This window comes from Mirounga angustirostris, unplaced genomic scaffold, assembly GCF_029215605.1.
Source record: "Mirounga angustirostris isolate CCGP_5_RB_7025 unplaced genomic scaffold, mMirAng1.0.hap1 SCAF_13, whole genome shotgun sequence".
NCBI lineage: Eukaryota > Metazoa > Chordata > Mammalia > Carnivora > Phocidae > Mirounga > Mirounga angustirostris.
The window spans coordinates 106,050,049-106,626,764 of record NW_026991721.1 but is presented as its reverse complement, the minus strand read 5'-3'; the positions used below and the strand labels follow the sequence as shown (position 1 = coordinate 106,626,764).

The window sequence follows — 576,716 nt, the reverse complement described above, 5'->3', positions numbered from 1 at the left end:
CATTCTAGGAGGTAAGAGGAATGAACAGTCTTGGTAGTCGTGTGTGAGGAGCTGTCTTGTCCCTAACATTTGCAGGACGCAGTACAGAAGGACAAATGAGTTCTCCTTACCTGTGCCTGAATAGATACATGGAAGTTACCAAGCAAGCAACAAATGGTTAAATAAAAGGTGTTCTACCTCCTCACCTTCCTGACAACTGGAAGGCCCGTTTCGGCTTTAGGATTCTTGGGCGCCCTGTGGTCTTGCCCTGGGAGACTGTGACTGAGGGACAGCTTGTCCCCACCTCCTTTCCCTTCTCACCCCCGACCTGTGTCATTTAGGTGAAGCCCACAGCCTGCATGTCCAAACCCACTGGAAACAGATACCCCTTGCACACCCACCACTCAGGTGCAGGGCTCAGCATCCCTGTAGGTCAGACCTGCAGTCAGGAGAGCCCTGGGAAGAAATCCATGCAGGCCCAGAGGGAATTGTGAGTTTCTGGGATGGGAAGTGTGGTCCAGAAGTGGGGACCAAGCCCCTAGTCCTGCCGGTTCCTCCCCCGATGAAGAGGGGGCCAGCTAGAGGGTAGCCGGGAAGGTGTCCTGCAAAGTACAGGGCCCCACGCTTTCTTTCCTCTGGCCTGGGTCTTGAGGAGGTGAGATGAAAGCCGGATGCAGAAAGGAAGTAGTGAGTTCCCTTCGGAACAGATCCACTTAAAAGTGCTGGTGGGAGATGTCAGTAATGGCGTTCAGCAGCCTGTTGAAAACCAGGTACGGGGTTTCAGAAAACCAGTGATTCGTCTGCTGGGGCTGCCGTAACAGAACAGAACAGAACACTCGTAAGCAGCAGAGAGTTATCTTATCACGGTTCTGGAGGCTGGACATGCAGACTCAAGATGCTTGCGGGTTTTGTTCTTCTGAGGCCTCTCTGTCTTGCAGTTGGCTGCCTTCTAGCCGAGTCTTCACGCAATCGCCCCTGTGGGCACAGGAGCCCCTGATGTAGCTGTGTGTGTCCAAATTTCCTTTTATAAGGACTTCAGTAAGATTAGACTAGGGCCCACCCTAACAGCTTCATTTTAAATTTAACTTAATTACCTCTTTAAAGGCCCTATCTTCAAATACAAATTAGTGGTTCAACATAAGAATTTGAAGAGGGATGCAATTCAGATCATAAGAGCCATTCTGGCCAAAACATAGACTTCAGTGGTATCAATTGCTATGGGCAGAATTGTGCTGCAGTCCTTACCCCTAAGGTGATGGTATTTGGAGTGGAGCTTTTTAGGGAGGTAATTAGGGAGGTAATTAGGCTTCAATGAGATCATCACGATGGATCCCTCAAAATGGGACTAGTGCCCTTATAAGAAGACATGGCAGAGACCTTGCTCCCTTGCTCTCTCTGCCAGAAGACAGCCATCTGCAAGCCATGGGGGTGTCTCACCACACACGGACCGTGCTGGCCCATTGACCTCGACTTCCAGCCCCCAGAGCTGTAAGAAAACAAACTGCCGTTGTGAAAGCCACCCAGTCTTTTGCATTTTGTTACGGCAGCCTGAGAAAAACAAAAACATCTGTAGACAGATGGTAGTTGATACCATGTGAACAATGTCACCTCGTTGGAAAGATTGTCCAGGGAAAGACCCTGAGGACGGTCTCCCCTTTAAGCACAGGCAGAGGAACCTGTAAAGGAAACTAGAAAATAAAATAAAGTTGAAGAGGGAGAAATCACTTTGGTCTAGGAGGGTGGTTTACATAATTATGAATTCAAAGGCATAAATCTAGATAAATGAAAAAAGGAACCTGTGATGGTTAATTTTATGTGCCAAGTGGCCTTGGCCATGAGGTGCTCAGACATTTGGTCAGACACTTCTCTGGGTTTGTCTGTGTGGATGTTTGTGGATGAGAGTAACATTTGAAGTGAATAAAGCAGATTGCTCTCCCCAGCGTGGGGGAGCTTTTCCCAGTCAGTGGAGGGACTGAGTGGGGTACAAAGGGCTGAGCCTCCTGTGATGAGGGGAGAATTCCTTCTCGCCTGACTATTTTGAGTTGGGACATAGGATTTTGGGTTTTGTTGTTTTGGTTTTGGACTTCAGTTGAAACATCAGCATTTCCTGGGTCTTGAGCTTGCCAACTTTTGGACTGGAACAGCATTGTCGGCTCTCCCCGGTCTCTAGTCCTCTGCCTGCAGATCCTGGGGCTTGTCACCTACCACAATTATGTAATTTCTTATAACGCTCTACAGTAATAAATCCTTCTTTCTCTCTGTCTGTTTCTCTGGAGAACAGTGACTGACGAAGACGTAGGTTAATGTTACCCAGACATTCCTAAACAGCAGGCAATTTCAGTAGCAGTTTTCCAAATGGATCCATTTTGTAGAAATCAGAAAGATCATCCTAAATCTGAAGACATTTTATTATCAGAAGATCAAAGAAAGAAAAAAATATCCAGGGAAAAATACAAAATAAATATGCAAATAGATGCCATGTTTTAGAAGATACATTATCAGTGAGGAGACCACACTTGTGTTAAAAAAAAAAACAAACTGTAAATTGAACTTTCCAATAAAGAATAGTTCTGACACAATGAGTTTACTGTAAGATATGAAAAAAATGAGAAAAAGAGAATTCTTAAAATTTGTCTTTAAACAAATAGAATGGAAGTGACAGAATATGCATCATTCCATATATTAATTATTGAGCCAGGCATTGTGCTGTTTGGTGTGGCTACAAAGATGCATCAGTAGCAAAGGGAGAAGAAACATACACGTACGTATTAGAGTCACACATATTACTATTTTAAACAATCCTCAAGCCCATATTTTTTCACTCCCATTGTATCTCTCTACCAATACCTATAACCTTATACATATACTTTTAGTAATTAATGGGCTTGCAGAAAGAGTAAAATGTCAATCAGTACTTAGTATTTGCAAACCTTTAACAACAAATTACATTTAATGAAAAGAAAAATGTTAGCTTTTTTTATTATTGTGACTAGTTTTCCTATTCCATTTTTATATGGTCACCTTAAAAAATATACTTCAGTTTCCCCATAGAGATACATACCACAGTGATGATTGGCAATTATCTTCCTAATCATTATATTGAGGGTTGCAGTTTTTATATCTCAGCCTGTTCTATGTGTTAATAATTGTACCGTTAATGTAGGGGGGAAAGAGCTATAAGAAGTGACAACTTAAGAATCTTGTGGTCTCATCAAAAGACAATTATATTCAGTTTTATTTATTTCACACAAAATTTTTGTCATAGTGTTTGCTATTAAAACTATATAAATCCCTCTATTCTTTTCACATTGAAATTGCATACAACTAAGAAACTGCTTTTTCTCTTGATCACTAGACTATCACTTCAGCCCTTTAGTTGGACAGCTTGGAGAACTTGACTGATACACATTAGCTCTCAGTATTGATTAATCCTTTCTACCTCCCCCTGTCTTCAGAGCCAGAAATAATAATCTGCCCAAATTCTAAGTCCCAGAACAGAATACGTGATTGGCCCAGCTTGGGCAAACTATACCATCCTGATTAAATCAATTGGAGCTAAGGATATGGGTTTACATAGTAATATAAATAAATGGTGTGGGGGGAGGGGTTGGGGGAGGGACAGACCTAGAGAGACAGAGAGACTTCCCTGTTGAGGCAGTACTTTTAGGAAAAGAAGTAATTATGACAGGGGAGTATATAATCCATGAGACCGGAACAATTAAACACCTGGAATCCTATTCTCTAATACCCTGTCCTTAAGAACTGGGGTTCTTTTCCTTTGTAGTCACATGGGACCAGTGTACAATAAATTTTGACACTTCTGCATTTTAAGTTAATGAATATTTAATTGGTGTTTACTGAGCATCTATTTTGTACCTAGTACTGTGGAATCAAAATATTTAGTGGGAAGGGTTGACATTTTGCAAATACTTTAAATTTTATTTTAACCAAATTTAATGTCTCATAAAAAGACATAAAACTACAAAAAGTCCTTATAATTTTATTGACCCCTCTCCCCAAAAAACTAGTAAAATGTTTCAACAAAGCATTATAAGTAATAAGAACAGCTTAATCATAGTTAATTGTTAAACATGTTAAACCTCTTCCTTCAGAAAACACTTTTGTCATCCTCCCCTTTTAGAGGAGGAGGAACTAGGCACAGAGTTTATACAAAACAACTCCAACTAGAGAATAATGAAGAAGACATTGAACTCAGTCAAGTTTTCCTCGGAGCTTGCTCTGTAAAATGCACTTCATAAAACTATTAAATTTAAAATGAATCACCATATTGTTGAGGCAATTAGTCAAACTTAAAATGAAAACGATTCAAAATATTTCTCACTATAAAGGTAAAGTAAATCTCAATTAGATTGGAAAGTTAACTTTTAAGAAAATATATAGGCAAATCAAGCCCTAAATATATATATTATGGAGTTATATAAATATGTAGGAATAATGACCAAACTTGTGAAAAAGGGGAAGGTTTCTACATTTAGAAGCAAAGGAAACTAGAAAGAATGAGAGGAACATATCTCACCATCATAAACAACAAAAATCTTCTACAGTAGATGATAAAAATGTTTAAATGAACAAAAACAAATTAGGAATATTTTTTCAATACATGCAAAAATCAAAAGTTATCATTAACACATAAAGAATTTTCATAGGTTCAATCCATTGGTCCAAATGATTAGTACTTTCATCTATTGCAGAGAGAACAAAGAGAGCACCCAAGTTTTAAGAGAAATGTTCAAACTCCAGTGTATAGGTGGACAACAGGAATAAATTCAGATTTTATGAAAGGATAAATACAACAGATTGAAAACTGTAGAAAAGTATGCATTCCCTTTGGTAATACCAGCATTATAAAATTTAAATGTTAATGCATTGTTTTCATCATTTATATTAGGAAATATTTTTAAGACACCCAGTACTGCTAAAAGGGTAATTAAGAAGATACTCTCATGTATTGCTTATAGAAATATAAATCTAATATCAGATATTATCAGTAGCCATATATAATATTATGTCACAAACTATCATATAGAAATTTCCATTTGTGGGAACAGCCCCTAAGAAGGCATTAGGAATAGAAACAGTACATACATCATGAAAAGCTGAAAATAATGTAGATATCCAATCTGGATGTATGCAATTAGAATGTTAAGAAATCTAGAGTGTACTAATTCAGAGGAATATTAGATATTTAATTTTTTATATATAATAATATAGATGATATACTGATATAATACTAAATTCAGAGTGTAGGACATAGTATTGTACATTAAGTATAAAAATACTTATGTTCTTATTTATGTCAATAATTATAATCAAGATATAGATGTAAATGTGGGTGTAGTGTGTGTGCATGTGTGTGTACAGGGAGAGAGAGAACCTAAAATGAACTTGACCAAAAGACCAACTAATTTGTGTGAGTGACTGTTTTTGAGTTTCCAGGCCACCTTTATTAATTATGGATTACTTTTAGGGTGAGAGAAAAAAAATTAATAGAACAACAGAAATAACATATGAATAAGGTAATATAATGAATTATGAAAAATCTTTTTTTTTTTAAAGATTTTATTTATTTATTTGACAGAGAGAGACATAGCAAGAGAAGGAACACAAGCAGGGGGAGAAGGAGGGGAGATGCAGGCTTCCCTGTGGAGCAGGGAGCCCGATGTGGGGCTCGATCCCAGGACCCTGGGATCACGACCTGAGCCGAAGGCAGATATCAAAAATCTTTCTAATGAAAAAAATAATATGCTGCTATTTTCTCTACTACTTTGTTACTTGTTTGTGAAATACTTCCTGCAGACCACGGGTTTTGGGAAAGCACCTGCATACAGCTACAACTCTTTTTCATCATTTAGAAATGTGCTTGTCAGACGATTCAGAGAGAGACCCAATTTTTAGTTTGCTTTTGTGAACTGCTGCCTTAAACTGAGACACACTCTTCCGGTTACAATTCAGAGATAAAAAACCTGAGGATACTCTCCTGAGCTGAAAATTAAGTCCTGGGAGACTCTTAGGAAATAAAGTCGTCCAACTGCTCATGGAATGCCACTCTCGCCTTGCATTCTTGGCCCCCCTGGCCATTTCAGAGTTATCCTCATGGGGAGAGAAATGACCATCAGAATGGCCCCATTACAGGACAGCCTGTCTCCTGGAGATCAGGAGCAACATAACAGGCTGTTGAAAACAGTTACCTTCTCTAGAGTCAAGTGGGTAGCCAGTGAATTCCAGGGGACCCACAAGATAATGGAATTTTTTCTCATATACTTTTCAAGTGGACTATATTCTAATACATTATACTTCTATACTGTGCTATACCAGAGGAATAATTCTGATAATAAGGTCTACATGGTTTTTTCCCCCTCCTGCCTTAGAATTTATAAAGTCAAAATGCTGCTCTACCAGAAGCTTCACAGTCTGTGTATTTTCTACTTTTAAGTGATTTTACTAATTCATTTTTGCCCAAGAAGCTAAGGTACATTTATTTTACAAGGCACAATTTAGTAGACTATTAGTATGTATTCTGTATTCTAAGGGTAAGTAGAATTAAATTTAAACTAGAAGGTTTCTAGGAACAGGAACAAGTTAAATAAAATTTTAGCATGAAAGGTGAAGCAAAGGTCATTCTTTCCTTTTTAGGGTATTTTAGAAAATTCTTATTTCATAAAGTCTTAAAATATTTTCTTCTTTTAAAAACTTCAGTGAACCTTTTCTTTTCTCCTGCCCATTTCTAATTGATCATATCTCCTCATTCCCATTAATTGTATTAAATTTTTTACTGATCAGTAGTCTCATCCATTACCCCCATAACCCATTAATTTCAGAGTCTGAGGCCACAGCCAGGAACAACTTACCCTATTCTGATCCAACTCCTGAAAGTCTGTTCTGCCACACAAATTCTCTGAAAGCTAAAAGAATATTTAATGGTTTTTTTCCTCATTTTTATGTGTTCTTTTGTATTTTTAGGTATAATTCTATTTAATAGTTTAAGGTTCAAAAAAACATGTATCACCAAAGTTGTTTTGTACCATATATATTTTAGTGATGCTAAAATTTACTGTATCTGCTTAATTCCATTTGCAGCCATTGTAAATGGCAGTGCATCAAGTGCTAAAATATATATTCAGTATATATTCAAAAATACATAAACAGGGGCGCCCAGGTTGGTTTAGCGTCTGACTCTTGGTTTTGGCTCAGGTGGTGATCTTGGGGTCGTGAGATGGAGCCTCGCATGGCTCCACACTCAGTGCAGAGTCTGCTTGAGATTCTCTCTGTCTACCCCTCCCACTCATTCTCTCTCTCTCTCTCTCTCTCAAAAAAATAAATAAATCTTTAAAAAAAATATATAAACAAGGTTTCTGTTGTCATGTTGATATAAAGTCATGTCAAAAAAGGCACATAATCATTTTCACAAGTTTTAAGCATTTCATTCAAAGGGAAATTAATATTTGTTTAGCAAAAATTATGCCAATTTAACTCTACTTCCTTGGCTTTAAAATATAATGAAAAACAGTCTTTGCCATTACTGTATGTTAAGGCCAAAATTATACACTGCTTCTGTTTAATGTACAGGACTGAGCTTCTTTTAAACATCATCATTGACTGAGCTATAAAATGGAGGGGGAGGAAAGAAGAGCGAGATTGAGAATATTGATTTCATTTTGGATTTATCACATTTGAGGTTCTTCTCAGCTACGTGAAGATGACAGATCAATAAAGGGATGGATCTAGAGCTCAGGAGAAGGCTCAGATGAGATAGCTAGCTAGCTAGCTAGCTAGCTAGCTAGGTGATAGATCAGCTACACCAGATATGTCAGCTGGAAGATGGTGGTCAGATCTGGGATATGGATGAGGGTACACAAAATTTACACAGATCTGAGAACGAGTCTTTGTAAATGAGCACATCATAAAAGGACGACAGAGAACAGTCAGTAAAGAAGAAGACAGAGTGGTTTTTGAGGGGGAAGCACATCAAGGTTAGATGTTACTATAGTCAAAGGAGGGAAACTTTGGAGGAGGGTGTCTCAAAATATGGAATATCAGAGAGGTTAAAATAAGAACTGAAAATTTTCCACTGCATTTGGTATTTGGATGTCATTAGCAGCATTGTCCTAATAATTGAAGTGGATTGGCAGAGGCAGAAAATAGACTGCAGTGGATTGAGAAAGGGATGGAAGATAAAAAATTTAAAAATTTTTTAAAAAGTAGAGCTGACGAAGTTCCACACTGGTCAATCAAGAATCATACAGTGTTAGGTAGAAAGAACAGAGTTGAGAGAGGGTTTTTCCTTTCCCCTTTATTAGTAGTGAAGTCCTGATCCTTTCTACGTTCTCAGATAGAGAAGCCACCAGAAAATAGGTGGAGTGATAAAGGATAGTACAAGGATTCAGAGCATCCTGGCACTAGAACATGAATATGTCATGAGCGTCACTATTTGCCTTAAGGCAGGGGTCAGAGAAGCCTCAGGTTTAAATTGCAGTGTTGAATAGGCACAAAATCACACCAGGTGTGCTCTCCGCTAATTCAAAAAGAAACATATTAAACCTAACAATGCATCTAAAGTTTGACCAAAAATTCTTCAAAAGGCTGACTATTGGAATATATTGCATAATATTTCCTGGGCAGAGATTGTTTACAAGGAAGCATTACTTTAATAAAACTCTGTGCCAACCTAGATCATACCAGATAATGATCATGAAAATGCCTCTCCCTCTTATTTAAAATTTTGCACCAAGCTTCTGCAAACTCTGCTGTTTCTTCCATCTTTTATTCTTCTCAGTCTGTAAGTTTAATTACATTGTTTGGTATTCTTTTCCTGCCTCTTAGATTTCTACTCATTATCAAAGTGTACAATAATGTCATATTGGCTTAAGTTCCTTCCTTATTTTTAAATTTTTTTAACTTAAATTCAAGTTAGTTAACACATAGTGTAGTATTGGTTTCAGGAATAGTATTTAGTGCTTCATCAGTTGCATATAACACCCAGTGCCCATCACCCTTTTAGCCCGTCCTCCACCCACCTCCCCTCCAGCAAATCTGTTTGTTCCATATAGTTAAGAGTCTCTTATGGTTTGCATCTGTCTCTGTTTTTATCTTATTTTATTTTTCCTTCCCTTCCCCTATGCTCATCTGTTTTGTTTCTTAAATTCCACATATGAGTGAGACCATCTGATATTTGTCTTTCTCTGACTGGCTTATTTTGCTTAGCATAAATACCTTCTAGTTTCATCCATGTTGTTGCAAATAGCAAGATTTCATTCTTTCTGATGGCTGAGTAATACTACATTGTGTATGTGTGTGCATCAGCACACACACAATACCACCTCTTTACCCATTCATCAGTCAGTGGACATTTGGGCTCTGTCTATAATTTGTCTATGGTTGATAATGCTGCTGTAAACATTGGGGTGAATGTGCCCTTTCAATCTGCATTTTTTGGGTAAATTATTTGGGTAAATACCTAGTAGTGCAATTGCTAGGTGGTAGGGTAGTTGTATTTTTAACTTTTTGAGGAACCTCCATACTGTTTTCCAGAGTGGCTGCACCAGTTTGCATTCCCACCAACAGTGTAAGAGGGTTCCCCTTTCTCCATACCCTCACCAACATCTGTTGTTTCCTGAGTTGTTAATTTTAGCCATTCTGACAGGTGTAAGTGTATCTCTTTATGGTTTTGATTTGTATTTCCCTGATGCTGAGTGATGTTGAGCATCTTTCATGTGTCTGGTAGCCATTTGTATGTCTTCTTTGGAGAAATGTCTATTTATGTCTTCTGCCCATTTCTTAACTGGATTATTTATTTTTGGCTTGTTGAGTTTGATGAGTTCTTTATAGATTTTGGATACTAACCCTTTATCAGGTACGTCATTTGCCAATATCTTCTCCTATTCAGTAGGTTGTGTTTTAGTTTTGTTGATTGTTTCCTTTGCTGTGCAGCTTTTTATCTTGATGAAATTGCAATAGTTCATTTTTGCTTTTGTTTCCCTTGCCTCTAGAGACATATCTAACAAGAAGTTGCTGCGGCCGAGGTCAAAGAGGTTACTGCCTGTTTCTCCTCTAGGATTTTGATAATTTCCTGTCTCACATTTAGGTCTTTCATCCATTATGAATTTATTTTTGTGTATGGTATAAGAAAGTGGTCCAGTTTCATTCTTATGCATGTTGCTGTCCAGTTTTCCCAACACCATTTGTTCAAGAGACTCTTTTTTCCATTGGATATTCTTTCCTGCTTTGTCAAAGATTAGTTGACCATAGAGTTGAGGCTCCATTTCTGGGTTCTCTGTTCTTTTCCATTGATCTGTGTGTCTGTTTTTGTGCCAGAACCATACTGTCTTGATGATTACTGCTTTGTAACATAGCTTGAAGTCTGGGATTGTGATGCCTCCTGCTTTGCTTTTTCAATATTACTTTGGCTATATAGGGTCTTTTCTGGTTCTATACAAATTATAAGATTGTTTGTTCTAGCTCTGTGAAAGATGTTGGTGTTACTTTGATAGGGATTGCATTGAATGTGTAGATTGCTTTGGGTAGCATAGACATTTTAACAATATTTGTTCTTGCAGTCCATGAGCATGCAATATCTTTCCATTTCCTTTTGTCTTCTTTAATTACTTTGATAAGTGTCCTACCCTTTTCAGAGTACAGATCTTTTACCTCTTTTCTTAGATTTATTCCTAGGTATCTTATGGTTTTTGGTGCAGTTGTAAATGGGATCGATTCTTTGATTTCTCTTTCTGCTGCTTCATTATTGATTTATAGAAATGCAAAAGATTTCTGTGCATTGATTTTATATCCTGTGACTTTGCTGAATTCATGTTATCAGTTCTAGTAATTTTTTGGTGGAGTCTTTCAGGTTTCCTGCATAGAGTATCATGTCTTTTTCAAAGAGTGAAAGTTTGAATTCTTCCTTGCCAATTTGGATGTCTTTTATATCTTTTTGTTGTCTGATTGCTGAGGCTAGGACTTCTAGCACTAAGTTGAACAACAGTGGCGAGAGTAGACATCTCTGTTGTGTTCCTGACCTTAGGGAACTCTTGGTTTTTCTCCACTGAAGATGATTATTAGCTGTGAGTCTTTCATGTATGGCCATTATAATGTTGAGGTATGTTCCTCTATCCCTACTTTCATGAGGGTTTTTATTCAGAAAAGATGCTGTATTTTGTCAGATGCTTTTTCTGCATCTATTGAATGATGATATGGTTCTTACCGTTACTTTTATTAATGTGGTGTATCACATTGATTGATTTGTGGATACTGAACCACCTTTGCAGCCCAGGAATAAATCCCACTTGATTATGGTGAATAATCCTTTTAATGTACTGTTGGTTTCCATTAGCTAATATCTTGTTGGGAATTTTTACATCCACATTCATCAGGGATATTTGTCTGTAATTCTTTTTAGTGGAGTCTTTGTCTGGTTTTGGAGTCAAGGTAATGCTGGCCTCAGAGAATGAATTTGGAAGTTTTCATTCTATGTCTATTTTTAGGAACAGCTTCGGAAGAATAGGTATTAATTCTTTAAATGTTTGGTAGAATTCCCCTGGGAAGCCAGCTGGACTCTTGTTTATTGGGAAATTTTTGATTGATTCAATTTCTTTGCTGGTTATGGATCTGTTCACATTTTCTATTTCTTCCTGTTTCAGTTTTGGTAGTTTATGTTTCTAGGTATTTATCCATTTCTTCCAGATTGCCTAATTTGTTAGCAAATAATTGCTCCTAATATTCTCTTATAATTATTTGTATTTCTGTGGTATTGGTTGTGATCTCTCCTCTTTCATTTGTGATTTTATTTATTTGGGTCCCTTCTTTCTTTTTGAAAAGGCTGGCTGTGGGTTTATCAATTTTGTTAATTCTTTCAAAGAACCAGTTCCTAGTTTCATTCATATACCATCTTGCAAATGTACTCCAGGAAGGTGAGTGTTCTCTGCCAGTGTGACCCAGGGTATCCCCACACCATGGCATCTTGTGCATACCCTACTCACTACTCTTTCCATCTCTCCCTGACTATGCTCCAAGAAAAGGGCTCCCTCCCCTCCGTGGCACCATGGCTTTTCTCTCCCCCAGTTCACGTCTCCAAACCTCACATCTGCCACATTCTCTCCCTCCAGTTGTGCCAATTGTTTTCTTAATACTCAGATTGATTTCCTACTTGTTCCAAATGATTTGATGTTGATCTGTGTTCAAGTGACAAAGTTAAGTCCATCCTAACTCCTCCCCTAAAGTTCCTTCCTTTTATTTCTCATGCTAATAATTGTACTTAATTAAGTCATTATTGTCTACAAAAAATATATATATAATATACACATTTAATTCTCTCCCAAACTCGATGAGGTAGTGTGGTATGTTGAATTATTGTTCCTGTCACTTTCCTTCCTTCCAGCAGCCAAAATAGAAGTCTATAACCAATCTCAGACTTTTAGTTGGACCATGTAACTTATCTTGATGAATGGAAAGTATATACAAGTGTCAGTGTGTCAACTGTGAACAGAGGCTTTCAGAGCATTTCATGTTTGAACTTTCCCCTGGAGCTTCTCTCACCCAAATGAGAACAGTATACTCCAGATGCCTCTTTGTGCCTGCCTTCCAGGAAGAGATGGCATGTGTCATAGAGCAAATCTCCTCCAATCTCAGATTAAGCCCAGAAAAGTCTAGATTACTTGCTTGAGCTGAGAGAGCAGGGTTGTTTGTTGCTAGAGCAAAATCTGTCTTATGCAAATATGTATTTGAATAGGAAAAAAGAAAAGCTCAGAGTCGAAATGAATTAGTAAGTCACCTGTGTGACCAAACCTTAGGTCTTAGAAAGAGTAAATATATCAACTACAGAACTATAATTCCTGGAAGAAGTCATTCCTAAATATAAAGAAAAAAAAGATGGATTTTCCTTCAAGAGGCTTCTGCTTTCTCAAAACCCAACAAGAACAAAAAAACTCTCTCCATTTATTTCCCCATAAATATATTGACCTCATAGACGTATCCAGTGTAAATGCTCTGCTTCTTCCATGACTTTATTTTATGTATGTAAACTACTTATCCCTTTGTATCAGTTTCTTTCCTGGCTAGAGATTAATTTTAGTATAACTGGTATGATTATAGCAGTGGTTTACAAATAGTCAAGAGTAGGAATATACTAAGTTTGGTACTACCACTGTTTTTACAGCCAGACACATAGTCCTTTCTAAATCAAGCTTAGAAGTGCCTTCCTAACAACAATAGCCTTGTTATGAAATAGGAGCAGAGCATCATTATATCATATTGTTTACAAAAAGATTCATGCAAAAACATCTTAAAATTTGAGAAAATATAGGGGTGCCTGGGGTGGCTCAGTCGGTTGAGCATCTTACTCTTGGTTTCAGCTCAGGTTGTGATCTCAGTGTCCTGGGATCAAGGTCTGTGTCAGGCTCTGTTCTCAGCATGGTTTCTGCTTGGGATTCTCTCTCCCTCTCCCTTTGCCCCTCCCACTCATGCTCTCTATCTCTCTTTAAAACAAATAAATACTTTTTAAAAATTTTTGAGAAAATATAATATCAATAAGCTCAAAGGTACCAGGCCAACTAAGACACTAAAGTATCCTAGGATCCTGAGATAAATATTATCAAACAGTCTCTCAGTCATTCATTTATTTGTTTAGTAATTTTGTCAGTCAGCTGAGACTGCCATAATAAAACACCATTGGCTGGGTAGCTTAAATAGCAGAAATTTATTTTCTCACAATTCTGGAGGCTAGAAATCTAAAATCAGGTGACAGTATGGTCCTGTTCTGGTGAGAGCCCTTTTCTGGGTTGTAGAATGAAGATGTCTCCCTTTGTCCTCACATGGCAGAGAGAGAGAGAGAGAAAGAGAGCGACAGAAAGAGTGAAAGAGAGAGCAAGATCTCTGGCATCTCTTTCCATGGAGGCATTAATCCCATCATGAAGGCCTCACCCTCATGACTTCATCTACACCTGACTATCTCCCTAAGGTCCTGTCTCCAAGTACTATCACACTGAGGGTTAGGGAGAAACAATTCAGCACTATCAGTGAATTGCTGTCAATATGTATTGATCAGAATGGTCTGTATTGCTATTAACACCTAGCAAACGTGAATGATCATCTATGCACCAGATACTCTGCTCACACTGGGTGTAGATTGAAGAACAAAAGAGAAAAGAGGTAAAACTATTGATCATATGAAAGGAAGGTTATGAAACTTTGAAGACAGAGAAGCTCCAGCCTGTGTCTAATAGGAGTTTCCAAGAGATAAAAATAGAGATAATGAAGGAAAAAATAATTCTTGAAAAGAGGGTGCTGTGGGACTTATGCTTCCAGCAATAATAGATGAAGGACATTCGACTAGTGAATCTCATTGAGGAAAACTAACATAGCAAGAGAAAATACTTCTAAAAGTCATCTTGAAGGCAGAGTACTAATACAATAATAAATAATGAGGTCAAGGGAGAAGTTCTGAACTTCTCAGAATGAAGTCTGCATTTTGAAATGCTTTTCTCTGCGGATGTTTGACACAGACTGAGCAGACTTTTGACAGGCTCTCAGGTCTTGGAAACAACACTTGGACTCTAGAAACTGGCAAGGGCAGGAGCGTGACCCTCTTACCATATGAAAGATTGCCTGCTGGGGAAGTAGAGATATATCAGATGTAAATCAGCACTTGCCCACCTTTAGGCAAATAAATACATTTTTGACTGTCCCAGAAATTCACACTAATTTAGGTTGAAAAGCGTTGGTCTGTATGAAAAAAGAGAGAGAAAGAAAGAAAACAAGTATATGCAAATATGAATGCATGTAAAAGAAATTTGCTGTATGCCACACCATGAATAAATGTATGGTTACTGACTGAAAGACAGTGTGAGGGAGCTCTGGGTAATTTTCTATTTGGATACTGGTTACAAGGTATTTACTTTGACAGAATTCATAAATCTGTGTATTTATAATTTGTCCATTTTTATACCTATGTATATTATAATAAAATAGTTTAAAAATCTAGTGCTCCCATCCCGGCTCGGTTCTTTTTATATTGCATACCCAGTAATGTGTGGTTTTCTTCCTTAAATTGAACATCATCCTTCTTCGTGCTTGATAAAATTTATTTGTTAAAAACAAACAAACAGACAAAAAAACAATTTAAGAAAATTTACCCAGCAAACCCAGTTATACTTTGAGCACTTCTGTGTATATTCAACTTTAACAGAAAACTTTCCTGGAAAATCAATTAAATATTTCCTTTTGTAGTCATTCATGTCACAGTTCTTCATCAGATGGTGCTGATGGCTTTATTTGTTGACCACCGCCGTGTGGTAGGGACTTCCTGTATGTTGTTTTATTAAATCTTGCTATGAAATGAATAGCATTCCCATCTTGGATATAAAAGTACCAAGGTCAAAAAACTGCATAATGCCCTCAAAACAGTAAGTGACAAGTATGACTGGAAATCAAGTCTAATTTCAAGTTCACCATCTCTTGTAGTCCTATCGTAACAGAGGCAGAGACTAGTACTTCTCCCGGTCGATGTGCAAAATGATGAAATCTACTGAATAAGATGGTAGGTGAAACACACGAGATTGAGCGTGCCAGAAATATCGCACATTCTCCACGAAATGACCGAGATTATAGATTATCAGGTTTGGTAGGCATCTTAAATGTCAGCTAATTAGACCACTTTGAATTCCCTTTGAAATCACCTTCAGAGTCTGGGAATTCAGCTTCTCGTGAGCTAGCCCTTCTTTTTACAACTCTCTTTATTAGAAAAACTTCTCTTATATCAAAGCCAAATACATTTTTCTTTCTTGTGCCTTATGCCCAGTGGTTCCAACTCTTCCTGTTTATGGGCATAGGAAAAAAAAGTTGAGAGAACATCAGATATTCAGAAAAACCCACTTTAAAAAAAAAAAAATCTCTTGAGTTTGCCCTCTTCTGGTTTCCTCTAACTGCTTTTAATACTACCTGATTTTTGAGTCACTTTGTCATCCTGGTGTTTGCCCCTGACTGCTTCAATTTGTTTAGATCTCCTTTTTAAAGAATGGTAGTACTTAGATGTTGCCTAAAAAGCAAAGTAGATCAGGAACGCTTCATTTATCTTTTTGCAAACCTCGAGTTCCTTTCATTCCATCAGAGATTTACAAGAACTAGAAGGAAAGAAATTACCTTTTTTGTTTCTTAAGATAGACTTTAAGATCAAGTTCTTATAAGAGCTTAGGCAGAGGTGGTGTTTCAGCGTTTATGACGGAGCATGGAAATAATGAATCCTCAGTTGTGCAAAGGAGTTGTGATCGGAATTAAGAGAGATGATCCAAGATAGCCCATGATAGAGTCCCAGACAGAATTCCCGACCGCTAGTGCGTGCGTACATACCAATGGTGTGAACTAGAGAAATGTGTTCCGTCTTCAAGCCTCAGCTTCCTTTCTGATAAAAGTAGGAGAGTGGATTCGGTGAAATAATATTATGAAGGTAACAGGGGCGGGGCGCCTGGGTGGCTCAGTCGGTTAAGTGGCTGCCTTCGGCTCAGGTCATGATCCTGGAGTCCCGGGATCGAGCCCCACATCGGGCTCCCTGCTCGGCGGGGAGTCTGCTTCTCCCTCTCCCTCTGCCTGCCTCTCTGCCTACTTGTGCTATCTGTCAAATAAATAAATAAAATCTTTAAAAAAAAAAAAAAGGTAACAGGGGCACACATTTCATCTTCATGCTCTTACGCAGGTAATGGGGCTCCTGTGCCTAAGATCCGGAGCTGACGTCCATGGCTTTGGTTTTGGCTTCTTTCTCTGCATGCTTGTTTTTGTGACCTGCTGAGTATTTCAGGGCTCTCCTAAGATGACCACATTTCTGTCAGCTCCATTGCCTTGGAACTAAAACACTTGACAGCCATTCTCATCCCAGGGCAGGGAACTAGTTACCTATTTTTCGTGTGTCCCCAAAACTATCTGAGTTCTGAATATCTTCAGATTGCCATTTTCATGCATCATTTACTCCTGTGGGAACATCTTGATCTGTTTTCACTGACTTATGCTGATCATATACCTGAGAAATAATTTGGGGTTAGAATACTCTAGTGACAGTCCATCTGCAGCCAAGCCTAATCTACGTTCTCAGTCCTTCCCTAAGAGCTGAGCACTTGGTCCCTATCTTGTTCTGTTTCATCTTATTGTGACCACACAGTCAAGCCCTGTCAGTTTCACTCTGCAATGTGATGCCTGTCGTCTGTAAACTCTCCTTTTCCTGGGATAGGATATCAGATGCATAAACTAGCTCTCAATGATTTTTGAAAGTATGAAGTGCTATTCTGAATATATTACAGATAAAAAATTACTATGATAAGAATCAATAACAGCATGCTTTGCTTCTCAGCACTTATCTTAAAGGAGACTAACTTTATAAACAGCTACAATAAACAATGAATGTTTGCAAAATAGTTCATTTTAAATTTCTTTAAATTTGAATCCCACTATCATATACATCCTGAAAACAAAACAAAACAAAACAAAAAACATTCTATCTGCCATCCCTTCCAAAAGGCATCTATTGATTAGTCCAAAAAATTCACTAGTGTTGGCAAGGATGTGGAGACATTGGAGCGCTCAGACATTGCTGGTGGGGATTAAAATGGTGCAGCTGTGTGGAAAACAATTTGGCAGTTTCTCCAAAAGTTAAACATAGAATTACCATATGATCCAGCAATTCTACTTCTACAAAACACATGTTTACACAAAAACTTGTATATAAGTGTTCATAGCAGCGTTATTTATAATAGCCAAAGAGTAGAAACAATGCAAACATCCATCAACTGGTGAATGAATGGATAAAGTATGCCATATCCATGGAATGGAATATTATTCAGCTAAGAAGGACTGGAATATTGATTCATGCTACAACATGGATAAACCTTGGAAACATCATGCTAAGTGAAGAGAAGCCAAACTAAAAAAAAAAAAAAGTCATATATTGTATGATTCCATTTATATGAAATGTGCAAAATAGGCAAATCCACAGAAACAGAAAGCAGATTATTTTTTATCTGGGGGGGAAGAAGGAGGGATGGGAGTGAAGGCTAATGGGCATGAAGTACCATTTTGGGTCTATGAAAGTATTCGGGAATTAGTGGTGATGATTGCAAAACCTTGTAAATGTACTGAATTTTACACTTCAAAGAGGTGAATTATATTTCAAAAAAATAATAATAAACCAGACTAGGGGGCAGGGTGCAATGAGATAAATGAAATATTTGGAAATACCATAAAAAAATTCACTAGATTAGAGAGTCTGAAAGATTAGCTACACATTGAACCCTAAAGCCTTAAATCACAATGTGCTACACTTGTATGATATCCTTTCTTCTTTATGATCATATTATTTCCTGAAACCTACAAGTAGTTGTGGCTTCCTAGGGAGGTCCGGAGTATTTCAGGACTCCCTCATCTGGTATATAATTTAAAAATGTCAAGACCACGGTGGTTCCATTTATTCCTGCTGTATTTTTTCTTGCTGGATTTGAATTACTCTTTCAACCTATAGAAGGAAAATGATCTATTCATCAGTTTTCAGAGTGAAAAAAAGAAGTACAAAATGTGATCTAATCCCCTTGTTCAAAAGGTACAGAACCTGAGGTCTGCATATGTGTCGTGGGCTTCGGTCCACCAGTATGAGGTTTGTTAATGACACAACTGGGAGAATGTTGTAAGAAGTTTCTCGTTCAATCATAATGAATTATTGTTTGATCCATTAGAGTAGAGGGAATCTGTCCTATCTTCTGGAATGTTAGCATTTCCTAATCATATTATAAAGTGCCCTTATCCTAGCTGTTAATGAAAGATAACATTTAGGCCAAATACACCAGGTTATGAATGGGGGGCACAGTTTAACTCATAACAACTACTAACAATTACCTCATATGTTTCATATTATATTTAATATTTTATGAGATAGCTAATATTATTCCCATTCTGCAGATGAGACTAAAAGAGTAATTTGCCAGAGTTTGTTACCTGGTGAGGTTAGAGTTACTTCTGACTCCAAACTCATTGCTGGCTTTCCTTTATACCACTAGATGCTTTGACTAAACTTCCAACTGGATCACCATTGTGACCAAGGCCCATTCTTGAACAGCTAAAATACAATCTAAAAACAAAGCGATGACTCTATGATGTACTGAATTATTGACTTTTAGGATTGTCAGTTACCTATTCCTGTGTAGTCACTACTACAAAATCTAGAGGCTTAAAACCACAACCATCTTATTATATCTGGTGACATGGGAGGCTCTCAGATGGCTGGTTAGTCTGTTGCACGTGACACCCACTGGGTTCACTGACTAGTATTTAGCTGACAGTTGGTCTGGGCTGGAAGGTCCATGAAGCCCTCCTTTGCATGTCTAGGATCTGAATGGTGACAGCTGGAAGGATGAGCTCAAGCCTTTGCCTTCCGGTCTCTACAGTTCTGTTTAGTTTAGCAGGGTGGTTGGACTTCTTCCAAAGATGGCTCAGGCTTCCAGAGCGAGTCTTCCAAGAGACTGAGGCCAAAGCTGCAGGACTTCTGCCCCAGTCTTGAAAGTCATACAACCTGGCTTGGGCCACATTTAATTTGTCAAAAGTGACCATCTTGGAATTAAGGGGGAGAGGTCTATATAGTTTACTGGGGAGCCATGTTTAAAGCCCCACTATTAAAAAGCTAGAAGCATCTTAAAAACCACCTAGTTCTGTGTTCAGTCTTGTTATATACCAGTAAATGAAAGTTTTGAACGTCTTGTATAATATCACAAATACCACTACATTACATTAAAATAATTGTCTTAATTAATTCAGTGATATTTCACTTGATCTTAGATTTAGTGTGTATAGTGACAGAAATAAGAAATAAGGCTGTTTCATACATTCATTTCCTTTTATTTTAATAAATTAAAACAGATCTTAACTACTTAATTGAGCCTTAAGGAACCCAAATGTTAGAATGGCAGCCATCTTCTGAAAGCATAGAAGGAAAAAAGATAAATTATTTTAATTCTTAAATATTGGTTTTGAGATATATGAGGCCCTGACAGATGATGTGACTTATCCAAGATCATCTCTGGTCTAGAGAATAGACCTCCTAATGCCTAGATTGATTCCTAATCAAACCATGCTCCTCTCTCTGCTACCCTACTAGTAAATTTTGCAGTGACACAACACAATATAGCGGTTAAGTATAGACTCAGGAGCTCAAGTATTTAGGTTCATAATTCTGGTTGTGATTATGGAAGGCTACCTTGTCTCTCTGTGCCTCAGTTTCTTCATTATTATATAGGTTAATATTAGTAACTTTTTAATGAGGATTTAAAGTATATGGAAAGAACTTAAAAATGCCTAGGACATATTAAGTGCTATATAAATGTTTACTCTCATTATTACACTCACAAAAATATATAAATAATCATTGAGATACTTTAATAGAAAGCATCTATCTTTGGGGCGCCTGGGTGGCTCAGTCGTTAAGCGTCTGCCTTCGGCTCAGGTCATGATCCCAGGGTCCTGGGATTGAGCCCCTCATCGGGCTCCCTGCTCCACGGGAAGCCTGCTTCTCCCTCTCCCACTCCCCCTGCTTGTGTTCCCTCTCTCGCTGTGTCTCTCTGTCATATAAATAAATAAATAAATCTTAAAAAAAAAAAAATCTGGGCGCCTGGGTGGCTCAGTTGGTTGAGCGACTGCCTTCGACTCAGGTCATGATCCTGGAGTCCCTGGATCGAGTCCCGCATCGGGCTCCCTGCTCGGTGAGGAGCCTGCTTCTCCCTCTGGCCCTCCCCACTTTCATGTACTCTCTCTCTCTCTCATTCTCGCTCTCTCAAATAAATAAATAAATCTTTAAAAAATAAAAAAATAAATCTTTTTCCTTTATTTGATCTTAGAAAAATCTCACCATTTGAAATTACTTAATAATATTAATTATACAACTTCAGTGTGAAATGTAATACATATATATGTATATATATACACATCATTCATTTGGAATATCTTAGATGAGAACTGTAACCTATACATGGACGTTTTTTAAGATTTATTTATGTGAGAAAGAGAGAGACAGGAAACACAAGTTGGGGGAGGGGCAGAGGGAGAGAATCTTCAAGCAGACTCTCTGCTGAGCATGGAGCCTGATGCAGGGCTTGATCCTGGACCCTGAGATCATGACCTGAGCCAAAATGAAGAGTTGGACGCTCAACCAACTGAGCCACCTAGGCGCCCCATACATGGACTTTAATTCTAAAACAACTTTTTTTTTTAATTCTATGCAAACTTTTCCTGAATTCTTATTTTATAGATAAGGAAAGTGATGCCCAAAAAGGGCAAGTAATTTATCCAAGCCTACACTGTGTACAAGTGAGAAATAGTATCAATTTCTCTTAACAAATCAGTGACATTTTATCCCTAAATATATTTCAAATTCAAAATAAAGCTGTAACTTCCTCAATTTGCATTTGAGTGGAAACTTCCATATCAAAATCTATTCCTTGATTTTCATAGTTATACTGAAATGCATAATATCTTGAGTAATTGGATAAACTTGTATTTCAGTAGGACCATCAGCGAGTGAAAAGGCATTGGAAGTGTGGAATATATTGAGAAATGCCTGCCAAGGCAAGTGATAGTGTAGTATATGATGATGCTGTGTGGGTGCCCTCTGCCAAACTAGCATCTAACATATGTGCTGACTGAGATTGCTGACTGGTACGGTGTTGCTAGAAATATGTCGTATGAGAGTGTTTTGTCTTTCTCAAACTCATGCTGTGGAAACGAGAATTATTGAACTTTAAAAGCCAATTGTTGAGTGAAATGATTGCTGAGAAACCAGAGCTGTTGGAAGAGCAGCAGTTCGTTAAGACAAACATCTTGCAGACTGAGAAAGCATGTATGCAGTGGGGGAGGATTTATGCAACCAGAAAGTGAAATCTGTGTGCTAGAACCACTTTATGCCTCTCAACGAAATGGGAATCCCAGTGTTCAGTGAGGAGACATAACCCTTAGCCATCTCCCACTGTGGGTCAGCTCCTTCCCTAAGCTGTTTGTAGAAAGCCTCCATCTGCACTGCAAGGATTCTACAGCTTTACATCCACACTGGCTCTAAAAAATAAGCAGGCCTATAAATGAAGAAATAATTTGTGTTTAACACCTTTCACGGTCTTCCCATTGGCCCTGCTTGATTTCCATCAGCCTCTCCAATGTTACCTTGACCCCATCTCTTTCTCTTCACCTGCATCTGCTTCAGCCACACTGGACTCTTATTTCTTCAAGTATCCTATGCTCTTCTCATTCTCCAGTCTTCACACATCCTAGGCTTTTTGCCTGGAATGCTCTTTCCATCCAGTGTTCATTAAATTAATTCTCATGCATTCTTCAGGGCTAAGCCTGCTTCTTTAGGAGGCTTTCCCTATGTTCCAAAATTAGGTAAATCCCCATGTTCTTATATTCCACTGTACTCCTACAATGACTTGTTGAGCTTGTATCTTCTACCCAACTCTCTTAGCTACATGAGAGGATGAACTATACCTCTTATGTTCAGTGCTACAAGCCAAGCACCCAGCCCACTGTATGCAGACATTATAGCCATTAGGCTGCCAAAAAAAATTTTTTTGTAGTAAAAAAATTCTACTAAAATCTATCGTAATTTATGTAAAAATGAATGAAATCAAATAGTGGCCTTAAAAATGACTTAATTTTTTTTGAGATCAGAAACCATGTGATTTGTTCAGTGCTCATTCATTCACTTATCCAGTACATATGCTGAATGACAAAACACTTCAGAAATCTTACAGTGTTAAGTAAGGATGAATTATTATCTAACACAGTAGATTCCTGTTAGTAAAAATGCACACACAAATACAAAAGTAAATACAAAAGTCTTCTCTAATCCCATGACACAGGGTTAACTACAGACTACTGAGAATATTTGGATGTATTTCCTTCAAGTCATTTTTCTCTGTGAATAAGCATTTCTTTTTTCTTCCCTCCCTCCCTTCCTCCCTCCTTTCTCTCTTTCTTTCTTTCTTCAACTAAGATTATAGCATATATAGTTTTACAGTATTCTTTATCAGTTCACATTATATTATGAACACTCCTATTTTGTTAAGAAGACTTATTGAAAAAATGTTTAGGTTGGATTATGGCATTTTGTTTATATTTCTTAAAAGAGTACCTTTTAGAGATACATACTGCCATAATTATGGATGTGATGATATGACATCTGGGATTTGCTTAAAATACCCAAGGTAGAGGACTGGGTGGATATCAATGAGGCAAGATTGGCCATAAATAGATCATTTTTGATGCTGGGTAATGGGTTCATTATACTGATAGTATAATGATGGTATAATGATGGTTCATTATACTACTTTCTGTAGTTTTCTGTAGGTATGCAATTTTTCATTAAACAACTTTAAGAAATCTTCAATTAAAAAAACAATGAACTGGGTAGAAGGTCCAGGTTCCAGTCTGACTCCCGTCCCTATAAACTGTGTCCAGAGATAAGCTGCTCACCCTCTCCCTGTGTCAGTCTCTGTATCTATAACATGAGAGAGGAGGAGAATAACACCTTCCTCAGGGGGATTGAATGATGAGCAAAATTGCTAACACATTTCAAACATCTAGCAAGGAAGACAGTAGCTCAACCCACCCTGCGAAACCCTACTTCTTCCCCTGATGTCATATGAAATAGGAAGCAAAATTATTCCATGGTAAACTCAAGCTAGGAAGTTATTAAAATGTTGATTTTGGTTAAATATTAGGAGGATAGTTCTAATAATTATTTCTGTCTCCTGGGGGATGAAACCACCTCTAAAAAAAGTCAATTCCTTCCTACCTGGCCAGTGAGAGAATGGGTAATTTAAAAAAGAAAATTCTTACCTTGAGAAGCAGATGAGACTGGTTATTTCTACTCTGAGGATTATATTACTCTAATGTTTCCTGATGGGAGGTATTTTTTTTATCCCCTTTTCTCTGGATTTTGATCATTTGATGTATTGAGCTATTTGAACTAAATGCATTAAAGTGAACCAGAAACATGCTGTAATATGATTTTCTGTGAGCCACAGTTTGCAGTAAGGCAGGACTCAGTCACCAGCATTCATATCCTGAATTACCACAAGGACCTCGTTCAGAGCCACTTTATCTTGTAAGGTGATATTCCAGAATGTGTTTTCTTGTCTGTTGACATCAGGATCCCAAAGAGGTCTATTGTTAACAGGCATATTAATTCGTAGTTATGCAATACAATGATTATAGCTAGCTTATCAATTAAGTCCTTAACATTGAAAACTATGCTATAGAAGATTGTGAACAATTTTATCAGTATGTCAGTATTATTTCTCAGTGTGACGCTCAACATATAATTTGGGTTTGAAATGAAAAATCTTTATCCTCATAAGAATATCAAGTTCCCACACATAAAACACTTGCTATACAGTGGTAATTTTTACTGTGATATTTGATATTTTGTGGTATTTAAAGTTAAATTCTTCACTATTCAGCATGAAAAGAGTCAAGAGTAAACAGTAAGGGACAGAGTTTCTCGATGTTTGATCCAGAGAAAATGATACCATCAAGATCAGAATTACAGAGTGCTTAATAAAATTTCAAACATCGCGGTTTCCCCCAAAAACTATTAGACAAGAATGTCTTGGTAGAGACTAGGGACCTATATTTCTGCAAACACCCCTCACAAATCTTACAAAAACCAAAGTTTTGAAATTCAGTGTAACAAAATTTAGCTGTGGACAACATATAAGAACATAAGCAAACAGACCACGATTCATAGGGCCATGTTTCTAAGGCAATGTAAGTAACTAAAATAGTTGTATTCAGGATTCTGAACTGAAAATATCATTTTGAAGGAATGTACTCCTGTGGCAGAAGCAAAGTAGACATTTGTCTGGGCAAGGGACAGTGCACAGGGAGAGGGGCTTCCACCTGAGGACTGAGTCAACGTTAATTTAAGCATGAGAATCATGAAGAGGCAGGCAAGGTGCACAGCAGAGCTCAGGGCTTCTGGGAGCCACCAGGCTTAAACTGGAATTTCAGGGTTGTTGAATATTTAGCATAAAGTTATTAAAAATGCTGCATTAACACAATTACAGAATCCTAGAACTGAGAGACTGCAAAAGTCACCAAATTCAACCCTTTCTTGTTTTTTGAATCAGCATCATATCCTCGTTATAGTAAAGTGTATCTGCTCAGAAGTTGAAGATTTGCACAACTCCGTTCAATATCCATACTTAAGTGTGTTTTATACAAGTAAAAATAGAGAGAGGAGTGGGGAGGGAAAGGGAGGGAGGGAGGGAAAGAGGGAGAGAGGGAGGGAGATGGGAAGAAGGGAGGGAAGGGAGCAAGGCAGGCCTAATTTTCTTTGGGTGTTGCTATCTATAAAATCCTTTCTTTGCTTTGTAAATGCATATAGAAAATGATGAATTTTATAGAAAACTGGGAGTCACATCTGGCAAGCTATTTTTGATTTACTGAGCTAGGAATAGCTGCACATACACTTCCTCTTACAGACTTGTATAATCAATCATTTGTTGCTTTCCCTTGCACATCAGCATTAGTTTTACATTACTAAGCTTTTTTTCCCCCATTTTCCAGCATTAAAGGAGGTCACAAAGAAATTCAGTTCAGTTTTCAATTCAATAAAATTAAGAATATATTTATTGAGCAATACTTCTCTGCTCACCCTCTTCTAGATACTGCCACAAAGCCACAGGCCTTAGCCACCACAAGCTTCTAGTTTTCCCTGGAGTCTTCCCCCAGCAAAATAAGAAATGATAGGATAACAGAAGAGACTGCTATAGAATTTGGGCTGAAAGAAAATTGTTTAAGAACTCAGAGTTGGGAGGGACCACTCAGTATTCATAGGAAGATCCAGAGGAGGATTCATGACAGAGACGGACACATGAGCTGACTGAAGAATTGATAGATGCTGAATAATTTTTCACCATTTCCATTGTAAAAAAAAGAAAAAGAGTTTGAAAGTTGGAATGAACATAACTGTGCTGGAAACATTGAAGGGGTCATTTGTCATTTGGAGAAGCCTTTGAACAGCAGGTTTTCATGTGTCCCAGCTACCCAGCAAGAATGTAAGCCCTTTGAGCAGAAGGACTAGGAAGGCAAATTTGATAGTGGAAAGATTACAGCATGTGGAGTCAGCAAACCTTCATTCTCAGTCCTGCATTTGCAGTAGCCAACAATATTATGTGAAAATTTTACTTGCATTCTTTGAGATTTGGTTTTTTATAATGTTGGGAATAAGGGACCCGTTCTGGGAAAGCAGTTGTAAAGACTTGAAGAGATTAATACAGTTTGCAAAAAATAATAAGCATTAAAAAATATGAACTTTCTTAGAGCCAAGTATATACTCTGCACATAACAAGAGCTGAATGTGTGACGTGGTTGATGGAAGGATGATACTATGGATAATGGGACATCATTATATATTTTTTCAAACATATTTGTACTTGAAAATCATGAAATGGATAACATTATGCAAAGGGAATATGTAGAGAGAAAATTAGATGAGGGATAGATGGTATCTTCACATTTATAAAGTGGGAGGGGAAGAGAATCTCACCAAGAAAACATAGTAAGTGGTTGAAAGTATAGAGCCATATGCCCAAAAGGGCACAGGAATATTGAAAGCAAGTAAATACAAAATACCTGAGAATGTAGAGTCATCCACAGAGTCTAATTTTAGAAAAACCTGAAATTATAAATAATGAAAAATTTCCATTGGCTGAGGGCCATCATCAAGCTTTGTAAGGGCACTTAATGGGCCTGGCTCGGGGGAGCCATCAAACCAAGGAGGCTGAGCAAGTGGAGACAGTGAGTTTGAGCTGCCCTTTAACACTCTGGCCAACAGTAGAGGAGAGAGAAGGTGATTAAGGACAGCTGTGTGAAAGGTGGAAGGAGAGGAAGGAGGTTGACACAGATCCTCATGGATGGAGCTGAGAATGTTTAGAGGGAATGATGTGAAGAGTGAATGGGGATCTTTACAATCTGCATTAAGTTCCATGGTAGGAAGTGCGTACGATTTTCACCACCAATCCCAGGAAACAGCAGAATTTTTTTGGGTGAATCACAGTAGGGGGAGGGTATAGGAAGAAGAAGAGGGAGGAAGAGAGGGACAGGGACGTAGCATGTTTTCTTTGCTGGAATTAGTATCAGCAAAAACAATGTGATATGCACAGAGATTATGTGTAAATATAAACCCTATTAAAATCATTTAGTGCCTACATAGTATCCACAGCAAAAATCAAGAAACAGAAACGGAGGTATTTACGTTTAAATGAACACTACTTTTTTTAAGTGTTCCAATATATTTCTTTCTTTTTTACTCAAGTCAGGTACTAAAACAAACAACACTGTCATCCAGGGAAGGACTATTATAGCATTGCTTTGGGAAAAATAAAAGTTTGGGCCCAGTGCCCATCAAGTGATATATTATCTAAGAGAAATTAGAAAGGGTATGAAATATAAGAGAGAATTTTATTGTCTTGAATTCTGAAACACACACACACACCTAAAATGAAACAAGAAAGAGACCAGAGTAAAATGGACATCACATTTGTAACATCCGTCATACAAATTGCAGAATGAAACTTCTGACCCTTCATTTCATTAAAGGCCCGACTTCTTTTTTAGAAGCAGCTTTGACTCAGGACCTCAGGCAGGATTCCACCTGACTTATTACAGCTGGCTTCCCCATTCACTAGCTTTTATTCAGATTTCTTCACTTCCTGACGTACCATGTTTTGCATTATGTTGATGTTCACTTGGAAATAGCTGTTTTCCTAGATTCTAGCGATGTCTGTGCTGGCAGCTGTAAGCTTACTGAGAACACAGCTAATGTGTGTGCACAGTACAGAATCCTTCCAGTTAGGATTGCTGCTTAATTGGCAAGATTGCTGTCAAGTAGCATGACCACTGCATTACACTGGAATCTGAATTCCATGTAAACAGAGATATTTAGGAGCTTATTAGAGAATTTGTATGGCAGCTGAAAGAGAAAATAGTTTATGTGTTGGAGGGAAGCAAACACGACTGGATTTTCACATTATTTCCTTCAATGAACTTGAGCAGTGTTGCAAACTAGTTAAATGTGTCAGATAAGAATTCTAACTATGCATCTTGGCAAGCTGTGTGATCTTAGACAAGGTTCTTCAGCCATCTGAGCCTCGGTTTTTCTATATGTAAAATGGGGATAAAGTACCTCCTAGGGTTGTGTAAAGCTTAAGTGAAATGGCAGATGTCCATCACTCAGCCTCGTGACTGTGAGATAGTAATTTCTCAGTGAATTATAGCTACTATTATTATCCAGTCAAGGATAAGTAGGATGTTCCAGATTTCCTAGTTCAATGCTATACATTATAGATTCAATAAATGCTATTAAATTTTAGATTCTTCTCTGTTAAAATTTATTTCAGTGGATTTGAATACTGGCTTGTAATAAAATACATGTTTGTGAACTTATGTGCACATATTTTGTGCCTGGCTTCAGAAACCCCCTATTCCATCAGCAGATATAACTTGTGGTCCTCTCTCTTCTTCCTTCCATATTGACTCCTCTGTTGGGACTTTGTAGATGTTATGGAGGTCAGGTTTTGAAGCAGGAGTATCCACAGCATTTCCTCATACAATGGAATAATAAACATTTTTTTCTCATTAATTATGATGAAAGACCATCTGTTGCAAAGCAGTCGTGGTCTGATTTTACTTAAGTAGTCTAATCAAGCTCTCAGTACCTGCATTGGAGCTCCTTCCCTCACCAGGAGTTTAGACATTAAGATGACTTGCTAATCCTCATACAGATAATACTCAAACATGATGGCAATTCCAGTCATCCTCTGATAGGACATTATGTATGTTTAATCCAACTATCCAGACGTGGGAACCATGTTACCCCTAGGAATTTCTAGTGAGCACTCTCCCAATGCTTGGACATTTACCATCTTGGTTAGCCTCAATGGTTGTATCCAAAATCTACAAGTGCAGATTCTCAATAGCCCCCACCACCACACATACACCACCACCACTAACACAAACTGCTACCACTCCCACTGTGGCAAGAGAAGAAATACAGAAATTGAAGCAGCTTAAAATGAAGGTTCTCATTTGCCTATGCGGATAGTGGGACACCATCATTATTATTATCATTATCGTTTGCTGATACAGATCTGATCCATGCCATTCAGAAAGACCAAACCCCACAAGTGAATGCAAAACTTGGCAGGAAACCTGTCATGTCTCATGAACCTAGGGCCATTCCCATCATCAAAATTGGTGCTGACTTCCAAATAAATCAGTAAGGCTAAGAAGCCACTTTCTATGTGCACCCACTTGGTGCCTCATTCTAATCTAAAGAAGAATAGTTGTTTATCACATGACTTAGGTCCAAGATTTCCTTCTTCCACAACTTTTCTTCTTTTGGTCCTATCTTACCTAAAACTGTGAAGACATCTAAATGAGGATTTAAAAACTTTATATTAATTAAGGTAAAAGAGCTACTAAGTGGATCTCAAGTCAGAGGGTGGGTGTTGCTGAATGGAAGGATTATATGAGTGATTACTGTGCTCCTTTTCTCTGTCAACCAGAGTATTTCGCAAGACTCTGCTGAGCTTCAAGAATTCAAAAATGTTTATCCTCTCTATGAAACTCAATGTTAAAGAAGACTAGAAGAAAAAAGATTGAGTGGAAGACATGTATTGGGTTTAGAACCTAAAATTACTGCATGCGTTGGTTAAAGTTACAGGATTGATATATAGATACAATGATAGATCCATCATATGAGATATCATCTTATACCTGTTGGAATGACTAGAATAAAAAAGACAAGAAATAATTCCTGTTGGGCTGGATGTGAAAAAAAAGGAATTTTCATGTACTGTTGGTGGGAATGTCAATTGGTGTAGCCACTGTGGAAAACCATCCTCAAAAAGTTAAAAATAAACTACCCTAGGATCCAATAATCCCACTACTGGGTATTTGCCCAAAGAAAATGAAAACACTAATTTGAAAATATAAATGAACCTCTATGTTTATTTACAATAGTCAAGATATGGAAGCAGCCCACATGTCCATTGATTGATGAATGGATAAAGATGTGGTATATTTATACAACAGAATATTACTCAGCCATAAAAAAGGATGAGATCTTGGCATTTGCAACAATATGGATGGACCTAAAGAGTGTTATGCTGAAAGAAAGAATTCAGACAAAGAAGAAAGACACCATATGATTTCACTTATATGTGGAATCTAAACAACAAAACAAATAAACAAAAAGCAAAAAAAAATTTTTTTTCAAAATATAAATTTGCATGTTGGTTGTAATTACTATTATTTTTTCAAGTGCCAAATGACACTCTTCAAGAACAAGCTTGAAAACCATTGTGTAAGTTAGTCAGTACTAACCTGGAATCTCTCAGGTCTTCCCACAACATTCCCACAACTTTCAGTAGAGAACATTGTGAACAATGTGTGCAAAATTCAATCCTTCAGAGAATACTCTGGAATACTATGGATACTCTAAAATGGCTTTATGTTGTTTATTATATGTGATAATTGGCCTTTTGGGAACTATTATCCTAAAGGGAGTTTTAATGATTTATATTGTTTCTTTAATTTCTTTTCTAATTTTTTTTAACATATAAGCTATTCTTTGTTTCAGGGGGTACAGGTCTGTGATTCATCAGTCTTACACAATTCACAGTGCTCACCATAGTACATACCTTCCCCAATGTCCATCACCCAGCCACCTGATCTCTCCCACCCTCCTCCATTCCAGCAAACCTCAGTTTGTTTCCTGAGGTTAAGAGTCTCTTATTGTTTGTCTCCCTCTCTGGTTTTGTCCTGTTTCATTTTTCCCTCCCTTCCACTATGATCCTCTGCCTTGTATCTCCAATTCCTCATATCAGTGAGATCATATGATAATTGTCTTTCTCTGATTGACTTATTTCACTTAGCTAATACCCTCTAGTTTTATCCACGTCATTGCAAATGGCAAGATTTCATTTTTTTGATGGCTGCATAATATTCCATTGTATATACATATCACATCTTCTTTTCCATTCATCTGTTGATGGATATCTCAGCTTTTTCCATAGTTTGGCTATTGTAGACATTGCTGCTGTAAAGTTTATTGGGGTGCATGTGCCCCTTCGGGTCCCTACATTTGTATCTTTGGGGTAAATACCCAGTAGTGCAATTGCTGGGTCATAGGGTAGCTCTATTTTCAACTTTTTGAGGTACCTCCATACTGTTTTCCAGAGTGGCTGCACCAACTTGCATTCCCACCAACAGTGTAGGAGGGTTCCCCTTTCTCCGCATCCCCGCCAACATCTGTCGTTTCCTGACTTGTTAATTTTAGCCATTCTGACGGGTGTGTGGTGGTATCTCATCAAGGTTTTGATTTGTATTTCCCTGATGCTGAGTGATGTTGAGCACTTTTTCAATGATGTGTCTGTTGGCCATTTGGATGTCTTCTTTGGAAAAATGTCTGTTCATGTCTTCTGCCCATTTCTTGATTGGATCATTTGTTCTTTGGATGTTGAGTTTGATAAGTTCTTTATAGATTTTGGATATTAGCCCTTTATCTGATATGTCATTTGCAAATATCTTCTCCCATTCTGTCAGTTGTCTTTTGGTTTTGTTGACTGTTTCCTTTGCTGTAGAAAAGCTTTTTATCTTGATGAAGTCCCAATAGTTCATTTTTGCCCTTGCTTCCCTTGCCTTTGGCAATGTGTCTAGGAAGAAGTTGCTGTGGCTGAGGTTGAAGAGGTTGCTGCCTGTGTTCTCCTCAAGGATTCCTGTCTCACACTTGGGTCTTTCATCCATTTTGAGTCTATTTTTGTGTGTGGTGTAAGGAAATGGTTCAGTTTCATTCTTCTGCATGTGGCTGTCCAATTATCCCAACACCATTTGTTGAAGAGACTGTCTTTTTTTACATTGGATATTCTTTCCTGCTTTGTCGAAGATTAGTTGACCATAGAACTGAGGGTCTATCTGTGGGCTCTCTATTCTGTTCCACTGATCTATGTGTCTGTTTTTGTGCCATACTGTCTTGATGATGACAACTTTGTAATAGAGCTTGAAGTCCGGAATTGTGATGCCACCAGCTTTGCTTTTCTTTTTCAACATTCCTCTGGCTATTCAGGGTCTTTTCTGGTTCCATACAAATTTTGGGATTATTTGTTCCATTTCTTTGAAAAAAGTGGATGGTATTTTGATAGGGATTGCATTAAATGTGTAGATTGCTGTAGGTAGCGTAGACATCTTCACAATATTTGTTTTTCCAATCTATGAGCATGGGATGTTTTTCCATTTCTTTGTGTCTTCCTCAATTGATTTATATTGTTTCTTAATGTTGTAATATAAAATCTTACTACACATGATATCATAGAAGCAATAAACCCATTTTTTTTAACAAAGTTAGTTAAGACTTTTTCCCAAAGAAATTTCTTCCTTTTGAGCAATCAACATTATAGATCTTCTAGAGTTCACCCTCTTGGTTACCTATTACAAATCCATGTTTTCCTTCAGCTTGCTAAAATCACCCAGGTTTTTTCAGTGATCCACCCTATCATCCACATGAGTAAGGATTCCATTTAAAACAATAGACAGTGAGTGGATCATCAACCTAAAACAATCATGGTGACCCCACTGCACTTTGCAATAAATGATGTAGGGTTGGATATGTGATTCTAACCAATGAGAAAGTCAAAGCTGATATATTACTAAAAGGAGACCCTCACTCTCTTTTTCTTTTTAAATATTTATTTATTTATTTATTTATTTATTTGAGAGAGAGCAAGCACACAGCAGTGGGGGGGGGGCAGAGGGAGAGAGAGAGAGAGAGAGAATCTTAAGCAGACTCCGTGCTCAGCATGGAGCCCAACAAAGGACTCAATCTCATGACCCTGAGATCACTACCCTGAGATCATGACCTGAGCCAAAACTAAAAGTCAGACCCTTAACCGACTGCACCACCCAGGCGCTCCATCCCTCACTCTTTTTTTTTTTAAAGATTTTATTTATTTATTTGAGAGAGAGAATGAGATAGAGAGAGCATGAGAGGGGGGAGGGTCTGAGGGAGAAGCAGGCTCCCTGCTGAGCAGGGAGCCCGATGCGGGACTCGATCCCGGGACTCCAGGATCATGACCTGAGCCGAAGTCAGTTGCTCAACCACCTGAGCCACCCAGGCGCCCTCCATCCCTCACTCTTAAAGAGATAGAATAAGAGACAACCCTTCTTTTTACTTTGGCTATTATCTTGTTTAGATGTGAGGCCTGAAAGTGCAGAAATCAGTTAAGGGTAAAACCATCTCCTAGAGATGCAGGACCTGGGTCCTGATCAACCTTCACATATTTTCTCATATGAGGTAAAAAATTCCTACATTATTTAAACCGATTCCAGATGGGCCTTTATTATACCTTAAAAATCTAATTCTTTGGCCTTTATAATTCAGTGGAAAGGCTACCCAAGTTGCAAACACTCAAGAGATTACATTTGGGTTAGCTGCAGCAGAAAACAAATTGGGTGATGGAAACGAACATTTGCTATAATTAGGAACTCAGAGCACACTTTGCAAATTCAGAAAAGCTGACACTTCTAAGTGTTTTATGATGCTTTGGTTTCAAGTTAAAAGTTAAGAATCTCCAGGGCTACCTATATTGTTGCATGGTGATGGTAATAAATACTTCATTTCTTTTTTTCCCCAAGATATTTATTTATTTATTTATTTGAGAGAGAGCTTGATGGGTGGGGGAGGCGCTAAGGGACAGGGAGAAGCAGAGTCCCCGTTGACCAGGGACCCCAACACGGGGCTCGATTCCAGGACCCAGAGATCATGACCTGAGCCGAAGGCAGGCACTTAACAGACTGAGTCACCTAAGAGCCCCGAAATTCTTTATTCATTAAGAATTCTTTATTCATTAACCACCTCTAGTTCAGTGATGTGTCTGAGATTAAATAAGAAAGGATTTAGCACTGAGAATTTGGACAATATGTTTCAAGTATTCAGGAACTAATAGTCTAGCTGGAAAGCATATGAGCCATTCATTTAACATGGTAACAGACTCAGTGCCACCAGACAGTAATCACTCAGGTGTGTCGATGACCATAAGCACTTTGGGAGAGAGGGATCTCGATGAGAAATGCAGAAATTTGTGAAGGTGCCAGGGCGCAGCTGGGCACAAGACAGTGATGAGATGATGGGTCGTGGAGAACTGACTAGTATTTGTACTATGTGATATGGAGGTGGAAACATCAGAATGCTGTGACAGAAAGTATGTCATGGTGTGGGAGTGCTTCTTATCAGTCTCTACAAATTACACAGACAGGAGTCCTTTCTCTCCCTCTGTGGTCTCCCACAGTCAGGTTAGCGGGTTTTGCTGCTTCTTCCCCCATGCTATGTTTCATCCTCCCTCTTTGTTTCACTTGCAGAAAATGTTTCCATGGCACAAAGCTTTCTAACTAGACTTGCTGTCTCCAGTCTGTGTGGCTTCTCTGTGCTTCTGGTAATCCTCAGAATAATGTTTTTTTAAGATTTTATTTATTTATTTATTTATTTATTTATTTATTTATTTATTTATTATTTATTTATTTATTTATTTATTTATTTATTTGAGAGAGAGTGTGGGTGAGTGGGTGGGGTAGGGGTAGAAGAAGAGGGGGAGATGGAGGGAGGGGGAAAAGAGTCTCATGCAGACTCGACACTGAGCATGGAGCCCTATGTGGGGCTTGATCTCATGACTCTGAGATCATGACCTGAGCCAAAAGTAAGAGTCTCACACTTAACCAGCTGAGCCATCCTGGTGCCCCATGCTATAATGGTTTTTATTTTTTATTTTTTTATTTTTTAAAATATTGTATTTATTTATTTGACAGAGAGGGACACAGCAAGAGAGGGAACACAGGCAGGGGGAATGGGAGACAGAGAAGCAGGCTTCCCGTGGAGCAGATAGCCCGAGGTGAGGCTTGATCCCAGGACCCTGGGACCATGACCTGAGCTGAAGGCAGATGCTCAACAACTGAGCCCCCCAGGCGCAATAATGTTTTTTGTTTTTGTTTTTTTTACTTTACCAAACAACTTTTTATTTTATTTTATTATGTTAATCACCATACATTACATCATTAGTTTTTGATGTAGTGTTCCATGATTCATTGTTTGCGTATAACACCCAGTGCTCCATTCAATATGTGCTCTCTTTAATAACCATCACCAGGCTAACCCATCCCCCACCCCCTTCCCCTCTAGAACCCTCAGTTTCTTTCTCAGAGTCCATAGTTTCTCATGGTTCGTCTCCCCCCACCGATTCCCCCCCTTCATTTATCCCTTCCTACTACATTCTTCCTTTTTTTAACATGTATTATTTGTTTCAGAGGTACAGGTCTGTGATTCAACAGTCCTACACAATTCACAGAGCTCACCATAGCACATACCCTCCCCAGTGTCTATCACCCAGCCACCCCATCCCTCCCACCCCCCACCACTCCAGAAACCCTCAGTTTGTTTCCTGAGATTAAGAATTCCTCCTATCAGTGAGATCATATGATACATGTCTTTCTCTGATTGACTTATTTCACTCAGCATAATAACCTCCAGTTCCATCCAGGTCATTGCAGATGGCAAGATTTCATTCCTTTTGATGGCTGCATAATATTCCATTGTATATATGTAACACATCTTCTTTATCAATTCATCTGTCGATGGACATCTTGGCTCTTTCCATAGTTTGCTATTGTGGACATTGCTGCTATAAACATCAGGGTGCACGTACCCCTTCGGATCCCTACTTTTGTATCTTTGGGGTAAATACCCAGTAGTGCAATTGCTGGGTCATAGGGTAGCTCTATTTTCAACTTTTTGAGGCACCTCCATACTGTTTTCCAGAGTGGCTGCACCAACTTGCATTCCCACCAACAGTGTAGGAGGGTTCCCCTTTCTCCGCATCCCCGCCAACATCTGTCATTTCCTGACTTGTTAATTTTAGCCATTCTGACGGGTGTGTGGTGGTATCTCATCAAGGTTTTGATTTGTATTTCCCTGATGCTGAGCGATGTTGAGCACTTTTTCATGTGTCTGTTGGCCATTTGGATGTCTTCTTTGCAGAAATGTCTGTTCGTGTCTTCTGCCCATTTCTTGATTGGATTATTTGTTCTCTGGGTGTTGAGTTTGATAAGTTCTTTATAGATTTTGGATATTAGCCCTTTATCTGATATGTCATTTGAAAATATTTCCTCCCATTCTGTCGCTTGTCTTTTGGTTTTGTTGACTGTTTCCTTTGTTGTGCAAAAACTTTTTATCCTGATGAAGTTCCACTAGTTTACTTTTGCCCTTGCTTCCCTTGCCTTTGGCAATGTGTCTAGGAAGAAATTGCTGCAGCTGAGGTTGAAGAAGTTGCTGCCTGTGTTCTCCTCAAGGATTTTGATGGATTCCTGTCTCACACTTGGGTCTTTCATCCATTTTGAGTCTATTTTTGTGTGTGGTATAAGGAAATGGTCCAGTTTCATTCTTCTGCATGTGGCGGTCCAATTTTCCCAATACCATTTGTTGAAGAGATTGTCTTTTTTACATTGGATATTCTTTCCTGTTTTGTTGATGATTAGTTGACCATAGAGGTGAGGGTCCATTTGTGGGCTCTCTATTCTGTTCCATTGATCTGTGTGTCTGTTTTTGTGCCAGTACCATACTGTCTTGATGATTACAGCTTTGTAGTAGAGCTAGAAGTCCGGAATTGTGATGCCACCAGCTTTGCTTTTTCAGCATTCCTCCGGCTATTCGTGGTCTTTTCTGGTTCCAAAGAAATTTTAAGATTATTTGTTCCATTTCTTTGAAAAAAGTGGATGGTATTTTGATAGGGATTGCATTAAATGTGTAGATTGCTCTAGGCAGCATAGACATCTTCACAATATTTGTTCTTCTAATCCATGAGCATGGAACGTCTTTCCATTTCTTTGTGTCTTCCTCAATTTCTTTCATGAGTATTTTATAGTTTTCTGAGTACAGATCCTTTGCCTCTTTGGTTAGATTTATTCCTACGTATCTTATGGTTTTGGGTGCAATTGTAAATGGGATCCACTCCTTAATTTCTCTTTCTTCTGTATTGTTGTTGGTGTATAGAAATGCAACTGATTTCTGTACATTGATTTTATATCCTGCCACATTACTGAATTCCTGTATGAGTTCTAGCAGTTTTGGGGTGGAGTCTTTTGGGGTTTCCACATAAAGTATCATATCATCTGCAAAGCGTGAGAGTTTGACTTCTTTGCCAATTCAGATGCCTTTTTTTTTTCTTTTTGTTGTCTGATTGCTAAGGCTAGGATTTCTAGTACTATGTTGAATACAGTGGTGATAGTGGACATCCCTGCCGTGTTCCTGACCTTAGGGGGAAAGCTCTCAGTTTTTCCCCATTGAAAATGATACTCACTGTGGGTTTTTCATAGATGGGTTTTATGATATTGAGGTTTGTACCCTCTTTCCCTACACTGTGAAGAGTTTTAATCAAGGAAGGATGCTGTACTTTGTCAAATGCTTTTTCTGCATCTATTGAGAGGATCATATGGTTCTTGTTCTTTCTTTTATTAATGTATTGTATCACATTGATTGATCTGTGGATGTTGAACCAACCTTGCAGCCCAAGAATAAATCCTACTTGGTCATGGTGAATAATCCTTTTAATGTACTGTTGGATCCTATTGGCTAGTATTTTGGTGAGAATTTTTGCATCCATGTTCATCAGGGATATTCGTCTGTAAGTCTCCTTTTTGATGGGGTCTTTGGGATCAAGGTAGTGCTGGCCTCATAAAATGAGGTTGAAAGTTTTCCTTCCTTTTGTATTTTTTTGGAACAGTATCAGAAGAATAGGTGTATAGAAATGCAACTGATGTTTGGTAGATGGTCTTCTTTAAATGTTTGGTAGAATTCCCCTGGGAAGCCATATAGGCCTGGACTCTTGTTTGTTGGGAGATTTTTGGTTACTCCTTCAATTTCCTTACTGGTTATGGGTCTGTTCAGGTTTTCTATTTTTTCCTTGTTCAGTTTTGGTAGTTTATACTTCTCTAGGAATGCATCCATTTCTTCCAGATTGTCTAATTTGCTGGCATATAGTTGCTCTTAATATGTTCTTATAATTGTTTGTATTTCTTTGGTGTTGGTTGTGATCTCTCCTCTTTCATTCATGATTTTATTTATTTGGGTCATTGCTCTTTTCTTTTTGATAAGTCTGGCCAGGGCTTTATCCATCTTATTAATTCATTTAAGGAACCAGCTCCTAGTTTCATTGATCTGTTCTACTGTTCTTTTGGTTTCTATTTCATTGATTTCTGCTCTGATCTTTATTATTTCTCTTCTCCTGCTGGGTTTAGGCTTTATTTGCTGTTCTTTCTCCAGCTCCTTTAGGTGTAGGATTAGGTTGTAGTATTTGAGACCCTTCTTGTTTCTTGAGAAAGGCTTGTGTTGCTATATACTTTCATCTTAGGACTGCCTTTGCTGCATCCCAAAGATTTTGAACAGTTGTGTTTTCATTTTCATTTGTTTCCATGAATTTTTTTAATTCTTTAATTTCCTGGTTGACCCATTCATTCTTCAGTAGGATGCTCTTTAGCCTCCATGTATTTGAATTCTTTCCAACTTTCTTCTTGTGATTTAGTTCTAGTTTCAAAGCATTGTGGTCTGAAAATATGTAGGGAATGATCCCAATCTTTTAGTACTAGTTGAGACCTGAGTTGTGACCTAGGATGTGATCTATTCTGGAGAATGTTCCATGGGCACTAGAGAAGAATGTGTATTCTGTTGCTTTGGGATGGAATGTTCTGAATATATCTGTGAAGTCTATCTGGTCCAGTGTGTCATTTAAAGTCTTTATTTCCTTGTTGATCTTTTGCTTAGATGATCTGTCCATTTCAGTGAGGGGGCTGTTAAAGTCCCCTACTATTATTGTTTTATTGTCAAAGTGTTTCTTTGCTTTTGTTTTTAATTGGCTTATATAATTGGCTGCTCCCATGTTAGGGGCATAGATATTTACAATTGTTAAATCTTCTTGTTGGATAGACCCTTTAAGTAGGATATAGTGTCCTTCCTCATCTGTTATTATAGTCTTTGGTTAAAAATCGTATTTGTCTGATATAAGGATTGCCATCCCAGCATTCTTTTGATGTCCATTAGTATGGTAAATGGTTTTCCACCCCCTCACTTTCAATCTGGGGTTGTCTTTGGGTCTAAAATGAGTCTTTGTGAGACAGCATATCGATGGGTCTTGTTTTTTAATCCAGTCTGATACCCTGTGTCTTTTGATTGGGGCATTTAGCCCATATACATTCAGGGTAACTATTGAAAGATATGAATTTAGTGCCATTGTATTGACTGTAAGGTGACTGTTACTGTATATTGTCTGTGTTCCTTTCTGGTCTATGTTACTTTTAGGCTCTCTCTTTGCTTAGAGGACCCCTTTCAATATTTCTCTTAGGACTGGTTTGGTATTCACAAGTTCTTTTAGGTTTTGTTTGTCCTGGAAGCTTTTTATCTCTCCTTCTATTTTCAATGACAGCCTAGCTGGGTAAAGTATTCTTGGCTGCATATTTTTCTCGTTCAGTGCCCTGAATATATCATGCCAGTCCTTTCTGGCCTGCCAGGTCTCTGTGGATAGGTCTGTTGCCTATCTAATATTTCTACCATTCTAGGTTACAGACCTCTTGTCCCGAGCTGCTTTCAGGATTTTCTCTTTGTCACTGAGACTTGTAAGTTTTACTATTAGATGTCGGGGTTTTGACCTATTTTTATTGATTTTGAGGGGGTTCTCTGTGCCTCCTGGATTTTGAGGCCTGTTTCCTTCCCCAAATTAGGGAATTTCTCTGTTATAATTTGCTCCAGTATACTTTCTGCCCCTCCCTTTCTATCTTCTTCTCTGGGATCCCAATTATTCTAATATTGTTTCGTCTTATGGTAACACTTATCTCTCGAATTCTCCCCTCGTGATCCAGTAGTTGTTTATCTTTTTCTCAGCTTCTTTATTTTCCATCATTTGGTCTTCTGTTTCACTAATTCTCTCTTCTTCCTCATTTACCCTAGCAGTTAGAGCCTGCATCTTTGATTGCACCTCATTAATAGCCTTTTTGATTTCAACTTGGTTAGATTTTAGTTCTTTTATTTCTCCAGCAAGGGATTCTCTAGTATCTTCTATGCTCTTTTCAAGCCCAGCTAGTATCTTTATAATCGTCATTCTGAACTCTAGCACCGACATCTTACTAATGTCTGTATTGATTGGGTCCCTGGCATTCAGTGCTGCCTCTTTTTCTTTTTTTTTTTTTTTGAGATTTTCCATCTTGTTGTTTTGTCCAGAGAAGAATAGACGAATGAGAGAACAAAATGCTAAAAAAGTAACAATGACCCCAGAAAAATATACACTAAAGAAATCAGAAGAGACCCGAAACTGGGAAAAAAGAAAGAAAAAAAAAAAAGAAAAAGAAAAGAACATGATCAGACTGGTGAATAGAATAGAGCCACACACTAGATTTTGGGTGTATTTTGGTCTGTTAGAAGAAACTGCCTCCCAAAATTTTAAAGAAAAACTTATATATGTATATATACAAAAATAAGGGTAAATATGATGAAGGGATGGAATATGACTGCATAGTTGAAAATTAAAGATTTTAAAAAAGGAATTGGTAAGATAAGTTGGTTGAAAAAAGAAAGAAGAAAAATTTTAAAAAAGAAAAAAAAAAGGAGAGAATGTGATCAGGTGTGAGACTAGAACAAAGCCATACACTAGATTTAGGGTATATTTTGGTCTGTTAGAAGAAACTGTATCCCACAATTTTAAAGAAATGCAAACATATATATATAAAAATAAGTTTATATACAATGAAGGGATAGAATATGAGTGTAAAAATGAAAATTATGGATTTTCAAAAAGGAATTGGTAAGATGTTGGTTGAAAAAGGAAAGAAGAAAAATTTAAAAAAATAGAAAAAGTAAAAATAAAATTAAAATAATTAACTTTGAAAGACTAATGCATCATGGTTGAAAAAGCCATGGATTCTATGTGCAGTATCCCCCTAGCATTGGAGTTCTGCCGTTCTCATTGATCGGTAAACTTGGTTTTGGCTGGCTGTTCTTGCTGATCTTCTGGGGAAGGGCTTGTTGCCGTGGTTCCCAAATGTCTTTGCTGGAGGCGGAATTGCCCCGCCCTTGCCGGGTCTGGACTAAGTCATCTGCTCGGGTTTGCTCTTGGGAGCTTTTGTTCCCTGCAAGCTTTCCGTATAGCTTTGGAGGATGAGAGTGAAAATGGCGGCCTCCCAATCTCTGCCCTGGAGGAGCCGAGAACCCGGGACCCCACTCCTCAGTGAGCTCCCAGAGAAAAGCAGTTGAACACTCCCCTCTCCCTGGTCTCCGGCCGCACTCCGTGCTCACCCAGCCTGTGACCGAGCATTTCTATCTCTGGCACCCGACCCCATGTGGTGTCTCCAAACCCAGTAGATCCCTGTGGTGCACTCCCGCGCTGCTCCTCCCCGGGGAGGAAGGGGAGTCACCCCGGATCTGCCACTTGTTAGGTCCCTGCTGGAAGAGCAATGGCCTGACTGTGCTGTGGATCCTGGTTTATGGCAACCCCGAGCTGAGAGCCCGCGCCTAGGCTCCGTCTCTTTAGCTGGCTTCCCCGCTCCAATACCTGGGAGCTCTGCCGCACTCAGGCACCCCCGGTCTTCCTGTGACCCCAAGGAAGTCCTGTGCATGAACGACTTCTGTGCCTCGGTTTAGGTAATAACTAGACGCCAGCAAATGTCCATCGTAAGTTGATAGCTTTCCTTTTTCCCATCCAAGAGAATTCAGATTGCTAAAGCTCTAACACTGGAGGAGGAGGACAGGGAAAAAAGGAGCACTATGCATTTAGAGATTACTTGCATAGACTTTAGAGATTAATACTTGAAAAAGAGAATGAAAAGCTGAAATGAATTGAAAGAGGCCACTGCTCTTCTTGTAACTCTAATTATCATGTGTCATTTTAAAACACTCCAAGTCTTATAAAGTCGCCATTGTGTATTTAATTGTTAAAAAAAGTGTTTTCGCAACAAAATCTGGCAGATGACTTTTAGATAGATATGTTAAGCAAGGTAAATAAATGGATAATCTATAGCTGAGCATTGAGGCTGGGGGCAGAGAAAATAGGCAAAGTGGAACTTGATTACTAAATATGTGCCGATTGTTTTTGAAGTCATTTAAAAATGTTTGGGTATTCCGTGTAGTTTTTGTGACTCAATAAAGCTTTTCCTGCATGAAAAAAAAAAGGGGGGGTGGTCCTGAGACCACACTGTCCCAGCGAGGGTTCCATCCCCCGCTTAGCCACTGGAACGACGTCCCTCCATGGAGCAGAGTTCTAAAAGTTCTGATTTTATGCTCAGCGGCTCTATCACTTGCCAGAAGCGGCTGAAGCCACTCCCGACCGCCTATCTTCCTGAATATCGCCTCGGATTCACTTCTCTGCTTGTCTTACCTTCCAGAAACAGTTGCTTTTCTGTTCATAGAATTGCTGTTATTCTTTTCTTTGATCTGTTGAGTTTGTATGTGTTCAGAATGGTTTGATAACTATCTAGCCGAATTCCTGGGACCAGATGAAATTTAGGTCTCCTACTCCTCCACCATCTTGCCCGCCCCCCTTTTTAATAGCTTCGGGGTTTCTAAAACTTGAGGAATAACTTGGGTGATCAGCACAAATTTTTCACAAAACTTTAACCTTCTGTTATGGTTTGGAGACTTGAGGATATATACCACTTTGGGATAGGAACTCTTCAAAGAGAAAATATGTCAGAGTTCACTTCTAACTACTTTTTTTTACCTCACTGCTCTTCAGTGTGTGACATCCGTTTCCTGGAAACTTAGGGAAAATTTATGAGGTAGAATGCATACAAAAAGGGAAAATAATTACTGTAACAACCTAGTTCTACTAGGACATAAGTACCCTAAAATTAGATTTCAGATATATCTCTGTTTTTGAAATTATGTATTAATCAGTCTTTTTTTTTCAATCTTTTTAAGTGTTACTTACTTTTTAAGTGATGTTTACAAAACTACTAGCCAAATAAATGATTTCCTAAGAGGCAAGTGTGCCAACAAATTAGGTAAACTAATTATCATACTTAAATATAATGACAAATACTGCACCAAAAGGCTTTCTCTGAATCTAAAAAGATTGTAGGAACGTTTGGGTAACAAAAGGTAAAAAACCAGATGTTAATGCTTTTCTTAACTGATAAAAATCCAAATACATTAAAATGACAGATTTCTTGTTTATATTGTTTTTAACAAAAGAAGCTATAACTCATTCATTTAAACAATCTCTAAAATCGTATAGTGATTATTTCACACTCCTGTGGCACATCAGCTCTGGAAGTCTCAGGTCACAAAATGGAATGCTCTTTAAGACACAAAAATCACAGATATGTAAAATATAATAGTGCATATGCATCTATTAAAAGTGCTTGACCTACAAAAAAGTATATAAGTCAGGAGAAAGCTGAGTCATTGATGCCTTGCATAATCTATTTTGGGACACGACACTGCACATTATGCTGCAGCAACAAAATGCATAATTTCTATATCAATCACTTCCATATTCAAAAGGATATACATTTACCTTCTCTGCAGCTGTTTATTTCAAATAATCACTGTGGGCGTTGAAGCAGCACTCCCAGGGACACACATGAATGTATTTCCCACAAAATGGAAACATCATTTGATCCTTATTTAAAAACAATTAAGTGACTATGAGACAGTGTAAGAAAGCAAACAATCTAGGGGCCTGTTTTTGAGCTATGGGATCTTGGGCAAGAATATAACCTTCTTGAGCCAAAATTCCCTTATCTATAAAAATAGAATAACAAGATCTATCTCACTGAACACTGAACATTTATGAGGATTAGGTAAGATGATGTGAACCTATCTTTTAATTTTAAAAATATTACATAAGGTAATATCAATAATTGTTACAGTTATATGTAAAATAACACCCATCTCCCTTCAAACCCCGGAGTTCTACCTGTGTCACGAATTACAAAATATAGTATTCTTTGATGATGAGAACAATGGCACTGAGCCAATTGTGTCAAATATTACTCATATTTAGGATGGGAATTATCCTGGCCATTCATACTGATTCTTGAGACTTCTATGGCCACCACCTGTTTAGGGAGACACTGCTGAAGATGAGATCAAAATCTTATTTTATTTATTTATTTATTTTTAAAGATTTTATTTATTTATTTGACAGAGATAGAGAACACAAGTAGGCAGAAGGAGAGGGAGAAGCAGGCTCCGTGCAGAGCAGGGAGCCCGATGCGGGACTTGATCCCAGGACCCTGGGATCATGACCTGAGCCGAAGGCAGCCGCTTAACCGACTGAGCCACCCAGGTGCCCAAAATCTTATTTTAAAACGTGAAGGTTACAACACTAGTACAGTGCACCTTCATGCCAAATGTCTTATGTCACAAGCACTCACTAGGAAGGAGGGAGGCCTTGAGGCTTCAGACAGAGATATTTGTGCAGATGTAGATGATCCTAAAATCTTTGAATTCCACAAGTCTCCTAGAGCCCACTTTCCCAGCAGAAGCAACCCCTCCCTACCCTGAAGTAATTAATCTTTGTTATAAAACTTGGTGGTGAATTCACCCGGGGCATTTTTCTCATACGACGTATCGAGTCTCTTCAGGATTACCTTCAGTGAGAGTAGGATCCAGTGCGGCCAGGACAGGAAGGTATGAACTGTGTGTGGGAAGGAATGGTAGATCCATACAGGCATTTCAAGACCTTACCGTATTTGTGTGAAAGAAGGATCCAGTACTCTTATCATTAACAATGGGCACTGTGTATGTTGTGTCCCAAATTATAAGTTACTCATAATATTATCAGTAAGTAAAATAATTCAGGATGATACAAATGTCATCATTTTCTTCCATGCTTAAGGTCATGTACCACTCACTCCAGTGTTTTATAAAGTTTCAAAACACTTAATGAGAAGTGTTTAGAAACCTAGTTTGAGGTTTATTACTAGTAGTGAAAGGCAAAAAACCATATACCATTAGAGAAACATTTTTTTTTTCCTGCTGGAGTAAAAATGACTGAAAGAATAGATTGAAACCATAATGCCTTCTTCCCTCAGCCAAGAATGGCAGAAATCGCATAGAAAATATTACTAAAAGTGTGAAAAACAAGTATTGGAAAAAACATGCAATGTGAAATTTTGATACAGAATTGGATGAACATAGAGGAATTTGTAACACCTCTTTGCTTGTTGTATTTACCAGACTTTGATTCAGCAATGAGAGGAGGGACAAATTCCGTGTGCTTGTGCACCTGCCGAGTGCAGCAGGTCGAATGACACAGTGTGCAGAGCGCACACCGTGGTTTCCGAGCGGCTCTTGCTGAGAGCGACGTGCAGAGGCAGGGCAGGAGCAAGTGCACGGCTCCCGCGTTGCCCGCTTCAGCCTGTGCTGATGAAAGGAGGCCTGGCCAAGCTGGTGTCAGATCGTGTTTGGACTGTGGAGCTCCTACACCCATGGTGACGGGCTCCCGGCCCTCCTCTGGCAGTGCCCAGTGGCGGGTAGCCAGCACCGATGTGTTGCTGTAGAACGAAGCAGACCAGCGAGGTCACGGGCTGTTTGCGGGGTCGTTGTTCTCAGGGATGCCTCTGTCCCCTCTGGTAGGTATGATTAGAGGCTATGCTCCAAGCCCCCTGGATGAATCTGTATAATATAGTGAGCCCGTGTTTTCAGGCCCCAATTCCCCACTTCATCATTCTGTTAGGACTGGGTATCTCAGGCATTGGTTGTGACCAGTTTTAATGAAGATAGTTTTAGTTTATAAAGGGTCCTACTAAAGAAGAGGCTGACTCCTTCGATGGGAGGGCGTCAATCTTAGACAAGTTAACCTCTCAGAGAAACAAAGTTTTATGGGGAAAGTATTTACTCAACAGTAAATTACCACCTTAGTTTAAGGAAATATGTTTTATGATGAAATTTTTATTTTCTTCGTTGGTGGCTTAGCTCCTTTTAACTGAATTAAAATGGTCAGGGGCACCTGGATGGCTCAGTCTGTTGAGTATTGAGCTCTTGATTGCGGCTCAGGTCAGGATCTCAGGGTCCTGGGATGGAGCCCCTGGTTGTTAGCTCTCTGCTCAGCGGGGAGTCTGCTTCTCCCTCTCCCTCTGCCCCCCTCACTTGTGCTCCCTCTCAAATAAATAAAAGCTTTCCAAAAAAGTGTCCAAAGTGAGAAACTTTGCACCTATAGACATTTTTCATTTCAATCTCTGCAGCAATCCCTTGAAAATGAATGATTTAGTTACTGTGTTGTCTATAAAGACGTTCTGACTTTAAAAAAAAAATAGTTTAACACACAGGAGAATTACAACAAATATTTGTGATGACATAAATACTGATGATAAGATTTGCTGGTTATCCGTGGTAAATAGTTACAGGTGGTGGTTAAATATTTGCCCTCTTCAAAAAGTATTCAAGATATTCTAGTTTTTTTCATGATAATCAGAGATTGCAAATAGTTTGGTACTTGGTTGTTTCAGAAAATTGAACAAACAATTACATAAATATTTATTTAAATAAATATTGCTTTTAAAATATATTTGAGCACATAGCTACTTTTTTAAAGGAATTTTAGAAAAAAATCTTAAAACATTTCTATTTACACAATTTTTTGCTGAAAAAATGTCAACCTATAAAAAATCCTCAAGTGTGCATTTCAAACTTTTAAAAAATTATGTCATACACAGAAATTAACTTAAAATGGAGCAGAGACCTCATTATAGGGGATAAAATTATAAAATTTTCAGAAAAAATACAGGAGAGGGGCGCCTGGGTGGCTCAGTCGTTAAGCGTCTGCCTTCGGCTCAGGTCATGATCCCAGGGTCTTGGGATCGAGCCCCGCATCGGGCTCCTTGCTCAGCGGGAAGCCTGCTTCTCCCTCTCCCACTCCCCCTGCTTGTGTTCCCTCTCTCGCTGTGTCTCTCTCTGTCAAATAAATAAATAAAATCTTAAAAAAAAAAAAAAGAAAAAATACAGGAGAAAATCATGACGACGTTAGGTTCAGCAATGATTTATTAGCGATAACTTCAAAAGCACAGTTTATCAAAGAATATGATTAATTGTACTTCTTTCAGATTAAAAGTTTTTATTCTCAAAAGACACCATTAAAAACATGAAAGCATAAATTATGGACTAGAAGAAAATATTTGTAAATTATATATCTTTTAAAATACTTGTATTTAGAATACATCTCACTAAGAAGACAACAATGCAATTTTTTAAAAATTTTTGTTCTCTTTGGGGTTTTTTGTTTGTACTTTTTTAATTGGCAACAGTTTTGAATAGTTTACAAAAAAAAAGGTGTATACAAATAGTTTATCAGCACATGAGAAGATACTAACCATCATAGTCATAAGATAAATACAAATTGAAACTATAATGCCTTAATCACTAACTGGGTACAATCAAAAGTCTAATAATATCAAACGTTATCCAGAATATAGAGAAACATTCTTCCCCTGCTGGTGGGAATGGGAAAAGGTACAGCTACTTTTGAAAACAGTTTGGTGACTTCTTAAAAATTAATCTTAGTATGATCCAGCAACTTCCACGTTAGCTATCTATTCAGTAAAAATGAAAATATATGTCTACTTGAAGACTGGTATGAAAATATTCATAGCAGAATTACTCAAAATAGGCAGAACTTGGGACCAGTCCTTTTTTTTTTTTTTTTTTTAAGATTGTATGTGTTTATTTGAGAGCGAGAGAAAGAACATGAGCAGGGTGAGGGGCAAAGGAAGGAGGAGAAGCAGACTCCCCACTTAGCAGGGAGCCCAGCAGGATCCAGGGATCAGGACTTCAGTCCAAGGCAGATGCTTAACCAACTGAGCCACCCAGGTACCTGGAACCAGTCTTAATTTTAACTAGTTTTAGAAGCTGTTAGGAATGTATAGTGACAAGAATTTTCAGTTTAGATTATTACTTGTGATCACTTTAACTGTTGTCTTTTACAGATTGCCTGAACAACTAGATGAGATGCTTCCCCAAGGAAAATACAGTCAGGGTTCAGCTACATAGGGAAATGTTTTAATTTATGGATCCCTAAATAAAGATTAGGAAAGTTTTATGCCTTCTGCCCTTTGGATACTTGAAGTACTCTCTTTTTAAAATTGGGGGAATTATTTCCTTTTATCAGCCCATCTAGTTTTTTAACCTAACTTTTTAGACCTTCTTATAGAATTATGTGATCTCTTACTATTGTATTTTACATATGTATTTAGTATTTGCTGCATGTTAGCCATACAGCAATATTTTTGATTATTGTATTTTTAACTAGACTTTAAGAAACTTGTAGGCAGGGATGTTGTCTGTACTATTCACCTTGTACACCTATCATATAGCTGGAACAAAATAAATGTTCAAAGATACTGGTTTAGGAGTGTATGAATGAAGGTAGACACCGACATCAAATTTGGAAAGAGTAGTTTAAGCAAAGGATACTGCATTAAAATAGCATTCTCACATCAATCTGTTGTTGTTTTTTTGTACTCGTCTTTCCCTGAAATAATACAGTAGGAAAATACAGATCTATTTACATCATTGATAGATGATTATAGATGGTGGTGATGATGATGATGGATAGATAGATACGCAAATAGGTAGATAATACAGATACAGATAGTAGTTTCTCATTATCTCTTTTTCCTACTAGAATGTTTTATCTTCTGAATGAACTGTAAATGAAGAGAAGCCCATGGGATTTCAGTGATTTGAAAATGACTCATGAATAACAACCAGTCTTCTTTTTCCATTTAATCAAAGGAAATGTGAGGAGGTAAAATCTCTATAAGAATAAAAGAAAGATTGCCAGTGAGTAAAATATGACAGAAGTTACTTCAGAAAATATAATATTCTTAAACATTGATAAAAATAGCTCTTTGATTAAGTCTGGATTATTAAAAAATAAGTACCTTGAATCAGTTTCATAGTTACTATTTAATTTCCTGAATACTGCTGGTAAGAATAAATGTCTAGATGAGTGTATTAAATATATATGGATGTGAAATACTTTAGGAATCAAAATTTATACTGTCTTTAAAATACATCATATTTATGACAGAATGTCATTCAAAGTATGCTATTTCCAGTGAGATCTCTGGAATTCTTGATACAAATATTCAGGGTTTGATCCCAATGAATTCTTTTTATAACATTAGAATACTACATTACAGAAACTCTGTATATGAATATATACTATATACGTGTGTGTATATTTATAAAACTAGGCACAATTATAATAAAATACATACATATAACTGCAGTATTTTTCTTAAGAAATTTTTCTTCATTCTTCTCTCTCTTACCTTTGGACTATAGGTTATTACATAATAATAGGAACAATCAGAATTATAATTAATTACTTAACATTTATTGATTGATTGCTTTATGCCAGAAACTGTTTTTATTCCCTTTAAATAAGTTCCAACTATAAGTCTTTGACAGCTACTGTTATTCGTGTTATAAATGAGAAAGAAGCCAGAGTTGGTTAAGTAATCCCACCCATGAGTACACAGTAAGAAGGGAAGCTGAGATTTTAACTCGCATAGTCTGCTGTCCAGGTTTTGTGCTCCAGCAAATAAGCTATCAAAGGAGAGAGAATTTAATAAAGAGGAAAATATTTAAAGAAAGATAATGATAATAATGTGACCTCCAACATCCAGACTACCACTTTTTTTTTATTGATAGTATAAAAACAAAATCCTTATTACCTGGGCATGGGGTTAGTAAGATGAGAGATATGTGTGTATCTAAGGCAATCTTTTTTTCTCTAATTTTTGAATGCATCTTCTTACAAATAGTAAGATAATAAAGTTTTTATTTCATTATGTGTAATCTTAATACAGTCTTTAATAGCATATTTTCATTGCTGCTTAGACACATCATGAGTTACCAAAATTTTGTTTTGAAAAATATAAGACAAAATGTCAATTTCTGTTAAGTCTAATATAGAATCATCAAAATTAGCTCCTAAATATCCAGTTTGTTATAGATACAAGTCCTTTTTGAAATCCATGATTTATTTTGAGTATGAGACTTTGATACCATCCTTCTAAGGGAAATTCTAAGAAGATAAATAAAAATGGGAAAATAACTTTCTTTCCTAATTATGTTTTATTTGGTACTTATTTTTTAATATTACATATTTTTCTTTTTTGCTTTCCTCAAGACAGAAAAAGAAATTCTAACAAATACGTGTTTGTACCTGAAATTGTACTTTACAAAACCAATTAGAAGATCTTGACAAAATTATAAGAAAATTTTATAGCAAATTCTTGGATGTTAGAGTATTTCAATATTAAATTAACAAATTTCATTTTGTGTTTAAAAAGTAACACACAAAGAGACAGATTTCTATGCAGAAAAGTTCTAAATACTTTATGTAGACACTCTGCCCTCAAAAAGGTGGAACATTGTAAGTCCCCTCTTCTTTAGAGTGGGCCATGCATAGAGAATTCCTTCCAAAGAATATAAGTATGGAAAGGTGGGATGAGGGGAAGTAACATTGCAGGAGAAACCTGGCAAACGCTAACTCACCCAGGTGATCAAGGTTAACATCAAAAGATGGAAATTATGTTGATAGTATATATCTCCCTTGGTAATATATATATTACCTTTGATAGTGTATGTGATAGTATATACCCTAATAAAAAAAAAATCAGACAAATCTCAGTTGAGAGCATGCTACAAAAAACTTGACCAGTACTTCTGAAAATTAAAGTCTGAAATCTGTCACAGCTAAGAGGAGCTTTAAGAGAAATGGATGCTGTAGCATCCTGGAACAGGAGAGGTTAGGGGGGAAAAAAACCTAATGATATCTGAATGAGTTATAGACCTAAATGAATAATAAAGAATCAATATTGGTTCATTAATTGTAACAAATTTAACCTACTACTGTAAGCCACTAATAATAGGACAAATTGCATGTAGGACATAGGGAAACATTCTGTCCAGTCTTGGCAATTTTTCTGTAAATTTAAACTGCTCTAAAAAATAAAAGTTATGTGTTTCTTTTACATTCTTTTATTTGTAAATCTGGATCTCCAAACAATACTTAATGCTGTTTGGACATCTTACTTTTGCACTTAATAGACTCCTAATTAATATTTTGTTTGACTTACTGAAACATCAAAATGATTCTCTTTGCAATTTAATGAAATCATATGCCTTCATTACAACCAGACTAACACTGTCTTACATATATGTCATAACAAAGGGGTCACAATCACTACAGTGTATCTTCTTACTAACAACATAAGATAAATTTATTAATTACATTTTCTGATAAATTGAATTAGGCTTATATCTATAAAGTAAGATACAAATAATAGGAGCAAATTTTTAGAATGATGAAATATATTTCAATTTACTATCTGTGGGTGACAATTTTTGCACATAGCCTATGCACATAAGGATTATAGATTATGCTTCTTCTAATCCTATATGTAAATATAGTAGGTCACATATGCAAATATATGTAAATATAATGTGCCACATATGTAAATATAGTATACCACATAAATGAGTTTGTGTGTATTTCACCTCTTCAGTTTTTTGGAAGAGTCTGAAAAGAATTGATCAGTTCTTCTTTAAGTGTTTGGTAGAATTTGGGGCACCTGGGTGGCTCAGTCAGTTGAGTGGCTGACTCTTGATTTCAACTTAGGTCATGATCTCAGGGTTGTAGAGCCCCACATTGGGCTCAATGGTGAGCATGAAGCCTGTTTGAGATTCTCTCTCTCCCTCTCCCTCTGCCACTCCTCCCTTGCTTGTGCTCTCTCTCTAAAAAACAAAATTAAAAATAAAATTAAAAATAAAAATAAATGTTTGGTGGAATTCACATGTGAAGCCATCTGGTCCTGGATTTTTTTGTTGTTATTTTGGGGAATTTTTTGATTACTGATTCAGTCTCCTTGTTCATTATTGTTATGTTTAGATTTTCTATTACTTCACGATTCAGTCTTGGTAAGTTGTATGTGTTTAGGATTTTATCACTTTCTAAGAAAAGTCATCTAATTTGTAGGATATAATTGTTTATAATAGTCTCTTATGATCCTTTAGATTTCTGCTATCAGTTGTAATGTCTCTTCATTTCTTTACAATTTTATTAATTTGAGTCCTCTCTCCTTTTTTAAATTTTTATTTTGTCTAGCTAAAGCTTTGTCAATTTTGTTTCTTTTCAAAAAAACAGCTCTCACTTTTGTTGATTTTTTTTCTATTGTCTTTCTGGTATCCCTTTATTTCTGTGCTAATCTTTATTATTTCCTTGCTTTCTGCAAACCTTTGGCTTAATTTGTTCTCATTTATACCTTCTTTGAGGTATAAAGGCATGTTGTTTATTTGATACGTTTACTTTTTCTAAATGAAGGTATTTGTTGTTATAAACTCCCTTCTTAGAACTGTTTTTGCTGCATCCTGTAAGTTTTGGTATATTGTGTTTTAATTTTGTTTGTCCAAGATTTTTTAAATTTCCTTTTTGTTTTCTTCTGTGATCTATTGGTTGTTCAGAAGTGTGTTGTTTAATTTCCCTATATTTGTGAATTTTTCAGCTTTCTTCCTGTTATTGATTTCAGACAATTGTGGTTAGAAAAGATACTTGATATTTCGGTCTCCTTAAATTTGTTGAAAGACTTATTTTGTGATCTAAATATATTCTGGAGAATATTCCATGTGCACTTGAGAAGAATGTATATTCTGCTGCTGTTGGATGGAATTTTCTGTATAACTGGCACAGTTAGGTCCATTTGGTCTAAAGTGTAGTTCAAGTCCATTATTTCCTTATTGATTTTCTGTCTGAATAATCCATCCATTGTTGACAGTGGGGTATCGATGTCCCCTAATATTATTGCATTACTGTCTATTTTTGACTTGAGATCTACTCATTTTTTGAGGCCAGCAGTACCCTGATAGTGAAACCAGATAAGGGCTATACAAGAAAAAAAAATTATAGGCCAATATCTCTGATGAACATAGATGTAAAAATCCTTAAGAAAATACTAGCAAATTGGATTCAAGAGCACATTAAAAGGATAATATGCAATGATCATGTGGGATTCATGCCAAAATGCAGGGATTAGTCATGCAAATCAATCAGTGTGATACATCACATTAACAAAATGGAGGATAACAATCATTACCTTGATAGGTATATAAAAAACATTTGACAAAATACAGCATCCTTTCCTGATAAAACAAACAACAAAAACAAAAACGAATTGGGTATAGAAGGAATGTACCTCAACAAAGTAAATTAGGCCATATACGGCCAGCCCATAGCTAACATCATACTCAACATTGAAAAGTTAAAAGCTTTTTCCCTGAGATAGGAACAAGACAAGGATTCTCATTCTCACCATTTCTATTGAACATAGTACTGGAAGTTGTATCCTCAGCAAATAGGAAAGAAAAATAAACAAATAAATAAAATGTATCCAAATTGGAAAGGAAGACGTAAAGTGATCTCTGTTTGCAGATGGCATTGTCTTCTATATAGAAAACTCTAAAGATTCCAACAAAAGTCTGTTAAAACTAATGAATGAGTTCAATAAAGTTTCAAGATACAAAATCAACATACAAAAATCATTTTTGTTCCTTTACACTCACAAAGAACTATCTGAAAGAGAAATTAAGAAAGCAGTCCCATTTATAGTTGTTTCAAAAACAAAATATTTAGGAATATTTTTAACCAAAGCAAAAGGCCAATTCACTAAAAACTATAAGACATCGATTCAAGAAATTATAGGAGACTCAAATAAATAAAAACATATCCCATGTGCTTGGATTGAAAGAACTAATACTGTGAAAATTTCATACTACCCAAAGCAATTTACAGATTCAGAGCAATCCCTATGAAAATTTCAATAGCATTTTTCAGAGAAATAGAAAAAAAAAACTATTCTAAAATTTGTATGGAACCACAAAAGACCCTGAATAGCCAAAGCAATCATGAGAAAGAAGAACAAAGCTCAAGACATCACACCTTCTGATTTTAAGCTCCATTACAAAGTTACAGCAATTAAAATAGAATGTTATTATTAAAAATGGACATAGATCAGTAGCACAGAATAGAGAGACCAGATAGAATTCCAAGCATTATAGTCACCCTATTTTTAACAAGGATGCCAAGAACACAAAATGGGGAAAGGGTATAGTCTCTTCAATAGGTGGTACTGGGAAAACTGGAGATCCACACAGAAAAGAATGAAATTGGACCTCTACCTTATACCACTTACAAAAATGAATTTGAAATGGATAAAAGACTTAAATGTAAGACCTGACACTGTAAAATCCTGGAAGAGAACCTGGGGATATAGCTCCTGACATTGGTCTTGGCAATGATTTCTCAGATAAGACATAAAAGTACAGGCAATAAAAGCTAAAATAAAAAATGGGTCTATGTCAAACTAAAAACTTCTGTACTGCAAAGGAAACAATAAATTGAAAAGACAGCCTACAGAATGGGAGAAAATATTTGTGAACCATATATATCTTAGAAGGGGTTAATATATATATATGATATTATATATCATATATACACACATACACACACACACATATATATACCATATAAGTCAATAGCCAAAAAAAAAAGCAAATAATGCAATTAAAAATGGGCAAAGGATAGACATTTTTTCTTGAGAAGGCATACAAATAAGCAATAGATATATGAAAAGTTGCTCAGTATCAATAATCACTAGGGAAATGCAAATCAAAATCACGATAAGAGATCTCCTCTCACCTGTTAAGATGGCTATTATCAAAAAGACAAGAGAGATGGGGCACCTGGGTGGCTCAGTCGGTGAAGCGTCTGCCTTCAGCTCAGGTCATGATCTCAGGGTCCTGGGATTGAACCTTGTGTCAGGCTCTCTGCTCAGCGGGGAGTCTGCTTCTCTCTCTCTCTCCCTCTGTGCTATCTCTCTCTCTCTCAAATAAATAAAATCTTAAAAAAAAAGAAAAGACAAGAGAGAGAACCCTTATAAATGTTGGTATGAATATAAATTGGTACAGACATTATGAAAAACAGTATGGCATGTCCTCAAAAAATTAAAAATAGAAATACCATGTGACCCAGCAATCCCACTTCTGGGTATATATACACAAAGGAAATGAAATCACTGTTTTGAGATATCTGCACACCCATGTTCAGTGCAACATTAGTCACCATAACCAAGGTATGGACTTAATTGTCCTTCAATGTATGAATGGATAAAGACAATGTGGTATGTTATTTGTTCATTAAAAAAAAGGAAATTCAGCCATTTGTGACAACATGAATGAACTTGGGAGGTGTTATGCTAAGTGAAATAAACCAGATGGAGGAAGACAAATGCTGTATGGTATCACTTATATGTGGAATGTTAAAAAACCCAAAAAACAAAAAACACGTTTTGTAGAAACCAAATAGTGTGTTGGTTTCCAAGGGCAGGGGAAGGGGAAAAACAGGAAGATATAGGTCAGATGGTATACATTTTCAATGATAAGGAGAATGAATACAGGTGATCTGAGATACAGCATGGAGAATACAGTTAGTAATACAGTACTATGTATTTGACATTTGCTTAGAGGAGATCTTAAGCATTCTGACAAAAAAAGTTAACTATGTGAGGTGATAGATGCATTAATTATTTTGATCTTAATCATTCTATTTTATACATAAAATTATATTAGTCAATTATTCCTCAAATAATAATAAAGTATAGCACATATAATAAAAGCTTTTATATAGGAACATTTAAATTAATTGTCTTAGGACTGGTTAAGTCTTATGACAACTTGTGAGATAATCTCTCATGCTCATTCAGTGCATCTCAAGTCTTAGACCCTTAAATATCTAACTCTTTATCATCAGCAGCCTCATTTCAGATACCTTATTAAGCAGAGAAACTTAAATTACAGAAAATAGGCATCTTAGACATTAATCTATTTCTACATCAAATTTATAAAAATGTTTAATTTATTGAATTGCTTTGTTGCAAAATGTCTGAAAATGAGATACCAGTCAAAACTGCAATCAAGGTGCCTGGGTGGCTCAGTTGGTTAGGCATCTGACTCTTGATTTCTGCTCAGGTCAGGATCTCAGGGTTGTGAGATTGAGCCCCAAGTTGGGCTGTGCGCTGGGCATGGAGCCTGCTTAAGAGTCTCTCTTTCTCTCTCTCTCCCTATGCTCCTCCCCCTCCCAGCTCCTGCTCTCTCTCTCTCAAAAAAAAAAAAGAAGGTTGCAACTCTCAACTCTGTGAGTAGCTAGATTGGAAGAAAGGACTTCAAATTTCATGAGGAATCTGATCCTATTCATCCTTTAAAGAATTTTGAAAGAAATTTTTTGAAATAGTTTAATAATCTTAAGTGGTCATAACATAAGTGGAACTTTTCAAATTGGATCAATTCTCAGTATTTTTTTATTTAATTCATCAATTAAACATTCAACTCAGTTTATTTGCAAATGAGTTTTTCAGTGGAATATGCATATAGATATACTTAGCATTATAATGCATCCTAGATAGGTGTAAAATTTTAATTATAAATATCATTATTGACCTCTAAAAATTTAAAATTTTAAGGAGAGTAAATAACTCAGGGAAAAGTTTAAAAATATTGATAAAGCCAGCATCAAAAAATAAACCTCAAAAGATGGGAACCTTCTTTGAATATGTGAATCTACTAAATCATCTTTTCTTAAATTCCAGTATAATTAACATACACTATTATATTAGTTTTAGGTGTACAATATAGTAATTCAACAATTTTACCCATTACTCTGAGTTCTTCACAATAAGTATACTCTTAATCCCCTTCACCTAGTTCACCCATTCCCCACCCACCTCCCTCTGGTTAACTATCAGTGTGTTCTCTATAGTGAAGAGTCTGGGGTTTTTTGTTTCATCTCTGTTTTCCTTGTTCTTTTGTTTTATTTCTTAAATTCCACATATGAGTGAAATCATGGTATTTGTCATTCTCTGACTGACTTACTTCACTTAGCATATATTCTCTAGATCGAATGGCAAGATTTCATTCTTTTTTATGACTGAATAATATATATTATACATATATATACATGTATATATACATATAACATCTTCTTTATCCATTCACCTATCAATGGACACTTGGATTGCTTCCATAATTTGGCTATTGTAAATAATTGTGTAATAAACATAGGGGTGTGTATATTTCTTTAAATTAGTCTTTTTGTATTCTTTGGGTAAATACCCAGTAGTGAAATTACTGGATCATAGGGTAGTTCGCTTTTTAACTTTGAGGGAACTCCATACTGTTTTCCAAAGTGGCTACAGCTTTTGGATTCTCACCAACAGTGCACCAGGGTTCATCCTTGCCAATACTTGTTTGTTATGTTATTTTATTTTAGCCATTCTGACAGGTGCTAGGTAATATCTCATCGTGGTTTTGATTTGCCTTTCCCTGATGATCAGTAATGTTGAGCATCTTTTCATGTGTCTCTTGGCCATCTGGTTGTCTTCGGAGAAATGTCTGTTCATGTCTTCTGCCCATTTTTAATTGGATTATTTAGGTTGAATTGTATAAGTTCTTTATATATTTTAGATACTAACCCCTTATCATATAAGTCATTTGAAAATATCTTCTCCCATTCAGTAGATTGTCTTTTAGTTTTGTTAATCATTTCCTTGACTGGGGAGAAGGTTTTTATTTTGATGTACTCCCAATAGTTTATTTTTGCTTTTATTTCCCCTGCCTCAGGACACATATCTAGAAAAAGCGTTGCTACGGTCAATGTCAAGAGAAGTTGCTGCCTGTGCTCTCTTTGAGGATTTTCATTGTTTCAGGTCTCACATTTAGGTCCTTAAACCATTTTTAGTTTATTTTTGTGTATGGTGTAAGGAAGTGGTCCATTTTCATTTTTTTTCATGTAGCTGTCCAGTTTCCCCAACACAGTTTGTTGAAGAGACTTTTTGCCACTGCATATTCTTGCCTCTTTTGTTGAAGATTGACTACATACATACATACATACATACGTACATAGTTACATACATACATAATTGTGGGATTGTTTCTGGGATTTCTATTCAGTACCATGGATCTATGTGTATATTTTTGTACCAATAGCAGATTGTTTTGATTACTATAGCTTTGTAATATAACTTGAAGTCTGGAATTATGATACCTTCAGTTTTATTCTTCTTTTTCAAGATTGCTTTGGCTATTCAGAGTCTTTTGAGGTTCCATACAGATTTTAGGATTGTTTGTTCTAGTTCTGTGAAAAATTCTGTTGATATTTTGATAGGGATTGCATTAAATCTGTAGATTGCTTCGGGTAGCATAGACATTTTAACAATATTTGTTCTTCCAGTCCCTGAGCATGGAATATCTTTCCAATTTTTTTGTGGTTTCAATTTCTTTCATCAGTATTTTATAGTTTTTACAGTTTAAGATTTCACCACCTTGGTGTTTATTACTAGGTATTTTATTATTTTTGGTGCAGTTGTAGAAGGGATTGTTTTCTTAATTTTATTTCTTCTACTTCATTATTAGTGTATAGAAATGCAATGGATTTCTGTATATTGATTTTATATCCTCTGACTTGACTGAATTCACTTATCAGTTATAGTAGTTTTTTTGGTGGCATCTTTAGGGTTTTCTATGTATACTATCATGTCATCTGCAAATAGTGAAAGTTTTACTTCTTCCTTACCAATTTGGATGCCTTTAATTTCTTTCTCTTGTCTGATCACTGTGACTAGAACTTCCAGTTCTATATTGAATAAAAGTAATGAGAGTGAACATCCTTGTCTTTTTTCTGATTTTAGGGGTAAAGCTCTCAGTTTTTCACCATTGAGTATGATATTATCAGTGGGTATTTCATGTATGGTCTTTATTATGCTGAGATATTTCTCTTCTAACCACCTTTGTTGAGGGTTTTTATCATGAATGGATGTTGTACTTTGTCAAATGCTTTTTATGTATCTATTGAGATGATCATATGGTTCTTATAATTTCTCTTGTTGCAAATCACGTTGACTGATTTGCAAATATTGAACCACCCTTGCATTAGAGGAATAAATCCCACTTGATTATAGTAACTGTTATTTGTTTGTTTTTAATGTATTGTTGGATTTGGTCTGCTAATAATTTGTCAAGGATTTTTCCATCTATGTTCATTGGAGATACTGGCCTGCAGGTCTCTTTTTTTGTGGTGTCTTTGGTTTTGATATCAGGGTAGCTCTGGCCTCATAAAATGATGGAAGTTTTCCTTTCTCTTTTGGTTTTTTTTTTTTTGGAATAGTTTGAGAATAGGTATGAACTCTTTCTTTTTTTTTTTCTTTTATTATGTTATGTTAATCACCACACATTATATCATTAGTTTTTGATGAACTCTTTCTTAAGGATTTGGTAGAATTCCTGTGTGAAGCCATCTGATCCTGGACTTTTGTTTGTTGAGATTTTTTTTTTTTTAAAGATTTTATTTATTTGACAGAGAGAGACACAGCAAGAGAGGGAACACAAGCAGGAGGAGTGGGAGAGGGAGAAGCAGGCTCCCCGCCGAGCAGGGAGCCGGATGTGGGGCTCGATCCCGGGACTCCAGGATCATGACCTGAGCCGAAGGCAGACGCTTAACGACTGAGCCACCCAGGCGCCCTGTTGAGATTTTTTTGATGACTGATTCAATTTCATTGTTGGTAATTTGTCTGTTCAAATTTTCTATTTCTTCCCGATTCAGCTTTGGAAAGCTAAATGGTTCTAGGAATTTACCTATTTCTTTTAAGTTGCCCAATTGGTTAGCATATAGTTTTACATAATATTCTCTTATAATCCATTGTATTCTGTTCTGTAAATTGTTATTTCTTCTCTTTTTATTTCTGATTTTGTTTGAGCCCTCTCTGTGTCTTGTTTTGTTTTGTTTTGTTTTGTTTGTTTTGTTTTTTGCTTTCTTTTTTGGATGAATCTGGCTAAAGGTTTATCACTTTTGTTGATCTTTTCGAAGAACAAAGCTCCTGGTTTCATTGATCTATTCAAGATTTTGTTCGTTCTCCTTTTTCTAGACTCCTAGGTATGAGGTTAGGTTGTTTGAGATTTTCCTTGCTTCTTGAGGTAGGCCTGTATTGCTATAAACTTCACTCTTACAACTGCTTTTGCTATATCCCAAACATTTTGGACCATTGTGGTTTCATTCTCATTTGTCTCCATTTTTTTAATTTCCTCTTTGATTAAATCATTAAATCTACTAAATCATCTTGGCAAAATAATTATCCAGCTTATTTTCAAATACCTCAAATTCCCAAAAGGCAATACTTCTCAAGGTAGCAAACTTTGTCTTGGATGGCTCTACGTGTAGAAATGAATTTCTATACATAGTGATAACTGTCCTCCTGACACATTTGGCACACTGATTTTTTTCCTAGAATTTGTTGGGGACATTCAGTAAAATTTTCTTCCTCATGACAGCCCATCCAGACCATGTGCTTCTCCTCTTTAACAGTCATCATTTTTCTGGACTAAACATCACTTAGTCTGCATCTGTTCCACGTTTGCTCCTATATATAGACAAATTGCCATCTCAGTTGCTCTCTTCTTAACACAGGTAGCTTATCTACATACTTCATAAAATGGGAGATCCAAAACTAGAAACAATTATCTCCTGTAATGCAATTGCATACACTGTTACATCCCTCAGGCAAGATACTTGGTATGGACTGAATGTTTATATCCCCCCAAAATACATATGTTGAAGCCCAGCCCCCAATGTGGCTATATTTGAGGTAATTAAGGTTAAATGAGGTCATAAGGGGACTCTCTCCCACGTGTGAGTAAATAGCAAAAAGACAGTATCTGCCAGCCAGGAAGAGCCTACACCAGGAACCAAACTGACCAACACCTTGATACTTGAACTTCCCAGTCTCCAGAACTGTGAAAAAAATAAATTTCTGTTGTTTAAGTCACACAGTCTATTATATTTTGTTATGGCAACCTACACAGACTAAGACAATACTCTGTTTTTTATTTCACCTAAGGTAGCCAAAGAATACACTCAATTTTCAGTAATCATATTATATAGTAATTTTATCAAATTAGCTATCACATAAAACCTTCAAGCCTTTTGCACACATGTTACTACTAAGCTGTGTCTGCTCTGTATTAGATTGATATTTGTTTATTTTTTGTGAAAAGCTTTGTGAGTACCAACCTATCACCCTGCATGTTGGTATTTCCTGTAGCTTTATGTTATCCACAGCTAATGAGCATCTTTTTGCTTTTCGTCCAAGTCATTGGTAAACATGTTCAATAAACTTGAGAACAGAGCTTTCTGGAATACTAGTAAAAAGTTCCCATCCGATAGGCACCAATTAATTAACCAATTTCTTAATTATAAGTATCAAGAAGATTTTTGTGATTGGTAGGCTTTCAAAATTTTGTTTATTTTTAGCCGATTTTAGAGTGTTTTATCAGTGCATGTCCTGTAGAGAGATGCTGCTGCTATGGTGATTACTATCACTCACTGTAGAATGCCCTTCCAACATTTCCCTGCTGGTGTTAAAACATCTAAAAAATAAAACCATAATTTGTTCACTCTTAATAAATTTCCAGTGTTCAGAAAGTCCATGGCATATAATAGGAGCTCATTAACTGCTTTTAAACTAAAATACATGTTGGACCTCTCTAGTGATATTGCAGTAGTAAGCCAATTGGAAGAGTCACTATTTAATGATGAAAGATAGTCATTAATAATAATAATAACAACAACTGGGATGGTGGTAGAAGTGCCGAATCTAAGTATTTTGAGTTAGCACTTTTATTTCCCAGTCTAGCTAATATTCCAGTAAGTATTCTATTTTACATGCTACCATATTATTTAAAATTCAGTGAATTCATTAAAAGTTTTAAATATAATTTCTATCTATTGTTTGTTTTATGTCACATATTATTTGAAAAATAGTTAAGATAGCTTATAAGAATGCAAACAACTCAGAAGGATGTAATGTACATTTAAATTAAGAAAAATGAGGCACAGTAAAAACAAAATTTGCAAAAGCAGATGGAACCAGGAATCAGGTCACACAATATGCATACGTTCAAGTCTTGTATACTTCTGGCCACAATTTGCCTTCAGTTTTGGAGCAATCAACACAAACAGGAAAAACATGATTCACAATGCAGTTCCTAACACCAGCACTCAAATGTTTCCTATCTCAGGGTTTGGCACCGAACACCCATCCAGGTTGACAAAGTGGCGCAGGAGGTTCTTATAATACCTCTGTTGCAGTTGCCGTATCTAATCCTTCACCCTGCCCATTGACTTTGTCCTCTGAATATGAACTGGAGTAGTACCCACTCTGAAAACATTCCTTTCTCACTTGGACAAATGCAATAGCCTTGTAACCGGTCTCCCCCCACACCCATGCTTACCCCCCCCACCTCTAATATATTTTTCACCTTGCAGCCACAGTGATTTTTTTTTTAATGCAAATTGGATTCTGCTAGGTCCTTGCATAATGCCTTTTAGAAGTTCTTTATGGGTCTCAGGATAAAGCTTCAATGTGGCATACCATGTCTTACATGCTGTTTCTCCCCAATACGCAAACCTAAATCATTTCACTATTTTTGTGTGTAGGGGTTTAACTAAAATGGCCTTAGCTTAGCTCCACAGTTAACCCGTTCCTCCCAACTCAGGCCCTTTGCACTTGATGTTCCCTCTGATTGGCTCTTCGTTTGTTTGTTTTTTCATTTTGCAAACATACATTTAGTGGTGTCCAGAATATTTTCGGTAAGCAGATATCAGAATGTTTACATATCATAAATAAAAAAACTTTTTAAATATATAACTTTTTAATAAATCTGGAAATGAATTATTTTGACTAGATTATCCAAGTAATGATTACTTCTCAGAGCTATTAGTTTAACTGTTACACACCATAACCTCAAAAAGTTTTTCTTTTTCTGTAAACAAAATCAGTATTCTGCATTTATTGTTTTATACATAACATAATAAAAATGTCATGGTTATGTTTCATAAATATAAAATATTGAACATTTAAAATAATAGTGTAAACTTTAAAAATACTAAGGATCCAAAAGCTGATTTGGGAGATGGAGCAAATAAATCTGACATTCTATAAAAGTGAAATTTATTTAACAATCACTTTTTCTATTGCTTATTCTATAGAGCTATAATTTAAAGTTCCTATTTCACCTCTTCTTTTCACCTTTATGAAGTAATCATCTAAAGATGCTTTGGGGAGACAGACTATAAAGTCTTTCAGCTTCCTCTCAAATGACTGTATAAGGTCCAGAATAAATCTAGTCACCATGTTGGAAGGACATATAGGGTACAAGAGTGCAGACAACACATTGTATCTTGTAGGGAATATTGTAGGTTAATAATAGTTGCCCTTCTAAAATTATATTTCTTAAATTACTTTATAAAAATGAGAATAAACTACTTACAATACTTATGACTCTTTTGGCAGTTAAAGAAATGGCACTATATCATGACAATATGGTGTTTTAAAAGCACACTAGAAGTTAAGATAGAAATGCCAACTTTGGGAACATTTGTTGTTTTAAGAATGGAAAGGAAATGGGGTGCCTAGGTGATGCAGTTGGTTGAGAGGCTGACTCTTGGTTGTTGGCTCCAGTGGTGATCTTGGGATCGTGAGATTGAGCCACCCCCATAGGGTTCCCTGCTCATCTAGGAGTCTGCTGGAGGCTCTGTCTCCCCCTCTGCCCTACCCCCTGTATTTTTGTGCTCTCTTGCTCTCGCTCTTCATAAAATAAATAAATAAATCTTAAAAAGAAAAAGGATGGGAAGGAAATGATATTTCTTAAATCAAGATCAATTGTTAAGACAGCGCTTTTCTCTGGATTTTAGAATTTTATTATGATATTTTATTCAATAAGAGAGTTTTCTTGAAAACTGGTTCCCCGGTGAACTTATGCAATCTAAGTAAGTGTTATATCAAGCGATGTTAAAAAAGACCAATTAAATTTATTCCAGAAAATAATGAAAAGCATAAATAAGAGTTGGAATTTGAAAGTTGTGCTTGTTGTCTAAAAGGAATTGAGGAAAGGAAAGGGACTTGAGTAATCAGTACTCCTAGAGAAAGCATTTGCGTACAATATGAAGACCACATCATAGGCAAGATGTGGATTTTTGTGTTTTTTTTATTTTATTATGTTAATCAGCATACATTACATCATTAGTTTTTGATGTAGTGTTCCATGATTAATTGTTTGCAGATAACACCCAGTGCTCCGTTCAGTACATGCCCTCTTTAATACCCATCACCAGGCTAACCCATCCCCCCACCCTCCCCTCTAGAACCCTCAGTTTGTTTCTCAGAGTCCATAGTCTCTCATGGTTCATCTCTTCTGCCAATTTATGCCCCTTCATTGCTCCCATCCTGCTATCTTCTTCTTTTTCTTTTTTTAACATATAATGTATTATTTGTTTCAGAGGTACAGGTCTGTAATTCATCAGTCTTACACAATTCACAGCATTCACCATAGCACATGCCCTCCACAATGTCTATCATTCAGCCACCCCATCCTTCCCACCCCCCACCACTCCAGAAACGCTCAGTTTGTTTCCTGAGATTAAGAATTCCCCCTATCAGTGAGATCATATGATACATGTCTTTCTCTGATTGACTTATTTCACTCAGCATAATACCCTCCAGTTCCATCCAGGTCGTTGTAGCTGGCATGATTTCATTCCTTTTGATGGCTGCATAATATTCCATTGTATATATATAACACATCTTCTTTATCCATTCATCTGTCAATGGACATCTTGGCTCTTTCCATAGTTTGGCTATTGTAGACATTGCTGCTATAAACATCGGGGTGCACGCACCCCTTCAGATCCCTACTTTTGTATCTTTGGGGTAAATACCCAGTAGTGCAATTGCTGGGTCATAGGCTAGCTCTATTTTCAACTTTTTGAGGCAACTCCATACTGTTTTCTAGAGTGGCTGTACCAGCTTGCTTCCTGCCAACAGTGTAGGAGGGTTCCCCTTTCTCTGCATCCCCGCCAACATCTGTCGTTTCCTGACTTGTTAATTTTAGCCATTCTGATGGGTGTGAGTTGGTATCTCATCGAGGTTTTGATTTGGATTTCCCTGATGCCGAGCCCTGTTGAGCACTTTTTCATGTGTCTGTTGGCCATTTGGATGTCTTCTTTGGAAAAATGTCTGTTCGTGTCTTCTGCCCATTTCTTGATTGGATCATTTGTTCTTTGGGTGTTGAGATTGATACGGTCTTTATAGATTTTGGATACTAGCCCTTTATCTGATACGTCATTTGCAAATATCCTCTCCCATTCTGTCGGTTGTCTTTTGGTTTTGTTGACTGGTTTTTTTGCTGTGCAAAAGCTTTTTATCTTGATGAAGTCCCACTTGTTCATTTCTGCCCTTGCTTCCCTTGCCTTTGCAGATGTTTCTAGGAAGAAGTTGCTGCAGCTGAGGTCGAAGAGGTTGCTGCGTGTGTTCTCCTTTAAGATTTTGATGGACGCCTGTCTCACATTGAGGTCTTTCATCCATTTGGAGTCTATTTTTGTGTGTGGTGTAAGGAAATGGTCCAGTTTCATTCTTCTGCATGTGGCTGCCCAGTTTTCCCAACACCGTTTGTTGAAGAGACTGTCTTTTTTCCATTGGACATTCTTTCCTGCTTTGTTGATGATTAGTTGACCATAGAGTTGAGGGTCCATTTTTGGGCTCTTTTCTGTTCCATTGATCTATGTGTCTGTTTTTGTGCCATACTGTCTTGGTGGTGACAGCTTTGTAATAGAGCTTGAAGTCCGGAATTGTGATGCCACCAGCTTTGCTTTTCTTTTTCAACAGTTCTCTGGCTATTCAGGGTCTTTTCTGGTTCCATACAAATTTTGGGATTATTTGTTCCATTTCTTTGAAAAAAGTGGATGGTATTTTGATAGGGATTGTATTAAATGTGTAGATTGCCCTAGGCAGCATTGATATCTTCACAATGTTTGTTCTTCTAATCCATGAGCATGGAACGTTTTTCCATTTCTTTGTGTCTTCCTCAATTTCTTTCATGAGTATTTTATAGTTTTCTGAGTACAGATCCTTTGCCTCTTTGGTTAGATTTATGCCTAGGTATCTTATGGTTTTGCATGCAATTGTAAATGGGATCGACTCCTTAATTTCTCTTTCTTCTGTCTTGTTGGTGTATAGGAATGCCACTGATTTCTGTGTATTGATTTTATATGCTGCCACTTGACTGAATTCCTGTATGAGTTCTAGCAGTTTTGGGGTGGAGTCTTTTGGGTTTTTCACATAAAGTATCATATCATCTGCAAAGAGTGAAAGTTTGACTACTTGTTTGCTGATTCAGATGCTTTTATTTCTTTTTGTTGTCTGATTGCTGTGGCTAGGACTTCTAATACTATGTTGAGTAGCATTGGGGATAGTGGACATCCATACTGTGTTCCTGACCTTTGGGGGAAAGCTCTCAGTTTTTCCCCATTGAGAATGATACCCACTGTGGGTTTTTCCTAGATGGCTTTTATGAAATTGAGTTATGTACCCTCTATCCCTATACTCTGAAGAGTTTTGATCAAAAAAGGATGTTGTACTTTGTCAAATGCTCTTTCTGCATCTATTGAGAAGATCATATGGTTCTTGTTCTTTCTTTTATTTTTTTATTTTTTATTTTTTTTTAAAGATTTTATTTATTTATTTGAGACAGAGAGAATGAGAGAGAGAGAGAGAGCACATGAGAGGGGGGAGGGTCAGAGGGAGAAGCAGGCTCCCTGCCGTGCAGGGAGCCGGATGCGGGACTCGATCCCGGGACTCCAGGATCATGACCTGAGCCGAAGGCAGTCGCTTAACCAACTGAGCCACCCAGGTGCCCCTGTTCTTTCTTTTATTAATGTGTTGTATCACATTGATTGATTTGCGGATGTTGAATCAACCTTGCAGCCCAGGGATAAATCCCACTTGGTCATGGTGAATAATCCTTTTACTGTACTGTTGGATCCTTTTGGCTAGTATTTTGGTGAGAATTTTTGCATCCATGTTCATCAAGGATATTGGTCTGTAATTCTCCTTCTGATGGGGTCTTTGTCTGGTTTGTGGATCAAGGTAATGCTGGCCTCATAAAATGAGTTTGAAAGTTTTCCTTCCATTTCTGTTTTTTGGAACAGTTTCAGAAGAATAGGTATTAATTCTTCTTGAAATGTTTGGTAGAATTCCCCTGGGAAGCCATCTGGCCCTGGGCTTTTGTTTTTTGGGAGTTTTTTGATGACTGCTTCAATTTCCTTAGTGGTTATAGGTCTGTTCAGGTTTTCTATTTCTTCCTGGTTCAGTTTTGGTAGTTGATACATCTCTAGGAAAGCATCCATTTCTTCCAGATTATCTAATTTGCTGGCATATATTTGTTCATAATATATTCTTATAATTGTTTGTATTTCTTTGGTGTTGGTTGTGATCTCTCCTCTTTCATTCATGATTTTATTTATTTGGGTCATTGCTCTTTTCTTTTTCATAAGTCTGGCCAGGACTTTGTCAATCTTATTAATTCATTCAAAGAACCAGCTCCCAGTTCCGTTGATCTGTTCTGTTGTTCTTTTGGTTTCTATTTCATTGATTTCTGCTCTGATCTTTATTTGTCTTCTCCTGCTGGGTTTAGGCTTTATTTGCTGTTCTTTCTCCAGCTCCTTTAGGTGTAGGTTTAGGTTGTGTATTTGAGACCTTTCTTATTTCTTGAGACAGCCTTGCATTGCTATATACTTTCCTCTTAGGACTGCCTTTGCTGCATCCCAAAGATTTTGAACAGTTTTGTTTTCATTTTCATTTGTTTTCCATGAATTTTTTTAAATTCTTCTTTAATTTCCTGGTTGACCCATTCATTCTTTAGTAGGATGCTCTTTAGCCTCCATGTATTTGAGTTCTTTCCGACTTTCCTCTTGTGATTGAGTTCTAATTTCAGAGCTTTGTGGTCTGAAAATAGGCAGGGAATGATCCCAATCTTTTGGTACCGGTTGAGACCTGATTTGTGACCTAGGATGTGATCTATTCTGGAGAATGTTCCATGGGCACTAGAGAAGAATGTGTATTCTGTTGCTTTGGGATGGAATGTTCTGAATATATCTGTGAAGTCCCATTTGGTCCAGTGTGTCATTTAAAGTCTTTATTTCCTTGTTGATCTTTTGCTTAGATGATCTGTCCATTTCAGTGAGGAGGCAGTTAAAGTCTCCCACTATTATTGTATTGTTGTCGATGTGTTTCTTTGCTTTTGTTATTAATTGCCTTATGTAATTGGCTGCTTCCATGTTAGGGGCATAGATATTTACAATTGTTAAATCTTCTTGTTGGATAGACCCTTTAAGTAGGATATAATGTCCTTCCTCATCTCTTATTATAATCTTTGGTTTAAAATCTAATTTGATATAAGGATTGCCACCTCAGCTTTCTTTTGGTGTCCATTAGCATGGTAAATGGTTTTCCACCCCCTCACTTTCAATCTGGGGGTGTCTTTGGGTCTAAAATGAGTCTTTGTGAGACAGCATATCAGTGGGTCTTGTTTTTTAATCCAGTCTGATACCCTGGGTCTTTTGATTGGGGCATTTAGCCCATATACATTCAGGGTAACTATTGAAAGATAGGAATTTAGTACCATTGTATTGCCTGTAAGGTGACTGTTACTGTATATTGTCTGTGTTCCTTTCTGGTCTATGTTACTTTTAGGCTCTCTCTTTGCTTAGAGGACCCCTTTCAATATTTCTTGTAGGGCTGGTTTCGTGTTTGCAAATTCCTTTAGTTTTTGTTTGTTCTGGAAGCTTTTTATCCCTCCTTCTATTTTTAATGACAGCCTAGCTGGATATAGTATTCTTGGCTGCATATTTTTCTCGTTCAGTGCCCTGAATATATCATGCCAGTCCTTTCTGGCCTGCCAGGTCTCTGTGGATAGGTCTGTTGCCAATCTAATATTTCTGCCATTGCACAGTGGTTACAGATCTCTTATCCCGAACTGTTTTCAGGATTTTCTCTTTGTCTCTGAGACTCGTAAGTTTTACCATTAGATGTTGGGGTGTTGACCTATTTTTGTTGATTTTGAGGGAGGTTCTCTGTGCCTCCTGGATTTTGATGCCTGTTTCGTTCCCCAAATTAGGGAAGTTCTCTGCTATAATTTGCTCCAATATACCTTCTGCCCCTCTCTCTCTTTCTTCTTCTTCTGGGATCCCAATTATTCTAATACTTTTTTGTCTTATGTTATCACTTATCTCTCTAATTCTGCCCTTGTGATCCAGTAATTGTTTATCTCTCTTTTTCTCAGCCTCTTTATTTTCCATCATTTAGTCCTCTATAGCACTAATTCTCTTTTCTGCCTCATTTATCCTAGCAGTTAGAGCCTCCATTTTTTATTGCACCTCATTAATAGCCTTTTTGATTTCAACTTGGTTAGATTTTAGTTCTTTTATTTCTCCAAAAAGGGTTGCTCTAATATCTTCCATGCTTTTTTCAAGCCCAGCTAGTATCTTTAAAATTGTTATTGTGAACTCTAGTTCCAATATCTTACTAATGTCCATATTGATTAGGTCCCTGGCAGTCGGTAATGCCTCTAGTTCTTTTTTTTGAGGTGATTTTTTTCTATCTTGTCATTTTGTCTAGAGGTGAATAGATGAATGAGAAAACAAAATGCTAACAGGGCAACAACGACCCCAGAAAAATATACACTAAACAAATCAGAAGAGACCTGAAACTGGGGGGAAAAAAGGGAAAGAAACAAAAAAGAAAAAAAAGAAAAAGATTAAAAAAAAACCAAAACAACCAGAATATGATCAGGCTGGTGCATAGATCAGTGCCACACACTAGATTTTGGGCGTATTTTGGTGTGTTAGAAGAAAGTGCCTCCCAAAATTTTAAAGAAAGAAAAACTTATATATGTACAAAAATAAGGGTAAATATGATGAAGGGATGGACTATGACTGTAAAGATGAAAATTAGAAAAGATTTTATAAAAGGAATTGATAAGACAAGAAGTTGGTTGAAAAAAGAAAGAAGAGGATTAAAAAAAAAGGGAGAGAATGTGATCAGGCAGGAGACTAGAACAAAGCCATATGCTAGAGATTTAGGGTATATTTTGGTCTGTTTAAAGAAACTGTATCCCAAAATTTTAAAGAGAGAACAGCTTATATGTATATATATATATATATATATATATATATATATATATATATATATATACACCAAAAATAAGGTTAACTACTATGAAGGGATAGAATATGACTCTAAAAATGAAAAATAAAAAAAAATTTTTAAAAAGGGATTGAGAAGATGTTGGTTGAAAAAGGGAAAGAAATAAATTCAAAAAAAGAAAAAAAGTAAAAAAATTAACTTTGAAAGACTGAAGAATCATGGCAATAAAGCTATGAATTCTATGTGCTGTATTCCCCTAGCACTGGAGTTCTGCCGTTCTCATTGATCGGTAAACTTGGTTTTGGCTGGCTGTTCTTGCTGATCTTCTGGGGGAGGGGCCTGTTGCCATGGTTCCCAAATGTCTTTGCCAGAGGCGGAACTGCCCCACCCTTGCTGGTGCGGGCTAAGTAGTCTGCTTGGGTTTGCTCTCGGGAGCTTTTGTTCCCTGCAAGCTTTCTGTACAGCTTTGGAGGATGAGAGTGAAAATGTGTATTAAGGAGGGCACATTCTGCATGGAGCACTGGGTGTTATATGCAAACAATGAATCATGGAACACTACATCAAAAACTAATGATATAATGTATGGTGATTAATACAACATAATAAAAAAAAAGAAAATGGAACATATTTTGTTCACTCCATTTACCATTTCACAGTACAGGCTAACCCATTTGTTTGTATGTGCTGTTAATATTTTAAATTTCTGTGGTTACTTTTTATGCTTTTTATGTGTTTGTTTTTCCCATAACTCATAAATATTTCTCCAAGAATAAAACTTTTTATGTTTAAAAAAAAAAAAAAGAAAATGGCGGCCTCCCAATCTCCACCCTGGAGGAGCAGAGAACTTGGGGCCCCACCCCTCAGTGAGCAACCAGAGAAAAGCAGTGAATCACTTCTGTCTCCCCAGTCTCCGGCTGTACTCTGGTCACCCGGCCTGTAACGAAGCGTTTCTATCTCTGGCACATGTGTCCGTGTGGAGTTTCCAAACCCAGCAGATCCCTGCAGTGTGCTCCCGCACCGCTCCTTCCGGGGGAGGAAGGAGTCTCCCCGGATCTGCCCCTTATTGGGTTCCTGCTGGAAGAACAGTGGCCCGACTGTGCCGTGGATCCTGGTTTATGGCAACCCCGAACTGAGAACCCACTCCTCAGCTCTGTCTCTATGGCGGGCTTCCCCACTCTGATACCTGGGAGCCCTGCCACACTCAGGCACCCTCGGTCTTTCTGTGACCCCAAGGGTCCTGAGACCACACTGTCCCAGCGAGGGTTCCACCCCCTACTTAGCCACTGGAGCGACGTCCCTCAGCAGAGCCGACTTCTAAAATTTCCTATTTTGGTCTCTGCTGCTCTATCACTTGCCATTAGCGGCTGACGGAGGCCCCTCCCCCATCGTCTATCCTCCCGAATATTGCCTCGGATTCACTTCTCCGCACGTCCTACCTTCCAGAAAGTGGTCGCTTTTCTGATGAGAGAGTTGTTGCTCTTCTTTTCTTCGATCTCCTGTTGAGTTCGTAGGTGTTCAGAATGGTTTGATCCCTAACTATCTACCCTAGATTTCCTGGGACCAGAGGAAATTTAGGTCTCCTACTCCTCTGCCATCTTGCTCCTCCCCCCCACAAGATGTGGATTTTGACAATTGTGGTTATTGATAATGACATGTGGTCAATTTTCTACCTGTGATCAGAAGTTACTCTTCATCAAAATAAGAACCCACAGCATCATCTAGTAGTAGACCCTGGGTTTGCATTTGGAAGTAATGGGTAGACATGGTAAGAACTATAGTTATAAACTATACAAATATGCAAACAAACAGTCCTGTGCTCTTCCACTATCCCTACAAGCACCTCCAAAATTACATATCTCTAAAGTTATCACTTAAAAATTATATTTGTATGTTTTCATGAATTTTTTTTTTAAGATTTTATTTATTTATTTGAGAGAGAGAGAGAATGAGAGAGAGCGAGTACATGAGAGGGGGGAGGATCAGAGGGAGAAGCAGACTCCCCACCGAGCAGGGAGCCCGATGCGGGACTCGATCCAGGGACTCCAGGATCATGACCTGAGCCGAAGGCAGTCGCCCAACCAACTGAGCCACCCAGGCGCCCTGTTTTCTTGAATTTTTATAGTATTATTTCTATTTAATTTCACTTAATCATCTCACTGATGATATATATATGTATATTTTTAACATTCGTTGGAGAAAAGCAATGCAAAAATGAACGGAGAAGGTGCTTGGGATGAATATGTGAATATTGATCACATATTTTGCTGCTTCACTGGAAGAGAAGAGCTTCCTAAGCCATTTCATTGGCCAGAAAATGGTCTTCATGTAAATCAAATATTGTGAGAAGAGAATTGAATAAGGAGCTTGGTCAGATGTGCAGTAGTTGCTGTCTGTCCTATTGTTTCTTGTTGCTATTCTACCCCCTTAAGTTCCTCCTCTCTGTAGGATTTCCTTATTTTGACCAAGTTCAGTATGTGTGACCAATACCAACCCAAACAGAACTCCACAGAAATTCAGAATAATGACAGCAGAATGTTTTAAATGAAGTTGGTTACAATGATTGTGGTTACACAAAATTATAGAAAGATTGAAGAAATAATATATAAGAGTGAGAAGTAATTCTCTTTCAAGATGGTAATATATGGGTGGCTCTTTTCCATTTCCAGAGTAAAATATTGTAAGATTATAGTTTCAGCATACATAAGCAAAATAACTGTGATAATCCACAATTGTTTGGGTATTCACAGGGTTTCACTGGTTTGGAGAATTTCGGGTAGACATCTCTAGCATCCAGGAATCAATAAAAGTAGTGAACACTTAGCAGCAGTATTTGTTGACTTCAAAGTCCATAAACAGAAATTTGTAGATCACATTTTAAGGAAGACAGATAACCAGGCTGAGATAAAATGGCGAGGTTTTCAGTGCTTGACATTTATAATGCTTTGTCATCTTTATCCTGAAGGACTAGTGTTCTTTATTTTATGCCTTCAGTTTATCTGTTTCTTAATTGTTCTCTGCTCCACAGGGTCTCCAGCAAATGCTTGAATAATTGAAAACATTTCGCTCCCCAGTGGTTGAGCTTTGGTCACTGTGGGACTGAAACAGCTCAGTAAACTGAACTGATCATCACAGTCATGTAAAGGTGTCACATTTTAAGATGGAATGGCATGGCATCGACACCGTAGCCTCCTCTCACTTAATTACTTTAAATCATTTTTATACTGCAGTGTTTTATACTCTGGTGCCAGTTACGGTAGCACAGGGATTAAAACCTAACCTGGATCTGATCTGTTGTTGTAATGATAATTCTTTCTACCTCCCCAAATATGGAAATGAACACTTTAACCCTTTAAATAACATTATGCAACTAAAATAGATGGAGTTTTTTTTTTTTTAAGATTTATTTATTTATTTATTTGAGAGAGAGGATGCAGGGAGGGGAGGGGCAGAGAGAGAGAGAGAAAGAGAGAAGCCCAAGCAGACTCCCCGCTGAGTGCAGAGCCTGATGCAGGGCTCGATCCCACCACCCTGAGGTCATGACCTGAGTCAAAACCAAGAGTCAGATGCTTAACCGACTGAGTCACCCAGGCACCCCTAGATGGAGTATTTTTAAATGTATTATTGCCAATGGGATGATCAGGGAGTGAAATTTTAAAGGTAACAGATAAATGTTAGTAATCAGAATCAAGAGTTTGGTGATGGCATTTGTGTGTTAGGATTAAACACAACATCATGCAAAAGTAGAGAACTAGAACAAGAGCAGAACAAGAGAAAGACCCAGTCGTATTTTACATGCACTTCTATGCTCAGAGATAGTGTCTTTGAGACAGAGTACAGCCTGGGACCCTGGTTAGAGATAACAAAGCTTTAAAATGTTTGTTTACCTATTTTCTCCTATGGATCAAAAAGTTATAAAGTTGAAGTATACTGTGGAGTATGGAGTTGACTTGCTAATGGTAATGAACTTAAGCCAGGTAGAATCATTTCACCCGTTTGAAGCTTTGGGGAAAAATAATTAATTTGGCTGATTTTTTTTCTTGATTCTTTAACATATACAGTTATTAAGGCAAAGCTTAGTAAGAAGTCTATATTATGGAAATATCTACTACATTATAAGAATTAGAAACTAACTCTTTAAATCCAGAAAATCTATATCAGAATGCTTCAATGTCACTGAATTGTGGATAGTGGAATCCAAAGAGAAAGTAAACAAAGATTTAGTTAAAAATTTTTTGTGGGTGGCTTGGTGGCTCAGTGGGTTAAGCGTCTGTCTTCAGCTCAGGTCATGATCTCAGGGTCCTGGGATCGATGGACTCCCTGCTCAGCAGGGAGCCTGCTTTTCCCTCTCCCTCTGCTTGCCACTCCCTTTGCTTGTACTCTCTTTCTCTGTCAAACAAATAAAATCTTTAAAAATATTTTTAATCATAAAACATCTATTACTAATGAATAAAGAATAATAATGAAAAATTGGCCATATAACCTAAAAGTTAAAAATATTGTCTAATAATCAGAGAAATCAAGGTACAATCCAGAATGAATGGTATTGAATTAATTACAAATTGATTAAATAATAATTCTTATAATTCTTTGTTACTTTATAATTAAAATTAAATTTTAAAGATTACAAAGTAAATTTTGTGAAGAATTTAAACAATATATAAAAGCATGAGAAGAATATTTTTAAAAATCACCTAAAATTAGACTGTTTCTGAGATAAAAATCAACACCTTGCTGAACATCCTTTCATAAATCTCTTTGTGAATTATATATAAATGCATAATTTAAAGTAAGGATATGGGGTGCCTGGGTGGCTCAGTCCATTAAGTGTCTGCCTTCAGCTCAGGTCCTGATCCCAGCGTCATGGGATCGAGCCCTATGTTGGGCTCAACGGGGAACTTGCTTCTCCCTCTGCCTCTACTCCCCCATCCCGCTTGTGCTCTGTCTTTATCTCTCTCTCCCTCAAATAAGTAAATAAAATCTTTAAAGTAAGGATATATCATATGTGCTGTATTTATCATAGACAATTATTTTGGGTTTTTTTGCTTTCTTCCTCCCTCTTCCCCACCTCTCCTGCCAGCTACTTCCAGCTTTCTACCCCCAGGGTAACAAGGTTGGTAACCTGGTTGTATACATATATATCACTTACATATATATAACACTCACGGATATACACACAGTGTGTGTGTGTGTGTACATGCAGAGTATATAATGTATATACACATATGCATATAAACGCACAGTCTTAATATACCTGTTTACACATAGACACACGGGCCTTTTTCAGAGTGTTTTCAGAATTTGTATCCCATTTACCAAAATGGAATAATATATATAAACATCTCTGAATCTTGCTTTTCTCACTTTACAAAACAGAGTAGAAACCCCTCCACACCTTTCTGTTGACTGTATGTTATTCCATGTATGGATGTACCACAATTTACACAAACATCATCTTCCTTCCTTTCTTCTTCCTTTTTGTTTATACTAAAAACGCTGTAATTGATATCTTTCTGTGTACAGTCTGACATATTGATGCACTTTTTCCAATGGGGCTCCTCCATGGGTTTTGGATTGCTTCATTGAATTAACTGTTAGCCTCGAACAGCCGTGGCCAGCATGCTGTTGAAGATGGTGGCAGCAATACCTCATAAGAGCCCTGTATCGTTGTCAGCACAGAGTGTTAGTACTCCCTAATTTTTGTAGTACGAAGTGTTAGTATCCTTTAATTTTTGTGTTGGTTCACAAACTTGGGAGCTTCTTGGGTGAAATGTGAAAGTGCGCCCATATGTGGAGGAGAAGGAGAAACAGGAGACAGGGAAGGGGGCACTCCAGATTGTAGGTGGCAGGTTTAATAAGCAAGGACACTTACGTAAGAGGCTTGTTTTAGGTGAACACTAGAGGAGTAGAGCTCCGCACCTGCCTGCCAGAATCTTAAAATTTTATAGAATAGCCATAACTGGGTTCCATCCAGATGGTCTCAGCAACACCTTACTCTCTCAAGACTGTGTCCCTGAAAACAGCTCTGACTGTGGGGATGATGGGCTAAAGGGACTCTCCAAGAACAGAGGGGGTGAGAAGCTTCCCGTTGCCCCGGGCCAGCTCGAAGGTCAATCAGCAGTAATGTCTACTCCATGAGCTCATCTAAAATCCTGTCAAATTACTAAGTGTAAATATTATTCTTTAAGGTCATATCTATTACTTTTTTTATTGAAGCATGATTAACATGCAGTGTTAGGTTAGCTTCAGACGTACAATATGATTCAACAATTCTGTACATTACTCAATGCTCATCATAAGTGAAGTCAATCTTCTTCACCTGTTTCATCCATATCCCCAACCACCTCCCATTTGGCAACCACCAGTTTATTCTCCATATTTAAGAGTCTGGGTTTTTTTTTTTTAATTTGTTTGTTTTTTCTGTTCATTTGTTTTCTTTCTTAAATTCCATATATGAGTGAAATCATATAGTATTGGCCTTTCTCTGTCTGACTTATTTCACTTAGCATTATATCCTCTAGGTCCATCTGTGTTGTAGCAAATGATAAAACCTCACTTGTTGTTATTGCCGAGTAGTATATTGTATATATGTATACCACACCTTCTTTCTCTAATATCTATTGATGGGTAATTGGGTTGCTTCCATATCTTGGCTATTGTACATAATGCTGCAAGAAACAAAGGATTGTGTATATGTTTTTGAATTAGTGTTTTCATTTTCTTTGGGTAAATACCAAGTTAGTGAAATTACTGGATCATATGGTATTTCTGTTTTTAATATTTTGTGGAACCTCCATACTGTTTTCCACAGTGGCTGCACCTATTTACATTCTCACCAAAAGTGTACAAGTGTTCCTTCTTCTCCACATCTTCTCCCACCCTTGCTTGTCTTCCCTTTTTGACTCTAGCAATTAGGACAGGTGTCAGGTGCTTCCTCATTGGGATCTTGAGTAGCATTTCCTTGATGATGAGTGATGATGAGCATCTTTTCATGTGTATGTCGGCCATTTTTAGGTCTTCTTTGGAGAAATGTCTATTCACGTCCTCTGCCCATTTTTTAATTGGATTATTTGTGGGATTTGGGTGTTGAGTTGTATAAGTCCTTTATATATTTTGGATTTTAACCTCTTACTGGATATATCATTTGTAAATATCTTCTCCCATTTAGCAGGTTGCCTTGTTGTTTCATTGGTTTCTTTCCCTGTGCAGAAGCTTTAAATTTTGGTGTAGTCCCAATAGTTCATCTTTGTTGTTTCCATTGCCTTAGAAGGCATGTCTAGAAAAATGTTTATATGGCTGATATCAAAGGAATTATTGCCTATGGTTCTTCTAGGAGTTTTATAGTTTCAGGTCTCACATTTAGATCTTCAGTCCATTTTAAGTTTATTTTGTGTATGGTGTATGAAAGTGGCCATTTCATTCTTTTGCATGAGCTGTCCAGTTTTCCCAGCACCATTCATTGAAGGAACTATCTTGTCCTCCTTGTATTTTCTTGCCTCATTTATCATACACTAATTGATCATGTAAGCATGGGTTTATTTCTGGGCTCTCCATTCTCTTTTTTTTTTTTTTTTTAAGATTTTATTTATTTATTCATGAGAGACAGAGAGAGAGAGAAGCAGAGGGAGAAGCAGGCTCCCAAGGAGCAGGGAGCCCGATGCGGGACTTGATCCCAAGACCCTGGGATCATGACCAGAGCCGAAGGCAGACGCTTAACCATCTGAGCCACCCAGGCACCCTCTGGGCTCTCCATTCTATTCTCTTGATCTTTGTGTCTGTTTTTGTGCCACTACAATAATGTTCTGATTACTTCATCTTTGTAGTATATCTTGGAATCTGGGATGTGGTATCTCCAGCTTTGTTCTTTCTCAAAATTGTTCTGGGTATTTGGGGTCTTTTGTGGTTCCATACAAATTTTAGTATTAACTGTTCTACTTCTGTGAAAAATGCTGCTGCTTTTTTGATAAGGATTGTGTTAAATCTGTAGGTTGCTTTGGGTAGCACATACATTTTAACAATATTTGTTCTTATAATCTATAAGCATAGAATGTCTTTCCATTTGTTTGTGTGATCTTCAGTTTCTTTTATCGGTGTTTTGTAGTTTTCAGAGTACAGGTCTTTCACCTCCTTGGCTAAGTTTATTCCTTAGGTTTTTTGTTTTGTTTTGTTTTGTTTTGGTGCACTTGTAAGTGAAATTGATTTCTTAATTTCTCCCTCTGCTGCTTCATTATTTGTATATAGGAATGCAGCAGATTTCTGTATATTAATTTTGTATCCTGTGATTTTACTGAATTCATTTATCAGTTTTAGTAGTTTTCTGGTGTCGTCTTTAGAGTTTTCTATATATAGTATCATGTCATCTGCGAATAGGGAAAGTTTTACTTCTTCCTTACCAATTTGGATACCTTTTATTTCTTTTTCTTGTCTGATCGCTGTGGCTAGAACTTCCAGAGATATTTGAATAAAAGTGGTAAGATTGGACATCTTTGTCTTTTTCCTGACCTTAGAGGGAAAATTCTCAGTATCACATCATTGAGTATTATGTTAGCTGTGGCTTTTCCATATGTGGTCTTTATTATGTTGAAGTATGTTCCCTCTAAACCTACTTTGTTGAGAGTTTTTATCACGAATGGGATGTTACACATTGTCAGACGTTTTTCTTGCATTGATCGAGATGATATGGTTTTTATCCTTTCATTAATGTATTGTGTTGATTGATTTGCAAATATTGAACCACTTTGCATCCCCGGAATACTCCCACTTGATTGTGATGAAAGATTTTTTTAATGTATTGTTGAATTCTGTTTGCTAATATTCCAAATCTTTTCATCAATATTCTTCAGAGATATTGGCCTATAGTTTTCTTTTTTTGTAGTGTCTTTGGTTTGGGTAGCAGGATAATGCTGGCCTTGAAGAATGAATTTGGAAGTGTTCTTCCTCTTCTATTTTTTGGAATTATTGGTACTAACTCTTTTTATTTTTTAATTGTTTTTTTTTTTTATTTTTTCACTATTAACTTATTTTGTCTTTATTTTTTAATTTAATTTAATTTTATTATATTATGTTAGTCACCTACAATACATCATTCGTTTTTGATGTAGAGATCCACGATTCATTGTTTTCATATAACACCCAGTGCTCCATGCAGTACATGCCCTCCTTTCACTATTAACTCTTTTTAAATGTTTGGTAGAATTCACCTGTGAAACCATCTGGTCCTGAACTTTTGTTTGTTGGAAGTTTTTTTATTGCTGATTCAATTTCATTGTTGGTAAGTGATCTGTTTGATTTTTCTATTTCTTTTTTGTTCAGTTTTGGAAGGCTGTATGTTTCTAGTAACTTACCAATTTCTTTTAAGTTGTCCAGTTTGTCAGCATACAATTTTTTCATTCTATTCTCTTATAATCCTTTCTATTTCTGTAGTGTTGGTTGTTATTTCTCCTCACTCATTTCTGATTGTATTTATTTGAGTTCTCTCTTATTTTCTTGATGAGTCTGGGTGAAGGTTTATCAATTCTGTTGATCTTTTCAAAGAACCAGCTTCATTGATCTTGGTTTCATTGATCTGTTCTATGTTTTTTTAAATTTCTGCTTCGTTTATTTCTGCTCTAATCTTTATTATTCCCTTCCTTCTACTGGTGTGGGTTTTTGTCTGTTCTTCTTTTTCTAGCTCCTTTAGATGTAAGGTTAGACTGTTTATTTGAGGTTTTTACAGTTTCTTGAGTTAGGCCTATATTACTATAACCTTTTCTCTTGGAATAGCTTTTACTGCATCCCAAACAGTTTGAATCATTGTGTTTTCATTTTCATTTGTCTTCATGTATTTTTAATTTCCTCTTTCATTTATTAGTTGATGCATTTAATGTTTCATAGCATGTTATTTAGCCTCCATATATTTGTATTCTTTCTAGATTTTTTCCTTGTGATTAACTCTAGTTTCATATCGTTGTTGTTAGAAAAGATGCGTGATATGATTCCAGTCTTTTTGAATCTACTGAGACTTGTTTTGTGGACTAACATCTGATCTATCCTGGAGAATGTTCCATGTGCACTTGAAAATAATATGTATTGTCCTTTTTTTGGATGCAGTGTTCTGGATATATCTGCTGCGTCCATCTGGTCTAGTGTGTCATTCAAAGCCACTGTTTTCTCATTGATTTTCTGCCTGGATGATTTATCCATTGATGTAAGTGGGGTGTTAAAATGCCCTACTATTATTGTATTACTGTCTATTTCTCCCTTTATGTCTGTCAATAATTGCTTTATGTATTTGGATCCTCCCATGTTGGATGCATAGATACTTAAAATTGTTATATCCTCTTGTTGGATTGTTCCCTTTATCATTATGTAGTGTCTTTCTTTGTCTCTTGCTACAGTCTTGGTTTTAAAGCCATTTTTTCAAATGGAAGTATTACTACCCCAGCTTTCTTTTCACTTCCATTTGCATGGTAAATGTTTTTTGATCCCTTCACTTTCAATCTGGAAGTGTTTTTAGGTATAAAGTGACTCTCTTCTAGGCAACATATAGACCCATCTATGTCTTTTGATTGGAGCAATTAGTCCATTTACATTCAAAGTAATTATTGATAGGTATGTACTTTTTGCCATTTTGTTACTTTTTATGGTTTTTATAGCTCTTCTCTATTTCTTTCTTCTTCTCTTGCTCTCTTCCTTGTACTTTGATGGTTTTCTTTAGTGTTATGCTTAGGTTCCTTTCTCTTTATTTTTTGCAGATCTATTATAGGTTTTTGACTTGTGGTTATCATTAAGTTCATATATAACATCTTATGCGTATAGCTGTCTATATTGATGGTCACTTCAGTTTGAACTGATTCTAAAAGTACTAAATTTTTACTATGCCCCATGTTTTATGTATATGATGTCATACTTTATATCTTTTATTTTGTGAATCCTTGACTGATATTTATAGATGCAATTAATAAGGCTGGCTTAGTGGTTATGAATTCCATTAACTTTTGTTTTTCTGGGAAACTCTGTCTCTCCTTCTATTCTGAATGATAACCTTGCCATTAAAGTATTCTTTGTTGTAGGGCTTTTTTGTTTGTTTGTTTGTTTTCAGGACTTTCCATTTCACTTGGGTTCTTTTACTGTGACTTTGTCCTGTCCTTTCATTTGGGACACATGTTTCTGTCTCCTCATTTTATCTAACTCTCTGTGTTTGTTTCTATGCATGAGAAAGGTCAGCTATGTCTCCTGATCTTGGCCTTATGAAGAAGAGGTCCTGTGGTGTCCTATAACACAATATCCCCTGTTCAACAAAACCAGGCACTTCAGGGTATCTCCTATGTGGGCTGTGTGCATCCTGCTATTGTGGCTGAGCCTCGTTTGCCTTCAGTCCAGTCAGTGTAATGACCCACTTTGCCTTTTGTGGGGGTACCAGGCAGGGTTTGGCCCTTGCCATGTTAAGGGGCTTTTCTGGGGCTGCAGGGGGCTTGTAGTTGGGCACTGTCAGCAGTCAGACCAGATGCCTGACCTCAGTCCACCTGCCAGGGCTGCAGTCACACTGATTGGGAGGGTGATCACGCCACCTTGATATTTTTTTTTCTTTTAAAGATTTAACTTATTTATTGGAGAGAGAGAGAGAGTGGGCACGAGGGCACAGAGGGAGAGGGAGAAGCAGACTCCCAGCTGAGCAGAGAGCCTGATGCGGAGCTGGATCCTAGGACCCTGAGATCATGGCCCGAGCCAAAGGCAGACACCTAACTGATTGAGCCACCCAGGTGCCCCTCGCTGCATTGCCATTTATAAGATTTGGCTGCAGGTGCACTGGTGTGTGTGGTTATCCTCCCCTCTTCCCAGTACAGGAGTCCTACTGGAGTGGCATCAGTTCCTGCTGGGGTTGCTTGCAGGGTATGTTGGGGCAGGAGCTACTTTGGAGAAATGCCTGCTCTGTGGGGTGGGTTGGACAAAGCAGATCCAGCAGGGAATATAGGGGTGGGGCATGCAGTGTTAGCAAGATAGGTGGAGAGTGTTCACACTAGTTCCCCCAAGTGTTTGACTATCTACAGTGTGAGAGAGGAAGAGAAATGGTGCCTGTCAGCTCTTTTGTTCTTGGAGAAGTCCCCTAAAGATCCCTGCCCTTCTAGTGAATGTTCTGAGATTACTAAATAAATCTCCACATATACCCCAGGAGCTTTTCAAAATGCTGCTTCTCTGCTGTGTCTCAGTAGGGTTGTTTATTATGCTGTCTCTTTAAGGGCAGAGACTCAGTTTTCTTTCGCCCTCAGGCTCACCCAGAGCTAAGCACACTAATGATTAAAGTACCTGAAGTTAAGGGGCACCTGGGTGGCTCAGTTGGTTATGTGTCTGACTCTTGGTTTCAGCTCTGGTCATAATCTCAGGGTCATGAGATCCAGCCCTGCATAGGGTTCTGTCCTCAGTAGAGTCTGCTTGTCCCTCTCCCTCCCCTCTCCCCCTCCCCCTGTGCTTTCTCTCTCTCAAATAAATAAATAAAATCTTTAAAAAAAAAAGTACCTAGAGTTAAGCCCCACTGATTATACAAACTTCAAGACCCACTGGTTTTCAAAGCCAAATGTTAAGAGGACTCCTCTTGCCGGTGTGGGACCCCCTTGTCTGGGGTTCCTGTTATGGGATCTGCTTCTGTCCCTTCTCTATGCTTGTGGTGTCCTTCCCATTTGTAGTTAGTCTCACCGGGATATTTGGTTCCCAGGGTGTGTCTGCCCCTCCTGCCCTTCCCATGTGGCTTCCTGTCTGTGATCAGCTGTGGAAAGGCTATTCTGCTAGTCTTTGCGTTGTTTCCAGAGCTGGCTGCACACATGCAGCAGTTATGTCAGTGTGTCCACGGGGCAAAGTGAGCTCCAGAGCCTTCTCTGCCATCTTCCTAGAAGTCCATTTGTTACTTTAATTTGTATTTCCTCCGGAAGAAGAACACCTCACTCTATGTAATGGGCCATGTTGCTTACTCTTCTGAATTGTCAATTCTTATCATTTTCTTATTGCTCTATTAGAATTATCGATTGCAAGAAGTCTTTAAATGTTATAGAAACTAATCCTTTAAATGGCACAAATAATCCGTTTTCTCAAACTTACATAGTTTCACGTTGTTTATAGTGTTTTTGCTATCATAAACATCTGATATTTGAATAAACATATCTATCTTCTTAATATCAGTTTTAGCGCAGTTGGAAATTCTTTCTCAACCATAGGTGGTGTTTTATTTTAAGTGATCTAAATGCACCAATTATAGATGCACTTTGTCAGAATGCATTTGAAAAAAGAAGAAAAGAAGACCCAACTACATACTATACTGTCCTCAAGAACCCAGTTTAAATATAAAGACCCTGATAGGTTATAAGTAAAGAAATGCAGAAATATACCATGCTAACATTAATCTAAAGAAAGCAGGGGTTGATGTGCTGATATCAAACAAAACTGAATTCAGAACATAGACAGTTATCAGGGATAATGGGGGGAATTACATAATGAAGAAGGGACCAATTCTGTAAAAAGACATAAAAATGCTATATGTTGTGTGCTTAAAAACAAGTCATAAAAATACATGAGGCAAAAATTTATGGAACTGGAAGGAGAAATAGACAAATCCACTATTACAGTTGGAGACATCAGCATCTCTCTATTGGCAACTAAAGATCCAGCAGGAATAAAATTAGTAACGATAAAGATGACCTGATCAGCACTCTCAATCAACTTGATTTAATTGATATTCACAAAATACTCTATTCAATAGTAGCAGAATACACATTCTTCCTAGGGTTACATGGAACATAAACCAAGATAAACCCCAAATGATCATACTAGTATGCAATATTAACATAGGGAACTGGGTGTGCGGGGTTTATGGGAATTGTCTATTGTTTGCAATTTTTCACTAATCTAAAGCTAATCTAAAATAAAAAATTATGTTAAAATTATATATGAGAATTTAAAAGTATATTTAGGATTTTTGATATTCATATTTCGATACATTCACATAGAAAAATCATAACACTGGATTTAAAATTTTTTTAAATGTAAAAACATTAAGCTAAAATTTAAATTTGTTATATATTTAGGAAGAAATGTAATTAAGTTACAAGATATAAAAAGTTATTTTTTTACATTAGCAAATAAATATCCTTTAACTGACAAAGCAGGTAGATTTGCCTGCATCAAGGGTTGTTAATTATTATGAAGTATATTTCAATACTTTATTATTTTAACTACAAATGAAATGAATAATCTGAGAAAATATTTTTGATACCTCTACTATGTTTCTTAATTTTCTTTTAATGCGTTCCTTAACACAAGAATTTAAAGATTAATATCGATATTCATTAATAGTAACAGGCAGTTTCATGAATGTCAAATGGAACTATGAAGGATTATGAAGGATTACATGTGAACTGTTAAATGCATTCAACAACAAGAAAAAAATTATTGCATGAAATGTCACCTAACATTTCAAATTATTATTTGTTGCAAGCCATTAAGAAACCAGTCAATAAACTGTTTTATATAATGGGAATATAAATATTTCATGACAAAAGTCAGTGGTCTCCTGCTGATGAATGATGATGTCAGGGCAGCACATCCTCAGAGCCAGGTTCAAGGGGCTCTGTGGCTTAACATTTACCTGACTGGAATCTGAAGAGCTTTAATAAAGTTCACAGTCCTTCATGCAGAGAACACAAATTAGTGTCACCCTTCCACAAAAATAATTCAACATTTAGTACTCTGGGACAATATTTTATCTTCGAATACAATGTAAGTCTACTTAGAATACTTGGAGTATGTGACTTGTTGAAAAATCTCAATCTTTGCATGTTTTTACAATCTAGTACAAGAATTAAGAATTGTTTCATAGATCAGATACATACTCTCGTTATTCCCAGAGGGTAACCAAATTAGTGAATATTATCAAAACACTTTTTTTCTGAGTCAGAAAGAAAAACACATTTTACTTTTATTTTGGGGCATTGCTTTGCTGTCATTTATCTCTCATAAACAAAATTGTTGGCTCTTTGCAAATTGCTTTGTTACTGCTGTGTAATATATGATCAAGTTTGAAACCCTTATTTCATTCTTTGTGTTTGTTACATATTTAATATAACTTAATTCCTGTGTCTATAGACTAATCAATTTTAACTGCATTGAGTTTTGACCCTCATTGTGTTTACTGCATTCCATCCTGTACTACAGTTGCTTGAGACATGTAGGTCTCCAGGCAGGGCGTTTTTATACATTTTGGAATCTTCCCCTCAAACACAGCATCCTGACATTGCAGATATTTAATCATGATAAAAACTTTTGTACTTCTCAACTATGTTTAACGGTGGCTCTCACTCTTTCTTCTTTAGGTCTTTCTATATAGCCTTTATAGAGAGGCTTCTGAATTCTCCTTTCCCTCCACCTACCTCCTGTCCTCTCTCCTCCCCTTCCCTTTCTTTTTATCTTCTATGAATAAGACATTTTGCTATGTGCTGTGGAGCAGAGCTTCCCAGTGGCTTGATGGTACATTGTGCTAGGCTTATAGATAAGTCAGAAAATACTGACCTCAGTCCTTGGGATGGACAGGTGGGGCTTACAGCTTCCAGAGACTCTTTGGCCAATCACTTCCAGATTAAAGTAGGCTTGTCGCTGGCTTCTCTGAGGAAGATGGGGTTGAGATGGAGTTAAATTCTACCGTCATGTAGGCTGTGAGCACATTAATGACAGTGAGCATTCACTGCTCATCTACAAGGTGCTGAGGATGACCACAAAGGTGTTCTACCACGTGGCTGTCTACCTCTACAGCCAGCCACAGAGTGCACACTGTCCATTACAGAAGGGGCCTGGGGGATTTCTGAAGGAATTCCTCTTCCCAGGGCCCATGGAGCTTGCCACTCAGGCCAGGGTGCTGCTACGTGGGGGCCAGGAAACAGGGAATTTGAGTGGGGCTCCTGACAGGTAGCCCTTGAGGTGGCCATTGCTGGGTTCTGTCTTCACATACCCCAGTGTGCTGTCCCTCGGCAGTTGCCATGGCTCACAGTGGCCTCACACGGGCTGTGGAGCAGCTGCTCCTACAATGCATGTGTGTCCTGTAGATCAAGGGCCACTGTTTTGAAATACTTAACGTGGAAAACTTTGGTGATATCCAAATCCATGCCCGTTGTTATGAGGAAGTTCCACACAAAGTCATTAGTTAAAGAAGACTTACATTTTTAGGTAATTTCAACCTGGGAAATATATTAAATGATTATTAAATAAATAGCTCATATTTTTATCACTAGCCTCTGAAAAAAGTTTACAATGGATGAGAACCAACAAAAATGTGAAGAGATCACAACTAAGAAGTTGTGAAAAATTAATTTAGCCAATCAAAGCATAAACCCTAATTTAAAAAAAATGTTTACAAGTCTGCTCAAGTTTCTCCTTTAAAACTTGGAAAAATTATTTTGTAGTTTGATACTAATTCATCATTTACCATTTTCCTTATGACCGTATAGCTAATTATTCTTATCATAATTATTTAATTATGTACGGTTGGTCTTTTCTCTAAAGCCAGTATGGAGGGTGGCCTTGTTTCAGTGACTCTGGGTCGGTCACAGATGCACCACTAGGTTTGAGAGAACTTCACTTCCCCTAAGTTGGGTGAACTTAAACTGAAATGTCTGCAGGAGAGTATGATGCTAGAAGCTTCTACATGCTTGAGAGATGAAGACAGTCGAACAACTGCATTTAGCTGGGGAATCAGGAAGAGTATGAGGATGAGGGGAAAGAAATTAAGGGAAAAGACAAATAGAGAAGAGGGAAAAAAGCGTGCTTTAAATAGAAAGAATGGTATACTCAAAAACATAAGAGCAGATATTAAATTTGTCCATTTTGATTGATTTTTGTGCCCTCATCTTCCATTTCCCCTCACCCCCCAAATCTGATTTCTGTCCCTCATTGATATACTGAAAGTGGTTTGGAAATTTTTCAGTAGCTTTTCATTTCTAATGAGCAATCTTCAGACTACATTCTGTTTGATCTCTGGGGCAGGTGACACAGTGACTATTCTGTCTTTTCACTTGAAATCCATGACAGCGTTTTCTCCTGGCCGTCCTCCTAGTCTGACCTGTCTTCATCCTTCATGGGCTTATTTTCACTGCCTGCTCTGTTTCTCCAGACTGAGTTCAAGGAGGTCCTCCTCTCTTCCCTCCGTACATCTTTTCCTTGAGCTTCCTTGTCCCTTCCATGGTGTGAAAGATGACAGGCTGCCTTTTACTGAGTCACATGTCTGATCCAGATCTCTCAGCTGAACCTCGGATTCCTATATTCTGTCGCTGAGTGGACATCTCCATTATGTACACTCAAGGCAATCAAGTCACAAATTCATAATTCCTATATTGCAGCATGTAATCATCAACCCAAGCCAGAAATCCTGAAGAGATCTTTCCTTCTCTTGATCTCTAAATACTATTCCTTCAGTTCAGCTGGTCATGCATTCTTATCACTGTGATCTCTGAGTTCTGTCTGCTTTCCTGTGCCAATTTTTTTATCTAAAAATGAGAAAAATACAGTTTATGAAAATTTAATATATGGACTTACATTAGAGGGGGAGAACCCAGACCATATGTTAGCTGGCTATATGTCTATCTATAGTACCTGAGTTTTTCTTAGAAAATAGTGGGATTTACATAATCTCAGAGCGTTAATAGTGAGGCCTTAAATCATTGCTTTGCTCTCAGTATGTCTGAGCAGCTTACATGCTCCAAGAGGCCTTCAGTGTGGTCAATTTTATAAAAATAAGTTCTTTAAATCCAAAAATATTTGCAATTTTTGTAATGGAAAGGGGGCAGCCTATTAAAATCTTTTGTATGACACAGAGGTTTGCTGTTTAGGGCAAATTACTTGAAAGAGTTGGAAAACTTTTTTTTTTTTTTTTAATGTAGTGTTCCTGGGGCATCTGGGTAGCTCAGTTGGTTAAGTGTCTGACTCTTGGTTTTGGCTCAGGTCATGATTTCAGGGTCATGAGATTGAGCCTCACAATAGGCTCTGCACTGGGCATGGAGCCTGCTTAAGATTCTCTCTCTCCTTATGCCCCTCCCCCTGCTCGTGCATATTCTCTCTCTTTCTCTCTCTCTCTAAAATAAATAAATGAATCTTAAAAAAAAATACAGTCTTCCAAATTGCTGACCTGTTAGGTAAATTATTGTCAGAGGTATATGTTAGGTAAATTATGCAGCAGATTTTTAAAATATATTTTTATAGCAGGTGTTTCGACACAACTAATTTGCCCCATTAAAGTATAGATGACATTTTAGCACTTGAAAAGTAACTTATTTTAAACAGTTGAACCACTCATGTTATAGAAATACTGTTTTTTTGAAAATGTATGCTTGAGAGTGTTTTCCTCATCATGTGGGAATTTGGCTGATAAAAAGTGTGGATGGGTCTCCTATGTACCAAGTCCACAGGCTTGAAAAACTCAGGAATATCATAGTCAAATAAACAGTCCCCATATATTTTAAAGCTATTACAAAAGTAAGACTTTTTGATCAGGGTATAATTAAATAAAAAGTTTCAACACATAAACGTTGAATAATTAGTGGATTGGACTGAAACATAAATGTGGTGACTGGGTGAAAACACCCGGTGAGTCTCTTTCATTGGATCTGTGTCTATTTTTGGTATGTTTTCAACCTTGATAGGCACTAAAAGCAGTACCAAAACAAACCAATATGATAACTACATCTTCAAACATCTTTCTTATAAAGTATTAAGGTAAAATTTCAAAGCTAATAAAGCACATTTGATTACTTTGCCCTCCCAAGAATATCAATAAATAAAAATATACAGCAATATAAAGCACATAATGTTATTAGATTTTATTAACAGATTATAAAAATAATATTTTAGGAAAATCAAAATATTTTATCAAAATAAAATATAGTTGAGATAGTATTTTCTACTTTTTAAATTTCCATATTCATAAGTGTCTTATCAAAATCAAATATAGTTGAAATATTCCTTATTTCCTACTTTTTAATTTCTATATTTATATGGTGCAGTGTACAAATATATTAATATGTTGGGATTATAATAAATACAAATAATCTCTGAATTACACTAAATATAGTGTATTTAGTGTAATTGGAGTATTGGAGTATATTGGAGACTATATTCATTTTTATTGTACTAATAGAAGGGTGCAGAAAAATTTGGATGTCACTATCATCTCTGTGAAATGTTAAAAGTCCTTCATAAGATCGGATACCTTGTGGCTTCTTTCCCTATAATCTAGCTCACCAAGTCCTAGCTTGCTCTGTATATATAGAATAAACCACCTAAGAATAGACATCAAGTCTACCATTAGGACATACAACCACTCCTCACCACATTCTTATAACCTGTCTGATCCTCAGATTTCTCTATCCATTTGATTTGTTCTTCCTCTGTCTTACCAGCGATATCACTTATTTGATATGGATTCTACTCCAGCCAAAATATTCTGCATGCATTTATGCTTGTTCTAGAAGTGTTTGGCTTGGTTTGGTTTTGTGCATTTTATTTCCTCCAATTACAAAGCAGCCTTCACTCTTCTCCACCAATCCACAAACCTTCACATTGGGTGTGAAAGTAATCTCCTGTACTACACACATCGTTTTTATTTTCTTAGGGTGTATTTTATCCTGACTTACTTGTGGCTTTCCAAAAAGATCTCTCAAGAAGAGTTTTACGTTTATATAGAAAAACCAAATATTTTACTTTTTGTGCAGTACATATCCCGCATTAAATCCCTAGGAGGAACCTAGTGATCAGTTTATTTTGTGGCTGTGTCCCACTATTTCCAGACAGTAGGGGCTGTAGATGTTATCAATCTAGAATAACATTACATAGAAGTGTAACATATCCGATGTGGTATTAATGTGCAACAGATTAAAAGGTACTCGTCTTTTAAAAATCATAAAGATTTTAAAGGCCACATAAACTAGCATCACCGCCACCATAACAACAAACTTTACTTTGAATGTCCTTCTTTAGGAAACATTCAGCTAAAGCAAAGTTTTTCCCCCCTATAATTTGAAAATGGCATTTTGTGTTTATAAAAGCAACACAGATGAATTTTAGAAAAGTTTGAAAGTACATAAAAATGTGCAAAAGAGGGTACAAATTACCCATGATCCCACATTTCCCAAATAACCATTAATAACATCTTATTTAATATACATCTGATTTTACATGCAAAATTTTATCACATGATATAACTATATATACTTTCTTACTTTCAACACCATATTTTTTGTATTCTTCTAGAATAAAATAAAGGTACAGAAATAATCAGGTTTCAACAGTATATCTGGAAATTATAGTAACTGAACACTTTCATAAATAATTTATCTATAATGCCCTCATTGGACTAAAGAGTGTGCTTGGCAAACACACATTGTATAAGAACAGTCAGAAAACCAGGCAGGTTTGTGAACAGGATCATCTTGAAAGTGAAGTCATGATGCTCCATGTTATTTTTGTTAAAAATGCTATGCAAAATATATTCAGTTACAGCCAAGGATATTTTCAAGGGAAGGCAGTTGGATGGGGTGTGACTAAGTACACACAACTCAATCTTCTTAGGTGCTAAAAAAAGGAAAAAAAAAAGAAAAGAAAAGAAAACAGGAGAGAGAATGTTCAGTTTATGACTTTAACTCAACAAACTGGGATACGTATGATTAATAATGAGGAAGAGGGTAACTCTCGTATAAACCACATGAATTACTTGAAGTACCAGATGGCTATATAACTAGAGTGTTTACCTTTATTTCTCCTTCTTTAGACTTTCTCTCTCCTAACCAAGAAAGTATTTCTATTTTTTTTAAATGAAAGTAATAAATGTGACTGATCTGACTTTGCTACTACGGCATTTGTGTTAAATGACTCAGTCAGTACTAATATTTCTACAAAAATGCAAATGTACATGCTTTTTCTTTCATTAATTTTTCTTTCATTATGCTTCAGCCTAAGTCAGAACCAAGGGAAAGATAATTGGTACAAACCAAACACTTGACTTTTCGCTTAAATATAGGTGAGAAATGGAAGAGTCAAGTGAGCACAACCTTTAGGCCAGAAGGATGTTGCTTGGAATCCTGCCAAGGCTATGTGATGACTAGCTGTGCGAGATTGGGCTGGTTACCTAACTCCTCGAAGTGTTAATTTTCTCATTTCCAGAATAAAGCTGGGACTACCTAAACTGAAAGATTGTTTTAAGACCTAAAAATTACACTTCTATCAGTAGTTGCTTAGTAAAGGACAGTTACAGCCATCATTATTACATTGTCCAAAGTAAAATTAAATTTAAAAATACTGAATGTGTATTTTATAATTGTGTCCAATGTAGATGTTTACATTGGAAAACTTAATCTAACGTTCACTTTAAAAATGTGAATCATTGGGCACGTAGGTGGCTCAGTCAGTTAAGTGTCTGACTCTTGATTTCAGCTCAGGTCATGATCTCAGAGTCGTGAGATGGAGCCCTGCGTTGGGCTCCCTGCTCAGCATGGAGTCAGCTTGAGATTTTCTTGCTCCTTCTCCCTCTGCCCCTCCCCTTGTTCACGCATGCTCTCTCTAAATAAATAAACAAACAAATCTTTAAAAAAAAAAATAAAAATCTGAATCATTCTGGAAAAGTTTGGTTATCCTAGTAATTTCTATCAATTCTCCACAAACTCTTTGTAGATGAATCAAGCCAAGCAAAATGGCCTGTGGCTTCATCATTAGAAGAAATACTGTAGTATCACAAGGTAGGGGAGAAATGTGTAGCTCAGAGCCCCATTTTGAGTCACTTGCCAATTTATTTTCCAAATATTTACTTAATATTTACATATGCCAGGCTCTTAGAGTCTGACTTTATTCAAACTTCTCAGCCTCCCTGGCTACTAATCCCTTTCATGAGTCCTACGTCTGGGCTACTCATTGCTCCTGAGGCTCACCTCTTCCCTCTGTCTGGAATGCTTCTCCATTTTTTAGCTAATGAAAGCTTGTCAGTGTTTTATAGTCCAGCTCAAATCCTTACTTTCTCATGATGCTTTACTTGGTCATTCCTATCCTGGGATGGGTAGTAAAATGAAGGGATAGCACTAGGGTTGATAGAGGTAGATTGATGTTTAATATAACAGTATTCCTACCTTAAAGGAGATCACATGAAGTTTCTACCACTAATGTAGGGTTTACAACATATTTCTTTGCACTCATTTGTTTGTGTCTGTTTTGGGGATCCTTTCATTGTGAGGAACGAATGCCATAATGGATAAAACACTCTTCCGTTCCATCCTGATGCCATGATTCGTAGTAAGTGTTCTAGAAATACATGATGAATGAATGAGTGAATGAGGAAAAGACTGCCAGGTGCTGCTTGGTGACCTCTTCCAATTACAGTGACTCCAGAGAGGAATGAGGAACATAAAACAAGGAAAGTAATCTTTTTGGTGTAATGAGGATTCTGTGGTTCTGGAAGAGAGATAATTTATCAGCATTAAAGTCACGCACAATGTCAATCCGTTTCATGGAGAGACCATGTGAGATAAATAGATGACAAAAGATTAATCAAGCAACTGCTATAGGGCAAGATTAGTGTGCTGATTTCAAGCCAGGTTGACAGATAGATTAAAAGGTAAAGCAATGCACTCCATGAGGCACTAGGGTATTATTCCTGTTGCTGGAAAGTGACTGTAGCAAAATACGTGAAAATAAAAAACTATCTGTTAGTTGGGGAAAAATATATACACCCTCAAAAAAACAAACAAACAAACAAAACTAGGCCCTGCTAAGAAATGATTTAGCTAATAAATACATAAATAAATTTATTAAGTTGTTGGCATTATTCTGGATAATGCAATAGCTTCCTGTAAGACAGAATGCCATATATGTGTTTGTGGTGGAAGGATGACATTTTTCACAATATATTTTGCTGGAAGGTCTACACTTCAGCAGGACCAGCTTTAGGAAATGCTGGTAAGTCATAGACAGTGTCATCTATTTATAGTAATGTTTATGGAATTTAGTGTTTTCCAGGCATGCAGATAACTAGCAATAATAGGCATGGGTTTATAGTAATCACCAGTATAAAAAAATCAATTGTGTCTGGAAAACTTAAGTTCAGGTTGATATCGTAAGTAAAGTTTTCTTGATCCTGGAAGCCAGGTTCCTCATGATTGGAGAGAAATTATGAGCTGGTTCCATATAATATAAAACAAACCAGTAAGGCTTCTACCTATATTTTTAAAATCATCGTCATGATGTCACGGATTCAACAATGATGTGTTGCAGTATATTGCAGGTATTGTTCCTTTTGATATCTATGCAAGATATGATAGGAAGTAGATTAGAATGAACTCTGGAGTGCTGGATTTGAGTTGGGAGTGATCAGTGTGAACTCATGATTCGCTTAATACATGTATGGATGGATAGAAAAGAAGCAATGACAGAAATGTATTGATACACGGGTTAGTATATTGGCTGTGTCCTATGTGAAAACTTGTGAGCAGTGACATCCCAGTAACAGTGAGCAAACCCATCGTCAAGATTTTGATTTTTAAAGATTTTATTTTATTTATTTGAGAAAGAGAGAGTGAAAGCGCACAAGCAGGGCCCTGGAGGGGTAGAGGGAGAAGGAAAAGCAGGCTCCCCACTGATTGTGGAGCCTGACACAGGCTCGATCCTAGAGCCCTGGGATCATGACCTGAGCCGAAGGCAGATGCTTCACTGACTGAGCCACCCAGGTGCCCCAAGATTTTGATTTTTAAACATCATTCTCCAATTAAAGGAAACAGGACTTCTTGAAGAAATGTATCATGCTATGGCTGAGACAGGAAATACACAAGATGATCCTGGGCCACACTACATGACTCACTTCCAAGGAATAGAACATGGAATGGAAAAATAGTAACCTCACAGTGGAGAAACCTTGCAAACACACTTTAACCAACTGATGAGAGTTACACAAGCAGTATCAATGGGAATAGCATGGATCCCTTGAATATGAGGTGATAAGGACACTTAACCTTTATGGTATTCTTACCAATAATCCATAACCCCAATCTAATCACATGAAAAGCATCAGACAAATCCAAATTGAGGGAATTTCTACCAAAGACCTGGAAGTACTCATCAAACTCTCAAGGTCATGAAAAACAAAGAAGATGAAACTCATACAAGAGACAAAGGAGATATGACAACTAAATGCAATAAAATATCCAGAATTAGAGCCTAAAATAGGAAAATACATTAATGGAAAAACTGGTAAAATCCAAATGAAGTCTGGGCTTTAGTTAATAGTAACATGCTAGTGCCCGTTTCTTAGTTTTGATGAATGGACCAGAGTGACGCAGGATGGTAACATTAAGGGGAACTAAGGTGAGGGATATAGGGAAACTGTAGTATCTTGGAGACTCTTAGGCAGATCACAAACTACTTAGAATTTACTTGGAAAAAAACCTGAGTTGATTTCCTAATATATAAAGAGACCAATGAAGCTTCTATCTGTAGTTTTTAAATTATGATGTCATGGATTTAATAGTGATGTGTTATATTTCAGTCATTATTCTTTTTAATACCTAAGTTTTCCCATTTTCAGCCAATGTGAATATCCTCCACTTGGTTCCTGAAAACTTTTGACTTGATCTCAGTAATTTTAATAGCTTCCTTGCTTTCTGTTATGACACTGTGTTCCAGGGGCATCTTATATAATTCCTTCCCTGGGCTTGGAATAAGTCATTTTTTCAAGGAGCATGGATGTATTTTAGTAGAAAACGGTATTAGGTACTACAAATGGTATACATGGAGGGTGCTGACTTTTAACAGATTAGTCATTATGTCTAAGACAGTGTATAGAACTGAAAAAAATACATATTTTATGGGAAATGTAAAATAAAATAAATCACAGTGCAACTTCCAATTCAGATTGAGAACCCCAGGTTTTTTACTTATCCTCTGATTTTAAACATGTATCACATTTCTTCAGTGCTTTCCCAACACCACCAGCATAATCATTCATCTGCTTCATGCAACAGTATATATACAACATTCTCAGAATAGCAACATCAATACTAGCATCAACAATGTGATTAGTGAAAGCAGTGCAGGCTGTTCTTTGCAATTATTTTTGCCTTTAGGAGATATCCCACTGGAGAGGATAAGACAGAATTATCTGTTTTAAAATAAATTGAAATAATGCAACTCTGAGTAGATTTATTTGCTTCTTTCTCTCCATCCTGATTTTCTGTCCCTAGAGGAAATATTCCTCCTTCTAGATAAATGCTATTGTGCTGCACACTTGTCTCTACTTGGCTTTTTCTCATATAGTATATCCATGGTGATCACTCCACACGGGTACATAAAGGTACTCCTCTTTACTTGAATAACTGTACAGCACCCCATTGTATAGATACACCGTAGCTTAGTAAGATAGCCTCCCCTCGATGGACATTTGGGCTGTTTTGTGACTTGTGGTGATAAATAGTACTGTAATAAAAAAACTTTGTGCACGCACTTTTGGTAGTTCTTGTCCAGGACATTTTTAGGTTAGGAAACTAAAAGTACGACTTCAGGGTCAAATGGTAAATTTCCCTGTTGCTACTTTGTTCACATGGTCATTTTTCACCAAACTGTTTCTCCAGGTCCCAGAGTTCTCTCCCTGACTCTGGCCTCCACACTCATGCTAGGATTTTCAATCTAAAATGCAAATCAGGTCATTTCACCCCTTTGCTTATGGACTTTCGTGATTTCTGCAACTCGCAGACATGGAGATGAAACTGTTGAGTGAGTAAATTTACAACCATCCCTTCCTTGCTTTGCTTTCTGGCCTCACTTCCAGCACATCCTCCAATGCAACCCATCCAGTCATAGCTTTTAGAAGTTGCCAGAAAAACATACGTCCTCTCATGTGTTACACATAATTTTTTCTCCACCTGATAATCTCTCCACATTCATAAACATTCAGTTCAACTTTTCTGTCTCTCTAAGTTCTTCCTACATTTCCCTCAAATCAGAATTAGACTTCCCATTTTCCCCCCATGGCATTTAGTGCCTCCCTCTATTGGAAACTTGATCACATTTTTGGGCAACTCTTTATTAATTAGAATTTCCTAGGATGTGCCAAAACTGTGCTGAAAGTTTACATAGACTCTATCAGAACAGAAAGGTTAAGTACATGTCCAGGGTAATGCAGCCAGGAAACGAAGGGCCTGTCATCTAAAAGTCTAAGGTCTTTTAAAAGTACACTGTACTACTTTTCTAAATATTGTGGATTCTTCCAGTTTACTTTTCTGCTTCCAGAACTCTCATTGCATCTTAAGCTCATTGACTCAGATTTAATGAAGACAGCATAGTCTCTGAAATCAGGCAGACCTGAGTTTTAGCCCTAGCTCTTGGCTTTAACATTTGCTAAGAATATAACCTTGAGTAAGAATTTAACCTTTAGATGAGTTTCTTAGTATAGCTCAGATTTTCTGTAGATCAACTGATGTCTACATAGGGCTTTTGCACTATTTCTGGCACCTTAGTGAGGGTTCATAAACATGAGGAATCTTCCAGTGCGAGCAGGGATTTTGCTTTGCTCACTTTTATTTCTCCAGCACCCAGACAGTACATGGTAGGTGCTCATTATATAACTACTTGAGTGTGAATAATCTATTGAAAAGCCCATGCCTGAGCAAACTTGCTCTTTCCAAGTTCCTTTTCCCAACTGAAGGCATTACCAACCTTCTGAAGACTGCAGCTTCTTTTTAGAGCATTCAGGTGTCGAACTTGGGGACAGCCTTGACCTGAAATACGTGCCACCCTCCCACTCCCCCCACCCCAGGCAGCCGGGGAGTGTGTCCATGTCCACTTTGCTCTCTCTCTTGCTCCTCTGCTCTCTTTTTTATGGTTGCACTGCAGTCCAGCCCCATCTCACCTGGCTTTCTGAAAGGCCAGTCTTTAAACTAGCCTCAGCTCCTGCCTTTCCTGGTCCAGAGCAACAAATCACCCCCTGACTCTCACTCCCAAAAATGTGCCTTTTCTAAAAGTGTCATACCGGATGATACTATTACTTATTATACATTGGTGATGAGTTAAAAAAAAAAAAAGTCACTGTAATTGTAAATATATATATATATTCGATATCTCAAGCACTTTATTTGATATGCCCCAACCTGACTTCTGTTCTTATCCACCTCTCCACTCCCAAGTTTGTACCCCCAAACAGCTCAGCAATGTGTGCTTTATACCCACAGACTCTTGGACACCATTTTTCTACCTACTAATCTATATCTACCTATATTTATCTCTTCTCATTGAAAAACCTCCACAAAGCCCCCTTTATTCCTTGATTCATTGACTCTCTGGGGCCATATTCTAACACCCTGTGTGAATGTTTTGAGTACAAGGTTGTATGGCTCTTCATCTGGGGATTCCCCACAGCACCAGGGCCTTTCCCATAGCAGAACTGAGCTGACTTCACAGGGTTAGAGATTTGGGAAGTTGTGAGGAATCTTAGAAATCTTCTGGTATGATACCTTCATTTAATGTATTAGTAAATTGCAGTTCAGAAAACTGAAAATATTTACTTAAATAGCACAAAAGCAATAAAATCAAGCGTGTGTGTGTGTGTGTGTGTGTGTATCTTTGGTTTTCTCAGCTAGTAATAACCTTTTGAATTTTTCATTCTGATGTAGCAGGATCTTTTACCTCTGCCTTTACAAATGCTCCAAAGAGAAGCTCCAGTAATTGTTTCCTATAATAGGAGGTATATCACAAGTCATAATTATAAAATGGTTCAGAGGACCAGACACTCAGGATTAAAAGTGAAAGTGCCAGTCCTACCATTATTAGACACATTTTTATTTTTATTTAAAAAAAATTTTTTTTAGAGAGAGAGGGAGAAAGAGTGGGGGGGTGGGCAGGAGAGGGAGAGCGAGAATCTCAAGCAGGCTCCATGCTAAGGACCTGAGATCATGACCTGAGCTGAAATCAAGTTGGATGCTCAACTGACTGAGCCACCCAGGCGCCCCAGCCACACTTTTATTCTTGACTGTTTTGTCTTCAGCATTGTCGATTATCATTTCTATTATTTATGAATACACAAAATCTGCTGCAGCCCCCACTTGCCTTCCTTGCTAACCAACTCCAAAACACTTTCCCTTTTGGTACATCTTAAAGAGAGGTATGACAGGAGGAGATATCTATAGATCTATATCTACATAGAGGGATAGAGATATACAGAGAAAGATCATTTAGATTTGTAAAAAAATGGGGGTTTTTATTAACTGGAAAAATAGAAATTAAAAAAAAATACCCGGATTCCTATCTTGGAAAAATATAATTATGTTATCTGTCGTCCTATTAGCCAAGGTGTCATCATGGTGGTGAGATGAACCAGAAAACTTTTCCTACATCTAAACCGAGGGTGGCATTACATCACGTGAGAGCTCAAATCTTTCAGTTTTGAGAAGAATAAAAGTTGCTATTCTCTCTGTACATCAAGCAGAGCTTCACTCGTTGCCCAACTAGGTGATGACTTCCATGATTTGGTGGGTTTTGAAATCTTAATTTAACTTAAATTCAGCTTGAATTTTATGTGGCCCCTTTTATTATCTAATAAGAGAAATGGAATGATACTATTTACAGCCTTGGTTTTTACACTGACAGAAAAGACGAAAAGAAAAACATTTCAAATCCCACTTGACTCGCAAGACCGAAGTCTTTGACACCAAAATGACAAATGTATGATTTGTGTAATCCAATTACTCATGATTAGGTTGTTTTCTGTCATAACACTGTGGTGCAATGTAACGGAAAAGTGGGTAAATACCAACAACCACAGAAAGATGCGACATTAAAAGCAAACCTCAGAACTTAAAAAGAAAACACTCTGAAGTTTTAGCAGGGATGATGAAATGTCCTTTACAAATTACAAATTCAGGTAATTGGTGATATGTTGTATAAGGAGGCTTGAAGGGGTAAAGATAGTGCATATTTAAAAAAAAAAAAAAGTCTAACCAGGTGGGGCCCTTGCAAGAATTCCACTTAATCTATGCCATTCTTCTCTTTTCCCAAATGTTACACTGGGTAAACATAGGCACTTGTTGTATTTTTTTGTAAAATGTAATGGGAAACACTGCTTCAGTTCCCTTAATCTTTAAGGAGAATCTTTCCCTGTAATGATTGCTGAGAAGCTTAGTATGAACTCATCTGACCCTATTTTCCAGGCTTTAAAATGGTAGGATCCAACCAATAGCACCCAAAGAACTGTAAAGATTTAAAACGGTTCCTCTCACTGTTTAATGAATTCGTGGATTGAGGCTGCTGTGTAGATCAGTAGACCTCAAGCCATGCGGAGGAATCCGAAACCTGTCCTTCGTGGCTACCACAGTCGCACTCTGGGGGTGCGGTACAGACTCCATCCAACGCCGCCTGGTGAAATGAATTCACGGTGCCCCTGGGGAGGAAGGGACACCAGAGCCCCGAAACTTTCTAGGATAATCGGTCAACACAACCCTTGACCACACCAGCGCAGCGCTTAAGTCTTCTGGGGGTGACCTGGAGCCGGTGAATATTCCAGAGCCCCAGCCAAGAAAAGGTGCGCCTGAAAAATACCCCAGGTTCCTCTCAGACCCTGTGCCCCTGCCCCAAGCGCTGTCCTTGCCATCCTCCTCCGTCAGCCCCTGAACTGTGTCGGTCATCCTCCGGAAGTGGGCCACAGCACAGAGGCAAAGTGTCTTCCAGACGGGCTGCTGGAAAGAAAGGGGCCTTCAGTCACTCTTCCTGCTCTGCACTCCCCGCAGTTCTTACTCCCTAGTCCTGCCTCGAGCCTTTCAAACAACGGACGGGAGCCTCCCCTGAGTTCCCATTTCTCAAGCTCTTCTCCATCCCGCTCATTACCCTAAACTTTGCATTTAAATGAACTTTTCGGTCCTCCCTCTCTTTCCTGGGACGTTACCTCTGCCCGGGGTTTCTTCCCAAGCCTTTCCTCCTGCAATTCTTTCCTCCTCGATCCCAGTCTCTTAGACCTGCTCGAGCTGCCCTTTGCCTCCTTGTCTCCTCCTCTCCCCCCCTGGGCCCCTTCACCTCATCCATTCCTGGCTCAGGCTCTCCAGATTCCCGGGCTGTTCGCTGGTGAGAAATCTTTGCTGCAGCGAGGACCGGAGTCCCCCGCGCGCAGCCCGGCGGCAGAAGAGGGCGAGGCTGGGAGAAGGGCGCGGGCTGCCGGGGAGGGAGGCAGCCGGTCCTCCCCGCGAGCCTGCGAGAATGCGGCAGGGGCCCGGGGCCGGGGGAGCCGCTGACTCCCCGAGCCCCTGATCCGGGCTTGCACACCCCGCTCGCGGGGCCAATTTCCTGCCGAGTGCGGCGGAGAGGGGGGCGCAGGGGGTGCCCGTCCCCGGAGTAGGGCCCTCGGCGAGCCGGGGGACAGGAGAGGAGGGAGTGGGCGAGCGGTGAGCAGGGAAAGCCCGGCTCCAGCCTGGCGGCGAGCGTGCGGAGAGCGGGGCGCGCGGGGGCGAGGGGCGCGCGGGGGCAGCGCTGCGCTCGGGGAGGGGCGCGCGGGTGCGGGCGTGCGGCGGCCGCGGCGCCGTGTCGGGGTGTGCGCGAGGGCGAGCGGCGGGCCGGGCGCACGTCTCGTCCCCGCGAGCAGCCGCTAGACGCGCCGCCACCATCTTCTGCATGTGCAGCCTTTGCAGCCGGACGGGAAACCGCTCCCGGGGCGATGGAGACTGCGGGGAAAATCCGGCAGCCCGCGATGGATTGCTGAAGGGGGGCGGTCGTGACCCCCAGCGTCCTCACCTCTCTCCTTCCCTTTTTTCTTTCTTTCTTCTTTCTTCTTCTTCTTCTTCTTCTTTTTTTTTTTTTTTTTGTTGTTGCTTTTAATTTTAGCGCCATCGTCGTCAATGCCTCTCTGAACAGCCTTTAGGAAGAGAGAGAGAGAGAGCGCGCGCCAGGGAGAGGAGACAAGAAGATGAGGATTATTTGCAGACAGATTGTCTTGTTGTTTTCTGGGTTCTGGGGACTCGCCATGGGAGCCTTTCCGAGCAGCGTGCAGATAGGTAAGCTCTGCCCGCTGGGGTGTGCATGTGGGTGCTGTCAGGGCAGGTACCCGAAAGTGAGTTAAATGAGTTGCGGGTGAGCAAATCGGGGAGACCTTCGGCGGCTCCCTGCCCTCGCCCCTGTGCAGAAGACTGCCTCTCCGGGGCTGGTTCAGTTGCACTGTGCACACCCTGCCCGCCCGTCCCCCCTCGTCCGTGCTCCCACTGCTACCTTTGGTTCAAGTCGCTTAAGTGGGGTTGGAATAAGTTGGGGAAAAAAAAAAAAACCTCCGTGGGGTCTGATTACATTGAATGTGCTATTTCTTCTCATTCCTCTCTCCAGAGCGTGAAGGGCTGTCGAGTTTGTTGGGGTTTTTAAAAATCATTGTCCTGTATTTTAAACACATTTCTTCCCATGCTGGACCTCTCAGCTTTCTGGCCATTCCAGAAAGACACTGGGCAAAAAGCGTTTCCACCCGCACCCCCTTGTCTTTCCCGCTGCCCGTTAACCGATTCCAAAGTTAGATCGCTTTCCCGGAAACCTTCTCTCCTTTTATTTTGTTTTCCTCTTGAGTCTTTTGCCCACATTCCTCCCGCTGGACTCCACTGCCAGCGACCCTACCCATCCGTGGCTTTCCTTGCTGTTCTCTCCTGTCTTTTTATGGGACGCAGCTATTGAATTTCTTCCAGCTAAGCCCAGCCTCAACACTGCATCATTTCTCGTGGACTGTGCACAAAACGGGGCTAATTAGGCTGAGTCCACAAGCTGCAGGAAAACAAAGTTCAAGTCTCCTTTCCCATTCCCCTCGGCCCTTAGTGTCACCACGTCCCTTTATTTCTGCATTTTAATGCAGACCCTCTCTTCTGTTCATCTGCATGCCTCTTAGAAATGCCCCGAGCTTGGCTGATGTAGCAGTGTGCTGGGAATCATGGGGAGGGCAAGAGAGAGGAAGGAAAACGCGCTCAATGGTCTCAGAGGTCATTGTGATCATGACAAATTGGGACAGGAAAGCACTGAGCTGTCCTAAAGACTGAAATACTAAGCATGCACCTTAGGGACAAAGGGCAGTCTCAAGCTGTGGCAGGGAGGGCTTCTTAATTGTGTGTGTTGCTGAATGGCAGTGGATTTGACAGTGCTTGAGGGTGGGTATTGCATTTCCAAGAGGAAACACCGAATGTGCTTTTCCTGCTGTTTTTAATAGGTGGTCTCTTCATCCGAAACACAGATCAGGAGTACACGGCTTTTCGATTAGCAATTTTTCTTCATAACACCAGCCCCAATGCGTCGGAAGCTCCTTTTAATTTGGTACCTCATGTGGACAACATTGAGACAGCCAACAGTTTTGCTGTGACAAATGCTTGTAAGTAAAACCTAAGTTGTGGATAAATTAGAAGAGAATTAAATTGAAGCAATAGAGTCCCCTTCCTCTCCTTTATTATATTAAGAGTGGTTTTTGAAAGAAATACAAGATTCCCACAGTTGACTGGTTCCAGAGCAAGTCAGAGTTAAAAAAAAATAATAAAATAAGGGAATATTCAGCTGGTCTTTGTTTCTCCCTTCCTTCCTTCCTTCCTTCCTTCCTTCCTTTCTTTCTTTCTCTTTCTTTCTTCTTTTCTTTCCTTCCTTCCTTCCTTCCTTCCTTCCTTCCTTCCTTCTTTCCTTCCTTCCTTCCTTTTCTTTCTTTCTTTCTTTCTTTCTTATTTATTTATTTATTTTCATTTCTTGTCCGGATAATTCAAGTTGATTTCTCCTGCAACATTTCGGTGGTATTCCTGTTACCTGAATGTCAAGTTAGTGGAAATTTTACTCCATCTAGTTTTTTATTCTGTTCCTTTGTGTCTTCATATTTGCTTTTCACTTGAGGAAGGCTATGCCTTGCTTTTAAGGAAGAGACATGCTCTCCTGCACTGGGGAAGGTGAAGGAAGCCTTGCTGAGAGTGAGGCAGAGGGGAGCGCTGGTGTGGAGGATGTGTGTTCTAGTCGGTTGGTTGGTGCTGCAGATGATCTGGTGATGCCACTTGGGGCTGCCCTGCTCTTGTATTCTGGGTTGTAAGTGTCTCTTACTGTCACGTAATGCATGTATCCTGTGGGTGGAACTCCATGAATCCTTACCTTGGTGCCGAACCATGTTAGTCCTCAATCCGCCTGAATTCACAAACCAACCTGGCTTGCTCTGTCATCCCGCACACTGACACTAAACAGGTGACCTCCCCTAATGCTGTAATGGGATGGTTGCACCGTACTCCCTCACCGAAATACCATATAACTTAATGTAAAAATATCATCAATGACAGATTAATCTGAAACTCTCTAAAATGTAACTAATCAGTAGAGTGTTCACATAGCACTTTCACTCTTGAAACACGTGTTTCAAGTATCCCCTCAGCTTTACGTGCTCATTTACTACTATTCAAAATCTTTGTGAAGATAATGGCCCTAGATTATGTAAGAGACATAGGAACAGTTTCTATATACAATTTTGCATAACAGTAGTAACATGTTTAATTTGAATTGTATTTTTAAAGTCCTGTCAGTACAAGAAAGTACACTGAACAAGTAAGTGATATTGAAAACAAAGAGTTTTTAAATATTTGGAGGATATCTGCATCATTGATTTAATTATTTTAATTCATATTTATTTGCCATTAACTCATCTAACAGATACCATGATCGCTTTTCCTAAATTGTTGGCATCCAAGTACTACTTTGTTTGAGATCTTGGTTTCCTGAGGAGGTCCAAGCATTTGACATTTTGTAAACTGCCACAGTTGTATTACTTTGCAAGAATTCTGTAGTTGCTATGAGTACTATTTAATTAGGAAAAATCATGTGTTGTATTTAGTGATAAAATCTACATTATAGCAGAAGGGAGTGACTTTTAAGCAGAAACATACATGAATTAGAGCTATCTTTGTGGATAGTTATTTTTGCAGATTTTATCAACTGTTAGTTTTGTGTTTAAAGTTTTGAAAGGGATGTCAACATTGCAAGTAGTTCTAGATATAAAGTATTCTGCTTAGTACCTGAATATGTTTATTTTTTAAATAGTGTTTTCATGTCTCTCCTGAGATTCTATCAGCAAAACATTACTAAGTTTAAAAATAACTCATGATCCAAATATATGTGATTGTACTTTGTCAACAGTAAACTATTTAAATATTAATCTTTATTACTAAATTTTGACTTTCTTAAAAGTGGAAGATATATTAGTTTTATGTTGTCTTACTTTTACAAATTAAGTTCTTAAGTATTCTAAAGTTTATATTGTGACTTCCAGCTACAGAAACTATAAAGCGCTGATCTTTTCTTCCTCCATATCATTTGTTAATCTCCTTCAGGATAATGTTAATGAGCATTATTTTATTTATGTGATGAAAATATTATATGAAGTGTTAGTGGTAAAGTACCTGTACACATGAGAAATTGACAAGAAGCTGCACACAGAATGAAAAAGTAGAAGGTATAAAATATAGGTATGTTATTAACATGTTAGGATTGAGAAAGTTGAAACTAGGTAAACTTTGAGACTACTGATTTTGAACCCAAGTGTAATACAGTGTTCACAATATCATATTTTTCCATAACCACAAGTAATTGATTTTGTGTATATTTATAAAATATTTTTTATAAAGACATAAATTGTAAATGAGGAAGAAACATTTTCTTCACTTGAAGAAAAGGCCTTTTTTTTTTTTTTTTTTTTTTTTTGACAAATGAGTGTGCCAAAATGTCCTCAAGGCAAATCTAAACAGAATTTGGGGAAAAAATCAATTGGGTCAGGGGATTGGTTTTGTTGGGTCAGGGGATTGGTGTTTGTTGAGTAGACTGACTGGGAGTGTATACATGTGTGATTTTCCAGTACAATTAAAGGTGAAATGTAAGTACTAAGTATGAGGCAAACTCATCTATCAAGCTCTCTGCCTTTGGGTACAAAAGGATAAAAATAGTATTCTGGAAAATTAACATGGAACTTATTCCTCAGAGTGATACAGACTGGATTTTTAAATTTTTCATATTAGATTAAATATAAAGATATAATCTATGACTGGCTAGGTTTATTTTAATTGTGATTTACCTGCAGTGCGTCCTTGTCAAACTGCAGGATCCAGTCTGTCTGTGAGTACGGGCCATTAAACAGACCATGTACATTCACAAGACAGAAAAGCAGATTAAAGAATGAGGAGTATTGGTCATCTGTTGGACAGATATAACTTCCTGCTGCTTATTCTGCCTCAGAATTAATTTAGCACTCTAAGAATACTTTGGACAATCTAAACATTCTGTGTATACAGTTTGCAGACTATGTAAGTCTAGACCTGATTAACTCGAATTTACCACTTTGGGTATAAATCCCAACTTCCTAAGGGAGGAAAAATAATTTTGGCTTACGTTTTTTTTATCTTTAATAATACTCATGTAATATTAATACTGCTTTCCTTTTAAACTGTTCACATTATTGGAAAGTCACACTTGGCTCAATATAAAACTGAAATTATAAGAAATACAGATAATATAAAATTATGGTCTATTTCAATAAAAAATAGGTGTAATAAATAGCCCAAGTATTCAAATTTCAACATGTAATTAAAAGTATACCTTCCTTTGTTGTGGTTCATCCAAAGTATGGGGTATAGCAAAATGGATATTTTATAAATAAATGCAGTATAGCAGTGCTCGTTAAAAAAATGCCATACAATTGACCCAAATTAGCTATCCTTACAAACACACATGCTATAAATTGTATTTGTCCTTTGCAAAACATTTGAGACAATCTGAAATCATGCTATTTTCTTATTTTCAGTAGTTAATGAATGGAGATATTTTGTTTTGGAGATGCTGTATGTTAAATTTGACCATGAGTAATAACCAAAATACTAAAGTAGTCTATCACCAAATATTTTCAAAGATAAAAATATTTGTGCCATTACAATCATTAGTTTAGTCCATTTGCATTAGAAATCCTTCCTTCGGTAAGACCATACCTTTGCAATGTAATCCACAAGTATTCAGTTTCTGAGATGACTCTTGAATTTCAGATGGGCAATAGGAAATGCATAACAAAACAGACCAAGTACTGAATTATAACTTTGATGAAGTAATAAAAGAGTCTTATGACATATTTTCAACTTTTTTAACTTGGATCGGAAGGACCATTTGGTTAATACTTCTTTTTTTTTAATGATATGTTAATTTAACTCTTTTTTCTGTCTAAAGTCTATCCATTTAGTGGTTTAAAAAATGGTGGATTGGAAAGTTGTAATAATCCCAAGTAGAACAGGTATTATGCCCTCATCATGGTGAAAAAGTTGTTCTTTTTAGAGTTAAATAATAGTTCTGTTTGTGGCCAGTTTCTTTGACAACTCTAAATATCCAGGATGAGTGCTACTTGTAAAAGTAGGTTGATCTATAAAATATACATGTTTAGTTAATCTAAATATATTGAAAATGGGACACTATATCCTGTAAGCTCTTATAAGCATTTCCACTTATACAGTAGGTACTTAATAAAAATTCATTGAATTTAAGGGTGTTAAGTGATACTCTCTCTTCACTCTAATTCAACAGTGTTTAAATAATTGTACAATCTTCCATTTTGGGGGCATGAAGCCCTGAAAAGACATTCTAAGAGTTTGCATTGGGCTGATACAATAATCTTAAACATGTTAAAAATAAATTTCTGATAGTTTGACCTGCAGAGTTGTTAGTAGAAGAATGTAAGAATTAAATACTCTTTGACTTTGGATTATTTTTTATGGAAATGAATGATGTAACCCTACGTGACTGTCATTAGGTTTCTTTATTTTGAATTGATAGCAAAATTCTGTGTTGATTTGAAATAATTCTTTAATGATCTTTCTCTTTTCCCCTTAATTTTCTATCATGAGATTATTGACAAAGATGATTCATATTCCTATAGTTTGCCCCTTTCTTAAGGGATAGGATGGTCCATAATTTGCATTGCTGTATTTTAAAATTTTCACAGGATTAAGCTTTCATAAAACTATTAGAAGAATTCCTTAAACTTTTTTTTTTTCAACCAGATTATGCCAAGTGTTGTTTATTTCCCAAAGAGGAAAAGTTTTACTTTGTGGCATTAGGAAATACTTAGAGATCTTATTTACAGAATTTTATTATTGTTCAGGAATTTAAAATGAAGACTAAATATAACACACCTTACGTTTTATGATGACACATACTTTTTAAACTGCTTTCATATACATGATTTTATTTGACCTCAAACTAGTCTGAGAAGGAGACACTCTGAGAAGACCATCATTATTTTGGTAGTTAAGCCAGCTTTAGCTCAAAGGAGTCACTTGACTTGCCAGAGACCAGGTAGCTAATAAGCTGCAAGCCAGGGTTTGAACTCTGGTCTTCTAACTACTATTCTGAGTTCTTTTATGAGGAGTCCATTGGGTGCGAAAAATACATCTATATTGAGATTACTTAAGAAGGAAAAAAAGAATTGCCATTTATCTTTTTTTCTAATTTACTTGCAGTGTTTTGAAGAAAATAGGGCAAGACATTTCTGGGCAACTTATTCATTAATCATATGACAGTGAGTGATATAGCAAAGTCTGAAGTCATATTATGTAATGAATTTTTCCATCCATTCACTAGATTAGGTAATGAGAGTAACCATTTATTCCTTAAACCTGTTTATCAAGGGCAACTGCATTTAAGACCCTGTGCTAGAGACAAGGGTATGAGAACCTGTAGGGATGGTTGCTGCCCTCAAGGAGCTGATAGCCCAGTGGGGAAGACAGATGAGCTGGTCAGAACAGTGGCAGCGAGGCGAAGCACCCAGCCAGAGAAACAGTGTGGGACAGAGATGAACGCAGGAATAGCACCAGGCACGGCCTGGCATCCCAGGTGGGTGTTAGCAGATGTGGGTGTTAAGGCTCTAGATGAGTCATTTGAAAAAGAGGAAGGACGGGAGCATGCCTGGCCTGGGGAGCCGCACATGACGTGCCCTAAGCTGTGGGGGAGCCAGGTGTATTTGAGCCCTTGAAGAGAGTTTGGTCGGGCTATAGTACTGGGTGCAAGGGGAGGGAGAGGTGTGCCAGGAGGGAAGGTCTGCGGATCCACAGAAGATCTGTTGCTGCTGGAAGGAGACTCTGCTGAATAAAAAGGGGGCCCATCAGTGACTTAAAACACAAGAGTGACATAATCAGATTTATATTTTACGAAGAATAGGCTGGTTGCAGAAAGGAGAATGAATTGGAAGGGGACAACATGGAAGAAAAAGGCAAGTCAGTGGAGTCTTGAAGTCATACAGTGTAGGATGATACATGCTTGAAGAAAAGTAGACACCCTGGGGAGAGAGAAATGCACGTGGATCCAAGAATACAGAACAGTTGACAGAACTCAGTGATGGGTTGGGAATGCCTGGGTGGCTCAGTGGGTTAAGCGTCTGCCTTCGGCTCAGGTCATGATCCCAGGGTTCTGGGATCGAGTCCCATATCGGGCTCCCTGCTCAGTGGGGAGTCTGCTTCTCCCTCTCCCTCTGCTGCTCCCCCTGCTTGTTCATTCTCTTTCTCTCTCTCTCTCTGACAAATAAATGAAATCTTAAAAAAAAAAAAAAAAAGAACTTAGTGACGGGTTGGATGTCTTTGTGGGTGAGGAGAAAGGAAGTGTGGTAAGAATTCAAGATGAGTTCTCTGATTTCTGGCCTGGGCAAATGACTTGGTACTGTTTCCATTGACTGGACAGGAACCCCAGGAGGGGAAGCAGCTCTGAATGCGGGAGGTGAGGTTATTGGAAGTACAGATTTTGAGGGTTGAAGAGACGCCCAAGTGGAGCTCTGCTGTACACAGTGGGGCAGGTGTATTTGTAGGCATTTTGTGGTGCCTGAAGCCATGGAGTTGGTGAGACCACCCAAGAGAGCAAAAACAGTGAGGAAATGCTGAGGACAAAATCCTATGAAATACCTTTACTTGGAGGGGCAGGCAGAGATAGGAGACTGAAGGACAAGGGGTCAGGAAGTTCAGAGGAAAATTGAGACAAGAGAATTTCACAGGAGTCAAGAGGTGAGGAGCATTTCAAGTAAATAGTGAAAAACCTTGTCAAAGCCTGCAGAATTTAAATAATTGAATTGCAAGGATAATTGATCTTTAACATCAGGCTTTTCTTCTCTTCAGTGTGTTCTTTTGCATTTTGACCAGATTTTTAAAAAAGCAGCCTTTATTAACCTCATGTAGATTCTATTAATAATACTCTTTTGTATATAGTGGCCTAGAATATTCTTATGCTTTACTTAGAGGTGGGGAGAGAGTCTTCTCTGGACTTTTGAACCAGATGTGCTTGAATTTGCAATCTGATAGTGGGTAAGTTACTTACTTCTGAGCCTCAGTTTCCAAATCCGATAATGTAGGGAAATAACATGTGCCGCACGTGAATTTTATGAATATTAGAAAAGTGTTTGGGAAATATACAGAATGCAATTAGAACGCAATTAAATTTAGTTGTGTTAACATTTTCTGTGTCATATGGAACGTTTATTTCTGAGCTGATCTTAACTTTGGAAGAGATATATTTTCTGTTTATATTTTGAGAAAGCAATTTATGTGTCGAACACCTATATTTTGTAGATACTTCATAGGAATATTTTTGACCTCTCATTGAATTGCCAGCTTTAATTTATATACACAAATCTAAATTCCTATTTTTCAAAAGTATTTCCAAGTCCTAAGAGAGGATAACTTTATCTGGGATCTGTGGATGATTCAGAGAGAGGATTCATTCATGGATGGATTAAAGAGGTTGATAAATTCTCTTAATTAAATGCAAAATTGTCTGTTCTTAAACTGTGTGTGTGCATGTGTGGTGTGTGTGTGTGTGTGTGTGTGTTTACAAAGAGACCGTCTAAACTTTTGGACAACTTCACAGTGAATCCCAGTCACAAAAAAGGCCCAGGACCACAGCCTTCAAAGAGCCATACATAAATTCAAAATAAGCAAACAGTACTTCCTTCCTTACTTTCATCATTTTAGAAGCCAGTTGGATTTTATCCTTGAAACTAACCAGAAATCTTTCCATAAAATCCATCTCCATTAGCTTCTCTCTTGACATAGAAAATAATCAGTGTGTCCTGGCTGGAAAAATGCTTGGCTTTGTCCTCTGCCTCTCAAACTGCCCTCCTATTATTTTTATTCCTTCTCTTACTATCCGAGGTTCCATTCGGCATTCCACATCAGCTCCTTCTATTTTTATCATGATTTATCTTTTCCCTCACTCTCCCCACTCCTGGAACACTGTGTTCTTGAAGGTTATCAGTGACTTACAAATTTGCAAGTGCAATTGTTTTTCCTCCGTCTTCATTGTCTCTTAATAGTTGGCTTTGCTGACGACTCCTGGTCCTTGATGCTCATTCCTCCTCTGGCGACGCTATTGACTCGAGGAGGGGGCTCAGTGTGTGCCAGGGGTCTCCTAGGAGTTACCGCAAGTCTCACGCAACTCTAAGCAGCAGGTGCTGTTGTGATTGTTATCCTCACTGTGAATGTGGAGAGACCGAAGATTTGTCATTATGAAGATTTGCCTAACGGCGCCGTACCCGGGCCATCAGGCATTAAAGCCCGTTTTACCGACCACCCACACTGTGGCAGCTCGCATGCACCGCGTCCGCGGAGTCCCTCGCTCAGTGTGAGAGCAGTTGGGCAGCTCTTCATTCAAACAGAGATGTTTTTCTCAAAGCTGCCTCTTTACCGTGACAACTGTGATTCACCCCTGCGGATACGTATCGCGGTTCCCACTGGACGTCCTGGATTCCTCTGTGCACTTTGCAGGCAGCACAAAGCGAGAGTTCTCATTCTAATTGATGATACCCCGTTACTTTCTACTGCCGAGGCCGCCTCGTGAGTACCACCGGGTGTAGAAGTGACTAAATGACTCTTTTAAGTGTTAGGCAGACACTGTCGTTGACTTCATCAGTTGGCCAACCAACGTATTTTATTTCTTTTTATAGGAGTAGTATTTGATTTCAGAATAACCTGTTCAAAACACATTTTCCCAAGTGCTTCACTATAAGATAGGCGTAGCTCTGAGGCCTTTTCTTTCAGGTTTCCTCTGACATGAGTTTGGGTTCCAAAGAAGCACGGTGTTGACTGTATTCTTAAAGAACATCACCCGAGTCAAAATTGCTCCGTCTTCATAGCGCCATCCCTTGTCCCTGACTTAATAAAAGTATTTGTATCACAAATAAAAGGTTATCTTAGAAATAAATGGTAAAAAAGAAAATGTGAGATTTAGCACTTTCCTTGAACAAACAACTGTATTTCTCTAGGTACAGGAGAAAGTACACAATCAGCTTTATGTAGTGTTGGCTTACTTTTGTTGCTTATATGCTTCTTTTAAAATAAGCAGGTTTTCATCAATAACTTCAAATATATTGTGCCCTTGTGTTCTTCCCATTTTTCCTATTTTTCTCTTTTTTGAACAAACATGTACTTGAAAAATTTCAAATCAGAAATCTTAAAAAGCCTAAGTATTTTATAATCCTACCCCTTAAGAGATAATCACAGTGCAGACCCAGGTAGGGAGACCAAAGAGTACTGAAAACATACAATGCTAATATATATCTAAAAATAAAAGCATTTAATAAAAATGGTAACACTTTATGCTTATATTTTATTAATGGTTTATCTGACATACCACAACAAATCAGTATATAAGAGCTGCCTCATTTTCTTTTACTGCTACATAATATGTCATCATGCAGTTACTATGATAAACGTACTCAGTACCCTTTTGTTATGCACAAACAATGAATCATGGAACACTACATCTAAAACTAATGATGTAATGTATGGGGATTAACATAACAATAAAAAAAATTTAAAAAAAAAACAAAATGTACTCAGTACCCTCTAGATCAACATTTATGTTGTTTCCACATTTTTGATATGACAAACCAAATAGCAGAACTATTTATGTACCTGTGTGAACATTCCTGTGGGACTAATTCCTGGTAATGAAATTTACTCTATCAAATAATGTGGGTTTTTGCTTTTAATAGATATTGTCAAATTCTTCTCCTCAAAAACAAAATGTTACTTAAATTTACAACCACCAAAATGTGAGAATAACTGTTTCTCTAGGACCTGCCAACACTAAGCCATTATGTCTCTTAAATCTTCACTTGTCCTGATGAGTGGAAATGACACCTAATTGCTCCTTTAATTTGCATATTTCTTATTAATAGTGAGGCTGAGAATATTTTCTTATATTTATAAGATCTGTGTCCGCCTTTTCTGTTCTCCTCCTTTGCCAACATTTTCTTCTTCATTTGTGGGAGTGCTTTATGTACTATAAAAGTTAACCCTTTGTTGTCCGCATTATAGATTCTTTTTCTACTGTGCCTTTGGGTTCCAGCTCCATGTACGATGTGTTTTTATCATACAGATATTTTAAATTTTTATGTAGTCAGATCTGTGAGTTATTTTCTTTCTGGCTTCTGGGGTTTTGGTTACACTTATAAAGGTATTCCTAGCCTTAAAAGGATACATATATTATCCCACATTTTTTCTAGTACCTTTATGATTTTAGACATTATATTCATAACACTAACTCTTTGGGGATTTATTTTCTTATGTCTATTAGGAACTTCTATTTATTTATTTTCAGTACTATTTATTTGAGTGAGTCATTCTTTGACAGCTGCTTTGTGTGGATACATTTGTGCAAATCCCCTGCTCTTCCCGGACTGAATTTGAGCTTCGACGGGAGGTCTGCATTTTCTCTCTTCCCAAGTTCTCCGGCTTGTTGTTCCTCACCTACCTTTCCTGTCAGTCCGTCGTGATCACAACACTAGTTTTGATATTTTTATCATCCTGCTTTCTTGCTCCTCTTACTTCCTACCTTTTTGTTTTCCTGTTTGTCACTCACCATCCGACTGAAGGACACCAACATACATTACAAATATTTTCACCCTTCTCTGTTTCTGTCCCAGCATTTTACTCTAGTCAGTGGTCCTTCTCTCGTGATTTCAGAATTATCCTCCCACTTCGACTCTACTTCTCTCCATCCACTTGACATACTGGTGCCCATGCAGCTCCTCTGAACTTAAAATCAGAGACCATCTCTTCCTTACCTGAAGCCTCCCAAAGGTTTTTGTTCTCGTAGAATAAAATTCTGAGTCTAGCATGCTCCTGCATGATCTACCTCTTGCCCACCTCTTTGCCTTGTCCACTCTGCTGAAGTCCCCTTGGTCTTCTTTTTGGTTCTCTAACATGCTTTAACCCTTTCTTTTCTCTATGTCATGTACTTCTGTTCCCCCCCCCCCTTTTTTGGGGAATCTTCCAATCCAGTTATTTGCTTCACTGGCTTTTTCTGAACCTTCAGGACTCAAGTCAAAATCACATCAGAGAAGCCTTCCGGACCAACCTCTCTGGCGTAAACCCTTTCCCTCCCAAATTCTAGCTACTCTGTGTTGCATTACCAACCCCTATGATCATCTTTGCTTTTATCACAATGTATAATTATTATTTCCACTTGTTTACTTATTCATCATCTATATTCTCTGCTTGAAGATCAGCTCTCAAAACAAGGGCTTCATCTGCCTTAAATGATACATCTTCATAACCTTGCCCAATGCCTGGCACAAAGTAAGTCGATAAATGTCTTTGAATAAATGAATGAGCAGTATGTGATGAATTTTCCCATTGCTCATCTTTGGGGCATCCTTAGGATAGCTAAGACTATTTTATATGTTATTTTAGAGAAAATCAAGGAGAGGATTTGAAGACAATGAGGTAGTAGGTCCAAAATAATTGTTATATATTTTCCTTATCATAAGCATGTTTTTTTTTTTTTCTATTTGTTTCCATTAGATTGAAGTATGGGATGGGCTAAGTAAGGGAGAAAATAAGTCCTATAAGGAGGAAAGTGGGACTGTTAATGCAAATTAACATACATTGTGCTGTCCAGATGGCACCTTGTTAAATGCATATCTGGTAGAAGGGAGCTTCTAGGTCCTTATACCATGTGGTGTCTGCTGACAAAATATAGAAAACGCTGATACAGTCCACTTTCAAAGTAGAAGAAAGCCCGTTCGGGAAGCCAGGTGAACTAGTAAGCACACTCAGGAGAATGCCATCTGTTCAGACACTGACTGCTTGTTTGCACTTCTTCACGTTCACGAAACCAGAACACAGGAGGCGGGAGTCAAGTGTGTAATGTTGGTCCTGCCAGTCCTTGATGATCTCCGTTGTACCTTCAGTAGTGAATTTCACAGTTTGCTGCTTGCTCCAACCCTGCATTTCCTCCCTCTTGGAAATTAGTCTACCCTTGGTTAAATTACCTAATTTTCAACAATGTACATAGTCTTTCCCAGGCAAGACTGAAAGGCATTTCACCACTTCTCTGCTCCAAAGCTTTAAATTAAGAGATTCTTTTTCTTCTGAGAAACATTCATGCTTCTTCCTTTCTTACTGGAAAACTTGTAAGTCAAAATGTTTGTCTTTTTCCTCTGATAACCAGGGAGCTCAATTCCATTTTTACTGTTCAGTTACATTACTCCCCAATTTAAACATTTTGCTTTGTTTTTATATCCTTGATTTTCCTATGATATAAATAATATATGATAGGCATATATTAAATATGGTATAAACATGTTTTAGGTAAATATACCTTGTAAGACTATGCACATCATTTTAGGAGAGGAGCATAAGGACACAGGGGCTATAAATTTAAAAATCTAGTTGATGTCCCATTCAATACAGAAGTTGGTCAGCTTTTGCTTGAATATTCACATTTCCTGTTTCATACTTTCTGTATTTTGTGTATGCTTTGGAAAATGATTTATACCAGGTGGGTAGAGAGCTAGGTGGGTGGGTAGGTGGGTAGATGATCTGTCGGTCCAGTAGACTGCAGGTTCCTTGAGAACAAGGATGATAGCTTATTATACCTCTGCTCCTGAGGGCCTGTCACAGTGCCTGGGACATTTCTGTTCCCTACTCAATAATTGTTTGCTGATGGGTTGTGGGAGGAAGGAGAGGAGAGAAGGAGGAGCTTCTTTCTTTTTTTTTTTTAATTTCTTTATTTATTCATTTGAGAGAGACAGAGTGAGTGAGAGCATGAGAAGGGGGAGCGGCAGAGGGAGAGGGAGAAGCAGACTCCCCACTGAGCAGGGAGCCCAATGCGGGGCTCTATCCCAGGACCCTGAGATCATGACCTGAGCCGAGGGTAGACACTTAACCAACTGAGCCACCCAGGCATCTCAGGAGTTTATTTCTTGTTTGAATATTTATAACAACTAATTCTTAGCCAGAACTGAATAACACAACACAAGTCTAGCTTTTCTGTGTGACTCAAACCCTTCACATTTTTAAAAAGCTTATCACATGTCCCCTTCACATTTTCCCAAGCTAAATATCATTTCCTATTTCTTAGACCTTTAACATCTAAAGTTCTAGCATTCTGAATAGCCTCTGGATTTATCATAATTTCATTAAAATATATTGGCCTGAATTAACTCCATACTCCTATTATGATCTGTCCAGAACTAAACTCTACATTTTTGGCATTCATGGTCATGATCTGACATGAGCTAAGAGAGAATATTAATTCCAGTTATTTAGACATTCTACATATAAAGTATAGCCCCAAATTCTTTGGGTTTTAGTTAGTCAGTTACAACATGTTCGTGTTAAGTTCATGGTCAATTAAGACTTAACACTCTGCTTTTTTTCCTTTTTTTCATAGGAATTGCTATAAATTAGCCTCTCCATAATGCATTTTTAAAAATTCTAAGTAAGGGGCACCTTGATGGTTCAGTTGGTTAAGCGTCTGGTTCTTGGTTTTGGCTCAGATCATGATCTCAGTGTCCTAAGATAGAGCTCCGAGTTGGGCTCCATGCACAGAGGGGAGTCTACTTGAGTTTCTCTCCCTCTGCCTCTCCCCACTCATGCTCTCTCTCTTTCTCTCAAATAAATAAATAAATCTTTTAAAAAAATAAAAATTCTAAATGAAAGATTTTACAGATACACTCTTAAATTTTAACTTGTTTGAAAACATCAAGACCATCTTGAATCTTAATTCAGTTTGCTATAAACTTTTAAATTCTCTGTGACTCTTTACTTTATGATTATCTTTATTAATGATTAAAATTAAGAGCAGGCTGTGATACAAGATAGATATAAGATGGTGCTAGGTCATGAACTAGTACCTTCTGGTGTATGTAGTCATTGGAATGTAAATTCTCTTAAAATAATTTATTTGATCAAATTTATCCACATTGTCCATGAAGATTGTCATTTCAGTTCATTTGCACTTTTTTAAGTATTAAAACAAGCACACATTAAAACAAAAACAAACATACACAAATATTATGAAAATACCTCGTACGGTCATGTTGGGTAAGGGATGATACATGCATGTACACACAAAGACAAACATGTCTTTCATTCAGATTGAAAAGAATTGATGAAAGATACATAAGATAATTCACATTGGAATAAATAAATATAGTAAACAAAATATAAAATATATTTAATCAAAGAAAGTCAAATTAAAGTGAGCTGTAGTTTTGCATAATAAATTAGCTAATTTTGGTGGTAAAGATGAAGAGAGTTTTACATCATTCAAGGTGTCTGGGGTCTTTTAAATTGGTATAATTTGAAAATCAATTTGTCATAATTTATCAAAAAAAAAAACTTCAAAAATTGTGAATCAGGGCACGTGGGTGGCCTAGTTGGTTAAGCCTCTGACTCTTGATTTTGGCTCAGGTCATGATCTCAGGGTCGTGAGATTGAGCCCCACGTTGGGCTCTGTACTGAGCTGGAGCCTACTTAAGATTTTCTCTCTCCTTTTCCCTCTGCCCCTCCCCACTTGTGTTTTCTCTCTCTCTCTCTCTCTGTCAAATAAATAATAAGTAAATAAGTAAATAAAAATAAAAGTTGTGACTATTTTGAATTCACGAATATAGGAAAATCTCTAGTCATGAAAATGCTCATTAAAGCATTACTTAGTAATATTTAGTTGAGAAATGGTTGAATTACTTGAAGTCCAGGCAGACAGTTTAAGGCAGAATGTCAGTTATGAGAGTCCTCTGTCTGACTTGATCCAACAGTTCTGAGTTCAAGAATTCTTCTCTTTGTATGTAGATACTTTCTCTGCTTTTTCTTTCTTTCTTTCTTTATGTTATTTTTTCTTACACAAGAGCTAGGGTCATAGTAAGAAAAAAAAAAGTATTGTAGTCAGATGTAAAAAAAGATGTCCTCTACCTATAATAATGACTTATTATATTCCATAATGATGGAACTAGCTGAAGGATTTTTAAAACTCATTAGTTGTTTAGAGGATCACAGATCTACCAGTCCTGGCTGATAGCTGTGGTAAGGTAGGTTCCATGTTTGTCCTGGAGGAGTGTACCTCCAGACTCTGTGCAGGTATTTGGAAGTTCTAGTCAAGGAATGATGTGGGAAATCACTGTTTTTGCCCTAGCCCTTTCCCTATCCTCTTCCTCTTTCCTTTCATCCTCCCAAGCACAGAAGGTGTTGCGGGAAGATTAGGAAATTATGTGAAATCCACTTGAGATTCTGCCATGCTGTAAAGAAAGACCAAAATATTCCAGGCGGACAAAAGAGCATCATAGGAAAAAGTGTAAAGGTGTATGGACATCTCTGGGGAGTAGTAATGAGGTGGGAAAGTGGAGGCAAAGATGGGGGTGAGGGGGTCTGTAGAGTGGGAGATTGAGGGGAGGGTTCAGATAGCTCTGTAGCATAGAAGCAGGGAGGAGCCTTGCAGACTGCCTGGTGAACTAGGATGAGGACTGTGGTTTTTATTCTGGGCCAGAAGACAGCAAGAACCATTTTAAGCAGTTTATGACATCATTGTATTTATGTTTTAGGAAGAATTCTAGCTGCACTGTTAATCATTCATGTATATAGCAAAACGCAGTTCCTTTCCCACACCCAACACACTAAGAAACCATTTCCTAGACAGGAAATACTGTATTGCTACTTGAGTTGCTGTTCATAGAACCCATTATTGTATGTAATTCTGCTCACTATTTTCCATCGAGAACTGTTACTTCCAGCAAAAAATACTCAGCTTATCATCTCAACCATGTATATTCAGACTGCAAACCAAGTCTTTTATGATAATAGGCAGTTGGAAAAGAGCTGGTGTTTCTGGGAAGAAAAAATGAACAAATAAACATCATTTATGATATGTATAAAGGCAATTAAATCTTCTTAAAGATCAGTATAGTTGCTGATGGAACAATGCATATCCCATTCCGGATTAAATTTCAGACTATCCCCCCTTGTTATTGCTCTTTGTTACTGCTCTTGGTAGAGGTTTATTTAATTTAGTTGGCTCAAATAACCATCTCTACTAAAACTGAGACTTGCCACTCAGTCACATAATGCAGAGTAGTAAGAACTGGTTTTTAAAAAGTGAGTTGAGAGGTGCCTGGGTGGCTCAGTTGGTTAAGCATCCAACTCTTGGTTTCGACTCAGGTCATGATCTTGGGGGTGTGGGATCGAGTCCTGAGTCAGGCTCTGCGCTCAGCATGGAATCTGATTGAGATTCTCCCACTCCCTCTCTCTCTGCCCCTTCCCCTACTCCCCCCCACCAAAATAAATAAACCTAAAAATTTAAAAATAAAAATTAAAAAATTAAAAAGTGAGTTGAACAATTTTAAGACAAGAATAATAATTAGTGCAAGTGCGACTACATACATATATATGGACAACATATATGCATACAGATATACACACAGAGCTTAACAAAGGAAAAAAGATAGTGAGACAGTCGCATGTGTACTTTGTCAGGTAATGATTTTTTTCATTGCCTTCAAAGTAATGAATAATAAACTTTCAGGTACATATTTTTGCCCAATACTACTTACGAATTTATTTCTTTTTTGAAAATCAAATACTGTAAAAATAAGAATACAATGTGTGTGTGTGTGTATATACATGTTTCAGAATAGTGTGTATGTGTGTGTATATATATATATACATACATATATATATATATCTCCTGTATTTCAGAACAGCTTTGTAAATGACTTTCTGTCTTGTTATATATACATACAGCATATACATTAGAATCTGCTGTATGCATATATAATAAACACATGCCCTTAGCATCTGATGCTTGTTGTTTTCACAAAATCTGATAATGATTATATGTCATGAAAATACAAGTGACTGTGGAAATAAGCCTCATTTTACAGAAGTGATAAAATCACAGATTAGAAACCCGTATGGATATTTTATTCAGAGGCAACTGTTGCTAATTTTTTTTTTTTAATTTTCAAAACAGCAATGTCTTCACCTCCCTTACACTTTATGTTTTGTTTTATTTCAAAGGGAAATTTTTCACTTAGTGTTAGTAAGAGTCTGGTGCTGTTAAGTCATTGGACTGAAACCAGTGTGCTGTCTATGAGGCAGAAGAGGGTATAACTACTGAACAACATGATTTAGAGACTTTCAGTATGTGGCCATATGTACGATAGAATGGTGACTGGGAAAAACATACGCTGTCTGTGATTACAATTTCATGAGAACCACACATATAGAAGACATTGAAGGAGACAATGCTGAAATGTAGTTAGTGATTATTTTTCTTTGGTGTTAGTGTACAGAATTATTTTTAATTTATTTTCCTGAGTTTTCTACATGTTTACAAAAAGTATACGTTTATGCTTCTTTGGTTAATATCTAAATAGAAGATAATATAGTGGTCTTTCACTAAGTATTGAGTTTGCCTTGCTCTGTCCAATTGGGCAGACAATCCAGGGAAATTGGTAGACATTTTAGCCAATACAGGCCTGGTTGTCAGAATATCATGTCCACTTAGCAGTTGCTGTGTTTGATCTGTTTGCTTATACCCTTTGATTATTTTTAAATGAAAATGTCAGCTTCAATTAATTAATTAAAAGTATTAAATTAAGTCATTATATTTACCTACCATAGCACATTTGAAAGAGTCAGGGGAACAGTTGGTCACTATGAGCATGTTTCATTACCAATTGAAATATGAAACTTACCAAGTCTGATTGCATATATTAAGCTCAATTCCACAGAAAGGACCGTAGCTACATGTGTGAGCCGATGGCTGTCAGATATTGGTCAGTCCTTTCCGACTACCTTAGGCTGGTTTAGGCTCCACTTTGCTGTGATCCCATGGCATCCTGAGCTTACCTTGCTTGCTCTGTTATATAATCATTCTCCCTCTGGAATGTGACGTCCTGATTCCTGAGATGCCATTTTATCTGGGAACAAATCCATAGTGCTTGGCTTATGGCACAATGCTGGCACATAAAAGCACTCTACTGATACCCATGGAATGTATGGATATGAGAATGGAGGGATTTTTTTTTTGAGATTTTATTTGTTTATTAGAGAGAGCAAGAGAGAGAGAACATGAGCAGGGGGAGGGGCAGAGGGAGAAGGAGAAGCAGACTCCCTGCTAAGGAGGGAGCCTGACCCCAGGGTCCTGGGATCATGACCTGAGCAGATGCTTAACCAACTGAGCCACCCAGGCACCCCCCAAAATAAGTCTTTTTAAACATTTTTATGTGCTTCTTTTAATTTCTTTTTATGAATTTGTGTATGGTTAATTCAATAAATACTTGATTAGCCATTTAATAGGCCTGAACCATTAACCTAGGAACAATGATTCATTCTTTACCCAGATTTTCTTTTTTTTTTTAATTTTATTTATTTATTTGAGAGAGAGAGACACACACACAGAGAGCATGAGTGGGGCGGGGGGAAGAGCAGAAAGGAGAGGGAGAAGCAGACTCCCTGCTGAGCGGGGAGCCCAACGCTAGGCTCGATCCCAGGACCCCAGGATCACGAGCTGAGCTGAAGGCAGACACCTAATCAGCTGAGCCACCTAGGCACCCCTGGAGTGATTTTCTTTATTTTAATTTTTTTTTAATTTTAATTTCAGTGTAATTCACAATGTTATCTTAGTTTCAGGTGTGCAATATAGTGAGTCACTAATCCTATGTATTACTCACAGCTCATCAAGATAAGTGTACTCTTCTTTTTTTTTAATTTTAATTCCAGTATAGTTAGCATACAGTGTTATATTAGGAGAATGGAGGGATTTTTAATTGATGGTTAGATATTAGCATTTTAATTCAATATTTTGAGCATCCATTTAAGGAATTATGGCAGACTCTGTTTTAGTAACTGTGGGAACTATAAAAAATTGAAAAACTGTTCTTTATGGACTTTTCCACAAAAGTAGGTGACTGGTCAAGGACTGTAAGGATTATCACTCGTTAAAACACATTGCGTTCAGGAGGTGGAGGCTAAGAGTCCTGGACTGAGAGTGTCCAAGTGAGAGTGGACAGCTTTACAAGCTGCTCTGCGTTCTCCTTCCAAGTTCACGGGTCTCCTGAGCACTGCTTCACTGGACCACCGACAGAGCCAGGATGCTGCCCCCAGACAGGGTTATCCCAGCTCTCCACTGAAAATTCTGATCCAGGCAGCAACAGTGCATTCTCATGTCTACCCCTCACCTCCTGCTTTGCACAGCACTAGACCCACTGAAGTCTTCTCACTTCTACTCTGTTTCAAAAGCAATTTTTGTGTGTCTAGTATGCCAAGCAGTTTTCCACTCCAAGGACATAGGCCTCTTTGCTTCCAAGTAGCATGTAGTCCAGTGATGACCACTGAAAATCTCAACGCAGTGTGACAAATGCTATGATTACACTGGAACCCTGCCTTCATTAGTGTATGTATAATGTACCTCAAAAGGCATTTCCTCTTTTCTCTCCTCATGGGTCAGAGGGATAGTTTGAACAACTCTTACAGGGCCAAGATAATGGACTAAAGAAAAGGGCTCTTTTACCCAGCCTCATTTCATTAATGAAGTAAGATTGGATTGATTTACTTAGATGCTGGAATTTATATGGAAAGAGTAAAACCAAATCTTTGTCTACCCCAGGTATACTCAAAACCCATGAATCTGTTGGGGCGTCTGGGTGGCTCAGTCAGTTAAGCATCTGACTCTTGATTTCAGCTCAGGTCATGATCTCAGGGTCGTGGGATCGAGCCTGGCATTGGGATCGACGCTCAGGGGAGTCCGCTTGGGATTCTCTGTCCCTCTGCCTCCACCCCTCCCCCCACGCATGCTCTCTCTGTCTCTCAAATAGCAATAATCGCGCCTTGGATAAACCTCATTGGCTACGATACTGCCCCTGTGCAAAGCTCTCTGTCTCTCAAATAAATAAATAAAATCTTTTAAAACAAGCAAGCCTATGAGCCTGCACCACCCATATTGTCTCAGCTACTCATCACTGCCATATTGTATATTCCTTTAGTATCTGTACATGTTTGCTACCAAGTCGTTCTGCCCTTGTTAATATGCAGCTTTGTAAGTGTCCACTTGTCACCTTAATTGAATGTTTTTTGACACCTGTCTTGCCTCCTGCTTTGTGCTGCACATATTATTGGAAAGAAATATTAGATGTGATATTGGACCGTAAAAAGCTGATAATCTGCTGGAAAAGCAGAAGTAACTTAATATGAAACAAGGGAATAAGTAGGCATTACATTAGAAGGGACTGTGTATCGCATAATTGCCAAGGAAGGAATATCGGGAGAGACCAGACTTTATAAACAGTAATCTTAGTAAGGTGGAATTTAATCTTGTCATAAAAGGAATGAGGAAGAACAGGAAAGGCATACAAGAGGGTTGAAGGGAGCGAGCACAGGCTAAGCTGCAGGAGGGCGGGATGGCACAGGACAGTCTCTCGCTGGATCCGAGTGGAGACGGGGCGGGAGGGCGGGCAGGGAAGGGGTGGCTTATAAATCAGGATTTTAGGAGCTGAGACAGAATCTGACAACAGGGAAGGTTTGGGCAGGGGACTGGTGTTATGAAAAGGGGGATGCCAGGACTAGCCCTCGGGCATGGGCACGCAGCATCAACTGAGAAGATAAAGAAGGTAGACACAAGAATGTAAAATGAACCAAACTAAAGGCTCACTCATCAGTCATCAGCCCTCCCTGTTCTGGATTCTCTCTTGAGTCTATAGTTTTAGCTGATGTCCCATCTTCTCTTCTCAGAAGGTCTCCAGGCCTGTCTCTCTCTTTCTGTGTCTCACTCTCCAATCCATGCTCTTTCACTTAAACTCAGAGGCCACAGCACTGCTCTTTCCATCTGGAGAAACACTTGCATCCTTTCCTTCCATCAGTGTAAGGAGAGCTTCCAGAGGCTCTGGAGCTAAGCCTGGATCTGATGCCCACTGTGTTGCTCAAAGACTATGTGAATTTTTTAAAGGTTTATCAACTTCATTGTGTTTCAGGAGTCTAAATTATAAATGGGTGGGGGAACCCTTACCCTGTTTTTAATTAGAAACAGATAAAAAGTGCATTAAAATACATTGTATGAAGTGTTTAAGTCCTCTTAGGGTTAGTGTAACCAGTCATCCCTGAAATAATACCATGTATCATTCACTCAGCCTCCTGTGCACAAGATGAGCAGACCCGTGGTTAAAGGTGGTGAAGGAGAAGGGTCTCCAGGATCATGACTAAGAGGATAGAAACTGTGCTAATAAGTAGCATATGAAATGCAGGTGGAATAAAAGGCCCAGAGCGATTTTATGCATTTTGGTGCTAATTGAGTTAGAAATTCTTGTCTGATGGAGGAGTTCTGTATGCAGTTGAATATTCAAGTAGCTGTAGAAAGATCTGGGATAATTATATGGGTTTTGGAATTACCTGCATGTAGGTGAGAGTTAAAACCGTAAACAAGGAGATTCCTGAAACGTATCCAGTTAGCATTAAACAAAATCAGGATTTCTGAGGAAGGTCAGCAACATAAGAAGAAAGATACAAACTGTGTCTGTTTGGTCCATAAAACTTTAACAAATTAATTTGTTTCCAACTGAAAAGTCAGTAGATTGTACATAAAATTTTGGATTTCTGACCTCTCTGGAAAATTACAAAACCCTTATTACAATGAATCAGAATTTCCTCATGGCAACAGTTGACTGGAGCTTAGGAAGTGGCCCCCAGTTAAAGAAGTTCTGTTCTCTCTAGTTGGGTCTCAGAAACCCTGAGACCTACTGCCCGTGTATTTATATCCCATCTAGGCCTTGCAGACATTTGACTTTGTGGCCCCTGAGAAGAACAAGCGAAGAGCAGTTTCTCAGTTGCCATGAAAGGATACACATCCATGGCCTATGCTTCAGATTGGCATGGGCAGTAGGAACTGAAGTGTCATTGATTAGGGCGGAGACTTCGGCTCAAAGATCATGTGATCAGGCAATCTCTCCAGCACCTCAGCTCCTTGAGGGTGGTTCTCCTGTGGGGTGCTATGTTGTATTTTCTATATCACGGGAAATATTGGTTGCATCTGTGCCCAATAATGACTAAATGACCTTAGTTTTGATGTGTGCAATTTAAATAGAGGAACTTTACTATTCCATTATATGGATTTCTGTTTGAAATGACCTTTAAACTCAAAATTCCTTTTCTTAAAAATGTACCTGCTTTTTTTTTTTTTTTTTTTTACTGACAATATTGCCATTTCTTAGATGTTTTATAGCTTGGTGTTTAGTGCTTTTGAAAATGGTTTCTGCCACTTCCTAGACATTATGGCCTGAGGCAGGTTTCTGAACTCCTCTGAGCCTCCGTGTCCCTGATTTGCAACACAGGGACTGTAGTAGGAACCTGAAGGGCACGCCGTGAGTCTTGAGGGAGATCTTCTTACCTGCAAGGTGCCTGGCGTAAAGCCTGCACATGCGTTAACCCAACCATGGCTGTGACAACTTTGCCCCTTGCCCAGGGCCCCTGAGCCGGAAAGTGGGCTCATACCCACACCTTCCGAGTCCAGACTCCATATGCTGTTGTCCCTATTTCACCAAAGATTACTTATACATGCTTAAGAGTTGCTGCTATTTAGTATCTCTGATTCTGACAGCCCCCAAATGTCCCTGGTTTCCCCTGTGGGCTTATTATGTAATGTATGGGAAATTCTCTTTTGGACTGGCTGCATGATTCTGAAAATAAAACATTGTCAGTTATATTCTAGGCATGGAGGAATGTCAGAAAATTTTTTGAAAGTTCATTAGAAGGTAAAATCTGTAGAGCTTGCCCTGATATTTTATTAAATGATTTTTGGGTGTGTACTTTTGGCGTGGACCTTGACAAATACAGAAAACTTTGTCTACATACCTATGATAATAAGACCTCATATATGTGTAGTACTTCACAGTGTTTCAGAAATGAGGCATTGGGGCACCTGGGTGGCTCAGTTGGTTAAGTGTTCAACTCTTGATTTCAGCTCAGGTCATGATCTCAGGGTCATGAGATCAAACCCCATGTGGGGCTCTGCGCTGCTGGGCATGGGGCCTGCTTGAGATTCTCTCTCTCCCTCTTCCTCTCCCCCTTCCCCCATTCACGCTCACTCTGTCTCTCAAAAAAATATATATATGTGTGTGTATGATATGTATATGTATATATGATATATATGTTATATATATTATATATATCATTGATATATGTTGATATATATTGATAATTGATGTATATTGATAAATGATATATATCATATATGTATATGATGTATATGATGAGGCATTGAGAAATTAGTTGATATATAGGGCTTCTGACAAGTATATTGACAGTTAAAACTGCAACTTGCATCTTTTTCTTAAATATTCACAGTCAAATATAGGAGTCTTATATTTAAATACTCTCTAAAATAATGATATCAGAGACTTAGAAAATAAATTATCTTTAATTTTCTTTAGAACCCAAAATAGAACTGGGGGAATTAACCTCTCCCTAGGAAATTAACTGCTTAAAAGTAAACTAAAATGTCAGTATTTGAATTAAACCATGCAAAGAACGTTTAGTGTACATGTACAATTTGTGACTTGGAAGCAAAAGCCAGTATTTGAAGGGGAAAGGCAGTGTAAAGACCTGTCATAGGGCTGATAAATGACGGCCCCGCAGTAAGTGTCAAGTGCAGGAACGTACATTAAAAATTTCATTGCTTTTACTTTAGGAGGAAAAGCTAGGTAAAATTGAACTAGGAATTGTGGAAATTACATTTTTTGACAAAGGAAAATACTGTGAAGGACATTGTAAAATTTCCGTGGGAATCGCAGGGGTGAGTCTCGTCCTGGCTTTGTGCCCTTTCACAGATCATTGGCGGCTCGAGCGGAGGCTGTGCTGTGTCGCCTGGCCGGGCCACGCGCCACTGCCGTCAGAGCTTGCCGGCCACGTCGTCCCCTGCAGTGACCCTCACCGTCACGCACAGGAAACCGTGCCAGTGGCCATGGGGAGACGTTGGCCTTGCCTTACTTACGATCTAATTCTCACACTTACTTACAGCTTAGCTATCGCAGTAAACTAACCCTATTTACATAAACTGTTCTCCATAAACTCAAATCTTGAGGGGAAAAAAACTAGCATGTACTCGGGGTGGGTTAGAGCAGCAGGGGTCTGTGGTGCTGACTTGGAGCATCTGCAGACCTCAGAGCTGAGTGTCCTCGTCCACCCCTGGGCAGCTCTGCCTCACGCGTGTGCAGGAAAGCTCCAAACACTGGCTTTTAACTACCAAGTGTATTTGTAACCTATTAAAAGCAAAGCAGACGATTTAAGAATACAAACAGAGCAGCTTCCCAATGGAGAGGATAAAACACAAATACCTTCTTCTTGCTCTTCATCAGTTCGGTTGTTATTAGGTGATCCCCCTCATGGAATGTCTCATAGTATAAAACGTTCATGTTTATTAAAGACGGATAATGTTCATGAAATGGACATTTTAAGGCAACAAGGAACACCATTTGTGAACATGTGGATAGTATAATGTCCTGTTTCCCAAATAATTTCTTGCTCTTTTCATTTTCTCTCTCAAGAATGCTTTGCCTTGGGCGCCTGGGTGGCTCAGTCGGTTGGGCGACTGCCTTCGGCTCAGGTCATGATCCTGGAGTCCCGGGATCGAGTCCCGCATCGGGCTCCCCGCTCTGCGGGGAGTCTGCTTCTCCCTCCGACCCTCCCCCCTCTCATGTGCTCTCTCTCATTCTCTCTCTCTCAAATAAATAAATAAAATCTTAAAAAAAAAGGGGCGCCTGGGTGGTTCAGTCAGTTAGGCGACTGCCTTCGGCTCAGGTCATGATCCTGGAGTCCCGGGATCGAGTCCCGCATCGGGCTCCCTGCTCGGCAGGGGGTCTGCTTCTCCCTCTGCCCTCTTCCCTCTCGTGCTCTCTGTCTCTCATTCTCTCTCTCTCAAATAAATAAATAAAAAATCTTTAAAAAAAAAAAAGAATGCTTTGCCATTTTTTTTTAAAAGATTTTATTTATTTATTTGAGAGAGAGAATGAGATAGAGAGAGAGAGCATGAGACAGGGGAGGATCAGAGAGAGAAGCAGACTCCCTGCCGAGCAGGGAGCCCGATGCGGGACTCGATCCTGGGACTCCAGGATCATGACCTGAACCGAAGGCAGTCGCTTAACCAACTGAGCCACCCAGGCGCCCTGCTTTGCCATTTTACATTTTGTTCAAGATCAGCCTCTTTTCAACTTCAGGTGACTTTTTATTCAGAGTCTCATTTACTTTCCTTACCCCACCTGATACCCATACCAAATCAAAACCTCCTCTATGTTCATCCTTTCTCTTAGATACAATGCACAGGGACCTGCACACTGTCAGGGCTGACATGGTAAAGCCTGTCCCCTCCACTTTCCCTAGCAGCCCCCGGCTTCCCAAACCCATAGTCTATAAAGTCTAGCCTCATTTAGTGTGTGCCATATGGTGATGCTTCCCCACGGTTGTGACAATGTCATTCTAAACATATGCCTTGGAAAAGGATGCTTATTTAATCCATGAGCTCTTTGCAAAGAGAAATCTTAAAACAATGACACGGGATGACAGTATCTCTCAACGGTGATTCGTTTCAAGTAAACCGCCGAGATGCTCAGGTCTAAGTGCACTTGTCTAGAATTGAATCGGTGCCCTATCTGTCATGACTGTCAAGCCACGCGGTTCCCCTCAGTGTGATGTGTTTGGATTTGACCACACAGCCGTTTGGTTTCTTGACTTTTCAGTTGGTTATCATAGGACAGAGGCCTCAGCATGTATTTACTATAAAATGGTGGTGTGATTTTTTTTTTTTAATCTAAAATCTTAAGTATAGAGATAGAGAAGAATTTAGAATATTTTTAAGATTAAAACTCTACAAAATGCTGTTTAATTTTGGTATTTGTACTCCACATTATTGTTGAGAATATCATCAACCATTTGAAAATATTTCCCACTAAACTAGATCATCTTAATGGTACGAGGTATGAATAGAAGCTTTGTGGCCCTTAACACTAGAAATGGAAATACATAATTAATTTTAGTGCATTTCATGATATTAACAATAGAATGCAATGCCTCTCACATTTAAACAATCCTTTTGCTTACAACAGTATTATATAAAATTTTATTGAAATTTCTATTTTAAAAGTAATGCTTTTAAATTGGATTGAATTTCTCTGGGGACTAGGAATCCCTGGATTTTGTGTATATTATGTAATATGAATCATGTCAAAAAACATTTGCATTTGTTAACACAATTACTTATAAATATTTACTGAATATCTATCTAATGCATCATACTGTCCTAGGCACTATCAAGGATTTAAAGAAAAGCCAGATAAATGCTCTGCCCTCATCAAGTTTTAAGTCTACAAGGAGGGATACATGTACATAGATGGCCATTCTACTAGATGCTGGTGGATGCCACAATGTGCCTTGAAGCTCCTAAGGATGGAAAAGTTCCTAGCCAGGAACATATGGCATTGGATCTTAAACCTAGGCAGATATTTTAATAACTTGTGTTTGACAGTCATTATAGCATATTGTTATTCTACAAGGTAGGCTAAAAAAAATGCAATTTGATATGATGATTCTTAAAACCTAACCCATATGATGGGCACCGACCTGGGTGGCTCAGTTGGTTAAGTGTCTGCCTTCTGCTCAGGTCATATCTTGGGATCCTGGGATGATAGAGCCCCACGTCAGGCTCCCTGCTCAGTGGGGAGTCTGCTTCTGCCTCTGCCTGTGAGCCTCCCCCAGCTCTTACTCTCTCAAATAAATAAATAATATCTTAAAAAAAAAAAAAAACTAACTCCTATGAGAATGATCATGAAGGAAGATGGTTCATCACCAGTGAAGTACTGGTTGCAATTCACATGGACATCTGAGATTCTGAATGCTTACAATGGTGTATTTTTGCTACCCAGATGTCACATAAGTTTGAACTCATTTCACTGAGCACCTGATAGATGATATAGGTTGCTTGTTTCTGAGAGAACTAGAGTGGTCTTATGCAGGAGTGAAAATGTGAAGTTCTTCCCCCAAAGCAATGCTGAGGCTTGCTTCGGAGCAGGAACGGAAGCCTTGCGATATTGGGGATGATTAATATGCCACCAAAGGCCGCAGGGTGGTCATGCTGACAGGGACAGCAGGAGCCGTGGAGGAAGAGCCAGGTCAGGAACTTTGTGATCCCTGTGGGCTCAGGGCCAGGGCTGTCCACACACACGCCCGAGCAGCAAGCTGTATCTGCAGCTACCCTGAATCGGCCAAACACCTGTTGCTCTAAATCATCCTATTTAATTCCATAAATAACACACAGTCATTTTTAAACATATAAGTTCAGAGTAACAATATTATCAAATAGTTTTTCAGGAATCTGCACCTTAGAGGATGGGTTTTTTTCTCCATATTTTCTTGGTGCATATCGTCTGTTCCCCTTTTTAAATAGTATCTGGATTATTTAGCCTGTCTTTTTATTAAACATCACTCATTCGTCATTTACCCGATTACTTCGAAGTCTCTTTGTTAATCTCTGACTTTCACACTGTCACCTCCGTGGCTCTCTTAAGTTCATGTTCTTCTTTCGCCGTACCTCTGCCCTGTGAGGGGATTGCTTTCTCTCTTTACCCGTCTTTCTGTAGGTTATTAAAACTCACTCTCTTCTTTTTCTTTCTCTGACGTTCCCAGAATAACATTCATCATTCCTTTCCCTTCTTGATCACCTTTTACCTTGTTTGTCAGTGAAGTGGCCCACTTATCCTTTCTGTTCCCTGTTCTCAGTTTGCAAATCAGCATAGTGCACATAGTAGTTAATTAGCAAGTATTTACACAAATACTCAATATTCCACGAACGTGTCTGCATTTTCTCTGAAAACAATAAACCAGCGAGAAATCAAACAGATCACCATAAATAAAGCAGGAAGTGCATCTTGGCTCCCTCTTACTTGGAAAGGGAGTACTTACTGAATCACACTAACTCCCTGGGGAGAAGGGAATATTTATGCTATGCCAACCCTAATTCAGTGTTCATTCTCTTCTCACTCCCAAATCCAAAACTTGTGCATTCATTAAGTCCACTGATTCCACTTTTGAAGAAAAGTTAAAAAAAAAAAGTTTACTAAGGGGATGAGTACCTGAACAAGTACAGAATATGTTTTCAATATTTGATTTAAGCAGACATTATTAGTTTCATGGATGAAGTATACTTATGGCAATGTTTGAACAGTTGTTGTGGAAGGGACTCCAGGCCTCTGGCCCCATGAGGATTTCAGCACCACAGTCCTGCACCTCCCATGGGGCCAGCCTCAGTCTTTTCTGGGCTTTATAGTATTTATGATAGTAAGTTCAAAGAGTCTTAATCTTAGAAAAGTTGAGGACATCTTAAACATTCAATATATTTTACTTCAAAATCATAGTGTATGTTTTTAATTTACAATGGTAATGCCATCGTATTATTATTCACATTTAAACTATAACCATGATCATCATAGGCTGTTAAACTGAAAGGTACCTATAAATCAGGTAGTTCCTGTCACCGAAAAAGGTAAAGGGCTCTCCTAAATTCACACCGTGCCCTTCTGATACAGCTGGGGCTATGAATCCACATCTCCTTAATCTGAAGCCAAACTTCTACTGTTCCATAGTAACCTTGCTAATACAAAGAGAGCAAAGGATCATAGAGTTTGAAGAAAGCAATCAAGATGATGTTTTCCACATAATCTTCAATTTACAGACTGCATCTTAATTTTCACTTAAATACGAAAAAGAAAACGAGTACACGTTTCCTATATCCTCATACTACTTACATCTCACGCGGGAGGTGCCATCACTTGCTAAATTCCATTACCAGGTACTACGGGTATTAAAAATGTTTAGCATTTCATAGAGATTTAAAAAAAAAATCAGGGGCACCTGGGGGGCTCAGTCGGTTAAGTGTCTGCCTTGGGCTCAGGTCATGATCTCGGGGTCCTGGGATCGAGCCCCGTGTCTAGCTCCCTGCTCAGCGGGGAGCCTGCTTCTCCTCCTCCCTGCTTGTGCTGTCACTCTTTCTGTCTCTCTCTCAAATAAATTCTTTAAAAAGATCATTAGAATTATTGCAATAAATGATTAATGAAGAATATAGGTAGATAATTTTTTATTATTTTGAGAGCATCAACATTTATATTAATCAAATAACTACATTTTAGCTTTTCAGAAATAATTTGGGGTTTATATCTGACCAAGAGTTTGATGGAGATGTTTCCCTAACATTCAGAAAAAGAAAGTAAAGAGACGACATTTTCTGAGTTAAGAAGTTGGGTGTTTCGGGCGCCTGGGTGGCTCAGGTGGTTAAGCAACTGCCTTCGGCTCAGGTCATGATCCTGGAGTCCCAGGATCGAGTCCCGCATCGGGCTCCCTGCTCAGCAGGGAGTCTGCTTCTCCCTCTGATCCTCCCCCATCTCATGCTCTCTCTCTCTCTGTCTCATTCTCTCTCTCAAATAAATAAATAAAATCTTTAAAAAAAAAAAAAAGAAGTTGGGTGTTTCATAATAATTTCAAACCCACAAAAATGAAAAAAAATTTTTTTTCCTTGTATTCTGTGAATTCCTTACCAACACGTTCACACTTGTTGCTTTATTTTGACAAATCTTTCTAATTACCACGGTAATGTGCCTGTAACAGGCAATTTGAAAACTACAGTTATAACAAACAAAACAATTAAAATCACAGTAATCTTACTACCAAATAATAAAAATGTACATACTGGTTTTACTTATTTTAAAAATATTCATAATATTTATTGTGTTATTTAGGATTAACATTTTATTTTAGGCATTATCCCAATAAATATTATTTAGAAATACTATTTTAATGACCACATAATAATTTAGTTTATGGACGATCATTTATTTAGTGATTTTGTTTTTAAATGTTTAATTTTTTTCTAGTATTTAATAATTATAAGTAACACTTTGACCATATTTCTACTTATTTCCTTTGGATGTTTCCATCCATAACTGAAAGCCTGTACCTCCCACTCCCCTTCATCCACTTTGCTCATCCTCTAACCTCTCTTCCCTCTGGCAACCATCAGTTTGTTCTCTGTATTTATGGGTCTATTTCTGCTTTTTGTTTTTTCATTTATTTTGCATTTTTAGATTCCATATATAAGTGAAACCATATGGCATTTGTTTTTCTCTATCTGACTTATTTTACTTAGCATAATACCTTCTAGGCCCATCCATGTTGTTGCAAATGACAAGATCTCATTCTTTTTATGACTGAGTAATAATCCATTGTGTGTGTGCGTATATATATATACGCACACACACCACATCTTCTTTATCCATTCATCGGTTGATGGACTCTTGGGCTGCTAAAACATCCTAGCTGTTATAAGTAATGCTGCAATAAACATAAGAGTGCATGTATCTTTTCAGATTAGTGTTTTCGTTTCCTTTGGGTAAGTACCTGGTAGAATTACTAGATTGTATGGTCTTTCTATTTTTAATTTTTTGAGAAGCCTCCATACTGTCGGAGCATGCAATTGAGAATTGTAAAAGTTCTCAATATATACTGTGAAATTGCTTTCTGCATAAACATACATGGCTCTCAGTGTATACTGATGCTCTTTTCATCACAGTGTATATTAATTTCTTCTCAATTAGGTAGATGACTAGTGATAGCTAATTATTTTCATTTTGTTTTGCTTTCTCTATTTCTTAAAATTACATTTCTTTTGCTTAATTTTTACTTTTCTCTTCATTTAACATGTAAAAATAAATTAGATTAAATTGATGTTTTGAAGCTTCAAACAGAGCATGTTTTATAACATTATTCTTATCCTAATTATTATTTTTATGTCAGATCACTATGTTTAGAATCATGGAGCATTGCCTTATAAGTTTTTAATAAGCCCTTCCGAAAGTTTACGAGAGTATTTCCCTGATATCTGTCATGATAACATTGACGACAGTAAAAGTAGAATAAAACAGAACTTTGATTTATCATTTAAGTCTAGAGCTTTATTAACATTTAATGAGTAAGTGATATAGAATAATTATTCCCTATGTTTAATACAATTCTGAAATTAGTAACTATATTAACTTTCTATCTGAGAGTTAGAGAATTTAGATCTCGCAGTTTAACCTAAATTGTTCTATAATATTAGCCTTTTTCTCTCAACTCACCTTAGCCATTATTCTCCCTTCTGATGTTACTTTCCAGCTCAGTCTGGTCACTGATGTTCGTTATAGCAGTTACTTGAGCAGAAAATTGAGAAGAATTTTTCCGCTTAATGACTCAGCTAAGACTAGTATAGAGAGCGTTTAAATGGCAACAGACTTGGCAGGAAATACATCTCTGATTTGGGGTTTTGTTTTTCTTTTTTAATTTCCAAAGAATCCTTGAGTATAACAAGATCGATCATATCTCACAAGCGTAGGTGCTACCGTGTAATATCACTTTGTGTCACTCGCACTTTGGTCACGTGATTCCCGAGGGTCCCATGCTGATGTCACTCACCAGTTTTAATTCAGCCCAAGTCAGGTTCGTCTCCTATCCGTCCATGCTTCAGTGCCTCCAGTCCATGTGTGTTACTAGGCCACCAAGCAGTGTTGCCTGTAGTCTCTCTATTTCAAGACAGAAAACTGCTCTCTACAACCTTCTGTGCTCTCACAGGAGCTCACATTGAGCAAGGAGGAGTAGCGGCCGGCAAGCTGAGAACACAGTGGCGTTAAACTAAGTCACCCGTCTCTCTTGATGGAAACCCGTTATTCATGAAACTACCCTGTGCACTCCAGCTCTGTTAAACATTAGAGTGACTTGGATCCATGTAGTTGGGTCACATCTAACACTCCTTGGAACGTTCAAGGGTGACCTTGGTTCCTGATTGGGAGCCTCAAAGGTACTTAACTAGTATATACTATCAACTTCTTAATTTTTATGCAAAATTTCCAAAATTGTATGGCCCTGGAAGCCCTTTGTACCTGTTTACCCCTTCCTCCAAAGTTGCAGAAAAAAAGAAAAAAACCCAAAAACCCCAGATGTGTCTAAATCGATCAAGACTGTATGTCCTAGGTGTTGAGGTTGGGCTTTCTGTTGGACATACTAAGTTTGTATAATATCATTGAAAAAGATGCATCTAGCTTACTATCTTGTAATCCTGATGCAAAGCCACACATTTTATAACTATTCAGGTAATTTGCTTGAATTAAATACAACATCGTATATTTCTTCCTCTGATTTTTGTTTTGGATATATGTCACATTTCAATGCAATATGTTTGCCATATTTATCGTGTTACCTGCTTCTTGCTTTCTGAAAATATGGTGGTCAGCATTCAGGGTGGTTCAACATTCATCCATCTTGAATAGGAACATGAACAAAGCTAAGATCCTATAGGATTCTTGACAAACTCTTCCCTCTAGGAAAGTTGACCTCTTTCAACTGCCAGCACATCTAGGCCCAGTTATTTCACCAGTTAGAAAGCTCTTGTCTCTTCTGTTTTGATTCCATGTTCCCTTATGGTTTATTCAGGGACTTCCAAGATGTGCTACCATATGCTTTACTGAGGTACTGATGTCCTAGGTGCTCCTCATTTACCTGGTTTCCTTCAGTGGTAGTGGCGGGAGTCATCCTCAGCCTAGTATCATCGTCGTCATAGTGCTCATACTAATGGCAGCCATAGGAGTGGAAACCACAGTATGTTAGATGCAACTATTTCAGCCACCGTTTAACTGAGTCACCGATATGGTTGTATCAGATACAGAAATAAGTATGTGAAGAGCTCCACACGTAAAGATTTTCAAAGGAAATTACTGAGAAGCTGGTTTTAAAACTACTCACCTACTTCAAGGAGAGGAAAAGAGACTATGATGAGAAGAGATGCCCAAGATTTGTTTTGGAGGAAATGACTGCCATGCTGCGAGATCCCATGTCCCCCACTTCTCCCTCAGAGCTCCATCAGGCTTGCTGGTCTCTAATGGTTGAGTCTAACTTTTTATCCTTTTAGAACATCAAAATCTTATTCGCATCATTGAGAAGGCTATTTCCAGGAAATATGTTAAGAGCACATTGGGATAAGAGAAATTTAAGATAAGACATTTTATTTATGCTGACTGTTGGAAACTGGCAGCCCCTAAGCCCTGAATCATATGTTACGGGCAGTAATTTTCCTAGGTGAAGAGAGTGAACGCTGGCCTCGGTCTCTGTCCTAGTGGATCAATAGCAAGGTGTGGTGAGTGAGAAGCGGGTCATTGTTCCTAGAGACCCTCTTAACAAGCCCTAAGTAGATGTGGGGCGTGAGGCTTAAGCCGTGGTGGCCCCCAGGGGAAACGAACTCCCAGCTGAAGACCGACCCCCCACCACCAGCCCAAGAGTTTCTGCTGCTGCAGGGCCGAGGGAAGGAGGGTGGCCAATTGGAAGAACTGGACTGCAGCAAGCCCACCTCACACACTCTTTTCAGCACCCGAGTAACTCACGGAAGCTCCCCGTTCAAAGAATAAGAAGATGGCAACAGCATCCATTTAAACAGGATAGGAAAACAAAAGACAACATTATTTCAGGACAAATGACAGGAATGGATGGAACTGCCTAGATTCAGAGGTGAAAAGCATAAAAAAAAAAAGCAGTGAAGAGTATCATGGTGATGCTGTGGAATTTCTCTTAAAAATGATGAAAAGGAATATAGCATGAAAAATACTAGTAAGGAGTATGCATTTAAATGTATATCCTAAGAAATTGAGGGGAGGGGGGAGCAGGTTTTTGAACTTGTAAGAAAATTAAAGAGACCATGAGTTCTATGAAATGAATCAAAGGAATAAAGAAAGAAGAAACCTCGAAAGATTACAAGGAGCTGGCAAAATCGAGGCAAGCATTTGATGAGAAAAGTGAAATTATTTCAAAATCCAAACCTGCATTAGCAATATCAATGAATAGAATTAGCATTTTTTAAAAAGCCAAGTAAAATATCAGGAGGATAGAATTGAGAAAATAGCACCCAGTGTAGAGTTACAGAATCAGAACCCAGGTAAGGAGAGAGTAGATGTTCTAGCTATTGAACATAATGTTGGTCAAATATATAAATAATTACCACTTCTGAAGAAAGGAAAACTGGAGCAGAAGAAAATGCAAAAATGAATACAAGAAGGCTTATCTGGAATAACATTCACTTGAAGCTCTGTACAGAAAGAGCTTTTTATATTCTAAGAAAATGCATTTCAATAAACAGTTTTATCAAATCCTTAAACTTGGTAGGAAACATGTTATTGAAAAGTCTGGAGGTAGATATAATTATTTAAATAACAATTAGTCATGAAGCTCTAATTATTGTTGAGAAATGGAAGCAGGTGTAATTCTTGAAAGAAAGTAGAAAAATAATGTTACATTGAATGTAATTCACTGTTACAAAAAAACAAAACAAAACAAAACAAAAAACCCAATACATCACCAAAAAAGGACACTAGCGAGTAAGTAGACAGACACTGTAGATTGCTGAAATCCACGCATTGAGAAACAGCCATGTGGTTTAGGGGCAGAAAGATGACCCCTACTTCCTTTCCCCTCCACATTACCAGTGGGGAAAAGGCTAAAGCATACATAAGCCATGTCACAAGTGATAGAACATAGAGACATATTAAGGAAATTGGAGAAATAAAAAAATATAAAATAAGATGAAAAATTGGACGTTTCTGTTCTAATAATAAAATTTGTTATTCCTCGATTATTAAAAATGTTTCTTATATTGCATAAAAACAATATTTTGTGCCCCAAAGAGGACAAACCGTCTTCTTAAAGAGAGTTTAAAATGAAATATTTGCAAAGATATCAGGGAATGCAGAAACTAGCCAGGAAAGGAGGGAGGAAGAGGAAGACAGACTGGAGAGAGAAGGAGGGAGGGTAGAAAGGAGAAAAGGAGAAAATTGCAATAAGAAAAGCTAAGATGCACTACTTTTCGAAGTTTGCGGCCCTTGCCTGATAGCTCGTCTCATCTTTTCAACACCCCTGCAAGTAGGTACTATTGTTCTTGCTGTGGGCACAGCCAGCCAGTGGCGTAGAGAGCTAAGGGCTTTGCCTGGGCTGTCAGAGCTGGCGCTGGGGGGCTGAGCCTGCGGGGTTGGGGGAACCCTACAGTCAGTGCCCTGATCACGCTGTAGTGCTGTAGAAATTACAAGTCACAGAGAAGTTCTATAAATCCTCAGACATCACACATATTATTGACATGTAGAAAGCAAAAACTATAAGATAGTTGAGGAAGAAATCAATATAAATGCATCAGTAGTAACAGACTGTACTAGATCAGACAGATAAGAAATAAAACTACAATGTATTTAAAAATGTAATTAATTTTTCAGTTTATCTCAGCTAAACATCCATGAGAATGTTTCCGCATTTTCATTTATAAAGTCTTTGAGTCTTTCAGTGCAGAACTTAAAATCTTTTAGGAAATAATGTATTTTATTAAAATTATTTCATCCAGTTCTTGGCCTTAGATTATATCTTAATAATGTTTATTATCATTCCATTGGTCTGATAGTTCTATTTGACAGACAAGGTTAAAGATAGAAATCAAGCACTTTGGCTTTCTTTTTGTTATGCATTAGCATTGGCCCATGAATGTGACCTTTTTTCCTTGTCTAATAACTAAAAATAGCTTATGCAAAGGCAACATGCCTATTCATAACAAATTAGCCAAATTCAAAAAAGGATAAAATTTTCGCCTCGTGAGATTTCATACATAGGTTTTATCAGACCCTGGCAGTGGAAATTTAAATTGGTTTAATCTTTCTGAAAGCAATCTTGTTATATTCATCAATAACTTTTAATTTTCATAACCTTTGACCTGTAAGTTAATAAATTATTTCAGCAACACAGAAGTAGATTTCAGCATTATTTATAATATTGAAAATTTGAATACATCCTAAATGTAGCAATATAGCAAAGTGATTACTGAAATAATAAGTCCCTCATACACTTGACTTAAATGAAAACATTAAAAGGATGATGCTAATAGTTTTGAATTATCTAAGGAAATAGCTGTGAGAGAAGATATTAAGATAAAAGATTAGAATCTCAAAAACATGTATATAAAATGATCTCAACCATATAAATAATTATATGAAGAGAAAACATTTAGGAAAAAAATGCCAAAATTTTGTATTCCCTGAGTCTTTCTGAGTTTTGGGAGAATAAATGAATGATGTTTCACTCAACTGTTCTGCATTTATAAGTGTTCCAAAATTATAATTTGAAAATAGTGGAAATACTTCCTTTTACTTATTTTTGTAAGTCTCTTCGGGGGATTACCCGTTCTTCCTTTTCATGATGGAGGCCTTGGAAAGTACAGATCTCAAAAAGAGGATATTTTCAGAAGAGAGGGACTCTCAGATGAAATAAAACAGCTTCCCCTGTTTTCATGTCATGGGAATTCCTAGAGTCTACACTCAGAGCAAAATCCTGAGTATGGAAAATAGGCCACTAGTTACGACACTGTCCAAGATTTAAACATTTTATTATGGAACAACCAAAGAATATGAAAAACATGTTTCCATTATTCAAAACGTCTTGACCACAAAATAAATCTCTTAAACACCAAGACAAAGAAAAACTTTAGAATTTGATCATGAATTTCAACATTTAGTACATAAGAATCTCTGGATGGAGTGGAGAGGCACTTAAAAAAATTATGAATTCAAGGACTTAGCCTCTGAAATTTTGATCCAGTTGGTCTGGGGTAAGGCACAGGAGCTAGAATTTTTGTGAGTATTCTCAGGCAGTTTATTCAGATGGGCTGTGAAGCACAGTCACATTAAACTAACTTTCTTTCTCTCTCTCTTTCTTTCTTTCTTTCTTTCTTTCTTTCTTTCTTTCTTTCTTTCTTTCTTCTTTCTTTCGTGTTTGTATGATTGTAAATTTTTTGCAGTTTTATTGAGGTATGATTGACACACAATGAATCACACATTCAAGTATGCACATATGTAAACACCCATGAAACAATCTCTATCTTAAAGACAAACAACATATCACCAGCAAAAATTTTCTCATGACCCTTGTTTTTAAAGAATTTCATAGTCTCTTGATTACTATAGACTTGTAATAACCTTAAAACGAACATCTTTGTTCTTCTTTCAAAGTTGGTTTAACTATTCTACCAATTTAATTATTAATCTCATCCCAAAATGTCCTTACAGAAACATCCAGAAATGTTTGATCAGATATCTGGGCATCCTGTGGTCTAGTCAAGTTCACACATAAACTTAGCCATCATACTCACTCAGGAAAAAAGAAAACCTGAATAACTCCATATCTGCTAACAAAATTGAATTTTAGTTACAAATCTTCCTACCAGGAATCCTCCATTCCTCTGTTTTCCTGGTAAATTCAACTAAACACATAGGAAGAAATAGTACCAATTTTATACAAATTCTTCTAGACAATTAAAGAGGCAGAAGTATTTACAAACCCATTCTAAAATGGCAAAGATGAGTAAAGATATTATAGTAAATTAAAATTGCAGACCAATACCAAATACCGATGCAAAGTTTACCACACTTACAGAAAATCATATATAACAATACATGAAATGGATATTCCATCAATACCAAGTAGATTTTATCCCAGGAATGCAAGTTTGGCTTGACATTTGAAAATTAATCAATGTAATTTGTCACATTAGGAGGCGAAAAAGAAAAATCATATGATCATCTCAACATATGCAGAAAAATCATTTGACCTGGGCCAACATTTCCTGATCAAAATATGTAAGCTAAACTTTCATATTACAAGCTGGCTTTCTCTGTAGTAATCTCAGAGAAAAGATCATTTGTGAATATTCTCACCAAAATTAGACAATATGTGAATAATATACAATCTTCAGCAGGCTTCTCTTACCACAAAATCCTATCAGGCAGATTTGGGTAGATCTAGTCTATTAACATAGATGGGCATTTGAGTGAACATTTTGCAGTTTAATCAATTAAAGTCAGAAATGTGTAAAAAATCCAGATCTTAAAACTTTTATATTTAAAAATGAAATGAAACTTTTATATTTAAAAATGAAATATATTTGAAAATGAAAACAGCATTTCATGATGAATTTTTCTTATGAATTTTCAAGCAACTGATTAAATATAGGAAGAAAAAAGTAATTCCAGTTAACTTTGGTAAACATAGAAATTTGAAAAAGATGAATGTTCATGCCTAATTAATAGTCAATGAAAATACTATTCTAAAATGACCATTAATACTATTTCCTTCAGATAATGTCACACCTTGACTTGGAACCAACATTTTTGCAACACACAGCTACACTGAGTGAACTGAAGCCTGTGTGCACTTATACTCTAAATCTGTGATTCCCTAGTCTGCATCACAATCATCTGAGATACGTATGGAAAAAGATATGTAGAACTCAGAAACTTGGGTGAGGACTTGGAAAGCTGAAGAGAGAAACACACAAGAATCTCTTTTTTTGGAAAAATATCCACATAATTCTGATGACCAGTCATGTTTGAGGACGACTATTCAAAATAACTGCCTGGGATGTTCTTCCCTAAGAAAGACCTATATTTTGGCTTCATTAGATACTGAAGAGAGTTTCTCAAATCCACCCAAATGGCTTATGACACTTTGAGAACACTCCACATTGTCTCCATGTCATTGCAGTGTTTTCTTCTGCACACTTCTGTTTGGGGTTGCATTAGTTGTACTCAGTAGATAGTAACAATTTTAGTAGCCTGTTGTCATTTATCATTCCCCTATCAGCTTCACTGTAATGAGAATTGCTTCAATGCCAAAAGAATGAATAATGCTAGTCCCTGGGCTAATTAATGGGACTCTTGTCACTTTATGTCCAATATAGTAATTAAATATTGCTGATGAAACAGGTCCAAATTTCACATGCAGTGTGAGCCATTTTACAGACCTTTAACTTAATTTGGAGCTTTCTAGAACATTGATGCCAGACTTGTGTGTTCCACAAAGGGGTGCAGGGATAACTTTCTTGTGCTAATTTTCTTGATATTTTAAAATTATTATCCAGATATAAGGACCTCTCTTCCGTAAGGGCTACTAAGGTAGTTACTGAAAAGCCCTGTGCCCATAAAAAGGATCAAGTTGAATGGTATCTCAACAGAAATATTCACATTTTCACTGCATTGAGAAGAGGACTCAGTGATTTTTTTAAATCAATAAATAATGAGCGTATAAACCATAATCAGGTTCTAAATCATTCTAAGTTGAAATACAGGAGGATAAAGGGTAGACAAACCATGAGAGACGATGGACTCTGAAAAACAAACTGAGGGTTCTAGAGGGGAGGGGGGTGGGAGGATGGGTTAGCCTGGTGGTGGGTATTGAGGAGGGCACATTCTGCATGGAGCACTGGGTGTTGTGCACAAACAATGAATCATGGAACACTTCATCTAAAACTAATGATGTAATGTATGGGGATTAACATAAGAACAAAAAAAATAAATATAACCCCCCCCCCAAAAAAAAAGAAATACAGGAGGATAGCAGAAGGAAGGAAAATAGATTGAGAGCATACTGGGGAAGAAGGACACCTGGGAGAATTTCACCAGACCCTCGTAAGGTTGTCTATCTAAGCTGACCAAGGACTTAACATATGTCTAGAAGTTTCTATATAATATAGGCTTCCAGTGTAACTAGTACTATAACACCCACTCCTAACTGATTTTTTTTTTTAAATAGATGTTCCTTTATTTGTGTTTAATCTGAATGAGAAGAGGAATAGACTTGGTTTTCCAGATGATGTGAAGCTAACAACTCATTTCTGCCTCTTCATTTTAGAGAAGTCTGGCCTTTCTTCCTCTAGGGAAGTCAAATTTTTTTTTTTTTTAACTACAGCATGGGGTCATGCTCATTCACACATGTCTCCATGTTGCCAGTCAGTCTGGTATTGTGCTATGTTGACTGACCAATGAGGTCACAGTCAATGGAATGTTTGTGAGTGTTTTCCAAAAAAATCCTTTTCCTGGGTGAACCTGGTAGGGTCAGTGCTAGGATAGAAATGCACCCAGAAAGTGAGAATACGTGGGTAGAGGAAGAAAAGTCAGGAAGCAGGGAATCAAGAAAAGCATCATAGAAGTAATGCATATGGAAGTCTTTAAAAAATGAGCAAAACCAGGTGGGCTGGAAAGGTGGTGTGGGCTCTGTTTTTGTTCTGGTTTCACTTACTCATTTCTACTTTGTGGAACAAATGAGGGACTGAAAGCAGTAAGAACAGTAAGAACAATAATGTTCTAGGTATAATATAAGGTGTGTTAACATTCTGTTAACATGAACTACCTAGTTCATAGTGTTACCTCCCTGTCTACTGATCCTGGCTTCTGAGTAAAGGGGAAGACCAACAATCCCAGTGTCAGTCTGGTAAAATCGCTAGTCACCCGACTCGCACACAGCTCCAACAGCAGGAGAATGTCCCGTCCAGGCTTTCTTCCATGCACGGGTGATACAGCAGCTGAAGTAACACTCGCACCTTTCTTACAATGGGACTTTCTCCCTAGGTAGTCCTAGGTAGTCCCCAAACCACAGGGCTCCATACACAGACCCCTAAATATAAGCTCACGACCACAGCTCCTCATCCTGGTCCTTTGTCCCACTCTCACAAAGCCCTCTTAAAGTCCTCCTTTGGGAGTTCTCCAAGGGAGGACTACCTGGATGATTTATATTTCTACCTCTAACTTCTATTTACTTAATTTGCATCTGGCTTTTCTCTTTCTAATGTCACTAATAAAAGTGTGGGTGCTTGAGCGTGGCAACCAGCAGGGGACTTGGGCAACTAAAACTTCTTTGTAGAGACCCTTTTTTTTTTCAGTTGGCAAGCAGGGCAATAGCCACATCACATCATTGTCCAAGTATTCTATCCAGAACATTATTACCAACACTCTCTTTTCCCTTTCTACATAGTTTTTTTTAATAATAGAATTATAATTTACAAGATACTTCTCCTTTATACACATGACTATTATTGTTACCTTAAGACAATAGGTTTCTTCTCTTGATTCTTTGGATAATACCACTTAATGGACATAACTGTATAAATAACATTGTGACAAAGGAATGATTTCTGTATCGCTAAGACTTTTCAGAGTTACATCTATTCTTTTTGTACAGTAAGAGATATTTTCTCTGATACTTTCAGATTTTTAAAGTTCTTTCTGCCAAAGTCATAGCATTTCTAATTAATGTAAGTATTGAGATCTCTCATTGCAATTAGTTTATCAGAAATAGGTGAGTGTTTACTGTTTTACGGTGATGTTTTCTTTAAAAAAAAAAAGTATCAGTGTGTGTTTTTTATGCATAATCATCCTAAGATGAAGCAACTTTGATTTACAAAGGAAAAAACGATATGCTGGACTCAGTTGGCAAATGGAAGAGGCTCCCTCAGAAGATACGTACTTACTAATTCAGTGGTGAACCAGACAGATGAACGTAGACCGAGAATACATGATAATTGAATGAAATGGTTTAGAGTCCTGAGTTCAAACTGCCACTTGACTCGTACATTTAAGAAGATGGGCTTATCTCTCCAGGAAGCAAACACAGTATATGTTAATGACGTGCAGGCTTTGCACCCGGAAAGCTCATAGAGGCCACAGAAAATATGTAGAGAGCCCAGGAGACAACATTGGCAGCTCAGTAGGTAACTCCAGAATAAACAAGTCTACCTTGAAGAAATAGTTATTGTTAACCGATACAAGCTTAAGCTTTACCTACCCCATTTATCTGTAATAGTCAAGCTTTGTAAAAGGTACTCACACGCTTCAAAAACATTTTTACAGATATTGGGGCAATTTTTTTTCTTTTTCTTAGTTAACCAAAGAAATGACATGATTCTTAGATGTATTATCGGTCTTCCATTAATTTGTCCTTAGTATTATTGGCGGAGAACTACTAGCCTTACTGTTAGAAATGATTACAAAACCTGGAGGGTGGGTACACGGTGACAATGAAGGCCATTGCTGAGGCCTCTTTCATTTGTTACTACTAAACCAGCTTTCTAAATCCCTTGGAAAATCAGCTCAAGTGTGCCCCAGAGGATCCTGATTGCTGTAACACCTTTCAGGTTCAGAGTCAGCCGCCCACTTATGGTATCTAGTAATATTTCTCATTGACGCAAACTCTGGGACCACATATTGCTCAGAAATTTGTGGAGCAGACACCGCAATCTGAAATCAAGTCAAAGGAATAGCACAGGACTTCTTTTTTTATGTAGAACTTTGAAGCTCAAGGGCCACTACAGGTCCTGAAAAACAAAAAACAAAAAAACTAGAAAAGCATTGTAAAAATAAATACCGAGTGAATAAATAGCAATAAATAGGTCCCAGTATTTTAAGGATGAAATTTTCAAAATTGATTTTATTTACCTAGGACATATCTAGTGCATTTTCATTGCAGCTTTATTGATATTGTCAATCAATTTGACATGACATCTTTCTTGTGAACTTGTAAGAGTCTGGAGTCTTCACATCTTAATCTTGACAATTTATATGACTAAGGTGATCCTTCAGAGTAAGTAGAACTGCATCCCATTGTTCCTTTCCACTTTTCAAGTATTGTTCATCTTCGTAAGTATCTATTTGTTACAACTTTGACATATTCTTGAGACATTCCAGTAAATAGTAATTCTGATTTCCAGAAAATAAGCATCTGGATGTCAGTCAATAACCATTTTATTTTTCCTTGGAACCAATGGAGTGTCATCATCCAAGTAACTGAATGGCTACGTGAATTGAGAGAGAGAATTAGGGAATAGGCATCTCATGTTGAGTACCAAAAAGAAGGCTCTCTTCTTCAGGAAAGAGAAAATTTTTCTTTGGATATTTATGTCCTTCTCAACATAGCAAGTTTCTCCTGAATTTATTTCTATATTTGGAGAGCAAAATAATTCCTTTATCTGTATACAGTTTGTAAATACTGGCATTTTATCACATAGAGTTACTTCATAGTCATTCTGTTTTATAAAATCTATGTTTGGAAGGTGTGCTGAATTTCAAAAGAGTATATATATCACATCATAATCATAACACTTCAGTGTGTTTTGGATAGCCATGAAGTAGAGGCCAGGGACAAGGAAGAAACAGTGGATCACAAGACATAGAGGAAATGTGGATTTTATTCTTAGGAAATAATCTGCTTATTGTAGAATCTATTTATCGTTTGCAGTTCTAAAACTCTTCCTCTGTAGGGAACTTTTACCTTCAAAGGTTATAACTTAAAGCAACAGTTACAGAATCAGTGAGTAAATCCCGGCATTTACACTGTGGGATGGGGGACCAACATGTAAAAATGCACAACCGCATATTAGACTTTCTGACTGAGATTTGGCATAAATTTTGCATTCTATTTCATAAGTGCACAAGCAGCAATTTACTTAAGAGTCTAAATCAAAGTAGTCTATCTGCAAGGAATTTCAGTTGTATATGCAAAATTAGAGGAAGTTAAACATGAAAAGGAAAAGTAAGATTCAGGTATTTAAAGAAAATACAGATGGAAGCATTTTTTGCCATCAAAAATAATTTTAGAGTTTATCTTTTAAGTTAATTAATTTTGTCATTGAATATATTTCTCAGTTTTAAATATTTTTAGAGAAAATGCTAACTTAGCATATTTCATAAGTAGAATAAAAAAGGAATATTGATATGAATGTCACGTAGTCTCAACTTATAAAATGTTTGAGTATCTGGTCCTTCCTAGTTTCCAAGTCATTGGTAGTATTACTGGATTATGTATAGAAATTGATAGGATATATATATTTCAATGTTCAAACTATGTGGCAGACATTATCATCACATCCCAGAAAGATTAAATGTGTTACACAATTTATATACATACTGATATAAACTGTCAACTTATCATTAACAGAGAAATATTTCCAGTGATAAAAACATTTTTTAACCTTTAGAAGGAAATCAGCAAATCTAGTGTTATAGAGACTGCATTTTCTAATCTTTTAAAAAATATGTTGAATTTATTATTTTTGGTGTTGACTTTTGGGAACAGAAATGTTTTGAAAATTATACTTTGTGCTGTGCGTGTACCTAGAAACCGGAAGCATTTGTGTAGAGGGAGGATGCTGGGTTTGGACTAAGTTGTAAAAAAACATCATGATTTTTCACAGAGGGGTACCATTAATGCAATGAGATATTTTATTTTATTTTATTTTATTTTTAAAGATTTTATTTATTTGACAGAGACATAGCGAGAGAGGGAACACAAGCAGGGGGAGTGGGAGAGGGAGAAGCAGGCTCTCCGTCGAGCAGGGAGCCCGATGCGGGGCTCGATCCCAGGACCTTGGGATCATGACCTGAGCCGAAGGCAGACGCTTAATGACTGAGCTACCCAGGCACCCCTGCAATGAGATATTTTAATAAATTACAAATATTTGAGCTGAATAAATATATAAGTACTTTTTTTTTAGGTTTAAGTCCCACTCAGAGGGATGAAATATGTCTTTAGATGAGTTTGCTACTTGCCATGAGTTTATAGGCTAAAAAAGATGAAAGAACTGGATTTTTATTTTTCATCCTGAATAGATTTTTTTTTCTTTTAAAACTCATGTACAATGCAAAAATGAGGTTCAGAATAACAAGCAAGTGATCTTTAGACAGAGTATTTTAAATGATCTGGAATTTATAAAATGATCCATTGTGTTAGAAAGGAAAATCTGGAGCTTGTCTAGAAAAAGAAAAGAGAAGTTCACTATTCTAGATAAAGAGAAATAGACACAAGATTAAGGGTAGACTCCCATGGGACCAACTGGTGGAGGTCTGTGAATCCACTATGAGTAATTTCATGCAGAAAGAAATGAGGGTTTTATTCATAAATAAAACAATAGGTGAAAAATTATTTTGGCAGCGACATTTGACATTGTCTGTACAAGAAGAAATTTATAGGGATATAGGATTCCAGTCTGAAGTGAAAAAAGACATCCTTAGAAGTTTCTAAGAGAGGTTTTTCTATGGAAACATAGCACAATGTGATGAACTCATCATTTTCTCCCTAAATATGCATTGAAAAGATCGTAGGTCATCACAACTGCTGTTGAAATGGAATTCTTCCATGCCAAGATGATAGACTGAATTCATATGTTAATTTCTCCACCCAAAAGCCTTACAAAATGATACTCAAATAATAAAAAGACATAAGTGCACACTGATGAAGAGAGTGGGAAAGGCCATCAGTGGATGCGAGAATGTTCACAGACAGGAAGCCAAGAGGGAGCCAGTGAACTTGGCTGAATTCCAAGGAGCTCCCTGAAGCAGAACTACCTGGGGTTCCAGAGCAGTCATTGGCTCCGCCCTGAACCCCGGTGGCTGCTGCAGTGGGCTGTTTACCCAAGTGGTATCTGTGTCACCCTCCCAGCATCTCCTTGTTGGCAGATCCTAGCTGTCACCACTGAGGCTGAAAGTGTCCAATTCTTACTTCTGAAGACTCCTTCACTTCTCAGGAGTGAGCATTTGACCCAAACCTGAACAGTCAGATATGGTGATGTCTTGAGAGACCTCTGGGGAAGGTTATCTCACTGAAGGTAAAGAGAGTACTAGAAGTCACCCTTCTTCTGCACCATATTCATTGCTTCTACTTAGGATGGAACGTGGAATTGTACAGCCATTGTGACTAAGGGACAAGTCTGTGAGCCTCTGTCCTAAATGGCATCATCTTAGCTGTTGAATTAACCCAGGAATAACATGTCCATATCTATAGATGTTCCACACTGTTAAAGCCACTTTATTTAAATATTCTGTTACTTGAGGCCCAAAGTCTCCTGACAGACAGCCAAAGAAAGCCTGTCAGCTGACAAGCTCCTACCCTGTCCACCGAGGCCCAGGCATATTTGTATTGCCCAATTCTAAAATATGAATACATAGGGCAGGGGTTACCAGGCTTTTGAGGAAAGCCTGTAACAGGATTGTAAGAATATCAGAAAAAATACCACAGAAGAAAAAGATACAATTCAGTGGACAGAACATAAATTTAAAACTAAAATCTCTAATTAGTATCCTCAGAAAATTCATTGCCCCTCAGAACTCATCTAAGTTAAGAGACTAAAAACACAAACAACTAAATACAGTATGTGATACGTGCATCTTGCTTGGATTCTGATCCAACTAGTCTTTTGAGGGAAAAAATCTTGTTGAGATAAACAGGAAAACATGAATATATGCTAGATATTAGATGAAATCAGGGAATTAATTGTGTTAGGCAAGATAAGGGCATCATATTACATGCTGAAAATACCCATATTTTAAGGAAATTAATGCTTAATTCCTTGCACAGACTGATGTATAAATTGATAAAAGAACATTATGTCTGGACTTTGCTTTTCAATATAATCCAGCTGAGACAGGATGAAAAAAAGAAGGGGAGTAGATAAGTAATATAGTAAATACTTGATTACTGTTAAATTTAGGTGATGGGCTATGGGAGTTACAATAATATTTTTTTAAACATAGTTGCTCCTAAGGAAAAGGACTGAGAAGGTTAAGAAAAGAGGGAAGAGATTTTCTTGTTATTTTAGGGCTTTCTATACTATTTGATTTTTTTAAATTCTATATTCCTTTGAAAAACAAATCTTAATGAATTCATTGTCCCAGCACAACCATTAAGGAACTGTGAGGTTGAGGTGATGAGATTGCCAGCCATGCAAAGTGTGTGTGTGTCTGTCTGTCTGTCTGTGTGTCTGTGCGGACGTGTGCCAAATGAATATTAAAAATATGAACTCATTCTAGTTGACAAGGATAGAAGAATGTGATGCGGTAAATCAGGCAAGATGTACCCAAGCAGATGAGATTTTATTCGAGTCCCAAAGAAATAATGGGTCGTGTCCATATTGGCTAGAAATTGATTAGAAGTTTGGCAGTCAAATATATTATCTTCTCTGTTATAAAATATCAGTTTTATGGATGAAGACTGAGTCGGGTTAAGTTGAGTAACTTGCCCAAGTTCACAGATCTCTAAATGTCAAAACTAGAAGTCAGACCCAGACCTGCCTATCTCTAACCCCATGCTTTTCCCACTCCTGGAACAATTCAGGTGAGAAATAAAGGCATGAGTGGCGTTGTGTGGGGACAAAAGGTATGGACACAGGTGCAGTGATGGAAGTGCAGCTGTCAGGGGGGGGGAGGCTGGAAGGGAGACCACCAGCAGACCACAGGGGAGAGTTCAAGTTTGGGAGGGAAGAAGAGGATGAAGCCATAGTGCACCAGGCCACAGTCATGAGGAAATAGTGAATTTTTAGGGAGGAAAAAAGTTTTACTCTTTACCTATTTTGAAGTAGATTTTTTTAAAAAATGGAAAATATTACATAACAAAGCAAATGCTACATAACAAAGGGATCCATTGCGGAAAGATATATTGATAAAAGCAAGTGAGGTGGGAGAAAGCTAAATGTTTCAGAGAAGACAGTGGTTAAGAAGCAGATAAAAGGAGTTCCGGGCTGAGACTCAGGTTCTCCCGGAGTCGGTGGGAGAAATGATGGGAGAGCCTCTCGAGTTCCTCAGCTCCAGCTGAGGGGACCTCTGCATAGCTGCACTCATGGTGTCCTTCCCACCCCACTGGCTTGCTTGACCACTGTGACACAGACAGCAAAATATGTAATAAAACAGTATCAAAAAATTAGTGAGGGGCGCCTGGGTGGCTCAGTCGTTAAGCATCTGCCTTCGGCTCAGGTCATGATCCCGGGGTCCTGGGATCGAGCCCCGCATCGGGCTCCCTGCTCCGCGGGAAGCCTGCTTCTCCCTCTCCCCACTCCCCCTGCCTGTGTTCCCGCTCTCGCTCTGTCAAATAAATAAAATCTTTAAAAAATAAATAAATAAAAATTTTCTCAAAGTATTATTTTGATTTAAAATAAATTTTTAAGAAAGTTGCGAATTACATCTTTTTGTAAAAAGCCCCATTTTCCTATGGCCTTCAACAACAGGTAAATCATCAGCTTAAAATACAAAAGTGAAAATGAAGTTGCTGGGCGCCTGGGTGGCTCAGTCGTTAGGCGTCTGCCTTCGGCTCAGGTCATGATCCCAGGGTCCTGGGATCGAGTCCCACATCGGGCTCCTGCTTGGCGGGAAGCCTGCTTCTCCCTCTCCCACTCCCCCTGCTTGTGTTCCCTCTCTTGCTGTCTCTCTGTCAAATAAATAGATAAAATCTTTAAAAAAAAAAATTAGTGAGCAAAAGCAGTTTTGCCAAAAATATTTACATAGCAGATAATTTAAAATTCCCTTATACCTTGATAAAGAAACACTGAGTATCAGTAATTATTATAAGCTCATGCGTTTGAGAATGAAAAATTTTAAAATGAATTAACTGTCTAAAAAAACCCCATAAACTCTTCATATCAAATTCATCAACTGACTCAACCCATTTTTAATATAGAGAAATTATATAGTCCCAGCACAGAGTTTTTCCATTTCAAAAGTTAACTTGGGTAAGAACATGCATTGTGAAGCTCTCTACATCCATTCAACATTGAGCTCTCATTTTAGTGACTCATAATTGGGATTCTTCATTGATTTCTTCAACAAATACTTGTAGCAAATCTACGTTCCAGGCACTGGGGCTCTATAGATAAATAAGACACAGTTGTTACTCTCAAGGATCTCATGGTTTCTTGTGGAAAATGAACAACTAAACATGTTTTAAAGTGATGTGTCCTGCAGCAGACATCTTTGTAACATGACATTCAAGCAGACAGGGCGACAGGACTCGCAGAGCTCAAGTGTTCCTTTGTCTCTGCTGGTAGGTTCGTGGGGAAATGACAGTTTCAGAGCCAGACACACCAGCTGGTGAATTTGGTGGTTACTTACTATAACACGTGATACTATGCACCTTGCAGTGTTAGGAAGACTGAGGACGTGCGGTGTGGATCACTAGCAGCACAGAGCCTGTCGGGGAGTCCTTGCTTATTCCGTGCTGAACAGATAATGTAGTGAGTGCCTAGCATGTGTGATGAACTCCTCAAGGTGTTGGGGAAACCAGACAGAACAAGGCAACCGAGGGTTCTTGGAGCTGAGATTCTGCTAACATGGGTGGTTACGGGAGGTCTCTAGTTTAAGACCATTTTCAGCTGAGATGTGAATGCCTAGGAGTCAGTGAAGAATAGGAAAGAGAATGTCTACACCAAAGACCCTGGGATCCAAATGAGCCTGTTGATTTCGAAACTGGGCGGAAACCAGCGTTTCCAGCCAGAGAACAGGGTGGCGAGCAGAGAAAGTGGCACAAGATGAGAGATCCAGGAGTTGGGAGCATGCTGGAACTCTCAAAACCAGACTGAGGAGTTTTGATTTGTATACCAAGTTGGGATATGAGCAGGAAAGCAACAAAATTTGATGTATGCATTAAAATGAATACTTCAGCTATGGTATATACATCTTGTAGCTTTGGTACACATCTCCACAAATACTGTCTGGCACTTTCTTCTGTGGCGAACCAGTCATCTCTTCTGTTTGTAAAATAACCTGCTAAAACAAGCAATTAACAATCTTATTTTGTGAAACTGGTGTGATTCAGTTAGCCCTCTGTACAAGACAGCAGTATTCTGGCCAGTCTTCAGAAAAGAAATCATTGCAGAACCAAGTGGTTAAATCAGATAAGGTGTCAACGGATCTCAAATACAATTATTTTGTGAGTTGAGAAATCAGCTTAATTTTAATCTTTCTTTTAATATACACCCCACAACAGAATCAATTGGGTGGTTCTCATTTTGTTTAATGATGCCCCAAGGATCCAAATGTTTGATTCCTTTTCAAAAAGGATAAGCAATTATAAGACGCGCTTTCAATTAATTTATTCAAATTTAAACTGGCAGTATTTGAGAGATAATTTGGAAATATTTGGGAGATAATTCAAAAGGAATTAATTTGAGGTAATGACAAAGGGTACCTGCTCATAATTTAATTTATCAAATATTTTAAACTTTATCTAGCAACTTCTTTTTTTTTTTTTAAGATTTTATTTATTTATTCATGAGAGACAGAGAGAGAGAGAGGCAGAGGAAGAAGCAGGCTTCCCGCTGAGCAGGGAGCCCAATGCGGGACTCGATCCCAGGACCCTGAGATCATGACCTGAGCCGAAGGCAGACGCTTAACCATCTGAGCCACCCAGGTGCCCTATCTAGCAACTTCTAAAAAGAAAAATATGGTCTGACTTTTATGAAGAGAGAGTTTTAAAATTGGCTTGTCCTCTTTTTCATTAGTTAGAATTAAGGTAAAAAATTGATCTTAAGAGAGGCAGATTATAATATAACCAATTTATTCACTTCTCAGTCCTTTGCTCAAGATCAGAAAGTACTACCTTGGTGTGAATACAGAATGATGACCTCTTTTGGTACTTCAGTATATATCTGTTCCTTTCTAATGCATCAGTATTACAAATGGATGCATTGTTGTAGTAATCTTTGGTTTTAGCATTAAATAAAAGATCAAATGTTAGTAGCATGGGCCCCCCAGGAGGGGAAGTAGGTGCTAACCTTTGCAGAGTACTGATTTGTCAGTACTTAGAAAGAAGGCCTCTTGGCCTCCTGTGAGTCATGAACTTTTCTAGAAATGTCTTCCTTTAGCTTAAGGAATGAATCATTGAAAATTCTTTTATATGTTTGAATTAGTAAAATATTTTAGTTTGAATTATTTATCTGAATACTTTGGAAGTTCTTCAGTGGCACAAAAAGAATAAAAAATTTGATTGTGGGATAATAATCACAGACTAACCATTATATGGTCCTTACTGTATTCCAAGCACCATTTTAAGTACTTTGCACAGATAAACTTAAGACTCACTACCTTCTAAGATCCTTTTTGTTCCCATTTGACATACACTGAGTCCCTGAGAGTTTCAGTTACCTGTCTTAATTGTACTCGTATTAAATGGCAGAGCCATGATTTGGACCTATCTGGGCGGCTCTGATTCCAGGGTTTTAACCATCACTCCATACTGGAGGTGGCTTGGCTGTGGAGAATGGCCAGTGGTGAAGAGCAGGTGGGACACTGCAAGGAGCCTACATGTAGTACAAGGCCCTGGGAGCTGGAAATGGAAGGAGCCCAGGAAGGAGAAAGCACAGCGTGAAGTGAGAGCATTTGGCTGAGTGTAATATCTCAGCAAATCATTCATTAACTCCTGTTTTTAATAGAGCCAAATAAAATATATAAAGTCCTGCTAATTTCTCGATTTCTCACTTGGATTTTAAAAATCCTCTCTGGGAAACAGTTTATGTCAAAATGACTCCATGAGCATTCAGACAAAATTAGGAATATGTTACTACATCGCATCTGTTTGTGAAATGCTTCTCCTACAATGGATTTAATGCTCATAAAACATTTTCACAGAAAGAAAGTACGCCAGGCTTGTTCTATGTGCCATTTATTGAAGAACACTTATGCTTGCTTGCACGCAGATATGTGATGGATGGATGGATGCTGGTGGCCAGGAAGGATCTTAGTCATAGCTTTCACTTGGACAAGAAATAACAACTCGTGATCAGTCAAGTGAAATTCAGTTATTCATCAAAACCTAGTGCCTTTCAATCTTATTTTTGAATCTGTACTATTTCAATGCAATGCACAATTTTAATGAGGCAAAATGGTATCTATGAATAGGTGAGGCTGTGAACCTAACTAAGTAACTTTGGACCATGACTTGAGAGTTTTTAAAATCTAGGCAGTAATGACAATGTATTAATAACCATTGTTCCTGTCTTTCAAGGGACAAAAAGGGAAAGAAACATTTTAGTTGAATATAACTCTCAGGGAACAATTTCCATCAATTATACCTTGTTTTTCACTAATCCATTCAAGCAATATTTATTGAATATTTTTATGTGCCAGCTACTATGTTAGTGCTAAAATATATTTCCATGAAGTTTGATGATGTCCTTTCCCAACCGTCTATGGGAGACTGTGGGGACAGGTGGCCAGAAGTGAACTATCCTTTATCAGTGACTGCATGATGCGGATACTAACCTGAGTGTACTCCTTGCGACTCCATGATGCGGATACTAACCTGAGTGTACTCCTTCATGATTTCTGAGTTAGCTGGTTGTGAGCTGATATACTACAACACCTCGTCTTAAAAAATGAGACATGCATATATCTAACTGAAGCAGTGCTTGGCAGAGAGTAAGCTCTCAGTAAATGTTTGCTGCTATTTTTTGTTGGTATTTTTCCAGTTGTACAATTAAATTACTGAAGAGAATTCCTTAATACCTGATATGTGTTGTTTTGATCATTTTTTAATTAGTTATTCATGAAGAATAACTACATTGTGTATAGTAAATGTTGTGGTTACCTTACCTAATTATCTAAAATTAAATCAATTTTTTTTAACCTCTTAACCTGATCATCTTTCTGCCTTATGTAAAACATTGTTCAGTTTCCTCTTTTGTTTAATTTTGCTTCTGAACATTTCTTTGGACTTTTAAAAGAAATCATACTTTTTTCGGTCATGCTTAAACTGTCAAGTTCCTAAGCATCTTCCTGAATTAATTACCTGCTGCCTACACTGAGTATCGAAACACATGGTCTCAAGATCATTCAGCCTCTTCATTTGTTCATGTGAGAGCATGAAGCACAAGGCCTGAGGAGTTTCCTACCATGGGCTTCTGTAGCTATAGCGCAAATCCTTTCAAAGCCACATGACATAACCACATGTCTTCACAGCCACTTTGAATACACATACTGCAGACAAGGTAATTCAAATTCGTATATTTTCTATTAAGCAAAGCCCAAAAACCTATGTACCTTGTGCTGGATTTTATTTCCTCCCAAAAGAGAAACAAATTTGATGGCAAAGTACCACTTATGAAAACATCCTGTACTTACCTTCTCTGGATTTAATGTTTCGTGGAGGGTATGATATAAACTACTGTGGTGAGAAACACAGTTGATAACTGAAAAGGACAGTGGTATAGGATGGAGATGAAGGTGTAAGGACTGGCCGAAATCCATATCATTTGGGGAAGAAATGGCCTCCTGTGTTTTTTTTACTATTTTAATTACACAAATAATCCTGTTAAGATCTGAAAATATTAGGGCGCCTGGGTGGCTCAGTTGGTTAAGCGACTGCCTTCGGCTCAGGTCATGATCCTGGAGTCCCGGGATAGAGTCCCACATCAGGCTCCCTGCTCAGCGGGGGGTCTGCTTCCCTTTCTGCCCTCTTCCCTCTCGTGCTCTCTGTCTCTCATTCTCTCTCTCTCTCAAATAAATAAATAAAATCTTATTTAAAAAAATCTGAAAATATTAAAGGAGAATTAAAAGTCTCAAAATTAGAGCTTTTGAGCTCTACCTTATTCTAGTTTTCTCTAGGCCACCCACAATTTGTTTTAATTTTCAAGTAAAAAAAAGGGTTTATAAACAACCCCAGTAAAACTATAGTTCTCATAAAAATGAATATTAATCAACAATTTATGTGTATTTCATTGATCAGTTCTTCACCATTTTTTTTTTTTTTTTGCTAGCCAGTGTGGTTAAAAAGGTGAATAAGACATGAATTCTTAATCCCATCATCTTTCCTGAGCTTCATTCATCTGTTTCTAACCTTCCACTGGAAATTGCTAACTAGGTGTCCCAGGAACCACAGTACCCAAAAAAATTTTAGCCCACCTTCATTTGCTGTCTTTCTTGGAGTGTGTACTTTTCAGTCCTGTATGCCAGAAAACTTGGGAGTCATTTTTATGTTTCTCACCCTTGCTACATTTAACCAGTCACCAAATTCTGATTATTCCTGCTATGATATCCCACAGTTTCTCTCTTGTTCTCTCTCTTCTCTTCCACTCTTACAGATTCTGTCCTAATTTAGACCATTATCTACACCCTGGACTATTACAGTGACCTTTTTATGTGTACCAGCTTTACATTAATTTCTCTGGACTTTAGTCTATACTCCACACCAGAGTTAAAATATCTAATTACATATACCATTATATATGTATATGTAATCATATAATAATAACACATATATAATCATTAGACAGTAGAACAGGTCAATGAAATTAGGAGCTGGCTCTTTGAAAAGAGCAACAAAATTGATAAACCTCTAACCAGACTCATCAAAAAAAAAAAAAAGAGAGAGAGAGAAAAGAGAAAGGACTCAAACAAAATCACAAATGAAAGAAGAGAAATAACAACCAACACCACAAAATTCAATTATAAGAGATTATAAAAAACTATATGCCAACAAATTGGATAACCTAGAAGAAATGGATAAATTCTTAGAAATATATAACCTACCAAAACTGAAGAAGGAAGAAATAGAAAATTGAACAGAGCAATTACCAGCAAAGAGACTGAATCAGTAACCAGAAGACTCCCAACAAACAGACCAGACAGCTTCATAGGTGAATTCTACCAAACATTAGAAGAAGAGTTAATAGCTATTCTTCTCAACGTATTCCAAAAACTAGAAGAGGAAGGAAAACTTCCAAATTCATTCTGTGAGGACAGGATTACCTTGAGACCAAATCCTGATAAAGACTCCACTAAAAAAGAACTACAGGCCAATATCCCTGATAGACATGGATGCAAAAATCCACAACAAAATACTAGCAAACAGAAACCAATAGTACATTAAAAAAAGCATTCACTCAGATCAAGTGGGATTTATTTCCAGGATACAAGAGTGGTTCAATATTCACAAGTCAATCAACGTGATACATCACATCAATAAGAAAAATGATAAAAACCATATAATCATTTCAATAGATGCAGAAAAAGCATTTGACAAAGTGCAACATCCATTCATGATAAAAGCCCTCATCAATGTAGGCTTAGAGGGAACAAACTCAAGATAATAAAGGCCTTATATGAAAAACCCACAGCGAACATCATACCAATGGTGAAAAACTGAGAGCTTTCCCTAAGGTCAAGAATAAGACAAGGATGTCCATTCTCACTACTTTATCCAACATAGTGCTAGAAATCCTAGCCACAGAAATTAGACAAGAAAAAGAAATAAAAGGCATCCATATTGGTAAGGAAGAAGTAAAACTTTCACTATTTGCCGATGACGTGATATATAGAAAACCCTAAAGACTCCACAAAAGCTACTAGAACTGACAAATGAATTCAGTAAAGTCACAGGATGAAAATGTGCAGAAATCTATAGCATTTCTAAACAGTAATAATGAAGCTGCAGAAAAAGAAATTAAGAAATTAAGAAAACAATCCCATTTGCAATCGCATGGAAAATAATAAAATACATAGGAATAAACCTATGGAGATGGAAGACCTATACCCTGAAAACAGTAAAACATTGATGAAAGAAATTGAAGACCATACAAAGAAATGGAAAGACATTCTATGCTCGTACATTGGAATAACAAATATTGTTAAAATTTCTATACTACCCAAAGCAATCTACACATTTAATACAGTCTATATCAAAATACCAACAGCATTTTTCATAGAACTAGAAGAAGTAATTCTAAAATTGTATGGAACCACAAAAGACCCCAAATAGTCAAAGCAATCTTGAAAAAGAAAAAGCTGGAGGCATCACAATTCCAGACTTTACATTATATGACAAAGCTGTAGTAATCAAAACAGTATGGTACTGGCAAAATAAAAAGCTTCTGCACAGCAAAGGAAACCATCAACAAAATTAAAAGGTAACCTATCATCATCATCATCACTCATCAGGGAAATGCAAATCAAAACCACAATGAGATATTACCTCACACCTGTCAGAATAGCTAAAATAAAAAACACAAGAGACAGGTATTAGGATGTGGAGAAAAAGAAACACTCTTGCACTGTTGGTGGGAATGCAAACTCATGCAGCCACTCTGGAAAACAGTATGGAGGTTCCTTAAAAGCTAAAAATAGAACTACCCTATGATCCAGTATTTGCACTACTAGGTATTTACCCCCCAAATACAAAAAGACTAATTCAAAGAGATACATGCATACCTATGTTTATTGCAGCATTTTTTACAATAGCCAAGATATGGAAGCAGCCCAAGTGTCCATCGATAGATGAACAGATAAAGATGTGGCATATATATGTGTGTGTGTATCTATATATAGATATATACACATATCTATTTACACATATCTATACACACACATACACACACAAGGGAATATTACTCAGCCATAAAAAAGAATGAAATCTTGCCATTTGCAATGACGTGGATGGATCTAGAGAGTATAATGCTAAGTGAGGTAAGTCAGTCAGAGGAAAACAAATATATATAATTTTACTCATATGTGGAATTTAAGAACAAAACAAATGAACAAAGGAAAAATTTTAAAAAGTGAGAGAAAGACAAACCAAGAAACAGACTCTGAACTACAGAGAACACACTAATGGTTACCAGAGGGGAGGGGGGTGGGGGTATGGGTAAAATAGGTGATGAGGATGAAGGAGGGCACTTATTGTGATGAGCACTGGGTGTTGTATGAAAGTGTTGAATCTAATACCTGAAACTAGTATCACACTGTATGTATGTTAACCATATTGGAATTAAAATAAAAATAAAATAATTACATATGTATTATATATTCTTATATGTATAAAGTGGCTTTTATATACACCAGAACTAACCACAATGCATTCATGGTTAACTTTGTTGGTCTCCCCAACTATATTCTTTTATCAAACTTGGAGATCAGAGACTTTGTGTATGTGTACATTCTTCTCTGTATCAGGTACCCAGCTGGCTGCCTGCTCAAATTAGGTAGATACTATTTGTGAGTGAGTAAACATTATGTGTTAAAATGTTTCATATGCTACATGATTCTGTATTGTCAGTCTTCACTCCTTAAAGAACTCTCTCTTGTGAGACCAAAGATGCACATTTTGTAGAGCTGTTTCTACAGGCTGCTGATCCTGGATGAGTGTATCTGTTTTATGGATTCTAAATAGATGTCTGTGTTTCTATACCCAATGGGAGAATTGTTCAAAAAACACCCTGTGGACTCCCAAGCCATCTTTATATTAGATGGGTATAGTAAATATAAAGCATAATAAAAATTTAAGATAACCTTCAGAAAAAAAATGAGTAATTAGAATGTACCATTTATTGAGTAAATTTGCTTCTAGATTCTGGGAAAGTGACCAAGAACCTTAAGATATATTGTGCCTCTGTATTCAATTAGACATGCACATAAAATCCTTCTGTTGTTTCCTTTTATGTTGATTTATTTTAAGGTAATTTAATTCCCATGGATACTTTACTGTAATCTTTTTAAATATTCTACATTTTCAGAATATTGTAAAGTTCATCCATTCCATGTGCATATATTGCCTCATTTTAAGCAAACTGAGACTGTATGCATTATCAGACTGACTTTCCAGATGAGGAATGGTGTACACAGAAAGGAGAGGGTTTGTCTAAGACCACCAGAGCTAAGAGATGTTAAGATGATCTAGATTGACTTTAAGATTAGTTGTACTTCTATTAAACAATTTCAGCTTCTGAGAGGTTAAAAGTATATACAACAAACATAATTTTGGTGATAAAAACTTCAGTTCTAAATACCTTTGTGTGTTACATGCATTAGTGTTATATATTATAAATCTCTAACAACCTTAGCTAAAACTCAGAAAGCTGAATTTGTAATAACCAGAATGTCTTTTTCTTATGGCAGCTACTAGTCACATCAGTACTTCTGTTCTAAATAGACAAACATAGCTGGGATCAAAGCCAATGCCTTCTGTATTTGTTTTCTATTTCTGCCATAACAGATTACCACAAATTTAGTGGCTTAAAAAGCAAAAACTCATTCTATTACAATTCTGGAGATCAGAAGTCTGGCAGGCATCTCACTGGGCTAACGATGAACTGTCAGTAGGGCTTCATCCCTTTCTGGAAGCTGTAGGGGAGGTCCTTTCCCTGCCTTGTCTAGCTTTTAGAGGCCACCTGCATTCCTTGGCTTGTGGTCCTGTTCTTCCAGCTTCAAAGATACCAACAGGGCATCTCCTGTGCCTTTCATTCATAGTCCCATATCCCTCCCTGACCACAGCTGGTAAAGGTTCCTTGTATTTATGCATCTGTGTGATTAGATTAGGCCCACCTGGATAATGCAAGGTAGTCTCCCGCCCCAAAGTCTTCAACATTTGTCATTTGTGCAAGGCCATTTTTGTGCTATAAGATAACATCATCACAGTTTCCAGGGATCAAAATATAAATATCTTTGTGAAACTGTTTTTCTGCCTACCATGATGCCTCTTACCAAAACAGAGAGCTGGCCTGGGGAAGGATAAGAAGTCGTTAAAAAACAACATATAAAGGAGACAGTGAACAGAGTTTTCTTTTCTTTTTTTTTTTTACTTTGATAATAGACCAAATGAGCTTCAAAAAAGGATTTTAATAATTTTGGACTTAATTGTATGGTCACTGTCATTTTAGGGGAAGAAAAGGTGGACAAGATAATCATTGTAATATCACCTACTTTTAAGGAAATGTCTATTAATGTTAGTAAAGTTCTATTCCATTATTACAGTTGATATTTAGGGGCTCAGTTAAAACTGTTCATCCCCAGACTCCACCCACTACGGATGCTGACTCAAGAGGCTTTTGTTGGGACTTAGATTTCTGCTTTTTAACAAACACATCAGGTGATTTTGATGACTGTCCATTTACTGCCACCCTCCGAGAAATGCTGCTGGAGTGTTTATTTCTTTACCACTAGAGCTAAAACAGCTGAATCACTCTAACTGGAATATGAAGCTCTTCCTCTGGAGAACATATATTATTCAAAAGTGACATTTAGTAAGAGATAGCACAAAATAGAATTTTAAGCTAATGTAAATAGAATGATTGAGCTTATGAAAAATACAATTTTTTAAATCTTTACTACAGTTTTTTTGTCATTTAAGGATTGTACACAATTAAAATGAGTCATATAGTCATAAATTTTGCCCTTTATTCAAAATACAGTCATCGATTGTCCAGTCTACACATAAAATGGGGCCAAGTGCTATGGGAAAATCACACGAGTATTCTCAGTAGCCACACGTTTAGAAAGCCTATTTGATCTCACCCATTCTGCTTCAAAGCTAAGCAGGAAGGCAGTTCTCTATGTTAGTACAAAAATGAGGTTAATATTGCTCATAAGTTACAAAATAAAATATGTTTTAATATTACTATATTCAGTTTACTATAAATACAATATAAATTGAAGGACACTTTTTTTAAAAGATTTTATTTATTTGACAGAAAGAGCACAAGTAGGGGAAGTGGGAGAGGGAAAAGAAGGCTCCCTGCTGAGCAGGGAGGACCCTGCTCAGGACCCTGAGATCATGACCTGAGCCGAAGGCAGACGCCTAACCCACTGAACCCCCCCAGGGGTCCCTGAAGGACACTTTCTAATGCTAAAACCCAACTATGAAACTCTTCCAGGTAGACAAGTCCAGCGGTTCCAGCAGAAAGTTTGACTTCTTAACATAGAATTCAGAACAACTTCCCAATACAGAGCTCAATATTGATCTGTAGTGACAATGATCATGGTATCCTCAAAGTCAAACAGTTGGTTATAGTTTTATTTTATTGTATTATCACCTGTTATTTTAACTCAAAGCTGCAACATCCCCATGAGTTAGTTCACCTACCAGTACTGTAAAAAGCAGTATGTAAATTAAAGGATTAATTAGTAGGACAATGAGATTACTTTTTCTAATTTTTGATTACTTTCATTGCTGTAAACTTGTGTTTTCTACTCCTATATTTTACTTACCAATCATAACACACACATAGTACAGATATGTCATTTATTAAACACCAGGATTTATTCAACAATTTATTTCTAGAATAGGTCACATCATTTCCTTATAGCTAAACTGAACTTCCCTAATCATAAATGAATTGGATAGTTCACTTAAGTTCCCTGTATTCTAATATACCCCTTGACTCTCAGCTTGAATGGGGCTGAGATCTGCCTCCTGCTCACCTCTCCAGCCATGCTGCATACCACTTCTCTGCACCCACCTAAGTTTTAGCTGATAAGATTCAGTGGGTGAAACCACATTCTCCGTACCTCCTCTGGACCTGTGTGCATGCTTTCTATGCCAAGAACGCTCCACTCTTTCTCCACGTCTTGCCTGGACACCTACCACGTATCTTCAGCTCTCACTGTTTCCTGAAGGAAGCCCTCCGTGACACACCACACCTAGGTTAGGGCCTCGCCTACATTTTCCCGCAGCCTCAATGTCCCTTATCCTCGTACCCATCTCACTCTACTGTATTTGCCTACTTTGTCCCTCCACCAGAAGCTTGTGGAAATAGCACCCAAGAATAACTGAAAGAAGCTCTGTCCTACAGAGCTGAAACCATACAGGTGACTAAAGATGGGAGACCTGACTCCAAGTAGCTCACAAAATCATGTACAAAAATACCGTGTAAACACAGATTGAAGGTCATAAAGTCAGTGACATTAGTAGAGAACTATACATATGTAAATCAGTGTTATGTAAATTGGCGTGCACAGAGACACGTGCCCTGTCCCTCACACTGAAGTTGGAAAACGTAAAACCAGAAGGAACCCCTTTTTAAAATGATTTGAAAAAGAGGAATATCTTCTATATGAAAAATAGCAGGTTTAGTCTTCACTCATCCTTTCTAGGAGTTTTATGAATCATAACAAGTAGCTCCTAATTTACCTCTCTTATTTTTTTCCCACATTCATCTCACATGAAATGAGTCTGTTTACTTTGAAGTTCCCCCATTTTTTTTAAAGATTTTATTTATTTATTTGACAGAGACAGAGATAGCAAGAGCAGGAACACAAACAGTGGGAGTGGGAGAGGGAGAAGCAGGCTTCCCCCTGAGGAGGGAGCCCGATGTGGGACTCGATCCCAGGACACTGGGATCATGACCTGAGCCGAAGGCAGACACTTAACGACTGAGCCACCCACGCGCCCATTTTACTTAAAAATAAATTTGGAGACATTTGTTTAATTAATTAAAGATAAAAAGATATTTAAAACACATAAGTGAGGTATTATTATATTGAGAATTTTTGTCACTGATGAGACTATTCCTTAAAGTTATCCTTATAAAATTACCATGTTAAGTAAATATAGTTTTAAAGGCTTGACCTTTATTTATTTTTTTGAAAGATTTTTTTATTTATTTGTCACAGAGAGAGAGCACAAGCAGGAGGGGGGAACAGAGGGAAAGGGAGAAGCAGACTCCCCGCTGAGCAGGGAGTCCAATGGGGACTCGATCCCAGGACCCCGAGATCATGACCCGAGCTGAAGGCAGACGCCTAACCAACTGAGCCACCCAGGTGCCCCCTGAACATTTTAAATAGGAGATTTATATCTAATATTTTAAAATTTAAGTGGATTTTTATGTGTTTCTGGATTCTTTTGATGTACTGAGATTGAAAGTGAGAAACTTTTAACAGTCATCTGCATATGCAACCAATTACATGTTACATTTTATATTTGAAGTATAATGTGTGAATTATATGTGTAATTTGTGTAAAGCATGGAGAAAGTGAAAATATATGTAGAAATGGAGAATTAGCACTTTAAATGTTTATTTCCTCTATTTAATAGTGAAATATTCTACCAATGTATTGCAGTCATGTTTATGGAATGTGGATGGATGGATGGATGGATAGATAGATAACCTATATATTCTAGGGTGTATTAATGTTTTACCATGAAGTAAATCAAATTTACAATTAATTTTAGCAATGTACGATTAGGATAAACTTAGCAAAATAGAGGGTATGTGTGTATGAGTGTGTTGAGGGGGAGGGGATGGCTGCCAAATGTTTTTAAAGTAGTCACGGCCACAGCTCTGTAGCTTTATGGTTACTAGATGATTTAGAAACCCATCTGCCCAGGATGATTTCTGTATTGGCTTAGTTGAAAGAAAGAGAATAGAACAGATAACCTCTGAAGATAGTAGTAACCCCATGGCCAAATACAAGCTATAATTCAGTCACAGACAGAAATTACGAACTTCTATGCAGTTGGACCACATGGCGTCAATATGCCAGCAAATTTGAAATTCTCTGCATAAGCAGTGAATCCAGTTATTCTAGCATTTCCATTAAGTTACACGTTACACCTGAGATGCCTACGTACATTGTTTCTACGGTTGTGGATTAAAAATGTTCAACAGAAGGAAAAGCTCCTTTCCAAGCTTACAAAAGGGGCATTGGGAGAAGAAAAGGAAAGTTTAGTATCACTACCTGGCAATATAAAACAAATCTTTTACTCCATGAAAAATAAAACCAACACTGATTCAGGCAAGAAGCGCAGTTGTAAAATCAAAATCTCAGTAGCACTAGGCCGTCACTTACAGATGAAAGTATTAGCCTCTCTTCTTCATCCACAGAGACTTGTAAAGAATTGAAGATATAAGAGCCTATGTAAAAAAGGAAATCTCTGTATGGAGACCATTTTTAAAGGACGAAAAGAGCTCCTTGGGGGATATGTCCTCACAGAGGCTGACAGGCAGAGGGTTCATGTTCTTTCCAAGATTTTCATTATAGCTGAAACTCGGGAAATCGAGTCAATTAATGACACAGGCATTGGGTTCGTTTCTACTTTCCAGTAATTAGGAGTAATTAGGTATGAATTGATGGCAACATAGGGCAAATTCCCATGAATAATTGTTTCCCCCTTGTGCTGTTGCTGTCTTTGTAAAAAGCTACCTGCCATTTATTTATATGAAAAAAAAAAAACAGAAAATATGCAATTTTTGTGACCCATTCTCAGTAGAAATCTGCACACTTTGAATTCCACAAAAATATAATTACTGGAGTCATCTGCTTATTGACATGGTCAAAGAATAGTGGTTCTAATATTTAGGATTCAAAGCACAATCTCTGGACCAGCAAGTAGATTTAACTAATCTCTACAGTTTCTCTGTTGCTTAATTTTTAATAGAAGACTTTGAGGTAACATAACTTGACACTTAAAAATTCTATCTTAAGGGTCATACTCTTCCCCAGTTGGAATTCGATTTCTATCTTTGAACCATTTTCTTCAGGACAAGGATCATCAAACAGTAGATTCCATACCCAATTAGTTTCAGTGTTTCCTAGAATCTTGAACTCAGAAAACCTGTCTCTGTAATGTTTGATTGCCTATAGTAGTTGGTAGGAATGGCTTACCATGTACTGTCTTTTATTCTTTCTGAATCTAAAAACCTTTTTTTTAAAATCTGGGAAATCACAGTTTGGGGAAATATGAGCATTTACATATCCTGATATTAATAGCACTTTAATTATCCAAAACATAAATATATTCCATTTATTTGAAAGATGTAGATATATTCCAGATACTCCACATATTTCATGTGTTCCTAGGCTGATGTAGTGATTCTAAGGATAGAATTACAGCATATATGCAAAACCCTATCAGTGTACTCCGATCGTCTCACATCAGTCTTCTCACATATATAAATTTATTAATTTATGCAACAAGTATTGAACAAACACCAATGAACCAAGTAAATATGTCAGGCATAATGGATGTATTCATAAATAAAATAGAGAATATCCTTTTAAAATCTTTAAAATTCTTTTTAAATTATTATGAAGTACATAATAAAAATACTAAATATTGGGAAGAATAAAAGGAAGTAGGTGAGTTCTTACACCACTGATGGATATAAAAATCGTTATAGCCAGTGTATAAGGACATTCTGTAGTGAATGATATAATTAAAAATCTATGCACTATTCCCTAGGAACCAGCTCTTGGGGTCTACTCCAGAAAAATAACTGTGCAAGTACATGGAAGGCACTTTCAGTATTTTACTGCAGACTTAGTTGTAACAAAAACAGAGGAGCAAACCAAATGTCCTTCCATCAAAAATGGCTGAATAAACCATTTCATACTCACACATTGTAATACTTTGCAACAATATGAGAGTAGAATAAAAGTTTCTATTGGTTTATAGAATATGTTCATTAGATAGCTTATATGTTAAAAATATCTATAAAAGACAAATCAAGGTACCTACAGGATGTATGGATACATACATGCACAGGAAGAAGTCAGATAATGTATCTGTGAACTGATAATCATGGTTACTTATGAAGAAAGAATGGGTTGTGTGGGTAATGGTAAAAGTGGACCTTAGCACTCTCTCTCATATGATAATATAGTATTTGTGAAATTAAAAACAGAGTAAAAGTAAAGTTTAGTGTGATGAATGTAATTATGGGATCATGCATGTTTAATGTCAGTGAAAAATAGGAAGTGAATAATTTGGGATAGCTTTAGAGCAAAGAAATAGTTCACATTACCAAGGTCAACAGATATTCCTCAGGTTCATATACATCCTTGTATGTGTTACCTTCCAAAATATGTTACCAGTTTATATCTTAAAGTTTTCATGGAGATATGATAGAGGGTTTGTGAAATCTTTCCCACAGCAGAATTTCTGACATTGCCTTTTACATACTGTTTCCCCCAAAGTCTCCCAGTGAGCAGCTGCTGGAAATCTCTTCTCTCCCTCTCCACAGACCCCTCACAACCCATGCTGCTTCCTCTTTGGCGTCTTCCTTTCTGGTCCTATGAACCTCATGCAGCCCTCTCTAGTCAAAAGCTTCTAGATGTCACACATGATCTTTCTACCACAGTGTCATTTGGGAGTTCGAGTAACCTATCCCCTAGTCTGCTTTTCTAATAAGGAAAAGCTCTCCCTGGAATTCTGGCCACTGAAACTCTCGACCTCGTTATGCATTGTATCTGCAAAACATTGTATTAGGTGCTGTGGGTACTGAATGAGTCAGATACAATCCCACCTTCAGAGGCTTCATTTCTAGGAGAGGGGAAGAGACAGACCAAAAGTGTGCTAACATTACGTAAATGTAGAGATAGAAGTATGTAAAGAAGACACTGACCACACGGGGATATGGTGAAATTTAAGTGGCAAGGATGGAAAAAGATTCATAGAGAAGGCAACATTAATTTTTTTTTGAGTATAGTTGACACACGTTACATTAATTTCAGGTATACAACATAGTGGTTCAGCTTCTCTATACATTATCCTTTACTCACTCTTAAGTGTATCTACAATGTCATCATACAATGCTATTAAGATATCATTGACTATATTTCTTATGTTAGGCCTTTTATTCCTGTGACTTATTCATTGCATAACAGAAAGCCTGTGTCCCCCACTACCCTTCAACCTTTCTGTCCACCCTCCACCCCTCTTCCATCTGGCAACCATCAGTCTTTTCTCTGTATTTATAGGTCTGATTCTGCTTGTTTGTTTGTTTATTCAGTTGCCTTTTTTAGACTTCACATGAGTAAAATCATATGGTGTTTGTCTTTCTCAGTCTGACTTACTTCACTTAGCATAATGCCCTCTAGGTCCATCCACGTTATCACAAAGCACAATCTCATTCTTTTTTAAGGCTGCTCATATTCTGTTATATATATAACACATCTTCCTTATCCAGTTGTCTATTGGTGGATCCTTGGGTTGCCTAATCTTGGCTACTGCTGCAGTAAACATAGGGATGCATATATCTTTTTGAATTAATGTTTTCATTTTCTTTGGATTAATACCCAGTAGTAAAATTACTGGATCATATGGTGTTTCTATTTTTAACTTTTTGAGGAACCTCAATAGTGTTCTCCACAGTGGCTGCACCAGTTTGCATTCCCACCAACAGTGGGAATGAGGAGGTTTTGAGGAAACTCCATACTGTCTTCCATGGTGGCTGCATGAATTTGCATATCCACCAATGGTGTATTTCTCCGCATCCTCACCAACACTTGCTATTTCTTCTCTTTTTTATTTTAGTCATTCTGACAGATGTAAGGTAATATCTCATTGTGGTTTTGATTTGCATTTCCCTGATGATGAGTGATATTGAGCATCTTTTTATGTGTCTGTTGGCCATCTGTAGGTCTTTTTTGGAAAAATGTCTCTTCAGGTCCTCTGCTCATTTTTTAATCTGTTTTTTGTTGTTGTTGTTGTTGAGTTTATAAGTTCTTTATATATTTTGGATATTAACTCTTTATCAGATAAATCATTTGCAAGTATCTTCTCCCATTCAGTAGGTTGCCCTTTTGTTTTGTTGATGGTTTCCTTCATTGTGCAAAAGCTTTTTATTTTGACATAGTCCCAATAGTTTATTTTTGCTTTTGTTTCCCTTGCCTCAGGAGACAGATCTAGAAAAATATTGCTACACCTGATGTCAGAGAAATTAACTGCCTGTACTCTCTTCTAGGATTTTTATGGTTTCAGGTTTCACATTTATGTCTTTAATCCATTTTGAGCTTATTTTTATGTATGTTAGAAAATGGTCCAGTTCCATTCTTTTGCATGTAGCTGTCCAGTTTTCCCAACACCGTTTATTGAAGAGACTATCTTTTCCCCCATTGTATTTTCTTGCCTCATTTGTCATACAGTAATTGACCATATAAGCATGGGATTATCTCTGGGCTGTCTGTACTGTTCCATTGGCCTGTGTGTCTGTTTTTGTGCCAGCACCACACTGGTTTTTTTGTTTGTTTGTTTTTAGTACCATACAGTATAGATTACTGTGGCTTTGTAATGTATCTTGAAATCCAGAACTATGATACCAAAGGAAAGCTTTGCTTTCCTTTCTCAAGATTGCTTTGGGTATTTGGGGTCTTTTTTGGTACTATACAAATTTTAGGATTATTTGTTCTAGTTCTGTGAGAAGTAGTATTGGTATTTTGGTAGGGATTACATTAAATCTTGCTCTGGGTAGACATTTTAATAATAGACTAATAATATTTGTTCTTCCAATCCATGAGCATGGAATATCTTTCCATTTGTTTGTGTCATCTGCAATTTCTTTCATCAGTGTTTCATAGTTTTCAGAGTACAGGTCTTTTACCTCCTTGGTTAAGTTTATTTTTAAGTATTTTTATTCTTTGGTGCAATTGTAAATGGAATCCTTTTCTTAATTTCTCTCTCTGCTTTTTCATTATTGGTTATAGAAACACTACTAATTTCTGGGTATTCATTTTGTATTCTGTGGCTTTACTGAGTTCATTTATCCGTTCTAGTAGTTTTTTGGTGGAATATTTAGGATTTTTTAAATATAGTATCATATAATCTGCAAATAGTGACAGTTTAACTTCTATATGGATGCCTTTTAATTCTTTTTGCTGTCTGATTGCTCTGGCTAGGACTTCCAGTACTATGTTGGATAAAAGTGGTGAGAGTGGACATCCTTGTCTTGTTCCTGACCTTAGAGGAAAAGCTCTCAGTTTTTCACCATTGAATATGATGTTAGCGGGGGTTTGATATATGCCCTTATGTTGAGATATGTTCCCTCTAAGTCCCCTTTGTTGAGAGTTTTTATCATGAACAGATGTTGAATTTGTTGGATGCTTTTTCTACATCTATTGAGATGATGATATGATTTTTTTATCCAAGAAGATGACATTTTACGTACTCATTTTAAAAGAGCAAGTAATGCTTTTTCTAGGCCCTGAAGGAGGAGTTAAGTGACTTAGCTCAAGAGAATGTATTTTAAAAACCAGAGAAATATTGAATACTTCAGTATTGCTAGAGAAAAGAAGTCTTGGGGAGAAGTAGAGGGAAGTGAACTTTTCCCTTTGCATATCTGTTGTTGAGTATTTGGTTATTACATATGAATATAAATAAATTACATAAGTCACATCTTTTTAAGAAGAAAAACATGCATTCAGTTTTTAAATTCAGTTATTCTAACCACAGAATTTATAAAGCACAAAAGTAGCTCTATAGGGGTGCCTGGATGGCTCAGACATTAAGCGTCTGCCTTCGGCTCAGGTCGTGATCCCAGGGTCCTGGGATCAAGTCCCGCATCAGGCTCCCTGCTCAGCGGGGAGCCTGCTTCTCCCTCTCCCTCTGCCTTTCCCCCTGCTCATGCTCCCTCTCTCTCTATCTCTGTGTCTCAAATGAATAAATAAAATCTTTAAGAAAAAAATAAAAAAGTAGCTCTATATAATGTTACTGGAAAATAAATACATGTGAAAAATCATTGGGTTAAGATAAAATTATTGCTTTCACTATTTGCAGATGAGTGGCAACTGAGTGATCCAATCTTTCTAATTTTTATTTATCTTTAGAATAGTTGCTAAGTTAATAATCAAGCTATAAAAACTTAAAGACAAAGTACTTTTCAGCAATCGGTTTAACTCTGGTTGCCCTCTGGTGAATGACGGAGAAGGGCAAAGTGATAACCACAGTCAAGCTATGCACTCTTGATACTTCTCTTATTAACTGAGCAAGTGGTTAACTGGGCAAAAGTAGGTTGAGGTAGCATTCTCCTAATTTTCCTGTAGCAGGAAACATTCTTAATGAACTTCATGAGGAGTTCATAAAATACCATCAAATTGAGAAGATGCTGAAAACAGTAGTAATTAACCCAATAGAACTAGCAATTTTTTTCAAAAGGAATTTGCACATTCAAACAAAGAAGCAGTTTATCCAAGTATTCCATCTCTAAACGAAAACGAAGCAAAACTTCAATTTAGAAACTGGAGAATGTGCTGGATATTATAGCTGTCTTTTTAAATGTAATCTAGTTCACCACGCATCAGAGTCCTTATCTTTCATACCTAGTTTTCCCTTTCAACTTAAAAAAATAGCACAGCCATGTGGGGATTTCAGTGTGAAAAGAAGATGACATTTGAGCTGAGACCTGAATGAGAGGAAGGAACTCGCATGCGAGATGTTCAGCAGGAGTTCCAGGCTCAGGAATCGGCTGTTGCAAAGGCCCCTGTGGCCAGGGTGCATGAACACCGGGGATAGTTCCGAACAGTCAGGTCACAGGGGCAAGTAGACGGTGAGAGTAATTGCGCGTCGCGGGGAGAAATCTGGATTTGTGACACTGCCCGTCCCCTGTTTGCGCCTCCCGCCAGCCTGTCTTCATGTTCGGTGAGTGCAGAGACCTCTCGTCAGTCTATCAGCGACGCTCCACACTGTGCCTGGCACAGAGTAGACACTAAGTCAAGGTTTGTTGGATCAAATGATAGAGGAGCAACCTGTTTTATTTAATTTGGTACTTCCATATGTAATTCATAGTCAGGCATGGGCTTTGAAAACGACAGTAGCATGTGTCTTTCAGACCCTGGGAGCAAGCTCACGTTAAACCAGGATTTGGGTCACTAACACTAATAAGAAAGTCCTCTATGAGTAAATGTAAAATTCAGGTGGGGGCCCACTTATGTCCACGCTTTTAGATAAATCTAAAAGCATGATAGATAAATCTATCTCAGCATTGATTATGATGTTTCTCTTCTCACTTAGAACTGTAATGGGCTTTGCCCATTATCTTGATCATTAGTGAGCAAGGATGTCATAAGATTAAAGAGAGTGGTAATAGTTGAAAATTGTTCTTGCTTATTTTATTCACTCTAATTCTATACTTAATTGGGGAAGCTAATGCTTTCTTTCAGTTTTCTATTCATAATTGTTGCCTCGTGAAGGCATGTGGTTTTTGACAGTTCACGTAAGCAACACTGACTTTGTATTCTGCGTTTACTTAAGCAACACTCACAACCTGTCGCTGCATCAATAGGTTCTATATGTCGTCTCCAAAATTCATCTCTGAATTCCCCCTTTTGAAATTAATTTCTGAGTGTGTTTTCACAGAAGCTTCTCATTGAAATTGCCATTCAGACTGATGTCAGGGAAACACATCAAGAGATTATGGCTGGATGAGACTCTGAATAAGCCATTCCAGGATAATTTTCTCAAATATCTTCAGGCTAAACACATTTTATTTGCAGAAATAAATAAAAGGGAGCTAATATTTAATCATGAAGGGTAAGATGGAAGGTTTTGGGGGAATGAAGGGGTCATAAGTGAGCGGAAAATTGTAGTTAATTTTCCCACTTGAAGAGATTCCAACCCTGAATCATCAGAATGCCTTGGAGAGTATTTTAGAGAGTGAGGGAGATTTGGAGACTCCACTAAGGAAATTCTGATTTAGCTGATGTATTAGTCACAGCTCTCCAAAGAAACAGAACCAAGTGAATGTGTGTTATATATAGAGAAAGAGATTTATTTTAAGGAGTTGGCTCACATGATTATGGAGCCCAGCAAAGCCAAAATCTGCAGGCTGGAGACCCAGGGGAGAGCCATGTTGCAGTTCATTTTCAGAGGGTGTCTGCTCAAAAAGTCCCTCTTCACTGAGCGGGGTTCAGTCTTTGTTCTATTAAGGCCTTCAACTGATTGGACAAGGCCCACTCACATACAGCAGAAGTAATCTGCTTTATTCAAAGTCCATTGATTTAAATGTTAATCTTATTCAAAAAATACCCTCACAGAAACATCCAGAATAATTTTTGATGAAATATCTGGCAGCCATGGCCCAGCCAAGCTGACACATAAAATGAACCTTCATGAATCCACCCCATGTCCACTTGGCATCTATGTGCATCCCTAAATCATACTTAATCTTTGACTAAAGGTAAAAACAAGTTCATACTTCTGCCTAACACAGTACAGCTATCCTGCATACAACTGCAACGATGAACACTTTCCCAAGAAATAATGCAAAATCCTTGAGTGATGTCTACTCTTCTCCTTGACATCCTGTAATTGAGATACTGTGGTGTAAAGTAAATAATACTGAAATGCTATGATAAAAAGTCTGTATATCTTATGTGACATAATAGGATAGGAGAGGAAGAAAACAAAGATATTATATATAAATATAAACACAGACACAAATATAAGAAAGTGCTCATGACAACTCCTTGTTTCTCTAACTAACTGGTCATGTGGTCATAGCTGGTATCTTACCTCAACCCACACCTCAGCTGGTTGTGGTTCCTTACCCGGGGTGGTGACCCAGACCTTCATTCCTGAGACACAGATATTTGGGTATTGTGTGATATACCCATTCAAGTTTTATAAGAGCTTCTAACTGAAGCCAGATTTCTTCTTGACTTAAATATATTAAAAAGGAAGTACCATTAAAGGCTGAAAACAGTAAACAGATTGGATTATTCCATTCTTCATCTCTTTCCAGTTTGGAATCCCTCAGTGGCCAGACAGAACATTTCTTTGAAATCTCTAATTTTAGCAACAAGTGCATGCAAAACCTCCATAAAATTTTATTTGTTTTAAATAATAGTGCTTTTTACTTACTTTCTATTGAGTAAAATGAACACTTCAAGGATCGTACGCCTCTTTTCATCTCATGATCTAAGTCTGGTTTCGCTGGAAACTGCAGTATAAGCAATGTGCTCAGAAGGCCGTAGTTAAGATCTAACTACTTAGCAGTGGGATTTAAGCAGATAGCAACGAACTCACTTCTTGGATAGAGTTGTGGTCAGTTGTGGTCAATTATGAAATTCCAGCTTTGAATGTGTGCTCAAAAAGCAGTTGTGCTCACATTATTTTCTGTCTCACACTTTTATTTTAACTCAGTGCTGTTGTTAGCTCAGATGATTAATTAACCAACACTACAACTTAGAGAAGAACAGAGCTTGGTACCCTAACGCTAATCTCTAGGAAATGAATGTCATCTTCTCAGTAATGAATGATTTGGACCAGCAATGTAGTTGTCTTTGGCAAAAATTGTATGCTTCAGCTGATGATGCATGCGCCTGGTGTGAGGAATGACAAAACCCTCACCCCTCATATGAAAATATCCCAGAAGCCATCCATTATTTTTGATAGGTCAAATACATCCTATTCAGAAGCGAAAAAAATCTATCATCTAATATTAATTGTACCCCTGAAATCCATGAGCCATTTATAATGTAGGTCTTAGATTTTTCTGGTCTTAGAATTCTAAGAAAGTAAATTAACAAGCTAAAATTAAAACATTTAAGATGGAGTGTAAGTATAAGAAATAAGAAAAGCCCTATTTTTCTGTGTCCATTAAAATGTGTATTAATTTTTTAGGCCTTTTATTCAATGATACTTAATACGAATTTAATACATAAATGTTATTAATTTTGCAAATGAATCACATGGCTCCTAAAATAATAAGAAATTAGTTAATATTTATTAATTATTTGTTTCCCCTACTCCTATTCATAATTAATGTGAAACAGCAAATAACTAGCTTGGCACTTTAAAAATGTGTATTTTGAATGGAAAATGTGTGATAACAGAGATAACAGAGAAAATGTACTCAAACTTGGAATTGAGCTTAAAGCCAAGGTTTCTGAAAGCCAAATGAATGTTCTTTATAAAATAATATATAACCCACTTTCTAGAAACTTCTTGTTTAATTTGTGAATCAATTATGAAATATTTTTCATCAGTTTGTATATATAAAATATGTTATTCATTGGAATATTTGTAACTCATTTCTACTATTTCTGTGGCATGAAAAGTTAAATATAAAAGGAAAACCCTTGCTTGATTATCACCATCTTTATCACATAATATACAACACAGTGATTTGACGATTTGAGCATAATTTTGGATGTTGCAAGGTTGTTCAGTACAACATTCTTTGAAAACATGGAGGAGAAAAATTAGAGCCTTCAGGACCAAAAGGAAAGAGTGAGAAAGGAGAAAGCAGAAGATATTGAAAAAAATGGGAATAAATACATATTCTTAGAATGGGGTTTGCCACACAGAATGTTTCAAGGGAAGCCTAGTGTCAGAAGTATGCTTTCGTGTCTTCACAATATTCTTAGCTGAAGAATTGTATTGATGATATTTTACAGATAGGAAGCATAGTTGCATAATTTGTCCACCATGGATCAGTTACAACTGTACACAATCCTGGTGTTCTATGTTTCAGTCATTTATTTGGATGAAGGAGTTTGCTTTCAATTCAATTGCTAAGACAAAATTATATGAAGATTATGTTGGCTTAGAGTGACCACACAGATAGAGAAAACAAAACAAAAGCAAAAAACCCTTAGGTGATTCCTTTCCTGAGTAAAAAAAAAAAAAATCTAAATAACGTAACGTAGAAACAGAAGTCTCTATTCCTCAATCTGATTTCAGGGACCAAGGGAAAAAGTGTAGCTCACTAAGCCCTATCTATTCTGAAGGTGGGCACTTTGGAAATAGCATGAACATGTTTTAGAGTTGTTACTATTGTTTAAATTGATGTATCACTATTTTTTTAAAGGTTTTATTTATTTGTCAGAGAGAGAGAGGGCACAAACGGGGAGCGGCAGGCAGAGGGAGAAGCAGACTCCCTGCTGTGCAGGGAGACCACGGAGGGACTCAATCCCAAGACCCTAGGATCATGACCTGAGCCGAAGGCAGACACTTAACCAACTGAGCCACCTGGCATCCTGATGTATCACTAGTTTTAATGCACCAGAAAACAACGCATTCACAGGTGTTCTCATAAGGAAATTTTTTTTTAATTATCTATCTTATAACTTTCATTATAAGGATTGTTTGATATTTGGTGTGTGCTTTTTTTCCCATTAGTCATTTAAAGATTTGGAATTTTGAAAAACTATTTGCATTGGTTCTTCTTGTGACTAAAATAAATAATATGAATGATCTCCGGGCTTAAAAAAGGACAATATTCTGGTATGTCTTTGTGGCAGCATTTATGATCTCTGTGTTGACTACTTGCCACTCAGATTTTTTGAGTCTGTGGTTTTGTCACCAAAATCCTGGCTCCAAAAAAAGAAAGGAAAGAAGGAAGGAAGGGAGCAAGGGAGGGAGCAAGGGGAAAAACGAAAAGAAAAAATTAAAGAGGGTTCCTCTTCTTTACTCAGCCAGAATGTTAAAATATGCTACAGTCTGTCTATCCTCAGAAATGTGACGACATTTCATTAAAGTGAGGTTTGCAGCCAAAGCTCTGATTTTCAAAATAAAATATAAACTTGAAATGAATTTGTGATCAAACTTACCAGACTTAGCCCCTGGCTTGAGTCACTGCCAAATCGGCTCTCTCCCAGCACCACAATATGATGGTGAACCATATGGACTTGCCATTTTAAGGGTCAACACTGTCAAATATCAGCATCCAACCTATCTACCTGTATCACCTGTAATCCAACCCAACAGAAGAATCTAGTAACTATGGAGTATACAAAGACAAGTTATAAGTTTGTCTGCTAATAATTCTTATTTACATAAGAGAGAGAAGTGACGTACAGAAAATTATGACTTACATGTGATCAGAAAAGTGTCAAAGTGGATTAGATTGGATTGAGAGTGGGAGTAGGCTGGCAGAGAAGTACTAACAACTGTGGGATGGCGGGAAGGCACCGTGTGCATCCAGAGAGCCGGGAAAGAAGACGTAGCCTGCTGCAGGTTACAGGTGAAAAAGCAGGAAGGCCTGGGTTCTGGGTCAATGGTGGCCAGACTGTGAAGATTCTTGAGAGTTAAATGAACGCAAATCTAGCACAATAGGAAATAAAGGGCTTTCATTCAGAAAAGTCACATAAGCTGAACTTTTTGAAAAAAATGAACATGCAGTGGTAGGAATCTTAGGCAGAAAGCAGTAAGAAAAGGCACGCAAATCTGAGAAATAAAATTGAAGCTGTAGGAGAGACATGCAGGAAAGCCGGAGCAAACTGGTAGCAGAAGAAATGGGGAGGGAAAAAAAAGAGGAAAGAGAGATTTGAGAAGCCCTGTGAGGGGTCCGTGTACAAGAATCAGCATAGTTGTTGCTGTCCTCTAGGGACAAGGCACTGCTAAGTGCTGGGAAATAAATATTCAAATAAGATCTAGATGGGAGCCCTGTGGAGCATAGTGGAGAAGGCAACACGTGTCTGTTACCAATGGTGCTAATGTGCTCGGTCCTTCCCTGTGCCCACGACTCCAGGTGCGCAGCAGTGGGAGGCAGAGAGCAATGCACAGACGCGCCTTGTTCCATTGTGCTTTGCTTGATTGCACTTCATCCATCGTGAGTTTTTTTACAAATTAAAGGTTGGTGGCAACTCTACAATCAGCAAGTCTATTAGCTCCATTTTTTCCAACAGCATTTACTCACTTTGTATCTATTCATTATATTTTGGTAATTCTTGCAATACTTCAAACTTTTTTTGTTTTACTGTATTTGTTATGGATCTGTGATCAATGATTTTTGGTGTTGCTATAGTGGTTATTTTGGGGTGCCACAAACCACACCCATATAAGACATCAGACTAATCTGTAAACGCTGTGTGTGTTCTGACTTCTCCACCAACTCACCATTAGCCCATCTCTCTCCCTTTCATTGGGCCTCCTTACTCCCTGAGACACAACAGTATTGAAATTGGACCAGTTAAAAACCCTACAATGGCCTCTAAGTGAAAGGAAGAATGGCACATCTCTCACTTTCAACAAAAGCTAGAAATGATTAAGCTCAGTGAGGAAGGCATGCTGATAGTGGAGATAGTCTGAAGGTGAGGCTTCTTGTGCCAATAATTGGCCAAGTTGTGAAAGCAAAGAGAACATTCTTGAAGGAAATTAAAGGAGCTACTCCAGTGAATGCATGAATGAGAAGAAAGTGAAACAACAGCCTTAGGGTGCCTGGGTGTCTCAGTCAGTTAAGCATCCAACTCTTGATTTCGACTCAGGTCATGATGTCAGGGTTGTGAGATCAAGCCTTGTGTCGGGCTCTGTGGTCAGCATGGAGTCTGCTTCAGATTCTCTTTCTCCCTCTGCCCCTCCCCGCTCCCACCCCCACTCACACACTCTCTCTCTTAAAGGAAAAAAGGAAGAAAGGAAGGAAGGAAGCCAGCCAAACAGTCTTATTACTGATAGGGAGAAAGTTCCAGTGATAAAAGTTCCAGTGGTCTGGATAGAAGATCAAAGAAGATCAAAGCAACCACAACGTTCCCTTAAGCCAAAGCCAAATCCAGAGCAAGGCTCTAACTCTTGAATTTTGCAAAGGCTGAGGAAGAAAAAGAAGCTGCAGAAGAAAAGTGTGAAGCGAGCAGAGGTTGGTTCATGAGGTTTAAGGAAAGAGCCCGTCTTTATAACATAAAAATGCAAGGTGAAGCAGTAAGTGCTGATGTAGAAGCTACAGCGAGTTCTCCAGAGGGTCTAGCTAAGATCATTAATGAAGGCAGTTACACTAGACAAAAGATTTTTGATGTAGATGGAGCAGCCTTCTATAGGGAGAAGGTGCCATCTAGAACTCTCCTAGCTAGAAAGGAGAAGTTTATGCCTGACTTCAACAGACAGGATGACCCTCTTGTTAGGGACTCATGTAGCTGGTGACCTTAAGTTGAGCCAGTGCTCACGTATCATTCTGAAAATCCTAGAGCCATTAACAATTATGCTAAATCTCTGCCTGTATTCTATAAATGCAGCAACAAAGTTTGGATGACAGCACATCTGTTTACGACATGAGTATTACTGAATATTTTAAGTCCGTTGTTTAGACCTACTACTCAAATAAAAAGATACCTTTCAAAACATTATTGCTCATTGACAATACACCTGGTCACCCAAGAGCTCCGATGGAGATGGACAATGAGAATAATGTTGTTCTCATGCCCACTAATACATTTGTTCTGCAGTCCATGGATCAAGGAGTCATTTCAATTTTCAAGTCTTATTGTTTAACAGTTACATTTTATAAGGCTGTAGCTCCTATAGACTGTGATTCCTCTGACGTGTCTGGGCAAAGTAAATAGAAAACCTTCTAGAAAGGAGTCACCTGTCCAGATGCAGTAAAAACATTCATGACTCATGGGAGGAGGTCAAAATATCAACATTAGAAAGGCTTTCACAGTAGTGGATTCCCACCCTCAGGGATGACTCTGAGGGGGCTCAGGACCTCAGGGGAGGAAGTCGCTGCCAACGGGGTGGAAACAGCAAGAGAACCTGGATCAGAAGTGGAGCCTGAAGATGGGGCTGATCTGCTGCAATCTCGTAATTAAACTTGAACAGATGAGGAGTTGCTTTTTGTGGATGAGCAAAGACAGTGGTTTCTTGGGGTGGAATCTACTGGCGAAGGGCTGTGAAGATTGTTGAAGTGACAGCAAAGGACTCAGAATGTTACGTCAACTTTGGTGATAAAGCAGCAGAGGGTTTGAGAGGATGGACTCCAGTTTGGAAAGAAGTTCTGCTCTGGGTAAAATGCTAGCAAACAGCCTCCTGTGCTGCAGAGAACTCGTCCCTGACAGGAAGAGTGGATCCGCGCAGCAAACTGCATTGTTGTCTTGTCTTGAGAACTTGCCGCGGCCGCCCCAGCCTTCGGCTGCCACCACCCCAATCAGTCAGCATCCCTCAGCACTGAGGCAAGACCCTCCACCAGCAGAGAGGTGATGACTCACTGCAAGCTCAGATGATGGTTAGTATTCATTAGCAACGAATGTACATTGTGGGGTTTTTTTTGAGATAATACTGTTGCACACTTATTAGGCTACAATATCGTGTAGACATAACATACAGCTCCGGGAAACCAAAACGTTCATTTGACTTTCTCTATTGCAGTATTGGCTTCGTTGTGGTGGCCTGGAGCCAAGCCTGCAACGTCTCCGAGGTGTGCCTGAGGGACTGGAGGGACAGTGCTAGGGGAGCTGCTCCTGGGGAAGAGACAGAAAGGCAGTGTGAAGAAGGGGAAATAGTACCCACATCTTCAAGTATTTTTAGCTCTTGATGCATCAGGATGACTTGTGATTAATTCATTATGGGAGACTTAGCGATTGAAGAAGAATCAATGATCACTAAGTTTCCAAACCTGGAGAATGACCATGATCTCGGGAAATCAAGACCTCTTGGAGGGTGCCGTAGTTCTCAGGGATGATGGTGACTTCTCGAACAGCCCTGTGGCAGGTGAGAGATGCCAACACAAAAGCAGGGTTGTGGGTATTGAGAGGCTCAGAGTCAGGCAGAGACACACTAAGACATTCCCAAGCTCCAGATACTCACTATCACTGTCTTACCTGCTTTTCCCCTTAAAACTGAGTTCAGTACAGCTGATCCTTACTGTTTCTACCTGTGTTTATAAAGTCATCTTCATCAGTTTTGTAGTTCTCTTTGCATTCTTTTCATTTTCGTCAGCAGTGCCAATGGAAGCATTTGTTTTTAAAGAAGCAAAGTTTTTAATCACCATTCAAGAATGATTTCATATGCAGCACTAAGTAGAGAACAAGCCTTATGAAGAAACTAGGTAGTTCCCTTAGTTTATTTCTATCTCAAATCTCTTTCTCTCTCTCTCTCTCTCGTAAATATATAAAATATATATATGGTGTGTGTGTATATATATAAATATATATGTGTGTGTGTGTACATATATATATATATATATATATATATATATATATATCATGGTGACTGGCACATTTCACAAATCTTCTGGGTCCAGAGGAATGAGAAAAATATGATGAAAATAAAGTGGAATAGGAAATCCATACATTCAACAATATGCATCAATCCATGAATATGCAACAGAATTATGCCAAGTGCTGGGGACACAGTGGTTTATGGAATAGAGAGTTGTGTTCTCATGGTGCTTATATTTCATTCACTATCCCTTCAACAAAGTTGCGTTCTACATATCTGCTATGAGAAGGCATTCTGTTTGCAGGGGTAGATAGTAAACACATAACACGCAGATAATATATCGTTAGCGAAGATGGTGGTGCTAAGAAGGCTCAGATGCTGTTTCTGCCGGGGGATCTGACCTAGTCTAGGTGATCGTGAAAGGTGTTTCCAATGAGGGGACATGCAAACTGATACCCAAAGAATGGCTTATCCAGTAGATTAATTGTGGCAAGAATATTTGAGGCAGGGCGCCTGGGTGGTTCAGTTGGTTAAGCAACTGCCTTCGGCTCAGGTCATGATCCTGGAGTCCCGGGATCGAGTCCCGCATCGGGCTCCCTGCTCAGCAGGGAGTCTGCTTCTCCCTCTGACCCTCCCCCCTCTCATGCTCTCTCTATCTCATTCTCTCTCTCAAATAAATAAATAAAAATCTTTAAAAAAAAAAAATATTTGAGGCAGATGAACAGCAAATGCCAGAGAGAGTGCGTTAGGTAAGGAGTTAGAGAACAGATGTTTGATTCTCCCTTATAAGTTACATTCAACAAAATACAAGATTATTTGCTATTTTAAGTTGATAAATGTATTTTATGGTGAGGATGTTAAGTGTTTCAGCCATTACTCAAGACCCTGGTTATTTGGGGCGCCTGGGTGGCTCAGTTGGTTAAGTGACTGCCTTCGGCTCAGGTCATGATCCTGGAGCCCCTGGATCGAGTCCCGCATCGGGCTCCCTGCTCGGCAGGGAGTCTGCTTTGTCCTCTGACCCTATCCCCTCTCATGTGTTCTCTCTCTCTCATTCTCTCTCTCTCTCAAATAAATAAATAAAATCTTTAAAAAAAAAAAAAAAAGACCCTGGTTATTTGGGCGAGGGCACAAAGGGGGCTGGGATTTGGTTAAATTGGAGACATCTTCATTGAGCAAAAGGGGGAATCTATGAAACACACTTCTACTGCATTTAAGAGACAACAAAGATGCTTCAGTGGCTTTCTCTAAGTCCCCACAGCCCTCTGTTTTCTGATGCAAAAAAATCAAGGCTCTGCCCCCTACCAAAAAGCAAATGCCCAGGACAGTGCTTGAGTTACATCCTTCCTTCCTGACCTAACTTATGACATAGTTCTCCTGTAAAACCACACGATTGTGAATTAAACTGAATTTTGTTCTCTAAATAAGCCTCTAAAATTCTGTATCATAATTCTTTTCTTAAGCATGTTTTAAGTTTTATTGCCAAGGTATCACCCTGTAATTTATAAAAGTAAATCATAATAGATACCAAAAGAATATCACTTTCAAGAGCGAGTTTTTTTTTTTTTTCAAACACATTGAACCAGAACACTTCATTTTCTAATTAAAAGTACTGGTCTAGTCTCACCTTTATTATGATTTTATTGTCTCTCCTTCTCCTAAGCGTCAGCCAGTCCTATGATAAAACCCCTCCTTGCAGTCAGCCCAGAACTCTGTGCCTCCAGTGCAGCCTCTTCAGCAGCCACCTTTTGCAGAGTCGGACCTCACCCGGTTGTGACCCCAGTAGCCTCTCCAGGAAGCAAGATTATTTCTTAACTTTGAAGCTCAGTCGGTCCTCACTGAAGAGCCATTGCATTTCTGTGGGAGCAGTTCCTGGGCTACAAGTTTGTAATTAGTGCTTATCCTTACACCTTGGCTAACCCCCTTATCTAGAGCAGCCTTCTGCTAGCCCTGGCAGAGGAATCGTTTTACTGGCGTTTTCCCCTTGTGCTTGTCCTTACATCTTTTTTTCCCTTCAAAGTCAGAGAGAGGGAGTGGAAGATTGAGAGAGAGGGAAGAAATACAGTGTCTCCATGCCCCTGGATCCCATGATTTTCTGCCCTATGAGCAGGAGAGTATACCCTGATTTCCATGGCAACCCCATTGCTCCTGCCCTTAGCAAGTTTACACTTAGCTTTCTCTTATATTTAATAGTGTTGACATTATTTTTCTTAACCCGGCTCACGTTCACTTGCTGAGAACTCTTCCCTCTTCACTCTTCCCTCCCCCCCCTTTTAAGGGTCTAACAATTTTTGGAAAGCTTTAACATTTGACTGGTCTGCAATGCTTATGTGGTAAAATTTGCTGTGTGTGGGTAAATATATTAAGTAGCAATCTGTCACTTACATCATCTTGGAAATTAACAATGACGGGGCTACTCTTTAAAAAGAGTTGGGGAGGAGGTTCTGAATAGGGCTGCCGGCATAGAAAGAGTATTCCTGAAACAAGGGTTCGAAGTGAAGGGACTGGAGGTGAGCAGAAAACTTACTCCACAATATTCTCAGAGTTTCTGCGATCAAGATGCTTAAAATAACAGAAGTATGTAAGTATCTCAAAGAAAAAGATATGTGAATGCTCTCTCCTAGAAGTTTGAGAATATCCGCCCGCCCACCATGGGTACCACTTTCCTACCAACGCCAGAGATTGATCCAGGTGACCTTTTCCGGAGATATAAAAAAAACTCATATCCCAGATACCAGTCATTTTTAATAAAGGCAAAGTTATTAAAGAATCATAATCAACTTCAAGATTAAATATTTAAACCATGTGGGTTAATTAATTTTCCCATCAGTCTTCCTCTTTCTCTCTGTGAACGTGTGTTTTATTTTCATGACTGAGTTTGGAGTACAACCTTAAAGTCCTCCCTTCTTTATAGTTACATTTGTTTGTTTTTATTTCCTGACAAAGAATGGCCATTTCTTTGACAGGAGATGAGAATTTAGTTTAGACTTTTTTAAATTATTTTTTGGCTAAGAGCCGTTCCTTAAACTTGAAGATTTTGGAAACCAAATTCTAGAGACCTGAAGTACCCAAACTAATTTCGCTCAGTCGTTAACTTGTGAACATTTTGAACGTCAGGTAGCATTGGTTTCTTGTCTCCAATTTTGCATCTTCTGGTCTGAAGTCTTTGGTAGATGCCGCTGCCCTCTGAACGAGCGGCAAGCAAACTCTTAAAAATGACCTGATAGACCGAGCCGTTTGGCATTTCAGTTCTCCTGATGAAATCGCCCTCATGTGTCCGGATGTTTCTATTGGCTGCCCCTGCCTCCTGGTGCGCTGACTTTTCACTCTCTCTCCTTCCCCCCGTGACTCTTTTGGTTTACTCACAGCAGCTGCTCAGGAGTTACTTCATCTGTGACACTACCTTCAAGCCCCAAAGACTTGTTAGGCATTTGACCTTGGTTCATCCAGGGCTCCCAGTGCCTCTCCTACTAATACTTTTCACTTCCCATTATCAGTGCCTTTCTCCACCTGCTAGACTACAACCCTAAGGGCATGGGGTGTCTAATTCTCACTGTGCCTCCAGTTTAATGTAGACCACCAAGCCTAACAGCAAGGCAGGACCGCAGTAAATATGTGTTGAGTCAGTTAAACTGTTTGTCTTTAATGTGCAGATAGTTCTGTTGTATATGGTCATTATACCATACTTGCGGGCTTCCTAGATGCACTCAGAATGTGTATTAAAGGTGTTTAAAACTTGATAATGTAAGCACTCTATAGTTTGCAAGATACTACTTCTTACTAAAATTTAATTTATTGGAGCGCCTGGGTGGCTCAGTCGTTAAGCGTCTGCCTTCGGCTCAGGGCTCAGGTCGTGACCCCAAGGTCCTGGGATGGAGCCCCGCATCTCGAGCCCCGCCTCGGGCTCCCTGCTCCGCGGGAAGCCTGCTTCTCCCTCTCCCACTCCCCCTGCTTGTGTTCCCTCTCCCGCTGTGTCTCTCTGTGTCAAATAAATAAAATCTTAAAAAATAAAATAAAATTTAATTTATAGACATGCTCAGATCTGATAAGGACTTTTGAAGTTTAGTTTATTCTGCATAAAATGTAGTATCTGAGAGATAAAAGAATAGCATTTTCCTGCTAACATAGTTCATATTCTAAAATAACTATAACAATAGTTTCTAGCGTACTTATTACTTTATTATTTTCTGGAAAAAATAATAAAAACAAGCCCTTAGAACACAGTGAGGGACTTTTTGATGATGTGTGAAAAGGCACCTAAAGGTAGTTATTAACCTGCGTTGGAAGACAGCATCCCTTTGAAAAGCTGATAAAAGGCTCTCTTTGCTCCAGAAAAATGCCCAAATGCACATAGGCCCACCAATTTTCCCTACCATTTTAGGACTCTTGTGTTTCACTCAAGAAAAGTAGGCTAAGAAACCCTAAGCTAAGATCAGCCTGACAAGAGTGTGGACTCAGCCAGCCGAGAGGTAGGACTAGGGTGGAGGGACTGTATTCAAGATGGTCAGGGAGCATTGCTTCGGGAAAGCAGAGTGCACCCCTGTGAAACACTCTGGACCTTGAATGCTCCCTGACACGCTGACTTGAAGTGTTTGGAACCCAAACACTTCCGCTCATTCGTTCATGCACACTTTGAGCTGCTGTTCTGCTAAAGGGCTGACGGCTGGGGGGAGGGACGGCTGTGGCAGCGTTATTATTTTTGTAGACGAGGCAGTGCCTTGCGTTTCTCAGATTCCACAAATAAGGAAATATCAGTCTAGAAATCACATAGCATTCTAGAAATAAGGAAAATGAATCCATCTGTGTAGAAGTTTCTGCTAACGTGGCACCGATTTTATATCCAGGAGCCATTTTTCATTGATCATTCCTATTGATATTATGTGCAAATAAATGAAGTTTTTAATGAACTTTAGAACCATAAAATATAATTATATGAATGTTAGGTGACGATAATGAAAATTATTAATGTGACATATAATCAGTGCAATAATAGTGTAAGGTTATGGTTTAAAGCATCATAACAGTGCCCCAAGTAGGATGAATATTTTTATGGAAACTTAATGAAAATGGTGGCATCTCTTCTTTTACCTGAAATTATATTTATGTGCATAGGAAAGCCTCAAATTAAGGTTAACAGTCTTGGGTGAGCTCCAGCCGAGCTCAGGTAGGGTTAGAGGTAATTTGCACCCTCTATGCCCTTCACTGACTTGAGTGACTTGAGTCTGTTTCCCTAGTAACGTGGAACTGCTTCACAATGAGACACCAAGGTGAGACTTTGATCAAACCACTGTGGACGTAACCGCGGCCTCGAGTGAACTGCAGCGACACCCAGGGAAACTTTCTGTGTATCATCTGTCAGAAAACCAGAGCGATTGTACATAAACAGCCACTCGGAAAGGAGGGTACAGCACGGAGTGCATATAATGTACTTAGCCCCCATACCCGGCGACGTCACTGGGTGCTAATTCTGGTCCACGTGCAAGTGTGGCTGAAAGTCTGATTTGTGGACACGGGCCCTTGCGCTCTGCTCATACAGATTCTCTGGTTTTGCAGCTGCAACTGCTACTTGCAGAACATGCTGCTGATCAAAGGGCGTCCGTTTCGATGTGAAGTCAGCCCCAAATATTTGCTCAGAAGAGCACCCGGTTCCTGCATTTGCTGCGTCAGCTGGGTCTGTCTGTGTCGGGTCCTCCTAACTTCCTCACCGCGGCGTCGTAATGTTTGCCAGTGTACGCAAAGCTCCCCCCGAGTCCACCTGTCTTCCTCTCTACCTTTTTTTAATGCTGAAGCGGTCAAGACTTGTGTTTTCAGGAATATCATTTAAACTCTGGGCGTTTATTGTCTCTTCAGCGATCCATTCATTCAGAAAATCTTTACTGAAGACCCTCTCTCTTTCCATGTGCTATGTGTGAAGGATGGAGCAGGAAGAAGGCGAACAGCTTCCCTGCACCCTGTTTTTGGGAGCTCCAAACTTGCTATTTGATTTTATTATTTTTTAAAGGTTTTTTTATTTATTCACTCGAGAGAGACGAGAGAGAGTGGGGGGAGGAACAGAGGGAGAGGGACAAGCAGACTCCGTGCTGAGCATGGGGCTCGATGCAGGGCTCCATCCCACAACCCTGGGATCATGACCTGAGCCGAAACCAGCACTCAACTGACTTTGCCATCCAGGCGCCCCCTGCTATTTGATTTTAAAGATAACCTACAAGGCCAGCGGATAGAGTCACTCAGAAAACAAGCGGTGCTCTCTGGGACAAGATCATATCACATGATGAGAACACCATTTGCATGACCCTAACTTCAGGTATCAAACAACCCACCTTTTGGGTATGGATACAACATTGATGTCTTTTGCTACTCCAGTTTTTAAGTAGGGATTTGTTTCCCAATCCATTCTGCCCGAAGTGATACCATAACTTTTTCTCTTTATATTGACACCCTCTACTTTCTACCTCGTTCATCTCCTGTACTAAAATATACGTTTCTTGAGGGCAAGGGCTATGTCTGTGTATCTCTGTTTTCCTTGCTAAACCTTGCACAGACCCCAGCATGTATGTATTAGGTGCACAGTAGAATTTCTTGCTGTTGCATGAGTCTAGGAGTCTGTTCCTGCGCTGATCCTGCACTTGCAACTCGTTCAGCCTGAGACACCTGTCCTGTAGCTGTCCACGTGGCTCACTCCCTCGCCCTTCCCTCGGTTGGAAGATCATCTCATCAGAGAGGCTTATCATAACCACCCTACTTATATTAGAAGTTTCACAGCTGTCCACCACTGCCCACACTTCCCGTTCTTCTTACCCTGATTTATCATTCTTCATAACATTTTTCACCATCTGGCATATTTGTTTATCATTGGTCTTCAACCGCCAAAAGCTCTGTGAAGGTGGAAACTTTGTTTTAATCACTGTTTTATTCCCGATGCCTGGAACAGTTCCTAGGACCTAGCGGGACACTCAGTAAATGTTTGCTGAGTGAACGGATGGATAAATGTTATAAATCCATGCATATCATGTGCTGCCTAACAAAGCACAGATGTGAGCATCTGTTATAGGACGCTGGCAAATGGGAGGAGGGCGGGTAGGCCGCTCCTGGAAGTGTCCCTCAGAGAGGGTGACACAGCTCACGGCGGCAGAAACGTTTTTGACAACATTAATTATATGACTGCAGACAGAGAGAGGAATGAATCAGCTCATTTCTGATAGAACACTTGAACCTTTGGTAGCTTCCAGAATTTTACCATATTGTCTTCCTCTTCTTTACTTAGTGAGACAGTTGCTTTGGCAGTTGCAGGCTGATGCCAGACTAAATCATTCCTATTACTAGTTTCACTCCCAGGTGGCCCAGTTACTTCCCGCCGTATTTAAGCCTCGCTGCCAACAAAGGTGAGCAAATCCCATGTGACAATTAGCTAGATGCTGGCAGATTTTCAATGAATACATTTACCCACAGGTCAGAGCTAGGGGACCATCCTCAACTCCTCCCCCCTCCTCACCGCCAAAATCCAAACATTCAAAATGATAAGTCAGCTCTGTCCTGAAACTGTCCTCTTCTTTCAATTCCCACTGACATTAAATGAGTTTAGGCCACCATCACCTCTTGTAGGGACCAATGCATTACCTCCTCTCTGGTTTTCCTGCCTCTGGTCTGGCTCCTCTCCAGTGCATTCTCCTAACAACACAAAAATAAATGCAAATCTGTATTAGCTTCTCTTTATCTTCAGAGGAAAGTCAAATTCTTCAGCATTGAATGAGGCAACATTCATGAATAGACACCTGCTCATTTTCCAGCTTCCCAACTACTCCCAATCCCTTTGAATTCTAGTCATTTTGAGTTACCTAGAAAATCCCTGAAGAAGTTACACTCTTTCTTGACTCTGAACTTTGCACACGTTATTCCTTATACTTTGTAAAACTTCTCTCCCGCTTCTAGTGGGGTTTAGTTCCATTTCTGGTTCCATTTTGAAGACTGTCATAGCCATAATTTTCCTGATCCCCTGAGACTGAATTGGCATCTTTTATCTGTGCATATTTGTCCTACTGTGGTCATCCCTATCTTAGGGTTTCAAACACACAGTGCTGAAATGCTTTTCTTCCTTTCCTCTTTCCCCTCTGGCCTACAAATATGCCTTCTGTGCTCAACACGGTGCTTGGTACGCAGTCTATGTTCAGCATTATTTGTTGAATGAGTTCATTCTTTTTTTTTTTTTAAAGATTCTATTTATTTGAGAGAGAGAGTGAGAGAGAGAAAGAGCACAAGAGGGGGGAGCAGGAGAGGGAGAAGCAGACTCCCTGCTGAGCAGGGAGCCCGATGCGGGACTTGATCCCAGGACTCCAGGATCATGACCTGAGCCGAAGGCAGTCGCTTAACCAACTGAGCCACCCAGGCGCCCGAATGAGTTCATTCTTAACTGCAATGCAAGTGTGTTTATATTCATGGAAATGGTACAGGGTAAATATCCATATTATATCTGCTTAGAAGTCCCTTTTGGAAGTTCACAGATCCTTCAGGACACTTAGAGGCTTTAGAGTATGTACCTGTGTGATTTTAAAATAAAGCATTTCTTTATTTCAAAGCAGAGTGTATCCATTACATGTTGATCAAGAATCCCATTCCATTATAAAAAAGAGAGTGTGTTCCCATGAATATGAAATGAGGTTTATTTAAGGTAGTGGCTGGTACTTTCAGCAGGTGTGAAGCAAACATAATTTTTAACCTCCTTGAATGCAATTAAATAGTGTGGGGGAAATCATTGATTAAGATTGCATCTTCACTTAGCCTCTTCCACCTGAAAAGTGTTAATTGTTAGATGTGTGACAGCACCTAAAAATGAAGAAATTAAATAAGTATAATACACATTCAGACCTGACACTATGGAATTTTAAGATGACTTCCCCTGAAGTTAAGGTGTGACTTAAAACTGTAAATTCTTTTGTTTATATTTTTGCTGAAAATTAAACATTTGATCACAGAAATATATTAATTTTTAACTAACCACTTACATTCTTATATGAATACTTTTTCTAGTCATTGAAGACAAGTTAACTTATCACTGTCTAAACCTTGAAGATAAACCACAAGTTCCAATTCACTGTATATAAAATAAGACAATTGAAAATAGAATTGAATAGCCAAGTATTGAGATGATTCTAGAGCAAAACAAGAAAATACAAAGATAAATGGATAAATATAATTATTAGATATTTTAAATGCACATGTGTATATAATCAGAAAACAAAACAAATAATAATAATAAAGATAATAGGAAAACCAAAGAATGAGAAACATGTACAACTAATGACTGATGGAAAAGGGAACTAAAATAAACTCACATGATAAAATATTTTTATGTATTAACAAATCACAGTAATAACAAATAACATACATAGTAGTTTTTAAAATGTTGAGATATAATTGACATAATCACATTTTGTAAGATGTTCCGCCTGCTGGTTTGAGACACTTGAATATTGCAATATGATTACCGCCGTAGCATTCACTAACACCTCTATCATGTCCCATCATCACCATTTCTTCTTTATGATGGGAACAACTAAGAAAAGTCCCTTAGCAGCTTTGAAATGTACAATACTGAACTGTTGTCTATCATCTCTATCCTGTGTGTCATATCTCTAGGAATTATGTATCTGCTGGTTACAAGTTTGTATCCTTAAATAGCATTTCCCCAATTTTTCCATCCTCCACCCCTGGTAACCACCATTTTATTCTCTCTTTTTATAAGTTTGGGATTTTTTTTAGATTGCACGAATATGTAATATCATACAGCATTTGTCTTTCTCTGACTACTCTTCATTTAGCATAATGCTTTCAAAGTCCATCCATGTTGTTCAATGATAGGCTTTCTTTTTTCATGGCTGAGTATTATTCCACTGTGTGTGTGTGATATATAGAGATAGATAGATAGATAGATAGATAGATAGATAGATAGATAGATAGATATAGAGATATATATCTATATATCACCTCTCCTTTATCCATTTATCTGCTGATGGATACTTAGGTTGTTTCCATATCTTAGGTATTATGAATAATGCTGCAAAAACGTGGGAGTGCAGATATCTCTTCTCTGTCCTATTTTCATTTCCTTTCCATATACAGGCATAACTCAGGTATTGAGGGTTAATTTCCAGACCACTGCTATAAAGCAAGTCAAATTACTGTTTTGGTTTCCCAATGCATATAAAAGTTATGTTTCTGTTATACCGTAGTCTATTAAATGTGCAATAGCATTGTGTCTGAAAAACACAACAACTTACATATCTTAATTTTAAAAGACTTTTATTCCTAAAAAATGCTAACCATCATCTGAGCTTTCAGCAAGTTGGGATCTTTTTGCTGGTGGAGGATCTTACCTGAAGTTGATGGCTGCTGACTGATCAGGGCGGTGGCTGCTGAAGGCTGGGGTGGCTGTGGCAATTTCTTTAAATAAGACAGCAATGAAGCTTGCCCCATTGATTGACTATTCCTTTTATGAACATTTCTCTGTAGAATGCAAGTCTGATTGATATCACTTTACCCACAACAGAACTTCTTTCAAGAATTAGAGTCTTCTCAAACTCTGCCTCTGCTTTATCAACTTAGTTTATGTCGTATTCTAAATCCTTTGTTGTATTTCAACAAATCTCATAGTATTTTTACAAAGAGTAGATTCCATCTCAAGAAACCACATTATTTGCTCATCCCTAAGATGTAATTCCTCATCTGTTTAAGTTTGATCATGAGATTGCAGCAATTCACTCACATCTTCAGGCTCCCTTTCTGATTCTAGTTCTCTTGCTATTTCCACCACATCTGTAGCTACTTCACTGAAGTCTTGAACCCCTTAAAGTCATCACTGAGGGTTGGAATCAGCTTCTTCCAAATGCATGTTAATATTGATATGTTGACCATGAATCGTGAATGTTTTTACTGACATCTAGACAGGTGAATTCGTTCCAGAAGGTTTTCATTTTACTTTGCTCAGACACATCAGAGGACTCATGGTCTATGGCAGCGATAGCCTTATGAAATGTATTTCTTAAACAGTAAGACTTGGAAGTTGAAATTACTTCTCCATCCATGAACTACAGAATGGATGTTGTATTAGCAGGCATGAGAACAGCCCTAATCTCATTAGGCATCTCCATCAGAGCTCTTGGGTGGTCGGTGCATTGTCAATGAGCAATAATGTTTTGAAAGGTATCTTTTTTCTGAGCAATAGGTCTCAGTAATGGGCTTAAAATATTCAGTAAATGATGTTGTAAGCAAATGTGCTGTCATCATGCTCTGTAGCTCTATTTATGGAATAGAGGCAGAGTAGACTGAGCATAATTCTTAAGGACCCTAGGATTTTCAGAGTGGTACATAAACATTGGCTTCAGCACAGAGTTACCAGCTGCATGAGCCCCTAACAAGAGAGTCAGCCTGTCCTGTGAATCCCTGAAGCCAGGCATTGACTTCTCTCTAGCTAGGAAAGTGCTAGATGGCACCTTCTCCCTTTAGAAGGCTGCTCCCTCTACATCAAAAATCTTTTGTCTAGGGGCGCCTGGGTGGCTCAGTCGTTAAGCATCTGCCTTCAGCTCAGGTCATGATCCCAGGGTCCTGGGATCAAGCTCCGCATCTTGAGCCCCGCCTCGGGCTCCCTGCTCCGCGGGGAGTCTGCTTCTCCCTCTCCCACTCCCCCTGCTGTGTTCCCTCTCTCGCTGTGTCTCTCTCTGTCAAATAAATAAAATCTTTAAGAAAAAAAAAATCTTTTGTGTAGTGTAGCCACTTTCGTTAATTCTCATAGCTAGACCTTCTGGGTAAGTCACTGTAGCTTCTACATCAGCACTTACTGCTTCAGCTTGCATTTTCATGTTCTAAAGACGGGCTCTTTCCTTAAACCTCATGAGCCGACCTCTGCGCGCTTCACGCTTTTCTTCTGCAGCTTCTTCTCTCTCAGCCTCCACAAAACTGAATAGAGTTAAGAGTCTTGGTGCTTTGGATTAGGGTTTGGTTTAAGGGAATGTTGTGGCTTGTTGTTCTCCTATCCAGACCATAGAACTTCCTCCATATCAGCAATAAGGCTAATATGGTTTTTGCTTATTTGTTTGATCATTTATGTGTTCATTGGAGTAGCCAGCACTTCAGATTTCCTTCGAGAACCTTCCCTTGGCATTCACGGCTTAGCTGCTTGGTGCACACCTAGCTTTTGGCTTCTCTCAGCTTTCAAAATGCCCTCATCATTGAACTGAATCATTGCTAGCTTCTGATGGAAAGTGAGAGACGTGTGACTCTTCCTTTCACTTGAACACGTAGGGGCCACTGTAGGGTTATTAATTGGCCCAATTTCAATAGTGTTGTGTCTCAGATAACAGGGAGGCCTGAGGACTGAAGGAGAGAAATGGGGGAAGGGCCAGTGGGCAGAGCCATCAACACTAATGTCAAGGAACCAAGACTAATGTCAGAGATCTTTTTTCCTGTGTTCTCTTCTAGGAGTTTTACAGTATCAGATCCTATCTTTACATCTTCAAAAATCCATTTTGAGTAAGTGTTTCAATGTGATGTGACATCAGGGTTCAGTTTCACAGTTTTACATGTGGTTATGAGTTTTCCCAACATTGTGTTAAAGAGATTATCTTTTCCCCATTGAGTTTTCCTGCCTCCCTTGTCAAATATTCACTGACCATGAATGTTCAAGTTTGTTTCTGGGCTCTCGATTCTGTCCCATTGGTCTTTGTGTCTAATACCTGGCAGCAACATACTCCTGAAATTACTTCAGGTCTGTCGAAGTATAGTATGAAATCAGGAGATGTGATGCTGCCAGCTTTGTTCTTTCTCATGATTGTCTTGGCGATTTGGGGTCTTTTCTGGATTCATACAAATTTTAGGATAGTTTTATTTCCATATCTATGGCAAGTGCCATTGGAATTTTGATAGGAATTGCATGGAATCTATAGATGCCTTTGAGTAGTATGTGCCTTTTAACAATATTATTTTTTTTCTGATCCATAAACACAGGATCTCCTTTCATTTATTAGTGACTTTTTCAACTTCTTTCTTCCAAGTCTTGTCATCTTCATTGTATAGCTCTTTCCCTTCCTTGGTTGAATTCCTAAATATTTTATTGTTTTTGATGCTATTATGAATGTCCTATTTTTTTTTAGAGAAAGCAGGGAGGGTGGTAAGTTGGGGGGGGGGGCAAAGGAGAGAGTGAATCTTAAGCAGACTCCATGCCCAGCACAGAGGCTGACGTGGAGCTCGATCTCATGACCCTGAGATCATGACCTGAGCCAAAATCAAGAGTTGGACGCTTAACTGACTGAGCCACCCAGGCCCTCCATGAATGTTGCAGTTTTTAAATTTCTTTTGCAGATGTTTTGTTGTTAGTATGTAATTGTTAGTGCTACTGATTTCTCTATGTTTATTTTATATATGATGCTGATACCTTTATATTGATAGTTTAATGGGAGTTCTTTTGTAGGTTATAATCTTTTAATCTCTGGCTGCTTTTGGAATTCTCTATCTTTGATTTTTGGCAGTTTTGTTATCGTGTGCCTTAGAGAAGGTTTTTTTGCATTGAGATAATAATCTATTAGCTTCCTGAAGTTGGATGTCCAGTTCTGTCCCCAGGTTTGGGAAGTTGTCAGCTATTATTTCTTTAAATAAACATTCTACCCCCTTTACCATCTTTTGTTCTGGATCCCTATATTTGTTCTTTTCATGGAATCCCATAGATCACTTAGATGTTCTCTTTTCTGTACTTTTATCCTTTGTTCTCCTCTAAGTGGGTTATTTCAAAATTCCTATCCTCTAAATCACCTATTCTGTCTTCCATTTGCTCTACTCACTGCAGATGCACTCTGTCGCATTTTTCATTTCATTCACTGAATTCTTCAGCTCCAGAATTTCTGTGGTTTTTTTTTTTTCATGATTTTGTTCAATTGTCTTTCTGAGTTTTCTTGTAGCTCATGGAGTTTTTCGAAGACAGCTATTCTGAATTCTTCATCAGCTAGCTCATAAAATTTCACTCCTTTGAGCTTGGTTATTGGAGAATTATTATCATTAGTGATAATATGCTTCCTTGATTTTTCATGTTCCTTGTATTTTTAACACTGCTGCCTTGCATTTGAAATAGCAAAAGTCTCTACTAGTTACCTTAAGGTAGGGGTATTCTGTTCATTGGTGCTGTTATTATCTGGGGTTTTCTCTGTCTTTGTATGGGTACATGCCACTCTCCTTGCTCCCTCTTGTGGCAGAATTCCTAAGTTTTTATGTCTTCTCAGGTCCTTACAACTTACCAGTCAGGCCACTAGAAACCTCTCTTTTATTTTCCAGAAGGTGGCACTATGGCTCAAATTTACGGTTTCTCCCCTGCCCACAGACCCTGGCCTGCTTCTGAGTGCTCTCCCTGCCTCTCAGCTGCCGCACTCAGGAGCGCACCCAAGGGGCCCACTCAGTGTGTGTTTAGCATTTGGGGCATTGAGGGTGCCTGCAGACCAGGTAGGAAGATCCTCAGGTGAGGGACTTCCAGGGGCTCATGGGAGGACTTCCTGTAGAAGTCCTGAGCGCAAACAGCAGGAACTGCATCCTTGTAATGCTCTTTGATATTCTTATCTGCCTCTTGGCAGATCTCCTCCCTGCTCCCAGTCATGGAGGTCCTGCCCCAGTACTCTGGGTGCTGCTGGAGAGAATGGGCATTCACTCACCGCCGTCCTATCCTTGATGGAACTGATCACCATCACCTGATAGTTCAGCTCCCTGCGTTGTTGCGGCGGCAGGGGCCAACACTGGGAAGGTTATTGTTACCATCTCCACTGCACCCACACTCATATGTACGTGGTTTTTTCCAGTGGCATGCGAGGACCTCCCCTTGAGAGGCTAGACTTCTGAGATGTCTCTCTCACCCATGGCTGCCCAGTCAGCCCTCCCCAGGTCTTTTCATGACATTGGCTAGAAGGGTTGGGGCAGCATGCTGTTCCGCCTGCTCTAGGGCCTGAGCGGGGAGAGGACAAAGGCCCCATAGACAGAAAAGTGGCCAGTGTGCTTAAAGCCCACAAAGTGGCCAGAAGAGGGGGGCACTTGTGAAGCCCAGTTAGGAACATGGTCTTCATCTTAATAAATGTAGAAGCTTTTCAAACACTTTGAAAGAAAATAAGCAGATTTACATTTTTAAAAGATCACTCTGGATCAAATGTAGAGAAAGGACTGGAGGAGGACATGGATGTTTGCTGCAAGTTTCTCAAGTACCCTAAGAAAGAAAGATGTGGATGAGTGGGGCAAAACCCCTTTAGCAACTACAACAAACAAGATGAAGGATTTAAAAAGAAATGTGTGATAAGGAACTTTATAAAAAACTTTAAAACATAGAAAGACACAGAAGGGGACCTGAACAAGTGGAAAGACATCCCTTTCTCTTGTAATAGATTATACGATATTATAAAAATGTCAGTTCTCCCTAAATTAATTTATAAACTTAATGCAATCTTTATCAAAATAACAGCAGTTTTTTGGGGTTTTTTGATGGAAGATAAACTGATAATCAAATTCATATGGAAAAACAAACATCCAAGAAGAAGCAGGAAAACACTGAAAAAGAAAATCTGTAAAGGGGATATTAGCCTCCCCCGCTGCCAAGATATAAAGGTATAAAGATGTACTTCAAAGTATCCATAATGAGTGTGGCGCTGGCTTGTGAGTACACAATGAGACCAGGGAACAGAATGGAAAACCCAGAAGTATATCTAAGTACGTAAGGAAGTATACTCTGTGATATAGGTAATATCTTTGGGGTATTACTGGGGCAAAGCTGGACTTTTAAAGTAATGGTTGTAGAGCATCTGGGTAACCATTTGGAAAAAAATAAAATTTGGTACGTTTCTCATACCTTATACCAGAGTAAACTCCAAATAGATCAGGAATTTAAACAGAAAAAAATGAAAACATGTAAGAACTAGAAGAATAAAGAGATCAACTACTCTTTATTCTCAGTTTGGGAAAATAATTTCTATTTCTCAAACTCCAGAGGAAATAAAAGAAGACATTGATAAATTGGACTACATGAAAATCAAAAAAAAAATACACCATATCAGACAATTGACAAACTGGAAGAAAATATTTGCAACATGTGATGCAAAGGGCTAATATTCTTAATGTAAAGAACTCTTAAAACCAAAGAAAAAGAAATTGAAAACCCAATGGTAAAATATGAAATAGACATGAGGGGAAGCTCACATATATTTTTTTAAAAAGATAAAAGGAGCTCTTTATATTTTTCTTTAAAGTTCAAACATAATTATAGAAATACAAATTAAAATAATGTCATTTCTCAGCTATCAGATGGGGAAAAAATTAGAAAGTATGACAACATATCTTCTTGGTAAGGCTGTGGGTAAACAGGGACTCTCCTGGATTGTTAGTGAGAATGCAAACCGGCACAGTCCTTCTGGTGGGAAATTTAACAATACATAACAAGACCGTACATGTGCTTATCATTTGATCCAGCAATCCCACTTCTGGGAATCTATTCCAAAAGATACACGTCCAACAGTAGATTTGCACAAGGTTCTTCCCTACAGCATTATTTGATTTGTAAAATATTGGAAACAACTTACATGCTTGTACACAGGAGAGTGTTTGATTAAAGTATGGTGCATCCACCCAGTGGAGTACTAAGAAACTGTGGGAAAGAATGAGGAAGACCTCAATGAAATAATATGGGGTAATTTCCAAGATAACGTTAAAAAGTAAGTGTGGTGCATGCGGACTGCCAGTCCTGGGCCACCGGGAGGGCATGGAAGTTGCTAAGCCACACAGAGAGTGGCCCACGCAGAGGGAGTGGTGCAGAGAGGGGACATGGGTTGATTGCTGTGTGGGCCCTGACTTTCTCCCTTGCCTGTCCGGGTTCACGCCCACAGCCTCCTTGCCGAAATGCTCTGATGACCTACTGTCTTTCACCAGATGAGGCCACTATCCAGGGCACTTGTTCCTCATCTCACTCAGGCTTATGCCAATGTTGTAAAATTTGGTGCAGATGTCTGAGCCTTAATGCTTCCAAGTGTAGTAGACCTTTGAGCAGGTCCTGGACCGATTACTAGTGATTATTAGTGGATGAAAAGTCCCAGAGTATGGTGTGACCATTGCAAATTCAGTTGACTTAAAGGGTAAATGTAACAATATGTGGACTATGCTTGCTCAAGACATTGCCAGAAACATAAATGAAAAGGCCAAAGACCCACCACCACTGCTACCATATCTTGTACTATCTTGCCAAGGAAGGCTTGGAGAAGGTTAGCAAAGGTGCTAGTCCAGTGGAAACTGGAGAAGCTGTGACGTTAGCTCTAGACGCTGTAGTTGCTGAATCTAAGAAGCGGTCCAAAACTTTTGAGCCCCAAAGAAATTGCTTAGGTTGCTGTGATTTCTGCAAACAAAGAAATTGGCAATATCATTTCTGATACGGTGGAAAAGATTGAAAGGAAGGATGTAATCCCATCAAAAGATGGGAAACACTGAATGATGAATTATAAATTATTAAATTGAAGTTTGATTGTTTCTCCATACTTTGTGTACATCAAAAGCTCAGAAATGTGAATGCCTATGTTATATTGAGTGAAAAGAAGATGTCTAGTGTCTGGTCCATTATACCTGCCCTTGAAATTGCCAGTGCTCCTTGTAAGCCCTTGGTCATAATTGCTAAAGATGTTAATGAACAAGCTCTAAATACACTCATTTTGAATAGGTTAAAAGCTGGTCTTCAGATTAGAGCAGTCAGATTTCCAGGTTTTGGTGACAATAGAAAAACCTACTTAAACACAAGGCTATTGATGCTGGTGGTTCAATGTTCAGAGAAGAGAGGTTGACCCCACATCTTGATGATGCTCAGCTTTATGACTTAGGAAAAGTTGGAGATGTCACTGACCAAAGATGAAGCTTTGTTACTAGAAAGGAAAAGATAATAGGCTCAAATTGAAAAACCTATGCAGGAAATCACTGAGCAATGGCATATCATAACCAGCAATTATGAAAAGGAAACACTAATGAATATCTTGAAAAACTTGCAGATGGAGTAGCTCTGCTGAAGGTTGGTGGGAAAAGCGATGTGGAAGTGAATGGGAAGAAAGACCTGCAGGTGCACTCAACCCTACATGGGATGCTGTGGAGGAAGGCGTTGTTCTGGGAGGGGGTCGTGTTCTGCTTCAGTGCATTCTAGTCTGAGACTCGCTAATTCCAGCAATGAAGATATTTTTTAATGATACAGAAATTATTAAAAGAACACTTAAAATTCTTGCAAAGATCATTGCTAAGAATATAGATATGGAAGGGATCATCGATACTTGAGCTAATTATGCTAAGTTCCTCCAAAGCTGGTTGTGATGCTCTGCTTGGAGATTCTGTGAATGTGATGGAGAAAGGAATCATCGATCCAACTAAGGTTATAAGAACTGTTTTATTGGTAAGTGGAGTGGTCAGGGAGGAATATGTTCTGCTTTCTAGAATAGTGCTTCACCATTACTAATAAACTCTGACAGGATGCTCAGGGCAATGTTCCACACCAGTAATTTCAGAGAAGTCAGTTAAAGAAAATGAAAAGGTTGGCTGATGTTAAGAAATTTGCTATAATCATCAGCTTCTAGTTTCAGTTGCCAACATATCATGATTTACCACTGTCATTGTCCATGCCTACAGATAATTTATTTTGTATTTTCAAATACAAGGTTATTTATACATTCACCAAAAAACAAACAAACAAAAAACATGCTGTAGAAGTGTCTCCAGTCTGCTATTGTTTAGGTACTAAGGAAGGGGGAATGTGAAAATACATGTTTATCCACTAACTTCTGCAAAAGAAATGAATATATATATTATATATATTATATATGTTATAAATGAATGACACAACCTTATGGAAGGAGATAGAGAAGAAAAGAATTAACTTGAGTAATACAGGAAAACAATATTTTGATTGCATACCATACGCAAATATATACCCCACACCAGCCCTGTACTGTATTTTGTAAATTTGTTTTTAACAAATGTATTAACTGGAGATTCTGAAGTACCTTCTGTGCAGACTAAGATTTAGCAGATAGGTAAATATATCGTAAGCAATAAGAGCCAAGTTACAAATAGGAAAAGGGGAAAAGCTGGAAGGAGCCCTCTGGTGCTGGACTGAAATCAGAGGAATAAGTATGGGCCCATGGCTTTAATGTACAGACAGAGTCTTAGTTGTAGAAAGAAATACAAATGTGTATGTGTGCATGTGCGTGTCCATGCGTGTGTTTCCTGACAGCACCTAGAGGCAAGAACATTGGAGTAGCAGTGAACGCTCCTGGCGTCCACACCTTAATTTCTGGATATCATTCTACAATTAAAGGAAAATGACTTTTAGAAAAAGGGCGGATTACAGGGATAATACAGAAAAAATACAGGATGAGACAACATCATCTTGTGGTGTCAGAAGCAAGGGAGTGCTTATAGGATGACTGGTGAGGCATGCGAGAAGGATTCAGGAGCCAACTTGAAGAAGCTACCGATGGCCAAATCGGGGACGATGTGAGCAAAACAACAAATAATGGTTATAATGTAAGACAACCATCAAATACAATAAATATCCATCAGTCCCAACTGGTATCAGTAAATAATTGAGTAAATAAATAAATGGGGAGGAGAGATAGCTCTTCTTTCCAGTACAGTCGCAATGAATAATGAAGGAAGGATGCAAACAGAAAATCACCGTTAGGCAAATGACACAGTAATAATTGTTGCAGGAAAGAATGATTGATGATGCTAAAATTAATAGGTGAAATTATGATGAGAAACAGGCTTTTTCCATCATCTCTGGGTATTTCTCCACAAAATACTTCTTAATTATTAAGGGAAAAATGATAACTTACTTGCCAGTAGAGAAACCTGGCAGACATCATCCTGACCAGTGAATGAAGTTGACACCCCCAGTTCATACGACCTGCCAGCATCGCACACCTCCACACACAGAAGTGTCGGTGGTATTTCTGCCACGTGTGAAGGTGTCAGACCCCCACATTAGGAAACACTGCAAAAGAGAGAAGGAGGGAGGGAAAGGATAGCTTTGGAGGCTGGTTTGGGCGAAGAGGTCAACATTGTAGACAGAGGTGGAAGAAGTGAACAGTAAGAAAAATAGTAAAACAAAACCTGATAATGTGGGATGTAAGGGGGTGTATTCTGGAGAGAGCAGAAGGAGGTTTAAAGAAAGACACCCATTGTAATGTTCTGTAATCCTATTTAGGCATGTGCTTTATAACTTTCTGAGGGTTTTGACAAACTTCCCGAGATCTGAATTGTAAATGAAGTCTTTTTGACTCATTAGGCCTTTTTATTTGGTATGTTAAGTTACTTGGGGGCACTGTCAAACAAATAGTGATAAGCCTTAGGTTATGTTGCTTGGGTGAATGCTCTGTTCTAGAAATCATGTGAAATTCCTAAAGTTTTAATATGTTCTGGTATAAGGTCATCACTTGACGTTCTAATTATTAAAGTATTATGTGTTGCAGGGAAAAAAAAAAAAGAAAGAAAGACACCCAGATCTGTGGGCTGCACAACAGGTGGATATTCTTGCCATTTATTAACCAGAGCAGACCAAGTTTTAGTGAGAATTATCCTCTAACTTGGAAAGACTGTCGATTAATACTGTCATCCCAAACAGGGGGCGTATCTTTACTGATGTTGTCTTATTTTGTTTTGTTTTATTTTATTTTATTTTATTTTATTTTATTTTATTTTATTTTATTTTATTTTATTTTATTTTATTTTATTTTATTTTATATTTATCAAATGCATCCGTGGGGAAGCTAGTTTTTGACTGACAAAATTTCACAGTTGGCAGGCCAGCTCACCGTGGAATACTTTGCCTTCATGAGACCTGGGGCCAATGGGTGAGGAGTCCTGTTCTCCCTGATTTATTCTTTATAGTAAGAAGAAGCATTTCTTCTACTTCACTGGCTTGCTCTTTATATCTTGCGTTATCTGTAGGAAGCAGTGCTAGCTAGCCTCATGGACTAGGCCTCTAAAATGAGTTGTGGTCTTCACAGTATTATATCAGAAAAATCTCTGACCCCTGAGTCCACTACCTCAGGAGATTTTCTATTTGAAACACGTGAAAGGAAAGTGGTACAAGATAAAAAATACTCCAGAGTCCATAGTCTTTCATGGTTCATCTCCCTCTCTGATTTCTTCCCATTCGGTTTTCCCTCCCTTCCCCGTGGTCCTCCGCACTATTCCTTATGTTCCACTTATGAGTGAAACCATATGATAATTGTCTTTCTCTGCCTGACTGTTTCACTTAGCATAATCCCCTCTAGTTCCATCCATGTCCATACAAATGGTAGGTTACAGAAGGGGGGGGAGTGGATGGGGTAACCAGGTGATGGGTATTAAGGAGGGCACATGTGGGGATGAACACTGGGTGTTATACGCAACTAATGAATCATTGAACACTACATCAAAAACTGATGATGTACTGTATGTTGGCTAACTGAACATAATAAAAAATAAATAAATAATCTAAAAAAAACCCACCACCACCACCAACAAAAAAACCCAGCACAGAATAAAAAAAGAAATAAATAAAAAAGAATACTGTCAACAAAAAAATTAAGGTCAACTTTCAAACTTTCGGTAGCTTCTAATTGCTCCTGGGATAAAGACCAAAATTCTAACCAAAACAAACAAACAAACAAACAAAAAACTCCAAGAGCAAAATTTTGAAATTCTGAAAAAAGTAAGGAATAATTCAGCTGTTTAAATCAGAAAATGCCTTATGGGTTTAAAAAAAAAGAAAAGAAATCTTTTCTAATCACAGTTTTTACTGCTTTTATTTTCTATAATAAAAAAAGGCATAATAATGGCAAAGATACACCATTGTAGAAGATAAAACAAATAGAGTTTTATTCCAGTTAGAATGCTTTTGCTAAAGTCTGATTCTTTAATAATGGGCTAAATTATGAAGAGGTCCATCTACAGCTTATTTAGCAAAGTTTACATTTAATTATAACGTCATTGTGCGACATAATGAAAACTAAACTCATGATGTCAACAAATCAAAAGTTAGATTACTATTTCTTTTATGCACACAGGAAATATTTACAGGTACCTCTCATGCGACACCAGACTGAAGTGTCTGGAGGGAGAAAATAGGACTTGGACCCTTTAGACGTGGGTTCGAATTCCAGGGTGACCAGTTAGCAGTAACAGGTCTATGAGCCTTGAACATGGGCACAAATATAAGCCTCATTTTCCTAGAAAAAAATGGAGTGAAGGACTCACCTCACAGGATTCCTGGATAATTATTTGAAAGAGTTTCAATGCTGAGTACTGAATACAGTGTATGTGGATTTTTTTTTTTTAATGAATCAAATTTAGCTGATAGTAACACATAAGTGGGCTATATTTTCTTTTTCTTTACTATTATTTTTAAGGAAGCAAAACTAAGTCAAGTCATCAGTACTGAGATCTCAGAATTATTTATAATAAAATGTCTTTTTCTTGGCCACATTATTAAACAAACACCCATTAATCTATCTATTTGAAGATCATAGATCCCAATATAGGGAATCATTGCTGAAGCAGACGGAATCATCCTGAAAGTATATACAATATATCTCATTTATGTGCCTCAAAGGTATTCACCTCATTTGGTTCAAAGCTGTGTTCCAGAGATAAAATTATGAAGAGAAGAAATGGTTCCTTTGTGTGATGTAGTATACACGTTTTAGTTCGCCCAGACTTTTGCTCATGTTATAGAACTTAATTTATATGGAGTTTATCTATATATTCCTGTTGGGAAATAATATGAAAATGAACAAAATAACAGCCACTCTTGGAAAATAAAATACTCTTCTTTCACTCTGAGTACTGTTACATGGATAGTGATACAGGGACGTAAAGAGAGGTTATTTCAGAGAAATTGGTTAAGCATGTTCCGTGATTTAGATGTTATAGGCGATCTTATTGCTACATTTTTTTTGTTTGTTTTGTTTTTGTTTTTGTTTTTTACTATTGATTTATTTTTATTTTTATTCTTATGTTAATCCCCATACATTACATCATTAGTTTTAGATGAAGTGTTCCACGATTCATTGTTTGTTGGTTGCTACATTTTTAAGATGTGACGCCTTTCCTTAGGACTTGGAACCAGGAAGGTCTGGCAAGGCAATTTACCAAAACCTGGGATATTGGGCAAGTTATGAAGACCTCTGTAAATGGCTGTCTCGCCATCTGAAAATGGAGATATCACGATACTTACTTTGCAAAGTTGTGAAAATTAAATGTAAAATATTGTGAAGATAATTGGCAGGAGATAAATATTGGTGCTTCTTTCGTTCTATCACAGCATTTTTATTATCTTTGTTTTATTACTTTTTAGTTATTTATTTGTGTTAGTAGAGCCACGGTGTCACATTAGTTCTGGGGGTACAACAGAGTGATTCTGCGTCTGTGTCCATTATGCTGTGCTCACAAGTGTAACTACTGCCTGTCCCAACAGTGTTTGAGAAGATGCAATTTTAAAATACGTCAATGTTAGGGGTTAGATATCATTACATAGACATAAATAATTGTTATGAATAATTAGAAAAATGGGTTCAATTTACTCTCATTTATCAAGAAAGCCAACCTTACTAAATAAATACATATTTTGGTCTTTGTGCTCCATGGCCAACATCCTGTAAGACACTGGAAAGCAGAAATGGATTTTTCCTGCCATGATAAAGAGCTGGCATATCTAGTTCATGTAAATTGTCCAAAGTAGATTCTCTAGATATTTGAAGAAAAACCTTCAGTTACTGAAGACAAACTCAAGGGAAGTGAAAAGATCTATAGCTATATTCTTATTCACGCATTGTCAGCTCTTAAATTTACTGATGTTTTAATCTTATTTGGAATGAGAAAGTATCATAGAAATGGAAAAAGGATAAATAATGCAGAAGTTCCACCTACATGCATGAAAATTACAAAGTCAATTCGTGTTTACTTCCCAGTGAAAAGATTATCCCAACACTTTAGCTGAGCTTAATTTAAGCTATTTGCTGAGCTTAATTTAAAAAAATCACATTACTTGTACCCTTTACCATACATAATGAATCTTTTTAATATAGACTTCTTTTTTCCTTTTTCTTTCAAGGGGTTATGATTTTCTCTTTTTTTTTTTTTGAAGTATAGCTGACATACATGTTACGTTAGTTAGTCTCAGATGTATAACATAGTGATTCAGCATTTTATACATTACAAAATACTCACCACAATCATCCATCTGCCACCGTACAAAGTTATTACGGTCTTACTGAACTGTGTTCCCTATGCAGTACTTTACTTCTCTGTGTCTTATTTATTTTGTAACTGGAAGTTTGTACCTTTTAATCCCCTTCACCACTTTCCCCCACCCTCCCACCCTTCTCTCTAGCAACCACGAGTTTGTCCTCTGTATTTATGAGTCTGTTTCATTTGTTTGTTGTGTTTTTTAGATTCCACATGTAAGTGAAATCATATGGTATTTATCTTTCTTTGTCTGACTTATTTCACTTAGCATAATACCCTCTAACTCCATCCACAAATGACAAGATCTCATTTCTTTTTTATAATTGAGTAACATTCCATTGTTTATGTACACCACATCTTTTTTATTCATTTATCTATCGATGGATGCAGGTTGCTTCCGTATCTTGGCTATTGTGAATAATAACTGCAGTGAACATAGGGTGCATGTGTCTTCAAGAATTAGCATTTTGTAGGTTTTTTTGGATAAATACCCAGAAGTGGAATTGCTAGATTGGAAGCTATTTCTTTTTCTTTTTTTTTTAATAAAGATTTATTTATTTATTTATTTATTTGAGACAGAGAGAACGAGAGAGAGAGAGCACATGAGAGGGGGGAGGGTCAGAGGAGAAGCAGGTTCCTTGCTCAGGGAGCCCGATGCAGGACTCGATCCAGGGACTCCAGGATCATGACCTGAGCCGAAGGCAGTCGCTTAACCAACTGAGCCACCCAGGCGCCCGGAAGCTATTTCTATTTTTACGTTTTGAGGAACCTCCCTACTGTTTTGCACAGTGTCTGCCTCAACTGACATTCCCACCAGCAGTGCACAAGGGCTCCCTTTCCCCCCATCCTTGCTGACACTTGTTGTTTCTTGTCTTTTTGATACCAGCCATCCTGACACGTGTGAGGTGGTAGCTCATTGTGGTTTCGGTTTGCGTTTCCTTCAAGATTAGTGATGTCGAGCATCTTCTCATGTCTCTGTGGCCGGCTGTAGGTCTTTGGAAAAATCTCTATTCAGATCCTCTGCCCATTTTTTAATCTGATTATTTTTATCGTGTTGAGTTGCATGAGTTTTTAATATATTTTGGATATTAACCCCTTACCAGATATATCATTTGCAAATATCTTTTCTCATTCAGTAGGTTCCTTTTCATTTTGTTGATGGCTTCCTTCACTGTGCAAAAAAGCTTTTTAGTTTGATGTGGTCGCAATTGTTTATGTTTATTTTTATTGCCCTTGCCTGAAGAGACAGATCTAAGAAAATATTGCAAAGACCAATGTCCAAGAGTTTATTGCCTATATTTTCTTTTTAGGTGAGTTTTTTTTTTTTCTTTTCTTTTTTAACATAGAGAAAGCTTTGAGTGAGTTATCTATAAATAAATCATCGTAGTCCAGATTTCAAAGTATGTTTGGCCTCAGACCACTCCTTATAACTAGCGAGTGCTCATAAAGTGTGAGCATAGTATAAAAAAAAGAAATAATAATATTTTTTTAAGAAAAGAGCACTGGAAAATGACTTCATAAAGAGAAACCATACATTAAATTTAAAAATATTTTAGAAAGGTAAATATTACTGTCTTTTCAATATATGATGAGCTGTTGAGTTTCATGATGGAGATGTAAAAATAAGTATTTACCTTTAGAAATCTAAGTAAAGCTCTTCTAAGTAACAGGTTGCTATTGCAATATAACATAGAAAAAATATTCTGAACACATTTAATCGTGTGCATATGGACACACACAAAGGAAATTTACAAAATGAAATCATTTGTTAAAATGATAGGATTATGGGATCTTCTTCAAATTTTTCTCTAATGCTTTCATAAATAGAAGTCATGCTTAGTTTACAAAAACACCATCACCTATTATACATTCCAATTTTACCTGCCTGTGTTTGTTCTTTCCTGCATGATCTGCGGGGGATAGAATCTTTCAATAAATTTTCAACGACCTGCTTCTCTGCCTCATACAAATTTTTAATTTAGGGTTGTTGTTAAATTACTCAGGGAAAATCCTTCAGGAATTATTAATTAATTTATGCTAATTAAGATCATAAACTATTTTAAAGATGCACAAACAGAACCAGAATGAAATTAAAAGTAGCTTGAGGCCATTGAAGGACAACTTAAAAATTATTAGCCACTGACCCAGAGGACGGGTAGAAGTAAGCGGAGGGGAAGAATTACATGGGCACTGACAGGCTTTGTGCCCAGCATAGTACTTCCTGCACAGAGCCGAGCTAAGCTCATTTTGTTTGTTACCATCACAATATAGAAACCGCTAACCTCAGAAAGGCCTGGAGACAAAGACTACAGATTTAGGATTTACAAAATATTATTTGAACTTCTTGAATGTGAGAATTGTAGAAAGTATGTCTCAACTTCCAAAGTAAATTTACAGAAACATTCTTATTTAGAGGTGACATTTGATAAAAACTAAAATCAATTTTTATTGTAATTTTGGGGGTGAATAAGTCTCTTAGGTGTTTCTATTTTACTTTCTTTTATTTTTTATCTGAGTACAGTTGACACAAATGTTACTTTAGTTTCAGGAGCACAACATAATGTTTCAGCATCTCCCTGCCTTAGGCTGTGCTCACCACAGGTGTGGCTACCATCCGTCACCACGCAATGCTGTTACAGTATCCTTGCCTATAATCCCTCTGCTGTGCCTTTTACTCCTGTGACTCACTCCTTCCATAACCCGGAGCCTGTACCTGCCACAACCCTTCACCTGTTTTGCCCTCCCCCCCCGCCCACCCTCTGGCAACCATCAGTTTGTTCTGGGTATTTATAGGTCTGATTCTGCTTTTTGTATTTTTGCTTTTTCGTAATTGACTATCTCAAGCTTATTTTAGTAATTTTTAAACTAAGAATCACCAAAATTAATCAGCAAGTGCTTTAAACTTTGAAGAGCAAATAGAAACAAAATTAACATATAATTGAGACTCGAAGTTATTGGTGCAATTTTTATATAAAAGAAATTGTCCTAGGGGCACCTGGCTGGCTCAGTTGGTGGAGCATGTGACTCTTGATCTCAGGGTTGTGAGTTCGAGCCCCATGTTGGGTGTAGAGATTACTTAAAAATAAAATCTTTAAAAATAATCGTACTAGAGAATGTGTCATAAAATTAGACTGAATTCAATTTCTTAGTATCTTATCTGATACCGCTTTTTTTTTTTTTTTTTTTTTTTGAGATAGAGGGGGAGAGAGAGAGAAACAAAGGGGAGGGGCAGAGGGAGAGTGAGAATCTTAAGCAGACTCCACGCTTAATGCAGAGCCTGAAGGGTGGCTTGATCTCAAGACCCTGAGATCAAGACCTGAGCAAAAATCAAGAATCAGTCGCCCAGCCAACTGAGCCACCCAGGTGCCCCTGATACCACTTTTGTATGACCTAGTTGACTGCTTTTACAATCAATAGGTGGACAGGTCCCCATAGAAAAATAACGATACAATCTTCTGATGCAAATTAGCAGTAATCACCTCAGCAGTTGATCCTCGTATCTGAATATTATCAGACATAAGATTGGTATAATTATAAAAAATTAATTATCATACAAAATGTAGTTGGTTCATATACAATAAACCGATCCTAAGAGCTGTATGTCCAAGTAAGTATTTTATTTAAATTCATCAGGAATCTATTTTGTTCAAACCAGACATACCAATGCAGATATTTATTGAAATGCATTATCATCTGCCTTAGAAATGTAATACGATTACATGGTACAGAAGAACTCTGTGGTCCTAAGCAAGTTTTAGGCTTTAAGTTGGAACAAACCCAGATCTGTGTGTGTGGGTGGGTGGGGGGAGGATTGTATTCTGACACCTCCAAAGGTGTCTTTGAGACCCTTCTATTAGTAAAGAGTCCAGATTAGGTTCCCTACTGGACACTGAAGGTTAACAGTTAAACCATCTGCTTTTTTGCTTTCTCATGTAATGGATTTACAACAACAACTCAGAACTTGCTGCAATCAAGGGCAGACTTGATGACAATCACAATCACAATCGATTGCTGTATAATTCTTATTTTTAAAAAATCTGATACACAGGGGCTCTTGGGTGGCTCAGTTGGTTAAGTGACTGCCTTCAGCTCGGGTCATGATCCCAGGGTTCTGGGATCGAGCCCCGCATCAGGCTCCCTGCTCGGCGGAGAGCCTGCTTCTCCCTCTCCCTCTGTCTGCCACTCTGCCTACTTATGTTCTCTCTCTATCTCTGTTAAATAAATAAATAAATAATCTTTAAAACAAAATCTGATACACAGATACTATATTTCACAGAGAATTTCTAAAGAGTGCTCTGTCAAACAAGTCTGATTTTTGGATTGAGGCCAAACAAAATATGGCAGTTATGTATTAACTAAGTCTTACTTTGGCACCCTGCAAAGCTGCCAGACATGGCAGTGGTTATAATTAAACGGTGCTATAACTTACCATACCATCAGATCTGTTAATTACACTCACTTTAGGCATGTTGTTGAGGATATTTCTTTTATTTATTTATTCAATTTAAAGATTTTATTTATTTGTCAGAAATAGAGAGCACAAGCAGGGGGAGCAGCAGAGAGAGAGAGGGAGAAGCAGGCTTCCCACGGAGCAGGGAGCCCGATGCGGGGCTCGATCCCAGGACCCTGGGATCATGACCTGAGCCTAATGCAGATGCTTAATTGACTGAGACCCCAGGCACCCCGAGTATATTTCTTTTATATCACTGCCTTCCCTACTTGACGTCTCATGTTTGCAACATCTTTTTTAAGGACTTAACATTAGGGAAAGCTTTCCTTCCATCCACGAAATGGTACGTTTTATCCCCACTGGAAGTAAGAATTTGTAACTGTTCATGTTCCCCTTTTTGTTTTGATCGCCAACAAGCTTACAGGTAGATGTTTTCCTTCCATTAATAGTCAACGGATTAGTATGAGAAATCCAATCAGGAAGAGATCATTCACATCAAGATGAAAGCATCGAGGAAAGCTGCACAGAAGATACTGGATTTGAGCCAGGCCTTAGAATATGGAACATATTTGGACATTTGACAGGCATAAAGGATTCAGTATAATCCTATTCTAGTTAGAAGAGGCTAAGCTACAGTAACAAAAACACTCAAACATTTAAGGATCGATAAAAGAGGTCATAACTCCACAGTGGGGGACGGGCTTTCCTCAGCTTGGTCTTTGGGGACCCAGGGTCCTTTCATCTTGTGGTAGCATCTTGTAAAAGCATCCTGGTCATCTGCCATTAGCTGCCAGCAAAAAAGTGCACTCTGCACTTTGAGAGGTGCAGCTGGTCACGCCTGCAAGGGACTCACATCATTTCAAGGACTTGCTCGCTCAGTCACTAGTAACCAAATGAGGCCCAGAAGCGTAGCGCACCTCGGTTCCAGGAGGACGAGGAGGATAGATGTTAGTGGACTGCGCCACAGATATAAAAATAATGAATTAAACTTAAAACACAAGTAGTCTTGCACATAGTAAAAAGCATTATTTTTCTATTAGACGGTGATTGAAATTTCTTGTAAATTTCTTGCCCATTACAACGATCTCTTTTTCCATTTATGCAAGAACCTCAGCTGTATTCACAAGGGTTTCAGAATCCATTGAATGATATATCGGTGGGGCACCATTCTATACTGTGGGACATATTTTAGCTATGAGTAAATGTAAATTTCAGGGGCGCCTAGGTGGCTCAGTTGGTTGAGCATCTGACTCTTGGTTTAGGCTCCGGTCATGATCTCAGGGTGATGAGATTGAGCCCCACATCGGGCTCCACACTCCACAGGGAGTCTGCTGGAGATTCTTTCTCCCTCTGCCCCTCCCCCCACTTATGAGCAGTCTCTCCCTCTCTCTCCTTCTCTCTCTCTCAAAATAAATAAATGTATATTTCAGTGAGGGCATAGAAGAAAGACAATGAAAATACTCCTATTTATGTAATAGAGCAAAATAATTCACTTATTTCTACAGTGCCTTGGGTAAGGTGTACCCTTCAAGTGACTTTCAGAGGTTGTAGTTATAGCTGGATTCTCATCTTCCCTAATCGTAATAATTTTAAATGATCATACAGTGGTTAAAACAGGATGGAAAATTTAGGGGCGCCTGGGTGGCTCAGTCCGTTAAGTGTCTGACTCATGATTTCAGCTCAGGTCATGATCTCAGGGTCGTGGGATGGAGCCCTGTGTCGGGCTTGCCACTAGGCAGGGCATCTACCTAACAGTCTCTCTGCCCCTCCCCCGCTGCCACTCTCACCACCATCACTGGCGCTCTGTCTCTCTCTCAAAAACAAAACAAAACACCCAGAATGGAAAATTTAGTTTCCTAAATTAAAGTTTATTACAGTCACTGAAAACCTAAAACATCTATACTGTACTAGAATGTGGGGTACAGGGACTGGTTAGGGTGAAGCTGGTGGGCGGCTTCCCAGAGACCTCGGTAACGTGTAGGTGTGTTGGTATTTGACTGTACGGTGTTTACCAGCATGCCGGTGCACCCCAGTGCGGTCCCTAGAGACGATCCTCGTATTTAACATCAATACCACTTTCCCCATACAAGTCATGTTATGAGGTTTCATAACTCAGTGGAAATATCTGTATGAAGCAGAGAGTAAAAATTACGTAAAAATGGGGAGTGATTGAAAAATTCACACTCAGATGGACTGTAATTCAGTACTGAACTAGAGAAGATACTGCATTATAATGTAAATTACCTTGATGCATTACTTTCCAAAAAAGCAAATTGTTCTCACTTTGTACCACTTGATAGGCAGTTGCTCTAATCCAGAAAATAAGAAACTGAATCTTTTCCTTTCCCTGCTCTCTGCAATCCTTATTATTCAGTTTTATATAGATATTTATTTTAGCAAAATTCTCCATGATAATTTATTCACTAATCTGTGGAATATCCACGACAAGTGAATATTTTCCCCCGTATTTTGAAAATGAGGTTGGCATTCTCTTTAACCCTATAGAATGAGGCTGTGCAGTCCCCTGAGCCACCTTTCTAAAATTAATTTTTCCATGCCAGATCATGGCAAGCTTCATGACAGGTAACGTTTCTGTGTGACCATAAATACAGCCTATTTACTTAACAAAAGGTAAAAAGAAAAAAAAAAATGAAAGTGGGACTCTTGCTTTTACCTGAGATACTTTAGTAGTTAACTCTCTTAAAGAATTCTTCATTACAAATTCTTAAAGAACATGAAATAAAACTAACCTTCACTCTCTTCTAAAGTAAGATTCTACCCAAACGACTCTTTAATTAATCCAATAACAACAACAAAAAAAAAAATCCAGTAACATATGTTCCTGAATTCCTAAAAAGACATCATCATGAATTAGTTTCTTTTCTTGGAAAGGAAGAATAGTCATCCTGGGGGAAAGAAATACAAATGCCATGATAGTGTATTTTCCCCACTTTGCAGGTCATCTCGGTAAGACCAACAATAAAGAGTGGATATAAAATTGAGTCAGAGCAACTAAAATATTCAAATGCAGGCATTGTTCTCCTGAAAAAAAGAGATGGATTATTGCTTAAGTGTGTACTAAAGTGAAAACCGAAGTTATGTACCATGGTTCACCTCAGATATATACCCCATATGTGAACAAAGTAAATGTAGCCTTACAATATTTTGAATATTGAAACCAATGTACATAATTCACTGTCATCAAACAAGTATGTAGAATACATGTGTGGCATTGACGGAGGGAGAAATCACTTGAGCTTTGCCAAGATTTCAAGAGTGTAATTATTTAAGTGGGCATGATTAAATCAATGGTATAATTCACCAATGACCAATGCCAGTATGAGACTCCATGCAGAAGTACCAACCCAATGGTACCATAAGTATAGTTTCTCTCCCACCTCAGTTATGATGCTTTGCGTAAAGCCCGTGTCAACAGATTTGGTTGGATGGGTGGATGGATGGGTGGGCAAATGGATATTTGTGGCAGGTTAAGATTTCAAAGATTTTTAAGCCAGTGTAAACAGCAAGAAAAAAACTATCACTGAACCATGATAACACATGTAGAAAAAAATGAGGAAACTGTATTCAGCCCACTGCAGATGGAGCAATCACCTAACACATGTCAACATGCCCTTAAGGCACATGATGCAATGCAGATATTAACGATCAGTATCATTCTTTTAAAAAGCATGGAAGATGTCACAGGTTGTGATATGACAATGTCATCATTCATAAAGAATTATAGATCTTCAGAGATAACATATTTATCTCTTTGAGGGATTATTGATATTAAAATGTGCAGGCAAGGGCGCCTGGGTGGCTCAGTTGGTTAAGCGACTGCCTTCGGCTCAGGTCATGATCCTGGAGTCCCGGGATCGAGTCCCGCGTTGGGCTCCCTGCCCAGCAGGGGGTCTGCTTCTCCCTCTGCCCTCTTCCCTCTCGTGCTCTCTGTCTCTCATTCTCTCTCTCTCAAATAAATAAATAAAATCTTTAAAAAAAAATTGTGCAGGCAAGTCTCTGCCTCTGTCTCTCTCTCTCTCTCTCTCTCTAGATATATAAGTATATATTTTTGCATACTCTTCACTGCAGTGAGAAAGCAATTCATTGAAAGAAACTTGAAAAGCAGAGAGCTAAAAAGACCACACGCCTAAAATAGAGTTGATTATTTTCGTGCCAAATCATATGCATATCCAGGGTCCGGGTGAGGTCTTCTGTAGTTTTGGAAGTAGTGGCTGTACTTTGAACTCACACCTCTTGAAAGGAGCTAATACGAAGGGCTGAGTTTACTGTTCGCATGGGCTCGGTGGAAGGACAGGGAATGCTTATGTGCCTTTCTGTTCCATTGCTCTGTTGGCAGCTCATTCCTTTGAGCTACTAGGGTATTGAAATGGAAAAGATTTGTTTGCTGAAGCTCCTAGAGCAGAATTCTTGTCAATTTCAATCAGCTGCCTACTTAGGAGTTTGGAAGGAGCAAGGGGACACAAGGTGAGGAGTTACACTTGAATGAGCTTACATCACAGGCATGTCATTGAGCTCCGTATCTGAGGCATTAACAGTGTTGCAGCCCTGATTCTTAAACAGCTAATCTCTCTTCTCTCTCTTTCCTCCCTCCCTCTCCGTCTCTTTCTGTCTGTCTTTTTATTTTCAAGTTTTTATTTAAATTCCAGTTAGTTAACATACAGTGTAATACTAGTTTCAGGTGTAGGATTTAGTGATTCATCACTTATATACAACACCCAGTGCTCATCACAAGATCTGAGGAATTCTTTTTGAGTCATTTTTAGGAAGTAGGCTAATGACAATTCAATGGTGTTGATTTCTAGAACAGGCAAGCTGAACCTCTTCAGACATTGGTACCTGGTCTAGGTGCTCACTTATTAAACCGTAAGTTTAGAAAGTGCTGCAAAGAGTTCAGTTTTAACCGAAAGGGTAGCAATGACTATATATAATTCTCCACCTTCCCTGCCATTTCATCACGTCCGCTGGAGAGAATTGTGATTGGCATTAGGAATTATCAGAACGATCAGGTAACTAGAAAGCTTTCCCATGAGCCACAATGTTTTGGAAGTTTAGGATTCCTGATCTGTGGTGCACATACCCCTCAGCAAACCAGCAACTCTCTTTTGTGCATATGTATGCTCCAAAGTGTTGTAAATATTAGCAGCAGTTCATTGGAGAATTCTGAGCAGGCAGAAATGCATGCATAGTTGTGAACTGTTTAGAGCAATAACTGAGCTTATATAGTTCTCAGGACGTGGCAGAGTGGGCAGCATGCACATAACCAGCACTCAAGACGGACTTTCTTTTAAAAATAAGCATGCAGGGGCGCCTGGGTGGCTCAGATGGTTAAGCGTCTGCCTTCGGCTCAGGTCATGATCCCGGGGTCCTGGGATCGAGTCCCGCATTGGGCTCCCTGCTCGGCAGGGAGTCTGCTTCTCCCTCTGCTTCTCTCTCTCTCTCTGTCTCTGTCTCTCATGGATAAATAAATAAAATCTTAAAAATAAATAAATAAATAAATAGATAGATAAATAAATAAATAAAAAATAAAAATAAGCATGCATGATAAGTGTATTCTGAAAACTAATGAGGAAACCCTCATCACTCATGGCAGTTTTTGCCTTGAGGGACTTGAGTAAAGGGAGTAAATGCATACCATAAAGTTGTTTCTTTTTCTTCACCAGCAACTCAGATGAGCTTTGGCTAAGGGCGGGAGAAAATTATTGATGGACAGAAAGAGCCTGACTTGGCCTGGTTAATGTTCCTGACAATGACTATTGAAACTACAAATGTGGAGGGTTTCTTGTTCTATACTGTATTGTTCACGGCAACTAGCATCCTTTAAAACCGCATTTGCTCACATCACTATAAAAATCTGCCAATCAGTCTTTCGCTCAGCTTCTTTCATTTTAAGATTGCTCATAAGCAGAACTAACGATTATACGTTAGTCTTTAATGTGTTGCAAAATATATTCACTCGCCATCTGTGAAAAGAGCCTCTTCTGATTTTCTACACCAATGGTGCAAAATTGTGTCACTGGGCCACATCATGCCTCCAGACGAGCTTCGAGCTTTTTCTTCTGCCAACAGTCATTATTTCATTTTAATTACGGGCTAATATTTTTAAGTTGTGAGCTTGCTCATAAAATGCCAAGCTTCTGGCTTTTCCAGGAGCTCTCTGAGATGCCGCATTGCTGGGCCAACATCTCTGCACAGAGGTCCTTGGTGAGAGCAGAGTCGCACGCAGCAAGCTACTGACCTCCCGCAGCCAGGAACTTGCAGCTTGCCCAGAGCCTCATGCACCCTGCACCGTCCTTGTGCTGTGTTTTCATAAAGTCAGCCTAAAAGGAAAGTGAAATGTTGCTTGTGTCCATGATTACATCCACATGAAAAAAAAGAAAATACTAGGCCTAGCAAATTTGGGGTTTTTCAAAAAACATAAAAAGGTGTGTGTCTTGGTAAAAATGAGGGAGGTGTAAACAATATATGCCTGTGTCTTGAGATCACACTGAATGCTATGTTTAAGGACCATGCAGAATAAGAAGTGGCTAGTCTTGACTTAAAACCAAGTTGCTTGACTCACTTTACCTGCTTGGTCCTTAAGGCCTCTATGTTTTGAACCAACGTTAGGGCTGGTTCCTGTACTGTCATGTGACTGTTCACATCTCTGAGAAGCATGCAGGCAGGTTAGGTAGATAAATCTCCAACCTGTGTACTGTAGGATTCAGGCTGCTCCTCTGGAATATTGTCCTAATCCCTCCAGGGATATCAGGAACGAAGTATATTTGGCGATTGCCTGGATAGGAGCTCTCCACTGGCTCACTGGCCTCTGGGCTTTATCCATAGCTTCAAACAGAAGGAGATGCTGGTTTCCGGAAGTCAAGTGGGAATGGGGCAGTCTGACTTGAAGAACACATTTCCACAGGTGGTACTGCCTGGTCTGGGTCCTTCTTGACATTGGATCCTTGGTCCTGGATTTGGGACCCACTCCTGGCTTTTCCTCTAACTGATTACACTGTGATTTGGGCCCTATGTTTAGGGGCTTTTTATATCTAGGTAATGCCTTTGCTAATTAAGGGACCCCTTGAGGTTCAGTGCAAAAATAACCTTTGTTAGGGACAGATTACTACAGAAGGTAGAATGATTTAAAGAGGGAGAAAATTCTGTTTCTTCTGTTAGTGGATTGGACTTATTTCTGAGCCCCACTAACAAGCAGGAACGCCCCTGTCCCCTCCTCTTCCCCTCTGCCTGAATTTTCATTTCTCTCTTCCGTGCTCACAAACGGGTGGAGGAAATCAACAGATTCAAGGACTCTCATAGTTTAATTTCTATTCTCACATAACATCCGGGAACATGTGTTTTGTTGTTTACAAAAATAATCTATGAACCTTGACTCAAACGGGCACATTAAGGAATATTCTATAATTGGATTTCTTTCATTGATTCTACAAATATTTATTAAGGGTGAAAAGCACTGTGCAAAGTGCTGCAGACAGATCCCTGCAGAAAGCCCCACCCTAGTGGGGTTTACAACCAAACAGAAAATAAAAACTTAAACAAGTAATTGCACAAACTACTTGTGCAATTATCGATCCTGACCTTTATATTTTTCTCTCTTCTGCCTGGAACATTCTGCCTCAGCTGTTAACACAGTGAGCTAAATCTCAGCCTCCCCACCATCAGTATTGGACAAGAAGAGCTTACATGGCTCAGGATATGCTGCAGCTGAGATGTTGGGGAGCATTGATCTTGAGCTCAAAGACCGCTTCCGGTCTGTGCAAGAACCAGCTGTTACCTTCCTGCATTCAAAATAAAGCTTACTTTTTCCTAATTTTTAGGGTAATGAATGTCTATTCTAATAAAGTTGTTATAAGCTTGAAATTACAAAAGAATACATAAAAATTTCCTCTACTTACTGCTCAAAGACAACTTGTCTTGATTTCTTGGCACATGTTCTTCAACTGTCTTTCCTAATTTGAAATAATACTGTGAAATCTTTCAATATTGTGACATTAGGAAGTTCCAATTTCCTTCTATTGCTGTATTATTGAGATGAGACACCTCTCTGTACTAGTCTTTGCAGATCACTTCCTAGAAACTACCTGGTATAAAAGATTTTAAGATTGTTCATAGGTATTTATATCCTGTGTTCCTTTTTTTTTAAGATTTATTTATTTAAGTGAGAGAGAGACAGAGAGCACAAGCCAGGGTTAGGGGCAGAGGGAGAGGGACAAGCAGACTCCCCACTGAGCGTGGAGCTCGATCCCAGGACCCTGGGATCATGACCTGAGCAAAGATCAGACACTTAACTGAGCCACCCAGGCACCCCAAAATATCTTGTGTTCCTTAGAGGTTATACAAATTTGTGTTTCCATCAGCAATAAACACAAGTTTCTGTCTCTTCATGCCTTGACCAGTATTCACTATTAGTTCTTTAAAATCATCTCTAAATTCAGAAGTTATAATAGTATCATTTAATTTGTATTTCCTTGCAGTTGTATGTCAATTTAGCTATAGCTGTGAACAGTCTGTGCATTTTATGAAGATATCCTAAGTATACTACATGCCCATTAAATGATACACATGGAAAAGTAAAAATTTAAGTAAATATTTAAAAATATAAACTTTTCAACCAAATTTGCATGCTTTTCTAAACCTGTTTTTATAATGACATCATATCACCACCAAACATAGTCACACAGTTAAATTTGTCGCTTCTATAAATCAACTTATTTAAATGAATATTTTAAATGATTTTTCACTTAAACATTAAGACTTTTAGAGCTATAACAGGTCAGTTATAGTGACTCCACAATTCAATTCCAGGAAAAAACCAACTGGACACTGGAATCTGTCAATGAATAAGGCTGAACAGATAGAAGGATGAAAAAAGAAAGAGGGGGAGAAAATCCTCCTAATTACCCACAAACGTCTCAGCAATGAGCAATCATGAGAAAGGAAATGCTGGAAAAGTACTTGACATTTAAATGTCAATTTAATCAAATTATGCAATTTTTAAAATGTGGCTGAGTATAATGGGCTCTTTAAATTGTTTAAACCATGCCTTTTTCTAAAATGGTCCAGAGACTGAGGATTTAGCTCCCTTAAGCTGCCTTTTGAACTAATATCCTTAAAGAATGACGTACTGAATTACATCATTACCGTTTTAAAATGAAAACATAAATTTTGCTATTTTTCAAGAATAAAAGATATCAACATATCTAATGAAAACTAATTATTGGTCAGCATTTGTACTAAGTTAATAACATGATGTTCCAAAGGACAAATGAGAAAGTCAGGATGTGTAAATTCTAAGAAGGGAAATTATCCACACCATGAGAAAAGCAGGTTATAGGATTCTTACTCTCTACTAACTTTATTTCCCTTAATTTTAGTAAAGATTAACCTCAACCCCAACTCCTTCCTCCTCCCTAATCTAGACCATTCACTGGACAGAAAACTAATAATTATCTCACTCAGACTTCCCAATAATATCAGCTTTTTTTATAGAACTATGAGAAATGGGTAAGAATTGATCAGAAAAAGATACTTAGGAAAACAGTTGACCCAGCTTAGCCCCAAAGCTCAATAAAATTTGACCTCTGGGTCTGAACACTAATGATACAGAAGTAGATTTTTCTGCCTAGCTTGACAGTCAAATATAATCACAGTGTCATTGGAGAAAAATAAAACTCCATATTTGATCACACTGTTGTTACAAAAATAATAAAGAGGATGTCTGCAGGTGCAATTAAGAGCACCAGATTTGGAAATCAGTGTCTCGATTTGACTGTCATCTCTCCTACTCATTTCTGCCAACTTGGACAGATCTTCTCTTTCCAAGCTATAGTTTCCTCATTTATAAAATGTGAATAATCAATACTTTGTGGGATATGTATGAGGATTAAATGTGAAAATATATAGAGAGTGATTAAAACAGTGCTTGAACAATTTAAGCACTCAAATATTAGCTATTTTTAACAGTCTTCTTAGTAGCAAGCAACAGAAACAGAAATTATAGCTCATTTAAGTCAAAGAAGAATTCCTTAAAAAGTTACTAAGTACTTTCCAGAAATGCCAGGAGGCCTGATTAACTAGATCTAGGAGAACAAGACATGAACATCGCCAACATGGACCACAAAATGGCCCAGTGAGGACAGATGCCCCATTACACGGCATACAGCCTCTTGCAATAGAAACTTGCTGGGGCTAAAACCTGACTGTCACCATGGACAACATCCTATGGTTGGGCTTCTACGCATCTTTAATGCCTACTTGGACTGGCAGAATCCAGATCCTGACCTATATTAGTTAATCATGAGTCAAAAACCACACAGTTTATTTGCAGGGGGGAATTAATATAACGAATTCTTAGTAGAAGGAAGTTAAGTCGTAAAAGGTATGCAAGAGGACTCTAAGGTGTCCAGAATCATCAAGTGCAAAATAGCTACAATCCCAAGGCTGAGGAAGAGTAAACGATAACAATTAAAGAATATAAGGTGCCCTGCCACGGCTGAAATTGACATCTTCGAAGGGAGTGTAGCTGCCATAGGAAATTGCAGCCTGCAGGTGGCAAAGAAACTTGCCAGAGGTCTCAGGCCAGTGCTGGTTTCCATAAGTGGCCAGAACGCATCTGTGGAGTGGAGGGTGTGAAGCAGCAGAATTGGATCTCTGGAAGCCTTCCAAGCTGCTGTTGTGTGGAGGGGGTGCAGGTCTATAGAAGTAGCCATGTGTTGCTGGAGGATTCTGGTGGTCTGGAGATGCTTGGAAGCCTCCGGTGGGGAGAGTGTGGCCAGGGGTGCTGATGGAGCTTCTCAGGACCCTTGCGTAGAAAAATAACAAAGGAGGACCACAGGCCAAAGGAATGTCTGCTCATCACTTGGTATCCTCTGTTGACGAAGGCTTGCATCCCACCATCCGGCAAAGGAGAATGTTAACAGGATCCAGCATCACAAAGCAGGATGCAGAGCCAATAGTACACAAAAAGAAAAGTAGGTTTGGAGCTGAGGGAAATAAGTTGATCACTGGCACATGAGTCCACAGCTTAGTTGCCAGGGATGCTGGGAAAACAATATGTGGCATTTTCAGGCTCCAAGACTCATGAGGTGGTGAATTCCCCAAACACAGGCAAGCATTTCAGAGATCAGGCAGCTGAAAAGAATGACTAACATCTGCCTCATTCTCACTATTAATCACATAGTACTTTATAGTTTATGCATTGTGTTCACATTTGTTATCTCAGCTGATGTGTCTAAATGTCCAAATTGTGTATTCCACACTTAAACATCTTCTTTAGATCCTATGTCTCATATCATCTTCTTTCTTATGCCTAAATCAATGTCTTAGAGTAAATTCAGAACACAGGAAAACTACCCTGAAGGGTAACATCATTGTATGTTTGAAAGAGTTCATACAGCTTCATATATTTGCACCTCATTGTTAGAGTTGTCAGAGTCTCAGAAAATAATCATAACCAATGGTATCTTCAGCATCATGCTATTGGATGGGACACTGCTTTAGGTAAGATACTGTATTAGCGTATGGTACACAGGTAGATGGAAGTGACAAGACCACTCATGAATGTGATGCATGTATGAAACTGCAGCTTATTTACAAATGGATGTTAATAGACTCCGAGGTAATATGGAGTAGATCTATTCTTTGTGCTTTCAAGAATTTTTTCTTCCATTACTTGGTTTTTCTTTGGTTTCCGATGACTTGTGTCTTTCTCCTGCGTGATGCTCCCAGCAGCATTTGTACAAACGACGCCCGCTCTGTTTTTGAAGTGCCTTTTTTTCTTGTTGGATCCCATGATATGACATTATACTGGTTTTGTCCTTATTCTCATGCCTTTTTTGCTAAGGTGACTTTGCTAGCCACCCTCTATATGTTTCTCCTAAATGTTTGTGTCTGTTCCTCTGAATTCAGAGACCATTTGTTTTTTGTAAATTGAAAATTTCTATCTCCAACTTTGAATGTACAAACCCAACTGCCTAATTGGGTATGTACGTCCGAAGTTGGAGATAGAAATTTCTGCAAGCATCTCAAACTCAGTTATGTCCACAGCTAGACTCACTAATCCTTCCGTAGCTTTACTCCACCTCAGTGAATGGTGAACACACCAGCCGGCATTCAGCTAGTTGCTTTAGTGAGAGACTGAGACATGAATTTTGCCTCATATTAGGGTGTAATTAACCACCAAAGCCTATCACTTCTACTTGCTACATATGTCTTGAGTCCATGTATTTCTCTCCATCTTCACGAACCCAGAATTCTAACCTAGCAACAGTTTCTGCCTGCCTTACTATAATACTGACTCTCAAGTTCACCAGGATCTATTACTAGCCCACACAGCGGCTAGCCTTCTAAAATCACAAATCAGATTATTCTCCTTGTATGCTTCAGAACAGGAAGGTGGCTTCCTGTCAGCCTTAGAATGAGGCACCAAATCCACACTTTTCTTTCCCTAGGACCTGGTTCTGTACTTCCTCTTCAGCCTCGTCACTCACTCACCATATCCCCGCCCTCTCTGGGCACCAAACAAAATCGTCTTCAGTTTCTTTATAGCTCTTTGCAGTTTCCAACTGTTGTATCTGAAAACGTGTTTCCACACTTGTGAGTGCTGTACTCCTAGTTAACACTCAGATTAAACACATATCTTCATAGCATCCTTACTCCTCCATCCCTTTTAAAAGCACTTCTTCCACTTGTCATTTGTTCAATGTAAGAGTAGAGATCACATGTGAATTCTTTACTAGGGTGCCCCCACCACTTAGCACTTTGCCCAACTCAGAGTCGATGCTCAATATTGTTGAAATAAATATTGTAGCCTTGATGGGATTAAATACTATCACATAAAGTTCTAATTTGCATTTTCCCTAAATTACGGAATATATTTTACTTAGTTTTATTGTCTCAGCTTTTAACACAAGACCTGAAACACACTATACAAATCAGTAATTATATGCTGACTTGATATATATACAAAATAGTATTCAACAACTAGCTTTTAGATTAAATCCTTAGAAACTTTATACCATAATGTTTGTGAGTATTACATAAAAAAAGAAAGAAAAAAGAAAAAGAAAAACCAAGTTGCAAAACTAAAATCTGCCTAAAGATGCAACATATAGTGGACCTTGGCTTATAGATTTATCTGCCTCTAAGTGAGTAGATGAATAAACAACCTATTTGTCTTAATTGGTAGAGGAAAAAGGAGAACAGTTTATATAGCAAGAAAGCACTACTGATTAAATATTTGAGTAATTAAAATGTGCTCAAACCGATAATGAAAATCTGCAGATGTATTTGTCATACTCACTGAGCACCACAATTTCATGAAATATGGTTTAAATGCTACCAGGACACAGGGTAGCATATATTTTCCTTGCTCACAGATCTCATCCATGGTCTATAAATTTTAAATATCTATTAATTTATAGGTAGGATCTTGCTATTGGCCTATTTGAATGGGCTTTTTATCTTTACTTTCTGTCAAAGCCAAGGAGGTCTGCTTTACTTAGTGCCTCAAGGCCTTGGTCAATGACCATCTACCTTGAGGATTCACTTTCCTTCTCTGTAAAATGAGATAGTCTACCCAGATAGACAGCTGTGAAATTCCGTAATCCAGGAAATCCATAGTATCTATGTCTGTTGATCTCTGTTGGTTTGCAGACCCCTTGGGAGCATCTTAGGTGTCATCTGCAGCCAGTCCTTGGATGTGGAGGGCAGGGAGGGACAGAAGAAAGAGGCAGACTTCAATAATAATTTTTTTAAAAAGAAACAGAAGAAATAATACAAGGAAAAAAGAAGAAAGAAAGAAAAGAAAGGGGCAGACCATTCCAGATTGGGGGGTGGCAGGTTAATGAGCAAGGGCACGTACCTATGAAGCTTGTCTTGGGTGGCTACAAGATGAGTAAATAGTCCCACTTGCCCACCAGAATCTTAAAAGTTTATATAGAGCGTTCAGTCATGTATACTTTTCAGATGCTCTCGACACCACATCACTGTCTCAAGGTCATGTCCTTGGGGCAGCTTCAGGGAGCAGGGAAGGACACATATTCCAAGGACAAGGAGGGGGTGAGGAATCTCTGATTCCCCCCCAGGACCAGCTCACAGGTCAACCATTGGTTACATCCTCTTGATGACTTCCTCCAACAGTCTCTTCAACACTTGGCATTAATTACTTTATATACATAATGAAATTTTATATTGCATAATTGCTTTTCCCTTGGATAGAGTGAATAAACTCTTCATTTTATTTGCTAAGAAACAGATGTACATAAATTTCATTTTTTTTTCAAAAGTCTGTGTTCTAATATAAAATTTGTTTTTTTTTGGTCATAAGGGATTTTAATTATTCTAAGAAAAGTTAGTAGGAAAAAAATGCTATTTTAGTATAAAAGCAAGGAAATATATACTTCAAGTTTTAATGCTTTTAAAAGGATTGTGATTATAGTGATTATTGCACCAAGTCATATTCTATTATTTCTCAAAACCCAAAAGCATTTTCTGTTTTCATCACACACACACACACACACACACACACACATACGTAGTCAGAACAAACGTGTTCTTTGAATAGTGAATCATGGTTTAATATAGCATAGGGAATGAAATAGTATTTTTATTTTATTAGACATCATTCTGTTCTATAATGTCCTAATAATTTAGAAGGAAGAAGTAAAGGGCTTTATAAACCAGGGTTTATTTAACTAGAAATATCTGGAAAAGGTTCTGAGTGTTCAAAAAGCTTAAAAATGTAACTTTGACAAAGTAAGCCGCAGTGGCTCATTGTTTCTATTTTGTGTTTTCCTTCTTCATGTACAGCTCTGAGGTTTGACAATTGCTTTTTTGAAATTTGAATATAGGCAAAATAATGTATTACGACATACAATTGAACCAGCCATTTTATGATTTTTACTAACATCCGACTTCTGGTTCTTATATTATATTCTAGAAGGGAAGACCTTTTAGTATCTATTTTATATATGCAGAAACTACACCGTGCAAGTGTTCAGTATTTCCATCCAGTCATGGTTTACCTGTAAATTCTCTTCCAAGATTTTGTGCAGTGCATTTTAGAAAGGCACAATTACAAACAAACAAACAAAAAAAAGAGGAAGCATTGGATATTGTAATCTTATTTGTCTGAGTTATATATGTGTTTGTCCTTTTTAAATTGACAGCTAAAATTTGGTTTGCTTTAAGAGGTGGCTTTTTAAGAGAAACCAATTTTCCATAATCCTTTAAGACCTCCTATTTCCATGAAGTGGACAATATTCTTATATTGCCTCTTCCAGTAGCAATCGAGGTGTAATGGCCCAAATGCCCTTGCTCTGAGGACAGCAGAGCAAGATGGAAGAAATGTTTAACCAATCATTTTCTTTTCAAGGGGTAGAGTAGAATGAGTATTAACTTTGGAATCAGACTTGTGTTAAAAATTGCCCTTTCCCCACTTAGATGTATAAACTTATACAAGTTGCATAACTTCACCAAATTTCATCTTTAATAATGAAAAAGAAAAATGAGGAGAATAATACCTACCTTATAGGACTATCATGAAGTTTGAGTGAGATAATGCATACAAAATGACTATTGCAGAACCAGACACACAGTAGGTACTTAATAGTTGCTGGTTTTCTTCCCATCCCCGTCCCCAGCTAGCTGCCTGGATGACTCCTTCATGCTCTGGATGTGACACTGGAGCATTTGGGTACGGAGCTTTAGCCTAAAGCACAGAGCACGTAGTCCCATTAAAAGCATGTAAGCTGTGAATTCCAAATATGTAAATTCACTATGCTAAATCGTGCCATTTAAATACAATGAAGCATTGTTATCTTTTATCAAAACACAATTTTACATGTTAGATTTGCTTTCCATCACTGTTCCACTTAAAAGATTAGGCCAAATATCTTCACAGATCTCAAATACCTTTCACACACGACTCCTCTTTGCCTCTATTCATTTGGCTATTCATTCAGCAAATATTTGTTGACCACCAACTATGTGCCAAGTGTTACGCTGAATGCTGGAGAGGGAACAACAGATGACAGAAGCACTCAGTCCTTGCCATTATGTCCTGGTAGAACAGACAGATGTTAAATACACGTCACAAATTCTGCACCCAGAACAAGGAATGACACTTCAGTTATTCTATTTGGGGAGCACCATATTCATGAGAACAGTTGTTTCTGAACCCCACTTCAATATCTCAAATATTATTCCATTCCATTTTTAATTGAGATTATCCACTTCCATGATGTATTTAAATGATTTTCAAGAAGACAGCTGTGTCTCTTCTGATGAAGAAAAGTTTCAACATATTATTTAGACCCTTGAAGAAGTTTCTCAAGCATGCAAAGAACTCTGCTGCAATTATGCCTCTCAGTTACATAGTACAAAATATAGATGATGAATCGAATGTTTCCATTAAGGAGCCACTTAAAGGTGAAACCATGTTCCAAATCCTTGAATGCGGAACAGTACATCACTGGGTGCCTTGGTCCCCGTAGTCTTCTTCATGGCTGGAAGATGACAAGTGAAGAACCAAACACACCTGTTATGGTTTACATGCTCTTTAGAATTTTGTTTTTTCCTCTCCTCTCAACTTCTTTCCTTCTAAAGACTTACTTGTTGGAGTCCTTATGGTTATATATTAGGAGTATAAAAGAATCATATGCTCTTCGCAGCACCCGGATAACGGCTTGGGCAGCCATTGTTACAGAATGGAGTCTTGCTTCTTGTGCTGAGTGTTGCAAATAGCCCTCTGCTTATTCCTTTATAGGCCTTGGAAGCAAAATGAGCCATGTGTTTCCATTATGATGGCCTGACTCTGGAAAGAAATGTGCAAACAAGCCTGTATATTTTTACTGAGCTCTCAATTAGTTTAATTTAGAATTGAAATATGCTTTCTAGCTGAGATGTCATAAAGCTGAAGGGGAGCATGTGAAGGCTGTGCAAGTGATTATATCTCATTGTGGTCTTCTGACAGCATTGTCCAGAAGCATCTTCAGAGAAGACATCTGAGAAAGTGGAAGTACTTAATGTGATAGAATTAAAGTGAAATATCTTTGTGTTATTTGCATTTCAACTTGTCATTTATAGTGATTAGCTTCAGTAACTTTATGTACTCTAGCTAACCACTGCTTACAAGTCTAAGAAAATTAGCTTTTTCATATTAATAATCTATGATAATGCTTTAAGGGCATAAATTAATGAATTCTGGGCCCAGCATGCTCTATCCACCATCTGATTGAGCCTTTTCAAATCCTTATATGAGGAGCTCGTCATTTTCACATCAAATAACCAGAGAAAGAGGGAAGATGCTTAACTAGTATGTCCTGACTTTGTAAAGTTTTCCAATAGACTGTTGGCATTTTAAGAGACATTATTTTAAAAATCCAGACACATGACAAGATTTCTTTTCGAATAAAGATAAATGGCAGGATTCTAAAAAATAATAGGTAGAAATTAGGTAAATACAGGGTGACAACAATACCAGGACAGTCGAGGACCAGACTGCTGTGTGGTGGGAGGTGGGGGAGCATTTCACACACAGCTTGGGTTCCGCTGTGCTGGAGGGACCCCTCGCCTCACCATATTCCAGCTAAGTCAGAATTAAGTGTGTAGAAATGATCATAGAACATCACCCTGATAAAAGCATAAAATATAGATGTTTTTGTCAATGGTGAGAGAATGGTCTCATTACCCAAATGTTAAATTGTTAAAAAAAATTAATACATAGTTAAGATTATAATTGTTTTCCTTATAATGAATCATGAAATGTCTATGTCATAATAGCTGGCAGTTTTCAGAACTAAGCTTTAGTTAAAAACAAATGGTGAGTGGATGCACAGTCAAAAAGGGAGATAGGATGCACCTGGAGACTGCGGGGGGGGGGGGGGCAAGGAACACTTAACTTCCAGAGTCAACTCAGCAATAGGAAAGCAGATTTTTGTGGCTTTCGGCCAGTTATTCCACACTCTCCTGGTCTCTCCTCTTTCCTTATTGCCTTTACCAGAAACCATGATTTCGTTCATTCAACAAACATTCACGGAGCACTTTCCATATGCCTGTTCCAGAGCCTGAGGTTGCATCATTGTAAAGGCAATCAGATTCCCTCTTCTTTCAGAACTCATGTCGTCCTGGAGAAAAGATAAATAAGTCATCAAATAAGTAAGGTAATTTCAAATAGTGGTAAGGACTAAGCACAAAATAAAACAAGGTCACGTGGAAGAGAGTGACTGGAGATGTGGGAACCTCATTTGCTAGAGGAGTCAGGGAGGGGCTCTTGGAGGAGTTGACATTTTCACTGAGACAGGAACCCTGAGAGGTGCAGCCAAGGGACAGTCAGGCCAGAGGGGGCCATTAGCGCCAAGGCCGTAAAGTGGATGAGAAGGTGTATTTAAGTAACACAAAAAGGGAGAGTCTGGCTTAGTCTACTGGGCGAGCGGGAGATGGTCGATGAGTTTAGTGAAGGCAAAATCATTAGAGCAATTGGGCCATGTGGATATTAGTTAAACCAGATGAAAAGCCACTGGGACTTTAAGTAGGGATGAGGTGCCATCTTACCACACTCTCTGCTGAGTGGGGAATGATTAGAAAGGAAGAAAACTGGGAACAGGAAGTATAGTTTGGAGACTTTACCAGTAGACTGGGCAGGACAATGACAGCATAATGGGAACACAGAGGAGTGAGTAGATTTTGATATATTTTACATATTTTGGAGGTAAAACCATTGAGATTTGCTCATGATTTCAATGTGGGAATAGAAGGAAGGTAAGAATCAAGAATATTTTCATAGATGGTCATGCTTTTTATTGGGATGGGGGAAAACAGAGACAAGATTCTGGTAGAAAAATGAAGGGTCCTGTTTTGGCCCAGCTGGGTCTCAGGTGCCAAAAAGACAACAAAAGGGAGCTGTCATGTATTGATGTTTGAGTCTGAACTCATAGTAAAGAAAAAAACTGAAGATATTAATCAGGGAATTATTGGCACATGAATGATATTTGAAGTCCTAGAAATAGATGACATTATCTAAAGAAAGAGTGTAGAAAAAAGTGCTTTCATTATTTAAAGACTGGTCATATATGGAGATGCAAGCCAGGAAACTGAGAACAAGCGTTTAGATTAGAGGAAATACAGGAAAGTGTGCTGTTGGGTAAGCCAAGAGAAGATTTGGTTTCAAGGAGGAAAGTTGTGAACTCCTCATTATTATTCCCTTTGGCTACTCTCCTCATGCTATGCCTGAAGGAAATCATGGATTTCTAAATGGTTGCCACCTCTAATTCATATTTTCATACCCTGTCTTCTGTCAGTATTCGTTTAATCTTTCATTTTGTCTTGTCATCACTCAGTAAGGTTTTACAGGGCACTTATCATGGACCGGGTGCTGTGTTGCATGTGTAACACTAGATGTAGTTGTGGCTAAAGTAGGAAGGTTCACTATCATCGTGCAGTTTATAAGACATTTTGTGTGCTCTTAGCTTCCTCTCCTCCCCCTGCAATGATTTATCACTTGTGCCACTTTTAGACAGCTTTATCAAATCTCACTCTTGCGACCTTGCCTCTCCTATCAGTGCAAGTAGGAAACTACCAGCCTACACACATCTTAGCTTATCTCTTAATCTGTGAACTCAGTGGAATGAAGTACCCTCCACACACCTGCCCATCTCATTCAAGGCCAACTTTGTATGTGCCCTCGGCCCTATACATTCTTTCTGGGGCCTTCCTTAATTAGTACCCCTTTCTCTTCTGTATCCTATCTCTCTCTCTGATGGGTCCATTCCCTCAACCAGTAAACATGCTCAAATTTCTCCTATCCTCTCTCTGTCTCTCACTCAGATAGATAGATGATAGATGGATAGATAGATGATAGATAGATGGATAGATAGATAGATGATAGATGGATGATAGAGATTTCTCACTTGAAACTCTGTAGTCACATTTCCTTGAAGACAAATTTAGCATTACATCATTAATGAAGACCACATCTTATTGGTATCTAATCCATTGTTGCTGGAATCATGAACGTAAAAATGTATTATTGGGAATTTAATATTACTTATATTCTAGGATTATCTCTTAGAAGTTGGCATGTCCAGGGGCATTTGGGTGGCTCAGTCAGTTAAGCATCTGCTTTCGGTTCAGGTTATGATCCTGGGGTCCTAGGATGGAGCCCAAGTTGGGCTCCCTGCTCGGCGTGGAGTCTGTTTCTCCCTCTCCCTCTGCCCTCCGCCCAGCTCACAAGCTCTCTTTCTTTCTCTCTTTCAAATAAATCAATAAAATCTAAAAAAAATTTTTAAAAAGAAGTTGGTGTGTCCAATGACAGGATCTCTGTAGTACATGTTTGCACAGAGCATAGAGTTTTGATGTTTTAGTGAGTTTCTTTTTTAAGTACCTAATAACCAAATGCCATATGGTGACTCTGTCCCCCCACCACATTAATATTCAAGCAACTGGCATATATTTGTTTCCCTAACATTTCTAGATATTGTTTGTCTCTGACGTAGTTTAAATATGAACTTTAATCAGAAATAGAAATATTGGCAACCTACTTGTTGGTTTCTACATTTTTACTCACTATTCAAACCGAACCTCCATAGGCAAGGAGGGCTACCTCCAGTCCACCTGCCCTGTGGCCTGTGGGCCGAGCTAGGGGCTCTTTCGTGTTTCCTCGTAACCTCCCCCTGTCACTCCATTCACCATCTTGAAGTATCAGTTTGTGTCTGGCCACTTACAGTGCGCACCTCTTCTCAGTGGAAAACACTATATTAACTGTATTTTGTTAGAAATGCCTAACACAATGACTGAAAAAATCAGGCAGTATGTAAGCATTTGTTGAATGAAACAATGAGTAGTAATGTCAAATCTGTTTTTTTGTTTTGTTTTGTTTTTTGCAATACATTCTTTCTACTAAACACCGACACTTTCTACACTGCTTTATACAGTTTACCCAAACCAGGAAGCAGTTCTATTGATGTTGAAAAGTGGATAGCTTAATCATGCAAAATCAAATTTCTACAAAGCTGGATTTTTTTTTTTTTTTTTTTTTGTGAGCTCCACGCCCAACATGGGGCTTGGATTCATGACCCTGAGGTTTAGAGCCCCATGCTCCATGACTGACCTAGCCAGGTGTCCCCATAAGGCTTGATTGTTAACAGAAGTACCTGGAGTGGCATAGTGGTAATAGGGAGTGGGTGGGTTTGCAGCCCAGCAGATGTCTAAAGTTCCAAACCCAGCAGAGAACTCCAGTAAGATGGGGGATTAAGGATGTTGGATTTGGGATGTAGTTGGTCATCAGCACACTTGATGAAAGTGGTTCTGGTGGCTGGGAAGTAGATGAGGCTAATGAAATGAGTTGGAAAACAGTGGAAGTAGAAAACCCCATCAACCGAAGTGCCTGGGAAAGTGTAGGAGGGTAAGAAGCGGTAGGTGTAGAAGGTTCTGTGTTTTATAAAATGAAGGACAGCTGGGCTTGTTTACAGACGTCCTGTGGAGCAGAGGAAGATTACAGAGGCACGAGAAAGGGAAGGGCAGCAGATGAAGCACTGGCCTGTGCTCTTCCTACCCACGCAGCGGTGGTCAGGCAAAATTCAGCATATCACTTGGATTTATGTCCCACAACTTGAGAAGCACTGAGCTAAGACCACGTCATTTGATTTACATGCGATAGAGGGCTATAAATCATCAAAAATTATATGACAAATTGACTTGGCTTGGCATCTGGAATGGAACGGGGTGACTACCTGATGAAAAGACAGATCTAATTAATTGACACCATGAGGTAAAAGATGAATGGATTATTACGATGTGTTTATATTATGTGTTTATTTACATAACATGATCTAAGTGATCTCATTAGTGAAGCAGAATATAGAACATGTGCCTAAAATTATGATTGGATTATTTCATTGGAAGTCTTATCCTGATTAGTGTTTGTATCCCAAAATATGTACTCATTTAATATCATCACATCTATTTAGTGACTAAGCATTACATTAAAATTCAGCTTGCTCCCCTCTTATGTATGCATTTATGAACACATTGAAACTCAGCTTATTTTACTTTCCTTATTTGTCATTTTCTTTTCTTTTTTAAAGATTTATTTATTTTAAAGAGAGAGAGTGTGCATGCTCACACTGGGGGGAAGGGGTAAAGGGAGAGGGAGAGAAAAATCCTGGCAGACTCCCTGCTGAGCCCGGAGCCCAATGAGGGGCTCCATCCCACAACCTGAGCTTAAGCCAGAGTCGGACACCCAACCGACTGTGCCCACCCAGGTGCCCGCTGTTTGCTTAACGGTTTCTTGAACAACCACTAAAATCTGTGTGTACTTTGAGCACCAAACTGAAAGCCAGTATCTTAGATTTGAGTTCTGAAGTTCTTCAACTTCTTTTTTCAATGAAGTAAAATAAAAATTATTTGAACCAGATTATTTACTGAATAAAGATTGAGAGTGGGCCCTCAATTTGCATGAAAATCGAGAGAACAGGAAAATGTGAAAACTTTACAAAGGAGCCAAGGGACTCCTGGTTATACGCTAAATGTACAGCACTTATATAAATACATCCAAGTCTTAGTGGAACATTCACAAGGTTAACAGCTGATCCAGCAACTTGATGTATCAGAAAAGGTCTCTTAAGTTATAGAAATGAATTGAATTGAAACCCCAGATACCCAAATGTTACATCATGGTGTTTCTTTTTTTTTTTTAAGATTTTATTTATTTATTTATTTGTCAGAGAGAGAGAAAGAGAGAGCACAAGCAGGGGAGCAGCAGAGGCAGAGGGAGAAGCAGGCTCCCCACTGAGCAAGGAGCCCGATATGGGACTTAATCCTAGGACCCTGGGATCATGACCTGAGCCGAAGGTTAACTGAACCCAGGCATACTTATCATGGTGTTTCTTATACCTGCAAGAAGATTTCAGCCAGTCACACCGTCAGAACAAGCCTTCCAGGTTGGTCAGTTTACTCAGGTGATCAAATTATAGTTCCTGGGCGAGCGTAGAATTAGAATTGGATGTTCTTCCTTCATGGAACTTTTTTTTTTTTTTTAAGATTTTATTTATTTGAGAGAGAGAGAATGAGAGAGCACATGAGAGGGGGGAGGGTCAGAGGGCAAAGCAGACCCCCCGCTGAGCAGGGAGCCCGATGCGGGACTCGATCCTGGGACTCCAGGATCATGACCTGAGCCGAAGGCAGTCGCTTAACCAACTGAGCCACCCAGGCGCCCCCCTCATGGAACTTTTTAATAAAATCTACTACTTACGGGGCGTCTGGGTGGCTCAGTCGCTAAGCGTCTGCCTTCGGCTCAGGTCATGATCTCAGGGTCCTGGGATCAAGCCCCGCATCAAGCTCCCTGCTGGGGGGCGGGGGGTGGGGAGTCTGCTTCTCCCTCTGCTCCCTGTTCATGCTCTCCCTTGCTATCTCTCACTCTCAAATGAATAAAATCTTTAAAAAAAATCTACCACTTACTAATTATCTCCTGTATAGGATCGTAGTTTTATATACGTATCTTATTTTATCCAGTATTTACAGTTGAGACAATTAAGATTAACTTAGCCAAGGTTACCTGGCTAACAAGTAAAAGCACTAGGATTTGAACTGGTTTGCGAAGTTGGAAATCTTTCCCCTATATTTTAAAGTCTACTCTATCCTAGTCTTGTCCATTTGAATATAGATGCTGGTCCCTTAGTTGTTACTTTTTCCAGAACTTATATCTCTTAGAGCATATTGTCTACAAAAGATCAATAACATCCATTTTCTGTTAATTGGTACCTTCTGCTATAATTACGTTGCTCAGACTCTATCCCCAATTTCAGAGGCATAATAAGAACAGAAGAAACACTGCCAGGTTTTATTATTTAATTATGCCTCATAATTTCCTAAAACCCAGATATTGTAGAATATGGGTATAAATGTTATTAGGATAATTAATTTTTTTCCAAGAGCCTATTACTGCTTCAACAAAGCAAAATCTAATTTCTTTGTATCACAATGAACTCCTCCTAAGATAGATACTTCTAGATTATCCAATATTCTAGGCTTCTTAATAAATCAGCAATTAAAAGTAGTAACCAAAATCAGAAAACATCAACATTTTAGAGAACTAAAGATTTCTTAAACTAGCTGTATCAGCCAAGGAGAAATGGGACCTTTCACCATATGTGGTAACTGTAAGAATACGGAATTCAAACAGTCATGCTTTCCTTCATAAACAGAAAAAGTATTTTTTTAATGCAAGTTTGTATCCTTTAAAAAGGTAAATTAGAGGGGCGCCTGGGTGGCTCAGTTGGTTGGGCGACTGCCTTCGGCTCAGGTCATGATCCTGGAGTCCCGGGATCGAGCCCCGCGTCGGGCTCCCTGCTCGGCGGGGAGTCTGCTTCTCCCTCTGACCCTCCCCCCCTCATGTGCTCTCTCTCATTCTCTCTCTCTCTCAAATAAATCAATAAAATCTTTAAAAAATAAAATAAAATAAATAAAAAGGTGGATTAGAAAAAGTCACCGGAGTTTGGAGTAGGATTCAGTCATGCCAGAGGAGGGATCAAAATGAAGCTAGGCAAGAGTCTCGAGAAGCGTTTTTTTCCTCTTTATGTATTTGCCTCGTTGTCCCTGCAGCAACTAGGAGCAGACAAGAAGGACGGGGGCTGTGCACGTGTTCACTGCAAGGGGACCTGGTGCCCCTGGGTTTTGAAGTTGCTTCGTCTGCACTTCGTAGCCCACGTGGAAGCTGCAAGCTCGTCACAGCTCCACTAGGCGCCGAGGGCCAGTGGTGATTTTCCAGACCCTTAACTTGTTTCCACACATGGGTCGAGAGGACTCTCCGGTTGTGAGGGAAAACAGGAAAGAAATTAAACTGCCACCGCAAAGAACAAAAAAGCCAGAGTAACAAATTCAGGTAGCCTGTTGTGTCCGTTTCATTTTAGTTCTTTTTATGGGATCATGGTCCCCCGTCTTCTCACTTGGCTCGACTTTGTTTGCTTCAGCGGGCTGGGCGAACAGCTTCCTGAAGCTGAAGGAGTGACCGCCTGGGTGGTCATCCCTGCTGCAGACTCCGCGCTGGGGGTCCCCGGTGGGGTGGGCCCGGGCTCGCCGCACCGACGCCCCCGGGAGGACAGCAGACGCCCCAGCGGGCGAAGCGGGGCGTCCCCCGCCAGGAGCTCGGGGCCGGGCGGGCCCTGGTGGGGCGGCAGGCCGGCCGTGTGGAGCCCAAGCGCCCTCCGGCTGGGGCCGCGCCGGGGCCACCCTGCTGGGCCGGGGCCGGGCTGCCCGACCGCGCTCCGCCGGCCCGAGGGGCAGGGGGCCGCCCTGGCTCGGAGCTGCCCCGGCAGCCTGCCGCTGGCACGGGGCTCTGGGGCTGGGTCGTTGGTATTCCAGCTGCGCTTCTGAACTGCGCGTTTTTTCCCTGTGCCCGAGGGCATCTGGGGCCAGAGCCAGGGCTGGGCGAGGCGGCCGGCCGGCCGAGGCGCGCGGGCCCGCTCCCGTCCGCACCATGCGCTCGCCAGGCGGAGGCCAGTGTCAACAGTGGCGCTCGCCAGCCCCGGCGCTGGCCCGGCTCCAGCAGCTGCCCCGCCGCTTGGCAGGGCTCCGGGGCTGAGGCCTCTGCGGGCCGGCGGCTCCTTCGCACCGGCTTCCTCCGGCGCCCCCCGCGCGGACGCCGGGCCTGCGGCGGGGGCTGCCCGGGGCCAGCGCCCCCTCCGTCGCCGCTCTGCCTGCGGCCCCCCGGGCCTCGGCCCCCCTTGGGGAGCGGCGGCTCCCCGGCGCGAGAGGCGGGAGCGGGCGCTTCCGGCGGCGCCATCTTGCCCCGGAAGCCCGCGCGGGCGCCTCGAGGAAGGGCGCGTGCGGCGCCGCCGTCCGGGCCGGGCTGTGGGAGTGGATGCCGGGCGTCCTCACGCGCCTCACTGCTCCCCCTACGTTCCGCTCCTGAGGGGCCGTGAGGGGCCGACGAGGCAGACTTCGCTTGGCCGCAGACGGCGGGTGCGGACGTGGGCGGTCAGAGCGCGCTAAGACGCGGTTTCTCTCTCTCTCCCGCAGTCTGTTCGCAGTACTCCCGAGGAGTGTTTGCCATCTTCGGGCTCTACGACAAGCGGTCCGTGCACACCCTGACCTCGTTCTGCAGCGCCCTGCACATCTCCCTCGTCACGCCCAGCTTCCCCACCGAGGGGGAGAGCCAGTTCGTGCTGCAGCTGCGGCCGTCCCTGCGCGGAGCGCTGCTGAGCCTGCTGGACCACTACGAGTGGAGCGGCTTCGTCTTCCTGTACGACACGGACCGCGGTAGGTGGCGCGCGCGCAGCGCGAGGGCGGCCCGTGGGGGGGCCCGCGGCCCGTGGGGGGGCCCGCGGCCCGTGGGGGGGCCCGCGGCCCGTGGGGGGGGCGGCCGCCGCGGGCCCTGCTGTGCCTGGAGTCGAGGGCCGTGCGCGTTGCTCGTAGCTTTATGTCGACCCTGGGCGGAACTTTGTGATTAAACAAGCGTCAGCCGCGCGGGGTTGTTCACGGACAAGCCGTGCTCCGTTCGTAGCCGGGAGCAAATAGTCCTGTGAAGGTGACGTGTGACGTCTCAGGCACAACCGGGAAGTAAGTCTTTCACCCCAAGTGCGGATGACTTAATGTCGTGGGAGGTCTGCACAAGGTAGAGGTTGATTTTTTTTTTTAAAGATTTTTTTTATTTGACAGAGAGAGAGAGAGCACAAGTAGGCAGAGCGGCAGGCACAGGGAGAGGGAGAAGCAGGCTCCCCGCCGAGCAGGGAGCCCGACGCGGGGTTCGGTCCCAGGACCCCGGGATCGTGACCTGAGCCGAAGGCAGCCGCCCAACGACTGAGCCACCCAGGCGCCCCAGTAGAGGTTGATTTTTATGTCTGCATCTGTGTATCTCTGATTTAGAAAAAGAAAGAAAAAGTCACAGGTTGAACCATAGCACCGCGTTTGAAATGTGGAAGTTTTTTTCCTTAACTCAGTGAGCCGACACACAGGGCATCGTTAGTTTCAGATGTCGTGTTTGAAAGGTAAACGCCGAGTGCTTGAAACATCCCGTCAGTGCAGAACGGATCTGGTGCGAAGGCTTTTGCCTCCGGCTGCCTTTCCCTTGGTCTGTAAGGCGGTGAAGAGTAACGAGCGATACTGTACAACTCATGCTTTGGGAAGACAAGGTGAAGAATGCTAGATTATTAACAGTCCCTTTGTTTGTGTGCGTGTTTGAGATACTTCTCAGTGTGAGACATAATTAAGAAGTTCCCGTAATCTTTCTTTAGTTCTTTCTTTAAAATTTAGTGACTAGAATCGCAGCAACATGCAATAGTCCAAAATAAACAGCAAGAAACTCCCTGACCAGAAGTTGGGATAGAAGTTGAAACTGGCAACATTTTAAGAATATCCTTGAATACAATTCTGTCTGTAGAATGGGTAAGATAATAAACATAAGACAGTAAACAAGCAAGATAAATCTTTTGAAGACATGATTACCTTCCAAAGTCCAAAGCATAATTTCCTATACTCACAGACGGTATAGGTCACATAAGATGTCACACCAGTGGTGGTCGTAGTCCATTGCTTACGTTAGCATTCTTGGCAAATGTCCCTTTCTGTAACACGTTCAGAAAATTTAACATCATCAGTGTATTTTTTGCATGGTTGCAGCATGCAGTAATTCTCATTTGGAAATATGGGAACCTACCCATATCTCATGGTAACATTCTCCAGTAGCTAATAATCCAAAGCATTCTGTGCATTTCTAACTTTTGGAAAAATCCTTAAGCAAGAGGACACTGAAAATTAAATCATAATACAACTGAAAACAACAATGAGATAGCACTACATATCCATTAGAATGGCCAAAATCCAGATGACTGACGGCACCAAATGCTGATGAGAATGTGGGGAACAGGAACTCTCGTTCACTGTTGGCAGGAATGCAAAATGGTGCAGCCGCTCTGGAAGACAATTCGGCAGTTTCTTACAAAACTACACTCTCACCATGTGATCCAGCAATCACACTCCTTGGTATTTTACTCATGGGAGTTGAAAACTTATGTCCACACAAAAAACCTGCACACAGATGTTTAGAGCAGCTTTATTCATAATTGCCTAAACTGGAAAGCAACCAAAATGCCTTTCAGTAGGTGAATGGATAAACTGTGGTTCATCCAAACAGTGGAATATTGTTCAGAGCTAAAAGGAAATGAGCTATCAGGGCATAAAAAAACATGGAGGGACCTTAAATAACATCTTCCTATTGACTGAAAGAAGCCGATCTGAAAAGGCTACATGCTGTATGATTCCAACTGTATGATACTCTGGGAAAGGCAAAACTATGGAGACAGTGAAAAGATTAGTTTTTGCCAGAGGCTAAGGGGAAGGAGGGATGAATAGATGAAGCACAGAGGATTTTCAGGCAGTCAAACTATTCACTATGATACTATAATGGTAGACACATCATTATACATTTGTTCAAATACATGGAATGTCCAAAACCAAGGGTGAAGCCTAGTGTAAACCATGGACTATAGGTGATAATAATGTGCCAATGTAGGTTTATCAGTTGTAAAATATGAATGTCAAATGCAAAAAAAAATTACACTTCAATAAAGTTAATGTGTTAAAAAATTGAATCATAATGTCAAGAAATATATACTGGGATCTGGATGATATGGTTCTTAATGACACAGCCCAGTTCACCACTTTGGGCAGAAGATGCTTATTTTATGACATCTTGATCTCACAGAAATATGGGTGGGTTGACTCTGTGCCTGAGTAAATAAGTCTCTGGCAAGGAGAAGGTTTTTAGGCATTCATGCCTTAGCCTCCCCACCAAACAGGGATTAAAAGTGGTGCTTTGCTTTGGTACTAGTTGGTACTTTCCAGGATCCTCACTCTTGCATAGCACATCAGATGCTCCAACCCTGAGCTACCTCCCATCACCTCTTTCCAGGGATCTCTCTAGTAGAGACATACATATTTCATCATTTAAAGTATCTTTTTCCTGGCTAAATTTCTGCCTCCAAAGGCTTAAACCCTTCATGGTACAAGCACTGTTTCTTCTAAAATGGCATCTTGTCATCTTTTTTTTTTTTTTTTTTTAAGATTTTTTATTTATTTATTTGAGAGAGAGAATGAGATAGAGAGCATGAGAGGGGGGAGGGTCAGAAGGAGAAGCAGACTCCCTGCCGAGCAGGGAGCCTGATGCGGGACTCGATCCAGGGACTCCAGGATCATGACCTGAGCCGAAGGCAGTCGCTTAACCAACTGAGCCACCCAGGCGCCCGCATCTTGTCATCTTTAACTTACTCATTGGCTTGCTGCACAAAGCCTGCTTTTTCCATATTGTTTCCCTGGAATGTAACTGTCCTGTTTTGTTGTGTTGTGTTTAAAAGATTTTTTAAGATTTTATTCATTGGGGAGGGGCAGAGGGAGAAGGAGAGCGAAAATCTCAAGCAGACTCCCTGCTGAGCTCAGACCCTGCTGCGGGCCTCGGTCTCATGACCCTGAGATCATGACCTGAGCCAAAATGAAGAGTCAGACATTTAACCAGCTGAGTCAGCCAAGTGCCTCATAACTGTCCAGTTTTTAACCAGTTAATGCAAGTCACTCTCTCGGATTTCCTAGTTCTCTTCAGTAGCTGCTGCAGGATGAACAGCTAGTCCTTTGTATGGCCTTCTATTATAGTAACCCAAGCCATCTTCAAAAGAGACAACTTTATACTAAGTGGTAATTGCATGAATGAAAAAAATAACATATCAGGAAGATGGCTATTTATTTTTTTTTTACCGAAGTGTATTTGATGTACAATGTTATATTAGTTTCAAGTGTACAGCGTAGTGATTCAACAGTTCTGTGCATTACTCAGTACTCACCACGATAAGCGTAGTCACCATCTGTCACTATATAGTGTTATTATAATGTTGACTCTGTTCCCTATGCTATACTTTTCATCACTGTGACTGACTTATTTTAGATATGGACGTGTGTGGCCTTTCCTGAATGTTGAGATGGTTTACCCTACCATGGCATGACAATGCTTCCCAATATTCTTGGTCTTAATTAAATACTCAAAAAAGACAGTAATAATTTTTTCTCCCTTTGAAACTGTTGTGCTTATTTGATAAGTTTAGGATCTCAAGACGAATTTATTTCCTCTTAGATACTGGGCTTAAGATTATGTATCACTGTCACCAACCGAGACATGAACCTCAGTTGTGAACATGTTTACTTTCTGTCATAAATACAGTTGGCTAAGAGTCATCCGTATTTTCACATCATGCAGACAAAAAGAGCACGTTTCAGCATTAAAGATAAGAATTTTTTTAATGTACAAAACCAACTGTAAAGAAATAAGACAATTTAGTACATTTTCGTACTTTTCTCTGAACTTCTGCTATCATAAACTGTTTATTTAAACATTTTTCATGTTATAAGTAACTACCTTAATATGACCCTGAATTTCTCCACAAACCTGAGTGGAACATGGCTTTCTGATGCATCAGAAATCCTTACTTTGGAATATGTTCTTTCACTGATCCACTCAGTTACTTCTGAAATTTTAATCCCTGTAGTGATATAATGATCTCATAAAATGCAAGAACTTCACTCTGTCATGAATTAAAGTAGTGTTTTCATGTTGAATCACGGTCAGTAAAAGGAATGATGCTTTCTTTCCTCTGTAAGACCTGTATTCAAGTTCTGTTCTGCTATTGAGTTGCTGCATAAACCTACCCATATTTTTGTCCACATCTGTTAGGGAGACAGAAATACAGACAGAGAAGGAGGAAAGTTAAACTGCATAGTCCTTAAGGCCCATTAATCCTTCTATAAGGTTTCTTTATATTTTATATTCTCAGTAGTCTATTCCTAACCTGGAAACAGTGGGCAGAAAGAGAAAGATAATAGGCGGCATCGGCGATTTCTTTACGAGGTGACTCCCTACTTCTTTTCGTTTGACTGCCTCTCAAAGAAGAAAACAGAAGTGTTCATTCATTTATTCATTTAATTTATCCATTTGTCATTCAATAAAAGTTTATTGTTCAATTTGTCTGTATTGGGCACTTGATAGGTATTAAGAATGCAGTGATGAGCAGGACAGTACTAAAAGTAAGTTAACTCCCTTGCTATGGCTTCATTCAGAAACAGTACACAAGATTCCACCTGACAGCCAGGAGCTTGCCTTTGATACATAGCTTGTTGTTTTTACAATTTTAATTTGGAAGAAAATTTCAGTAAGATTTTTGGGCTGATAAATTTAAGGCTATTGAGTACTTGAAATGTGACTTACGAACCTGAGGATCTGAATTTTAAATTTAAATTTTAATTGGTTAATTTAAGTAGCCGCATTTGCCTAATGGCTACCGTATGGGACAACACAGTGTATCTAAACAACAAGCTCATTTGGAATAACAGATTGCACTTTGAGTGAAACGTCTAAATCTTTTCTCAGCTCATGTAGGAAAGGAGCTTAGAAAACACCAGGTACAGATCCTTTTCACATTGCATTGTGTGTACATTTACATATCTTTTCTTCCCCCAGAAATAGGTCTTTCGCCAGTAATTATTATATCTTACTACATTTATGCCTTTTGTATGTAGCATGGTAACCCCTGATAAGCATACTATAAACATGAAATGGACTAATGAATTAATCAAGTGAAGTCCTTGACAATTGGTATCAAATAATTTTAGTGCTCTAATAACTAATCATGTAATTCATATTTTATTAATAATAACATGTTTTGTTTTGTTTTCGATGATACCATATTTTAGTGTCTCAGAGAATTCATAGACTCTGAGTCAAAATGCAAAATTCTCCTAAAGGGATGGTCCTTGAATTAAATGCAGTTTTCTTACCATGAAAAAATGTGGAGAAGCCTGAAAAATAGCGTTCTTAATTTAGGTATAATTAAGCTAAATATTTATAGCATTTTAAAATAATCTATTTTTTTGGTAATATAAAACCTTGAAAATCTTTTCAAATCTACTTAAAGGGAAGTCATTTTCCTTGAGTGAAAAAGACGTTAAGTAATATAAGCAGTGGTTATTTTCCCATTTGAAATAGATCTTTTCAAAGGAAAACATTTTTTACTTGTGTCTATTGCCCAGGATTGTACATATTTATGATGCATTTTTGGCCATTCCCAACACCACTGGTCACAAGGTGAATTTATGATCAAGGGAGAGTTGAGGAGACATAAACCTAACATTTCTACAAATGAAATGGTCACTGTCGGTGTTTCCGAAGAGCTGGTGTGAAGGCCAGCAGTTCGGTCTCACAGCCAGAGTAAGCAGCGACTGGCGCTGACTGTGTTTTACTTCCTCCCACTTCTCTTCAATGCTTAATGGTCAGTGTTTTATCACATCAGTGCTTTCCAGCCTAGCAGTGTCATTTCACAGGTTGCTGAATATCTTGTATTCAATATCCAAATTAATATTATAACACTGTGTAAATTGTCCCTAGGAGAGATACATTTGGCAAGGCGTAGAGTAGAAAACTTAACTTTGGTTTGTTTTGGCTTATTTCCTTTGGCCTGTTTTTTTTTTTAGCTTGTTTTTTTCTTCTTACAAAAATATATTCTACACATAGCATGACATGTTTTGAAAAACCTAGGCAACAGCACCGTGGGCTGGCATAATGTTCGTGTGGTGCTCCCTGTGCTGAAGCCGGAGCAGAGGGGGAAGGCGGATGGAAAGACAGCTTTTTGTGGGGAGGGCAGGGATCTTGCTGTTTCATTTCTACTTTTTCAGTTTTGCTACATACATGACTTTTCTTTATAAATGGCCTTAAATCCTTTTGCAAAAAGTCAAGATCTAAGTAACAGAGATAGGAACAAATGAAGAGGCAGTGATACCTCTCTTACTTCCCAGTAAATAAGCCTGTATGAAATGCTCCAGAGAACTCTCTTGTCTTCCCATTGGGTTCTCAACTCCACTTCTGTATTTCTTCTCATATTGTTGTTCTTTTTCTCTTTGCCTCCTTCTCTTCCTGCCCTCGGAACCTACTGGATAGGCAGCACGATTCCAGGGAACTGGGAGCCTCAGCCCTCTGTCAGTCATTACCAGTGATGGACTTCTGGTAAACTCACGGCCAGAAATAACGGTAGGGAGATGACAGAGCAGATACCTCCAAGGAATATGGCATAATGACTTCAGTTCACACCAAAATAACATCACTGGTTCTGCTCCCTCTTTGAAATTCCTTCCAGAGAGGTGTGAGTTGGGGAAGATTTTCAGGGGTGACTGGACACCTGTCAGCCGGGCTCGGCGCCACTCAGAAGAATGATCGTGTGAAGTGGTGCTTACAAGCACCCATGTCCAGTCTCCAGCTCCCATACGTGCTAATGTTACAGCCGCACAGTCTGCCATTAATTGTGCCACTTAAAATGCTTATGGTCCATTTTTCTTATTAAAAACAAAATTAGAAACACAATAGCAAAACAGAGATAATTGATGTATGAATTCAGGAGAAGTAAGAATCTTTCAGATTCTAACCTGGTATTATCCAAGAAGGGATAAAAAAAATTATGTCTTTAATTCTTGGTAAATTAAGCCCCATATTCCATTTATTTCCTAACCCTGGGGGGGGGGGGGGGGGGAAGGGGGGAACCTTTAAGTCTAAAACCCACACGAGGATGAAGAGGAATGCCCTTTCTTATAAACATCCCGTGACAAACCTCAGGCAATTATCTGTGTTTATAGTGAATTCATTAGGATTTAGAGTATTTTTATAGCTCATCCCAGTACTTTTGGTTACTGATTTTCATTACATTTATAGTCAGGCTGACAATGCCAAATATTTACTTGTTGCCAGTTGCCAAGTGTGAGGATAACCCTTTTACCCAGGAGGAGAACAACACTTAATTGTATCTTTCAAGCATGTATCACTGCTTTCCTGCTGGAACTGGGCCAGTGGGAGAGGAAAGAAAAAAAACCTGTGTAAAAATAACAATGGAGCTTCCTGTGGAGATTCTGACTTGTAATTGAGGGAGAAAAAGTAATCAGAAGCAGGCAAAGCAGCCCCTGTTCCCTTCACAGCATCTTTTAGTATCAACCTCAATGTTTATTTTCTGCCCTCATTAACCCAGATTCCACAGGCTGTTTCCACCCTGGGTTGGGAAGGGGAGCAGTGGACTAAGGGGCAAGTGGATGGGAGGAAGGAGCACTAGTGGGTGTTCTCATAAAGAGGGTTCTGTGTCCAATCCCTTTTCCCTGGTGAGAGGAGACAGAGGGAGGCCCATGTCTGTTACCTCCCACTTTCCCTGGTTACAGAATGGAGGGGTTGAGGGCAAATGTTAGAAGTCCTATCCCAAAGGTATGCTAAAATCCAGCAAGGAGAATGAATCAGAACCACACGGCCAGACGAGGGGATTATCAAAGAACAATAAAGTAAAGCTACAAGTTGGGTATTCAGAGAAGGGGTCAGAGCAAGGAACAGGAAAGTAAGCAGTGTGTGAACAGGTTGGAGAAAGTCTGGAGATGAAGGACAGGAGCCTACAGCTGCTTTTGTGGGGCCAGCAGCCTTCCAAGCATTCATTTGAAAGGTTAAAGAGGCCTGAGCAGAAGGCAGGGAAAATAGACGTGCAGCCTTCCATGAATATTTGTGTCGGGTGGGTTCAGTTGTCAGCTGGGGGGCACTAGACAAATTGTTGACTGTCTGGATGTTCTTCCTTTCCCATTTGCTTCCCGTTGTTGGGGTTCCATCTGAACAGAAGAGCAGAGCAGATCTGGGTAAGACCTTTGGAGGCCCTAGTCACTGGAAAGGTGATTGTGCCCTCCCCCCCGCCATTGAAATTCAAAATTCAAACAAATTACAAACAATTATATGGGAGTCCATCACAGTTCTGTTTTTCCCCCCATGGTGACCATATTAAAGCTTTTATTGAAATATTAAATTTGTTTAGAAAATTTTGTCATGATAGAGGCCTGAGTGTAGACCCAACCTGTCAGTTGAGTTATTGAGTCATGCCTGAGGACTGTGGGGAAAGGACATGTTCCTTGAGGATCCTTAGATTGATGAAATGTGGATATAATATTTGAGCAATTTTCTTACCCCCCAAAAAAACAAATGGCAAGGATTTCTCACTGGCTCCATCTTTTCAGTGACCCACACCCTTTCTAAAGCAGTAAGCACATGACTTGTAATTTTCTGACAACTTCTTTATTTAAAAAGTTGCTTATCTGAAGATCTGGGGGAAGATCTTTCTTCTTGAGCTCTGACTGAACACACTGCCTCAAGATAACATATATCGTCCCTACAGACTGTTCCTTCTCTTAGGAAAATGGAACACACGTGTATATAGAGACAGTGCACAATCACGGTTGAATCCTTGTCGGGCACAACTTCTGCCAGAGGTCGGGTTCGCTCAGGTGGCACATTTTGTAGTTTATCACCACATCATAGCACGTGGTCATCAGGGCTACGGAAAGCAGAGTTACCGTTCGCTGCTATGGAAGACGGTCCTTGGCAAGAGCTGTGGCGGCTCGGCCAGTGCTCTGCCCGTCCAGGCAGGAGCAGTTCGGCATGATTTCGGTCCTGTAACGCAGATGCTGTCCCCAGAGCACAGTGCAGCACGGTGTGCAGTGACCTGGATGCAGAGCCCAGCTGTACCGCTGACCACACATTTGACCTTGCAGAGGTTTCCTAAAATCGTTGGACGTCTGCCCTCTAGCAGGTCACTGTGCGTTGTATGTAAAGTGCACACACAGCTCCTGGCACGTGACAAACTGTATGTCACAGCTGCTGTGTTACCCGTTATTACTCCTGCCGGCAGCATTGTTGGTGTCCTGACACCATACCAATTTATGCTTAAACTCCCACTTACATTGCAATATTATGAGTCACGAATCAAAGACAGTTGGTTAATATTTTATATTATGAGACATACACCTTTTTAACACAGGAACATGTCTGTGTATAAATGCTAAATTGGGGCACCTGGGTGGCTCAGATGGTTAAGCATCTGCCTTGGCAGGTCATGATCCCAGGGTCCTGGGATCGAGCCCCACATCGGGCTCCCTGCACCGTGGGAAGCCTGCTTCTCCCTCTCCCACTCCCCTTGCTTGTGTTCCCTCTCTCGCTGTGTCTCTCTCTGTCAAATAAATAAATAAAATCTTTAAAAAAAGAAAAAAATAATAATAAATGCTAAATTGATGGAGACACAAACAAGCATAAATTTGTGGTTTCTTGTTCATTTCTTTCATAGACTTCCCTTACTCTAACTTCTCTTTTTTTTTTTTTTTTTTTTTTTTAAGATTTTATTTATTTATTTGACAGAGACAGAGACAGCGAAAGCAGGAACACAAGCAGGGGGAATGGGAGAGGGAGAAGCAGGCTTCCCGCTGAGCCGGGAGCCCTATGTGGGACTCAATCCCAGGACCCTGGGATCATGACCTGAGCCGAAGGCAGTCGCTTAACCAACTGAGCCACCCAGGCGCCCTACTCTAACTTCTCTTAAAATGCCGGTGTTACCCCTAAGTTCTGTCCTCAGCCATGTTGCCTCTGCAGACTTGAATCCAAAGCTGCCTGTGGCTCATTCCTGATTAGAATGATCTCACATCTTGCATTACCCTTCATCTAATGTCCAGATTCCTTAAACGATCCTCCCCAACCCAGCTCTTGATTACTTCTCCCCTCTCGTTAGGTAGTCCACTTCTACTGAAACACCCAGCCCCGGTGGGAATGGCCTTTTCAAGATTCCGAGTGCCCTGGGTGCTTTCGGCTTGCTTGACACTCTGCACACGCCATTCCTCAGCCTCAAGCATTTAGTGCACACCTCTGTTTCCTCGTGTGACATCTGCCCTCGAGTGACAAACCCCCTTCCATGTGCTCCCACTGCATTTTGTGTTACTTATATCAAACACAGGATTCTGCTTTTTTAATTCTGTGCCTTTGTCCCCAGACTCTTTAAGGTCTGAAATAGCAGGGACTTGTCTTGCTTATTGGGATTCCCTGACCAGGAACTGGCCCTGCCATTTAGTCACACTCCGTAAAAATGAATGAATCTTAGGGCCTCATCTTCACTCTATTTAGATAGAGCTCAGTCCTCACCCTTGAATCAGACTCATTTTCATAGTAACCACTGGAAGTCCCACTGTATCTAAAATCTCAACATTCCAAGAGTCAGTCTATCACCTGCCCCCTGAAACTTGCTCCTTTTCATACATTTCTGTCTTAGAAGGTTTACTCTGCCTTGCCTGCTAGAAAAGGAAGAACCTTCCTTACTCCTTTTTCTCCCCTTGCAGTCCTAGCCAACCACTCATCAACTTTGCCAAATGTGTGCCTCAGAGAAATATGCCAAAAACATCCCCTTCTCCATGAAAGTGTGTGCAAGCCAGATTTGAGGAGGATAGCATGGGAGCCTCTGCTCAGACCTTCTTCATTCTCCTGCCTCAACCAGCTTTCTTCCTTGACTCCACTGGAAGCCTTTTGAATCCGTCTTCCATGTACTTGCCAGGGTGAATGATATGCAACGTAGACCTCACATATGTTACTTCCGTGCCTTAGAATCTTCAAAAGGATCCAGAAGTTGTACATTTTACTTACCAAATACTTATCAGGAAGACTTCTCTATGTATTTGGAAAGAGTAACGTCAGAAGGTACTTAAGTGATGTCATATTTCGAAGGAAAATGCCATGGAAACTGATTTCCATCTTGGATTGTGTATCAATAAGAAGAGTTTAGGCTTCAAATAATAACAAAAACAAAATAACAGTAATATACGTACATATGTATCAGATGAATGTATGTGTGTATATCAAGTACACATAATATGGAACTGTTATTATAACTGCTTTGGAAACTTCATTATCTTCCTGCAGTCAGACTTCTATGATTGTTGCTGCATCAGCCTTAACATCTGGCTTCACTTGAAGGTCCATGGTGGCTCCTGAAGCTCCAGTCATATCCACATTCCAGTCAACCGGAAGGGAAATAAAGGGGAAATAAAACCACACCACCTCCCTTTAACATACATGTTATTTTACACATGTAATTACGTGTGATCAGACATGTATTTTGTGACGAGGTTATATGGGCTTTCTGGAATATGCTGCAGAATATTACTTTTTTTTTTTCTGTTTTCTGGTTGAATCTATAGAATGGTAAAATTAGCTCTTCCTCAAAAGTTTGATAGAACATTCCTTAAAATATTTGGGCATGAAGTCTGGAGAACTTTTTTAAACTATGCTTCAATTTCTTTCCTGATTCAGGTTATTGAGATTTTTCATGTATCCTTGCGTTTCATTTGTTCAGATATATAACACGCATTGGTACAAGGAACTTAATGGGTTCTGGCAGGAAAAGTATTCTCTGTGATACCAGCCCTTTGGAACCTCTTAGAACTTTTTTCATGTTCCAGTACATGTTCAATTTTAATATTTCATGTAGTCTTTGCAAAAGTATTTACTTTTTCTTTTCTGGGGGGTGGGGGCACTGCAGCATTCTAAATAATCATTATATGTTGTCGTTTGAATCTTCTATGTCTTCACTGAATTTCTGATTGCTTGACCTAATTGAGAGATGTACATGGAAATCTCCCACTTTGGTCATAGATTTATCAATTTCTTATTGTATTTCTATAGATTTGTGCTTTATATGTGATACATTTTCATATACAATTCTTTAGACTTTTTAGTGTTTTTCTCATAAACTGAAACTTTTTATACTATATAATGAACCTCGCTCTCCTTAATGATGCTTTTTGTCTTGAGGTCTAGTTTTTCAACATTAATAGAGCTTCCCAAGCTTTCTCTTGGCTCATATTTGTCAGGTGTATCTTTTGCCATCTTTTTATTTTCAACTTTCCTGCATCCTTGCATTTTAGGCATATATTTTTGGCAGCATACCTGTCATTATGCATGGGGTAATTTTCTTGTGTGCTGCATATTTAATTCTCCCCAAACCCAAAACGTAAGTAGAATTATTATCTTATTTTATTCCCGAGACAGCTAAGACTTAGAGAATTGAATTAATTTACCCAAAGTCACCTAACAGCCAGTAACAGAGCTAGGACTCAGCTACTTCTGTTAGTGAACAAAGTCTTGCCTTTAGCCGCAGGGTTAGAGTGCACACCAGGAAAAGCTTACATTACATTCGTTATGAGGGAGGATGATCTCTACTAAGGGTCAGCGGACTTTTTGTAAAGAGCCAGAGAGAAGACATTTTAGGCTTTGCAGACCATATGGTTTCTGTCTCAACGCCTCAACTCTGATGTGGTAGTGAAAATAGCCATCGATAATACAGAAGTGAAGGAGCCTGCCTGTGTCCTAATGAAACTTTATTTATAGACACTGAAATTTGAATTTCACATCATTTTCATGTGTCACAAAATCCTATTTTTATTTCCTTTTCTCCTTCCAAACATTTAAAAATGTAAAAACCATTCATACCTTACAAGCTATACAAAGGCAGATGGTAGGCCAGATTTGGCCTGTGGGCTGTAGTTTGCAATATGTACACAGATTTTTTTTTTTTAAAAGATTTTTATTTATTTATTCATGAGAGACAGAGAGAGAGAGGCAGAGGGAGAAGCAGGCTCCCAAGGAGCAGGGAGCCCGATGTGGGACTCGATCCCAGGACCCTGGGATCATGACCTGAGCCGAAGGCAGACGCTAACCATCTGAGCCACCCAGGCATCCTATGTACACAGATTTATACATTTTTTTAAAAAGTGCAATTTTTAACATTGTATTGTTGTTTAATAGGGTTAACCTGGGTTAAGTTAAAAATGCATTAATGTATTAGAAGCAGTTCTCCATTTATGTGGGTAAGTGGAGTGTTACTGCACGTGTGGGAGCCTGCACGGCTTCCCAAGGTGGCCCTTACTCATGTTCCCTTGGGAAATATTATAATTTAAAGTCTGTAGGACACAAAGCAGACCTGCTTTGATAAATTTTTGTTTAAAATCAAAGTAATAATTTTTCTGACAATTATTTTCTACCTGATTTTGTCTCTAATTGGTTAATGGCTAGAATAACCTTCTCATCTATCACAACATTGGCCACATCCCCATCCCGTACTGCACTAGTTTGTTTTGGAAATATGTGTGCGCCCCAGGTATTTTTGTTTGCTTTGAGCACTTTTTACATCCTAGCTCTACCTGTATGCTATCTGCTAACAGACTGTAGAATAGCAAACAAAATGGCATAAAGAGAAGTATTTGGGATCACAGTGACTGGACCACTTGTTAAAACACATTTAGGGATCACGTTCCATCATGTGGTACAGAGGCATGGTACCATGCTATGTGGAGCCGGGGTAGAAATACAGATTAAAAGGAGGGCATGGGTAATGAAAGTAATAGGAGATTCTAATACTCTTTGGGGGAGAACAAAAAGAGTGTGAAGAAATAGGATTTTTTAGAGGAAATGAGTGAGAGAAGAGAGCACTCCAAGTACCGCTGGCAGCACAATCCAAGGATTGGAGGTGAAGAGTGCATGCAGTTTTTTGTTTTTTTTTTTTTAAAGATTTTATTTTTTTGACAGAGAGAGACACAGCGAGAGAGGGAACACAAGCAGGGGGAGTGGGAGAGGGAGAAGCAGGCTTCCCGCGGAGCAGGGAGCCCAATGCGGGGCTGGATCCCAGGACCCTGGGATCATGACCTGAGCCGAAGGCAGATGCTTAACGACTGAGCCACCCAGGTGCCCCAAGAGTGCATGCAGTTTTGCAGATGCTGTGAGGTCTGTTTGGACCCAAACCTTTGGCACAAGGGGAGGTGGAAATAGAGACTGGCAGTGTGGTTGTGATGACCACGTGTCAGTGAGTTCACTAGGGTTACGCATTGGCCTCGTACCACTGTGTATTTACTTAAACTACCTTCCAAAACTCCCAAGACAGTTTGGAACATAACTAGAATGATCAATCCATGGCAGACCGGATAAGATCTACTGAATAAATGGAATAACACCAGAAGATGTTAGTATCTAAACACAGTAGTTATCATCCTGTAAGAGATTACACTCTTACTGTTTTCCAGAGTTTAAGGGTTTTATTCTGTTTTGATAGATGCCTGGTTAAGATCGTAACAAACAAGGGTTCTTCCTGTGTTTACAGGAAAACAGCATAAACACCCATCTTTATCACAGCCTGTAGCTTTAATTTGGAAAGTGGAGAAAATAATTTTGTGAGGGATGCTGCTCTGTGGGCCTTTTACATTTTTGCTTGCCTCTTCTCTGCCCTGAAGGATTCCATGTCATAAGTATTTTAGGTGAGTGCACACTACTCTCTCTTTCTCACTTCACTGGGTATCTATTAGCTCTTTTCTTGTGAATTTTAGAAAAAGATATTTAAGAGATACATTTATATCAATTCTAACTTAGGGAAGATTTGAACTATAACTCATTTAAAAATTTTGTCTACTTGTAAATTTTTTTTTTTTACGTAGGCTCCACGCCCTGAGTGGAGCCCAACACAGGGCTTGAACTCATGACCCTGAGATCAAGACCTGAGCTGAGATCAAGGGTCAGACACTTAACCGATTGAACCACCCAGGTGCCCTCACTTGTAACATATCTTAAAATGCCCCCAAACAAAACCTTACGAGGCCAGTTCAGAAATAGATGATCAGAGTATGAAATTAAAACTAACATTTTATCCCTGATATATTCTAAAGAGATTATTTTTCTGTAGCCTCATATTAAACTTGATGATTTATGTTAATTGCTGTGTACACTTTTTACCTGAAACATGTTAGTTGAAGCATTTCAAATACTTCATTTTGTGAATATTATATTACCTATATTATATCTGTTTTCACTCAATTATTTAGGAAATAAATGGTATATAGAATCAGTGTCCGCATGCCCATTAGGTCTAAAAAAAATTGGTTCAGATAGGAACTATAGATTGTATATTATACATAATATAATGTATATTATAGGAGTTAGCATATTTTAAACAGTCAAAATGGCTGTTCAGCTACAATGGTAAGTTTGAGAGTGAGTTGTGTTCTTCCGTATTAAGCATATGTTGCCTGCATGTTACTATAATTGGGGAAAGGCAGGTTGTTTTTAAAAGAACAGGGGAAAAAAGATTTAAAGGGAATTCTTAGTTTCTTAAGAAGCAGTCTTCTTTGTAGCACCTGGACTGCAAATTATTGTTTCTTGTGTAAAAAACATGAGAACAAGGTAGATTTATTCTTATTAGATCCAAGAGACTATTTTTTAAAAGATTTATTTATTTATATTTAGAGACAGAGCTTGAATGGGAGGGGCAGTGGGAGAGAGAGAATCCCAAGCAGACTCCCTGCTGAGCACAGAGCCTGATGCGGGGCTCAGTCTCACAACCCTGAGATCATGACCTGAGCCAGAACCAAAAACCAGATGTTCAACTGACTTTGCCACCCAGGCACCTCTAGATCCAAGAGACTGTTAAAGACACGCAGTTGTCAGAATGAGGCTAATACTACCTATTGGGCCAGATGTTACTATAGCCAGAGTTCAGCCCCAAGAAGTGTGTGACCAGTAGTGTCTTTAGCCCTGTCGCTATACAGAGTCTAAGATATGCCCTTAGAGGGAGAAGAGCATTAGAGCAGTACAACCCTCAAAAGTGGATTCAGAGAGCATCCCACGTTGGAAAAGGCCATGATGCAGCTGAATTCAGTACAGATGAACATTAACATGGGGTGCAAAGTAGAACACATCATGGAAGAGTCAAAACTCTTTTTTTTTTTTTTAAAGATTTTATTTATTTATTTGAGAGAGAGAGAATGAGAGAGCACATGAGAGGGGGGAGGGTCAGAGGGAGAAGCAGACCCCCCACCGAGCAGGGAGCCCAATGCAGGACTCGATCCCGGGACTCCAGGATCATGACCTGAGCAGATGGCAGTCGCTCAACCAACTGAGCCACCCAGGCGCCCGAGTCAAAACTCTTCTGATCCAACATCAAACAGTACTCCTATTCAGCACTGTGATTTTGTTCACAGATGTTTAAATTTAGAAGCATAATTTAAAAAAAAAAAAATAGCAATAGTAGAATTGTATCAACAACAACAGCAAGAGTTAAGGTGCTGATAATTAATGTACAGGAGACAAATCAGAATTCGTTTAAAGAAGTGCTGGGACCAGCATATTACTAAAGAAATTACTGATGAGAACATGAGCTGCTTAGTGGAAATCAGTGTGGAATGAATGGAGCTGAGGAGCATAGTCAGGACCCAGTCTGAAGTTATTGCCCTTGGGCACGCATGATCCCTAGAATTTACCAGTTATCACAGATCATCAGAGGTCCTAACCTGTAGTCAGTGAACTACAGCTGGTGGACCAAACTTGGCAGACAGCCTTTTACTGCAAGTACGCACAGCCACACTCCCTCATTATGCGTCCTCTGTGGCTGCTTTCAGCCTGTCATGGCAGAGCTGGATAGTTGCCACAGAGACTGGATGGCCTGCAAAGTCTAAAATATTTACCACCTGACCCTTTGCAGATGCTTGCCAACCCCTGACTTAGAACCTTCGTTGAAAATTGATTACTTCGATAGAAAAATCTTACATAAACTAGATATTTAAATTTGTTCTGTGTATGCTTTTATTGCTAAGTAAACCAAATTTGCAGAATACAAAAATATCTCTGAAAAATTATTCAGAAAAGTAACTCAGTAAATATTCGTCAAGTTGATTTCAGGATCTATGCAAGAATGTGAATATGAGTACCATGGAAATAGTATTATAAATTCATAATATCATGGACATAGATGCTTTCTCCTGGTATATTACATTCCTGAACTAACAAAGTCTTAGTTTTCATATATTTCACAATAATGATGAAATATTACTTTCAGTTACTGGATAAATAGAACCGAAGCCTTTGTTTTTAAAGAATGATATTTCTCTCTCTTGAGGATACCCTAGAATCATAGGCCTGATCAAAGCCTCTGACCAAAGTATCAAACGAGGGGCACCTGGGTGGCTCAGTCGCTGGGCATCTGCCTTTGGCTCAGGTCATGATCCCGGGGTCCTGGGATCGAGCCCCGCATTGGGCTCCCCGCTTGGCGGGGGGACTGCTTCTCCCTCTCCCACTCCCCCTGCTTGTGTTCCCTCTCTTGCTGCGTCTCTCTCTCTCTGTCAAATAAATAAATAAAAATCTTAAAAAAAAAAAAAGTATCAAACAAGGGATTTTGCTAAATGCCAATTGTTCATTTGCCTTTATGTATAAGATGTATCTATGGAGGGGCGCCTGGGTGGCTCAGTTGGTTAAGCGACTGCCTTCGGCTGAGGTCATGATCCTGGAGTCCCTGGATCGAGTCCCGCATCGGGCTCCCTGCTCAGCAGGGAGTCTGCTTCTCCCTCTGACCCTCCTCCCTCTCATACTCTCTGTCTCTCATTCTCTCTCTCTCAAATAAATAAATAAAATCTTAAAAAAAAAAAAAAAGATGTATCTATGGAAAAACAAAACAATTTCCCAAGCATTTAGAAGTTTTAACTATTTATATATATGCATATATTAACATTAACACAGGGTCTACTGCTTATATATATGTATATATATGCATGTATATATAAACACTAAAATATATATATATGTAGTAATTGAAGTAAAACTACAGAAAATGAATTTTCATTTACCTCACATCATAGTTTTTTGTTTTAATGCCACCTTATAATTTATGTTAACTAGGTAATAGATAAGGACTTTGGAAATTAATCTTGGAACCATTGCAATGTAGTAACAGCACTTTTAACTTGAATTTAGACTTATTTCCAAAATCCTAATTAGGTCTGTGTATATGGCTTAATTTTGTTTGATAACTTGCATACTTACTCAAATAAAAAGTACATCAAAGACAGAGTCACTGTCATCTCTAAGCTGGATTATCATAGCCTCTTTAATATTAAATGTATAATATGTAAATATTAAACAACACACTACTGCACAAGCAATGGACCAAATAAAAAATAAAATGGCAAATCAAGTATGTCACAAAGTAAAAGAAAACAATATTCCACAGCCTATGGGATGCAGCAAAAGCAGATGTTAGAGTGAAATTTATGCTTTGAAGCTCATGTTAAGAAAAAAAGTGCAAATGAACAACTTAACATTACACCACAAGGAGCTAGAAAAAGAAGAAACTTAGCTGAAATTTAGTGAAGGAAAAAAATAATAAATAAAAGTCAGATAAATAAAGTAGAGACCAAAATAAACAATAACATAACATTGAAAGTAATGACCAGTTTTTCTAAAAAAACAAACAAAATTGGCAGTGCTCTAACTACATTAACTAAGAATAAACAGAGAGAAGCCAAAAAAGCAAAATGAGAAATGGAAAACAGTGCAACAGACAACCACAGAAATACAGAGTGTGATAATAGATTACTATAAACAGTTATATACTAACAAATCAGATAACTTAGAAAAAGAAAAGATAGTTCCTAAAACTGCACAAGTTACCATGCTTGAATTGTGAATCCAAGAAATAGGAAATCTTAGACCAATAAGAAGAATGAAAGGTGAATTAGGAATTGGAAATCTCCTAGCACAGAAAATCCCAAGACCACATGGTTTCATTGGTGAATTCTACCAAACATAAAAAAATAATGACAATCTTTATCAAAATCTTACAAATAATGGAATAGAGGGAACACATTCAAAATCATTCCATGAGGCCAGTGTTACCCTGATACCAAAGGAGGACAAAAACAATACAAGAACAAAAAAGTCTAGTTTGTCTGTTTCCTTCCCCAGATTAGGGAAGTTTTCTGCTATTATTTCCTCACATAAACCTTCTGCCCCCTTTTCTCTCTCTTCTTCTTAACACCAACTCTTCATAACACCAACGTTATGATGTTTGATGGAGTCATTGAGTCCTCCAAGTGTATTCTCATGTTCCATAATTCTTTTTTTTTTTTAATATTTTATTTATTAGAGAAAGCACGATCCAGGGAAGGGGATGGGCAGGGGCAGAGGAAGAGGGAGAAGCAGACCCCTCACTGAGCAGGGAGCCCACTGCGGGACTCAATCCCAGGACCCTGAGATCATGACCCGAGCTGAAGGCAGACGCTTGATCGACTGAGCCACCCAGGCTCCCCACCATAATTCTTCTTTCTCTTTTGTTCATTGTCATTATGTTCCATTACTTTGTCTTCTGGATCACTAATTCGTTCCTCTGCTGCTTCTAGCCTGCCGTTCTTTGCATCAAGCCTGTTTCCATGATCAGTTAGTGCATTCTTCATCTCTGACTGATTCTTTTTATTCTCTTATCTCTGCGGTAAGGGCCTCCCTGAAGTCTTCCATTCATTTCTCAAGCCCAGCGAGTATCCTCACAATTGTTGCTTTAAATTCTCCATCAGGCATGTTACTTATATCAGTTTGGCTTAGATCTTTGCCTGTGGCTTTGTCCTTTTCTTTGATTTGGGAGAAATTCCTCTGTCTTGGCATCTTGCCTGTGTCTCTTCCTTCTCTCTGTGTTAGAAAAGCTTGTTATATGACCTATCCTGAGAGTATGAAGAAGAGGTCTGCAGTGCCCAGGGCCTGGTGCTTCAGGGAGTGTCTCAGATGTGTGCTGTATGCACTCTGCTGCTGTGGTTTGGCTGCTCTGTCCTTTGGGCCAGTGGTCTGCAGGGGCTCTCCTTGCCCTCTGTGGACAGTGTTTGGTCCCTGGCCTGAATGTGGCAAGTTTTAATGAGGTGTGCGCTGGTCTGCTTGTGAAATGAGACCTGACACCAACTCCACCAGAACTGAGGCCTTGCAGAACTCCCTGGTTGGGAGACGTGGTGTGGGCAGGGGTTTCCATTTGTCTTCTGGGGAGGGACCTGCTGCTCTGGGCCTGAGCAAGCCTGACAGAGGAGGGCCTTCCCGGCAGAGCGCAGGGGTGTGGGACCTGGTATAAGCAGGTTAGGCGGCCAGTGTGGGCGCTGTGCTGTTTACTGCAGGTGTCTAGTGTCCCAAACATTTCTCAGATTGCTGTTTCTACACTGTCTGCCCTTGGGTTGTTTGCCTGCTTCCTCTCCGGCAATAGGGCAGTGCCCTCCATGTTCTATCCCAGCCAAACCCAGACCTTTAAAACTCCAGGCTTTGAGCCCCACTGGTTGCAAGAACTCACGAAATTCAGCCCCTCTCATTTTCCAAGCCAATGGCTTGGGGGAAACATTCTCCTTGTGCATTCCTCTGTGTGCTCCTCTCTCTCCCCCTTCTTGGCAACCAGGGCTCCCTCCCCTCCACAGCACCCACAGTCCCATTCTGCCCTTAGCCAGGTCTCCTCACTTCCTACCTTCTTTGATGTGGCCTCTTCTCTCCATTTAGTTGTGGAGTTTATTCTGTCAGTCTTCAAGCCGATTTCTGGGGTATTTAGGTTGATTTGATAGTTATCTCGTTGTGTTCATCGGACAAGAGGAGCCTACTCTGCCACCATCTTTTATATTGTCTACCATAGCCTCTTAACTGATTTCTGTGCTCCCATCCTTTCCCTAGTCTGTGTTTTTCAAATGCAATAACCAGAGTGAACCTTTTAAAACCAGCAGATCACATCCCTCTGCCCACAGCTATCTAATGTCTTCCAAATCACAGAGTTTCACATCAAAGTTCTCATGATGTCATGCCAGGCACATCCCTCAGGGCCTTTATACATGCCCTTTTTTCTACGAGGAATACTCTTTTTGCAGATGTAAGAAGACCTCACCCCTCTTATCCTTTAAGTCTTCACTGAATGTCACCTTCTCAGTGAGACCCTCTCTGACCACTTCCATCCTCCATGCTAATATCCCCATTCTCCTTTTCTGCTTTAATTTTCCCTACAGCAAATACCACCGCCCTACATTCTATACATTTTACTTAACATAGGCTCCATTACAACAGGGCATTTTGTTTATTTATTCACTGCTGTACTGCCAGGGTCTTCACATAGATGTACCGCACATATGCATCAAATTAAATTTGATAAATGAATTTAAAAATTGGCAAGAATAATAATGAAAACAATAAAGGACTGGAGCTTACATAATAATCTAATAGCTATCATGGGAGAGGGTAGTCTGGAGTTCCTTAGGCCCAGGAATGAATGACCAGGAATACCTGGCACCTCGGATATGTATGGGATTCATGGAGTAGCTGACATTCCCGTCACTCACTAAGTTGTTTATACTTGAACTAGTGCTTTTTAAAAATAATTTTACCACTTAACAAGTGTTGACTGTATATGTAAGAAGTGTTGTGGTAGGCTCTTAAAATTCTAGAAGAAGGGGGAAAAACACTAACATATTTTGTTCTAATTTTACCAGGGTTAAGCGTAAGTCCAAGGTGTTTTTAATGACCTTTGTGCATTTCTTCAGATAAGAAGCATATGCCACAAAAAATGCAAATGGAAAAAGAAAACTATGAACAAGGAGAAAAGCTCATAGATTGTAGATAATATGAAAAAGTTGTTTTCAAGTTGTACCTGAGGTTCTTCAAGAATTTATAATCTAATAATAATAGCAAGGATTTCTATAGTGCTTACCATGGACAGGCATGGTTCTAAAAGCTTTATATATATAAACTCACTTCATCTTCACAGCGTTTCTGAGGTATGTGATATTATTTCCATTTTATAGATGAGAAAATTGAGGTCTTACAGAGGTTTACTAACTTGTCCAAGATTATACAGCAAGTGATAGATCCAAGCTTCAAGCCCAGGCAGTTTAATTTCAAAATCTGTGCTTGTCACTACTATATGACGCTGCCAGTGAGGACCTCCACCTTTAATTTGAATCAGAGGTAGCCAAAGTACCTTGAGTACACAAGTGCTGGACACTTGGCATATATCACTCTGAGGTACTGGGCAATCCCAGCAGTTCCTGAAAGGCTCAAAAAAAGAACCAGTCCCAGATCCAAATATCTCCGCTTTAGAAATTTATTTCAGCATGGACATCTGAGTCCTGCAGCTGCTGTGTTTGGTCTTTTGTGCGATCACAGGTGTTGGCTGTCCTGCTAGAGCACATAATGGAGGATGACAAGGCAAGCACAGTGGGCACTGCCAGCCCCAGGAGGTGATGCCAAGTTTAATACTGAAAGTCAAACATATGCACGTGCCAACTTCCTTATAAATGCATTTTTATTGGAGAAAAACAAAGTTGTCTTCTAAAAACCATCATCTGTGGATGGATAAAGGATATGTTGGCATAACAAACAGTAGCATTAGGAGGCTTAAAAAATAAAATTTGACTTAAAAACTGGAGTTAAGAGTGATGAAATCAGACAGTTATGTCAAGGAATGACCACTTGAATACCAAGTAAACAATAATCAAAATCCACCTAGTTCAGTTATAGGGTCTCAGAGTGCTTAGGTTTTCATGTAAAAATTTTTTCATAAAAAAGAAAAGCAAAGAAAGAAACTACACCCAGAACCTTAAAAAAAAAATAAGAATACACCTGGCACTTTCTGTGAATAGATGCTTCGGTGACCATAATATGTGATATTTTGGTGAAAGGGGCCTAGAGCCTTCCTTATGTGAGTTGAGTCATTCAAGTGAATTAAACAAATGCTGTGGATGATCAGCTACATGCACCATGCAAGATGAATATGTGCACAAACTATAGATTTTGATAGCAAAGAGAAAACAGAACACAGATCACTGTAATGGAAAGTGCACTCGGTAAGTAACATAAGAGAATCACCAAGACAATGTTGGCATTCAAGGGAAGAAGACCCTGTATTAGATTTGGGACCAAGGTGGGCCCTAAGTAGAAGGTAGGATTTGAACTGGTGTCTAAGAAGTTAATATAGGCTTTCAACCAGAAGAGAAGGAAGGCATTCCAGGGAGAGGAAATTGAGTGATAAAGGGGAAGACATGGATAGCTAAGTTTCAACATGATTAGCGAGTATAATTTTTCTGGAGTATAAGCTCAGTAACCTGAGAAGCTTAGAGTCTAGTAAGGGAGCTATGAGCCCAGGGACAAGAACTAGCTCTTGTTCTGACTCATGTAGCAGGTGTTTGGTTAATGTTAGGTGAAAGGGTATGACAGGTAGGTGAATTGTTAGGTGGAACAAAATGTATAATGGTATGTGTGCAGACAGCCCTTACATAGTGTGGACCATGCTCTGAGGGAGGCGCACCAAAGACGGCAGAGGCAGGTCATTTTGTCTAAATAGAGTCCAGAGAGGTTTCAGGGTGGTTGACACTGGAGCTGAGTAGATCTTAAAGACAAGGAGGTTTCCAGATGAAGTGGGGAAGAAGCATGTTTCTTTTAAGGAACAGTGTGTACAAGAGTATGATCTGTCATGCAAATGGTAAGTAACTCGGTGTGGCTCCAGAAGAGGGTCAGCGGGAGACGACTGGCAGAGAGAAGCGTGCTTGGGATGTATGAGAACAGATAGTGCCCCCTGCAGACACCCTACCAGAGGTCCTGAATCCTGTGTCCTCGGTAGAGGGGAGCCAGCACTTACTGTAAAGGAGAGTAGTAGCATGTGAAAAGTCTGTGCTTCAGAAATGTAACACTGAGGCAAAGTGGAGAATGACCTGGGGGTGGTGAGAAGCTGCAGGCAAGAAAAACCAACCAGGAAAATTACAGTGTGACACGAAAACAAGTGAAGATACTAAAACATATATCCATAAATGCTAAAAAGATGTCAAGTACATGAATCACCAGAGTAGGCTGACTTTAGTCGAAGTTTATTCTGTGAGATTTGGAGCCAGATTTTATTTTAAAAGATTTTCACCCCGTTTTAACTTAAAAGTAACAAAAACAAGATATAGATTACTACTTTATCTCATGGATTCCTACTATGTATTAGAATATGTAAAAAAGATTCTGGTGATAATATCAATATATACATTTTCTTTATGTCATAATACATCATTTATGTTACTAATGTGGTGTATCTACATGATACATATTTATTGCATGGTTGATAAAGTGCTCTAGTTTGCTCTAGCCTTGTAATGCGTCTAGTATCTCAATGCAGGGAGAGTCTAATCTGTGATGACACCATGCTTACATCCTAATGTCCCCTCTTTAAAGGTACTTGATCAAATTTTCTCAGCTCCTTCCCCCATCTGCCCAAAATTCATCTTAAATATTTTAGTACATGGCTTAAAAATATTCTCCATTTTAGGGCGCCTGGGTGGCTCAGTTGGTTAAGCGACTGCCTTCGGCTCAGGTCATGATCCTGGAGTCCCGGGATCGAGTCCCGCATCGGGCTCCCTGCTCGGCGGGGAGTCTCCTTCTCCCTCTGACCCTTCTCTCTCTCATGTGTTCTCTCTCATTCTCTCTGTCTCAAATAAATAAATAAAATCTTTAAAAAAAAAAAATATTCTCCATTTTAAAATTAGTTTTTAAATAAATCCAGTTATCCCATTTTTTCCTATTTCCAGGATTCCAACTAGTCCTGGAGAAAGACATAAAATGGGGTTACTTCATTCCATTGCAAACTGACCTAGGCCCTCCCTGTGCTGAGCAGTTCTTCTCCTTATCCCTATTAAATCCCTATTACTTTCCCTAAAACTCTTATTCCAAATGTTTTTCCAATTTTCAGAAATATCAAGATGGACTTTTCTTCTCCCTGATTCTCTGGAGATCAAGATGCTTTTATTGAGGCCAGTTAACATGAGCTCTCTCAATTTTCTATCAACATTGAAATGATCTGGATACTCGTTAATTTCCTCTGTGTTCTCTCTACCTTCAAGAAATCATCCTTGCCTTTATTCAGGGCTAAGCCTGTACATGAGCCCATGTTTTCCCTCATACTTGAAGATGTTTCTCTTCCATTATCTACACTCCTTCTTTGACCATTAATTCTCTCTCTCTCTGTCTATACACATGACCATAGTTTCCCCAAACTATAAACAAACACTCACTACCCTTTATAATCTGAACTGTCCTGAGCCCCTGTGCAAAGTGTCTCTTCATCACGTTCTTTGGAACATAGTCCACAAAGTTCTCCCTACGTCTTCATTCCTCAACTGTTTGCGGTTTGGGATCTGCCTACCCCTACCCTACGCTACAGAATTTAACCTTTGCAGAAGTTAAACTTAAGCTCTCCAAACCCAAAGATGTTCCTGATAGTTCTTACTCTTAAATGCTTCCTTTTGTTTATCCTCTTAAATCTGGTACCTGACACTATTTTGCACTATTTTTTGAAACACTGTTCTCATCATCATCTTCAATACTGTGTATTGTCTGCCTTACGTTCCTCCTCCACCTGCAGTCCTTGCTACTCAGCTCTGCTCTCCCAGCGTTCTCTCTGGAGCCCATGCTGATTCTGCCTGTGGCTCTATCGTCTTGATCCGAATGATTCCCAGGTCCCTGTCTCAGTATGAGCTCATGCTAAAGCTTCCGTCCCTGCTGTCCAACAAGTTCCTCTAAGAAGGTATAATTAACGTTTTTAAATAAAGCCGATACTGATTTAAATAGCGTGTATATGTTAGCTAATTCTTAGGACCGGGGCACTGATATATTTAGAGTAGAAGTTCATGACGAATGCACTTGTTTCAGAAAAAAAGTGGGTATGACACATGGAATAACAAACACACGTAAATTTGTGTAAAATATATATGGGTCTTGTATTATTTTTATTCTTAAACTTTCTTACAAGTTAAAATTATTTCCAAAAAATATTGTAAAAAATATGTGGGATGTAACTAAAGTTGTACTGAGAGGAAATTTCATAGCTATGAAGACATTTATCATAAAATAAAAGAAGTAAATACAAATAATCTTTCAACTTGAGAGAGAGAGAGAGGAAGACACATTCATTATAGGGCTAAATTAAACATTCAGGAAAAATTAAATAATGCAGGCAAGGTTAAAAGTGGATATACATGACTAACAAAGCTGCAAGGACTTCTCACTTAGCTGTTCATTACTAAATAGGTCCCCCTTATCTCCTCCACCTCCCCTACTCTTCCTTCTTCTCATCCTTTTTTTTCTTCTCTGGTTAACTTTCTGCTTTAAACGTGTTCTTCTCCAAGTTTGCTATTGAAATTGCACCTTCTTTGGAGTGCAAGGTATTAAAAGATACCTAATGGAGAGACATGACCTAGTTTGGAAATTGAGAAAGTCTCTTCTGAGGCAGTGCCATGGGAACCACCATTTAAAGGATAAGTAAAGATTCTCAAGGCAAAAGTGCAGGAAAGGTAGAGGAGACGCAGGGATAAAGGTTTAACAAGAAAAAAGAAAAATGCACATTCTTAAGAAAGTAAATTAAGTCCAAAGTAGGTGGAACAGAGGGAGAAAGAAGAGATAAATCTAAAAGAAAAATAGCAGTGGTCCAAAAAAAAGTAAGCTGTGTAACCATTTAGGAAAGCAACAAAGAAATAACAGGTATATATTGATTTCATATAAAGCAAGTAATTATACTAAAAAAATTAACCAATATTATAATAATTGAATTCATAATTAAATTCAAACCACGATGTTTAAACCATAAAATAGTACATTAAATGAATATATAATAAAAAAGCTATCAAAATAAAGAAAAAATTTTAAATATTACTCTTGGTTTTTACAGACAGTAAAAAAATATAGGGAGGATTTGAATAATATATTTAATGTGTTTAAGAAACAAAATTAATTACAAGAGAAAATAGATATTCTTTTATTTTCTTTTATGAATTTTTTGTGGAACATTTATGAAAATAGGCTCTAAAGTCCATATATGCAATGAAAACTAGTAGATTCAAAAAAATTAAAATTAAGGAAAGCCATATTTGCTATTATAGAGGATAAATAAATATATAGAAGAAGTAAAAACTTAATACAAATCAAAATTTATATAAATTTATAAAATAAAAATATGGAAAAAGAACTTGTGGCAAAGAGGAAATAAAACAATGTCAGGCTATTAAAAATAATGAAGAGAGGGGCACCTGGGTGGCTCAGTTGGTTAAGCATCTGACTTTGGCTCCGGTTATGATCTCAGGGTCCTGGGAAGGAGCCCAGCATCTGCATCAGGCTCCGTGCTCAGCAGGGAGTCTGCTGCTGCTTCTCCCTTTGCTCCTCCCCCTGCTGTGTGCTCGCTCGCTCTCTCTCTCAAATAAATAAAATAAAATCTCTTTAAAAAAAATAAAAATAATGAAAAGAAAACAAACAATAAAACCTCAAAGATGAACCAGAGCTATACTGAGATGTAAATTAATAGCCTTTAATACTTTATTAAATAGTAAAAGATTAAAATAATGTGACCACATACACAACCTATTACATATACAATAAAAATGGTACTGAAGAGAAACTGGAAACATAACATACCAAAGATAAAAGCAGAAACTGAAGAAATAGAAAAGCATAAAACTGTTAATTTCAAGAACTGGTTTCTTCAAAAAGACAAATATGTTTTAACTCTTATCTGGAGATAGTATTAATGTTCGAGGTTAATGAAAAAATTTAATATGCGTTGGATGATAGAAGAGAAGTTGGCAGAGTGGAACCACACTGCTTGAAGCTCTGGATTGCATTCTGCCACCAACTCGTCCAATTGACAAGCCCTTGCGTCTGCGTCTCCAGGACGTCTACAAAATTGGTGGTATTGGTACTGTCCCTGTGGGCCGAGTCGAGACTGGTGTTCTTAAACCTGGCATGGTGGTCACCTTTGCTCCAGTCAATGTTACAACTGAAGTAAAGTCCGTTGAAATGCACCATGAAGCTTTGAGTGAGGCTCTTCCTGGGGACAATGTGGGCTTCAATGTGAAGAACGTATCTGTCAAAGATGTTCGTCGTGGCAATGTGGCTGGTGACAGCAAAAATGACCCACCAATGGAAGCAGCTGGCTTCACAGCTCAGGTGATTATCCTGAACCATCCAGGCCAAATCAGTGCTGGATATGCCCCTGTGCTGGATTGTCACACAGCTCACATTGCTTGCAAGTTTGCTGAGCTGAAGGAGAAGATAGATCGTCGTTCTGGAAAAAAGCTGGAAGATGGTCCCAAGTTCTTGAAATCTGGTGATGCTGCCATTGTTGATATGGTTCCTGGCAAGCCTATGTGTGTTGAGAGCTTCTCTGACTATCCTCCTCTGGGCCGTTTTGCTGTTCGTGACATGAGACAGACGGTTGCTGTGGGTGTCATCAAAGCAGTGGACAAGAAAGCAGCTGGAGCTGGCAAGGTCACCAAGTCTGCCCAGAAAGCTCAGAAGGCTAAATGAATATTATCCCCAATACCTGCCAGCCCAGTCTTAATCAGTGGTGGAAGAACGGTCTCAGAACTGTTTGTGTCAATTGGCCATTTAAGTTTAATAGTAAAAGGCTGGTTAATGATAACAATGCATCGTAAAACCTTCAGAAGGAAAGGAGAATGTTTTGTGGACCATTTGTTTTTTTGTGTGTGTGTGGCTGTTTTAAGTTATTAGTTTTTAAAATCAGTACTTTTTAATGGAAACAACTTGACCAAAAATCTGTCATAGAATTTTGAGACCCATTAAAACAAAAGTTTAATGAGAAAAAAAAAAGAGAAGTTGGCAGAAAGCAGATGCCTCCTTACCAGATCTGAAAATTTGTAAGACTCAGATATTCAGAATACACACATCCTGAGCCAAAATACATAGACATAGAAATAAGTGAGAATATTTGTCTGGTCAACAAATATATGGATAATTTTCAACTTCACATTAAATTAAATTGAGATACCACACACATCAAATTGGAAAAGATCTTCTGCTGATAAATATATCTAGCTTTAACGAGTGTTTAGGAAATAAGCTCTCCTAACTACTGTCCCTGGTAGTAATATCCATGCCAATTTTCTTGAGAAAATTTGGCAGTAGAGATCAAAACCTATACTCAGAACTTCACTTGTCGGAATTTTCCTAAGGAAATAATCCGAAATTTGTATGAAGACTAATACCAATACTAAAAATGGAATAGAAATAAGGTAAATGTTTATAATTATTTAATAAGAAAATTGGGTATTCTTTATTGAATCTTAGAGTGCATGCCGAGTGAGCATTTTATGAATAGTATTTCACAGTTCTTTCATAAAATTATTATTTTTCCCATTTAAGGATGAAGAAACAGATTTAGAGAGGCCAAGAATGAATCAGTGATCCAAAAATTGTTTAATCTGACAATGAAATCTCAATCACAATGTTAAGATATTCATCATTGCTTATAACAGCAAGAGAAATATAAATATACATCACCAGGATTTCAAAAGTCCTATCGAATCCATATACTATGTAGAAATGAATAACCATATTTTAGGAATATATCAAACTTGTCTCAACATTAACAAGAAGAAAAATTAGTGGGAAAACCAGTATATTCTTTGTGAGATAGATGATAGATAGATGATAGATAGATAGATAGATATAGATGAATGATAGATAGATAGATATAGATGAATGATAGATAGATAATAGGTTGATCTATACACCAGATAGCCTACAACTGAATTCTAGGTCTACCACTAACCTCATAGGGTTGTGGAAATTCAGTGAGATAATTTATGTAAACTGCTTAACAGAATGCCAGACACATAGTAAAGTTCAAAAAACATACACATCTCAGATGTCAGCTATGCTGTCCCTGGTCTCTGAAGACTAGGTCAGGCTGCTTGTTTTGGAAAGTCTCAATGATTTTCAAACAGATCCCAGGACCTTAAGAATTTCCTGACTCCTGCATCCAACATGCTATCCTTTCCCAAGTGGCAGAGGGCCAGATGGGAAACTTCTCTCACAAAACATTTGTGAGTGGACTTGAACGAAATACTTGGGGTTGTGGGAGAGGTAACACCAAGTACCACCACTTTAAAATAAAAATTATCACTAATCTCAAGTCATATTTTAGACATACCTATAGCACGATTTCCTACTACCACCACACTAGCAGGAGGTGGTCCTGGCCCTGCATCCACATGGTACCTGTCCCATCCAAGGAGAACAGTGGGACCCCTCTTGGCGGCTTTAGTGCCAGCCAGCAGCTAGCGTGTAAGCACACACCCACCACACACGATGTGAGATATGGAAATCAGGTACCAAGCATCGTTAGTGGTACTTGTTTTTGGAATTGAGGTTATAGATGATTTTAATTTTTTCTTTATACTTTATTTTGTAATTGTTCTTCAATGAACAGACAGTGCTTATAGAATTTGAAAAATAATGTTCTTTTTAAAGATTTTATTTATTTGAGAGAGAGAGAGCGTGCACAAGCAGGGAGAGTGGCAGGCAGAGAGAGAAGCAGACTCCCCACTGAGCAGGGAGCCCGATGCGGAACTCGATCCCAGGACCCTGAGATCATGACCTGAGCCGAAGGCAGACGCTTAACCAACTGAGCCACTCAGGCGCCCAGCAATGTTTTAAAATAAAGAGAGATGGTACATGATAAATTTAAGGAAATATTTTTTCGGAGTACATGTTTTGTTTTTAATTGCCACTTTGTTATATGCTACAGTTAGCTAGAACTTCTTATTTACATGGAGTAATTTATGAAGTAATCCGATACTGGCAGGCAAATGACAATATAAAAGTGTTTCGCTCCCCATGGAGATGAAACATTCTATTAAATTCATATGTCTTGCCTTTCATTCTCTTATTTAAATAAAAGCTATATTCATCTGATTAAAATAAGTCCCCATTCATTTTAATACATAACCATTCAGGAATATCTTTAAAGTTATTTCAACGGTGCCCAAAATAACACATTATTCAAATAATATCTTTTAGATTTTTTTAAGATCCCAGATATCATCAGGATGAAGTCTGCATTCACGGGAGTATGAGAGCAGAGCTGGGAAAGCTCACTTTCTAGAACGTGTTCCCCAAAGTCCAGTAACAGCCACTTACAGCCTCGGTTCAGTCACAGGAATAACGGACTGTACAGCAACAGTCCCAAAAGCATGACTTGTTCTCACTGTTCACGTGAAAGTAATAGAAAGTGATAACAGCTGGTAGACAGGTGTTCCGTAGGTCCGAGGTCAGGAATGCCAAAGGCCTCAGGAAGGGACGGGAACCCAGAACTGAAAACCCACCAGGCTAGGCAGCATGACCCACTTGTGCTTCGTTCATATTTTCAGTCGAAGGTAGGTCAAAGACCGTCACGCCACAGATACCAATTCACGAGACTAAGCCAGACTGAACTAGGTTAGATCCTCTTAGTCTTTATTCCAAATTTATAGGAAAGAGAATTCATTTGGCCCAGATTTGGGAAGGAATTCCCTTTGTCCAAATAGCTAAATTCAGTAGTATCCTCATGTGTAATTTCCACTCATGCTTTTAATAGCCTTCTAGTTTTGGGTACCTGGCATCATTTCATTATAAATTCAGGGATTCTGTCTTATAGGTTTGATGTTCGGAAAATGGGATCATTGTGTGCAATGTGCAGATCCCTAAAAATACTTTTTTTTTTTTTTTTAAGATTTTATTTATTTATTTGAAGAGAGAGACACAGCGAGAGAGGGAACACAAGCAGGGGGAGTGGGAGAGGGAGAAGCAGGCTTCCCGCCGAGCAGGGAGCCCGATGCGGGGCTCGATCCCAGGACCCCGGGATCATGACCTGAGCCGAAGGCAGACGCTTAACGGCTGAGCCACCCATCTTTTGCAAAGATGCGTGCACATCTTTGACAAATGCCTTTCTGGTTTTATTAAGCAAATGCAAATAAAATCTTTAAAACACTAAGCAAAAGGGGAGATATTTAAGATACCAATCAAGCATAGGAAAACATTATTAAAAATCCCATCAATGTTACTGAATGTAGAGCTCAGCTCATGCTCTATTTATAAGATCATGGTAAGCCATCTATTTTTAAAAGAATAATATTCACATTTACATGCAGTAGCTCACATTTACAGATTTTGCATTTAAATCCGGTCATAATTTGAAAGCTATAGAATGTCTCCTTTCAGTGTGGCTTCAGCCAACTCAAGTGGTTTCTCAAAGCCACGTGAGCACTAGGAGAATGGCGCTGCCCAGCTGTGTCTGGTTCCTGGGTCTGCCCTCGCTGCATGCTACAGTGGCCTCCTCCATGTGGCATTCCCCCTTGCTGTGAAAGCCTTCTAGGTTTCGATACTTAAAATTTCATTATTGGGAATATACACTTTACCACCTACCAAGAACAGAGGGGGGAAGAAGCCACGTTTGTAGAATACCTTTAGGATTGAGCTGAGACAGAGGCTTTATTGTTTGAAGAAGGGAAAACAACAGACTGGAGTAACAAACATGAAATATTCCGGGATCCATTAATAGGTATCCAACTAATAGGTATCCAACTCCGGGATCCAACTAATAGGGTATCCATTAATCTGAGAGATTATTAGACCGAAGTAATGATCTGATTTCTAGGTCAGTTTCAAATTTGATCCTATATTCAAGTAGCTGGTACCTACTTGAATCTTTATTTGTACTGATTTCATTCTAGGAATTTTAAAGTTGGCCTTTGGCTCTCCTGAGCGTAGGATCGCAAGGACCCTGGCAGGGAGCTCTCCCCTGTGGGTCCCTGGTTCTGCCGATGCCTTTACTCTTCTCTCCTGAGCTTTTTTCTTCCACAGTTGGAGTCTGAATTTTGTTTTTATAAGAGATGAAGTTTCTGGATAAACAAATTGCATACCTAATTTTATTTTGTTTTATAATTTTTGGGGTACCTCTCATTTTATATTGGTGATTATTTTGTTGCTCATGGAAAGTAAAAGTCGGTAACTCTATATAGAATTAGTGTTAGTTCCTAGAGGAAAAAAACCAACTGTTTTCTTATTGGTATTCTTTTCATTTACAGCTGTGTTTAATTCAACTCTCAGTTCTTTTAAAAATCACTTATAATCCCCACAGGAATCCGATAGGCAATAACACACAGAGGAATTTCTTACCTTTGAAGTTCTAGTGAACTCAAGGATAAATTTTACCCAGATGGCCTAGAAAAAAAGGCTAGAAAAAGAATCCACCCCCCCCCAAAAAAGAAAGGCATTTATTTATTATTGCAGATTTATTTAACAACTAACAAAAGGATATTAGGCTCTTCAAGAAATTTTTGCTTAAAGATTCAGAGGAGACAGGTACCCTTTTGTTAGTTGGAAAATAAACAAATCTGAAGCAAAAGATGATGCCCAGGAAAACTCAGTGTGTTTTCAAAGCATAGATGAAAGCTTGTAAACTCTTCCCCTTGCTGAATTTAAGACCTGTTATGATCAGATCACACATGGTGCATTTGGCCTGGGTCTGACTTCTCTTACCAGTTCCCATATCAATTACCTTCAACCTACAAAGTTCAGACTTCTTTCCCACAGAGAAATTTATCTGTCATATGCCTGGTTCCCTCTGGGAAATTGTAGATATTTACTTAATAATCTCATAAATGTATCAGTGCTGACTTTTTAATGAATAATGCAGAGTAAATATACAACCTGCCAAGATATGTATTTTGATGTTAACAGTATCTTAGAAACATAATCCATATCCCAAAGAAATTATTAAGTTTATGAGACTTTTTAAAATGTGTGCTTTCATTTCAATAATAATAACAGAAAATTAGTAAAGGCTTATTGAATATCCCCTTATAACCAAGTGGTACGTGACTTCAGTGTTTCTCTCAACATGTCGATTCTCCATTACACAACCATAAATCAAAGTTAGAGGGTTCAATGTTTAAGGTGGCATTTCCCACATCAAGATTCATAGGTTCCTGGAGATCTGAAGGTACTCTTTCAGGTCTGTGGTTTCTCAAGTTTGAGAAAGAATTGCGACCTTAACTTGAGGACTGAATTGACTGGAGAGGGGCAGGGTGTGGGTTAGGCATGCTTGTGGGTAGATCTTATGTCCTCAGATCATACCAAGGAACGCCCCACTCCTCTACACAAGACCAGCCTAACTGCACAGACGGCCAGGGCAGTGCTGCTTGCTATGGAAAGGTTAAGGACTTTGGCTTCAAAAAGCCCTGACTCAGGTTCGGGTTCCGGATTCAGCACTTCCTGGCTGCTTAAACCTCATGTAGGGCTGAGGGTTGAATGGAATAATAAACACAAAGTTATATCAGTACTCAATACCCGGCCCATAGTAGCTGCTTAATAAAGGTTGTGCACACTTCACTCATAAATTAGCTTAAAAGTAGGAGCTTCTGATACTAAATTCTATGCTTTTACCTTTATAATGCTGCCCTGGAAAAAAAGTCAAGAGTAACATAATTCAAGGATTGCCTTTTACAATGTCTCTCTCTTTTTTTCCCAAATATTTAACTCTCAATGAAGAAAAGACAACATATGACTAATACTGACTTCACCATTGCAGTGGGCTAAAACGCATTTTGATTTCATCCAACATGAACAATTTAATATAAGCAGTTCCCAAACTCTTGGGAAGGTTTAAATCCAAAATGAAGAGAACACAAAGTCACACAATCTTTTCGTTTTCCAGTCTTTTCGTTTCAGTCTTAGCTCCACACAGCTGTTACACTGGGAATTGTCCAATTGCACACAGATAGATCTCTTTCCATTCATTCGGATAATTCTGAATTCCTTTCAGAGGAAGCATAATACCAGAACAGAAGGATAAAGACTCAATAACGGTCATCCTAAGGAAGGATTCAACCAACTCCAACAGCTGCTCCTCAGAAACGCTGCAAAGCTTCCTTTATCATCCATATGTTTCTTGCTCACAGTTCAAATTTCAAGTTATATTGGATACCTTTTGTTCGGCCATAGTATTAAAAATATTTTCTCAGTTGTGCTATCCAAAATATTACAGGCCTTGAAAGAAGAGAGAAAACCACTTCTAGTTGTGTGTGTGTGTACGTGTGTGTGTGTGTACAAAAGAGTAAAAATCGTACCAGTCTATATGTAATTGAAACAATAAGGTACAAGGTCAAGAGACAAAATTAATTTGAGAAAATGCACCAGCAGCTAGCTTCACATTACTGAACTATGTGAAACTGTGTTGAAACGGATTATTTATTTAAATGATTTAGATGTAGCAACATCACGAGAGCATAGTTGCCTTGAGTGCAGGTCTGCGTGGGTCTGCGTGCCGACTGAACCTCCAGTGTGTCTGTGTAACCGCCCCGCGCCTCAGCCTCATGTGTCACATGGAGACGGCCCACCACCGCCTTCCCTGCGGGGGTGTTTAGGAAGATCGAGTCCAGCTATGGCAGGTGCTTAGAACAAGTGCCTAAGTCATCATAAACACTACGTTACAGTTATTAGTATTAGTAATGTTATCACAGAAATTTATCTCTATATTGGTTTAGCAAATTAATTGCAGTACAGTTTGGTGACCTTGTAATCAGGATTAATTTCGAAGACTGTCCTGTACACATCACAACATTTCTGTAATTTACGTAACAGCCTAGATAGCTATTAAAAATTCACTTTTGTTAATAAAATACTTAATTCAACATTCATTAATTCTTGAATATGAGCATTTCACTCTTTAAATGGCATGAGAGCAGGAGGCTGGCCCATTTTACTCATCTCTGTGATCCTGGTAATTAGCACAGTGCTAGGTATGTGTGGGCACTCAGTATGTGTTGAGTGAATGAGCCATTTAGTAAATAGTGGGGATTGGCTTAGATTTCTTGAAGTTTCTTATGCTTTTTTGTATAAATCATCTTTTCCATTATACCACAATAAAGTACCAATTTTCCATTAGTAAGTTAGGAAAGTTTAAATCTTAAAAGTATTTCTTGCACTTAAAGGTCTAACCATGGTCATTTTGCTGGCATAAAAAAAAGACCTATAAAAACAAAATATAACCTCTTTTGCAAGGAAAAAATAATTTTTAAAAAAGTCATATCGCTTACTGGAAGGACTATAGCTGTGATTCTCAAATAGAGATTCTGATTCAGTGGATATGGGGTGGGCCCCAGAAATCTGCAATCTCAGGCATCCTAGATGATCCTGGATACCATGCTTTGGGAGACTCTGAAGAATAATAATAAAACCTCTTACGTATGGAGCTCATGCTTAATGTGCTAGTTACTGTTTCAGTGCTTTATATCGTTAACTAATTGAATGCCTCTGTATACCCATGCGCCAGAATTCAGACCAGGCCGTCTGCTTCAGAAGCCTGTGTTCTTGTTGTTGCATACTTACTATAAGGTATTGAGGCTCAGATAATCAACTACTCTCTCTGAACTTCAAGTTCTTCCTTTGAAAATTCAAAATTTGGGGCACTTGGGTGGCTCAGGGTCCTGGGATCAAGTTCCGCCTCAGGCTCTGCATCTCCCTCTCCCTCTCCTCCTCCCCCTGCTCATGCTCTCGCTCATTCTCTCTCTCTCTCAAATAAATAAATAAAATCTTTATTAAAAAAAAGGAAATTCAAAATTTATTCATTTGGGGTAAGGAATAAATAAAGTGAGGTTTACCAGTACATATTGAAAGTGTTTTGCATACATGTATAAAGTATGCATTTATTAATTATTGCAATTAGCTGGGTCAATGATATCAGTTTGAAAGGCAATACATTTTGTTTTCAATATAAAATGGAGAATGAGAAAGACATTACGAAAAGGATGGAATGAAAAAAATGATAAACAGAACGTTGATTAAGATTTATTTAACTTATTGCTATGAAGTACCAAAAGTAGTAAATTGTTTCTGGGGAAGTTGTGACTAATGATCACCACTGGACATTTCTGAAGCATGACCTCATCATGTGTGGATGTATCTTGCACTTACCCAGTATTTTTTTCTAATTATAGTCCTTCCCATAGGAAACTTGCAATATAAATTGAGTCATGCTCCTATCTTTAAGGTTAAACGGCAACAAAAAATTACTTCTTTCACATTTAACATCTGATAGCTAACTTCTCTTGCCTGCTTTTTAATCCAATACTAAAATCAAGTAGCTGAAGCAGAAGGAAATAGTGTAGAACTCTTGTCAGTGGTTTCAGTTGCCTGGGATACAAGCATCCATGCCTAGAATGAAGTATTTGCTACTGACCAGCAACTAATGACAATATTTTATAAAATAACACTGCCCTGGTTATGACATTATTGAATTGAATCTTTTATTACAGTAGATTATCTCAAGTTCTGATGGAAGTGAGGCAGGAAATTGTTTCTTTTTTCGTTCATTCATTATAACAAATTTCAGAATCTAACCATTTGAGCATAGTAGATTTTACTTCTCAATATATTACTGATTTGTGAAATATTTATCTTTATAATGCTTTAACTTCTTCCTCTGTGATTTTTTTAAGTGAAGGATAGTATACTAAACAGAATGTTAGTTGGAGTATAATAATTCATTAATTCATTCCTTTAAACAAAAACTATCATGTGCTGAGGCTGTATTATGTAGTGTGCTAGATTCTGGGGATTAAACAATAAATAAGATATAGTACCTACTCTAGTCTTTCTCTTCTAATTCAGACGGGGGAAAAAGTCTTGCCCAAGGGCAAGATCTTTTATTAAATGAGGTTCTTTTGCTTTTTTGTAAGGTAAGCGTAAAAGTAATGTTGCTATTACTCTGCAAGAGAAACTCTGTTAGAATCTTCAATCTACAAAACAGTGGTTTTAATTGAACCACTAGCAATTCCACTGTGAATAAGCCTGTAAACATGCTGTTACGGCGCATCTTGGACTTTGGGAAAAGAGAAATGGACTCTTTCACACACAGTGAGAAGTCTTCAGTGAGGAGGTAAGCAGAAGGCTGTCAGAGTCAACGCTCACCCCCTTGCAGATAGACACATTGTACTCTGACTCTCCCAGCTTCTCAGAAAATCCAGGGAGAAGCATTCTTTTTCTCAGTGCACACTGTTAACATTCCAGTGTTTTCCATTTCTGCCATTCTGGTGAAAAGCACAGACAGACTCTAACCTGGTAGGTAGTTCAAGCCAAAGACAACTAATTGAATACTGACCTCAGTTTAATTCCAGAACTGTTAAATCTATTTTTCTGTGTATTAAGGAGTATAAAGGCATTTGACTCTGTAAGCTCATACTCAAGATCATTAGCAGATGATTATATAAAGCTTTGTAATGTAAATTTGAGCAGACATGGTAAGTGAGCAATGGTGATTATTTTTCCCCAATCAACTAAAAGTACATAAAGCCTTGTTTGTGTAGGCTGTGTTAGACCCTCTGAAAGGTTGCAGAAAATACGAAACATTGTTCCTGCAGTCAGAGAGTTCAGAGAAATTTAAACAAGGAAAACATTCTGTAAACAACATAAGCCAGTCCGTAAGAGGTGAAGAATTCTGTATATCAAGCTGTTGTACAAGTTCGGGAACAGGAAAGCTGGTAAAGACTAGGACAATCATGCAAGCATCACTGATAGTTTAATATTTTCAAATGTTCTTAGGTACTGTTGGAGAATAAAAAGATGATTGTAACAGTGTCCCTAGTTTTGGGAGTTTTGTTTGTTTCATTATCTGTTTTACTAGCATTAGCACTGAAAATATAATGTCTTTACCATAATCTGCTTCTATTTAATGAATAGGAATAGATTTACTATTCATTTCAAAGAAGAGATTCTCCCCCCACCCTGCATCATAGAAAGAGAGGCACATGGAATTAGTCCATATTTGATCAGTAACACTAATACTAAATACTGTTATTCACAGTAAAATAACATTCAGTAAAAAATGGACTGACTACATCCCCAAAATATTATTTTAGAAATTGCAATGTGCTATATTAAAATGTCATTAAAATCTTCTAAACCAGCTCGTAAAACTCTTTTGATGGCTCTAAAATTAATGGAATTAAGGTGGTCTACATCACTGTTACCTTCAGTGAGGGGCTGCAAATATCCATACAATAAATGGTAGGAAAAGAAAGGCTTTCCAGCATTAGTCAATATTTGTCCGACTGGTTGGATTAAAAACTAGGAATCAGCTACCGGCATAAGGACCCTCTGTTGAAGCCCTAGAAAATTTTTATAGTTCTGATAAAATATGTTCATATAAAGGCTAGACAGTGACATGAAGATTATGCTAAGAAAATTGAATGTTGAATGCTGGAATTCTCAAGCCAAAGGGAATTAAGCTTTAGGACTAAAATGTCTACAATCAAATGTGGGAGTTAGAAATTTCTAGCCACACAGAAGTAGATGAAAGCATTTAATGGGTTCTACCCTGATTCTGAGGGCAAAGTCTAACCCAAAGGTAAATAAGCTTTTTTTTTTTTTTTGAGCAAAGAACATAAACTTTGTAGCTTACATAAAAGTTATGCAGGACAAATTAAGATGTTCATTCCTTGATGTGATGAAGTACAGATCTACAGAAACAGTAACAGGCTTCTAGTCTGGTGAACTGAACCTATAAAAGGCCACTGAGGGTAGAATCTTCCCAATGGTGCGAGGTTTATGCGAGATCTCAGACTGCGGAGGAAAGCTTTCCAACTACTCAAGCCCTCGGTGACTTGTCTATTTTCTCTAAACTCACCTAGAACATGAAGGAATACAGCACCAGGTATAGCACATCTGGATGCCAAGTAAAAGGCATATGGAAGCAAATGATCAGAGGATTCGGAGACGCAGGGTATGTGTGTCCTGCTGCTTGGCTTTCTCCTGGCCACATCATCCGCCTCAGAGCCAGACCTGGAGGGCCCTTCCCCGATGTGCCCTGTGACCCGAAGCAGTTCGACCTCTTTGGAGCTTGGTGTCTAGGCTGGAAAATTACTAGTGCCAATCTTACCCTGGACTCATTACAGTCCCAACAGTTCAGATGCTGTTACTGTATTTCTGTTGACATTACTTAAAAGGAAAATACAAAAGATAATATTCTGACCTGTTGAAGTGAAATGTAGGCTTACATATGCAGATTCTCTGAATGAATGCCTTTAATTCCATTGATGTTCAGGGTGACTTTCCTGACCAAAAGAAGCAGCACAAAAAAATTTGCTAAGTGAACTCATTGTGGCATTCTTAACGGTCCTAAATGTCAATTTGAAGAATAGGCCGCTTCTTCTGAAGCACTCCTATTTAAAACAGAGTGGACAGCAACATTGATGGATGATCGGGGCAGTCTGAATCACACAAGGGGACTTTATGCTTCTGCAAGTGAGGAGGAAAATGCAGAATCCTTTTTCTCTCACCCTCACACAGCTATGAAATGCTGTTAGCTATTCAAAATGCAAAACTGTCTACCAGAATCGGAGAGAAGATCATCCATTCTTTCCTTCCACCTGCATGGGTAAGAACCACAGGCTGGCTGGGAACTTCTCCAGATTTCTTCGTTCTCTCTCCGCCTTTACATCCTTTTGCTATACAAACCGTTTTCTCTAGCTAACCTGTCAGAGCGACATCTGTTACCTTGATAGAAGCCAGTGCGCGTTGGTGTGTCGCACTTTGGGTTTTCAGTGCCAACATTCGGAGACAAATCTTTTTACTGAGCTTTGTCTGGAAACTCTCTTTAGCTCCGTCAGTCACTAGGGCCACGTGTGTTACCTACCCTCACCTGCAGACACGGGTAGCAGGTGATCTGTGAGCCTAGTGATCTTCTCCCATGCTGCAAAAAAATGACGTGCTGCCTCCACGGCTCCCTTGCCAGCTTTAAACTACCCTGTCAGGCACAGAGAATCAAGGAAAAAGTATGAAGCCTCCAGAGTATAACCTCAAGGCTCCTGTGCACCATTCTTCCATTACTTTTCACCTTTCTGCCTCAAGCCGGGGAACTGAAAGGATTAGATGTAATGCTATAAATTGAAAAATGTGACAGTTCATGGAGGCCTTAGTCCAGGTTTGCAAGATACCAGAGAATTACCATGTTACTACTGATACCTTAAATTTAAGGCTTTGATGTGTCAAAAAAGTTTTGTGAGATTTAAAAAGAAAAAAAAAATGGTGACAAGAGCTAAGGTCTGAAAAGGCAAGTTAAAATTACGGTCATTGCATGTGGAATCGTGTACTTCCATTTACTTCTTACGTGGCTGGATCCGTTGCCTGCTTCTCTGCCCCCAAAGAACCTTGGCTGTTCATTGCAGAACCCTTTTCATATTGACAGCATTCTGTCCTCCTTATCATCCCCTGGAGTCTGTGTCAGCAGATCCAATGGCCTCTGTGAGTGTTGTCCTCCAACCGGGTGGATGATGAGCTCCACTGTTCCAACCCTGAAAATGCTGAGGGAGCTTCCAGCCCAGATGGCCTTCTTGCTGATTTTGCCTGAGGATTGTTTTGTTTGTTTTGTTCTTCCATTACGTTGACTCATTTAATATAGGATATATCTGGGGCAGTTTGGTGTGAGCCAACAAAAAAAATAATAAAGTTGAATTATTAATTGTTAATTAAACCAAAGACGGTTACTGAAGTAAAGGTATTTTCCTCAGCATTAAAGAGAAAAGATTGTGGTAAGTGTTTATATATATCAATACTAACAGGTCCAAGCATACTGTTTTTTTTGCTTGGTCTCAAAAAAGCAGTGATTGTGCATTTGACACACAGTGCCTTTTTATAGAAGACATTGGAATTGTTTTCCTAATACACTTTTTAAAGGTTAAAAATATGATAGACTCAGTATACACAGTTGTTAAGGGCGGATGCCCTCACTTCGCTTCTGAATTCTTCGTGGTAGTTTTTCTTCACCAGTCTCCGAATGTACCAGGGAGTGCCAAGCCCTAAGCCTGTCCAGTCTTCTCACCTACCCAGAACATGTGTCTGCACAAAAACTTGTTCCTAGTAATATAAGCCTCTCAAGGAACTTTTCAGGTGTTCAAAAGGAATGACCTGGCTCCATTTATAGAGAGTCTGTCATCATACAATGATACATCCAATGTCTAAAGATGCTGTAGCAATATGAACTTTGCTATCAGTTGACTATCCATTTGGAATTAGTATTTATAGAGATTTAATTCCAGGATGAATTACACTTGGGCAATGTCATCAATGTTCTAAAACATTAAAGCTTAGTAAAAGGATTTATCCCCATGTGATCAATAAGAGATGTAGAGAATGTAGAGAGAAGGCTGAAGAGATTCTTAGGGAATATATCAAGTAGGAAAGTTGGTTCACATGGTACCAACCTAGTGTTGCCTGAAATAGAAATAGAAGCAGCACCGTCACATTCCCTTAGGTAGCTGAATGCTTGTAAAATAGGATTTGTAAATGCCATATGTTAAAGACATTAGAAAAAATTTTAGGGATGCCAAAGAGTAAAACTATCCTTGCTTCTTCTCATCTGACGAACTTCTTAGAACTATTTTGTCTGTAGGAGGAAAGTGAACAGCAGGCTGTGGAATATGAATAAGTAGACATAATGCACATCAAGAAATGAACTGGCATCAAAATCTAGAACCTAAATTATTTTTAAAATATTTTAAATACATTCAGCTATAAAAAGTAATTTGCAAGGGGAATGGCCATCGTCAAATATGCAATTTATTTTGCCCAAGTTTGTTCAGAAGAGTTCCTATGAGAAGAAAAAATTTTGAGATTAACAGTGAAAACAAAATCCTCACACTTGTAAGTAAAATTTTTGGACATTTATGTCATTACGCTTTTAGAGATTTCTTGTCAAGAATAAATTAGGTCCTTTTCAATATGGAAAACTAACACAGCTCTTAAACTTAACTTTAATACATATTCCATCACCCCACTATAATTTTACATTCATCACCTGTATTTTGACGATGTAAGTATTTAAAGTTAGGAAGGCATACCTTTAGCATGCCTGAAGGCATTTTCTTGGTTTTTCCAATAATTATCAGTACGAGGGAAGACACTTAATGGCTATACAGACTATTTTTCTGGGACCTGTAAGTTTAATTTTAATTTTTAGTTGAAATCCTAATCTAAACTATTCAGTTCAGCAAGTATGATTTAATGGGTTAAGACACTGCCTTCAAGTGATTCATATCCTGGAGCAGGAGACAGACATGAAACTGATAATTAACGTCGTACGCAGGCATGTCGTTTGGTCTATGCCAGTTTGTCCAACATACAAAGTAGGCTGTGTATCGTCCCTGTTGTTCACACAGGAATTAAATTATTGAGACTTTAAACAATAGAGCCAAAGTTGTATCAGATTGTCAAAGATTCCCTTTATTCCCTTATTTAAGGAAAAGCATACATTATCCATGGAAAACCACGTTCTTGTGCCAGCAGGCTAATAAATCTCATAATCTCATTAAAGTCACTTCAGTTCAGAAAATATTGATAGAGAACTACCATATGCTGGGCAGTGTGCTCACTCCTGGAGATGTAAATAAAAATGAGAGTGGGCTACTCCCCCTGGGGCACTGAGGTTAGACGTCGCTCCTCAGTGAGGAGCTCGGAAAGCGCATGCAACGTGCCTTCTGAAAGGGTTTTGAGAACTTGAAAATGCAGACAGACACTCTGCTACCTCTCTTGAAATTGACCTTTACACATTCTTAATAAAGCCAGAATGGATGCTCCCAGATTTGAAAGCCTCCTGTAAGGCTTCCCTTCCCATTGGGAATCTGGAAGCTGTGTTTCAGTGAGGAGAGCAGTGTGTCTGCTTTGCCGAAGGCTTTGTAGCTCCAGCAGAGACAGAAGGCCACACAGTTTAGGGGAAGGAAAATGAGGATCTGAATACACAGGCAGATAATGTCTCTCCTGTCTGTCAGCTGTCCAAAAATAGATCCCCAAAGTGCTATTTGAACACAAAAGGATTCCTACCCAGGGCGGTGAAGCTGCGTGGGGAGAAGTGGAGAGAAATCTTCCCAGAACAAGTGATGTCGCAGTCTCGAAGTGTTTGTAGTTAACTCAGGGCAGCAGGAACACGAGGATCAAGGAGGGGAGAAGTTCATGAGCGAGGATACAGAGATATAGGAATGATAATTGTGCAAATCAGGGAGCCCTAAATGTAGCAGGCAGGTATGAAAATGTGTATTTTAAAGGGTAATGGCAATCTCTCTCAATTTTTTAAATGATCTCTTTATTGTCAGCCAGTTAATTCAGAACTTCAGTACCTGCTTACAAACTGTTAAAGCAGACATTTGTAGGCACTTAATTGATCTTAGGAGAGGTCCCATCAAAAGAGGAACATTTAGTTTCACAAATTGTACAGGTGTTTATGATGTGCTGGGTAGTGCTTTCCTCTCCCATCAGAATGAAAGCTCTGTGACACAGGGCTTTTGTCTTGTAATAGCTCTGTCTTCACCAGCTAGAACAGAAAGTCTTCCATATGCAGTCATGGTTCTAGTTACCGTTATATGATGATATAGTAAGAAACAGGGATTCAGTGATCCACAGAGCAGATCTGGTGCCTGTCCTTATGGACTTGGCACACACTAGCGCAGGGGTTTCAACCTAGGACGGTGGAGACGTATTATAAACTTGAATGGAGAAAAAAATGGCATATTTATTTTCCCTAACCTGTAACTGAAATTTGGCATTAAGTTTAATTATAAATATAGGCTACAAACCATATCGGTATTCACAGTCACCATTAAAAATCACAGATAACTTTCATATCCCATTTCAGTGTTTTAAATATCTGAGAATGTAGTGTTTGCTTGTCATGATTTTTTTAAAAAGATTTTACTTAATTTGTGCTGAGTGGGGAGCCCAGCGTGGGGCTCAGTCGCAGGACCCTGAAATCATGATCTGAGCCAAAGACCGATGCTTAACCGATGGAGCCACCCAGGCGCCCCTAGCTTGTCGTGATTTTTAAGTTGTTTGCTATTGACATACCACTAGGTTTTATTACTTACTGTATTAATAAAGAAGCAGTTATATTATGGTATCAATTTAGTTTTTAATACTTTGACGTTGTATTTCAATATAATTAACTTTTATTTTGTTATCCTAAGTAATTTATGCATTTAAAAACAGTGTTTTAAGAACAGGGCTACAGACCTCACCAGAATGCTGCATACATTCATGACGCCAAAATTGTTAAGAACTCCAGGTCTGGGGAAGCCATGATTATTCAGCGACATGGCCCATGCCCTGATGGGGAAGCATAAGCTGCTATCACTGCCCCCACGGAGAGTAGATGGAGCAGTCTTGCATGGGTGGCCAGAGAAGCCATGCGTCTGCTCCCCCTGGAAAGGAAGCAGGAGTGTCTGACGTGTTTAGGGCACTGGAGGAACTTCGTCAAGAAGTGGACGGAGTGTGTGAGGAAGTGGGTGTTCGGGGGTGTTTGAAGAGTGTACTTAACGGGGGCCAAGTCAAATAAGACTCCAGAGAGTTTGTATTCTAAGGATGAGGGGAAGCTACTTGTGAGTTTAAAAACTGAGCGTAGGAAGATCACTCCGGAGACCGTTGATTCCAGGGGGGCACACGTTCATCAGGGAGAGCAATCAGTGTAGTCACCGTCATTCAGGAAGATTGTGGGAGACCTGCATTGTCATCAGAAGAGTACGGAAATAAAGAAAACCAGCATGTACTAGACGCCAGTGCTTACTCTGTTTCCATACTCAGCTTGCCTACCATCATTATTAGTAGAAGCACAGGCTTTACTGCTGTTGCCTAATGCAAACCATTTGCGTATCTTTTAGTGACTTAAATAATTCCAAGTAAGTTGGAGGAACTTCGGTAGGAGCTTCAGCAAACAACAGATAGCATTATAGCTGAGAGTCCATGCAGGAAAGATGGTCAGCCAACTGCCTGCTGTGGGACCCTTTTCTGATCATTATTCTAAGCTTCCAATTTGAACATAGTGATTTCTTGATAAGCTGTATCGTTTTAAAGGACGTTTATATCAGCTGCTTCTATTTTAATTTTATCTTTAGCCAAATCCTCTCTTTTCTGTACTGTTTGTTCCTCAGGATGCAATTCAGTGTTTTCATTGGTTCCATCCAACTTATCCATTATCCTAAAATCAAATGGAGTACACTGTTTGGCAAGAATGTCCAAAATTTTGCTCTTTATAGCATGTGTTCACTTATTTGGGTACTTTCTGTTGATTAAATGTTAAATTGTTGTGTTCTTTCCAAACCCTTCAAAGCACGATGCAACTTTGATTTTTTTATATAGAATCACTTTATATATGATTTTTATACATCATCTATAATGTTTTTTTATTATATATGTTGGAGACAGTGAGTGAGCTCTGGAAACTGTGAGCTGGCCTCTTAAAAGCATCTAGATGCCATAGTAACACACTTGACAAATATCAGTCCTAACTGTAGTCCTACATTTCCAAAACTTGGTAAACGTTGTAATTACTCCCATTTCCCTGCAACCATTCTCTATTTGTGTGAAGCAGTTTCCATCAGGGTTCTGATTCCTCCGTCGTCCTGTGAGGTACAAGAGAAGACAAGTAAGTGGTAGGTAGTTATTTATAGAGTATCAACACATGGGAACCAAAGAAAACGACAAGAAAAAAAATTATCTTTCTTACAAAATAAAGTGACTTTAAGTAAATCAACTAAAATCTATTTTCCTCTGAACATTTTTAAAAGATATTTATTTATTTAGAGAGCATGAGCAGGGGAAAGGGCAGAGAGAGAAGGAGAGAGACGATCTCAAGCAGACTCTGCACCAAGCCCAGAGCCTGATGCTGGGCTCGATCCCACGACCCTGAGATCATGACCTGAGCCAAAATCAAGCATTGGACCCTCAACCGACTAAGCCACCCAGGTGCCCCTGAACATTTTTAAAGCTGTTGTACCAAACTTACACTGAGCAATAGATTAATACTTTCATAGATAATGTTGCTTTCGTCTTATAAAGAGCTGATAGAAGTTTTGTTTTGTTTTTTGAGTACAGTTGACACAAATGTTACTTTAGTTTCAGGAGCACAACATAATGTTTCAGCATCTCCCTGCCTTAGGCTGTGCTCACCACAGGTGTGGCTACCATCCGTCACCACGCAATGCTGTTACAGTATCCTTGACTATAATCCCTCTGCTGTGCCTTTTACTCCTGTGACTTGCTCCTTCCAAAACTGGAAGCATGTATCTCCCACTTCTCTTCACTCATTTTGCCCATCCTCCCACTGCCCTCCCTTCTGGTAACCATCAGTTTATTCTCTGTATTTATGGGTCTGATTCTGCTTTCCATTTGTTTATTCATTTGTTTTTTAGATTCCACATATAATTGAAACCATATGGTATCTGTCTTTCTCTGACTTATTCCACTTAGCATAATACCCTCTTGGTCCATCCTTGTTGTCGCAAATTGCTTCCATATCTTGGCTTTTGTAAATAATGCTGCTGTACACATAGGGGTGCATGTATCTTTTTGAATCAGTGGTTTTGTTTCCTTTGGGTAAACACCTAGTAGTGGAATTGTTGGATCATATGGTATTTCCACTTTTAATTTTTTAAGGAACCTTCATACTGCTTTCCACAGTAGCTATAATGATTGATATTCCCGCCAACAGTTCACGGGGCTTCCTTTTTCTCCACATCCTTTTCAACACTTGATATTTCATGTCTTTTTGATTTTAGCCATTCTGACAGGTGTGAGGTGATATCTCATTGTAGTTTTGATTTGCATTTCCCTGATGGTGATAATGAACATCTTTTCATGTGACTGTTGGCTGTCTGTGAGGTCTTCTTTAGAAAAATGTCTGTTTGGGTCCTCTGCCCACTTTTTAATCAGATTATTTGTTTTCCTGGTGTTGACTTGTAGAAATTCTTTATATATTTTGGATATTATCCCCTTATTGGATATACCGTTTGGGCATATCTTCTCCCACTCAGGTTGCCTTCTGTTTTGTTGATGGTTTCCAGTTTTTATAATTTGCCTTTCTTTTCCATACAGTGTAAACTTTGATATCTTATTTTGATAATGGGAAGAAAGAATCCTAAAGTAAATCAGAAACCATGCAGAAGGCATTGCATTGGAAGCATTGACGTATAAGAAATACTAAAGAATGTGTGTTTAGGTGAGAAATAGGACACAAACAAAGCTCACTATCAATGCAAGGTTACAGAATAAAGGCTTAATGAGTGGTGTGCACCTTTTGGAAGATAATTATGGTATATGTGTACCTAAAAAAAATCAAAGTGTTTGTTTTCCTACAAGTATGAATAATCACAAAACTTGATTATATAGTGAGCTTTTGGGTCTGTGATCACACTCTCTCAATTTACCTCTGCATAGAGTCTCAGTTCTTCTGTTTTTTTCTTAGAATACCACCACCATATTAAAATTTATTCCCCAATTTCACTCCTAATCCATTCTAATTAGTCAGGTTTCCAGCATCCTTCCAACTTAACTCATGCTTTGTTCCCATAATCTGGCTACATATCACCCATCCCTTAAATCGGCTTAATTATACCATGTTTTTTAAACTGTAATGGATTCCTTTATACCTTGCTCATTTCCCCATCTTAGGACTAATACTCAGCACCACACCACTGACAATTAATTATTGACCAAGTTCTGCTCTTTACTGCTGGATTCATCTGCTCTCCAGAAAGAATGTAAATTTCCATGTCACCATGCCTTCTAGTGTACAACATAGAGCTCAATGCATTTATTTCAGTGATTGCTGACTAAAATTTAAGCAACAGAAATTACCTGAATTCTTGGAACAGGGTAATGCTAAGTTTGAATTCTTTCTCCTCTATTGATTTATTTAACCAGTATTTATAGAGAACCTGCTGTGTCCCAGGAACTATTCTAGATTTAGCAACAAAAGCAAAATAAATGCAACCACATACACACAAAACCACACACACAACATCACATTCTATACTAATGGAACTTGCATTCATGTAAAAGAGGCAGATGATAAAAAAGATAGGCCAGTGTTCAACGATTCATTAGTTGCATGTAACACCCATTGCTCATCACATCACGTGCTCTCCTTAATGCCCGTCACCCGATTACCCCATGCCCCCCACCCCCCTCCCCTCTGTGACCCTCAGTTTGTTTCCTGGAGTCCAGAGTCTTTCATTGTGTGTCTCCCTCTCTGATTTCTTTCCATTCTGTTTTCCCTCCCTTCCCCTGTGGTCCTCCATGCTATTCTTAAAGTTCCACATATGAGTGAAACCATATGATAATTGTCTTTCTCTGCTTGACTTATTTCACTTAGCATAATCCCCTCCAGTTCCATCCATGTCAGTACAACTAACTGCAAATAATAAAAAAATTAAAGAATAGAAATAGAAAATGCATCCATGTCAACATGTGCAACTAACTGAAAATAATAAAAAAAATTTTTTAAATAAAAAATAAAAAAAATTTAAAAATTACCAGTAGAAAATTACAGAGTACTCTTACCTGAAAATAAAAAAAATGTTCCATAAAAGTCTTTAAATTTTTTTATTTTTCTCTCATTCAGTATATTTAGTGATGATAAAAAAATAATAGCCAGATAATAGCTTGGCAAAGAAAAAAATAATAGTAAATCAGGGAACAGGTGTATGAAGGAGGGTGGAGTCACCTGTGGAGGTTAACTTTGAGGAAGACTTGAAGGAAGTGAGGGAGTTTATCCTGTGAACATCTGTGGGGAAATTTTCAGGTGGGAGAAACATCAGTTGCAAATACCTGACTGAGAAAGCACCTTCCTTTGAGTTCTTAAGCAATTGTGACAAATCAAAGTGGCTGGAAAGCAAGAACAAGGAGAAGAATAGGAAGTCAGCTCAAAGAGATAATGAATACTTTATTACATGGGACTTTGCATGGATTTCATTTTGAATGAAAATAGAAATGACATAATCTGACTTATATTTTAACAGGATATCTCTCATTACTGAAAATGGGACTGGGCAGAAACATGAGGACATTTAGGAGACTATATCAATAATCCAGGCAAGAAATTCACAGACTGGCAATGGGGGTGGTCAGAAGTGGTCAAATTCAGACTATATTTTGAAGGTAGAGCCAACAAGACTTGCTATTACGGGGTGTGAGGGGAAGGGCAGAGTCACCAGTGATATCAAGCTTCTAGGCTCTAGCAACCAGAAGATGGTATTGTCATTACTGAGATGAAGACAGACAGAAGAACAATTGTGGGGAGTGAAGGAATGCTCACATTCTGACATGTTAATTTTGAGGTACTTATTATTAAATCACCAAGTGGAGATGATAAGTAGATAAAAGCAGACAGGTCTAGAATTCAGAGGAGAGGACCAGGACGAAGCTATAAATTTGGGAGTTAGTAGTATTAAAATAGTATTTAAATAATGTATGGTGATTAATATAACATAATAAAATTTTTTTTAAAAAGATGGTATTTAGGGGCGCCTGGGTGGCTCAGTTGGTTAAGCAACTGCCTTCGGCTCAGGTCATGATCCTGGAGTCCCTGGATCGAGTCCCGCATCGGGCTCCCTGCTCGGCAGGGAGTCTGCTTCTCCCTCTGACCCTCCTCCCTCTCATGCTGTCTCTCATTCTCTCTCAAATAAATAAATAAAATCTTTAAAAAAAAAAAAGATGGTATTTAAAGACATCTCTAGAGAATATCAGTGCCTAGACAATGAAGACAGAAATAAAAGAGAACCTAAAGTCATGAACTCTGCTCTGAGGCACTGTGATCTATAGAGATAGATGAGATGAAAAGAAACCAGCAAAGAGACTGAGAAATGAGTGGCTAGAAAGACAGAAAGAAAACTAGGTGAGTGTGGTAGTTCTAGATTCCAAGCATCAAATGGTTGTAAAGAAGAGTGATCAATTGGGTAAAATTAGGTCTGAGAAATTCCCATTGGATTTAACAACATGGTGGTCATTGGTGACCTTCACAACAGCAGTTTCACTGGAAGGAGTGAAAACCTAATTTGAGTGTGATCAAGAAAGAGAGAAATTGAAAACAGCAAAAATAAAGGACTCCCTCAAGGAGTTTTGCTATAAAGGGAAGAATAGAAATGAGACAGTAGCTGGAGGGAAAGTGGGATTAAGATATGGGAGAAATATCAGCATATCTGTTAGCTGATAAATGATCAGTAAAGAGGGGAAAAATGGTGATGCTGGAGACAAAGGAAAACGTTTCTGTAAATGTCCTTGAATAGGCAAGGTCAGAAGGGATCTAAGGTATGCACAGAGGACTGGGTCTTACCTAGGAGCACAGATCATTCACCCATAGTAATAGAAAAGAAAGTAGAATATTTGCACACAGAGTCAGATGCATGGGTAGTATAATGGTACGTATATGGCTTGTGAAAGTTCTTTTCTAAAAGATTCAATTTTAGATAAAACTGAAGTTATGGTCATCTGCTGAAATTGAGAATATGGAAAAGTGGTGGTATATTTGAGGAAAGAAGAAAAGATTTAAAAATCATCTAAGTATGAAAGAGAATGGATTAAGGAGATAGAGTATGATTCTCAGACACTGTTAAAGGGAGATGAGATGGTATGGCTGTGAGTTTTTATCTCGCCACATTCTGCTGTGTAGATGTAGGCTCAGAGTGATGAAGAATTAGATTTCATCTGGGCTGGAATTTTGTTACATGAATGTGATAAACTAGAGAGAGGTAAAGGAGTTGAGGGTGTATACAAGTGTGATAAAAAATGAAATCTTGGGCGCCTGGGTGGCTCAGTTGGTTAAGCGACTGCCTTCGGCTCAGGTCATGATCCTGGAGTCCCGGGATCGAGTCCCACGTTGGGCTCCCTGCTCAGCAGGGAGTCTGCCTCTCTCTCTGACCCTCCCCCCTCTCATGCTCTCTATCTCATTCTCTCTCAAATAAATAAATAAAATCTTTAAAAAAAAAAAAATGAAATCTTGCCATTTGCAATGACATGGCTGGAGCTAGAGAGTATTACGCTAAGTGAAATAAGTCAGAGAAAGACAAATGCCATATGATTTCACTTACGTGTGGAATTTAAGAAACAAAACAATGAGCAAAGGAAAAAGACAAACCAAGAAACAGACTCTGAACTCCAGAGAACACACTGATGGTGACCAGAGGGGAGATGGGCTGGGGGTGGGGTGGGGAGAGACAGGTGATGGGGATGAAGGAGGGCGCTTGTCCTGACGAGCACCAGGGTGATATATGGAAGTGTTGAATCACTATATTGTACACCTGAAACTAATATCACACTGTGTGTTAACTAACTGGAATTAAAATTAAAAACTTAATTAAAAAAAAAAAAAGAACTGTAGCTCGAAAAATTTGTTGAACTGGCCAAGGTCATCCAGCAAGTAAAAGGCAGAACTCAATTTAAACCCAGGTCTGACTGAACCCCCTGTGCTCAGATGTGTTATGACATCTGAATTTCTGGAATCTTTTTTTTTTTTTTTTTAAGATTTATGTATTTATTTGAGAGAGCGAGAATGAGAGAGAGTACATGAGAGGGGGGAGGGTCAAAGGGAGAAGCAGGCTCCCCGCCGAGCAGGGAGCCCGACGCGGGACTCGATCCCGGGACTCCAGGATCATGACCTGAGCCGAAGGCAGTCGCTTAACCAACTGAGCCACCCAGGCGCCCTGAATTTCTGGAATCTAAACTCTAGCTAGATATGATCTTTCCTAGCTCAGATCTCAGTTCCTCCTCTCTCCCCTTTCACTGGAACCAACCCTACACAGCTCTGCTACGTCTTTTTCTCCCACCTCCTGTAGTCCTGCCCTCATCTCCTCCAGATAAGGCAAGAAAACACATAAGAACAGTAAGGCATAGAGCAAAACAGTAGGAACAATGGACTGATGGCTCTGTTGGGGTCAAAGGATTGTTGGAGTATGGCTCTAGAGGGAATTGGTTAGAGGGACAGGAGGTAAGTTTAGAGAGTGACTGATTGAAGTTGACATGATATAGGGGTTGCAGTTTTTAATCAATGTCAAGACTATAACCATTGGAGTGAATGGCTACAGTGTGATTGGGTAAAGTCAAGATCACTGGGAAAAAAGCCTATGTTAATTTGGGGATCACAGTTTACTAATTATAACTTTTAGCAAGTAACTTACTGAGCCTTGATTTTTTTATTTTCACTGTGTTATTCTCCAGGGAGAGAAAAGCCTTTCGGTTGAAAACTTTTGAGTTCTAAATCCTATTTGCTACTACTATTTATTGTCTACAATGCACAAGCACGATGCTCATTATTAGCATGGTCAACCAGGGAATAAACTATTGGGAGGGTGATTTTGATTCAGAATAAGAAAGAACTTTCTAACAATAAGTGTAATGAAAGTGGAATTGAGTTTGTTGGTGCTTCTGATCACTGGAGTTGTTCAAGGAAAGGTTTCATGATATCTAACTAAAGTAGTCTGTAATACTAAATGTGTGATACCAAGGCATGAGTCAGGGGGGAGAAGACATGCTGAATAGCAGTCTCGTGAGGCAAGGTTGAAGAGAAGGCCAGCATCTGGGATGCCACTTCGAGCAGAACAAGGCAGGCAATTAGTGGAGATCCAAGAGAGGGAATGACTTAGCAAAGGCCCAGATGGGCAGACGGCCTGCCTGGGTCCAGATGGGCAGATGCTTCTCAATCAAGGAGATTCATCAGTCTGATCAATGACCCAAAACAGACTCACAGGGCACCTGAGTTCCAGAGACTGTCAGTGAAAGAATGGAGCAGAAGAACAGAAAGCAGCCAGACAGAGGGTGGTGGTCAAGAGCAAGAATCCATCTGCTGTTAGCGCGGGAAGAGCGAAGCCAGAATGGCAGAGTGCTGGACAAGGAGCTTCTTCGATGCATTCCTAGTTAAGAGCCGAGGCAGTCGCCATTAGATTTAGAACACTCTGACATAACTAGGTACCTGCAGGCATGCATTAATAACAAAATCCAAGCACTTAGTTCATCTTATCTGTGACCCCAGCTGTCAAGAGGCAGAAAGTAGTAGCTAATGGAACTCTGGGCCCAAAATGGAAAAAAAAAAAAAAGGCCTGAGGTACAATCAAGCCTATCAATAAAGGTAATTTTTAACCATAAGTATTTTTCACTATATTACAATAGTAAGGTATTTTCTCTCTTCTACTCAGCAATTGGTGAAGCTTTTGAAAGGTGTTTTAGATATTACTTATTAAAACAAAAAGATATTTTTACCATATGATTTCTCACTCATGTGTGGAATCTAAAAAACAAATGAGTAAACAAACAAAAAACAGAATCAGACCTATAAATGCAGTGACCAAAGTAACGGTTGTCAGAGGGAAGAGAGGGGAAGGGGAGTGGGAGATACCAGCTTCCAGTTACGGAATGACTAAGTCAGGGAATAAAAGGGAGAGCGTAGGGAATAGGTCCCTGGTGCTGTACCAGTGTTGGATGGGAGTGGGGGCAGCTGCATGTGTGAGCACAGCCTGACATACGGACAGGCGGCATCACCGTGCTGTACACCTGAAAATAATGTGACGTTGTCTGCCAACGATGCTCTGATGAAAAAAAAAATGTTTTTTAAGATTTTATTTATTTATTTGACAGATAGATAGCACAAGTAGGCAGAGAGGCAGGCAGAGGCAGAGGGAGAAGCAGGCTCCCTGCTGAGCAGGGAGTCCGATGCAGGACTCGATCCCAGGACTCCAGGATCATGACCTGAGCCGAAGGCAGATGCCCAACCGACTGAGCCACCCAGGCGCCCCCTCTGATAAAAAAATTTTTAAGAAATTTTTATAAATGAAAACTTTGGGTATTTCTCTAATGTTTACCAAGATTGTTTTTCTTTACAAGCATATTAGATACAATTTTCTTACTGAATTACATCCAGGATGTTAATGACTTTTAAAACTTAGGTCATTAAAAAATTATTTTTACTTTGCTTCTTCAAAGTAGATTATTTGATAGCTATATTTTATTAAGTCATGTTTATGACACATATTAGGAATATAAATATTATAGATACCATGTAGCTATATGTACACACCGCCCCCCCCCACACACAGGCGCATGCACATATGGTAGGATCTTGTAATAGTAATATTCACTGCAAAATTTTATTTTTAAAAAATTTTTTTAGAGTCAGCATAACAAAAGAGCCTGGGCTTTGGAGTCAGTAGAAAATAGGATTGAATCTTGGCACTGTCATTTATTAGCTGTACAAATTTTGGAAAGTTTCTTGGATTTGCCAAAACTCAAGCTTACTCATCTGTTAAATGGGATGAATGGCTCCTACTTTATTGGGTTGTTGTTAGACTCCATAGCTAATGCATCTTGTTCAGGATTTAAATATATATCACCTTCCTGGTCTAGGAGCCTTTTCCTTTTTAACTGAATTTCTGTTTCTTCCAGTATATGCAAATACATTCAAAACACCTGTCTTCCTCTAGCTTCAGGTGTTGCTGTCTTGTTTGTTGTTTGTTTGTTTTCATTTTGACCTCTCACCCATTTCTTCTATCCCTCAGCGCCCACTTCTGGCAACCCCCAGTGTGTTCTTGTTATCTATGAGATTGGGCTTTTGTAGGGTTTGTCTTGGATTGTTTAGAGTTCACATACTATGTCTTTATCTGACTTACTCGACTTAGTCTGACGCCTTCAAGGTCCATCCGTGTTGTCACAAATACGTATGCAAAGATGCGTACATACCACACTTCATATATGAGAATCTTATGGGTGATATGATTATACTTCATAAAGTGTAACAAAAGTTATTTATTATACCTGCTCATGTGAAAATAAAATCACACTGAAAAGTTAATTATTTGTTTTAACTGCATTAAGGCTTAATTGGGGTAATTAAATCCCTGGGCTTTTCTGAGCAATATTTTAGATCAGTGTTCATGAACAGCTAAATAAATTGAAGTACTATTTCCATCACAATTGCTATTTAGTTAAGCAACACACATTGTATACCTTCCAGATAAAGAATAGTCTATGAGTTCCTAGTGAGCTTTGTTTGAGGCTTCAAAACTATAGAAGATGTGGTCCTAGTCTCAGTATAAGCTTACAGTACAGCTGGTGGGTTGAATGAGTTGGTAATTCTGACTGGTGCTATACCAAAGAAAAGCAGAGAGCCATGGTGACTAATATCTTGAAGGTTACAATTGAGACTATCTCTCTCTTGTATGTCTGACATTTTCTGGATTTAAAAAAGCCTAAAAGAATATCTGAAGATGAAAAGGATGTGGAATTTGAGCATAAAATATTAACAAACTTGTTCATTTGCTACATATGGAGACTTCATTGTAGGAGACATTGTTACGTCCCCATTTTTGATGTGACATTTATTTATGGTGTAGATTGCTGATCTAGTGACTCGCTCATACATTACACACATCAGAAATGTTAATGAAACATCCTAATTAGTAAATCCACACGACATAACTTCTTAAAATAATTTCACTTAGACTTTGAAGAATATAAACCTGATTATTAGAGACATACTATGATTTAAAGCTATCTTCAGTTTTTCAGGGCACCTGGGTGGCTCAGTTGGTTGAACGTCCAACTCTTGATTTTGGCCCAGGTCATGATCTTAGGGTCCTGGGATCGAGTTCTGTGTTGGGCTCTGTGCTCAGCATGGAGTCTGCTTGTCCCTCTCCTTCTGCTCCTCCCCTGCTTGCATGTGTGTGTACACTCTCTCTTAAATAAACAAACAAATAAATAAATAAGCTATCTTCAGCTTTCCCTAATAAATAAACACAATTTTCTGGATGTTAAGTATTCTTGGTTCCATTTAATTAGAACACACACACACCCCACCACACACACACACACACACACACACACACACACACGACCATTCTCAAGAAATGACACTTGTTTCCTTAAAGGAAAAAAGAAGAATTGCCTTCTTAACAGCTATTTTAAGCCATGAATTATATTGAAAAAGAGATAAAATGTATTTTAGTTGTGTACTCTTACACAGAAAAATGACAGTAGACATGAGGAGATCTTGATAAGGATTATTAGAGATGTCAAAAGGGTAACTAAGTCATAGCTAACTGTAATTGGTTGGAAGAAGGAGAAAACTATTATAAAAATAAATAATTTTTACATGGATGATTGCACAACTTTAAAATTCCAAGAGTATGGTAGTGGTGGGTGGTAAGTTAATGGTTTTCATTTTTTAACCACTAGCTGCCTCTTTGAATGGTTGAAAAGTATGCTTTATTTGAAAACTATTCCTTTATGAAAACCACTGGGGAAATGTATTTGATGTGAAGATCACTGCAAAGGTATTTTCAATTAAATGATGGGAACACAGCAGTATGCCTTTTTTCAAGGAGAACATAAAAATGATTCTATGAGAAAAAAAAAACTACTTTGATATGTATGAGTGTAGGTTATCTGTATCCTCCTAAGCTAAAGCAACTGATTTCAGAGATTTTTTACCTTTCAGACACAGAATTTTTAAATTTGAAATAGTTTTATATTAGATTGAGAATTTGGTTGCTAATACTTTAAATTCTACTTTGTTGCATTGATTAAGCTGGTCTTTCTTCATTCCTTTTCTGTGATGCTGCTATTGTAATGTGATATCTATTTATCACATTAGGAATGAGTAAGAATGCTAACAAGGAATCAGTAGTTTTATTAAAAAGTCTGTATTATTTAATGTGACTCATCTGTGAAAAGTCATCAGGGAACAGAAGATAGATCATTCGTGATCTCGTGAGATGACCCACTTGCCTATAATTGATGACTAAGAGGGAAGACGTGAACAATTAAGTCTAAAATGGCTTTCAAGTCACTGTGAATCTTCAAAATGCCCAAGTATTGTGAAGGTTAAGTTGATAAGAAGAAATTACAAAAGCAATGGAAAATGGCTACAAGAAGAAGAAGTTATATCAGAAGCCAAACTTTGGAGTAACAGAAGCAAAAAGCAATAGCCAAAATCAGAGCACTGCCATAAGATAAATGGCTCAATTAAAGGAATACAACATAAAAGTCAAACCCAAAAAACTCTAGAACGTTAAAGGTCAGTATATGTGAGTAGCTGCCCTCCCTCTGGCTCTGGGGTTTCTTGATCAGAGTAATTGCCGATAGCCTGGGAGGTTAACCCATCTATAGACATTCGCATTTAATATGGATTTGTGAAATTTTAAAAGCCTTCTAGACACAAAGTGTATATTCCATTATTAAAGGACAGAACGTCAGAGGTTACTTTGTAGCAGAGAGTCTTCCTTAGTAAGTCATAAATGTGGCCTAACTGGAAACCAAGGGCCTGACCTAACAGTTCCATTTAATCAAGAAATTTAGGGGGGGAAATGACATTATCTAAGAAGCAAAGATGAGAAGGAAAGAATTAAGCCTTAAAATAGTACAGAACCAAAGCAATTTGTAATTGTAGAAAATGAAGTCAAAGCTATCCTGATTTTTTAATTCAATAAAAGTAATTCATCTTTCTTTTTTCCTTGCCCTCCTTATACCAATAATTCTAGGATTCTATTTTTTTATTTAAAACATTGAAACTTCTAGTTAAATAAGAAGAACTGCTCTTCTTATTCACCACCATTTCCTCTAATATCCTCCTTAAAATTACAGGCAAAAAGATAAATGGTGAGGTGTGGCCGTAAACTTACATGAACAGTTGGAATGGGAGGGCAATGAAATTGGAAGGACTGTAAAGTGGGAGATTCCAAGGATTTGATTTAGCAGAACAGAGGGAGCTGGTGCCCAGTGGGAAGAGGAAGATAGACCAAAGGAGGGACAACTCAGAAGCACAGACCCTACCAAGAAGGTTCAAGAATGAAGGCACCAATTCTATTGAAAAGAGAATACCTCTGAGGCTGGAAATAGGTACATTGGTTGAAAGTCTACTTAGAAAAAATAGATAACTAAAAACTCACACTCCCCATTCCCTTCCCAAGTCAGGTAGCGCATTTGCCCATCTACCACCCCATGCAAATCTGGATGTATACTTTCTAAAGAGAATAAAGCAAAAATATTCTAGGCTTGAGGACATGAAGCAGAGTTTAGGGAAGATATGCCATGATGAAAACAGGCTGTGAAATGAAGTTCTACATATTGAGTGGTAATCCCTTTCTAGTCAGTTGTTTAGCACCTTACTTACAAATATTAGCAGATACCCCATGAGAAATTTGTGAAATGCCCCAACTGGAAAATTATTCACCCAAACAAAACAAAGCAAAATAATTTTGGAGTAAAAAGATTTCAGCTCAGGAAGACACAGAATATGTCAAAACGCATTTGTTCAGAGATGAAAAGATGCTATGTATACATGAAGCAAGAATAGGAGACTACTGAAAAGGAATATTCAGAGAACAACAAAAACAACGAGCTCTTAAAAAGTAAAAATAAAATGACAAAAACACAAAAAGAAATATAAAAAACAAGTATAACTTGGCAAAATCTCTTAGAATGTGCATCCGAAAGGCAAAAGAAAAATAGGAGTGAAAAACTTAAGAAAATTTCAGAATCATTGTGTGATTCCCAATGTCCAAATAATAGAAATTCCTAAAAGAGAACAGGGAAAACTAACATTTTCATAGACTCCAACTATAAGAATTTCCAAGCTGGGGCCCCTGGGTGGCTCAGTCAGTTTAGTGTCCAACTCTTGGTTTTGGCTCAGGTCCTAATCTTGCGGTTGTAGGATTGAGCCCGGTGTCTGACTCTGAACTGAGCACCGTGTGCTTAAGACTCTTTCCTCCTCTTTTCCCTCCCTCCCACTGCTCATGCTTTCTGATAGATAGATAGATAGATAGATAGATAGATAGATAGATAGATAGATAGATAGAATTTCCAGACTGAACAGATCAGCCAGTTCAGCACAATGAATGGCAGGAAAAACGCTAGTCTTATTCATGTCCTCAGATGATTTAAGAACACTGAGAATGAAGGGTGGATGTTAACAGCTTCCAAAGTGGGTAATCAAGTGGCCTAATACAAATAACCAGGAATAAAATAACACTGTGTATTGATCTTACCCCTAATTATAGCAATTATATTAGAAGGAAGAAAATGGAGGTAAGTGGGTGGGTGCGTATTGAACAGAATCAAGATAGCTCAGTCTTCATCTTTCATGGCAAAAAGTCAGTAGGTAATATTTAACACTGAAAAAAGGCCAAGAAAGTAGCAGTGTAAGTGTGATATTCAGAACATATATATTCAGATATTCAGAATTCAGTCAAAAACTGTCAGGAGTTACAAGGGCTTTGAAAAGATTTTTGTCCTACTCTATCACTAATTATTGAGTCTAACTCTGTTCATTATTATTCAGAGACTTTGGTTAACTATAAAATAGCTCTCCTTATTCTGTCCCCACCCTGACCACTTTTGCTCACATTTTCTGGGTATTTACCTCCTTCATTTTCTGGATATTTATCACAGTTATCTTCTGTATAACTTCACATTATCTGTTACTTTATAACTGTTCTCAATGTTAATTTTATTTGGTCTGTTTCAGGTTTCATGTCATGATCATTTCTATCGGTACTGTCTTGTTCTACTTAATTTAAAAAATAGCTATTTGTAGAAATTATTTATTTTGAAATCTATTAAATGTAATTAAGGAGATATATCCTGGGGCGCCTGGGTGGCTCAGTCGTTAAGTGTCTGCCTTAGGCTCAGGTCATGTCATGATCACGGGGTCCTGGGATTGAGCCCCGCATGGGGCCCCCTGCTCAGTGGGAAGCCTGCTTCTCCCTCTCCCACTCCCCCTGCTTGTGCTCTCTCTCTCACTGTGTCTCTCTCTGTCAAATAAAGAAAATCTTTTAAAAAAAAGGAGATATATCCTCCTCTACATTTCTGCAGTGTTGTTCATCTTTATATGTGTGGGCCAGCAGCATTTTCCATGGATCTAATATTACTGTTTTCTATTTATTGATCCATGAGTTCAGTTTATTGATCTTGGTTTTGGGTTTCCATCAATCTTGAAAGACTACTTTAAAACTAACCCCCCCCCCCGACTGAGTGTTATATACAACTGATGAACCACTGAACTCTACCTCTGAAACTAGTAATACACTATATGTTAATTAATTGAATTTAAATAAAAAAATAAAAAATAAAACTCACCCCCTTAGTCCTGGTTGAAATAGAAATTCCTACCCAGGGGACCTGAGTGGCACAGTCAGTTAAACATCCAGAAACTCTTGGTTTTAGCTCAGGTCATGATCACAGGGTCCTGGGATCAAGCCCTGGATCTGGCTCCATGCTCAGCAGGGAGTCTGCTTGAGATTCTCTCTCTCCCTCTGCCTCTCCCACTCAAGCTCTTTCTCTCAAATAAATAAATAAATTGTAAAAAAAATCCTACCCAAGTCTAGGACCAAAGGGGAAAAGATAAACAATAAAGGGTGGGGGGCAAATTTTAATTATGTTTTTCCCTATGACCTAAAAGCTCAGAGTTCCTTTTATCTGGATCCAAGATCAGAAGGCAGACTGGGGAAAAAAAGGCAAGTAGAGATCCATTTTCACTGGAAAAAGTTATGGTGCTCAATTCAGGATGCATAACAATCTCTGTCCTCCTCCTTTGTTGTCACTTGATCTAAAATATTTTAATTATGATAAAGAAATTGAGGAATGGCAAGGTCTTCTCATCCCTGTAATTCACTTCTTTCCCCAGAAACAACAAAACCAGACAGCTAGCAGATCAACACACAGACAAATTTAAACTAAATTGATAGAGATTTTTGGTCCAAAGTATATTTTAGTCCATCTTCTGCTGAAATATGAATAAATGCCAGTGTGTAGCCTATCTCACAAGCACTAAAATACAGATTCAATCTATATCCCCTGAGATTTAAAATAAGTGCTAAGTTTAAAACATGTTAACTAATAAAAAATAAAATATTAATAATTGGGGAATAAAAAGTCTGCAACTAATTCATAATACAACAGCAAATGTGGAGTTTAGTGAATTCTGAGGAAAATAGCTTCACAGATTCAGGCATAAATGCACGTATTTAAAATTTTCTTTCAGATAATGATCAAATAAAGGTGACCTTAGATCAATTAGGCATCATTTCTAATAGTTTGTAAAGCAGTTGCAGGGATTTAAGGATAAGCTTTGTTACCTGTTATAGGAACGCTCAGCTCACTGATTTCCACATCTTCTCTATTCCACTGATTTCTCACCATTGACCTGCATGGGTGAGGACAGCCCTCCTTTGCTTTGCCTCATGGCCTTCGTCTGTCCGGCCTGGAGTTCAGGTTGGGGCTTTCATAGTAGAGCGAAACTCAAACACGTAACTTCTGTATGCTTTATTTTCCACCTGAAATAAAAGCAGTAATGATAATGGTGTGTATTATAGGAAGGAGATCGATTTCTTCAAAAACATAGGGACTTAATAAATGTGAGGCATTATATGACTGTCACTAATACATTGGGACACTGTTGGCTAGTGAGTTCACTAATACATTTCCTTTAAAAATTTAAATGGAAAGGCAGTTCAAGAGAAGTATTTTTGTTCTGTACAGAAGAAGATGCTCTGTTTGTTGGGACACTGTTGGCTAGTGAGTTCGCTAACCATGTGGACAACGGGGGGCGGGCAGTTACAGTCAGATAAGGAGTTTTGCCTGGAAGACAGCTTGCCAGGCGTTAACCTCTTCCTTTGCTCTGAGGGGGGTGGGAGACGGGGCGGGGGGCAGCTAGGTCTCAGCCTGACTGGGAGCCACGGTCTGTGCCGCTCCCACTGGCCATCCTGCCATCTGTGGAAGGTGATGTTCAAAGAACCTCATGCGGTGACACCTGCCACACAAATCAGTTTAGTCAGCCTGTCAACGTGAAAGCCCATCTTTAGAAATCTATTCCACTGGGCCCAAGAGACATCAGCTCTTCCTGGGGCTAAAAAGGGTGAACCACGCCCCTGTAAATCCTAACTTAACCAAGCAGCATTTCATGAGGATGGGTGGTCAAAGCGAGGGGGAAAAGAAATTTCCTGAGGGACTCTATCAAAATGTACCTGTCTCCTATCTCCTTCCTGAGGCCCAGCGGAATCTCTGAAGAAGAGACTGTATGTAAATGTTACAGCCTGCCTAGATATTCAGGTAAACATGCACTGTCTCCCCAGCACTTTTCAGAGTTTCACCTGACACCCGAAGACAGGAGTAAGCAGACTTTTTTTGCATAAACCACAGTAAGGAAAAGGCAAATGTTTGTGGGCTTCATTCTTCAGAATTACTTTTATGAGAAAGTGCAATATCTACAACTGTGTTTAAGCATGTTTAAATGTTTGATTACTGCTTGCTTGCTTTTAAGGCTGCTACTTTCTGAATACTGATCACAGAGCTACAACTTTTAGCAAATTACAATGAGATCTTGTAGATTTGAGAAGAGGTGGGAGAAGAATGAGTACTTTGGGAATGATGAGTTGCATTTTTACTAGAGGGTCGTCACCCCTTTTCCCAACTATAAAATTACCCATGAAGGAGTTCCTAGGTGGTAAGAGGAGAAGGGAGGCCACCATCATGGCAGGTGGTTGAGAGGGAATGTTGCAGCTCTCCTGAGAGAGTCAGTGGTGAGAGAATTGTATTAAAAACATGTTGCAACTTTCAGATTTCCTTCAAAAGTCTTCGCCTGTAACAGAGATAGAAATGAACAGTCTTACTGCAACCTATCTGGGAGGCAAAGGCAGGGGGACCTTTAATCCATCTTTTCAATTCCTTTCTCTCTTCCCCATCTCTCCCATTCTTTTGGTGTGTCAAGTTCCATTGTCACGTGTCCAGAGGCAGCCTGATGGTGGCAGCAGTTTCCAAGCCTCTTTCTGGCAGTGAGCAAAGGGATGACCGGAATGAGATAGTGACATTATTGGTATGCTTTATTGTTTTTAAAAAAATGAGACTCAGATTCAGTTGCCAGGTAAAATACAGGACACCCAGTTAAATTTGAATTTCGGATAAACAATGAATAACTTTTTTTTTTGAAAAGTATATTCCGAATGTTGCATGGAACATATTAAAAAATTATTTGGTGTTTCCCTGAAATTCAAATTTGAATGAGCATCCTGGATTTTTACTTACTATATGTGACAACCTTACACTCAGACCACATTACAAAGCTAAGCCATGACAGAGCAGGTAAATGACATCCAGAGTTTGTACCCACTCTCCTTAGTAATAGTGCCTCTGCTGGGCCAGAGTTCATAAAGATCAGCATCCTTGTGGTACCCATTCGTGCCTTCTGCCCCTAGCTCCTCTTGCTTCCCCTGAGCCTCCCATACTTTCCAGAAAGGGAGACTGTGGGCTGGGGTTTCAGAGTCAGCTGTTCCACTGGTACACCCAGAATGGGCACCTGGACTGCTGGGAAAGTGCAGAGGAGCAGAAAGGAAAACATCCAAAGCAAACTTTAAATATCTCACTATTTTGCCAAGGACCAACTCTGTCACATTAGAATTTTTCCATTTACTCACAAGCACTTTTGAGTTTATATTGTGAGCCATCATTCCTTTGTTTCTCCGTAATATTGCCCATTTGCTTTCTCTGCCCTTCCCCATATAACATACAGGGATTCTTTCAGATTTATTTCATAAGCACACAGATAAACCAGACTCCATGATATGTTGTGAACAATTGGCCATGAAGAATTACAAAAGTTTGAGTGAATGGAACCTCTAGAAACTCTTTTCCAGTCATCTCATTATCCAGATTGGAACAGAGACCCAGACAAGTTCTAACTTGTCCTTCCAACTACCTGCTGCTGTCTTCCAGTGTGATGTAAAGGAGCATGCCACCTACCATCACCTTTGTCCTTTTAGGAAATTTATATAATCATTATGAACCTTTTTCCTCCTTATTGAAGCAATGATAATAATACCCTACTTGGGTTTTAGAGTAAATTACATAAGAACATGGATATCAAGTGACTAATACAGAGTAGAGACTCAATGTTCCCTTCTTTCCTCTCCTTCTCCCTTATAGGACCATGTCACAGCTACATAATGTTACAACCCAAATTACAACTCCAGGCTTCCAGTTCTTACCTTCTCTCAAAATCATTCTTCTCATAAACAGATAATTTCATAGATTTGGGACAGGAAGATTAGGGTAGAGTGCTTTAGTTCTTATTTAAAAGATGATTACAAAAGAAAAAAAATTAGGAATGACTTGCTGGTCTCTTCATGTAGGCTAGAAAATAAATACCAGAGTTAGCCTGAAGACTGAGACATGCCATTTTTTATAAGGGTAGGGAGAAAGGAAGGAAGGAGGGGACAGCATAAAGCCACATCTGGCCTATTCATATTCAGATAATGGATTAATTGGAGGTCCTCAATAAGAAAGATTTCATCCATTATATAATTTCTTTTATATTTAGCAATGCTATGTAGAGCTTAAAATATTTTCAGGAATTGAACGGTTGTAATAAAATTCATGCTGTTGATACTGAATCACTAAAGTGCCAAGAATAGTTCTGCAAAATAAAGAAAATTTCTAGAAAGAGTTGAAGGCAGAAACATTCCTGCTTTATACTTTACAAATGGCTCTAAATAGATAAGCATTCAGTATTTTTCCCCTGGGGGGAAATAGTATGGGGACACTTAATTAGTTCCAGCTCTAGGTGGGCTCTCGGAAAGCCCCAAACCAATAAGGGGTCAGTAAGCATGTAGGATCAGGAGTCAGGTTTTAAGGCTTTGAATGCAGACTCTGCCACTCACTAGCTATGTAGTATTTGGACACTTTACCTAAGACCATCTAACTCCTCGTTTCTTTATTGGTCAGATTTTAATAGTGTCTGTTTCATAAGACACTGTGAACAATGCTTCTCTCTTCAGAAAGTGCTGAATGCCTAGTATGTGCCTCGCCCTTTACTCAAAATGTTGAGGAAACATGAACAACACAAAGTAGGCATTTATAGACTATAAGAACCCTGAAGGAAACTGCAGGGGAGGAAGACTTTTCACTTCTTCCCTTCTAGGTTCCTTGACTGCCCTAATAACTGAACTGACATAAAACATTGACAGGAGAAAAACAAATTTAATTTTGAACATACGGGAGCTCATGGAAATATGAGGCTCAAAGAAAGTAGCTTTTATACCTTTTAGTGGACAAAAGAAATAAGCTTGGGATTGGGGTAGTAAATTAGTAAAGAAGTGACAACTGACTCATGTAACGAGTTGTCCAGTGGAAGGTCTAACTTTAGCTATTGCTTGAACTTAGAGCCTGAAACTCTGTCATCAGAACTCTCTTTCCCCCTTTCTCAGTGAGCCAAAAAGATTGTTGGTGGCCCCAGACTCAACATATCTACCTATTCACTCCAACAAAGAGTTTTTTCTTAGTGCTGGAGCACAAAAGTCCCTGACTGGCCAAGCTCAGGTTACGTGCTGATCTCACAGTGATACTGTAGCTGGGGGAGCGTATCGTAGTTTATCCAAACCTAGGTCACATGTTCACGTCGATGGGGTTGATGGTGAACAAGATCTACCCCATCCTTGGTAGGGACTCCCCATGAATTGGCAGAGATTTTCCATAGCAAGAGGAAGAGGAAGAGCTAGATGAGAATATATGACAATAGATGTTCACACTAATTGCCATGCACTTATTTCTCTATATATTGCATGCATTCTTAAGGATCTAAGGCTGAAGAATGTATCTAATTTTGTTGTTCCCTTTGTGTATACACTTAAAATGATGATAATGGGTAGCATTTGTTATTTGCCTACTATCTGCTTCTCCACTAGGAATTTTATATTTGTTTTCTGGTTTGAATCCTACAACAACCTTAGCATTATTACCACTTTACAAATCAAGTCACTAAATTTCAGAGAGGTTAATTTGCTCAAAGCTACACAGAAAGGAATTGCTGCAAAAGAATTTACCCTACTTAATGGTACAGACCATGTCATTTTAATTTCTGTAAATGGTCACTTTACACATGATACTGTCATTAATACTCTGAGCACACATCGAGAGTAGTATCAACAATAATGATTACCAGATGTATTATGAAATAAGTAATAATAACATTAATTACTAACATTTACTGGACACTTACTGTATCAGCCACTAATACTCATTTTCTCTAGAGCAGCCACAGTGATTATTTTTTAACTATAAATCATATCAGGTCATTCCCATTTAAAAATCTTCATTTATTCACTCTACACTCAAAATGAAACCCAAACTTCTTACTGTGGGTTAAGAGGCCTTGCTTCCCTCACTAACCTCAGCTCACATCCTCCCTCCTCTTATTCATTTTGCAACACATTGAGCTCTTTTTCAGTTCAGCACATTTATACTTCCTGTTTCATCCTCTGGAAAGATTTTGTCTTTTTTTTTTTTTTTTGGTTGTTTCTTGCAGGGCTGTTTCTTTTTCTTTTTTTTTTTTTTATTCTTATGTTAATCCCCATACATTACATCATTAGTTCTAGATGAAGTGTTCCATGATTCATTGTTTGTGCATAACACCCAGAGCTCCATGCAGAATGTGCCCTCCTCAATACCCACCACCAGGCTAACCCATCCTCCCACCCCCCTCCCCTCTAGAACCCTCAGTTTGTTTTTCAGAGTCCATCGTCTCTCATGGTTCGTCCACCCCTCCGATTTCCCCCGCTTCATTCTTCCGTTCCCGCTCCCTTCTTCTTCTTTTTTTTTCTTAACATATATTGCATTATTTGTTTCAGAGGTACAGATCTGAGATTCAACAGTCTTGCACAATTCACAGCGCTTACCAGAGCACATACCCTCCCCAGTGTCTATCACCCAGTCACCCCATCCCTCCCACCCCACCCCCCACTCCAACAACACTCAGTTTGTTTCCTGCGATGAAGAATTCCTCATATCAGTGAGATCATATGATACATGTCTTTCTCTGTTTGACTTATTTCACTCAACATAATACCCTCCAGTTCCATCCACGTCGTTGCAAATGGCAAGATCTCATTCCTTTTGATGGCTGCATAATATTCCATTGTATATATACACCACATCTTCTTTATCCATTCATCTGTCGATGGACATCTTGGCTCTTTCCACAGTTTGGCTATTGTGGACATTGCTGCTATAAACATCGGGGTGCACGTACCCCTTCGGATCCCTACTTTTGTATCTTTGGGGTAAATACCCAATAGTGCAATTGCTGGATCATATGGTAGCTCTATTTTCAACTTTTTGAGGACCCTCCATACTGTTTTCCAGAGTGGCTGCACCAGCTTGCATTCCCACCAACAGTGTAGGAGGGTTCCCCTTTCTCCGCATCCCCGCCAACATCTGTCGTTTCCTGACTTGTTAATTTTAGCCATTCTGACTGGTGTGAGGTGGTATCTCATTGAGGTTTTGATTTGGATTTCCCTGATACTGAGCGATATTGAGCACTTTTTCATGTGTCTGTTGGCAATTTGGATGTCTTCTTTGGAAAAATGTCTGTTCATGTCTTCTGCCCATTTCTTGATTGGATTCTTTGTTCTTTGGGTGTTGAGTTTGATGAGTTCTTTATAGATTTTGGATACTAGTGCAGGGCTGTTTCTTTCATTATTCAGGTCACAATGAGGCTTCCAGGACCACCTATCTAAAGCAGCCCAACCCCCCTCCAGGACCCTTACTCTCTCTCACGTCTTATTTGTTTTGAAGGGGTACAGAATATGACACCCCAAAATGTGCCACCTTGGCACAGTAATTATTTTGAATTAAAGTTATTTAAGGAACAGCCAGTGCAGAAAGACTGACCCTTCTCTGTCCCCCTGAAAGGAAGAAATAAATCTCCATGTGAAAGGTATCCTCCCTGTACCAGGAGAAAAGAAAACAGACATTCTTATTGCCAGAAACAGGGAATTCAAGGCTGAGAAGCATGTATAAACAAACCTTGTTCCTCCTTTTGGCTTAAACTGGTGTCATGAATCAGAGATTCCTGTCTAATAAGCCAGTGCAATTTAAAATCAGTTCTGGAAGTATATCCATTCATTTTGGGCACAAATTTGCTGTTCTCCAGAGCAAATCCTTTACTTGGTTTGTAAAGCAGCCTTAGAAAGATATCAGCTAAGATAAGAAGGGTCACTGTTAAGATTCTTTCATCCCATAGAAAGGTAAATAGAAATGTCCTTCCCTTCCCAGAGCCCTCTGTTCTTCCCACTCTTTGTCTGTCCTCTCACCTGACTCCTGACCTCCTTCACATGTCACATCACTTCCATTTTGAGAGCTCTCTGGGTCCTCTCTGTCATCCAGCCCGTCTGCTGTTGATGCTGCTCCAGCTGCTACGGCTGAAAGCTGAGTAAGAAACTTTTCGATTCACTAACAGGTATAATTAAAAGGGGTATATTAATGAAAAATGGCCAAACAAAACAAAACAAAACAAAACAAAACTTGTGTGGATGAATCCTAAGAGAATTTCTTCTTTCTTATTTCCAAAGCATTGGCAGAGTTGGGAGTTTGGCAAACATTCCCGCTCTATCTAATTTTTCAGTAAATATTTTAGGAAGTCAGATAGCTTCAAGGAGCATATAATTTTAGCGGGAAAAGATCATACCTTCTTATGAAATCTGTCACTTTAAAGTTGATTGAGCTTACTAATGTGCCAAGATATTTATCCGTGTTTCTAGGAATGACTTAATTAAGATACAATGTCTCCTTAATGCCCAATAACCCACCCCCATACCATGCATACCCCTCTAGGTGTGTGTGTGAGACCAATGGATGTAGCAAGAGTCAGCATAGCATCGTGGGGAAAACGTAAATATTGGATGTTCTATGCATAGGGTCCCTGCCCACTCATCCTAGGTCTATGACATTGGGCCAGGCACTTCACTTCTCTGACCTTTACTCTCCTACTTAAGAAAATAATACATACCCTTTAAGGTATTTTATATTTAGAAATGCTGCATGTGTGATTTCTCATCGGGTCTTACATATTATAAGTGATCAGTAAATACTGATACCTACTTTATTTTTCTGCTCAGTTCTAGTTTCCTTGGATACAAACTAAGAAAGCTCATGAATGGATAAACAAAATGTGTTCTGTCTGTCCACCCAAACAGTATTCAGCATAAGAAGGAGTGAAATACTGACATGTGCCACAACATGGATGAACTTTGAAAGTATTATGCTCAGTGAAAGAAGCCAGAGACAAAAGGCCACGTATTGCATGACTCCACTTAGATTAAATGTTCAGAATAGGCAAATCTATAGAGACAGAAAGATTAGTGGTTGCCAGAGGCTGTGAAGAAGAAGGAATAAGAACTGGCCACTGAACTTTTTAGGGAATGATGAGTATTTTCTGGAATTATAGAGTGGTGATAGTTGTACAACATTGTAAAATATTAAAAATCTATTAATTATATACTTTGAAAGAGTGAATCTTACAGTATGTGAATTACATTTATTTTTTTTTTTAAAGATAACATGTTCAAGAAAAGCAACATCACTGCAATGCTTGGATAACCAAAATGTTATGGAATATTTATAGATTTTACCTAAAAACATTTATCACACTCAAATTATTTTTAAATATAGTGAAATAAATAAAAGCAGCTTCTTCTCCTCTCAAAAATTTCCCACAATAACAAACAGCAAAATTAGAAAGAATCATAAAGCCCACCATTGGTAAAACTAAAAAACAACAGAAACCTTAAAACAAAACAATTATTTATTTATAAAAAGTTTGCCCAAAGTGGTATCAAGCACGGTTGTGGTGGAAGACAATGTAGAAAAGATGTCAAAGCTGCAGATCTCAGAACTAGAAAACCAGGTGTCTTTAAGTGAGAGGCACAACCAGAGGTGTAACCTAAACTCTGTGCATGTGACAGTGGAATAGCATACATATCATGGTAGTGAGGCCTTCTCTGCACTCAGTTTTGGGACTGAGGAGACATTGCTAAGTAAGGACTCACACGGTCTATATTTGCAAGGAGTCAAATCCCCGTAGCTAGCAGAGGAGGGGTTCTGGTGGAGAAGAGGCTTTACATGGTCAATAATTTAGTATCTCTGTTTCTCCACTGGATGGAAAGAAGTACATAGGCAAAATCCAAGCTATTTAGGAAAATTTCTGCTTTCCTAGAAAAGAGCTCCACCCATCCCTCTCTAAAATATATTGCCTACAACTAGCTACTTCAGGAAAACCTGGTCTCCTTCAGAAGTTAATAATCAAAAAGGGTATATGGGGGAAGGGTGAAGAAATGGATGAAACAAGTAACAACTAAAAAACATGCAACAACAAATTGAGCCCAGCAAAACTTATGGCAAACATTTTAACTTGATGTAAGCACTTAAATGAAGCAAGAGCACAAAGCAGAGATATAGATTCTCAAGACCAGAGTTCAAGAAAGTAGCATGTGTATGAATGAATGAATGATTGAATGAATGAATGAATCAAATCAGACTGTATATTGCTAAAAGTATAGTAGCATCCTCAAAAGTGAGCAAAATAAAATGGTTACACTAAAGATTTTTAAGAAATTAGGTAGCAAATTGCAGTTACAGAAGACAAACCCAGATAATCCACTAATGCATAAAATTAGAGTCCCAAGAATTGGGAGGGAAAGGTGGTGTTTGGTTTGGAGCCTGATGAGTTAGAAATGCCTTTGCCACCCTTATAAGGAGATGTCCCTTAACGGGTTGGAAGTATAGGCTGTTACTCAGGAGAGAGGTGAATGTAACTTCATGGTTACATTGTTTTCACATTCGAATAGTGGCTTGGATAACCTACTGCATGACAATAACCTGCATGTCAATTGGCTGGTGATATTTCCGTCCATTATAACCATTTATGTAAATATTGATGTAAAGAGCAAATGTTATTTTTCTCCAGATATTCATTTAACATTTTACTACACATAATAATAGTGACCGATAGTTCAGATGGATAACATTCTCAGAATGGGCACAAACTTCCTTGTCATGAAGCGCAGAATGCCTGCCGGGAGCAATTTCATGACAAATGCAATTCTCACTCGCCGACATCTTCCCTTCACATGCACAGGAGAGGGTATGATGGAAACCAAATGGCCAAAGGGCAAGCAGCAGGACGGAAAAAGCAGCAAAGGAGGGCTTGTGCTAATAGCCCCACATAAGTGACCTCCACTCGGTGATGTCGACGTGCGTTTGTTTAATACAGGCCTCTGAAAATTGCTCCAAGTTTGATAGGGGATTTCAGAAGTCATATATTTTAAAACTAAACTCTTCCTTGTTTTTAATCTAATTTTTTATGATTTTGTAAGAAAGCCAAACTATATGAATTAGGTTAGATTTCATGTCCGTGCATTTTAGACAAGGCAATTTAGGACAATGGAAGAAACTTTTCCCTTCATCTTTCTAAAGTATATGGATTAAGGACCTAAAAAGCAGCCATTCAAGTTTGAATGCTGTCAGTTTATTTTAGTATATAATTTGTCCCTTGAGTATGGTGAAACATTTTATGGTTTCTGGAAGAACTAGGGCAGGTAAGGGTAGAAAAATAGAAGTGGATTGTTACATATTTATTTGCTCTGATTGTCAGGGTAGAATTTTAGAACTTTGGTCTGAAGTCCTACTATCTGGTGTTGGATCCTGGCTTTCCCTCTTACTATTTATGTGACTGTGTGCGAGGCAGTTAACATCTCTGTACTCACTTTCCCCATCTGTTGAAATGAGAATGATCATGGACCGATTTGGGTGACACTTAATTCTTATAATTAAGTCATAGCAGTGCTCAGCATATAGCATGCCCTCGATTTTTTTTTTCAGTTTTTCCAAGTTTTTATTTAAATTCTAGTTAGTTAAGATACATACTCTAATTCATTTTATATTTTATAACATGCATACATTATTATACATCATCATGTGTAAGCCTCTCGATAATATAATGAAGTAAAATAGATATGACTATCCCTCTTATGGGTTGAATTGTGTCTCCTTAAAAAGAAACGATATGTTGATATCCCTCAGAACTTGACCTTATTTGATATAGGGTCATTGTGAATGCAGTTAGTTAAGATGAAGTCCTAGGGTGCCCTTCCTCAAATACGACTAGGGTCCTATAAAGACGACAGTCATGTGAAGACAGAGACACGAAAAGAGAATGTCATGTGACAGCAAGGACCGAGATTGAAGGTATGCAGCTCCAAGCTAAGGGACACCAAAACTGTCAGCAAATCAGCAAAAGCTAGGAAGAGGTAAGGAAAGATCCCCTCTAGGCTTCAGGGGTAGCACAGCCCTGCAGACACATTGATTTTGGACTTTGAGGCTCCAGAATTGTGGAACGATACATTTCTGTTGTTTTAAGCCGCCAAGTTTGTGGCACTTGATTATCACAGCCTCAGGAAACTAACACAACCCTCATCTTGCAAATAAGGAGATTCAGGCACTGAGAGGCTCATCCAACATCACACAATTAGTAGGCAACGGAACCTATGTGTTTTGTCTCTTTCCATCATCCCTTCATTTGCGTACCTTCCACCCCATGCTCTTCCAGCTAACCCTTCCTCACCCCTGCCAGGTTGAGTCTTCCATCCGAGGGAAGAAATCGTCTTTGTTGACTCTTCCTCCATATCAGACATCACAAAGGGCAATGTTCATATGCAGTCGTCTCGCAACCTGAAATAAGTTCTCCTCCTTTTTCCCTCCATGAAAATCCTCACATTTCCACTGCCAAGTCAAACACCCCAAATCCATGTGTCTCATCTACCTAGTCAGAATTACTCCTTTCTTCCTGCTCATTTCCGCATCCCATCAGTCCTTATTCCATTTAGCCCTCATGTCATTCATTTGTGTCTGTAGGTTATGAGTAGCCTGTAGCAGTCTGTCAGCCTTGCTGAAGATTAAGTTTCTTAGAGTCAGGACTAAAAATATAATAGTCCTTTAAGGAACAATAGACTAATACATTGGAAATTTTATTTAGACCTCACAATTCTGAAACATAGCTTTTGCTACATATGTTTATGCCACATGAAATCTCTCCTATTCTCCAACCCGGAAATTGAACAGTAGACCATTAGGGATGGAAGGAAGATGTGCAAGATATTATATGAGGCCTGGACTTCCAGTAGTCATTTTTCTTGTTGTTGTATTTTAATTGGCTCTCCGTTTACACCGCTGTTTAACCCTCTTCTTCCACCTTGGGCCTCTGTTCAATTTGAAATCTCACTGAATCTTTAGAAGGCCCTGAACTGAGAGCTCACTTCAACTCCATACTCGATAAAATGGTAAAATGGAAATTTAGACTCAAAAGTTGCATTATAGAAAATGTTTTCAGAAAATAATATGCTAGAAAAACAAAGGAAAAAGTCAAAATGTCAATGATTTAATTAAAATTGTTTTGAAGCAATTTAATTTCAGAAGTATCACTCCTGAAGAAATTTCAGGTAGGTCTTACTAATTTGAATTCTGAAATTTTTACTTCTTATATGTAATTTCTTCACAAAATTTATGTTAAGAAATCACACACATTTCATCTCCCCCTCCAATGATTAACATAACATAATAAAAAAATGTATAAAAAGAAAAAGAAATCACACACATGTGCACACAACACATCACATTAAGCCATTGGATGGCACCACCATGACTTACCGTATTAAGCACAGTCTGGCTGATTTTACTGCCGCTCTGAGGTATCCACGTAATGCAGCAGAACTACTGCATGTTGCAGATGAGCTAGTCTCGGCTGTGTTAGCCATGAGGTTCCCAGAGCTTGGAAAATCCTGTGCTATTGAACAATTTGCATTACAAAGGGATGGTAATACCTAGAGTTTAAGTGGAACGGAAATGCTTAGCTTTAAGCCAAGCCATCCCTTTGTCGACATAATGTTATTTTAACTCTTGTAGCATCTTTCATTCTTCAAGGTAATAAGGCCCTTGACAAATAATATAAATATTGTTTCATGACTGGTTTGCGATAATAACCAAGATAAAGTTTAGATGCCAGATAGAAGACTGTGCTGGGAGTGCCGTTTCAAGCCTCCTCCGAAGGAAGGCAGGGTGGGACTTTGCGAAAAAGAAGCTGAAGTTCATTGACCTTTCTGGTTTCTTTTGGTTTGATTTTAGAGGATTATTTCTCAGTGTGGGAAACTTAGATCCTTACTGTAAGCGTTTATGCCTGTACACATCAGGGCCCGATTTTAAATTCTTGGGAAGGAAACATGTTTTAAACACTTCTGCACGTGTATAACATTTAGCATAATGTTGACAAATAGTAGGATGCTCAGGAAATGCATTGATTTTTTTTTTATCATATTTACTCACATTGTTTTTCTATGTCCTTGTGAGCTTTCGTACATTTTGTTGTGTTTTGGTAATTGAGTAACGTGTGACGAACTGGAATTTAAAATATCTTCTTCATATAATAATATGGTATAATAGTAGGGAAAAGGGTGAAACCCTCTAAAAAAAGAAGATGGAGCTGTTATGTCCCGAAAGTATGTAACCCAAATGGATTTTTTATGGGAGTGTATATTTGGGAATTACTTGTAAGGCCTGCCTACAGTATAAATGTTGAATAAATATAGTTTTGTTGGTCAATCCCTTTCTCCTACCTTTAATACAAATGATGCTTCTGAACATTTATACTTCCATAATGTTCTTAGTAGTCCGTGCTTTTCAGTATTTATAGGCTGCCCTAGTATCTCCTGTCCTTTCAGAATGACAGTGGCGCTGGGCAGTATATTAACTCTCGGTTCAATCCCATTTCATATTTCCCCATTAATCTTGTTCAGGATTTCTGTCAGAATCTTCTCATAGATAGGCATTGTGATAAAGCAGGATCCTTATCATTGCTTACAAAACTTCATTTGGAATGACAGTGTCCGTTGGCAGATTCATATATGTCTTCCCAACAGATTTAACCAGCGCTAGTTTTGACTTATTATAGCACAGATCTTAAATTGCAGAAATAATTAGTTGCAGACCATAGAAGGGGATTTCTTTTTTTCTTCTCTTGCTATAATCATCTAGTTTCTTCTACAAGAACAGTCAAGAATTCTGTGGTTATTAGATTCTTGTGGATAAAATAAGATACTAAACTAAAAAGAGAATAGGTCTAAAAAATGGGGGAGAGAGGACAAAACAAATTTTAAAAACACGGATAAGAAGCTTGAGGAACTGCTGGTGTAAACTTGAGAAAGCAGGTGGTGGAAAGTGTTTTGCAAGAGTGAGCGGAGCCAGCTGATGGAAATAGTAGGGGTGTCATTTTCCCAGTATTATTGTATTTACTGCTATCTTGCTTGAAACTTCATCAATGACTCTAAAATTAAATGTTATTCTCCAAGTCCTAGCATATTGTGCAAAATATAATAGTACCTATGGGTATTGCAGCTGGAGCTGACAACAGTTTAAGGCTCCAGATAACTGTTAAGTCCTACATGGTTTAAGTCTGAAGGATGTTTATGACATAGGATTTTTTTATTATTTTAACTAATACATGAGTTACAGGCTGAATTGTCACCCCAGAATTCATATGTTGAAGTTCTAGCCCACCAAACCTCAGAATGGAACCATATTTAGAGATAGGGTGGTTTAAGAGGTGATTAAGTTAAAATGAGACCACTAAGGTGGGCCCTAACCCAGTCTGACTGGTGTCCCTATAAGGAGATTTGGACACACAGAGAGACACCAGGGATGCATAGAGGGAAGGGCATGTGATAACACAGGGAGAGTAGCCATATGCTTGCCAAGGAAGGAAGCCTGAGAAGAAACCAAACCTGTAGATATCTCAATCCCAAACTTCCAGCTTCAGAATTGTGAAAAATACATTTGTGTTGTTTAAACCATCCAGCCTGTGGTATTCTGTTATAGCAATCCTAGGAAACTAATAGGGCATGCATATGGTTTTAAAAGTCAAACAGTTTAGTTAGGCTTCTGCTCCACCCCTGCTTATCCCACTTCCCATATCCCAAAGGTAACCACTTTCAGCTCTTTCCATTGTTGCTTCTGGTATGTATCTCCTTATATTTAAATAACACTTCATATTATCTCCTAAATTTTTCATTAGGCAATATCTAATGACTTCCTACTAAGGAAGTCTATCTACTATCTATCTTTCTATCTATCCCCCATCTTCACAAGATACCCCCATCACAATATTTGGTGTTTTGATCTCTATGCTTGTTGAAATATTATTCATAGTTGAGCCATGCAGAGCACCATGGTTCTAATTGTACAATATTCTTTCCCCTGGAGTTAATAATTGCCTCACAGATTGTGTCCAAATAACAAGTTAGTTATCTCCCCAGGAACATCTTCCAATAAACCAAGGGTAGCCTCATTTTGGAGAGATCTCTACAGTCATCTGAAGGCTAATGATCTACTTCCAGTGTTTCCTTAAACACATGGATCCCTTTATTTCATGCCCCATCTGTGATGGTGGACGTGATGCCATGGTCAGTATGATGATGTGTCTAGGGAGCAATGGTGGCATTTTGAGTGGTGTAGGCTCCCTCAGCCCTTCATTCCAGTCTTATCAGAGAATGGGACCATATCCATTGTTAGTCATTGAGACCAGTGAGTGACTCAGGTCAATCAGCAACCACATTTTTTCCCCACAATTCATCGTCTCCAAGAGAAGTAAGTATGACTAATCTAGCAGGTCTATAATTTTCCAAGTGTCAGACCAAAAATCCAAGCCATTGGCAACTGCCCATGAGTCAATAAAAATGTAACAAAGTTCATGAAGGGGAACATTAGCCAGTGCTATGAGAATGAACTTGAGTTCTGTCCACTGAGTAAGGTGACCACATCCATTTTTAATTCCACATGTCTGGCAATGAGTCTGTATGGATGCAGCATTCCAGCAGACAGGATTGGGTTTCAGCCTAACTGAAATGCCAGTGAACGAGGCCCAGGCATTTAGAAGAACTGCAGTGAAAAGGAAATAAAAATATATATATATGGAGACAAATAAAAATGAAAACACGACAGTCAAAAATCTTTGAGACACAGTCAAAGCTGTTTTAAGAGGGAAGATTATAGCAATACTGGCCTACCTCAAGAAAGAGGAAAAATCTGAAATAAACAACCTAACCTTACCTTAAAGAGCTAGAAAAAGGAAACAAATAAAAGCCCATGCCAGTAGAAGGAAGGAAATAATAAAGATTAAAGCAGAAATAAATGAAATAGAGACACAATAGAACAGATCAATGAAACTGGAAGCTGCTTCTTTGAAAAGATCCACAAAATTGATAAACCTTTTAACCAGACTCATCAAGAAAAAAAGAGAGGATTCAAATAAATAAAATCGGAAATGAAGGAGGAGAAATAACAACCAACACAAATACAAAGGATTATAAAAGAATATTATGAAAAATTGTATGCCAACAAGTTAGACTACTAATAAGAAATGAACAGATTCCTAGAAATAACCTTCCAAAACTGAATCAAGAAAAAAATAGAAAATTTGAACAGACCAATTATAGAGATTAAATTGAAACAATAATCAAAAACTCCCAACAAACAAAAGTCCAGAACCAGATGGCTTCACAGGCGAATTCTAACAAACATTTAAAGAAGAGTTAATACCTATTCTTCTTAAAATCTTCCAAAAAAAATAGGAGAGGAAAGCTTCAGATCCATTCTACGAGGCCAGAATTACCCTGATACCAAAATCAAACACTACAAAAGAAGAGAATTACAGGCCAGTATCTCTGATGAACATAGATATAAAAGTCCCTAATAAAATATTAACAAACCAAATCCAACAGCACATTTAAAAAATGATTCACCATGATCAGGAAAAAAAAAAAAGAAACTTGTCTGTGCATCATCTGTGGTTTCTGATTAGAGTTTGTCTATCTCAAGAAAATCTACCCAAGAGGGGCCAAAGCTCCCTTTCAGCAACCAACACCTACTGAAAAAATAAATAAATAGTCTTAGACCTTTTATAATCTTCTGAATGGATCTCAGTTTGTCATGTAGGCTGCAGAAAGGGCTGAGCCTGATGATGGGGCTGTTCTTCCTTAAACATCACATGCCCTCCCTTAGTCTTCCAAGCGAACCAGTTGAGTTTGTAATAATTTATTTGGTTTCTGCCTGTGGCAGCCACAGATTCCTCTCCTTTCTCCTTCAGTGAGAATGCCCAACTCTAAAACCATCATGTAAAAGGCAGAAAAAACTTCTTCCCGCACAGAATGAATATTGGTAATGCGTGGTACGCTGGGGCAGACCTGAGACCGGATACCAGACTGTTAGGGGAGTCTCCCATTGGGAATAAAGTTAGCAACAACCAGGGCACTGTTTGGGCAACTGTCTTTGAACCTACTTCCGATTACCCCTAAAGTGGATGATCATTTACTGTCTGGTTGGCCATACAATTTAATCAATAACTTTGCTCCTGATTTCTATGGATTTCCTTCAAATCCTGTCAGTCAGCCTGTGAGACCCTTGTCCTTCTGATTGTAGAAAGTCATATCTCTCAGCATCCCATCCTCATTGCCGAAACTGTAAACAGTTGTAAGGGGTCTGAGATTTTACCCTATCTGTAAGCTAAGCAGTCTTCCTGACACGTTTTCATGGATGCTGGAAGAAGGCAAAAGTTTCTTGATCAAAGGTGAGGGACAGTTTGTTACTCACAGCCCCCACAGCTATAGTATCATTTCATGTCATTTGCCCAAGCCCTAATTTCCAGAAGCTGAAACAAAGAGGGTCAGGTAACACAAGCATACATAGTAGTTTGCGTCTAAAGAGAGGAACCCTGAGCTTTGGGATCCTGAGTCTTTTATCATGGGCGGTAAGCATGCCTGCCCCTATGCTCCAGAGGGAGACACCATCTTGATCTTCCAAAACTATAAACAAATCCAGCTTTTGCCCCAGAGAGAGATACTATCTCTGTTTTCCAAGGCTGTTTCCTGTACAAATATCCAGGGAAAGATAGTCTGGGACAAAGGTGGTCAGTCTCACAAGACATACATAAGTGTGAGAGGCCATGAAGAATTGTCTCCCAACAATTGGTGCAAGATAAACAGTTGTTCTAGAATTAATTGTTCTGAATAAATTGTTTCAAAATTCATGCCTTTCATTTCTGGGAAACGTCCTTACTGTTTCTTTGGTAATGTTTTCTTCTGCAGTTCTGTCTCTCTTTCTAAAGTCCCGATTATTCGACATGGTTTTTAGGGTTAATCTTCTCATTTTCTTATGTTTCCTCTGTTTTTTCTCCTTTTCTGTCTGTTCTACTTTATGAGAGACTTCTCAACTTTCTCTTCCAACTCAGTTACTATATTTTTAATTTCTGCCATCATTTTAAAATTTTCTAACTTTAAGTTTCTTCTCTTAAGTTTTTGAATGGTTCTGTTCAAAACTTACTCTTTTTTTTGTTTCATGGGTACAGTGTTTTTTCCTAGTTCTTCGAGCATACCAGTTGTAATGGCTTTTTATCTTCCAAGTCTTCTGTCCCCTGCATTGCCATGTTTCCTTTAAGTTCCTGTTGGTTTCTTTTATTCTCTATTTTTAGTAATCATTAAGGCTTTCTTGAAATCTGTGACGTCCCTCACCTCTTCAGCCTTCTGTGAGATTGAGAGCACCAGAAATCAGACTGGAAGCTCTTATTGGAATAGCTGGAGCTTGTCAAGTGGTTGGCCTCACTGTGGGATAACGGAGCAGAAACCTAGCTGTTCCTGCTCTCTGGGTCTTTCCTCTTGCATTAGTCAGTATCCCCCAGAGAGAAATCATCAATCTCTTGCTTATTGCCAAAATTCTTGGAGATGAAGGGACTGAAATTCTCTACCTCTCAACACATAGACTTTCACGTCACCCGCTCTGTTCAGTTCAGTACCCTTACCCACAGCTCTGCTGGTGTCCTCTCGGCCAGTGAACCACCTGTCTCTTGCCAGGATTAAAGAGAGAATCTGGATGTCTGACCCACTCTCTTTCTGTTCCTTAGCCCTACCAGTTTTCAGCCTTCAGAAGTACCAGACACCTCTAAATCCGGAGACATTCTGGCATTTTTTCAGCATTAGTCTTGATTCTTGCTTCTTCCATTTAGACACACAGCTTTCAGCTTTCTCTGCTGGAATGAGTGTCACCGCCTGTCCATGCGCTTTCCAGCTTCCAATCATTTCTCAGTATCTCTAGCCTGCTCTCATATCTTTGCCAGCTTTCTTTGTTTTTGTGGGCTTTAACCTTAGTTTTATCTCATTACAGAGTCATTTTAATTGGATTTCAAGAGGAAGCAAAAATATACATTTGTATCCAATCCACCATATTTAACTATGAAAGACTTTTAAGGAGATGCAAAGAAGCACAATAGGAATGGACTCTCACTTCCCATAGGTGAAATGGGGATTTCCTGTGTTAACCATGCATCATTGTTGATAAAGCTTCAGAGATGTCAATTAATGAAGTTTTTGAGATCATTCATTGTTTTCAAATGACTTAGCAGAGTAACTGGGCTGCCGCTTTAAAGCATTTGGGCTTCCGTAATTCCAAAGTGTCTGCTTAATATCCTAACAGATGCCCAAAACATTCACTCAAACCAAAAATTCGTGAAATACGGCCATAGTAAAATAATGACATTTTGTCATATACAAGTGTTAAAAGTAATTAAAGAATACAGTTTAGGTGATAAAACGAACTTTATTTAACCCTTAGTGAAGTGGGCTGTCCTTGTTCCCAAGGGCGCAGGGCAGTGCACAGTGGAGCAGAAGATAGGGAGCTTTGATAGGATAAAGAATAAAAAAAAGGAAGGAATAAACAGAAAATGAGTAAGGAACAAGGAAGTTAGTATAGAGCCTAGACTTGGCTTGGCCTTTGAGGGCTGGCTGATTGGATGTACTGTGTTTGAGGTCCAGCAGAGCATTTGCAGGGACAGGAACGTTCTCTCAAAGTTTTGGTTTGCAGAGTTGGCGCCCCAGACAGACATGGCTCAATCTTGGGCCTAGAAATGTCTTTCAACACAAGATACCAATGCTAGTGGCATTGTCTAAATGGTATTTGTTAAGTTACATTGCTGATTGATTCCTAATTAAGCAGAATAGAAAATATTTTGCAGAAAAATACAGTAAACCAAAAAAATTACCCTGAAGTTGAATTTTATTTCAGAAATTTTCTGTTACAGCAACTTGTCTTAAAATCAATCTACTTCATTTTGTAAGTTTACTAAAATATTCTGTAATTTTATTTTACAGTCAGAGGATAATAGAGAAGAGAATGGTGTAGCTATTCTGGTACTGCTGTCTTTCATAAAAGGGATCTATAATGAGAACTAAAAAAAAACTGTTGAAATTTTTTCCATTCATCAGTGCTTCATAGCTAGAGAAGAGATAGAGCTTTATGATATTACTGCTGATTATTTTATGATTTTCATCATCAAAAGGACAGAAGAGAAATTAATGGTGGTACCAAAAGGAAAAATATGTATTTATAAAATCTCCTTACCTTTTACTATACTTCACAAGTATTTTTAAGTCAACAATTTCTAGTTAAATCAATAGAGTATTAACTAAATTTGCTCTCTTAGGTATGCAGAGATTAAATAATGCCAAAAAAACTTGGCATGTCTCAGGTGTAAAGAAGAATTTTAGTGCACATATTAGAAGACCATGAGGCAAATGCTTTTCACATGTGGCACTTGGTTAAGGTACCGTCAGTGAAACAGGGCTGCACTTTCGGTTAGAATTTCTATCTTGACACTCTTTCTAGTCATTAAAAATAGACCTGCAAGATTTTATTTTGTTCGGACAATTGACATCACAAATGTAAATTAAATCAGATGAATAATTTTTAAATACAAGTGAAGGGGAACAACTCTGGCTATTTCAAACATATTTCTCTTCCTCCTCCACAGAACTTAATTTGTTTCTTAACTAAGGGAGTGCCTGTAGGCATTTGTAGAGGGAAATAAAATCTCCCAGCCCGCTCTGTTCTGTGCAAGAGCCCCTGCATTCACGGTGAATCCAGAATGATTTTTAAAGGTGGACCAATGACGTAGCCAACATACATCTCTTAGGCATGAAAACCTGTGCTCGGCACAGGAACCACCACTGACCCTGTGTGTGCTAAGTATCCAGGTGGTTCCACAGGTTGGAGACCCTCCCCACACACAGTTGGCAGTTCCTGCCCAAGACAGCCCAAACTGGTATCATCCGAAGCTACCAAAATGGGTGAAAATCATATTTAGTAGAACTTGTACTTCCTAGTCACAATTCAAAATAAGGAGAGAGTTAAACATGACATTTTGCCAAGTCAGCAGACCCTCTAAAAGACGAAAGGCTGGTAAGACAAATCCCAGGGTTTTCATAAAGCGAGTAAAAGGCTTTCAGATCTTCAGTTTTCTGTGCTCTCTGGTCTGATTTTTCACGCGTGGCGTCACGGAAGTTTCAAAGGGCCCTAGCAGAGTCCTGGAGGAGCGGTTTATCTGAAAGCGTCACAGCCTCCCATCTTTGGGGGTTGCTTCTTGTTCCTGCAGTGTCACAAGATGTGATTTTTGACATGGAATTGCTTATATTCAGCCACTTAACGTCCTCCAAACGTTCAGAGACAGTTTTCAGATTTAGCACCGAGCATAGCTTGCTGATATTGCAGATTGAGAACTGGAGAATGCGGAGGAGAGTGGAGTTCCCAGTGTTCCCAGGTGTATGTGCAATAGGCTGAAGAGTTCAAGAACCACCTGGTGTAAAGTCCCCTTTACCGTGTGCTGTGTCAGGTGAGGCCGAAACGTATAGACACAACGCTTGTGCACACACGCGCACACGCACACACATACTGCGGATCTCCAGTTCTCAACAGATCCCCTTATAACCCTTTCACGGATGAGAATAGTGCAACTCTTACAGGCTTCATAACGTATGGAAGACCATCTAGTTAGTGAGGTGGACAGATTCACACTGACAGTATGTGTGAACTGAGGATCTGCAACACCAGGTCCCTTGTAAGCTGATGTCCCTCGTTCTGGTAACGCAAGAGCAATAACCAGCCCTTGAGCAGCAGCTACATGGACTCGAGAAATGTCTCCTAATGTTTGGGCTTCTTAGTCAGTCCCCCACAACTTGAGAAGATTCGGAGGATGGCTGTGGAAGGATTTTAATTAGGAGCCTCATCTGCCAGTGACAGAAGTAGCAAGGACTGCTGGCTTCCACGAGCAGCCCCTGCAATTGTGGGAGCAAAGTGAAGGGACTTCGCCAGGTGGCTTACGGTGAATTATGATCAGCTGCCCACAGGGAATGAGCCCTAGTGCTGGAGGGACCACCGCAAGCGGCCCAGTTAGAAGACCTACTCCCCTAGTCTCTGTCCTCGTGTACTCACAGAGGTGCTGCCGTCTGTTTGGGGACCTGTTTGAAGGAAAGGGAAATATGTATCTGATGCATTGGGACTGGTTCCACTTTCTTTCGATAAAAACTGAAGGGAGAGGAGCAGAAAGCTATTTTATCCGTATGTACGTCTAAGCTTCAAGTTATGGGCTCAGAGAGAGAGAAAAGCATAGGGAGGGCTGAGTCGGGGACATAGGACTAAGCATCCGCACGTGTGGATGAGAATGGAGGAAGGGTAAAAAAGAGGCCCTGAGAAATGATTTTAGTTGCTATGAACTAAAACTAGCAGACTCTAGTAGACCTGGTTAAAACCAAAAGCAATGACTGAATCTGATTGAGAGGGTAGAAAAGACATTTTCAAAAAATTGCTTTATTCCTCTCCTCTTACTCCTCGCCCCTCCTCAGAAACCCTTATACAATCCCCATTTCCTACTGTGTGAAATCCAAACTCTTCAGCCTGACAGCCAAGCTCTCTCCTCCCCACGCTCTTAATGATTACCCCATTCTGTGTGTCGAGAAATTCAGTGGCAACTTTTCTAACTGGGCAGCGAGGGCACAGATTGGTGTTTTAGAAATATCGGTGGCAGCAGATGGAGCATGTATGAAAAGAAATGAAAACTCCAGACAGGGGTTCACAATTCAGAAAATGTATGTAGTGGTTTAGACTCAAAGATGAAAAGGATGTGAGCGCAAATAACCAAAGTGAGAATTGGAATTGTGTTGGGCTTGGTTTTCAAAGGACTGACCAGGACTTACCACAGTTTTCTCAGATGCAGAATCACTTGTCTCCAGGCTCTCTAGATAAAACCTGGAGAAGCCACATGAGATGAGGACGTGGAAAGAGAAAAGCAGACTCCTCCCTCCTGGCTCACAGCGCCCATAGCGTTGGTGATGGGACTAGTGCCATACATGACAAGGTCCATCTCAACAGACAAGTGACCAGGCGTCGGGCTCTTCCTGTGGAATGTCAGGGTGGAAGAAGTGTGTGAAGCTCCACAGTCTTAAGTGTTGTTCACTTGAAGTTTTATTCACTCAGTTGGACGGGTATAACTTATAACAGGATAACCAGAAGCTCATATTATAAGACCCATTGTCTACATTTTCTACTCAGGATCAGATCCTGTTTTTCTCGTCTCTGGAGCATTCTCTTCTCTTCTTCTTTTCTGTTATTTATCCATGGCCTTAACAGACAGCTTCACTAAATATTGCTGAGAATTATCTTGGACACTATCAACCAAAAGCATACATACCACTTTTAGCTAATGGTCTTCTTTGCCTTTGTCTTTGGCTCTTTAAAGAGATTGGCTAAATGCACATTCGTGTGTGCACACACACTCTGTTTTGCTTATCTGTCACTGGGCAACAAACCACCCCAAACTTAGTGACTTAAAAAAAGCATTTATTATTGTTAATCACTTTTTGTGGTGACTTGCTCAGTTGGGCAGTTCTTCTGCTCCCTGTGATGATGGATTGGGCTAGAAGGTCCAAGATGGCTCATCCACATGACTGGCAAGTGGATGCCAGCTGTCAGTTGGGATCTCAGCTGGGTCCATTAACCAACATGCCTTGGTTCTTCTCTTTGTATCTTTCTTAAAACATGGCAGCTGGGTTCTAAGAAGGAGTGTTTCAAAAGGACAAATCCCAGTATTCAAGACCTAGCAAGTCTTCAGTTGCATCTTTCTTGGTAATATCCCTTTGGCCACGGTAGTCACAAGATCCACACAAATTCAAGGGGAGGGCAGATAAGTTCTACCTCTTGATGTGAGGAGCAGCATGAGCTTATGGTGAGAAAGGATTGCTGAGGGCTACCTTTAGAGATTCTTTACCGAACACATGCACACACGTGTGTATAAACAGTGTTAAAATATATTTTTTTAAATTAAACATAAACCTCCCACATTATAATTTTCACACGTTAAAATCCATACTCAGACACTGTCCCTGACTTATCAGCTGAATTTATAACCATACTAAAGTGGCATGAATGTTTAAAAACACAGTGGGAGCCTCTGGTAATTTGAGAGTTGTCCACAGACTCAGTTGTAGAAAATCAAGGAATTAGTGACCATTGAGATAATGAACAGGCTGTTGGGAGGGCTGCCATGATTGGTTATGCGGCTTGTACACTACACAACATTGGCTCCATTCACAGAGTCTACTGTATGAACGCAATTAGCTGAGAGAGAAAAATCAGAAGAGAAAGTAGTGCAAGGGAGATGCAGGGGAAGGTAATGAATTCCATTTTGGACACACTGGGCTCGAGGTGCCTGTTCAGCATCCATGTCGAAGTGTGTGGTGGATAAAAGGAAACGTTCATTTGGAGCAGAGTAAGTCAGGGAAATAGGTGAGATCGTCGAAGGACAACCGGTTTGGGAAGAAGAGGAAGAGCCGGAAACAATAACCTTGTAACGAATGAGGCGGAGTGATGGGAGTCAGTGAAGCGTTAGGAGACGGAGCGGCCAGAAAGCTGCCACCACTGACTGTGTCTGCTAGGATGAGACATATCAGTGAAAGCTGCTAAAAAAAAAAAAAAAAAAAAAAAACCATAAAAATCTCTACTTAAAACAGGGGCAATTAACTTTCTATCACTGTCTTTACACAAGCTCTCTGAGCTTCCCAGAGACAAGGCGATAATTCACAGTAAAGCTGCATTTTCTCTCTGACTTTCCTCCTGCTGCAGAGTATCAAGGATGACCTTAAATAATGGTGAGTTTGCCTCGTGTCGTGCTTTCCAGTTTACAGAACACATTCACTTCATCTAATTTGTTCTCTCCCATCACCCTCTGGAGTACGCAGGGCAGGTGTCAGCACCTTCATTTTACAGGTGAGCACACCGAAGGCCAGAGCCGTGATTATTCCCAGGTGGAGCTCTGTCCTCTGACTATCACTTCAGTTCTCTTTCTACGGAGCCGCTTGATTACATTAAAGATCAAGTCCTTGCTTTTCATTCGTCCATGCAGACGCCCTGGGCTGTCTACACTGGGCGTTTCCCGTCTCGAAGTGAAGGGTCCTGGCAAGATGTGGCAGCCGCTGGGACTCTAGGTGGCTGACGTCTGCCCCCCTCCTTGTTTTTGTGGCTGTGCATTCCCCTGCCTCTCTTTCTGTGGCATGACTTTCAGAGGATATGTTACTTTCTTCCACACCGCGAAGAAAATTAATCATTTCTCTCTGCCTTTGGGAATGAATTTGCACAAAGCTTAAAAAACCAGGAAATCAGACATGGGTTTTATTGATAGAATACCTTCATTATTTTTTCGCCTCCCAAATTTATGTAATTATAAAACATATCCTTAACAGTTTAACAATACTGTTTCTGTCCAATTCCCACATCTTTCAGCAAAATCCTTTTTTTAGCACTCCCCCATCAAAACTTTACTCTGAAGTTGTTCACTGCTTTACCCTGTATTTCTAAGCAGAGTGCTTCTTTCTCACCACTTGTGCAACAATATTTATTGAATGCTTAGCAGGTATCAGACACTCTGTAATATTCTTGAGTTACAACAGGGTTACTACCTGAAAATAACTGGTGTTGATATTAGCTGAGCATTATTTCAACTATTTCTGGATAAGTATAGATCAATTTATAAACATATCTATAGATTTATAGACATTTCCTATAAATTTTTAGACATATTTTCATACCCCATTCCATATCTCAGTCCTTCCATCTCTTTGTAGTACCTAAATTATTCAAGATAATCATTATTAACCTTATAAATTAATTTGTGAAAATATAATGAAATATACATATCTATAATTAAGAGGGAGAGGAGAATGGAAATAATCTTACAAAACTGAATTCAAACAGTAATGCTATTTTTACATATAAAATTAATAATTATTCTATTTGAGGGCTCCCTGCTAGGCGGGGAGCCTGCTTCTCCCTCTGCCTCTGCCTCTCTCTCTCTCTCTGACTCTCATGAATAAATAAATAAAACATTTAAAAAAAAATATTCTACTTGAATGCCTTAGAAGGTAAGGAAATATGCAATTGATGAACTTCCAATAAATTTCTTTATGATAAATGATATTACTTCCTACAAGGCTTTTTAAATAGGAAACAAAGACTGAACGATCTCAAGAGGCTGGAGTGATTACAGTTGTTTTTTTTGTTTTGTCTTAGCTACATGTTTCTATTTTGAAAGGCGCCAACCGTTCTGTGTTATATAAGATATGGAATCCCTTAATTTTTCTCCAGCCATCTTCCAATTTTGTGTGTTATATTATCATTATTTTTTTTTGCTAGTGATTTTTTTATTATGTTAATCACCATACATTACATCATTAGTTTTTGATGCAGTGTTCCATGATTCATTGTTTGCATATATGATCAACATTTATTACATTTATTTTGGTTTTCGATATAGTTCCTGCCCATTAAGTCTCAATTATTTATTTTAATGGAATCAGTGTTCATCAACAATCATTTTACTTTGCCTTTTTATTCCAAAATATTTTACTTCCTATATTGATTAGTTGATTGTGTCAAGATGGTCAATATGTAAAGGATAATTATGATAAAAATTAATTGCCATGACCTTGGAAATACAGGATATATTATGATATGCCGGGAGGAACAGCTAAGAGTAAATTATAGTTAGACAGAATGAGAGGAAGAACAGAGGAGCCAACACTGTTCCCGAAGTTGCGGTCTTTCATGCCTCCATGCCATATACGTACACACACACAATCCATCCTGCATATCTCAGTCGTCTAGCCTTTTTTTAATATGTCCGTTTCCAAGATAATAATTATTAACATGGTAAATTAATTTGTGCAAATATAGTGGAAGACCAATGGGAAAGGATGTAAGGACAAATGGGATTTCGGCGCCCATATTATCCCGTTCACACCGCCCATACCCCTGGAGTATGTGCTCCAAAGTTCTGACAGTTCCCTGCTGAAATTAGCACAGACAAGCAGCAGCACTCTACAGAGAGTGACGTGGTGGCCCGAGGCGGTAGTTAGGCCCCACCAATGAGGTGTGCTTTGGAATAGCAATGCTAGTGTTCTCTGTGGGAAGCGTGCTAGCATTTTAAGGATAAGAAGTGAATCCGAGAAATTATGGGAAAATGTGGCTTTCACCCAGAAATATGTAGTGAGGGCGCCTGGGTGGCTCAGTTGGTTGGGCGACTGCCTTCAGCTCAGGTCATGATCCCGGAGTCCTGGGATCGAGTCCCGCATCGGGCTCCCTGCTCGGCGGGGAGTCTGCTTCTCCCTCTGACCCTCCCCCCTCTCATGCTGTTTCTATCTCTCTGTCAAATAAATAAATAAATAAAATCTTTAAAAAAAAAAAAAGAAATATGTAGTGAAACATAAAGAGTTATTTAAAGAAACTTTCAAATATGAGTATTACTGTCCTGCTACATAAAGACCTTTCCTTGCCACCGTGCTGTGTGGCCCGAGCTGATAAGTTCAGTTCCCTGTGGGTTCAAACAGACATCCAGGCCTGGAGCATGCCTGCAGCAGGTCGATGTACTAACAAAGAGCAAACCTATTCAGGCTGACTGTTCAAATGTCAGCCTGCTACAAATAGTCTCCAATAAGTTTTAACATCACCCTAGTAAATACAGTGTTCATTAGCAGAGTGCCTTTGGTTCATGAGTTCTCTGATCAGTATATGGATAAGATAGGGAGATAATTCAGATTTCCAATTGTTTATGTTTTTTTATAAAATACAAAGTGAGCCTAACATTCTAGAAATGTGAATATGAAATTAAAAATCCTGAAGAGCTGAAACATTTTATTCCTTATCCATATCCTTTATAATGTATTTAGGGGCACCTGGGTGGCTCAGTTGGTTAAGCAGCTGACTCTTGGATTCAGCTCAGGTCATGATCTCAGGGTCTTGAGATCAAGCCAGCTTGGACTGTATGCTCAGCGGGGGAGTCTGCTTGAGATTCTTTCTCTCCCTCCCCCTCTGCCCCTCTACCTGCTCACATGCTCTCTCCTCCTAAAATAAATAAATAAAATCTTTTAAAAAAAGAAATATATTTAACAATTTAATACTTTATTTAATTTTATTATTAAACATCGTACTCTAATTATTTAGAAATGTGAGCAAAACAAATAAAAAGAGATGAATTACATTGCCCCAAGTTTAAGTAGAAAATTTTATTTATCAATTAAAATATCCTATGATCAGATGTATAAAATTTGATTTATACATGAGGGATACATCTATTGCATGACATTACCTTTACTAATGTTTTTGTAGAACACTACATTATAAATTGAACAAAGGTCCAAATCCACTAAAACACAGATGTATGTGATGTGATATTTATTTAAATTATACTATGCTATGATTTTCCATTCTCATCCTCTATTATAATAATTAAGAAATAATGTTATGAATGCAACAGCAGGCAGACCCAAAATGGTAATGAAATGTAACCATGAATATCTTAAGTAAATATCTGTAACCCATGGGCTTTTATTAACTGATTATTGTACTAAAACTTGAGATTAATTAACAGTTTAGCCATTTGGATTCCCAGGTGATACGTATTTTTTTTTTCAATTTTTTTTTTTAAAGATTTTATTTATTTATTTATTTGAGAGAGAGAATGAGAGAGAGCACATGAGAGGGGGGAGGGTCAGAGGGAGAAGCAGACTCCCCGCCGAGCAGGGAGCCCGATGCGGGACTCGATCCCGGGACTCCAGGATCATGACCTGAGCCGAAGGCAGTCGCTTAACCAACTGAGCCACCCAGGCGCCCCCCAGGTGATACGTATTAAATGCCATTATTCTTTTATAGTTTTCAACCAACATGGAAAAAAGTAAAAGTCATTCGATTTAGAAGAGCAGAGACCATTGCTGATATTTGAGAGAACAGCGTCAATTAAGGTGGGAGTTAGAAATGAAGTGGGCTGCAAGAAACTGAATCCAGCAGATAAATCCTAGGCATTTGAGAAATTTAGTAATGAAAGAAAGAAGAAAAATAAAGCAATGATTGACTAGGTTAAAAGGGGAAAGGATAAAACAGTTTATTAAGAAGAAAGGGGCGGGCGCCTGGGTGGCTCAGTCATTAAGCGTCTGCCTTCGGCTCAGGTCATGATCCCAGGGTCCTGGGATCGAGCCCCGCATCGGGCTCCCTGCTCGGCGGGAAGCCTGCTTCTCCCTCTCCCTCTCCCCCTGCTTGTGTTCCCGCTCTCTCTGTCTCTGTCAAATAAATAAATAAAATCTTTAAAAAAAAAAGAAAAGAAAAGAAAGGGGCTTTGAATTTGAGGGTAGAAGGTACAGAGCCAATAAAAGGAGGCGATTTTTAATATCTCGGAGAAGAGGATAAAGTGATAACAAAAATGTGTTGTGAATTAACAGAATTTCAGTTCAGTAATTGTTTCCTTAGCTTCTTCTTAATAGTAAAGATTTTAAGCCCCTTGGCTGGTAGAGAAGGAAAGTCATTAGTCCTGACAGCAGGGGACTCTTGAAGGAGTGATTTTATTGTGTTCCCCTCCCCTCTTCCCTTAACCAGACCCAGAGCAAGAGAGAGGGAGGAGAGGAAGGAGAAAGTCCTGGATGCTGACTTGCTCTATTCCACTCATTCATCTTGTGGGCAGTAGGGGGAGGAGCTAACATTGGAACCACCTCACTTAAGTTCAGTGAGAAGTCTGCCTATGGGGACGTTAAATTTGGGGGTGGCTGACTCAAAGCTTTTAGCCATTGAGCTGGGAATAACCGTGGGTGAACAGGTGATATGAGGAGCATAGACCAGCTGATGGTAGAGTTCCAGTCCTCCCCATCAGGCCGTCTGCCGTCTGTTGACTCTGCCTCCCTCCCTCCTTCATATTACCAGCGCTGTACTTCACCTAAGGCTTCAGCTTCAGAGCCCTCATTGCTAATACTGTCTCTGCAATCATAGTAAGTCAGTGACACCCAAACTCGATTTCCCGTAATAATCACTTGGGGAGCTTGTGAGACCCACAGCAGGAGGTTCAGATTCAGAAGGTGTGGTGTAGGGCCGAGGCATCTTCTCTTTTAACAAGCACAGTAGGGTATTCTGATGTAGATGATCTGAATATCACACTTTGAGAAACAGTCCTAAGTGATGTACAAAGATGAGGGCTCTCTGTGTGTGTGTGTGCACTATTTCTCAAAGTGGTAACTTTTATTCTATATTTTATATGTGTGATAATCCATGCTCCAAATAATATTTGCATAGTACTCTTGAAGTAGCAGCAGGATGATTTCAGGTGACAGAGGTAAAATTGGTGCTTCCTACTAGGAAGGATGTTCCCACAGATACCTTACGACCACACCAGATCTTCCTGTGCTGGATCCAAGATCGCAGCTAGAGTCATGGGCATCAGAGAGAAGGAAATATACCTACTCCTTCCGTTAGTGAAGAAAGGATAAAGAGCACAGCGTAGATTCAAGGTTTGGACAGTACTTAAAGGATATGCTTACAGATGCCCTTTATCTTCTCAGGGAGAACAGCAAGCCCAGCTGCTGAAGGTGAGATTAGTCCATGACGCAGGGACATTAAGTCAGAAATCAGAAGGGAAGAGAGAGGCGACACCCCATGAAATTCAGTCAGGAATCAATGAGTGCGTTCTGTACTATCATGAAATAGGTTCTCCCAGTATGAAGAGATTTTTCAAATCACGAATTCCTGAATTTTCTGTTTTCTTATGTTCTAGTAGGATATTTATCATTATTGTCTTTTAACTGAGTTGAAAATATAGCAGATTTGCATGTTAGCACATTACAATTTCCAAATAAGGACTCTCATCACGAGTTGCAGTCTAGGTGAGGAAACATGACAGTGATTAATTGTTTCTATTACAATCACTTATCTTCCCAATGCACTCGTAACGGGGCTTGAGAGATAAAGCCCACTCTGTTCCTCTCATCTGAAGGCCCTTTATTTAGATTGGTTTCAAAATTATTGACCTATTTCTGGCAATTTTAAAAATTCACATTAAGGTTTTGATCATTAGAATAAATTAAACTTTGATAAGAAGCTGATTACAAACCTCAATAAAAGGTGAAGATAAAAAAAGAGTAACACTGGCATTATTTTCTAATAAAGATGAAATCACCTAATCAAATAATTGTGGTTTTCTTTTTGTGAGTTAAAATATTTTCAGTTTTAAATTGAGACCTGGAAGTTCCATTTCCACAAAGTAAGCAGTCAGGTGAACCTTCTCCTACATGATAGTGTGGCGCTTCTGCCTACCCGGGAGCAGAGGCCCCTTTTGTTCTGTGTAAAGTCGTGGGGTTCCTTCTGCTGTGGGGTTTACAGACCCACCTGCTACTTTGTAGTTGCAGGTCTCATACTCCCCAGGCTCCCAGGTAAATGCCTGCCTGTGCAGTTCTGCTTCTGGTTCTGGTCCTACAGAATGATCTAAGGAAGATCGGCTAAACAAAAGCAGAAGCGCTTATACTCATCTGACCCCTGAAGCCGTGTCCAATCTGCCCAAGGCCGGAGCGCTGCAGAAAATACCGCCTCTCTCCTGAGGACAAGACAGTGGCTGCCGGCAGACCCCCGAGACCCCCGAGACCTGCCCCCTCCATGAAACTGACATTCGGGCTCCACTCACAGCGGGCTTCTTGGAGACCTGCTCTGGTTCTTGCTCCCCAGTTCTATCTCATCTGCTTCCTTGGGTCTCCCGTGCCCGTGTACCCATCAGACAGGTCCTTCCTCCTGCCCCATCCACGTGCGGGCCTCCTCTGGCCTGCTGTCCACTGCCCTGGCTCCTGCCCTTCCTTTCTAATGTTGGGAAGACAGACATATGGCAGATTCTACTCACTCTACAAAATAAGAGAAGTTATTTTCATTGAACTTTCACAGAAGTGTATCTGGAGCTCTTGAATTATATCTGCTACTTTCTTCTGCCTGTAAGTCAGAATTCTAGAACATTTTAACAAAAATACCATTTAATGTGAATCCAGCATATCTAATCGCATGCTATTGACCAACAGCTGTGAGCAAATAGAATTTCTTAGGGGTCTTCCATAATATGCATAACAGTTTTTATAATTACTGTAATTATTGTCTTCTAGAGAAATGTTTCTGCAGTATATTTTTAATGAGAATATAATAACTATCATAATCATCCTATAAAAAAGTTTCTAAAGTATATCTTTAAACAGAGTCAATTTTTCCTAAGTTATTTTATTAATATTATTTTCTTACAAAATTTCCTTTAAGCTAAAGGAAATGTTAATCTGGTCCTATCTTATCTAAACTTTTTACAAAAGCTGAATTAGTTAAGTGTGCAATAAGTAGGCCTTTTAAGATTGTTATTTTTGCCAAAACAAAAATTACATGTTTTAAAACAATTTAATTAATAGTTGACAAGTTGTTATAGATAGATATTATATTTCAAACAGTTTTTATTTACTTTGAATAGTAGATTAAAGTGCCTGAGTACTTTTATTTATTTTGAAGTCAGTACATTTTTATTTTAATAAATTGAACTGAAGTTTTCTGCCAGACTCTTGGACACAAGCCTTTTCTCACTGATGCTATTTAAAATCTTTAATAACCAAATTACTACCCACCACACAGTGGGTCATTACGGGCACTAAACTGTAAATACTCTCTCTCATCAGTGCTCCCAAAGTACATTCTTTCTGTTTAAAATTTCAAAACTGTCCTTCAAGACTGACAGCATAACTCATGGGGAGCTTAATAAGTATAGTATGATAGGGGAACATGAAATGGTTTGTTTTGACAGAAATCTCCAAATATGCCTGCAGCATGTGTGCACAGCATTTCAGGATGCCCTGTTAACAGCATGATGCATTCTGACGCACCGACCATATGATACTGGTGGTAAAGGGCTGTGTTCCCATACACCTCCGAGGTTTGAACAGTGCAGTTTCTTTGCTGTATTGCGGCAGTCACCAAAACCGCTTCGAGGAGGCTCTCAATTTCCACATATCTTCTGTAAGTTTAACTTTTGACGTCAAAAAGTACAAACATCTCACAGACTCAAAATATGGTGAAAAATGTGCATTTGTTATAAAGCCGGTCTTCTAAAGAAATTGGAATCGGAACAGCTCCTCCATTTCAGTGTGCGTGTAGTTTCATCTGTTATTAACCAAAAGGTTTGACCTTTCCTTACATTTTGGGCTTTTTCATAATCAACCACCCTAAATCCTCAAAAAATACACTACTGCCCTCCATGACTTATGGAAAACTCTAAAAGCAAGCAAAGGAGTCAGCCTGTGTAGGCTGCTTATTTATTAAGAAACCCTACAAATTTGAATTTCATTTTGGGCTTCTTTAAGCTTCCAGTTTATTCCGTGGCAAAATCCAGATGATTAGCATTCCACCTCTGTGTTTTAATGGATTCTTTCCAACCCTCTTTTCTTCACAACATGGTTTCTCATTGGTAAAGTCAAAGAAGTGAGCATTCAGATACTTGAACTAAAAAGGGGGTGCAGAATAGATATACCCAAGAAAAGTCCTTAAATCTTTTAGCTTTCACTCTTGTCTCTACATATAAAACCTTAACCCCAGCACCTCTTCTTTCGTTTATATATCATATATATACCATATATATACTATATATATATATACACACATATATATATATATATACACCATGTATATCTATCTATTCATCCATCCATCCTGCATCTTTATCCATTCATCTGTCAATGGACACTGCTTCCATATCTTGGCTGTTGTAAATAATGCTGCAGTAAACATAGGGGTGCATATGTCTTTTCAAATTAGTGTTTCATTTTCTTTGGGTAAATACCCAGTAGTGGAATTACTGGATCATATGGTATTTCCATTTATAATTTTTGTGGAACCTCCATACTGATTTCCACAGTGGCTGCACCAACTTGCATTCCCACCAACAGTGCATGAGGGTTCCTTTTTTTCCACATCCTCGCCAACATTTGATATTTCCTGTGTTTTTCATTTTAGCCCTTCTGACAGGTATGAGGTGATATTGCACTGTAGTTTGATTTGCTTTTCCCTGATTATTAGTAATGTTGAGCATCTTTTAATGTGTCTGTTGGCCCTCTGGTTGTCTTCTTTGAAAAAAATGTCTCTTCAGATCCTCTTCCCATTTTTAATTGGATTGTTTGTTTTTCTGGTGTTGAGTTGTGTAACTTCTTCGTATATTTCGGATGTTAACTCTTTATCAGATATCACTGTTAAATATCTTCTCCGATTCAGTAGGTTGCGTTTTTGTTTTGTTTATGGTTTCCTTCACTGTACAAGAGCTTTTTGTTTTGGTGTAGTCCCAATAGTTTATTTTTGCTTTGGTTTTCCTTGCGTCGGGAAAATGTTTCTAGAAAAATGTTTCTATGGCGGATGTCAAAGAGATTGCTGCCTATGTTTTCATCTAGGAGTTTAATGGTTTCAGGTCTCACATTAAGGTCTTTAATCTATTTTGAGTTTATTTTTATGTAAGAAAGTGCTTGTTTCATTCTTCTGCATGTTGCTGTCCAGTTTTTCCAACACCATTTGTTGAAGAGACTGTCTTTTCCCCATTGTGTATTCTTGCCTCTCTGTCATAGATTAATTGACTATGTAATTGTAGGTTTACTTCTAGGCTCTCTGTTCTGTTCTATTGATCTTTGTATCTGTTTTTGTGCTAGTACCATACTGTTATGATTAGTACAGCTTTGCAGTATATTTTAATGATCAAGGATTCTTATTGCGCAAAAGAGCTAAGCTAATAGGAGTTCACATCCTCTGGGGCACTGTAGACTTCCTCCTCAGCTTTGCCCTGTCCAGAGTCCCCCAAGGACAATGACAGTGTTCTCAAAGAAATGAGAGGGGATTTTTTTAAGATCCTTCTATGTCAGCAGCCAGCTCTTCCCATAACTAACTCTTTACCTTGGGCAAGTCCTGTCAGCACTCTGGCTCAGCCTTTGTCCACATTAGAAGTTTGATTAAATTGCTCTGTGATTCCTCTCAGCTGTAAAAGGCTTCAATTCAACACAGATTAGAATTGGAAGTGAGGGGGGGCCTGGGTGGCTCAATCGATTAAGCATTGGCCTTCGGCTCAGGTCATGATCTCAGGGTCCTGGGATCAAGTCCCAAGTTGGGCTCCCTGCTCAGCAGGGAGTCTACTTGAGATTCTCTCTCTCCCTCTGCCCCTCCCCCTGCTCATGTTCTCTCTCTCTCTCTCTCTCTCTCTCTCTCAAATAAATACAATCTTAAAAAAATAATAATTAGAAGTGAAATCTGTATGCCTGATAGGGTCACTTGATCTTCAAATCTACTAGTTTGTGTTGTTTTGTAAAAAAATACTATTATGTTTATTTGTTAACACTTTTAAATTGGTTTGAAACATATAAAATATGCAATAAACATGAAAATTCAGGGGCGCCTGGGTGGCTCAGTCGGTTAAGCGACTGCCTTCGGCTCAGGTCATGATCCTGGAGTCCCGGGATTGAGTCCCGCATCAGGCTCCCTGCTCAGCGGGGAGTCTGCTTCTCCCTCTGACCCTCCCCCCTCTCATGTGCTCTCTCTCTCTCTCTCTCTCTCTCTCAAATAAATAAATAAAATCTTTAAAAAAAAAAAGATTAAAAAAAAAAACATGAAAATTCAATACATAATGTATCAGAGCCTATGATTGAATAGTCCCACATGTCTAAAATTTAAATTGGCTTTTTAGGAATAGAATCCATTGAACCCATTCTATTAACCTAAATGCATTACACTTTTCAGTGTCTTCCCAAACTAAGAAAGTTTGAGTTGATTTCCATTGGCATTCCAATGCAATTCCAGTAACCTTGGTCTCAACATCCTGCAAACCCTGGAGATCCAGAATTCTCTGATCTCAAACACTAGATTCTAGTTCCTGACCCCCAGTTCTAGACATCTCACAGAATTTCTTATATTATCCTGACTTTCTAAGATTAAAAAAAATAAATGGAAGTGTTGATAGGATCATTGTAACTCCTCAGAGACATGGATTAATTCACATCTGGCCAGATAAGAAGGAGAAAAGCAATGAAGAAGACTCAGGACTGCCTGAACAACCAGGAACTCTTCACAGATCATCCCTGTGGACTTACAACCTGACTTCTCCCACTGGGCATTTTTTCTGTCAGTGCTTTTTTGTTAGTTCTCAGTTACAACACCAGAGGAGTGGGGAGACTAGGAGCTGCATGTGGGCATTGCCTTCTTTATCTCTGTTTTCCCCCAGGACCCGCCCTGGGAGCTGGCCCATACATCTTGGCTTGCCTGCACAGTTCTGGTTTGCACCTGATAGCCTAGCGTAATTTTTAAAGATTTTTTTTTTAATTTATTTATTCATGAGAGACAGAGAGAGAGAGAGGCAGAGGGAGAAGCAGGCTCCCAAGGAGCAGAGAGCCTGATGCGGGACTTGATCCCAGGACCCTGGGATCATGACCTGAGCCGAAGGCAGACGCTTAACCATCTGAACCACCCAGGCTTTTTTTTTTTTTTAAGATTTTTTTTTTTATTTATTTATTCATGAGAGACAGAGAGAGAGAGAGGCAGAGGGAGAAGCAGGCTCCCAAGGAGCAGAGAGCCCGATGAGCCTAGCGTAATTTTAACGGTACCCCCTTTTACTATTGAAAGTATCTGAGTTTGTACTTATAATAAGCAGTGAAAGTTAAATATTTTTGGGCTAGAAAATTAGTGAGATGTATATACCCCCCCTCTTCCAATTCTTATAAAGTGACCAATCCACTGTGAATGAGTTGGAGATACAGGTGACCTTTGGCGATGCTTGAAAAGATTTTAGATTATGCCATGGATTATTGAGCATGCCAAATGGTTTTCTTTTTTAGTCTTCTCTTCTGACCTCATCATATTCCAAGAGCCTCTTCAAATGGAATATTAAGACCCAGTAAATTATGAATTCTAGTGAGAGCTATGTTTTACAACTGTATATCCCAGACCCTAAACGCCCTTGAAGGGAATAAAATGAAAATTAATGAATTGCAGAGCAGTTGTAAAGCAGGACCTTTTGCATGAAGAACAAAGTATTCAGTAACAACTTTTAATAAGGTATTCATCCACTGCATAATGTAGTCTTTGTAACTTCTAGAATTTACAATACTAGGAAAATGCATTGGAACATAAATATTTCTCCAAAGAGCCTAAAAGTTAAACTACTCCATGAACTGTTTTCCTGTTTCTAGCATTCTTTAGAAACGGCATTCACTGTAGTGCTATCCAGAGATTACTGCTATTATTATTAGCAGTGCTGTCGGGAAGCTATTACTGCTGTTTCTGGTGCTGCTACCAGTTCTGTTCCCACTCTGCACACACGGGCATGTGTGTGCGCACACGTTATTCCTCGAATCTGTACAAGGAAATCTGTGTGCATCTCTACGGTTTCTAGAAGGCAGTGGGCAGGGCACAGTACAGTGTTGTGGTAAAAGCGTAGCTGGGGTGATGAGGTCGGACTGCTGTGGGTCTCCGTGCCTTTCAGGCTCTGCTCACTAGCTGTGTGACCTTGCTCCGCGTCTGGTAATCTGCTGCTGTTCGATAATTCACCCCCAAATATAACTGACAGCATTTTACATCACCTCCCCTGGTTCTAGAGATGGCTGGGCTCAGCGGGGTGCGTTATTCTCGCTCAGGGGTCTCCTGTGTCATTGCAGTGAGGTGGTCATTGGTGTGGGAGTGGTCCTGAGACTCGTTCACATGTCTAGTGGATGATTGTGGCTGTCGGCTGAAACTTCATCCGTGGTTGTCAGCTGTCACCGCCCCCCCCACTTGTAGCCTGTGCATGGGCTGCTTGGCTTCGTCGCTCCATGGGAGCCAGCATCCCAAGGGGACCAGGAGGAAGCTGTATGGCTACAGTGATCTAACCTTGGAAATCACATAGTCACTGGCCTGCTGGATCCAAGGGGAGGGAACTTGGACCCCACCGTTCAGTGTGGGAGGAGGCTCGATTTCATGTCCTGTGAGGACAGGAGAGAAGGGAGATTTTAGTGCAGCTCTCTTGGAGAACACTCTGCCACTAAGGTTGCTAATTCTGTTTCGTCATCTAAAAAAGCGTGGGTGACGGGCGCCTGGGTGGCCCAGTCGTTAAGCGTCTGCCTTCGGCTCAAGTCACGATCCCGGGGTCCTCGGATCGAGCCCCGCATCGGGCTCCCTGCTCAGAGGGGAGCCTGCTTCTCCCTCTCCCACTCCCCCTGCTTGTGTTCCCACTCTCGCTGTCTCTCTCTGTCAAATGAATAAATAAAATCTTTTAAAAAAATAAAATTAAAAAAAAAGTGTGGGTGAATGCCTACTACACTTTAAAATGGTTTTGAGGATTAAATAAGAAAAATCCACGTGAAGCCCTTAGCACATACATAGTAAGCACTCAGATGTTAGCTATAGTTTATGCCATTCCTTCTTAGAGGGATTGCTTTCATTTGTCAAAGCAAAGAAGAAAGATAATTTCCTTAACTGTTCAGTGTGTTTACCTGCAAAATGAATGGTAAGATAATAATAATAAGATAATTCAAACAGTATTTGAATATTTTGGAAATCTACATATACTATTTCTTTTGTATGTATAATATTTCTTTGTCATTAATTCTAAAAATTAGAAAATTTATATTTGGAATTTGGAAAACAAAGTCCATTTTAAAATAATTGATTTTTCTGATGTCCATTTTACATAAATTGTTTTGACAGTACCTCTAGTTAATTGTGAAGAAGAGGTATTGACTCAAGTAACCTCAAAGTATTTCCATATGTATTCACATCTTAACTCGTAACAAAATGGAGCTGAGATGGTTTTATTATATAATAATGGCATATATGCATAATATAATATGGAATATACATATATGGAATTGCACATATATATGTAGTTACACACATATGTGTATACATTACGTGTATATCTAAATATCATACACATGCACATCTCTGTAACTTTAAAAGAAATAGAAGGCAAAAGCATGGAAAGGAAGGAAAAATGAGTATGCAAATAAGGACTGATAGAATTATAATGATTGAATATCATCTTTGCCCTGAACTGCTTGGTAATTGGTGTGTGGGGGAGGGGGTGATTATTAATTGTGTAATTCTTGTTATCACAAAATACTGAGTTTACAAGTTCTCCAGGAAGGGTCATCCTGATGATGAATCATAAAGGAACGTTAAACATGAGACTGGGTAAAGTATATTTTCTCTAAAAAGGTGTAAAGAGGTTTACAACAGATGAAGAAACTGTCTAGTGTTACTTACTGTAAAGATTCTCCATAAAAGTGGAAGGCTTCGGGGCACTGGCTGGCTCAGTTGGTTAAGCATCTGCCTTTGGCTCAGGTCATGGATCCCAGAGTCCTGGGATGGAGCCCCACATTGGGCTCCTTACTCAGTGGGGAGCCTGCTTCTCCCTCTGCCCCTCCCCTGCTCATGTGCGCGCTCTCTCTCTCTCTCTCAAATGAATAAATAAAATCTTAAAAGGAAAAGTTGAAGTCCTCCCATAACAACGTTCCTTGCGAATTCAGTTCCGTAGCTGGGTTGAGCTGGTACCGTCTGCTACAGGCTGTACTGTAAAATGTACCGGCAACTAAAGGGAGAGAATAATAGCTTTCTCTGTATCAGCATTTGATAAAAGGATGGTAGATTATTCAAGAATATATTTAATGAGGGCCTACGATGTTGATTTTTTTTATTAATGACTGAGTCAGCATCCATATGTTTTAAGAACCAGATGATTAGGTGGCAGGGTAAGATATTTTATTTCAAATATTGAAAAACTTACAAAAAAATATATTCTCATCTCCCTGTGGAAAAATATTTGTAGGCAAAGCTAGAATGTTTCCCACAAAACATCTTTGTATCTGTCAGGTCAAACATGTCTATACTTGCTGGATTGTGACCCTGGAGCTCCATATCATATGGGAGAAATATTTAGATTTGGTAAACTTTAAAATAACAGGTATTAAAACTGACCCATTTGAGAGGCATCTGGGTGGCTCAGTCAGTTAAGGATCCAACTCTTGATTTCGGCTCAGGGTCCTGGGAATGAGTCCCATGTCAGGCTCCATGCTCAGCAGGGAGTCTGCTTGAGATTCTGTCTCCCTCTCCCTCTCCTGCTCTCTCCCTCTTTCCCTCTCTCAAATCAATCAATCAATCAATCAATCAGTCAGTCAATCTTAAAAGCTGACCCATTTGAACCACTGAAAATCCCCCATAGATGTCCCTGTAGAATATCTGGTTATGGACCATGTAACCATCCGGTGTGCCTGCCTGCATGGGCAAGCTGGAAGGTCTACTCCATGTAATTTAATGACATGCGGGATGAAGTTTTGTAGAATTAACCAGTTTAATTTTGGGTAATGTCTACCCAAATAATAATTCTAATTTTGACATTTTTTTTGTCAAATAAGCCAGGCTTTGTGGTAGCAACCAGAAAAGCCTTTGTCTTTCTAGACCATGTCTGGTTCATATCACTAACATAACGGAAAACATTTGCTTATTATTTATTAGAAAACCTTTGTCTAAAACGTAAAAAGGAATGCAAGATTTCTAAGGTATAACCGCAGAATAAGGAGGGCCAAGAATCAGCTTCTTTTTATACTCTGAAATTATAAACTGTTGCGTTAGGTCTTAAATTTTGAAGCAATATGAAAATGTAGTATATTTGGAAGTAGTGATATCTGAGGACATAGGATTGGCCTACGCTTTTTCTGATAGAAGGAAAAAAGAAATGATAACGCAATGAAAGTTATAAACTATCTCATGCAATTTTTGGAATTTAATATTAAGGTGAGAGATATAACAGGATAGGTAGGATAATTATACCTATAAGTTTAACATATATTTCTTTGGATTCAAAGCTACTAACATTAGATGGTATCCTGGTAGGAGACACATGACGTGCTCTAATTGGGTAATTGGTATGGTCTGGATGTTTGTGTCCCCTCTGTTGCATCCCACTGCCAAACTCATATGTTGAAATCCTAACTCACAATGTGATACATTAAGAGGTGGAGCCTTTGGAAGGTGATAAGTCATGATGGTGGGGCCCTCATGATTGGGACTAGTGCCTTTTAATAAAAGAAACCCCAGAGAGGCAGCCCATCCCTTTCCCCTTCCACCATATGAGGTTACAGTGAGAAACAGCCATCACTCGCTAAGTTGGCCCATGCCATGAGCCAAGATCTTATCTTTGACTTTCCAGCCTCTAGAACTGTGAGAAGTCAATGTTTGCTGTGTGATATTTGTTATAGCAGCCCAGTTGGACTAAAGCAGTAATCAATAACTGCTTAATAATGGAACTGCTTTAAAAAGGTGTGAGTAGAGTTTAGAGACACTAAAAGGAAAGGGGTGGAGCTGTATCCCAGAGCTAGCAAGAGCAGGGAGCCTTTACTACCATACATCTGAGCAGGTTAAGGAAGTAGAGGATGCGCCTGTTTTATATAGAGGGTATAACTATATGGAGAACGCTGAGTGGCAGGGACTGCGGCCCCTTATTTAAGGGATGACGTCACCCCACACTGACTTGGCAGAAAAGGAATTGTGGAAAGAATACCCTGACCTCACTCTTCTCCAGCCCTTGGGTGTGTGGCACGTGACTTCCTTTAATCCCCTCAATTGGAAGCCAGAGGTCATGGACACGGACTATTGATCAGCCTTCTTGACCATCAACACAGGGAAGCATGGCAAAAAATGAAGAGCAGATCGGGATGTACAATCCAGTATAATTCATAAGAAGTCACCTAGCGTAAACTCTGAGCAGATATAACCAGCAAAATGTAAGTCTGTATTTTGAATATATACAGATATGCCTTTTGTAAGATGAATAGCTGATTGAGAATTGAAACGGCTGATTTGGCATTTGTGCCGTACAGCCTGCATAATTATACGGATCAGCAGTGGCACACTAGCCCGTCTTAGTGTGGAGTGATGGATCAGACGAGGAGGACCAGTACAGACCCCAAATATGGAGGGCGCCAAACTGTATGAACATGGAGGCAGCTGTCCTAGGACTGATGAAGCCAGAATGAGCAGCACATCACACAACCGTGGTGATCCCACCCCTCCTGCAACCTTGACTCTTGAAGCTATCTCACGGGGCATCAACACCTCAAACTTCACACTCACAATTAGCCCTAATAAACCAACACTAGCACTTCCTACTAGAATTTAGCATTCTTCATTTTTTCTTAACAAATAAAGCTTCGAGGGCGCCTGGGTGGCTCAGTTGGTTAAGCGACTGCCTTCGGCTCAGGTCATGGTCCTGGAGTCCCGGGATCGAGTCCCACATCGGGCTCCCTGCTCAGCAGGGAGTCTGCTTCTCCCGCTGACCCTCCTCCCTCTCATGCTCTCTCTATCTCATTCTCTCTGTCTCAAATAAATAAATAAAATCTTTAAAAAAAACAAAAAAAAGGGCGCCTGGGTGGCTCAGTTGGTTGAGCGACTGCCTTCGGCTCAGGTCATGATCCTGGAGTCCCGGGATCGAGTCCCGCATCGGGCTCCCTGCTCGGCGGGGAGTCTGCTTCTCCCGCTGACCCTCCTCCCTCTCATGCTCTCTCTATCTCATTCTCTCTGTCTCAAATAAATAAATAAAATCTTTAAAAAAAAAACAAAAAAAAGGGCGCCTGGGTGGCTCAGTTGGTTGAGCGACTGCCTTTGGCTCAGGTCATGATCCTGGAGTCCCGGGATCGAGTCCCGCATCGGGCTCCCTGCTCCAAGGGGAGTCTGCTTCTCTCTCTGACCCTAACCTCTCTCATACGCTCTCTCTCATTCTCTCTCTCAAATAAATAAATAAAATCTTTAAAAAAAAAAAATAAAGCTTCAAAAAAAAAAAGAAAGAAATATTCTAAAAAGATCTGAACCTAATAAATTACTCAGTATTTTTTTTCCTGTGGTCTGTATGGCTTACTGCCTTATTAGCCTTCGCAGTTTTAGAAGGATGATACCAGTGCTTTAAAGCAAACAGAACTGGCTTAGCATTATGAATATCTACTGACATATAATACAGAATGCCTTCCATGTTCCGTCCTTTAAAAAAAAACAAAGCAAAACAAAACAGTTAAAATGGAGCATTAGAAGCCAAATATACATCACAATATTGTTTACAAGAGCAAAAAAGGGAACAATCTAAATAGGGGTGTAAGTGAGCTATAGAGAGGCAACTTGCCATAATAGTAAGCAACCCTTAGAATGGTGCTTGTTAAGTTCTGAATAGCATAGATAATTATTGTATGGAAGAAAAGTGTACATACAATAATAGAATTCATATTGGTGAGAACATGAATAAAAAGAATGAAAAAATTCAACAAATATTAATACATAGCTTTGGATGGTAGATACATGATTTTTTTTTCTACTTTACGCCTACCTCTTGCATGCATGTGAGTGCTCCCTCTCTCTCTCTCTCTCTCTCTCTCTCTCTCTCTCTCCCCACACACACACACACACACACACATATATGAATATATATATAAATTGCTTTTATAAATAGGCAAGTATTAAATAGCTACACTTTAAAAAAATCTGTGGAAACTTTTAAAAAGTTATTTAGGTATGAGAAGTATGCTTACAAATTTTAAAATACTTCTCAACCTCTGGATCTTGACATTACAGGTAGGATGGGTAGACAACAAGGCGTAAAAAAGAAACCAGTAAACAAGAAAGGTGTACTTCTTTGAGCAAAGTCTCTTTACAAATTCTGTGCTGATTTGCCGTCTGAGACCTTGTTGAGTGATCTGAGAAATGTTTGATCACCTGATTGGGGCTGGAAAGACCCAGGATGGTGCCTGTCATGGAAGAGAAGTTATCCCATATCATACTTCATCTGCTCTCAGTTCTAACTGTGCATTAAAACTGAGATTAGAGCTCTTGAGGCATGAGAAAGACAAATTGGCAACAAGCACATTTATTTTATATGGTTAGGTCTCTCAAACGGTACATTTGGTTTATCTTTAAGATATTCTTCATTTAGATGCAGCTACTACATTATTTAAGAGCCTTTAAAATTTTGGGGCTGATGCTTAAATTTAAAGACTTAAGTAAAGGCAAAAGGAAAGAAAACCACTAAGGAGAAATCAGTTTCATTTTATATGCAATTTTAAATATTCATGGAAGGAATTTTGAATGGAAAGAGAACATTCCAGTACCACTTGGTTTCTGTTTATAAAAGCCAAATAGCTATATTGCAATTTAGTAATATGTTATCCATTAAACACAATCATGATTTGTTACATTTTAGCCTGTTTTTTGATTCCTCATCGAATTATCAGTGAACATGGATTTGATCTGAATTACATTTTAAAGATTTTATTTTTAAGTAATCTCTACAACAAACATGGGACTCAAAATCACAACCTCGAGATCAAGAGTTGGCATGCTACACCAACTGAGCTAGTCCAGGTGCCCCGAATTACATTTTTAGATGAAAAATTAATGCATTGTCTACAATAGGCAAAAATGGAAATAACCTAAATGTTCAATAAAATATGAAGCACCATGCAATGGCATACTGTGTTACCATTAGTAATCATGCAGTTCTGTTTATTGACCTAAAAAGATGCACATGATCTATTATTGAATAAAAGTGGGGTTACAAAAAGCATGTGAGTGGATGCGATATTCTTCGCCACAGGACAATGCTACAATAGTAAATCTCATTTCGTAAAGTAAAATGTAATAAATGTAAATAATCTAAGTGTAGCAAGATGATGAGATGATACAGGAGGGATGGAAGGGGAGAGACAGAATAAGAGGAAAGGGAGAGAAAATGGGGTGGAGGATAAGAGAGAGAGGCAGAGAGAGAAACTGAGACAGGGAGAGACAGAGAGAGACAGAGACACTTCCAGATCCTCATTTTATGGGTGACTTTTTATACCCTCTATTATTCAGGTTCTGATTTCGCAACTGAATTCTTAAGAGGTGCCATCATTTCTTCTCCCTAAGACTCAGTTCCCTTATCTGTAAAAGGAGAGTTGAGTTCTTCTATCTTTAAAATTTTGTGATTGCTAAATATGAGAAGAGTGCTCAGCCACATTCAGTAAGTGCTCAGCCATCTTCAACAATTTTAAATTATTTTCCCGCAGGGCTAGTACATCTACAAACACACCTTCCCATTCTCTGGGCCACTTGTGATCATCAGCTTACATTTGGTAGTGTAATAACAGTTGCCTTGCATTTAGTACAATAGTGTATGAAAAATGGTGTCATGAGACCATAAAATTATATTCATCAGGGTAGATATACCATGACTTTAGCCTTTACTCTTATCTCTTTTGGATCCAAAGGAAAACAGGAGACATGATTGGCTAGATTTGTATTCATACTGTTTTACAAAAAGATCTAGATTAGATTAGGATCTAGATTAGGAGAGGCGGACCCTTTCGTCATTCTGCATTATAAAAGGATTTTATCATGAGGTTCTTTCTTAAATAAGGGACATTAACAATGTTTTATTTTTTTGTAAAATATATGATTCTGCAGTCTAAATAAATACAGTATAAAAATTCATGTCTGAGAATTACATCCTTGGTGGTCACCTTTCTTTAGATTCCCTCCTCAAATGGCAGTTGTTGGGCTGAAATTTTAACAGAAAGCCGTGAAATTCAGGAAAGTATACTAGCTTAGGAGTCAGGAGACCTGTTTGACTCTCTACCATACCTAACACATATCTTGGTAAGGCATTTTTGGTGAATGGAGGGGCATTCATATTCTCAAAATCAAGAGTTTGGACTACATTATCCCTAAAGTCTCTTTGGGCTGCAAATAGTCTGCAAGGGCTTAGATTAGCATGCTAGGGGAGGTGGAGTGCATAAGCTCAGCATTTCCAATTATAGAGAGAGTTTATATGTTTTACGTAAAAGATTTACCGCTGGCCTAGCTGACATTCTGTTACAAAATTCAGAATCCCAGTTTATACTCCTTCTGCACACAGGATCACTCCACATACACAGAGGTGAGTCCCAAGGAAAAATAAAAATCCTTTTAACTCTTGAGTGCTTCAGTTTAATTTTTTTAATGGTTTTTTTCCTGATTTTACTGAAATAGTGCTAAGGGTAGTCGATCTATGGAAATTGCTATAATTATCAAACTTAGAAAGGGGTATCATAAATAAAGCAACCCATATTTAAGGAAGTTAATAGTGTCTGGGGAAATACCCCATATAGATACTCATTTAACTCTGAATACCTATCTGCAAATGGACATATTTTTCAGAAATGAACTATATGTTCACAAACACCCAGCACTAAAAGTTTCTTAGAACAAAAACAATAGTTGAATTTAAGTATTATAATTATATTAATAACATTTTGAGCCTTGAGGGAACATTCAGAGATTAAAATAGAGGACATAACTCAAATTTTACATTTTAAAAAAGCACATAATGAAGAAATTTGCACTAACTTTATGAATTAATGTATGGAATGCTTTATAATAACTAAACAAATAAAATCAAATTCGCTAACACAATTAATTTGATAGTGACATTCGTTTCTTCAAAATGAACCTTCATGAAAACCATGAATTTCAATCAAAATGTCAGTGATACATAGTACAGATTGTTGACTCAAAAAGCAAAGTGGACTGATTTCCTGATTTATTGTCATATTCTAAGTATTTGAAGAAAAAACGAATAGTTCATTCTGATTTTTCATCCTGACAATACAGACGTGGCTGAAATTTGTTATAAATATAAGATTGTAGACAAATGTTTCTCTATTTTAATTTTCAGGCATATTTATTCTAATTAAAAATGCAAGTGCTTTTTGGTTTTACTATCATAATAACTATGATATTAGTTATCATAATCTCACTGAATTAATTAATAAATTATTGATCAAGTAAGCACTATATGCTATTTTTGAAAGTACTAAGTATACAGTGAGCCACAGCTGCTGATCTGAAGGATGCTGGATTTTAATAACTGTAACTGCTTATTTATCTGTCTAGTTCTCTTTAAGTACGACATGAATTCTTATTCACTTTTGTTTCCCTAGTTTGTTTTTTTTTCAACACAAGGGAAAGAATCTAGAGTGAGATTGAACTGAATGGCAAGGGTAAAAATCCTGCCTGTTTTTCCCTACCTTAACCCCTACCTTAACCCCTGCATCAGCAGAAGCCATCTCCATACCGTGATTCAAATAGAATTTGTGAAATGGCCTTGTACATTTTTGTGACTCTATAAGGGAAGAGCTTGGGCAAGTATATAGATAGATCTAAGTAGTAATTCAAAAGCCTTTTCTCCAGAGTTGACCTAATGCTCTGATATAATGTTTGATATCCTGACAGAGAGAAGGCAGTTGATGGTATGTCCTGAGCAGTGCCATCAGTAACCAAACTTAACCACAGGGCAGCATTCATAAACTGTTATTCATTGCTGTTATCTTCTCAGTTGGTGTAATATTTGGACCAGATCTGCCCAAGACTGCTGGGCCAGCGTGACCAGGGGCAGGTGCTCTCTTTGTGAGGCCAGAGTGAAAGCCCTGAGCACACATCCCGGCTTCAATGGCAGAAGCCATACAGAGTGCTCCTGGGAGAGCAGCCTGGTCCTTGGAGCTCTTCGCAGTCAGGGATATTCCTGGGTCAAAATGAATCCTTAATAGGGGAATAAAATTAACCCAAACAGAATGGAATTAAGAGTTCACTGTATTGCAGGCGGTATCATAGAGGAGAATAAAAGGCAGACTTTAACATCAGACTGAACGAGGCTCCACCAATTAATAGTTAAGCAATCTTAGCCACGAATTTAACTTCTCTATCATCCAGTTTGCTTTATATAAAATGAAGATAATAAAACTAACAACATGCCCATAAAGCACTTAGTATGGTATCTGCTTCAGATTAGGTAGGGCTTCAATAATTTTTAGGTCTTTTTATTGTCTTTATTATTACTATACTTGCTTAAATGGGGGAGAGGTGTGATATAAAACAGGCAGGATTTTTACCCTTGCCATTCAGTTCAATCTCACTCTAGATTCTTTCCCTTGTGTTGAAAAAAACAAACTAGGGAAACAAAAGTGAATAAGAATTCATGTCGTACTTAAAGAGAACTAGACAGATAAATAAGCAATTACAGTTATTAAAATCCAGCATCCTTCAGATCAGCAGCTGTGGCTCACTGTATACTTAGTACTTTCAAAAATAGCATATAGTGCTTACTTGATCAATAATTTATTAATTAATTCAGTGAGATTATGAGCTGTAATTACAGTACAAACAGACACCTAGGGAAATTTAAAGAAAAAAGACAACTCACTATGAAAGGTCAAAGAAGTCTTTTATTTTTATTTTAATTCCAGTATAGTTAACATACAGTTTAATATTAGTTTCAGGTGTACGATACAGTGATTCACTTCCATACATCACCCACCCACACATCACTTCTTCATCCCCATCACCTATTCCCCCACCCCCCACCCACCCGACTCCCCTCTTGTCCCCCCACCCGACTCCCCTCTTGTAACCATCAGTGTGTTCTCTAGAGTTAAGAGTCTGTTTCTTGGTTTGCCTCTCTCTCTTTTTTCCCCATTGTTTGTTTTGTTTCTTAAGTTCCACATATGAGTGAAATCATACGGTATTTGTCTTATTTTCAAAATACTGACTTATTTTGCTTAGCATAATACTCTAGCTCCATCCATGTTGTTTCAAATAGCATATTTGAAATTCTTTTTATGGGTGAATAATGTTCCATTGTATATATACACATCTCTTTTGTCCATCCATTAATCGATGGACACTTGGGCTACTTCCATAATTTAGCTATTGTGAATAATGCTGCTATAAACATACGGGTGTGTGTATCTGTTTGGATGAGTGTTTTTGCATTTTGGGGGTAAATACCCAGTAGTGTGATTACTGGATTGTAGGGTAGTTCTATTTTTAACTTTTTGAACCTCCATACTGTTTTCCAGAGTGGCTGCACCAGTTTGCATTCCCACCAACAGTGTAAAAGGGTTCCCCTTTCTCCACATCCTCGCCAACACCTGTTGTTTCTTGTGTTTTCAATTTTAGCCATTCTGACAGGTGTGAGGTGGTATCTCATTGTAGTTTTGATTTGTATTTCCCTGATGATGAGTGATGTTGAGCATCTTTTCATGTCTGTTGGCCATGTGGTTGTCTTATTTGGAGAACTCTCTGTTCATGTCTTCTGCCTATTTCAATTGCATTATTTGTTTTTTGGGTGTTGAGTTGTATAACTTCTTTATATATTTTGGATACTAACCCTTTATCAGATACATCATTTGCAAACATCTCCCATTTGGTGGGTTGCCTTTTAGTTTTATTGATTATCCTTCTCTGTACAGAAGACTTTTTATTTTGATATAGTCCCAATGAGGGAAGTCTTCTAAAATGGCCTAAAGCTAAAGCTGAGGCTTAAAGTGAAATTAGAAATTGCAAGTGAGGATGAAGACTACAGACTTCCTCAGGAATTTTATATCCCACTATTTCAAGGAATAGCCATCGGAACACATTAAGCAAGAGAGGAAGAACCTGATTTATTTGGCAAACTGCCACTCTTTAGTGTGACTTGAGCAATGTGTAGCTCAGAGAGATTGGTGTGGAAAAACTGTCACCCCCAGTCATTTCTGTCCTGTTCTTCCTTCATTTTTTTCATAGAACTTACCACCTCTTGTTACACTATAAATGTTTTGTGTATTTGTTTATTGTCTGCCTTGGTCCTGGAGTGTAAGCTTCATGGAGGTGGCACATTTTACTGTTTTGGTTATTCCTGTATCTGCAGATCCTGGAGCAAAGGTCTGGCATACAGTAGACACTTAATAAATATTCAGTGAATGAAAATGAAAGATTAAGTAGGGACATGTTTATAGAAGATCTTAAATACAGTATTTTGGGAGAAGTATCAGGATTGACTTGGGATGAGGGTGGAGAAAAGTGACAAGTCTGAAAGTATCCCCTGGATTTCTGACTGAACTGACTGAGTTCTTGGCTAATGACCAAATACGCAATTCAAGAATAAGAGTTAAGTTTTTTTTCATCTTTGAGAAGGTATGGGATGTTGAGTTATACCTTATGAGTCTCCCAGAACTGTAGGGAGGGATTCCCTCACCTACCCAGAATTCACAAGGTACATCCCTCACATGGACAAGAGTGTTCTATATTCACTCTACCATGGGGAATAAAAGTGATTTTTCTTAACAGCTATGGAGCAGATTACTACACCTAATAAAATCCTACATTAATCATTTTCATTGCATAGAAGTCCAAAGTGGATGATTAAGGAATTCAGATACCCTGCCTCAGAACCATATAGTTGAAATGAAAAACACAGTTGTTGCAGTTGAAAGTAACTGAGTCGACCACTGAATCCATCATTTGTCACTTGGCATGCTGTTCAAGAAATCAGTCTTTCTTTAGATGATCACCTCTGTCATTTCCCCGCTAAAGAAATTTAATAGTGAGTAATCAAATGTATTCACTCTCAGTCACTGACATGAGTTTACAATTACTTCTTGGAATTGAGCGAGCCTCAGTGGGATATAAAAATTAGGCTAATCATATGGTGAATACTTACTTCATCCTGTGTTTGTTCCCACTAGGAACAGAAATTGTCTCGATAATTGTATGCAAATCCTTTCACCAGAATCATCTAAAGAAAATTATGTACTGCTACTCCTTTTCTAAAGAAAAGACAAAAGTAACATTTTAAAATATCACTTTCAAATCAACTGAAATGAATGGTTTTGGCTTTGTGTATAAAAGCCAGATCCAAATTAATATTATTTACAGTACACAGTCTGGCATTTGAATGTAACAAACTGATATTAATATGTTGTGTAACACTTCTGTGTGTTCTGTTGCTGGTGATTGCTTTCATGATTAATTAATGAGATCTGTTGGACTCAGACTTGAACATAGGGTAGAATAAATTAATTGGTCTTTTAAGAACCAGCATTCTGTGTGGAACATTGGCTATCCTCAACCAATGAACCAGCTTTTCAGGGTTAGCTGAGGATTTGTTTTTATAAACCAAAAGTATTTCTGTTTTTAGCATTTAGAATAGAGTTCTTTCTAAAATGGATTTCAAACTTCCTTTAATTCTGAATTTTTTGAGGCTTATTTCAGCCTTTGTTAATGACTCAAGATGGTTGCTATAAAGATTGATAATGAAAAGCATAGAGCAATTTCCACGGATACCCTAAGGAGTGCTGAGATGTGCAAGGCTCTGGGCTCCTACAACTCATGACCTCCCTTGGCCCTGGTTTGGGAGTTTTTGCATTTACCTGCCACATCATTTTCACATCTAAATGCATAAGTTAAGTAGTTTTCAGGCTGCTCTAATTCCATTGAATATTATTTACCATCAATTCAGAAGCCATCTCTAGAATGAAATAGAAGACATTGCTGAAATCTGAGTATTTTAGACTAACAGAAATGGCAGTCTTGTATGGTTCCACCCTGATGAATGAAAATCTCCTGGCTCTTCAGTGGACGAGTACAGAATAAGGGGGAAAGGATAGAGTTTGGAGAGAAGTGAGCACCTGACATTCTCCTTTCTTCCCATTTGTTTGAGAACTACTGTAGATTGGAGGAATTTACTGCATTACACCCAGATTCATTTTAGTAGCCTCCTATTTGGCTTCCCTTTCCTCCTTTGAGTCCATCAGTATGAAAGCTAATATTATGAAAGCAACTTTATAATCTGTCTCTTCTCTGCTCCAAAGCCTCCCGTATTTCCCTGTGGCCAGTAAAGTAAAATTTAACTTTGAGTTTTTAATTATTCAAACAAATTCGAGTGGCTTTTAGTCGCCAGGCACCCTTGTACCACAGTGAGCAACACCGAACTTGCCTCCGTGCCTGAGCTTGCCCTCTAGTGGGGGCAACAGACGGTACACAAGATGAATACAACACATGGTACGTTAGGTGATGATGTTAGGGAGAAAATACCGCAGAGAAGGGAGTGTGACATCTCCGGGCAAGAGAGTTGACACGGCAGAGAATGAGCTCGGGATGCCCTCCTTGAAGAGAGGGCAGGTGGGTAAAGACCTGACGGAGGTGAAAGGATGAGCCTCCCAGGCCTGCCTTGGGGAGCGCACTCCAGGGCAAAGCCGGTGGGCGGAGAACAGAGCTGGTCAAGGGCGGGTTGCCGGCAGTTTGCTGGCGGTGTCTGAGAGCAAGCAAGCGGCAGATGAGGTCAGAGAGGTTGGGGGGGGCGGGGTGCCGCCACGTGAAGGAGCAGCGAGCAGGCTGTGAGCTCTGAGTAGGATGGTCGGCTCGCTCGCAGCCCTGCTATCACCCGTCCAAAGGCGGCGAAGGCAGAGCAGGGACACCTGTCAGGAGATGGCTACAGAGTCCGGACAGGAGGGGGTGCTGGTTTGCACGTGGGTGGGGGCCGCAGGGGTGCTGGGCAAGAGAGCGTCCGCTTCTCCGTGTGCTTTGAGGATTGCCCTGGCAGAATACGCTAACCTACTAGCTGCGCTCCTGAGAGGAAGAGGGGCCTCCCCAACACAGCCTTGACCTTCCTTTCTGGCCTCATCTCCAGCTCTCCCTGTCTGCTAATGCGGGGTGCAAGAGCCCCTCCTCTTGAGAACGGAGGGCCTGAGTTCACATCGTAGCCCTGACACTTGCTGGGGTTACAGTTTGATGGAAACCACGTGGCTCACCTTGATCTCTGTCCCTTCATCCACAGGGGGGGGAATGATCAGACCTACTTCACAGGGCTGTCCTAAGGTCCAGCCGAATTGTCAGGTGATAATAAAGCTTAGTATGCTTATGAACCCACCACTCCAGCAAACCAGTCTCTTAACTATTAACAATCTATCAAGCATTCCTCAAGCTTCCCACCGCTCTGCCCTCGGCCCTTATGCTTGTCACCATCTCTGTCCATCAGACCCTCCCCATCCTCACCTGTCATTCTCTCTGCAGAGAAGTCCTCTCTCCCAGGGGCTCTATCCCTCCTCTCAACTCAACACTTTGCTTTCCCAAAGCATTGCCATACGGAGTAAGTTTAACGTGCAAAATTAGGTTTTAAGTACTTTAAATGCTTAATATGAGACAAACATTATTTGGTTTGCCTGTTAATTCACAAATCTATATTTCAGTCTCTTATAAAGATACAATGGTTGGAGTGCCTGGGTGGCTCAGTCGGTTGATCATCTGACTCTTGATTTTGGCTCAGGTCCTGATCTCAGGGTCCTGGGATCCAACCCTGCATCCAGCTCCACGCTTAGGGGGAGTCTGCTTGGGATTCTCTCCCTCTCCCTCTGTCCCTTCCTACCCTCCTAAAATGGATAAATAAATCTTAAAAAAAAAATACGATAGTTGCATTTAGTGCAAGTTCAAATTGTGAACTTTTATAATGTGATATAAAAAAAAAACAGATATAATCAGAACTGTGAATTTTATATAGTGTGATATTTAAAATTGATAAAAATCTCAATTTAGGAGCAAATTAATAACCATATAGAAATCATGCCCGACATTTATTCTGAATAGGAAACTAGTCTTTAGATATTGGAGTTTAAAATTATGCAAAATTTTCAAGAATGCCTTTCTTGCATGAAAAGAGATGGTGATCAACTATAAAAAGATATTGATAAATGCTCATAGTGCTGAGGAGATAAACAATTCTGGAGGCAAACTTGCAAAGATAGCCAGTTTTTTCTTAGGGACTATTCAAAATCTACAGAGATGGTCTGTAGAACCATGGCTGCCTGTAGCAAGAGAGGAAATTGGGTTCCTCAAGCCTGTGTCAATCTAGCTTACTGGTTTGGGTGACAAAGGAGGTGGCTGCCAGGCCTTATCACCAGAAGTCACTTGACATCTGAAATCCAAGTGGAAAAGTGTGTGCTTCTTCAGGACATCAAAAAAGATGTAACTGCCCTCTGAAAACAGGATTAAAGGACCACCAATAGAACGGATTGATCCTCGTCCTCCATATCCCTTAAGTTTCATGGATCACCAAGTAGAGTCGTCCTTCCCCTGTCACCTCACCTGGATTATCTCAATATGGCCTCCGAACAGGTTTTCCCATTTCCTGTTACTTTCGTCCCCTGTATTTCCCACACCTCAATTGAATGGTCACTCTACAGCACATTTGTCTTTCTGTTCCTGAAGTCCTTGAGGAATAAAGACCAAATTCTGTGATATGAGAGAAAGCCTTAGTGACACGACCTTTTCCTGCTTATGTCTGCTGCCTGTGGAGCCGTTCCTGCAGTCCACACCAGATCTGTCCATATTCTCCTTGTTCTTCCAAACACGAGATAAACTGAAGTGTTTGAGGTTCCTGGATGTGACCTACTATGCTGCTTCTCACTGCCAAGCCTTGTAACATTCTGACTCCTGTCTGTGAAATTGCCACGAATTCATTCATGCATTCAGATAACTCTTTGCTGAGCATCCACTGAGCACCTACTGGACAAAGAAGGACTGAGCAGAGAAATAGTCCCTACCTTCATGGAGCCTACAGCATAGTGGAGGGCTAAGACGCTAATCAGATCATCATTCAAGTATATAGTTAGAAACTAAAAAAAAATGTACAGAAAACTGTAAGAGCTTGAAGAGCTAAGAGGGGAAAGCGATCTAGTCGGGGGTAAGTAATGTTTGCAATTTGTTCTGACAGATGAAGGAAAGCAAAAGTTGAAGGAAGCAGTTTTTTTTAAAGGGAAGAGTAGCTTTGTGCAAAGGCACTGAGGTAGAGAGATGCGAGGTACCTTCTAGAACATCTGAGAAGGGCAGTGTTGCTGGAGGATAGAAAACAGACATTAATGGTCTAAAATGATACTGGAAAGAGGGAGGAGACGAATATGATTTGGGTATGTATCAGAGAAGAGTAAGAAAATACAGGGCACTGCAAGGAAGTCCATAGAGATTCTATCTACAAAAATCAATCTAGTATGGAAACAAGTGATTATATAAACTAATAGGTTCAGCCGTTCTTTGTATTGAAATAAAATTCTCCTGTGGCCTGGTTCTAGAAAAGCCCAAGAGAATGAAGAAAAACATGGTGTTAGGGCACGCCTGGAGGGAGGTGCTCAGGGCCTTGAACCTGTGGCATATGGTTGAAAATACTTGCCGTATGCCTGTATTCATGAGGGTTAGGCTCAGTTGCAACTAACAGAAACTTTAAAGATTTAGATTACCAAATTTACCTGTAAGACGGCATCTGAATTAAATATGCACACTGGAGTGTCAGGTTCAGGAAACAGTAAATGTTCTTGTCAGAAAATACGAGAGGCTTTAGGGAAGATCCAGGACCCAGAATGACCATCTTTAAGGATGGATTTTCTGTTTTTACTGTTGATTGTAGACAAGGGAAAACTCAAGACATTCCATCTTGTATCAGGTTTGCATGTTTGGCCTCAAACTGTATCAGTTAGAAGATCTTTGTTTATTTTCACTCTGCCCTTCTTGAACTGTGCAGAGAACAAATGCTGTAGTCCCGGTTGCCGATAATTTTAACCGCACTACAAGGTTAGTTACTCCTGTGTGCTGAGACCTTGGAGTCCAGACAGGAGCCTTTGAACACGTTATTTTGGTGCTAAGCTGCTTTGGAAAGAGTCCAAACTAAATGGTTGCTAAATGTGTTCGGCGGTTCCAGCATGGTGCCACTCAATGAGTGAGGGTTCCAGAACCTCATTCCTCTCTAAGACTGAGGTTAATGCAGCATGGAGTATACTTCCAGGTACACACAGTGTCTGGGATGCCGGGAACTGTGCCCAGACCAGAGACATCAATAGTGTTGCAGTGGGTACCTGCATGGCAGCTCAGAAGGTTGGCGGGAGGGCTTGTACTTGGCTGCTGTGTCCCTCTGCTGCTTCTTTTGAAGCTCATCGACAACCCCCCCTTGCTCATGGGACAGACCCAGTCCTCTCCTTTCTGCACTGGTTCCCACCACCACAGCCTTGATGTTTCTCCACCCCGTGCTTCTCATACTGGTTCCCACGACCTAGGAGTTTCTCCATCCCATATTCATCATAATGGCGCACCCTTCATCTCATTACTTCGTTATCCTGATGAGACTCCTTGATAACGTCTACACTCTCACCTCTTCTCATCTTCTCCTCAATTTCTCAGCCGTCTGAAATATGACTTCTGTATCCAGCACTGCATGGTGAGCTCCTGTGAACGCACCAGTGGACTTCTACGTAAGAAGCACTATGAGCGTGCTTCGGTCTTTATCCAAGTGAAGTTTTTTTAACAGCTTATCGATAACTCCCCTCTGAAATTCTATCCACTCTGACATATATTTCTCCTGATTCTCCTCCTGCGCCTCTGTGTACAGATAGTCGAATCAAATAACTCTTGAAAGAGAGAACATCAAATAAATAAAACCCAGCTTGTGTTGGTAGCAGCCACATCTCTGGATGGTACTGTTCATCCAAAAGAGGTCATTCCCCATGGATGATAGAAGCATCGTTGCTGTGCATGGATGCAGTCATTCGGTACAGTTTACATCACTGCGATCAATTATCAGCATAATTGATAATGTCATTACATGGCATAAAAACATTTTAAACAGTATTTGTATTATAACTGATACTGTTCTTTAATAACTATGAAAAGCCTTTGATTACTTATTGTAATACAGTAATGTGATTTTGTCCATGATATGCTCTCACCACTATTCTAATAAAATTATTTTGGTTGTTTATACAGTACTGTAATTTGTGTAATGGTTAGTTACTTAGTAAGTGACTAGATAGTTAATTCCTTGCAGAGACAAGAATCATGTCTTTATCTTGGCAAACCTTAAAGGATCTTGGATGTAGTAGGTTTTCAATAAATTATATTGAATTAAAATGTTAGGCAGCTTTTTAAAATCAAAGTGAGACTGAAAAGATCCTGTACGGTAGTAAAGTCTCCATTAGTCTTGTGATATGCACCTAACACCCAGTATTCATGGCCAACAATATCTTACAGATTTTCTAATAACTAGGAGATACAAATCATAGCCGGATGTAGAATTAGTATGACATGACTTGTGATTTTCTAGTTTATATAACAGCCAAGTTACATAGCCATAGATTCAACGGCAGTATTTTCTCCAAGTCACAATATATTCCCAACTATCCTGGCAAATAAATAAGACACACACATCCGAGTAGCAATGAAGAAGACAGCATATGAAAATCAAACATAGCCTATAGAAGAATCCCAGCTTCCCACCTATAACTGCATGTGCTTTGCACCACATCGGAAAGATGCCATTTATTTCTGACTATGATTAATGGTTCTTCTTAGGCAGCCAACTTTCTTTGCCGTTTAACAAAGATTGTGTCCTAAGGTTTTGTCTTATTTCAATTCTAGTGCCATTTGTAAATCTGACAAATCAGATAACAAAATATTCAATTTGAATTATAGTTTTGTTTATGAGTGTGAATCTTGAAATATCTCTTATGTAACTGGGAACATACATGAATTTCATCCGAAGGTTTGTGGCTGTACATTCTGTAAAGGTCCTATAGGCAGGAAAATAACAACCTGGATGTCTAGTAGTGATGTGAAGCCTGATCGCCACATGATGCCAAAAACAAAAATAAAAATAAAAAGGAAATATATAAAGAACCAAGCCAGCTGTGAACTGATCCCAGGGCGCAGGATGACTACTTTGGTATGTGTGGTCGGTATTTATCGTCTTTTACGACATGCAAAAAAAAAAAAAATCAAACAAAATGTCTTTGAATTATTTTGGTATGACACTAAATAAAAGGAGAAAGAGGGAGAGTAAGATGTCAATTGGAATTTTTAAAAAGAATATGTTGAGGTATCAAAAATGACAAACACTGCCTCGCTTCCTATCAGAGAGCAAGTCCCTGTAACAGAATAAATGAGGCATGAGCATGTTACATAGGTGTCAGACAGCAAACAGGGGAAGAGTAATGGGCTTGGGGTGGGGGCCGAGGGGAATCTAGGTAAGATCCGAAAAGATGGTTACCGGCATGCGTTACAAAAGGGAAGACTAAATGGAGCACTGGATAGACCAGAATAATTACAGGGTAATTAACATGCCCTCTGTCTTCCTCTTTGGGGAATTTTTTTTTCAGTTAGATAGAAATGAATCCTGACTGCCACAGTATTTCATTTGGCAGGATATCAGGTAATTTATATTTCAAATATGATCTCATCATCAGTTCCATCTGTTGGTATTAACCAAGCATCCGTAATGTTTGAAACTCTGACTTGTAGAAAATATACCTGAGAATCCGAATCCTTGAATTTGAGAGACTCATACCAATCAGAAACCTGAATAAATGCCCTCTTATCTTGCAAGTGCTGTGTATTCATTTTAAGTCTTCACTTTTAATCCACCTGGTTCTACACTCTGACTCCAGGGACCAAGGGAGGGAGAAACCACCGTCAGCTGCCATAGGATGAGCTCCAATCAGTGTTAGACCTTCTTTAAAGAGGATGAGCATATTTTTTTTATGCTAAGCCCCAAGTAGAAAAAATCACTGGCTACCAGGCTCTGATTGTAACCAGTTCTTATTTATTGGCTATTCATAGTTTCAAAGACTTTTCCCTTCTTCTTGCATGCAATTGAAAACTGAGAGCTAGAAAAAGCAAGATTTCAGGACAGTGTTGGCATGAAGAAACACTCCAGGGGCTGTGTTCCTAAGTTTGCCCCAGCTTCCTTAACCCAGACACTGACCTCCCTTCCCTTCTGTGCTGGTGAATACAGAGGGATGTGGACCAACAGCAGGGCACAGATCACCCCATTCTCTGGAAGGCTGTCTCCAGCTAATGAACACTCCCTTTTTCAGCAAGCTTGGATGAGTCTTCTCAACCTTCAGGACCTGGTGCAAGTTCTGCCTCCTCTTTCTCATGTCCCAGCCAGGCAAATTTAACCAAACCTTCCCCTGGGCCAACACTGGACACTGGGTACAGCTAGCATCACAGTGTCTTCAGCTGAGCTGCATGTGTTTATTTGAATGTCTTTCTCCTCTACTAGATCATGAGTTTGAATGCCTGGGGCCTCACCTAGTAGCCCTTCAATTCACCCGCAATCCATATCATCCCCCTGCTAAGAGACAAAGAGTTAAATAATGCCTTCTCCCCAGAAAGGGGGGTGAGGGTTGGGGGAAAAAATAATAATGCCTCCTCCATTCACAGTAATGGGTCCTCAATAAATACTGTTGCATTGGTTTTTAATATCTTTTCCATAGCTGAACCCAAACATGTCGTTACTGCCTTGCTCAGTTGATCAAAATTAATCCTGTCCAGTGAGTAGAATTAACAAAAAGAATTTATCAAATTCTTATTGACTACAGGTGGTACTGAATTTGGTTTTTGGTTTATTTCATCAAAAATGTGTCTGAAGCAATGTAATGTTCTCCAGTAGAGGGATTGTGAGAGCTTATTCAAGGCATGGTGTTCTTCCTTCATTCGAGCAATATTTTTTTTTATTTATTTATTTGAAAGAGAGAGAATGAGAGAGAGAGAGAGCACATGAGAGGGGGGAGGGTCAGAGGGAGAAGCAGACTCCCTGCCGAGCAGGGAGCCCGATGTGGGGCTCGATCCCGGGACTCCAGGATCATGACCTGAGCCGAAGGCAGTCGCTTAACCAACTGAGCCACCCAGGCGCCTCTCGAGCAATATTTTTTAAGGAGTGTTGCCCCAAGAAGAGAAAGCAAAAACCACTCAGATCTTTAAGTTTCTAAGCATTTATTGTATATTTGCAGCATAAAAATGTTGACATAGACTCAGTGCCTGCATAAGTTATTAAGGAGGAGGAGTGAAAGTATGTTTTTAGTAACCCTTCTGGATTTTTTTCCCCACTAGGGTACTCAATACTTCAAGCTATTATGGAAAAAGCAGGACAAAATGGTTGGCATGTCAGCGCTATATGTGTGGAAAATTTTAATGATGTCAGCTATAGGCAACTTCTAGAAGAACTCGACAGACGACAAGAGAAGAAATTTGTAATAGACTGTGAGATAGAGAGACTTCAAAACATATTAGAACAGGTAAGTCCTGGATTTTATATTATTATTACCATAGACCTTCTACAAAAAGTGGACTTTTGATTTACTTTTTTCCCATCAATATTTTCTCCAAACCATTTAGTCTGAAGTGCAGAGTTCAGGAATTTTCATTCCATGATTCATCTCTAAAACTAGATCATAATCCTTTATCACCAAAGGCCATTTTGGCTCGTAGGTCTCAGTGCAGTGAGGAGCACGATTTCTCACACATTTTAAAGACCTACCATAGCAAGGATCTTTTGTGAATCACCAAGAGCTCTTGGCCTCCTACGTTCATAAACATTAATTTTGAAGATTAATTGAAGATTAATGCCATCTAGAATCTTAGAAAGTTTTAGTATTCATGACTCTGTGCCTTTTCTAACCTTCAGAAAAATAGCTACACGAGAACTAATAACATGAAATAGTAAAGCAATGAAATAAAAGAAAGTTAAATGGCGCACTGTGCATAGCATATCTTCTTCTAGATGTTTTCAGTGCATTACCACTACAGTGAAAATGGTTTTCAGCTCTTTTCACAAATGAAGACTCCTTTGATAAATCTTTCAATAGTCGTTGATTTGATTTGAAGCAGACAGGAAAAGGTAAAATTGAGCTTTGTTATTGTGTTAAATGATAGGAAAATATCATCAAATGATGGGTAACATTTGCCTTCCTCCTAACCCTACATCTCCCGATCAGCTTCAAGCTGTATTTGGCCAAAATTGCAGTGAATGATTGCCACCTAGTGGTTTCAGAAATGTATGCTCCTGCTGACCTACGGTGAGCCGTTCTGGCTAAGGCAACATTGTCGCATGATGTCTTGTTGGTTACTTTGCTACATATAGTTTGCATAATAATATGATGTGATTTGTAGCAGTAAACTTAGAAATTCGTAGGTTTATTTATAACAATAACTTAAGTACTCAAATAGAAAAAGCAAAACCGAAATATGTTTCAGAGATTCCTCCTTCATATCAAAGGGCCCTAAACTAGATGCCTTTCAGTTTCCCTCCTCAACTATATCAGAATTTGTAAAAGTTAAAAGTGAAAAAGCATGCGGTATTTCTTTTTCAAGGTCTGGTGAAGCCAATCTATACTGTAAGAGGAAACGATAGTATTCACTTCCTGTTAAGTTTTCATAGAAGAAAAAAACTTGATTGAAGAAATATATTTATATTATATTGGAACACATTCATTATAAACCTGTATGCCACTCAGCTTTATCCCTGAGGGACTCCAAAAAAATAAGTTTGCAGCTATTCAAGCAAGGTATATAGAATTTTTAAGCGTGTATTTATGGAATCCAAGAAAAAACTTTTGTACTTTCTTAGGCAAGACAGTCACTTCAGCTCAAACTCTGTTCTCCCTCCCTCTCACTCCCACCCCCGTGTTGAGAGTTGAGTTGTTTGATGTGAACAGCTGAAGCTTTGTAAATACCTCCTCATGAATCCCACAGAGCAGTCAATTCTGAGAACTGCCCAGATTGCCAAGTTCCTGTCAGAGGGCGAGGAAGGCTCAGAAAGACCCTCCACTTACCACCTGTGCTTAAAAGACTGTCTGAGAAGGTAGTGGAATGCCTACAGCACACTGACCCATTTCGGAGGCTTAGCTAGTTTCTAAGAGGAGAATCGGCGTGCCCCCGCGCTTTGGATAAACTCTGATAACAAGCCTTAAGGAAAATCTTGCTTAGGGGAACAGGACAGCGTTTTTTGTCATCTCAAAAATATTGTTTTTATATTCTTAGCCTTATTGAGATATGACTAACATACGATGTTGTGTAAGTTTCATGTGACAGTATGGTAATTTGATACGCTAATGTATTGTGAAGTGTTTACCATAGCAGGGCTGGTGAATGAACAATTCTGTCCCTTCACATGGGTACCATTTTTGATGGGGGGGGGGGGCGATGAGAATATTGAAGATCTGCTCTCCTAACAACTTTCAGATATATAATACGGTATTGTTAACTATGGTCACTGTGCTGTACAATAGATCCCCAGAACTTAGAAAACTGAGTGTCTACCTTTTCTGTGTCTCTTCTTGCTGGATTCTAAAAGGTTTCTTTTCTCTCATGACTGCATAGTAATAATGAGACTTTGTCCCTTTAAAATGCCTCTCAAGGATAAACCTAATCAATTGTACAGTGTCTCCTGTATTATGAGAACATAATATACTCTAAATTGTCCTATAAAACTTTCCCTAAGAAAAGATGTTTTCTGATCCTTAATATGATTTTTTTTTTACTACCGATACTTTAATTCCTTGTAGCTTTAAGCCAAATCATTTTTAATGTTTCTTGGTTTTACTCTTGACTCATCCAAACACAAGAGCTAATCCAAACTGTGTCAGGAGTTTCTACATGTACTTTAATACCCCCATATTTCTGCAGCCTCTTTAATAATTTGAGGTAACAGTGGAAAACAATTGCAGAGAATCAACCAATGCCTTTTTTAAAAAAGTAAAAATGCTAAATAATCTTGATCAGAAAAATGCTTTTGAAACGAAGTAGCTATCTTTCAGAAGATGGTGAAGTTAATATAATGAAGATAAGGGGATGTGTTAGTAGATTATAGAAAGATGAGCACGCTTAATATTGGCATGTGACCAATAACTGCTTTGTGGATATTTTAATTCGTATAATTTTTCAAAAACATAATAGAAATGGCTCCCACAATTTTCTCTTAAAATCTGTGAATGGACAACTGTGTTTAGAGAACCACTTCATCTTCTGCACATGTTTTCCAAATTATTTTTATGTCACAAACTAATTAGTTCTTATAAATGTATTACTGTTTATTTTTTTAGCATCGCTTTTCTTTAATCACTGCCCAGAAGAGTTATAGGATGTATCTGAAATTTCAAATTAATTACAATTAGTTGTTTTAAGAATTTTACATTATCTTTTTAACTTAATTATAAAAATTCTAAGGCAGTAGATCTCAAACAATAGTAGGCTTAAGAATCACCTGGGGTGAGGTGTCAGCTTTGCTAAAAATGCAGGATTTTGTCCGTATCTTTAGATAGTTTGCTTGAAAAAGTCTGTCCTGGGACCCAAAACACTACCATAAGAACAAAACTGTAACTAGAAATCTATGATAAGGACAACAACAAAACTAAGATGTTTATTAAAGCTAAAATTCTTTCTATAAAGGGTGAGTAAATTAATGTTTCATATCTATACTTTTAAATGTGTGCTATATTTTTTTGAGCTTCAGTGGGCTTATTTTTTAATGTTTCAAGTTTTTGTTTAAATTGTAGTTAGTTAACATATAGTGCAGTATAGTTTCCAGAGTAGAATTTAGTGATTCATCACTTATATATAACACCCAGTGCTCATCCCAAGTGCCCTCCCTAATGCCTGTCACCCTTCCAGCCCATCCCCTTCCTACTTCCCTCCAGCAACCCTCAGTTTGTTCTCTATAGTTAAGAGTCTATTTTATGTGCTGCCTTCCTCTCTCTTTTTTTTCTTTCCCTTATGTTCCTCTGTTTTGTTTCTTAAATTCCCATATGAGTGAGATCATATGGTATTTGTCTTTCTCTGACTGCCTTATCTCACTTAACATTATACTCTCTAGCTCCATCCATGCTGTTGCACATGGCAAGATTTCATTCTTTTTTGAGACTGAGTAATAGTCCTGTGTGTGTGTGTGTGTGTGTGTGTACCACATCTTCTTTATCCATTCATCAGTCGATGGACACTTAGGCTGAATCCATAGTTTGACTATTGTAGATAATGCTCTATAAACATCAGGCTGCATATATTCTTTTGAGTCAATCTCTTTGTATCCTTTGGGCAAATACCTGTAGTACAATTGCTGGGTCGTATGGTAGCTCTATTTTCAACTTTTTGAAGAACCTCCACACTGTTTTTCCAGAGTGGCTGCACCAGCTTGCATTCCCACCAACAGTGTAGGAGGGTTCCCCTTTCTCCACAACCTCGCCAACATCTGTTGTTTCTTGTGTTGTTAAATTTAGCCATTCTGACAGGTGTGAGGTGGCATCTCATTGTATTTTTGATTTGTATTTCCCTGATGATGAGTGCTGTTGAGCATTTTTTTATGTGTCTGTTAGCCATCTGTGTGTCTTCTTTGGAAAAATATCTACTCATGTCTTCTGCCCACTTCTTAACTGGATTACTTATTTTTTGGGTGTTGAGTTTGATAAGTTCTTTACAGATTTTGGATACTAACCCTTTATCAAATATGTCACTTGCAAATATCTTCTCCCATTCTGAAGGTTGCCTTTTAGTTTTGTTGATTGGTTCCTTTGCTGTGCAAAAGTTTTTTTATCCTGATGAAGTCCCAATAGTTCATTTTTGCCCTTGCTTCCCTCGCCTTTGGAGACGTGTCTAGTAAGAAGTTGCTGTGACTGAGGACACAGAGGCTGCTACCTGTGTTCTCCTCTAGGATTCTGATGGTTTCCTGTCCCACATTTAGGTCTTTCATCCATTTTGAATTTATTTTTGGTATGGTGTAGGAAATGGTCCAGTTTCATTCTTCTGCATGTGGCTGTCCAGTTTTCCCAACACCATTTGTTGAAGGGACTGTCTTTTTTTTCCATTGGACATTCTTTCCTGCTTTGTTGACGATTAGTTGACCGTAGAGTTGAGGGTCCATTTCTGGGCTCTCTCTTCTGTTCCATTGATCTATGTGTCTGTTTTTGTGCCAGTACCATACTGTCTTGATGATGACAGCTTTGTAATAGAGCTGGAAGTCCGGAATTGTGATGCCTCCAGCTTTGGTTTTCTTTTTTAAGATTGCTTTGGCTATTTGGGGTCTTCTGTGGCTCCATACAAATTTTAGGATTGTTTGTTCTAGCTCTATGAAAAATGTTGATGGTATTTTGCTAGGTACTGCATTGAATTTGTAGATTGCTTTGGGGAGCATAGACATTTTAACAATATTTGTTCTTCCAATCGATGAGTATAGAATGTTTTTCTATTACTTTGTTTCTTCCTCAGTTTCTTTTATAAGTATTCCGTAGTTTTCAGAGTACAGCTCTTTTACATCTTTGGTTAGGTTATTTCTAGGTATCTTACCGTTTTGGGTGCAGTTGTAAATGGGATTAATTCCTTGATTTCTTTTTCTGCTGCTACATTATTTGTGTATAGAAATGCAACAGATTTCTGTATGTTGATTTTGTATCCTGCAACTTTACTGAATTTGTGGATCAGTTCTAGCAATTTTTTGAAGTCTTTCAGGTTTTCTGCAGAGAGTGTCATGTCATCTCTGAATGGTAAAAGTTTGACTTCTTCCTTGCTGATTTGGATGCCTTTTATTTCTTTTTGTTGTCTGATTGCTGTGGCTAGGATTTCCAGTACTACATTAAATAACAGTGGTGAGAGTAGATATCCCTGTGTTGTTCCTGACCATACAGGAAAAGCTCTGTTTTTCCCCACTGAGGATGATATTAGCTGTGGGTCTTTCATATATGATGTTGAGGTATTTCCCTCTGTCCCTACTTTGTTGACAGTTTTTATCAAGAATGGATGCTGTACTTTGTCAGATGCTTTTTCTGCATCTATTGAGAGGATCATATGGTTCTTATCCTTTCTTTTATTAATGTGGTGTATCACATTGATTGATTTGTGAATATTGAACCACCCTTGCAGCCCAGGAATAAATCCCACTTGATTGTGGTGAATAATTATCTTAATGTACTGTTGGATTCGATTTGTTAGTATCTTATTGAGAATTTTTGCATCCATGTTCATCAGGGATAGTAGCCTGTAATTCTCCTCTTTCATGGGGTCTTTGGTTTTGGAATCTAGGTAATGTTGGCCTCATAGAATGAGTTTGGAAGTTTTCCTTCCTTGGATTGCTGTTTAAAATAGTAGTTAGCCATTCCAACATCTCAAAACATCAGTTTCAAAACAACTATTTGAGAATGTAGTTTAAGGTATATTGATTTTTCTATCCTAAATTACATCATAGGAAAAAGTGGAACAATTTATATAAATATTACCCACTGAGCTATTAAGGTAATAGAAATATAACAAAACTACAAAGTCAGACTTATTGTCATATTGTTTGTATGAGGCCACAATAAAACAACTTGCATTTTTGGCCTTCTAACTCCATTGGGCAATTTGGTCCATTCATCTACAGAAAATAACTCAGAAGAAAAAAAATTAAAAGTCCCTTTTGAATATTTGTTGAATTTGTGATCAATTATTGAAAGTGTCAATTTTTACTTTAATATACCTCACTGGGGCGCCTGGGTGGCTCAGTCGTTAAGCGTCTGCCTGCGGCTCAGGTCATGATCCCAGGGTCCTGGGATCAAGCCCCACATTGGGCTCCCTGCTCGGCGGGAAGCCTGCTTCTCCCTCTCCCACTCCCGTTGCTTGTGTTCCTGCTCTCGCTATCTCTGTCTCTGTCAAATAAATAAAATTTTTTTAAAAAATTAAAAAAAATATATACCTCGGGCGCCTGAGTGGCTCAGATGGTTAAGCATCTGCCTTCCGCTCAGGTCATGATCCCGGCGTCCTGGGATCGAGTCCCGCATCGGGCTCCCTGCTCCTTGGGAGCCTGCTTCTCCTCTGCCTCTCTCTCTGTCTCTCATGAATTAAAGAAAAAAAAAAAAAAAAATATATATATATATATATATACACCTCATTGGACACTAACGGTATTCATCTTACCTAGTTTTCTTCCTCTAACAACAATCAATTATTTTATAGAAGAGTTAAAAATAATATAGCTTGAATCAAAAGAATTACTTTCATATCAAAATCAGTGCTTTATAGCGGGAGCCTTTTCATATATTATTTTATTTTCACATATGTCCATTAGTTTTAAATCCTGAACTCAATTACTTGCAAAGAGTCCTGAGGGAACTCTAAGACCTTATCAATTGAATATTGAACTACCAGACTGATTCATATGTTTAACCCAGTAAGAAAAAGGCAACAACAGACTTGATCTTAACTGTTTTCCTAGCCTCAAAAATTATTTGAGCAAAATAGCACTTACGGCTAATGGTTGCTCACACATTTTAGTCCACCATGAAAAAAAGCAAACAAAACAAAACAAAAAAACCAAGGGTCACACAGGTGTATTTCTGTGTTCCTATAGTCTATGAAACCCTTCTCTTAGAACCAACCCCCAGCTCCTCCTCTGAAATACAGGCATTACACAGGTGATGGGGTAGCTTGTACTCTCTTTTACCTCTTTTCTTTGCTCAATTGGCTCATATCCCCAAAATTATAATGTTTCCAAAAGAGATGAATATTTTCACTTTTGAAGAAATGGATGAGAACTCTTCAGTTGTTTATTTTTAAAAAGTAAATGGAATAATTTAATGTTTGTGATTCTACTTCTTACTCTGAATAAGGGGCATTAGACCAAGATGATCTTAGAAAATCTTGATCACTCTAAAGTGAGTAACACTGTTTCCGGTAAAGACTTCCTGATCATCGCATTTGATCCTGAAGGAGTATATAATTTTACACATGGGATTCACCTTGAAAGGAAGCACAGAGTAAAACCTCAGTCAGGTGGCTCTTTCTGTACATTCATTCATCCTACGAATATCTGTTGACTGCCCCCTTCACGTGTGGCGCCAGGCTCTGCTGAAGATAAAGTGATGAGCGAAACAGATGCATTTTCTGTTCTAGTTAGGAACGCTTCTCTGGCTAACCAAGGTTTAAAACAAAAGCATTTGCTAAAATCCTACTAAAATGCATTCTTTCCTTTAGAAATATGGTACGTAGAAAGTGATCAAGGATCTCATAATGCCTCGGGATTTTGTTATCGGTACGGTTCTTACCGAATACATGGTATCAGGCATTCGGTACAGAACTGGAACATGCCATGCATGGATGTGAGCCTCACCAAGTCCATATGGGGAGAAGATGACAAGGACTGACCTCACAGGATGAAAGAGCCGTTTAACAAAGGAACTGAGAAACTGGCTCACAGGCATCTCAGACTGCCTCTTTATCGCACACCTCAAACGTAATTGGTGCCTCTTTCAGCAATATTCCCCCATCCACTCTATAAAAGGGAAATTCAGGTTTCCATTAGAAAAAATGGGACTCTCAGATAATTGGCAAAAGCCGGTGACCTTCCCATACTGTTTGCAAATTAATCAAAAAAGCCTAAAAGCCACGAGTGACCTCTCAGAGGTTTATTGCCTCACCAGAGAAAACCAGTAATCCTGCCTTGGGGCACAACCAATTGGAAAGAGGGAAATTTCTCACAAACAGAAATGTGGCCATTTGCACCCAAGTGGTGAAAAGTGCACAAGGCTTCAGTTAACTTAATTCTAAGTCCAAGGCTTCCTCCCTGGCTAGTACCACCCAAGTGAGAAGTCAGGTGCAGACAGGATTTTTGGCAAATTGCCTAATGTATGGCAACAGATAATGTCTGTTTATCTAGAATCTGCACGTGTTTTCAGATGTCTCTAACATAAGCAACTGCACTAAATCTAGAACTCTAGAACTCTACCCACCTCTACTTCCAAAAACATCTCTGACTTGAATAAAGCATCGAAAAGAGCCAAAGGCTTAAAGAGCCTGCCTGCGCATGCCGTAAGGGGTTGAGTCATTATCTAGAAGGAAAGGAACATTTTCTTTCCTGGCTGATGACATAGGGTCATTTTTTTTTTCACACTAAGAACGCCCCCCCCCCCCAAAAAAAATCCTCAAAAACAAAAGTATAAGAGCCAGAGGAGACAAAAAGAAGCACGGGGACAAGGAAAGCTAGCTTCAGTCATGAGAAGTAGTCACTACAGAAGAGGCCTCATCACTGGAGAGAATAGCTTTGATTATTTGATGGTCTACGGAAGGATTAAGCAGCATGCATTCCGACAGCAGTGGAGACAGGACGGTCCTGCACTGGATTCCTCATGCATCCACTCAACACCTGTGTGCCGGCTATCATTCCAGGCACGGTGGCACTGCACAATGATGAGCAAAGGTGGCGCCTACACCAGGCATGCTTACACCCAAGCTGGGGGCTCAGAAACATGAGCAGAGGGGCCAGACAATTCCTGATGGCTTCAGAGTCAGACCCATTACAGCATGTGTCAGGAACTCAGGAAATGTGGTGACTCAGTAAAATCCAGACATGCTTCACAGGGAAAGCAGACATTTACATTGAAAATGCATTGTATTTTCCCAGGAACAGCGGAGAGGTAAGGATATTCCAGACAGAAACAACTGCAAAGGCACAGAGTTCTGGAAAAGCTCAGCAGGCGGAGACTCCTATGTGATAAAAATTGGCTAGGGGACAAAGGCAGAAATTGGAGTGGAACACTAATCAAAGACTCGAGGTAGCAGGAATACGGATTCCTCCTATTATGTTTAGCTACCTATCATTGTTGCAGAAATCTTATCTCCCTCAGAGCAGGGTCTATATTTATCATTTACCAGTATATCCCCAGTGATATGAAAGGGGGTCAAAAATAATTGTCGAATAAATGGAAGTCCGAATGAGCTTCATTTGAAGACACAGGCAGGAAGAATCCCTTTTGTGTTTAAAGGGCAAGCAGCCAGCAGCACTTGAAGGTTCTGGAGGGAAGCCCTCAATTACCTGAAGCTTTCTTGTCCAGAAGACCTCACCTGCCAAAGATGGTGGGAAGTCTAGGTTTTCTGGTGTTTGTTGTATTGGCTGAAAAAGCACAAGAGTTTCATTTCCATATATTAATGTAACAATGAGTGAGATGCAATGGGAAAATGGGAACACACCAGGCACTCAAAGAAAGAAATTACTACAGCAAGGCAATCATATCAGCGATTTCCCACACTGGAGCCTTGGCAGAGCTTGTTGCTTTGCTTCCTCATAAAGCTGCTTTTGCATATGGAGCTCTGCTCAGTCAGAAGCTTCAACAAAGTAAGGGGAAATTTAACAGATGTGAGGTTGTGTTTAAAAAGGGGAATTTTACTTCTTTAATCTTTCTTTTTAGCTGAATTGATTTGAATGCGCAAATCCCATTATAATGCACTGGGTTTGTTGTTTTCATAGAAAACAGGAACATCCTTACAGATCTCAGTCAGACTAGTGCAAATGGAATTTGGTGGGAGCTAGAAAGGGGTCTCTAATTATCTCTTAGCAACCATTACCATGGTTGCAGGAATTCCTCATTTGCTTATTAAATGAATGAATAAATAAATGGAAAAGTAAAGAAAGCAAAGGATGGAAGTTTTTTGAAGAGGAAGGAAAATATGGTTGTCAGATGCTAGTACTTTTGTCTTGGAAGAATTGTAAATTCTAGGCATTGATTGTGTTCAACTAAATTTGTTTTAGTTGACGCTCCAAGAGCACTTCTTGGAATAGTTTCCATTATTGTTGTTGACACAAACATTCAAAAACTCAGTTTCTTTTAAAAAAAGATAAAGGACAATCTGCTTGATAATTTTAGAGAAATAAGTTAGTTTTTCTAGCCTTAAGTAGAAAGCAGCTGCATAGACTTACCTACTATGGTTTAGAGAAAGGCAAGTAATATTCCCCATTAAGTAGAAAATAGAGGATAACTTCATAATTTATTTCATTAGAATTTTGCATCTACTCTTCAAATGTTTAAAAGACAGGGAAATTAACAAAAAGGAAGCAGTGCAACCAACAATACCTTTGAGGACACTCTTCTGAGTCTTGTAAACATAAATATAACCGCCCTTTATAAAATCTGGAGTGTTTAAGCAGTTCAGTAATAGAGTGCACTTCCTGCTAATGAATGAAGTGATGCATCTTTTTAATCACTGTGATTTAGTTAGAAAGGTAGTAACACAAATCCATTCTGAATCCTCCTCATGATTGTACACAACTTCCCTAGGGATCATCTAGATTTTCTCTGAACACAACTAGTGCCAAATTTAAGATCAGATTATGGAACGAAATTAAAATGGTGTCATTTTTACAAAAAAAAAAAGAGTAAGGTCCACATGATCACTGGTAAATGGAAGAAAAATCAAGATTGTACATAGTGAATTTTTATTTTTCTAAGGTTTTTTTTTTTTCCCCCAGAGTCACATATATACCCAGTGATTGTTATGTTCTTCCAAGTCCAGGTTTACATTGTCTCTATTCTTACCCTGTGTCTTTTCCTTTACAACCACCACAATATATACTGGAAAAATATGTCTTTAATTCTATTCTTATAATTAATTTTGTGGTTATTTCAGCTGATTGTTACAATGTACATTTGAAGGTCAAATACTTTAATATACTATAATGACGTAATAATGTAAATATCTTGCAGGTAACACAAGAGAAACTCATCTTCTTGAGTCTGCCCACCCCATCCTACCATTTTCCTTTCTTACACATGTACACAACGTTAACCCATTTGCTTATTTATTCAACATTTATTCAATACCTACCAATTTCCGAGCACTGTATATAAAGTTAAATCAATTGCAATCCATCCCTTGAAGGAATTTCAAATGTAAAGGAAAAGCGATGAACGCAAGCAAATAATGTAGCACCATGCAGAAAGGTGTAATAAAGACTAAAGCACAGTGCTGAAAGATGAGTCAGAATTTCCCAGGATGAAACACTGGGACAGGGCATTCAAGGCAGATGGCAGTGGGAGAGCAGAGCCATGGGATGGAGCCACATGTTTGGGGAAAGCAAATGCATACGGTTGGAACATCAGGTGCAGGGGAAATGAGAAGATGCTCGGGGCAAATTGAAGACAGATTACAAAGAGCCCCATGGGGTCTCCTAAGTAGTTTTATATTCCTCATAACATTTCAAGGCCATTGGGTATTTTTAGACATGATCTGATCAATTTGTGTTTTAAGAACAATAATTCTCATGACAATGTAGAGAATGGACTGAAAGGGGGACAGATTGCTGACGAGTAGTGTGTCAAGTGAGCATTCTTCATCGTCATTTTTCGTGTCTCATGCATACCAGTATTTCACTTCATTTATTTGACATCTACATAACAGATATTTATTGAGGGCTTATCATAGGCCAGGCAATGTCCTAGCCCCTTGAAGTCCCTGCTCCATGGAGCCTGTATTTTAATGAGGGAGACACACAATGAACAAGTAAATGTGTAATGCCAAGTAGTGATCATGAGAAATTCTTAAAGGTATTTATTAATATCTACTTTGCCAAGCACCATATGTACTTAATTTAGAGATTCATAGTCACCATTACTTTTGTTAAGATTTTGAGAAGTTTAACTGATCTGACTGGGGTTTTAAAAAAAGGGGAGGGGAATTTCCTTTGGCAAATTTAACAGTATTATTAGTTATGGATAATAGTCTTTGTAGGAATAAAACAGCTACGCAGTGAGCTTGCTATGCCCATACAACATACCGACGCCAAGTAGGAGAATCTTGTTTATTAGGAACAGGCATATTATTCCTGCTTTGTTTCTCTTAGTTATGACCTTTCATTTGCTTGTTTTTTAAAGTAATTTCTGAGATAGTCGCTTGAATAAATGTAAAGGGTTTACATAGAAAAGATATTATTTGTGTATGAAGATAGGGTCTCTGCTTACATCTTTGTCCTCACTCTGAATCCACTTCATAAGAACGTGGTTCTGGAGCACTAAGTTGTTGGAAATAGAACGAAACAAATAAGCTCAACGACCAGGAAAACATTCTCCTGAAATAAAAGTAAAGAGAGTGACTCTGGGGTCTTATGTCTTCTAATTTAACTAACCACAATTTTATCTGTTGAGTAGAATTACAAACAGGCAAATTTTAGAACTTATGACCAAAAAGTTACTAGCTGACCTTACTAAATAGCAGGGCGCTGCCACAAAAATTATGAACAGAACATATCTTCAATACGCCTCAAGTGGTTTAGTTGATTTATTATTGTGGGTAAAGATGATCGACACTGAAGAGAAATGAGAAAATGCCACTAAAGCAACTAAAGTGTGAAATGGGTGTGAAAGTTAAGGAAAGCACTGAGTACAGAGTAAAGCTATAGGAAAGATGTCCTTAAACAACCTTTTAAAACCATTCTCTAGAGCTACATACTCTATCTGGCTCCTGGGAGTTCAGTGTACATTAGTATATTAAAGTCTCTAAAAATTCCTATAGCAAAGCAACCTCAAACCTTATTTAACCTGGTGTTCCCTGCAAGAGTGGCCACAGAACCTCTCTCTTTCTCTCTCTGCAGTCACCTCTTTGCATTTTATTTGCCTAGAAAAAAATGGGAAAATAAAACGTGTCCAAGAAAATAAAGGAAGTTTTGAATTAAGAAAAATGAGGGAGGAAGGAATGTTCTGATGATATTTCAAATAAATATGATAAGGAAAAGAAATATAAAATCAAGGGGATAGTGGTAGGAACATGTTATGTTAACAGGAGCCCCCAGAACCAGTAGCTCCAACAGTTCCCTACACTGGAAAGCCACAGAATCAGAGATTCTCAGGTTGGGTGGATCTTAGAGGTCATCCATCCCATAAACAATGCCTTCACAGGGTGCTTATGTAAGCCATATTCAAACATAGTTGACATATAATTCAGACACCCCCTCATAATTATCTGTCCTTTTGAAACATGTGACAGTACGTGACATTTGAAGGTAACTTTTATCCCCATCACCACCAACCCCACCAGCGCCCTCAAGTTTTCTTTGTAACCCATGAATAGATGTTTATCTATTGATGACATGTCCAATTAGGGACATGAAATATTCTGATTAATAGAAAGTTAACCATTTGTGGAATTCCTATTTCAAAGAGAACACCATAAAATATACTTAAAGCTGTACTGTACATAGCTGAACCTTTAATTGATCACTTTGAGCTTGTCCTATAAATAGAATTATCTATTGGATTGAGTTGGATTTACATTAAAGGTAGATTGTATACCTGAACTATCATTTTAGATACACACCTGGTAAAGTACAAACTATACTAAACTGAACCCAAGTTATTTAAGCTTTCCTGCTAATTGGCTTTATTGTGGATATATGAAGAACTTGCAAACCTAAACTTGGATATGTTAAGTTTTACCTGATCGCTCTCCATCTGTGTGGCTGTGTCCCAGTCTGCTGCAGAATGGGACTAGGAAAACCTTGCATATATGATGTTATTCAAATAAGCAATATGTTCAGACAGGAGATTATTTGAAGAAAAGGAATTTTTGTTTCATTATGAAAAAGCTGATTTTTCTCATCAACACGTTTGGCATTCATCAACTCTCTAATGTGATAAAGAATGTCATTGTCATAAATAGCTGTTATTCATTTTCCTCTTATGAAAGATGTATAAAAATTGGTCAAAATTAAGTCATTTTTCTGATTGCTATGGACTAAAGAAGGCAACAGGGTATAGTTAAAAAAAAAAAAAGTACAAAAATTATAGTAAAAACATCTGGGCTGGATTCCCAGCTTCATTACTTAATGACTGTACTTATTTAATGTGTTTGTTTATGAAAAAGCAAAGAATTACCCCCTCCACCTACATCTCATTAGAATTATTTTTTATATTGCTTCTTACAAAATATCTCTTTAATTAAAGAAGAGCATGGTGCCCACTGGTTCTTTCAAGCTATTATGTGTGTTTCACATTCATAATCACAAATTCCATAGAACCTTCTGTGCCTCTTTGCAAATATTTCCAATCACTGAATTAAAACGCTATTAAATCAGGGCGCCTGGGTGGCTCAGTTGGTTAAGCGACTGCCTTCGGCTCAGGTCATGATCCTGGAGTCCCGGGATCAAGTCCCGCATCGGGCTCCCTGCTCGGCGGGGAGTCTGCTTCTCCCTCTGACCCTCCCCCCTCTCATGCTCTCTCTATCTCATTCTCTCTCTCAAATAAATAAATAAAATCTTTAAAAAAAATGCTATTAAATCAGGATGGATCTTTGCTAAGAGATGGTCATCATTAGCATGATGAGAATCATAATATTATTCAAGCTCTGTGGACGTAGCCTTTGGGAACTACTGTAATAAGCAGACAGAAGGATATGCTCTACGCCGTGCTTTTCTATAGCCCTTGGCAGTTACCATGATGAGATGAGGTGTCCTGAAGCAGGAAATAAACACCTGAATTTCAACACTTAGTTTTCACTCATTGTTCTACAACCCCATTCAAATCACATCACTTATAGGGTTCTCAGTGCAGAGAGGTGTATACAAAGCGATCTACCGTCTTTGTTCTGAAAGGATGAAACTGAAGGATTTTTTTTTAATATTTGGAATATAGTCAAAGAAAGAGACCAGAATTATGCATGGTTGTCCTTAAGGTATATAAAGACAGTATGAAGGGGAAAACTCATATGTCAGGAATAAAAAGAAGGTATTAAATAAAGATAATGATTCATTCCTGTTTCCCTATATGAGAGATTAAACCTTTTCCACCAAATTTAGCTAGCCAAATAAAAGCATGGTGTTTCATGCAACTTGAGTCTTTGACTATGCACAGAGATTAGGGACTCAGACTATGACGTATGTGTGTTACATTACAGCGATGAAAAGCTTGGGACAGCTAGCCAACAAAAGTGTTTTGTACCCTTATTAATTTTCCTGCCACATTGGTCATTTTTTTTTTTTTAATTTGGAGACTGTTTTAGTTTGGTTTCCGCAGAAGCAGACCTTAAGACCAGGATTTATGTGTAATCAGTCAGTTTGGGAGGTGAAGAACACACTGGAAGAGCAGTGGAGAAAGGCAGTCAATTAAAGGTGTATTTATCCCCAAAATTACCGTGTGGCGGGTGACCGAGGCTTAATCTCATTTGAAATTAATGTAAATTACTGGAGGATTATTGTAAATGTCATTTGAAATTAGTGTAAATAGAACACACATGTCAGAATCCTGTGTGGCAATGGCATCGGAGTATTTATGCACCAGCTCCCATCAGTCACTGTGGGAGGGCTGCTGGGGAGGAGGGCTTCCACTCCCTGGCACTTCTGGCCTCCTGCCCCTCCCCGCCATGAGCAACGTGGGCTCCAGGGACCAGAGGAGGGCCTAATGTCATGGCCGTCAGAGCAGCATGCGCCGGTCAGAGGACGAGGCTAGGTGGGCGGCCAGCCGCGTCTCCCACGGTCGCTGGTGTACAGACAAAGGACTTGAAGTCTTGAGAAGGACGCTACCCCAACATCTTCTGCTGGAAGTCTGCAGCCCTGCTGGGAGCTTCCATGGAGAGATCACATCACTGCTTTGAGAGGCAGCCATCCCTTTATGGGCAACTCTCTTCCTCTCCCTTTTCCCTAAAAATGAGTTTGTCCTAACTAGAAACTTTTATAATTTCTAACATCTCCAAGGTAGAAGAAAAAAACTACATCTGTGTACGTGTACGTGTGTGTGTGAATGTACCCCTCCCACTTAAGACATCTGATGAGCACTCTCCTTCCGTCTTCTCCGTGAATCTCTTCTCACACTAAGTAGCCTCATTCCTTTGGTTCTGGGGTTCTTTATTTTCCTCTCCCTGTCTGTGAATCACACCCCCAGAAGGAAAAGTTCTGCTGTTTTCTCATGAGGCTGTAACTGCAGTTCATTTGCAAAAGCCCTTTGCCTTATGTTTTTCTTTTGCTGAAACTGAGGTAAACTAAACAAACTAAACAAGCTAAAGCTCCTGTTTTTATCTATAATAAAATATTTCGAAGCATCCTGAAAAATCAACATTCGAGAGACATCTGGGGGTTTGGGATTAGAGAGAGTGACAGGAGGTCCCCAACGTTGACTGGGCATCATGTCCCCAACACCACCAAATGCCAAACTGTTGTGCCCATGTCTCGGAATTCTCTGGAACATGATAACAGATGGGAGAGGAATTTCCAGCTGACTTGTAAAATCAAAGTAAAAGGAAAACCAAAACCATTCATATTCAGGCTTGCCGTTGCAGGTCTCTAGCTTGAAGACAGTGTTCAGTGTCAGGATGGCGGCTTCGTAATAACAGTTTGAGGTAATACACAGCAGCCCCATCTGGAAAGACCCCCGAATGCTCTATAAACCACTGATACATAAAGGATTCACATAACCCTGGATTGTGGGTTAAAGGCCAAACTCTCATCATTTACAAGTCTCAAACTGATCTTAATGTACTGTGTTTGTGGCATTTATATGCTAACTTCTGTATTCATCCACTCAGTCAATATTTATTTAACATCTGTTCTGTCTTTCAAATTACCTTGTTCTCCCAACCAGATGATACCACTTCTTAAAATCCATGGCATTCCCTTTACTCTGCATTTCAGTCATTTCTGTTTGAGGCTCATCCCCTTAAGAGATGAATTAAACACGCTTACTTATGTCTATAAGCCGTGAATCTCCTTACCCTAAATTTATACATAGGACACATTTATTGAACTAAATTTATTTAAAGGTGAGGTCAAGGTGGAAAAGTGTCCTGGATTCATTCTTCCCTTATTTTAATAAATGAATAAAGATTTAGAAGTCGCAGTCATAAAGCTTATGCCATAATTTGTTAATGAAACCGTGCAGGGACTGCGTCTGGCATTTACCTTATTAGTATACGTAGGCCTGATTTTAGAATTGAATCATTTGACCAGCACCATAGATATTTCTAAGCAACTGTTTCCTATAAAACAAAGAAGAAAAAAGTAATCAAAGGCATCAGTTAGTCCCTTTTCTTTTTTTTTTTTTTTTTCTTTTTTAAAGATTTTATTTATTTATTCATTAGAGACAGAGAGAGAGAGAGGCAGAGGGAGAAGCAGGCTCCGAAGGAGCAGGGAGCCCGATGTGGGACTCGATCCCAGGACCCTGAGATCATGACCTGAGCCGAAGGCAGACGCTTAATCATCTGAGCCACCCAGGTGCCCCAGTTAGTCCCTTTTCTTAAGCGTTTTATTCTCATAAAGGTGGGCTCCTTGGAAAGTGTATGATCAGAGGAACTTGTATATTCTTCCTAACCCGTCTTTAGAACTCTGAATGGACACTTGATCACTATTCTTTGTCCATTTGCATCCTCTGTTTCTTTTAAGAAGATGAAAAGAATAGAGATGCAGAGTCTCCAACATTTTTCTGTCTTTATGAAAGGCCGTAATTAATTATTGCAACCAACTCCTCATCGTAGGCTTCATTTTCCCCTAACAACTGGGCCAAACCCACTTGTCAGTCACTGTGGGAGGGCTGCTGGGGAGGAGGGCTTCCACTCCCTGGCACTTCTGGCCTCCCGCCCCTCCCCGCCATGAGCAACGTGGGCTCCAGGGACCAGAGGAGGGCCTAATGTCATGGCCGTCAGAGCAGCATGCGCCGGTCAGAGGACGAGGCTAGGTGGGCGGCCAGCCGCGTCTCCCACGGTCGCTGGTGGTACAGACAAACCCATGCTGTTAATATTCGTATCTTTCACCTCACTCTTTAGTTTCCTTCTTGATAAAAATAACATCAGAAGTACAGAGACAGAAGGTTTAGCCCACTTTCAAAGTCAGTCACTCAGATTTGTTGTTTTTGAGGTTTTTGTTTGGTTGTTTTTTTGTTTGGTTTGGTTTGGTTTTTGTTTTGTTTTTTTCTTCTTTTGTTGTTTGTGTTTTACGCACGAGACAGTCTGCACTTCGGTTGAGGTGGTGACAGCCATGTCAGACCACACCCACGAAGCCATCAGTTTCACCCAACCATTAAAACTTTTTTTAAGCGAACAACACTCTGGGTGCAGGACACTTTACTATAGATATTGGAGTATACATTGGATTTTTTTTTTTTCCACAAAGAAACTTCCATCTAGTGTTGGATGCTTGGCAGAGGGACCGAGATCTGGCCTTAACCCCTGGCCCGCCGTGGTCAGGGTGAGAGTGTTCAAGAGTTTGTACGGCACATTGGTTTTTCCCCAGCAAGGATCTGGCTCAGCAAAAACGATGTTCTCTCTGGCTTCCCCAGCCAGGTAAATAAATCCTCAGATCACTGCTCCCCGAGGCCCCAGTTCCCATAATGCTGATGCACACCAAGCTCTGCAAGGCCTTTTCTGCCAGGATTTTTGTCACTTTTGGCTGCTTGTGGTTTCCATAAGTCCTCGTCCCTTGAAAACATATTATATAAGCTTGAATTTATTGCAGTTCTTTGCTAGGCAATCTGGAACTGACAGTCATTTCCTTGTGGAGGCACCAAGTGCAGAATTTCTACTGGTTCTCCGTCTTTTTAACATTTACAAGTGTTAGCTCTTTGCAGTGACTTTAGGAGCGGGAGAGGTTATGGACTGCAGCCACAGAGAAATCGCAGGCTGAGAGCCTTGAGAGAGAAGAGGCAGGATGAGTGTGAGGGCTTGCAGAGAGTGCAGGAGGCCGACCCCGTCACCCCAGCGAAGGTTGCGGTGAACCCGCAAGAGAGAAGTAAGGAATTGTCCTGGGGCGGCAGTCCCTGCTGAGGTCCAGTGGCGGAAGCTCTGGCAACTCCGCAAGAGCGTACCCTGAGCACCAGCCATCAAGGGTTCCTTGACAGTTCTCTTCTGCACAAGCTCCACCTGAGATTCCCAGAGAATCCGAGGGCTCCGACCTCCTCAGCCCGGGCTAAATCACTCGGGTTTGGGTTACCCAGCATGATGACTAATTACACGGTTTCTTTCCAGGACTTTCTTTACGATCCCATTTACACATTGCTTGTCCTCGTCTTCGTGGTGAGACTGTCGAGGGATGTTCAGTTTTAGACAAACTGTGGACTAGCTGAATCAGGCAATAGGAAAGAGAGAGACATGCTGTGTAAAACATTGCACATGCGTAGTGGAGCTTCCTGGAGAATAGAGAAAACCTTCAGGAGCCAGGAAGGAAAGGCAGCTGTGCCCACGGAAGTTGCCAGCTTGGGCAGCCTGACTTGGGGGTTGATGCTCACCCGAGGAGAGAACCTTTGGGCTCAGCCAAGGCAGTAAGTCTGCACTCAGATCCGACTGAAAGCCCCACTCTTGAGGGGTGACACGGCAGTAACAGAGAGGACTAGACAACAATCTGCTACCTGCACAAGGGATCACCTGAGTGTTTTCCGCCTGGGCCAGGCTCCGTGTGGTGGGGCTGACAGCCCCGGTGAGAAGTGGTCATCACAACCCTCGTTAGGCGGTTGTGAATTGAATCTACATTTGTACCGCACACCGGGAGCTGGGAATCAGTGATAGCAACATTGCAGTCCCTGCTGGAAGCAAACGCAGACGTCTTCGAAGGGATGTTTTCAGGGATATTGGTAGAGAATTTCCCAGAATTGTTGAAGGGAAATCCTCATACTCAGGAAGCACAACAAATCCCGAACAATATAAACAAATACTAAGAAGTAAAAATCCAAACTCCGTTGTAGTGAAACTGCAGAGCCATCAGGATAAAGAGGAGGTCTTAGCTGTGACCAAAAAGAAACGATGAGATGAGCAGAGACTCCATTTCACCAGTGGCCTTGTGTGCCAAGCTCTGTTTTTGAGCACAGTTTGTACTGGATTTTTAAAAGGGTTTTCCTTTATTTTATACACAAGCCACCCATTTACAAAGAATTATTTTTAGAGGATCTTAAAACACTAAAAACAATTTAATTTTTTCTTTGATGATGAAAGTACATGAAACTCATATATTGTGTTGTCCCCTTTGAGGAACCAATGAAGTTACAGAACTGCTCATCAGTATCTGTCATCAGATGTTCTCTCATTGAAGGAATTGTCAATTTTGTAGAAAACAAGAGTTTTATTTCTGTGTTAGAACTTTTTGAATGGCTAATTCCTGAAACATACCTAAAAACATTCTTAGGAAAAAAACTAATGAATCTAGCAGAGAGAAAAATTCTCTTGATGTTGTTTTGTCTTTATTCTTTTGATTATAATAAAATACCGTTCTATCCATATGCAGGTGGGAATTAACTAGGTATTCTGTAGTATCAGAGACATCTCAACACAGATACTGTGCCTTACAAAAACCTTGCTTGCTGCTCAGGACAAAAATACAGTCTACTCATAAAAAGTCATTCTTAATAGTGGAAGACACTTAACAGCTTATCATACATTTCTACAAATTATCAACAAATTAAAGATGTCTATATTCTTTGGACCAAAATAATTTTAGTTTCTTATGTTTGTGTATATTCTTATATATATATATATATATATATGAATATGTATATATGAACCATCAGTTTGTTTCAAAACCATCTCCTTCTCTTTGAGGGAATTATAGCGTAGTAGTTTTTTGAACAAAGTTTACTGAATGAAAGATCATTTATACAGCATGATCGAAATTAGCGTGTTGGTTTTTTTTTTTACTTTAATCACTTAATTTTTAAGGTAGCTTAGGAATTTCTTCTGGTTATAAGGAAAAGTATAACATTTTCTCATGTTTCCACATGGAATTAGGTTAAAATAGTTAAAATTCTATTTTTAAAAATATCCTTCAGTAAAGTTAAATTGGTTTTCTCTTGTTTCCTTCTATTTTCACAGATTGTGAGCGTTGGGAAGCATGTAAAAGGCTACCATTACATCATTGCAAACTTGGTAAGAGCTCTCTATTTTCTGTTTTTCAGAAGAATTACTCAAGCGTTCCAGATTATTTTAACTGTGCTTTAAAATAACATTTCAGTAAATGAATAAATTACATTACTTACTAAGCTTTTTATAACCCCTAAGATAAGTTTTTTGTTACAGTGGTTATTATATTTCTAACACGCAATTTAATATATGTTGATGCAGACTAGCTTGACATCTGCCGAAGTGAACTTTAAAAGTAGTTATGATGTTTGCTTTACTATGATATCACCTGCCAAATTAAATAATGGCCTTTTCTCTGTATAAATGATAAATATACCACTATATGGATCAAGATTGCCAATACTTAGGATATCACAAGGATGATCGAACTGATGACCCATGTCCTCTGATTTTAAAAAAAGCAAGATTGGAATGGCTATATAAGGAAATCTTTTGGTTGCGAGTAATCCATAGTTTTTTAGATTATGTCATCTTTTCGTATATTATATATAGATGGTTATTGAACAAGATACATACACTAGTATAAAATCCTGCAAGGACTAAGGCAGGTCCTTTTAGATTTCTTGTCAAGGCTCACCAAGTATTTCTTGTTAACTCTGCAGTGTAGAGGGAAAGGAAGCTACACAGAGTGCCATTCTCCTTCCTTCATTAGAGCACCATCTGGCCCAAGGGCTTGATCTCAGATGTGGTTCATTTTAGAGAAGTTAAGAATGTTTTCTCCTTTTTCTCTTTTCCTACCACATATTTCTTTGGTCAGGGTCTTTTGCTTAAGACAGGAGAAGAACCAAAGGCTGCAAAAGAGATTCAGATTTATCCATGAGTGGGCCATCACCCTCTGACACAGGAATTTTTAGTGGATGGATCACACTATGGAATTGAGATATTAAAACTCAGCAAAAGAATGTCAAATTCGTATGGTAAAAGATTACCATAAGTCACCATCCGTAACTTGTGCATATCTGCATTATAATATATTGTATCAATTATGCTTTCTCGACTTACTCATTTATCTCTAAATAACTGTGATTTCCAAAACCAGAATGAATTTTGTTTCATTGGGCCAATCAACAGCTATTTCTTGAGAACTGTTGCATAGGATTCCCAAATAGGAAGTAAATCCATTATCAAAAAGAAAGATTATATTAATATAGTTAATGTTGAAAGACTGAATGATTTCCTCCTAAGATCAGGGACAGACAAGGATGCCCCCTCATCATTTATGTTGAATATTGTACTGAAGCTTTTAGCAAGAAAAAGAGATAAAAGGCATTCAGATTGGAAAAAAAAAAAAAAAGATTTTGTGAATAGAAAATCCTAAGGAATCTAATAAAAAATAAGGAATCTTAATTAGATTCCTAAGGAATCTAATAAAAAAATCTAATATGAGAACTAATAAGTAGATTCAGCAGGGTTTCAGGATATAAAGTCAATATAAAAAATTTCTGTATTTCTGTACACTAGCAACTAACATTCTGAGAATGAAGTTAAGAGAATAATTCTGTTTATAACTTCCAGTTACAATTTACAATTAATGAGAAACTGCTACTTCACCAATTCAGCAGGACTCTTTAGTTGGAGCTCCCGAACTTCCCTCCTCCCCCAGATACACACAGAGTAGTCCCTCTGAGAGAAATCGAGAAACTAGCTCAGTGACTCCTACACGTCAGGCAACTAAGAAAATAACCCACACTGAAATGAGTAGGAAAGGCTGAGACACACTCTTTCCATAAAAACTATACCCAGCACAGTACCAATCAAGAGGGCATCCCCAACTCCCAGCTTCTCCATGAGCAGCAGAGGATTTGGACCATACATTTAGCACCCCAGCTTTTAAGGCTGTCACTCAAGAGACAGGCCCCCAAAACACCTACCTCTGAAAGCCAGTTGGTTATACATCCACAAGACCCACAGGACTACAGAAACCATTCTTAATGGCCTCATGAGCATTCACTGTTAACTATCCTCACAGGCCTTATTAGCACAGAGGGAGCAGGCAAAAATGCCCATCTCTAGTCTGTCCCTGAAAAGAAGTTGACTACCTACTTTACAATCTGCTGCTGAGAGTCCATATGCAAGAGTCTGGCTGCGTGCATTAAGGAACTGGCTGTGATCCCCCATGGAGCCCAGGGGAGCTGATGGGCATTTCTGTCACCTTCTCCCTCTGGCTCACTCCCACTATAAAACCAGGTTATCATCCTATCTCTAGAAGAAGATTGTACACATGCCTGGTGCCCTGCGTTTGACTGTTGCCACTCAAGGGATGACTGGATCTGATAACCAATGGAGCTTGCATTCACAAATCCCACAGGACTGTAGTGAACAATGAGGCAGTTCTTAACAGGTATGCAAGAGTGCTCACCCAGGTATCCCCCCAGGGCTCAATGGAGAGGGAACTGGCAAGTCTTTCCCTGAAATGGGTTTGACTATATATTTCACAAGCTGTTTCTTGAGAGTCGGTCTTAAAATCAGCCTGCATCTAGGTGCTGACTGTGATCCTTTCCTTTGGAACACTGTCAGGTCCCTCAACTACTAGGAGCCACTAAAAAAAAAGAAGGCTGTTTGAGTAATCACATAGATTTAAAAGACAACTAACAGTTTAGCCCATGCTGATTTGATGAGGCTCATCTCTATACGACTCCAGTGTGTCAAGACTGGTGGCGCTGTCTGTTTTACCTAATGTGCAGAAACCAACCCACACAGGAAATCAAGAAAAATGAAGAAACGAGGAAATACATTCCAAACAAAAGAACAATAAATCTCCAGAAACAAATCTTAACGAAATAGAAATAAGTGATTTACACAATAGAGTTCAAAATAACAGTCATACAGTTGTTTGTTGAGGTCAGGAGAGCAAGGCATTAACAAAGTAAGCATTTCAACAAAGAGTTAGAAAATATTTTTTAAAAATACCAAACAAATCACAGAGCTGAAGAATACAATAACTAACTACAAAATTCAGTAGAGGTGTTCAACTAGACTAGAATAAGTGGAAAGAAAGATCAGCCAACTTGAAGACAAGGCAGTGGAATCTACCCAATCAGAGAAGCAAAAAGAAAAAAAAAAAAAAAAAGGAATGAAAGGACTGAAGATAGCTTAAGGGACTTAGGATATACCATCATGGCCCAACAGATATATTATAGGGCTTCCAGAAGGAGAAGAGAGAGACAAAGGAGCAGAAAGCTTCTTCAAAGAAATAATGGCTGAAAACTTCCCTAACCTGGGGAAAGTCATATAAATCCAATTCCAGGAAGACCAAAAAATACCAAATAAGCTGCATCTTAAGAGATACACACCAAGACACGTTACAGTTAAGTTATTCACAAATTGAAGACAAAGAGAGCATCTTAAAAGCAGCAAGAGGAAAATAACTTGTTACGTACAAGGGAAGTACAACAAGACTATCAGCAGAAGCTTTATAAGAAGCGAATGGGATGATGTATATATTCAAAGTGCTGATAAGAAAAAAACTGCTAACCAAGAATACTCTACCTGGCAAAGTTGTCCTTGAGAACTGAAGGAGAGATAAAGAATTTTCCAGACAAGCAGAGACTAAAAGAGTTGATCATGAATGGTTTTACAAGAAATGTTAATGTTTCAAGCTGAAATAAAAGGACATAAGTTAGTAACATAAAAACATATGAAAGTAGGGCGCCTAGGTGGCTCAGGCAGTTAAGCAACTGTCTTTGGCTCAGGTCATGATCCCAGGGTCCTGGGATTGAGTCCCTCATTGGGCTCCCTCTGCTCTTTGGGGAACCTACTTCTCCCTCTGCCTGCCACTACCCCCTGCTTGTGCGCGCTCTCTCTCTCTCTCTCTCTCTCTCTCTCTCTCTCTCTCTATATATATATATATATATCAGATAAATAAAATCTTAAAAAAATATATGAAAGTATAAAACCCACTGCTAATGGTAAGTATACAGAAAAATTCAGAATACTCCAATATCGTCATAGTGGTGGGTAGATCACTTCTAACTCTAACATAATGGTTAAAAAACTAAAATATTAGAAGTAATTATAACTACAATAATTTCTTAATATATACACAATATATAAAGATGTAAATTGTGACATCAAAAACAAAATGTGGGAAGAAATGTGTAGAATTGTAGAGCTTTTGTATGCATTCAGGTTAGTTGTTAACAGCTTAAAATAGACTATTATAGCTATAAGATGCTTTATTAAAGCCTCATGGTAACCACAAAGCTAAAACTTATCATAGAAGAAACACAAAACATGAAGAGAAGGGAATCAAAACATACCACCTCAGAAAATCATCAAATCACAAAAGAAGAGAACAAGAGAGAAAGGAACAAAGGAACTACAAATCAACTAGAAAACAATTCACAAAATGTCAATACTAAATCTATTCCTACTGACATCTATTTAAATGTGAATGAACTATATTCTCCAATCAAAAGACATAGAGTGGCTGAATGAATTTAAAAAAGAAGGAAAGAAAGAAAAAAAAGAAAAGACCTAACTTTGTGCTGCCTACGGAGACTCATTTCAGTTTTAAGGATACAAACAAACTGAACGTGAAAGAAGGGAAAAAACACCAGGCAAATGGAAACTGAGGAAAGGAGTAGCTATAGTTGTATCAGACAAATTGACTTGAAGCCAGAAACTATCACAAAAGACAAAGAATATCATTTTTAATGACAAAAGAGTTAATTCATCAATAAAATACAACATTTATAAATACTTTTGCACCCAACAGCAGGACATCTAAATATATAATAAAGCAAATATTAACAGATCTGAAAAGAAATATAGCAACCCAGAAGTAGTAGGGAATTTAAATACCCCATTTTCCTCTTTTTTTTTTTTTTAATTAAATTCAAGTTAGTTAACATATAGTGTATTATTAGTTTCAGGGTAGAGATTAGTGATTTATCATTTGCATATAACACCCAGTGCTCATTATATCAAGTGCCCTCCTTAACGCCCTTCACCCAGTTACTCCATCCCCCCACCCACTTCCCTTCCAACAACCCTCAGCTTATTCCCTATAGTTAAGAGTCTCTTATGGTTTGCCTCTCTCTCTGTTTGTATCTTATGTTATTTTTCCTTCCCTTCCCCTATGATCATCTTTTATTTCTTAAATTCCACATGAGTGAAATCATACAGTATTTGTCTTTCTCTGACTGCCTTATTTCACTTAGCATAATATACTCTAGTTCCATCCATGTCCTTACAAATGGCAAGATTTCATTCTTTTTGATGGCTGAGTAATATTCCATTATATATACACATGTGCGTGCATGCACATACACACACCACATCTTATTTATTAATTCATCTGTCAGTGGACATCTGGCCTCTTTCCATAGTTTGGCTATTGTGGATATTGCTGCTGTAAACATTGGGGTGCATATGCTCCTCTGAATCCAATTTATCCAAAGGATTTTTGTATCCTTTGGATAAATTCCTAGTAGTGCAATTGCTGGGTCGAAGGGTAGCTCTATTTTCAACTTTTTGAGGAACCTCCATACTGTTTTCCAGAGTGGCTGCACCAGCTTGCATTCCCAACAGTGTAGGAGGGTTCCCCTTTCTCTGCATCCTCTCCAACATCTGTTGCTTCCCGAGTTGTTAATTTTAGCCATTCTGACTGGTGTGAGATGGTATCTCATTGTGGTTTTGATTTGTATTTCCCTGATGCCTAGTGATGTTGACCACCTTTTTATGTGTCTGCTGGCCATTTGTATGTCTTCTTTAGAGAAATGTCTGTTTATGTCTTCTGCCCATTTCTTGACTGTATTTTTGTTTCAATACCCCATTTTCAATAATGGCTAGATCCTTGACACAGAATATTCAACAAGGAGACATGGATTTAAACTGCCTGTTGGACCACACAGGCCTAACAGACAGCGACAGAATATTCCATTTAAGAGCAGCAGAATATACATTCTTTTCAAGCACATACAGAACATCCTGCAGGATAGATCATATGTTAGGCCACAAAACAAGTCTTCATCAATTTAAGAAGCCTGAAATTATATCATGCAACCTTTCTAACCACATAGATATGAAGCTAGAAATCAATTACCAGAAGAAATTTCAAAAGTATGCAGATACATGGAGATTAAACAAATGCTCCTAAACAACTAATGGCTTAAATAAGAAAAGAGAAATAGAAAAGTTCCTTGAGAAAGTGAAAAGGGGGAAACATAACATACTGGAACATGTGGAATAGAGCAAAAGCAGGTCTGAGAAGGAAGTTCATAGTGATAAATGCCTACATTAAGAAAAAAGAAAAATCAAATGAACAATCTAACTTTATACCTAAAGGAACTAGAAAAAGAAGAACAAACTAAGCTCAAAGTTTGTAGAAGAAAGGAAAAAACAAAGGTCAGAGTGAACATAAATGAAATAGAGACTAAAAAGACAATAGATCAATGAAACTGAGAGCTGGTTTTATGAAAAGATAAACAAAATCAACAAATCTTTAGACTAAGAAAAAAGAACACTTAAAATAAGAAATGTAAGAAGATACATTACAACTCATGATACAAATACAAAGGATAGTAAGAAAGTGCTTATAAACAGTTACAAACCAACACATTAGAAGAACACTAGAAGAACCAGGTAAGTTCCCAGAAGTACACAACCTACTATGCATGAATTATGATGAAAAAGAAAGATCAATTAACAAGTAAAGAGTTTGAATCAGTAATCAAAACACTCCCACCAAAAAAGTCTAGAACCAAATGGTTTCATGGGCAAATTCTACGAAACACTAAAAGAAGAATTAATACCAATCCTTTTGAAATTATTCCAACAAATAGAAGAGGAAGGAACACTTCCAAAATAATTTTAAAAAGCCAGTGTTACATTGATACCAAAGTCAGACAGGGACAGTACCAAAAAAAAAGTAAATTAAAGGCTTATATTCCTGATGAATGTGGATGCAGAAATCCTCAACAAAATATTAGCAGATCAAATTCAACAGTATATTAAAAAGATCATACCAAGATCATACCAATATCAAGAGTGATTTATCTCAGAGATGTAAAGATGGCTCAAAATCCACAACTCAGTCACCGTGATACACCACATTAACAGAAGGATAAAAACCACATGATCATCTCATTAGATGCATAAAAAGCATTTGACAAAATTCAACATTATCTCATGATAAAAACTGGGTATAGAAGGAACATAACATAACAAAAGCCATGTATGACAAGCCCACATTTAACATCATACATCAATGTTGAAAAGCTGTAAAAGCTTTTCCTCTAAGGTCAGGAACAACACAAGGATGTCCATTCTCACCACTGTTTTTCAGTGTAGTACTGGATGTCCCAGCCAGAGCAATTAAGCAAGAAAAGAAATAAAAGACATCCGAATTGGAAAGGAAGACAAACTGTAGATGATACAATATAATATACAGAAAGCCTTAATGATTCCACCAAAAATCTATTAGAATAAATGACTTCATTAAAGATGTAGAATATAAAATCAATATATAAAACTCAGCTATGTTTCTGTACAATAACAACAAACTATCAGAGAAATTAAGAAAACAGTCTTGTTTACAAAAGCATCAGAAACAATATAAATACTTAGGAATAAGTATTTATTAACAAAGGAGGTGAAAGATCTCTACAGTGAAAACTCTAAGACATGGATGAAAGAAGACACAGATAAATGGAAAAATATTGTGTGTTCATAGAATGGAAGTATTAATATTGTTAAAATTTCCATACTACCCAAAGCAGTCTACAGATTGAATGCAACCCCTATCAAGATTAAAATAGCATATTTCACAGAGGTAGAGAAAACAATCCTAAAATTTGTATGGAGCCACAAAAGATCGCAAAAGGCTAAAGCAATCTTGAGAAAGAAGAGCAAAGCTGGAGGCACCACACTTCCTGATTCAAGCTGTATTACCAAGCTTATAATGATCAAAACAGACACAGAGCAGTGGAACAGATTATGGAGCCCAGGGTACAACCTGGCATCTGCAGTCGATTAACTTCCATCAAAGGAGCCAGGAGTGCAGTAGGGGAGGGGGAGTCTCTTCAATGAGTGCTGTTGGGAAACTAAATATCCACATCTAAGCAGGGCCCTTATCTTACACCATATGCAAAAATTAATTCAAACATGGTTAAATTCTTCAGCGTAAGACCTGAGACTGTAAAACTCCTAGAAGAAGGCCTGGGAAGTAATCCCGTTGACGTTGATCTTACGGTGTTTTTTTTGGATCTGACTCCAAAAGCACAGCAACAAAAAGCAAAAACAAACGAGTGGGACCTGGACAAAGTAAAAAGCTTCCACCTGCCAAAGGAAGCCGTTCAACAAGGCGGAGAGGCAACCTATGGAATGGGAGAGAAAATTTGCAAACCACCTATCTAACAAGGGATATTAATACCCAGAATACAAGGAATTTTTACAACTCAATAGCAAAAACAAAACAAAACAAAACCCACAACAACAACAAACAAATACCTCAATTAAAGAGGGGGCACCTGGTGGCTCAGTCATTAAGCGTCTGCCTTCAGCTCAGGTCATGATCCTGGAGTCCCGGGATCAAGCCCGGCATTGGGCTCCCTGCTCAGCGGGGAGTCTGCTTCTCCCTCTCCCTCTCCCTCTGGCTTGTGCTCGCTCTCTCTCACTCTCTCTCAAATAAATAAATAAAATCTTTTTAAAAAAAATAAAAATAAAAATGGGCAAAAGACTATTTTAACAAAAAAGACACACAGATGGCCAATAGTACATGAAAAAGTGCTCAGCATCACTAATCATGAGGGAAATGCTAATCAAAGCCACAATGAGATATTAGCTCACACCTGTTAGCACAGCTATTATCTGAAAGAGAGAACCAAATGCTGGTAAGGGTGTAGAAAAATGGGAATCCCTGTGCACTGTTGGTGGAAATGGGAACTGATGCAGCCCCTACGGAAAACAGTATGGAGATTCTTCAGAAAATTAAAAATAACAATCCAACTTCTAGGTTATATATCCAAAGGAAAAGAATAATATCTAAAAGATATCTATACCCCTATGTTCATTGTAGCATTATTCACAGTAGCCAAAGTATAGAAACAGCCTAAGTGTCCATCAACAGATGAATGGATAAAATATATATGTACATCAGCCATAAAAGAGAAGGAAACTCCACCATTTCTGACACCATGGATGAACCAGGATGGCATAATGCTAAATGAAAGAAGACAGTAAGACAAACACTGCATGGTATCACCTATATTGGGAATTTTTTAAAGAAATCTAACTCATAGATTAACTCCTAGAGAACAGTGTTGCTAGCCAGGAGCTGGAGGGTGGAGAACATAGGAAGAAGTTAGTAGAAGGCTACAAACTTTCAGTTATGAGATGAATATGGTCTCGGAATCTAATATGTAACATGGTAGCTGTAGCTTGTAATACTGTATTATGTAAATGAAATTTGCCAAGAGAGTAGAACTGAAGGGTTCTCACCAAAAGAGACAAAAATGAAGGTAAACATGTGAGGTGATGGATGTGTTAATTAACTCGATGGTGGGAACACTTTCACGAGGTATACGTACGTCAAATCATCATGTTGTACACTTTAGGTATATTACAAGTGTACTTGTCAGTTATACCTCAATAAAGCTGAAGAAAAGACTGATTTAACAGTAGTAGCAAGAACTGATTTCTAAAATAATAATTCTTACTGGTTACTGGTGGCTACAAGTAGTCCAGACGCTCTAAAATATTCTGTAGTCATAACATTGAAAAAGAAAGCAGAAGGTATGAAGGCCAACTCATGTTTACCAAAAAGAGAAGAGTGAAGCAAGACAGACATCAGAAATCCGTATGTGCTGCCTAAAATAGATCATGAATTTACAAGCACACATTTTTAAAGTAAAAGTTAAGAAACTCCCTTATAATTAAGCAGGGTTATCTCCACAGAGAAGCCGAATTTCATTATGGATTTTTTTTTTTATTCTTTTCAAATGATAATCCTCTAAACCAAGAAAGAAAACAAGTAATGTCCCAGAAATATTGGCTTCTTAATGGCCATTAAATCCTTTACCTGGAATATCAAAGGCAGATTTCACATATTTAAATAAAATAACATTCCATTTCATTATGAGTAAGGATGCAGATGGGTTGTGAAAGCTCATCAGCACTACTCAAAACTGTCTTTTCATTATCCATAAGTTAAATTTATCATCTTCAATTAACTATGATTCAATATCATGCATCCTTCTGTCTTGATGAAACGGGAATAGACTGATGTTCTCCATGTCCCACTGGTTCGCTTTGCTGCCCGTGCAGTGGGCTGGGACCTCACCTCCCCAGCCAAGGGCCGAAAGAAACGAGGATCCCTTTCCTTTGTGACTCAAACTTTAGCCTGCTAAGCGTCCAGGAAGACCCACAAGAGTTGATGCCATCCGAATAGCATGAGCTTTGCCTGATACGTAAGTGCAGGGATGTGCCCCTCCCGGGTTCTTGAAATTTTTCTGATATCACTGCCGCTGTCATTCGGCACATTAAGGATGAGTAAAATTTGTAAGAAAGGAAAGATTGCTAAAATCTTTCTTTCTTCTGTCCTGTTTTTGGTTTGTATGTGGGAATGTTTTACTTAGACATACCTGTCGTCTAATTGTATCTCATTAGATTAAACTCTGTTCTAGAAATTTCCAAGATACTTAGAAGCAGGAAAACTTTATCTGTTGATTCACTATAGTCTGTTTTTCAGAGATTTAAGTAAGAAAAATGCTTCCCTACTTTGCCCATCGACTTTCTCATTTCCAGTTCTTTGTTTACTTTGCTCCCGGATTTTTTGTTGTTGCTGTTGTTGTTTAAGACAAGTATGATCATATCATTTCCCAGCTTAAAGTATTTCTTTGGCTCTAGGCTGCAAATGCAGTAAAAGGATTCAGGGGCTTTGTGAAAGGGAAAGACCCTGAGATCTCTCCAGCCCTCCCCGCTAATGCCTGTCATCTCACCTCTCCATAAAACTTCCTGCAGTTCTCAAAAGGACACACAGCCCATTTGTTACCACGTCCTACCAAACCTAGGCACCATGCTGCCCACACTTTAAGGGTGGAGCATTGACACTCTTGTTCCTAAGGCACAAAATCCTTCCAGTTTTATCCCTCCTAACCCCAGATCCTCTCTCCCACTCCACCCTACATGTGCCCCTTCCCAAAACCAGACTAGTTCCCAGACACCTGATACCTCTTTTATCTTCACAGCTTTAGCTTTGTCTCCCTGGGAGGCAATCCTGAGTCCACCCAATCTTGATAAACAGTCACTTCTTCCAGAAAGCTGTCCTTATGTACTGAATCTGATAGTGCCTCTTCAGGGCTCACAAGTCACCCCAGGTACCAGTAATATAGAATGCAATTATTTTTTTTCATCCATGAACTCATTATTTTACCCCTCCTCTGTACCAAGTATTGTCCACCATCCTGTCACCCAGCTGCAAATAAGATACTTCAAGCACACTGCAAGCTCATCAGAGGAAGAAACAATGTCTTATTTGACCTTCTAAAAAGTACCCTTACCCTCCCTCTTTGTTAAAGGGCTGCCTATCCTCCAGCATCCAGCTTCTGTCATTGTGTTTAGTTTGTTGCTATAATTGTTCTAATTAACCCTCAACATAGATGCCTATTCTATAGACTGCAAAATGGGGGTTTAGTGTAATTCGCCCAAGATCACACAGATCCTGAGTCTCAAAAGCAAGATTGAAACTCTGTCCTGTCTGATTGCAAAGAATAAATAAATCAAATAAATAAAATTAGTAAATACCTGATGTAGCCACAAAGTGAGCATTCATTTAGATATTACTTATACCACCCCTGAGGGGGATCTGGCCTTACAGACAATCTCTGTATTTGTATTCACAGCTTCCTTCTGCCCTGCTCCAGCAGTCAGAGTAGTTAAATACGGCCACCAGGAGCAACAAGAAGCTGTTGACATTGTTGCACCTGCAAGGCAAATTCTTAAAATCTTGGTCTCATTTAGATGTCTAATTTTTTAAAATATATTCCATTTACATTTAGGAAAACACCTGGCTCTTTCTTGAAGTAGTATAAAATTACGGCATGATCAGGGTATATCATTAAAGATTAACCACAGCTCTTGCTTACCTGTCCCTGACCTCACCACACACAAACACACAGACATGCACACACCATCCATGCCTCGTTTGGAAGGTAAGGAAGTTAAGATACAGAAAGTAAAGTGATTTGTCCACATGTAGGCATCTGGTTGATGTCAGAATGGGGCCTAGAACTCAGTTCCCCATATTTGCAGACTAGCACGTTTTTACTCACAGGCAGTGACCCCACTCAAGATTCCATGAACGTGAAGACTTTTTTTTTACCTTTTTCTTTGTGCTTACTGTATTTTTAACTTTTCTGCATTGAGCACGTCTGATTCCACCATCTACATACTTGGTTACCAAAAATGCATACTTTAAGTCAATTTCTTAACAACCTGGTTTTTAAAAGATGTTAAAAGGAAACCTCTCCCATTCTACTTGGCAGCGCTTCTGTTAACCATACAAGAGCTGTCTCAATATGATTTCATTGTCCTTTGAGCCTGAAATGCAAAGCAGCAGAAATATAATCAGAATTGGTCACACCCTAAAGGATGAGCATTTATTAAGCACCTGTGATGTGATGGATTTACAGATTTACATCAATAGTCAGCGGGATATCCAAAGTCCTGCCATTTATTATTATCCTTTTGCTTCTTTACCCCCAGAGGATGTATGAACTGTCAGTGGAAATTAAAAGGAAAACCAAGTTGAAAGTTAATCTTTCCTCAGGATGTCAGTAGATTATATGGAGAGACTATATATACTGTTTACTTAGTTACTAACCACTGATTTCACACACACACACACACACACACACACACACACACTGTAGAGTTACAATTTTACAACAGTGTCTCCTAGAACCTTCCTTCCACAATACTCTCTGGGTAAAAACGGAAGTCTCAATAGGCACCAAGGTAACTGTTTCCAAGAAAACGACTTCATAGCCTAGATCCTATCACTTTTCTATATAAAACTATTTTAAAGTGTATGAAAGGAAAAATATTGCCTGTACTCAGACAGACATAGCTAAAATTAACGGAGCCACCCACCACTCATTCAGGTCAGAACTGAAAGAACTTTAAAATCCGGTGTGGTATTTTTTCCTTCTCCTTCAGCATATCCGGATGGAATCAGAGAAATGTGTACTGTTATTTATCAGTGAGATTTGACATCCGAGGGTTCTTCCGAAGGCTGCAGCTTTGCCTGTGTGTCTGGCAGCTGTGGGAGAGGCTGTGCAGGGAAGCGTGGCCGGTCTTCTGTTTCAGCCGTGCTGAAAGAACTAATAATGTCATCAGTTAGCAACTAATGCAATAGTTGAATCACTGTGGCTTTTAGAAAATGAATTTTTTTTGCCTGCCCGTGGGTCCGCCCTCTCTTCTCTTCGAAGCAAACAAATGTCGGCTGACATTTTACTAGCTAGAGATTGATGGACAGTGCTTTTCCCATTTCAAAAACATGGATTTGCTTTCTGGTGTCTAGTTTCTCTCCCAGTGAAACGAGAGTGTTACTGATGAGCTGTCAAATTAGCTGGCACATAATAGGCAGGGGATAAATATTTGTTGAGGGAATTAATTAATAACAGCTATCATTTACTGAATTCAAACCAGATGTGCTAGTGACTTTAGCATTGTTATTCTCACTTTGCACATGGGAAACCCACGGCCAGTAAGTTACAGAGGTGGATTCAGGACGTGGACAGTTTTCGACAGTATACCCCTCTCTCCTCTTACCTTGGGTAAGAATCCACGGGAGCCTAGGGCGGAAAAGGCCAGTGCAAGAATCATCTTGGTTCTCCTGTGTATTTGCTATATGATCTTCAGTGGTTTTTCTTTAATCTACTGAGCCTTGGTTTCCTTATTTGTAAAATAAGTCTAATAATAGGATGTATCTCATCTTGTTAGGAGAACCAAACTAGATCATCTGTGTCAAGTGCTCAGCACAGTGCCCAGCACAGAAGAAGCCCACCATCAGTATTAGCTATAAATACACACTCCTGGGGCTATCCAGAGCAACCTCGCTTCGTTGTCAGTAGACTGGTCTGTTTCTTCTTAGATAGCCAAACAGCAGTGTGCATATATAGCCTGCTTTGTTATAACGAAAAACAGAAGTTTCCGAAACCGAGGCTGAGACACATTACGGCAGAGGCAACCCCAGGCCCTGGTCTTCTCCCTGATTGTTGCGCCGATTCCCGTGCTAACTGCGGGGTCAGTGCTGCGGAGTTTATTTTTGCCAAAAAATAGAAAAAACACTTTCCCTTAGTTCACTCACACAACTGAATCAAATTCACATCAAAACAAAAACAAAACAAAACAAAACAAAAAACTTGGGTCGCCTGGGTGGCTCAGTTGGTGAAGCGTCTGCCTTCGGCTCAGTCATGATTCTGGGGTCCTGGGATCGAGCCCCTTGTCATTGGGCTCCTTGCTCTACGGGAGTCTGCCCCTACCCTGCTTGTTCTCTGTCTCTCAAATAAATAAATAAAATCTTTAAAATAGATAAAAATATATATATTTAAAATTTTTAAAAAAACACTTCACTAAATACTAAGAGAAAACCAAAAAAAAAAAAAATACAGATGCTAGAAACTCAGGTGTGCACATGTGTTTATGTTGGGGCAGTTACTTTTCTCTGAGCTGATACCTTTGGTTTTATTAATTCACTTACCTAATAGGTTTTTTCCCCTTCTTCTAATTGCCCATTTGTTTTACACTTGTATTGAGTGTTTGTTTTTGTAAAGCACCTTAAATACTTAGCAGGAAAAAAGAAGACCAGGTATAAAAAAATTGATAGATAGGAAGAGGAAAGTAAACAACTTTACAAAATTTTTGCAATTCACCTGTGGACGGAGCAAGAACACTCTTCCCTCAGCCCACCTGGTGAGCACCATCTTGTTTCCCAGCACACAGAAGTCCATAAATGTCCTGTCTTGCTCTCTTCTCTTCCGTTACCATGTCCCAGGACTTTGAGGATTGTAGTGACTCATAGAATCAAAGCTTTTACCCTCTCTGGCTCAAATTATTGGCTCCGTCTGCTTTCAGACCACTTTGTAATTAAACTGAACCCCCCTAAACAGGTGCTACCCATCACAGACTCAATGTGTCATAATACCTTGATATTCCCTTCACATAAGACACATTTCTACATATCTATGTGAGATCCATGCTTCATAAAAGGCATTCAGAGGCATTCAAGAAATACTTGTTAAATTGAGCTGGACTGAAAATATTTTTATCCTTTTCTCATGTATTAGATTTGGGATGACAGAATTTAACAGCTAAATTAGGCATAATTGAACCCTCCACTGTTTCCAGCCATTGCTTTATCAGAAATCTAGATAGATATCCATGTTTGTTATTAACTTATGTTACTATTGAAGAACTGAAATGTCTAATGAACTAAACTTAGCAAACTGCCATACTGATTTCCATAGGGATTCAAGGATATTTCTCTTGAGAGATTTGTACATGGTGGAGCCAATGTTACAGGATTCCAGCTGGTCGATTTTAACACACCTATGGTGACCAAACTAATGGATCGTTGGAAGAAACTAGACCAGAGAGAGTATCCAGGATCTGAGACTCCTCCAAAGGTATGTGTTTACAGTACGAGAGCCAAAACAAGAAGGCAGAGTGCTATCTTGCTTGACTGTGGCTGGGTGTGTGTGTTGCATGACTCAAATTTTTCACCACTCTACCCACATCTGCAAATGACTGCCCACAAGGATTGATTTGGGGGTCACAACCAAATTTTAGCAAGTAGGCAAATTTACAAATACAGGATCCATGAATGAGGAGGATCAAATGCACTCCCTTGAATTGTACTTGATTTTTTTGGTGTCTCATCAAAGATGTAAAACATGATTTCTGATCTTGTGACTCCCTGCCCTAATGCAAAAGAAATCTTCTGGAATAAAGATGTTCCACAAGATAGGCCTAGCAAGTCTTTCCAGTCAGATGTGCTTTTGCTTCCTGTCTGGCCAGCCAAATTGAACTGCCCTACATTTTCCCCTCCTACCCAGTCCCTCTGCTCTTGCCTGGACCTCCACTGCTCTCCACTTCATTTCCATCTGTCAAATCCAACCACCTACTGAGCGTTTATCTCAAATGCTGCTTTCTCTATGAAGCCTTTCCTTAGTTTTCCAGAAAATATGAGCCTTTCCGGCTGTGTGACCTCCATAATATTTGACTGTGTTATTCTCACCAAGGACTTACCATAATTTTTTATGTACTTCTTGTTTCCCTTCTCTAAACTCCTATGGAGCAGTAACGATCTGGGACCCATCCTTCTTGTCCTTGCAATTCCCAGCCAGTGTCCAGCACCTTTTTCAAAGAGCTCACAGATACCATATGTTATTTCATTCTTCCAACCACCACAAGAGATAGTCACTGTTATCTTGTTCGGTTTGGTTTTGCTCTGTTTTGTGTTCCATAGCTGAAAAATGCACACATTCCCGTAAAGCTATGAGTAGCAGAGTTAGAATTCATGGAGTTCTTTCTTCTCAAAGCCCAGACTCCTGGCGTTGAGCTATGATTCTGCCAAACTCTGTCTTGTTATCTGCAAACCTTAGTAAACAGAGCTCACTTCTCCATTGCAATCACTAATTAAAGCAGGAAATAACTCTCGGCCAAGACCTTAGTTTTACCCTGCCCTAAAATGAAGTATTTATTCAATAAGAATTTTCTAGATGCCATCTAGAAGTATGCGCCCATAAATATGATTTCTTGGACTTTAACACAGTAAGACATGTGGGAGGGAATTAAATCCCTTGAAAAGGTAAAACCTATTTAAACTTCTGCCTCTTTCCATGTCTCAGCTCTATGACCTCTCAAAGGTCTTTGCTGCTCTAGCTGGCTATCTGCTCTGTTCTGCCTCCCTCTGTATGATATCTGCCTCCCTCTGTTTGATATCTGCCCCCCTCTGTATGATATCTGCCCCCCTCTGTATGATATCTGACCCCCTCTGTATGATATCTGACCCCTGTATGATATGTGCCCCCCTCTGTATGATATCTGCCTCCCTCTGTTTGATATCTGCTCCCCTCTGTATGATATCTGCCCCCCTCTGTATGATATCTGACCCCTGTATGATATGTGCCCCCCTCTGTATGATATCTGCCCCCCCCCATATCTGCCCACCTCTGTATGATATCTGCCCTCCCGTATGATATCTGCTCCCCTCTGGATATCTTCCCCTCCATGATATCTGCCCCCCTCTCTATATCTGCCCCCCTCTATGATATCTGCCCTTTTTCCTGGTTCACTTGTTTCATACAAATGCATGGACTTCTTAAAACACAGCAAGTGCATTTGCTTTTTGGTACCATCTCTTCTCAGCTTTTTCCCCCATATTAAAAAAGCAACAGTGTTTTTTTCCTTTTTCCTTTCTTGATCCTAAAATACGAGCAGTGCATTCTTCTCATGCCCTTTATGTCTTTAGTAAGTTCTCCTTTATTTCTTTTTTTTATTTTCTGTACAAAACAAAACAAACAAAACAAAATGATTTGGTGGCTTTCTCTAGTCAAAGATGTGCTTGGTCCATGCAGGGGAGGAGGTACATTCCTGTTTGGTTTCGCACCTTGCTTAAACACCTTCATTTCCGTCAGCCTCCCCATCCCAGTGGTGGGGGTGTAAGCCTGTCCATAAATCTATTTTGTCACGTCTTTGAAGAATGTATTGCAAGGCTGTTAATTTATATGTCCCACGTACATCTTTCTGATGAAGCTTTTTTTTTTTTTAAAGATTTTATTTATTTATTTGACAGAGAGATAGCGAGAGCAGGAACACAAGCAGGGGGAGTGGGGGAGGGAGAAGCGGGTTTCCTGCCGAGCAGGGAGCCTGATGTGGGACTCGATCCCAGCACCCTGGGATCATGACCTGAGCCGAAGGCAGACGCTTAACGACTGAGCCACCCAGGCACCCCTCTGATGAAGCTTTTTAACCAGGTTCTCTACCCTTGAAAGGTTCTTTGTTAGGATTTCTCTTCTTTATCTCATCCACGTTTCAGCCTCTTTCCCACAATGCCGGCTGGTGTGCCTACTACTCCTGGGGCCTAAGTTTGCTTCCTGCAATTTGAACTTCAAATGATTTTTTTTTTCTTTTGCAAGTAGCCAAGCAAGGAGATCATCCTCCATATTCCACAGCACAGAACTACCTCTGGCACAAGCTTAGAATGTATTCCTCCCTGAAAACTGACAGTATGGATTTCCTGAAACAGATCGTGCAGGTTTTTGGCCATGATTAGCCGTTGGTGCTCTGCGGTGCTTCGGGAAAATTGTCCCCTCTTTTCCACGTGTTCAGGAAGTCCCTAGTCAAACTGTACAGATGTTCCCTGTTCCTTTTATTTTCAGCTTAAACTTAAGTTACATTTTCTTCTGTTTTTCCTCTGAGTAGTGCTTTTCCTAGCCCGAATAATGTTTTTCTCAAGGGCTTTGTCTTTTCTCCCAGAGAAGTGAGGGGGAGTCCTCAGAAAGCACATGGCGTGCACTTCACTTCTCCACCCTGGCCCTGGGTTACAGTGGAAATGGGGGTGGGGGGGGAGACTCATCACTCCCGCACACGTACTCACAACAGGTGGGGGCAGAGCGATGCTCATTCCTATGGAGCGCAGTGACCAGTGTTAAATCAGCAAGTGTTATTTCTGGCATCTTAGATCTAAGGAGTGGTAAACATTCCCACATTCTTCTGAGAAGCCAAACCCACATATACACTTCAAGTCAGCAAACAAATGTGAAATCTCAAGGAGCCGTGCTCGGCATTTCAGAAGAGGCATCCCTGCCCCTCCTGGGACAACCACAGCCCAGGAGCCAAGGCAGAAGGTGGCCGTCATGCACTTAGCCGCTTATACTTTATCTCTTGCTACTCAGACACGACAAAAAGAGGTCTTGCTTTTCTCAGCTGATGGAAAATTGTGCATTCAAATTTCTGTTCTTCAGAGTGTGTTTTCTCCTTTTAAAATCAGAGTGGTAAAGGAGCACCTGAGTGGTTCAGTCGGCTAAGCGTCCCACTCTTGATCTCAGCTCAGGTCTTGATCAGGGTCTCAGGGTCCTGATTTTAAGCCCCACATTGGGCTCCCTGGAGCCTACTTTAAAAAAAAAAAAAATCAGAGTGGTAAGATTTGGTATACATTCTTTATAATAAAATGATAATCGAAATTTCTTTCTTTTTTTTTTTAAAGATTTTATTTATTTATTTGAGACAGAATGAGAGAGAGAGCACATGAGAGGGGGGAGGGTCAGAGGGAGAAGCAGACTCCCCGCCGAGCAGGGAGCCCGATGCGGGACTCGATCCCGGGACTCCAGGATCATGACCTGAGCCGAAGGCAGTCGCTTAACCGACTGAGCCACCCAGGCGCCCATGATAATAGAAATTTCTGAAGCTAGAATCAATTAATTATCAGTAATTTACTTATCCTTCAGACAGGAGGGTGCTTAATGTCATAAGCCCAAAGAGACCCCCTGACTGTTTCTGGATTGGTAAGATTTTACCATTCACCATTATAATTACTTTCATTTTGTTAGTACACATCTGCTCTGACTTATGATGGAGTCCTTGTGATGGCTGAAACGTTCCGCAATCTTAGAAGACAGAAAATTGATATTTCCAGGAGAGGAAATGCTGGGGATTGTCTTGCAAATCCTGCCGCTCCCTGGGGCCAGGGGATTGACATGGAGAGGACGCTTAAACAGGTAACTCACAATTTTATTTAAGTGCAGTTTATTTCACAGTCCTGTTTAAGTGGCATATTCAAGAAAACGGAATAATTTATCTGAGAATAAATATATATTATAACTGCCATTTTAATAAATTAAGCCATTATCATTTTTGAGACATTTCTAAATAAAATACTGAGTAGAATACTATTTATATCTTATGCAGATGCTTAGTCAAGATAAACTAGGTTTCGCCACAGTAATAGCCCCAAGTCCCAACGGCTATGAATGTTTCTCACTCAATCAAACGTTATATTAGGAGGGGTATTCTGTGTATTGTAATCACCCAGGGACCCAGGCTGACAGAGAAGCTACCACCCAAAATGCCACAAAGGGAAATCGAGTTATGGAAGATTTCAGATTGGCGATTAAATGCTGTGGCCCAGTGGTGGCACTCATCACAGCTGTTTACAACTCACTTATTTTAGTCACATAGGCCTACCTAACTACAAGGGCTCTGGGAAGTACAGCCTATCTTGGGTCCAGAAAGTACAAGATCCAGAAATATTTTTTAAACACTGCTAATGACTACCTCAGTAGATCTTTAAATTGCCTTGTAACCTTGGATTAAGTAATTTGTTTATTTTGCTCTGTTTGGGTTATACTAACATTATTTTTCAAATGATTAATGGAATATGTATACATTTTTAATATTAATGTTTTAAACATTCTGAAATACCCTGAGTTCAGATCCTAAGTAAAAATGAATTAAAAGGAAATTTGGAATGACGTAAACTTGAATTTTTTAATATATTTATATTTTGAACTTCTTAATTTTAATATTATCAAGGAGAAATATGATCCAGTATGATTAGCAGGACTACTTAATGTATTATGTGAACACATAAATAGAACCAAAAACCAGCTATGAATGAACCATATTTCCTTTCCTATAGGCACACTTCAGTATTGAGGAAGTATTCTTTATCACATAACAAAAAAAACATATTCCTCTTTCAAGTATAGAGCAGAATTGCTTATATCCCTTTGATTTACATCTTTCAGCTTATATCCCAGCAGCTCAAATACCCTTTGGTTTTTTAATGAGTTATGTATAGTTTATAGTTCCAAACCCAATGTGTTGTCACAAGCCTCGCAGATGAAGTCAAGATTTCTGTAAGCAAAATGGCCCATGGAATATATGTATGGATTTTATTTTTCATTCATAGGTTCGCATTCAAGGACTGACAGGGAATGTTCAGTTTGACCACTATGGACGTAGGGTCAATTATACAATGGATGTGTTTGAGCTGAAGAGCACGGGTCCCAGAAAGGTGAGCTACACTCAACCTGCTTTCTTAGTTTGCATTTGACGTTCTTAAAGCCTTACAGGTAAAAGGTAGCTGAATATTCTGCATTTGTTTTTAAATGCGAATACTTACAAATTGTATTTTTTTATAATCTGTGCTGAAATAAATTCTTGTGTCATATAATTGATATGTAATGGTGTGCCAAAGCTGAAACAAACTAATTTACATACTGTTTACATCCTTTATCCAAAGTGGAAGCGATATTTAAAAAAAAAAAAAAAAAAAGACTTAGCAAAAAGAATCCTGAAAAACAAAATGTACTCTGCAGGAAAGTACATCTTGCAGGTTAAGAGACCTACTCACCTCCATGCAGTCATTTATGAAATCGTCAGAGAGAACAAAGGAAGCTATTTCTAAGGAGTGGGCTTACTGAGAACTGACTATATGTTCTTGAAATAAGTAAATTCCAATGAGCAAAAGAAAGAGAAGGTAGAAGATGAGATTATTAAGACTATCACTTGGCTAGTGGGGGAGAGAAATACTTGAGAAACTCTAATTGAGGGGACAAGGAGGTTGGGTGGGAAGCTGACAGATTCCTGGATTTTGGGAGTTAACTCCGCTGGTGGTAGGATGTGACTAGGCAGATCCGTGGTCTTCCAAACATCCAGAAAGTACCGGATGTAATGGAACCGTAGGATCCCACCCTGGTAATTGATAATGACATTTTATACCTAACATACGTAATGTTTAACATTCCTTTTCTGTAGGATTAGCTAGAATGCTCAAGGAAAAACATGTTCAGTTACCTTACCTAAAAATTCTGTCCAAACACTTGGCTGTTTTAAAAAACTTTCTCATATGTGATTTCCTGTTAGAATGTAATAATGATAGCTGTAATTTATGAAATGTCTGCTGTGTCCCAAACACTGGACTTGGTGTAATTTAATCCTCACAACAAACCTGTAATGCGAGTACCATTAGCTCCCTTTTTCCAATGAGAAAATTATAGTCCAACAGGTTATAGTTACTTGTCTAAGGCTCGTAAATGAGAAAAACAAGGATTTTAATTCAGGTGTGTCTGTCTCCGGAATGGTTCTGCATCATCATTTCACCTGAGTAGAACCTGCTCTAAAGGAGTTTACTTTCTGGTGGGGTAGAATACAAGTTCCATGACAGTTAAAGAGAAGATATGTGGAGATTCTAAAGAGGAAGAGATTACTTGCAGCTGGGAGAAAACAAATCAAAGAAAGCTTCATGGAGGAGGTAGGATTTAACGTTAGCCAGGTAGGCACGGAAGCTGGAAGTGGCGAGAACTTGAAGTGAGTCAGGGAGGGAGGACAGCTGAAGTCACAGATGGGAAGTGTCAGAGGCTCTCCTGGTTACGTTTTGCTCCAGTCTGTTATGGGACATGCTTCTGTGTGCACAAGAAGGAGAGATTTGGAGCTGCTGTGAAAACCATCCCTAGCTTTTCAGCCTCTCAGTGCAGGCTGCCAGCTAATTAATACAGGGACGCTGCAGCCTACCTGAACCAGCTCAGCGAGGGCAGGAGACAGGTGACTGCCGGGGAGCAGTGCGGCCTGACGGGCCCCCCCCAAAGACACTGCCTGCAGCGGGGCAATGAGACATGCTCCCAGAAGAAATGTACTGAGTTCCGTGTCCACACCGACTTTACCCACTCTGTCCGCACACGGCCAGCAACAGGAAAGAAGGAGGCCCGTTTGGGGCAAAATCCTGGCCGCTCTGGAGCGGACCCCAGGCCCCTCAAAATACGGGCTCACTGGTGGGTGGAGGCAGAACCTTCCTGCCAAACACCAGACATTGCTAAATTAGTCACTTAAACAGAAGCTTCCTAAAATGCGAAAGACAGTCCCATACTTCACAAAACAGTAAGTACCAAAAGCAAAATGACCTCTCTATAAAAGAAAGAATAATGTAAAAAGGAGGCTGGTGGTAATGAGTGGTAAGAGCAAATGAGTTATTTATGACACTGAATCCTGCCATGGCCTATTGGTAATGACAATTAAGGTTTTTTAAAGGGAAGCTAAAGAGGGACTGGGGAGAGTGAGGAATGTCTTCACACTCAGTTGACACCCATCTAAGACTCTTGAAAGAAATACGAAGTGTAAAATCCTGTAAACTCATCCGTCTTCGTTTTTCTGTGGCAGCGATCAACTTGGGCATTCTGTCAGGAATATTAAACTTAAAAATGAGCTACCACGAGAAACACGCTGCTGATGAAATTCAGCAATATGTCTGGAAAGTGAGCAATCTCTCTTGTAAATGGGACACTTGCCAGCAAGGGAGTTGTCCCTGAAAATAGATCAGAGTCTGCCCATCAGATCGTCTGACTGCTGTAGCAGGAGCCCTGATGCAGGGACTCGTTCTAGCTCTTTCCGAAGTCCTGGCTCTTAAGTGGGGTGGAGTTTTCCCAGCCCAGTGACCCCCCAGGGAAAGCCCCAGAACCAGATGTGCGTGCTTTCAGGAACTCTCAATTGTAAAAATTTTATGTATTGAGAGCAGGTGATAGGCCAAACACAGACATGGAAAATTGATGTGCATTTTTATATATAATCCTCACAACAACCCGAAAGTGAGATATATCTTTTCTCATTTTAAAGAAGAGGAAAAAGTAAGATTCAGAGACACTGAGGAACCAGCCCAGGGATGTTCAGCTCAAAAGACATGGAGGGGGTTGGAAACCAGGGCTCAGCTAGCTCCAGAGCTCACTCTCTTGATTGCTATGAAATACCATCAGACCTGGAGCCTGTAAGAGTTCTTTTTAGGGCTGATATGGGAATTAAGCCATATGGGGGTGGGGGGAAGGTCTGGTCCTATCAGCCCTCCAAGGAACAAGCTTTGAGTAGAACAGGGGCTCCTCCTGAACCCAATCCCTACATTGCAGGCAAGGGCCACTGTAAACACAGAGATGTCTACTCATAGTGTGGTGGTATTTACACACAATTCACCTTTAGGAGTCCAAAGAAGACAAATATGTTTCTGACATCCCTGCCAGTTGAGTGATTTAAACACTTCCATATTTTTGCTCCAGCATTACAAAAGTATTCTTGACCCAATTTCTGTCTCTAGGAAAAATGCCTACTTCCCTGTCTGATTAAATAGACCAGGCATGCAAAGAGTTCTTAGTACATTGTAAAATGATGTGAAGAACTAGAGAAAGAAACCCCATCTCACGTGAGGTGTTCTAGTCCAAACTTTAGGATTCCTTTCTTGGGGAAGTGACTCTCTGATGCCCTTCCCAGCGTGTCTATGGCTCAATGAGATCTAGCATGAATGGCCCCATACCCCAAACCACATCTTCTTTTTTCACAGAATTGCAGGTAAATATAAGGCAAACAGATACAATTAGGTAAAATTTTGCTCTTTAGTTTAATTTGTCAACACTTCTAAATCATTTCTTTTAAGGGTAGATAGTCCTGAAGCTGTTTTAAATGCAAAATGTCAAGGTCTTGCCAACATCTGAGGACTCTTCAGAATGTCCCAAGTCTGTGGTTTTTCTGTTGTGGGATCTCATTAATAAAGAAAAATGCCTTTCGGGGCGCCTGGGTGGCTCAGTTGGTTAAGCGACTGCCTTCGGCTCAGGTCATGATCCTGGAGTCCCGGGATCGAGTCCCGCATCGGGCTCCCTGCTCGGCAGGGAGTCTGCTTCTCCCTCTGACCCTCCTCCCTCTCATGCTCTCTGTCTCTCATTCTCTCTGTCTCAAATAAATAAATAAAATCTTTAAAAAAGAAAAAAGAAAAATGCCTTTCCCAGAGAATGGGCTGCTGAGACCTGGACGGCGGCTGCCTCGTAACCGAGTGCTAAGCTGTAAAACCTATTTTCATGTCATATAAACCATCATGAGGAAAGGAGAATTAACAAGAGGCAACTGACATGTTTTGTTTTTTTTTATTTTGTAAGTACATGTAGGAATTGAGGCTGCATGAGGATGTATGTACGTCTCAAAGGCATACTTGTTTTTAAATTAACTGTTTCATGAGTTATTAAATAAATGTCAGCTACCAATAGATTCATATGGACACTTGAAAACTATTGCTGAACTGATAGATGTTCATAATTTCAAATCAAACTAACAACTACAGCAAACCATATTAATGAAAATTCATTTCACCCATCTATTCTGTGACTATATATGCGACATTTGTGAATAACACAGTACCTGTTGCTGACACATTAATGCTTACTTTATTTCAATACGTTCACAAATACTAACACGACAGTCGAGAAAGTTGGAGGAAGCAGGAGAGACTTCCAAAAACATATTAGAACCAACAGTGAATACAGACCAGTAAGCAGTTACATACATTTTATCAGAGACAGGAGTTTTATCAACTGTATCCAGAAATTCAAGAAAGAAGTTGGGCACGCATTCAGTGCACACGCATCTGGGGAGGTCGTGGAGGTTGGCAGCCGAGTGTGTGGACTTGCTGTCTTACAGAACTGTTTGGAATTCCGGCCCCTCTGGAGTGTGACCCCCTCGTGTGCTGTTAACCTTCTAGGTCCTCATCTCCAAAGGGTGGGTCCCTGTTGCACCTACCTCTACATTTGCTGTGTGTATAAACTTTGAGATGCATATTTAGATGCTCTGCCCCAGAGCAAGCAGTCAAGTGGTAGCCATTCCTAGTACTTAGTAGTTGGCATGATACAAAGAACCCTAAATTTCCTTTAGGACCCCATTAGAGTTTACTGCTTTGTAAAGTACTTAACTAAGTACTTAATATATTTTATGGAAAGGACTTTCTTTCACCTGTAAGTGAGAAAGTAATGTAAGGATTTAAAAATAAAAAAATACAGGGGCGCCTGGGTGGCTCAGTCGTTAAGCGTCTGCCTTCGGCTCAGGTCCTGGTCCCAGGGTCCTGGGATCGAGCCCCGCGTCGGGCTCCCTGCTCCGCGGGAAGCCTGCTTCTCCCTCTCCCACTCCCCCTGCTTGTGTTCCCTCTCTTGCTGTATCTCTCTCTGTCAAATAAATAAAATCTTTTAAAAATAAATAAATAAATAAATAATAAAAAAATACAAATTTGGGTGCCTGGGTGGCTCAGTTGGTTAAGCGACTGCCTTCGGCTCAGGTCATGATCTCAGGGTCCTGGGATCGAGTCCCACATCGGGCTCCCTGTTCAGCAGGGAGTCTGCTTCTCCCTCTGACCCTCCCCCTCTCGTGCTCTCTCTTTTATTCTCTCTCTCTCAAATAAAATCTTTTAAAAAAATACAAATTTAAGTGTAATCTTCACAAGTGAAAATATTGTTCATTAATATTAACCTCGGATGTATTTAGCATTTTAGAAATGGTCAGGTTTTTACCCAGTGGCTAGGTTATGTAAAACCCCAAACTATTTCTATATTGCCTTATATATGCAAGTCTTTTTTGTTAAAAATACCCTATACATATTCCCTTTACGGTAAAACCTGTAACATCATTGATAAAATCATGTAAATTAATTTTAGAGGGTGCCAGTCAATCCCACTAGAAGAGAGGGTCAGCGTAAAATGGTATTCCATCTGTATCCATATTCTTTTTTGAACGTCTCCTTCCCCAGTGTCTTGGTTGCTCCAAGACTGTAAATTATGAAGTTGCCAAATGTACAACCAGGCAGTATCATTAATGTCAGAAAAACTGGCTCATCTTCAGTTAAAAAAACTTCCAAAACCTCCTTTTGTCTCCATTTTAAATTTGTTTGCTTACTTATTAATACCCCTCATGGTTCCAAAAATAACTAGAGAGAACTGTTCTAAGATGTGTTTTCAAGAATTCTCTCTGTTTGGCAGGTTGGTTACTGGAACGATATGGATAAATTGGTCCTGATTCAAGATGTACCCACTCTTGGCAATGACACGGCAGCTATTGAGAACAGAACAGTGGTTGTAACCACAATTATGGTAAGTTTTGGTCTATGCTTTATGCTGTTCCGTCTAGTCCACAGGCAGCTTTAATCCCCCAGCTATGGTGAACGGGGTAAAAGCTGCATTGTAGCTGGGGTGACATGCATGTTCTGATCCACAAAAGTCTGTTGAGGCTTTGAATAGGTTTGCCCTGAGCTTTGAATGCATTCAGTACTTTTATTTGTATTATCTTTCGTTGCAATGTTGTTCTTGGAAAGATGCTCATGTGTTCAAAATGGAAACTGTCACACTCTAGTTAGAAATGGATGAAATGCTAACATTCCAAAGGACAAAAGAATGAACATGAAGAATCAGCAACCTGTCACAAAAACATCTGGTAGTAAACACCATATTATTGTCGTTACCATGTTTTTTATGACATCAATGTAATAATAGTTCATAGTGTCAAAACCGATCACTTTCAAGTAGTTTAATCATTGGATAATGATTTGCCTTGTCTGTTTATAATAGTGGGGATATGAATGTAAAGATTTTAATGAACGTGTTTTATACAACTAAATGCTTTAGAAATAAATTTTGTTCTCTATTTATTTTTAATGTGAAAAGGGTGTTCTGCACCGATTATTTTTCTCATTGACCAATGACAAATACACAGTACAATTTATTGGACTTCTCCTAAGACTTAAGGAAAGTATGATTGCTCCATCCTGTCACATCATAAAGTGGAAACTACTCTAAATTTTAAGGAAGTGTTTCCAAAGAGATCCTCAAGAAATTACCTTTTCAATCACAGAATATTGTTGAAGTCAACCACGCCCTTTTGAGTCCATGCTGGTCAAAGGAGATCAACAATCGGTACCTATAGCTTCAGCTCCCTGTCTCGTTAGGCAGAACACGTTTTTAATTATTTATGAAGCCCTTACTCTAAATAAAGTGGAAGTACTTTATGTCAGTTTCTAGCTTATGTAACTGTGGTTTTTAGTAACGTCAAGTTATTTCCAAAAATTTGGGCACCGAGGTCAAAGCATGAAAATGCCAGAGAGAAGCGTTCATATGTTACCATGAGTGTTCTCTGTGTCACATCCCCAGCAGCCATGTCATGTTACTCCACCAAGCCTTGGTGGGAAGTTGATGATTTTAGAATGCAACCCAACCAACAGCAGTTTTTGTGTAAGAGTGCAAAATGCACTCCTTCTAGCTTAATTTTGTAATAGTTGCATGGGACTTTTGAAAAGCAGTATATATACATATATATATATTTCTTTTCCTAAAAAGACACAATAATGGAAAGTCATACTTCAGTACAGTCCTCCTCTTTTCAGCCTCTGATGAAGAATCCTATTTTAAGAAATTGATCAAGAAAGAAATGAGTTCCACGCTGTTCGACCATTCCTAACTAAGGCTCAAGTCTTGTTCTCCTGTGTAGTAAATATAAGCTAATTTTTCATGTGGGATTCTTCTTGGATGACCAACTCTGGACTACCAGAAAAAAAAATTTTTTTTAAGTTCTGTGACTTTTCTGAGATACTAGAACAAAAGAAGAATTAATCCTCATCTTTCTCAAGAAAATATATAGATGTTGAAAGAGAATCACTTAGCAATTCTGACATAGCAATTCCCCTATCCTGAAATGAGGTCATTGTACATAAAGGTGGAATTATATCACTCCTAATTCAAGTGCAGGTTTTCTAAAAGTAAATATGAATTTGTGTGCTTGATTCTGAATATACACAATTGTTTTCTTTAAAGGTGTTTTGAAATTTTGCCTGTTCTATGTGAAATAAAGTGTCTGAATGTGCATTATAGGTATAATGTAGAGAATCTCCTTTCCACCCCTATTATTAAAGGGGCTGGAGATAAAATTCTTAAAACCAAAATATTGAATCAGTTTGCAAGCATGGTTCATTTTCAGAAAGCATGCTACCAACAAATCAGTTAAAATGATTGAGAAATTCAGTTGTTTCCTTTATACGTAAAGAATATTCTGTAAAGCTGTTGTTCGACAGTGGTATCATCAATATTTTTGCTATCAAAATAGTGCGATACTAGTATTTGTCTTTTGTATAAAAATGTAATCTTCGTAAAATAATACCTCTTTGGGCTTTGCAATTGCATAATCATTCAGCGATTAAAAAAGGAATACTAGGATCCCTTCCCTAAACATGTTCCTTGTATTTGCTTTTGTTGAGAATGGTCATCCGGGACCTATGGCAGTTCCACCATCTCATTCATGTTGAAAGAAATACGATTGCTCGTAGACAAATGAGATATTGGCACCTGCATGTAATAATCTCCCACATTCAACTGAAAACTCCCAACACAGATGGAGCTGGTTAGACCCCGTAAGATGTGCAAGACGGCTATCTAGACACAGAGGTTGAGAGTGTTGCTGCCCTGGAAATCATTCACTTTGATCAAAACTGATATGGCCTTGCTGTTCTTCCCATTTGTCTTTCCTTGGTGTATGTTGTTATTTATATGTTGATACATTGTAATGATATATGCTGTTGTTAAATAAAATTGATTGAGAAATTCATTTATTCATCCATAAATATTTATTAAGCGTCTGCTGTGTGCTGGGCACCACTGTAAGCCCAGGGATATGCTAGAGAACAAGACCGACGACAATCCTGCGCTCAAGTGAGTTTATATTCCAGTGAAAGAAGCAGACAACAAACAATAGATAATGTAGACTAGATATCATTCTTAAAGAAAAAGTGGCTCCAGCTCTCTGTCCTGTTGAAATTTATTTTTTCTTATAACAGCATTGTCTACCTGTGACGTGATCCTCGTTTTAATGGCTCATTTATTCCAGCTGAATACTGTCATGCTGCATAACTTGGCTGAATCTCAATAAAAAGTAAAATTGGCAGCATCATCCCACGAGGATCATGACTACAAGGTTGAAAGGTCTCAAGTTTTGAGTTCAGATGCTATTTTCTGTCTGTAAGGCGTAGTGACTAGAAATTTGATAAAGCCTGTAATTGTATATGAGACTGTGAGTCATGCTAACGTTCTGCGTTCTCGGGAATAATTTCTGTCAGCATCGGAAGGCAGCCAGATCTGTGCCGTGCGGTTTGCATTCCCGCAGCAGTTGAGGAGAAGGCAGCGTGCAGTGGGGAGACATGTAATCTCACTCTGGCTGCCGAACTCTCTGGAAAAGCCAGAGATAAAGCAGTAGTTCATCCAAGCCCGTTTTCCCCCAAATGTTCAGGACTGAAGCTAAACGGTGCTTATGATGCATTCCTCAGCTAAGAAGCTATTTCTTACCATCTTGTGAACGTAACAATCCTTTAGGAAGATTTTCCATAAATCCCCGTTTATTCACTGCATAATTATGTTACAAACCTGAGAGCAGTTTTACTTACCACACTCGATCTTTCCAGAGGTTACTTTTTTTATACCTTTTCATTAGTGTTTGATATTTTATCTTCTCTATGTAGAATTTTATAGCTGCACTCCACATATATACATGTGCATATACAATACACACATATATTTTTATATCATATATACATATGTACATATATATACATAAATATACTTATTTTCTTCCTTGCACTGAGTATTTCCCCCATACATACACCTGCCTCCAAAGGGCTTAGCACTCAACTAGTTTTGAAATACCTTATTTTGAATAAATTTAAAACTGCGCAGCCATCCAATTTGCTCATTTTTTCTCTGAATTGAATAATAATATGTCAGTTTCTCCTTTTAAGAATTTTACCCATGGGATAAATTGTCTACCTCCAGTAAGATTCTTTGGAGAAAAGCAAATATCCACACAGCAAATAACTTCGGTTGATACTACGGATTTTATTATTTTAACTCTTTGCGATAGTAATTTTAATGAATTATATTTTTATGTTTAGAAAACCTTAAAGCCCTTCTAATAAGTATCTGTTTCAACAGCTTTGCTAAATATAAATAATCCAAAAAATTTTTTTCTCAGTAGGAAAATACTTCATTGATTGGAAATCATCTTAATTCATTTACACAAACGTTTCCTTAAGCAAGCCGTAATGTAGCAAGTTTAGACAGAAATTGATTTCTTTCCTGAAATAGCAGAGCAGATGTAGAACACTACCCATTATGGAAATTTTAGTAATAAACTCATAATCACTAAGAAGTAATGCATTTAAAATAACTTCTGAGGAGTTATGTTCCGCAGAGCACGGTAGTTGATGATAAAGATGGTAGGTTAGACTCTTAAGGCAGAAGTAAGAGGTTATATTCCACTTCTCTGATCATTCCATTTTTATTCACAGTTGAACACCTGAACTCCATAAGGACTCCTTATGAAAGATGCCCCACAAATCCTCCTTAACGATTGGCTAGGACTCATTTTCTATTATATTGAAAAGATTTGGTATTTTCTTCACCCACAGTAGCCCCAAACACTTGTATTAAATCCTCCCCAGATATGCAGGTCAGAAAGGCTACTTGGGGGCACAATTGTCAGGTTGGGTTGGTGCAAAGGAGAAGTTGGGAGAGCATTGAGGATCTGCTACTCATGTAGGTTTAATATGAAAGAAAAGCAAAGACACACTTGAAGAAAGTGAGGGGCGCTGAGCAACCAGGAGAGCTTTTGTTCAAGAAAAGCCTGGTTTTCTCTTGGCCTGTCCTCCCACCTCCCTGAGTGTGACCATCTTATTTCTCTTAATGCTGCATGCCCCACTCATCTGAATCTCGGTAATTGTACATGCCCCTGGTTGTGCAAACAGTCTAGCTCAATTTCTAATCAACATCTTCAGTAAGCTGTAAGTTTCTAGTCTTTGTTGGTCTCTTTGGCAGGAAAGCCAAGATCCTGATGGGCCTGTGCTGTCCAAAAAAGGAATTTAAAAAAGGGAAAGAAAACACTAGATACATTTTTTATTTAGATTTACATATGTCTGTTTCAGAAGAGATGGCCTAGCACTTAATAGTTACTTCCTTTTTGAAGACCTGAATCAGAAGTTCTAATTACTTTGCCATGATATTCCTATTTAGGGAGCACTGGTGCACCAGGAAATCTTTATATTCATTGAGTGTCTTATAGGTACCAGACAATATGAGGAGACACGGAAAGGTTTTATCTACACTGTGTACCCACAATTTCATAGAAAGTATTTCATTTACTCATAATACAGAAATTCATGTCCTTAAACTTGTCCCCTCTCTAGTTAAATCATACAAAATCTCAAAGTGTTGCATGCCATTTTGACAAATGCCATGACAGCTTTCCAGATATTTCAAAATACAGATTCGTTTCCCACACCTGCTACTTCTGTGAAATTGAACAATTCACTTGCCCTCTCTGAGACTTAGATTTTCCCCCTGCAAGATGGGAAGTGCCTACCTCAAAATATCAGTGTGAAAAGTAAATGAAAATCACAGTTAAAGAACTTAGCATTATTTCTGATCCAGAGCATGCACTAAGTAGAGCTATTCTTATTTTTCACTGCTGTATTTTATGATTGTCCCCCCCATTCTTACTCCTTTATCCTTATAATTAAGAATTATAATCTTAATCACAAGAGGACAGGAGGCATATTTTATTTATTTTTGTAGCCCCTGGCTCCCAGCAAACTGCCTGGCACACAGTGGGTGCTTAATAAATGTTTGAGTACACACTGTAAGTGCAGCTTTTAATAAAGCAAATTGTTCACTATATAATGTAGAGGGAATTTAGCAGATTATATGGGATTTCTCGCTAGAGAAATGTGCACACGAGCTCAAACTGTCACATATGTATTTGAGGACTGAAATTCTTACATGTTCAAGTATTCCGGACCCTTTAGAATTGCATGGGAGCCATAGATGTACAACTTTTGAAAACTCTTAAGTTTGTAATACTGAAAGTTGTAAGCGGTAACTCTACAGCCATTTCAATTGCAATTTTAAGCATTTTACAAATGTGTGAATCTTGCTTTTCTCTACATGTACTTCCACATTTTAATTAGCTGTCACAAAAAAGAATGAAAGGGTTAGCTCATTTTGACTACTACTATTTTATATCTTAGAAATTAACACTGCTTTGCAACAACTCACCACATTTATAATTTTAAAAACCCTTTATATTTGGAGAATGTTTTCTGTAAGCTACTAAATAATTGTCATCTATCTAAAGAAGAGATAGTTAGTTGCCTTAACTTTATAGGTGGAGAAGCTTTCTTTATCCAAGTCCGGTGTTAAAATATGCATCAGTTTCAAATACATGAGAGAGTTCTGGGTCCCTTGACTATGTCAGCCTAAGGCAGGATTATTCAAGGACCAACCCTAGACAGTTGCCCACAGTAGAGTTATTTAGGACATCTCGATGAGAAAGTTATATATCATGTAATTTACATTTTTATTAAGTTTTTTAAAGTAGTTTCTACATTTACAAAGTACTTAAAATCAGAAGTACTGTACAGTGCTTCGTTATGCAAAGTAGAATACTGTCTAATCCAGATTTTCAAGAGCAAGTTCAACTTCCCCAGGTACACATGTGCTGGGGGAGAGGAAGAATTTCGTGTGGAAATTACTCGGTGGATGTTATGTTACAATGTTATAAAATATAAACCCATGATCTCAGTGACATTGTGGCCAAAGGTGGCCACTTCTTGTCTGCAAATCTGAGGTGTGACCAGCAGGTCTCTCTTGCATGTTTACCAGACCTATCTTTTGGTGGCTTTAGGCTCCATTTATAAAATCAGGTGCTTGTTTGCTAATGTGTCTCTTTAGTTCACGGCCTTTAAATGGTATGGTTTAGGGGTGTGTGTGTGTGTGTGTGTGTGTGTGTGTGTTTAACTGGAAACTGTCTAGTTATTATTAGCCACCAGTAAGTCTTTTCATTTTATAAGGATTTTCACAATAATTCTTCATCCTATTTTCTGTCTTACTTGCTTCAAAAACTAAATGGGAATATCACTTGAAGTGTGTGATTGTCACAATTGGGGGGGATTATCAGCTTTCATTGGAGACATTTTATAATAGAATAAAACTTCATGGACCACAACCCTCATTAAAGCCAAAAATATTGGATAGTTTTAGGAAAGCCAATTTAACGCAAATAAATATATAAGATGTTTTTAATTATTAATTCATTTCTTCACTGAACTTGCTAGTGTCTGCTCTGAGAAGGGCATCCAGCGAAATGCTAGAGAGCAGAGGAAAATCATCTAGCTCCTTTCCTAAAGGAGATTGCAGTTGAACGTGGCTAAACAAGATGCAGAATATGGAGACCTGTGACCTTGAATAAGTACTATGTGGTCTTTAACTTCATGAGCTATTTTAGAAATACTAATTTCATTGCCAAAGATGATAGGTTTATACTTCCCTAGAAAGTTACTAATGTATACTCTTCATGCCACAGTCACGGGGCTAGGTATGTAACCGTCATTGGGTAGAAAACCGTTTTAAAGGTTTCACTTTTCGTACCCAATATAAAGCAACTGAATATACTCCTTAGCATATTTCTATATTCATCTGTTTTATTATTGATTTCTAGCCACAAAAAATCAGTGTGTATACTAATATTAAATAAAAAATTCTTGTCACATTCTGCAGCTGAAAAGTTACATAAAGACTTTTGAATGTTTTATAATTTCTTCTTTACAGTTCTACTTCTCTCATTATAGGAATCCCCATATGTTATGTACAAGAAAAATCACGAAATGTTTGAAGGAAATGACAAATATGAAGGATACTGTGTAGATTTGGCATCTGAAATTGCAAAACATATTGGTATCAAGTATAAAATTGCCATTGTCCCTGATGGAAAGTATGGAGCAAGGGATGCAGACACAAAAATCTGGAATGGGATGGTAGGCGAACTTGTTTATGGGGTAAGCAAATCAATTTATTGAAGAATTTACTTACATAAACCTGAAACTTTCTATCGCCTGGGCACGTATCAATTTCTCAAGACCTGTTACTGTTTATAAATTTGCAGTTACATTGAAAGAGGCATGTACGATGTTCAGATGTTTCTCTAGTTCATCATGGTGTACTTCCCAAATAATGAGAGAAGCTAATTTCTACAATTTCTACAAATCTATTATGAATGTCCCTTGATAATTGAAGGAGCAGATTTCCTCCAACAGCATAAAGTTGGACCTTATTTTAACTAGTTATTTATGTCCCTGTTGCTTATACTTACTGATAAATATCTTTTACGTAATTGGTAAAGCAATCACTAAACTACTTTAGCATCTATAAAATATTCAGCAATAATATGAGACTCCTACAATTCTGCTGAACACAGTAAATTTAAACTTTATGCAATGCCATCATTTTTTGAGACGTAGCCAAACACAAAAGCTAGAATGTATTCCATAGCAGGCCTCATGTGAATGCACATCAAGCCCTTCCCTTTACCAGATATTGAGTATACATGTTTATAGCTAAGGGCAGATTCAATGTAGACATTCCTGCCTGAATGAGAACAAGATCAGTTTCATCAGCTGTCACTGCAAAGGATCAAAATGAAACCAGCAGTTAGCAAATGCTGGTGATGCCTGATATTTCCAGAGTCCAGAAACCAGACCTAGAGCTCACAGTGAGCTGTATTCGTCAAGTAACCAATGAAAGTCACACACACTTGAAATGTGTTCTGAAATTTCCTGTAAGCCAATTCATATTTCACAGATTTCACCTTCAAAGCACACTCTGATTCATCCTCACAAGACCCCTTTGAAATAATTACATGAGAGTCCTCCTTCCCTAGAAGAGAATAAAGATGGAACGATCGAGAGCATAATTGAAGTCTGGAGAGGGTCTCCCTTTCCAAGCCTGAACTACAATTCGATAGTTTCCTGGTTCTGTATCCTGCGTTTCAGACCCCAGAGCCACAGACTTTCTCCAACAAGTCTGATACAGTAGCTGTAACCTCAGCTGAAGAGGAAATTGTTTGGCATTAAAGAGCAGTCATTTAGTTTTATATCCATGTAAAAAGAACTGCTGACCAGTCCGTTGCCCTAACTGAAGAAAAAAAAATTGCAGTTTTAAAAAATCAAGAAGTGTTTTATCACAGGGCTCATCAACAGTTTGAAAGTAAGCTTTAAGTTCCAAAGAAAAAGGATTCCTAAACCATGTGTTCCTCGGTAATATTTTAATCTTTGGGTAATACTTTTAATTTTTGAGACAGTAAGTAGATTTTTTTAAAGATTTCATTTATTTATTTGACAGAGAGAGAGAGAGCAAGCACAAGCAGGGGGAGCGGCAGGCAGAGAGGGAGAAGCAGACTCTCCGCTGAGCAGGGACCCCAATGCGGGACTTGATCCCAGGATCCTGGGATCATGACCTGAGCCGAAGGCAGACGCTTAACCGACTGAGCCACCCAGGCGCCCCGACTATTAGTAGATTTTAAATGTAAACATTATTCAACTTGTTAGAACTACAGTAATTCATTTCCTTCAGAGGACACTATCGGGTATTGCATCTCAAAAAAATCCTACTTGGATTACCAGTTAGTCATGGATGGTGTAACTAACCTGAGTAAATTTCTACAACGTTTGTTACATATCTCTCCTCCAGAGTCCCTACCCACTGGGCGGCCCAGCCTCACCCCTTTGCAAGGGCTCCAGCCACATTGTTCAAGTAACAGAAACAAGTGATATTAAGAGAGTAGCATCGTCAACCAAGAGCTGCAACCATAACACTTGTCACAGTAACAGAGTCCCAAGGTCAGCAGTTCTCAGAGAGAAAGGATAACAAGTGCTTATTAATACTCACCTTATTCAATCCTCAGTTCATCTGCGAGGGGCTAAATTCTCTCATCTCTGTCACTTGACTTTTTCCCGAAAGGAATCTTCTTCAGTGTTTCTTATCCTTTCTGCAGATTTGGTGCTTTTCATCCTGGTGTCTGCAAAGTCTGCACTTCTTAATTTTTTTACTTTCTTACCGCTAATCCATAGAACAAATGCCCAGTGTCCAGGGCCCGAGGGGAAGCTCCATCCATTCTCTCCTGTCCAACAAAGCCCATTAGACAGTAAATGATTCACTTAGAACCCGTTATTATTACTACTACTACTACTACTATTACTACTACGTTATTCTTTGCAAACTTTGTTACTGCCATTGTTCGGAGTAAGTGTTCCGGAACACACTCACGCGTGGCCTCAGCATGCCAGCAGGTGGTGGCCCCAGAGCGCAGGGCGACGCCCGCCGCTCAGGTCCTTCCCGCCCATGCGTCACACCAAGTCCTCTCTGCCGTGTTCTGTGCGCCTTCTGCTGGGCCCTGCGTACCAGTGTGCGTGGATTTTAATCCAAGGGAGTATTCCTCCACCTTCCGGGGCCTGCCAGCACCAGAATTCCCTGCGGTAGGCGTTACCGTGCGGGTCCAGGAGCCTCGCTGCAGCCCTCAAGAATCCAACTGTTAGGCAGCTCTTGCGGGACACACTTGACATGCTGCATTTTGGGAATCGCTGAGAGGTCGTGGAACGAGGCGCAGGATGTAACATCTCTGGTCTTCACAGAGAAAGCCCCGGTTTATCTTTTCTGTTCACTAGCCTCTTTCAAAACACAGCCTCCAGATTTCAAAAGTGTCCTCGTCGACCTTCGTGTCACCCCCCTGACCCAGCGTTTGCCTTCCCTCGTGCCTTGTTTCCTATGTTAGAGGCTCCTTGATTTCTCTCCATGTTGCTTTCATCTCTTAATGGTAACTCGTGTCCATACAACATTCCCTAAGGACACTACACCGAACAGCTTAGTATGCAGAAGGTGGCATTTCGCATCAGTGACAGGATGCGTTACTCATTTATTCCTGTTGCAACAGCAGAACAACCACTTGGAAAATTAACCACTTTGTAGCACATGATCACGTACGATACCCAGTAAAGCTTAAAGGAATTATAGGTACAAGAATAAAACATGTATGATTGAGAATGATCATATGATATGAGAAGAATTTTTCTAAGCATGAAACCGGAGGCTGAAAACGCCAAAAAGCCATATGGCTACAATAAAACTGAATACATATATATTGCAACAAAGTACCGTGAACTAAATTATGTAAACAAAACCATTACTGAACAGGGAGAAGTTTTGCAACATATACAGAAAATAAAAGTTAATTTTTTTTTTTAAGATTTTATTTATTTATTTGAGAGAGCAAGAATGAGAGAGAGAGCACACGAGAGGGGGGAAGGTCAGAGGGAGAAGCAGACTCCCTGCCGAGCAGGGAGCCCGATGCGGGACTCGATCCTGGGACTCCAGGATCATGACCTGAGCCGAAGGCAGTCGCTTAACCAACTGAGCCACCCAGGCGCCCAAAAGTTAATTTTTTGAATATATTTAAAAGCACTTACAAATTAGTAAGTAGAAGGTGAATACACCATATAAAAAATAGGGGCAGAGTATGACAGGTTGTGACACTGAAAAAAAAAAAAAGGAAAAGTGGCTATTTGTTTTATAAAATAAATGTTTTATAAAAATAAATTCAACAATACAAAGAGATCGAACTTGCCATGGAGTGGATTGGCAAAGATGAATGAGAATAATGATACACACGGGCGGGCCAGCATTCCTAGCGGGTTCCTAGTGGGAGGTGCTTTCACATGGTGCTGCTGACGGTGGAAATTTGCATGATCTTCCTGGAGAAAAGCTGCACAAAACGCATCGTGGCCGTTACAAGGATTCTTCCCATTTAGACCAGTAATCCCAGTTCTAGAAATTCATCTTAAATAATTAAGGGATGTACCAGGGCATGTCTTCAAAAACATTCAGATCATCAAAGTTTGAAATTGTGTAAACCTGGAAACAGTATCAACATCTCCTAAAATAATAAGTAGATTGAGCAAATTTTTTATATTTTCCCATGATAAAATACTTGCAATCATTAACTAATTTTTAACATATATGATAAAATGAAAAGGAGTTCATCGTATCCTTCATGAGTAGAGGAATTACAAACTGTAGTGTTTCATATTACCCCATTTTAAAATAAGAAAAATTTGATTCCTCAAACCATGTCTAGCAGGGCATATATGAAGAAAGAGCAAGAGTAGGTGAAGGGAGTGGAGGTAACTTTCCTTAATTTTTGAATTCTGTTTTTACACACTAATTTTTCTATAGTTAGTTCATATGTCACTTGTGTAATGAAAATTATGCAAATAATAAAATGGCAAAAATAATAACCTCCCAGCCGTGAGTCTGACTTTCATAAGTGTGGGCGTTTAGGAGGCAAGCCAAGTTCATTCCCACTTGAGGGCCCTTAGAGTTAACGCTCAGCCACCCAGTGGGCAGCATCATGGCCGGGGTACCCTCCCCGCCAGCCCACCACACGCCCTGGGCTCAAGCGGCCGGCTGGCACGTGAGCCACGACCTGGGGGTCCATAGGGTGGGTGTGGGGGTGTCACCCTCTGCGAGGGCACACATGCCTGGCCGTGTTTCAGATTCCACTTTAATGCCAAATATTTTCCTTTCAAAACAAACAATCACATAACCTTTTTGCACCTACAAATCATGTAACAGTTTACAGTGTTTTCATGACACTTTATTTCACTCAGTTTTAGAGATGGCAGGATTGATGGAAGACACACGAGCCCCGATCCCAGAAGGGCCGTGATGTGTACACCTGAGTCTCAGCTCTGTTGTCTAGAAAACAGTGATAAACGGGATTATCATAGTGTTAAACAAGAGGCCGTTTAAAATACTTAGTTCAGCATCAGATACGTAATTCCTCAGTAAATGCTCACTGGGATTTTATTAAGTTTTCTGTAAGAGAGAATCACAGTAATGCAATGAGGCAAACAGGAAAGTGTCCTCATTGGAGAGACATGGAAAGTGGGCTCGGAAAAATCGCTCAGAGTCACAGAACAAAAACGGAAGCTGGTGTCTTACGTTCGATCATGATAGCTGAGAATTGAATCCACTGTTTTCCAAAAGCTGCGTTAGAAATTCAGAGTAGAAAATCAAAGTATGTGAATAGGAAGAAATAAACGCCAATTTCCAGATTTTTGTGTGTGCGCTGGATTGGAAAATGTCATCAAACAGCGGGTGTCCTCCGTCCTACAAACACAGACTGTAGAATAGGTTTTCTTACAACTGGAAAGGAGTAAAAGAGGACTGTTTGAAATTTGCATTCATAACATTAAGGGACTGCCAGGTAATGAGTCAGTGGCACCGTTCCAAATGAAACAGGGCCGCAACATAGCAGCAATTCCGGCCAAGAGATTCCAAAATCCAGCCATATGGGGAGGCCGTTAAGACCCCTCCTCTGGCCCGGCCCACGTCCTTAAAGACTAATACAGTCATCTGAGTCTAAGTTATTTTTGCTCACATCCGCTCTCCCAGTTTTTCTCTCCTCCAGTCGCTAGTACCAGTAAAAATATTTCGTGCCGTGTACGTGGTCTGTTCTCTTAGGAAAACAGTCTACTGTTCACCTTTGCATTTAAAGCTGTTCTTACTCAATTGTTGGCTTTCCCCTCGAAATGTAGAGTGAATGCATCACTCGTTAGGTTCGAGTGGACCGGTCCAGGGCCTGTCGCTTCACGAAATGCATTAACCTGTGTGTTTTCGGTGTCTTTTCTCTTACAGAAGGCAGAGATTGCTATCGCCCCTCTGACAATCACTTTGGTCCGGGAGGAGGTCATCGACTTCTCTAAGCCCTTCATGAGTTTGGGCATATCTATCATGATCAAAAAGCCTCAGAAATCTAAACCAGGAGTGTTTTCCTTCTTGGACCCTCTGGCCTATGAGATTTGGATGTGCATAGTCTTCGCCTACATCGGTGTCAGCGTGGTCTTATTCCTAGTGAGCAGGTTTAGTCCGTATGAGTGGCACACAGAAGAGCCAGAGGATGGGAAGGAAGGACCTAGCGACCAGCCTCCCAATGAGTTTGGCATCTTTAACAGCCTCTGGTTTTCCCTGGGTGCCTTTATGCAGCAAGGATGTGACATTTCACCCAGGTTAGTTGGAAAACTCTCTGCTTCTTCACCAACTGCCCTGTCATTCTCGGTGTCGTGCACAACATCTCTCTACACGTTCTTTTCCCAGAGGCAGAGCGTTACTTTGAAACAAAGGGGGAAAAAAAACACAAACATGCAATTCCCAGATTAATCTGAGTACCTTCGTAGCCAGTTTTTCCAAGTTAGCACCAAATGTGGACACGTCACAAAGATAAACTTTCCCAGCGGAAAAGTAACGTATGCAACCGCTCAGAACTTTCAGAAATCACGTAGTGTTAATATCTCCTTCAGTGGTCCGACAGATGGAAATGAAAATCTAAGTTGTCAGATTAAGAATTCGTTTTCATTTTGTCTCCTCTTCAAAATCGGAAGTTTTTGTTACTGTTGCTGTTGTTCGTTTTTTAAAAATTAATTTTGACCTCCATTTACATCCCGTGTACCTTCTGGGAGATTTCTGCATGGACTTACCTAACACCTGAGTCGGTAGTGCAGGTACCAGATTACATTGCCCTGTGTAACAAAACATGAACTAAGTAAGCTGTGGGCCAACTCAGCAACATCAATACCGTATTAGTTTAATAGACATGTTTTTCAATATCTGTGGAGTCATGGCTCACTTCCTTTGGATACCACTAGACATTTTTCAGTTATGTTTGCCAAAAGTGCAGCCAATCTCCTGTTGCAAGAAAAATACCCGCAGGAAAAATAACTGTGAGTAGGAGAAGCTATGAACTGAATGAACTTAAATATATGACTTATGTTAGCATCGCAAATATACAGATTTTAAAGAAATGTATGCTTTCTCCAAAAGAGACATTTTAGGCACAATGCACTCTGTGTTCCTTAAGACCTAGGAAAACTATAAATGTGTTTAAATTCCAAAAGCACAGAAATCTGAGTCAGTAACTCTAAATTAATGAAATGAAAAGAAAGCCAAGCAAGTCGTGGAATGGTTTCGAAAACCAGGATTAAGCAAATGCTAAGTTAAAACCAACAGGTGCCACTTAATAATGGTTAAGAGGGAGAATTTGAAAGTTAGAAATGTCATGGAAAATATGAATTTTTTTCTTACATTAAAAAAAATGTTTAAAAATAATTTGTCCCAGGAATTTTAAAGTTTGACGGTCCCAGGGAGTGAGATCAATTATGAAAACGACCTGGATTTTTTTATTCATTCCATCCTCACTTTTCTTCCACATCCACATCACCCACACATCCCTGATACCAGGGAAAGGATGGGGAGAGAACTTCTTTCTTTAGAGGTTTAGCATCCATTTTTAACAGTGTCACGCTGTGCGTTGACAAGTCCCGTGCTTTGGTCTCATGCTGGCAGAGAGCACGTGTTTATGGCGGTATGTAAAGCTGCATTTGGAGATAGCTCATCCTCCGCTCAGATCAGAAATGAAATATCAAGCAGACAAAACGCTCCCCAGCTGTGGTCGCTCTGAGACCAGTCTGAGTCCTCATCTGGTCCAGCCCCATTCTGTGTGCCCCACGCACCCCACGCGCCCTGGCAGGGCTCTGTGTGAAGACAGGTGCAAGTTCTCTCAGAAGGGCATCTGTATGAAATCAAAGACCTCACGCGTTGTTAACACGCACTGCTGTTACATGTGCCATGAAGACAGTGAAACCAGGCCACTGGGTTCTGTCGCATCACCTGTAGGCTGCACCCCAATCCCAGAGACGCTAAAATGTGAAGGGGGGGATATCAGTGAATTTAAGTAAGTGTTCCTTTTCTCTACCTGAAGGAAAGGCATTAAGTTCCATGTTTCTGGGAATAAACAATAAAAAGGAAGCGTTTTCCATATTTTCAGTGGCATTCAGATTATACAGAAAGACTAGAATCATTCTTCAGTAGATTGACAGAAAATTAAACTGTAATTGCCATCGTGGTTTTAAACATACAGTGAATTTACGATATTTCTTTTCTTTCTCTATGTTGGTTAGAGAAAGGAAAATGTGCATTATCTTATCTATGTTTAGATCCCTCTCAGGTCGAATTGTTGGAGGTGTTTGGTGGTTCTTTACACTCATCATTATATCATCTTATACCGCTAACCTCGCCGCTTTCCTGACGGTTGAGCGAATGGTCTCCCCCATAGAAAGTGCAGAAGATCTGGCCAAACAAACAGAGATTGCCTACGGAACCCTGGACTCAGGGTCAACAAAAGAATTCTTCAGAGTAAGTTAAGGGAAAAACTAACCATGAAATGTTCATAATTTTGAAATTCAGGCTGTTTGCCAACAGTTATATTATGGGCCCTAGCTATTTGTAGGTTTTGCAAATATATATAATAGTGATGCTATGTTTATTGCTAATACTTCTACTTGGCTTTTATAATCACTTTAGTTTGCAAAAGCTAATTAATTTATTCACAGTGCAAGAGAGACCCAAGGAAAAGTAATAGCAAAAAGGTAATTAAGACAACTTTAGAATGTAATTTTCCAAAATATTCCAACATTCATAATGCTATGATGATACTGCATCTGGAAGATTATCATTTATATGTGCTTTAAGGTTAAGGGCATAAAAATGAAAGCAAGGTTTTTTGGGTTTTGTCTTAAGAATACGTTTAACTTGCCACATTTGAAACCCAAAACCTTAGTTGCAGCTTATATTTACTTATATGAGGTATAGTCTGTAATCTGTTCTGTAATAATGGATTTCAAAGCTATAGATTTGCTTTCTCACAAGATAATGGTAACAGAACTATTAGGTTCTGGATACCTTCACAAGATATTGTGTGTGCTGATTTCTCTGCTTTTACAGATAAAATTGTTCAAACTGATATAATTTCACATATGGATATGATGACCCCTTTGGCTTGCCATCGAGATGGCAGGTACTTGGGGGTTTTTTTGTTTCTGTTTTTTTAGTTGTTTGTTCCACTATGAGGATGAATTTTTGATCAGTGAAACTCTTTTACTCTACTTCTACTTAAATCCAGAGATATGCACTTGGTAATGTCTGGTCAGAGATAAGGATTCATTTTGTGACTTCAGAACCAAAACATTAAAAGGTAGTCAGAGTGACATTTTCACAAACATTTACCTAAGTAATAATGAGGATATTTTACATTTAATTTCAATTGCTTACAGGCTAGGTATTTAATAATTTAGGAGACAAGAATATTTCCCTGTTTTCTAAGCTTTCATGTAAAAATAATGACAGCCCTTTGAAGTAAGTGCATGCTTACATACACAGTACTTGGGAGATTACATTGTCATTTTAAATGTATATGCTTATCATTTTCCCACTCAGCTTGGAAATTAAAAACAACAAAACATCCTACTCTTTAAGCCAGCCTTAACTTTCGTGTACTTGAAGTTCAGTGAGAGATTTCTCTTTTTAAAAAAGATCTGACTCTGGTATCCTTATATACTACAGGTGTTCACATAATACTGAACTAAGAACAAACCAATCAAAAACTTTGTCAAACCCATCATTGGGCATTGTTTACAAAAGAAACCAGGCAGTGAACCGTGTCCTTGTCAACTATTTAGAGAGCATTGTTAGTAGATATAATGAAACATTTACGATAATTATAAAGTATTTGCAGATTTTTCTAAAACTGTAAGTAGACAATAGATTTTACTAACAACATTCTCTGGATAAAAATAAACTTAACTGACCAAATTTTTAAAACTTACGGAGTGCATCCCAGTCTTTAAAGCTTCATGATGGAAGCATACTGCTCTCACATATTTTAGCAAAATTTCAATACCTTGCCAGAAATCTATCAATCTGTAACTGCTTCCACCCTGAACTAGGTAGATAAAATTCAGTAACTTTGCCTAGAAACCATTATGCATAGGCTTCAAAATGGAATACAAGTTTGTGCTATCGCTTGCATTTTACCGAGAAATGATGACTGATTTTCATGTAAATAAGGTAAATATTTGCAGGTTCATCATTCTGGCCTTGAGTGATAAAGGGAGAAAGAAATGTCATGTTGATTCCCTGAAAAAAAAATTTTCAGAAACAACTCACTGTACAGCTCCTTGGCATCAAGCACACTAAAAATGTTTATTTCTAATCTTTATAGAGTTTTTTAAAAGTGTTGCAAATTCTAAAAACTGGCGAGGTAGATAAGAGACCATATTGATAAGAAATAGAGGACGAAGGGAAGCAGCTTGCTGGATTTACAGAACCTTCCACACAGGCCGTGCCCGTCACCGTGGCCTGTTCCCTCTCCCCCTCCCCACCAACGGCAGCTTTAAAATGGAAAGACTTTTTTATAAGGTATTTATTGTTGCAGAACAGCCTGAACCCTAATGGGACAAGAAAATAATTTTCCCTGGCAGCACCCTTTCAGGAATGCATAAATGTGTGTTCTCTGATAAAAATCTAATCCGTTTCCTACGCTGTGTTCCCCTCTCCCACAGATGATGACCTGGTTTAAATAAACCATTCTGTCTGACGGGCGAAGGCAACAGAATGTGAAGGGTATTTTTGTACTTGTCAGAAATGTTTTCTCGGAGGAGTATAGTACCAATACAAAAATCCGCTCCACTAAACTGCCTCAGGGAGCGAACTATGCTCAGTGCTTCCAAAAAATGTTGCAGTCACAGATCGACTGGAGAAAGAATTAGGCCATGGGGGGAGATTACATCCGAACTCAACTGTTGCCTTGGTTTTTGCCCCATTATGCAACTTGGTATGTTCTGTGTTCTCTGCACCTTGTTAAGCATAAACGTAGAGGCATTTAGGGAAAGTCTGGACCGGTCACTGAAGGGCAGCCGTGCTGGTTAGGTGTTTAGACATCATTATACACCTGATACACACACACTGATTTTCATTGCGGTTCATATTTTATACTGTGGCTGCTGGAGTCATCAGTCAAACCACGAAAGCATAAATGAGGTGGATTACTATCTCAGGGCTTATAAGATTACCAAATATTGCAAACAGAAGCCTTGCTGCTTAAGCTGCTGGAAGTGGGAAATAATTCACCTGGCAACAATTTTAACATTAACTATAATGTGTGACATCTGTCCATATTTTCCGTGGAAAACAGGAAAGGCAATTTTTGAGAAATTTAAAGGACAGCACATTTTTTAAAACTCCAAGAATTATTTTCAGTGGTAAAATAGTGCTTTAAATCAGTAAGTTTCCTATGCATTGAACTTCACAATAAGGAATTAAATAAATCTCAAAAAATAATGACTTCTGTATTATCTTGGCTTATTACTTTGAGCATATTCACTCCCCAAACCTGATCTTTAAGAAGATATTACATTTGAAGATGTTAGGGACTTAAAATCCCATTATCACTGTATTTAGGACTTTGCTGGGTCTGCAGAAATTCCCTTTTAGCATGTCTCGTCAAATTTACAAAGGTTTGCTTGCCCTCACTTCTTAGCACATACCTCTTGTGGTCACAAATAAGGCACAGGGATATTATTTCCAGTCCTTCTCTTCTTGAATGCCCCCAGCACCCCCCTCCCCATGGGGATGTGACCTTATCTCTGCCATGTACCTTGAAATCAGAATCAGAATTTCTAAACATTCACAGAGTGACAAACAATGTGTTTTTTTTTTCCCCCAAAGGAGTTGCTTTTATCACTCCTGTCTTTTCCACCGGGATGCTGTATTTTTACAATATCCTTTATACATAAGGCTTGCTAAATGTGGCCCAACTATGCTACGGATCCCTCTTTCTTCTGGACTTTAAAAGAATTAATTTAACTTCTTTTGCACTTCTGGTATTTGTAATTCAATATATTTAAACGAATGCAACAGTAATTTCCCTCACATTAGCATTATGCAAATGGACTTCTAAAAAATATCAGTTGCCTAAAGATACTTTATTCCTTTAAAAAGGAATCATTTGCTTTAATATTTTGTTGTGTTCTATGGTTAAATTGTCTTCCTAATTACCAAGCCCTTAAAAATACTCTTTTCCACCCTGCTGTGTTAGTTTTGTTTAGTGGTTCCGATTCCTTTATGTAAGATGCTGAATAGTAACAGGAGAATTGCCAGGTAACTAACCGGACTCTCATAGTCTTAAAAAAATTCAAAAAAAATTTTCGAACAAAATAATACCCAGGTTTTATTTCTTCTGTTTTCAATGTAGTATACATGATGGGGTGTGCAATGTATGTGGAACTCTGTATCTTTTTAGATGAAACTCTCAAGTCAAGTTATCACTGTATTTTAAAGAGTGATTATACGCCAAAAGGATGTTATTTACCAACATTTCTCTAAATGGTAATAATCAGAATAAATGTTAAGGACATCTGTATCTAGTGATCCAGACAGTTTATGATTTTCAGAGTTTGGAACTCGTTGTAAAATGGCAGAGTTCATTCTCTGGAAGAGAACTCTATTATTAAAGATGGCAGCACGGCCTCCCTAGTGGATCCCACGGCTGAGGGTTGTGAATCCAGACACTCCTCTGTCCTAGAAGCACATAGAACGTTTGCAATTTCATTTAGTAGTTGGCATGCAGCTTTCTAATGTGAGGATTTCTATGGCCAGAGGTCACCTGTCATCACACACACACACACACTTTTTAAGTGTTAATAACATGAAAACACCTCATAGGAGAATACAGGATGTCTGTTTTCCATCTTGAAATTTACCAGCACTTGAATATACATTAACATAAAATATCTGTTTTTTAATAAGTGCCCAAGTATGCAAATCTCTTACTGTTATATAGGATATTGATTACTAAATTCCCATCTTCTGAAACCAAAATTTTAAATACAACTTTTAACAGTTTCTTTGTCAACCCAAATCCTTTGATTTTACCCCAAAACATGTCTTCCTAAGTTTGCTATTCAGGATATTTGTTGATTATTGAAGATCTGTCTCTTATTGGACTCTACATTCTGGTAACCAAAGGAGGGTCCATATAAAACAAATATGCACGCTACTCAGGATTTGCCCTTGTGCTTAGACGTAAGTCTGAATGAAGTCGCCATTAATTTTTATTTGGATCCAGATGCAAAATTCCAGCATCTTGTTACTGAGCAAATGCACTTGCACCAGAGAAGTCTGTGTATCCTCGTATTATCAAACATCAAACAGGATGCAGATTTTTCTGACGCATTAAACATATCCCTTGGGGACATTTGAGTTCATTTGGATGTATTTTCACCTTTAAAATGTCTGTATGGATGAAAAAATCTAACAGGCATGCAGATAACAGCAGAAGGTTCTAGGTAAATTAAGTAATGGGAGTAAAGTAGATGGAGCCCAAATAGACAGAAATAAATGTATTTCTTGGCTGAAGTCAAGGTACCAGAAAGACTAACTATCCACAACGTATCCTAGGAAAACAAGAATCGCCTTTCTTTTTCAGTTTTTCTAACTTTTTACTTAAAAAACATTTTTTTATTTTTATTACTGAAGTGTTGTTGATATGGGTTGTTATATTAGTTCCAGGTGTATAGTGATGCATCGCTTCCGTGCATCATCCAGGCTCCTGATGATAAGTGTGCTCAATATCCGTCCCCACACAGCGTTGTTAGGCCCTTCCTGACCCTGTTCCCTGGGTGGCACTTTTCATCTCCGTGACGTTTACTGTATACCTGGAAGTCTGTACCTACAGGGAAGGAATCACTTCTCTTTAAAGTTTAAGGGATGTTCTATTTGGAGATTTTATTAGAAAAAGTCTGCAACTGTTTGGTGGACCTAGACTTTGCGTCTTGTGCTATGGACGTTTGGCTTGTGAACCCCACTGTATCAGCTCCTCCCTTCGTGACTTGATAAGGACCGCTCTTCATCCACATCTTAGAACGCTTCACATTAAAACTGGGAGGCATGAGAAAATATAAAAATGAAAACGATGTAGCAGCACTCCTCAATCAGTCATCAGATTTGCAGAGCTGGCCCCTTCCGGGTTTACCATGATTGTGATAGCAGACATGATTTTAAATGTCCCACTCTCTCTATGGCACCCTACGTTTAAAAATAATAGTAGTAATACGTTGTTCTTTAGGCAGCTGAGTAGGGTAATCATGTATGACCAGAGGGACCCACTTGTTCAGATGTCACTTCTAAATGTCTGCCGTTTCCGTCATGTCCTTCACCTGTTGTAAAAGGCAGTTTTCTAACTGGAGGGGAAAAAGTCAGCCAGGCTGACTGGAGTTGCAGGACCAGGGAAAGGTACTTAAAGAGGCTTTCTCCTCATCTGGGTTCGGTCACTATTAACATGTCGTTCCCTTCTCTCCTGTATTTAATTTTATTTGCATTTCCTCCAGAGATCAAAAATAGCGGTGTACGAAAAGATGTGGACCTACATGCGATCCGCAGAGCCGTCCGTGTTCACTAGGACTACAGCGGAGGGAGTAGCTCGGGTCCGAAAATCCAAAGGCAAATTCGCCTTCCTCCTGGAGTCCACTATGAACGAGTACATCGAGCAGCGAAAGCCGTGTGACACAATGAAAGTGGGAGGAAATCTGGATTCCAAAGGCTATGGAGTAGCTACACCCAAGGGTTCTTCATTAAGGTGGGTGGGATAGTATAACAATGTAACATGTGTTGTTATAATATTCCACCTTCCCTGATGTCCCCGACACAGTGATTTTGTTTTGTGTGTGAACATGGTATGTTCGTTTTTTTGTTGTTGTTTTTTTCTTTTTCTCCATTTCATACGTTTTGATCAACAGTCAGGTAGTTTTTTTTTTAATTTGGAATAATTAATCCTAGTTGACCTGTATATCTTTGAAGGCCATATAAAAACCAAACTGGTTGAACACTAGCTGCCTCCAGTGGGCCTAAAACGTGGGTGGCGACGCTTCTGTGTCTCGTCAACTTTCTTCAGTCACTCAATTCTGCGCTCTCATTTTGTCAGCTAATGGTTCCACATTTTATCATGATTTTTTTTTTTAATTCTGCCTGCCCGCTAGTTTCTGAGTAACGAAGAAATCAGCCTCTTCCTAACAAACCACTTTTTTTCCCTCCATTTCAGTGTTTCATTGATTATGGCATCTTTATATTTTAGGTTAACCTGAGGTGGTATCAGAGTGCCAAGTTTGTGGCTGCATCTGTCCACAGATGGGGTCATGGTCAGCGGGAAGCAGGCTCTGATTCTATGGGCTTACTCCAGTCACACTCACACCCGTTGCAAAGGGAGTGTGGTGTAAGTAAGATCTGTAAAATTAGACCCGATGACGCTCCAGAACTGTTCACATACAGACCCCTGAAATGTGATTCATGAGCACAGCATCACACATGTGGATTCCTCGGATAATCCACATGTGTTAAAGATGAGACTTTCGTTCTTAAGGAAATGCTGGTAAAATCTGCCCTTTTTGCCCTTCGGTCCTGGACATAGGGAATTCACATGTTTATGCCCAGGAGGCAGAATATCCTATTTTCCTTAAGCAATAAAGGCTCCTGGTGAATTGCTGGGGCTAGAGCAAAGCCGGAGTCAGCAGTGACAACTGACAAATCAACCTGGTCTCAGTGCTGCTTAGGAGGGATTCGTACAAAGCACAGATTCAAGAAGAAATCAGAATCTTTGCTAAAGGACCTAACCACGAACCCGGTCTTGAGAAATGATGTCTCTGGTAAGCCTTTGAAATGTGAAAGTAATGAGACCTGTCCTGTTGCCCAGTAGGAATGAAAGCAACGTAAAGATGATATGATCGTTCTCATTGGTTTGAACAAGGGAACTGCAGCGTGCTTTGGATGTGTGTGTTGGGCGGGGGGTGAGGGTGTGGATGACACGGATCCGAGAAACAGTAGCCCTGGAAAGTTGTGTTAAACCAGTATTTAGTGTTTGCAAAAGCAACACTGTAATAGTTAGTGAGGGGTTTTACGGTGTGTCCAAAAGGGACCATTTTAAAAGGAGAGAGGATAAAATGAGCCGGTAAAGACAGACTTGGGTGTGGACTTTGGCAGAAAGTCATGTTTCTTTGCACGTACTTCCCATATGAAACCAGAGAAATGTCCAGGGAGAAAGCCAGACCAATAAATTACATGTAACAAAATTCTACCCCAAAATGTTCCAACCATTCAGAAACTCAGACTGGCATCAGAGTGTTTGGTCTTCGAGGGTATATTTTGTAGGATGCGGTAGGAGAAATGTGTCATTTCGGCAAAGCCAAGGAGCAAAGAAATCTCTGTTGAAGTAGGAGTTGTGAGAGCACCTTCATGTAGCTAATTTAAAAGAACGGGAAGGGGAGAAAGCAATGGTGGTTGATATGTAGATCAGTGTTCAGACTATTGATTACATTCACTGGATGTCGCTTCTGCTCTTAATTAATTCTCTGTGGATGTAGCTGCCTTGTCCTCTGTCTTGTGTCTACTGATAAAGTCAAGTTCCAGGGACTGCATTTGGCCCTCAGATACGGGTGCGCCTGACTCCCATTGATGGCAAGAGTTCCCTCTTAAATGTGCCACTTTGTCAAATCCACACTATGGGGCTTGTTTGGGGAGACGCTGAAGGGCTTCATCTGTCTAGAACTGTATAATAATCCGCTATTGGCTTCCCCCTCTTTTCCTGTCCTTCCCTGGATCTTGTTAATGAGGCAATTGTTAAACCCAGCTTCCTGGATGGAGAGTTTGTTTATACACTTTGTTTTATATATGCCACAGTTTCCTGAGCAAGCTGGCCCCTGCATGCCAAAACCACAGTCCTTTTGTCTGGTCTTCGAGAACACTGGAAGAGCAGGGAAGGCTAACCAGCGTGCACCTTGCCCCCCACCTCCTCACTTCCCCACCCCAGCCCAGCTACACGCGGGGCGCGCATCACGCTTAAACTCTCATTCTTATTCGATGAGGAGCCTCGGTTTGAACAGAGGCAAACTCTCAGGGATGGACGAATAGGCACCTTCTGTGTAAAGGATTACTTTGTAGAAGCAAATTCAAAACAATTGCATTTATCACAGCAAGATCCCGAGGGCACATCTGCATCAAGAGTGTTGCCTTATTTGTTCAGTAGACTGTTTTCCTATGGGCTCTGTCTTTCTTTTAACCAAGTCTTTACGTTAATAGTGCTGGATACAGTGAGACTAGTCTGTTTCCTTGTCTTTCCCACAAACTCTGCTGTTGTGATTCACTGGGCAACATGAGACTTGAAGAACAGGAAAACGGTAGTCTTTTTTTTTTTTTTTTAAGATTTTATTTATTTATTTGAGAGAATGAGAGACAGAGAGCATGAGAGGGAGGAGGGTCAGAGGGAGAAGCAGACTCCCTGCCGAGCAGGGAGCCCGATGCGGGACTCGATCCCGGGACTCCAGGATCATGACCTGAGCCGAAGGCAGTCGCTTAACCAACTGAGCCACCCAGGCGCCCAGGAAAACGGTAGTCTTTCCTGCTACGTCAGCTGAAGCACAGAACGCAGACACATGGCTAACAGTCTTCCAGTGGTCTAGGGAGTCTCACATTTCCGGACCTCGCTGTGTGGTCACCGTGCTTCACAATCAACGTCCCAGAAAAGAGGAAGACTAGGATATAGTAGAATCGGGATGGAAAGCCAGGACTCGGGTCTTCACTGTGACCTGCAAACAAATGCAGTCTGGATCGTTGCAGAGCCTGTCTCGGTGCGTGGGGTAGAAAACACTGCAACAGGATGACCAGCACCTGTCTTTACGGGAGAGGGATAGCGCACAGAGCTCCTCGTTGTTCGAAGGGCCTATTTCAGGCTCGTGTTTGCGAGGGTTACAGAAAGCTGTCAGTTACAGAAGCAGTATCCACGGTCAGGAATTATTGGGTTTCTTGTACTTTAACACAGATTTGTCAAGTTTTAGGTCACAGAAGGATGCTAGGAATGTTGATGCCGTTGGACGTCCCATCTCTAGGTCTTACTATGATAAAGAGGAGCGATAACGGGCCGACCTGCCTACGAACTATCAGTACTGGGCAGTGGGGGAACTCAGATCTTACTGGCATAGCTATTTATTTTCCAAAGTCATCTTCTAAAGAAAACTTCAGTTCTCATTGTGAGATGAAAGGGTGAAATCTCTTCTTTCATATTATCTCTCAACTGTCCCCACGCTTTGATACTTCCCTCGAACCTTCTTTTCCTGTGCACCATGCCATTTATATGACTCTCAGCGTCCTGGCCTTCCTTCTTGTTCCTTCTCCAATACCCTTGACACCCCAGAACAACGGTGACATCTGCCCTCTGGCTGAGAAACTTTCACAACACATGCTTTAGACAGCACCGCGGTGGGAACGCAGAGTTTAGATGAGGGAGGCAGCTTGTTCACTTTGACTTTACCGTGAGTTCTGTCAGCGTCACTACACGGCAGAGACCCACTGTCCGTGGCATTTACTGTAGCGCAAAGCTGTATGCTTGACCACAGAAATACGGTCTTTACTGTGTTATCCCACTAGTTGCTGTACTATACTACGCAACAAGCAAAACCAACAGACGTTGTTCAGAGGGAATCGTAACTTGGTTAACACAGAGACGTACTAGGTACCAAACAGCTGTTAGGCGAGAAGACCCCTTTTGGAGATACTCCTGGTCCGTCGTATCTGTGAGTGCCTCCAGGGAACATAGCGAGGGAGCCTGTCTGAAGACGTCCCCGGCCTCTGTAAGAATTTGTAGACTCGACCCTAGTGTTGGAAGCCACTTAAAAAAAAAATCAAAAACCAAAACAAGCACTAGTCTCCTATCTTCTGTTATTCTGCAGTAATAATTCTTCAGATTTCGCCTTCTCTAAAAATGTTGGCGAGACTGTGTCTAAAATAAGACAAACGCTCTGTCACCCCTCCAGAAAATGTTTCAGAAGAAAGCAGTTCCAAAAGAACTTGATCAGTAATTGAGATCTGGGGGCACAGAGGCCCAGTAGGACCTGCTGCCCTCCCTTCTCAGGGAGCCCGTGGCAGCCGGAGCAGGACCTCAGCAGCCAGGCACGTGAGGTCAGCTCACGACAGCCACCGCCGAGCCCGGGGCCGCAGCGTGCGGGGGTGGGCAAGCGCGAAGCAAGGGAATCAGAGTAACACAGCTTCCATCCGACTCTCTCTTTCAGTCTTGAACGCAGTCCCTGGCCCAAGTCTAGATCTCTGTCAGCATGGGCAGCGCCCTCGGTAGGCCAAATCATGTTTCTTCCGCTTTGGAGGATCCTTTAGGGCAGATGTACTAAACTTAGTATTCAGATCCACATGTGAAAAAATATATTATCCTTAAGGAACCACTTTCTCATGTAAAATTGGTGATAGGTGTTTACTCATCAGTTCACGTGTTCTTACAAGGTCTAGAAACAAGGGGCTTGCTGGATGTTGTGCATGAGAATAAAGTTGATGTCTGTTTTCGATGTTAGTCACAAGTCAACTGTTAGCATTTGATGTGGACATTAGAAAAGCTTAAAAGTACAGAAAGTTAAACCTGAGCGCTCATATTCCTGAGCAGCACTTGGCCTGAAGTGATTAAATTTTCCACTTGTTTTCAGGAAATGAGTTGCAGTAGATTAGTACATGTTGGTTGGTTGGTTGGTTTAATTTTAACTAGTAGGAAAGGAGATGTTTTTGCATATAAATATCCTTTCTTTTTCTTGATGTCATAATGAGATATACTACAGGTAACTTAGTTTTTGTGATCCCATTACGACTTGGAATATCGTCTGTTGGACTAAGGGTTAGAACAAACGCACACAAGCACACAAATCCCCCCACCCCCAGTTGTAATATGCTTAATGACTTACCCAGTTTCCTACCAGAGATGCTGGTGTTTATTGCAGGGACCAGGTAGTTTGCATTCACAAACTGAGGTGCGCATGGTAAAGTTATTAATACTACATGCATCCCGGGGGGAAATAACCCCCTTTAGAATCCATATACCCCATCTTTGCTTTCCTTTCTAGAATGGTGACTCCAGTAGGAAACCTAAAACTTTCCACTGCCATTTGAAATTCTACATTTGTCATTTAGGTCTTGCCTACACTTGAAAGATGATTGAAATCACAGCTCCCCGTGAAGACGAAAAAGAATGTGGCATTTTTCTGCATTTCGTTAAGATTCACCAGGCATTAAACATGTTTGCCATTCTTCCCAATAGAAAAAAAAAATGCCAATATGATTTGCCTTCATATGTTTGCCAGTTCATTCAACAGATGGTCACTGGGTTCCCACTGAGAATTTGCCGGTTGGTTGTCATGTTGTTCCCTTTGAGTTCGGCTTTGTGACTACCATAGGTACCACCAAATCGAGACGTTTCTAAATTCAGTGTTTGGCTCTGTGCTCCTACTCACCATTACACTTAGAAACCGTATGTTAGTAACTTGCCTCAGAAAATGGGTAATCTGTGGCCATTTTAGTTTCTACCACTTCGAAGAGGATCAAATGTAAGAAGATAAAAATGCTAGAAATGAGGTTCACCAATTCAAGCCTTCACAGCCTGATCCAAGGAGGGACCGAACACTGGACGTCAGCTGTGGCAGTTCTAAGAGAAGGCAGAATTCCAAACTGTTGTTCTTTAGTCCCACGTAATTGCCGTATAAGCAAATCCTATAAAGAAAGAGAATCTCCAGAGAGAATACATATATCCTGTACAATTCAAATCGATTCAGTGGTAACACACAATTGATGTGAGTGCCGAACCTCTCGCCAACCAAGTCAGGTGGCCTTGACCCACATGTGCTGAGAGTATTTAGGAGACATGGTGTCGTGTCTAAGACCAGAGTTCATCAGCCGGTAAGTGGATGAACGTATCCTTACATTAGTCGTTGGAAGTGTTGCTGTCTTGGCGGACGCCCCGTAGCCAGACAGGTCCCACCTTACGTCACTGGTCTTTATAGATCAGTACAGATCATCTCACACAATCGAATGGTTTCCAGAAGCAATCGCAGCACTAGTGTTCAGGTTAAAAGGGGGACACAAAGGAACAACCACGCAAGTGCATGAGGGTGTTTGGACCCCCTGTTCTGCAGGGCTGGGTGGAAGCCCACGTGTGGGTTCTCCAGAGCTCAAACCAAAAACACCAGGTCTGGAGAAAAGACACGCCAATCCCCCCTCCCCTGAAGGGCACTGGCAATGCCAAAATCTAGACAGAGGCCCAACTAGGTACCTTAATAAGGAAATCGAGTCCGGACCGTTGAAGCAAAGAATCTGAAAGGATTGGGGGAAGGGAACTGTGTGGCGCCAGGAATTCTAGAGTTGGGAAAATAGCGAGAGCTGCAGAGGTCCTGCCTTTCCAGTGAATCAGAGATGTTGGTGGGGCCCACGCATGGGTTTGCTGCCGCCGGTTCAAGTCTCAGCCGTAGGACAAGCACCCTACAGAGAGATTGCCTCTGTGAAACGTCCCTGCTGCACGTAAGGCAGCTTCTGCCCGTGGCTCCAGAGTCCTCTGTGGCCTGTGCCAGTGACAAAAGAAACTGTGTCTGGTTAGTGTTCTTCCCTAGAAGACCTCAGGCTATAGGACCAGGAGTTCTGTAGGTAGTAAATGCCCTTGTCGTTTATAAACCAGGAGCAGCTGCTAGTTTATCCTCGGAAGAGCAGCAAGGTCAAGTGATAGGGGGGTTTTTTGGCTATTGTTTTTGCTTTTTGTGCATTGCTTGTGTAGGATTCTGTTCTCCAGGCTTACCTTCCTAAAGGGAAGGGTACAAGGACGATCAGCCCAGGCTCGGCAGAGGAGGGGTCATTAAAGTTCTCAGAGAGATCACAACCCTCACTCCTCTCAATAGTTCGGTAGGAACAAGACGAGAAGCATTATTGTCCTGCCGTAGCAGATTCCTACCCCTTACTGTCCCCAGTCCCTTTTACCTGAGATCATGGAGGTAGGGTGGGGAGGGATTGCATGAGAGAGAGAAGAAGGGGCTCTTCTCTTATTCCATGCTTGGGATAATCAGACGTGGAAAGAATATTTTAGATGTGCACATGGGCGCACACACACACACACACACAGGACTTTGGAGGGAGCATGGTAATCAGATTTACCATGAAACTCCAAAATACCTATAATAAACTAAAAATACAGCTCACTTTATTGTGGAGATGTAATATTCTCCTAAATGTAGAATTCTATACAATACTGTTTTAATGCAGTTTTATCCTAATGATAAGCATCTACTTAGTGCATCATAAGTAAATAATGGTTTTCCATAAAAAATGAAAATGTTTCAGCATAGCATATGGGAAACCACCCAGCCACAACTTGAGACGTTATTAATATCTTCCTTTTGTCTCTAAAGATAAAATCAGCCAAGAATGGGCCTGGTTTATGATTCATACTTAAGAAAGGAAAGATAAAATAGCTTGGCCATTATTTGGAATGAGCTGGGAAATAGTAAAGACTCTGGTTTAGAATTATATTCTGTTTTAATTCAGCTAGGAATGAGAAACTGTAGTTCATTTATTTTAATGTTTGCCCCCCCCCATTCAGTCTTATAACTCTTGTTTTCAGAATGAAATAGCATACATTTGAGATAACTTTGCCACAAACACCATATCCTGTACATCCTGGCAACACCTAAATAGAAAATCCCCGTGTTACCCTGCAGACCACCTAGCCCTGGCCCTAAGCCTTCTTGCAAACAGCCTTATATTAATTATAAGAATATCTTGTAACTAATAATCATACAATGGAAGTTAGAAATACTTTGTTTATCCTCCTTAATACCGGAAAAGTCCATTTCACAATTGAAAATAGCTTATTTTAAATGGACATATTCCATACTCTCTGAAAACCTGAAAAGCTATTGTTTGGGCTCATTCACAGAATGATAAACTTTTAGAAACTTTATGAGACCATTTCAGTATGCTCTCTTAGTATCACATGACTCAGCAGTGAAGAAAAATTAAAGGCATAAAAACAGTCCTAACATCAATTCTGCCTTTCAAGTTTATAATTCCAAGATGTGGGAGCAATCTATCATTTTAAATACCACTGACCATGCAAAGTCCTATCACATCACATTGAAATAAAGTAGACTTCATTTAGCCCACTTTTTTTTCTGGGGTACTCAATAAAAAAACCTGACACACAGATAATTTTTTACAGCAATGTTATTCAATCTGTTTTCTCTAAGCATTCAATCTTTGGGAGTTAACCAAAATAAGAATTAAAATGGAGCCAGTTAACCAAATGAGCCACGAACAGCTCTCTACTTTCGAAGAGAAGAGGAGTGTGTGGACCCCTCTCCGCGGACGATAGCCTAAACACCGGGGAGACCTACCCACAAGGCCTCTGCTCTTACAGAAAATGGTTGCTTCCTATTTGGGGCTGACAGATACACAGTTTCTGAACAGCCTTTTTAAAATGGCAACAGGCCAGAATCTCACTAGTAACTAAGAGCAGTCTCCTCAGATATCCAGCCCCATATTCTTCTGTCTTTTCAGGTATTTGCAACTAAAACCACAAAAACAAATAAACAAAATCATAAAAGCATTTATCAGTGAATACCACTGCTCTGTGTTGCCAGGCCTGAGAAATAGAAAAGTTATAATTAAACCAAGTATCCAGAGCCCTAAGGCAGTACCCTAACCTTTGGCTTCTATTCGAAGCCAGGCAGAGGTAAACAGAAGTCATCGGGATCCGAGAAGAGCTGACCTCAGATTGTCTCACAGAGTCAAGAGCAAAGGGCAAAGGCTAACAAAAAAAAGAAGTTGCTTTCTATTAAATGATATAGCAATGATAACATCATCTAAGGCAAAGAATCCATACGCCATCTAACTGATGTTCTTTTTAATTTGTTCACTTTTAAGAGATGATGATTAAGTTAGGCTTAATGATAGAACTCTAAAAATTACTGAGCAGTATCTTTCTCAAGTGAGACAAAAATAGCGGCAGGGCAGCCTGAGAGCGTTCAAGCCACTCCCGTGTGGTTATTGTTACTCGCTCCCTTCCACCCTCTTACGATGTCGTTTTACTAAGAGGAAGAGTCTATCAGTTGGAGACGTTAAGTGACTGGCACACAGAACCACGGCTGTGGTGGAACGGAGCAGTCCGTCATTGGACTCTCGCCAGTGCTCTTACGGGGAAAGAACGAAAGGGAACTGTTTAACATAGATACAACTTACTTTCAAAACTTCCTAAACAGTTTCTGTGATTCTTCCATGTTGCAGTTTCAACAACATCCATAATTTCAAGGCGTATTGAGAATACCCCTATAGAGCTCGAGACTATTAAAAAAAAAAAAAGCCAAAAACTAAATAAGCTCTGGCTAAGTTGAAGAAATTACACAGGAATAGACTTCAGGGTCAACATAAAGATTGTACAACAATTAAAACTGGTCCAGAAGTGGGAGGAAACTGGCTCAGATCCCCAACATCAGAGTCGCTCAAGTAGAAACGGAAGAGCCTCCCACTTTGAGAGTCTAAGAATCCGTGTCATGTCCTGGACCATCTTTAGCAAAGCAACCGAAGAATTCTCTTACACCCCTTTGAAGTTGCAGATACTTAATAAGACTGGGGAGAAATTCATTCCCAGAACCTCAATACAAGCTCATCCGGTTTTGGAATTAAATAAGTCACTTCTTCAGTAAATAGCTGCTTTTTATCACATTCTGTCTACACTGTGAGATAGAAAGATATTTAAGGAAAGCACTTCTCTTTAAGAACCACAGAGCTAGAGATAGACACAGGTCTTGTATGCCTCCCTGTACAGACATTTAAAATTACATACTGACGTCAAACTTTTGGCAAGGTACAAATCTGACAAACTTCGCTGGGTTGTAAAAGGAATAAAACAGCAAAAGGGAGGCACATGCATGTAGAAGGACTTGCTTTTTATTTTTTTTTTAAGAACAACACGTATGCTTCCCCACCTAGATGATAAAAATTGATCCATGTAATCTGGTATCCCATGGTGGTTCAAAATAAAATACGTGAGAGGGTGATTTTTAAGAGCCCCTAATAACAGCAGCAACTTCCGTTGCTACTTCATTTATTTTTCATTTTTGTCCTCATCACAAATAGCAATCCACCTATGCTCTGAAGCTTGAAGACTGCACAGCCCACTGGAGTTTTACCCAATCCACGCAGTGTCCCCACAGTTATTCTAATTCATAGACTTTCACATCATTTTGGAATACAAAGATATGTCCTTCAAAACTCTGTCATTTAGGTGACTTCCATGGATGAAGTAGGTGTTTTATTTAAAAAAAAATGTACTTTTTTTCTACTTATAACAGCTTCACAGTTTCCAAATGTATTACAGGAAAAAAGGAAATTTCCTATTTCTGTATATATATTCTTTGGAATTTATAGAGTGTAGTGGATAAAAGACTGGTTTGTCAAAATAGCCAATTTTTGAATATTCTTTGAAGATAATGAAGTTAAGTTTCCCAAGTAAGAACATGAGGACAAACACGTATGTTTGTAGTTGGAGAAGCATTACTCTGCCGGGGTCTGCATCATGTAACTTCAAGGGGATCAAAGCTCAGAGGGTGATGGTAACAAACGTATGGTGTAGAACCTTCCATACAGTGTTTTTTCCCTGCACATTTTCATAACGGCCATTAGAGTAATGATTACCCCATCCTTCATTTTGACGTCTCTGGAATATATTGTGACTACCCAAGGTTCCAAAGTACATCCATTTTCTCACCTGATGTCGTTTTACTTGATAAAGAATTTTAATAAATTACCCAAAGTTAAATAACAATAGCACATGATCTTGTATGGGTTCAGGCTCATTCTCGGTCTCCACTTTCCTTCATGTCTCATGGAACTCAATCAGTTGTCTGGTATTTGATCTTTTTTATGGGAGCCAGTCACTGAAATTATGCCAAAGGGTGACTAGGAATGGACTCTAAGCTCGGTTAACTAGACGGTAGTCTCAAAAAAGACAAAGTCGTTCAAAGAAGAAAAAAATCGTATCAGATGCCATGTAAATGAAAAGGAAACAAATTCAACAAGTCCTACACACCAAGCGCATGTAGATGAATTTATTTGCCCCAACAAATCCTTGGTTCTGGTGTTACTGTCTTCACCTGGTCAGATGCTGCCGCTGAAGCTCAGAGGGAAAAGGAGCCCATCATTCTCTCCTCCCCAAATCCATGCTCCTTTCATGTGCTGCCTTCCTTCTCTCCAGAGATACTAGAATCCCTACTTAGCTAGAGGTACATCATGGAAGAAAACAGCTCTGTCTCACCTGTGATTCCCTGCTTTGAAAAAATAAAGCAAGTACCTAGTTTCCAATAATATCCCATTTTCCCCAACTTTCCTAACCCTCCCCTTTTATGACCCCTTAGGGTTGGTGGGTTTTTTTTTTTCATTTTTGCAGTAACTCTTGTTAATACCAAATTTAGTACTGCCCCCAACATGGTGTTGGCTTGTAGCACTATCAGTTTGCCCTCAAAAACACCAGGAACATCAGGGAAACGGGTTGAGAACACCACAGCATGCCTGTCTTTTTAAGGAGCTCCAGGTGCACCCCCGCCATACGCTCTCCATGATTCACAACAGCGGATGAAAATTACCCACGTAATGCGCTTATAGGAATTCCTCTGTTCTACATCAGGCTTCAGTTCATTGGAGCTCTGACAACATAGACTGATTAGTTTTGTCCCTCTTACACAGAGACTGTTCATTCCCCTTTGGCTTAATCCTTAAAATGAGTTTTAAGCTCATTTCAATGAACGCCCCGGTGTATCAGACAGTTGGTAGTGTCTTGTGAGACCTGAGGAAAGGGTTGGCCAGAACTGAACTTGACTTTAATACAAGACCATGTTCTATTATTGTTTAACTTTGGGTATTTCTCCCCTAGGAGGAGGACAGAGGAGAACTAACCAGCTCCAGGACCAAGGTAAGAGGGGAGTTTTCTTTCAAAAGAATGGGTTCCATCCATTTGAAGGAAACCCCTCCCCCACCTATTTTTCAATCCCTTTTTCTTTGTACATTTATATTTTTTAACCCACGCCTTAGGAAGCCAGCTTGCCAGTTGTGCGTAGTAGGGACTTGAACATCCCCTCACAAATGTTACAGCAGGAAAAAGTAAACACCGTCACACAAGTCGTATCAGTTATATGCTAATGCGTTTATGTTTTCCATCGTCATTATCGGTGCCGGTCTTCCATTAAGGATCAGTCTTTTTGCATAGGGCTTAAGAAATTGCCATCAGCTGTTAATTTCTCTCTGTAGAATATGGATGGTAACTGATAAACTATAATGGGTAATGGGGTTACAAAAATACTAAAATTAAAATCCAAAGTGTTTCTGTAGAAAATACACTAAGAGTGTATTTAATAAAAAAAAATTTTTTATTAAAAGCAGCTGATAGAATGTAAATGATATGTAATTTGGGATATGCACAGGCTAGACTCCGGGTGTGCAGCAGTTTAGACTTGATGAGATGTTTAAGGTGCCATATGAAACCAGGAACCAGATAGAAAAGGGAGGAAGGGGAGTTGACCCTGTCCTGAGCAGTGTTTCTCGTGCTTAGCGAGCCTTCCCGGGCATCGCTCCCAAGTGGTTTCCATTGTTACCGCTCACCTTCTGTGTTGTTGTCCCTGGAAGTCATCAGTATTCCCTGCTTTTGGTACTCTGTGTCACATTGGTCCTTCCAGGGGGTAGAAATCCCAGGCGAGAAACAAGTGAGAGAACCTAAAAGCATCCAGAATCTGAGATATTAGAAGAAAGGTGGAATCCAGCGGGGTGGGGGGTACGAAGGGACAGCGTCCAGACCCTCTGCAGCAATCCTTCTGTTGTCCTTGCCCTCCAAGGAGGCCAGGTCTTGTGATTCAAGTAGATTTTAGGGAAGCCTGAGGCTCAGACGACTGAGCTACTTGAGGCTCAAGCAGAAGAGAATCCTAGGAAGCAGGGGAAATGTGCATAAAGAAGGTGAATTCAGGCCATTTGTTGCCAATAAATAATCATCGTCTTTTGGAAACACAGTTCTGGGCGTTTTGTTACAAGCGTGTTTAGAATCACCTTTAGGTTGGATTGTCAGGGTTTATTTAATGAAAGAAAATCACTTCAGACGGATCTGTTTTTGTGGGAGACTGTTGTCTAAGGATCAGGATCCACAGTAGCCGTGCGACTAGGAACGTCCGCGAGGGGACGCGCGTGAGATGGGAACTTGGTTTTAATGCCAGCAAACGCGAATTTTGTAGATACTGCTATTGCTTAGTGGTCACCAAGCACAGAAACCTAAGCGCCGGACTTTTAGCAGATGATGCGTTTTGTTGTCAGAAGTCAGAGCCTAATTTTTACGCTCTCACTCCCTGCCTCCCTCAGTGACAGGCTCAGGATGTATTGGAGGCACCTGATTCACTCCTGCATTTTAAGATGCCAGGTGTATGGTTCGCCTAATCAGCCGCACACAGGGTTCCTCGAACCGTGTACGTGTGAGAATTTGGTGTCCACATTCTCTGGTCTGTCAGGCAGATCTGTTGTGTGATCTGGATTTTATGAAATCGTTCACGGTGATCTCGTTCAGGGGAAGAATTGGGGGTCGTTCTGCAGTGAATCGGTTCTGTTCGGTAACCTGAACTTGAGATGGAACACCGTTTTCGGTTTTTTGTTTGTTTTGCTTTGTCTCGTTGCTCTGTAAAGTGAAAAATACTGATCTCATATTAGTTGCATTCAGTTTATCAGGTATATGACAAATAGTGAATGGAAGCGCCCAGGCTGTAGCTTAGGAAATACCCAAGTACTTCTGACCAGAAGCAAGTAACTGAAGGGCTATGTGCTGTGCTCTAGTATTAACACCACTTGAAGCAAATGTAGGTGAGCAGATGTTCAGAATTTACACTTTGGGCTTTTTTCCCATTTAAATTATTTAAGAGAAATAAATGAGAGACTATATTTCTGTTCTGAAATGTGGTTGTGAGCCCTGCTGCCAGCAAAGATAAGCAGCTTTGTGTTTCCCTTTGAAGGGCATAAACTGAAAAGCTGTACAGACACACAGACTTAGAATTCTTAGGGTTTGGTTGTTTTCAGATAACAGCAGAGCCACCGGTGCTCCTACTTAGGAGGTTCACACAGCTGCTTCAAGTTCTCATTAGCTTAGAATCCCTTCTTCTGGAAGTCCTGTTTTTATCACTGTTTCTTTTTCTACTATGCTGTTCTCCCACCTCACCAAAATCCATGCCAAAAGTTAGGGTAGATGAAACAAGAGCAGCTAAAGACATTTTAAGTTCTATCCAAATACTAGGCTACTGCGAGGGACTCTGGCACCCTGAATGAAAGAGAAATTGAAACTTTTTTAAGAATTTGGTGGGAAATTTAAAGTATTTGTAAAGATTTACTAGACATATTGAGTGAATTAAGTGCATATTTAAATACACAATAAAATAAATCTTCATCAGGTTAAACCAGACATAGTGTTGGCCTTTAATTATCTGTTGATGACAAATGTAATTAATTTCTCTGATATACTGAATTATACTGTTCAGTAAATTTAGTAATAGAATTTTATAAAAAGGACATGTTTTATTTGCTACTGTTAAATAGGTTAGAACAAAATGATAAGAATACCATTATCTGGGATTTAGTTGTAAGTACCTGATTTCACCTGATACAACAAGCTTGTATCTGATTTTATCAGTTCGTATTTTTTCCTTGCCCTGCTACACAAACTGAGCTGGTAATCCCTTTATTTTAACCATCTATAATCTCACTGAAATATCATCTTAGGTATTTTGTTTATACGATGGACAAAATCGTTTGCCATCATTCATAAAAATAGCTAGTGTTAGTAATTCTTTTTGTCCCTCTTGCCAATATTTAATAGACAGTTCGGGAGCCCTTTTGCTTTGTTTTATTTTATTTTGTTTTGCTTTAAAACCCTCTCCATAGCAGGTCTTCCCAAAATCCATTAGGTGGCACAGTCAATGGTTCAGGCACAAGATTCCTTCATTTTAATGGGCTGCTTAAAAAGTAGCACCTTAAGTTAATCACGGAGATATCAGCCCTCCAGATAGTTATTGCATGGCTTCTGTAGTTCTCGCCCTGCCTTGGGACTGAGGATGGTGTAAAATACCGTAAAACAGAGTTGCTGTGCTCCACGGGAAAAGACCGTACAGAGATAGCAACACTGTAAAGTGATGTGGGACTCCAAGTAATTGGGAGCGCTGCAGACAATAGATAATTTAAAGAAGAAGGAGATCACTAGAGTCTTAGAGTATCTGGGAGAGACCTAATAAAAAAGGTTCACATGTACTAGTTGATAAATATTAGTTGAATGAATAAGTCCATGAGTGATTATTGGAAAATGGAAAGAACTTTAGAAAAGCTAAGGGGGAAAAACGAAATTTCCGGTGAAGGTTCTGTCATGAGACTGGAATCGACTGCGAATAAAATGTCTTTGGGACTCTTAAGGAATCTAGCCTGGAGGAGGCAGAGAAGGTCTATTTGAGGAATTAGGGTGGTTAAGAGGCTGGGCTTCTGTGGTGGAAGGATCCAGGTTCCAATCCCGCCTTTGCCATTTACCGGCCGTGTGGATTCAGTAAGGACTCAGAATGTGAAGAACTTGGGACAGAGCCTGGCTCAATCAAATGTAATCAAGTTATACTTTAAAGGTATACATATAAGCTGAATTGTGAGGAAGCTTTGAATGTCAGGAAAATTAGAACAGAGTCGTATGTTGGAGGCAGTCGTGAGTCCCCAAAGGTTTCCAACAAAGCGGTGTAAAGAAGCAGAGAAGCATAGCTGTTCTGACTCCAGGTAGCTAAGAACAGATTGAGAGTCAGTGGATCTTGTCTCAGGTGATAGAGGCTTTGACTCAGGTGTTACCTGTATAATAGAAATGAACATATAAATTTAAGACACCTTTTCAGAAAAAAAAGGTTCTTAATGGCTACTTGGCTGTAGGAAAGGAGTGGAAAATTCGAAGATGAGATTGAGTTTCTGTGATTGGACTTTGTTATTATTTGTGTTTACCTTTCTACTTCTTCTGTGAAGCATTTTCTGATCCATTATACTGAAGCTTCTTTATAATAACGTGTTTGGGATCCCTCATTACCTGTCCTAAAAGATCAGAACTTAAGTCATTAGGAACCTAGTATGTATAAAAATAGACCTGTCTTATTCCAACCTTAGGAAGGAACAAGTATCACCATCTAATCAAATCAAGTCAACATAAAGTTTATTGGTACAGCTTTTTAAGAAACGTTATCTACTGTTCTTCCTTCTTGGATATTTAGGAAGGATCAGTTTCAGCTGATAAGACCACAGGCCTCTGAAGTCTTATCTCAAGAAGTATTTAGCCAGAGGGGATAGAAATTGCAGGGAATGTATCAGTGAAAGCTTAATGAGGGATCACCCCCAGCAAGCCTGATGAACGGGGTGGGGGGGAGAAATTCCCCCTTGGAGAGCCATAGTAGGGAGGAATACTTAGTTTAGCTACACAGGAAAGGGGACCCACAGAAAGCGAAGTGATCCTAGCACTGTGGGAAAGAGCACTAGGCCAGGAGACAGCAGACCTCCATCCCGGCTGGGTCTTGGTGAGCAAGGCGCCTAACTTTCCTTAGACCCCAGTGACCACAACCGTCAGATGAGATGGTTTGAGACACCCTCTGACCCCCACTGTGACTCAAAAATGCTATGATTCTAGTTCTTTAAGGCAGTTGATGGAAGTTTTTAACAATGAGCAAAGGAAGGAAAAAAGGAAACTCGGTTGTGTTTTTGTTGTTTTTTTTAAATATTTTATTTATTTATTTGACAGACACACAGAGAGAGAGAGGGAGCACAAGCAGGGGGAGTGGGAGAGGGAGAAGCAGGCTCCCCGCTGAGCAGGGAGCCTGATGTGGGGCTCGATCCCAGAACCCTGAGGTCATGACCTGAGCCGAAGGCAGACGCTTAACGACTGAGCCACCCAGGCGCCCCAGGAAACTCGGTTGTTGAGCATTCTGGAAATCCTATAAAGAGAATAAGGAGCGTGGCCTAGGAGAAGGAATCCGGAGGAGTCAGGGACAGAGCAGAGACCACCCTGCAAATCTGCGTGGAAATCCCAGTGCTGCCCTACAGCTCACACGCAGTAAACAGTGACAGCCACCAGCTCTGCGACTTCTGAAATCGTACTTTAGCTTAATGACAATCCCTGAACAAGTGAGATTCAGAGAGAACTGGAAGCACTTCACAGTCTGTAGGTAGCGACTTGAAACAAAGCCCCATGTTGTATGATTCCATCACAGAAACTGCTCATAAAAACAGGGTGGCTTGGCGTGGGGACTTGAGCCCATATCATCTCAAACAGCACCCCAGAGCACCACAAGTCAAATAAAATACATGATTTAATACGAATAATTGATATTTTCCCAATATTATCTAAGGGTAACCAAAAGTGTCTTTGAGCAGTTTTTATTTTTAATTTTTATTAATGTCACATGCAGTCTTCTAAGAAGCCCTGCACATGGGGGCGCCCCAATGGCTCATTCGGTTAAGTTAAGCGTCTGACTCTTGATCTCAGTTCAGCTCTTGAGCTCAGGGTCGTGAGTTCAGCCCTGTACTGGGCTCCACACTGGGTGTGGAGTCTACTTAAAAAAAAATTTTTTTAAAGCCCCGCCCATGCTGTGTTTGCAGAATGATCACAAATTGAGGCTCGTACCTTGCAAGTTCCTTACCACCAAACCACAGTCTTAAAACCTCCTCTCTCTTAAAATTCTGGAGCAACCATGGGTCATAGAAATATTTTTATTTCCCTTCCTTTAATAGACATACTTGAAAGTGGCCATTAATTAATTTTAAAATAAGTGTTACTAGAATCTGGAAGAGATATTTTTTATCTGTATTCACGATTCCCTTTCCAAATTTTGTGGATCCCCTGAAGTCATTATGCCAGTCTATCTGTAGCTTTCACGGGCTTCTAAAAGAGGTCCCTACCCAAAGGAGGATAGAAAATTCTACTCTGTGACCTAAAATTGACAAAATCATGAAACTAAACTGCATGAAATTTGTAAGGATTACATTTTAAAAAAAAGTTTAACACTAAAAGTATAGTTAAATTTTTCATTTATCACAATCTCCAGCTAGTACTCTAAATTACTGGCAGACATCCTCACAAAAATCACAGTATTTCTTCAAAAATCACATTCCTCAGACCTAGGCCTCAAATAGCAATTAGTCATGCAAATTCCAAGGAACACACACGTTAGGGGCACTTGGCGTGGCTCAGTCGGCTAAGCATCTGCTTTGGCTCAGGTCTTGATCCCAGGGTCCTGAGATCGAGTCCCACATCGGGCTCCCTGCTCAGCGGGGAGCCTGCTTCTCCCTCTCCCTCTGCTGCTCACCCTGCTCATGCTCTCTCCCTCCCTCTCTCAAATAAATAAATAAAATCTTCAAAAAACACACACTTTAGAGACCATTTTTGGAATCTAACCCAGTATCTACGTAATTTATTTAGTTGTCTTTGACTTACTTGGAGTATGAAAAGCTGCAAAGGACTCTATACACTAAATTAATTGCATATATGCCATCCAAAATCCAAAACAAAGCCAATAAATCCTTCCTTATCAAAGTGGTTTTCAAAGGCTCATTATACATCATGTAGGGTCTGAATTGTCTTTCCACTGAAAAAAATTTTCCCTCCTAATTTTGATATCAAATTATTGATTGGCAGTGCCATTTTTATGCAAATCTTACCTGTCATTGTGTAAGCCAACTGGAATTAAAACTTAGTATCTTTTCTAAAAACATTTGCACATATATGCAGAGCAATTTAGCCCAAATCCTGTCTCTGGAAAGAAGTGCACAAATCCAATGAAGCAAAAAGAGCCTTGTGCTTGTTTACTGGAAGGGATAATTTGGGAAGAAAACTAATAGCACAGCTGCAAGTTAAATTGAAAACTTAGTGGAGCATTTATAATGCCGAGAATCCAGGCCTTACGCAGTTGATCAAGGGTAGAACTGTGGACGCAAACGCCTTTCCTTAAGATCAGATTCTCACCTCCTTATCATTTGACAGCCTATTGATTTTTATTTACTTACTGTATTTTCTTGATTGATAAACTAGTTCTATCTCAGTGAGTTATTCATAGACTTGGTACAAAAATCTGGGGTTGTTGTAAATTCTCAGTCTCATGGCTGATTTCCTCCAAACACTTTTATTTGGGGGGACATCATTAATTAAACGGCAAAAATAAAACTCCGTAGGTCCCATGCTCCTCCCTCCCCATCTCCTCTTGCTCTACTGGGGTAGACTTTCCTGTATTCAACCCTCATGACAGTAGTGACAGTTGCCACCACCGCTTAAATAAGAGAACCAATAGTCTGTGCAATAGTCTGTGAAAAATTATTCATTTTTCATGAAATTACTATTTTCTTACTAGAGTGGTCCTAGAAATTTTCTGCATGTACTTACCTGCTGCATAACAAAGTTTAAATCAAATGAGTTTTCCAATCTGGAGTTTTAGTTTAAATGCAAAAAAGAGATACAGTAAAGATGTGGTGTGATGAAAGATTTTTTAGTGGCATTTTTTTTTAATTCCTGAAAAAAAAAAATGAAAATGGCTTTTTTCTTAGGGTCTCTACTACTTGTTTGGGGAAGAACGTAGTTGTCAGCTCTGAAAATTCTTTTCCTAAAAACAGAGGTATATACATATATTTTTTTTAATGGCCCACTTTGCAGGACTCAAGTCTACGCACCATCACATTCATTTAATTCAGCCTAAGGGGAAAAGCTCACCTTGTCTATGTAAATATGTGTGAAACAGCGAGAGTCTTTTCTCCAGGCCACTGAGAGTTCTATTAACCTCCTGCAGATCCTGTCTGACGGGGGAGGCCCACTAATTGATGGATTACTCATCCTTCTCTGCCTGACCTGTTCCCCTCAAACAAGGCAGAACCTTTGTAGAAGCCAAGTTCATCATCCCCTGTCCTCCAGCCTGTGGCTAGAGACCCAGAACCAGATGGACCAAAGCAAACCACATCATCAGGAGCAATGAATGCTTTACTGACATCCTTAAGAGCAATTCCTAAATTCTACCTCTTCCTCATTTCTTTGTTTTTGGCGGGTTTTTTGGATCCAAAATAAAATGTATATGTTGGTTTGCATAAAACAGTTCTTTTAGGCATTATATTATAAAATAATATAGAATTATAAAATAATCGAGGCTTTTTTGGTTTGTATTTACTGATTATTAAAGTATCAGAGTAGAAAATTCTGGATGGGTGGGGAAGCGTAAAAAGCAAAATGCAGTCCAAACTAATCATAATCCCTACGTTCAGAGACAGCTCTTTGTTGTGTTTTTTTCCCAATATTTTTCCATTAATGTCTCTGTCTCTCTCTAAATATATATTTTTATTCTTAAATTAAAATCATAGGGAATATACAAATTTGTTTCTTTTTTTCCACTTAACATTATACTGTAATCATTTTTCCTTGTTGTTAAAAGCTTCGAATGGTCGTAAAACGTTCAGCCATACAAGTTATGGGTGCTTATCAATACCATCACCTGAGGAGCTTTGTAAAGATGTAGACACAGTGCCCCTGACTCAGAGGGACCTGACCCAGCAGTGTTAGGCCTGAGCATCTGTATTTCTGATGGTGGCTCTCTACTCAAATCAAGCTTGAGAACTGCTGCTGGGTCTCCCCACATCTACTTCATTCTCCTCTTCTGGTGGGCATATGAATTGCTTGCCATGTTTGCTACAGAAATATACTATGAGGTTCATTCAGTTACTCCCATCAGCATCATTGATTAACTGAATTGGTTCCTCAAAGGAGAATTATTATTAACCAGTAATATTTAGTCAATTAATATAATTATCAACATTATCAGTAATTTCCAAGAACAAGAATTGTGTTTAAGCTTTTGTTGTGTAAAGTCATCTTATTTCTTTTTTAGTTCCTAATTCAATCACCAGTGGATGAGGACGCCCATCTTATTCAGCCCTTGACTATATTACACAGTATCTTTACTTTTGTCTTTCCTAACATGAGTGGCAGAGAATTGAATTGGCATCATTTTAATTCACACTAATTTAATTCCAAGCCAAGTTGAATGATTTTTGTATGATTTGTATGATCTCCCTGCGTAAATCGTCTACCAACACCCTTTGTGGATTTTAAAGGGACTTTCTTACCTGTTGACACAATGCCTTGTGGATTCACACAATTTTTAAGTTTTTAAAAAACATACTAAGATTTATTGGGGACTATGAAAAAAATTTCCTAGCATCATTCAGGTAAATATTCTGGACATTTGAACTTCATGATACTTAAATTTTAGAGTTTAGGGGCGCCTGGCTGGCTCGGTCTGTAGAGCTTGTGACTGTTGATCTCAGGGTTGTAAGTTCGAGCCTCACATTGGGTGTAGAGATTACTTAAAAATAAAATCTTTAGAGAGAGAGAGAGAGTTTAGTATGAAGAGAGGATTCCCATTAAGAGAGCACAGGCCTAAAAGTGATGAGACTTTCTCGTGTGTGTATAACTAACGGATCCTTTCCCATAAGGACACTAGAGCAGTAGCAAAAATCTCACCGTACGTTAGAATAAACCGCACCATCGCCGCCAACGATGAAATATTCATCCGATTAAGTAAAATGGAATTGAGTTTGTTTTAATCAGACTAAATATGATATTGCAAATTATTTGTTCTACAAACTACATACACCCTAAATATCCTGTGTGCAGATGTTGACTAAGTCTAGGGGCCAGTATATCAGTCCTTTATAATAATATTCTTAAATCCAGGAAACCATAAAAATACTTGACTAAACCTAAACTTTTAAAATGTTCCTATTAGGTAGATATTTTGTCAGATGTGCATTTTAAAACCTCACCAACAGAAGAACTACATTACAAGTAATATGGTCCAGAAGTAAATATAATGAGTAAGGCATAAATTAAGCATAAAAGCATACCCAAACATATAGAATGATAAATTATTTATGAAAGTGTGGGAGGTAAGAGATGGGTATCTTAGCCTGAGTTAAGATGCTTTGAACAAGAAAATCTCCACACTTGATGAATTCACCCAATATCAATAAATGGGAGAAGTTTAGGTCTGTTAATTCTCGTTCTCAGGCTTCTGTTTGTTGTATATGGTCTTTCAACAAGAGTCTCATTAACAAAAATGGATCCCAGAAGCTAGCGCAATGAGGTACGGATTTTCATAATCTCAAGCTCAGTTGAAGGAAATTTCAGGAATAAAAGCCTTGAGCAGTTTTCTTGAGGTCCTGGAATTTGATTCAAGGAACATTTTCCTTCCACCCTGCATCAAGTGCCCCACCATCTCACTACTATTAAAATGCCTACTTGGAGAAGGTTTTTTCTTACTTCACTCTTTAAAAGGTCATTGTCAACACACCTGCCGGAGTCCAGCTCCAGCCGGGGTGGGTCTCTCGTAGGAAAGGACGGCGTCGCGAATGAGGAGACACACGCAGGGTCAGGTTGCAAGCATCTCCTCCTGACAGCCTCGGAGCAACTTTCTTTATATGTTAGGATATTTTTGTTTTTCCAAATCTTAGATCATTTTCTGGATTACAGCCATAGCCTTCTTTCATTTTTCCTTTGTAATGATTAACATGACCTTTATTGATTTCTGCTTATTGGCTTTCGCTAAAACTGAAAAACAGTACGCAAAGAGAAAGGTGCTAGACAGAGCGTGACCGTCTTGTTATTTTGTTCTATAGAAACTAATTCTTCATGGAATTAGTTTCATTATGATTGCTTAGATAGGCGTAACTAAGATGAGTAGTCACTTTATCATGAAACCCCAGAAATATTCCCACAATTATAAAGATTGCCATAAACAAAACGAAAAAGAATAGCAGGAGCCCGCTGTGGAGTCTCCTGTTTTCAGGATCATCCCCCATACTTGGACTTTGTCAAGCAGAATGAGTAGCTTGGCTCGCGCCACACCTGGGCTCTTAATTGTGGTCTACACACGTCCAGCAAGAGTGTGGTCACTGACCCTTTCTTCCTCTCCTCTTCCGTTTTTAAATGAAAACAATCCACTTGGTTGAGTTTATCTGTAAAAGGTGCCTTTTATAGAATAAAGGGAAGAATCAGTGTAAGGAATAGCGCACCTTTTTCTTCTATCGCTTATCTTCTTGGCTGACCACTGCTTCAGGACCAGAATATCCCTGATCATTAATCTGCGTTTCTGACATTGACTTTGAAACCTCTGTCTGAAGTGTACGAAGGGGATTGCAAAGGAACAGTAAAACGTGATGGAAGGTCTGCTTCCCAAGTCCCTCGTTTACCCCCCACTACTTGTGACTTCCCTAAGGTTGCTTCCAATTCCTCTTTCAGGGTTCCTTTTTCTCTTGCCTAGGTAAAAAATATTCCAGCAAAATGAGTGAAGTAACTTTATGTATTTTCTTAAGTCACTTGATGATTCTTACAATTAATAACATGTAAAAGTAATGTGTTTCATAAAATAGGACAGATGTTCAAATGTGGCTTATGCTGCAGTTGAAATGGCAATCTACAGAGGCTGCTAGACCTGATTACAGAAATGACATCTGTAGTCAGAGAGTTGTAGAAAACAAGCAGTTTTCACATGCAGAGAAATCGTGAGTACCTGAAGACTCTTTCTGAATATTAATTACAAGGTGCCTTCCATGCATCATAAGAGAAAAATTAACGTGCGTATAATATTATTAGGGGGACTTTATCAAGGGGCCACATGTTTCTGGAAGGAAAACGTGGATTAACTGTGACCTGGGCAGTGACTTACCTACTGGTCAGGTGTATCGTACGAACCAAATATTGATGTATACACACACACATGTGAATAGCAGTGTGAAACTAAACTGTTTTTACATGGCCTATTAGATGGTCTTAGAAAGACAACGTCTTAGAATAATTTTGTAGGAAGCTTTATTCCAAACAGTTTTCTCAACGTGAAGCTTTTTTTCCTTATCCATTCCTTTGTTTTGCTTTTTGTTTTCTCCTGTGCTGTGGGACTGTCTTTGGCTAATACCCCTGTTAAATAACCCTCTCATAAAATGATCTCGGTTTTATCAAAGGAACGGTCTAAACTAACACATAAAATTATTGGGATGCCACCTCATTAAAACGGATCTACTATGAATGTTTCAGGCTAAAATAGAGTATAAAAATAGTTTTCTCCAAAATAAAAAATTTTAGTTCGGTTTAAATCATTGAAAGACAAATTTAGTTTGTTGTGGACACAAAATAAATTAAAACAACTTTCTCCCAACAGCATTTTTTTTTTAAATAGGTCTCTCTTCACTGAATATTCATTCATTCTTGCATTTCAGTCTGATCCTTTTGCTGATTAAACCAACCACCTGATACTGTTCACTTTGGGAAGTATATTCATTATTTTAGGCCACTAATGTGGCACTTGGGAAGGTGGGAGCAGCTGATTATTTAATTAGCATTTGTAAATGGCTGTCTAAGTCTCAAGAAGAGTTAATACTCTCAAAGTGTATGGCTTACTCGTGGGACATGTTTATTCTCCAAGTGGATCAGACTATCACAACACTGGAAAATGAACATTGTTTACGTGAAATATGATAAACACATTTTAAGAAAAACACTTCAATAGGCTGATTGGTGGTGAAATATATAACACTTTTTACTAGTCAGCAACTATTTCACTTGCAAATCAGTTTTCAAGTGCTATTCATTAATATGGGGTTATTTTGTTTTGTTTTATTTATAACTCATTTGGCATTAAGTAACCACCAAACTCAGTATTCATCAAGGTGCCTAGCCCAAATTCTTGGTATAGAAGCCACTCCCTCACTCTAACAGAGATTTCATGAAATGCTGGGAAGACCTCTTGAAAGAGATAATGGCTCATTTAAAAACTAACTTGAAAGCAAGTAAGAAACCAAATACCTGGCAGGCAAAAGCCCATGACACATTTTTAATCCTTTTAGACATTCATTAGAATCTGCTCCCTTATTCCCCGATAGAGATACACATGGAGGCAATCAGATCTGGGGTGTTTGTCTGCAAGGTCCCAATCACATGCATCACGGCTCCCTGGGGTTTAATTACTTAACTTCCGCAGTGGAATTGGCCGAGCCATCATAGTTTCTAAATAGCATCCAGAGCCTTCAAGAATCAACACCAAATTCCAAATATAAGACCTTTTCCCTGAGGGCTGGCACTGCCTTTCTCTTGACTGTCCTGTGACTTCTAGCCAGGGACACTGAACCAAACATGCCAATCCTAGATTCTGAGACCAATGAAATCAAACAAGTGAGCAAACTTAACTCCCAAAAACAGTAAAGGGAACCATAATTAAGCCGTACTCTTTGTTGTCAGGAAATCCGTTCACAAAAATGAATGAACAGCTGCTTTTTCGCTCTGGCAATGCCGTTCCGTGTTTCCTTCTGGGAACGAGTTTTCATTTGGGTCTCTTTTCGGCTGTTGACCTTCTTAGAGGCAAAGGAGCTCAAGGCACAATTCTTCCTCAATTACTAGTAAATGCAAGTTTATTGCTGTTTTGCAAAAGAAAAAAAAATCCATGTCATTGGTTGATAACAGCGTCCGTTTATTTGACAGTAAATGAACTCTGAGAGCGAGCAGCACCAAATACCACGTTTCACACCCTTTGAAATTAGTCACCATTGCCTTTGGTTTGGACTCTGGTGGACGGGGCTGCAGGACTGCAAAATGAGAGGTTTATTTAGCGCCTGGGAGAAGCTTATAAAAGAGCTTAAGTCCTCATTCCTTCTAACATCTTAACAGCTGTGCAGTTTCTTACAAAATATGTTTTATCGTTTCAAGAAATGCTGTTAACCTCGCAGTTTTAAAACTGAATGAACAAGGCCTCTTGGACAAATTGAAAAACAAATGGTGGTACGACAAAGGAGAATGTGGCAGCGGGGGAGGTGACTCCAAGGTCAGCCTCAATGTCACCAAAAGCGGGTAAACAGTATGTATAGTAATAGGTGCATCTGCTGGGAGACGCAGCTTGGACCCCCCCGCCAGCCACCCCCAGAATTGCCAGTCCAGTCCCTTCGAAACCCAAGTATGCAATTACTGTCAAAGCAAAAATATTTGCAACCGTTAACCAATTGAGGGACACACAAACAGACCTCATTACAACAGTCCCTGAACCCCTCTGGCTTCACAGAGGTCGTGGGTCAGACCTTGTAGTCCTACAAACCCCCTTGTTGAAAGCAGGGAAGGACCCAAGCTTTTGAAGGGGCAATTTAGTGACGAGGAGGGCGGACACCGAGGGGAAGTCTGTCCCGTCTGGTTCACCCATGCGTGGCGAGACCACCTACAGAGCGTTTTTAAGTAACAGCAATGACTTGACTCCACCTGGACCTGTTTAGAGTACCTTCCAGAAAGCCATGTCTCTACCCAGAACCCTCAGGCTTCCGTTGCATATCAAGTTAAATAATAAATCAGCGATAGTCTTGTGAACTAGACATTTTTTGCCTTCCGTAAATGGATCAAATCACAGAATGATCGGTTCAAAAGCAAGACCCGTTCAGCTCTGTGCTCACTACATCCATGTCATGTTTCCAGCTTCATAAAATAAGGTGGGGTTTTTTTCTAAGCAGTTTCTAAAGGAAAAAAATGTATACAATTAACAGAAATAATCAACTGGTGTCCCAGAACCCTTCTTCACTGTGTATGGACCTAAAACAATCCAGACATGGGAATATCCTCACTGAATTTTATTTCATACCTTCCACCTGGCATGGAAGAGTATTGAAAATTTTTAAGTATGCGCTCTTGTCTTTCTTTTAAAATCTAGAGAATTGCCCAAAACTGCTTGTCTTCCGTTTCTTGATTAGGCTGTAAATTCCCTTACTTGGCCACCCAACCCACAGAATGATGCTCTGTTCTCTGAGAGTACTCGGGATGGAGGCTAAACTCATTCTTTTCCAGTGGCGCTAACTTCCCCCTCTTTCCATCTTAAAAGACTTTCAAATGCAGCTCCTTTGTGCCCCTCTAATCACCAGCCCTGTTGCAGGAAGAGGAGGATAAACTTTGCCAAGGGAATATTCTAGCCAGGGAGAGACAGGACAAAGGAGGAGACAATGGAATCATGTGGACCCAATCCTGATCCCCCACCCCAGGTCCTGGAAAAGAATCATTCTGGAGAGAAAGAGCAGAGAGAGGGTGGAATCTTGGGGGATTCCTCTGGGATGGTTCCCCTTCAAGACCCCTCCATTTGAGACACCAGCCACATGTTTACTTAAGGAGTATTAACTCTTTTTATATTTTGGCACCCTAACTTGCCTAGAATATTCTGACAGTTTCCATAAAAACGTAAGTAAATAAATACATTTTTCTATGCAGAGAAAATTATTTAAATTTACACTAATAACCTACTATTTTCCATGCAAATTAGAAATATAAGAAAACATGCTCTAATAGCACCAAAGAAAAGCAAAAATTTTCTAGTCCATTAGCAAAATTTTGCTCTTGAATGTTTATTTTTCTCACCGATATAAGAGAAGTACAACACTGCTTAACCAATAAAACTTTCCAGAAAAATGAATAACAAACTCCTCTTTTAGTGTCCATTAAAACGTCTTTCCAGAGAAAAATAAGCAGAGCAGAAACGTACGCATAATGGAAAAATCTATTTGAGAAAAGTCACTTCAGTTTATTTCACTAAGGGGTTGGACAGCTCAGGTTGGATTTTAAGCTGTTTGTATCCCACAGATTGTTTGGTACACAATGGACACTAAATAAGTATTTGTTGTCAAAAATACTTGTAGTGCTCAAAAGTCAAACTGTTGGTCCCTGGTATGCAGTAACTTACTTTCACCAAACATGAGCTACAAAGTGATATATTCTAAAACGTTACTTCAGATCTTCACAAAATGTTACAAAAATCAACTTAAATTATCCCCCCCAAATGATGTCACAGTATGTTGTTTTCCCTCAGAAATTTTGTTTTCGTACTAGAAAACACTCCTTGGAGGTCGCTTACTGATACAGTATATATCACCAAGCAAATAGGTGGTAACGATCTAAATGTTAATGACGCCTACTCTGGATTTGTAGTCAGAGCTGTGTTCTACCTGCCCTGACCCAACTTAGGTCAAAGTAAAGCACCAGGAAGCTGTTGCTGTTTCATTTTTGTTTTGTACCTTCTACGGGTGACTGGTTTTCTTTTTAGAGTTACCTCACCCCTCCCGTGGGGCTTGATCTTCCTCAGAAGAGGTAAGATGAGGAGAAGACTCAGCTGGAGAAGAAGCTAGTTTTTAAGCCTTTGCTGAGTATCGGGCCAAGGCAGGAGAGAAATTAAATGATGCCAATTCCGTGTAGGGGGTGGAATATGCACATTCAGAGGCCCCAACCCAGGCATGCTGAAATCTAATGTTGTCTTTCCAGTACAGACTCTTGATAGGAGAAAACTCAGTTTTCTAGTAGTGATTCACCTAATGAAAGCAGAAAATCGTGGAAAGCTCGACCTCCACCCCACCCCACCCCCCACCCCCAATGAATGGGTTCCTTTGAGGAGACAGGTGACCCACCTGCCATTCACAGGATTATAACCCCCGGGGGACATCTCCAGCCTTCCATTCAGCAGCAAATTATTAAATTTCTGCTTTCAGCAGGCAACATGCCATATTGGTGGGGAAAAAGAATTTTCTTTTCTCTCAAGGAGCTCATGATGACTGTCGTAGCTTCCAGTCACAGCCCATGGCTACAAAATAATTAGCATCCCCACTTACCTGAGAGCCATTCCCAGAGCATGACATTCTGACCTGGTCGCCCTCAACCAAGGCTTCATGCTGAAATGTAAAAATTTAAGGAAAGAAGTAAGAAAAAGGGTCCTGCATCTTAAAAAATAATAATAAAGTAGAAAGGCAGGATTTGGAGGATGCAAATCCATTTTTTTGAAAATTTACTTCTTTAATAATATTAGTGCAATGTGGTCTAATCTATGATCATAAGAAATTCATACTTGTGAATAAAGCAATAAAAGTTTACTAATTGGCAATGAGCCAATTTAAAAATATCATTGCAATGTCTCAAACTCATTTTCCTCTCTGATGAATCTGATACAGTTTAGTCTGAGCACAAACCATACACAGAATTTTATGCCAGTTTTTAACATGAGTTATTCAGTCCTGGTTCTAGTTGGAAATTTTGGCAACGCCTGTAATCATTAATGATCTATAAAATTATTGGTTTTTTGTTTGTTTTATACCCTATTCTCCTCTATGTATATAAAAACAGCCACCCTCACGAATGTGGATATTCATATAAAAATCGTTTTGTAAATGTGATTACCAAATAACGTCTTCTTTAGGAACTATATTAGATCACAAGATACCCATTTTTAATTTAGCCCTTTGAAGACGGTAGCCAGTCCTGACTTTAAAGCACGTCATAAGTGGCCTCCTCCCCTTCACCATAGCCATAGAAACCAACATACGAGTAAAGGGATTGTTAGCAAAAATATGAATTCATAAGCAGAAAGAAAAGTTGTGGTAAACAAAAGCCAGCGATTGCCCAATAATGAATTCCTTGCTCAGTGCCTGATAACTCCACCAGATAACCATTAAGTTTGGCTCCTAATAAATATCTTAAATTCAAAATTCCAATCTACTTATGGCCTCTAAAACCAGGGTCCTGCCATGACTAGCAGAAGGACCAAAGAGGCAAGGGGAGAAGTGAAGGGAGAAGGGCAAAGTGGGGACCTTAAGGACATCCCTTCTAGAAGAAACTGGAAGGAAACTCTTTCTTTTTCCTTCCCTTTTCAGCATGAAGTCCTCCTCCCAGAGCACCCCATTCAAGAAGTGCAGTGTAGGCTCGTATAATACACCTGTGTAGGTGTTAAAAAGGCTTTGGTGAGCAGCCTGGGGACCTCAAAACCCTTATAGTATCAGTTAAATGAAAAGGCTTGCTCTGGGTTCAAAATAATTTAAATACAGCAACCTTGCAGAGCACCTACTCTGAGTCAGATACCCTGGTAAATACTGTCCTACAAAGATGAATGAGATACCGCTTTTGTTCCCAAGCAGTCCACAACTCACCCACCAACCTGGGGTGGGGTTTTGTAATAATCACTTCATGAATGGGGGGGGTTGGGGTGTATAGATAGTAAAACCCACATTTGGGACCAGATTCACCAAGCACCACAGTTTACCAAAATCTTCATCCTGCTCCATCCCCAAACTCAGTGTTTAGTAGAAAGTGTTAAATCATGCTCATATTAGATTTTGTTCCAAAACATGATGTAATTTTCTAGGAATGTGGCAAATGCATATTACTTCTTAAATGGAACAATGAGCATTGTTAAGACGTTACAACATAGATACAAAAAATTAAATCGTATTGAGAAAACAGTTAAAAAACTTATATCTTAGAAACTTTTTTCAGAACTAACAGTACAACAACATAACAAGAAAAAAGAGACTTTTGGCTTAACAGCTAATCAGAAAACTCAGTTAACCAGAAACTCCCATTTCCCGAGTCTTCCGTTGTGAATGTTTTTAATTGCACAAGCTGAAGTCACGCTATTACAAACCCTGATTCAGCTACTTCCTAGCTGTGTGGCTAGATGATTTAATCTCTCCGTGCCTTGGTTTCCTCATTTGTAAAATGCAGGTGATCATAGTATCCAAACACATAAAATGCTTCCAACAGCTCCTGGTACCTAGGAAGGGTTCTGTCAGGGTTAACTAGCTTTATCACCGTTATTATTACTGCATTGCCTAGATGTGCAGATAAGTTTATGGAATTAATCCCCTGGCAGTCAAATCAATGCATGCTGTGTCTCTCCAAATGCACTCAATATTTCCTAGAAGAAGTGAGGTGTTGGGGGAGAGAGCCAGACAAAATAATTGTGGCAGCTTAGAAATGTCAAGAGAAATTCAATGAGTCTCTCTCCGAATATTTGTAAAAGCAAAAAGAAACAGAAACCAACCAAGCACGGAAACAGTAACAAGAGATGTCAGGGCTTACTACTCCCCATCCATCCTCTTGGACTTTTATTTTATACACACAAAGGTGTTAACGTAGGAATGAAAACCAGGGGAGTTCTTCGATTCCTCAGAACGTTGAGACTGAGTGATGACTGGCCTTTTCCTCCTTGAGACTCCTTATATAACATCAAGTACTGAAGGACTCAAATATGGTAGAAAAGAAAAGTGGGATTTTATAGGACGGGAGTTTGTTCCTAAAAATGTCGGTTTCCCCGAGCCTGTCATGTACCTGCTAGGAAGCGTCCGTGGGGTACATTAGAGTCACTTACCTTTGTATGCACAGCATATTAATGTGATAGACTCGAGATAGATAGATAGATAGATAGTGCTATTATTCAGGTTAAATTCCGCAACTGAGGAGAGTGTCCGCATGGGCTTATCTTCTCATGACTCACATATCGGTCTCCTAAGGACCTTCCTGGACCCTTTGTCAGTAACTCCCGCACCCTCCTCCTCTTCCAGTTAGTCCTGGATGAGCATGGTTAAGGAGTCCGTGTAGACGTACTTTTATAGCAGAGAATAAAATTACACCAACTGAATCACAGCGTAGGGGAGAGCCCAAACCGGTCCGAGCCAGCTTCTCTGCATGCCAGTCTGTCCATCTGCAGCCACTGCCATTCATTTCGAAAGTGGGGGGAACACAAGGAGCTTGTGGATCTCGAATGACTTCCACCGCTGTGCTGGGAACCTCGTAAATGCTCCAGCAATGGAACCCAGGCCAATAGTTTTGGGTTCACAGTAATTGCATACGTTTTATTTATGATCCTCCCTAGCAGTATGCACCTGTTACCTAAAGCGATGGAGCAGGCCCCAGTCGTAGGTCTGGTTCTCCACCTGGGCCTCCCGCACGAGACTTAGCACCTCCTGTGGCCTCTGCTCTGTCACTTTGCCTTGCGATTCTAATGTAGTTTGACTTGAATAACATAAAATAACATATATAATGTTATTTATGTTATTTTCCACGTGAAGAACTCCTGTAAACCTTGCCGTTTTGAAACTCAGTGAGGCAGGCGTCTTAGACAAGCTGAAAAACAAGTGGTGGTACGATAAAGGTGAATGTGGACCCAAGGACTCCGGAAGCAAGGTTAGTCGTCACACTCCGGGGCCTCGTCTTGTGCTCACAGGGCCCGCGAGCGTTTGTCACAGGGCGCCGACCCACTCACCCGCCTTCTCAGAGAATTGCAGCCCGCACCCCCACTGCTCAGGCTTGGGTTACAACTCAAATTATCCGCAGAAGCACATACACTAATAAAATTCCTCCTGTGACCCTCAGACTCACATAACACTAGCGCGAGCAGCGCTTCTTGGTTAGGGTTGCGCTTGTTTCGGAGGCGAAGGCCCCGAAACCCGTCGTTTCAGGAGCTGATGCCTTCTCAAAACAGAAGTGGGGAATTGTCCGGTAGCCATCCAGAGAAGGATCTTAAATATTCACCCTGTGGCATTCAGAAGTTCAGTCTTTTGTCACTACGGTGCCAAGCATTCCACTTTAGTTTGAAGAGGCCCAGTTATAGTTTCGTGCTGACGGATGCGCAGCGGACTTTCCTGTTCGGTTCTACCGAAATGCTCTTAGTAGATCAGCATTTACGGATAATATCTCAAGTTAAGATCTCTCATTCGTGAATTCTTCTTGGTGCAATGCAGAGATCCAGAGACCTGATTCCACTGAGTACAAATAAAAAGGGTTACAAACAGTTACGTTTCCATTCTAAAGGAAAAAATGTAACAATGTATCAGTGAATCTAATTACCTGCGCAAATTCATAGAATGTAACGAGTGCCCAAAAGGAGCTGAGGATTCTTGAAATCTTCTTTTATTTTTTTTTCTTTATCTTCTTTAAAAGAAAAAAATATTAGTTATTCTAAGACATGAAACAAATAAATGGCTTAAATAGGAGAGTCTCCATTCACTTAAGAATGAGACCAAGTAATGTCACTTGATACCTTTTCTGGGCTTATCCCTACGTTTTAATCAGTTTTTTCCTGCCTTTGAACCAGAGTGGAATGAGACAAGCTTGGCCAAATAATGAAATACTTATCTCAAATCCCTATGTCAAGCCAGAGAAGCATAAATATTTAATGAGCGATGATTTTAAAAATGAAGTGACCCTAAATTTTGGCCCAATCAGCTAATGTCATGGCTAATTGGACAGTGTACATAGTACATCTTTTGAATTCAATAATCTGCTAATAAAACTAAGTGTCTGGATCACATTTTGCACAAAACCTACAACTGGGAAGATGATGGCCACAGGGCATCCTACAGGGAATCTATCCAAAATACTCTCTCAAATCTTGCTATGTAATATACGTAGTTCCAATTTATGAAAAAATTCTGAAGTCTTGTTACAATTTTAGTATTTTCCAATCATATGCTTGACTATTTCCAAATTTATTATGAGATAATATGTATGCTAAAGCTCTGGAGAATAATATGTCTAAACTATTAACTGATTAAGTATTTTTAACTGGGAATGGAATCTTATTTTTAAGTCAGTAAAAATAATCATAAATTTGTCCATATGAAAATAATTTGTCTCAATTAACCATGGTAATTTGTATATTTTTAAGTTATTTTTAAAAAGTTACCTAAATGTGATGCATACATAATTATTCCTAAGTAGTATATAATATGTAAAAGTGACACTTTCTGGAAGATCTCCCATACACCTATGACTGAAAGAAAAAATAATGTGTACCCTAGCACATTATTTACATATATTTGGTAAAGCAACAGTGAAGAAAATGTGAAACTGTTAGCTAAAAAAAAAAAAAAAAAAAAAAAAAAACCAACGAAACTTAGTTCCTTAAGCAGGAAATGTGAAGTGAGATTTATACAAGAGAAATTTCAAACATTGAAAGTATATGGAATAGCAGGAAAGCCAAAAGACATCCCCTTCCCATGTAACTGGGTTTTAAATATGCCATTTTCAAACTTAAATAATAAGCCCACTTCTGCCACCCTGTGTAAATATATAAATGCTTTTATATGGCTAGGTATAGTGGTTTTCGCTGCATATTTAATAATGATAAAACGTTACAAATTTTATTGAATGTAATTACACACAGTTTTATTGGTAATCATCATAATTTCACTTCTCCTGAGAGTTGGAAGCTTTATGCTTAAATCCATAAACCTCCATCAGTGATTTATACATGTAAATAATTTCAGGTTGCATTAGGCATTTGCTTTAATTAGCTGTTTGGATTTCGTGTGTTCTTTTGCCTTCTGGATGTGACATTTCCGCAGTTAACTGAGATGTCTTTATCTCCCCCAGGACAAGACGAGCGCCTTGAGCCTGAGCAACGTAGCAGGCGTCTTCTACATTCTGGTTGGCGGCTTGGGCTTGGCTATGCTGGTGGCTTTGATAGAGTTCTGTTACAAGTCCAGGGCAGAGGCGAAGAGAATGAAGGTGGCAAAGAGTGCACAGACTTTTAACCCAACTTCCTCGCAGAATACCCAGAATTTAGCAACCTATAGAGAAGGTTACAACGTATATGGAACCGAAAGTATTAAAATTTAGGGGTAGGACTTAGGGCTTACTACAGTGAGTGGGTGATGCATCCTGTAACTGCAGTGTTGTGACCTGTCTGTCCAGTGGTGACGTTGCTTGCTTCTGATTAGAGCTTTTATATTTTTTAAAAACTTCAGTGCAAAGTGGTTCGGTTTTCTTTGGCTGCGGATGCACTGTTCGAAACTGTATGTTGCCAATAGATATCTGCATTGAAAGGGTCAGAAAGACAAAATCAAACCCCCAGGATTGCTCTGCAAAATGATCTGAACAGTATATCCTACTCGAAATTTGGGAGAAAATGGAAATTAGTTCTGGGTTTCCTTGTCCATGTAGCAGGCTAATCTACTTGGAACAATCCAATTTTAGGAGAACTCACAAAATCGGCATAAAACCATTTCAAGCGATCAAAGCTTAGTTTAAGGTTGCCTATTTTGATATGGTTATGTATTTTCTGAGAAGCAACTCCAAGCACATAGTAAGGACTCGGAGAATTTTAGCTCCTATTCTGTTTCACATTAACCATCATTCTATATTTTTTTAAGAACCAAACCCTGCTGTTTGCTCATCTGACAGTACCTTGAGCCAGACCTTTAGATAGGAGTGATTGTCAGAATATTGACTCCAATTCATATTTATTTAGATGAATTTCAACTTTCACCTTCACAGTATCACTAAGGTGGATATGCATTTTAGGCAAGACAGCAGTTTCCCCATCAAAGATGTCAGCAATGCATGTGTTCTTCAGGGGGACACAGGAAAAGATAAAAATTGCAGTGAATTATTACGGCCTTTTTTTTTTTTTTCCATTTCAATTGTTTTTAAGTAGGCCAGAGCAGCCCCACTTACTCATATCCTCCCACTGTGTCACAATAAAACATTGTAAATATTCAGTGAAATGTAGGAAATGGAGATAAATTTTTAAGAATCTAAGTGTCCACTACTTTTATTCCTCGAATGATAGAAAGTGGTTTTAAAATAAGATCTGAAAGCATTTGTTACTGCTTTTCCTAAAATCAGGTCTCTAAGACCCATTTTCTAAGATTATATATAATAGTCAACTGAATGGGCTGCTCACTCTGATGACAATGATAAATGAGGCTTTGAACCCACAAGAGACATTCAGTGCTTGATGGACCCGAGAGTCAAAAACCCAATATAATTTTCATAAGATGTACATCTGAGGTTATGCCAGGTAAATAACGCTTGTTTTTTATATTTGTGGTTATAAAAGCTATCGAAACACTTGGTTAATGTCTTAAAACAAAGAACAAAAGTCATTCCCTTTTACAAAGATCTAGTTGCTTCTATCCATAATCTAGAAATCAATGGATTACTGAGTGTAACTATACATAGATAAGCCCCACATGGCTCTTTCCCAATTTTGTGTAAAAGAATTAAGAACAAGACCCTACAGTTCACTCAGATCAGAATGTTTTGAGCATGTCTTCTGATAGCAAAACAACAAACAAGGAAACTTTCAAGGTCTCTTGACCATTATACAAATGCTGTTATCTTAATAATTATACAGTTGAGAGATTTTCTCAAACTGAGAAAAACAATATGTGACAGGTTTTCAGAGTCAGTTATTTGGATTTTATTCTGGAATGAATTTTATATCTTAAAAAGGGGGGCTTTTTTGTTTTGGTTTGGTTTGGGTTGGGTTTTTTTTTGTTTTTTTGTTTTTGTTTTTGTTTTTTCTTACAAGTCATTAAAACTGATTTTTCTTTGGCAAAGCAAAAGCATTCCAATTATCAGCAAGGTCCAAGGGTAAGGTTGCAAAGAAAAGAAAAAGAATATTAGAAAATTCTAGAAACAAACACTCATGGATGCCAGTTAATTACCAAAATCTGGGAAGTTGCTAAAGAGATATAAATTCCCAGGTTATGTACATACAGTTCACATGTAATAATGTTTTTGGAGTCCGAACCTGGCATTACAACGTATCACATGAATTGCCTCTACAGTTGGGGTTAAACTTCTAAGACAATAAATTTCAAATAAAATACAAAGCATTCCTGTCCATGACTTTTAAAAAGACTTAATGGCATTCAGGGTAAATGAAATGATTTGCACCTAAGAAGACTTGACAACTGTTACTGTACTCTCATACAAGACGGCTTTTTCCTTTCAAAAACTCTGTTGGCCACAATTACCCAAATTTTTGATAATCTAAATAATACTGTCCTAGAATGCCGAAAACAAAACCTGAAACCTTCAATATAGAGAATATTTACTCTAAAAATGATTATCCCTCCGGGAACACGTATAGTCCTAGCCTTTAGCCTCAACAATCTAAACAGACCCAGACCACGTGTAAATTTATAAGAATTTGAGCAGCCTCAGTGGGTTCACAGCAAAGCTGAATAGAAATGATATTTTAAGGAAGAAGCAGGAGATAGAAGTATAAGAAATAATAATGCTAAGATTTTAAGAGAAAATAGGAGCTGTCAAAGATTTATTAACTATTACACTCCGTTGCATTCATCTACAGAGAAGGAAAGATTACTTGAGAGCACATGGTTCCTGTTTGGGGTATTTTCCTTTCTTCGCAAAGGCAATCAAGAAAAGAAAGGAAACACAAATTTTATAGCAAGAGCCTTCTGAAAAAAAAATCCCTTCCAAAAATTATAATGCTTTTGTTAATTGTATTTCTTCTTCAAAACAAAACAAAACAAAACAAAACCAGTAGGTTTTAAAAAATAATTATTTTATTTAATATTAAATGTTGAAAGTGAATCTGAGGAAACAAATTCAAACTTTGGTTCTGGTTCATTTAATTTAGTGATGAGTACTGTAGAGATTGCATCCTGATTTCTAATTTTTTTGAGACTATTCACTAAAGAAAAACTATGATAATGACCTTGGTTTTTATCATAGATAAGTCATTAACTAGCAGTTTGACCTTATCAGGGTATCTGATCTCTAAACCTTTACATTATACCATTTTCTACTCCTATCACTAATTTCATTATTTAATATATCGTGACTCTAATACTTAAGTTCCAGAGCAGAGTAAATATAGGGATGGAATTCTTAAAGAATTAGGTAAACCTAAATTCGCCACAGGGAATTAAGATATATTTTGAGTTACGAGAAATAAATGATCTATGCCATAGCAGACTTAGGCAGTATCTCGTTTGCCTTATTTTCCTCTTGAGTTAACATTAAAATTCAGTTACTAGAAAAAAATGTGAAGGCAAATGAACCAGCAGTAAGTAGATTTACATAAAAACACTGCCTGTCTCTCTTCTGTGTAATACTGTTATCTGCTCCTGACTTAACCTGACAGAGAACAGGAATTTAATGAGGATTTCGGAGACCTGACCCCTTAACATCTCAGTCTGGGAGGTTCCCCAGCAGTGAGGAATTGAAACATACTCCCTTTCAGTGCACCCCCCCTTGAAACACTTAGAGCCTCCGGAAACATCAGTCAGCTTCCAGAGTAGGCCCGTCACTAACTCTGCTGTTCTGGGTCATGTCTACCCCTGGTGTGAATGAATGAAGGTGTCTGTGGATAGGTCTGTGTTCCGAAGGCCGGAAGATCTGTCGTGAATAGTCCGCAGTTTGTTTAGACAACTCATCACAGTTTTGAGGATAACGCCCGCGCTGTAAAGACATTTCCTGGCAAGAGCAAGAGGCTCAATTAGAAACGTTGTCCACCTAGAGGAGAATTTTAAGCTGGCCCAGAAGTACCAGGGGGTAAAGGACCGCAAGGCGAAGGCTGTGTCCCGCCCAGACTTGCCGAACAAAACCTAGGGTGACGATTTCCAAATTAGTTCTGAAACAGGTAGGACCACAAACTCCCGTCCGATTTATTCTTCACTATAGTTGAGCTTCCCTTTCCCATAATGCGCAGTTTTCACACGACCAAAAGAATATTGGAAAAAATGCAGATGTCTAATTATTGATATCTTGGTGTTTGTTGTGTTGCCTTTTGTCGCAGAAGCAGAAACATTGTAACAGTCCACACTCTTTCTGTTTCCTTTCCATGCACCCAGCTGACCTTTTCTGAAGCCATAAGAAACAAAGCCAGATTATCCATCACTGGGAGTGTAGGTGAGAACGGCCGCGTTCTGACGCCCGACTGCCCCAAGGCTGTACACACGGGAACTACAATTAGACAAAGTTCAGGATTGGCTGTCATTGCATCGGACCTACCATAAAAACCAAAAACATAATCGAGTGCCTTAATCAAACTGTGTTGGTGACCGACGGGAGCGCGGCCCGGGGCGCGCCGAGCAGGTGCCCTGGACCAGGCCTCTGGCCAGAGCGGGCTGTGCGTCCTGATGCTCCCCGTTCCGCAGCAGCAACGCGTGCATGAGCTCAGCTCGGAAGCCCAAACTCAGATTTTCTATCAGGAAAACTCACAATTTAGGTTTTTTCGGGGAGCGGGAGGGTGGGGAGGGAGCTGGGATGGGCGTATTAACAGCAACAAATTTCACTCGAGTGGACTTAAAAACTAATCAGACTTGCGAGTTAGCGCATCAAACTGTGAAGTTCTTGCTCAGAAAGGCCTGTCTTCACCGCAAGGGATAAACTAGTTAGAGAAGTCAGTGAACATGCTAACGTGCGTCTCCAGAACACCCACGTGGTCCGTGGGAGACTCCAGCTGAGAAAACACAGCACGAAACTGTGATCGGAAAATAATCAACACTCATGTAAATCCTGTGAAAAAATTTAAAGGATGTATTTACACTTACTTTGGAGAAAACAAATACTGAAACATGCTTGCTTTTTAACTGACGTAAATTCAGTAGAGGACAACACAATTCTTTTTTCTAACCATCTTAGGGAAAAATACATTGCAATAATTGATATGCCATCACTGTAATAAACTTTAGAGACTTTTTTTTTTTTATAAAAGTCGGTCATCTCCTTGTTGCAAGTAACCTACGCTCTGTCACATAGTCGGTGTCCCCAGATCGCGTTTGTCTCACTACCGGAACACAAACACAAACGAAGACAGCATTACCGTGAAATCATCAGTCTGCAATGTAGAATCAAAAGAGACTACGGGTCACTCATGGTATCGATGTTATTTATAATCTTGTTCTGTGTACAAAATTGTGGTTTTTGTACCCACCAAAAGAATAAAACTGCGGACGTTCTTACAATATCTACAGAGCTTAAAGTTTGTTTTTATCGTTAATAAAAGTTATTTGAGAAATTACAAGACTATGTAGGAGGGATGATAGAAGTCAAGTATGGGCCATATTATAGCTCTTATTTCTGCATAATAAGCTTACCCACTTTTACAGGTGTTTGCCTTGTGAGCAGGTGAAATCGTCACAGATGACGTGTTTGAATTGGGGAACGACCTGTTGTCATTAACAGCAACATACCTGTCATCGCGTGTTGAAATTTTACTTGACTGTATTTTGCTGCATAAAATAATGTGTCTCTTGGGTTTCTCCCCGCCCCCATTCCCCTTGTTCCGTTTAAATCACTTGAAGGCACGAATAGTAATTTGTAGTAGACAAAAAAAAGAAGAAGAATTTGTTCTTGTTTTTTCAACTGGAAATGGTGAAGAAAATTATACCCGTGTTTATTTCCCAAACCCACCTTCTGTTATGTGTGGATTAAATTAACGTGGCTCAAAGGAAGGTTTGGATCCCTTGAAATAATAAATGAGTACTAGAGTACAGCTCGCCATCACACGACGTAGAGATCTTGGCAGAAAGCACAGGTTAGGATGATTTTGGAAGTGTGGCCTTGAAGGACGAGTTCCGCTTCCACAGGTGGAGAAGCCGTGGAGCGCCTTCGGGGCGAGCCGGGGTCCCGCGCGGAGCGTGTCCGGGCCTGCCACATCCCGGAAGATAAAGCTGGAGAAGGTGAAGGACCCACCCGCTTGCTTCCATCTGGAGATTTCCATCCCCCGCGATCTGTGCGCTACAGTAAAGAGCCACCTCTAAAAGCGCAGGTCCCGTGACCCACGCACGGTCCCCTCAGGAAAAGGCCCAAGCTCTGAAGCAGAGCAAGTGAGTCCCTCCGTGACCTGGTCCCTGCTGCTCCCTCCCGTGACGTCCACCCCGGGCCCAGCCTCCCCCGCCCGCACACGGGACGCGGCACCTGCTCTTTCCTGGGCTGTCACTTCCCCGGTCTCTTTCCCTGACTAACTTGGACTCCTCCTTCAGCACCAGATGGAACCGTGCCTGGCCCAGGAAGGCCTCCACACCAACCCGCCCGCCCGCTGCCCCCGGGACCGGGTCAGAGGCCCTTTTCGTGTTTTGTCCCCATCAGGGCGTCTGCCCTGGACCGCACTGTACTTGCCTGTGTGCTTGTCTGTATAACGTCAGACTGTAAGCTCTTTGAGGGCAGGATGTCTCTCCCGTTCACAGTTGTATCCCCAGCACCCAGCACAGTGCCTGGCGTATTGTAGGTGCTTAATAAATATTTGTTGGATGAATGAATTGAATCGAATCAATTTACTTAAGTGGAAGCACAAAGACAGTATCTTTCCTCATTAACAGTCCCTAGCGTGTGTGTTAAGTAAAGAGCAGGTCAGAACGAAGGCTGGGGGCGCCCGGGTGCTCAGTCGGTTGGGCGACCGACTCTTGATTTCAGCTCAGGTCGTGATGTCAGGGTCGTGAGATTGAGCCCCAGGTCGGGCTCCGTGCTGGGTGGAGTCTGCTTGATACTCTCCCTCCCTCTCCCTCCACCCCTCCCCCCCACTAAAAAAAAAAAAAAAAGGCTGAAGGATGGCTGATTTCATGACGTTGTCCGTCGCCCCGGAAGAAGTGTGGCTAAAAAACAAAACAAGATACCTGACAAATTTTCTGATCGGAGGAGACGTTATTCCGTGTAATTGTACCTAGCTGTGGAATGATGTGTTTAGCTAGAGAAATTGTCTTAAGGTAATTAAATAACCCAAACCAGGGTTCTGGCTTGGTCTTTACCCATTCTTCTAAAGATCTCTTTCATTTAATTCTCGGAGTGGATAAGTGATGAGAAGGTAAAAAGTTATATTTCTCATAGTTTAATTTCTTCTTTTTGTATTGTTTTCTTTCTGTATTAGTATCATATAGTTAAATTTCTGTATTTCTCATGGAATAATTCTGCCAAAACCAAAATGTTAAATCTGCCATCAGTACAAAGGGATACCCTATCTGGTCTCCAATCTGAGGAAATGCTATAAAGCTAGGTAATGTGATTTTAACACATTTATGTTTAAATTAAGTTAAAAAAACATTTAAAACATTTAGTTCCATGAAGAACTCCATTATCAGGCAAGCAAGATGACCATCTAGTGCAGCATTTCCTGAATGTATCAGGCAAAACCACTTTGGAAGCTACATCAGCTGGTTAAATGTATACGATGACCACCTTTGAAGGCTGTAAAGGACCCTCAGGAGAACCACTTTGTTACAGTCAATTCAATAGCTACTAATTAAAAATGCCAACCGCCCCCCACCGCCGGTCCAGCCCTAGCTTCGGGCTTGCTCCATGCTGCGCCCTGGTGTCCACACCTGCTGTCAACTCATTCATCCATTCCCCCAAGGCATAGCACACAGTAGGTATAAAATACGTATTTGTCAATGCTAAACACAACTTCAGTTACTACGTCAGTATCTGTGAAAAAACATGCTCTACTAATTTCCCCAGAAAACAATATCCCAATTTGCAACACCAATGAAGGGCAGCTAGAAATAAGCACCAAATGAAAGTGACATCGGGGGAGTTTCTGAAGAGACGGTGCGGATTCATTTGTCTTCTTAGCATGAGGCTGCATGAAAAGTGCACCTTCTCAAGCACGTTCGTAAGCAGCTTTTAATGTCGGACGGCGCGCCAGGCTAGCGTGCCTAGCATTTGTCGGAGCCCACGCACGTGTGGCAGGGGCCGTGCTTACAGAGTTCCTAACAGCACCAGGAGTCTTGTCAGAAGAGGACTGTGCTTCTTTATGAAAAGATGTTGATCCATTAGAAAGAGCGAAAGATGAAATTTGGAAATTGTACTTCAAAAAAAAAAAAAAACCAGGAAGCTAAATTATTTCCCATGAAATAGAATAACCTGTTTATTTATGTTGCTTTGATTTTATTGTCTTTGGAGGGAGTGGTGGGCGGGCAGGGTTGAGGGAAAATAAAAGATAAGGCAAAGGAGACGTTAAGAAAGCAGAAAGCTGGCAAAAGTCCGGTAGTGCGCCCTCGTGGCCCAAAGAGCTCAGGAGAACGGGGCTGTTGGACAAATGGTTTTCCACTGTGTGGTATGTAATGAATGTCTGATAAAGTCCTCTTCCCACGACCTGCTTACAAATTTTCCTACGAGCCCCAGGCTGGTATTTGTGGTCGGATTAAAGGGAGTCAAGGAGAAAATTCTAAGTCCCATATTTGGGTTGATGCTAGGCCAGAAATAACCCTAATAACACGTCTCCTTCCCACAGAAATGGGCAGAAATTTAGATTGAGACTTGTCCTTCCGCATGGCAGAGAGCAAAGTCTTGTTCAATTTTTTCTGGATCTGGAGAAGATGGTAGGTGTGAGAGGACCCTACGATACATACATAAATAAATATTCTATTAAATTATAATGCCTAAGTCATGGCGCCCATGAGGGGGTGACTTAGGAGGTTTGGAATCCTGGAATCCTGAACGCAACATGAGCCTGCTCAAATAGATTATCATGACTTCCTCCTCCGTGTCTTTTCATTGGACCAACACTTCTAAAGTTCCTAAATATTTAGCAGTGGATACAAACTGTCAATATTTCCAGTAGTTTGTCTCACTTTCCACTCCAATGACACCTAATTACTGCTCACAGCTAGTTTTCCAAGCGTTTCACGTTCATCCCCTTCTAAGTTTGCTGATTATTACCTCTCCCTGCAATGCCCCTGCCTCAGACGGTGGTCCAAGCTATAACCAACAGAGCGCACTAGACAGTTCACAGAATCTCTGGGAAAGACAGAGTATCTGGCGGAAGGCAAAGCAGGCAAGATCAATACCAAAATCACGTCACTGACCTGCCCCCAGGCCACGTCCAGCTTACAGTGGACACGTATGTAAGAAGCAAGGACACTGAGCAAGGAACTTCTGTTTGTACCGTCTCTGAGCATGGGGTGTCCCCCCCCCCCCCCCCCCGGTTGGATGCTCTATTTCCTTCCCAGGAAACAGGCTCCACGCACAGCCTCTTTCACATCAAACCTCAGGAAGGAATATCTAGGTCGGGTGCTCGGTGGCCTGGGATCTAGCAGCGAGGGAGACGTGGAAACCAAGCACTGATTTCTACCTTAGGGAAGCACAATGTGGAAAATAAATACAAGAAGAGTTAAAAGAATCTGAATGGGCACAAAATGTGGAATATCTCCCATTTCTTTTTTTTTTTTTTAAAGATTTTATTTTTTATTTATTTATTTGAGACAGAGAGAATGAGAGACAGAGAGCATGAGAGGGAGGAGGGTCAGAGGGAGAAGCAGACTCCCTGCCGAGCAGGGGGAGCCTGATGCGGGACTCGATCCCCGGGACTCCAGGATCATGACCTGAGCTGAAGGCAGTCGCTCAACCAACTGAGCCACCCAGGCGCCCTCCCCTGTTTCTTTATGTCTAATACCCACTCGTCCATCAAGAAGTGTTATAGACATCATCTCGGGTACACAGCCCTGATTCCCTAAGCTTGGAGATCACTTTTTGCTTCCCTATGGCTTGTGCTTACCTCCACGTGGACTTAGACCACTGTTTCATGATTATTTTTAGAAATGTCTCCACTTGATCTCTCCAGACTCACCGGTGACATAGAGAGCAATGAGGAGTACAGAGAACACAGTTTGAGCTGTAGACCCAGACAAAGCGAGATGCAAATCCCTTTTCTGGAGCTTACTCTTTGGTCTCCGGAAGAAGCCTGTTGTCTCATATGTAGAATGGGAACAAGAATACCTAGCATTTGAAGTTTCTGTGAGGTCAAAAATGAATGTTTATAGATTGCTTGTCACAGCCCCAGAGCTCAGTGGGAGCCCTGTAAACAAAACTACACTTAATTCATCTCTGTAGCCTTGGGCTTCTGCTTCTGCCTAGGAAATAGAAAGCTGAAGGGAGAAAAAAAAAGTTATTTTCTCGGAAGCCAAATAATCTACACAGTCTTAACTTCTCTCGTGTGACTCAGAAAGCTGCTCAAGTAAACTGAATTCCACAGAAGGACACGTGCCTTCAAGGAGAAATGGGATACACAAATAGTTTCCCGTCTTCAGGAGAGAGGGGATGGTGCACCAGTGACCGTGACATTGTGGGCAAGAACCGAGCTGAAATATTAACAGATTCTTAAGGGCCAAGTGTGGCTAGGATGCAGGTGGAAATAGCTGAGGATACTGGACCAAGAGAATCTGAACTCACTTGTAAGGCTTTTTTCATGGTCCTCAACTGAGCGTTTCGAAGAAGGGGGTCAGGGAAGAGCGGAAGGCCGGACAGAGATCCCCTTGATGGATAGAGCAGGTGGGCATGAGGCGGACAGCACCTGCGGGGCTGGGGGCCGCGGACACCCTCGAAATGCCCTGCCTCACTGCCAGACCTCTCTCTTCTACAAATCAAAAGTCGCAGGGTCCTGAGCAGGGCCAGCAAATCTTTTCGTCTCCGTGGCATGAAGACAACCTTGCTTCTGGAGAAGGGGCTGAAGCACACGTCCCCTACCTCTGCAGGAATTTCTCGCCCAAGACGGACTACAGTTTTGCTTGAGGCGATGGGAGGACGGAATATTGGGGAAGTCTCACCCTGCGGGCTGTGAGGTGAAGGGAAACGTGCCTGCCTCTGGCGGCTGCTGAATTGCACCCAGGAGAATGCTAGCTTGCTGGCTGGCGGCAGGGGCCTGGTGCTCAGGAAGCAGTCGCACCTGCCGCCCCAGGAGGCAGAGAAGCGGGGAGCGGGGAGCGGGGCGGGGCGTCCACTGGGATGCAGCTGTGCAGGGGCGGCCGGGTGGGACTACATTGAGGAAGATCCCAGAAGTAAGGGGTTCCGAGAGCTCCCGGGTCAGGGAACACAGCCACCTTCCGGGAGGGACAGGAGCTCCTGCACCCGGGACCCTCCCCGACCGGGCTCCAGGCATCCTTCTCCGGCTGTTCATCTGTAAACTGTATCATAGCTTTTAATAAACCAATAAACGTAAGTACGTGCTCGCCCTGATTTCTGTGAGCAGCTTAGCAAGGAATGGAATCCAAGGAGGAGAAGTTCATGGGAACCTCTGATTTGTCGCCCAAACCAACGGAGGGGGTGGGTAGCTGGGGACCTCCTCGCTGTGGGTGTCCGAAGTGGGGTGGGAGCAGCTTCGTGGGCATCCGCCCTGAACCTGTGGGACCTGACACGGTTGGCTCAGCGTTGGGTGCCATGGAGAATTGCTAGATGTGGGGAAAGAACCCACACATTTGGTAACCAGATGCGTCAGAAGGGTTCTACGTGAGGAGTAGAGAGACACATGGAAGGAACACTACCGAGTTTTTCTAACACAGTTGGTTATATTTCTAGACCACAGTGGGCAGTCTCAGTGAACCATTACCATTTTAAACCATTTACTCATTCAAAAAGCATTTATAATGGGGTTGAACATTAAGAATAAGTTATTTCTTTAAAGGAATCGAATTTCTCTTCCAGGCCAATGAGGTCAATGAGGCATTTGCTGCAAGAGTGAAATTTAAGGGGGAGCTGAAAAGTCAATAATCAAGGTAAATAACATTTTAAATATTTTTAAACATCAAGATGTTTGTAAAATGTATCAAAAATTTAAAGATAAGATCTAGAGTTGCATGCCAAACCATCTAAGACCTCAAGGTTAAAGAAAAAAATATGTCCCTTTATACATTTTTTTATGTTTAATGGTTAGCTTTATTGCAGAATATTAAGGTGATTGAAAATTTCAAAAATAGATGTATTAAAACCCAAAGCATTCATTTACGTTTAATTACTTTGTATTAAAACAAAATTATCTTTTTTTACTTTCTTGGTTTAAGGGAAGCAGACTCCTCAATAATACTTTCAAAATCCACTTCTTTTCAATTGAGAGAACTGACATTTTTGACAATTTTTTTTGGCTAAGGACAGATCTTAAATAATTGGTAATGAACTTCAGCTTACTGAAACACCTTTTGCATGGTGCCATTTTTGAATTTCAATATATTCATTTTTTTAATTTTCAAATTTTGATATCTTGCTTATCAAGCATTTTTGCATTAATTTTTATTTTTAAAAATATGACATTAAAATATCATGTGTCAATTCCTGAAAGTTTTGGGGCACCAAGGGAGTGCCATGTCCTGGGCTCCAGCACCAGCCAGAGAAAGTCTCTTGCCCACACCAAGCACGACCACGCTGTTTCTGAGTCTGTCCAAGGAGTGCCTTCTGATGGGAAACTCCTCTCTTCTGTTTGTGACTTGGGTGACAAAATCGACCCAGGACTCCTCTCAGGGGTCACTCCCTCTTTGAAGCTTCTCTTGACCCGCGCTCAGGAAAAGGTGGTCCTCCGTTCTCAGACCCCACTAAGTCCTGTCCGTGTTCTGTCAGATCGTGTGTCTCCGCCAGATGCGTTCGCTGTCAGCCACGCAGGGAAGGAGCTGTCTCGCGCGGCCATGTAACATGTATGCCCGCAGAGGACTTAAATACTGAATGGAGGGAGGGAGGGAAAGAGAGAGGGGGACAGAATAAAGGAGAGAAGCAGGGTAGAGAAGAACAGACAGCAGCCTAATAAAAAAGAAGGGCATGGACGGTTATGGGATGCGAAGACCCCTGGGTTGACCTACTTTTTTCTCTATTTGGCTACCTAAGTCCATACTCTTTCAGTTTTAAGTCCTAGAAACTCCAACTCAAATGACTTAACCCCCCCGACAAGGTGATGGTGGGGGGTGTTCTAAAATTAAACCCAGGATTTGGGGCGCCTGGGTGGCTCAGTTGGTTAAGCGACTGCCTTCGGCTCAGGTCATGATCCTGGAGTCCCGGGATCAAGTCCCGCATCGGGCTCCCTGCTCGGCGGGGAGTCTGCTTCTCCCTCTGACCCTCCCAACCCTCCCCCCTCTCATGTGCTCTCTCTGTCTCTCTCTCTCAAATAAATAAATAAAATCTTTAAAATTAAACCCAGGATTTAATTTATCGAGGCCTGACTGTGGCCAATGACACCGAGAGGCTTTTAGTAATGGCATTTGACGCCCCACCACACAGGGCTGCAGGGAAAGCAGCAAGAAAGCCAAGGCCGGAGCTCCTGGGGGAGTTTCTGTGGGGAAAGTGAGGCAGGGCAGGGCAACAGTTTAGGATTGGCCAGACTGAATATGGCGCAGGATCTACGCTGTAGGGGCTGGCTCTAGCTGTCTGGTACCTGACACTGGGTTGATTACAGGTAGGCGGGAATATTAGCTTGGCCTGTGTGAGTTTGATAAAGGGGGTCCTGGGGGTCTAGGCATCGGCTGGTTTGCATGTGAAAGGCATCCTCCAGGCCTGCACAACCCCTAAGAACCGGCTAGTCCTGGGAGGAACAGTCTTTCCCCAGATCGGTGACAAATGCCAGAGCATGAAGAAAACAGACAATCAGAAGATATGATTCATGTAATTGACCTTGTGATGAAGGGAGGCCCAATGGACAAATCACAGAATCTAAGAAAATGCGGAACAGGGAGAAATTCATTGATTTGTGAGGCTGAAAATACAGAATCATCTCCAGTAACAGGTAAGGTTTGATCGAGCAGTTCAAATAACATCCTCAAGGACTCAAATTCACGCTCTCTATTCAGCCTTCCCTGATAGGCTCCATAAGGGACTTCCCAACTGCACCCTCCATGTAGCCAAAACAGCTCTAAAACCTGTCCAGACAGCTCATCTTTATGGGGAAGCTAAGATGTCAATAGGAAGCATGGAAGCTTATCTTTCACAGAAGGTCCAACAAACACATTGGCTCTGAATGGGTATGTGCCTGAATTTGAACCGACCACTGTCGCAGGAGAATGGGATATGTGGATAGGCTTCAGCCCCTCATCGATATTCCTACAGTGTGACGTCAAGTTAACCCTCCTTGGACTGTGAAGATGAGAGATACAGTGATTTCTGGAAAAAAATAATCAGTAAACCCAGGAAGATTAAAAAATTAAAAATTTTCACATTCCTGGTCCAGTCCTTGGATCACAATAGTAAAAGAGCCCAGAGTCCCCTTCTTTTCAGTACAGACTAGCTTAGCTGTATCAGGGCAGTAAGATTACCCACTTGGGGGTATTTAGAAAAACAGAATACACAATTTATTATGTGTATTTTAACAAGTGGATATCTGTCCCAGATGTTACCAATATTACCAGTTCCATCTTGGTTACCCTACGCAGTGCTTTTTTACTAAAGCAGTCTCTCATGTCTTGGCCCACATCAAATGTGCTAACGTTTTAGCCGCGCGCTTGGGATGAAGTGGAGGATGTTTAGGGCATCTACACAGCAAGTACGTCAGAATGAAAATCTTTATCAACCTGTTCGTTTGCAGAGCCATCAAAAGCAACATGAGCTCTGGGTCAGGACACAGGTCATCTTCAATGGGAAAGAGAATCCTCCAAGTGGTAGCGTCAGCTCGGAGACCGCAAGGCCAAGCCAGGTCTACTCCTGGCGTGCATGTGTACGATGCGGCCCAAGGAACAAAGTCCCTGGACACACTTGGCCACCAGCGCCTGCTCTGTGGTTAGGGAGCACTTCTCAGACAGGCGGTGGAGGGGTCATAGCTGGGCGGACTGACGTTTTAACTTTTTTTTTTATTTGATAGAGAAATAGCGAGAGCAGGAACACAAGCAGGGGGAGCGGGAGCGGGAGAAGCAGGCCTCCCGCGGAGCAGGGAGCCCGATGTGGGCTCGATCCCAGGACCCCGGGATCATGACTTGAGCGGAAGGCAGACGCTTAACGACTGAGCCACCCAGGCGCCCTGACGTTTTAACATTTTAACTCAAAAGGACTTCAGGGAGACTTTGGAAGACATGAAGATACTACTTTTTTATATGATAAAATATTCTAATTTTATTCAGTGAAATTAGTTTTGGTTATTTTAAAATTATGGTAGAGAGCGATGGAAATGACAAAGTCCCTGGATCTGAAAAAGCTTTGCTCTGCTGATGGTCACTCTGGGATAGAAAATGAAAAGGTCAAGGGTGAAAGCAACATGATCGAAGGTAAAGGGGGAGGAAATGCATGAAGTATTTGGAGAGCAGCTTGACAAGCATATTTTAGTGATGTGGGTAGGAGAACATCTTAACCAGGGCAAAGAACATTTGAGGACATTACACTTGACTCAGAAGGAATGGGGGGAACTCGTGAGAGGGAAGACAAATTTCTAAAATCTTTGAGCTGATTTCTAGCTTTAAGCTGATTAATATAATACTAAGAATGAGGCTCAGACACACTGTCGGCCCGCCACGCCCCAGCTGATAAAGTAGCGCTGAGACCGGACCTGGGGTCTTTCCAGAACCCTCGTCTTCCATGACTTCACGTCCTGCTAATTCTCAGGACGCAATGAAAGCAGTGCTTGGGGAAATCTATTCTGGAATTGTCGTGCAGGGAGGATTAGAAAGGAAGAAGGACGCAGGAAGCTCTGGAATTGACAGCAAATGGTACCACACTAAGGACGACCCGGGAGGTTGGAGGCGGCAGATGGACTTTGTATTTCAACCTACTCATTTTTTTTTTAAAGGTGAATGGGTCACATCAGGAAAATAAATGGTTAAAAAAAAAAAAAAAAGGGTGTTTCCTGAAGAAATTCATTGAGAAAGTTCTTCTCAGAACTTCTTTATCAAAATTCAAACGGTGTAATCATCATTTTTTCTCACGTCTCACTGATCTCAGTTCAAACAGCAGGGTCGCGATGCCCCTCTGGATAGTGGTAAATTAATCTCTCGAGACTTCAACCAATTTAGCATGTCCCCCCCCCCAGGATAGGTCTTCTTTGGTTGTCTTCTAGCTGTACGTATGCTAAACCGTTTCTGATATGTATACTTCAAAGTGATACATTTGACCGTTCTCCTCTGGGTTTTAATGAAGGCACTGCCTAAAACCGCACCTGGTGGGTATGTGTATAAAGGAGCACATACATCGGAAAGAAGTTACAGATTGGAAAAGCAAACAGGCGGTTAGTATTCTGGGAGCTGTAGAAGGTACAACTTGTGGTCGGAGAACAGCGACTAGAAAGCCTTGACAAATTAAGTCACACAATTTTAAAAATTTACTTTTGGGGAGGGAGAATGTTTGAGCACATGCAGAGCGACCCAGGGAAAAATGTTTGAGTTTGAAACAAACAAAACATAGTGAAGGTCAGAGAGACAGGAAAAGGTAGCTATTAATTTAAAATAAAATACTCTCAGAGCACTAGGATCTGATTTTCTATTCAGGATAGAAGTGACGACGCATGAAGAGGTAGAGGAATGAAAAGAGGGGAGAAGCAAAGCAGTATAAAATGGACAAATGAGGTAGGAAATGAGCGAAGAGAAGCAAGAATTCTCAAGTTACAAAGACTGTTTAATCTGCAAGAAAAAGCCTGAGAGAATACTTTTCTTTTACTGCAAATTTATGGGCCCTTCCTTCTTCTAACTCAGCATCTTTACAAAAGGGCATCCTATGAGCAGGATGAGCGTAGAACTGAATTTCCACACCAGGGTACTTCGGTCCAGGACATACGCTAAGCCACAAGACCGCTGGCGTCAGGAGCATCCCCAGGAAACCCGCATGGAGATGGAGCTGACGATAAAAATGGCCACAGTTCCTCACTCCTCCCCGTATCCCCCTCTTTTGCAGAACCACATCAGGGCTCCTTCTGTGGAGAGTGGACTCCATCCTCCGCTCTCGACTCTGGTCTGGTCCTGTGATTTGTTTTGGCAGAGGCCATGCGGCGGACATGAAGTGCCCGTGCTGGGCCTTGGCCTCAGGACACCTGGAGCATCTCTGCTCTTCCGTTTTGAATTCCTGCCGTCCCCACAAAATCAAGCCTAAGCTGTTTTGTTAGAGGATCGAATACGGAGAGCGGAGTCGCCTCGCACCAGCCAAGTCACCCCACCCGGCAGAAGCTGAACCCCTGGCCGACCTGCAGACCGGAGGAGCCCGGCCACGACCCGAGCCGCCCGAAGGAGCTCAGCCTCATTTCCTCTAAAACCACCAGCAACAGGAGCCCCGAGCTGCGGTGTGGGGACAGGGCCGTGGCTAAGCCCGGGGGCCGGGGGGAGCTCGTTCCAAGTGCGCCTGCCCTTCAGAAACCCACCAGTCGGGTTTTCTAGCGCGGGGAAGCAGCCCAATCCACGCACACTGGGGGAGGGAGAAGAACACCAAGGCCCCGCAGGGCAAGAAGCTGCTGAAGGAGAATAAAAACAACAGTCTCTTCCAGGAACTTGAGTGCCCCACCGAAAAAGAGTATCGCTGTCCTCATGCCTGCTTCTAGGGACTTACAACCGACTCATCTTAAATCTAAACCCGGCAGCCCCCTGCACCGAAGCAGCATTTTAGAGTTTAGATACCGTTCTATTTAAAGCAAACTGGGAACACAGGCAGCGCAGGTGCTGAGGTGTCCCCTTTACGGACGAGGAGATGCCATCGCGGGGCGCATGGAAGGGCTTCGCGCCCGAAGTCCGGGCCCAGCAACGCCCACGCCCCGCTGGCAGCACCTGCAGGCTTCCGCTGCCCCTCCTTAGGGTCAGTTGTGGCATATCCTTCTTCAGGAATGTCACTGAGTGGATGAGGCACTCCTTCCTTTCTTGCAAAAGCAGGGACAACGTGAGGCCCGTAGCCCAAGAGTGGTTTGGGAGAGCGACTGAGATCATGTGGGAAGAGCGCCGCACAGGGCCTTGCCACACACGGGAGCGCTCACTGGGGAGGCTCTCGTTCCGGCTTAAAAACCTCAGGCCCCCCAGCGCGGATGACCACTGCGAACGGTAAGCTTTCAGATAGTTAGTATAGGCAAATGCTATTTCTACGGTAGAAGCATTTATTTCGGTTATAGAAAAATAACACTATTTCAAAGTCAAGGTAACGAAGCAGAAGTATATTTTCTCCTTAGAGGTCCCTACTCAAATATCACGTATGGTGTCAAGACATTCTTAAATTAACAAGGAACAAACGCAGAATCCAGGTTGTTTATCTGTCAACAGGAGGATGGATTAAAGCTACATTGTCAGCCCTGGAAATCAGAAAATACAAAGTGATCTCGTGCAGCGATTCTCAAGGTTAGTGTGCATTGGGACCACCTGGATTGTGGGAACAGCATCTGCGGGGGACTGAAGGGGAGCCACCAGGTTAAAAGCAAGCCCTCGGACTCAGAACAGATACCACAGGGGCCGAAGATACAAACTTTGGTCCTCAGGGAGGGGTAGAGACAAAATACATCACAGACTTTCACTCAGTGTTCCTCCTCTGAGCCTCAGACCCAGGAATACTAATCAATACTACAGATCAGGTCAGACAGTGTGACAAGCGCGTCCCTAATCCATTCACGCACAGCTACTATCATCTTCTCCATCACCACCAGACACAGAGGACGTTCTCCCCTTCCCCTCCCCCACGCCCACAGAGCTGCTAAGATTTATTTAAAAAGTAACCACTGGTTGATTTCAAGCTCACGGACTACCAGTACCATTTCTACATTGGTACCCTTTTTACTAGCTTCAACCTTCACTTACATTAAGATTTCAGTACGTCTGGTTGAAATAACCATTCTTCTACCGAAACTAAGACCGTGAATTCAAAGAAAAAAGAGAACTAAACCCTACACAGCGTGTGTGGCTTCGGAAGCATCAACAGCTGGAGGAATGAACTGCGTTTCAAGGTGACCCATCTTGGACAATTTCTGATATTCCCTGCATTGTTTTCAGAGTCTCAGGTTATAGACGGAAACACGGGGATAAAATACCTACAATCTTCATCACTCCCTATGTTCAAAATACTACACACTAATGTCACATAGTTCAAGGCTTTGGCCACTTAAGTAACTACCCATTTAAATATCTGAGGTTTTAATACTCTGAAACTATAAACCAAAGCTCTGGAGGCGCACAGTCAGGCCAGGAAAGGGCCTCCCCACCTCAGCTGCACTGCTGCGCTGTGTGGGATGATCCGGGGGCGGGGAGCCGGCCGTGCACGGCAGGACACGGCTGGGCCTGCTGGCCCCTACCCACTCCACGCCAGTAGCAACCTGCCCACGCCCCGTCCTGACAACCAAAAAGGTCTCCAGATGTTGCCAAAGGTCGTCCAGGGGTCAAAACCACCGCCCTGTTGAGAACCACCGAGCTAGAAGTTTGAGCTAGAATTTTACGTAGACGTGTCAACTCTGCGTGCACAGATGAAACAAGACCTATGTAATTTTCCTAATTCAAAGAGAACAGCACAACAGATTCTGCTACACCATTTACGCTAGGGCACGTCGTTTTTATGGAATATGCTACTTAAGTATACAGTAACCCACTCTTAACTATCTCTTTCCTATTGAAAACACGGACATTAAGCAGGAAAAAACCCAGAGCTCATCTTGCAACCGTTTTTATAGTACTGGATACAGAGAAAAATCTATGGTTTCCACACATTGGCTCAACGGGGACCGAGCTCCATCACTGCAAGTGTCCCTCCTTCTGAATTCGAAGTCTCTCCTTCTCTACTTGCAAGCGTTCCTTTTCAATCTGCAGCTTCTCCGACTCAAATTTCAAAAACTGCAGCCTATCTTTTTCCAGTTGTAAGCGTTCTCTCTCAAGTTTTAACTTCTCTGCTTCTATGTCCTGTGGCTGAAGCATGGCCTTTTCTCCTTGGCCGAGTTCGTTTTCCAGAGACGGCTTCTCGGAGCTGACGATCTGGAGCCTGAGCTTCTCGCGTTCGATCTGCAGCCGCTCCTTCTCCAGCTGCAGCCGTTCGTGCTCCAGGTCCAGGTGCCGCAGCCGCTCCTTCTCCACCTGCAGCCGCTCCTTCTCCACCTGCAGCCGCTCCGCCTCGATGTCCAGGCGCCGTTTCTCCAGCTCCAGCTTCTGTTTCTCTATGTTCACCAGCAAATGGGGCTCATCGTAGGCCGACCTCGACGGTGTTGAGTTCAGAGTAAAAAATTCATCGATGTGGGGGAAGTCAGGAAGTTCGTTTTCCCTCCTGGAATCCGGTATGACGGAGGACAACATTTCTTCTTCCTCCTCAATCTCAAACTAAAAGGAAAAGGCAACTCTCAGTCTTTATTTCTACTTCACAGTTGCTACTCTGTCTAAACGTGTCCTTAGAAGTTTCTGTATCATTTGAGCAAAGAAAACCATTTCTTTTGAGTTTTGAAAAAATATTTATAAGGAATTACCTGGTGTCACTATACAGTTGACCCTTGGACAACATGTAGAAAACATGTATTTTTATATAAATATATAAAAGATATATGTTTTATATATATATATAAGTAAAACGTTTTTACTCATAAACTTCTTCGCTAAACACAGTACAGTACTGGAAAGGTATTTTCTCTCACGATTTTAATATTTTCTTTTCTAAAGCTTACTTTAAGAATACAATATGTAAGATATATATATATATAACATACAGAATACCTGGTCATCGGCTGTTAATGTTACTGATAAGGCTTCGGGTCAACAGCAGGCTACTGGTAGTTAAGTTCTGGGGTAGTCCAAACTTACGCACGGCTTTCTGATTGGGGGAGTCAGCGCCCCTGCCCCCCGCCGCCATGTTGTTCAAGGGTCCACTGTGTATATCATTAAGAGAAGCATATTTAGGTTCAAAGAGAGATTAATGACATGAAGAGAAAACAAAATGGAATGACTCTGTTGGGTGCTACTTGTACGTGAGCTTGACAACTGGGAACTTTGCTGTTCCTGGACCATCACGAACTTCCACATCAGAACTGAAGGAGTAAAACGGGAAAGAGGACTCACGGGCTACTACTTACTTCGGGGCTCTGGGGATCTCTTTCTTCCTCTTCCACTTTGACCTCAGTTAGGGATCCACCTGCATCCCGGAAATCCGCCACGTTCTGCCAATCGAAATTCGTATCATTGCGGAATCCAATCTTTTCATCGATCTCCTCGGTGAGAGAGTCGTCTAGGTCGGACGTGGGAAGCGGAAACCCCGAGCCAACCAGCTTAATGTTCGCCTTCATCCTCTTCCTCTTCATGAGCGCCCGCCAGTCCAGGTACCTCCTCTTCACCTCCGTCCCTGTCCTCTGCTCGCCCTCCCCAACGGCGTTCACACACTGCGCGATCTCCTCCCAGGCCATCCGCTTCATCACGTTGATCGTGGTGTTGAGCTGCTTGGAAAAAATGACTTCTTTCCGTTTTGTAATTTCTTTCAAAAGGGTCTGAGTTTCTTGAACACTAAAATTGCTTTTCCTTTTCCTTTTCAACTGCTTCATTTTCCCAACTTAAATGCAGAGAAGATGTGAAAAGCTGGGAAACGCTACAAAGCACAAGAATCAAGGGCAACCCCTGTGGGCACTTTGTCACATCAGAGTTTTCCGCTCATCTAGTAGCACAGGCAGGCTGGAGGATTCCTAGAGGGAAAGAAGCCAAACGCCATCAGCCTGCAGCGTCCACCCCGTGAGCCACGCACAGGATTGCAGGACACACACACACCTCTACTCTGGCTCCCACCGCCTCCCCTCACCTGGGCGGCTGCCCTGGCACCTGACCCCCACTCGTCACCCTGGGCCACCCCCTGCTTCTCCACTCCCGGACCACTCTCTCTCCTCCCACTGTGCTGGCCGGCTTCCCGGCACCCATTGTCACCCTCCTCCCCTGGAGCCTCTGTGCACACGGGTCCCTCTGCCTGGGAATTGGGCACCTAACAAAAATGAACGCCGTGCCTTCGCATTCGATCCCAACTCAGATGAGTGAACGTTCTAGAACACTCGTAATTTTAAAGGATCACATTTAATTAGTACTCTGGCCTACCGTTCCTTATGTAATTTAAATGACCAATGGGCTGGGCAAGTAGTCAGCTTTCCTCTAGAGGCCACTGAATACTTAGGTACTAGATTCCCAAACTTTTAAATATATTTTTATGTATCTTTTTTATTTATATATATATATATAACATATATCTTTTATATATTTATATAAAATATTTATTTTCTACCTATTTTCATATACTTATAAAAAAGGACTGAAGCAAACTAACTTATATACTGTTACACCAGCCAAATATGTTTCCTCTTAGTACTTATGTCCTAGCTCACTTCAGAGAATTACTGAAGTGAAAACTTGGCTTTTGCCTTCCTCAATCATCTGCTTCAGCACTAGCGGGATCTGTAAGATGGAGCCCACTTGTTCCAAGGGCCGTATCCTCAATACATAACAATATGCCTAACAAACAGGAGGTACAAATACAACTTAAAATAAGGCGATTGGGGGATGGGAAAAGATAGAAAATGACACGAAGTAACGCAAGGAAGGTAAGCTACCAAAACTGAAACCTCAATGGGCAAAGCATATGATTAAAAGAAAAAGGCAGCCCAAGATAACATGGGCAAGAATCAGTTTGTGAAATTAAGTGAAGCCTTTAAACTACCCACCCTTTGACTATGCCAAAAAAAGTAAGAACCTAGTAAGTTACAAAACATTGTGAAAAGAAAATTTTAGGTAAAAAGGCTCTGTTGCCACCATAATAAGTAAGTAGGTTATCAAAGACATAGTTTTAGTAAGGAATCAGGTTAGATGTCCTTAAAAATAGAACAGAGAGGGAAAATAGTATCAAATTCCATATCATATTAAATACAATGTATTCATGGCTTTTTGTTTCCAAAAGATACAGAATGTTTCAGAGCATTTCAATAGCTTCTTGAACCATTTCAAACGTGCTACCATATTTTTAAGGTAAAAGCATGATAAAAATACAAATATTTGCCAAAATATTTACCAGTAGATGAGGATGCATAAACTATACCACATTATATTAGAGGATGGATATGGCTTAACACATTATTCCTGTGTACATGTATCTTAGATTTCCAGACAGTTTCGGCATAATTATGTGAAAACCTCTGACATCTTCTGATTAATGTAAGAAAGTATCAAAATCAGTGCACCTCGAGTTGAAATTTGGTAGCTATGTTTGCACGGATAGAAGCTAAGCTATGTTTCCAGGATCTTTTTTTTTCTTCCTGTTCTTTCCTTTATAGTTTGATGCTTATGTAACACAGCTTGGGTTTCTGTCATCCATTACCCAATAACTTAAATATTTATCGAGCTCCTACTATGTGCCCGGCACATATTCCCGGTGCTGGGGATGGAACAGCTCACATAACATGAAAAAATGCCATTTTAGATGTCAACTACTACCCCGTCTATACCGGTTGTGTTCCCTGCCTTTACAGAGGGGAATTCGGCAGTTGCAACCTCCAAAAATCCGTAGATCTTGCAAGGCCCAACAGAGACAACTGCCATTTTCCTGGAATCCCAGCGGACGGTCATTCTTTCCAGGCTGGAAATAGGTGTAAGTAGTTCACTTACATAATCCTCGTGAAGACGATGTAGCACCAAAGGCACATGATTAACTGTGGGCAACTGTTTTTTTCAAGGGCTAACACTTGAGAATGGAGTTCCTAAACGCGTGTGATGCGACAAAGAGGTCGGAGGAAAATCAGGCCGTCAATATGGGTCCCCTCCAAACAAAATAACAATTTTTTTTTGGTCAATTCGTTAGGCTGTTCAGAAAAGAAAGCACCACAAAATATCCCAGCGCCCCCAAGCCGCCCCCCTCGCGCCCGCATATTCTTATGCGCTTCCCGGCCGAACAGGATGCTCTTCTCTGAAACTTGCGGAAGGAGCCTAAGTGAAGTTTACCCAGGGGCCGCCTGTCACCGGAGCGACAGACGCCTGCCCCGGGACCGCCCGCTGAGGGCCGCAGGGAAGACCCGGGGGCCGGCCAGGGGGAGGCGGCGCCCGCCCGCCCGCCTCGGCCACGGCGCAGCGGCGCACCGCTGGCAGGTGCGGCGACCTGGAAGCGAGGTCTTCTTCCCGGGGATGAGAGCAGAGTCCCGACTGGGTGCGCGGGAAACCTCCGCGGCCCGGACTCGGCGGCCACAGCCCCCCACCCGCCCCGGACGCGCTGGTCCTTGTAGGAGCGTCGAGGCCCCGCTACGACGCGGCCGCGGGGGGGCCGCCACCTGCCGCCGGCCCCCGCCGGGACCGTCCCCGCTGCGAGGGCACCCACCGTCCGCGGAGCTGCCGCCTCCTCCGGGACACACCCGCTCACCTGCGACCCGGCGGCACCTCCGCCCGATCGCCTCTAAGGGGGCGAGGAAAAAGAGAGGCCTCACTGATCCCTCGCCCGCCCCCCCGCCGCCGCCCATTGGCTAGTGCGGCTGCCACTCGTTCGAGACGGCTCATCCATTGGCCCGGGCGGTGTTGCCATTCCGGCTGAGGGCCCGCCCCAGGTCTGGCCTCACAATGGGAATCGAGTCCCCAACCGGTTCCGGGTTAGTGCCCTGGAATTCCGCCCCCTTGCGATTCGCGGCCTCCCGCTCTGCGCGCAGGCGTTGGCGCGCGGCTCTGTCAGTCAAGCGGGCTCTAGAAGCCGATTGGCCCCTAGCGATCGGCCTGCGGCGCTGCTCCGCCTGATTGGGGCCCTGGCCGCCCCGCCCCCAAACTCTACCCCGTCCTTGACCCTCGCCTGTTAGAAGGGCGGAGAGGAGGCCGACAGCGTGGCGTTGCCCCAGGGCCTTCGAGCTCGCCCTCGCCTCCCGCTCCAGCAGGTGCGGCCTGCTCGGGCCTCCGCCGCCACCGCCGATCCCCTTACAGCTCGTCTGGGCCTTGTCGCCCCTGACTCCGCAGCCGCTGGACCAGTTGGCCACGTGGTCGTCGTCTCCGCGCTCTGCGCCTTGCTCCCCCTCGGCCCAGCCCTCGGTGCCGGCCGCGGGTCTGTCCGCGGCCCCTCCGACCCGCCGCGGCCAGGGCGCGCGGCGCGGCGTCCCTGGGCGTCCCTGGGCGTCCTTGGGCGCGGCCGCACGCCCGGTGCCAGGTGCAGACCCTCCGCCCGAGAGTCGCGGCTGCTTCCCCTCCGGCGTCGTCTTCCATCCACGCGCCCGCCTCGCCCTCCCGCCTTCCTCCCGCCGGCCCTGTGCTTTCAGCCCCCAGCCGGGACGGTGGCACCTGGCAGCGCTTCCAGCTAGCGGGGCTCCTGCCCGCCGCTTCCCTGCCAGGCTCGGGGCCCGGGTTAGCAGTCCCTCCCGAAGGAAGCCCCTCTTTCTCTCCGCTCCCCTGCGCTCCTTCCCAGCGGTCCCTCTAGCGTGGGTGTGCCCCATACCCGGATGCTCGGCTCCGTCTCAAGGCCACCTACGCGACACTTTGTGGCACAAGTTGTCCAAGGCACTACGTGGCTTCCCGTGCCTGCACTTGTTAAATCCTACTGCTCCCATCACCGTGGGTCCCTTTCCTCCCACAGCCCTCGTCACACGGGCCCTGTGGGTGGGTCTGTCCGGTTCACGTTGTCCTCTCTTGGCTTAGTGTGGTGCCTGGAATATAACAGGCGCTCAGAAGAGCTTTGGTGAATACACGATGGCGTATTCCGGGTGAATATTCCTGGAGGACCTCTCTTGCATAAAATAGGAAGACCTTATGAAATAGGCTCTTTGAAATGGGATGATCGGTTTAATCTTTCAGATTTCCACTGGTGAGTCTGTGTAAGAAGCGTGCCTAGACTTTTGCATAAAAGAACAAAAACATGGTTTTTTGAAAGTTATGAGAACTGAGATTTTATAATTTTGGCTTTTTGCTCATGGTGGATGTTTCTGGGGTGAGTGCGGTGACAAGGTAAGAGAACTGTCCATCCCAGTTATAACCAGACACTCTGTTCCCTTTCAGAGTGTATCCAGCGCTTGAATCCGTTTATCGACTCCGTTATCCGGGCTAACACCTAGAACGTGGCAGTAAGTATTAAGAACCTTCTGCTTTCAAATGAACTCTTGAAGGTTCCTGAGTTAAACCTCAATCTCTTTGCTGATTGCAAGACCTTTCCAGGTAGCCTCACTATTTTTTCTCAGCTATGACTTGTGTGACTGGATGCGGACCAACAAGGGAGAGATGGAGGGTAATCCAAAATGCCTAATATTAGTAGCCCATTACGAACCTGATAGTCTGTTTACTGATTTGATTTTTGTTTATACTAATTTCAGGCTAGAGATTTGACCCTGAGGTTCTTACACACTTATTCTAGAAATGAGCTGTTCAACTGTTGTAGCCACTAGCCACAAATGTGGCCAGTAGAACTGAATAACTGAATTTTAGTTCTATTTAATTTTAATTAATTTTAATTTAAAAACAATTCAGTGACTGGATAACTTCAAAGTATGTTTGGATAACTTGAGTTATGTGAATCTACTTTTTCAACTGTAAATTTTTTGAAATCTAATTACAGATGGAATAGGGGCGCCTGGCTGGCTTAAGTTGGTAGAGCATGTGACTCTTGATCCTGGGGTCAGGGGTTCAAGCCCCACATTGGGTATAGAGCTTGCTTACTTGCTTACTTAAATACATACATACATGCGTACATACAGATAGGGTATTTCTGATAAATTAGAATCTGAATTGAGATGTACTGTAAGAGTAAAATATACACAGGATTTCAGAGATTTAGTTTAAAAATGTACAATGCCTCACTGACAATTTTCGTATTGATTAAAAGTTAAATGATAAAATTTTGCATAATTGGGTTAAGGAAAATATATTCTTTTTTAAAATTTTTTTTATTTTTTTAAATTTTTTATTGTTATGTTAATCCCCATACATTACATCATTAGTTTTGGATGTAGTGTTCCATGATTCATTGTTTGTGCATAACACCCAGTGCTCCATGCAGAACGCGCCCTCCTCAATGAGGAAAATATATTCTTAAAATGAATTTTACCTGTGATTTTTTTTTTTTTTTTAAATGAGGCTAATAGGAAATGTAATCTTATACATGTGGTTTGCATTATATTTCTATTAGACAAGGCTCTTCTAGGCTGTGCCTGGCCACAGCTTATTAAAAGTCTCAGAATGAGAATGTAATCATTAGCTAAAATATTTCTATTTCATTGCCTACTGTTTAATCAAAGGAAAAGAAGAAAGTCACTGGTGCTGTCTTTCCTCCAAATACGGTTTAGTTAAGAAAGAAGTCACCCTGTCACGTGATATAACCTACATTGTATATGAACAGTCACTGTGTCACGCTGTCTCTGCCCTCTGTGTTTGCCTTGAGCACGTCCTGCTTCCTCCTGGCTTGTCCGTGTGACATACTCTTATTCTTCAAAACCTGCTTTTCCCTGGCAACTTGAGAACAGATCAACTTGTCCTTTTTCATAAGAGTTCTGTGCTTATACATACTCTATTTAGATTTCCACTGTCTGTTCTGCCCTTTCTCCCGCTGATCTCTAGCACCTCGCACATTACCTGTTAGGCTGGCAGAAGTGTGTTTGTTGACTTGAACTGAACGTTGACAAAATAAAACTCACTCTGTTTTGTCCTCTGTGATGTTTCACCAAATTGCTTGGAATTTTCATCATCCCTCAGGTAAATTAAAGGGTGTATAAAATGACAGTGAAAGCTTTTTACCAGCAAATTTCATGTTTCTAAAAACTTCACATTGAATGGAAAACCAGTGTGGTTCCTATAGAAATTGTTGCAGTTCTTTTCCTTTGGATTTTCTCTTATAACTGGAAAAAATAAGAAATGTTAGAACACAAGCTATTTAAAAATGGTACTCATAATAGCAAGCAGTAGGGAGAGCAGATTTAATCTCAAAGATCAGTCTGGTACTGAATCTTGAGAAGTCGGATGGGTCCTGGCATTCCAATTAGCATTGGCTGTGGTTGGGTCACCACTTTTGTTTATGGTGGGAGCTCTGGTTTCTATTGGAATAGAATAGTGTGGGCCAATGTTTATTAGGAAAGTCATCCATAATACTTCTCCAGCAAATCACCTGTACATGGAGTTGCCCATGGGAGAAACAGATCGATTCCAAATCTGTTCTTGCAATTTGGAATGCGTGCCCTGGTCACTTTCTCTTCGGAGTCCATTTTAAAAATTCACTCTTGGTGTATATACCCTTTGGTTTTTTTCTCCTGTTTGGCAGTCAGAGAGGCCTCTTGTTGAAAACAGTTTTAACAGCTTTGTGGGATGACCATCTGGGAGTCCCTTGCAGAATGAGTTATTCATGCAGAGTAGCCTATATTTTAAATCACCTTGTCCCACATATATACTGAATATTTAGTGAAATTGATCTGGCCCTTTTTTGCATAATGTATCAACAGAAAAACTGCATAAATGTCATTTTTGTAATAGAGATTAATCATATTGTATTCTCAGTTTGAGAAATTACTGCGCCTTTTTGTAACCTCTTGGTTGTTTTTTTATGCATGCGCATTCTTGAGTTCCTTTTGTAAGAATTGTACTGAGTTTTGGAGCTGGGAGCTTTTCCTTCCCTGGCCAGTTCTCTTTCCTCATCTCATTTCGGAAATGATTATCGAGTACTGCTGTGTGCCAGCCACTGATCTAAGGGCTTCATCTGCATGAATCTGTTTCACTGTTACAAGAACCTTGTATTCCTTCCAGTCTGTAGGGGAGGGACCTGCGGCTCAGTGCTGGGAAGTGTCTCTCTGAGGCTGCACAAGGGATCTGGCGTCTAAGCCCAGGTAGTCTGGACACTCAAACCCCTTGCGGCCGTCACTCACAATGGATGTTACTGCTCCCTGCCAGGAGATTTAAAGGTGGCCGAACATTTGGAAAGATTTTAGTGGAGTAGAGAGACAACAATTCCCCTCCGCCACACACACCAAATACCATCTTTTTCCAAACATTTTTGGACTGTGTTATAAGCTCCTCAAAGGCAGGGATCATGTCACTTGTCTTTTATCCCCAGGACCCAGCAGGGACCTTGCATTTACTGTTTGTTCCCAAACACATTTAGATTTCGGGTTGTGGGATGGACGATGGTCATAGAATCCCTTGAGCAGTAGCCTTAGCCAGGGAATCCATCAGAGCTTAGGAGCTGACTAAGAGCTGCTCCCTACTACATTGTCCGTTGCTTTTACTTCACTTCTTCACCAGTTTCCACGGAAAACCTTCTAAGCACCACTGCTTATTGTCTCTAGGCAAAGTTTGTTCTTGAGTTTTTCCCGCATTCGGATTATTTGTCTGTGGGGAGGAGTAGTGGTGATCAACACACAATAACAATAATACAGATGTAAATGGGATCCTGAATTGGCCTAGACAACTTGCCTTCGGTTACTCAGCTCATTTAATTTTTTTTTTTTTTTAAGTACTCTCTATGCCCAACGTGGGGCTGGAACTCACGACCCTGAGATCAAGAGTCGCAGGCGGTACCGACTGAGCCAGCCAGATGCCACTCATTCAAATTCTTAAAAGACAGGAGCTGTGATTCCTGGCAAGACTTTTTGGAAACAAGGAAAAAGGCAGAAGGGACACAGAAAAAGAAAAAAAAAAAGCATTTCACAGGATCCAGAAACAGAGAGCACCTCAAATTTTAGCTTGTCTCCCATTCCCAAACCCTCACTTTCTTAATACCCTTGAGCTTGGTATGCTGTATCTGCAGGGCCAAGAAGTGAAAATACAGATTTAAACCCTAGTTAACAAGGTGGATATGGGGGACCCAGGTGATTAGTCATTTTCCCAAATGATTTCTAATTTCATAACAAGATACATCCAAAAGACTTTATCATCAGACTTCATTTATAATCTCTATCCTTTATTTCTGTCCTCCTGGTGTTTTCCTTTCATGACTGTCCTACAAGAAAGCAGAGTGATGTGTGGCTTGTCTGGTTGCTAAGGAGAGGTCAGCCTGAGACCACAGCACCAGGGGCCCAGCCCCGGCTCTGGGTCCTCTCCACTCTCCCGTGCTCAGCTTCAGAGAACCATGTTCTGCCACTTCAGATAGCATATCAAATTATTTGATTTCTCAGAAACTTAATGACTTACTTGGAAGACAAAAGACAAAAAAAAAAGACAAAATTCACCCGTGTTGTGTCTCTTCCAAATTCCTCCCATTCCCTTCGTTCCTAGCTGGAAAACACAATAGCTACACTTGCTGGAGGCTGAAGAGGCACCAGACAGTGTTAAGTACTTCGCACATCTTGTCTCTTACAAGGGGCTCACAGTTAGGGAAACTAAGGCATGGAATTAAGGACACATCATCGTTTTATGAGAGAGGAAATGGAGGCTCAGGACTTAGCAGACTTCCTCCAGGTCCACAGCAAGGCTGTGGTGGAGCGGAGACCCCTTACCCTGATCCAGCCCCTTGCTTCCCCGAACCGTTGTGAAGACTTCCTCTCTGGGTGAGAAACGATTTTTCCAAGTTACCATCGAGCTGAAAACAACTTGCAGAAAGCAGTGGGGCCTTACAGAGCTGTTGCTAACGTTAACAGCAGCCCCACAGCGTAAGCGGTAGGTCACAGACCTCCATCTCAGAGGTTCTGGCTCTCTCTTTCCAGACCCCCTGTCTACCTTTTCCTGGTTTTGGTTCTTAAACTACCCTGAGCTCTCCTCCGTGATCACTAACTTTCCCTTTTAGTACCCCTCGTTTTACACTGCATTCTCACCACGCTCTCCCCTTCTTTTCCTTCTAAATCCCTCCCTGCTTTTTTCTCATTAATCAAAAATGCATAGCTGAAGCATGTTTCTACTATTGCATCTCAGAATTTAATAATTTATAATAATCTGGTTGCTAGTCATAAGTTTCAGAGTGGACGAATAACAGATCATATTTTCTTAAACACAAAAAGCCCCTGAAAGCCCCAAGTAATTTCTTTATTAATTTTGGTGACCCTTAATTGCCCTTATCCTACCTACTATGTATTTCTCCGAAAAAGAAACAAAAATTCTCCTTTAACTATTTGATGTTAAATTTCAACATCTCGTAAATCAAAGTGATTTTTATATGTGTTTAAGATAAAAGGCTGATTTTCTTTTAAGTAATCTCTCTACCCAACCTGGGGCTCGAACTTACAACCCGGAGATCAAGAGTTGCACACTCCACTGACTGAGCCAGCTAGGTGCCCCAAAAGGCTGACTTTTAATAACAAAAATCTGCTTTACTTTTGTTGTACTGAGTTTTTGCTTCTATATATTTCCCCCTTTTAAGCATGTTTTTTTCAGTTTGATTAAAGTAGCAGTGTGCCTCCTGTCATCTCTGTCCCAGTGCTACAGAACATTCTCATACATCTTGTGCATTAATAGCTCTGTCCCTCCATCCTCCTTGTGGGGTGAGAGGGGCTTTATTTTAATCGAATTTGGAAATGGTGTCAGAATACAAGGTTTCATTACTATAGCAACAGAGAATAATGGAAAGACTAAACGTCAGACACATTCCGTGTTGCCATAGTGACAATCAGTTGCTTTCCCAATATGTTTACTGTTCCATTCTGGTCAGTTCTTAAAATATGCTCATCTCTATAAATGCTCAAAAAAGGGGAGAAAAAGTTCAAAGTCATTTAGGAAAGAAAGAAGCCCTTCAAGAGATGAAAGCAATTTGCTTTTCTGTCCATTATTTAATAAGAAGTCCACAGAGTCCACAAAAAGGCTATGTGGGAAGTAGAAATTCTCGTTTCTGTTCAAATAGGCATTCTTATTTGCAGTCAGGGAAATTGAAGCGCAGAATTTAAGGCATGTCCATATTGTCATTTCATGCTATTTCAAACCATTTTTTTCTGAGCTCCTGAAAACGGAATTCTGCCCCATTGAAATGAAAACTCTTCTTTAAAGCAGTAGCACTTGGGGCGCCTGGGTGGCTCAGTCGTTAAGCGTCTGCCTTCGGCTCAGGTCATGGTCCCAGGGTCCTGGGATCGAGCCCCGCATCGGGCTCTCTGCTCCGCGGGAAGCCTGCTTCTCCCTCTCCCACTCCCCCTGCTTGTTTCCTCTCTCGCTGTGTCTCTCTGTCAAATAAATAAATAAAATCTTTAAAAAAAATAAAGCAGTAGCACTTGAGGGCCTGTACCTGCTGGGCAGAGTGGACAACAGTTTATTCCAGCCCCTTTGATTATCTTCCTCTGCCTTTCAGCAGCCTCTTCTCCTCCATCCCCTCCCAGACAAATCATTCTCATAGTAACTCATCAGGGCCCCCCCATCCCACAACTGACTAGTGACCTTGATTTCCGCCTTTCTCCTCTTCCCATAATTACTTCCCCCAAACTAGGGAGAACAGGGGCCATGCTCACCATCCCCTTTGAAAATGCTGTTCTTAGCACAGCGCCTGGCTCATGGTAGGATAGAATCTTAATTGAGTGAATGAGCTTCCATCAAATGATACCCTTTGTTAGGTGGTTTGTTTGTTTGTTTGTTTTTTTAAGATTTTGTTTATTTGAGAGTGAGAGAGAGCATGAGCAGCAGGAGGGACAGAGGGAGAGGGAGAATCCCAAGTGACTCCCCTCTGAGTGCAGAGCCCGACACAGGGCTCCATCCCAGGACTCCGAGATCTTGACCTGAGTCGAAACCAAGAGTCAGACGCTTAACTGACTGAGCCACCTGGGCGCCCCTGTTGAGGTGTTTCTGAGACTCGACTAAGTGACCGAAATGCCCCATTCAAAGTAAGGTGTAAATAGGCACAGTGGCCCAGCAAACAGTCTTCTCAGAGTCCTGGCTACTTTGGAAATTACTGATATCTTTAGGTTCGTTTAGGAGGTGGCTTTGGGAAGTCCAGACACATTATGGTACAAAAGCGATGTGTTAAACGGTAGTTAAATTTTGGGGTGACCAGCAAAAATGCCTGCAAGGCCAGCTCTGGAAGGCACCGCTTCCATGATTCCCGGTCCCTTTCATAGTTTTGTTTCGGTGGTTCAAAATTCACTTCCGTTTCCATCTCAGGATTTCAGGAGTTCATCTCCACCAGCCATCACGACAGTTCTGGTGACAGAAAATATTCTTAGGTACCAGTGAGGTGCTGGCTCAGGATGCTTCTGTGGAAGGCCGGAGCACGTCCTCATCGTCAGAAGAGGTGAATGTGTAACTGTACACGGCAGGATGGATGGACTGTCCAAGTGTGGTTAAGGAGCTTCGATCGTGGGATGGATGGGGGAATTATTCTGGATTATCGTGGTGTGCCTCCAGTTTAAGGACAACGGTCCTAATGAGCAACGGGGTGGGGAGGAGAGTGTCAGAGGGATGCCATGAGAGCAGATGGCCACCCACTGCTGACCTTGAAGAGGAGAAGCAACCACGAGCTGAGGAACCCTTGAGAAGCTGCAAAAGCAAGGAAATGAATTGTAACCCAGTGACTCTGGTTCTGGAATTTTGAACTCCAGGACTGTAAGAGAATAAACGTGTGTTGTCTTGAGCCACCACGTTCGTGTTGTGGCAGCAGCCTTAGGAAACTAATTCAACTCCCGTACCCACATAACAAGAAAGAGCTCCCCTAGAGCAGTGGCTGGGAGATACTTTTGATTTGTCCCAGCAAACTTCCATTTAAAAACTGTTCCCTCACCCACTACGGCTACCGTACTGGCTAGTGAGCAGAAGAACTCCACAATCATATTGAAAATGTACAAAATAACAATAGAATGAGAACTAGCCTTCATTAAAAGACCAAAACAACACCAACAATAGTAAAAATTTTACAAATAATAAGAGCAATCAAAAGACAACCAAGTCAAACCAACACATATGATTCAACAAGAACAACTTCTCATCTAGGAAATTTGGGGACTCCAATGATGTGCATATGCCCACACACAAAGAGGAAGTTTGCGATGTTGCCAAGCACTATGTGGAGTCAGACGCTCAGTGACCTCATGATGTGCTCATTTTGGTTTATGAACATCCAATTTTATTAACCCTTAATAACTCACTAGTAGGTTACTCAGAATTAGCACTTGCCCATATGAAAGATTAGAGCCTTTGAACCCTTAAGAACTGAGAAACGGCCCTTGGTTTGGGAATGCTTCTAAGACAAACAGTAAAGAGACCAACGTTTGAGAAATGGCTCACAGTCATTCTTCCTGCAAGTTTCGTATAATGAATTGGAGAGGGCATGTCCGTTGTGTGCAGAAGATGAGGAACTCTGGAGAGCGTTGAGGGCAGGTGAAAGAATTTCCAAGTTTGGTTCCTGAGAGATGACCCCATTCATGACATAGGTCATTGTACATTGGTTCTTTTTCTTGCAACACCTTGGAGTGAACTTTTTGCATTCATCTCTACATGTTTCAAAATGTGTTTCTGGAAGATAAAGAGCACATATTATCACAGCTCACACAAGTAACGAGTTTTGCCACCTAATCTAGGCATCAGAGTTACCCCACCAGGTAAAAATAACGTGGTTGTGATGTTATCTTTTTGAAAAATTCTGTAGAAAACTGATATCTGATGTTTCAAATGTTGATGTGGGAGCCGCTGAATCCCCGGAGTGGAAGGTCCCTGCAGGAGGTGGAGATCAAACCCTTGAATGTTTGAATCCTGTCTCCCCAGCATCATGAAGAATTTCCTGTCTTCCCAATTTCCTTCAGTTAATTTTCATCACAGGATTTCAAGCGTCTTCATGCCTCGGTCCTCTGGGATACCCCCATGTTCTCTTTCAGATTGTGACCTGCAGTATTCTAGATATGAAACGAGGTCTCCCCAGTAGCACCATAACCAAACCGTCTGCTGTTTTTCTCTTTTGATTGCCACATTTATTCCACAAAAATTTATTGGGGATGGACCATGTGAGCAAAACACATGAAAATCCTGCTCTCATGGAGTTCCCACCCCATGACCTGTATCACTGACTTAGAAATGTAGACGTCCTAAATTTGCTTCGAACTTCTTCAGAATTTACTCAGCCAGGTTCCTGGCAGCTTCACACCCCCTGTAAGCGGCTGGCTGTCCCTGTGGCGCTTGCTGCTACTCCATGTGGAAGGTGTTTCTAAAGTTTCCGTAGCTTACCCTGGGTCCGAGCAGCCGCTGGGTTGCGGTACAAAGATCTTTAAATGAAAACATTTTTATCCACTTCTCACGTTTAACGCTTTTTTTGTCATTTAACACGCAGTTATTTACTATTTCCTTTTTTCCCCTGTAAACAGTAACGTCAAATGAAAATGAACAGAAGTAGGATAAGGTCTCTTAGAACACAAAGCAACAACGAAAAGCCAAAAGACACAACCTTGGCCCTGGGAGAGTAGTGAAAAGAAGGAATCACACACAAAGGCGGGAACCTCGCGATCGCTTTGTAGTCTGTTGCCAAAGTGACAGCCACACACTCTGGAGGACGGTTATTAAGAAGCGGAGTGCCCGGCTCTCTCCAGGTTGGCTGCTTGCTTACCTCTGTCTCCATTCATGCGTGTGGACTTTGGACGGTGTTTTAAATTATGCCATAAAGAAAGCCGAACATGATTTTTGTTTTATGCAGAGGACAAAATGGTTTTTGCAGCATCACTGACTAAAGTAATCACTGTTATTTCAAGGCACTTTTCCAAAGCACGAGGCACCACTTTTGCAGGGAAGCAAGGTCACCTGAGGTCGTTTGCTTCCGCATAAAGGACTGCACAGGGAGTCTTACCGCTAATGGAAGACAGGCCCTGTTGAACATTCTGACGTGGCTGGTTGTATTTGCCCACATCTAGTCAGTCTTTCTGGTTTTTGTTCTTCAGTGTTTTCTCAAAACTGTCCCATTCCATCTCCTGTGTTCTGGTTCTCGGCATCTTTTGCCTGTAGAGAGGCGTGGTCCCCCAAATGATCCCCGTGTCCCGGTCCATCCTGTTCACTGCTTCACCATCCTCATCCCATCCTGTGACTCTCTTCCTCAAGCTCCTCTACCCCGCATCCTGCCTTTTGTTCTTTGCCATACCAGCATCTCATACAGCTTCTAAGTCTTTACAAGGGGACTTCATTTTGTTTTCTTACCCAGCTAAGTTCTTTACTCCTGCTGAGAACTTTTAGCTGGGATTTTACATTGTGAGGATTTTTGTCCGTTTGTATTGTTTGCTTAGCGGAGAAGGGGGGACGTGGTGAGGGGGTCAAGTGGTTTTAGGCTGCGCTACCTTCTAGTGAATGAATGGGGTCCTGTTTCTGGCAGGAAGGTGGGTTAGGGTATCTTGGACAAGCACTGAAGGTTGGTGAGAAGAGTAGACAGGACAGTAGAGTCTGCTCGACAAGAAAAAGAGGCTCAGGGACGGGAGGAGGGGTGTCACCGGGGTGGTGGTGGGGGGAGTAAAGCGGAGCCCGATTAGGTGAATGGGGGTCAGGATTGCAGCAACACAAGGATTTATAATAGAACCTCTGTTAAAAGTGGGTTTGGGCCAATTTCCTAAGCATAGTTAAGTCAGCTTGGTTGGAAAAAGCAGGACCAGATACTCTCCGTAAACACGGGACATTTAACCAGATGGCTATAATATAGACATTTATGTGCAAGTTTGAAATCATGCATTTACCGATCCTTTTTTGTCACCGTTCCTGAGGAGCAGTTTGGTCTTGTGGAGACATCAGTGCTTATAGATTAAAAGGGATCTGAGGTGCTAGAAAATGAGACTTTCCAAAGACCCCGCAGCAGTACCTCCTGCCCCTAGGAACGTCTCCTTGTGACCTTGCCACAGCCCGTTAAGAGGAGGAGTGCGTTCCGGTACCTCGACAAAAAAGCCAAAGCAAAACGCAGCCGCGACAAGAAGACACCAGCAGAAGGACGCCCCGCCGGCTTCAGGCAGGGCCGGGCCTGGCCTGGCAGCGGCTGCCCGGAGCGCGCCCACCGACGCCGCCCGGCGCGGGCGAAGCCGGGGGCTGGGGGACCCGGACGGTGGGCCCCGGCGGCCCACGCAAACACGCCGGCAGGTCGGAGCCGCCCGGCGCGGGGGGGGGACCAGATGCCCGGTCGCCCCGTCACACTGCCCGGCGGGCGCTTCGCGCACCAACCGCAGAGCCAGCCCTTCTGCAATTCAGACGCCCTGGGGGCGGCACCCGCTGATCGTGGGGGTGCGTGTTGCACGGGCTCGGGACCGCAGCCGGGCTCTCGCTCCCTCGCTGCCCTCCCGCCTCGGGAAGGCTGCCCTCGGCCCCGTCGGCGCGGACGCTGGCCCTCGACGAGGGCACGCTCCCACAGGACAAGGCTGGAAGGTCCTGGACGCGCCCTCACTGCTCCCTGAAGGGCCGCCTGCAGTGCCGGCCGTGCGTGTCCATCACCGCGACGTGGGTCTCTCCGCGGAAAGCACAGGCCTTTGACCTTAGTCCGCAGCTTCTCCCCGCAGCCTCTGCTCGCTTTCCACTTAGGTGGGGTATTTCTTATGAAATACGGAAATTACCCTGTTTTGTTATCTTAGTAACAATCTTTTAAGCAACGATGAGCCTTTCCCCTTCCAAATGTATTTTCTATTTCAGCCCCATGTGATGGGAAAGCATCCCCTTTTTTTTAAATCAGCAAGATGATTTTCCAATCATGTGAACAAACCAAAAACCCTTAAGGGATCCTATGGCTCATTGTTCCTTGACGAAGGTAATTTGAAAGAGGAAATAAAAATCAGTTGTGCTTCTCTAAATAATAGAAAAGCAAAGGAGAAATAAAAGCAGTAAACTTGTCTTGGCTGTTTGTTCTTATCTCTATAGAGATGAGCACATTTTTAATTCACGGTCAGCTGGGAGGCTCTTGATCTGCAGAGCTGATCAATAATGTAGCGCAGTCATTGTCAAGCTTTCAGGCATTCCACGTAGTGAAGGAAGGGCTCACTTTGCCACAGCAATTCTCACGGATGATAACCTTACCATGTTGAACCGCGGCTGAATTTGTGCCACTGATAAGATAGAAAACGTGGACCAGATAAAGTTCCCAAACTGCCGCTTCCAAGTGCGGGTTCCCGGCCGTTCCGGCGTCTGGTTGGGAAAGCTTTTCCGAGAGGGGCGGGGTGCTTCGAGGCAGGCGGCGGGGGTTCGTCCTGAGCCCATCCTCTCCCAGCGGCGCGTCTCGGGCAGGGTGGGCAAGCACCGGGCCGCTCGAGCATCTCTTCCCGCGCGCGGCGTGCCCTGGGGCTCCGTGCTTCCCGGCCCCGCACGGGGCGCTGCGGGGTCTGTCTCCGACATGGGCTGGCATGCCGCCGCCGCTGTCCCTGACCTCATCCTTGTTGCCAGGCCTTTGTTCTTTTTCTTCTTTTAGGGTTTTATTTGTCTATGTGAGAGTGAGCATGAGCGGGGGAGGGGAAGGGAGCAGGGAGCCCGACGCGGGGCTCGATCGGGGACCCTGGGATCAGGACCTGAGCCGGAGGCAGCCGCGCACCGACTGAGCCCCCCAGGCGCCCCTGTTGTTGTCAGTCTCACTGGCACCGCTTGTTACTGCTGCTGGTGGGTCGGAGGCCCGCCCTTTCGTCACCAGGGGCTCCTGCAAAGGGCAACCTGCACTGTCACTCTTCTTCCAGATAAGCTTCCCTTGGGCTTGGCTGATGGAAACTCGAATCGTGCACCAGTCCACCCGGGACCTGCGCACAGTCGGTCAAGGGCAGCTGTTGCCCCCGCCCCGCCCCCCGCCGTCCCCGCCCCCACCCAGCAAGCGCACGCCTCGCTTCCTGCAGACCCTTGATTTTTTATCCATGGGATAAAGGACGAGCAGAGTGTCGGGGTTGGAGGCTCTGGGGAAGGGGATGGTTGCAGGTTTAGCACGCTCGGCCAGGTACGCGTCATTCAGAAGGTGACATTAGCACTGAGCTGTGAAGGGGGAGGGGGAGCTGGGGGAAGACCCTTCCAGCAAAGGAAACCGCCAGCATAGAAGCCCTGAGGAGGAGCAGATCTGAGTGAGTGGAGGGAGAACGTAGTAGGAGAGGCGGTCAGACAGGTAGGAGGCGTGGGTCCGCTGCGCGGGCTTTGGTTTCCTTAGAGAAACTTGGAGCCGTGGGAAGGTTTTGGGCAGAAGAGTGAAATGATCTGATCCACAGAGATCTCAACAGGACCATTCTGCTGCATTGAGAACGGACTGCAGGGCTCTGAGTGGAAGCAGAGAGACTAGTCAGGAGGCTGCTAGAATAATCCACATAAGAGATGGCAGTGGCCCAGGTGGAGGCAGAGGATGTGGTCATTCTGGTTATTTTCTGAAGGGAGAGCTTACAGGGATTCCTGATGGATGGGACATAAGGTGTGAGCAGGAAAATTGAAGATGTCTACAAAACCTTTGGCCCGAGGAAATGGAAGGACAGTGTCTGGGTTGTAAGAAAGTGTAGGAGGAGTTGAGCATTGGAAACCTTAAGTTTTTTGGCATCTGTTAGACATCAGACAGGAGATAATACGCAGGAGTTTTGATGTAGGAACTGCAGAAGAGGTGTGAATTAGAACTATACATTTGGAAGCCATCAGCAAATGGATGGTATTGACATTGGTTGAGATCACCCAGGGAGTTCGTGGGGAGGGAGCAGGTAAGTCTCAAGAGCTGGTCCGTGGGGTACTCTCCCTTCAGAAGATCAGAGAGATGGGAGGGAGCAAGCATAGCAGACTGAGCTGGAGCGAGGCCGAAGGAAAGCCAGAAGAGGGTGAGGTTCTGGAAGCCCCACAAGGAAAGTAAAAAGCTGCTGATAGGTCAGGTAAGAGAAGTATCTGGAGGCCACTGGTGCTCTGGACAGAAACAGTTTGGTGAAGTCATTGGCAAAAACCTGCGAGAAGAAAGATGAGAAATGGATGCGTGCAGAGAAATGGGGCAGTTGCTGGAAGGCATATGGCGTCCGCATGTTAGTGTGCTGGTGGGAATGATCCATGGAGCTGGGGAGATGGAAGGCGGAAGGGTTGCTGATGTGAGGGGGGTGTAGTCCCATAGGAGCACTGCATCTACAGCAGCCCCCTCCTCTGTGGTTCGCTTTCCATAGTTGCTGTGGTCGCCGCGGCCCCCAAGCAGATGACCCTCCTCCTGACGAACCTTCAGCAGACAGTCCCGGAATAGCCTGACGCCACCTCAGTGCGTCACCACGTAGGCATTTTATCATCTCCCATGATCACGGGAAGAACGGTGAGTCCAGTATGATGAGATATTGTGAGAGAGAGAGACACACACCATATTCCCATAACTTTCATTACAGTATATTGTTATAGTTCTTCTGTTTTATAATTATTCTTGTTAATCTCTTTCTGTGCCTAGTTTATAAGTTAAGCTTTATCATAGTTGTGTATATATAGGGGAAAACACAGTATACTAGGTTGGTACTATCTTTGGTTTCCGGCCTCCCCTGGGGGTCCAGGAACGTAGCCCTGGTGGATAAAGAGATAAAGATGCTGGGAGGTGGTACATGTGGTTGGTCATGGGAATTTATAGCTGTTTTCATCAGACCACTTGTGCTCCCTTTTGATTTTGCCAAGTGTGACAAGAGAGGGACAAAGGATTGCAGCGTGTGAGCATGGGAGACATCCTAAAGTCTGAGAGTGGAATATAAGCAATCTTCACTTCACAATGTAATTGTACCTCGCAGTCGTGAGGGAAAGAGGGTACCGAGGCAGATCTGGAGGGAACGTGGCTGCCAAGCACAGAGAGCGACCCAGATGCAGGGCAGCAGGTGAGGAGAGGAGAGGCAAGGCTGGAAGGGGCCACATTCAGATGTGTGAGGACTTACTTCCTAATGGAGTTAGATGTGGTGGTTGATTATTAAAAATGGCATCTGATAAATCCCCCTCTCTGCTTCTGTGGCCTCTCCAGTATGTCTTTGCTGTTTGCTTTAGAGTCGATTTTCCGCCCCTTGCACCTGTTGTTTCGTGAAGGGCTCTGACCAGTAGAATGCACAAGTGGTGTCTGGGACGCCCGAGGCCAGGTCTCGAGACCCCGACGCTCTGCTGTGTGTCAGAGGGGAGTCAGCCCCTGGGGAAGAGGCTGGGGCCGACCTGCTGTGGGGAGAGGCCCAGACACAGCCCCACGCCGGCCGGAGCGGTAGCCACGCGTGACTCCTGAGTGCTTGTCGTGGGACTGTAACTGAGAAACAGAATCTTTTTTAACGGTTTTGATCCGTATTGTTTTCGATGTAAATAGCCACATGTGGCTAGCACTTCCTGCAGTGGACAGCGCTGTCCCGGCGGAAACAGGCCACGTGGACGCAGAGGCCACACGAACGGGAATGGAGGTGTCCCACTGACGGCCAGCACCGTGGCGCCAGACGGGGGAGGCCCCCAGCCCTGGCTGAGCCCCGCCAGCCACCAGCGTGTGGAGCAGAGACAAGCCGTCCCTGCTAACCCTTGCCCAGCTCCCTGACCTGCAGCAGCATGAGCAAGAAGGTGGTCTTCAGCCATTAAATTTGAGGTGGCTTGTCACGGGGCCATGGAGGTGGCCAGTAGGTGACTGGTGGAGACATGGTGTCGAGAAGGGCCCGCCATCCAGTGAGGGCCTGCCACGAGCCTTTCCAGTCAAGTGATGGTAACTGTTACTACGCCGAAGTGTTGACTGCACTAGGTCCCAGTGGAAGAAATTAAGGTGCTCGAAGTAGAATGGGCAAGGAGAAACCATTCTCACTGAGTAAGGACGAGGGTCTTCAGGTGCACCGCTGCTCAGAAAAATCCCTGTGGTCCCGCGGAGGAACAAGGCAGAACAAGGATGTCTGGGTCCTGCCACTGCATTTGAGGGGCTCTTCCTTGGACTCAGCAGAACCTGTGAGTCCTGCCCCCTCCTACTCCCCACAGGACACCCTCCTGTTCTGTTCTGTTTCGTTTTCCCTCAAAGACAGACCGTCATAACTCCTGGCCTTGGTTTTCAGCGTAGCCCACTGAAGGCCAGAGGGCGTGGCGGGAGAGCGGGACTGAGCAAGGATCGGTTACAGCTGTTGGCCTCCTGACTGCTCTGAGAAGCACGGGTTTCTACCTCCCACCCCCCTTGCCGCTGAGGTGCCGACTCCGCATCCTATAGATTCCCCTGGTGTCCCTGGTCACATGGAATTGATACTCCTTACCTCTACTGTCGTTTACTGCCCTGATGCTGCATTAATTACATCTGCAGGATCAAGGCGGGCCCGTGAATTATTAATGAAAGGGATCATTATACCTGAGTGGAATTTTTCCCTCCTCACCATCCTCATGCTGCATTTCCGAAAGTCCATCAGCTGACCTCTACACCCTTTCTTAAGTCTGTGCTGTTTTGGTGAGGATGTACTTGGGGAACAGATGAGAAACACCTTGGGGAACAGATGAGAAATGGTACCCTCTCTCAATTGGCCAGGTGAAAAAATAGCAAAGTTGTACTCTGCATAATGTGTGACACATTATTTAGGGATGGATACATATCCCACAGTAGGAGATTATTGAGAAGATTTTGAATTTTGTTCATCCAAAGATTTACACATTTTTCTGCATTGCATTTTGTGCAAATAAACTATTCAATAGACCTGAGATTCCTTGTAGACTGCTAAGAGCCCTCACCCATTTTAGAGCTGTGCTAGGGTCCTGGGATCTGGCTTGTCTGACCCCCTGCTCATGCATGTGCAGGGGAGTGGGCTTCATTCTCTGTCTGGCATCAGCCACAGGAGCTGAGCTTGTACTCGAGAGCTGTGGGTCAGGGAGCGAAAGGGAATTCTCATCTGCACGGGGCAGATGTGTAAGTCAAGGCGAGGGGAAAGAAGGGAGAAGAGGAGAAAGACAAAAATGGGGCTAAAAACCCAACCTGGAAAAACGGGCAGAAGCAGGAGGATACTCAGGAAGTTCAAGGAGGACGGGGAACACATCTGATTTTCTTGCTGTTATTTCTCCACGCCTACTACGGTGATGACACACGTCGGCAGGACAAGAAGTAGCTGTTGAAGGACTAGATTACTAAATGAGAAGCTCGTGGTTGAACCTAGGAAGAAATATTTAGGGCCAAGTCCAAGCTACACTGTGCATTGGCAGTGTTCTGCTTTGTCCCATCCTTCCCCCTCTGCCGAGGTAGAAGTGGTACATCTTAAGATTTAAAATTGTATCTCTAATTGTAGGATTTGAGACTGGTAGCATGGTGAAGGGTTAGGGGAGGTTGGTCCTGCTGAAATGAAGCAAGAAAAAAGAGTGGCAGGAGACACGGACGTTTATTGAGCATTTCCCATCGGCAAGCGCTGTGTCGAGCACGTCCCACACATTGTTTGGTTTAATTCTCACAACAACATTTTGCGGGAGGTACAACCACTACCCCGGTGTTCCTGACAAAGACGCTGGGGCACAGGACGTTGAAGTGACTTCGTCCGGCTGCTTTCAAAGCAGAGCCCCGAGCGGGCCTCTCCCCTTCCACCACTGTACGTTTCCCGACTTGCTTGCTGCTAGGAAGCGTTTGCAGTGCTTATTGAAAATGTGAGTCCCCAGGACCCGAACCTGGAGCTTACTAAGTCAAAATAACCACTGGGTCTTTAACTGGCACCCGAGATGACTGGTTTTTTGAAGCTACTTTGGGGAACACTGCGGACACTGGACGTTCCCGGTAGACACTGCATTACTAAAATTACTGGTTAGAGCTTCACTGTGTCACTTATCCACAGAAGAAATTTAGATGCTTTGAACTGTTGATAATTTTCTTTGTAAAAATTCCTAGAAACGAGTATATATTAGTTTGTGATTGTAAGAGGAACGTGAACTGTATTTAGATGGAAGAATACTATGGTAACATTTTATTCCCATTAGGAATAGATACAAGGTGAATACTATTTGTAAAAGAAACAAAAAATTTACTGATTTGTTTAAAGGTTGTTTAAAAAAGATCTATAAATAGTTTGAATTCCAATTAATGTTTCATAACATAAAACGGTGGTTAATCTCTAAAAGGAAACATTAGGCTAATTGGATTTTTAAATCTGAAAAGCCCACAGGGATAACCTTTTCTTGATTAAAAAATTTAGCTCATTTTACAGCATACATTTTGGTCAGGGTGAGGGAAGGGTAATTAACTTCCCATGGAAGATTCACTAATTAACACTAGAGCAGAATCACACTACACAAGACTTGAACTTGGAGGAAATGCAAAAGTATTTATCAGGTGCAGTGCAGTGGAATCTAACAAAATACTAGGATGATCTGTTTAATATTAATGCCTAAGTTCTATTTTAAGATAGGTTCCACAGATTTCTTAAGTTTTTTCATGAATATTAAGTTCGCTATCTTGGGTCTAGTTTCATCAAGCTTTGTGGAAGTCTTTAAGATTGCAAAATTTAATAAGTGCAAACAGATTTTATCCTGGAAACATGGGTTTTATACAAGTATTTAAAAATACAGCCTGCAGGGGCACCTGGGTGGCTCAGTTGGTTAAGCGACTGCCTTCGGCTCAGGTCATGATCCTGGAGTCCCGGGATCGAGTCCCGCATCGGGCTCCCTGCTCGGCAGGGAGTCTGCTTCTCCCTCTGACCCTCCCCCTCTCATGCTCTCTGTCTCCCATTCTCTCTCTCGGATAAATAAATAAAACCTTTAAAAAAAAATAAAATAAAAATAAAAATACAGCCTGCAGTTTTTAATTAATTAAGGCTCATTAAGTAGATTGGTTTAGTGCCACATTGCCTAAAAATCCAGTATTTCGTAGTTTCAAAAACTTCAGAGGACTTTATAAACATTATTTTGACTCTATAGTCATAGTGAAAGTAGTATTACTTTTTAGGATTATTATTTTTTTCTGTAAAATATACATATAAGTCAGTTAAAATCTGTACATTGGCTAAATTGCTACAAGTAGTTTTTGCTGGAACATATTGCATGCTTCATATTGTAAATGCATGAGAGCCTGTAGCAGAGTAGTTAGTAACTCTTCGTGATTGGAAAGGGGATGAACTGCTAGTTTAAATGTTCTTTGCAGTTTATTTTCTGTAAATATGGAGATTACATTTTGTCACTGAGGGGCTTTTCTCTTTTTTTTTTCCTATGGGAGGAGCGGGGAGAGCAAATTCAGATAGAAATAGAATTTGGGGAAAGAACTTCAAATGGCAGTACATCAGACTGAGATTGTTAATCATTCTGTTTCATGACATAAGAACAAAGCTTCCCTGGGGGCCCTTTGAGTATTAAAATGTTGACCAAGAGAGGAGACCTCCTATTTGGGGGCAGCAAACCTGATACCTGGTGGCAAGCTAATTCCCTAGTGATACTTTTGTTTCTTTTCTTTCCTTTTTCTTTTTTCTTTCTTTCTTTCTTTTTTTTTTTTTTGTGAGAAAGAGAGCGAGCAAGCAGGGGGCAGAGTAGTGGAGGGGCAGAGGGAGAGGAAGAGAGAGAATCTTCAGCAGACTCCACGCTGAGCACAGAGCCTGACGTGGGGCTTGATCTCATGACCCCAAGATCGTGACCTGAGCCGAGACCAGGAGTCAGACGCTTAACCAACTGAGACACCCAGGCTCTCCTACCTTTACGTTTCTAGTAAGTTTTGGAAAGTCTTCTGTGTAGGGGATTAAAGAGAAGGAAAGGAATCCAGGTTTGAGGGCAAAGAAGACGAAGGCAGATGGGGAATTGGAGGCAAGAAGAGAATGTCTGGAGCGGTAGGTCTGGACCAGTGGTTAACAAGGGAGTGCCAGAGAGCCTTAGAAATTTGGAGAAAGCAGCTGGCCTTACGCAGTCCTGTGGGATAGGGACGGACTTGGTTTTTCAAGGGTTGGATTTCTGAGGAGGAACTCTGTTTCCACCTGGACAGCAGTCCAGAGAGGGACCTGGGAGCCAAGTTCAAGGTCATTAGTAAACTACAGCTCACCACACAGGAAAGCCAGAGAATGAAGGAAAATGGGCCTGTGCAGAAAGAGGAAAAATGACAGGAAGTGGAATTGAGAGATCTGTGCAGTATAAACATGTGAACAGTCTTTCCATGGTACCACGCAGTCTCTCATGCTTCGGACCCCGTTACTAGCTTCCCCCAGGCATCTGGGCTTGTGAGCTCAGGGGGGAGGCTTGTTGCCCAGAAGCTGGCTGGGGCATGTGTGCCTCGTGTCCAGGGGTCAGGGGTGGCCAGGTGCGTGGCCCTGCATATCCAGCTTGCTTCTGCGGCTGTCATGTGGCTCTCGGACCTTTGGTCTGCTCTTTCTGAGCTCCCTTAGGGCCCGGGGGATCTCTCACACACCTGTGACTCCTCTGAAGTCTAAGGGGTGTTGTGTTCTCTCAGACGGGGGTGTCTGCCTTGAAGTGTGTGCAGGACCCGTTCTCAAGCTACAGAGGCCCCTTCGGGCCCTCCCCCCAAACTTCCTCCACCACACTCTGGAATCCTGACACTCATCAGAGCACTCAGGGCATCTGGGGGAGGGAGGTGGCAAGAAAATGAGAACCTCAGCACCCACCTGTGTCTACCGCTTTTATCTCCAATAACAATAAATACACACACAATGTGTTTTTCTGAGATACATTTTAATAAATTATTATTTTACAGAATTGAAATGTTTCACTACATGTTAATATGGTTCACACGGACCTGCAAAAATGCTGATTTTATTTCTCAAAGCATATGGCAAAAGCCCACATTCCACTAATAGGGAAATGAAGAAAATTATTTGTGTACGCAATGCCTGGTAGCTTGGAGCTCTAGCTTCCCCGAGTGCGGAAAATGTCACTGAGACTACTAGGCTTTAATGGGGGACGAAAGTGGGTTGCACATCCGCTAAGGGAATTTGCAGTCATTATCTTATATATGATCGTCTTTGAAAGGAAACACAGAATTAGATATTATAATTAAAATTCACTGACAACAAATAGTCCCTAAGCACTGAAAAAATCAGGTGGATAAGTGACTTTGAATCTATAATTTTACTTTCAAGAACTATACATACATTATGCAACCGTACACGTTCTCCCGAGGTGGGCAGTGCACTGTGTAATGCAATCTCGCAGTCAACAAATGCTTTGTTATTAACTTTTCCATATACTAACAAAAGCTGCAGTTGTGTAAATTACCTATCCCAATTTTCTCAGACTTTAAACATGAGAAAGATCTCAAATATTACAAAAAGAACACATACATTCATAAATAACTAAAATACAATGTGATAGCATTCTAAGATGTGAAATCCTAAAGTAGATCAAAACCATTTCCTTTATACATGAAAATAAGTTGCAAGATGTACAGTTATAATGGACCTATTCTGTAACAATATAGTTGTAACAAATCTATTTTGTTTCACATATTGGCTCAACAGAGTATCAGTTTACTGGATGTCTTATTATATGAAAGCACTATGCTAATTGCTAGGTCCAGACATGATGAATATAGTGTCCCTATTCCTAAGAGCTTCCAATTAAATGAGGAAGACAGACATGTAAAGAAATATTTACACCATAATGTGATACTCAGGGAACTGTACTCTGAATTATCCCAGCAGCCTTGTTACCCTTGGAACCAAAGCATAATTTGGTGAGCTAGTTAGATAGCTGTGGTAGGGAATGTTGTGCAAGTTGATGGGATGAATAAAGGTACCTTGGCTCACAGCATTATTTAACAATGGCATCGTGTCATGGAAATAGCCTGCTGTATCCAATCAGACTAACGGCATGGGTGAAGCTCCACACTTGGATCGTTATTACCTTAAAGCTAGTCTTTATTGATTAGTAAGCTAATCGTCCTCCCATTAACCACCAAGGATGTGACTGCTTTGGTTTCTGTTTTTTTGTATACTTTTTAAGGTCTTTATCAGAAGTGCTTTTAAGAGTCTGAAAACCCGATCTAATGACAAATGATTGAAAGACTTATTAAAATTTGGCTTTAGAATTCCTCTCCCAGAAAACTGGTGTTTGTAGTTATGTTGATGATGGTGGTGGTGGTGGGGCGGGTGGTTAAAAGGAGAACCCAGCAAGGCTCTGTCTAGCTCAGAATGGATTTGTAAGAACTAGAGAGCTGGTTCAGGGACTAAAATGCCTGAATTATGGAGAGATTCTGCAATGCTCGGCATTGCTCAACCCACCAAAAAGGCGAGAGAATTAGGATGGATTTTCTGAGGTACAAGGAAAGACATGTAACCCCAGCTGTTGTGGCAGGTTTTAAAGTGCTAAGCATTTCAACAGAAGGAAAGTGATGCCTCGGTTTTAGAGGGGAGACATGCTACTGTTTCAAATACTGGTGGACACAGCTCCCTAGGACCAGGGGCGGGAAGTTATGCTGGGAGGCCGCGAAGCTTTCAGTGTGAGCAGTAGTAGAACTTTTCAAAAATGAAGGCGTCGAGCTCTCTTCCTGAAAGAACTGAATTAGAAGTTGAAAAAAAAATCAGCTGTCAGGGTGTTTTGGCATTTAGAGGGGTTTCTCTCTAGCACGTCAGAAGCTGTGTTAGATTCTAAGGCTATTTTCAAGTTTGAATAGGAATCTAGGATTTAGAAGAGTTATCTTTTGGTAAATGTGTAATAGTGTCATCCCGTGATTATATTCCCTAACTAGGTATTAAATTTGATTAAGCATCATAGTGCCATCAAACAGAATTGATTTATAAACACATCAAGGTTTTTAAGATATGTTCTTTTAAATCATATAATCTTTAACTAGAATCCCTACATTTAACTAGACAGCAACATTTGCAGCAAAATAGGAACTAATTCGGGAGAAAATTTTAGGTGCTGGTCTTTCAGTTTCTATTCTCTGTGAAAGAATGTGCACCTACAGCAGAGGGGGGGAATTCCCTATGAGCAGTGCACTAGAAATGTCAGCACCATTTACAGATTTTTCCTGAGTGATTAAAAAAAAGAAGAACAAATTCTCTTCAGTAAGACTGCTCCTGAACGGGTGTAGGTCTGTTGAAACCTTGAGCATGCAGAGCCACTGAAACCAAGTTCCTTAGAACCTAAAACGCTAAATACATCGGAGGAGGAAGTCATCAGCCGTATGTCAGAAAACTAGTGAGATGGAAATGTGTAAAGAGCGTGTAGAAATCTTTGGTTGTCTACCGCTGTGTAGGAACTTATTGGGCCAACCAACTGCCACAGGGCATGTCTGAAGACTCGTCTTATTCTGAATATGGCTTTGCCAAGTGGAGTCAAGTGATTTCTTACATTGAATGGAAATCGGCTTCCCTACACATTCCAGCCTTTCTTTTTAGGTTGCCCTCCGGGGCGGCCCACCGCAAGACATTTTTGAGCGTACATTTTCAATTCTCAATATAAAAGACCTTCCAAACACGGGATCCAATTAAACTGAGAAGGAGGACCTGAAAGTAACACTACCTGGTCCACAATATACCTAATCATCAACACTGTATTTACTGCTTCCCTATCTCAGAATGTCAATACATGTTTCTCTCTGCTTGAGTCTGATTTTCTAAACGGTGCCCCTTGGGCTACGCACACTGTGCACATATCCAGTTGCTCTTGATACGTGGGAAAAACGGAATCGTGTTGCGGGATGTGGTCACTCTCAAATCGCACTCTCGCTTTCCAGGGTAGCATGATTGAATACTGCTGTGATAAAGACTCCTTTCCCACCCAGAGCTGGAGTTGAGTGTTCTGGGGAGGTAGTGAATTTTGATTATGCTAATATTCTTCATACTGCTCAGTCGGACAACCAATAGATGAACAAAAGGTGCTCCACATTTTAAATCAAGTTTGTAGATCACTCCAGGAGTGTGCATTAACTTTGAATTGATCTCATATAAATGTTGAATTTAATCATCTTTATATATAATAATGCCATATAGCTTTCAATTTTAGAAGGTGTTACAATATTAGAATTTTTTTTTACGTGCATAATCCAAATGATAAAGGATTTAGGAATGTTTAACAGAATTCTTCCACAAGAATGAAAGCAATCTGGGTAATGAGCACAATGATTTTGTCTCACAATGCAACGTTGGCTGAAGGAGGATCATGAAGGGAAAGCAGACTTCAGAGGGAAAAAAAAAAAAAGACTCAGGGAAGAGGCCATAGATAAAGGGATGTGTTATTTCCTCTGACCTAACTTTACAGACAGGGATACAGCTCTTTCCGGGGGTTCTGAGAATAAGCTTGAGAGATCAGAGACTTGCCTGTCAGAGATCCAGAACGGAGGGTGAGGCCAGAATGCCAGGCATGGTTCTCGGACAGTGAAGCCAGGGATCGATGGGCAGGATGAGAAAGATATAACCAGTTCAGTCACTGACCACGCATGCATGTGGCTGGGTTCCCCGAGGATGTGGAACACAGACAACCCATTGTCAATACGGCAGACAGATAATGTAAATGTGACACCTTTATAAGAAGATGCAAAATTAGAGAGAACAAGATGCATTATTACTGGAGCCAAGCCCAGGACAGACTGCAAGGACAAGGTGGCAGGGACAAAGAACAGTAAACAAAGGAAGAATTTAGGTGTGACGACCAGACAGAGTACTTTCCTTGCCGTTGTAGCCGACACAGAGCACTCCGTTGCAGATGGAAAGGGATGGCAGTGAGAAAAAAATGATTAACAAGTAAACTGCAGCAACTGTAGAAGAAACGCAGCAAGCCTTGTGTGTTAGAAGGTGTATGAGATCATATGCAGAGGGAGCGACCTAGGCCTTGTTTCTAGAAACATTACCAGGAATCAACAGCCAATGAGAAGATGGGCAGACGTCAAGATAATCTAATAATGAAACAAGATCAGGAAGGGATTCTCTTTCACCTTAGTTTCTCCTTTCTGTAAGAGATTAACAATTCCTAGAGTCAGTAATTAAAACAGTATTTATTTTAAACATACTTTAATTATTTATATATGTTTAAATTAACAGTTCAGTAAATCCACAGATAGGTCACCCACTGTGTTAGGGTCTTTCTTAAATAATTTGTTTCCAAAGCCACAAATATGCACACAAAAGCCTTCACTGAATTTTTTTTCTTGCGCGCACACACACACACACAGGAAAAGGCAGAGCCAACTTAGGAAGGAAGGCCAACAATTCTACAGAATACTTTTTATGCAACTGTCATCTGATTAGGGACAGTCCGATTTTGGAATTGCATGATCATGTAGTCTAATGTCCTGTTCTATTTTGAAAAAAATATATTTGAAGCTTACGATTGCATAAACTTATATGGTATAATAAATGGACCTTTATTTAGGTATATTTCCACTTTTACAGCCTAATATGGCTATATCTTTTAAACTTATGAAAGAAACATACTCTCTTGCAACACAGAATCATCCTACCTGAGAACAAGGATGACTGACTGATACTCTTTCTTTGTTTGGGTTAAAGATGACTAAGCATCTAAACAGATACATCAGGTTGTAAATAAGATCAATACCAAAAACCTAGTCATTTTTAAAAGAATTTGGAAAACAATTCACTATGAATAACTTATGTAAGTAGTAAACCAACACGGTGCTTTATAGTTGGTATATATCATCAAAGAAAACTGATATGGTACTAATTTAAATGTTGAAATTTCTTAATTAATTAATTTGTCCAAACTCAGATTTGGACATTTAAAAATTTAAGAAATGCAACATAAGAATACACTTATCTAGAGGTCAGATTTCCTACATCCTCAGTAATCCTGGAAACTGGCAAGGATACAGAAAAAGTATTTGAGGATTACCATATCAGAATCCAGGAACTTCACTCAATGGGTTACATGTTAAGATAGACTCAGATTGGGTGTAACTTAGAACTAATAATTAAATGAAGAATGTTAATTTACTGAGCCTGAGCCACAAAATAAGAAAGATATGATATTGCTAGAAATTGAAGCCAACTAACACTGAGAACTAATAGAATCAGCAATTTTAAAAGCATTTCAGTAATTGCCATTGGCATTATGGCATTATGTCATGGAACATTATGCTCTTAATGAAGAGTTGAATCATAAAAAAAAAGTCAAGCCATGTTTAGTGTATAGCTTAGAAGCCCAGGGGGAAATACACTGCATTTTAGAAAAGTGTACCTGACGAAAAACAAAACAAAACAAAAAAAAACAACAAATGGTGGAAAAAAAAGGAAGGGCTTAAAAGAAGCTAAGCCATGATTGGAAAGGATAGGAATTCAGCCCCTCTTACTCCTGTAGTAACAGGGCAGGCTTCTTACCTCTTTGTTATTTAATTTTCACTTCACCTAACATAGTGTGCAAGTAATCCATTTCCACTACCTAAACAGATTTTTCCCGTCTAGATAGTACAAATCTGTGAACACTGATTTTGTTCTTACTGGTCTTTCATGGATAAACTACTCTAAAAATCAAGACATCGATACCTATGTGTTTTACTTACGTATGAGGATACTAAGTATTCTGGATTCTCCACGATTAAATTATATTCAATATAATGTCTGGTAAATGTACTTTGTGTTTAAAGTTTCTGGCAACTGCTAAGTTCTATATGCTGTACATTCATAGTGATTCTCTAACAGGGGGTACATTTTACTTTACTAAGAGGTAAAGACCTTGTTACCAACTACAGGTTAACAGATTTACAGTAGGTTTCTAGACCTGGAATCATTTTAGACTGTGCTCCTTTCAGAAATGATTAGAAAACCACGGGTCTCTGTATTTATTGAACCGAATCACCTGGCAGTAAAATTCAGTTAAGGCTCTTGGCATCGGTGAGACTTCTTCCCATTCAGATCTACTGCTGTGGTAGACCTGCACTTCATCTGTGATTTCATCTGGTGCGTAATCACCACCTAAGATATAGATTTTATCTTCGATCCCAACTGCACCTGCGTTAAAGCCTGCACATTCAAAAGAGCCTTCCCCCTTCCAGACGCAAGTATCTGGACAAAAACTATACACCTTGTAGGTGGAAAGGTCACATATATACAGCGTGCAGTTGACCGGGACAGCTTTAATCAGGGTTGCATGGAAAAACTGCCCGAACTCTGCTACCAGTTCCGACCACTGGTCAGTGGTCGCGTTGTATTTAAAGAAGCAGTCGAGTGATGGGTTAAAGGCATCTGTAATCTCTACCTCTGATCCAAGAACATAGATGACATTCTGGCATGCACTCGCTTCGGGATAGTATATGCCCCGGGGTAACGGGCTAACAGATAGCCATTCTTTGGAAAGAGGGTTGTAAGACTCAACATCTAAGAGACTTTTAATGTCCTGAGACCCTCTGGTCTTCCCACCAATGACAAATAATCTATTGAGAGCCAGAACTGACGTGTGCATGGTTCTTGGTGTCTTCATAGTTGATACCAGGAAGAAATCGTTTTTCACTGGACAGTAGCACCAGGTCTGATCGGTCGCGTCGTGATAGGACTCCGCGATATGAAGCCGGACAGTTCTGCAGCATGGCCCTTTGCAGCCTCCTGTCAGGAATATCTTCTCTCCGTAACTAGACAGACTAGACCCTGGCAAATCGATCAGCTGTGACTGTGGCAGCACTTTCCACGAGTCACTATTGATATTATAGCAAAATGTATATTGGTCGCCTCCATTTTCCTCAGTTTTGTGAACAAATATGTATTTTTCAGTGGTGGATGGCCGAGCATCAGGGAAGAGTCCCCCAGAACCTTGCACACACTTAACGGCATCCATGACCATGTCAAAGCAGTTTGTGCTTTTGAGTAAACACTCTTCGTTGAGCAGACAGTCTTGAAGGGTCTCCTCAGATAACTGATGTAATCGTACTTTTTTAATCAAATAAGGCAGATGCTTTTGTCTCGATTCTAAGTTATGTTTGGTCCAACTAAGGACAACTTTCAGGACAGTTTCTTCTTCGGGGACATTTAACTCATCTGACTCCAGACATTTTTGCAGGACTCCAAAATTCATCTCTAAGAAATCACTGGACTTAAATAGCAAGGAAAAGTGGTTCTGTACAAAGTACAGTGCGTGATTGAACAAGCGGGGGGAGCCGTAGCTGTCTGACATAGATAGTAACTGCAGACAGTTGACAAGGTTAATACTTTTTATTAAAAAGTCACTGCAAGCTTTGGCTAGGAAGGAGACTTGAAGAAACGAGGACAACTGGAAGAACATTTCCACATTATCATCTGTTATCTGTGTTTTCCCGGTATAGGCGTAGTCAAGGAACGCCTTCACGGCTTTGGAGGACAGATTAGTGATGGTGACGCTCCCACCGTCTCTCTCTCTCATGTTCACTTCAAACATAGCCCTGCAACAGTAAAGAACACAGAAGAGCAAGTGGGAAGAGGTCATTCCCTGCTAGTTTTCAACATTACCTTCTAGACGCTTCCTTGACCCTCAGGTTGATTTAAAATATATTTCACACATGTCAAGTCTGTATTTATGAAACATTTTAAAAGCATCTTGATCAGTTGTTTTAATATCTAGAATAGTTGTGTACTGCATTGTTTAAGACATACGTTGTACCACCTAACTCCCATACTGCAAAATACATAGGCTACAGCTGAGCTACCGCACCTCATCCAAGGAAGGCTATAAGAAGATTCACATTTTGTAAACTAATTTCATGCTTTTAAATATCATTCATAAAATTAGGGTAAAATCTCTCTAATGGCTGAATTTCCTTTTTTTATGAGTTAATTAGTATCCACTCTGCAGGTGATAACTAGAAGTACTTAAAATATATAATGCTTCTGGGTTTAGGATGTAAAAGTATCTTGCACAGTAATTTTCAGTTTGGCAGCTGTGAAACATGTGGAAGGTGGAATGCTGTGAGGTATCAGATGTCTCCAAGGAGTCTGTCTGTGTGGGAAATCCACCAAACGAGATATATTCAAATACACGTTGAAAGAGACATATTTCATGCAGCACTTTAGGAAAAAAGGGGAATGTGATTTCATGGAGCTAAACGCCAACCCAAAAGGCTAAAAGTAAGTTTTCGAAGAAACAGCCACTGAGAGATGGAGGTGGTCCCTAGATTTGAGTTAGAGCAGACTGAGTTCTTCTGAGCTGTAATTCATCACCACCTGGCCGAGGGGCTAGAGTCTAAGGAAGTGGGAACTTTTGGGGCTCAATTTAAGTGAAAATATAAATTATTTGCAAATGTTTGGGCAGGAGACTAAGACTTATTTTACTATTGGTTTGGTAGACCAATCTTGGCACCCATCCTTCTGTTGACTTCACATCCAGAATGATTCATTTTTACACAGACTTGCTATGGTGGTTGTCAGTGGAACAGCGAGTGGAGGCTGAGCTGAAAGAGAAAGAGCTTCAAGAAAGAACTAAGGACCACCCGTGGTTGCACCTCCGGCAGGCCTGGAGTGACTGGTTTGGGTTCTGGCTTAATACTGGTTTGCGCCTGTATCAGAACCGTCCCGGATACCTTTGTGAGCAGTGCCCCGAGCTACTCAAGTGCGCTGGGGGAACCAGTTCAGTTCTTCAGTCTGTTCTAGAGGGTAGCCAAAGCTACTCAGGAAGCGCTAGTATCCGACTGAGAAGTATGAGGGGCCCTCCAAACCCGGAACCCCCCTCAGGACAAGGAAGGATGACAAAGTGCCTTCCCACTAGGCTACTGGGTTCTTCTTAATCTGCAAATGAATGCAGTTACGCAGATCACGTACATGTTCTACATCATACAGGGTATTTAAATAATGTTAACCCAGCAATACGAAACTCTGATGATAATTATATTGGATTATGGAGACAGGGATCATCAGTTTAGGGTAATATTAACAGCCTGACCTCGAGACTCTGGCTGCCTGGGTGGGTATCTGGCCATTGTCACTCACTAGCTGTGTGACCTTGGGGGGGACTTCATTGGGCTTCAAATCCTTCATCTGAAAGTGGGGATCTTGTAGTATCTACGTCACTGAGTTTTCAGAGGCACAAATGAGTTAATCAATGCAAAGTATTAGCTACGATCATTATTTTAAGAAAGTGTTTTCTGACAGATCCTATATATTTTTAATTTATCACCAGCTTCCACATTTTCTTTGAGAAGACACAAGTAGGATCATATTTCTGTACTTCATCCTGTTCATCTTTAAAGTATCCAGTTAACATCCATCTCAAATTTACCATATTATCATAAAGTGGTTGTACAAGATGTGTGATTCCTCTTCAATCTTCTCTCCGTGATTTTACATCTCATTTATAACTTTCATTTTCCAAAATCATTATAAAGTGCACTTCTCATGCACTGTACACTTTCCTGCTAATTTATATTTTTCCTGCCAGTATTCCAGTGACTTTGATAACACAAATACTATGAATTGGTGGCCTCATCACCTAAGAGTGTAAATTACAGAATTTCAGTCTTTATTTGTACATATTTTTATATGAACTGTGTATTCCTTTAGTAAAATACTATATATAATAAAGGACCTAGGTCATTATAAGACTGCCATTTGTGTTACTTCAAAGCAGGGAAAAAATTTTAAAAACATATATATTGTTCTGTTTTTTAAACAGGATTTTTAAAAAATTTAAAACAGGTCCATAAAAGTTAGGAGTAGGCTGAACAAAATATTGTGGACAGAAATTATGTGCAGATACATTTAATTAATAAATAACTTCTACATGAAGAGTAGAGGACTGCCAATCCAAATGTTTACATGAACTTTTTTTTTTTTTTAAAGATTTTATTTTTTTGAGAGAGAGAGAATGAGAGAGCGCACATGAGAGGGGGGAGGGTCAGAAGGAGAAGCAGACTCCCTGCCGAGCAGGGAGCCCGATGTGGGACTCGATCCAGGGACTCCAGGATCATGACCTGAGCCGAAGGCAGTCGCCCAACCGACTGAGCCACCCAGGCGCCCCGTGAATAATTTTTTAAAATGCAAATTAGTATTTCAAATCAAGTTATACAAATAATTGACCATAGAATAATTTGCAGCTTCCTAGTGCCTGATTTGTTCTATTTGCAGTCATTTTTCTTTTTTTTTTTTTAAAGATTTTATTTATTTATTTGAGAAAGCGAGAATGAGAGAGAGCACATGAGAGGGGGGAGGGTCAGAGGGAGAAGCAGACTCCCTGCTGAGCAGGGAGCCCGATGCGGGACTCGATCCCGGGACTCCAGGATCACAACCTGAGCCGAAGGCAGTTGCCCAACCCACTGAGCCACCCAGGTGCCCCTACATGAACTTCTTATTTTGTTAACATGATAGGGAAATCAACCTGTGTGTTTGCACCAGATTATGTCCATTTTTTGCTAGGTTTGGAAATAACAGAACTCATAGCATCTAGTGTTAGTTGAATGTAGCGGACACGGTCCTAATCAGTACATATACATTACTTCATTTAACCCTCATAATGACTCTGTAATTTATTGTCTTAATTTTTACAAATAAGGAACCTGAGGCCTGAAGAAATTAAGTCACTTGCTTCAAGTCACGTCTGATTAAGTGGCAGAACCAGGATTTAGATTTAGGGCCTGTGTATTCAGAGGCCAGGTTCTTAACCGTTACAGCATCCAGCTTCCTGTCAGGAAGAGGTGACAGAGGGTGGGGGAGCAGAATGGAGCTACTAGGAAGAAAACCTGGAGTCGAACAGAGCAGGGAAGAAACTGGTGGAACCATAGAATGGCAGAGCACAGGGACAGTGGGGGCCCCAGTGGAGTTCGAAGAATAGCTTAGGTTACCTGAGAGAAGACATGACAGGAACAGAGAAAGAACCAGTGTCTGGGTAGGGCCAAGGTGTATCTTCCACGTCCCTGGTGGGGTGGGACACGGCACTGAGCCACTGCTCCCCACGCAAGCAGGAAACCCCCCAGGAACGGGAGTTTAGCAAGTAGTGAATATCAATACACTTCTGCGGATTCACTCCAGGGCAACAGGGGTGAGGTCTAATCAGATGCTGGTGGCAAAATAGGAGTTTAATTAAGGATTAAAATCAGTATAAGCTAACTTGCATCTAGTGTATTTATATCTTAAATCTTACTCTGTTTTTATAAATTTTAATTACTAGAGATTTAAGTCATCCTTATTTAAAATAAAAATTGTTTCTAAAACTGAACATAATGCAAATACTGCAATTAGGATTAAATTTATTGCAATGTGACTGGGAGGGCTGAAGACCAGGATGTCACCAAGAGAGGTTTGTGTGTCTGACCAAGAGGCCTCACAGGATGGTATGACCTTGATGCAGTTACCGCAGTACTAAGGTCATATGTCTGACACTTACCCTTGCAGAATCAGAAACCCACTGTCGCCACAGGGGGTTCTAACAGTGTTATGATTAGGACATTCCCTGTAAGGATGACCTACAAGGGGAACCAAGTTATATTCAGAAGGTTGCCTAGAATCAGAACAAGTTGGGTGTTCTCCAGAAATGCTTCTGGAGGTACCTTTCCCCTAGAGGAATATCTTTGTCAAAGAGAGGAGAAATCTTGAAATCCTCTGTGTGAGTCCCTCTCCCTTGTATAACCCACAGATACATGACTGAACTCAGTTTTCCTTTCTTTTGAACTATATTTCCATTTTTTAATCCTTTTGTCCTCTCCTTTTTTTTCCTAAACAGTGCAGTGCAAGAACTCTCCCAAACAAAACTGACTCTAGATCGAAAATTTTTTTTTTCCCCCAGAACATTTCAAGGGACCAATGTTCCGTATAACTTTAGGAAATGCTGACCTGGGAGAACCTGAACCATTAAAAAAGGTAGTCATAAATCTTCATATTCAAAAATCACTAGTTAATCTAGGTTCTAATTAGTTTTTATTTTAAGAATTAAAAATTACTGTTGCATGCTCCTGTAGGGGAGAAATTCAGTAGTTATGAAACATAATAACACAGAATCTGAGGCACAGACAGACAAGTGAAGTACCTGAAAAAGTCACTGCACGCTGCTAAGACACAGCGATGACATGGAATTATTTCATCTTTCATGATTATTTGGAAATCATAAAAGACATTTTGTTCTCTAAAATTCTGCAGTACACTTAAGATTTTCTGTCCATGATCTTCGGATACAAGGAAGTTGTTTTTCTTCTCAGATGGAAGTCCGTTACATGAGTTTCGTTGATTGAAATGATATGAATTATCCATAGCCAATTTCCTTTGTTCTTAGGACTGGAATGGAAAAGAAAAATCACTGCTGTGGTGAGTCCTGATGATATTTCAGATCCAAAGTCTGTTTAGTGTCATTTACACTGAGAACAACTATAACATAGTAAACCTTGTTCTAAACATTTGTTTTCATGACATTTAATAATAAATTTCTTTGGAATTTTTATTAATATTGAGATTCCTGGGATAAAAAGTATTATCAAATAGAAGGATAAAGTTCAAGGCTATATAATTGTGTCAAATAGCACAATTTTTAAGTTGTATGTGCAGCTCACATAGGCTCTCACTACATGACTAGTCTTGTTACGTGTAGAGGTATTATTTACCCAGTAGTTACCACATGGCTGTATACCCAACACATCCCTGTCCCCTCCCATCCATTTTCTTCTAGCAGCAAAGAAGATGTTAAAATATATGCCTTCTGGGGCTCAACTTTTCAGAGATAAATGACCGAAAAGGACCAGCGTGTTAGACTGTATTAACTAGTTATGGCCTTTAGTAAGGAAAGAAACGCAAGCATTGGTCCAAGTTGGCCTATTTGGATGCCTTTTATTTCTTTTTCTTGTCTGAGTGCTGTGGCTAGGACTTCCAGTGCTATGTTGAATCAAAGTGGTAAGACTGGACCTCCTTGTTTTGTTCCTGACCTTAGAGAGAAAGTTCTCCATTTTTCCCCATTTAGGATGATATTAGCTGTGGATTTTTCATATATAGCCTTTATTATATGGAGGTATGGTCCCTCGAAACCTATTTTGTTGAGGGTTTTTATCATGACTGGATGTTGAACTTTGTCAAATGCTTTTTTTCTGCATCTATTGAGATGATCATATGGTTCTTATTTTTTCTCTTATTGATGTGACGTATCACGTTGATTGATTTGCGAATATTGAACCATCCTGGCAACTCAGGAATAAATCTCTCTTGATCATGGTGAATGATTTTTCTAATGTATTGTTAAATTTGGCTGGTAGTATTTTATTGAGATTTTTGCATCTATTTTCATCAGGGATATTGACCTGAAGTTCTCTTTTTTAGTGGACTCTTTATCCTGTTTTGGTATGAGGGTAATGCTGACCTCATAGAATGAATTTGGAAGTTTTCCTTTCTTTTCTATTTTTTGGAATAGTTTGATAAGACAGGCATTAACTCTTCTTTAAATGTTTGGTAGAATTCCTCTGTGAAGCCATCTGGTCCTAGACTTTTGTTTGTTGGGAGTTTTTTGATTACGGACTCAATTTCTTTGCTTTGGTCTGTTCAAGTTTCCTATTTCTTCCTGTTTCAGTTTTGGTAATTTATATGTTTCTAGGAATTTATCCATTTCTTCCAGGTTGTACAGTTTGTTGGCATAGTTTATCATTAAAATTCTCTTGTGATTGTTTTTCTGTGGTGTTGGTTGTTATTTCTCCCCTCTCATTTGTGATTTTGTTTGAGTCCTTTCTCTCTCTCTCTCTCTCTCTCTCTTTTAAGCCAAGTTGGCCTATTTGAAAGCAGGACAGAAAATAGTATAACTTTACTTAAAAAGGCCTTTTAAACATGAGATCAGAAATCCAAGATAGTGAAAGGCCAGATCATTGTGACTTTCCCAAATTCAGTTCTGTGCATACAACTTTACCCCACCAAAAAGCAGGGAAGTGGGAAACAGAAAGGAAAAGAAGATTGGAAACAGGGGAACCAGAGAAATAGGGAACCTTGGTTCTCTCAGTATGTTTTTATTCTGGTCATCTATTGCTTTGCAATTCACCAGAAAACTTAGTAGCCTATGACAACAATTTATTATCTCTCGTAGTTCTCTGGGTTGAGCTGTAGCTTCTTGCTTGGGGCTTTCATATACTTAGAGTCAGATGGCAGTTCTGGCCGAAGTCATCTGAAGGCCTGACTGGGCTCCAGGTCCAGTATGGTTCCTTTTTTCCCATTTCTGATGCTTCAGATGGGATGGCTAGAACAGATGGGTCTCTGTCTGTTTTTGTGTGTGTCTCTCTCAATTCACTTTCTCCATGTGGCTAGCTTACACTTCCTCACAGCATGGCAGTCTCAGGGTAGTTGGACTTCTCACATGGTGGCTTCGTTCTCCCAGAGGGAGTGTTTCAAGCCCAGGTGGAAGCTATACATGGAGAAGTAGTCTGAATGGTCCTAGAGCATCAATTAAAGCTCTAGTCTAGGACTGAGACCATCTATTGCTATGTTGTCCAATACAGTAATCATGAGCCGTGCATCACTATTTAAATTTAAATTATCTGATTAAATTAAATAAAAAATTTAGTTCTTTGGTTGCCCTAACAACCATATTTTAAGTAATCAGTAGCCATATGTAGTGTGATGATTACTTTTATGTGTCAACATGACTGGGCCATGGAGTGCCCAGATATGTGGCTAAGCATTATTTCTGGGAGTGTCTGTGGATGAGATTAACATTTGAAGTGGTAGACTCGGTAAAGCAGAGTGCCCTCCCTCATGTGAATGGGACTCATCCAGTCCTTTGAAAGCCGGAACGGAACACAAGGCCAAGTAAGAAAGTATTCTTTCCGTCTCTTGGACTGTCTTGGAGTTGTGACGTCAGGCTTCTCCGGCCTTTGTACTGAGACTCAGGGCTGTCACCGTCCCGCTGGCTCTCTTGCTGGCTCTCCTGGCAGCATGTCGGCTGCAGATCTCAGGGTCTCTCAGGCTCCATGATCACAGAAGCCAGCTTCCTATTGTCAGTCTGCCTGTCCGTCCATCTCTCTAGTTGGTTCTGTTTCTCTGGAGACTGCACTATCACATACGGCCAGCGGCTATTACATTGCACAGCAGAAATCTGTAGTATTTTCATCATCACAGGAAGTTCCACTGGGTGGCTGATGTACTGCGTGAAGGGCAATGTGTGCACACATGCATGGGAGGGAGAGCGAGTGTGCACAATCGGGGGAGGGTAATAGGATGTGACTGGCAGTGTTCCTTGAAAAATAAACTCCCTGCAGTGATTCTGTGAGCAGCATTCTAAAGCAGCTATAAGGAGGGAGACCTAATGAGAGTGGGCGTCATGAAGGGAGAGAGATAATGAGAGGCTTGGGGGCAGTTCCGAAGAAAAGGAAGGCAGAAAACAGTTGCACCAGTCAGAGTTCTCTAGAGAAGCAGAACCAATGAACCAATAGGCTACAAGTCTACTGGTTTTGTGTACACACACACACACACACACACACATACTGGTACATGTAGTTTTATAGTGTGTCTATAAAAAATAAGGACTTGGTTCACAAAATTATGGAGGTCCCAAGGTCTGTGGTTGGCAAGCTGGAGACCCAGGACAGCAGAGGGTATAAGTTCAAGTCTGAAAGCTGGCAGCCTGGAAACCTGGGAACAGCTGATTTTTCAGTTTGAGTCCAAAGGCAGGAAATGACTGTCTCAATGCAGCACTCAGGTAAGTTTTCTCTTACTCAGCAGTTTTGTCTTATCCAGGTCTTCAACTGATTGGGTGAGGCCCACCTTCATTAGGGAGGAAAACCTGCTTAGTCAGTTTGTCTATCCAAGTGTTAATCTCATCCGGAAACACCCTCATAGAAACACCCAGAATAACATTTGACCGAATGTCTGGGAGCCCTGTGGCCCAGTTAAGTTGATACAATAATCATCACAACATTCCAAATCTTTACTTCAGAATGTTGTTAATATGTGACCTAGGGCAGAAAAGAATATATAACCCCGAGTTAGAGTGGGGTACACAGATAATTATATACAGCTACCATCCCAAGAGTCATTCCTCACCTCACAAGGCATGCCTCTTAAGTCACTTGTAAAACTCTGATTTTAAAATTATGGATGTTTTTTCCTCCTCTTCTAGTAACTATAAATCATCCATCTTCCCAGGGGAACGATGTAATGTGAGGTAGTAGGATGAGCAGGGCTTCAGAATCAGACAGATGGGCTCCAGCGCTGCTCCAGCACTTTACTGGGGATATAGTTGAGGCAAGGAGCTTCTAGTCTTTGATTCTCATTTTTTCCTTCTATAAAATAGGGATAAACTGTACCTGTCTATAGTTGTGTTGCTGAGAAGGGTAAAAATAATACATACTTTAGCAATTAGTATATGCTAAATAAGTGAAATTTAGTATTTATTTTCTACTAAAAATTTAACATAAAAGCTAAGGAAATGCCTTAATTGCCACTAATCAAGAGGTTTATATGCATAATAAGGTGGTGGGGGGAAGAACAGGAGAAGCAGTCTCTAATAATTCCTAAGGCATAAGAGAACAGTTGAACACAAGAGCTATCCCTGTAATGTAGTTTATCTGGAGTGCCAGGATCAGGTGAGAGAAAGACACACTGGTTGAGACTTGAGCCAGCCTCTCTTACTGACTCCATAATGCTGGAAAGGAACATTTAAGGGGAAAGGCCAGGGAATATGTACAATACACAAAATGGTACACAGAGCAGATAACCAGCATGATCTATGCTAGACAGACAGACATGACTTAATGCTGTGCAAAGGATCACAGCATCTTCTCAAGCACACAATGAGACCAGGGTATATCTCCTGGTCTGTTTTTCAAGTCTACTGATGGGCTGGAGCGTCCATAATCTGTAACAGCAACGTGGGGTCTCTCCACAGCTGCCTCAGAGAACCACAGAATTGGTGGGGAGACTCAGTCCACACAGCCTACATACCCTTTGGAACTGCTCTAAATCCTCATCCATTTTGATATGTATTAAATCCCTCTGACAGAGGAAGTTAGATACTGTAGATGGAAAGATACATTTAGCTCCTACAATCGTAGACTCTTCTTGGTTTTTAAAAGTTCTCTCAAAGTTTAGGATTATTGGTGCTGACAAGGCTCTGTGATCCCCATAGGACAACATAAAGCAGAATTACTACCTTGGCCTCCAAGCCATTTAGTCAGGGAGAGAGAGGAGAGAACGTGGCTAGATGCTGAATACTCGTTTCACAACACTTCGTTCTGTATATGATTATGTATGTGTGTGTGTCTATACATACAATTTAATTTTAATTTTAAAATATATTTTTTATTGGGCATTAAAAATATCTCTGTTTTTCAATTCTTTAATGTGGCCATAATTACCAGTGGACTACAAAGTTCAAGTAATATCATTCTGATCCCCCCACCATAACTCTACTCTTTTTGGGTTTCCCATTGAGATGAATGGCTCTATATTCCCCAAGCCAGACACTTGGAAGTCTTCCTTCACCCGCCATATCTATTTTTTTTTTTTTAAGATTTTATTTTTATTTATTCATGAGAGAGAGAGAGAGGCAGAGGGAGGAGCAGGCTCCCGCTGAGCAGGGAGCCCGATGCAGGGCTCGATCCCAGGACCCTGAGATCATGACCTGAGCCGAAGGCAGACGCTCAACCGTCTGAGCCCCCCAGGCGCCCCCGCCATATCTATTTTAAAACCACTACCTTTTCTTCACCCCTACTGCCACTCTTTGAGGTAAATGTCTCATTGTTCTCACTTGAATTGCCTCCTCTCCGATCTTCCCTCTTCTGTAAACTTTTATTGAATATCTCCTGGGCTTCAAACCTGCTCAGGCATGGGGCATCTAAAGATAAAGGAGTCACAGGGTCCCCGCTCTTGCCGGCTTACAGGCTGGTGTGGAGAAAAAGAAGTAACAAATGAGCGTCTTAGTAGAGATATGAAGAATGTTATGGAGGCAGGTGGAAGGACAAAGCTCAGACTTGTTCTCAGGGGTGAGGAGGACAGAGCAGAGAGCGCAGAGAGGGGAGAGGATGGAGGAAGACATTCTGATGGTACTTGAGCTGTTAAAGAAAAATTAAAAGATGATTACCAAAGAAGGTGAGAAAAACATTTCCAAGAGAGAAAAACTGTAAGTGCAGAGGCATGGATGAAAGAGTTACCACAGCCCCTTGGGAGAAACACATGTTGAGGAGCAGAGATCGGGCAGATAAAGCTGAAGTGGAAAGGGGGGCTGGTTCATGCAAAGTTGCATACCATGCGAGGGGGCTTGGCTTTCATTCTAGAGGTAATGAGGAATATTTAGAAGGACTTTAAGTTGGGGTGGCATTACACCATGGATTTACATTTTAGAAAGATCATTCTACTAGGGAATATCAGCAGTAAATGACTAAGATGTGGCTCTTATTCTCATGGAGCTTACTATCTAAGGTTCACTGGCATGAATAAGGTAAATTTACAAAGTTGCAAACACTGGTTTTTGTTTTTTGGGTTCTTTTTTGGATAAGAAATAAATTGTTGTTGTTAAGCCACTGAAATGTGTCTTACAACAAATAGGATTATTTTAATTAATGCACGTGAATTTTAATCCCAGTAACTCAAGCACATTTCTTTTTTTTTTTTTAAAGATTTATTTATTTATTTGAGAGAGAGAGAGAGAGCATGAGAGGGGGAGAGTCAGAGGGAGAAGCAGACCCCCCTCTGAGCAGGGAGCCCGATGTGGGACTTGATCCCAAGACTCCAGGATCATGACCTGAGCTGAAGGCAGTCGCTTAACCAACTGAGCCACCCAGGCGCCCCTCAAGCACATTTCTTAATCTAAGTATTTAGCTGTTGATTCTTCAGTGTTTTCTGCATAAAAATGACATCATTTGTAACAAATGGGGCTTGTTTTCTCTCCTATTTTTTACATTATTTTTTCTTTTACTACAGAAGTAGCTAAGCCCTCCTGTACAATGTTTAATTAAGTCAACAATGGTTTGCATACTTTTTAATATGTAATTTCTTGGATTAAATCAATTATTGACGCTCACAGTTCACAGGTCACAAGTGAACCCAATGATATATGTATACAGTATTTTTTATTTCTGTGACAAATAATGTAAGTAAAACCACTTAGTAGAAACTTTCAAGTATCAAATTTATATATTTGCATTATGCATAGGTATTCATTTTGATGAAGCTGTTACAAGTTCAAGCCTGTCATGTTTACTCCATATAGAATGGCCAAGCAGAGAAGCTGAAATTTTCTATTTTCTTAACTTGGTTTGAGTACTTTTGTATATGTAGATTTTATTTAATCATGATAAAGTTAAGTGCTATCAACGAGAAAGGGTGCTGGAAGGTTTATGAAGGGGATAGGGGAACTCAATTCACAAGATAACTAAAGCCACTGAAATGGATAAAAATCAATCAAGGAAAATAAATAAAATTAGTAAAGAAGAGGGCCAAGAATGGAACACTGAGGATAACTAACCTTAAGGGATAGACCACTTAGTTGAAGAATAATTTGTTTATGACCAGACTTTGTTATTGGTCCCACATTTATTCATGAGAAAACCTCTCCACAAACAAAGAACAGAGAAGGACTTCCTCAACTTGATAAAGAACATCTATTAAAAAATCTACAGCTAACGTTATACTAAATGGCAGGAGACTGAATGCTTTTCCTCTAAGATGATGAAGATGGCAAATATGTCCACTTTTACTATTGCTATTCATCATAGCACTGGAAGTTCTTAGATCTTAGTTCTTAGATCTATGATATTAAAAGCACAAGCCATAAATCAGAAGAAAAATGCTAATTGAATGTTATCAAAATTGAAAACGTTTCCTCTGTGAAAGACCCTGTTAAGAGGAAAAAAAGACAATTTATAGCCTGGGAGAAAATGTTTGCAAATGAAATCTGATAAAAGATTAATAATCTGTAATATATAAAGAATTCTCAAAATCCATCAGTAAAAAAAACAATTCAATTAAAAAATGGGCAAAAGACAGGAAGAAATATTTCACGAAAGAAAATACAGAAATGAACACAGAAAGTAAGCAGTCAGTATGTTCAATATCATTAGTCATGGACATACAAAATTAAGACCACAATAAAATAGCACTACCTATCCATTAGAATGGCTAATAAAAAGATACTGATAACATCAAATGATTGAGAGGCCAGAGAGACGCTGTATCATTCACATCTTGTTAATATAAATTATTTGGAAGCCTCTTAAAAAGCTAACCATGACATGGTGACTCCATCTAGCCAGGGAACTCAGTGTGAAGTTCTGCCTTTTTCAAGACCCCAAACAATGAGCACTGCTGGCCTTAGAGCCTGTTTTTGCCACCCTGCCTGGCAAGAAAGCTAATTCATAGCCCTGCTTACTGCTGAGTGCAGCCCCCTGCCCCATCCCACCAGGAAACCTGACCAGCGCATCCAGGAATCTGAGCAACTTAGCAGAACTTGAGAGTAGCACCTAACCAGGGTCTCTGCCCATCTGCAGACCCAGCTGGTGACCCCATCTGGCCAGGGAGCTCAGTGTGTTTTGCCTGATTCATGTCCCTGACTACTAAGTCTAACTGGCTGTGGAGGCTATTACACAGCCCTTGCCCAGGCAGGGAAGCAAATCTGAAGCCCTGCTTGGCACTGAATATAGCCTCCAGCCCTGCCCAACGAGCAAACCTAACCAGAACACCTGGGAAGCTGTGTAGCCCAACCTACAGCGAAGCTTACAACAGCACCTGAGTAGAGAGCCAAGCCAGCACCTCTTTCCATCTGCAGAGCAGAGCTGGTGGTACTGTCTGAACAAGGAGTTTGGTGGGCAGCTCTGCTGGATTCAGGTCCCCAACCATCAAGCTACAGGGCCATGGAGCCAGTTTTACAATTCCAGTCAGGCAAGAAAGCAGATTTGTAGCCCTGCCTAGCTGTTGAGTATAGCACCCAGTCCTGCCTGAGTAGGAAGTTTAACCAGAGAATTCGTGCAGCCACAGAGCCCATCCCATAGCTTCACGTGGGCAGGAACCAACTGTTCTCAGCCAGAGGCACCTAGCCTGACCTCAGAGCTCAGGCAGCAGCCTTGCCCAAGTAGAGACCCTGATAGCAAGCCCCACCTGACCAAAGATGCTGCCTGCTGACCTGTCCAGAACCAAACAGTGAATTGACTGGTGAAAGACCATTTCTGGAGAAGAGAACCAATAAAGTGTGGAAAAGGAAACTGCTTACTCAAACGTGCAGACACCAACACAAAGAATCAAGGATTGTAAAGAATCAAGTAAACAATGACATCATCATAGGAGAATACTAAAGCTCCAATAACTGACCCTAAAGAAATGGGAGATCTATGAACTGTCTGCAAATAATTCAGATTATTCCTCTTAAAAAGTTCAGTGAAATACAAGAAAACACAAATAACTAAACAAAATTAGGAAAAAATGCATGAACAAAATGAGAAGTTCAACAAGAAATAGAAACAAAACAAAACAAAAAAGTAATCCTATAGTTGAAGAATCCAGGACTGACCTGAAGAATTCAATTGAGAACTTCAACAGCAGACTCCATCACGCAGAAGAATCAGTGAACTATGAAATAGGGCATGTGAAATTATCCAGTCAGAACAGCAAACAGAATTAAAAAGAGTAAAGAAAGCATATGGGACTCATAGACACCATCTAAAGAACAATATGTGCATTGTAAGAATCTCAGAAGGAGAAAAGAGTGGGAAAAAAGAGCCAGAAAGTATTTAAAAACAATAATGGCTGAAAACCTCCCAAACATGAGGAGGGAAATGGATATCAGAGTAATGACACCCAAAAGACCCCAAATAGGTTGAACCCAAAAAGGGCTACATAGAGACACTATAATTGTCAAAAGTCAAAGACAAAGAATTTTGAAAGCAGCAAAAGAGTGACACATCACATACAAGGGACCACCTCCCCTCCCATAAGACTATGGACAGATTTCTCAATAGCAACTTTTCAATCAGGAGAGAATGAGGTGATATATTCAAAGTACTGAAAGGGAAACAAAAACTGTCAACTAAGAATAGTATAGCTGGTGAAGTAGTCTTTCAGAAATGAATGAGAAGTAAAGACTTTCTCAAACAAAAGCTAAGGGAGTTCATCACCATTACATCTGCCTTACAAGCAATACTAAAGGTAGTTTTTCAAGGAGAAATAAAATATGCTAATTAACATCATAAAATACACGAATGTTTGCAGAACTAACTGATAATGGTAAATATACAGTCAAAATCAGATTCTCTAATATTGTAATCATATTCTCAAATATGTAATTCATTTACAACTCTAGTTTAAAAGTTAAAAAATAAACATTAAAAATAACCATAATAATTTGTTTTTGGATACATAATACAAAATATATGTAAAATGAGGGGTGCCTGTCTGGCTCAGTCAATGGAGTATGTGACTCTTGACCTCAGGGTTGTGAGTTTGAGCCCCACATTGGGTGCAGAGATTACTAAAAAATAAAATCTTTAAAACACTATATATATATATATATATATATATATAACTGAAACATTAATAACCTAAACTGTGAGTGAGGGGAGAGTAAAAATTTAAAGTTTATATACTAGTAAAACTAAGTTATCAACTTAAAATAGAATGTTATAAATATATTTTATGTTAACATCATGGTAGCCAAAAAGAAAACCCTGTAGTAGTCACATAAAAGTTTATGATAAGGGGCGCCTGGGTGGCTCAGTCGTTAAGCGTCTGCCTTCAGCTCAGGTCATGATCCCAGCGTCCTGGGATTGAGCCCCACATCGGGCTCCCTGCTCTGTGGGAAGCCTGCTTCTCCCTCTCCCACTCCCCCTGCTTGTGTTCCCTCTCTCGCTGTGTCTCTCTCTGTCAAATAAATAAATAAAAATGTAAAAAAAAAAAAAGATTATGATAAAAGAATGATAAAATATTGCTACAAAAAATCATCAAACCTCAAAGAAGCAAGAAAGTATCTACTAAACAGTCAGAACACAGTTAACAAAATGGCAATAGTAAGTCTTTACCTATTAATAATTTAAACATAAATGGATTAAATTCTCCAATCAAAAGACATAGGATGGCTGAATAGATAAAAATACAAGATCCAATGACATGCTGCCTACAAGAGACTCCCTGTAGCTTTAAAAACACATGTACACTGAGAGTGAAGGAATGGGAAAAAATATTTCATGCAAATGGTAACCAAAAGAAAGCAGAGATGCTATACTTATATCAGATAAAAGAGACTTTAAAAATAGTCAAAAGAGATAAAGAAAGTCCTAATATAATGATAATGGAGTCAGCCCATTAAGATTATGTAATTGTAAAATGTTTATGCACCCAATATCAGAGCACCTAAATATAGAAAGCAAATACTAACAGAAGTGACAGAAATAAATAGCAATAAAATAGTAACTGGAGACTAATATCCCACTCAACAATGGGATCAGAGAATCAGTAAGGAAACAGTGGATTTGAACAACATTATAAACCAAAAGGACCTACGTGGCATATACAGACACAGAACGTTTTGTAGGACAGGGCAAATGTTAGGCCACGATACAAGTTGTAGCAAGCAGAAGAAGACCGAAATCACACCAACTATATTTTCCAGCAACAATCATATGAAAGCAGAAATCAATAATGGGAAAATTTGCAAATATATGAAAAAAAATTTTTTTTAATATTTTATATATTTGAGAGAGAAAGAGCGAGAAGAGAGGGAAAGGGAGCATGGAGCCAGGGGAGGGGCAGAGGAAGGAGCAGACTCCCCCTGAGCAGGGAGTCCAGTGTGGGGCTGGATCCCAGGGCCCTGGGATCATGACCTGAGCTGAAGGCAGACACTTAACCAACTGAGCCAGCATTACCATGATATCAAATTCAGATAAGGCCACTACAAAAACAAGACAAAACAAAACAAAAAACCTACAAGCCAATATCCCTGATGATTATAGATGCAAAAAGTCTCAACAAAATTCTAGCAAACTGAATCCAACAGCACATTAAAAGGATAATACACCATGATCAATTAGGATTCATCCCTAGGAGGCAAGGGTGAATGAACATGCAAATCAATAAATGTAATTTACCATATTAATAAAAAGATAAAAATCATATGATCATCCCAACAGATGGAGAAAAAAACATTTCAAAAATCCAACATCCATTCATTATAAAAATTCTCAAATAACTGGGCATAGAAGGAAAGTGGGCATAGAATTCTCAAATAATAAAAGGCCATATATGACAAACCCACAACTTACATCAAATTCAATGGTGAAAGGTTGAAAGGTTTTCCTCTAATATCAGGACCAAGAGAAGGTTGTCCACTCTCACCACTATTCAACATAGTACTGGAAGTTCTAGCCAGAGCAATGAGGCAAGAAAAACAAATAAATGGAATCAGAACTGTTAAGGAAAAAAGTAAAATTGTCTTTGTTTGCAAATAATGTTTTATATACAGAAAATCCTAAAGACTGCACCAAAAAAAAAAAAGTAACAACTAATAAATGAATTCAGTAAAGCTGTAGGATACAAAATCAACATACAAAAATCAGTAGTATTTCTATATACTAACAAATTAAAATTTAAAATAAAACAATCTCATTTACAATAGCATCAAAAATAATAACATACTTCGGAATAAATTTAACCAAGTAGGTCAAAGACTTATAAACTGAAAACTATAAAACACTGATGAAAGAAATTGGAGAAGACATGAATAAATGGAAATATACCCTGTGTTCATGGATTGGAAGAATTAGTATTATTAAAATGTCCATATTACCTAAATCCCTCTGTGAATTGAATGCAATTGCTATCAAGATACTTAAGGCATTTTTCATAAAAATAGAAAAAATAATCTTAAAATTCATATAGAACCATCTACACAGCCAAAGTAATCCTCCAATAGCCAAAGTAATCCTGAGAAAGAACAGCAAAGCTAGATACGTCACACTTACTGATTTTTTAAAAAGATTGTATTTACTTATTTGAGAGACAGCACGCACGAGAGAGCACAAGCAGGTGGTGGGGGGGGAGCGGGAAGAAGAGGGGGAGAGGGAGAAGCAGACTCCCTGCTGAGCAGGGAGTCTGATGTGGGGCCCGATCCCAGGACTCCAGGATCATGACCTGAGCTGAAGGCAGGTGTTTAACTGACTGAGCCTGCCATGCGCCCCCACACTTCCTGATTTTAAATTATATTACAAAGCTATAGTAATCAAAACAGTATGGCACTGGCATAAAAACAAGCACATTGACTAATGGAAAAGAACTGAGAGCCTAGAAGTAAATTCACACATAAATGGTCAACTCTCATTTGACAAGCAGGCCATGAATACTCAATGGTGAAAAGATAGTTTTTTCAATAAATGGTGTTGGGAAAATAAGATATTTACATGCAAAAGAATGGAACTAGACCCATCTCTCACACCACTCACAACAATTAAGTCAGTTAAAGACTTAAATGTGAGACCAGGAACCATAAAACTCCTGGAAGAAAAGTAGGGAATAAGCTCCTTGACACTGGTAATAGCAATGATTTTCTTTTTTTTTTTTTTTTTTTGGATATGACACATAAGGCAAAAGCAACAAAACAAAAAATAAACAAGTGGGACTACATCAACGACAAACTTCTGCACTGTAGAATAAGTGATCAACCAAATGGAAGAGCAGCCTACAGACTGGGAGAAAATATTCTCAACCTGCACATCTGATAAGGTGTTAATATCCAAAATATATAAGGAACTTCTAGAACTCAATAGCAAAAAAACCTCCAAATAATCTAATTAAGAATGGGCAATGCACATGAACAGACATTTTCCCAAAGCTATTCAAATGCCTAACAGGTACATGAAGTGGTGCTCAGTGCCACTAATCATCAGGAAAAGGCTAATCAAAACCCCGAGATACAAACTCACACTTGTCAGTATGGTTTTTGTCAAAGAGATGAGACAGCAAGTGCTGTTGGGGGATGTGAAGAAAAGGGAACCTTGTATACTTTTGGTGTGAATGAAAACTGGTGCAACCAATATAGAAAATAGTATGGAGGTTCCTCAAAATTTTAAAATGAAACTACAATATGATCTTACCAATTCAACTTCTAGGTATGAATTAAAAGGAAACAATCACTTGTCCTGAAGAGGTATCTATCTGCCATATTCACAGCAGCATATTCACGATAGCCAAGATAAGGAAACGACTTAAGTGTCTGTAGATTGATAAATGGATGAAGAAAATGTGAAATACACACACACACACACGGAGCATTAGCCATAAAAAAGAAGGAATCCTGCCATTTGCCACAGCACAGATGGACCCTGAGGGCATTATGCTAAATGAAATAATAAAGACAAATACTGTAGAATGTCACTTATATGTGGAATCTTGAAGAAAAAAAAATCCCATGGAAACAGAGAACATGTTGTTTGCCAGAGGGGCTGGGGGCTGGGGGAACTGAGTGAAGGAGATGAAAATGTACACATTTCCAGTTCTAAGAGTTAAGTTCTGGAGCTGTAATGTACAGCATGATGACTGCAGGTAACAATGCTGCCTTCTATATTTGGATGTTGCCGAGAGTAAATCTTAAAAGCTATCAGAAGAAAAAATTCTGCAAGGTGATGGATGTTAACTAAACTTATTGTGGTATTCATTCCATAATATTTACAAATATCAAATCATTATGTTGTACACCTAAAATTAACATAATGTTATATGTCAATCATATCTCAATTAAAATGGGGGGACTAAACACCAATTATATTACCCAATAATCACTGATGTGAGCACATTTATCCTAGAGAAATACAAATCTGTATATGGTTTTCCATAGCATCTACAGTTGTGTGGTCAAAAACTGTAAACATCCAAAATGTTGCTTAGTATATGGATGAGTGAATATACAAACTGTCGTCCCTCCATACCATGGAATACTACTCACCATTAAAACGGAACAAACCACTGATGTACATCACAACTTAGATGAATTTCAAGAGCATTGGATAGTGAAAAAAGGCAATCTCAAAAGGCCACATACTGTATGTTTCCACTTCTAGAACATTCTTGAAATGGCAACATGATAGAGACGGACACAGATTAGTGGTTTCTAGGGACTGAGGAATGTGGTGGGAGGTAGAGGGGCAGGAATGCATAAGGGAGACTTTTGCAGTGATCTGTTAATAAATTGTGACTTGATTAGTTACAGGGATCTATACATGTGATAAAATGACATAGGACTGTCCCCACAGAGGGCACCAATGCCAAGTTCCTGATTTTGATTTTGGGCAATAATTAATGTAAGATGTAGCCTTGGGTGAAGGGCACGTGGGACCACTTTATACTATTTTTGTAACTTCCTGTATGTATGTGATTATTTCAAAATAAAAATTAAAGACCATGAAATATAAATTCAATTTACAAACTGTTTTGATATCCCAGTTTTGTTCTTGTTCAAAACACTTAAAAAATGCAAAGGAAATGTTTTCTTTTTTAGTGTAAGTAGTTCCTCAGTTGTTTTTTTTTTAAAGATTTATTTATTTATTTATTTATTTGGGGGAGAGAGAGAGAGAGAGCACAAGTGGGAGGGCAGCCATATATAGAGAAACCCAAGCAGACTCCACACCCAGTGTGGAGCCCAACCCCATGACCCAGAGATCACAACCTGAGCCGAGATCACGACCTGAGCCGAAATCAAGTCCGATGCTCAACCAACTGAGCCATCCAGGTGCCCTGTTCCTCAGTTTTTAAAAAAGAAGTTGAATGTAAAGCAAAAAAGCTAAAAGGTACTCAAACCTGAGACTTTCAAAAGGATAAAAACTGTATTTCTGCATAGTGACATAAGTCTTGAGGAAATAAATTTGAGAAACTTCAACCACAAACACGTTTTAATTAACTTTATTATCATTAAAAATATGTATTGAATTTGGATCTTGTGTTGGATTAAGTCACTTTTGAGGCTCACTGTTCATTGAACCCAATGATGGAGGTATAAAGTAATTCTTATTTCTAGAAATAGTAACAAAAAGCAAACTTTTCTAGAAATTTTTAAGTGTCGGAGCACCTGGGTTGCTCAGTTTGCATCTGCCTTCAGTTCAGGTCATGATCCCTGGGTCCTGGGATTGAGCCCGGAGTTGGGCGCCCCACTCAGCAGGGAGCCTGCTTCTCCCTCTTCCCTGGCTTTGTGTGCACTCGCTCTCTCTCTCGCGCGCGCGCGCGCGCTCTTTCAAATAAAAAAGTAAAATCTTTAAAAAAAAAAAGAAATGTTTAAGTATCCCCAAATAAGTATTCTCAAATATATTGGAGTCATATATAGGTATTCACTTTTATGAAGCTGTTAAAAGATAAAGCCTGCCATGTATTTCATTCTGTATATTCTATGCAGAATGAAAAATTCAAGAAGCTGAAATCTTCATTTCTTAAATTTGGTTGGAGTAAATCTGTACTCACAGTAGTAGTGTATTTTGCAAATATCAAAGAACTCAGGATTTGGAGCTGAAAGAATAGGGTCCTAAATGACCTGTCACTATACTGTGACCCCTATGGAGGCTCTCTTGAGGCTTTAGCTTCCTTGTGTGCAAAGTGGACACACCAATACACCATAGTGTTGTGATGCTTAAATTACATCATAAATACTAAATTAATATTGTCAGGTGGTATATCAATATTAATGGTTAAACTCAGTAGTAACATGTACTTAGTAATGTTATTAATTGTTAAAACAATTCTTAAATCTTGGTAAAAGATCTGTAAAGCAATTTTTTTCTTCACATATTATGCAAAATCAGTATAATATTTCATTAATTTTAAGACACATTTTTTCACACTAAACGTGTCTGAAATTGACAGGTATCTCGTAATTGCTTTTGGCCGGGTAGTGACATGACATATTGTCCCTACATGCATCACACTGCGTATCAAAACGTGAAGAATGAGTATCCGTATCTTAAAAGATAGCCCTGGAGATAATAATGGATACTCATTTAAGAAATGAAGCATCACTAATGCTCTTGATAACAGAGAACGATACTACGTGGAAAAACACGGACATCAAGATTCTGAGTTGACAGTGAATTCGAAGCATTGGACTCTGAACGTGAAAAAGTTTTAAGAGCATCTCAGCTAATTTTGCTTATGTTTTTCTTCTTATGTGTGTACAGGGGTGATACACAAAATTTTTAAAAGGGCTTTCCTTAAGTACGAAAAATACCAAGCAATAAGGAGTTGTGTCGTAGTTAAAAATGGCATTGTTTTATTTCTTCGAAGCACATAAGACAGTGGTGTATTTTGTAAGACTGCACCTCAGCGTCAGCAAAACTCCTTTGTGCTCAAAATGTTGCATCAGTTTTTAAAACTATTGTCTTGTTCTTCCTTTTAATGTCTTCCATTAAAATCTGATTTAAGTAATTGAATCAATAAAAGTTCAACCATCAAGTCAGACAAGATTGATACGAAGTAATGACAGAAAACGCATGCGCCACTTGACAGGAGTGGAATATTCAACCAAGGCTGTGCCGTGACCGTTCTGGGCTTTGATTCCATCAGGCTTCCCAGTGATCTGAGTTTGGTCCCTGGAATTTCAAATTAGAGCATGACTTCTGGCCTGTTCTAATTAATATTGGTCACAGACTGCCAACTGTACGCCAGGGATGGAGTTAGGGAAGCGTGGAGGAAAGAGGCAGACGTGATCCTTGCTTTCCTGGTGGTCCTATCTAGTGAGGAAGACTGAAAAATTAGACATTGTTCTAAATACTGTGAAGAAACAGCTGGGAAAGGGAACAGAAATGAACAATGGGGGATATTCAACTTCAGGGAGTAACAGTGGTAACATTTGCATAGGGCTTCCTCTGTACTGTGGGCTCCATGTACTCTTGAATCTTCAAAAGAAGTGTGTAAAAAAGATACTGCTCCTGTCCGCACTTCATAGGAAGGGGAACTGGGGCTTTGAGACGTTACACAATTTGCTCAAGGTTATATGGCAGGTAAGCAGGGACCTGGACCAGGATGGTGTGGCTCCCGAGCTTTTGCTCTCATTCACCACAGTATCAAGGAGCGTCTTTCTTTCTTTCTTTTTTTTTTTTTTTTAAGATTATTTATTTATTTATTAGAGAGTGAGCTGGAGAGAAACAGCATGAGAGGGGAGAGGGTCAGAGGGAGAAGCAGGCTCCCCGCTGAGCCGGGAGCCCGATGTGGGACTCGATCCCAGGACCCTGGGATCATGACCTGAGCTGAAGGCAGTTGCTTAACCAACTGAGCCACCCAGGCGCCCAAGGAGCGTCTTTCTGAGCAGGTGTCATTTAAGTGGACACCTGAATGACAAGGTAAGAAGTTGGCGGGAGAACCCATGTAGAAAGCCCTAAAGTGGGAAGGAGTTCTTCATTTTGAGGACATGAAGGAAGGCCAGCATCACTGGAATTCAGTTGATGAGAGAAGAAGTGGGGGAGGTAGGGGTCCTGGCAGGTGCCACGTCTTGCGGGACCCGACAGACCACAGGAGCTGGAATTCCATTCTAAGTGCAGCTGGAACCACAGACGACTGCACTGGGCAGTGACATGATCTGATTTATTTTTTTAAAATATCCTCCTGGCTGATGTGTGAAGAATTAATTAAAAAGAGGTAAGAGAAATAGAGTCCAAGTTATTCATTTATTCAGTAAATATTAGAAACTTTGCAGAGTAGCTATTACTTTGGCAAGCAGCACTACTCTAGATACTGGGCATATAGCCACTAACAATGGAGACGGGGTCCTCCACTCTGCAGTACACTCTAGAGTACTGTGCACACATGCGAGCACCCACCCACCCACCCACACAACTACCCCCTCTCCTGCACCAACACGTTCTCCCACTCCACTGGACCGATTCCATCAGTGGACACATTTTAGTATCTCCCACCCTTAGACATCAAACAAAAACCTGTCCTTTGAACTTTCATTACCCTCTAGTGACCAGCCCCTTTTTCCACTCCCCGACCCAGGAAGTCTGTAGTAGCTTTCCGTGCAGTCGCCATCTGAGCACACTACCGTCCAGTCCTCTCTTACCCTACGACCCTGCAAGCTGCTGAGTCGGTATCACCACGCTGTGCTCTCGCCTGGCAGTCAAATGCTAACTTCTCTCTCCAGTTCGAGTTAACCTCTCAGGAGTACTCATGTTGCTAACTAGTCCCCCCCTCTTGAAACACGCAGCTCTAGTTTCTGTGGCACAACACTCTTCAGGATCCCTATCCTGCCAGCCTCTCCTACCCGGCCTACTCAGGAGCCCATATAGTGCAGTGACTGAGGGCACGGACTCGGAGCCCTGGCTCTGAAGACTTCAAAAGTGCTCACGGCGGGGAGGACTCAGGAAAACACCGTTGCCCTTTCTCCTGCAGGCTAGGAAATGAGTCACCCTTGCAGGTGAGACAGGATCGTGGTTTAGACCAGAGTGTGAACAGTGGAGATAGAGAAATGTAGATGGATTTTAGCTCTAGTTTAGGAGCAGAACCAACAGAATGGAGAATAGGACATACAGATTGAGGGACAAGAGGTAAAAAGGCTTCTTTCTTGGGTAACTGGTAGAATTAAAGAAATATTTATTAAAGTCTTGACAAGTTAAGCTTTGCAATGGAATAAAGTTTAAGTTGTGACCCAAAAAAAGGTTAATGAACATTATCTCTCCCCCCCCCCCCCCCCACAAATCAATAAAACTTAGAGGATTTCATCTGGTGCTTTTCCACTGAAATTGAAACCTGGGAGAGGTTATGTGATTTACCCAAAGTCACACAGATAGCTGGTGGTGGAACTGGAAAAAGAAGACAGATTGCTCAGAATTCACTAAGAAGCGATAGATCAGGAGCTGGCAAGATGACTCTCACTCACAAGCTTGCTGGACGTCTAACACTTCAGTCCTCTTTTTCCCCTGACCAATGCAATAAAAAATATCATAATAAAATGTTTGGGCTTACTGAATATAGTTAGGCACACTTTATATTTCCTTAAGGAAAAAAACTGAGGGAAGTAAAGGTAGACAGAATATAAATACCAATGTTAGCTTATAAAAGGAGTAAAATCTATTGTAAAAGTTCATCAAAACATTTGTATACTCTTTGTAAAAGGTAAGGTATGCATTAAATTCCCTCTCGAGTAGTTTACATTCTAATTTGCAAGGTAACACACATACAAATAATTCGGGATAACAGATGATAAGGCAGTATGAGAATAGTTGCCAAATGAATTAAATAGAGAATATTAAAAAACATACTCTGGGGTTGTCCTTAAGAAAAGGTCAGGTTTGCCCTAAGCCTTAAAGGACAAGTAAGAATTTACAAAGTAGACAAGGAAGGGGATTCCATTAAACAAACCTAAAAAGAATGTCCACTAGTACCAGGGATGGAAGGGAGTGGGGAGAGTGAGCTTTTTTAGACTTCTTGTACAGAGACATTCTCTTAGGTATGACATTTGAGCCGAGACCTGAATGACACAGAGGAACAAGAAATGTGATGACTGGAGGAGAGAATATTCTAGGCAGAGGGAACAAGGATGAATGGCCACCACATCATCTGTCTACGAGGCTCCACACAGAATACCCAGAGCTTACTTCAATGCTACAAGAATGAACTATGCCTAACCCTGCGTTGAAGTAATTCCACAAATTTCTCTCTTATCTCGGATTCTCCATCAGTAACAATAACTACTAACTGCACAGAACATGTGACAATGTACCTGGAAGCGTTTTGGAAACAGAAAATGGAGTGAAATTAGAAAAATCAGTTCAAAAAGGCAGGAATGGCGAAGTTATCATACGATGCTCAGATACATAAAGTTAAAAGTGGGGAACGGAGTTGGGGTCATCGGTGATACGAGTATCAGTAGATGCTTATACTTTACGTGCCTTCCCATTTTCACTTGCTGCGGGTTTTGGTACATGTTCTCTTGGCCTTGCCAGATTGTAAGCTCTCTGCAGGTGGCAAGCAGATCTTACGCAGGGCGCCTGACACAGGCTTTTGGGAAGTATTCCCCAAGTTGATCTATCCAGACACTAATTTGTGTTACGTGTGCGTTGTGTGTTCAAAATCCCACCTACCTGCAAAGGACTGGAAGGGGATCGCGGTATGAGGAAGTTAAGGGAAAGAAGCATCGACGAAAACAGACTAGAAGCCATGGCAAAGAGGGTGGAAATAACCCTCAGGTCGCTGTGTGACTTACTCCTGCTGGCCCTCGGCCGCCGGAGGACGGATGGCATTTCCTCTCCCGCAAAGTTGGGCACTGCCATGGCTCTGCAGAGGCCAGTACCCGCAGGGGCTCTGGTCACGAGGGCTTCCCCAGAAGAGCCCCCCAGGGCCCCCAGGGTCCCCCCGAGGCATCCGGACGGCCCTCGGTCAGGCCTGGGAAGACAACCGAGCCCCCGGGGAAGGCCGCGGAGCCAAGTGCGCTCCGCCGCGTCCCGGGCCGCCGCACGGCCGCAGCGAGGGGTCCCGGGGCCGGCGCGGGGCACGGCTCCGGGGGCCCCGAGCGCCGAGCTCCCCGCCCCCGCACACGGACGATCGGGCGGCGGCCGAAGCCCCGGGGGCCCCCTCGTCCGCGGGCCCCCCAGCGCCAGGCGCCGCCATCCCACTCCTCCCTCAGACCCCAGAGCTCACCCACCTGCAACTGCAGTCTCCGAAGTCTCCACCCTGGCCTCGCTGCTCCGCAGGCCTGACTGCGATTGGCCTGGACCGCTGTCCCGTTAGCGCTTCTCCGAGCGTGACTGGCGTAAGTACGGGGCTCTCGGCCTTGGTCCCGCCCCCTGCCCCGAGGCCCCGCCCCGCGTGACGTCACGAGCTGTCGCAGAGCGCGAGCGCAGAGGCGGGCCCCCGTCTCCGCCCCCAGCCGAAGTCTCGCAGAGCCGGCGGCCGGGCCCGGGAGGCGAGCGCCCCGGCGGGCGGGGCGTCGTGCGCGCCGCCGCCCGCCCCGCCCCCCGCGCCCCGCCCGCCCCGCCCCCCGCGCCCCGACGCCGGGCAGGAGGGGCGGGGCCACGGCGCGCGCGCGCCCTCCGCGCCGGTGGCGGCGAGCTGCCCCGTCGCGCGTGCGCTCGCCCGCCCGGCCGTCCCGCGTCGTGCCGGCCATGGAGGGCGTGCGCTGGGCCTTTTCGTGCGGCGCCTGGCTGCCCAGCCGCGCAGAGTGGCTGCTGGCGGTGCGGTCGATCCAGCCCGAGGAGAAGGAGCGCATCGGCCAGTTCGTCTTCGCCCGGGACGCTAAGGCCGCCATGGTACTACTCCGGGCCCGGGGCCGCGGCCGCGGGGGGGGGTGCCGGCGCCTTTGTGTGTGGCGGCGGCGGCGGCGGCGGCGGCGGCCGCCCCTCCCCTCCCCCTCGCGGGCCCCCAGGTCGCGCCCCCCCCCCCCCGGCGCGCGGCGGCGGGGCCGGGTCGCGGGCAGAGGCCTGCGCGGGGAGCGGCCCGGCCGCGAGGCTGGGGGAGCGCGTTCGGGGGGGGGGGCTGGGCGAGGGGCTGGCTGTGGTGAACGCGGTTCCAGGCAGCGAGGGCGAAGCTGCCTCTGAGGACCGTCATCGAGAGCGGCGTTCCTCGGACGGGCCCCGGACAGAGACACCTGTCGGTCGGGTGTGGACCGATAGTGTCCTCAGGGCCTGGCGGGGAATGTGTTCTTAACTTTTTTTAAATTTATTTTTAAGATTTTACTTATTTATTTGAGACAGAGAGAATGAGATAGAGAGAGCACGAGAGGGGGGAGGGTCCGAGGGAGAAGCAGACCCCCCGCCGAGCAGGGAGCCCGACGCGGGACTCGATCCCGGGACCCCAGGATCATGACCTGAGCCGAAGGCAGTCGCCCAACCGACTGAGCCCCCCAGACGCCCAAGCTTTACTTATTTTAAAAGATATTATTTTAAAATATTTTATTTATTTATTTGAGACAGAATGAGAGACAGCATGAGAGGGAGAGGGTCAGAGGGAGAAGCAGGCTCCCCGCCGAGCAGGGAGCCCGATGCGGGACTCGATCCCGGGACTCCAGGATCACGACCTGAGCCGAAGGCAGTCGCCCAACCGACTGAGCCCCCCAGACGCCCAAGCTTTACTTATTTTAAAAGATATTATTTTAAAATATTTTATTTATTTATTTGAGACAGAATGAGAGACAGCATGAGAGGGAGAGGGTCAGAGGGAGAAGCAGGCTCCCCGCCGAGCAGGGAGCCCGATGTGGGACTCGATCCCGGGACTCCAGGATCATGACCCGAGCCGAAGGCAGTCGCTTAACCGACTGAGCCGCCCAGGCGCCCCTAACTTTTTTTCTATAGTTCGTAAGGAATCGTGTAATTCAGAGTAATGCAGATTTTAAAGTCGATGTTAGAATGGAAGGGGAAAATCCCTGAAAGATATCTTATGAAATACGGCCGACCTTGTCATTTCATACCCTTGGGTATTTTTGCATGATTTTAGCGATGTGTTTCTCAGTAATTAATGGAAGTGGGACAGTGGAAGGAGTATACGTGAAACAAGTCACGCATTGCTAATTCCTGAAGCCGAGCGACGGGTATATGGGATCTAGAAATACCTGGACAGGCGCACAAAGATGTAGGTACAACAGGGCTGTTCACTGGGAAATTTTTTATAGCAGCTAACCTAGAGCCAGCCTCAAAGGACGGCAGTAGGGGAACAGTCCATCGGGGGAGTATCTGGATGTGAACTACTGTACTCGCGTTAAAAGGGGGCAGGCCAGACTCATGTACATGCACAGACACGAAATAATCCCCAACACTTGCAAGTTGTAAAGCCTAGGCATGGTGCGGGACTCCATATAGTAGGATCTCAAATATGTCTACGTTAAAAAAAAAAAAAAGCATAACTAAATGAAAAGATGATCAGATACTTAGAAGATCAGGAGGCAGAATTGTTAACATTGGTTGAGGGGAGGGAATTGATAAAGACGGACTTTAACTTTTTCTTCTACCTTCCTAAGCATTGCTTACATCTTAGTACAGCGAGTTTAGTACTTACATACTTTTAAACACTTACAAATGAATTTATTCTAGAAACCACAGAAATAGACTGTGTATGTTAGCAGGGTATCTGAATGTTTAGTAGACATTAATACATACCACATGTTTTACTTAACAGGCTGGTCGTCTGATGATAAGGAAATTAGTTGCAGAGAAATTGAATATCCCTTGGAATAATATTCGTTTGCAAAGAACTGCAAAGGGAAAACCAGTTCTTGCGAAAGACTCCTTGAATCCCTACCCCAATTTCAACTTTAATGTCTCTCATCAAGGGGACTATGCCGTGCTTGCTGCTGAACCTGAGCTACAAGTTGGAATTGATGTAATGAAGACTAGTTTTCCAGGTAATGTTGCATTTGTTGCATGTGTCTTGTTTTCTCAGTTCTTATCTGTCCAGAAATCTCGGGCCAGGAGATGTATTATAGATACTTAAGCTTAGGAAAAATGTACTCAGTACTCAACGGTGGTGTATCTGAGAGAGCTTGTATCTGAAAAGGGTGTATTTCCCTTCTTCCTTGAACATCAGTAGACTTCTATGTAAAGGAAAGATTCTCCGTTACTGGGGATGCATGTAATGCTTTGCCTAGAGGCAAAGTGAAAAGATGAAGGTTTTCATTTTGGATTATACCTCAGCTTGTTAAATAAGACTAAATTTGAAACTGTTTCCCAAGATTGTTAATTTTGTAAAGGACAATTTTTATATAGCTGTTTGTCTTTTATTTAAATAACATTAAACAGAACTGAACTCAGCAGTCCATTTTGAAGAGCACTCTGTTCAGAAAACATAGTAATTATACTGTAAGAACTTTGTTTCACTCGAGTATTTTCTGAAATTCATCAGGAAGTTGTTGTTTTACTTAAAAAAAAAAATCTCAGTGGTGAAGTATATCATAGTCCTTAGGTAGATAGATAACATGTATTTGTGCTATATCTAAATACAGCTCTTTGCCGCGCATTTACATTAGTGAAAATGAAGAGCAGGCAGTTAGTAAAATATTTAAGTTGCTTGTATTTTGCTTTAGAAATTCATAATTGGTGGCTGTAGGAACTGTTTACATTGATTGTGGGGTTGAGTGTACCCAGGCAATTTTACTGGAGCGCAGGTTCTCTTCACTACTCTATAATTTTCGTCATCGCTCACATTTAGTGAGCACTTACTCTGTGTCAGCGCATTTTGCCAAGTGCTGTAAGTAAATTGTCCGATTTAATTGTTCCAGCCGCCCCGTAATGAATGAGCTAGTATTCTTATCAGGAGGTAAGGAACAGGCTAAGAAGAGAACCAGCATCTTCCTAATGTCAGAGTGTGACTTGCGAATCTCCCCGCTGGCTCCACCACAGAACCTTCTGTTGCCCTTAGTCTGGAAGATTTGTGTTAGCTTCACCCCCACCCCTATTTCTGCAGAGATAACGATGTACTTTAGGGAAGGCTTCGTCATCCCTCTGTCATAGCTAGCTTCTTTAGTTAGAGGCTCTCATGAAATAAGTTTCCTTCATTCCAGTGACCTACCGCAGCCCCTCATGACTTCCTGGGGCACCTGATTGTCTTTCCCGTGGGCCTTATAAGCCACACGAGAGCAGGAGCTGTGAGATCCTTCCGAGCTTGGTAGCTGTCCCATGTCTTAGCCCCCTAATTTGTGACACCAGTGTCCACTAAATATTTTGTCAGATGAATGAAGCTGTGCCCTGTGCTCCTGCCGTGAGGCTTCAGAGTATGGCTGTGAATCTCCCCTCTCACTGTTGCTGTCAGTGCATTTACTCGCATTTTCCCACCATTTCCTTTTTTTTCTGACCTGCTCATAAACCTCTCCATTAGAGCCCTGTTCTTAACTTTCCTCGGGAAGCTCTCCTAGTAATAATGGAGACTCTTTTTTTTTTTTTTTTTAAAGATTTTATTTATTTATTTGACAGAGACAGAGATAGCAAGAGCAGGAACACAAGCAGGGGGAGAGGGAGAGGGAGAAGCAGGCTTCCCGCCGAGCAGGGAGCCCGATGTGGTGCTCGATCCCAGGACTCCGGGATCATGACCTGAGCCGAAGGCAGACGCTTAATGACTGAGCCACCCAGGCGCCCCAATAGTGGAGACTCTTGACCCAAAAATCCCTGGGTAAGCATCAAGGCACTTTTTTAACCCCCTAATATTGTTTACTACATTTCATGTGAATATGCACATGTGTTTTTCTCTTCGAGAGGATCTGGTTTTCATCAGGATCATAGCTTGTTCTAGGGGAGCCTGGGTGGCTCAGTCAGTTAAGCATCTGTCTGCCTTCGGCTCGGGTCATGATCCTGGGGTCCTGGGATTGAGCCCTGCTCGGCGGGGAGCCTGCTTCTCCCTCTGTCTCTCTGCCTGCTTATTTTTTCTCTCTCAAATAAATAGATAAAATCTTTAAAAAAAAGCGCTTTTTCAGAAAAGGTGAGCATGGGAATGAGCCTATATGCTTTCATAGCTTCCTTTTGTCCTTATTCCAAAAATCAGAAATTACCTGAGAGGCCACTGGTCCTTCCAGGGCAGTCAGCACAATTACACAGTGATGGCTGACTCGTCGGGTTGATACCTGCCTTGAAATTAGGCCTGTGAGACAGATTTTATTACCAGTTGGCTTCATGGACAATGTTGGCTTATGGTCAGTACTGGATAAACAAGTAATTACTAATTGAAACTTCTAATCGTTGGTAAGATAATTGGGCAAAAATTGAAAGCTCAGTGTCCTGTTAATTATATTTTATTAGAGCTCCCCCCCCCCAACCTTTTTTTGATCTTATTTGGCTGGTCTCAGTGTCCAGGCCTTCTGCTACTCTTTGCGTCATTGCCAAAGAGCAGTTGGTAACATCTCACACGGGGAAGAGATCTTTTCCACTTGTTCCTAGTATCATGATTTTGTCACTCATTTCTGAAGTATGAGTGCACAGTTTCATCACTTGGGGGGGGCGGAGTAGACACTGTTTTACTTTGCTGAAGATTCATCTGATTGCTCGGCTTGTCCAAGTAACTGGGGCAAGTTGCCGAGTGATGGAGGGTGCAGCTTTATGCCTGTGTTGGACACCGTTACTGGATTGTCCGCTCTCAAGATGGACTCGGCCTTTGGGGATGGCGGGTGCCTTGAAAGGCTCGGTTCTCCTTCTGTTGTCCATTCCCCTCGTGTCCACGCGAGCGTCACGTAGGGACTTGCGGAGTCTTTCCTTCTGGTGGGTGCAGATGGTTGCCCTCGCTCTCCCAGCTTCCCCAGGGCTGCCGTGGCAGGGCAGTGGGGACAGCTGTTGGGTCTGGGGCTCTGGGTCCCTTCCAGCCAGATGCCCCCAGTTGGGCAGATTGCTACACCTACCATTTGATTCTCTGCCTGATGGAGAAAAGAGCTTTACACCAAAGTAACTCATGCCTGGTTGGTGCTCAATAAATGAGTGTCCGGAGAAGGGGGGGCTAGAAGATATTGGGGACCCTGGTGTAAGGAAGGTGCCAGCGCAGTACCTTTCCCACCCCTGGCGGAAGTGCTTTTGTAGGGCATCATTATAGTTTGCTACCCCATTGGGAAATTGGCTTTTCCCTCATTTTCTAATTTTTATCCAGCGTTAAAGACTTTTGTAGTTGTAAGTATAAAAGAAAAGATAGTTTTATGAATTGTTTAATTTTGTTCTCATATTTATAAAATAAGGCAAATCAGATAGATATAGTGTAAAAATTATGATTTAAATTTGGGAAAAGACCAAAATAAATTTTTCCCATGATTTTACATTTTCAGATTTCCATTTGTATTATAAATGTGGCTGGATATTAATTGGCAGGACAGAATAACTCGATAGTTTGAGATTTGATACCAATTTAACAGCTTTGAAATGACTGACAAAGACCTGCTTTCTAGAACAGCTGCTCCGTGAATTAAGTACAAAATGGGAGGTGGTCTTATAAGCTGGGAAGGTGGTAGAGTCTACCTGTCTCCTTCCATCACACTGTTCCCTGCATTATTATAATTAGTTCCCCCTTTTCACTTTTGTCCCCACCCAGGCAGTACATTTCTCTGTACAGAGGACAGTGGTCTATAAAAATACCTACAGCAGGGGTGCGTGGGTGGCTCAGTCGGTTGGGCATCTGCCTTCGGCTCAGGTCATGGTCCCAGGGTCCTGGGATAGGGCCCCGCGTCGGGCTCCCTGCTCAGTGGGGGGTCTGCTCCCTCTTCCTCTGCTCCTCCCCCTGCTTTTGCACCCTCTCTCAAATAAATAAGTAAAATCTAAAAAAAAAAAAAATACAGCAGTTTTCTGAAAACTCTTGGGTCGGTTCTTAATAAAATCCAATCCCCTTAACATGACCCTATTGTCTTGAACTCATTTACCTCTCTTTTCACATTTCTGGTTGCTCTCTTTGCTCACTGTCTTCTGTCCACACTCATCTTTTATTACCTCGAGTGTAGCAAACATTTTCCTGTTCAGAGTCCTCCCTTCTGCCTGTTCTTCTCCACCCCCCTTTTCTTGAGTAGCTGAGACCTGAAGGATGAGAAGTAGCCAGTACCTCCTGAGAGAAGACTTTCTGACCCTTTGCGGGCCTTCTCATTTGTGACTGTAACTTCGTTACTGGATTATCGTCTGTTCTCCCACACGAGAGAAGGTCAGGAACCATGCTTGTTTGTCTTTGCCGCCGCGGATCTGGTACTTAGCAGAGAGAGGAGCATAGAGCAGGTGCTCCCTAAATATTTATTGCATGTACGGATGATCGGAGTTCTGGGTTTTGCTGAAAGTGTTTGTTGAAAAATGAAAAAATGAGTAACAGCCACAATGGAAAATGCTTTTCATCTGAGATTCTAGTTGGAATATAAACCGTTCTCATCAGTGAGTTACGATCACAAATAGTTCTTCCTTTGAGATTGCCTCCTCACCATCCCTGTATCTCCCCGCTGCCTCCTCACCATCCCTGTATCTCCCCGCTGCTTCTCTCCTTCGCCTCCCCTTTTCTTGGGTTTGGCTTTCACCCTTGTTGCTCGTACAGTCTGTTCCACTGTTCTCTCCGTGTGCACTGGTCTCTGTTGGCTGGACCTGCGTTCTGCAGGATGTGCCTAAAGCATTTTTCTTTTTAAGCTTGGAGACATAGAGCCTGCAAGTAGCTTAAATAAGGCACTCTTCTTCTGTACTCTGAACTCCTCCCTGGAAAGCCGGTCTTTGCCGGCAGGGAGTTTTCCCCCTGCCTGGGTGCGGGGCGGGTCTTCACTGCACAGAGGATTTGAGTGGGGTACGCAGTGGAGAACCAGTGTTTACTGAGCATTTCCTCTTCGTAGCCCTGTGTTAGAGCCTCATATGTAAGTACTCTTTTTATAGAACAGAGTAAGACAGGGGCGTCTCGCTGGCTCAGTTGGTTGAGTGTCTGACTCTTGGTTTTGGCTCAGGTCATGATCTCAGGGTCATGAGATCCAGCCGCACGTCTGGCTCTGCACTCGGCTTGGAGTCTGCTTGAGATTCTCTCTCCCTCTCTCTTCCCCTCCTTTTTGTGTGTGTGCTCATGCCCTCTCTCTCTTTCTCTCTCTCTCTCTCTCAAATAATCTCGTCTTAAAAAAAAAAGATGAGAATAAGACACTGGCCCAAGATGACAGCTCAAAAGTAGATGATCATGGATTTGTACCCATGATACAAAGCCCACATATTTAGCCACTGCCTCTCAGTACTAGATTTTATTGATAGCTGTTTAAGGATTTGCAAGTACAAAAATATATGAAAAATTCTGTGGAACTGGGTTAAATGAATTTAACGTTTTTATGGAGCAACTGATATCTTAAGAGTATGAAAAATACAGTGAGAGGGCCTGGCTTTACCATTCTTTGCAACTATGTTAGGCGTTGTAAACAAAAGCATGGTGTCAGCAGAAGAATAGACCGCTAAGAGGGTTAAGAGTTAGAGCCCACTATTTTTTTTTAAATTAACATATAATGTATTATTTGTTTCAGGGGTACAGGTCTGTGATTCAACAGTCTTACACAATTCACAGCGCTCACCATAGCACATGCCCTCCCCAATGTCTATCACCCAGCCACCCCATCCCTCCCACCCCCCTCCACTCCAGCAACCCTCAGTTTGTTTCCTGAGGTTAAGAGTCTCTCATGGTTTGTCTCCCTCTCTGGTTTCATCTTGTTTCATTTTTCCCTCCCTTCCCTATGATCCTCTGCCTTGTTCTCAAATTCCTCATACCAGTGAGATCATAAGATAATTGTCTTTCTGTGATTTGACTTATTTCGCTTAGCATAATACCCTCTAGTTGCATCCATGTTGTTGCAAATGGCAAGATTTCATTTTTTTTGGATGAGCCCAGTATTTACATAAAGTAGTTCAGTGGATAAAGATCATTTATTAAATGGTACATTAATCACGAGAGTAATAGCCTATTGACTATTTGAATTTGTTTTTTGTATAAACTACATATCTGTACTTTCTAATCCTTGTATAAAAGATCTTTATACGTTATGGATATTAACAGTTTTTTGACCGAATTTGTTGAATTTTTCCCATTCTGTTATATACTTATATTTTAAATTTAGTTATATTTTTGGCCATATGAATTTTATTTTTTAATTAAATACACCTATCTTTTCCTTGATAAATTCTGAATTCTGTCTTGTTTGGAAAAAATAATTAAATTAGAGTAAAAAGATTTACTCTACCCATAGACTAGAGTCTATTAGATTTTGTTCTAAAATTGCAATTTTATTTTTACATTTAAATCTTTCATTCCTCTAGAATTTATGTTTGTATGATGTTTCACATCCTAATGGCTGAGCTGTTCTACCACCACCAGTGCTGGGTGGATGAAGGCATAAACCTGGAAAGTGCCCGGAATTAAGGACCTAATAAATGTTCGCTCTGAGGTGGTTGGGGTAGTTGCTGCTGTTATATGTGTAGAATGGTGGTTCCAGAACGGGTCAGGATACTGCCGCCAGCCAGATGCTTCTTAAACCCGCAGACTCCATGAAACCACCCTAGACCTATGGCACAGAATTTCTGAGAGTACAGCCAGGATTCTGTATTTCAGCAGTTTCTCGGGTGAGTGGCAGACGTATTAATGTTTGGGAAACGCTGTATTAGGGGTAATTTACAGAGCCAGCAAAGAGAAAGACGGTAACACATTCACCTTTTTAATGATTGAAGTCACGAGAAAGCCGCTGGAGCCTGTCTTACGCTGTGCGGCAAGATTAGAGTTAGGTTCCTGACAGTTCTGGTGCGCAGGGGAGGTGTCTGCTCCGTCGGACGTCTGGAGGAAGGATTCCTGTTAAGCTCACGAGGTCGGAAGGAAGCGCGAGGTCAGCAGACGTGACTGATTTCACGTTCAGTCTTCTCTCTCACAAATAGGGAATGTATCTGTGGCAAACTTGGTGCACAGAGGTTAACACTGTTAGTGTGTAAAACGCTTGGAAGTATCGATGGGCAAAGCCGTCCGGACTCACTTGGTGAAGGGACGAGCTCAGGACAGAGGACCCACACTCAGCACGGCGCGCGCGGCGGGGTCGGAGCTTCAGTCCGCCGCGGCCTGAAGAGTTGCAGGCCCGTCCCGTGCGCACTCCTTAGTCTCCGCGACTCTCTGTCCCCTTCTGAAGCTCTAGAAACCCCACCGAGACGCTACGTAAATGCCAGGAAAGAGGTGGTGGAGGCCGGATGTGGACGTTTGGCTCCGGGCGTGGCGCTGAGGCTACAGACTCCTGTCTTGCAGCAGCGGCGACAGGAGTTGATTCCGTTCTGAAGGCCACAGGTCAGCCAGCCTGTTGACAGGGTCGCGCCCCCTCTCTTGTTCCGGGGAAGAATCCCTCGTTGCCTCTTCCTGGTGCCCTGGCAGTCCTTGCCGTCCCTTGGCTTGGAGCTACTTCACTTTGGTTTTACCTTCATCTTCACGAGGCTTCTCTCCTACATCCTCCCTCTCCCCGCGTGTGTCTTCTTCGTGTTTCCCCTCATAAAGACACCAGTCATTGGATACGGGGCTTGCTCTGATCCAGTGTGACCTCATCTTGACTTGATTACGTTTGCAGACTATACACACAAGGTTACATTTCCTAGGGTCTGGGTGAGCATGAATTTTGGGAGACACTTCAGCCCGGTTCAGTCCATCTTCTGTCTCCTGCCTTCCCCAGTTTCTGTGTCCTTCCCACATACAAAATAAAGTCATCCCTTCCCAGCCTCTCCAAGTCTTAGCATATTCCATCTGACTCCAAAATCTCTTCGGAACATCGTCAACTCAAAGTTCCAAATCTCATCATTTGAGTGATCTAACTCAGGTAGAGGTGAGACGGGGTATGCTCCCCGGTGGGGCAGAATTCCTCTTTCTTCAGTGAACTTGTTAAACTAGAAAACAAACCATCTCCTCCTGTGACTCATTGGTGGAACAGGCATAGGATAGACATTCCCATTTCAAAAGGGAGAAATTGGAAGATAAAAGGGAGGCATGGGTCCCAAGCAAGTGTGCAGCCCAGCCGGGCAGATGACCTAAGGTTTCAAGGTCTGGGAATAGTCCTCGGTGTCTCCACGCTCTGTGTCCTGGTCCCTGGGGCGGCCCCATCCTCCTGCCCCTCGACCATGCCTTCAGGATCCTTCCCTCGTCTTGAAGGGTAGCACGTTTACAGCCATGGAATCCTGTGCTCGCTCTGTAGGCCTGTTTCCTGCCCGTGTGTTGGCACGTGTGTGTTGACAAATGAGCACTTACAGAAACAGCTAGGGTTCAGGGCTGCCGGCGTTGGGGGCTTGCAGCCCAGGTGGCTGCCTTTCGGACCAGGGCTTCTGCTCCACAGCACGTCTCTTGTCCGTAGGCTGCGAGATGCTTTGCGCACCAGCTTGTGAAACCCAGTAGGAGTCGCTCGCACAGTTTTCCTTTATTCTGGGTTTATATCTGGATGAATTCCCAAACAGGTGAGCTGGTAAATCATACATTATTGTGTACCTACTAATGCAAATTTTAGAAATCTGTCCCCTCCCGTGGAAGCAGGAATATATGTAATCCAGTATTTAGAAAATGACACTACTAGAATTTTTAACGTGACTGACGGTCGAAAGCTAAATGTTGTTATTCTGAGGCACACAGTTGGACACTGCTTCCCCCTAAAATAACGGATCCCTTTTCTTTAAGGCAGAAAGGTGAACTTTACCTGAGATGCTGGTGTAGATGCACACTGGTGACCTTGTTTGGGGGACAGGTTGATGTCGGTGGGCTTTGAGGTTGGGGCACCAGTAGGATTTTTTTTCATAGGCTTGCAATAGCAGTCAGAGCACTTACTTTAAGTTATTTCGTTGTTGGTTGTGACTGTATGTTTAATGAACTTCCCGGTTGCTCTGGGGTCTTGAGTAGTTGATCATTGTGGAACACTTAGTTAATATCTAATACTGCTTTTCCCAAAGATTAAGCTACAGTAGGGGGGATCTGGTTTCTGTAAACTTGGTTAGTCTAGAACAATATAAGTTTTTGAGTAATTTTATCTATATATATAAGCTCTTAAACATCTAGTAGGATGATTAAATCAAAGACTGTATTAGGAGGATTTGCCAGATTATATGGCTGATAATTGTGCTGCCTTCAGATAGTTTGAGGGACAGAGCTGTTGTTCGGATATTTCCTACTGGTATTTTTTTTTCTTTAAATTCCAGTTTCCTAGATAGACTACCTCACCGACTGTTCCCCTCTGTGTATTTCCACCATAGTACCACACCGTGGCGCTGTTGTGCTTTGGCTGAATATTTACAAACCCCTCTTTTCCTGTTGCTGTCAAGTCTCTTATTTTGTGGAATGGATAAAATGCTCTCAAAAGTATAGGAAAACACTCATATTAGATACTTTTTTAGCTGTACATAATCAGTTTGTGATTGCTTTCAGTGATTGTGCTAGATTGCTTTTTATGTTAATCAGTTCGTTTTTTATTAGCATGCATATTTAGTTTTTTTTCCTTGATTGCCCCATCTTATTTAGTTAAAAAATCAGAAGACTTTTTGAAGGTTATGAAGAAACCAACAAACAAAATGACACTCTAGATGACAACAGGCATATATTTTTAAATACGACTTTTTGGGTAGGGTTCCATTAAAACTGCAGTTCTGCTCAAAATGTGCAGTGCCATCTTCCAAATCCAAGGTAGCTTTTCTCCCCATTGTTATTGTTCTGTGCCAGGATGATTTATGCAGATAGCAATGTTCCCAGGATTTAAAATCTCCAGGTTTACTCTTGTCACTTTTGCAAGCCTGCTGTCTTCGGTGTGTTATTTCTCAAGCCAGCATGTATTAGTTCTGCTTGCTTTTTGACAAGACCGTTTTTATTCAGGGGCTTAAGGAAGGTGTCAGAGAGTAAGGGGTCCATGGCCTGAAGAAGAACCTCCTACCCCAGGACTCCCAGATCAGTTTACTATTTCAGTGCTTTGCATGGAATGACTTAGTAGCTTTGCTGGGCTACTTTTAGGAAGTAATAGTCTTTTAACAATATGGATAGATAGAAACAGTAAATACTAGTTGGGTTCATAAAATGTGTTGAGATGTATTCTTCTCTCTTGAGAAGAATACAGTGCCAGGGAGTAGACAGATGAATTAAATGAGTCTGATGAACTTGAAAATAAATGAGAATGTTTGTCTTGATCTGTAAAGGACCACCTTTCACTCATTGTAGGGTCATCAGAAATACTTCCTGGCTAAACAAGAGACTCTTGACTCTGTTGAAGTGGAACTGGTAGGGGAATCATAAACAGTCGTGTGGAAGAACTGGCTTTAATATGTTCTACCCGTGACAGAACTATGGGAGTGGTGGTTGGTTCCTGTAGGGGGACTGTAAGCCCCTGTGAGGACAGGTCTGTTCTGCTCATTGTCTGTCCCTGGCATCCAGCACTTGGGTGTTTTCAGAGTGAGTGATCCTCATAGGAGCCCTAACTGTTGAATCCTCGCAGGGTGAGATAGCGATAAAATGCCAGTAAATCGTTCAGTAGAGGGATTTGGCATCTTTTTTCCCCAGACAAGCTTCTAATGCCCATAGAGAGTATGGTGGTGGTGGGGTCTGTTGCTTCAGGAGTGGTAGTCAGCCAGTTGGGCACGTCAGATTTTAGAGTTGGGTATTTTGGAAATGGGAATTGGAGTTACAGTAGATACGCTATGTTAACACGATCTTCAGAGGGACTGCCTTAAAGAGGAGGCAGTATTTCTGCAAAATAATGCAGTCATGAATGAAGGACATAGGACAGTAGGGCATTGGGAAGTAACCAGATAGTGGTTAAGTTCATTTATTCCTATACTAAGTGTTTGTGGTTCATCTCCCTTGGGCCAGGCTCTCTGGTGGCCCAGCTAGGCTGTCGGGGTCTGTGTGAGGCCAGGAACCGGGACTGACGTTTGTAACCATTAGTTCTAGATACATGTTTGTGTAGTGTTTATACATAATCTGTATATTTGTACAGTAACTAAATGAATGATGATAGAAACAACCTGCTCAGTGGTAAAGATAAACAGCATAGTTAGATTTTGGAAAAACAGAATATGAAAGGCCTATCTTGTATTTTTAATTTGCATCTTAGCTCTTGATTCTGAAAATTGGATTGAGTTACTTTATTTATTATATCTGTTTAGAATGCTCTGTAATACTTTGTGGAACAGAGGTGCTAGGGCTGGGTCTCAGTTTTTTTAAAATGAGCTTATTTCACAGGAACATCCCTGAAAAGACAAATTAAAATCTGTTTTTATTTGGAGATGTCAAATTAGGAAACATGTTGAGAGACCATCATTTTGAAGGAAATAAGCATATGTTAATTTTGCAAAGTGGTAACTTAGAATAAAAACAAAAAAACGATCCTCAACTTTGATCCTCAACTTTCTATCGGTTCTCAAAAACTTATAGTAAAGAAATTGCCTTTTTTTTTTTTTTTCTGTTCTGTAGCAAAGTAAAACTGTAAATCCCAGGGAGTATCTGTCTTAAGAGTGTTGTGGATTTCTGATACTCTGCCACATATAGGAAATTTCCTCCTAGTTACTTAGAATTTATACCACTTTTGGCTGCTAAATGGTATCAGATTTTCAGAAGGCATCTATTGATATAACCATATGTGGTTTTTTCCCTTAATTATTTAATAATGCACAGAATTTCACGATTTCTTTTAAACTATGCTTTTGTTTCTGGGCTAACCCCTGCTGGTCACTGAGTGTTATTTTAATTCCCAGCTTTGATTTGCTGACATTTTGTTTAGGACTATTGTGATTATATTAAAAAATAAGGTGGCCTGTAGCTTTCTGTCTGTGGTTTTTAACCGTTTCGGTAATAGAACAGCTATTTTTAATTCTGTATTTCCTCAATTGGCAGGTCGTGGTTCAATTCCAGAATTCTTTCATATTATGAAAAGAAAGTTCACCAACAAAGAATGGGAAACAATCAGAAGCTTTAAGGATGAATGGACTCAACTGGACATGTTTTACAGGAATTGGGTATAATTTCTTTCTAATTTTGAGAGTAAAAAGTCTAGGATAATCCATTAGCTTCACTAAAAATGGGAGCAAAAGTCCTTTGGTTACCCAGTAGTTCTTAGAGTGATGGAAGTAGATGGGTGATTACTTGGGAACTTCATGATTTTTGTGTATCATTGTTACATCATGATCACATGTAGGAAGATTGGATGTATATTCAGTGCTCAGTTAGCAGGTTCCTCTAAGGCTAAAACAAAACCTCTTATTTATCATTATTTATAAATAATATTTAGTGTTTCTGTTTTCAAAGGTACTCATACTCATGAGGCCTTACTTAACAAACACTAGTGTAATATTTACTACGTGCCAGGAGACGCATGCTCTCCATAGGGTAGTTCATGTAATTATCCTGACAGTGCTGTGAGGAAGGTCCTGTGGGTATCTCATGTTACTCCTGACGGAGTGGAGGCACCGGGGGATTGAATGACTAATCCTGAGATCACACATCTGGTTTGTCTCTGTCCTGCAGCAGGTATAAAAACGGTAATAATTTTTTTTGGCTTTTTGTTTTTTTAAGATTTTATTTATTTGAGAGAGAGAGAGAGAGAGCGAGCATGAGCCCGGGGGCGGGGGGAGGGGGTAGAAGCAAACTCCCCACTGAGCCCGGGATTCCAGGATCATGACCTGAGCCAGAGGCAGATGTTCAGCCAACTGAGCCACCCAGGTGCCCCCCAGAATAGTAAGAATTTATAGCCCTAATGTAGCAGAGTTAAAACTCCAGTTGCACTGGGCCTGTAGAGTTTATGAAGAGTTTTGCCTGCTGAATGCTGTAATAGAAAATATCTCTGTATTTTAGGCACTGAAAGAGAGCTTCATAAAAGCCATTGGTGTTGGACTAGGCTTTGAATTGCAACGGCTTGAATTCGATATATCCCCATTAAATCTGGATATTGGCCAAGTTTATAAGGAAACACGTTTGTTCCTGGATGGGGAAGAAGAAAAAGAATGGGCATTTGAAGTAAGAAATTTACCACACTTGCTCTCACTATAAGAATCCCCATGTTGTGTGCGTGTCTGTGAGATGGGTTTGGGGTCTGGTCGCTGAGACAAGACGCAGCTGGAGCCCACTGTTGGTGCTCTGAGGGGGTCAGGGATACTGAGAGCATATGGCATTTAGGCTGACGCCTGAAAGCTAAGTCACAGTGAGTTCAGTAAAATGGGAAGGGAAGGTGGCCCTGTTCTTGTTGAACCAGCCAGAGGTGGCCACTGTGTCTCCTGATGAGGGGTTTGACGGAGTCCAGGTTAGACGACCACGATCATGTGGCCATAATTGGCCAGGTTAAAGATTTGGTCTCTGTCTTTGGTCTCTGTCACTAGCAATTCGTGGTCACTAGAGAGAGAAACCCAACACAAACTCATTTAAGCCAAAAATACAGTATTATAGGCTATTAGAGTGATTCATGTCACCGGGCCTCAGAAATAGCTAGAATTCGAGGCTAGAAAACTCAGAAATTCTTTTTTTTTAAGATTTTATTTATTTATTTGACAGGGAGAGACACAGCAAGAGAGGGAACACAAGCAGGGGGAGTGGGAAGGGGAGAACCAGGCTTCCCACTGAGCAGGGAGCCCGATGCAGGGCTCGATCCCAGGACCCTGGGATCACGACCTGAGCCGAAGGCAGACGCTTAACGACTGAGCCACCCAGGCGCCCCGAAAACTCAGAAATTTTTTATCTTTTACTTTTTCCTTTCTATATGAACCGACTCAGTTTATTATAGACTGAAAATGCTAGCTTAGACATAATCAAGAATCCATTATTTATTGTAACAAATACAGAGGACTTTCTACTTACCTGAATATTGTATCTCACACCTGGAAAAATAATGCTTTAGAAAAATGAAATGTTAGGTCAAGAGGGATATCCTTTTTTATAGGCTCTCAGTTTCCATAACCAGTTGTTGTTAGGAAGGTCACCACCAAAAAGTTCCAATGATGAGGTTAGAGGAAATAGAAATTCTTTGCATTGAAAGGAAAGTGCTTAAAGAAGTAGAAATGTTAATATTTAGGACAGATATATTTTCAGCTTTGCCATTGAAAAAAAAATTGTAAAATTTGAGAATTTTAAGTTATAGCTTAAACTTTGTTTATAAGATGGGTTATGTAACTAAGAAAATAACATGTGCTCTCACTGAAGCAGATTAATCTTTGTAATCTAAGGCTAAACTATCCTAAAAAGACAAAATGTTCGTGCTCCCTTTTGGCTTGCTGGAGATTATAGGGAAGTTCTGGTATTCACAAAAATGTTATGGATAAAAGTTATAAGCTTAGGAAAGTCTTGAAAATTTAGGAAGTCTTAGAAGTTAAATCTTAAATTCAGTAGCACTGAATGAACGTCGTTTAAGTAGCTAAGTTGCTGGTTTCATTTTTTTTGTTTCAACTGACATTTATTATATGCATTGTCCTTGACAGAAAGGACTTAACGGCAGAGTCCCTCCCCTCACAGTGATCCGTTGAGTGTGGATGTGCCGTGACTGAGTCATTCATTGGGAAGTGCTTTCTTCGTATTTGCTGTCGTATTTCCTATTTACGTGGTGCCGATGAGGTCAGAGGAGATGGGGGAGCTTTATTGTGTGACCAGTGTACTGAGTCGTGGCTTCCGGCAGGGCAGGTGTGTGGGTAGGTGGAGCAGGGCGTCCTGGCGTTTCAGCAGACGGGCGGAATGCACACGGGCGGGTGCCCACGCCTCCTGACATTCCGCTCAGATGCAGACACCACAGAACTCGCCACCCGAGTGGTTTTGTAGAAGTGGGTGCAGCCGAAACGTGTCTGCACTGTGATGGGCACGTGATCAGTATATTCAGTGTGAAAAATGGAAGACCATGTATCAAAAAGGGCAGTTTTGTCTATAATAACAAATATTGTGAGCTTGCTTTTAGTTAAAGGGAAACACGTTTGACCTGTTAAGTCTTCTGACACTCAGCTACTTTTTTTTTCTTTTAAATATACCTGTCCTTAGTGAATCTCATTTATTTTTTTGCTAATTTGGGTACCTTAAGGTGTGAAGTTACGAGTATCCTATTTCTGATTGTAGTTTCCTGTTTCAAACTGGTATCTTACGAAGGAATGCCTTAGTAAGGTGGCTTTTCGTTGGAAACTTTAATAGTTTGGGTGGTTTTAATAGTTTTTAATAGTTTGTAAAGATATTGAGGTAACTGCCTCAATATCCTATTCTAGGCCCCATCCCCGTTGTTTCAGACCTAGCGGAAGACAGAAAACTGCGTGTTCTTTCAGGCTTACCTGTGAGTTTCCACGGAGTTCCCAGGGGCTGTAGTTCATGAAATGCGTACAAACCAGGGTTGCAGTCTGAGGTTTTTACATGTGCACCTGAAGTACATGCAAAATAAACACGAGTGATGGCCAAGGACTATCTCGATGTGCGGCCAGATAGGACTGTCCATCTAGGTCGTTTTCTGGCCGAAAACGCGTAATCAGACCAACCAGAAATGTGCAATGTTCTGTTACAAAAAGGAGGGACAGTAGTGGATCGTATGTTTTTAAAATACTGTCATGAAAGACACAAAGGCTAGCAAGACAGGACAACTGAAAGCAGGCTTTGACCCTCAGTGGGCTCTGGTGGGGAAGGGCTGTAAAGGGACTTTACTGGATTCAGTCACAAACACTTTAGTACAGGCAGTAGATTTAACTCTTCTTTCCGTGTAAATTTACTGAAGCTGTTAACTCGTGTGGGTACATGAGAGAGTGTCCAGGCGACGGCGTAAATGGGTGAGGGGAGTGGGGGGTGTATGTGCGTGCCTGTGTATACGGAGAGAGAGGGAAAGGAGATCGAAAAATACAGAAGTACATCTGAGTTTGCACATTTAGTGATGTCATTAACTACCTTTTATTTTTCAGGAAAGCAAAATAGACGAGCACCATTTTGTTGCAGTAGCTCTTAGGAAACCAGATGGATCTAGACATCAGGTTGTAAGATTTTAAGATTTCTCTTTTTTTTCTAAAACGCATGAATCAATGTGGAGTTTGTTCTTTATTGATGGAAACAGTCATCTGGTTTCTATCAGGTTAGAGGTGTTTAAGATTATAGATTTAGGAGTGTTTTTCATTATCAAATCCTTAAGATCATCTGGGATTTCACAGAAAATTTTTAAAAGCGTGTTACCTGTTTCTTCATACTCAAGAATATTACAAAGAAGACATTTTGCTAGTACTGTCCTAGTACTTACGTTTCAGTAGAAGCTCAAGATAACCAGTCTTAGTCCCCTTAACAGTGGTTTACTTCCCGGTGAACTGGGGCTGGGTGGAAGGTACCAGCTGATGGGTGTTGAGCAACGGCATCAGCTGGCAGGTCGAACCCCCTCCCCCTTTTGTAGCAATCTAGTTACAGGCTCACACGCCTGGGGGCTGTGGGGCAGAGCACTGGTCTCCGTCCTCCCCGTCACAGTCTGCGTTTGCTTGCTTCGGCTCTTAACTGTTGCGTGAGGAAATGAAACAAAAACCCCCTCCCGGTCAAGGACGCTCAGCCTCCCTATACATAGTTGTGATTCTGCGGAAATGATGTTTTAAGGAATCCCCGGTAGTGTTAGACGAATCGGAGCTGTGTGCATGTCCCTGTTTTAGGGAGCCCGTGTGGGGCGCCATGGCATGACTGGTCTGTGTGCATCATTACCTCTAGAACAATAGCTCCATACACCGACCCTGCTCTTGATCCATCAGCCGAGCATTTAATGTCTTCGTGGCTTAGTTACAAGGGGTGTTAGCTGAAGCTGTTCTGGCCCAGGTTGCCTGTCCTCGTGGGTAAGTCTCAGCTCCACGCTGCAGAGCGCTGTGTGCTCTCTGTCCCTCGAGGACGAGCGTGCTCCCAGGCCCAAGGCTGCCATGGTAACCTGGGTGTGAGCTGGCACGGAGTGCTGGATCCTCCTGAGCCTCAGTTTCCCCATCTATAAAATTGAGATAACCACACCATCAGCATAGTTGTGAGACGTAAATCAGGTAAAATCGTCCTGGGCCTTGTTAGAGCACAGTATGAAGTCCACCTCCTGCCCTCCCAGAGGAGATGGGACGGTACAGAAGGTCCCCACTGGGTTCAGGTGTGGACTGGGGCTCTGTCTGAGAACACGAGACAGTGTTCACCTTGAGGGTTGAGTGAATCGTTTCCCGTATAGGTGCTGCGTGTCTTTTGCGGCGATGGGGACTTTATCAGATCTACCCTCCAGAGTGTTCTCAGAAGTTTGCATTGTGGCCCTCCTCATCAGAAAAACCTAGCTGCTTATTAAAATGACGTATTTGGGGGATCCTTTTAACTCATCCATCAGGATTTTTGGATGTGTGGCTCAGAAATCTACGTTTGAACAAATACCATGGGTTATGTACCAAAAAAGTTCAAGGATCAGGTTGTTAACTTTTCTTAACTTGTTATGTTGGCAACACTAACACAAGGAGTGATTACAATTATCTAGAAATCCTGCTCTGTTATAACTTAATATTACTGACCTGTAATAACTTGGCTGGATTTCTCCTTTTCCTAATTACGAAATTGATCGTAAGACGAACATGCAGTAAAACAATGAGGTAATCTATTCTTTCCCCTTTTAGGTTCCATCTGAAGACGATTCTAAACCAACCCAGAGGCAGTTTACTATTCTCACCTTTAATGATTTAATATCGTCTGCTGTTCCTATGACCCCTGAAGATCCTTCATTTTGGGACTGTTTTTGCTTCACAGAAGAAATTCCAATACGAAATGGTACAAAGTCATGATAGGATTCCCTGAGTAACAAAGGAAAATGAAAACTGTTTGTAATCTTCTGTATTCACAAAATAAATGCCTGAAAGTATCAAATTTTATTTCAAAAACCAGTTTTCAAAAACAAACAACTTTTCCTATTAGAAACAGCAGGCTGTCGGTTGAGGATAGCTCACTAGAACATGTGTCCCTCTTCTTTCCCCCAGTTGCACTGGATTGACACAAGGAGTAGAAAAGGTAGCGGGATCCTAAAAGTGATAAGTGCGTGTTGTAGAAAAGAGTAGAAAATGGAGATATATGCAAAGAGGAAACATTGAAATTCTTTTCAGCGATCAGGATTCCTAAAACCCGAAGTATCTTTCTAGAGCTTCTTGTAGGCAAATGAGTCCATGTTTGAGTACACCTTTTTTTTATGGAACCGTAGTGTTGTGTAATGTTTTTGTTGTCCTAAGTGCACATCTCCTGGTCGCCATCGTGCGTTTGTGGTCCGACAGGCTTCTGCTGTGTGCTTAGAACCGGGATGCTTTAGACCAGACGGTGCCCGACCGTAACGAACCTCAGTCGCCTGGCCTCACACACACCGCCCAGGGGCCCTTGAGGACACTTGGTTTGCCTGAGCCTCAGTTTACTGTTTTGCCTTCAGCTTCTCTCCCTCGTACACGAGCTGCTCTTGTAACTTCAGCTCACGTTCGTAGAATTGTACCTAACAGGCTGCAAAGGCCATTTCTCCTCTCACATCTCATTTCTGTCCGTGAAGAGGACCTGCCCAGATCCCCGCGTTTCCCCTCAGTTCCTGTTGACTCAGATCCCTGAGTCTGCGGGAAGTGGACTCTGGGTAAGGACAGGCCGAGGCGCGGTTGGGGGCGCAGGCTCGGGGGGGGCATCCACCGCACTGCCCGAGGCCCAAGCGAGGTGCACCGCGGCGCTCAACTGCCCACCCGGCCGGGCTTGGGATTGTCTGTGGCTTTCATGCATCGTAACCACGTTGTGAGTACATGCCTGCTTAGGTCCTTACCACAAATTCTACGAGCGGCTCACAGGGCTTGAGCGTTCTTACGGCTGTGATGAGTATTGCCAGGCGGCTCCCGAGAGGCCCCGTAATTCACGCTTCCAGTTAGTGTTAGGTGTGACCAGCCCTTCGCCCCACCTGCGTTCTCCCTGCTCAACTGTACATATGAGCCCTTTTTTTAATTTAATCTTTGCCTTATTTTTTAAATTTGTATCTCTTTAATTACAAATGAGATGGATACATCGGTGTTGTTTTTGGCTGTTTTTATTCCTTATGAACCACTTGTTAATTGTGTTTGCCTGTTTTAATTTAGCAAATAGGACTTAAAGTGGGAACATATTATATAAGATGCCAAGACCATCCTGTCGATGACAGAATCTCTTCTATGGCTGTAGTGCATGTCTTGGGGAGTTAAAGTCTTGTTATTGTTAAATATCAAGAAGTGAAATAATTTCATTGTTTTTGTTACTAAAATTAAAAATTGTGTGTAAATTGTATAAAATTAGATACTTTGCTTAGTAAAAAAAATTGGAATGTTTTGTAATTTTTAAATTTTATTAAGCATGCCCAAATATCCCAAGCATAGTAAATAATGTGTTTTTAAAAGATCAAGTAGCATCTGAAATAGGAAACGTTGTTATCCCTAGCATGAATGTGATGGTGAAATGGAAACCTGTCATCTGTCTTGTCATGATAATAAAGCAGTTAACGTCCGTGAATTTTTATGAGCTAGGCACTGTGCTAGATTTCATGTTTTGTTTTTCTGTTTCTTAAAGTTACACGTAGTTTACAGAGTTACATAGATTTGTTTTTCTGAATGAAAAATACCACCCCCTTGACCTCATTCCCCGATTTCCTACCCCCAGAGCAGGCTCTTTGTTTTACCTTTACCGTATCTTCCGACAACATGCTTCTGTTGCTTCTACTTGAATGGGCATTAATCCCCAGTGTCAAGCTTGTTCCTCTGCTCTCAACCCATTGGATGCTTCCTTCCTGCTCCCTTCTCCCCCCAGCAGAATTAGGTTGTAATTCAGGGCTCTCATTATTGACTGATGGGGAAGATTATGGAACGCTGTGCACAGCGGACTGATGTGATGTTACTCTCACCCCGTACGGCGTTTTTGGTTCCGTGAGTTCACAGTTGACTTTGTTTGCATAGTTTTCTATGTACTTACTGCTAATGCGACCCCAGACTCTGCTAGATGTATGCATATCTTCTCCAGATGTTCAGACGTGTCAGCACTCTCAGTTTCATCTATTTTCTCGAAGAAACGTTTCGGGGGCAATGTGTTTTGTCCAGCCTGGTGTTGGTCCCTTCTGTGGCTGCTGGAGCCGTCATCCTGAAATCGCCTCTCACTGTCCCCGGGGGTTGCCTGTCTTTCCCCTTTGTCGGATTCCCTGGTTTCCCGTTTCCTCTGTCTCCTGTCTTAGCGTATCCTCAAGTAGCTTCCTAAGGACAGCGGGGACACGGGAGGTACATTTTTCCAGACTTTATACAAGGAAGGGGCAGTGCCCTGAGTGATGTAAGAGATTTAGCTGCTGCTGACATGCTTCATTCCTCTTGCCACCAAAGCCCAGTATTTGGTCCTCCTAACTGTTGAATCCTCTGCTGGGCTGGACCACAGTGCTGTTGATTCTTAACTGTGTTTTGCTGAGCCCAGAGTCATCATTTGCATTATGCCATACTGCTCAAGGTACATTGATTTCTGTTAATAGTTTCCTGCATAGGAACTGATGGATCGATTTGAAAAATGGATCTATGTAGGTCTGTGCGCATATTCACATACCCCTTGCAATTTAAAACTCGGGGATCAAACAGATGTGGATAAAAATTTCAGTTAAATTTATCACTGTCCTTACTACTCAGTATCAAACTCAGAAACCAGTTAGATTCGGGTAACTCGGTAGCCCCTCACTGGCTGAACTATTTGCCATCTGAACTTGAAAACGAAATAGGTTTATACATAAGTATGTAGATACATGCATCTTTGATCAAAAATATGCCTGAAAACAATTCCATCTGCTAGGACTCAAAGGGGAGATAAAGAGAGAATTTCATTTTATGGGGGACCTAATACGTCGTCATAGAGTTTGTGGGTTTGAGGTTAGCAAAGGTCTTTGGACATGTCCAGTTAACGTAAAGTGGCTTCTTTGTCTTAAGATATTCACATACAGAGCCGCTCACTGCCTTGGGAAGTGCTTCCAGGTGTCGAGCTAGGCAATCCTCAGAACCTTACAGAGTAGGTTGTATCATCCCCATTTTACAGATGGAGTAAAAGGTACTGTGACGTTAAGCAACTTGTTAAAAATCATGCATCCGTGGAATAGTGGACTCGATATATGAACGAGATAGGCTAGATTCAGAGTCTGAACTGCACTCTACAAAACCCAGTGGTAGCTGGTGAATGTTTTAACAAGCCGTCCCGGGGCAGGGATGATGTCGCCGGGGTCCTTCATTGGTAGCTTGTGCTGGTATCATGAAGTAATGCCCTGTGTTTAACTGCTTTGCCGTATTTTCTTCAAATTATCCCCCGCCAACACACACGCAGCTGAAGAGCACCCACCCCCGCCACCCCTTCGGCCTTCCCTCTCCAGGAACAACCTCTCCCACTTGTCACTGCATACTCTTAACTCCTGAAGTGTGCATCATCTACTTACATCCTCTATTTTCCTGTTGGGATGGAAACATCAGGTTGGGATCTCTGGGTGTTACTGAAAAGTGGCAACCATGTGGAATAATGAGCTCACCGAACCCGAAATTCTCGGGGTGGGCGATGGTGTGTTGGCAGTTACACTTACCCACCTTCCATCTAAAGTTTTGGAAAGACTCTTTTTTTTTTTTATTTTTTTATTTTTTTATTTTTAAAGATTTTTATTTATTTATTTGACAGAGAGAGACACAGCGAGAGAGGGAACACAAGCAGGGGGAGTGGGAGAGGGAGAAGCAGGCTCCCTGCAGAGCAGGGAGCCTGATGTGGGACTCGATCCCAGGACCCCGGGATCATGACCTGAGCTGAAGGCAGTCGCTCAACCAACTGAGCCACCCAGGCGCCCTAAAGTTTTGGAAAGACTCTTAATAAAAGCAATACAGATTTGTGAGAAGCAAACAAACTTGCCCACATCTTAAGGCAAGAGGCGAAGGAGGGCTTCAGAGGAATTTTCCTGCCTGGGAGTGTACAGTCACTGTTCTTTTAGGGTCATTTTTCGTGGAAAGGGCAAGGAACCAAAGTTGTGAGAAAAGAAAATAGCATTCATGGAATATGTAAGCAGAAGTGGAGAGAGCCTAATGCTGAGCGTAGTGCACCTTCAGGAGAGTGCCCGGTGCCGGGGGTAAGGCCCTCCACGGCCTGGGCCTTGCGCAGTAGGCGAGGACGTGGTGGTAAGCACAGGGCTTTCTTCTGTGGCTACTTAGCCCTTCCTGTGCTCTTGCCCGTGTTGGATGAGCAGGAAGCGCCCCCCCCATCCACTGTCCACCCTTCACCCCGCTCAGTACGCCAGAGGTTCATTATTGCACTGTAGTAACCAGAGTCCCCTTGCCTTGTCGGCTTTTGCAAGTGGGAGAGGCCATTAGGGGAAGACCGGGCGGGAAGGGAACGCGGTCAGGGCGTGAGCGCTTCGGAGTGGCGGTAAGCCCTCCTCCTCGGCAGTTGGCTTGTGTCGTTTCAGCTGTGCCGTCAGCCCGGACGGGAAGCAGGTGAACCTCCGGAGGAATCATCGGAGGTCGGAGGTCAGGAGCCTTAACGACGTCACAGAGCCCATGTCGCTCATTCGCGTCATCCCGCGCAGGCATCTCACCTCACCCATCACGAGACGGGTGAGTGCAGCCCAAGAAGATGCGGTGAGAGGGAGATCCCATTCCTGTAACTTGTATTGCAGTACATTGTTTTAATTGTTCTGTTTGCTCCTTAGTTACTGTTGGTAGGTTGTTATTATTAGAGATTATTATTGTTCATCTCTGTGTTTACTTTTCAAATTAAACTTCAGCATAGGTATGCACATGTAGGAACAAACAGCATTTGTCGTATTTGTAGGACCTGCAGTTTCAGGCGTCCACTGGGCGTCTCTGAACATACCCTCGTCTTCAGGTGTAGATCCCACGGGGTCAGGAGCCACTTCCTGCATTTTCTTCTTGGTAGAAACATCTCGCTTGTGCTTAGCGCAGCTGCTTCTCCATCTCTCACAGGTGTCTTTCATCCTTGCCTGCACTCCCCACGCCATCCTTTGGGTGTGCCCATCTGTTTCCCGTTGCAAATCCCAATAAAAAGTAATTCGAACCATCAGTAGCACCGGGAAGCAGCCTCCAAGTGGGATTCTGGGATCGGATGGCCCTTCTCTTGCTTGGATGGATATAGACAAGTAGCTTCCTTGTTGGTGGAAATGGATACCTGTGACTTCACATTTGCTCACGTTATCGCGAGTGCTGGTGTGGACTGATGAAGGACAACGCTTGGGAGGATCGAGGGCTGTGGCGGGGGTTACAGAGACTGTTGGGGGACCAGTTTTGGGTATCTGGGGTACACACACGGAAACAGCATAGATTGAAAGCAAGGGCGAAACAGGAGAAAACTTAAGGCAGCATTGGGGGGATATCTTGTCTCGTTGCCGACAGCAGCAGCCCCTCCTGTCCGAGGGAAATAGTCTTACCCCACCCCCAGGCCCCCAGGAGAAAAGGTCTCAATGACTTCACCTATAAGACAATTCTCTCTTGAGAGATAACTGATCCTCAGGATCTAGGTCTGTCTTCCATCTTCCTGGAAAATAATAGGATGCCCCGCCCTCTCTCCTTCCCAAATGGAAGTACGGGATCGGGGTCAAGAGAAGGTGCTTATGCAAAAAGAGTTGCAGGATATCACTTCACGCTGGTAGGAGTCTGGGGAACAAGTATGGGAGTGGATTCTAAGACTATTAAGCCAAACCGGATGACATAAGGTGGACCAGGCGTTGACACAGGTGTAGCTCCCGCAGGAAATGTGAGAACCTGGGAATGGTGGTCCTAGTGACTTGGTGACTGCCTGCAGTCGCCGAGGTCGAAATGCCAGAATTTCCCTGGCGTGCTGTCAAAGGAAGCCTCCAAATTCCGAGGGAGACGGGAGCGTGGATCTGTTCTGTGCATACCTGCTGCTTTACCACAAACATGGTGGCTTACAAGGACTAAAACCTATTCTCTCACCGTTCTGGAGTCCAGAAATCCAAAAATTAGCTTCCCTGGGCTGAGATTAAGATGTCAGCAGAGCGGTACTCCCTCTGGAGACTAGGCTGTAGGGGAGAGTCTGTTCCTTGCCGCCGGTAGCTCCGGGTGGCCGCCATCTTCCCTTGGCTTCTGTCCACATCACTCCAGTCTGTCTCCATGGATTCATGACCTCCTCTTTTGTCAAGTCTCCCTCTGCCTCTGTCTTAGAAGGATACTTGTGATTCCATTTAGGGCTCACCCAGATAATCCAGGATTCAAGATTCTTAAGTAAATCCCATCAATGGGACTCAGATTCCAGGGATTAGGACTAGATTTCTCTGGTAGCCATTATCCAGCCTACTACAACGTGTCCTTCAATAGGGAAATGGTTAAACGGTGGTAGGTCCATACCATGGGATTCTAACCAATGAGCAGTAAAAAAGAACACACTATTGATACACATTACAACCCGGCTGAATCTCCAGAGAATGATGCTGACAGGGAAAAAGCAAATCCTGAAAGGCCACATACTGTATGATTCTATGTATATAACATTCTTGAGATGACAAAATTCTAGAAATGGAGAGCAGATCAGTGATTGCCAGGTGGGAACGGGGTGGGAGCGGCTGTTGTCAAAGGACAGAGGGATCCCCGTGGGGATGTCGATGTTGTTTCTTGAGTGGATCACTATCAGAATCCCGATGGTGACAGAGTTTTGTGGGCAGAGAGCACGTAGGTGTCTGTAGTATTTGACTGTCACACTCTCAGCACATCACACCCGCCCACCTACATCTGTCCCCACGGCTCTCGCCTGGGTCCCGTCCCTACGGTGGAGCCCCGTTCCAACCGGGACACCAGTAAGCCCCCGCCCTCTCTCCCGCATCAGAAGCGTGGCTCCAGCCGCTCTCCCCTCTCTTCTGACCGGGGCCGTCCTCTGCAGCTGTCATTTCCCACCTGCCACCACCCTTTTACTCTTTTTACTCCGTAGCACTGTTTGCACCCGGTGCCTGCAGACCCTTTCCTCATTCTCTCTTAAATCCAAGTCCGTATAGGGTTTCTCTCCCACTTAACCGTAGAAAGGTGGTTCTTACCTCATTTATGAATGACATTCACATCATAAAGCTCACGGTGAAGTCTCAAGCCCCAATTTGTTAACTACTCGGCACAATTTTACAGACACAGTAATTATTCCCTTTCCTTTTTAGAGATTTTATTTATCTATTGGAGAGAAAGAGCACGAGCAGGAGGAGGGACAGAGGGAGAAGCAGGCTCCCCTCTGAGCAGGGAGCCCGATGCGGGGCTCCATCCCAGGACCCCGAGATCATGACCTGAGCTGAAGGCAAACACCCGAAGGAGCCACCCAGGCGCCCCTATTCCCTTCTTTAAGAAGTACTTTCTCCCCACGTGGCTTGAAGGATGTGGCTGGTTACTCTTGCCTCCTCCCACGCCCGTGGCCACTGCTTACCAGCATCTCTGTTGCTTCCTCCTCCCCCCACATCTTCCTAAATGGTAGAACAGCCTGGTCTTGGTCCTGGTGCCTCATCTGATTTCCAGCCGTACTTACTCCTGTAAGATCTCAGCCAGTCCGGCTTCTCATCTCCGGGCCTGCTGGGGCCTCCAAGTCTTCGTCCACTGCCCACAGCGCAACGTCTCAAGACTCACAACTCCACCTGGTACTACACACGTCCTCTGGACCCCGACGGAGCCTGTTACCTCCCTGACCCCCTCTCCTCTTACCCTCCCCTTGTTCCCTCTGCTGCCGTCGCTGTGCCTCCTCCCTGTTCCGTGAGCACGCCCGGCACACTCAGATTTCTTTTTCTTCCTGGCACTTAGCATCCCCTGTCTTGCTTCCTTGCTTCCTGTCAGTCCCCTGCTGCGGTCCCTGCCAGACTGTAAGCGCCCTGGCGTACAAGGACCACACCCCCTCTGTTCACTGCTCGGCCCTGCGGTCCTGCAGCAGCGCCTGGCTCGTACGAAGGCTCAGAAACCATTTGCCGAGGGAGTCACTGTTGGGATTTTGTATTCGTTTGCAGGGCTGCCGTCATAAAGTACCAACGACTGGGTGGCTTAAGCAACAGAAATTTATTTTCTCACCGCTTAGATCGAGGTGTGGGCAGAGCGGGGTTCTTCCGAGGCCGTTCTCCGTGGCTTGGGGCCACCTGCTTCTCGCTGTCTTCACACACTCTTCCTTCTGTGTGTGTTGGTGCCTACTGTCTTCTTAGAAGGACGCCGGTTATGTTGGATTAGAACCACCCTAATGACTCATTTAACCTTCGTTACGCTTGCCTTTTAGGATCCAATGTCCAAACACAGTCACATGGGTAGTTAAGGCTTCAATGTATGAATTTTGGGGGGCAAATTCATTCCATAACAGGTTTCTGTCTATACTACCTACGTAGTCACTTCTCGGATGCGTTTTCTTCTGTTTCCCCTTGCCTCCGTTACGGGCTCACCCAGTGCTAATCCCCATTTGCCCTTATCCCAAATTGTAACTCTGTTTATTAGTATACTGCTTGTCTCTTCCCTCTACCTCTAGATTCTCAGATCCTGGCATTGTTAACACTTGACTTACATTCTTAGCTTGAACATCATGACCTCCCCATAAGGTAAGTATGATTACTCTTCATTTCGAGAATATACAACCTGAGGCTCAAAAGAGATTAAGTCATGTTTCTGAGGTCACTGTACTAGTAAATGGTGTCATTCTGATTTTAACTTGGTTTCTCATGGGCTCACAAGCCCACTTTCTCTCTTCTACCACAGTCACCAAGATGAATGGGGAGAAACCACACTTCTGCCTTATATCTTATAAGCGGTTGTACCTTTAAAGCTGGTGTCCCATTTCAGGAAATGAGAGTAAATTTAGAATCTGAGTAATTATACCCACAGGTTGAATTTGAATCTCATGTCTTTTTTTTTTTTTTTTTACTGCTGCAATTTCTGTTATCCTTAATGATTATCTAAATTTATTCTTCCCTTTGCAAGATTTAGCAACTAAGAATACTAAGAAAGTTTGTTTCCTTTTTAAGAGGTCAGAATCATACAATGAATTCATAATGTCAAGGAAATAGCTGTTATTTTATTCTAAAATAGGAGAAGGTCATTGCTTTTGTTATAAGGGTTTAACATGTGTTCTTGATAACATGCCAGAGCTCTGATGATGAAAAACCATCGTAGTCTTTGAAAGTCAGTTATTTATAGTTAGGAGAATATCATTCTCTTTTTGGGTGCAGCTGATTAAAAGAGAAATTAAGATTCTTCTCTATAGATTTTGTATTTTAGAATGAGCTTTGCTTTGCGGGACGCCTGGGTGGCTCAGTTGGTTAAGCGGATGCCTTCGGCCCGGGTCATGATCCCAGGGTCCTAGGATCAAGTCCCACATCGGGCTCCTTGCTCAGCGGGGAGCCTGCTTCTCCCTCTCTCTCCCTCTGCTTGTGCTCTCTCTGTCAAATAAATAAAATCTTTAAAAAAAAAAAAAAAAGAATGAGCTTTGCTTTGAAAAGTATATTATATTTGGGTTGAAAAATTTATCTCCACGGGATACAAGTTGTGCATTCATTAAATCGACAGGGAAGTGGGTGTCAGTACTTTTCATCTTGATCTGTAGATGGCAACATGACAGGTCACGCTGTGGCCCCCCTGCGCCTGTTGAGCTCCAGTCTTCCTTTGGCGGCTCCAGACCTCTGCTCTGGGCTTACAGGTGTTGATCAAGTGACCGCTCATGGTTCTTTTAAATTGATATCAGGGGTGCAGGGATGGCTCTTAAGTTGTGTACGAGGAAGCTGTTGGTTCTCTCCCTCTATGTCTGCGTAGCTCCTAAAAATAGAAGACCAGACCCTCTTATCCAAATAAATTGTGTTCAAAGCAAATGCACCTTGCAAATGAGCTAAAGGCTTAGATAAAAATCAATACTTTTGGAGTCTGACACTGGTTTAGAGACTTAAAATCAGTCTAGAATAAACCTGTAGACAGTAACATACCCATGACTGATAATTAAAACAAAGAAGTAGCCTGAATCTCCAAGCATAAATTACTGTTGTTTCCCTAGGAACCCCTCATATATTTAGTTGACCATTAAGCTGAATGAAAGCATTAATCTTTTAGTAACTTGGAAGAGATAAGCATGCTATCTTAGCTAGTAAGGTTTGGTATATATCTTTGTTGTAGACCCATTTTCTTTAATGATCAAAGAATTAATTTGGGGTTGCTTTTATTTGGGTATTCAGGATTAAGGTAAGTAACCTGAAGGAAATGAATTAAGACCATTTTAGAACTGAGCTAGACTAGAAAAGCCAGATCCTAGAGTCATGATAAAGATAGTGTGAACAGGGCGCCTGGGTGGCTCAGTTGGTTAAGCAACTGCCTTCAGCTCAGGTCATGATCCCAGGGTCCTGGGATCGAGTCCCACGTCGGGCTCCCTGCTCTGCGGGGGGCCTGCTTCTCCCTCTCCCACTCCCCCTGCTTGTGTTCCCTCTCTCGCTGTGTCTCTCTCTGTCAAATAAATAAATAAAATCTTAAAAAAAAAAAAAAGATAGTGTGAACATTCCTTTTCATCGATAAAAAAGAAGGACAATTCCTGGATGACAGTCATCATGTGGAGGAGAGTTTCTGGGATTCCCCCCCAAAATGGCATGTGATTTTGAGTCAAGGGTAGAGCCTCACTGAATCTGCCTTCATAGAAATGATGGTTCTGATATCAGTACAGTTGTCTGTTGGAATTGTCTTTTGCAAAACTGACATCCTTTCAGCTTTAGGCTGATTAATTTACTGAAGAGAAAACATGTTTACCTCCTTCTGAAACTTAATCACATTGGTATTTAGAATGATCATTAAAAACAGTATTTCTAAAAATGGTTGATAAATTATGTCAAGATAAATTTGCTTGTGAAGTTATCAAATAGAAAGTGTTCCCAAAGCAGTTATTTTACAATCTACAGGAAAGTTAATCTTCTGTGTCCTTAGTGCATTTATGTTATATTCTACTCACTTGTGTTTCATACTGTGTGTGTGTGTGTGTGTGTGTGTGCGTGAAATGTGCAGCATTTGGTCATTTAAAAGCTTCACTAACTTAGAAAAAGTCAGCCAGAAACAAAGGCAATACATTATGTCCAAAGTAATCATGCAGATTTTCCATCATGAGAAATAGTTGATTTATTTCACATGAATTTGCTTTCCTCTTTCCTTTTCTTTTTAACAAGCCGCATCATAGAAGATTTTCTTTCTGCTCACCTTGAGGCAGGGCAAAGACAGATTTGTGTCAGAGCACATGGCCCATATTTATGAGGAACCTAGGAAATTAAGAAAGCCACTTAGATAAAAAGCTTAGTGGGGACTCACGATGGGTTCGGATTTTCCAACAACATTCTGTTAGGAAACCTTTTATTTACCAGGTTCGTTTTATAGAGCGAACTATATTTTCTGGTTATAAGAAGGAGTTTTAGCTACCACAAAGTCTGTATATCCAATAAAAACTTTTAGCCCATCATGTTCATACCTACCAGAATTTCCTCTCTGGCAAACCAGATTAAATAATGCCATTGCACTGCTCGAAAAGCAGGATTAGCTCCCTTTTATCTTGTAGGTTCAAGTATAAAATCCTTAATAGGGTGTACAACACTCCAGTCCCAACCCCTCTGGGTCTTCCTTCCTCTGCTGTCTTCCTCCCACCCCCCCACGGCTCCTTAGCTACACCTGCTCCTCACTGCTCACCACACCCTCCAACTCTTCACTCTCTGCCTCTTCTGTCCCTGCCTTTTCCAGCTTCTTGGTCTCATTTAAATTTGTAACCACTACTATTGAATGGACTCTGGTGTTGCTCTGCAGTTATACTGCATTTCTTGGGTCCACTTGCCCTGATGACTGTTCCACGTGTTTCCTTCACCCCTCCAGCCCCTAATGCATCAGTCTCAAACCTTACTCTCAGCTAATTCCTTTGTTCCCTATTCCACTGAAAAAACAGAATCCTTCAGAGGAGACCTTCCCCAACTTCCCCAAGCTCCCTCCATCACATCCACTTGTCCTGCTGCACCTGTTCCCCTCCACTCTGCCTTCCCTCCTGCTGCTAGAGAGGAATTCTCCATGCTCCTGCCTGAGGCCAGCCCCTCCCGCCTTCCATTAGATTCAGTTAGAGTCATTAGATTCAATTCCTTCCCCCTTACTTGGGCATTTCTCACCTCCTTGGCATGTTGATTTCCACCTCTTGACTATATCATCCCCCAAAGCATAGAAACATGTTATTGCTCTTCCCATATGAAAAAAAAAATCCTCTCTTGATCCCATCCCTCACCCTTAGATACTGTCCAATGTTTTCATTCCCCTTTTCTGTCAAAACTGGAGACACATTCATTATTTCCAGTTTCTCTCATCCATGACCTCTAGAAGCTTCACATCAAGCTTCTTTTTTTCCAAGATAACAAAGACCTCCATATTGCTATATCTTTTGGGGGGCAGTACTAGCCCTTCATTCTTTATTCTTAGTCTTCATCTTATTTGACCTGTCAACATATTTAGCTCAATGCAAATGCTCTCTGTTGGGGACTGACTGTTTGGGTCCTTTCCTAAATTTATATGTTAAAATTCTACTCCCCAATATGATGGTATCAGGAGGTGGGACATTATTAGATGTGATTCTGAGGGTGATGTCTTTATGGATGGGATTAGTGCCCTTATAAGAAGAGTCATGAGAGAGCATGCCTCCTTTTTCTGCTTCTGCCATGTGAGGATACAAGGAGAAATCTGCACCCCAGAAGACAGCTCTTCCCAGAACCTGACCATGCTGCTCCCTGATCTCAGACTTCCAGACTCCAGAACTATGAGAAATAGATTTGTGTTTTTATAAGCCCCCATACGACATATGGCATTCTGTTAGATTAGCTGGAACTGATTCAGTTGATGTGGCTTCCTCTCTTCGCTTGCAGGACTCCCCATCAGTCAGATCTCCACTTCTACAGGCATCTGTATTTCCTCAGTCTCTTTGCTGGGTCCTGTTGTCTCTCCAAACCCTAAATGTTGGAGGCTCTCAGGTCCTCACATCTCTTCTTCTCTGTTATCACTCTCTTAAGTACATTTTCCACTGATGATCCCCAAATCTCCATCTGCAGCCCAGCCCTCCCCCTGAACTCATCTCCTATTTCTCTACTTGACATCTTCGCTTGTACAATCACCAATCATCTTAAACACATTATATTCGAAACCAAAACCTTCATCCTATTAGAACCTTCTCATTCCACAGTCAGTCATCTCTCCATAGTAAATATAAATTCTATTTGTCCAGGTGTTTGTTTAAAACTCTTGGAGTTTTTTCGACTCCCTACTTTGTTTTATACCCTACCCTAATATCCAGTCTGTCAACAGGTACTGTTGGCCTTACCTTAAAAATACATCTAAATCGGACTACTTTTCATCCTGTCCAAAATTACCACCCTGGTCCCAGCTACCAACATTCTTCACTAAGAATATTGCAGCAGCCTTCTCATTGGTATTCTGCTTTTTCCCTCTTTAACTTATAGTTTTATTTTATTTTTTAACACAGAGGCCAAAATGATCC

At 40.0% G+C, this 576,716-nt stretch overlaps 5 protein-coding genes, 1 long non-coding RNA gene and 2 pseudogenes across 27 annotated transcripts; 5 read left to right on the top strand and 3 right to left on the bottom strand.

The window, feature by feature from the left end:
* Positions 1-100,952: 100,952 nt before the first annotated feature.
* GRIA4 (glutamate ionotropic receptor AMPA type subunit 4) lies at positions 100,953-467,806 on the top strand. 2 transcript variants are annotated; one of them, XM_064577521.1, is made up of 16 exons: positions 100,953-101,192; positions 102,374-102,532; positions 235,228-235,467; positions 357,290-357,474; positions 378,740-378,793; positions 394,258-394,416; positions 398,344-398,511; positions 399,705-399,809; positions 405,568-405,678; positions 413,244-413,450; positions 419,143-419,513; positions 421,497-421,695; positions 427,725-427,972; positions 460,156-460,270; positions 462,461-462,595; positions 466,696-467,806. In XM_064577521.1, the coding sequence occupies exons 1-16, from the start codon at positions 101,105-101,107 to the stop codon at positions 466,858-466,860; spliced, it is 2,709 nt and encodes a 902-aa protein (XP_064433591.1). In that variant the 5' UTR covers positions 100,953-101,104; the 3' UTR covers positions 466,861-467,806. The 2 variants fall into 2 exon arrangements, with proteins under 2 accessions (XP_064433591.1, XP_064433590.1); XM_064577520.1 differs by lacking the exon at positions 460,156-460,270 and adding an exon at positions 454,010-454,124.
* On the bottom strand, positions 122,280-122,347 carry LOC123858182 (U4 spliceosomal RNA; annotated as a pseudogene).
* On the top strand, positions 197,388-198,972 carry LOC123856602 (60 kDa heat shock protein, mitochondrial-like; annotated as a pseudogene).
* Positions 263,501-264,517, top strand: LOC135362433 (elongation factor 1-alpha 1-like). The gene has a single exon (XM_064577519.1). It carries the CDS (start codon positions 263,651-263,653, stop codon positions 264,212-264,214), a length of 564 nt encoding a protein of 187 aa, XP_064433589.1. The 5' UTR covers positions 263,501-263,650; the 3' UTR covers positions 264,215-264,517.
* Positions 467,807-472,618: 4,812 nt separating the features above from the next.
* MSANTD4 (Myb/SANT DNA binding domain containing 4 with coiled-coils) lies at positions 472,619-486,944 on the bottom strand. Of its 3 annotated transcripts, none has more exons than XM_045895148.3 (3): positions 486,818-486,944; positions 483,516-484,115; positions 472,619-482,772 (listed from the first exon to the last, which is right to left on the bottom strand). In XM_045895148.3, the coding sequence occupies exons 2-3, from the start codon at positions 483,975-483,977 to the stop codon at positions 482,197-482,199; spliced, it is 1,038 nt and encodes a 345-aa protein (XP_045751104.1). In that variant the 5' UTR covers positions 483,978-484,115; positions 486,818-486,944; the 3' UTR covers positions 472,619-482,196. The 3 variants fall into 3 exon arrangements, with proteins under 3 accessions (XP_045751104.1, XP_045751101.1, XP_045751103.1); XM_045895145.3 differs by having other exon boundaries at positions 486,776-486,912; XM_045895147.3 differs by lacking the exon at positions 486,818-486,944 and adding an exon at positions 486,073-486,224.
* Positions 486,945-487,198: 254 nt separating this feature from the next.
* LOC123857865 (uncharacterized) lies at positions 487,199-508,693 on the top strand. Of its 9 annotated transcripts, XR_010407128.1 has the most exons (7): positions 487,199-488,233; positions 488,425-488,489; positions 491,859-492,999; positions 495,415-497,825; positions 502,347-502,486; positions 503,168-504,108; positions 504,213-508,693. It is a non-coding gene; the product is annotated as an uncharacterized LOC123857865 (long non-coding RNA). The 9 variants fall into 9 exon arrangements; XR_010407127.1 differs by having other exon boundaries at positions 487,200-488,233; positions 503,495-508,693; XR_010407126.1 differs by having other exon boundaries at positions 487,200-488,233; positions 503,191-508,693.
* A 4,335-nt stretch (positions 508,694-513,028) lies between these two features.
* Positions 513,029-542,665, bottom strand: KBTBD3 (kelch repeat and BTB domain containing 3). 11 transcript variants are annotated; one of them, XM_045895144.3, is made up of 4 exons: positions 542,512-542,565; positions 533,162-533,260; positions 520,984-521,228; positions 513,029-516,415 (listed from the first exon to the last, which is right to left on the bottom strand). In XM_045895144.3, the coding sequence occupies exons 3-4, from the start codon at positions 521,202-521,204 to the stop codon at positions 514,813-514,815; spliced, it is 1,824 nt and encodes a 607-aa protein (XP_045751100.2). In that variant the 5' UTR covers positions 521,205-521,228; positions 533,162-533,260; positions 542,512-542,565; the 3' UTR covers positions 513,029-514,812. The 11 variants fall into 11 exon arrangements, with proteins under 11 accessions (XP_045751100.2, XP_045751097.2, XP_054368304.2 ...); XM_045895141.3 differs by lacking the exon at positions 542,512-542,565 and adding an exon at positions 541,952-542,217; XM_054512329.2 differs by lacking the exon at positions 542,512-542,565 and adding an exon at positions 542,074-542,107.
* Positions 542,666-542,867: 202 nt separating this feature from the next.
* AASDHPPT (aminoadipate-semialdehyde dehydrogenase-phosphopantetheinyl transferase) lies at positions 542,868-564,732 on the top strand. Its single transcript, XM_045895140.3, has 6 exons — positions 542,868-543,115; positions 544,977-545,202; positions 557,130-557,251; positions 558,087-558,248; positions 561,143-561,211; positions 562,841-564,732. The coding sequence occupies exons 1-6, from the start codon at positions 542,972-542,974 to the stop codon at positions 563,003-563,005; spliced, it is 888 nt and encodes a 295-aa protein (XP_045751096.1). The 5' UTR covers positions 542,868-542,971; the 3' UTR covers positions 563,006-564,732.
* Positions 564,733-576,716: the final 11,984 nt, after the last annotated feature.

Excerpts from the sequence above, each read along its gene's own strand:
- KBTBD3 (XM_054512328.2), bottom strand. The coding sequence starts at position 542,231 with ATGCCTCGGGGGGACCCTGGGGGCCCTGGGGGGCTCTTCTGGGGAAGC. Across the intron at positions 533,261-542,073 it reads GCGGCCGAGGGCCAGCAGGA|AACTTCCAGTACTATGTTGA; the intron begins GTAAGTCACACA and ends TGCTCTGGCTAG. Across the intron at positions 516,416-533,161 it reads CTTTCACCATTGAATTTGAT|GGCTATGTTTGAAGTGAACA; the intron begins GTAAGTTGTGGG and ends TTACTGTTGCAG.
- GRIA4 (XM_064577521.1), top strand. The coding sequence starts at position 101,105 with ATGAGGATTATTTGCAGACAGATTGTCTTGTTGTTTTCTGGGTTCTGG. Across the intron at positions 399,810-405,567 it reads AGAGCACGGGTCCCAGAAAG|GTTGGTTACTGGAACGATAT; the intron begins GTGAGCTACACT and ends TCTGTTTGGCAG. Across the intron at positions 413,451-419,142 it reads TAGGCGAACTTGTTTATGGG|AAGGCAGAGATTGCTATCGC; the intron begins GTAAGCAAATCA and ends TTTCTCTTACAG.
- AASDHPPT (XM_045895140.3), top strand. The coding sequence starts at position 542,972 with ATGGAGGGCGTGCGCTGGGCCTTTTCGTGCGGCGCCTGGCTGCCCAGC. Across the intron at positions 558,249-561,142 it reads AAAAAGAATGGGCATTTGAA|GAAAGCAAAATAGACGAGCA; the intron begins GTAAGAAATTTA and ends TTTATTTTTCAG. Across the intron at positions 561,212-562,840 it reads CAGATGGATCTAGACATCAG|GTTCCATCTGAAGACGATTC; the intron begins GTTGTAAGATTT and ends TTCCCCTTTTAG.
- MSANTD4 (XM_045895148.3), bottom strand. The coding sequence starts at position 483,977 with ATGAAGCAGTTGAAAAGGAAAAGGAAAAGCAATTTTAGTGTTCAAGAA. Across the intron at positions 482,773-483,515 it reads GAGATCCCCAGAGCCCCGAA|TTTGAGATTGAGGAGGAAGA; the intron begins GTAAGTAGTAGC and ends TTTTCCTTTTAG.
- LOC135362433 (XM_064577519.1), top strand. The coding sequence starts at position 263,651 with ATGGTGGTCACCTTTGCTCCAGTCAATGTTACAACTGAAGTAAAGTCC.